Source organism: Neoarius graeffei, chromosome 15 (genome assembly GCF_027579695.1).
Source record: "Neoarius graeffei isolate fNeoGra1 chromosome 15, fNeoGra1.pri, whole genome shotgun sequence".
Lineage (NCBI taxonomy): Eukaryota > Metazoa > Chordata > Actinopteri > Siluriformes > Ariidae > Neoarius > Neoarius graeffei.
The window spans coordinates 60,565,220-61,141,935 of record NC_083583.1 but is presented as its reverse complement, the minus strand read 5'-3'; the positions used below and the strand labels follow the sequence as shown (position 1 = coordinate 61,141,935).

Sequence of the window (576,716 nt, the reverse complement as noted above, 5' to 3'; positions counted from 1 at the left end):
TGGAGTTGATACCATCAGGGCCAGCAGCTTTCCTTGTCTTGATCCTTCTCAGCTCCTTCAACACCTGATCAGCTGTTATGGAGAGGCGAGGGGTGTAGCCGAGGTGTGAGTCCTGTAGAGTGAGGTCGGGGGTGGAGTGTGTGGATTGGTCTGGCAGGGATCAGAGCGGGTGATGTGGTGTATGGAGGGAGCTGTTGGTGTCAGAGGTATTATGAGGGGAGGGGGGGTGGAGTAATATCACAGACCGGTCAGGACTATGGTGAGTGGGGGAGGGTGGGGTGGCACAGTCAAATCTGTTGAAAAAGAGATTCAACTCATTTGCCCAGTCTTGGCTCCCAGATACAGGGCCCTTCCCACTGTCCTTTGTGTGGCCAGAGATGGTTTTCAGGCTTCTCCATACCTCTCCGGTGTTGCTCCCCTTGAGGCGCTCCTCCAGCTTCCTCCTGTAGCTGTCCTTGCCTCTCCTTATCCCCCTCTTCAGCTCCCTCTGCACTCTCCTCATCTCCTTCTTGTTGCCAGATTTAAAAACCCTTTTCTTCTCATTTAATAGGGCTTTTAGTTCAGAGGTCACCCAGGGTTTATTTTTGGGAAAACACCGTACCTTCCTGACTGGCACAGTGTTTTCAACACAGAAATTAATGTAATCCGTGATACAGGTTGTCAGGCTATCAATGTCATCCCCATGAGGTTCACACAACACATCCCAGTCCATGGTGTCAAATCAGTCCCTCAGTGCCATACTGGTCTCCTCAGACCAGCTCCTTACATACCTCTTGGTGGGTGGTTGTTTATTCACTATAGGTATGTATGTAGGGAACAAGTGAACCAGATTGTGGTCAGAACAGCCCAGTGGGGGGAGGGGTGATGAACTATATGCATCCTTGGTGTTCACATACATGAAATCCAAAGTTCTATTGTCTCTGGTGTGGCATTTCACATACTGAGTGAAGGTTGGGAGAGTGGAGGACAGGGAAGCATGATTGAAGTCACCGGAGATTAGTAGCAGGGACTGGGGGTGCGATGTCTGAAGCTTTGACACTGTAGCGTGTAAGAGCTCACAGGCTGCAGCAGCATCGGCCGCCGGGGGGATGTACACAGTTATCGCAATAACATGCGAGAATTCCCTCGGGAGGTAATATGGCCGAATGCTAACCGCTAGCAGTTCAATGTTTTTACTGCAAAACTGCTCCTTTACCCTGATGTACCCCGGGTTACACCATCTGTCATTCGCAAACATCGCTATACCCCCTCCTTTCCTCTTACCGCTCTCCTTGGCTTTCCTGTCCGCTCTCACAAGTTGAAATCCATCCAGAGTGACATGTGAGTCCGGTGAGAGTTCATTCAGCCAAGTCTCTGTGAAGCACATAAGGCTTCACTCCCAGTACTCCCTCTGCAGCCTGGTTAGCACCGTTAGCTCATCCATCTTATTAGGGAGAGATCTTACGTTTCCCATGATGACAGACGGTATACGTGGTTTATACTGTCTTTTCTTCTCCCAACACTTCATTCCAGCTGTGCATCACCTTCTTCTTAATTCCGCGGGGATCACCGGTCTTTCCACCGGGAGTACCTTGGTGTTGCGCAGTGCTAACAGCTGCTCCCGAGTGTAAACAATGGAGCCGTGGCTAAAAGGGTCCGCTGATGCCGATTTAACTAGCCCCAGAAAGAAAAAGAGAAAAATACAAAATGCACAGTCTCACGAGTAGTACATCCCGAGGTGCACACTTCTGACTGAGACTAGTGCAGAAGGAAACATGAAAAAAGTACAAAAACATACCAAAACACATAAACACGCTTGGAGCTACTGCAACTAGCTGCCACTCTTGCGGCGCCATCTTAGTATTGTAATCTCATCATAATGTTCATGAGATCTCAACCCTGGCAGACATGCTGCCCTTTGCACAGCACATGCTATATGGAGCAGTGAATATAAAATGCGTTTAGAAATATTGTAGAAATCCAGTTATATTTTAGAGCTCAGTAAGGCAGTGGGTCAGTCAGACAATTGAAACAAACCACAAAAGCAGCAGCAGCAGCAGCAGGAACAACAGCAACTAAAGAAACCAATTGTGCACAAAAAAAACCACATTATTTGTTCATTCTGAATAATATATTAATATTTGGTTGCATCCTTATATATAAAGTCTATGATGCAGCATGTCACATTACACACAGTCCAGTCATCTGGGTAAGAGTTTACAACCAATCTGATTGCAGCTCTTAACACGAAAACATTAAAAATAGCCACAAGCTGTTTTGCCCTGTGCTCTTTCTGCTCCTTACTTATGTCTTGAATCTGAATGTTTGGTGAGTGACACTCTTATACTGTTATGAATGCAGCTATCACTCACCCAGATGTATTTTGTTCACACCTATGCTTACAGTGGTGCTTGAAAGGTTGTGAACCCTTTAGAATTTTATATATTTCTGCATAAATATGATCTCAAACATCATCAGCATTTCATCCATGTCCTAAAAGTAGATAAAGAGAACCCAATTAAACAAATGAGACAAAAATATTATACTTGGTCATTTATGGCCCTTTTCCACTCCCCTTTTTCAGCTCACTTCAGCTCACTTCAGCCTGACACGGCTCGCGCTTCGACTACCTCAGAGCAGCACGACTCAGCTTGCTTCAGCCCTACTCAGCACCCAAAACTCGCACGGTTTTGGAGTAGGGCTGAAGCGAGCCAAACCGAGCCGAGTGGGGCTAGGGGCATGAGGAGACACTCCCCTGTGCACTGATTGGTGAGGAGGAGTGTCCTCACATGCCCACACACGCCCCGCGAGCACGCTGGGATCTGTAAACACCGTAAACCCGGAAGAATAATAATTACGAATTACGAAAATTTCTGAAGCCTTATGCGCCTCGCCTCATCTATACGCTCTTGCCAGTATCTGTTGGCATTGTCGGTGAGAACAAGCCACAGCACCAAGACCAGCAACACTAATGACTCCATGTTTATTGTTTACTATCCGGGTCATGAGACTACCGCTTAAAAGGTCACTGATGTCACTGTTTGCGCTGCCTAACGACATCACGTGATGTCCACCCACTTTCGCTAACTCCACCCAATGTGTCCACCCACTTCCAGCCAGCACGGTTCAGCGTGGTTGTAGTCAAAATGCAACTCCAACAGCCCCACTCAGCTTGACTCAGCCCAACTCAGCACGGCACGGCTCAGCCCAACTCAGCCGCGTTGGTAGTGGAAAAGCGGCATTATTTATTGAGGAAAATGATCCAATATTACAAATCTGTGAGTGGCAAAAGTATGTGAACCTTTGCTTTCAGTATCCGGTGTGACCCCCGTGTGCAGCAATAACTGCAACTAAATGTTTCCGGTAACTGTTGATCAGTCCTGCACACCAGCTTGGAGGAATTTTAGCCCATTCCTCCATACAGAACAGCTTCAACTCTGGGATACTGGTGGGTTTCCTCACATGAACTGCTTGCTTCAGGTCCTTCCACAACATTTCGATTGGATTAAGGTCAGGACTTTGACTTGGCCATTCCAAAACATTAACTTTATTCTCCTTTAACCATTCTTTGGTAGAATGACTTGTGTGCTTAGGGTCGTTGTCTTGCTGAATGACCCACCTTCTCTTGAGATTCAGTTCATGGACAGATGTCCTGACATTTTTCCTTTAGAATTCACTGGTATAATTCAGAATTCATTGTTCTAGCCGTCCTGACCCAGATGCAGCAAAACCGGCCCAAACCATGATACTACCACCACCATGTTTCACAGATGGGATAAGGTTCTTATGCTGAAATGCAGTGTTTTCCTTTCTCCAAACATAATGCTTCTCATTTAAACCAAAAAGTTCTATTTTGGTCTCATCCGTCCACAAAACATTTTTTCCAATAGCCTTCTGGCTTGTCCACATGATCTTTAGCAAACTGCAGATGAGCAGCAATGTTCTTTTTGGAGAGCAGTGGCTTTCTCCTTGCAATCCTGCCATGCACACCATTGTTGTTCAGTGTTCTCCTGATGGTGGACTCATGAACATTAACATTAGCCAATGTGAGAGAGGCCTTCAATTGCTTAGAAGTTACCCTGGTGTCCTTTGTGACCTCGCCACCTTTTACATGCCTTGCTCTTGGAGTGATCTTTGTTGGTTGACCACTCCTGGGGAGGGTAACAGTGGTCTTGAATTTCTTCCATTTGTACACAATCTGTCTGACTGTGGATTGGTGGAGTCCAAACTCTTTAGAGATGGTTTTGTAACCTTTTCCAGCCTGATGAGTATCAACAATGCTTTTTCTGAGGTCCTCAGAAATCTCCTTTGTTCATGCCATGATACACTTCCACAAACATGTGTTTTGAAGATCAGACTTTGATAGATCCCTGTTCTTGAAATAAAACAGGGTGCCCACTCACACCTGATTGTCATCCCATTGATTGAAAACACCTGACTCTAATTTTACCTTCAAATTAACTGCTAATCCTAGAGGTTCACATACTTTTGCCACTCACAGATATGTAATATTGGGTCATTTTCCTCAACAAATAAATGACCAACTATAATATTTATGTCTCATTTGTTTAACTGGGTTCTCTTTTTTCACACAAGTCCTAAAAGTAGATAATCTGATCATGTTTTAGGTCACATTTATGCAGAAATATAGAAAATTTGAAAGGGTTCTCAAATTTTCAAGCACCACCATATGTGGGACTCTGCAATATGGCATGAACAGAAACATAAGAAGGGCTGAAAATATTCCAGGGTGGCATACAGTTCTAAAAGAAGAAAATAATTGATTGATTGATTGATTGATTGATTGATTGATTGATTGATTGATTGATTGATTGATTACTTTATTCTGAACAATAAAAAAGATATAAAAATAAAAAAAATTAAATAAAAAATGCAATAATCAAAACATCGTCATAAACAAACAGAATAGCATAGCCACAAGGCAGTAACATAATAATGTTCAGAAAGGATTAGGAAGAAGTAATAACTTATCCAATTCTAACCCTCTATACCACCGCTAATTAAACGTCACTTTCCGCCATAATAAACTATATATACAAAAGAAAACAAAAGCAACAAACAAAAAGAAAACATACCAACATACCAAGACATACCAACATGGTATAATATCGACCAAATCAAATCATATATACAGATATTTGTGTTATGCATATATACACACATACAATACATCTATACAGTACATACATATACACCTACCTATAACTATACACAAAATACAAGAAGACCAGTCACAGACTTACTCTCAATTTCATCATCACCTATATAGTCTGCCTGTCCTCATTCTCATATATTTTTAGTAACATGTTTTTATATAATTTTTAAACAGTTTTATGTTGGTGCTATTTTTGAGTTCATTATCCAGACCATTCCACAATTTCACCCCACAGACTGTTATGCACATACTTTTCATAGTTGTTCTAACATTTACTCTCTTAAAATTCATTTCCCCTCTCAGGTTATACCCACCCTGCCTTTCCATAAACATATTTTGTACCTCACCCGGAAGAAGGTTATGTCTTGCTTTATACATAATTTGTGCAGTCTTGTGTTTAACCAGATCAGTGAATTTCAGAGTGTGTGTTTTTACGAATAATGCGTTTGTATGCTCAAGATATCCCGTATTATTGACGATTCTTATTGCTCTTTTTTGTAATGTGCATAATGGCTGCAGGTTAGATTTGTAGGTATTACCCCATATCTCCACACAATAGCTCAGATATGGAAGTATGAGTGCATTATACAGAGTATGTAGTGATTTATAGTCCAGAATGTGTCTTGATTTCCCCAAAATTGCAGTAATCTTTGCGATTTTTGCTTTAACATGATTAATATGTGGTTTCCAGCAGATTTTATGATCAACAATCACACCCAGAAATTTTATTTCATAAACTCTTTCTATGGTTATGTTGTCAATTTTCAGTTCAACTTGAGGGTTTGACTTATATTTTCCAAATAACATAATCTTTGTTTTACTCAAATTCAATGACAATTTGTTTACATTAAACCACCTTTTTAATTTATTAATTTCAGTTGTGATTGTTTCCATAAGCTGCTGTGCATTGTCCCCGGCGCAAAAGATGTTTGTATCATCGGCAAATAAAATGCATTTCATTATACATGATACATTACATAAGTCATTAATGTACAATATAAACAGTTTAGGACCTAAGACAGACCCTTGCGGTACTCCACATGTTATGGGCAAATAATCAGATGTGTGATCTCCAATTTTTACAAATTGCTGCCTGTTGCTTAAGTAGCTCCTCACCCAGTCCAAACCAACCCCTCTGATACCATACCTCTCTAATTTGTTGAATAGAATGTCGTGATTTATTGTGTCAAATGCTTTCTTTAGATCTATGAAAATTCCCATAACATGTTTTTTATTGTCTATACCATTTGTGATTTTCTCGATAAGTTCCATTAATGCCAGGGTTGTTGATCTGTCCGGAATCTGTATTGACTGTCAGCTAAAAGTTTGTATTTTTCAGTGAAGTTGTCTAGTTTTGCTGTAAACAGTTTTTCGAGGAGGGTGGCACGGTGGTGTAGTGGTTAGCGCTGTCGCCTCACAGCAAGAAGGTCCTAGGTTCGAGCCCCGGGGCCGGCGAGGGCCTTTCTGTGTGGAGTTTGCATGTTCTCCCCGTGTCCGCGTGGGTTTCCTCCAGGTGCTCCGGTTTCCCCCACAGTCCAAAGACATGCAGGTTAGGTTAACTGATGACTCTAAATTGACCGTAGGTGTGAATGTGAGTGTGAATGCTTGTCTGTGTCTATGTGTCAGCCCTGTGATGACCTGGCGACTTGTCCAGGGTGTACCCCGCCTTTCGCCCGTAGTCAGCTGGGATAGGCTCCAGCTTGCCTGTGACCCTGTAGAAGGATAAAGCGGCTAGAGATGATGAGATGAGATGAGATGAGTTTTTCAAGGATCTTGGAGAACTGAGAGAGTAAAGAAACTGGCCTGTAATTTGTGTAATGGTGTCTATCCCCACATTTATATAAAGGTATAACTTTAGCTATTTTCATGTTGTTTGGAATTTACCAGATTGAAAAGACATATTACGTATGTGAGTAAATGGTTCTGCAATATCTTCAATAACTTTTTTTTAATTAAACTCATATCAATATCATTCCAGTCAGTGGAGGTTTTACTTTCACTACTCTTTACAATGTCTATGACCTCTTTTATGCCAACTGCATCAATGAATATAGATTTAGGATTTCTCTCCCATCGAGCAGCCTCCGCCCTTCCAGGTGTGTCTGGATCCTGAATCTTTTCTGCCAGATCTGGTCCCACATTTACAAAGAATCTATTAAAACCATTTACCACTTCTTCCATATTATTTATTGATCTGTCATTCTGAATATAATGATCAGGGTAGCTTGTGTTTTTGTTTTTAGCTCCATTCCTAATGATTGATTGATTGATTGATTGATTGATTGATTGATTGATTTTGAACAATAAAGAAGAAAGATATAAAAATAAAAAATTTAAATAAAAAATGCAATAATCAAAACATCGTCATAAACAAACAGAATAGCGTAGCCACAAGGCAATAACATAACAATGTTCAGAAAGGATTAGGAAGAAGTAATAACTTATCCAATCTTAACCCTCTATACCACCGCTCATCAAATGTCACTTTCCACCATAATACATGATTATGGTGGAACCCCGATTCCAAAAAAGTTGGGACAAAGTACAAATTGTAAATAAAAATGGAATGCAATAATTTACAAATCTCAAAAACTGATATTGTATTCACAATAGAACATAGACAACATATCAAATGTCAAAAGTGAGACATTTTGAAATTTCATGCCAAATATTGGCTCATTTGAAATTTCATAATAGCAACACATCTCAAAAAAGTTGGGACGGGGCAATAAGAGGCTGGAAAAGTTAAAGGTACAAAAAAGGAACAGCTGGAGGACCAAATTGCAACTCATTAGGTCAATTGGCAAAAGGTCATTAACATGACTGGGTATAAAAAGAGCATCTTGGAGTGGCAGCGGCTCTCAGAAGTAAAGATGGGAAAAGGATCACCAATCCCCCTAATTCTGCACCGACAAATAGTGGAGCAATATCAGAAAGGAGTTTGACAGTGTAAAATTGCAAAGAGTTTGAACATATCATCATCATCTACAGTGCATAATATCATCAAAAGATTCAGAGAACCTGGAAGAATCTCTGTGCGTAAGGGTCAAGGCTGGAAAACCATACTGGGTGCCCGTGATCTTCGGGCCCTTAGACGGCACTGCATCACATACAGGCATGCTTCTGTATTGGAAATCACAAAATGGGCTCAGGAATATTTCCAGAGAACATTATCTGTGAACACAATTCATCGTGCCATCTGCCGTTGCCAGCTAAAACTCTATAGTTCAAAGAAGAAGCCGTATCTAAACATGATCCAGAAGCGCAGACGTCTTCTCTGGGCCAAGGCTCATTTAAAATGGACTGTGGCAAAGTGGAAAACTGTTCTGTGGTCAGACGAATCAAAATTTGAAGTTCTTTATGGAAATCAGGGACGCCGTGTCATTTGGACTAAAGAGGAGAAGGACGACCCAAGTTGTTATCAGCGCTCAGTTCAGAAGCCTGCATCTCTGATGGTATGGGGTTGCATTAGTGCGTGTGGCATGGGCAGCTTACACATCTGGAAAGACACCATCAATGCTGAAAGATATATCCAGGTTCTAGAGCAACATGTGCTCCCATCCAGACGACGTCTCTTTCAGGGAAGACCTTGCATTTTCCAACATGACAATGCCAAACCACATACTGCATCAATTACAGCATCATGGCTGCGTAGAAGAAGGGTCCGGGTACTGAACTGGCCAGCCTGCAGTCCAGATCTTTCACCCATAGAAAACATTTGGCACATCATAAAATGGAAGATACGACAAAAAAGACCTAAGACAGTTGAGCAACTAGAATCCTACATTAGACAAGAATGGGTTAACATTCCTATCCTTAAACTTGAGCAACTTGTCTCCTCTGTCCCCAGACATTTACAGACTGTTGTAAAGAGAAAAGGGGATGTCTCACAGTGGTAAACATGGCCTTGTCCCAACTTTTTTGAGATGTGTTGTTGTCATGAAATTTAAAATCACCTAATTTTTCTCTTTAAATGATACATTTTCTCAGTTTAAACATTTGATATGTCATCTATGTTCTATTCTGAATAAAATATGGAATTTTGAAACTTCCACATCATTGCATTCCGTTTTTATTTACAATTTGTACTTTGTCCCAACTTTTTTGGAATCGGGGTTGTACTATTCAGTACATTCCATAGCCCCTTCATGTTATTTTTATTACTATCTAATAATTTATTATAATATTCCTTCTTACATGTCCTCATAATGCTGGATAATTTATTCTTGTATTTTTTATATTTAATTTCTGCCTCTAAAGTTCTTTTTTTTATGAATTGTCTATACAGCGTGTTCTTTTTTTTTTTTACAGGCATTTTTTAATCCTTTGGTGATCCAAGGACCATTTGCTTGTTTTTGTCCATCATTGTATTTCCTTACAGGACAGGTTTTATCATATAGTGTTTTAAAGATATTTAGAAATCCACTGTATGCTTTGTCAATATCTTCTTCCTCATATACTACTTTCCAGTTCTGTTTAAGTAATTCACTCTTAAGTGTCCTTATGTTTTCTTCGGTTCTTACCCGTTTGTATTTCAGCTGATTCATATCCTTAGGTTTCCAGTAATTACAGTGATAGACAATAAATACAGGCAAATGGTCACTGATGTCATTATATAAAAGCCCACTTTCTGTATTATTTTCCATACTGTTTGTAAATATGTTATCTATTAATGTGACACAATGAGAAGTAATTCTACTAGGTTTGGTGATTTTTGGGTATAAACCCATACTGTACATTGTCTTTATGAAATCTTCTGTCATTTTATGCTTTTTTGGATTTAACAGATCAATATTATAATCCCCACAGATAAACACAGTCTTCTGCACTGAGTTAGAAAACATGTTTTCCATCCAGTTTTCAAATATATCGATACTTGATGCTGGAGTTCTGTACAAACAGCTCACAATTATATTTTTTGCTTTTTCCATACAAATTTCCACTGTGATACATTCCACCAGATTATCAACAGCTGCTGTCATACTCTCCACCATCTTATACTTCAATCCTTTGTCCACATATATTGCCACACCTCCTCCACTCTTTTTCACTCTGCTTATATGATTTAGATCATAACCCTCCATCTCAAAGTCCACACCTCTGTCAGTGCTGATCCATGTCTCTGAAATTGCTATGATGTTGAATGGGTTCTTAAACTGTTTCAAATATTCTTTAATATTGTAGAAGTTGGCATATAGGCTTCTGCTATTGAAGTGGATGATTGATATGTTATGCTTTGATTGGAAAGTTGCGTTGTAGTGCTCATCTGTGTAATAACTGCAGCTGTTTCCTATATCATTGAGTAAATTGTTATCCGGATCAATATCATGTTCTATGTCCTGTATTTTATGTTCTGTATATACAAAGTTTTCTAGTCCTAATGTGTGTTTATTATCAGGAGTTGTCATGGCTATAGTTTAAGGATACCTTGTTGTTGTATGTTTCATTAATATTTGCTCAGCTCCTCCAGCTCCCTGATGACTAGAACTTTGGCTTGTTCTGGTGTTCCATTTAACTTAATGTATATTTTGCAGTTTGAAGTCCATGTAGATTGTATTTTCTTCTGTTTTCTGAGTAAACGGGCCATTCTGGCAATGTCCGCATTTTTCTTTGTCAGGTGCTCATTGAGGTACACGTCTGATCCCTTCAGCCGTCTTCCCTGTTTCAGCAGTTCGTTTTTGTGTTTCCTATTTGCAAACCAAACTATTATTGCCGGTTTTGTCTTCACGTTTCTCCTTGGGAGCGGGTGACAGGCCTCGATGTTCTCCCTGTCTAACTCAACTCCCTTTGAGCGGAGAAACGCCGCCACCTGTTGCTCCACCGATGCCGCGTCCTCCTTGGCTCCTCTCCATTCCGCATCATCACTGCCCGTGCATATGAACGAGGTTTTGTTTCCAGCCGGTGATTATGATGTCATTCATTCTGGTATATTGCTCCAGATCGGCCACCTGGTTCTCCAGCAAGTTAATCCGCTTGTCCTTCTCAATGTTTTGTAGCCTCAAGGCTTTAACTTCCTCCATCAGGCTCATGATGGTTTTCTGCTGTTGTCTAACAGCAGAAACCTCCTCCGTCAACATGTCGAGTGATCTTTTAATATCGTCGACCTCCTCAACCTGTGCTGTATTCTTTTTTGGTGGCATGGCGTCCCATTATCATAACAACACGCCCACTGGTAGCTTCTTAGCCCCTTTCAGCTTCTGAGCGATGTGAAGCGAGGAGCGAAGCGCAGGAAGAACAAGCGGGGCGGCAGCAGCAGCGCGGCAGGAAAGTCTGAGGCTTCAGCCGCGGCCCAGGCCCACTCTTGCTCTCAGCCCGCTCTCGTGCAGCCTCTCAGCCCGCTCTCGCTCTCAGCCCGCTCTCGCTCTCAGCCCGCTCTCGCGCAGCCTCTCAGCCCGCTCTCGCGCAGCCTCTCAGCCCGCTCTCGCGCAGCCTCTCAGCCCGCTCTCGCTCTCAGCCTGCTCTCGCGCAGCCTCTCCGCCCGCTCTCAGCCCGCTCGATGAGAATGAGAAAAAAAAAAACAGAAAGTTGTTGAATGGCTCATTGTACCTCACTGATGATGCCTTACAATATAGAGAAATAAAGTTTTGGCAAGCCACAGTTAAACTGGCACAGAAATAGCAAAAGGTGATCAGTTTAAATGTGAAAGCTCCTTTGATGTCTATTTCCATACCTAAAGAATCCATGAGAAAAAATTGATGACAAAGAGAGAGAGGGGATTGTGGAGTAGACAATGTCCATGCATCAAATGACAGTTTCAGGTATTTTGTGTGGTTTTTGAGGTCTAGTTGGGCTGGATATTTTGTTGAAACCTGTCAAACCTGGTTATTGATATAACCTCGAACACAGTTCAATGTCTGTCTAAAGCTGCTAGACTGGTATGCTGAAAGAATGCATCTTTTTGATGTTCAACTGTCTATTATGGGGTTACTCTAAAAAAAATACTACATGGTAGCCTATAGTATAAATCAAGTTTGAGAGCCTTTCAACTTAATTTTGTTTGAAGCTATGTCTTTTTTTTTTATTTATTTATTTATTTTACGTATTGACCTGCCCCACCAAAATTTATAGCCATGAGCCACTGTGGTAAAAATCGCCAGGTTTTTCAGTGTGAAAGTAAATTGAAAGGTATACCGAGACTGAATGAATTAATGAATAACTCCTGAGTGTCTTTAAATTGGTAAGAAGTAAGCACTGTACAGTGGCTTGTAGCTTCTAATGTAACTGTGACCACAACTGTGACCAGCAGTGAGTCAGCTATAAAATGAGAAGCAGAGTTGCTTCTAATTAGTCATTATTATTAAAAATTAATTCATTAACACTCAGCAGGTTTGTATCTCTCTACTGCATGCTCATTACTCCTAGTGCCAGAGGGCCACAGCTTTGCACATTTTGGAGCTACACCTTCTTTAGCACATTGTAATGTCTTAAAATATGTATACATATGAAGAAAATACTTCATGAAAGGTGTAGTTTGAGTTTTAGAGCCATCTCCTGCTGCAAGGCAAATTGTAGTTGCATGACTGACCCAACCCACTCTGTTGAAACTAGAGTCCATTTTCCACAGTATTGTTGTGAAGAAGACCCCTCAATATGCCAGCTTCGGTTGTTGACACTGAACCAAACAAAGCTGGCATAAAGCCGTGGCAGTGTGTGTTTTTACACAGCATTCTGCTTAAAAAACAGAGGACACAACAGCGAGAGCATCAGTGTCTAGTGTGACGTATAACATACTGTGACAGTTCGTATGGGTGGGTGGAGCACAGAAGGACAGCAGGCCAGCACTGAGTTCACAAAACTCTTTTTATTGTTACACTTTTCAGCGTCACACTCTCCCAGACATTCAGACACACGCACACACATCAGTCGTCTGGTTGGGGAGAGAGCTCCCTCTGCTCTCGCTCCCTCACCTTATATTAGTTTCCTAATTAATATTTTAAACAGATTTTATACATTGTAAAACTTTGAGCTGGTGGGTGGAGCACAGAAGTACGGCAGGACAGAACTGAATTGCAAAAACTCTTTATTGTGACACTTTTCAGCCAACACAATCTCCCAGCCACACAGACATGCACACACATATCACTCGTCTGGTTGGGGAGAGAGCTCTCTTCCTCTGCTCTCTCTCTACTTTTATCGGGCGAGGTCACTGGGGAAGACACACAAACACAGGTTAATTGACATCAGGTGCAGTGATTCTGCCACTTAACTTCCCTGACTCCGCCCTCCGGTCATAGACCGATGCTTGACCACACCCTCGCTGCCACATACCCCCACCACCCGACTCAGGCCAGGCAGCCGTCCGGCCTGCAGCCGACCCCCCCCCCCCCCTTGACGGGAGAGGAAGTCCGCCACGACCATCTGTGCCCCCGGCCTGTGGATCACCTTGAAGTTAAACGGTTGGGGTGCCAGATACCAATGGGTGATCCGCGCATTGGCATCCTTCATGCGGTGGAGCCACTGGAGGGGTGCATGGTCCGAACAGAGGATGAAAGGGCGTCCCAGCAGGTAGTAACAGAGGGCAAGGACCGCCCACTTGATCACCAGGCACTCTTTCTCAATGGTGCTGTAGCGCCCTTCACGCACCGACAGCTTCCTACTGATATACAGTACTGGGTGATCCTCCCCCTCCACCTCCTGGGAGAAAACAGCCCCCAGCCCTCTGTCTGATGCATCTGTCTGTAACAAAAAGGGGAGAGAAAAGTCAGGGGAGTGTAAAAGTGGCCCCCCACACAGTGCAGCCTTTACCTCAGAAAAAGCCTGCTGGCATTGCTCCGTCCACTGGACTGGATCTGGTGCCACCTTTTTAGTCAGATCAGTCAGCGGGCTGGTGACGTCCGAATAATTAGGTATAAACCTATGATAATAGCCAGCCAGCCCCAGGAACTGTCTCACCCCCTTTTTGGTCTTAGGCCTCGGGCAGGCCGCAATCGCTGCCGTCTTGTTAATTTGGGGATGCACCTGCCCGTTGCCCAAGTGGAAGCCTAGATACCGTACTTCCACCCGCCCAATCACACACTTCTTCAGGTTGGCTGTGAGACCCGCTCACCTCAGTGACCTAAGGACGGCCGTCAGATGTTGGAGGTGCCTTGGCCAGTCATTACTATAGATAATTATGTCATCGAGGTAGGCAGCTGCATAGGTGGCGTGGGGGCGGAGGACCCTATCCATCAGCCACTGAAACGTAGTGGGCACCCCAAACAGCCCAAAAGGAAGTGTGACAAATTGGTGTAAGCCGAACGGTGTGGAAAAGGCCATTTTTTCTCGGGATAATGGAGTCAAGGCGATCTGCCAATAACCCTTTGTTAAATCCAGTGTCGAGTAAAAACGAGCCGTGCCTAGCCGATCGAGCAACTCATCAATATGAGGCATTGGGTACACATCAAATTTAGACACCGTGTTGACTTTTTTATAGTCCACACAGAACCGGACTGACCCGTCGGCCTTGGGTACCAAGACCACCGGGCTGCTCCAGTCACTGTGGGACTCCTCGATGATGCCCATTTCGAGCATGGCCTTGAGTTCTTCGCGAACCACTTTTTTCTTGTGCTCGGGTAACCTGTAATGGCGGCTACGCACTACCACCCCTGGGGGCATCTCAATGTGGTGCTCTATGAGATTGGTGCAGCCGGGCAGGGGCAAGAACATGTCCAAAAACTCGGTCTGCAACTGGGCAGCCTCCGCGAGTTGGGTCAGGGAGAGGTGGTTTCCACAGGGGACCAGAGAGGTATGTGATGCCAATGTTCCCTTTTGAACCCCCGGCCCCAGCTCTGCCTTCTCCAGAACCACCGACACCAACGCCACAGGGACCTCCTCGTTCCAGAGTTTGAGCAGATTGTGGTGGTAAATCTGTAGCGCCCCACCCCTATCCATTCGCCTCATCTCATAGTCAATATCCCCAACTCGCCATGTGACCTCAAAGGCTCCTTGCCACTTGGCGACCAATTTGGAGCTCGATGTGGGCAACAGTACGAGTACTTTATCTCCCGGTGTGAACTCCCTAAGGCACGTAGCTTGTCGTACAAGTGGATTTGTCGTTCTTGGGCCTGCCACAAATTCTCCTGAGTTAGGTGCGTGAGTGTGTGGAGTTTTGCGCGCAGGTCAATAATGTATTGGATTTCATTTTTACTTGGTGAAGGTCCCTCCTCCCAATTTTCCTGCAGCACATCTAGAATGCCGCGTGGCTTACACCCGTATAACAATTCAAACAGGGAGAACCCCGTGGAGGCTTGTGGGACCTCTCGCACTGCAAATAGCAAGGGTTCGAGCCATTTATCCCAATTGCGTGCGTCCTCACTTACAAATTTTTTAATTATATTTTTGAGGGTGCGATTGAACCGTTCAACTAAACCGTCCGTTTGTGGGTGATACACGCTGGTGCGGATCGGCTTAATACCCAACAACCCATACAGTTCGTTCAGTGTACATGACATAAACGAGGTGATTTGGTCAGTCAGAATCTCTTTCGGGATTCCAACTCGGGAGATAACGTGGAAGAGTGCTTCCGCCATACTGCGTGCTGAGATATTGCGAAGAGGCACTGCTTCCGGGTATCGCATTGCATAGTCCACCAGAACTAATATAAAGTGGTACCCTCGTGCTGACTGATCTAATGGGCCGACGAGATCCATCCCAATTCTTTCGAACGGGGTCTCGATTAACGGCAGAGGGCACAAAGGCGCTTTTGGAATGGCCGCTGGATTTACTTACTGGCATTCGCGGCACACTGTACACCACCTACGGACATCGCTGCGAATCCCTGGCCAATAGAACTGGGCCATTATTCGGGCTAGTGTTTTATCCTGCCCTAAGTGTCCAGCCATGGGATTAAAGTGAGCCACCTGGAATACCAATTCCTGGTGGCTCTTTGGAATCAAAAGCTGCATGACTCGCTCTTTAGTTTGAGTGTCCTGCGTCACTCGGTATAATCTATCCTTCATAATCGCGAAGTAGGGGAAGGACGGGGTGGCGTTTGGCTGGAGCGTTAGACCATCGATTACTCTCACTTGGTCAAATGCATGCCGCAGAGTCTCATCTCGCGACTGCTCTAATGGAAAATCCGCGAGGGATTCCCCAATAGAGAGAGGAGGAGCCGGCGGCTCCTCACTCTGATGCGGAGATGATGTAGACGGCTCTGTGACAGCTGCTCCCACCAAAGCGACACCGGGACCTCCCCCTGTTAAACTATGGCAGGACCCACTCTTCACTAGATGACTCATTAACTCCCCAAATCCCAGCCAATCAGTCCCCAAAATTATCGAGTGGGTAAGGCGAGGATTAACCGCGGCCTTCACTATAAATTTTTCCCCTAGAAAAAGAATGTGGACCGACACTAGAGGGTAGTTGTTAACATCGCCGTGCACACACAACACCTTCACCAATTGTGCACCCCCCAATGCCTCGTCTTGCACCAGGCTTTGGTGGATTGAGGTCTGATTACAACCAGAATCCACCAACGCCTGATATGTATCCCCTTGGACACTCACCGGTATGCGATACGCTCCGACCCGATCGAGGGCGGCTCCTGGCGCATCAGGGATCCGAACCACCGTGCCCACCTCCATTACCGAGCACTGCTGTTGGAGGTGGCCCAGCTCCCCGCAGCGCCAGCAAACCGGCCCAGACTTCCTCTCTGCACTAGTGCTCTGGGACTCACTCACCTGAGGGGGGGGGGGAGAGACAGACACAGAAGGGAGAAACGGGAGGGCACCACAAGTGCGGCGGGCCGGCTGAGGTGGCGCAGGCCCCCGCCTCCGCGGTGGGGGAATGGGGCGAGGAGGAGACACAGGAGGAGGGGGAGAGAGAGAGAGAGAGAGGAGAGAAAAGGTTGTCTGCTGTCCTGCCGTTGGGACAGCCGCCAAATGGTCCTCCGCCAGCTTGATTGCCTGATCCAGTGACGCCAGGCGGTGGCACTGGACCCACTCTGCGGTTCCTGCTGGTAAACGCACGATGAACTGCTCCAGTACCACCTGGTCGATGAGTCCCTCAGTGTTGCGGTTGTCGGCCCTCAACCACTGCCAGCAGGTGTCCCGGAGTTGCTGGCCAAACGCGAACAGATGGCCGACTTCCTCCAAGCGCAAAGCGTGGAAGCGCTGATGGGCAGGCCTCGTCAATAGGGCGCAGTCACTGGGGAAGACACATTAATTAACCTCAGGTGCAGTGATTCTGCCACTTACCTTCCCTGACTCCGCCCTCCGGTCACAGACCGACGCTTGACCACGCCCCCACTGCCACACATACTATATGTCGGAAATATGAATCCCCCAGCATCCTGACGTTGCTTTCAAAATAATAATGGTGGGTGAACTGAGTGTAGAGGTGCTTTACTAGCCATTTATACCACCCTCAAGCACAAGCAAAGTTGCTGAGTAATGTGTTTGAATGATCAGAAATATGTTGGAGGAGAAATTGAAGAGAAGTGTGAAGCAGTTCAAGGCAGAAAGGTGCATGGACCTGAAACACTATAGATGGAGATGTTTGAATTCATGCTGGTCTCAGAAAGAAGAATGTCAATGTCAAAAATGTCACTCACCTGTCCCACCAAAAGTATTAACAAAACTATATTACGACAACTCAGGATTCTAACTATCAGCATAGTGGCACCAGTCATAACAGCCGGGGATTCGAGGGCCACCTTAGGCCCCCTAAAGATTTTTACAGAATTAAAATATATGTTTATCCATTCTTGAGATATTACAAATCAAAATTGAAGAAATGGCTTAATTTTTAGAAATCTGACTTAATATGTATTCAGATAACATGGTAGGCGGCACGGTGGTGTAGTGGTTAGCGCTGTCGCCTCACAGCAAGAAGGTCCTGGGTTCGAGCCCCGGGGCCGGCGAGGGCCTTTCTGTGTGGAGTTTGCATGTTCTCCCCGTGTCCACGTGGGTTTCCTCCGGGTGCTCCGGTTTCCCCCACAGTCCAAAGACATGCAGGTTAGGTTAACTGGTGACTCTAAATCAGGGGTGTCAAACCTGATCCATAAAGGGCCGTGTGGCTGCAGGTTTTCATTCCAGCCATGCAGCAGCACCCTGATTTGGCTTATTCAATCAACTGACACACCCACCCTTTAATCAAGGGTGGGTGTGGCTGCAAGTATTTGACTGTGTGAAGACAGTTCAGTTGATTGAATGAGCCAAGTCAGGTGTGCTGCTGCATGGCTGGAATGAAAACCTGCAGCCACAAGGCCCTTTATGGATCAGGTTTGACACCCCTGCTCTAAATTGACCGTAGGTGTGAATGAGAGTGTGAATGGTTGTCTGTGTCTATGTGTCAGCCCTGTGATGACCTGGCGACTTGTCCAGGGTGTACCCCGCCTTTCGCCCGTAGTCAGCTGGGATAGGCTCCAGCTTGCCTGCGACCCTGTAGAAGGATAAAGCGGCTAGAGATAATGAGATGAGATGAGATAACATGGTCCAGAATGGGCTTAATTAATGAATGAGATCAAATGTTTTTTTCTTAACTTTTTTTAATTTTTCAAGATATTTACAGAGAAATTGGCAGGCACACAGATATTTGTATACTGAATACAAAGTTTGAAACATTAGTAAAAACCAATTATTATGCAAAGTAGTATTTAAAGGTAGACTACCTTTCAGATTTTTCAAGTGTAGGTCATAAAAAGAATTTTCCCTGACACCCAATTATTTTTGTTCAGTGGACCGAAAGCTACTGAATTTGAATCACAGACTTCCAATTTTATTAGTTTTTTTTTTCAAGAGAACAATTAATGAATTTAGGGCCACATGGCCCTAAATTCTCCGCTATTTTTTCCTGCTTCACCATGACCCAATTCAAGATACTCCGTCATGCATCACGTGGTGGGCTTTCCTCGTTCATGCAAGGCATTGTAGGATACAAATTTGAAACAGGAGAGGAAAAATGGAGGACGTGAGTGTGCGAATGAAACGTGAAAGACTGACTACAGTTATGGAAAGCGAGAAGAAGACAATGTTGTGAAGGAAAGGAAATGCAGGATCAAATTAATAAATATCAGCGGTCACTGAGCAACTCAGTGTGATCAGCGGTTCATTTAGTAACAGAATGATGTAACTGTCAGTGCAAGGTCAAAGGTAAACCTGTAGATGGCAGTAATGCAACACTGGATGCCAGCTGCCAAAAAACCCAAAAGAAGAAAAGGAAGAGCTAAACCTGTGCATGTGCACACGGACTTCCTCTGTCTACTTAACTGCGTGAAGTGAGTGATTTCATACACATTATTTGCAAGGGAATCCCCTCAAATTAAATAACTTTTTTTTAGATATTACAGAAATAAACATATATCACAATGATGGAATTTCAGAGGGAACTAAATTTCACCGATTTTATGAAATTGAAAGGCCATCTAGTTTTAATTAGGATTATTTATGCTAATTAGGTTTTAAAAAGTTAAATTGGTACACGCAAAAAACGTCTGAAAAGAATATTTCTCATACCCTCTTTGTGCTCTGTAGGCTTTTGTATTTCTCAAAAGCAGGGCCTACTAGTGTTTATATTAAATAATATAAATTATTCTTATTTCAATTAATATTTACAGCTTTCAAGGCGAACCTAAAAAAAAAACTGGGCAAACCACATCCAATAAACAATTCCAATTAATTGAACTGAAATTGACACTCGCGCTTCTGACTTCCAGTTTATTAAAATATCATTCCAACCATTAAGAGCTCCATATTTTTCATCAAAACAACTACAGTTGTATTCTAAAATTGTTATTTATTGATATGAATCAGTTTGATTTGAAAAAAAAAAAAAATCGGTAAAGCTATGAAAACTCACTTCAAAGTCTCCCGTGAATCATAACATCAAAACTAGTTGATGGAAAATTTTTCTGAAAACTTCTTCCGAAACAGTGAGAGCTAGAGAACAACCCTATAAAAGTTATCTGATTGATATTCATGAGTAATCCAGTCAGAAACTGATCAGAAGAGAGAGAGCCTGACCACTTTCCAATGACTCAAAATCCCGGCAGTTTCCTGGCATCCCGCAAGCAGAGGGTTTACTCTGTTGTACCAACTTTAACCTGCCGTTCCTCCCAAAGTACTGAACAGATCTTAACAAGATAATTTTTTTTGGAAAGCAGGAATTATAAGCTTTTTAATGATAGTATTCACAATAGAAAAAATTCAAGAGTTATGCAATGACAGATTTGGAAACTTAGATGAGCATCTGCATGCACAATTTTCACAGCACAGCCAGTGAGCATTTTCTTCTTCTTTTGGCTGCTCCCGATTAGGGGTCGCCACAGCGGATCTTTCATCTCCATTGCTCCCTGTCTTCCGCATCCTTCTCTACCACACCTGCCACTTTCATGTCCTCTCTCACCACATCCATGTATCTCCTGTTTGGCCTTCCTCGTTTTTGTTTGCCTGGCAGCTCCATCCTCAACATTCTCCTTCCCACATGCTCTGCATCTCTTCTCAGAATGTGCCCATACCATCTCAGTCTCATCTCTCTTAGCTTAATTCCCAAACTCTCCACATGTGTTGTCCCTCTGATGTGCTCGTTCCTTATCCTGTCCAACCTTGTCACTCCCATCGCAAACCTTAACATCCTCAACTCCACCACCTCCAACTTTGCCTCCTGTCTCTTCTTTAAGAGTACGGTCTCCAATCCATACATCACAGCTGGTCTCACTACTGTCTTATACATCTTACCTTTCACTTTTGCTGGGACTTTCCGATCACAAATGACTCCGGAAATCCTTCTCTAACTGCTCCACCATGCCTGCATGCTCTTTCTCACCTCACTATCGCAGCCCCCATTTTCCTGCACAGTTGACCCCAGGTACTTGAATTCACCAATTTTCTTTTCGTCTACTCCTTGCATCTTCACTACACTCTCATCCCCATTCTCACTGATGCGCATGTATTCTGTTTTGCTACTGCTCACCTTCATTCCTCTTCATTCCAATGCATACCTCCATCTCTCCAAACCCAACTCAACCTCCTTTCTACTTTCACCACATATCACAATATCATCCGCAAACATCATGTTCCATGGTGACTCTTGCCTCACTTCGTCCATCAAGCTATCCATCACTACGGCAAACAAGAAAGGACTCAAAGGAGATCCTTGATGGAGTCCCACCTTCACCTTGAACCATTCAGTTGTTCCAACTGCACACCTCACTGCTGTTTCACTGTTCTCATACATGTCTTGCACCACTCTATACTTCTCATTCACTCCACTCTTTTTCATAACAATACCATAACTTATCTCTCAGCACTCTATCGTATGCCTTCTCCAGGTCTACAAACACACAATGTAGCTTTCTCTGGCCTTCTCTGTACTTCTCCATTAACATTCTTAAAGCAAAAATTGCATCCGAGGTGCTCTTCCTTGGCATAAACCCATATTGCTGTTCACAGATTGCTACCTCTCTTCTCAATCTCACCTCCAACACCCTTTCCCATAGCTTCATGATGTGGCTCATCAATTTTATTCCTCTGTAATTACTGCAGCTCTGTACATCTCCCTTATTCTTGTATATTGGGACTAGCACACTCTTTCTCCATTCATTTGGCACTTTCTCATTCTCTAGGATCTTATGAAACAATCTCATTAGGAACTCCACAGCCGTCTCACCCAAACATCTCCAAGCCTCAATCAGGATACCATCTAGTCTGACTGCTTTCCCAGTCTTGATTCTTTTCATGGCTGCCCTCACCTCATCATTACTAATCAACTCTGATTCCTGATTTGCTGTCTCCAATGAATCTGACCTTTTCTTTCTTGGATTCTCCTCATTTAATAAATCCTCAAAGTACTCTTTCCACCTTCTTAATACACTCTGTTTGTTAGCACATTTCCATTTACATCTTTCATCACTCTTACCTGCTGTACATCCCTCACTTCCCTGTTTCTCTGCCTAGCTAGTCTGTACAGGTCTTTCTCTCCTTCTTTGGTCTCCAGTCTTTTGTACAACTCCTGGTATGCATCTGCTTTTGCCTTCGCTACCGCTCTTTTTGCCTTCTGTCTCATCTCTCTGTATAACCGCCTGCTTTCCTCGTCTCTCTGATCATCCCAATTCTTCTTTGCTAGCCTCTTCTCTTTTATAATTTCCTGCACTTCTTTGTTCCACCACCATGTCTCCTTGTCTTCCTTCCTCCTTCCTGATGACCACCCTAGCACCTTCCTTGCTGCCTCTCTTACTAGTACAGCAGTAGTATTCCAATCTTCTGGCAGACTTCCATGACCACTCAATGCTCGTCTCATTTCTTCCCTAAACTCCTTCTGATGTTCAACCTCTTTTAGTTTCCACCACTTGATCTTCGGCTCCACTATTTCACGCTTCCTCTTTTTCACTTTCAAGCTCATTCTGCACACGACCACTTGATGTTGTCTAGCTACACTCTCCCCTGCCATCACTTTACAGGCTCCAATATCCTTCAGGTTACCCCTTCTGCAGAGTATGTAGTCCACCTGTGTAGATCTTCCTCCACTCTTAAACGTCACCCTGTGCTGCTCTTTCTTCTTGAAGTATGTATTGACTATTGCCAAATTCACCCTCTTTGAAAAATCAACCACCATTTGCCCTTCCACATTTCTCTCTCTTACACCATATCTGCCCATCACATCCTCATCTCCTCTGTTTCCCTCGCCAACATGCCTGTTGAAATCTGCTCCTATCATCATGCACTCCTCCCTCTGTATACTTTCTACCACTTCATCCATCTTTTCCCAGAAAGACTCTTTCTCTTCATTCTCACATCCAACCTGTGGGGCATATGCACACACAACATTGATTACCAATCCTTGAATCTCCAACTTCATGCCTATCACTCTATCTGACACCATCTTCACATCAATCACACTGTTGACCAACTCTCCCCTCAAAACAATACCAACACCATTTCTCTTTCCATCGACTCCATAATAAAACAATTTGCATCCATCTTCAGTGTTCTTGGCCTTGCTTCCTTTCCACTTTGTCTCCTGCACACACAAAATGTACAACTTCCTTCTTTCCATCATAGCTGCTAACTCTCTTGCTCTGCCAGTCAATGTTCCCACATTCAGTGTTCCTAGCCTCAATTCTAAGCTCCTTCCCTTCCATCTTTCACGCTCTCTCCTAACACACCTCCCCCTCTCTTTCTCCTTCTCCATTTTGACACAATAGTAGCACATTTTCTAACAGCACCCTGTTGACCAACAGTACCAGAAGCAGTCGTTGTTAACCCGGGCCCCGACTGATCTGGTATGGTATTTCTCTTTTCGTTCTGCATGTTAGATTTGGCACAGTTTTACACCGGATGCCCTTCCTGATGCAACCCTCTCCAATTTATCCAGGCTTGGGACCAGCACCAAGAGTACGCTTATGCACCCCCAGTGGCCAGCGAGCATCTGAACCCCCAGTGGCCAGCGAGCATCTGATATGCCTATTATTAATGAGATTTTTTTTGGCAAAAGTTGCTGTTATTGTTTTTGATTGAAGATGTACAGTAAGTTTGTGAACTCTTTAGAATTTTCTATATTTCTGCATGAATATGACCTAAAACATCAGATTTTCACACAAGTCCTAAAAGTAGATAAAGAGAACCCAGTTAAACAGTTGAGACAAAAATATTACTCTTGGTCATTTATTTATTGAGGAAAATGATCCAATATTACATATCTGTGAGGGGCAAAAGTATGTGAACCTTTGCTTTCAGTATCTGGTATGACTTTGTGCAGCAATAACTGCAACTAAACATTTCCAGTAACTGTTGATCAGTCCTGCACACCGGCTTGGAGGAATTTTAGCCCATTCCTCTGTACAGAACAGCTTCAACTCTGGGATGTTGGTGGGTTTCCTCACATGAACTGCTCGCTTCAGGTCCTTCCACAACATTTCGATTGGATTAAGGTCAGGACTTTGACTTGGCTATTCCAAAACATTCACTTTATTCTTCTTTAACCATTCTTTGGTGGAATGACTTGTGTGCTTAGGGTCATTGTCTTGCTGCATGACCCACCTTCTCTTGAGATTCAGTTCATGGACAGATGTCCTGACATTTTTCCTTTAGAATTCACTGGTATAATTCAGAATTAATTGTTCCATCAACAATGGCAAGCTGCCCTGGCCCAGATGCAACAAAACAGGCTCAAACCATGATACTACCACCACCATGTTTCACAGATGGGATAAGGTTCTTATACTGGAATACAGTGTTTTCCTTTTTCCAAACATAAGGCTTCTCATTTAAACCAAAAAGTTCTATTTTGGTCTCATCTGTCCACAAAACATTTTTCCATTAGCCTTCTGGCTTGTCCACATGATCTTTAGCAAACTGCAGACAAGCATCAATCACTACGTTTACATGCACATAGAGAGAATCGAATTTCTGCTGTTGCTCGACTGAAATCGAAGTTCAAAATGCCATGTATGCACCTTAATTCGGCTGAAATTGAACCGAACTTGATTTGTCGGAATTGAGCTACACGACCTAGTTTATGTGATTTCTGCCAAGCTACTTTGTGCATGTATACCCTATCGAGCTAGTTGTCGAGCTACTTCCGGAAGTGACGAGTGACGAGACCACAAACGGGAAACACAACAGCCTCGGTCGGCATGACAACAGTAGTAGCGAGCAGCAGAAGAGGTCAGGAGGAACAAACGAAGAAGAGTAAATGTGGATGTAGAGCTCTCTGAAGTGTGGGTGGAGCACAGAGGACGGCAGGACAAAGCTTCTGGTACTAATAGGCTTTTTATTGTCAGACTTTTCAGTTTAACAGCCTACTTTAATTCTTGAGAGAAAAACACACACAACAGCCTACTTTTATTCTTGAGAGAAAAACACACACACACGCGCGCGCTGTGTTCTAGTCCCAGGAAGAGCTCTCCCCTCTGCTCTCCCTCTGCCTCCTTAGGCACGGTTACTGGGAAGACACACAAACACAGGTTAATTACCGTCAGGTGTAGTTATTCTGCCACTCACCTTCCCTGGCTCCGCCCTCCTGTCACAGACCGGCGCTTGACCACGCCCCCACTGCTACAGGCAAGCAGAAACGTGCACTTCTGGAGCAATGAGGAGACAGACTTCATGCTCATTCAGCTTAAGGAGTTGAATATATTAAAATTCATGGACGGGAGAAAAATGCGCAATGGAGAACACGGAACTGATAACTTTGTTTACACTCTTGAATAGCTCTTCTTCATGATGACAACCGGAAGTGTACCAACACGATGGGGCGTGTTGCGCCACCTGTGGCTCGGGTGCACAATGCACCTCACACAATAGCCCGATTTCAGTTGTGTGCATGTAGGATTGGATTTCTCTGGCACCCTGCTGGGACCTTCAGCTCGATTACCGACAGCAGCTCGATTTGGATGTGCATGTAAACGTAGTCATTGTTCTTTTTGGAGAGCAGTGGCTTTATCTTTGCAACCCTGAAATGCACACCATTATTGTTCAGTGTTCTCCTGATGGTGGACTCTTGAACATTAACATTAGCCAATGTGAAAGAGGCCTTCAATTGCTTAGAAGTTACCCTGGGGTCCTTTGTGACCTCGCCGACTATAGACCCTTTTCAGTCACGTGACCTTCGTAAACGCGACCGCCATTTTGGACATGTAGTGGACTTCGGCTTGAATCAGTTTGAATGCGAGGAAGGCGACAAATGAAAAACATAAAAGAAAAAGGAGCGAGATGCAGAAAACACCTTCACTATCCAGCGACGTAGGGCATTTACAGGGCGAGCAGAGGGAGAGGTATTTGCAAAAATTGAGGTTAGCAGGCTTAGAGAACGACGTTTACCTGCTTCCACCAGGATTGTTCACTGACGTACGGAAGTACACGAAGCCCTCGTCTTTACCTGACTTTGGCCCACATGATCTGTATACCTATGTCATTAAAAACCCATCGCCATACACATACACGCCAACGTCCGAGGTTCCGGAGCGCGCTCCAGCTTGCTCCAGGAGTGCTCCGGCCGAGGTTACGGAGCGCGCTCCCGCTTGCTCCAGGAGTGCTCCGGCCGAGGTTACGGAGCGCGCTCCGGCTTGCTCCGGAGCAAGCCGCTTAATTTGAGGGCAACCTCGGCCGGAGTGTGCTCCGGAACCTCGGCTGGAGCACTCCGGGAGCAAGCCGGCACGCGCTGCTTAATTTGAGGGGAACCTCGGCCGGAGCACTCCGGGAGCAAGCCGGTGCGCACTGCTTAATTTGAGGGAGAGCAAGCCGGAGTGCGCTCCGGAACCTCGGACGTCGGCTCCGGCAGCTATTTATACTGGATCCGGTGTAAATAGCTGCCGGATCATAATTACAGTAAACTAGTAAATACAGTAAAGGAAAAACTTGAGACTGAAAGGTTTTAACAGTCATCCAAATGACTGAACGTAAACATTGCTACAGTAACATACCAGCTACTTGTTGACATTAGCTAGTCAACAATAGCTACTACAGAAGAACAAAGAGGTTACAATGGGTTATTTTAGCCTATTTGGTTACACACTCGCCGCCACAGAATGTTAACAGCAATGTAATGCCTTTTCTGGCTATTTTTATTTGTCTTACCTCCAACAAAGTGGTCACTACACAAGCGTTGGTATGCCGAGGGCTGCCAATCTGTTAATGGCCGCTATCCATCTTCTCCATCAGGATCCGATAAAATGATAAACCTTGCCTTGTTTGTTGATGGTTACTACATCCAGGTGCACAACAATATAGTGGCATGATGGAAGTCTTGCTGAAAGTAAAAACTTTCCTTGCTGCTGTTCCTCAATGTTGGCTGTGGTAAACTACTGGTAGTACACGTCCAAAATGCCGGCCGCGTTTGTCGTGACGTCACGTGAAAAGGGTCCATTACATGCCTTGCTGTTGGAGTGATCTTTGTTGGTTGACCACTCTTGGGGAGAATAACAATGGTCTTGAATTTCCTCCATTTGTACACAGTCTGTCTGAATGTGGATTGCTGGAGTCCAAACTCTTTCGAGATGGTTTTGTAACCTTTTCCAGCCTGATGAGCATCAACAACGCTTTTTCTGAGGTCCTCAGTAAAAAGTCCTTTGTTCATGCCATGATACACTTCCACAAACATGTGTTGTGAAGATCAGACTTTGATAGATCCCTGTTCTTTAAATAAAACAGGGTGCCCACTCATACCTGATTGTCATCCCATTGATTGAAAACACCTGACTCTAATTTCACCTTCAAATTAACTGCTAATCCTAGAGGTTCACATACTTTTGCCACTCACAGATATGTAATATTGGATCATTTTCCTCAATAAATAAATGACCAAGTATAATATTTTTGTCTCATTTGTTTAACTGGGTTCTCTTTATTTACTTTTAGGACATGTGTGAAAATCTGATGATGTTTTAGGTCATATTTATGCAGAAATATAGACAATTCTAAAGGGTTCACAAACTTTCAAGCACCACTGTATTATAATTAATATTCAACTATATTGGTGACATATTTATGGAATTAGAATAAAACAACCAGTTGATGTTCACCAAGTGTCAGCTTTATTTTCAGCTTCAGCCATTCAATTATAATACATGACTATCCATATCTAACTCAGGAACTGGTACGTATTACATGCATGGCACATAAGTGCCTCTTAACACAGATGGCACTTTACTGAAAACATAGCATAAGTAAGGAGGTAAACCAGTGCTACACACTTCCTGGTTTCTGAGTTGTTTGTGATGAGTCTTTTTTCGCGAGTGTTGGCATTAATCGCTAATCTTTTTTATTTTTTTCTACAAATAATTTTCCAGTATCCTCTTCATTTTTTATTGTACTTTCGCTTTCCATTTGGTACTTTACACTTTCACTTTCCTTTTTCTGTTTTTTTTTTAGAAGAACGCCAAGACCAGAAGCTTTCTTTCTAATCCTCCTGTATAAAGACCACAAGTGGAGGCCATCCACAATGGTTCTGCTTTATTATCAAAAGATCTTTGATTAAGGTATGTGAATCTTTTCATCATAGCACATCTTCAGCTTGTTCAGTGTGCTGAGTGCAGGATGTTTAGTCATTCTTCCTCTGTCACTAGTGACAGCTTTATTTGTGAAAAGTGCAGAGTAGCCCACGGGAGCACCACTCCTCTCCGCTTCACATGTCAAACAGTGAGTGCCTTCCTCCATGATGCACTCACTGAGAAACCTGAAAGAGCTCTGGTTATAGGGGACTCTATCATACAGCACATGAAATTAGCTCAGCCTTTAGAGGCACCAGCAGCTTTAGTCAGGTGTATAGTGTGAGCCAGGGTGCCGGACATAGCAGGTAATCTTAGGGTCCTAGGCAAGAACAGGTTCTCGAAGATAGTTATCCATGCAGGAGCGAATGATATACGTATGCCTTCATCAGTCTGAGGTTACTAAGAGTAACTTTGTAGAGGTGTTTAAATTAGCGAAGGCAATGTCTGTGCTGTAGTATGCTCTGGCCCCATCCCAATGTGTCGTGGCGATGTAGCTTACAGCAGGTTATGGACACTGAACTGCTGGTTGTCCAGGTGGTGCACTGAAAACAGTGTGAGCTTTATAGATAATTGGACTAATTTTGAGGGCACTGCTGGCCTGTTAGGGTGGGACGGTATCCATCCCACTCAGGAAGGTGTTGCTCTCATTTCTTGCAGCATAGATCATCGTCTCAGAACAGGTCTAGTTAATTTTTGACAATCCAGAACCAAGGCCAAGGAGCAGACAAACAGGCTAAACCAACTGTCTGCTATTCTTTAAGTTCGTATCTTAAGACACGTATTTTTTAGTATGTTACCTCGTTTGTTGACAGTTTCGACGAACACTTCCGCCTTCTTCAAAACAGTCACCAGATGTCGAGTGGTGACGTGCCTTATCAGCTGATGTACTCTATGGAGGCGTGAACGTCCTGCCCAATTTGACAGGTAGTCCACGCCTCCTGCTGTCAGGTTGCTGCCCCAGGACTGCGCTCCAGGTGTGTGACAGCGCGTACGCTCCCTCATCCCGGTTCATCGTCCTCTGCGCCCGCTTACGTATCTCCACTGCCTCCAAAATCCAACGCTGGTATCTATTCTCTTCACGCCTCCATAGAGTACATCAGCTGATAAGGCACGTCACCACTCGACATCTGGTGACTGTTTTGAAGAAGGCGGAAGTGTTCGCCGAAACTGTCAACAAACGAGGTAACATACTAAAAAATACGTGTCTTAAGAAACGAACTTAAAGAATAGTTATAATAATCAGACATAATTAATTTTCACTACACAACTGTCTGCTAGCTGCACAGAGTCATCACTCAAGGTCCACTACATCGAGACTGTGTCTGTTCCCAAAGCTAAACAAAAAAGTGGCAATACTCAGAGAGTTTGTTCCAGTAACCTAATCAGTATAAAATTAGGTCATACTAATGGTACAGCTGCTGCCAGCACCTTTGATCTAAAGGTAGGGCTATTAAATATTAGACCTCTTACATCTAAAGCACTAATGGTTAATGAACTTATTACTGATCAGGAGTTTAATGTACTGTGGCAGCAGGGGCGTGGCCGAGCATCAGTCTATGAATGGAGGGCGGAGTCAAGGAAGGTGAGTGGTCATGTCACTACACCTGTTGTCAATTAACATGCGTTTGTGTGTTTCCTTCAGTGACCGTGCCCGATAAAAGGAGAGCGAGAAGGGGAGGTCAGTGCCGAGGGCTCGTTGACAAACCTGTATGTGTGTGCATGCATGTGTGAGAGTGCGCGAGTTTTTTGGAGCCCTATGCTGAAAAGCTGTAAAAACCCCTCTTCAACACAAATAGCTGCCTGCCGTGCTTCTGTGCTCCACCCACACCTGAATCTCGTTACAGTGGTGCTGAAACCCGGGATGAGTGCAAAAGGGAACAGCCCCATGGAGTTCTCGCCATTCAAGGACCTCATCCATGCCCTCACCACAGCCCAGCAGAACCAGCACCAAGTGCTGGTCACCCTCTGGAAGGAACAAGAACAACAGTTCGAAGCCTTGGTGCTAGCCCAACAGGAAGACTGCCAGGTGTTCTGGCATCTGCTTGCATTGGCGGGGCCCACGACTGCCACTGGAGCGGATCCTCCCCACCTCATCCTAACGGAGATGGGTCCGCACGATGACCCGGAAGCCTTCCTCGCGCTCTTCAAGCAGGCTGTGGAGGTGTGGGGTTGGCCGGTAGACCAGTGCGTGGCACACCTCCTCCCCCTGCTGATGGGCGAGGCACAGCTGGCCATGCTGCAGCTCACTGCCGACAGCTGGCTCATGTATGCGGACCTATGGAGAGCCATCCTCCAGCGTGTCGGCTGCTCCCCAGAGCAACAATGGCAGCACTTCTGCTCACTGCACTTGGAGGAGGTTGGCCAGCCGTTCATGTTCAGGCAGCAACTCCAGGATGCCTGCTGGTGGTGGCTGAGGGCAGATGAACATGACGCTGAGGGAGTGATCAACCTGGTGAAAATGGAATGATTTGTTGCAAGACTTCCAGAAGGAACGGCGGAGTGGGTCCAGCATCATCAACCGGCGTCGCTGGACCAGGTGATCGAGCTGGCAGAGGACCACATGGCGGCAGTTCCGATGGCAGGAAGGTGTGCCTCCTCTTCTCTCTCTTCTCTCTCCCCCTCTCCCTCTGCTTCCTGTCCTCGCCCCATTCCTCCACAGTGGAAGTGGGGGCCGGCTCCCCCCCAGCCGGCCCGGCGCAGCCGGTGTCCTCCCATTTCCCCCTTCCTTGTCTGAGTCTCGTCCCCCTCAGGTGAGTGATGCCCGTAACACTGGTGCAGAGGGTGAGCCTGGGCCAGTGTGCTGGCGCTGCGGGGAGCTGGGACATCTCCAACATCAGTGCTCCATGATGGAGGTGGGCACGGTGGTCCAGGTCCCCATTGCACCAGAAACTGCCCTCGATCAGGCCGGAGTGTATCGAATACCGGTAAATGTCCAAGGGGATATGTATCAGGCTTTGGTGGATTCCAGCTGTAACCAGACCTCAATCCACCCAAGCCTGGTGCAAGGTGAGGCATTGGTGAAAGCACGAATGGTGGTGTTGTGTGTGCACGGGGATGTTCACAACTACCCTTTAGTGTCCACCCACATTCTATTTCAAGGGGAAAAACATAGTGTAAAGGTGGCGGTTAACCCTCGTCTCACCCACTCGCTAATTTTGAGAACTGATTGGCTGGGGTTTAAGGAGTTAATGATGCACATAGTGAAGAGTGGGTCCTGCCGTAATTCAGCTAGAGAAAGCCCCACAGTAGCATTGGCAGGAGAAGCTGTCACAGAGCCATCTACATCAACACCGCATCAGGGTGATTATCCCAATTATGTGCATCTTCGCTTACGAAAACTGGCAAAAAGATAACACAGCTGTTAATTCCAAAGAGCCACCGGGAATTCATATTCCAGGTGGCTCACTTTAATCCCATGGCCGGACACTTGGGGCAGGATAAGACACTAGCCCAAATAATGGCCCAGTTCTATTGGCCAGGGATTCGCGGGGATGTCCGTCAGTGGTGTGTGGCATGCCGCGAATGCCAATTAGTAAATCCCGCGGCCATTCCAAAAGCGCATTTGCACCCTCTCCCTTTAATCAAGACCCCTTTCAAAAGAATTGGGATGGATCTCGTCGGGCCATTAGATCGGTCAGCACGGGGATATCGCTTTGTTTTAGTTCTGGTGGACTATGCAATGCGATATCCGGAAGCAGTGCCTCTTCGCAATATCTCAGCATGCAGTATAGCAGAAGCATTATTCCGCTTTATCTCCCAGGTCAGGATTCCGAAAGAAATCCTGACAGACCAATGCACTACATTCATGTCATGCACACTGCGTGAGCTGTATGGGTTACTGGGGATTAAGCCTATCCGCACCAGCATTTATCATCCACAAATGGATGGCTTAGTAGAATGGTTTAATCAAACCCTCGAAAATATAATTCGGAAGTTCATAAGCGAAGATGCACGTAATTGGGATAAGTGGCTCGAGCCCATTATTTGTAGTACGAGAGGTCCCGCAAGCCTCCACAGGGTTTTCACTGTTTTGTTATATGGGCATAAGCCACGTAGCATTTTGGACATGCTATGTGAAAATTGGGAGGAGGGACCTTCACCCAATAAGAACAAAATTCAATATGTTCTTGACCTACGCACCAAACTCCACACACTCACACACTTAACCCAGGAGAATTTGTGGCAGGCACAAGAACATCAAGTCTGACTGTACAACAGGAGCAAGCGCCTTAGGGAGTTCACATCGGGAAACAAAGTACTCATATTGTTGCCCACATCAAGCTCTAAATTGGTCACCAAGTGGCAAGGGCCCTTCGAGGTCACATGGCAAATTGGGGACATCGACTATGAGGTGAGGTGAACGGACAGGGGTGGGGCATTACAGATTTACCACCTCAATCTGTTAAAACATTTGAATGAGGAGGTCCCCATGGCGTTGGTGTCAGTAATTCCAGAGAAGGCGGAGCTGGGGCCAGAGGTTCAAAAAAGAAAATTGACATTGCCCACCGCTCCAGTCCCCTGTGGAGACCACCTCTCCCCGACCCAGCTCACGGAGGTAGCCCAGTTGCAGAAAGAATTTTCTGATGTGTTTTCGCCCCTGCCCTGCCGCACCCACCTCATAGAACACCACATTGAGATACCCCCGGGGGTGGTAATGCACAGCTGCCCTTACCACCTGCCCAAACACAAAAAAAGGTGGTCTGGGATGAACTCAAGGCCATGCTTGAAATGGGCATAATCGAGAAGTCCCACAGTGACTGGAACAGCCCAGTAGTCCTGGTCCCCAAGACCGATGGGTCGGTCGAGTTCTGTGTGGACTATAGGAAAGTCAACGTGGTGTCTAAATTTGACGCATACCCAATGCCTCGCATTGACGAGTTGCTCAATTGATTAGGTGCTGCTGATTTTTATTCAACACTGGATTTAACAAAGGGATATTGGCAAATCCCCTTGACTCCTCTGTCCCAAGAGAAAACGGCCTTTTTGACACCGTTTGGCTTACACCAATTCATCACACTTCCTTTTGGGCTGTCTGGGGTGCCCGCTACGTTCTAGCGGCTTATGGACAGGGTCCTCCGCCCCCACGTCACCTACACAGCTGCGTATCTGGATGACATTATCACCTACAGTAATGACTGGCTGCAGCACCTTGAACACCTTAGGGCCGTCCTAAATTCGCTGAGGCAGGCGGGTCTCACAGCCAACCCAAAGAAATGTGTGATTGGGCAGGTGGAAGTACGGTATCTGGGTTTCCACTTAGGCCATGGGCAGGTACGTCCCTAAATTAATAAGACAACAGTGATTGCGGCCTGCCCAAGGCCCAAGACCAAAAAGGGCGTGAGACAGTTCCTGGGGCTGGCTACTATTGGAGGTTCATACCTAATTATTCGGATGCCACCAGCCTGCTGACAGATCTCACTAAAAAGGGAGCACCAGATCCGGTCCAGTGGACGGAGCAATGCCAACAGGCTTTCTCTAGGGTAAAGGCTGCACTGTATGGGGGGCCACTGTTACACTCCCCTGACTTTTCTCTCCCCTTTATTTAACAGACAGACACATCAGACAGAGGGCTGGGGGCCATTCTGTCCCAGAAGGTGGAGGGAGAGGAGCGTCCCATGCTGTACATTAGCTGAAAGCTGTCGATGGGAGAGGGCAGGTACAGCACGATCAAAAAAGAGCGCCTAGCCATCAATTGGGCGGTCCTCGCCCTCCAGTACTACCTTCTGGGCGCCCTTTCACCCTCTGTTTGGACCACGCGCCCCTCCAGTGGTTCCACCGCATGAAGGATGCCAACGCGTGGATCACCCGTTGGTGTCTTGCACTCTCACCATTTAAATTTGAGGTGGTCCACAGGCCCGGGGCGCAGATGGTGGTGGCGGACTTCCTCTCCCATCTGGGGGGGGTCAGCTTCAGGCCAGATGGCTCCCCAGCCTGAGTCGGGCGGTGGGGATATGTGGCAGCGGGGGCATGGCTGAGCGTCAGTCTGTGAATGGAGGGCGGAGTCAGGGAAGGTGAGTGGTCATGTCACTACACCTGTTGTCAATTAATGTGTGTTTGTGTGTCTACTTCAGTGACCGTGCCTGATAAAAGGAGAGCGAGAAGGGGAGGTTGGCACCGAGGGCTCGTTGACAGCCTGTATGTGTGTGTGTGTGTGTGTGTGTGTGTGTGTGTGTGTGTGTGTGTGTGTGTGCGTGCATGTGTGAGAGAGTGAGAGTTTTTTGGAGCCCTATGCTGAAAAGTTGTAAAATAAAAACCCGTCTTCAATGCAAACAGCTGCCTGCCATGCTTCTGTGCTCCACCCACACCTGAATCTCGCTACATGTACTTTGTTTAACTGAAACATGGATTAAGCCAAATGAATATCTAGCATTAAATGAAGCTAGTCCTCCTGGATACAGTTATATACACCAGCCTCGTCTAACTGTCAGAGGAGGAGGCGTCGCGGTTATTTATAATGATTATCTAGGTGTAACACACAAACCTGGTTATAAATTTAATACATTTGAAGTTCTTCATACTCAGTGTATGTAGCCTCAAAAAAATAAGTCTACCCAGTTAATTCCATTACTTATTATTTACAGGCCCCCAGGGCCATATTCTGAGTTTCTTTCTGAATTTGCAGATTTTATCTGAGACCTGGTTATTTCCTTAGACAAAGCTTTAGTTGTTGGAGATTTCAAGATTCACTTCAGTAACCCAGAAGACCCTTTAAAAATGTGTCCATTTTAGATTCAGTAGGGGTTAATCAGAACGTCATAGGACCGACCCATAATGGTGGTCACACCCTCGATCTAATACTAACATTCAGGTTAAACGTAGAAAATATTGTCATACTTCCACAGTCTGAAGTTCTCTCAGATCATTATCTCATCTCATTCAAAATATGTCTGAGTAATAATATATGCACCTCACCACGCTACTGTATGAAATGTACATTCACGTCAACTACTGCACACAGCTTTATAAATAATCTCCCAGAGTTATCAACTTTGGGTCACTGTCAGCCCCTGCAGAACTTGATCAAGCAACTGAATGCTTAGAGTCAACATTCCACGATACTTTAGATAATGTAGCTCCTCTTAAAAGGAAAATGATCAGAGAGAAAAAATTAGTACCCTGGTATAATGATGACACTCACACTTTAAAACTGACCACTCAAAAATTGGAATGTAAATGGCATCAAACAAAATTGGTAGCATTCAAATTAGCTTGGAAGGAGAGCTTCCTGAAGTATAGAAAAGCTCTTAGTGCTGCAAGATCAACATATCTCTCCTCCCTAATAGAAGATAATAAAAATAATCCTAGATTCCTATTTAATACTGTAGCAAAATTAACCAGGAATAAGTCCACTATAGACACATGCACACCTGCAGTATGTAGTAGCAATGACTTTATTAATTTTTTTTTAATGACAAAATTTAAAATATCCAACAAAAAATTCAAACTACTAATTTAAGGTCAGACAATGTAAGTGACCCTGTAGTTAACAATATAACTGTATCAGATCAGCAATTAGAATGTTTTACTCCCCTGAGAGAAACTGAATTACTTTCATTAATCTCCGCTTCAAAAGCCTCAACTTGTGTAAAAGATCCCTTACCTACACGTCTATTCAAACAGATAATACTTGAAGTAATTGAACCGCTTCTAAAAATAATAAATTATTCTCTTAGGATTGGCTATGTACCCAAATCCTTTAAACTAGCAGTTATCAAACCCCTGATTAAAAAACCTGACCTTGATCCCTGTCAGCTGCCCAATTATAGGCCAGTATCAAACCTCCCCTTTATCTCCAAGATCCTTGAAAAAGCTGTGGCACAGCAGTTATGCTCATATTTACATAGGAATAACATCCATGAAATGTATCAGTCAGGATTTAGACCTCATCATCGCACAGAGACAGTTCTGGTTAAAATAGTAAATGACCTACTGTTGGCTTCTGATCAGGGCTGTGTCTTGCTGCTTGTGTTGCTTGACCTTTAGTGCAGCATTTGATACCATTGATCATTTCATTCTCCTGGATAGACTAGAAAATGTTGTGGGAGTTAAGGGAACGGCCCTCCCCTCTCCTGGCTCAGGTCTTATTTAACTGATCACTATCAGTATGTTGATGTAAATGGTGATTCTTCTAGACATACTGAGGAAAAGTTTGGTGTTCCTCAATGTTCTGTCTGAGTACACTGCTTTTTTTCTTAATATATATTACCTCTGGGTGATATTATTCATAAACATTGTATTAGTTTCCATTGTTATGCTGATAACACACAGTTGCATGTTTCTGCAAAACCAGATGAGAGACACCAGCTTAATAAAATTGAGGAATGTGTAAAGGACATTAGACACTGGATGCTTATTAGCTTCCTTCTGCTTAACTCTGACAAGACTGAAGTACTTGTTCTAGGACCACATGCAGCTAGAAGTAAGTTTTCTGATTACATTGTAACTCTAGATGGCCTTTCTATTTCTTCACATGCAGCAGTAAAAGATCTCGGGGTGATTATTGACCCAAGCCTTTCATTTGAAACTCGCATTGATAACATTACCCAAATAGCTTTCTTTCATCTCAGAAATATTGCTAAGATAAGAAATTTAATGTCACTACACGACGCAGAAAAAACTAGTTGATGCTTTTGTTACCTCCAGGTTGGGTTATTGTAATGCCTTACTGTCTGGATGTTCCAATAAGTGCATAAACAAGCTCCAGTTAGTTCAAAATGCAGCAGCAAGAGTCCTTACTAGAACTAGAAAATCTGACCACATCATCCCTGTTTTATCCACACTGCATTGGCTCCCAATCAAATTTTGTTTTGATTATAAAATACTACTATTGACCTTTAAAGCACTGAATGGTCTCGCACCACAGAACCTGAGTGAACTTCTGCTCCTCTATGACCCATCATGCCAACTTAGATCAAAAGGTGCAGGCTATCTGCTGGTATAGTGAAGGCTACATCAGGGGGCAGAGCCTTTTCTTACAAAGCCCCACAGTTATGGAACAGACTTCCAAGTAGTGTTCAGGAATCAGACACAGTCTCAGCATTTAAGTCTAGGCTGAAAACATATCTGTTTAGTCAAGCCTTTTGTTAATGGTGTTTGAGGTAAAGGTGTAGATCTGGAGGGTCCTCAGACATAGAGTGTTTTGGTAAACTGGGATGTATGGATGCTGTCAGTCCCCCACTCGCTTGCTCACTCAAGTTTGTTGACAGTGTAGTGGCTGGCTGCTTTATGTCCTGGGGCTCCCTCATGCCTGTGTTACCTTCAGGCTCTCTCCTTTTTGTTATGCTGTCATAGTTAGTTTTGCCGGAGTCCTTGCTTGTACTCAGTGCAAGATGTATACTGTTCCTACTTATTAAGGTGATAATGGGCATACCTAACAATCTGTGTTTTCTCCCCTCCCCCCATCTGTCCCTCTGAGTTACATGTCAATCCTGAGATCAAGATGCTGACCTCTTCTGCTCCTCGGACCTGTCTTATCCATCCTGATACCCTATGTCTGGTTGGAGTCTCATCACATCACTCCTTTGGAGGACAGTTGAAAGTCACACTTGGAAGACGCTCTGGACACTTACAGTAATGCTTTTATGGCTGAGGACTACAGTTAACTTGCTAACTTTAGGACTGCAGTTGTCATGAATAGTTTTGCACTCAAGTTTCCATCAATGAAGAGTTATAACATCAACGAAACTGACTTCATGTTAAAACTGTTAATGTTATAGTCATGTCTGTTGTTGCCCAAATGAGGATGGGTTCCCTTTTGAGTCTGATTCCTTCCGAGGTTTCTTCCTCATGTCGTCTGAGGGAGTTTTTCCTTGCCACCGTCGCCACAGGCTTGCTCATTGGGGATAGATTAGGGATAAAATTAGCCCATGTTTAAAGTAATTCAAATTCTCTAAAGCTGCTTTGCAACAATGTCTATTGTTAAAAGCGCTATACAAATAAACTTAACTTGACTTGACTAGCATGATCAGTGACAATCTCCACATGGAACTACTCAGGCAGCTATGAATTGGGCGCTTAATTGGATGCGGAGTGGAGTATGTCCGAATGTAGAACATTCACATGGCTGTGCGCCATCACCACTGTGTGGAGATAACAAGAGAAAATTAAACAAAAGACCACATTTTTAAGATTGACAAGTCTTTTTATTAGTGTAGCAGCAACTTTTACAGGCATGTTGGCAATATTGTGGGCATAGCGGTTAGGAAACACTGCATATTGGCCCGATACGTTGAAAAGGCCTGGTTAGAACTCTGCTACTACTACTACTACTGGGTTGAGCTTGCTTGGCAAACAATACTATAAATTTGTCATTAAAAGTGCAGTTGCTTGATTTGAATGCTCCCACGTAGCTCCAGTCTAGCTAGCAGTGCTCTGAGAGGGTGTAGGCTATGTTTCCAGACTGTAAGCCAATCAGGGAATGAGAATTTAAACTGTCCTCCTGTTTAATCAAACTAACTTCCTTTTTAATTATATTCTCTCTCACACACACACAGTACCCTTCCCTCTCCTGTCAACCATCATAATTTCTTAAACACACATAGTCACTCACTAGCATTATGTTACTCTTTCAAATGCACCACTATTTTCTTCTCACATACACAGTCATTCCCTCTCAGTCACACTCATTTTGTCTTACATACTGTACATAATCATACTGTCTTATGAACACATCATTATACTAATTCACATGCCCAACCATTGTCTCTCATTTCCACTATTGTTTTGTCACAGACACACTACAATTTTCTCATGTAAACAATATCATTCTTTCTTATTCACAGCACTATTTCATCTTACATACACTATTATAAAGAGTATTACGGATTATGCATTCAAATCCAAATTAAAATTTATCTGTCACATATGCAATCATACAGAGTACGGCATGCAGTGAAATGCTTATTGCAATGCTCCATAGTCGTGAAGATATTTATGAATCTATTTATGAAAGAGGGAAAACGCGTGAGGTAGAAGAGTAATCCATGTATGAGAGTGTGATCATAAATAAAAGAAAGTATGGTTGTGCATGCAAGAGGGTATTGGAGTGTTTACATAAAAGTATAGTGGAGTATGTGTGAGAGTATGATGTTATGTGTGAAACCAAGTATGGCCTACAGGGCCTCTCATATCATCCAATGATACAGAAAAAAATATTAGGCATTTGGTCTTTCCATTAAAAGAATGAATAACAATAATTCTCAGAATGACAGTTGGAACTGAAGGACACTCCACTGAAATCTTGTCAGTAGATCACAAACAGAGGGCTTTTCAAATACAGCAAGAACAAATGGTTTTGTTTGTTTCACACAACAAGAATCAAAACATTGATTTGAGAAGTTTTATATTAGATTGCAGAACAGAACAAGGTTAAATCTTCTACTGCTAAGGCCAAATAGCTGTCCTAATACTTGTAGCCCTCCCTCTTGTGTGTGTGTGTGTGTGTGTGTGTGTGTGTGTGTGTGTGTGTGTGTGAGAGAGAGAGAGAGAGTTGTATGCATGAAATATCGCACTGGCCTTTCCTTGGCATGGGTAGAATAAGGTAATTGAAACCTTTACGAGAAAGAGGAGGTGCAACCTAGAAAACTGGGGAAGTGGGCATGGCAAGGAGATGGAATCCATAATTTAATGGAGTTATGGAATTGTGGTTGATGTAATGTAAAACCTGAACACACGTGTTTATTTTCATTTTCAATAATGGCCCAATGACACAGCAAATCTGCAATTGATTTTGTGGCTAGCTCCCGCCCAGTCTTTCAAACGTATCTAGCTGATAAAGCAGAAAAAAAGCCTGCTCTTCAAAGTGTCTATGATGTTTTGCACTTTTCACTTAAAATTGTTCTTTTGTTCCACTGTACCCAAAGGTATTTCAAAATCAGTGCTATGCCAGTGCCAGAAGCTGACTCAGTTGAAAGGAATATGGAGATATTTTTTTTCAGTTAATTTTAACTGTTTAAGGGCTTGTTCCTAACAGAAGCTAGGATATATATGACAGACAGGACAAATATATAGATACTAGTGTATCTCAGAAAGATAGAATATTGTGAAAAGCTCTTTTTTCATAATTCATTAAAAATGGGAAACTTTCATATAGTCTATATTCATTACATGTAAAGTGAAATACCTCAAGGTTTTTTTTTTTGTTTGTTTAAATTTTGATGATTATGGCTGAGTAACATGTTTTCCATATCAATGCCATCACTTCTAATGTTTTCTCATTGACTTGATGCTCACTGTAAAAATGGCGAACAGGCTCAGATTTAAAATTCTTTTGATTAACTTCTGTCTTTTTTTGTGGATGTGTCTACATAATAAAAAGAATATTACACTGTGGCACAAAGATATGAAGTATATATACTTGAGGTGTGTGTGTGTGTGTGTGTGTGTGTGTGTGTGTGTGTGTGTGTGTGTGTTTGTTTGTTTATTTATTTGTGTGTGTGTGTGCCATTTCCAGAAAAGTTGGGCTATAAAACAAAACTTCTTGTGAACATTTATTTAACTGACAAAATTATCATGAAAAATTTTCAATAGTTTTACTGGCCAACTTAATTGTACTGACCAACTTAATTGCTCATTCTTTGCAAGCAAGGATGGATCATGGCTCACTCCCTTGTGCCAAAATTCATGAGAGAATTATTAATCAATTCAAAAAGAACATTTCCCAACACATTTTAGGTCTTTCAGAATCCATCCGTCCATCCATCCGTCCATCCATCCATCCATCCATCCATCCATCCATCCATTATCTGTAGCCGCTTATTCTGTTCTACAGGGTTGCAGGCAAGCTGGAGCCTATCCCAGCTGACTATGGGCGAGAGGCAGGATGCACCCTGGACAAGTTGCCAGGTCATTGAAGGGCTGGCACATACCCCTTTTCCACCAAATCAGTTCTAGGGCTGGTTCGGGGCCAGTGCTGGTGATGGTTCACAACTCGTTCAACTTGCGAGCCAGCTGAGAACCAGTTTGCTTTTCCATAGCTCGTGGTGCTAAGGGGAGTGTGGCAGCGGGGGCGTGGTCAAGCGCCGGTCTGTGACCGGAAGGTGGAGTCAGGGAAGGTAAGTGGCAGAATCACTACACCTGATGTCAATTAACCTGTGTTTGTGTGTCTTCCCAGTGACCGCGCCCTATATAAGGAGAGAGATAGCAGAGGAAGAGAGCTCTCTCCTGAACCAGATGACTTGTGTGTGTATGGAAGTGAGTATTTTGCATCTGAAAAGAGCAAAATAAAAGGAGTTATTGAACTTTATTCTGGCCTGCCATCTTTCTGTGCTCCTCCCCCTCCTACGAACTGCCACAGTGGTGACAAAACCCGGGACCGAGTATGGGAAGAACAGCCCCATGGAGTCCTCCCCCTTCGCAGACCTGGTCCACGCCTTCGCCACGGCCCAGCAGACCCAGCACCAGGCGTTAGTCACCCTCTGGAAGGAGCAAGAGCACCGGTTCGAGGCCCTGATGCTGGCGTAGCAGGAAGATCGACAGGCGTTCCGGCACCTCCTCACGTCAGCAGGGTCCACCATCTCCACCGCTGCAGGCCCTTCTTCCCTCACCCTAACTAAGATGGGCCCGCATGACGACCCTGAGGCCTTCCTCATGCTCTTCAAGCAGGCAGCAGAGGCCTCGGGCTGGCCAGTGGAACAGCACACAGTGCGCCTCCTCCCCCTGCTAATGGGTGAGGCGCAGCTGGCCACGCTACAGCTCCCCGCCCACTGCCGGCTGGCCTACATGGACCTTCGCCGGGCCGTCCTCCAGCGGGTGGGGTGCACCCCCGAACAGCAGCGACAGCGCTTCCGCGCTCTGCGTCCGGAGGAAGTCGGCCGGCCATTCCAGTTTGGCCAGCAGCTCCGGGATGCCTGCTGGTGGTGTTTGAGGGCCGACAACTGCGACACCGAGGGAATCATCGATCAGGTGGTGCTGGAGCAGTTCATCGCCCGCCTACCAGAAAGAACCGCGGAGTGGGTCGAGTGCCACTGCCTGGCATCGCTGGATCAGGCCATCGAGTTGGTAGAGGACCATTTGACGGCTGTTCTGACGGCAGGACAATGGACATCCTCTTTCCTCTCCTCTCTCTCTCTCTCTCCCCCTCTCTCCTCCTGTGTCTCGTCCTCGCCCCTTCCCCCACCGCGGAGGTGGGGGCCGGCCCCACCCCAGCTGGCCCGTCATACCTGCGGTGCCCTCCCATTTTTCCCTTCTGTGTCTGTCTCTCCCCCTCCCCCCCAGGTGAGTGAGCCCCAGAGTGCCGGTGCAGAGAGCAAGCCCGGGCTGGTTTGCTGGCGCTGCGGGGAGCCGGGCCACCTCCAACAGCAGTGCTCAGCAATGGAAGTGGGTGCGGTGGTTCGGATCCCTGACGCACCAGGAGCTGCCCTCGATCGGGCCGGAGCATATCGCATACCGGTGAGTATCCAAGGGGATACATATCAGGCGTTGGTGGACTCTGGCTGTAATCAGACCTCAATTCACCAAAGCCTGGTGCAAGATGAGGCATTGGGGGGAGCACAGGGGGTGAAGGTGTTGTGTGTGCATGGGGATGTTCACAGCTACCCTTTAGTGTCAGTCCACATTTTTTTCCGAGGGGAAAAATTTAGAGTAAAGGCAGCGGTTAATCCTCTCCTCACCCACTCGATAATTTTGGGGACTGATTGGCTGGGATTCGGGGAGTTAATGAGCCGTTTAGTGAAGAGTGGGTCCTGCCGTAGTTCAGCAGGGGGAGGTCCCAGTGTTGCATTGACAGGAGCAGCTGTCACAGAGCCGTCTACGTCATCTCCGCGTCAGAGTGAGGAGCTGCAGGCTCCTCCTCCCTCTCTCAGGGAATCCCTTGCGGATTTCCCATTAGAGCAGTCACGAGATGAGACTCTGCGACATGCGTTTGACCAAGTGAGAGTAATCGATGGTCAAACGCTCCAGCCAAACGCCATCCTGTCCTTCCCCTATTTTTCTATTATGAAGGATAGGTTATACCGAGTGACGCAGGACACTCAGACGAAAGAGCAAGTCACACAGCTTTTGATTCCAAAGAGCCGCCGGGAATTGCTATTCCAGGCGGCTCACTTTAATCCCATGGCTGGACACTTAGGGCAGGATAAAGCACTAGCCTTTCTAATGGCCCGGTTCTATTGGCCAGGGGTTTGTGGCGATGTCCGTAGGTGGTGTACAGCATGCTGCGAATGCCAGTTAGTAAATCCAGCGGCCATTCCAAAAGCGCCTTTGCGCCCTCTACCATTAATCGAGACCCCGTTCAAAAGAATTGGGATGGATCTTGTCAGGCCATTAGATCGGTCAACATGAGGATTTCGCTTTATTTTAGTTCTGGTGGACTATGTAACGCGATACCCGGAAGCAGTGCCTCTTCGCAATATCTCGGCACGCAGTATTGTGGAAGCACTCTTCCGCATCATCTCCCGAGTTGGAATCCCAAAAGAGATTCTGACTGACCAAGGCACCTTGTTTATGTCACATACACTGAACAAACTGTATGGGTTATTAGGTATAAAGCCGATCCGCACCAGTGTGTATCACCCACAAACGGACGGCTTAGTTGAATGGTTCAATTGCACCCTCAAGAATATAATTAAAAAATTCGTAAGTGAGGACGCACGTAATTGGGATAAATGGCTCGAACCCTTGTTATTTGCAGTGCGAGAGGTACCCCAAGCCTCCACGGGGTTCTCCCCATTCGAATTGTTATATGGGCGTAAGCCACGCGGCATTCTAGACGTGCTGCGAGAAAATTGGGAGGAGGAATCTTCACCAAGTAAAAACGAAATTCAATACATTATTGACCTGCGCGCAAAACTCCACACACTCACACACCTAACTCAGGAGAATTTGCGGCAGGCCCAAGAATGGCAAACCCGCCTGTACGAGAGGGGTACGCGCCTTAGGGAGATCACACCTGGAGATAAAGTACTCATACTGTTGCCCACATTGAGCTCCAAATTGATCGCCAAGTGGTAAGGACCCTTTGAGGTCACACGGCGAGTCGGGGACGTCGACTACGAGGTGAGGCAGACGGACAGGGGTGGGGCATTACAGATTTACCACCTCAATCTGCTCAAACTCTGGAACAAGGAGGTCCCCCTGGGGTTGGTGTCAGTGGTTCCGGAGAAGGCAGAGCTGGGGCCAGAGGTTCAAAAGGGAGCATTGGCATCGCGTACCTCTCCGGTCCCCTGTGGAGACCACCTCTCTCTGACCCAACTCACGGAGGCTGCCCAGTTGCAGACTGAGTTTTCGGATGTGTTCTCGCCCCTGCCTGGCTGCACCGACCTCATAGAGCACCACATTGAGACACCCCCGAGGTGGTAGTGCATAGCCACTATTACAGGCTACCCAAACACAAGAAAAAAGTGGTTCGGGAAGAACTCGAGGCCATGCTCGAAATGGGCATCATCGAGGACTCCCACAGTGACTGGAGCAGCCCGGTGGTTTTGGTACCCAAGGCCGATGGGTTGGTCTGGTTCTGTGTAAACTATAGAAAAGTCAACACAGTATCTAAATTCGACATGTACCCAATGCCTCGCATTGATGAGTTGCTTGATTGACTAGGCACAGCTCCTTTTACTCGACGCTGGATTTGACAAAGGGTTATTGGCAGATCCCCTTGACTCCATTATCCTGAGAAAAAACAGCCTTTTCCACACCATTTAGCTTACACCAGTTTGTCACACTTCCTTTTGGGCTGTTTGGGGCGCCCACTACAACACCTGAAGGCCGTCCTTAGGTCGCTGATGCGGCGGGTCTCACAGCCAACCCGAAGAAGTGTGCGATTGGGCGGGTGGAAGTACGGTATCTGGGCTTTCACTTGGGCAATGGGCAGGTGCGTCCCCAAATTAACAAGACAGCAGCAATTGTGGCCTGCCCGAGGCCCAAGACCAAAAAGGGGGTGAGACAGTTTCTGGGGCTGGCTGGCTACTCTCGTAGGTTTATACCTAATTATTCGGACGTCACCAGCCCGCTGACTGATCTCACTAAAAAGGGGGCACCAGATCCGGTCCAGTGGACAGAGCAATGCCAGCAGGGCTTTCTCTGAGGTGAAGGCTGCACTGTGCGAGGGGCCACTGTTACACTCCCCTGACTTTTCTCTCCCTTTTATGTTACAGACGTGTAGGGTATATGTATGTGCAATTGGCCTTAAGTGATCAATCTCATTAAATCAGTCTCATTAAATCAGTCTCATTAATAATACCATTAATTTTGGTGCTTAATAATAAATTACCAAACAGCTAAATTATGGTATATTCCAAATTGTTATGACCACTACCAATGCAACAATAATGGATCACTTAGCGTATTACCTAAATGCTACAACCAATGGCGTTCATATACACTTTGGAATTCTTTGAGGTTGGATGATTTCGAAAATATGGAAGCAACACAGACACAGTTTAACAATTAATTGAATTTATTATAACAAAGATAAAAATGAATAATAGCAGTTGAAATCTTCGGCAAACAGTGAGGTATGTGTGTGTGAGAGCATGTGTGTGTGTGTGCGTGTGTGTGTGTGAGGCCTGTGGCCTAAAACAAAAGGGTTAACCTGGGTTGCTAGCTAAGGTGTGTTTGTTTGTGTGTGACCACTTGGTGGAGACAAAAGAATTAGCTCTGGGTTGCTAGCTAAGGTGTGTTTGTGTGTGTGTGACCACGTGGTGGAGACAAAAGAATTAGCTCTGGGTTGCTAGCTAAGGTGTGTGTGTGTGTGACCACGTGGTGGAGACAAAAAGGATTAGCTCTGCTGCTAATGAGACAAAACAAATTAGCTGTGGTAGCTAACTCCACTAGCTTAGAACATTACTAAATCCACTGAAGTCTTGAGGAGGTCAAAATATGTGTAATAATGAAATTAAAGGTGTTAGGAAGGAATAGAGAGCATGCAAAAGCCTATCTATTAAACAAACAACTGAGAGAACATAGAACAATGTAGAATGCAAAACCAGTGTGCACAATTAAACAATTCCTGAGTTTAAATTCACACTACTTCATAAAGCTAATTCCTAAGACTAGTTTCTGCCCAAAAATGCCAGCCTTACTTCAGTATCTTGCTTCCAGTGCAAGATTATAGAGATGTTCCGAGACTTTTGGAGTCCACAGGAGCATGTGAGTCGATTCCGTGGAAGGCGCAGAGAATTTCTTGGTCCGACGCTTGTCGTTTGTGAAGAAAAGTCTCTGATCAACAATGTGCACAGCGATTTAGTTTGAAGGAATCCGGTCACTTCTAACTTTTAATTAAACTGCTTTGGGCGGCAGTCGTAACGTTACTGATAATAGACAAACAAACCAGCTGTAGCTCAACCGAGAGAGAGAGATAGCACGATTTAAGTAGTTCTACTGTGGCCAATGGTAAACAAACAACGCGCTGAATTCTTTTTCTCGCGAGAAAGACGTCTTTATCTTGGGTGCTCGGAGGAGCGGATCTCCTTGTGTCCATATGATGCTCATGCAGTGCCAAAAGAGGAAGAACGGAAGTTTGCTCAGTTACTTATGGCTTCATGGAGGATGTGACATAGGTGATCCCGCCCAGGCGTGACGTAGGTCAACGCGGAAGTTGGTTGATGGGATCTGTAGTTCTTAGAGAGACGGGCTGTTGTAGTTCTTAGACAGTAGGTGGCGACTGTATCTACATTCCCCCTTTTGGTCTCAGGGGTATGATGGAGTCGTAGCACTGAGAGCACAGTACCGTACAGTCCACATGTCCGTAGTCCTTGAGGCAGCATCCTCTGTACAGTTCATGGTGTCCTGTGAAAACTGTGTAAACTCATGAGTCCCAGTAAGACAGTTGGAGGCAGAGGCATTTGGGCATATAATCAGGCTATAGGCATTTGGGCATATAATCACTCTAACTAGGTCAAAATCACATCTATAAAAAAATTAAACATTAACATGAAACATGTAGTATTTAATTTCCTATGCATAAAAACAAAAGAAGAGAAGAAATGAAGGAAGAAAAGAAGTTTTCCATGATCGAAAGGTCCCGACCAGTGTGGTACGAGCTTTTTGAGACTTCTACCGGCTTGTTAAGGTTGAAATATAGGACTTTGTCGCCTATTTGATATTTGTGATGGGAGGCTTTTCGGTTGTAGTAGGCCTTTTGCCCTTTTACGCTTGCTTCTATTTATCTGTTGAGGGGTCTGACCTCTTTTGTAACAGTTCTTTAATCTCAGCCAATTGGGCTTTTAAAGAATCCAGCTCTGAGTGGAACTCACCAGGGTGGTCTGAGTCACTGTGTCGGTCACCTCTACCCCTACGTTTAGAGCTCCAGTCGGAACGCTCCTGCCATCTCTGGCCAGAGCAAGGATGACGGTCTTGCTGCCAACCACCTTGTTCCCTACGACCCTTTCCATATGAGGGGTGGTTGCCATGGTCACTATGGCCTTGACCTCGGTCCCTCCTGGCCTTACCTTGCCGATTCTTCCGCTCACCCTGGTGATGGCTTGGCAAGGGGCAGTTCGGACCGGGATTTCTCCAGGGGGGTCCCCCTTTTGGAGCTTCGCCTCCTTCTAAGGCTAGCGGGGGCCCGTCTGCACCCTGGAGACTAAGGACTCTGGGTTCATCATTGTTTCTGTCTGTGGTTTTGACAATGGTCTCCCAGGTCATTTGGGCTAGTTGCCTAATTTCCCTCATTGAGTAGAAACCTTGTCGACATGTCAGTGTGACTTGAGTCCGCATGCTTGGGTGGAGGTTATGTAAGAAGAGGGATTTGAAACCTCTATCTTCTTCCAAGCCTGGTGCGCTACTAACCTGGAAATAGGCAGTACATAGCCATCTATAATATTCACGAGGCGCCTCAGACCATTTCTGTTTAATTTGTAATGCACACAATGTCGCAGAAGTTTCATCCATGTACGGCGCATATTCTTCCCTCATGTAATTACGAAGTTTCGAATAACTATCGCAAACGTTTGGGGGTAGCGTCTCTAAAAAGGCACGAACACTGCTACTGGAGGTCTTCCAGATCAGTCTAAGTTTCTCTCAGGTTGTGGCTTTCGGCAGGTCCATCAGGCATCGGTCAGTTTCTCGCAAATAATCATTCACATTTGTTCTTTTATTCTCAGGATCGAATCGCTCAACATTGTTGGCAAGTAGGTCAATTTGCTGTAAGCGAAGAGTTTGGTGCATGTCCTTGTGCGGCCTTCTTGGCTCTCCTGAGTACTCACTATCTAAGCTACTCTGGTATTGCTCCCGTTTCGCACTAGATTCATAGCCTGATTCATCCGAAGATGGATCAGGGATACTGTAGCACACTGACCTGGGTGTGCTATGGTTCTGGGCTTGGGATGAGTACAGTACGGCTGCACCCTGGCTAAACGACGAAGTCGTGTAGCGAGTTGATGGAGTTTGGCGGGGTGTCTGGTCCTCGACCAGGTAATCCACGGTGTCCAGTTCAGACGCCTCTTCCCGCTCTGAGCTTCGGCGCATTGTTGGGGGTCTTTCACGCCCCTCGCGCCCTTCTTGGGGGGTCTGCTCCTTGGCAGCCCTCTTGGCAGCCTTTTTGGCTTTCTTTAGCCTTTCGGTGCAATCATCAAGGGAGTTCTTCAAAAGCTCACGCTCCCTATATAAATCATTATTATCGGCTGCCAGCTCGGCATTGCTGGTGGTCAGCCTGTCAACCTCTCCGCGGAGGTGTCTGATTTCTGAATCAGTATTTTGGAAGTATGACAGGAATAGCTTACCTAGTGCTGCTTGGACACTAATAGTTGTTCCTTTTGGATCTCTCATATGTTTGTTCGAGTTATGTATGTTGTTTTGGCATTCACACGTACTCATGTCCCTAATGTTTGCCCTTTCAGAGGCAGAGCAGTGAATGAGGTCTGCGATGACGTCAAAGAGAGACACGTCTTGAGCGTTGTCTTCAATTTCTGAGACACGAGGGGATGCCATTTTGCTTAGGTTGGATATTGGATAATTAATTAATCAATTAGTTAATTTATTAATTAATTTTTATTAATCAATATTAACTACATAATTAATTAATCAATCAATAAAGTTGTTTTTGTTTGGAAATGCTATCTCTTATCTAAGTTAAGAATAGGTTATTAGTATTTTGTGATAGGGTTATCGCGCTACTGTTAACCATTTAACACACCTGGGAATATACCTTAGCAGTTGCTTAACCAAACTGATAATTTATCTGTTGTTGCAACAATATTCAAGAAGTCAACAAACCAATCTCCTCACATGGGGCACCAATAATGTAGGGTATATGTATGTGCAATTGGCCTTAAGTGATCAATCTCATTAAATCAGTCTCATTAAATCATTAGATCAATCTCATTAAATCAGTCTCATTAATAATACCATTAATTTTGGTGCTTAATAATAAATTACCAAACAGCTAAATTATGGTATATTCCAAATTGTTATGACGACTACCAATGCAACAATAATGGATCACTTACCGTATTACCTAAATACTACAACCAATGGTGTTCATATACACTTTGGAATTCTTTGAGATTGGATGATTTTGAAAATATGGAAGCAACACAGACACAGTTTAACAATTAATTGAATTTATTATAACAAAGATAAAAATGAATAATAGCAGTTGAAATCTTCGGCAAACAGTGAGGTATGTGTGTGTGAGAGCGTGTGTGCGTGTGTGTGTGTCAGGCCTGTGGTCTAAAACAAAAGGGTTAGCCTGGGTTGCTAGCTAAGGTGTGCTTGTTTGTGTGTTTGACCACGTGGTGGAGACAAAAAGAATTAGCTCTGGGTTGCTAGCTAAGGTGTGTTTGTGTGTGTGACCATGTGGTGGAGACAAAAAGGATTAGCTCTGCTGCTAATGAGACAAAACAAATTAGCCGTGGTAGCTAACTCCACTAGCTTAGAACATTACTAAATCCACTGAAGTCTTGAGGAGGTCAAAATATGTGTAATAATGAAATTAAAGGTGTTAGGAAGGAATAGAGAGCATGCAAAAGCCTATCTATTAAACAAACGAGAGAACATAGAACAATGTAGAACGCAAAACCAGTGTGCACAATTAAACAATTCCTGAGTTTAAATTCACACTACTTCATAAAGCTAATTCCTAAGACTAGTTTCTGCCCAGGGCGGCACGGTGGTGTAGTGGTTAGCGCTGTCGCCTCACAGCAAGAAGGTCCTGGGTTCGAGCCCCGGGGCCGGCGAGGGCCTTTCTGTGTGGAGTTTGCATGTTCTCCCCGTGTCCGCGTGGGTTTCCTCTGGGTGCTCCGGTTTCCCCCACAGTCCAAAGACATGCAGGTTAGGTTAACTGGTGACTCTAAATTGACCGTAGGTGTGAATGTGAGTGTGAATGGTTGTCTGTGTCTATGTGTCAGCCCTGTGATGACCTGGCGACTTGTCCAGGGTGTACCCCGCCTTTCGCCCGTAGTCAGCTGGGATAGGCTCCAGCTTGCCTGCGACCCTGTAGAAGGATAAAGCGGCTAGAGATAATGAGATGAGATGAGATGAGTTTCTGCCCAAAAATGCCAGCCTTACTTCAGTATCTTGCTTCCAGTGCAAGATTATAGAGATGTTCCGAGACTTTTGGAGTCCACAGGAGCATGTGAGTCGATTCCGTGGAAGGCGCAGAGAATTTCTTGGTCCGACGCTTGTCATTCGTGAAGAAAAGTCTCTGATCAACAATGTGCACAGCGATTTAGTTAGAAGGAATCCGGTCGCTTCTAACTTTTAATTAAACTGCTTTGGGCAGCAGTCGTAACGTTACTGATAATAGACAAACAAACCAGCTGTAGCTCAACCAAGACAGAGAGATAGCACGATTTAAGTAGTTCTACTGTGGCCAGTGGTAAGCAAAAACCACGCTGAATTCTTTTTCTCGCGAGAAAGACGTCTTTATCTTGGGTGCTCGGAGGAGCGGATCTCCTTGTGTCCGTGTGATGCTCACGTGGCGCCAAAAGAGGAAGAACAGAAGTTTGCTCAGTTACTTATGGCTTCATGGAGGATGTGACGTAGGTGATCCCGCCCAGGCGTGACGTAGGTCAACGTGGAAGTTGGGAGATGGGATCTGTAGTTCTTAGAGAGACAGGCTGTTGTAGTTCTTAGACAATAGGTGGCGACTGTACCTACAGACGGATGCATCGGATGGAGGGCTGGGGGCCGTTTTGTCCCAGGAGGTGGAGGGGGAGGACCGTCCAGTGCTGTACATCAGCAGAAAGCTGTCAGTACGTGAGAGGCACTACAGCACCATCGAAAAAAAGTGCCTCACGATCAAGTGGGTGGTCCTTGCCCTCCGCTACTACCTGCTGGGACGCCCTTTCACTCTCTGTTCAGACCACGCGCCCCTCCAGTGGCTCCACCGCATGAAGGATGCCAACGCGTGGATCACCCGTTGGTATCTGGCACTCCAACCCTTTAACGTCAAGGTGATCCACAGGCCAGGGGCGCAGATGGTTGTGGCGGACTTTCTCTTCTGTAAAGGGGGGGGAGTCAGCTGCAGGTCGGACGGCTGCCTGGCCTGAGTCAGGCGGTGGGGGTATGTGGCAGCGGGGGCGTGGTCAAGCGCCAGTCTGTGACCGGAAGGCGGAGTCAGGGAAGGTAAGTGGCAGAATCACTACACCTGATGTCAATTAACCTGTTTGTGTGTCTTCCCAGTGACCGCACCCTATATAAGGAGAGAGAGAGCAGAGGAAGAGAGCTCTCTCCTGAACCAGATGACATGTGTGTGTGTGTGTGTCTGGAAGAGAGTATTTTGCATCTGAAAAGAGCAAAATAAAAGCAGTTATTGAACTTTATTCTGGCCTGCCGTCTTTCTGTGCTCCTCCCCCTCCTACGAACTGCCACAGGGAGTCACGTCATTACATCGCTGTATACGTCAGTTACGTCACTGTATACGTCAGTTAGGTCACTGCGTTTGCATAAACCTTGGCGCGAATATAGAAGCAACAACAACATGGAGAAGAAGCAGCAGCAACAACAACAACAATAATGGATGACTTCTCATTTGTACAGCTGCTGCTTCTCGGCGCTTAAAAATGGCAACCTTTCACGGTCTTGCGATTGTTGTTGGTCTTAACAACTCCACTCCCTCTGCTGACATAAGCGGTTCTTTCCTCTGGCCCAGCAGAGAGTTGGTGCTAGCCTGGAACCGGTTTTTCTGGCCCCAGAGCCAGTTCTTTGTCAGTGGAAACAGAAATCCCGGTTCCAAACTAAGCACTGGCCCCGAACCAGGCCTGGAACTGCTTTGGCAGAAAAGGGTCAACAGAGACACAAACAACCATTCACACTTTACACCTACGGTCAATTTAGAGCCACCAATTAGCCTAACCTGCATGTCTTTTGACTGTGGGTGAAACCGGAGCACCCAGAGGAAACCCATGCAGACACGGGGAGAGCATGCAAACTCCACACAGAAACGCCCTCATCGGCCACTGGGCTCGAACCCAGGACCTTCTTGCTGTGAGGTGACAGTTCTAACCACTACACCACCATGCCGCCCTCTTTCAGAATCTATAGTACATAATATTGTGAAAAGATTCAAGGAATTTGGAGACAGCTCAGTGTGTAAACGGCAAGGTCGGAAACCACTGTTGAATGTGTATGACCTTTGAGCACTCAGGCAACACTGCCTGAGAAACTGTCATTAGAGCCCTGCACTCCCGCGGGAGTCCCGTGGGACTCGCGGGACCTGCCGCAAAGCAGTGCGGTGCGGGACAAATTTTGAAAGCTCATTGTGGGCGCGGGCGGGACCGGAAGTGCACATATGCCCATGCAGGCGGGAGCGGGAGTGCACATATGTGGCGCGGGCGGGAGCAGTGATAAGCTGCAGTCCCGCTAACTAAAAACGTGTTTGAAATAAAATTTATAAATTATTAATTTATGTCCATCATATATAATTTGTGCTGGATATTTTATTTGGCATTAATAAAAACATTTTAAGATGCCTAAATTTGCAGAGAGAGTCAGATTGCCAGATTGAGTGAGGAATGCCATCTTAAATTTGCCATTGATCACCCTAACGGGAAATCCTTTGATCACTCTAATGACTCGCAGTTCACACCCAGCTAGCAAGAAAACCATGAGTGAAGTGATTTACTGCTTGCATTAGTCTACAACTCTAATCAGAGAGACAGGTTACACAGTGACGGTAGGCTTGACTCAATGCTATCCCAGAAATCCTTCCTGTAATATGCAAATTTGGCTGTCCAATCAGAGGTGGCCAAATTTGCATATTACAGGAAGGATTTCTGGGATAGCATTGAGTCAAGCCTACCATCACTGTGCAACCTGTCTCTCTGATTAGAGTTGTAGACTAACTCAAGCAGTAAATCAATTCACTTCTCTTACTAGCTCTGCTTTGCAATAAAAAAAAACACCATTGGTGCAAAGCAAGCCCATTCACTTTTTTATGCTAATCAGAGAATTACAATGGTTTCTCATGTGATAAAAATTTGCAATTAAATATTTTAATCACTTGACAGCACATTATTATTATTATTATTATTATTATTAGAGACACTACATGCTGAATTCAGAAACAAGGTAAATAATAACAAACGTGAACGTGAGCTGTAGATATTTATGCTCAAATCCACTCAAAGTAGGGGGCGGGGCACCATCACACTGTGTCAAGACAAGAACTTTCCTGAGAAATAATGTGAACGTCTGCATCATGCGGGATTTGCGGGCGGGGGCGGGAGCGGGACAAAATATGGCAGGCGCGGGCGGGAGTGGGACTGAAAATCATAATTTTTTTGTGGGCGCAGGTGGAGCGGGACTGAAAATCATAATTCTTTGCGGGTGCGGGCGGGAGCGGGACTGCACAATGCGGGTGCGGGCGGGAGCGGGACTGAAAAATCCAACCCGCGCAGACCTCTAACTGTCATGCTAATGTTACAATTATAACAGTTGTCACTTAAAGTCTGTCCCTGCATCCAGAAATGCAACCTGAAACTGTATTACACAAGGAGGAATGCATTCATCAATTCTATGCAGAAACACTGCTAATTTCTCTGGGCTTGAACTGATCTCAGATGGACTGAACGACAGTGGAAATGTGTGCTGTGGTCAGATGAGGCCACATGTCTGCTTGTTTTCAGGAAAACTGGATGTTGAGTTCTCAGTGCCAAAGGTGAACATGACCATACAGTTTCTTATCAGAGAAAGGTGCAAAAGGCAGCATCTGTGATGGTATGGGGGGCATCAGAGCCCACGACATGGGTGAGTTGCATGTGGGGATATTGGCGAGGGCATGGAGGAGGTCTTTGAAAGGGGAGGACTCCATGAGCAGTTCCCTTCAGTGTCCCAGGTTTCAGCACCAGTGTAGTATGTCCCTGAGGGTGGGTGGAACACTGAAGCACAGACAGGCGGGAAATGATGTTAAACACAGCCCCTTTTTATGCACAGTTTGGCTTTTCAGCCTAAATTTATGACTTCTCACACATACACACAAGCACCCATGCTCTGGACCACTCCGTCATCACTGAAACGCACGCACACAAAAAACATCAGTTGACAACAGGTGTGATCACTTTGCCACTCACCTTCCCTGGCTTTGCCTTCCATTCACAAACCAATGCTTGACCACACCCCAACTGCCACACATGGCTTCGTAGACACAGAGTACATGTGCTTGACTGGCCTGCTGCCAGTCCAGATCTGTCTCCTTTTTAGAATGTATGGCATATCATGAAGAGGAGAATCAGACAACGGCAACCACAGACTGTTGAGCAAGAATGGACAAAATTTCTAATTGCAAAACTGCAACAATTAGTATCCTCAGTTACCATATGATTAAAAAGTGTTATTAAAATGTAAGGTGATGTAATAGAATGGTAATAATGCCTCTGTCTTCTGCCAAAAATAAATTAAGTATCCTTGCATTTCTGAACCAACTGCCTACATTTAAATATAACACGGGCGATTGCTCTAAGACAACGAGGGAGGCTCAGCCTCCTCTAAAAGTGATGAACATCGTGTAGGATGAATTGCGCTAGGCTTATGTTATAGCTGACCTTATAACATTGCTATTTCAGATCCAGAATCATAGAAATATATGTGCTCAACCCAACTACAGTGCGAAATCATTCTGTTATAACTTTCCCCAGTTCGCCTAATGTGCGCATGAGTTTCTCCCCCTCATGACAGAGCGATGCAGCCCAGCCTCAGTGGACTTCAATGGCATTTGGGAGCTATGCGCTTTTCAATCTCAAAATGCAAGATGATTATTGGACAAATTCTGCGAAAACGCCTGCCCACGGAGTCTCATAGACTCCCAGCCTCAGTGGACTTCAATGGCATTTGGGAGCGATGCGCTTTTCAATCTCAAAATGCAAGACGGTTATTGGACAAATACTGCGAAAATGCCCGCCCACGGACTCCGAGCCTCACAGTGGGAGGGACATGGCAGTTTCCGCGAGGAGACTGGTGATTGGTGAAAGTGGCCGGATATTTTCTTTGATTGACAGCTCGTTTCAAATATAGACAGGCAGCGGTGAATTTCAGTTCAGTCCCATGCGGATTCGCAAGTGCTGTGGTGTATTGTAAGAGCTCAGCTTACATTTTGATTTCATTCATTACATACAGTTTCTACCAGCTTTTTTAGTTTGTATATATTTTCATTGTAAATAAAGTGTAAATATAGTGTTGTCAAGTTTGCTATCTTAGTTCCAGAAATTTTGTTTATTTGAGTGACTGAACTTGAACTTGAGGGGGCTAGTCAGCTAGCAAGAAAGCTGTGCATGGATGCCAAGCATTGCTGATTTAATTTTGGCGAAGCCATTTGCCAGTCTTCCTTTCAAGGAAAAAATTAAAATTAAAGAGCAGGGTAGACCAACGCCTCAAATTGACTTGGTGAAAAAGGTAGGGAATAATACTCGTTCCTTTCAGCTCTCCTGGTACGAGAAAGTGAATTGGCTAACAGCAAGTGACCCACATCAACAACAGTAAATAGGCTACTTTAGTAATATGTCATGGATGGACCAAAAATATAGAATCTATTTAAAATGTTTATGCTGAGTATATTATATTGGAATATATATTTCTCTGGATATGAATTAAACACAGCTACAATTTGGAAAACATTTTTATACAAAAACACAGCCGAGAACATTTCACACTACAGACCTGGATTAAAAGTGAAGGGTTATCAAAATTGTCAATAAAACATTTCTCAGTCAAAATAAGTAAAATATAGGGAAAGTGTCATTGAATGAAATGTGTGGCACCCAGCTCTATGTTTGGCTCCCCAAGGTCAGTGCTTGTGCCTATTCCAGAACACTCTGCTGTTACTGCTGAGGTTCCTGACAAAGAGCTGCTTTCAATAATGATCAATTTTTAAACAACATGCCACAATTTTGAAATATAAAATGTTAAAATATAACCCCCCAACACCACCATCATGTATATTGGACAGTAGGCTAATGGGCCAAAAGAACCTGTTATTTCACAGTTTGTGACCCTGCCAACAATCAGCCAGATCAGAGGCAAGAGTATGGGCAAAATTTATGTGTTTTTTCTTTTTTCTTTTAAAATCTGGAAATATCGTAACCGACCAGCCTCCCCTGTTTGAAAGACTACCAGCCGCCACTGAAATGTAAGTATTTGAGAACAAAAGGATGTTAGTTTATATTCTGTTGGGGCAATAAGGTTTGGTATAAACAAGCTCAGTGAAGGTGAAAATTGGACCATTAAAGATCCCATAACATACAGTTTTCAATTGTTTTATATTATTCCATGAGATGCTTTTGTACAGTTTGCAAGGGTTTTTCTTTGTTTGGGGTTTTTTTGTTGTTTTTTTAAATAAAAAAAGCATTTTTTTATCTCATGCCATTTTAGCATGGTATAAAACAGGATATCCCTTAGGATACAACAGGTTGATTTTGTGGGTGTACCTTTTCATTTTGTGGGTGTGTCTTTAAATTAAAATATGCAAATTGATTCACTCTGAATGGCTCAAGGAATCTGTGGGTGTGGATGATGGGGGGGGGGGGTATGTTAACCACTCAGAATAAAGCTTTCCCACTCACTGGCTGAGTTCAAAATTGCACCATGTGCCTGAGAGAAGTGCACTACAAAGTATCAGATAATGGTTTGTATGCCCTTCATAGTACACTCGTACAAACATAGTGGTTTGGAATTTGACCATCCATCCATCCATCCATTCATTGTCTGGAGCCGCTTTTCCTGTGCAGGGTCACAGGCAAGCTGGAGCCTATCCCAGTTAACTATGGGCGAGAGGCAGGGTACACCCTGGACAAGTCGCCATGTCATTGCAGGGCTGACACATAGAGACAAACAAACCATTCACACTCACATTCACACCTGCAGTCAATTTGGAGCCACCAATTAGCCGAACCTGCATGTCTTTGGACTGTGGAGGAAACTGCAGTACCCAGAGGAAACCCATGCAGACATGGGGGAACATGTGTGGGGATCTGTGTTTTGTGTGGCTACCTGCACTGATAATGCAGGGCTCTGATTTGTGTGGCTGCTTGTTTTGTCACATGAGCCAGGTCACATGACTAATTAGGAAGTTATAAAGTTTGGCTGGGGGAGAGATCATTCTCTTCCTCCTGCCATTCACCATTGTGTCTGGGTTCCCCTGTCATGCAGGGTGAGTGCTTTGTGTTCCACTTCATGGAGGACACAGAGGTGACTGCGTGATTTTAAAGACTTGACCACCTATCGAGTAGCTGGGCTACAGACATTGATCTGGTAACATGTTTTATATTTATGATATTCTTAATTGTTTCATAGTGATGTTTAAAATGTACTGATTTATGCCTCTTTGTATCTGTAGCACTGGAATGTCCCATTTTGCTCCTGTGTTACTGTGCTGTGGGGGAGCACTGAACGTTTTTGCAAAGTAGGCCTATATTCATTGCATGTGTTTATTATGCTTGTGCTCTTTATAAGTGCTTTGAATGAAATTAGAATCTAATATGTTTCCTTTCTTTTGTAAAGGACCAGGCCAGCCACTGTTTTACTGTCAGTTCACGCCTCTTTTGTGGTGTTTTGTTTGTTTGTTTGTTTGTTTGTTTGTTTGTTTGTTTGTTTGCCTGCTCTGTCTGTCCTCAAATAGCCACAGTACTCACTTGATCTGAGTGTTTCTACTTGGGTAAATATTGCCCTGTAGTTATACTGTATGTAAGCTTTAACTTTAGTTTATTGTTGTACTGGGAGCTGGCTGTTCTCCTGCTTTTGTCTCCGTGTAGGTTCCCTCTGTACAAGGCCGGATCTGCACCTGACTAGCTCCTTTCTGTGGGGGGGCTGCATTGAGGGGGGACATTTCTATCTTGGTGTGTACTGGTAGTATACAACACGGTGCGTCATATTGTAGTGATCTTCACAGCTATTGCATGTGTGTGTGTGCAGTGCTTGCTGTGTGCATGCTTGTGTGGTGTGGGTTTTGCTTTCTCTTTCCTCTCTCTTACTAGGGCCACCTGAGATGGGAGCTGTGTGTGCCGATCCGACCTTATTACTTTGAGGAGTCCCAGCCAGTTGCCCTCCATCATCCCTGTCTTTGTCTTTCACATCATTAATTGTATTTATATTAATTTGTAATAAATTTGAACTGTTCATAGATATGGCTTCTTTAAACTGTTCCTTTGCGGGGAAGGTTTAGCATTAGTCACACTGCAGAGTTGAGGGGTTTCCCCCACCCAGATAGTGGGTGGCGTAGTCCATTGGTATTCTGCATGTCAGGTACTACATTTTTGGCGTAGTCAGCAGGATTTATTGAGACATTATTCTTGTTTGTATAGTTTTGTTTGGTTGTCTTTTTTTTAAAACTAAAACAGTGGCTGGCTCTGGACAATAGAAGAGGACGATTGACAGCAGAGATGAACCTGTGACGAACTGAAGGCCAGCGACAAGTGTTCAGTGGTTGCCCTGTTGTCTTTGTTGTGCTTCTGTTGCATTTGTTTTTCTTTTTAGTCTGCTACAAAGCTGGTAAAATGAGTTTGGAGCAGGAGCGTGAATGGGAGCGGGAGGAACTTTTAACCCTTCGGGAGGAGGTACAGTGGTTACAAGTGGCTAATGAACAGCTCAGTCAAGGAAGAGGTACTGTTAACCCTGCTGTTAGTGCTAGTGGGACTGCTTCTAGCAGCAATGTGGCCTCACCAAATTTGTCTGCTCACCCTGTACCTGAACGTGTGGTGTACATTCAGAGAGAGAGGAAATGCACTTTCTTCTCAGGATCAAAATCTAAATTTGATATATCAGTATATGATTGGATAGAAAATGTTGAATCATGTTTGAGAGACAGAAATATGGCCAGCAGAGAGAAGGCCCTCTTCCTTTATGATCATTTGGAAGGAGAAGCTGAAATCATTAGTGTGCGAAATCAGATTTTGCACACTAACTGAAAGAGAGAATCCTGATACAATTTTAAGAATTCTAAAAGAGCTCTATGGTTCCTCCTCCTCCTTTGTTAGCCTACAAAGACAGTTTTTTGATCGAAAACAAAAGGATGGGGAGTCTTTAAAAGAAGGAACAGTCCACTGTACTTCCATAATGAAATATGCTCTTATCTGAATTGAGACGAGCTGCTCCGTACTTGTCCGAGCATTGCGCGACCTCCCAGTCAGTCAGACGCAGTCAGACGCGCTGTCACTCCTGTTAGCAATGTAGCTAGGCTCAGCATGGCCAATGGTATTTTTTGGGGCTGTAGTTAGATGCAACCAAACTCTTCCGCGTTTTTCCTGTTTACATAGGTTTATATGACCAGTGACATGAAACAAGTTCAGTTAAAAAAATTGAAACATAGCGATTTTCTATGCTATGGAAAGTCCGCACTATAATGACAGGCGTACTAACACCTTCTGTGCGCTTCGGCAGCACATTGATACGGAGCTCAGATATCAATGCACTGCCGAAGCACGCAGAAGGTGTTAGTATGCCTGTCATTATAGTGCAGACTTTCCATAGCATAGAAAATCGCTACGTTTCAATTTTTTTAACTGAACTTGTTTCATGTCACTGGTCATATAAACCTATGTAAACAGGAAAAACGCGGAAGAGTTTGGTTGCATCTAACTACAGCCCCAAAAAATACCATTGGCCATACTGAGCCTAGCTACATTGCTAACAGGAGTGACAGCACATCTGACTGCGTCTGACTGGGAGGTCGCGCAATGCTCGGACAGGTACGGAGCAGCTCGTCTCAATTCAGATAAGAGCATATTTCATTATGGAAGTACGGTGGACTGTTCCTTTAAAAGAATTTTCTCACTCTCTGTGGGCATTGATTGAAGAAATCAAACATGCATATCCCAATAGATTGATTGATTCGGATATCCTTGTGAGGGATCAGTTTGTGGAGCATGTCCACGATGTTTCTTTAAGACGAGAGCTTAAGAGCATTGTACGAAACGATCCCCAAGTTTCTTTTATAGCACTGCGACATGAAGCCATTAGATGGTTGGAGGAGGGTGAACGCCCCTCTGGACAAGCTAGAGTCGGGCTTTACCACTGTGGAGTAGATGTTGAGCTTGAGGGGGCTTGTCGGGTAGTTACTGCAGGTAAAGGGGTGGAAACTTCTACTTTACAAAAGCAACTTGACCAACAGCAGTCTCAGATTGATAAAATTCTTAAGAGTTTGTCTAAGAGAATCTGTGCTAAACCAACCTGCTTTTCATTCCCATAACCCAAGTTACCAATTTACCACAGAAGGTTTGCCCATATGTCTCCGCTGTCGTAAGCCTGGACATGTCCTACACCAGTGTCGCCAGGGGCCAAGGCCATGGACATCCAGTTTGCCTAACCCTCAACCTGAAGAAAACCCTGCTCCAGCCAGTACGGGACCCTCAGGTATGTATCGTAGTGAGCATGTTAATGACCCCAGTAAAACTGTCTCTTCTAAGCAGCCTCTACCTCTGTCAAATATTTCTAAACCATTGATAGGTAGTTGCCCCGTAGTGGAGGTAGACATGGGGGGAGTTAAAGTGAAGTGCCTCCTGGATACTGGTTCCATGGTAACTACTATCACCAAAACATTTTTTAAAGAGTCTTTCCAACACTGGGGTGCATCTAGGCTTAGGTCATGTGGGTGGTTGGCTTTAAAGGCAGCCAATGGCTTAGACATTCCCTATGTTGGGTACTTGGAGTTGGACATCAGAGTACTGGGTAGAACTATTCCAGGTCGTGGGGTTTTGCTGGTGAAAGACTCTCCTTGCACCTCACCATCCACCCCTGGATTGTTGGGGATGAATGTTATTAATGAGTGCTATAGAGAGTTATTTGTACATCAGGGAGAGTCTTTATTTGCCTCCTTGTCAGCCATCCAAGCAGAACCATGCTGGGAGTCAGTTCTTCGCCATTGCCACCAGCAAGAAGTTTGTCCACTAATTCCTGAGGGTCAGGTTCGTGTCTTTGAGAAGACAGGGGAGTTCATACCAGCCGGGTCACTTAAATTTGTTAAGGTTACTGGCCCCAGAGTTCCTTATACATCATCCACTGCTATGTTGTTAGAGCCAGGGGGCTCCGACCTTGCACCTGGCTTGTTGTTGTCTCCAGCCTTAGTTAATGTTTTTAATGGTGTGACTTATGTCCCCATAGTCAATGTGGGAGCCACAGGAGCTACTGTCCATTCAAAGCAAGTGTTAGGGATGTTGCACTCAGTTACTGGCATAGATGGGCAACAGCTTAGCTTCGAGGGGGAGAATGAAGAGGTTGCTTGTGTCAGTATACGTTCTACAACGGGGTCCCCAGCCTCTATCTCAGAAACCATTGCAGCTCTTAAATGGCCAGGGCTTTCACCGGCAGATGAAAAACAGGTGAGGGAGCTCTTGGGGAAATATAGTAGTGTTTTTGCTAAACATGATGGGGATCTAGGATGCACTAATGCAATTGTACATGAAATATCTCTTTTAGACAATGCTCCAATTCAACAAAGATACAGACGTATACCTCCTACTCAGTGGCAGGCTGTAAAAGATCACATTAAGCAGCTCCTTGAAAGTAAGGTTATCAGGGAGAGCAGCAGCCCTTATGCATCACCTATTGTTTTAGTGCAAAAGAAGTCTGGGGAGTTAAGGGTGTGTTAATTATCGACAGCTTAACGCGAAGACACAGAAGGACGCTTATCCCCTGCCTCGAATCGAGGAATCGTTGGATGCACTGGCAGGTGCTCAGTGGTTTTCAACACTGGATCTAGCCAGTGGCTACAATCAAGTAGCTGTTGCTGAGGAAGACAAAGCAAAGACTGCATTCTGTACACCTTTTGGTCTTTTCGAGTTTGAGCGAATGCCTTTTGGTTTATGTAATGCTCCTGGAACATTTCAAAGGCTCATGGAGCGAATATTTGGAGATCAGAGCTTTCATTCAGTTCTTTTATATCTCGATGTTATAATCTTTTCGTCCTCAGTAGAACAGCACTTACAGAGACTGGAGATGGTCCTGAGCCAACTCAGCCAGAAGGGGTTGAGGGCCAAGCTGAGCAAATGCCGTTTTTTCCAGACTGAGGTGCAGTACCTGGGTCATCGGGTCTCCAGAGAAGGAGTGGCTACAGATCCTGAGAAGATATCAGCCGTGAGTGACTGGAAGCAGCCCTGTGATGTGACTGAAGTACAGTAATTTCTTGGATTCTGCAGCTACTACTGGTGCTTCGTTAAGGGGTTTGCACAGTTGGCTGCGCCCCTCCATCAACTGGTGGCAAATGTCATCAAGACTGCCAAGATGAACAGGAAGAGGCCAGCTGAAATTCTGCCCAGTATGTGGACAGAGGAGTGTGAGAGAAGTTTCAGTGAGTTGAAGAGGATGCTCACCAGTGCCCCAGTCTTGGCTTTTGCGGACTTCACCAAGCCTTTTGTCTTGGAGGTAGATGCGAGTCATCAAGGGCTGGGTGTGGTCTTATCTCAGGAACAACAAGGTAAACTAAGACCGGTAGCATATGCTAGTCACTCATTACGGGGGTCCGAGTGTGACATGGAGAATTATAGCTCCATGAAGTTGGAGTTCCTTGCTTTAAAGTGGGCAATATCTGAGAAGTTTAGAGAGTATTTGCTTGGCAGTAAGTGCACTGTTTATACAGATAATAACCCTTTAAGTCATTTTCAAACTTTGAAGTTAGGTGCAACTGAACAATGGTGGGCTGCTCAATTAGCAGCTTTTGACTTTACTGTGCACTATCGGCCTGGCCGAAGTAATGCCAATGCTGACTCTCTTTCCTGTCAATACAGTGATCCGGCCAAGACAAGGTTGGCCTCCGCTCTTTTGCCAGCTCCTGAACAGCCTGAAGGAGCATTTTTACATCAAACTGGAGTTATTCCCAGTCGATCTACCACCGAATTGGTACACCTGCAGGGGGTGGATCCTGTTCTGAAGGACTTTCTGCTGTATTGGAAACACGGAAGGCCACCTAGCAAGGAGCAAAGGGCAACCCTCCATGCAGATGTCCAGCGTTTGTTTCGGCAGTGGGATCAGATCATTGAAAGGGATGGCCTACTCTACAGGAAGGTAACAGCTCCTCATGGTGAACCATACCTCCAGCTTCTCCTGCCCTTCTGTCTCCACCAGGAAGTCCTCAATAGCCTTCATGACCAACATGGGCATCAGGGAGTGCAATGGACCACCGACCTGGTAAGGCAGAGATGTTACTGGCCAGGGATGGGGACCGAAATTGAGAAGTACTGTCAGAACTGTCAGCGCTGCATCCTTTCAAAAGCTGTTCAGCTGAGGGTGAAGACTTATCAGGGCATCCTTTTGGCTAGCCAACCTTTAGAGGTGCTTGCTATAGATTTCACACTCCTTGAACCTGCAACAGACTGTAGAGAAAATGTCCTGGTTATGATGGATGTTTTTTCTAAGTACACTCAAGCTGTTCCGACCAAGGATCAGAGTGCAGTTACAGTGGCAAGAGTTTTAGTTCATTACTGGTTCCACCGGTACAGAGTGCCTAAGCGAATTCACTCTGACCAAGGGAGGAACTTTGAGAGTGCGCTCATTGGCCAGCTGTGCAAACGATATGGGATTGAGAAGTCAAGGACAACGGCATACCATCCCCAAGGAAATGGCCAATATGAAAGGTTCAACAGGACTCTTCATGACCTGCTCCGTTCCCTGCCCCCTGAAAAGAAGCGGACATGGCCACAATATATTTCCCAGTTGGTTTGGGCATACAACACCACAACCCATCGCTCTACAGGTCATTCTCCCTACTCCTTAATGTTTGGGGTACCGCCCCAACTCCCTGTGGATTTTCACTTGGGGGTGGATATGGCACGCCTGTCCACAAGCCCCCAGGATGAATGGGTCCTACAGCACCAAGAACGGCTGCAGGTAACATGGGACCTGGCAGGGAGAAACCTGGAGGAGGCAGCGGAGTATCGGCAACAGAGTCATAGCCAACAGGTATATGACCTGGGATTTAAAGAAGGTCAGCTAGTTTATTTGAAGGACCATTGCCATCATCATCATCCCCTCCTAGAACTGCCACCTTATTGTGGTGGAGGGGTTTGTGTGCTTGAATGATCCTAGGAGCTATGTTGTCGGGGGCATTATGCCCCTGTCAGGGTTTCCCAAGGCAGACAGGTCCTAGGTGACAGGCCAGACCAAGAGCAGTTCAACAAAACCAAAATGTTCTCTACCTCCATTGTGGACGCAGCTGTTCGGAGCTGTGGCCGCAAGGTCTCCGGTGCCTGTCGTGGTGGCAATCCCTGAACCCGGTGGTGGACACCGGAAGTAAGGGATGCCGTCTGTTAGGACTAGGACTGTTTTGGCCTCTAGAGGCCGCTGTTATTTCCTTTTCATGTCGTGTTCATTTTGGCCTCTAGAGGCCGCCACTGTTCCTGTGTTTTGAGTTTGTGTTAATTGCCTAATTATCTTCACCTGTGTCCTTAATTAGTTTGTCTATTTATACCCCTGAGTTCAGTCCTCTTGTCACGGAGTCTTTGTGCTGTTATGTTTATCTCCAGTTTCCTTTGTACTGTGTTTTTTGATCTTCTTAGCTTTTGTATTTTTGCACTTTGCTTTTCTTTTGGATTATACTCTTTGGTTTTTTTTTTGTCTTTTGTTTTGCCCTGTATATAGTGTATATAGTTTAAATAAACCTTTTGATTCTTTTTCTACTTCCGCCTTACGCCTCTGCATTTGAGTCATCCCCCTGGTGGCCTAGTGGGGGTTTGCTGGATTATCACACCAACGAACCAGGTTCGAATCCCAGCAAAACCCTAACAGAAAGACTCCGTCATGACCGACTCAGCAGAGGCTGCTTCAACTGTCTACCCGGCCAACCTTCAGGGAATTATGGCAGCTTTGACACGCTTCGGAGCGACCATGGACGCTCATGGACGTACGCTCACCAGCCAACGTGAGGCCCTCGCTCGCCACGAGGAACTGCTTCAGCAAATTGGGAAAACCCTGGCACAGCTGACATCTCTGCCTGCAGTTCCTGCTCCTGATCCAGTTCCTGCTCCTGATCCAGCTCCCACTCCTGCTCCAGTGCCTCCTGCAATGCTGCCTTCTTCACCTCGCGAACCCAGCCTTCCTGCACCACAGAGGTATGACGGCAAGCACAGTGAGTGCCGAGAGTTCCTTACCCAGTGTCAACTCACCTTTGAGCTTCAGCCTACCACCTACACTACGGATCGCCGCAAGATTGCCTTTGTGATCACCTTATTAGCTGGTAAGGCGCGAGCCTGGGCTACTGCTATCTGGCAAAGACAGGGACCTGAGTGCTTTGATTTCCAGCTGTTTTCTGAAGAGATGCTTCGGGTCTTCGATCAGGCAGACATCAGTACCGACGCAGCCCGAAAGCTCATGTCCATCCGGCAAGGAGGAAGCGTCGCAGATTACGCCATCTCGTTCCGAACACTCGCAGCAGTAAGTGGATGGAACGAGACTGCCCTGGTGTCAGCCTTCCACCATGGTCTGTCTGACCCCATCAAGGACGGTCTGGCCTCTATTGGATGCCCAAGTGACCTCGAAACCCTCATCTCACATGCTATTCGTCTGGACAACAGGATGAGAGAACGCCACCAAGCCTTGAGCCCCCCCAGCCTCCCTACCTCTACCTGGAGACCGTCTACCTCCTTCAGTGACTGTCCAGAACCCATGCAAGTGGGTCGTACTCGCCTCTCCGCATCTGAGAGGGAGCGCAGAAGGAGGGACAAGTGCTGCATCTACTGTGGCAAGCCTGGTCACTTCCGAGCATCATGTCCCGAACTCTTGGGAAAAGGACCGCCCCGTCCAGCCGAGGGAGGGTTGTGACGGGGCCTACCCTCTCTCCCGGACTCCCTGGCCAAGGAATCTACATCCCGGTCTCCATCTCCTGGGGTGAGTCTGTCCACTCTTGTCAAGCTTTGATAGACTCAGGGGCGGCTGGGAACTTTATGGATATTCACTTCGCCCAAAGCATCAATATACCTACTGCACCTCTTGAAGTCCCTCTGTCTGTGTCTGCCCTCGATGGCCAAGCGTTAGGTGATGGAAGAGTCACTCAAGTTACTTCTCCAGTCTTCCTCCAGTCTCAAGGTCACAAGGAAGAAATATCCCTGCACCTGATTCCTTCACCTGAGTTCCCAGTTATTCTAGGCCTTCCTTGGCTTACTCGCCACAACCCTCGCATAGACTGGGTAACAAGCCAGGTTGTGGAATGGGGCCCTGCATGCCATGCCTCTTGTTTGCTCTCTAGCTCTCCTGTGTCTCCTGCCGAGCCCCCTGATCTCACCGAGTTATCTCAAGTTCCCACAGAGTACTGGGATCTCAAGGAGGTATTCAGCAAGAGCAGGGCCGCCGTTCTTCCTCCGCACCGGGCCTACGACTGTGCCATCGACTTGCTCCCTGGGACTACCCCTCCTCGTGGCAGACTGTTTTCCCTCTCTCAGCCAGAACGCAAGGCTATGGAGGAATACCTCAAAGACGCCCTGGTCTCTGGGTTCATTCGACCCTCCACCTCACCTGCTGGTGCCGGCTTCTTCTTTGTCGGCAAGAAGGATGGGGGGCTTCGACCATGTATTGACTACAGGGGCCTGAACAAGATCACTGTGCGCAACCGATATCCCCTTCCGCTGATGTCCACTGCTTTCGACCTGCTCCAAGGCGCCACCGTCTTCACCAAGTTGGACCTACGGAACGCATACCACCTCATCCGTATCCGACAGGGAGACGAGTGGAAGACTGCCTTTAACACCCCGTCTGGGCACTACGAATACCAGGTGATGCCCTTCGGACTCACCAACGCACCAGCTGTTTTTCAGGCCCTAATCAACGACGTCTTAAGGGACATGATTAACCTATACGTTTTTGTCTACCTCGACGACATCCTTATCTTTTCCAAGACCGTGCAGGAGCACCGCCACCATGTCCGCCAGGTTCTCCAGAGGCTGCTACAGAACAATCTGTTCGCCAAGGCCCAGAAATGCGAATTTCATGTTCCCGAGGTCTCCTTTCTGGGATTTATTGTACGGACAGGCCAACTCCAAATGGACCCTGCCAAGACCCTGGCCGTCCGGGATTGGCCTACTCCCAAGTCCGTTAAGGAGGTTCAGCGGTTCTTAGGATTCGCTAACTTCTACCGCAAGTTCATCAGGAACTTCAGTTCTGTGGCAGCACCCATGTCAGACCTCACCAAAGGGACAGGTGGATCTTATGGCTGGTCTCCTCAGGCAGAAAAGGCGTTCAAAGACCTCAAGGACCGCTTCTGCACGGCACCCATTCTGGTTCTCCCGGACACCTCCCAACCATTCATCGTGGAGGTGGACGCCTCGGACAGTGGTGTCGGCGCGGTGCTCTCTCAACGTTCGGAAGGAAAGCTGCACCCCTGCGCTTACTTCTCCCACCGCCTGAGTCCTGCTGAGTCCCGGTACGATGTGGGGGATCGAGAACTGCTAGCGGTCAAACTGGCCCTTGAGGAGTGGAGGCACTGGCTGGAGGGAGCACAACATCCATTCCTGGTTTGGACTGACCACAAGAACCTGGAGTACCTCCAGCAAGCCAAGAGACTGAACCCTCGACAGGCTAGGTGGGCCCTGTTTTTCAGTCGGTTTGACTTCACCCTCTCATACCGCCCCGGCTCCAAGAACACCAAACCTGACGCACTGTCCAGACTGTTCTCTGCCACTAACAGGGAGAATGAAGTCGGGCCTATTATCCCTGTGTCCCGGATTGTGGCCCCTGTCCGCTGGGGTATTGAGGAGGCTGTCCGACGAGCCCAACGCCAGGACCCCGGTCCTGGGACGGGGCCACCAGGCCTCTTGTACGTCCCACATCAAGCCCGGGCCAAGGTTCTCCAGTGGGGTCACTCTTCCCCTCTCACCGCCCACCCGGGAGCTCGGAGGACCCTGGACTTCCTGAAAAGACGCTTCTGGTGGCCTAACATGGAGAAGGAAGTAAGGTCATTTGTCCTGTCCTGTGAGGTTTGCACCAGAACCAAGAACCCACGACAGCGTCCCCAGGGTCTCCTGCATCCTCTGACCATTCCCCGGCGTCCCTGGTCCCACGTGGCAGTCGACTTCATCACGGGTCTCCCTGAGTCACAAGGTAACACGGTCATTTTGGTCTTAGTTGACAGATTCTCCAAGGCCTGCCGCTTCATACCACTGTGCAAACTCCCCTCTGCTCTTGAAACTGCGAAACTTTTGTTTAATCATGTCTTCCGAGTCTTTGGTCTTCCACAGGACATCGTCTCAGACCGAGGGCCCCAGTTCTCCTCCCGAGTGTGGCACGGGTTCTGCAAGGTCATCGGAGCCACTGCCAGCCTCTCCTCTGGGTTTCACCCACAGTCCAATGGTCAGACGGAGAGGCTCAACCAGGACCTGGAAACCACCCTGCGAGGCCTGGCTATGGATAACCCGACATCGTGGAGCACCTGGCTGCCATGGGCGGAGTACGCCCACAACACCCTGCAGTCATCGGCCACCAAGCTGTCGCCATTCCAGTGCCAATTCGGGTTCCAGCCACCTCTGTTCCCGGACCAGGAGGAGGACGCGGGGGTGCCCTCGGTCAACCAATATGTGAGACGGTGTCGCAAGACCTGGAGCAAGGTCAGGAAGACCCTCATACAGACCTCCAGAACCAACCAGACTCAGGCCAACCGCCATAGAAGACCTGCACACGCTTTCCGCCCTGGGCAGCGTGTTTGGCTGTCCACTAAGGACCTTCCACTGCGGGTGGAGAACCGAAAGCTTGCTCCTCGCTACATTGGCCCCTTCAAGGTGGTGCGCAGGGTGAACCCTGTCTCCTACCGGCTCCAGTTGCCCCGGACTCTGAGGATCAACCCCACTTTCCATGTTTCCCTGTTACGGCCCGTACTGACGTCTACGTATGCCCCTGCCCCTAGGAACCCCCCACCCCCCCGCATCTTCCAGGGGCAGACTGTGTTCACTGTGAATCGCCTGCTTGACTCCCGCCGGGTCCGCGGCGGGTTGCAATATCTGGTGGACTGGGAGGGCTATGGTCCTGAGGAGCGCTGCTGGGTTCCTGCTCGGGATGTCCTTGATAAAGAACTATGTCGGGACTTCCATTCGGCCCATCCGGATCGCCCTGGGAACGTCAGGAGACGCTCCTAGGGGGGGGGTCCTGTTAGGACTAGGACTGTTTTGGCCTCTAGAGGCCGCTGTTATTTCCTTTTCATGTCGTGTTCATTTTGGCCTCTAGAGGCCGCCACTGTTCCTGTGTTTTGAGTTTGTGTTAATTGCCTAATTATCTTCACCTGTGTCCTTAATTAGTTTGTCTATTTATACCCCTGAGTTCAGTCCTCTTGTCACGGAGTCTTTGTGCTGTTATGTTTATCTCCAGTTTCCTTTGTACTGTGTTTTTTGATCTTCTTAGCTTTTGTATTTTTGCACTTTGCTTTTCTTTTGGATTATACTCTTTGGTTTTTTTTTTGTCTTTTGTTTTGCCCTGTATATAGTGTATATAGTTTAAATAAACCTTTTGATTCTTTTTCTACTTCCGCCTTACGCCTCTGCATTTGAGTCATCCCCCTGGTGGCCTAGTGGGGGTTTGCTGGATTATCACACCAACGAACCAGGTTCGAATCCCAGCAAAACCCTAACACCGTCAAGCTGAAGGAGTCCTATCGGGCCATGTTGACCTCCGGGACCCCTGAGGCAGCTGACGGGTATCGGCAGGCCAGGTGTGCTGCAGCTCGGGCAGTTGCAGAGGCAAAAACTCGGAACTGGGAGGAGTTCGGGGAGGCCATGGAGAAGGACTATCGGTCGGCCTCGAAGAAATTCTGGCAAACCGTTCGGCACCTCAGGAGGGGGAAACAGTACTCTGCCAACACTGTTTACAGTGCGGGTGGGGAGCTGTTGACCTCGACTGGGGACATTGTCGGGCGGTGGAAGGAATACTTTGAGGATCTCCTCAATCCCACCGTCATGTCTTCCATTGAGGAGACTGAGGCTGATGACTCAGAGGTGGACTCGTCCATTACCCAAGCCGAAGTCACTGAGGTGGTTTGCAAGCTCCTCGGTGGCAAGGCACCGGGGGTGGAGGAGATCTGCCCTGAGTATCTCAAGTCTCTGGATGTTGTGGGGCTGTCTTGGTTGACACGCCTCTGCAACATCGCGTGGCAGTCGGGGACAGTGCCTCTGGAGTGGCAGACTGGGGTGGTGGTCCCTCTTTTTAAGAAAGGGGACCGGAGAGTGTGCTCTAATTATAGGGGAATCACACTTCTCAGCCTCCCGGGAAAAGTTTACTCTAGGGTACTGGAGAGGAGAATTCGACCAATAGTCGAACCTCGGATCCAGGAGGAACAATGCGGTTTTCGTCTTGGTCGCGGAACACTATACCCTTCATAGGGTGCTCAAGGGTTCATGGGAGTTTGCCCAACCAGTCCACATGTGCTTTGTGGATCTGGAGAAGGCATTCGACCATGTCCCCTGTGGTATTCTGTGGGGGGTGCTTCGGGAGAAGGGGGGTTGGGGGAGGTTGGGGCCGGCAGTAAGTCAGACCTGTTCCCAGTGCATGTTGGACTCCGGCAGGGCTGCCCTTTGTCACCGGTTCTGTTCATAATTTTTATGGACAGAATTTCTAGGCGCAGCCAGGAGCCGGAAGGAATCCTGTTTGGGAACCACAGGATTTCATCTCTGCTTTTTGCGGATGATGTTGTCCTGTTGGCTTCTTCAAACCAGGACCTTCAGCATGCACTGGGGCGGTTTGCAGTCGAGTGTGAAGCGGCTGGGATGAGAATCAGCACCTCCAAGTCCGAGGCCATGGTTCTCGACCAGAAAAGGGTGGCTTGCCCTCTCCAGGTTGGTGGAGAAGTCCTGCCTCAAGTGGAAGAGTTTAAGTATCTCGGGATCTTGTTCACGAGTGAGGGAAGGATGGAGCGTGAGATTGACAGGCAGATCGGTGCAGCCTCCGCAGTGATGCGGTCTCTTTACCGGTCCGTCGTGGTGAAGAAGGAGCTGAGCCAAAAGGCAAAGCTCTCAATTTACCGGTCGATCTATGTTCCGACTCTCACCTATGGTCATGAGCTTTGGGTAATGACCGAAAGAACAAGATCGCGGATACAAGTGGCCGAAATGAGTTTCCTTCGCAGGGTGGCTGGGCGCTCCCTTAGAGATAGATAGGGTGAGAAGCACAGTCACTCGGGAGGAGCTCGGAGTAGAGCTGCTGCTCCTCCACATCGAGAGGAACCAGCTGAGGTGGCTCGGGCATCTTTTTTGGATGCCTCTTGGACGCCTCCCTGGGGAGGTGTTCCAGGCATGTCCCCCCGGGAGGAGGCCCTGAGGAAGACCCAGGACACGCTGGAGGGATTATGTCTCTTGGCTGGCCTGGGAACGCCTCAGTGTTCTTCCCAAGGAGCTGACTGAGGTGTCTGGGGAGAGGGAAGTTTGGGCTTCCATGCTTAGACTGCTGCCTCCGTGACCCGGTCCTGGATAAAGCGGAAGAAGATGAGACGAGACGAGATGAGCCATTGCCATCATGGTCAGCACAAGATTCAGGATGTCTGGTCACCAGTTCTTTATCAGGTTGTTAAAGTACCAACGGAGCCAGGTGGGCCCTATACGGACGTACTGGCAGATGGAACTGGCAATGTGAGGCAAGTCAACAGATTTGAGATGCGGGCATCACAACTGGAAACTTTGCCCGTCAGGTCTGAAGCTTCTCAACCACCCCCGAGACCATGACTCAACCAGCAGTGCTGAGGACATCTTAGTGTGGATAGATGAGGTAAACCCCCAGCAAATGGCCCTCATGTCAGAGGCACCACAGACGGATTTAAGTATGGCATCATCCACATCAATTGATGAAGCGGGAACTGGTGGTGACCCCAACCCACCCCAGAATGAACAGGGACCTCCCCAACTAAGACGGACCCAGCGTACGACAGCTGGACAACACACAAACCCCTATAATCTGCCAAGGTCTACAGTGATTAATGCCAGTCTGGGTGTAGTGGGGGCTGCTGCTCTCTTTGAGACCGAGGTTGATGGGATGGAGCCTAGATTTTGAGTATGATATTTGGTCGTCGGGACGACGACTTGTTTTGAAGGGTGTGTGTGTGGGGATCTGTGTTTTGTGTGGCTACCTGCACTGATAATGCAGGGCTCTGATTTGTGTGGCTGCTTGTTTTGTCACATGAGCCAGGTCACATGACTAATTAGGAAGTTATAAAGTTTGGCTGGGGGAGAGATCATTCTCTTCCTCCTGCCATTTGCCATTGTGTCTGGGTTCCCCTGTCATGCAGGGTGAGTGCTTTGTGTTCCACTTCATGGAGGACACAGAGGTGACTGCCTCATTTTAAAGACTTGACCACCTATTGAGTAGCTGGGCTACACTGATTTATGCCTCTTTGTATCTGTAGCACTGGAATGTCCCATTTTGCTCCTGTGTTACTGTGCTGCGGGGGAGCACTGAATGTTCTTGCAAAGTAGGCCTATATTCATTGCATGTGTTTATTATGCTTGTGCTCTTTAGAAGTGCTTTGAATGAAATTAGAATCTAATGTTTCCTTTCTTTTGTAAAGGACCAGGCCAGCCACTGTTTTACTGTCAGTTCACGCCTCTTTTGTGGTGTTTTGTTTGTTTGTTTGTTTGTTTGTTTGTTTGGCTGCTCTGTCTGTCCTCAAATAGCCACAGTACTCACTTGATCTGAGTGTTTCTACTTGGGTAAATATTGCCCTGTAGTTATACTGTATGTAAGCTTTAACTTTAGTTTATTGTTGTACTGGGAGCTGGCTGTTCTCCTGCTTTTGTCTCCGTGTAGGTTCCCTCTGTACAAGGCCGGATCCGCACCTGACTAGCTCCTTTCTGTGGGGGGGCTGCATTGAGGGGGGACATTTCTATCTTGGTGTGTACTGGTAGTATACAACACGGTGTGTCATATTGTAGTGATCTTCACAGCTATTGCATGTGTGTGTGCAGTGCTTGCTGTGTGCATGCTTGTGTGGTGTGGGTTTTGCTTTCTCTTTCCTCTCTCTTACTAGGGCCACCTGAGATGGGAGCTGTGTGTGCCGATCCGACCTTATTACTTTGAGGAGTCCCAGCCAGTTGCCCTCCATCGTCCCTGTCTTTGTCTTTCACATCATTAATTGTATTTATATTAATTTGTAATAAATTTGAACTGTTCATAGATATGCCTTCTGTAAACTGTTCCTTTGCGGGGAAGGTTTAGCATTAGTCACATTGCAGAGTTGAGGGGTTTCCCCCACCCAGATAGTGGGTGGCATAGTCCGTTGGTATTCTGCATGTCAGGTACTACACATGCAAACTCCACACAGAAAGGTCCTTGTCAGCTGCTGGGCTCAAACCCAGGACCTTCTTGCTGTGAGGGGACAGTGCTAACCACTACACCACCGTGCTGCTGGAATTTAACCACTAAAAGCTAAAAGGCTAACGATAGAAGACCAAAGCCTAAAAACTGTTCTCCATCAAAATGTATTAATTCTCAATAATTTATTCGACTGATAAATTAATAAATTACTGAGAATTACTAGATTTTGATGGGCCACAGCTTTTATTAATTAATTAATTATTATTTTTATTTATTTTTTTTACCATTGCAGCTTTTAGCATTTCACCCTTTAGCTTTAGGCTTTTATAGTAGTATATTAGTAGTATATTAGTGTGTGTGTATATATATATATATATATATATAATTAGTATATATAGTACATTGTCGTGGCCAAATTCCAAACTGCTACATTTGCACTACATAGGGGGTATAAACCTTTATCTCATACTCTTTGGCGTGCACTTGTCTAGGAAGCATGGTGCAATCTGGAACTCAACCAGTGACTGAAACACATGCACACACACATATACAGTACTAGTGACCTCAGCCCTACAGCCAGATTCTCATATTACTCTCATGTTATTTAAGAGTATTGATAAGATAAAGTTCATATTACAGACATTCAACGAACAAACTAATGTCAGTAACTTTAGAAAATTATCATACATCTATTACCTCAGCTGTTAGCCTTAGATCATGCTGAACAGCCAAAGGAACACACAGCATAATTGTTATTTTTTAAGTACTTGCATTTCCTTCATCTGTAGTTTTGACTGTTTTTATTAATTCCTCTTTTTGAAACTAGTTAGTTACCTGTCCTGCATTGGTTTCCCAGATTGATCAAGCAGTCAGACACAAAGTGGTTACCATACACTAACAGGTGCTTGTAAGAAAAAAAAAAAGCTCATCCTTTGCAACAATAGTTTTCAAGCTGTGGATGGAGATACTCAGATGGGGGTGGAATAATTCTCATGAGCTCCTTGTGACACTGAGAGGGGAGCCAAATCTGAATGGCTTGTTGACATGTTTTCTGAACTAGGTAGCCCAAAAGAAACTGACTGTGTTGTCCTATTTCAGTGTTTGGTGGATGGTAGACACTCCTGATCCCCAAATATGTGTGCACAAGCACTGAAAAAGTGAATTTTTCATGACAGGTCCCCTGTCTTATCTGAATTAGATGACAAGACTCAATTGTGATACAGGGAGTCAAAATGACTTAAACTATGCCTCAACTAGCAATTCACAAACAGTGTGATTGAGAGGATTGTGATACATTAAAACAGGCACAAGAATACTTTAACCCATAACCTACTGAAAGCCTAATTTAGCCCCCAATTTACAAATAATAGCTTGCATGACTACAATAGAATTTAAGAATGGTTGGATCAGTCACTAATTCTCTTACAGACCATGAACTACACATTTATTGTTATTTTTTGTTTATTTACTCATTCTCCCTCCTGATTATTGTACTCAGTGTATTATCATTCCACTTAATTATACATTTCGAAAAGACTGTGGATGAAATAGTACAGTCAGTACTGACTTATGTGCTGTGGCTCATTCTTCATTCTTTTTAACTGAGCGATGTGCAAGAAGGTCTGTATTATCAAAAATGGCTTACAACAAAGTAAATGCATGACAATGGAGTGTTTGTGTGTGTGTGTATATATATATATATATATATATATATGAATGAACTGGAATCTTCAGGTCGGATGGACCATTTGCACAACAACTTGCAGAGATGGCCCCAAAGTTAGGCTTCATTAAAGTTTCATTCCTGCCTCATTACCAGTGCATTATGGCTAGCACTTCATGTTGCTCAGGTGCCTTTGTTTCCAATTTCTGTGTGATTTGAGCAGGGGAACAAGAGCAGGGTAATCAGGGAACATGAGGTGACATTGTGTTTCATTAAAATCTATAGTTCATGTATTAGACTGTCTCCTTCATAGCTTGCACATCTCTGATTAAAATGAGTGCAGCTTACAATGGGTCACTTCAAGCTTAATAAAGTGTATGTGTAACCCCTTATCTTGTGCAGGGTCGCAGGCAAGCTGGAGCCTATCCCAGCTGATTATGGGCGAGAGGCAGGGTACACCCTGGATAAGTTGCCAGATCATCACAGGGCTGACACATAGAGACAAACAACCATTCACACCTATGGTCAACTGAGAGCCACCAATTTACCTAACCTGCATGTCTTTGGGCAAAACCAGAGCACCCGGAGGAAACCCACACAGACAAAGGGAGAACATGCAAACTCTACGCAAAAAGGCCCTTGTCAGCCGCTGGGCTCGAACCCAGGACCTTCTTGCTGTGAGGTGACAGTGCTGACCACCATGGCGGCACGGTGGTGTAGTGGTTAGCGCTGTCGCCTCACAGCAAGAAGGTCCGGGTTTGAGCCCCGTGGCCGGCGAGGGCCTTTCTGTGCGGAGTTTGCATGTTCTCCCCGTGTCCGCGTGGGTTTCCTCCGGGTGCTCCGGTTTCCCCCACAGTCCAAAGACATGCAGGTTAGGCTAACTGGTGACTCTAAATTGACCGTAGGTGTGAATGTGAGTGTGAATGGTTGTCTGTGTCTATGTGTTCTGCCCTGTGATGACCTGGCGACTTGTCCAGGGTGTACCCCGCCTTTCGCCCGTAGTCAGCTGGGATAGGCTCCAGCTTGCCTGCGACCCTGTAGAAGGATAAAGCGGCTAGAGATAATGAGATGAGATGAGATGAGATATATATATATATATATATATATATGAGAGGGAGAGATAGTGCTGCCCCATATCACAAATATGTTTGTTTATAAATAGCAGTAGACAGTGAAGTGTATATATTCTTTTTGTTATAGTCTTTTATAGTGCAATATCTTCATGTTCAAGTATTTTTAATGACTCAAACAATTTTTTTTTGGCTTCACATATTTTGTTACTTTAAAAAAAATAACATAAATTAATTGGTAAATCAGAAATCAATTCAGGGCGGCACGGTGGTGTAGTGGTTAGCACTGTCGCCTAACAGCAAGAAGGTCCTGGGTTTGAGCCCAGCGGCCGACGAGGGCCTTTCTGTGTGGAGTTTGCATGTTCTCCCCGTGTCTGCGTGGGTTTCCTCTGGGTGCCCCGGTTTCCCCCACAGTCCAAAGACATGCAGGTTCGGCTAATTGGTGACTCTAAATTGACCGTAGGTGTGAATGTGAGTGTGAATGGTTGTCTGTGTCTATGTGTTCAGCCCTGTGATGACCTGGCGACTTGTCCAGGGGGTACCCTGCCTTTCGCCCATAGTCCAGCTTGCATGCGACCCTGTAGGACAGGATAAAGCGGCTAGAGATAATGAGATTTTATATATATATATATATATATATGGGAGCGAGAGGGAGAGATAGTGCCGCCCCATATCACAAATATGTTTGTTTATAAATAGCAGTAGACAGTGAAGTGTATATATTCTTTTTGTTATAGTCTTTTATAGTGCAATATCTTTATGTTCAAGTATTTTTAATGACTCAAACAATTTTTTTTTTGGCTTCACATATTTTGTTACTTTAAAAAAAATAACATAAATTAATTGGTAAATCATAAATCAATTCAGGGCAGCATGGTGGTGTAGTGGTTAGCACTGTCGCCTGACAGCAAGAAGGTCCTGGGTTTGAGCCCAGTGGCCGGCGAGGGCCTTTCTGTGTGGAGTTTGCATGTTCTCCCCGTGTCTGCGTGGGTTTCCTCTGGGTGCCCCGGTTTCCCCCACAGTCCAAAGACATGCAGGTTCGGCTAATTGGTGGCTCTAAATTGACCGTGAGTGTGAATGGTTGTTTGTCTTTGTGTCAGCCCTGCGATGACCTGGCAGCTTGTCCAGGTTGTACGCTGCCTCTTGCCCATAGTCAGCTGGGATAGGCTCCAGCTTGCCTGTGACCCTGTAGAACAGGATAAGCGGCTACCAATAATGGAAGGATGGAAATCAATTCAGTAACATTCACTCCAATAGTTACATAAATTAACAGGTAAATTAATTGCCAAATAAATGATTGAACAAAGTGATAATCAAAAAATTTTTCAAAAAAGAAAAAATGCACTGATGAAGGTATATTGAGTTCTTTAACTAATACATTTAAAAAATCATGAAACATCTTTCACTGGCCTTTGATTTTAGAGTAAATGGGGGTTTGAGTAAATATCCCTGAAAGCATTAAAAGATAATGGAAATTGTGTGCTGTGAAGTATACTGGTTTTTTTCTGTGGTAATTCCGCTCTGCATTAGGGGTTGAGGAGTCAGCACTTAGTCACACAGCCACAATGATCAGCATTCACTCAGCATTGAAATCACTAAACACAAAAAACACAAAATTCACTCCCACACACAAACACTCCTGCTTGTGGGGTAACACAATCAGCCAACATTCTGTCACTTACATTCGGTATATACCTAGATCAAAACAGAGACAAGGTTCTGCATAAACTAATATAGAAATATTGACAAGGTGCTCAATATATATGCTTTTGTGTGTGTGTGTGTGTGTGTGTGTGTGTGTGTGTGTGTGTGTGTGTGTGTATACGTACATGTGGTTATCTCTGTTTGTCTGGGGTTGTTTGTTGTGGCACATAAATTGTACTGTAGGTTGCATTTTACCCCAGCCTGATGACTTCCATACAAGAGAAGCACAACAAGCAAAAAGATATAAATATCAACTTAATATTAAAACACCGAGAGATAACCATGGAGGAATTTACTGAGGGATATGCAATGCACTGTGACCTAAAGTAAATAAATAATTTGATGACATCGACAGAATGACATTAACTGGATAATGCCTTACCAATATTACTCGGCACTATCAGGATCCTACAAATAAGCTGCAGCTGTGGATGTCTGTAATACATTATAGGCGCTATGCAGTGAAATGATGTATTAATACACTGACCAACCATTTTATTACAACCAAAAAAATGTGATCTTGAATGATTTTTACTGTGCCATTGTTGTTGGTGCCAGACAGGCTGGTTGGTGTATTTCAGAAACAGCTGTTGTCCCAGAAATGCCTGATTGATGAGACCTCAAAGGAGAATAGCCACACTGGTTTGAGCAAACAGGAAATCAATGATAACCCAAATAACCACTGTTTGCAACTGTGGTGAGCAGAAAAGCATCTCAGAATGCACATTGATGCTTGATATGGATGAGCTATAAAAGCAGAAGACTACATTAGAACTTCAAGATTCAAGATTGTTTTTTTGTCATTGTGTAAGATACACAATGCAATTCAGTGCACTGCCTTACAAAATGGCCCTCAGATATATACACTACCGTTCAAAAGTTTGGGGTCACCCAGACAATTTTGTGTTTTCCATGAAAAGTTACACTTTTATTTACCACCATAAGTTGTTAGGGGCAGCACAGTGGTGTAGTGGTTAGTGCTGTTGCCTCACAGCAAGAAGGTCTGGGTTCAAGCTCTGTGGTTGGTGAGGTGAGTGGTTGTCTGTGTCTATGCGTCAGCCCTGTGATGACCTGGCGACTTGTCCAGGGTGTACCTGGCCTTTTGCCCATAGTCAGCTGGGATAGGCTCCAGCTTGCCTGCGACCCTGTAGGACAGGATAAAGCGGCTAGAGATGATGAGATGAGATGAGATGAGACCATAAGTTGTAAAATAAATAGAAAATATAGTCAAGACATTTTTCTGGCCATTTTGAGCATTTAATCGACCCCACAAATGTGATGCTCCAGAAACTCAATCTGCTCAAAGGAAGGTCAGTTTTATAGCTTCTCTAAAGAGCTAAACTGTTTTCAGCTGTGCTAACATGAATGTACAAGGGTTTTCTAATTCTTCCATTAGCCTTCTGAGGCAATGAGCAAACACATTGTACCATTAGAACACTGGAGTGATAGTTGCTGGAAATGGGCCTCTATACACCTATGTAGATATTGCACCAAAAACCAGACATTTGCAGCTAGAATAGTCATTTACCACATTAGCAATGTATAGAGTGTATTTCTGATTAGTTTAAAGTGATCTTCATTGAAAAGAACAGTGCTTTTCTTTCAAAAATAAGGAAATTTCAAAGTGACCCCAAACGTTTGAATGGTAGTGTACATGAAAGAGTCAAGATTTACATAAGACATTCAAGATTTACAAACATGAAAAATGTACAGACATAAGAGTTTACAAATTTGCAAAGATATACAACCCCGATTCCAAAAAAGTTGGGACAAAGTATAAATTGTAAATAAAAACGGAATGCAATAATTTACAAATCTCAAAAACTGATATTGTATTCACAATAAAACAGACAACATATCAAATGTCAAAAGTGAGACATTTTGAAATTTCATGCCAAATATTGGCTCATTTGAAATTTCATGACAGCAACACATCTCAAAAAAGTTGGGACAGAGGCAATAAGAGGCTGGAAAAGTTAAAGGTACAAAAAAGGAACAGCTGGAGGACCAAATTGCAACTCATTAGGTCAGTTGGCAATAGGTCATTAACATGACTGGGTATAAAAAGAGCATCTTGGAGTGGCAACGGCTCTCAGAAGTAAAGATGGGAAGAGGATCACCAATCCCCCTAATTCTGCGCCGACAAATAGTGGAGCAATATCAGAAAGGAGTTCGACAGTGTAAAATTGCAAAGAGTTTGAACATATCATCATCTACAGTGCATAAGATCATCAAAAGATTCAGAGAATCTGGAAGAATCTCTGTGTGTAAGGGTCAAGGCCAGAAAACCATAATGGGTGCCCGTGATCTTCGAGCCCTTAGACAGCACTGCATCACATACAGGCATGCTTCTGTATTGGAAATCACAAAATGGGCTCAGGAATATTTCCAGAGAACATTATCTGTGAACACAATTCACCGTGCCATCCGCCGTTGCCAGCTAAAACTCTATAGTTCACAGAAGAAGCCATATCTAAACATGATCCAGAAGCGCAGACGTCTTCTCTGGGCCAAGGCTAATTTAAAATGGACTGTGGCAAAGTGGAAAACTGTTCTGTGGTCAGACGAATCAAAATTTGAAGTTCTTTATGGAAATCAGGGATGCCATGTCATTCGGACTAAAGAGGAGAAGGACGACCCAAGTTGTTATCAGCGCTCAGTTCAGAAGCCTGCATCTCTGATGGTATGGGGTTGCATTAGTGCGTGTGGCATGGGCAGCTTACACATCTGGAAAGACACCATCAATGCTGAAAGGTATATCCAGGTTCTAGAGCAACATATGCTCCCATCTAGACGACGTCTCTTTCAGGGAAGACCTTGCATTTTCCAACATGACAATGCCAAACCACATACTGCATCAATTACAGCATCATGGCTGCGTAGAAGAAGGGTCTGGGTACTGAACTGGCCAGCCTGCAGTCCAGATCTTTCACCCATAGAAAACATTTGGCGCATCATAAAACGGAAGATACGACAAAAAAGACCTAAGACAGTTGAGCAACTAGAATCCTACATTAGACAAGAATGGGTTAACATTCCTATCCCTAAACTTGAGCAACTTGTCTCCTCAGTCCCCAGACGTTTACAGACTGTTGTAAAGAGAAAAGGGGATGTCTCACAGTGGTAAACATGGCCTTGTCCCAACTTTTTTGAGATGTATTGTTGTCATGAAATTTAAAATCACCTAATTTTTCTCTTTAAATGATACATTTTCTCAGTTTAAACATTTGATGTCATCTATGTCCTATTCTGAATAAAATATGGAATTTTGAAACTTCCACATCATTGCATTCCGTTTTTATTTACAGTTTGTACTTTGTCCCAACTTTTTTGGAATCGGCGTTGTAGACAAAATTTACAAACATGAATGATTTACAAATGTACACACATTCACATAACATATGCTTGAGGAAAGCGAAACTGAGCACCTCTGAAGGATATTGCACTTTGTAATAGATAAATAGATAAATAATCATAATATAAATATTGCACAAAATGTAGGTGGATTGACATGTTGTTGATTGTAGTGTGTGTGTGTGTGTGTGTGTGTGTGTGTGTGTGTGAGAGAGAGAGAGAGAGAGAGAGAGAGAGACACTTCAGAGCAGAATTCAGTGTGGTGAACTTGATCAGGCAACTGAATGCATACAGTCAATGTTCTGCTATACTCTAGAGTTCTATTTTAGGACTAGTTGGTACAGTCCCTTGCAGAGTGCATCTACCTCAGCTAACGCTGGTGGGGACGAGCATGCAAATTGAGGGTCTCCAGGTGGGTGCACTCACGGTATTTGGGTGGCGTATGGAGGAATAAAGCTTCATTGGAGTCATCAGGCAGGTGCCCTCCTTCTTAGGTGTTTTGATGATAGGCCCACAACACCTCCAGAGGGCTCATCGGTGATATCTGGTGTCCCAGGTGTACCCCCCTCTGCTTTAACTCTCACTATTCACCTTAATGGAGCAGCTATAATTTGGGGGCCCAGGTGATGTCTCGCCTCTTAATCCGGAACCACTGATTGGCCTGTTTGGCAGCACTGTAAGGGGCTTTGATGGCTTGCTGTTGGGCTTGACCACTGACTCCCATGTCCTTAAACAGCCTGGTGGTTGACTTACCAACAAAACCTCTGCAGCTGACCTCAACTGGGCAGACCCTAGCCTTCCAGCCATGTTGCTGAGCATCAGCTGCCAGCTCGGCATACTTCAAGCTTTTGCATTCATATGCCTCCTCCACAGCATCCTCCCAGGGCATGGTCAGCTCTGTTATGTAAATGGAGCAAAGTGAGGAGGACCAAAGCACGAGGTTTGGTCTGAGATTTGTTGTGGTAATCTCAGCTGGGAAGCAGAGCTGCTGGTTCAAGTCCACCGATAGCTTCCAGTCTTGTGCCCCACCTAGCTGGCCGATGTGTGGCTTGGATGTGTGGGCTTTGCCATGCTTCGCTCCTGCACTGACAAATTTTATTTCGGATAAGTGATAGGCTGATGAAGGAGGAGGTAGGGCATTGATGGTTGTCCACCTGGTCTCCAGCATTGATGCAAGGCACTTCAGCACCTAGTTGTGTTGCCAGGTGTAACGGCCTTGTTTCAGGCTTGTTTTGCAGCCCATCAGAATGTGCTTCAGGTTGGCCAGAGACTGACAGAGGGGGCATGTAGGGTCTTCTCCTTACCACTGGTAGAGGTTGATTGGAAATGGCAGGACATCATATGTGGCTTGTATGACGAAGCTGGTTTGATGTGCTTCCATGTTCCGCAGATCCCTCCAAGAGAATTTGCACACCTTATTGCTTGTTCTTGGCGGTGTACCTCCTCAGCTACAAGACCTCGGCACTGTGATGGTGTTGCTTTGTGCCAGGATAGATTGCTCTCTTCAAGGCCAAGGCCTCCTCTCCCTTGCTGCATGTGACCAATGATGTCCTGATGCTTAAGGGATGACTTTGCCTGCAGCTAGTGATGGGGTCCACTTTCTTCCAGTTGCCAGAATGGGAGCTGTTCAGGTGACATATGGATCGTGGGATTCTGTCAGTGTCATTTCCAGCCTAACTTTGGAGCACTTGTATTCCTCTGTTAGACTGGACACTGGAAGTTCAAGAATATCTTTCTCATACAGGCGTACCCCAAGGATCAGTGCTGGGGCCCCTTCTGTTTGCAATGTACACCACTTCCCTGGGACATGTCATTCGAACACATGGGTTCTCCTATCACTGTTATGCTGATGATACCCTGATGTACCTGTCTTTCCAGCCAGATGACGCCACGGTTTCAGCACGCATCTCAGCCTGCCTCACCGACCTGTCAACATGGATGAAGGAACACCACCTACAATTGAACCTGTCTAAGACCGAACTCCTTGTGATCCCAGCTAAAGAGTCAATTCGTCACAATATCAACCTCCAGATGGGCTCTACCACTGTGGCCCCAAACAAAGTCGCTAAAAACCTTGGTGTTATGATCGATGACCATCTGTCATTCTCCAACCATATTGCATCAGTCGCCCGGACCTGCCGATTTGTGCTGTATAACATACAGAAAATCAGACCTTACCTGACCCAACATTCAGCGCAACTATTGGTTCAGGCCATGGTCATCTCCCGCCTGGACTACTGCAACTCCCTCCTAGCTGGTCTACCTGCTTGTGCAATAAAACCACTGCAGATGGTTCAGAACGCTGCAGCATGTTTGGTATTCACTCAACCCAAAAGGGATCATGTTACTCCTCTATTTATCCAGTTGCATTGGCTGCCAGTGGTGGCCCGGATCAAGTACAAGGCCCTGACCCTTGCCTACAAAACCATCTCAGGAACAGCCCCAGCTTATCTGAAGGAAATGCTAAGGCCGTATGTTCCTGCCAGAGAGCTGCGTTCCTCCAACACAAACTGACTAGCAGTGGCCACTGCTCGCTCCAAGCGATCCCAGGGAAAACTGTTCTCGGTAATAGTCCCTCAGTGTTGGAACAAACTTCCAGAAGCAACTAGACTAGCATCATCTCTTTTAACCTTCAAGAAGCATGTAAAGACTCTCCTCTTTCATGACTATTTACTGCACTGATGCCTGAGCTGGCCCAGACCCAGGGTAGACTCTTAGGCACGTTGTGCGGTGTGTTTGTGTAAGTGTCTGTCTTTCTGTCTTGTCTTACTTGACCCTGCGCTAAAGTATTTAAAAAAAAAAACTTCCAACCCCAGTTGGCAATTACACTTATTGTTCTGTATATTTCCTGTGCACATTGTATCTGCAAGTGTTATATGCTATGTTTATGTCCTCTATTGTAAGTCGCTTTGGATAAAAGCGTCTGCCAAATGTAATGTAATGTAATACAGGCCTGTGCTGGCAATGCACCTGGGGAGACCAGGCCATTTTTTCACAAATGAACTAACCAGTCTCTACAGTTTTTCAACCTTGGAGAGTGGGATCTCATAGATGGTTAAGGGCCACATCAGCTGGGAGAGGAGGCTGAACTGAAAGCACCAGAGCTTCAACCTGACCAGTAAGAAGGACCTGTCGATGCTCTCCAGGCCACTGATGGTGCCCTGCCTAATCTGGTCTTCTTGGTCTACAGTGCCTTGAAAAAGTATTCATACCCCTTGAACTTTTTCACATTTTTCCACCTTACAACCACAAACTTAAAAGTTTTTTATTGAGATTTTATTTGATAGACCAACACAGAGTAGCACATAATTGTGAAGTGAAACGAAAATGATAAACGATCTTCAAAATTTTAAACAAATAAAAATCTGAAAAATGTGGTGTGTATTAGTATTCAGCCCCCTGTACTCTGATACCTCTAAATACAATCCAGTGCAATCAATTGCCTTCAGAAGTCATCTAATTAGTTAATAGAGTCCTACTGTGTGTAATTTACTCTCAGCATAAATACACTTGTTCTGTGAAGGCCTCAGTGGTTTGTTAGAGAACACTGAAGAACAAACAGCATCATGAAGACCAAAGAACTCACCAGACAGGTCAGGGATAAAGTTCTGGAGAAGTTTAAAGAAGGGTTAGGTTATAAAAAAAATCCCAAGCTCTGAACATCTCAAGAAGCACTGTTCAATCCATCATTCAAAAATGGAAAAAGTATGGCACAACTGCAACTCTACCAAGACATGGCCATCCACCTAAACTGACAGAGCAAGCAAGGAGAGCACTGTTCAAAGAAGCAGCCAAGAGGCCCATGATCACTCTGGAGGAGCTGCAGAAATCCACAGCTCAGGTGGGAGAGTCTGTGCACAGGACAACTATAAGTCGGACACTCCACAAATCTGGCCTTTTTGGAAGAGTGGCAAGAAGAAAGCCATTGTTGAAAGACAGGCATAAGAAGTCCCATTTGCAGTTTGCCAGAAGTCATGTAGGGGACACAGCAAACATGTGAAAGAAGGTGCTTTGGTCAGATGAGACCAAAGTTGAACTTTTTGGCCTAAATGCAAAGCGCTATGTGTGGCGGAAAACTAACACTGCTCATCACCCTGCACACACCATCCCCACTGTGAAACATGGTGGTGGCAGCATCATGCTACAGGGATGCTTTTCTTCAGCAGTGACAGGGAAGCTGGTCAGAGTTGATGAGAAGATGAATGGAGCTAAATACAGGGCAATCCTGGAAGAAAACCTATTGGAGGCTGCAAAAGACTTAAGACTGGGAAGGAGATTCACCTTTCAGCAAGACAATGACCCTAAACATACAGCCAGAGCTACAATGGAATGGTTTAGATCAAAGAATATTCATGTGTTAGAATGGCCCAGTCAAAGTCCAGACCTAAATCCCATTGAGCATCTGTGGCAAGACTTGAAAATTGCTGTTCACAGATGCTCTCCATCCAATCTGGCTGAGCTTGAGCTATTTTGCAAAGAAGAATGGGCAAAAATTTCAGTGTCTAGATGTGCAAAGCTGGTAGAGACATACCACAAAAGACCTGCAGCTGTAATTGCAGCAAAAGGTGGCTCTACAAAGTATTGACGCAGGGGGGCTGAATACTAATACACACCACATTTTTCAGATTTTTATTTGTTTAAAATTTTGAAGACCATTTATCATTTTTTGTTTCACTTCACAATTATGTGCTACTCTGTGTTGGTCTATCACATAAAATCTCAATAAAAAACTTTTAAGTTCATGGTTGTAAAGCCTAGGTCACAACCGGATGTACGATTTTTTGGCCGTGCGATTTTTGGCGTTTCCCAAATCGCTGCGGTTTTTTTGTTCATGGAGAAAGATGCATGTTGGCCGTAAGTTTGGCTTGCAACCTGAAAAAAACGTAAGCGCCCGTAGAGTTTGTTTGACATGACAAAGAACCTCTGCAGCCGGTCTGCGGCCAGTCTACGGCTCGAAAATCAGCACATCACACACGCGCCCTCCATGCGTTTCTTGCGTTTTTTGCATGTAGACTAGCCATAGGAGCACGTACGGCCGGTTGTGACCGAGGCTTAAGGTGGAAAAATGTGAAAAAGTTCAAGGGGTATGAATACTTTTTCAAGGCACTGTATATCTTTGAGGGTTGCATCGTACCAGTGTCCAAGACTCTTAACAGGTTTCTCTGCCACCGTTGGTATGGGCTCCTCACCAATGTAAAAGTATTGCTCGAATGGCTTCCCTTTGATGACTGATATGCTGCTGGACTTGCTTGGATTTATTTTCATTCTACCCTACTTGATGTTCTCTTGGAGCTTCCTCAGTAGTCACCTAGTGCAGGGCTTGGTTGTTGTAAGTATGGTCATATCATCCATGTATGCCCTGATAGGAGGGAGTCGGAGACCAGGTTTGAGCCGCTTTCTTCCTGCCACCCACTGAGAGGCCCAGATGATGACCTCCATGGCCATGGTGAAAGCTAGCAGGGAGATGGTGCATCCTGCCATGATGCCAATTTCCAGACGCTGCAATGCTGTAGTGAATTCATCAGTTGTAAGGCAAAGCTGTATGTATTAGATAATGTAGCTCCACTTAAATGTAAAATAAATAGAGGGAAAAAACAACTAGCACCCTGGTATAATGATTACACATGCACCTTAAAACAGATCACTCAAAAATTACAATGTAAATGGCATCAAACATAATTGGTAGTATTCCAGTTAGCATGGAAGGAGAGCCTCTTGAACTATAGAAAAGCTTTTAGTACTGCTGGATCAACTTATCTCTCCACCCTATTAGAAGATAACAAAAACAATCATATCTTTGTATTTAATACTATCACAAAATTACCTAGGAATAAGATTACCACAGAAATATGCACAACTTCAGTATGTAGCATCAGCAACTTCATGAATTTTTTCAATGGCAAAATTGAAAATATCAGGCAAAAAAAATTAAATAAATTAATAAATAAATAAATAAATAAATAAAAATATTAATTTCAAGCCAGACAATTCATCTCATCTCATTATCTCTAGCCGCTTTATCCTGTTCTACAGGGTCGCAGGCAAGCTGGAGCCTATTGCAGCTGACTACAGGCAAAAGGAGGGGTACACCCTGGACAAGTCGCCAGGTCATCACAGGGCCGACACATAGACACAGACAACCATTCACACTCACATTCACACCTACGGTCAATTTAGAGTCACCAGTTAACCTAACCTGCATGTCTTTGGACTGTGGGGGAAACCAGAGCACCCGGAGGAAACCCACGCAGACATGGGGAGAACATGCAAACTCCGCACAGAAAGGCCCTCGCCGGCCATGGGGCTTGAACCCGGACCTTCTTGCTGTGAGGCGACAGCGCTAACCACTACACCACCGTGCCGCCAGCCAGACAATTTGATAAGTAAATCTGTAGATAGCAATATAATTATATCTGATCAGTAATTAGAATGTTCTCCTCCCCTGAGAGAGACTGAAATAATTTCATTAATTTCCTTATCAAAATTTTCAACTTGTGTACTAGATCCTTTGCCTACAGTGGTGCTTGAAAGTTTGTGAACCCTTTAGAATTTTCTATATTTCTGCATAAATATGACCTAAAATATCATCAGATTTTCACACAAGTCCTAAAAGTAGAAAAAGAGAACCCAGTTAAACAAATGAGACAAAAATATTATACTTGGTCATTTATTTATTGAGGAAAATGATCCAATATTACATATCTGTGAGTCGCAAAAGTATGTGAACCTCTAGGATTAGCAGTTAATTTGAAGGTGAAATTAGAGTCAGGTGTTTTCAATCAGTGGGATGACAATCAGGTGTGAGTGGGCACCCTGTTTTATTTAACGAACAGGGATCTATCAAAGTCTGATCTTCACAATACATGTTTGTGGACGTGTATCATGGCACGAACAAAGGAGATTTCTGAGCACCTCAGAAAAAGCATTGTTGATGCTCATCAGGCTGGAAAAGGTTACAAAACCATCTCTAAAGAGTTTGGACTCCACCAATCCACAGTCAGACAGACTGTGTACAAATGGAAGAAATTCAAGACCATTGTTACCCTTCCCAGGAGTGGTTGACCAACAAAGATCACTCCAAGAGCAAGGCGTGTAATAATTGGCGAGGTCACAAAGGACCCCAGGGTAACTTCTAAGCAACTGAAGGCCTCTCTCACATTGGCTAATGTTAATGTTCATGAGTCCACCATCAGGAGAACACTGAACAACAATGGTGTGCATGGCAGGATTACAAGGAGAAAGCTACTGCTCTCCAAAAAGGCCATTGCTGCTCATCTGCAGTTTGCTAAAGATCATGTGGACAAGCCAGAAGGCTATTGGAAAAATGTTTTGTGGACAGATGAGACCAAAATAGAACTTTTTGGTTTAAATGAGAAAATTTATGTTTGGGGAAAGGAAAACACTGCATTCCAGCATAAGAACCTCATCCCATCTGTGAAACATGGTGGTGGTAGTATCATGGTTTGGGCCTATTTTGCTGCATCTGGGCCAGGACGGCTTGCTATCACTAATGGAACAATGAATTCTGAATTATACCAGCAAATTCTAAAGGAAAATCTGTCTTGGGACAGGACATCTGTCCATGAACTAAATCTCAAGAGAAGGTGGGTCATTCAGCAAGACAATGACCCTAAGCACACAAGTCATTCTACCAAAGAATGGTTAAAGAAGAATAAAGTTAATGTTTTGGAATGACCAAGTCAAAGTCCTGACCTTAATCCAATCGAAATGTTGTGGCACGACCTAAAGCGAGCAGTTCATGTGAGGAAACCCACCAACATCCCAGAGTTGAAGCTGTTCTGTATGAAGGAATGGGCTAAAATTCCTCCACACCCATGTGCAGGACTGATCAACAGTTACTGGAAACATTTAGTTGCAGTTATTGCTGCACAAGGGGGTCACACCAGATACTGAAAGCAAAGGTTCACATACTTTTGCCATTCACAGATATGTAATATTGGACCATTTTCCTCAATAAATAAATGATCAAGTATAATATTTTTCTCTCATTTGTTTAACTGGCTTCTCTTTATCTACTTTTAGGACTTGTGTGAAAATCTGATGATGTTTTAGGTCATATTTATGCAGAAATATAGAAAATTCTAAAGGGTTCACAAACTTTCAAGCACCACTGTACACGAGTCTTCAAACAGATAACACCAGAAGCTTCTTCTAGAAATTAACAGTTTTTCCCTTTGCACTGGCTATGTACCTAAATCCTTTAAACTAGAAGTTGTCACACCCCTGATTAAAAAAAAAGACCTTGCCATGTCCAGCTATAGGCCAATATAAAACCTCCTCTTTATCTCCAATGTCCTAGAAAAAGCAGTGGCATAGCAGTTATGCTCATACCTACATAGGAAAAACATTCATGAAACATATCAGTCAGGATTTAAATCTCATCATAGCACGAAGACAACACTGACCAAAGTAGTAAATGACCTACTACTCATGGCCGTAACTACCATTGAGGACACCGAGGTCATGTCCTCGGTATTTTTTTCAGAAATTTCAAATTGGACTACGCTGAATTCGAGCAGTGATCAATGTAAAACGCAGCATCCACATCCACATGTCATCTGTATTTCCCCCCAATAAAACTCACATTCGTCTTATGTCATCTGAAATCTCTCAGCCTCTATCTCTATCGTTGCCGTATCTAACACAGCGTCACGCGACGTAGCCTATACTAGTGTTGGCCGGGGAAGTTGGGTTTTGGATAAAACAGGCAGGGTGTAGTCTACGCTCTATCACATATGCCTACCTAACCTAACGTAGGCTAATAGTCACATAGCATTATAGAGCTTTACCTGAGTGCAAAATGAAAAAGTTGCAACAAACTAAAAATTAAGGTTTGGACAGCCAACAGAAGAGCAGGGAAAGAGAAGGAGGGAAGGTGAGAAAATATTGTCAGTGCAGTGGCAGACCGTTCAGCGGTGTCATGCCAACTTTCCAAGGGGAAACGTTTCATTGTCATTGCCTATTACATTTTAGTTAGCATTTCGAGAAACATTCAAAACTATGTTGTCACAGGCAGCCCTGTGCAGGGCTGACTAAACGGGCTTGTTCGAGTAACTCTCTCTCTCTCTTTCTCTCATAACTCTCTCTCACTCACTCACACACACACAGACACACAAATACAGACACACACACACACACATACACACAAATAATACACTCTCACACACTCTCTCTAATGCATAGTCTTCACACAGAACTAATAGCTCTACATTCTAATGTAATTTAAGATAATGAAATGTAAATAATGCCAATACTTCAGGTAGCTGAGCAATACACTTAGTTCAGTTTTGACTTTTATGTCAGACAAAACTCCACAGTTCTGATGGCACAGTTTTAGAATTGTTAAAGTAAATGTGTTGTGAGCCAAACTTACATTACAGGCAATGGTGAGAACACTGTTTCAGAGAATGCATGCAAATGGATCTCAATTCAAGACAGCCAGATAGACTGATGCCTTTACATTACTGCTCAGAATGTCTCTACACATACAGATACCCACAAATAACACACAAACTCTCTCACGCTCTCTCACACACACACACTCACTCACTCACACTATTATTATAAGGTGTAATACTAAAGCTTACAATTCAGCAGTTCACACCCTTTCTGTCATGTGTATGCTGCAATGTAAATAATGCCAATACTTTAGGTAACTGGTACTTTAGGTATGTATACTCAGTTCAAGAGTTCACTACTTTTCTACTTTTATGTCAGATAAAACACCACAGTTATGGTGCCACAGTTTTAGAATCATTAAAATAAATGTGTCCTCCACCAAATCTATCCTTATTTATTTATTTATTTAAGTTGTGCCGGGGGGCTTCGGTGCTGTCAGCCATGTTTGACCTCGGTATTTAAAAAATCCTGGGTACAGCCCTGCTACTACTGACCTCTGATCAGGGTTGTGTCTCCTTGCTTGTGTTGCTTGAACTTAGTGTAGCTTTTGACACCATTGATCATACTATTCTCCTTGGTAGACTACAAAATGTCATTGGAGTTAAGGGAATGGCCCTCTCCTGGCTCATGTCTTATTTATCTGATTGTTATTGTTTTTAATGGTGACTTCTCTAACTTTACAAGGGTAATGTTTGGTGTTCCACAAGTTTATGTCTTAGGCTCACTACTTTTTTCTTTATATATGCTACCTCTGGGTAATATTATTCATAAGTATGGTATGAGCTTCCAGTGTTATGCTGATGATGCTCAATTGTATGTTTCAGCAAAGTCAGATGAGAGACACCAGGTTAATAAAAATGAGGATTGTGTAAAGGACATTAGACACTGGATGCTTATTAACTTCCTTCTACTTATTTTCTGACAAGACAGAATTACTTGTACTTGGACCACATGCAGCTAGAAATAAGTTTTCTGATTACATAGTATCTCTGGGTGGCCTTTCTGTTTCTTCATGTGCAGCAGTAAAAGACCTTGCTGTGATCATTGACTCCAGTCTTTCATTTGGAACTCCTGTAGATAATATTATCTGGATAACCTTCTTTCATCTCAGAAATATTGCTAAGGTAAGAAATATAATGTCACTACATGATGCAGAAAAAAAAAACAGTTCACACCTTTGTTACCTCTAGATTGGATTATTGTAATGCCTTACTGTCTGGATATTCCAGTAGGTTCATAAACAAGCTCCAGTTAGTCCAGAATACAGCAGCAAGAGTCAAAAGAACGAGGGGATATGACCACATCACCACAGCTTATCCACACTGCATTGGCTCCCAATTACATTTTGCATTGATCATAAAATACTACTATTGATCTATTAAAGCACTGAATGGTCTTACACTACCTTACCTGAGTGAGCTTCTGGTCTTTTATGACTCTCCATGTCTACTTACATCAAAAGGTGCAGGTTATTTGTTGGTACCTCAAATAGTGAAGTCTACAGCAGAGGGCAGAGCTTTCTCTTACAAAGTCTTACAACCTTCATGCAGTGTTTGGGACTCAGACACAGTCTCAGTGTTTAATTCTAGGCTGAAAACATATTTGTTTAGCCAAGTTTTTTGTTTATAGCTTTTTATTAGATAAAGGAATAGATCTGGAGGGTTCTTGGGCATAGTGTGTTTTGGTAAACTGGGATGTATGGATGCTGTGAGTGCCCCCCCCCACACACACACACACACACATTCACTCTGGTTTGTTGACAGTAGAGTGGCTGGTGAGTTTATGTCCCAGGACTCCCTCATGTCTGTGTTACCTTCTGGCTCTCCCTTTGAGTCCTGCTGTCATAGTTAGTCTTGCTGGAGTGCCTGCTTGCACTCAACACACAATGTACACTGTTCTTAACCATTACATGACAATGAGCATATCTCTCTCTCTCTCGCACTCTCTCTCTCTCTGTTGAGTTACATGTCACTCCTGAGATACCAGTGATGCTGACCTCTCCTGCTCTCTGAACCTGCCCTCTGAACCTGCCTGATCCATGCTGATGCCCTACTTCTGGCTGGAGTCTTCATCACTCCATTCCTGCAAGGGTGGCCCCATTTGGATAGCCTAAAGATACACTTAGAAGATGGTTCTAGACAATTAATACAAACAGTTTTCCTTCAATGGCTTAGGATAACAATTCCCATGATAACTTTAGGACTGTAGTTATCATGAACAATTTTGCACTCAAGTCTCCATCTATGAACAGTTGATAACTTCAACAAAATAGACTTCATGTCAAAACTATAATGAATTTCCTGGTTACCCAATTGCACTTTTTGACTTCATAGGATGCAGTTATAGAAGCAAATTATTTATAATCATGCTATCTGTTATCACCCAAATGAGGATGGATTCCCTTTTGAGTCTGGTTCCTCTCAAGGAGAAATGTCACTGTCATCACCAGGGGCGGTCCTGGGGGCGGGCCGACCGGGCAGCCGCCCAGGGCGGCATCGCGGGGGGGGCAGCACAAGCGCGGGCGCGAAAAAAAAAAAATGGTCCCCCCCCCCAAAAAAAAGGTCCCTCCCAAAAAAAACCCCGAAAAAAAAAAACCAAGACGGGCGGGTGTGTGTGTGTGTGATCATTTTGGATGGGGAAGCCCAATAGACCCTTTTCACTGACGTCACCGGAAACCGGAAGTAAACAAACCCTGCGCCATATTGGAAGACCAAGAAACTCGTGATTAGGGGGAAATAATGGCAGCGCATGGAATTTAAACCCACGAGGCACTTGATGCATCATAAACCTACAATGGTAAACTTTTGTGCTGTGTTAGGGTGTTCCAACAAAGCTGATGGGAAAGGTGAAAAGAAGTCTTTCTACAGAATACCAGCTGTGATTGAGACACAAGGGGAGCAAACCAAGGAGCTTTCTGCCAGGAGACAGAGAATAAGTGCATTACTGAGTGTCTCTGAGCAAAGGAGAGCCTGAACGTTGCAACCTCCCTATTGGCTGTTTATTGGTTGTGTTAGGACTAGGACTGTTTTGGCCTCTAGAGGCCGCTGTTATTTCCTTTTCATGTCGTGTTTATTTTGGCCTCTAGAGGCCGCCACTGTTCCTGTGTTTTGTGTTTGTGTTAATTGCCTAATTATCTTCACCTGTGTCCTTAATTAGTTTGTCTATTTATACCCCTGAGTTCAGTCCTCTTGTCACGGAGTCTTTGTGCTGTTATGTTTATCTCCAGTTTCCTTTGTACTGTGTTTTTTGATCTTCTTAGCTTTTGTATTTTTGCACTTTGCTTTTCTTTTGGATTATACTCTTTGGTTTTTTTTTGTCTTTTGTTTTGCCCTGTATATAGTGTATATAGTTTAAATAAACCTTTTGATTCTTTTTCTACTTCCGCCTCACGCCTCTGCATTTGAGTCATCCCCCTGGTGGCCTAGTGGGGGTTTGCTGGATTATCACACCAACGAACCAGGTTCGAATCCCAGCAAAACCCTAACAGAAAGACTCCGTCATGACAGACTCAGCAGAGGCTGCTTCAAATGTCTACCCGGCCAACCTTCAGGGAATTATGGCAGCTTTGACACGCTTCGGAGCGACCATGGACGCTCATGGACGTACGCTCACCAGCCAACGTGAGGCCCTCGCTCGCCACGAGGAACTGCTTCAGCAAATTGGGAAAACCCTGGCACAGCTGACATCTCTGCCTGCATCTCCTGCTCCTGATCCAGTTCCTGCTCCTGATCCAGCTCCCACTCCTGCTCCAGTGCCTCCTGCAATGCTGCCTTCTTCACCTCGCGAACCCAGCCTTCCTGCACCACAGAGGTATGACGGCAAGCACAGTGAGTGCCGAGAGTTCCTTACCCAGTGTCAACTCACCTTTGAGCTTCAGCCTACCACCTACACTACGGATCGCCGCAAGATTGCCTTTGTGATCACCTTATTAGCTGGTAAGGCGCGAGCCTGGGCTACTGCTATCTGGCAAAGACAGGGACCTGAGTGCTTTGATTTCCAGCTGTTTTCTGAAGAGATGCTTCGGGTCTTCGATCAGGCAGACATCAGTACCGACGCAGCCCGAAAGCTCATGTCCATCCGGCAAGGAGGAAGCGTCGCAGATTACGCCATCTCGTTCCGAACACTCGCAGCAGTAAGTGGATGGAACGAGACTGCCCTGGTGTCAGCCTTTCACCATGGTCTGTCTGACCCCATCAAGGACGGTCTGGCCTCTATTGGATGCCCAAGTGACCTCGAAACCCTCATCTCACATGCTATTCGTCTGGACAACAGGATGAGAGAACGCCACCAAGCCTTGAGCCCCCCCAGCCTCCCTACCTCTACCTGGAGACCATCTACCTCCTTCAGTGACTGTCCAGAACCCATGCAAGTGGGTCGTACTCGCCTCTCCGCATCTGAGAGGGAGCGCAGAAGGAGGGACAAGTGCTGCATCTACTGTGGCAAGCCTGGTCACTTCCGAGCATCATGTCCCGAACTCTTGGGAAAAGGACCGCCCCGTCCAGCCGAGGGAGGGTTGTGACGGGGCCTACCCTCTCTCCCGGACTCCCTGGTCAAGGAATCTACATCCCGGTCTCCATCTCCTGGGGTGAGTCTGTCCACTCTTGTCAAGCTTTGATAGACTCAGGGGCGGCTGGGAACTTTATGGATATTCACTTCGCCCAAAGCATCAATATACCTACTGCACCTCTTGAAGTCCCTCTGTCTGTGTCTGCCCTCGATGGCCAAGCGTTAGGTGATGGAAGAGTCACCCAAGTTACTTCTCCAGTCTTCCTCCAGTCTCAAGGTCACAAGGAAGAAATATCCCTGCACCTGATTCCTTCACCTGAGTTCCCAGTTATTCTAGGCCTTCCTTGGCTTACTCGCCACAACCCTCGCATAGACTGGGTAACAAGCCAGGTTGTGGAATGGGGCCCTGCATGCCATGCCTCTTGTCTGCTCTCTAGCTCTCCTGTGTCTCCTGCCGAGCCCCCTGATCTCACCGAGTTATCTCAAGTTCCCACAGAGTACTGGGATCTCAAGGAGGTATTCAGCAAGAGCAGGGCCGCCGTTCTTCCTCCGCACCGGGCCTACGACTGTGCCATCGACTTGCTCCCTGGGACTACCCCTCCTCGTGGCAGACTGTTTTCACTCTCTCAGCCAGAACGCAAGGCCATGGAGGAATACCTCAAAGATGCCCTGGTCTCTGGGTTTATTCGACCCTCCACTTCACCTGCTGGAGCCGGCTTCTTCTTTGTCGGCAAGAAGGATGGGGGGCTCCGACCATGTATTGATTACAGGGGCCTGAATAAGATCACTGTGCGCAACCGATATCCCCTTCCGCTGATGTCCACAGCTTTCGACCTGCTCCAAGGCGCCACCGTCTTCACCAAGTTGGACCTACGGAACGCATACCACCTCATCCGTATCCGACAGGGAGACGAGTGGAAGACTGCCTTTAACACCCCGTCTGGGCACTACGAATACCAGGTGATGCCCTTCGGACTCACCAACGCACCAGCTGTTTTTCAGGCCCTAATCAACGACGTCTTAAGGGACATGATTAACCTATACGTTTTTGTCTACCTCGACGACATCCTTATCTTTTCCAAGACCGTGCAGGAGCACCGCCACCATGTCCGCCAGGTTCTCCAGAGGCTGCTACAGAACAATCTGTTCGCCAAGGCCCAGAAATGCGAATTTCATGTTCCCGAGGTCTCCTTTCTGGGATTTATTGTACGGACAGGCCAACTCCAAATGGACCCTGCCAAGACCCTGGCCGTCCGGGATTGGCCTACTCCCAAGTCCGTTAAGGAGGTTCAGCGGTTCTTAGGATTCGCTAACTTCTACCGCAAGTTCATCAGGAACTTCAGTTCTGTGGCAGCACCCATGTCTGACCTCACCAAAGGGACAGGTGGATCTTATGGCTGGTCTCCTCAGGCAGAAAAGGCGTTCAAAGACCTCAAGGACCGCTTCTGCACGGCACCCATTCTGGTTCTCCCGGACACCTCCCAACCATTCATCGTGGAGGTGGACGCCTCGGACAGTGGTGTCGGCGCGGTGCTCTCTCAACGTTCGGAAGGAAAGCTGCACCCCTGCGCTTACTTCTCCCACCGCCTGAGTCCTGCTGAGTCCCGGTACGATGTGGGGGATCGAGAACTGCTAGCGGTCAAACTGGCCCTTGAGGAGTGGAGGCACTGGCTGGAGGGAGCACAACATCCATTCCTGGTTTGGACTGACCACAAGAACCTGGAGTACCTCCAGCAAGCCAAGAGACTGAACCCTCGACAGGCTAGGTGGGCCCTGTTTTTCAGTCGGTTTGACTTCACCCTCTCGTACCGTCCCGGCTCCAAGAACACCAAACCTGACGCACTGTCCAGGCTGTTCTCTGCCACTAACAGGGAGAATGAAGTCGGGCCTATTATCCCGGTGTCCCGGATTGTGGCTCCTGTCCGCTGGGGTATTGAGGAGGCTGTCCGACGAGCCCAACGCCAGGACCCCGGTCCTGGGACGGGGCCACCAGGCCTCTTGTACGTCCCACATCAAGCCCGGGCCAAGGTTCTCCAGTGGGGTCACTCTTCCCCTCTCACCGCCCACCCGGGAGCTCGGAGGACCCTGGACTTCCTGAAAAGACACTTCTGGTGGCCTAACATGGAGAAGGAAGTAAGGTCATTTGTCCTGTCCTGTGAGGTTTGCACCAGAACCAAGAACCCACGACAGCGTCCCCAGGGTCTCCTGCATCCTCTGACCATTCCCCGGCGTCCCTGGTCCCACGTGGCAGTCGACTTTATCACGGGTCTCCCTGAGTCACAAGGTAACACGGTCATTTTGGTCTTAGTTGACAGATTCTCCAAGGCCTGCCGCTTCATACCACTGTGCAAACTCCCCTCTGCTCTTGAAACTGCGAAACTTTTGTTTAATCATGTCTTCCGAGTCTTTGGTCTTCCACAGGACATCGTCTCAGACCGAGGGCCCCAGTTCTCCTCCCGAGTGTGGCACGGGTTCTGCAAGGTCATCGGAGCCACTGCCAGCCTCTCCTCTGGGTTTCACCCACAGTCCAATGGTCAGACGGAGAGGCTCAACCAGGACCTGGAAACCACCCTGCGAGGCCTGGCTATGGATAACCCGACATCGTGGAGCACCTGGCTGCCATGGGCGGAGTACGCCCACAACACCCTGCAGTCATCGGCCACCAAGCTGTCGCCATTCCAGTGCCAATTCGGGTTCCAGCCACCTCTGTTCCCGGACCAGGAGGAGGACGCTGGGGTGCCCTCGGTCAACCAATATGTGAGACGGTGTCGCAAGACCTGGAGCAAGGTCAGGAAGACCCTCATACAGACCTCCAGAACCAACCAGACTCAGGCCAACCGCCATAGAAGACCTGCACACGCTTTCCGCCCTGGGCAGCGTGTTTGGCTGTCCACTAAGGACCTTCCACTGCGGGTGGAGAACCGCAAGCTTGCTCCTCGCTACATTGGCCCCTTCAAGGTGGTGCGCAGGGTGAACCCTGTCTCCTACCGGCTCCAGTTGCCCCGGACTCTGAGGATCAACCCCACTTTCCATGTTTCCCTGTTACGGCCCGTACTGACATCTACGTATGCCCCTGCCCCTAGGAACCCCCCACCCCCCCGCATCTTTCAGGGGCAGACTGTGTTCACTGTGAATCGCCTGCTTGACTCCCGCCGGGTCCGCGGCGGGTTGCAATATCTGGTGGACTGGGAGGGCTATGGTCCTGAGGAGCGCTGCTGGGTTCCTGCTCGGGATGTCCTTGATAAAGAACTATGTCGGGACTTCCATTCGGCCCATCCGGATCGCCCTGGGAACGTCAGGAGACGCTCCTAGAGGGGGGGGTCCTGTTAGGACTAGGACTGTTTTGGCCTCTAGAGGCCGCTGTTATTTCCTTTTCATGTCGTGTTTATTTTGGCCTCTAGAGGCCGCCACTGTTCCTGTGTTTTGTGTTTGTGTTAATTGCCTAATTATCTTCACCTGTGTCCTTAATTAGTTTGTCTATTTATACCCCTGAGTTCAGTCCTCTTGTCACGGAGTCTTTGTGCTGTTATGTTTATCTCCAGTTTCCTTTGTACTGTGTTTTTTGATCTTCTTAGCTTTTGTATTTTTGCACTTTGCTTTTCTTTTGGATTATACTCTTTGGTTTTTTTTTGTCTTTTGTTTTGCCCTGTATATAGTGTATATAGTTTAAATAAACCTTTTGATTCTTTTTCTACTTCCGCCTCACGCCTCTGCATTTGAGTCATCCCCCTGGTGGCCTAGTGGGGGTTTGCTGGATTATCACACCAACGAACCAGGTTCGAATCCCAGCAAAACCCTAACAGGTTGTTTGTAAAAATGTATCAATTGTTGCCCTTCCCACGGGAATCATCGTGGGCTCAAGAGACGAAACCTGATGAGTTAGTTCATTGGTAGCAGAACAAAATGTCTGGACACAAATCGGGTTTTCAGAAAAGGAAAGAAAATAAACGGAGGGTCAAAAGTACAAAAAAGGAGGCAGAAAATGCAAAACGAGTTTTAAGGTAGGACAAATGGTTACTTTTTAAGGCAGCCCGCCGTGGCTGCAGGCTTTCAGTTGTGTCATTGAATGGTTACTTTTCTGAGGTTCTGAGGCAGCCCGCCGTGGCTGCCTGCAGGCTTATTGATTATAGCCCATTTAGTTAAAATAGTTGATATAAAATGTTTATAGTTATAGTTATGTGATGGTTGTCCTGATTTAGACTGGTGGGTTTTTTTTTTTGGGGGGGGGGTTGCGCGATGTTGCACCCGGGTCCAGATTAGGGCAGAACCGGCCCTGGCTACATTTCAGGTGTAGTTTGTTTTATGTATGTATGTACTTGCATAGATGTGTACTTGGTCTTCCAATATGGCACCTAACAAAATCTCACGGCGTGGTGACGTCATGCGGTAGCCCTCTATACCAAAGTTGCGCAGGTGACGTCATCAGTGTGTGTGTGTGCCTAACTTGTCGTAGCCCCATAATATGCACAATCCCGCCAGCGGAATGTTGTACTAGTCATCAAAAAGACTTTACTACCATAGTACTACACTACTATGACATTACACAGAGTCTTAAGTAATACATTACGACTTGATCATTGCCATTCTGGTAACAGCAAATTTATAACGGGCCGTGTCCGCGACGTACAACACACGACGAGAAATGTTTAAACGACCATGTAAAGCTGTTAACATTCTGTTGGCTAATACAGAGCCCAACGCGGGGGGGGGGCGAAAAAAAAAGGTCCCCCAAAGAAACCCCCCGAAAAAAAAAACAAGATGGGCGGGGGGGCACCAGCAGGGGTACAATCACTCTAGGATCGCCACTGGTCATCACTGTCACTCCTCCTCAATGTCACCTCAGGCTTGCTCATTAGGGATAAATTTATTAATTCATAAGGTTCAAATATATATATTTCTGTACAGCTACTTTGCAACAAAGCAGTCTATTGTTAAAAGTGCTATATAAATAGATTGACTTGACATCAGGTTCCACTTCTGTCAGTCATGAACTTGAATGTGAAGTTCCAGTTGGCAGAGGCTCATCAAAACTGGGAAGATGAATATTAAAAAGAGACCAGGAGATATTTTCCCAATCCTCAACTGTCCAGGTTTGATGAACCACTATACAGTATATAATATAATCATGTTTTAAATAGAACACTAGTTGGGCCTAAATACCCCTCATTCTTCAGAATGAGGTAAGTGATTTGATTAGGAGGATGGGACAATAAGAACATTAGTGCTTACATCAATGAATAAGTACAAATATTAGCCATATTTCAATTAAAGTTATACGGCCTTTCGATTTCATAAATATTGTGAAATTTAGTTCCCTCTGAAATTTGGTCATTGTGAAATATGTTTATTTCTGCAATATCTAAAAAAAATAAAAAACAGGTCATTCTGTGGCTGGGAAGTTATTAAATTTGAGGGGATTCCCTAGCAAATAATGTGCATGAAATCGCTCATTTTGTGCAGTCAAGTAGACAGAGGAAGTTCATGTGCACATGTGCAGGTTAACCTGCTTCTTCTTCTTCTTCTTTTCCTTATTCTTTTGGGTTTTACGGCAGCTGGCATCCACAGTGTTGCATTACTGCCATCTAGAGGTTTACCTTTGACCATGCACTGACAGTTAAATCATTCTGTTGCTAAACAAACAGCTGATCACACCAAGGTGTTCGGTGACCGCCAATATTTATTAGTTTGGTCCTGCATTTCCTTTCCTTTGCAACATAATATCTTTTCTTCTCGCTTTCCATTAGTGTAGTCAGTCTTTCCAGTTTCATTTTCATCCTCCATTTTCCTCTCCTGTTCCAAATTTGTATCCCACAATGCCTTGTGCGAAAGGTGAAAGCCCATCACATGATGCATGACGTAGTCTCTTGAATTGGATCATGGTGAAGCAAGAAAAAATAGTAGAGAATTTAGGGCCACATGGCCCTAAATTCATTTGTTTTTCTATTAAAAAAAAAACAACTAATAAAATTGGAAATCTGTGATTTGAATTCAGTAGCTTTCAGTTCACTAAACAAAAATAATTGGGTGTCAGGGAAAATTATTTTTATGACCTACACTTGAAAAATCTGAAAGGCAGTCTACCTTTAACCTGCTTAATGTGCAATTTGAAATTGCAAACTAAAAAATGAGTTATGGAAACACATGAATTAAAAAAAAACAATCCCGACAAATATCATAAGAATGTTTTTACACTCACATCAGGCGGTTTTCCAGATGATCCGATAAACCAATAGTTCACAAAATTGAAATGGAAACATTTTTCGCAGTTAAGTCACATGACATGACATGAAGAGCAAATCGAAACACAACCTTTCTAATAAAAGAGCACTCTATAAGAGCTATTGTGAGAGGAGAAACTATAAGGAGAGGGGAAAACCCAGCTTTAATTGCATAACTTCACTCAGTGGAAATACAGACCATTTGTAATTTTATGTTGAACTTTTTTTTTTTTATTTTGCTTGTATTTTGTTCAAAACTGTAATGGAAGCCCAACTGGTGTCTCCATTCTGACTTTGGTGTGACTCTGCTGTGATTGTACAGTTATGGAGCATGACCTTCAACGTTGCGGTTAGATTTTATTTGACACTGTGAACAAGAATTTGAATTCAGTAACTGAATCAAGACTAAAGAACACTTCAGTTCAATTATAGTGTCAATTACAGGTCCTGATTGGTAAAGCTACTACTTGTAGAATGATAACTGAACAGGTCAACTCTGGCTCTTAGGTGAACAATAAGGCCTTTGAGAAGACAGTAATTACTGTGTCCAAAGCTGGACTGCTGGGTTATAATGACAGCATAATGAAGAGGAGCTGCAAAAATAATGACTTCCCAACATTCCCCACACAGTGTGTGTGTGTGTGTGTGTGTGTGTGTGTGTGTGTGTGTGTGTGTGTGTGTGTGTGTGTGTGTGTGCACGTGTGCACTGTGACACTGTGGCTCACTTTTTTCTGCATTTCTAATAAGCTATTTATTGTAAGTTGGTAGACACTGAATCCAGTACTCAAGAGTCTCATCTACTTGCTACTGCCTATGACTTCAGATAGACACACTGGCTCATTTAGCATGGGACGTATGTGTGAGCTGGGTAATGAAGCCATAATATAGTTAATAAGCCGACGTGGCAAGATTGATGCTTCTTATTGATAGGCAGCTTGTATTCATGGTTCCTTTTTAAATGTCAGATACAGTAAAATGAAAATAGGATTTGTCTTAAAACTACATGCAGATGCTTTTTGGTATTACTGCAAATCCATGTTGTAGGAGTTAAAGCATGGCTTTAAATGCAATTATTGGCAAGAGTGCACCTATTGAACATGGTTATTTAATAAAAACACAAAGAAGGTAAGGTAATGCATGTATGGAATCAGTATAGCATTACAAATCATTATAGTTCACTTCTGGTTATGGAGATGGAAGATGATGTCGCATGGCCAGGCTGTAAAACAAATCAGTTGAAATTAGCCAGTAAGGCTGAAATAAGCAGTTTCAATTCAGCTTCAAAACCTCAGAATTCTCTCAAAAATGAATGAAATTTCAGGAAGTGCTGAGAGACAGTCGTACTTTCCTCCTGCTTCCCTTCCCCATAGCTGAACCAATTTAAACCAGTCAGTGTCACTGTTTTCTGTATACTGCTTCTTTCTGTCATTGTCATTCTGAGTTATGACTGTGGGCAAAGCATTGCATTAAGTCATGTACAATAGCTGATTCAAAGTTTAAAATTTGCCATCAGCTACCTGCTGTTAAACAGTTGAGGCACATTGCACTTGCAGGGATAAAGCAAAACAAATACCCAATGTCTTATTCCTGGGCTGCAGTGATGTATTGTCTTAAACTTTCTGGTGATGGATCTGAATACACGGAAAGCAGCTATAATGCAGACGGATGAATTGAAGAGGGCTCAGAGCAGAAGGGGAAGCTCCTGAAAAATTGGCTGTTAACTTGATACACACTGCAAAAACTTGGTTTCCGAGCAGTAGGGCCTGGAGTCTGACAGTCGCAGTGGCGACAGAGGGATTGTGCTAACGACTCAGAGTGTTCCAGTAAATGTTACTGGTCAGATGCTGGAGCCATCAGTCTTTTGCATACACACAAACAAGCACAAACCTACACACAGATAAAGATGCAGTCACTTGTATTTGTGTGTGTGGCTGTGTGCATATTTGTGTATGACAGTCAATAGAGTGAAGAGTTATGGACAACCAGCATGGTTTCATGTCCTCGGTCATCACATACACATACACACACGCACACCATTCTATTTGTTACAGTGTCTTAAACTATTCAAACTGACTCCCCCCCCCCCCCCCCCCAAAAAAAAAAAAAAAAACTACATCTTTAATTCATGCAGTTGTGCTATAATGCTAGAGTTAGGGCCACTCTCATCAGCACTTGAACCTTTTATAGATGTTGTTTCAGCACAGCAGCTCGGAAACTGGGGAGAATCAAAATGCTATCCTACAGAGAAATGAGACTATCGTTATTAAACACAGTTTAATTATTAAACACACTCAAGACTGCAAAACTTTTATTAAAGGCTTGATTGTAATTATGCATCACAGTTTGATTAAATGCTAACTCATAATGAAAACTGATTGTTACCATTTCAGATGGCATGTTAGAACAATGGCTGAAATTGATTAATACTTATGAAATACACAGTAGGTGACATATATAATGTATAAAATAACAGTGTAACTGAGATACAGTTATTTTATACATTATATATGTCAATCTTCAGTAGTGCTATAAACATTAAAGGCAGTTAATTGGGCATAGTACACAAAACCATTGATATTCAGTGTGTAGATGTACCTCTTTTTCCTTATGCTTTCACACTTTAAAAAAATTGTCATTAACGCTATGTCCACTGCTGTTGATGTGTCTTGCTACTGGAAACTATAAATCCTTCATTTCCTTGCTTTTCTCTAGAAAGTCTTTCTGCAAATGCATTTACTTCTGAGTACCTGTGGATAAGGAATAAAACTTTGGCAATTCCAGTCAGATAGTTTGACCTCCTATAGCTGACAGGTTCAAAAGCACAAAAGGTGTTATTGAAAATAAGGGTTCTAGCTTTAGAATAAGGATTACATATAATTACTTCTTTCTCTACAATATGATCATTTATATTCATGCTGCTGAGTTTTTCTCCACCTTCAGACAGAAGAGTGGATAAATTTCTTCATCTAAATTCTGAGAGCCAGAGTCATTCCGATCACTTCAAGTGGCTGAAAAGAACACAAAAAGGCAGCACTTGAATGAGATGGAAGCTGATGGGGAAAAGAGAAGTGGGCTGAGAGATAGCTGAAAATGTGGATGCAGAGGAAGTTATAAACATTGTCATATAAAATAAATAAAGTATCCAATAAAAAATACAAAGATAAATAAATATTGGAAAAAAACAGAAGTGTGTATCAAAATGATCTATAAAAAAAACCTAAAACAGCACCAGAAGTTACTTCACTAACAGCTATGTTATTACTAAAAATACAAACTGGCAAATCAGGACTATAGGATTAAATTTCCTGTAATGACTACTAAGCATTTCTTCAACTTCATTCCAACAAAAATAAATAAATAAATAACTGTCGTATCCTGCTTACTACTTAGATATCCTATTGCCTTAGACTAGTCTGTTTTAATATTCTTGTAATGCACATCTTATCTAACAGGGTGAGTTAAATCAAAACCTCTTCTTTTTTTTTTTGCATTGATTACTGCAAATAGTTATTAGAACCTACCTACAGTGGTGCTTGAAAGTTTGTGAACCCTTTAGAATTTTCTATATTTCTGCATAAATATGACCTAAAACATCATCAGATTTTCACACAAGTCCTAAAAGTAGATAAAGAAAACCCAGTGAAACAAATGAAACAAAACTAATATACTTGGTCATTTATTTATTGAGGAAAATGATCCAATATTACATATCTGTGAGTGGCAAAAGTATGTGAACCTTTGCTTTCAGTATCTGGTGTGACCCCCTTGTGCAGCAATAACTGCAACTAAATGTTTCCGGTAACTGTTGATCAGTCCTGCACACTGGCTTGGAGGAATTTTAGCCCATTCCTCCATACAGAACAGCTTCAACTCTGGGATGTTTGTGGGTTTCCTCACATGAAGTGCTCGCTTCAGGTCCTTCCACAACATTTCGATTGGATTAAGGTCAGGACTTTGACTTGGCCATTCCAAAACATTCACTTTATTCTTCTTTAACCATTCTTTGGTAGAACGACTTGTGTGCTTAAGGTCGTTGTCTTGCTGCATGACCCACCTTCTCTTGAGATTCAGTTCCTGGACAGATGTCCTTACATTTTCCTTTAGAATTCGCTGGTATAATTCAGAATTCATTGTTCCATCAATGATGGCAAGCCATCCTGGCCCAGATGCAGCAAAACAGGCCCAAACCATGATACTACCACCACCATGTTTCACAGATGGGATAAGGTTCTTATGCTGGAATGCAGTGCTTTCCTTTCTCCAAACATAACCCTTCTCATTTAAACCAAAAATTCTATTTTGGACTCATCCGTCCACAAAACATTTTTCCAATAGCCTTCTGGCTTGTCCACATGATCTTTAGCAAACTACAGATGAGCAGCAATGTTCTTTTTGGAGAGCAGTGGCTTTCTCCTTGCAACCCTGCCATGCACACCATTGTTGTTCAGTGTTCTCCTGATGGTGGACTCATGAACATTAGCTAATGTGAGAGAGGCCTTCAGTTGCTTAGAAGTTACCCTGGGGTCCTTTGTGACCTCGCCGACTATTCCACACCTTGCTCTTGGAGTGATCTTTGTTGATTGACCACTCCTGGGGAGGGTAACAGTGGTCTTGAATTTCCTCCATTTGTACACAATCTGTCTGACTGTGGATTGGTGGAGTCCAAACTCTTTAGAGATGGTTTTGTAACCTTTTCCAGCCTGATGAGCATCAACAACGCTTTTTCTGAGGTCCTCAGAAATCTCCTTTGTTCATGCCATGATACACTTCCACAAACATGCGTTGTGAAGATCAGACTTTGATAGATCCCTGTTCGTTAAATAAAACAGGGTGCCCACTCACACCTGACTGTCATCCCATTGATCGAAAACACCTGACTCTAATTTCACCTTCAAATTAACTGCTAATCCTAGAGGTTCACATACTTTTGCCACTCACAGATATGTAATATTGGATCATTTTCCTCAATAAATAAATGACCAAGTATAATATTTTTGTCTCATTCATTTAACTGGGTTCTCTTTATCTACATTTAGGACTTGGGTGAAAATCTGATGATGTTTTTGGTCATATTTATACAGAAATATAGAAAATTCTAAAGGGTTCACAAACTTTCAAGCACCACTGTACCTACCGAAGCAAGCCTGCTCAGAACTTAACTCGCTGTGTGACTTATTAGAAAAGTGTATCATTGTGCAATATTTTCCATGTCATTTACTGCAAGTGTTCCAGCACTGAGATTTACAATCCAAAATCAGAAAAAAGTGGGATAGTATGTTAATTAAAAGTAAAACTGAAAACTAACCAATATAAAACTGAAAACTAACTAAACAATGTAACTGCACATTATTTGATGTTTTAACCATTTATTTATTTATCAATTTAAAAAAAAACACTGATTTCAATTTTGATTCTAGAATACATTTCCAAAATGTTGGGACGGTAAAGCATTTACCACTTAATAGTGTTACTGTTCCTTTTCACTACACTTCAAAGACATTTACAGACTTAAGACACCAAGTAATGAAGCATGTTCACATTCAAGTGAAGCAACATGTTTTAACTTTCCCCTTTCAGGATCTCCTGAGTCACTCTTAGAACCACACAGAACTGTAAACCTCCAAGGCATTACTAGGGATAAAAAGGGAAAAAATAGAAGTATTTAAAAAAATCCATCCAGTGTCTGCTTGCTCCTCAGATTACACATGATTCTCTCCAGTTACCTGTCATACACTTCTTTCAATCATCTAAAACAGCCCAGATTCCCAGGAGGTAGGGGGGGGGTGTGTGTGTGTGTGTGTGTGTGTGTGTGTGTGTGTGTGTGTGTGTGTGTGTGTGTGTGTGTGTGTGTGTGTGTGTGGCTCATATTGGTGGTGCTCGAGGCTGGAGGACTTAATAGAGGCCAACAATGTTGCTATACATCCTGACAGGTTAGTGCTTATAAGGGAGATTCATTTCCGTTTTCCTCCTCGAGGCTCTCCATCACCCTGCTCACCCAGGTTTGATTGACAGCTTGGTCTAGGAGGCAGTAAGCTATCCAAAGGCTTATATCTAAATACACTTTTGGTATTAAAGGTTTGACCTGTATGTTCTGTTTGGTCCACTGAAAAGGAAAAAAAAGGAAGATTTCGCAGAGGTTTTCTGTTTATACTGTTTTCCTTCTTGTTTGCTTTTTTCCTACTGCTCCTTATCTGCACTTGTTACTCATCATTACTTTTATTTAGTCACATTAATCTGTTTAAAAACAGTATAGTAATACTTGCTCATATGGGTTCTTTGTGACATCTTGCATGTTATATTTGTGAAAGGTTGCATAAGATTCTGAGTCGTCCAACATTTATTTATTACCCCCTTGGTTTTGTTGTATTGTAGTACCATGGTTTCCTAGTTTGCCTTGCTAATCATGAATTTTCAGGTGTTAATGACCTACCATTATTTTGATAGTGGAGTGTTGATTTTTCCATGGTGACCTTTTGTGCCTGTGACCGATGGTATGGACATCCATTCATCCATCATCTGTAACCATTTATCCTATCACATTCATACGTATGGTCAATTTAGAGCCATCAATTAACCTAACCTGCATGTCTTTGGACTGTGGGGGAAACCGGAGCACCCGGAGGAAACCCACACAGACACGGGGAGAACATGCAAACTCCACACAGAAAGGCCCCCCATCAGCCACTGGGCTCGAATCCAGAACCTTCTTGCTGTGAGGTGACACTGCTAACCACTACACCACCATGTCACCAATGGTATGGACAGTGATCATGATTCTGGGAAACTCTCATATAGAATCTTCATCACTCACATTTAACTGCCTCTGGTTTTCTTGCAAGGCAATCAAGTCAAAATTTGAAACAGGAAATTCTGCCTGAAAACGGATGCAACAATTCTCCTTTTAGATTTAGATTTGATTTGGCCTTGTAAGTTAATTTAAGTAAACTCTGTTTCATGTGTTTCACTGGATGTCAAAGAATGAATAAGTCTTTGTCTAGGTTTTTGTTGGTTTTTATGGAATATTAAGGCTGAATATTAAGGTTGAGATCCCTTAAAAAATGTGTGCAAGTAGTTATATTATGGTAGAAAATGACTGTTCTTGTGTGAAAAGAAATTATACATAGCTGAAACCTATAATGATACTCCAGCATGGTTTGTTCAGCCTGTTATCAGAAATTTAATCTGCATTGCCTATGTGCTTTCTCTATGATTGGTCTATTTATTTGACAATGATGTTCATATTTTTGTTTGTTTGGTAGCAAGCAGTCTGAATCAACCCACACTATTGGCTTTCAGGCCCCATTTCCAGTTAAAAGCCAATATACAGTATCAAATAGTCTTTAAAATTAAATAATGAGTACTTACCAGAAGTTTGTTCTATTTTCATGTCCTTTCAAATTATTGGAAACTATAATGCTTCTTCAGATTCAAACAAATTTGTTGTGCTTAAAAAAAGACTAGTGAGAAAATCTGTACTTAATGACATTTTCTTTTTAATGAAGCCTAGATACTGACGTTCTTATTGATCAAAGTAAAAATCAATTCTCAGGTGGCTTGTTCAAGGATAAAGAGGTTCATAAGATATTGTTAAATGAGCTCAAAGGCTGTAAGTATTACTGAAGAAAAGTATGTTGTCCTATTGATTGGATATAAAATGCATATCAGCAAGCAGTGAGTATGACAAATGATTAGGGTTTTTACAGCCTTTATTATTTATAAGCCATTCCAGTAAGATGCTGTTAGGCAATAAAAACAAAGCCATTTCTGATCATGGAGATTTGGCAATATAGAAGAAAGCAGGGATCCTATAGAGTTAATAATGGAATGCACATAACTTACTGTATATTTAGATTCCATGTAACTACCATCAAAACCATGGATAAGTCCTTCTTTGCATTTTTTAACAGCAGTATAGTTTCAGAAAAGTGTACATTCATGGGAAAACAAAGGACATACACCCTCTTTCAATTCTTTTTTTTAAATATTCATCAGGCCATAAATAATAATTGTGTGGTCCGCACCAACTTCTATAAACAAACAAATAACCTCAGGTCACAACAACAACATGACAGAGTTCAATATGTAGTCCCCCCCCCCCCCCCCCCAAAAAAAAAGGAAAAAATAAAAATAAAAAGTAAGCCAGCATTGAAAACAGGTGGGGAAAAATAAGTACACCCTATAATTCAGTAGCACTTCCTTTAACAACAATGTGAACTAAACTTTTTCTGTCACAATTTCTCAGTCAGGCAGCACAGTGGTGTAGTGATTAGCACTGTCGCCTCACAGCAAAAAGGTTCTGGGTTCGAGCCCAATGGCTGACGAAGGCCTTTCTGTGTGGAGTTTGTATGTTCTCCTTGTGTTTGTGGGGGTTTCCTTCAGGTGCTCTGGTTTCCCCCACAGTCCAAAGACATGCAGGTTAGGTAAATTTATGGCTCTAAATTGACTGTAAGTGTGAATGGTTGTTTGTCTCTGTTACCCCTTTTCCACCAAATCAGTTCCAGGGCTGGTTCGGGGCCAGTGCTGGTGCTGATTCACAACTCGTTCAACTTGCGAACCAGCTGAGAACCAGTTTGCTTTTCCATAGCTCGGGGTGCTAAGGGGAGCCACATTATTACGTCACTGTATACGTCAGTTACGTCGCTGAGTTTGCATAAACCTTGGCGCGAACATTAAAGCAACAACAACACAGAGAAGAAGAAGCAGCAACAACAACGACAATAATGGATGACTGCTGCTTTACTGCATCCATGATATCTTGTCGCTTATTTAAAAATGGCGCCCTCTCGCGAACCAGCCCTGGAACTGATTTGGTGGAAAAGGGGTATATGTGTCAGCCCTGTGATGACCTGGTGACTTGTCCAGGGTGTATCCTGTCTCTAGCCCATAGTCAGCTGGGATAGGCTCCATCTTGCCCGCGACCCTGTACAGGATAAGTGGCTATGGATGATGGATGGAATTTATCAGTCACTCAAATCAATTTGGAGAAATATTGGCCCACTCTTCTTTACAGCATTGATTCAGTTCAATGATGGTCTCAACTTTGATTTGGCCATTACAATACCTTGATTTTTTTTTGTCCTTTTTGCCATTCAGATGTCAATTGCTAATGTGTATGGGATCATGATCCTGATGCATGACAGCCCAGCTTAAAGGAGATATGCAGAGCCATGGCCTCACTTTCATTTATAAATGCCTTGAGATCTCAAGAATGGCACAGGAATAGTTTTAAGCATCAACAATAAATCTAATATAGTCATTTTTATGATTAAAGTGATTTATATAGGTAGCGATCTGAGTGAATGACCTTGACATCCGTAATGTCACAGCAGGAAGTCTATCGGTCGTTTCACCATTTCCGCTATACTAAAACACAGAACTGACTGCAACTCCGATCCTCCATTTTGAGCTAATTTATCACCATGCCACATAGATGTGTTTTTGGCCAGTGCAGCAACATGACAGAAGGTGGATTTATGTTGCATTCGTGGCCCAAGAATGTTTAAACTGCAAAGATTTGGATGCGTTTTGTGAGAAGTTCACGGGCACATTGGGCGCCTACGAAGTGGTCTCTCCTCTACTCTGCACATTTTACTGAGGACTCATGAAACCTTTGATCTGTTGAGGAGCGTTGGCTATAAGCCTGTATTGAAAGAGGGTGCAGTCCCAACAATTAAAGAAAAATAAAACAAGAAAAGGAAAGTATTTATTTTAGCGGCGCTCCTAGCAGAGCACCATACCTAAGGAAAAATGGTAAACCCATCGAGTCCATTTTTTGTGGTTTGTCCGTGTACGTGTACACAGTCATACACACTGCCTATGTAGTGGTTAGCGCTGTCGCCTCACAGCAAGAAGGTCCGGGTTCGAGCCCCGTGGCCGGCGAGGGCCTTTCTGTGCGGAGTTTGCATGTTCTCCGGTTTCCCCCACAGTCCAAAGACATGCAGGTTAGGTTAACTGGTGACTCTAAATTGACCGTAGGTGTGAATGTGAGTGTGAATGGTTGTCTGTGTCTATGTGTCAGCCCTGTGATGACCTGGCGACTTGTCCAGGGTGTACCCCGCCTTTCGCCCGTAGTCAGCTGGGATAGGCTCCAGCTTGTCTGCGACCCTGTAGGACAGGATAAAGCGGCTAGAGATAATGAAATGAGGTGAGATGAGACACACCACCTTGTGGCCAGTGTTAGTAATTACCAGTCATACACACCGCCTAGTCGCCAGTGCTAGCCAGTAAAGAAATAAAACAAAAGAGACTGGTTATGATATAAGAAAATTCTACAACCCAGAAACAGATGGGCGCTCCGCTTTTAGGCAGTGCCTAAATCTATTATTTTATTTTTTTAAAGTGAGTTCAGTTGCAGCAGTTCTCCTGGAGCGTGAGCTGAGGGTTGTTGCTAAAACCAGGGACAGAACGTGACCTCCATGCAGTTGTTGTTAAAACCAGTGACATCCCGTTCCGTCCCGGGTTTTATAATTGCCTGAGCCTAGCAGTAATGGCGGAATACACAATATGGAGAGAAAGAGTGGAGCAGCCATCTTATTTCTAAACTGGATATTGCTGCCATCTCACCCTTACATGGAAGAAGTGAATGAACGGAGAACTGAACGAACAACTGAAAGTCAGATTGTTTCAAAAACAATCGGCCTTCAAGAAGTGACTCTCATCTGACTCTCATTTGGATAAAAAAAAACAACAAAAACATGTTTACCTGCATTTAGATTAATACATGTAACTTGTATTGTGTGTTTGAGTTACCGGTATAAGATTATTTAATTTGCTTCAGAATGTGATTGTCTCAGTTCATCTGATTATTTAATTAGCCTTTTATGTTTTATCAGTGAAAATGCATGCATGTACATGTATGTTGCACAAGTTATAACACCCATCCTGTTTTAATGAGAGTCAACCCACAATCAATGAAGTCAAATCAGTCTTAGTTGAGCAAGTCGGTAACGGTATTTCTTACTTTCACCATAAATGTTTATTTATATGACTTTGGTCTATAGCTGTAAAAGGCCTCGGCCTTAAAACTGGTCCCGCAGTGACGTCACACACTCAGGGCTGGCTGGCTTAGCAGGGCAGCTCGAATGCCAACTTTGCGGTCGATTTTAACTCTCGAAAAAATATATATTTTTTATTCCCATTTATGCAGCATACAAGAGTCAAAGATGGAGATATTATCCACTCAGAACTTTATTTTAAAATAAAGGTTCTGCGTATCTGCTTTAAGCTGCAAGAGAGATGGCCTCACATTTGTTTTAATAATATTCAGGTATAAAGTGGAGTTCATTGTTGTTTTAATGACTGCAAGTTTCCCAGGTCCTGTGGCTGCAAAACAAGCCCAAATCATCACTCCTCCATTGTCATACTTGACAGTTGGTATGATGTGTTTGCAGTGATGTCCTGTTTGTTTTTTTTCCAAAAATGTTGCTGTGCATGATGACCAAACATCTCCTCCTTGGTCTTATCAGTCCAAAGGATCTTGTTCCAGAACATTTGTGGTTTTGTTCAGATAAAATTTTGCAAACTTATTTACAATTGTGCTGCCATATTATTTTTGCAGAGAAGGGGCTTTTTCCTAGCCACCCTTCCATGAAAGCTATACTTTAGTCTTTTTTTCTGTTTGTGCTGTCATGAACATAAACATTTAATGTGCTTACAGAGGTCTGTAGGTCATTGTGGCAGCGGGGGCGTGGTCAAGCGCCGGTCTGTGACAGGAGGGCGGAGTCGGGGAAGGTAAGTGGCAGAATCGCTTCACCTGAGGGTAATTAACCTGTGTTTGTGTGTGTTTTCCCCAGTAAACCGCCCTATACTTAAGGAGGGAGAGGGAGAGTGGAAGGGAGCGCTCTCCCCAGCCAGACGACTTGTGTGTGTGTGTGCGTGGCTGAGAGAGTGGTGTATGCGTCTGAAAAGAGCAAATAAAAAAGTAATTGAATTTTACTCTGTCCTGCCGTCCTCTGTGCTCCACCCACACGCGATTCTCGCTACAGTGGTGCCGAAACCCGGGATAAGGTGGAGCATCAGTCCTACAGCCCCATGGAATCCTCCCCATTCGCGGACTTGATCCACGCCCTCGCCACGGCTCAGCAGAGCCAGCACCAGGCACTCGTCACGCTCCAGAAGGAGCAGGAGCGCCGCTTCGAAGCCCTGGTGCTGGCTCAGAAGGAAGATCGAGAGGCGTTCCGGCATCTCCTCGCGTTGGCGGGGTCCACCAGCACCCCGGCCGCGGGCCCGTCTCCCCTCATCTTAACCAAGATGGGCCCGCAGGACGACCCCGAGGCTTTCATCACGTTGTTCGAGCAGGTCGCCGAAGCCTCGGGGTGGCCGATGGAGCAGCACGCGGCACGCCTCCTCCCCCTCCTGACGGGAGAGGCGCAGCTAGCCGCACTACAGCTCCCCGCCGATCGCCGGCTGGCCTATGCCAACCTTCGCCGGGCCGTCCTCCAGCGCGTGGGGCGCACACCGGAGCAGCAGCGCCAGCGCTTCCGCACGCTGCGGATGGAGGAAGTCAGCAGCCCGTTCGCATTTGGCCAGCAGCTCCGGGACGCCTGCTGGCGGTGGCTGAGGGCCGAAGATCGCGACGCCGAGGGAATCATCGACCAGGTGGCGCTGGAACAGTTCATCGCCCGCTTGCCAGCCGGAACCGCGGAGTGGGTCCAGTGCCACCGCCCGGCGTCGCTGGATCAGGCCGTAGGACTGGCGGAGGATCATCTGGCGGCTGTTCCGGCGGCAGGACAACCAACAACATCGTCTTCTCTCTCCTCTTCTCTCTCTCTTTCTCCCCCCCTCCTCCCGTGTCCCGTCCTCGCCCCATTCCCCCACCACAGAGGCGGGAGCCGGCTCCACCCCAGCCGGCCCGCCGCACCCATGGTGCCCTCCTGTTTCTCCCTTCTGTGTCTGTCTCTCCCCCCCCTCAGGTGAGTGAGCCTCAGAACACAGCTGCAGAGGGAAGGCCCGGGCCGGTTTGCTGGTGCTGCGGGGAACCGGGCCACCTGCAGCAACAGTGTGCAGTGATGGAGGTGGGGGCGGTGGTGCGGATCCCCGACGCGCCAGAGGCTGCCCTCGATCGGGCCGGAGCGTATCGCATACCGGTAAGTGTACAAGGGGCTACATATCAGGCGTTGGTGGATTCAGGCTGCAATCAGACCTCGATCCGCCAAAGCCTGGTGCAAGACGAGGCATTGGGGGGAGCACAAGGGGTGAAGGTGTTGTGTGTGCACGGGGATATTCACAGCTACCCGTTGGTGTCGGTCCACATACATTTCAGAGGGGAAAAATCAATAGTGAAGGCGGCGGTTAATCCTCGCCTTACCCAGTCTTTGATCTTGGGGACTGATTGGCCGGGATTTCAGGGTTTGATGGTGCGCCTAGTAAAGAGTGGGTCCTGCCAGTTGATAGGGGAGGGTCCCGGTGTCGCTTTGGCTGGAGCTGCGGTCGCAGAGCTGTCTACATCATCTCCGCGACAGAGTGAGGAGCCCCCGGCCCCTCCTCTTTCTATTGGGGAATCTCTCGCGGATTTCCCACTGGAACAATCGCGAGACGAGACTCTGCGACACTCGTTTGACCAAGTGAGAGTAATCGATGGTCAAACACTCCAGCCGAACGCCACCCCGTCCTTCCCCTATTTTTCCATTTTGAAGGATAGGTTATACCGAGTGACGCAGGACACTCAGACGAAAGAGCGAGTCACCCAGTTGTTAATTCCAAAGAGCCGCCGGGAATTGGTATTCCAGGCGGCTCACTTTAATCCCATGGCTGGACACCTTGGGCAGGATAAGACACTAGCCCGGATAATGGCCCGATTCTATTGGCCGGGGATTCGCGGCGACGTCCGTAAGTGGTGTACGGCGTGCCGCGAATGCCAGTTAGTAAATCCAGCGGTCATTCCAAAAGCGCCCTTGCGCCCCCTACCATTAATCGAGACCCCGTTCGAAAGAATTGGGATGGATCTCGTCGGGCCATTAGATCGGTCAACACGAGGGTACCGCTTTATATTGGTTCTGGTGGACTATGCAACGCGATACCTGGAAGCGGTGCCTCTTCGCAATATCTCAGCACGCAGTATTGCAGAGGCCCTCTTCCACGTCATCTCCCGGGTTGGAATCCCGAAAGAGATTCTGACTGACCAAGGCACCTCGTTTATGTCACGAACACTGAGCGAACTGTATGGGCTACTGGGTATTAAGCCGATCCGCACCAGCGTTTATCACCCACAGACGGACGGTTTAGTTGAACGGTTCAATCGCACCCTCAAGAATATTATCAAAAAATTCGTAAGTGAGGACGCACGTAACTGGGATAAGTGGCTCAAACCCTTGCTGTTTGCAGTGCGAGAGGTCCCCCAAGCCTCCACGGGGTTCTCCCCGTTTGAATTATTATACGGGCGTAAGCCGCGCGGCATCTTAGATGTACTGTGGGAAAATTGGGAGGAGGGACCTTCACAGAGCAAAAACGAGATTCAGTACGTTATGGATCTGCGCGCAAAACTCCACACGCTCACCCACCTAACTCAGGAGAATTTGCAGCAGGCCCAGGAATGGCAAACCCGCCTGTACAACAAGGGCACGCGCCTTAGAGAGTTCACTCCGGGAGATAAGGTACTCGTCCTGTTGCCCACATCGAGCTCCAAATTAATCGCCAAGTGGCAAGGACCCTTTGAGGTCACACGGCGAGTCGGGGACGTCGACTATGAGGGTAGGCGAACGGACAGGGAGGGGGCGCTACAGATCTACCACCTCAATCTGCTAAAACTCTGGAACGAGGAGGTCCCCGTGGCGTTGGTGTCAGTAGTTCCGGAGAAGGCGGAGCTGGGGCCGGAGGTCCAAAAAGGGACATTGGCATCTCGTACCTCTCCGGTCCCCTGTGGAGACCACCTCTCCCCGACCCAACTCACGGAGGTCGCCCAGTTGCAGGCCGAGTTTTCGGATGTGTTCTCGCCCCTGCCCGGTCGCACTAACCTCATAGAACACCACATAGAGACGCCCCCGGGGGTGGTAGTGCGTAGCCGTCCTTATAGATTACCCGAACACAAAAAAAAGGTGGTTCGGGAAGAACTTCAGGCCATGCTCGAAATGGGCATCGTCGAGGAGTCCCACAGTGACTGGAGCAGCCCGGTGGTCTTGGTTCCTAAGGCCGACGGCTCGGTCCGGTTCTGTGTGGACTATAGAAAAGTCAACGCGGTGTCTAAATTCGATGCGTACCCAATGCCTCGTATTGATGAGCTGCTCGATCGACTAGGCACGGCTCGCTTTTACTCGACACTGGATTTGACGAAGGGATATTGGCAGATCCCCTTGACTCCATTATCCCAGGAAAAAACGGCCTTTTCCACACCGTTCGGTTTACACCAGTTCGTCACACTTCCGTTTGGGCTGTTTGGGGCGCCCGCTACGTTTCAGCGGCTGATGGATCGGGTCCTCCGGCCCCACGCCACCTACGCGGCCGCTTACCTTGACGACATCATTATTTATAGTAATGACTGGCAGCGGCACCTGCAACACCTGAGGGCCGTCCTTAGGTCGCTGAGGCGGGCGGGGCTCACTGCCAACCTGAAGAAGTGTGCGATTGGGCAGGTGGAAGTACGGTATCTGGGCTTCCACTTGGGTAATGGGCAGGTGCGTCCCCAAATTAATAAGACAGCAGCGATTGCGGCCTGCCCGAGGCCCAAGACCAAAAAGGGGGTGAGACAGTTCCTGGGGCTGGCTGGCTACTATCGTAGGTTTATACCTAATTATTCGGATGTCACCAGCCCGCTGACTGACCTCACTAAAAAGGGGGCGCCAGATCCGGTCCAGTGGACGGAGCAGTGCCAGCGGGCTTTCTCTGAGGTAAAGGCTGCACTGTGTGGGGGGCCACTTTTACACTCCCCTGACTTCTCTCTCCCTTTTATGTTGCAGACGGATGCGTCGGACAGAGGGCTGGGGGCCGTTTTGTCCCAGCAGGTGGAGGGGGAGGATCGCCCCATCCTGTACATTAGTCGGAAGCTGTCAGTGCGTGAGGGGCGCTACAGCACCGTAGAGAAGGAGTGCCTGGCGATCAAGTGGGCGGTCCTCGCCCTCCGTTACTACCTGCTGGGGCGCTCTTTCACCCTCTGTTCGGACCACGCGCCCCTCCAGTGGCTCCACCGCATGAAGGATGCCAACGCATGGATCACCCGTTGGTATCTGGCACTCCAACCCTTCAACTTCAAGGTGGTCCACAGGCCGGGGGCGCAGATGGTCGTGGCGGACTTCCTCTCCCGTCAAGGGGGGGGGAGTCGGCTGCGGGCCGGACGGGCGCCCGGCCTGAGTCGGGCGGTGGGGGTATGTGGCAGCGGGGGCGTGGTCAAGCGCCGGTCTGTGACAGGAGGGTGGAGTCGGGGAAGGTAAGTGGCAGAATCGCTTCACCTGAGGGTAATTAACCTGTGTTTGTGTGTGTTTTCCCCAGTAAACCGCCCTCTACTTAAGGAGGGAGAGGGAGAGCGGAAGGGAGCGCTCTCCCCAGCCAGACGACTTGTGTGTGTGTGTGCGTGGCTGAGAGAGTGGTGTATGCGTCTGAAAAGAGCAAATAAAAAAGTCATTGAATTTTACTCTGTCCTGCCGTCCTCTGTGCTCCACCCACACGTGATTCTCGCTACAGTCATACAATGTAGTTCATTGTTTTTTTGTTTGTTTTTTTCTTTATATCTCTGATTATTAAACCATGTGACCTTGGACTGAATTTGTTGGGATGTCCTCTCCTGGGAAGACTTGCAACTGTCTTGAAGGACCTCTATTTATAAGCTATCCTTCTCACTGTAATATAGTGAATTTCAAATTATTTGTAGATGGCTTCATAACCCTTCCCAGATTGATGGGCAGCAACAATTGCTTCTTTGACGTCATGGCTGATGTCCTTTCATCTTTGTATGATGTAGACCAGACCTGGGCATTTTACGGCCCGCGGGCCGCATCCGGCCCTTTGGTTCATTCTGACCGGCCCGCGTAAGGTTAATTAGAAATTACAAAATAAATGTATTTTCTAATTTTACCTCATGCATGGACTGAATGTGCATTGCTTTTATTTTGAAGTTGTGTTCAACAAAAACGCAATGCGCGCAACATGAACATGACATGAAATCCCACAAAACCTAATCCCGCGATAACTCATCTCATCTCATCTCATCATCTCTAGCCGCTTTATCCTTCTACAGGGTCGCAGGCAAGCTGGAGCCCATCCCAGCTGACTACGGGCGAAAGGCGGGGTACACCCTGGACAAGTCGCCAGGTCATCACAGGGCTGACACATAGACACAGACAACCATTCACACTCACATTCACACCTACGGTCAATTTAGAGTCACCAGTTAACCTAACCTGCATGTCTTTGGGGGAAACCGGAGCACCCGGAGGAAACCCACGCGGACATGGGGAGAACATGCAAACTCCACACAGAAAGGCCCTCGCCGGCCCCGGGGCTCGAACCCAGGACTTTCTTGCTGTGAGGCGACAGCGCTAACCACTACACCACCGTGCCGCCCCCCGCGATAACTACTTCCGTAATTTGTCCAGACCAACCACAAACTTGTACGTCATCCTTCAAACGGTCCAGCCAATCACATAGTGTGACATCACCAGCAGGCGCCGGAGCCCGAGACAATCTGTAGATCTGATACCTACACCAAATCGACATTGTTGCGAGCAGGTCACAAGAAGACTTTAGCCCCCAAAACGTCCACAAAAAGAAGAAAGGTAGATGCTGAATGCAGGGCTTTCTACTTACATATGTGAACAAACATTTTCAGTGATGAAGTTTAACAAATCCAGGTATAGATCCTCTCTCACCAATGATCATCTATCAGCTGTGCTTCGCATCTCCATCTCAGACATTCAACCTGACTTTGATGCACTCGTTAAAGACCAACAGAGACTAGATTTCTCTCACTGAACAAATAAAAAACTGAAAAACACCAAATGAAGTGATTAGACTACAAATGTGGGCATCATTATTATAATATGATGTATCTTGCTTGATATTTGGAGTAGAAATACAATATTGTGATGTCTTTATTGTGTTTTGGGGTGAATGTGACTAAAAAAAATGGTACAAATGTTCACATTTTGTTAAAGGTGCCCTTCCACCAAAAACGTTTAATACTGGCTCTTTTTGAAATACCATAGTTCACTCCGAGTTGCATATGCATGCTGCATGTGAAAATGTAATTCTATCCCCATTCCCTGTATTAGCTTATGAAAGAAAATAGTCGGAAAAACGAGCGGATCTGAAAAAGCCATACGATCTTACGTCACTTCAAAAATTAGTATTCATGGCCTCGCCCACCTTGGCTTGCGACCGCCCACGGGAAGGAAGTTCGAATTTAAGCGCGAGGAGAGATAGCAGAGCCAGTGTTGCCAGATTGGGCGGTTTTAAGTGCATTTTGGCGAATCTGAACATATTTTGAGCTGGAAAACATCAGCAGTATCTGGCAACACTGAGCAGAGCCCATCTCGTCAGTAGCTAACGAAGAGGACCTAACATCAAGTTGAAAACGTCTGAACAAGTTCGTGCCTGTGTTATTTGTGGCAGTAACACATCAACGTTGCATTTCTTGCCCAAGATAGAAGAGGTGAAGAATAAATGGTTGGAATTTATCTTTGGAACACCACCAGCGAAGTATAATGCAACGTTAGTACTGTGTTCTGATCATTTCAACCACAGTGACTTTTTTCGGTGCCTCAGTAGTGGTTTTGCTTCATGGTTGCATTTAATCCCTGGATCTCTTGCCGTCAAGACGATCGACCACCAGCTTACAAGCTCTAAGTAAAACATGAACTTTTGTTCGAAGGTTTTTGTTACAAAATAGCATGTTCATATTTCTCCACGTTAGCATGCATGACATGGTCACAAGCTAGGCAGGGATGAGAGTTTTCCACTTTTTCTGAGTAAAAAATGACCTTTTTATATTATGCCAAATCCGTTGAGAATTTTTTTAATTAATTTCAGGGGGTTGGGGTATGTTCCTTCATGCTGTTCAAACTTTATTAACTCCAATGATGTTTACACATTATTTGTAAGTCGCCATCTTTAGTCTCGTTTAAATCTCGTTGAATGTGATGTAAAATCCGTGTTGCCTACATTGTTATTGGTCAAAACATTGACGTCGAGACCATAATAGCCAATCAAAACAGTTTTTACAAAGACACCCACATTCTTTTTTTAAGTCACTCGTTCACTTTATTCGTTTGTTTGTTCAGTAAAAACCCAAACATTTGTTGAATTTTTCTTATTTCCTCGCGTCGCACCTCAATGACGTCAGCACGCGGTATTTTTCCCTTCGCGGTTTGTTCATTCTCTCTCGCCGTAGTAAGACACCCACATATGTTTGTTCTGACTCACTGAAGGTAGCGTCACAGTGCTGTTAGGCTGCTGGGCCATAGAAGGTTCACGCTGCACGCTGCATGCTGCACGCTACACGCGTGTAAAGAAAAGTGGACAAACGTAGCATGACTTGCTCTGGGCCATAGAACGGCGTTCACGTTGCACGCTGCACGCTGCACACTTCACGCGTGAAGCATGAAATGAACATGCACACTTTTTTCTAGGCGTGAAGACGGAAATTCCAGTCAATGCATGCGGTCACCGCCGCGCCAGCCAATCAGAACGGGTCTAGGGAGATAACGCTATGCTTTCAGGGGAAAACTTCAGAAAAAATATAATTGAATGGTATAATTGAAAAATAGTTCTTCATCGGGATTGTCAAGCAGATTATAGAATGTTCGGTGAAATTCACCACGGGTTTCTCTCAGAAGGAAGTGTTCTCGGCTCCAAATTCTGTTCCTTTTTCTCTTCCTCTGTCTCAGTAAAAGCAGAATGAGGCAATCGTCGTCATCCGAAGAGTCCGTATTGTTGGTTACTCGGTCAAAGTAGAACAGACGCAACACGTGAACATCCAAGCATGAAGTTTAATGGCCCAGGGTCCGGTTCTTCACGTGAACGTGTAGCGTGCAGCGTGCAACATGCAGCGTGAACCTTCTATGGCCCAGCAGCCTTAGCCAATCAGAGGTAATATGCTTACATGTCATGAATATTAATGAGTAAGAGCTGAAATCCTGTTGTTCTCCCGCCACCCACTCCTCCAGCAAACTAGAACAGCCTGAAACAGGAGAACCACAGCATTTTTTTTTTTTTTTTTACCAAAACCGGCTCACAGGGCATTGATTCATACTAGAGACCACCGCACAATTAATGAAAAAACGATGCAAGGAGACCTTTAACCATTGTTTTGGGAAATTTGACTGAATAAATGACATGCTTTGTAAGGCAACCTCATTTTTTCCATACTCTTACCAGTCTTAGCAGCTTGTAAAAACAATTATTTATTGCTTTATATAAAGAAATACAATTAATATTATGCAGAATTTAGTTCAGCCTTTTGGTCCAGCCCTCCACAAAATTTTCTGTTTCTCATGTGGCCCCATGGAAAAAATAATTGCCCACCCCTGATGTAGACACAAACCTGAGTTCTCCAGAAAACCAAACTGCCGGCACATCTGCATTTATAGAGGTAGGTCACACTTTTTTTTTTAACTGATCATATGCATTACTTTAGAAAATCCTGGCTGCTAATTACTTTCTTAATGATTGTGGAACTAAGAAGTGTGTAATTTTATTTCCCCACCTGGTTTCTTCATGTTTTTATTTAATTTTTATTGGAAAAAAAATAGTTACTTGAGGTTAACTGTGGGTGGTAAAAGAGAGCAACTGGACTTGCTTGAAGATTCTTGAAGACGTTTCACCTCTCATCCGAAAGGCTTCTTCAGTTCTGTCTGACTGGTAGGGAGTATCAGGTATTTATCCTCTCATGGATGAAAAGCTCATCTAAGGTGTCATTGAGTCATCCTGTTGGTGTGGGTTACTGGGGGCTGGTTGTGAACGGCCTCGAGAGTCGCTAGGATGATCACTGGGTTGCCCGTTAGGGTGATCAATGGAATGCTGATTCTCTCTGTCCTCATGTGAGTCACTGAAAACAGCTGGGTTTTGGTGTGCATTCAGTTGTCTGGGAAGTGTGCCAAGGACTGCATTGTAGGTGGCTGATAAATGATGTCTTAGACACCCACCTCTGTTCAGTGATGGCTGTTCCAGGTTGACAAAAATGGCTTCTTTAACTCCTCGCTCATACCAATGATCCTCTCTGGCTAAAATGCGTACGTTGCAATCCTGAAATGAGTGTCCTTTGTTGTTACATACTCTTACCAGTCTTAGCAGCTTGTAAAAACAATGTTATTTATTGCTTTATATAAATGCATTTTAATCCTGTTTGTATGATATAGCGCATAGTTTTACTCCATATGGTCTCCAGGTTTTGCAAATGTTTTGAACATATTCGAATCAAAATATGACACCAAGACAAGGAGCCTCGAGCAATAGTAGAGCCCCTGGGGCACTTTTATGGCTAAGTGCTTTGCTCAAGGCACAAACTGAAATTCCAGTCTCTAACCTTAGTCTGCTTACGGCGCCTGCACCGTGTCCTGCTGCAAGTCTCTGCAGCGCATCGTGGGAGCAGCTGAGAGGATCATTGTTGTGTCTCTCTCCCTTCTCTAATGGATATTTATAACTCCCGCCTCACCCGCAAAGCCATCAGGATTGCAGGTGACCCCACCCACCCATCTACCAGCCTCTTCAGCCTGCTGCCGTCGGGGAGGAGACTGTGGAGTCTCCGGGCCAAAACCAGCAGGCTCAAGAACAGTTTCTTTCACCAGGCAGTCAGGAGGCTCAACTCCCCCCCACCCCCTGCCACAGATTCTGCTCGCACACCCCCCTTCTGCATCTGACATGTCATTCTCACAGTTCTCCCCCCCAACACACACACACATACATACGGTACATACATGCATACATACATACATCTCATCGTTCATTAACACACTGAACTCAGGGACCGCACATCTCACTTTACCTCGCTCATTTGCACTATTCTGCACTACCTCATCTTAACAGCTGCTAGTTTGTTTATACTGCTTATTTCATGTTTCATGTTTACCTGCTATACCCCAAGTGCCCTTGACTGTTTGGTTATTTGAACCTGTGTGTGTGTGTGTGTGTGTGTGTGTGTGTTTAGTCTACGTCTAGTTCATATCTAGTTCATATCTAGAGTGTTTATACTGTTTATATTGTGTTTGAGTGTTTAGTCTGTGTGTAGTTCTTATCTAGTGTTTACACTGTTTATATTGTCTGAGTGTTTAGTCTATGTCTTGTTTTATCTAGTGTTTATACTGTTTATATTGTTTGTCTGAGTGTTTAGTCTATGTCTAGTTCCTATTTAGAGTGTTTATACTGTTTTTTTTTTTAATTATTCTATTTTTATTTATTGCATTGCCTGTTTGCACCGTGGGTCAGAGAGGACTGAAATTTCATCTGTGCTGTATGTCGAGCATGTATAGCATATTTGACAATAAAGTTGACTTGACTTAAAGTGCATATTCTGGACCAATTTCTTTTTTTTTCTTTATATGAAAGTATGTCCCTTTACACATTCATCCAGAAGGGTAATTTTGCACAAGGCCATCTGTCTACAGCAGAAAAAAATAAAATAAAACGCGACTGGAAAAATCCCAAGGGAGTCTGGAGCCAGATTCGTGATGTTACCTGCGGAAGCGCCAGCAGCCTGTGAGAGCTTGCACAGTTTCAGTGTACAGCCTGTGTAGACCAAGCGCTCCCATTTCTCTCTCATTGTCCGGTCTTTTGGGAAACGATGAGTACTAATCCCATCAAGATTGGTGCTGCTACACCCTCCTATGTTAACCATTTTAATAATTACGTGATAACGTTGAAGAAATTTGCAGAAAACTACCAGGTCGTTTTCTCATAAACAAATCAGCGCTGATGTAGGATTCAGAAGGAGGCATCCCGCACGTGACGTCACAAAAATCAGTGTTTGCCGGGAAATCCAAATGGCAAGTTTTTTCAGAGGCAGACCAATTCGCCTCAAATGGCTTGATTTCAACTGAATTTTTCTGGTATTGCGCAAGGTAAAAAAAAATGCACAAAATCCAAAATGTGACAGACATTTGACCAAAGTTTAATATAAAATAGGAGAATTACATTCATCTTGCTCCTGAATTTACCTGTGATATGCACTTTAAGGTTAGGCCCTGCAATGAATTGATCTGAATGCATATTTTACCCCCCCACCCCAAAATAAATAAAATAAATACATTTTATATATATATATAAAAAATTTTAAAAAGGAGGCATTTTCATAGATTGATTCCCAAACAAAGGAAATGTCATGATTGCTCATTTTTAAGAATTGCCACACCCATGCAGAAGAATGGTTTAGGTTAGGGAATGAAGGTGGCTTAATGCCAAGTCTTTCTTGTATGTGTGTATAGTGATTTTAACCACAAATATTGTCTTAAAGCAGCTTTACAGAAATATATAAAATCTACATCTAGAATTTAAAGATATTAACTGAGACTCAGATTGTTGGCACGCCCGAGTCTAAGACGCACTATTTCGAATAATGAATGCATTGTCGAGAGGGGCAGGGACCAATATGGACGTGAGCATTTTATACCCTATTTGGAACGTTTCGTGGCGTATTACTTGACTTCATGGTCTCGATATCGAAAATCTTGCACAAATATGCAACTTCCAACATAATTATCTGGATATTCAACAGATTTCAGCATCGGATGAATTTGTTTTGACCGCCGCCATATTGAATATACTTCAGACCCGTTCGTGTATTTACGCTGCCCCATTTGTAGCGTCCCAAGCGAGTAAAACCTGATCCAAGTCTTTCGCTAGGTGGCGTCTTACAGTCTATGTACGAATATTCGAAAGAGACAAGAAAACATGGATAAGGGAAAAAAAAGAAAAATACATCTATTTTGTCATTCTTCGGCAGAGAGTACATTCACCTGAAAAAACTGATACCCCTGATACCCAAGGTAATTAGTCATACTAGATTTACAACAACAACTACTACTACTGCAACATCAACTACAACAGCAACCACTACTACTACTACCACCACTACCACTGGCAACGACTACTACTACTATAGACCTGCACCAAACTGAAAACAAGTTAATAAAATAAATTAATGATAAATGAATGAATAAATAAATATATGAATAACATGGTTTATTGGCTAACATCATGTTCAACATTAAAGAAATGTTCAGAGATTGAGTTCAATTATTTTATTTTCTATCATCACAAAATACTGAACAGCATGCAGAACAATCATAGACATACATATACACACATCCTGATTCTGATGATTTAATCAACTGTTGTATCATTAGTATCAGACATAATCAATTTTCAAACTTCATAGCCTGAATTTGAACCCAAGATTGAAGATTCAGCATCCCATCTGATTCTCTGAAATTAGAAGTAGAGATGATTAGAGACAAGTAGAATTAGACCGTCACAAAATGCAAAAAACAAATCCATTCTTGTGCTATAATTTACAAGGAGGAGATAATATAGATGTGCTATATAGTGGCCTGTGGTTAAATTCCAAAATATTGCCACTGATTAAACAATCTCAATATTTGTTGAATATTGAGTTTGGTTGAAGCATTGATTTTTTGTCATCTACATTGCTTTATATGACTTCTAATAAAAAAAAAAACAGAATTGAGAAGAAAAAAACAGCCCCTGGGCTGCCCCAGCTGTTCATTGGGCTCGCTTCACTCACTAGGTTCGCTTCAACTGAAGGATAATCACTGGGCCCCCCATTGTAGAAATGGGCCCCTGTTTTTCCCAGGAGGGGCCCTGTGGGCCCCTTGACCTGCAAAACAATCTGAGTCTCTGTATGAATATATAAATTTATCCCTAATGAATAAACCTGAGATGATTTTGGCAAATAAAAAAATCCCTGAGATTACATGAGGAAGAAACCTCGAGAGGAACCATACTCAAAAGGGAACCCATCCTCATTTGGGTAATAATCTGTGCTATATAAATAACTCGCCTCTATAACTATGATCTATAGGGTCAAAAAGTGCAATTGTTGAACCAGGAATTTCACTATAGTTTTTACGTAAAGTCTATCTTGTTGAAGCTGTTTATTGATGAAGACTTGAGTGTAAAACTGTTCATAGCAAATGCAATCCTGAAGTTATCAAGGCAGTTGTAGTCCTAAGCCATTATAGCAAAACTGTTTGCATCAACTGTCCAAAGCCATCTTCTAAGTGCATCTTTAGGCTGTCCCTATAGAGCCACCCTCCACAGCAGTGACATGATAAGAACTCCAGCCAGAAGTATCACCTGCCGCACCAGGGGAAATAGGACTTTGGATCACTGTGACACTCTGTTCAGGGACTGTTACAAGGTAAAGCCCCTGTTGGCATTTGGGAAATCAGACTATGCTGCCATCTTCCTCATTCCTGTTTACAAACAGAGACTGAAACAGCAACCCCTGGTTGTGAGGGAAGTCACTCGCTGGACAGACCTCTCAGAAGCCGCCCTGCAGGACTGCCTTGGATGACATGTTCTGGAGCAGCTCTGATGACATTGACATGTTTACATAAGTGGTTGTGGGATTTATCGGGAAACTAGTGGACGATACAGTTCACAAAACTACCATCAGGACGTTTCCCAATCAGAAGTTGTGGGTGAACAAAACGATGCTCTGAAATTGCACATCACTGCCTATAAGGCAGGGCTTGCTACCAGAAACATGGACCAATATAAAGCTGTGTCTTACAGTGTGCACAGAGCAGTAAAAGAGGCGAAGTGGAATTACAGAGCACAGCTACAACAAAGTGACACTAGAAGCCTCTGGAAAGGACTCAGGACAATAACAGACTACAAAAAAAGCACCCTTCACAATGATGAATGCGGACGCATCGCTGGCAGATGAGCTGAACATGTTTTACGCTCACTTCAAGGCTGCCGCTAATACTACTGTAAATAGCAGTGTGAATAGCAACATGCACATGGAGAGTGCCAGTGAGGGGGCTGCTTTTGTTATCACAGAACACACAGTGAGGAATGCCTTCAGGAGAGTGAACACCAAGAAGGCATCAGGACCTGATGGCATCTCAGGTAGGGTCCAGAGAGCCTGTGCAGACCAGTTAGCACTGGTGTTCATGGAGATCTTCAACCTCTCCCTGGCTCAGGCAGTGATTCCCAGGTGCTTCAAGCAGTCAATTATTGCTCCTGTCCTGAAGAAACAACAGCCTGCTTGTCCTAATGATTACCGTCCAGTAGCACTGACCTTAGTTGTGATGAAGTGCTTTGAAAGACTGGTCAGAGATTTTATCACCTCTTCACTTCCTGCCAACATGGACCCACTACACTTTGCCTACCAGTCTAATCGTTCTACTGATGATGTCATCATATCTCCTGCACACAGCTGTCAGCCACCTTAACTCTGGGAGGGGGAATTACATATGTTAAGATGCTGTTTGTAGACTATAGCCCTGCATTCAACACAATAATCCCTTCAAAGCTTTTCACGAAGTTGAAGGATCTGGGACTCAGCCCATTACTGTGTCAGTGGATCCTCAACTTTCAGATAGACCACAGGCAGTAAGGGTGGGGAAACATATCTCCCCCCTACCACCCTCAGCACTGGAGCCCCCCAGGGCTGTGTTCTGAGCCCCCTGCTGTACTGTCTGTACACGTACGACTGTGGAGCCTCATCAGCCTCCACCAGCACTGTCAAGTTTGCTGATGACACTGTTGTGGTAGGTCTGATCTCCAATAACAGTGAGAAGGCCTACCTGGAGAAGGTCAGAAACCTGGAGATCTGATGCCAGGACAACAACCTCCTCCTAAATATCAGCAAAACAAAGGAGCTGATTGTAGACTTCTGCATAAAGCAAGGGAGGACCTACAAGCCCATCAACATCAACAGGACACCAGTGGAGAGATTTGAGAGTTTTCAGTACCTGGGGGTTCACATCACGCAAGACCTGTCATGGTCTTAGCTAAGGAGAGCAAAACCAGCCTCCAGGAGTGGGACATACCATGTATATTTCGAGAGTGTTTAAGTGTCCAATCATGAAGTTTTGCCTTGATATGAATCTTTTTTTTTCCCCAGAAGTCAACTATAAAATTAAAACAAGTGTTCAGAGATGGTTGGAACTGCAGGTTGACTTTCCAACAGGTAAACAAATCAAAATGTCAAAAAAAAAAGGCATGGGTCAGGCAATTTGCAAAAAGATGTTCAGAGAACAAAATGCCATTGAGTTAGAGCAAAATTAAATAAGATTGAGATCACCCTGGTGAAAAATAAATGTACTTTATTGTATTTAAAGTATATTCATATTTTCAATAGTATATTGAAAATGAAGTTACACAAATTGAACTTTTTGTAAATATATATAAAAAGTATACTAACATCACGCTTTCACACGAACACTTTTAACACACTTTAAAGTAATTATACTATATTACACTTTATAGAAATATATTGTCCTAAAATATACTTTAAGTGAAAGTTGTGTAATTTAGCACATAAAAGTACACTAAATACACTTCAAGTTGCACTTTTCTACAATTTAATTACAATTAAAATATATTTAGTACAAAATTAGTTGTTCCAAAATAGCATGCCTCAAGTTAACTAATCATAAACATACTTGAAGTATATTGATGATTAGTGTGGCTTCAAGTACACAAAAGTATGCTAAATTTTAGTACACTTGGCACATTTATTTTTCACCAGGGCAGGTAGCCTGCACAACTTGCAGTCACGTGACCGGAAAGTACACAACCGCCATCTTGTCGGTCAAAAACACAGCTGAATACTGCTGCACTCGTGTACAGAATGGATCAATTTCAACCGACGGACTACACGGCTCATTTTTCTAATGAACAGATAACTAGATATGTGTCTAAAATAAACGATCTACAGATTTGTGACCCTTATGGCTTACCGGACGGAGTTTTCACGACCAGATTTTGAACTGCCAGCGGAATACCCAGACGTGTATAATTACCTCATTAACTTTCCCTCGCTGTTCAGTGGTGAAGCGCTGCGTGCTTATAAATCTCTGGACAGTTATCTCTACAGAAATTCAGGATTTGTCAGCGACTCAGATGTGGCATCTTGTAAACAAGAATCCTCATTGAACGGGTAAGTCACTTAAGTATTGAGTATAGCACTGACCAGCCGATTATAGAATAGAATAAGGTAATTCCAGCTCGTCCGTCTTGTTTACATGGATCTGGCGTTGGAGAGGTAGAGGCTTGGCAGTGGAGGTTTGAGTGGCTGTTTTCTGAGCTTAGTCAACAGGCCAGCTCTGCAGCCTCGCTTTTGCTTCTGCTCCCGGCGCCGCCTCCTTCGCTTTGCTTCCGATAACAATCCACGGAGACCCCGCTGGTCTCGCTATCTCGTCCGGAATTTTTTTTTTTTTTCGTCCGGAATGTTGTGCATGCGATGGAAATCGCTACAAACCGTCATTTTCTGCTGGAAACCAATGTCCAGTAAGTCCATACGGTTGTAGTGGATATTGAAGTCCGGTACAGACGAACAACACGCAAAAATGCACACAAAAAACATAAAAAATGTGCACAGGTAGGGAGAGCTTGTAGCCGCAGCCGTTGTAGTAGAATTATATATAGTAGGGTTTTCCAGAAGAAAAGGTAGAAGTAAAAGCAGAAGTAGAACCAGAAGTAGAAGGCGGAATATGGCGTTTGACCGACAAGATGGCGTCTGTCACAATCTGGATCGGCTGTGACGTCACATGCAAGTGCTCCATACAAAGGCTGAGTATCAGAATGAGACTTTGCAGTTTGTATGTGTGAGTACAGGTTATTAATAGGTGTGTGTGTGTGATTGAGTCCAGGTGTGTATAATCAGTAATCAGGTAACCTTGACCATGAGAGTGACTGTGTGTGATGGGAAATGGAGTCCAGATTGGCCATGTTGTGATGCTGTGATGGATTTAGGGAGTCAATTCATGGCTGAATCCAGCAGCAACAATTAAAATTACCTACAAATTAAGTAAATTATATACTTAAATATGATTTTCTGTACATTTACTGTATATACCATAACCTACCTTGGTTTCTGTAGAATTCCATTCATATGAAGTTCAGTGAAAAGTTTTGCTTCGTGAGATGTTTAACCATGGGCGGCATGGTGGTGCAGTGGTTAGCACTGTCACCTCACAGCAAGAAGGTTCTGGGTTCAAGCCCAGTGGCTGACAGGGGGGCCTTTCTGTGTGGAGTTTGCATGTTCTCCCTGTGTCTGCGTGGGTTTCCCCCACAGTCCAAAGACATGCAGTTTAGATTAATTGGTGGCTCTAAATTGACCATAGGTGTGAATGTTAATGTTTGTTTGTGTGACCTGTCCAGGGTGTACCCCACCTCTTGCCCATAGTCAGCTGGGATAGGCTCCAGCTTGCCTGCGACCCTGCACTGGATAAGCGGTTATGGAAAATGGATGGATGTTTAACCAGGCATTAGTGCAATTTTCCCCATTATTTATCAACAATGTATTATAATATTGCTTTTGTGTTCCAACAGCAAGTTGAATACAGCAGTCCAACTATTAATCATATGACCAGCCATATAGAGAGCGTGCACGTGACATCACAAGGTCACGTGATATTTGTTTATCTGCCATCTTGGACGGCATGGCCGCGCATAGAACTTAGACGAACCCATTCTAATTATCAAGTGTGTGGGAGTAGATCTTTCGAGAATGGCTATATCTTGTTCAGCATTTGGTTGTACCAATAGACAGGGCCAAAAGGAGGGCCTGTCATTTTATAGATTCCCCGCAGACGAGGAGAGACTTGCAAAATGGGTGTCCGCTGTGCGAAGAGAAAACTGGTACCCCAGTTCTACCAGCCGAATTTGTAGTGAACACTTCATATCAGGTAGGTGTAATCTTCTAATTCAGTACTCCTAGTACATCTGTTAAGTTGATTTTCGGATTGAATGATAACTGCATACTTAGAAACTAGACAGAACAGTGTTTGTGGCCGTCAGTCCGCTTGATCTCTAACGTTTAAAATGGCTATGCCTAGCCCTACTACCCTGGCCTAGTCTATGACAATGTTTTATCTTTTTGGCTCATATATGCCTTTGAAAGGCCAATCCATAGTAGGGATGGTGAAAACTAAAAAAAAATCTTGACCGACCACCGAGCCTCATTAGCCGGTTAAAGTCGGTTAACCTATGAGTTTAAACAGGGATGCAAATAGTGCGCCTTTTGGCGGATGCCACCTTTTTCACGGCTGAATCGTGCAGATCCGATTTTTTTTTTTTTGGGGGGGGGGCGTTGGAGTGTCTGAATAATTTCATCAGAGTAAATTCTGTATTAAAATTACTAAATAAGCAAATGCCGTTACAGTCCATGAAACATAGGAAGTATGAGAAGAAAACAGTAAATCAGAAAGCTGCGCACATTTTTGCAGAAGCTGAGCAAATGTGTGCAGCTTTCTGATTTACTGTTTTCTTCTCATATCTGGAACTGAGTTTAGATTTCGAACATTCTTACGATAAAACGTCCTGCATAGTCTCTTTATGATAAACGTCTTAATGCCACTTACCCGTGAGGTTATCAAGTAGACATTCTTCTTCGGAACCTTCCAGAGGTATAGTTGGGATACCCATCCCGCAACAAAATATTTATAAGCTTCCAGGCTCTTGTAAGCTTTGAGGGCTTTGCCAGTGTAACACGATTCACGATTTACAAGAAAATTGTAAATGTCGTGGTAGGCCAGATCGGGCAAATCGCCAGCACCGCAGCTCCGAATTTCCCTGAACAAGGATTGCGGCAAGTTGTACGGATCTGCAATCCCCAACCTGGAACACTTTTCCACGTAACGCTGCCTCACGTCACCTTCAAGATGCTGAACAAACTTAGAGAGAAGTTATCGCGCGATGTAGATGGGGTATTTTCCGAATTTTCTTGGGGATTACTCCCTGGATCCATTACGCTCGCGCAAGGTAAACAATCCTGAAGCCGTCCAATATGCTGGAGTATACATGGACGGGTCACGTGACTGCACATCCTCTATAGCATGACTGTTGTGATAATGGGCATTCCTTTGTTGTCAGGATACCTTGAAGTATTTTGCATTTTAACAAACATCTGAGCTTTATACTTGCATTCATATTATTCATATTGCATATCAGTTAACCTCAAGCAATTGCATAGCTATAGAGTGTTGATGGCTGACTCACTATTGCAGTTTTCAGTGCACAAGTGACTATACAGTATTACCCCTTTTCCACCAGATCAGTTCCAGGGCTGGTTCGGGGCCAGTGCTGGTGCTGGTTCACAACTCATTCAACTTGCGAGCCAGCTGAGAACCAGTTTGTTTTTCCATCGCTCGCGGTGCTAAGAGAAGACACGTCATTACATCGCTGTATACGTCAGTTACGTCGTTGTATACGTCATTACGTCGCTGTATACATCAGTTACGTTGCTACATTTGCATAAACCTTGGCGCGAATATCGAAGCAAAAACAACGCGGAAGCAGCAGCAGCAACAACAACAACAATAATAATGGATGACTTCGCGTTTGTACAGCTGCTGCTTCTCGTCGCTTAAAAATGGCGACCTTTCACGGTCTTGTTATTGTTGTCGGTCTTAACAACTCCGCCCCCCCACTGACGTAAGCGGTTCTTTCCTCTGGCCCAGCAGAGAGTTGGTGCTAGCCTGGAACCGGTTTTTCTGGCCCCAGAGCCAGTTCTTTGTCAGTGGAAACAGAAAACCCGGTTCCAAACTAAGCACTGGCCCCGAACCAGCCCTGGAACTGCTTTGGTGGAAAAGGGGCATATGTGAAAGACTCTTCCTCAGCTTGGTTCAACTTCTGTGACATGCTTGAATGCAGCTGAGCTGCTATGACTCTTTGCATTATGTTTATATTCCTCAATGTTGTAGCTTCACCACTGGGTTCCATTTAAATCTTTGTCTCTCTTCTTTTTGATTGTCAGTCTTCCCCTATTTTCCAATATTGAATTCAAAGTTTTCCAATTTTAATTTTCTTCTTTGCTATAGGTTTTTATTAAGCACACCTGTTTTTCTTTGTATCCGCTCCCATTGGTCTCTCTCAAGTTTTATTTATTTCTTTACTTTTCTATTTCTCCTTGGACTGCCCACCTTTCAAGGCAGAACTCGAATGAGCTCAGCTGTGCGTGCACCCATCAGTGCGGCATTAGTTCAGCATAAGAAGCCTCTTCAGAGGACTACTTCTTTTATGATAATGCACATCATATCATCAGTCTCTCAAAAGCACACTGCTCTCTGTTCCTCCCTTAATCATTCTTCTTTCTTGTTTTCCTCTCTCATTCCTTGATGTACTCTTGCTGTGGATTCATTTGTCACTTTTTCACTTGTCTGCGAAATTCGCCATGATGATAAAGAAGTGCAAATTAATGGTGCATTAATAGGATTCCCTATAGGACAAACGCTCTTGATGCCACAACAATAACATACTATTTCTGGGTGGAAAATAGGCTTCCTATTGCATTTGAACAACTTCTTTAATAAAGGAGATAAGGTGTGTTCCATCATTATTGGCATCCCTTGTTAAGATGAGAAAAAAGGTTAGAAAAAAAAATCCACCTTCTGGTGAAGTCACTTCATCTCACACTGAAAAAAAAGAGAAAAATCCAAACTTAAATTTATTTCAGTTAATTCAGGAAAAAAAAATCCCTCATCAAGAAATAATTATTTTCAACAAAAACACACGTGCCACGATTATTGGCACCCCTGGAAACCATAATGAACACAATGTAACTGAAGCATGTTTCCCTTTTAAATTGTATGTTTTCCTATTTAAAGTAGCACTTTTTTTTGAGAATAATTATTTCTTGATGAGGGATTTGTTTTTCTTTGAATAAATTTATTTAAATTAAAGGTTGGATTTCTCTCTTTTTTTTAGTGTGAAACAAAGCTACTTCACCTAAAGGTTGATTTATTTATTTATTTATTTATTTATTTTATTTTTTTTTTTTTTCAAACCATTTTTCCCCTAATCTTTACAAGGCCAATAATCATGGAGGGCACTGTATACATCATACAAATAAGGTGATGATAATGAAATGCTTTACTTGTGTTTCCACTAAGGTGCCATTGAATTTTCAAATCTCATTGGTCAAAAGGTATTGATGATATTTACAACAGCATCGCTCTGACAATAATGTGGTTGCAAGACAAAACTTGTATGGCATATATGCTACATAATCTCAAATTAATAAAAACATTAAACAATGTGGGGCGGCATGGGGCTGTAGTGGTTAGCACTGTTGCCTCACAAAAAGAAGGTCCTGGGTTCGAGCCCAGTGGCTGACGAGGGCCTTTCTGTGTGAAATTTGCATGTTCTCCCCGTGTCTGTGTGGGTTTCCTCCGGGTGCTCCGGTTTCCCCCACAGTCCAAAGACAAGCAGGTTAGACTAATTGGTGACTCTAAATTGACTGTAGGTGTGAATGTAAGTGTGAATGGTTGTTTGTCTCTATGTGTTAGCCCTGCAATGATCTGGGGACTTGTCCAGGGTGTACCCACCTCTTGTCCATAGTCAACTGGGATGGGCTCCAGCTTGTCTGCAAACCTGCACAGGATAAGGCACTACAGATAATGGATGGATTAAACAATGTGATGTTATTTAACAAAGACACATCTATAATTGGCATTATTCTATCCACATTCACTGGATATGAGCAATCACATGCTCTGATTAGCTACTCTGCTACGAAGATATCAGTTCACATACCGTGAGTAGAGAAAAACAAAATGGCGGAGCATGTTGCTGAACCAACCGAGGACAAAATAAAAACTACTCGAAAACAAAACCCCCAAAAATACAAAAAAAAAAAAAAAAAACACACACAACAAAACATGAAATAAAAGTATTTGATGGTAAGAACGTATCCTTTTTTTAATTTTCAAGAATTATTATAGCATTTCTCACAAATTGCTACTGTCATTTGGCCGGTTTGTTTACATTCTAAGTGGAAATTATTTTGTCAGACGTTTTGTATAAAGTTTTTATTTATTGAATTTGCAAAAAAATAAAAATGCTCTGTGTGGCAGTGGGGGCATGGTCCAGCATCGGTTTGTGAATCGAGGGTGGGGCCAGGGAAGGTGAGTGGCAAAGTCATTATACCTGTTGTCAGTTAGTGTGTGTGTGTGTGTGTGTGTGTGTGTGTGTGTGTGTGAATAAATGAATGAGCATAGTAAAGCTGAAAAGCAACAAAAATAGCAAAAATAGTGTGTTATCATTTCCCGCCTGTCAGCACTTCATTATTCCTCCCACATCAGAGACATACTGTACTCTGTTTCTCAAAATCCAGTGAATGTGGATATTATAAAATGATTATTCCACCTGCGACCCTGTACAACAGGATAAAGCGGCTAGAGATAATGAGATGAGATGAATCTCATTGTGCATGGATTATAGCCAACTCAGTGCTATGTGCCTCATCAGCTCATGTACAACTCAATTTCATGGAATAACTGTTAAATATGGTGAATCCTTCTGTAAGGAGACATTTTAGAATATGTTTATTTTATTTTTATAGAGGGACTTTAAGTAATGGTCAGAAATATTTCTACCACATAAGTCTTTAAGAGTGACCATTTTAGGATTTTTTTTTGTCATATAACATACAGGGTAAAGTGACTCACAGATGTCAAATAGCTTGTAAACATCCATCCATCATCTGTAGCCGCTTATCCTGTACAGGGTCGCAGGCAAGCTGGAGCCGATCCCAGCTGACAATGGGCGAGAGGTGGGGTACACTCTGGACAAGTCGGCAGGTCATCACAGGGCTGACACATAGAGACAAACAACCATTCACACTTGCGGTCAATTTAGAGCCACCAATTAGCCTAACCTGCATGTCTCTGGACTGTGGGGGAAACCAGAGCACCCGGAGGAAACCCACACAGACAACATGCAAACTCCACACAGAAAGGCCCCCTTCAGCCACTGGGCTCGAACCCAGAACCTTCTTGCTGTGAGATAACAGTGCTAACCCCTACACCACTGTGCCGCCCACTTGTAAATTAAAAAAAAGCACAATTTCTTCAGCTTCTTGCTATCTATGAGAGTGAGAGCCTAAATTTTCACTTCATTAATTCATCTACTTTTACTGAATAAATTACATTCACAAGCTTATATTTTGCATCATCTTACCATATATCCTTAAAGAATCATTCACTCAGATAAATAAATAAACAAACAAACTTGGCAACTAACTAGAAATTATAGTGATCACTGATGATGGTATGTGGCAGTGGGGGCGTGGCCAAGCAGCAGTTTGTGAATGGAGGGCGGGGTCGGGGAAAATAAGGTGGTGTTTACATTAGACCGTATCCGTCTCGTTTTCGTCGCGGATGCACTGTCCGTGCACATTAAAACGCCGGGAAACGACTCCACAGGCGGAACAACTTGAATCCGCCAGGGCCCACGTATTCAGCCCAGTTCGTATCTGATCCGGTGCTGTGTAAACATTGAGGAACGAGGAAATGCAGTGCTGAGCTCTAGCTGACGTCGTCATTGGACAACGTCACTGTGACATCCACCTTCCTGATTCGCTGGCGTTGGGATCACACACACAGCGGCTCAGTCCTGAATCACTGCTTGTGCGCTTCACTCGCGCGCTCTGTGAGCTGCGCAGGGCCGGAGTGCGCACCCTCCAGAGGGCACTCGCTGTTCAGGGCGGAGTGATTTGGAGCGCAGGAGGAAGCGCTGAGCCGCACTGAGGTTTATTTACACATTTCAACTTATTTACCTCCTTCAGGCGCTTAAACTCAGTGAGAACATGAACATCACAGCCAGGTGTGTTTATCTGCTGGAGAAGGTGTTCGCTTGCCATCCTTCCAATTGCAAGTGGTGAGTGACTTGCGCATGCCCGATATGCACTGGGATCATGTGATGTGCCGTCTAGTCATGTGATTAGCGTATCCGTGTATTGGCGTTGCTGTGTGCACGCGAATCGTGTACTGGTGTTGCTGTGTGCACGCGAATCGTTTTAAAAACGTTAATCTGATGATCCGCTGATATGGTCTAATGTAAACACCGCCTAAGTGGGTAAGTCAAGGGAGCATAAAAGGAGGGGGGGAAAGCAAAGAAAAGGGATTCTCCTGACCAGAGTGCATGTGTGTGAGAGTGAGTCATCTGAAAATAAAATAAAATATATATTATACACACACATTTTATATATATATATATATATATATATATATATATATATATATATATATATATATATATATATATATATACACACACACACACACACACACACAGGTCCATATATATTTGGACATTGACACAAATTTGTTTTTTTTACCTGTTTACTGAAACATATTCAGGTTATAGTTATATCATGGACGTAAAGTCCAGACTTTCAGCTTTCATTTGAGGGTATCCACATTAAAATTGGATGAAGGGTTTAGGAGTTTCAGCTCCTTAACATGTGCCACCCTGTTTATAAAGGGACCAAAAGTAATTGGACAATTGACTCAAATGCTATTTCATGGGCAGGTGTGGGCCATTCCTTCGTTATGTCATTCTCAATTAAGCAGATAAAAGGCCTGGAGTTGATTTGAGGTGTGGTGCTTGCATTTGGAAGATTTTGCTGTGAAGAAAACATGCGGTCAAAGGAGCTCTCCAAGCAGGTGAAACAAGCCATCCTTAAGCTGCGAAAACAGAAAAAACCCATCCGAGAAATTGCTACAACTTTAGGAGTGGCAAAATCTACAGTCTGGTACATCCTGAGAAAGAAGGAAAGCACTGGTGAACTCATCAGTGCAAAAAGACCTGGACGCCCACAGAAGACAACAGTGGTGGATGATCACAGAATAATTTCCATGGTGAAGAGAAACCCCTTCACAACAGCCAACCAAGTGAACAACACTCTCCAGGAGGTAGGCGTATCAATATCCAAATCTACCATAAAGAGAAGACTGCATGAAAGTAAATACAGAGGCTTCACTGCACGGTGCAAGCCACTCATAAGCCTCAAGAATAAAAAGGCTAAATTGGACTTTGCTAAAAAACATCTAAAAAAGCCAGCACAGTTCTGGAAGAACATTCTTTGGACAGATGAAACCAAGATCAACCTCTACCAGAATGATGGAAAGAAAAAAGTATGGCGAAGGTGTGGTACAGCTCATGATCCAAAGCATACCACATCATCTGTAAAACACAGCAGAGGCAGTGTGATGGCTTGGGCATGCATGGCTGCCAGTGGCACTGGGTCACTAGTGTTTACTGATGATGTGACACAGGACAGAATCAGCCGGATGAATTCTGAGGTATTCAGAGACATACTGTGTGCTCAAATCCAGCCAAATGCAGCCAAACTGATTGGTCAGTGTTTCATAATACAGATGGACAATGACCCAAAACATAAAGCCAAAGCAACCCAGGAGTTTATTAAAGCAAAGAAGTGGAATATTCTTGAATGGCCAAGTCAGTCACCTGATCTCAACCCAATTGAGCATGCATTTGACTTGTTAAAGACTAAACATCAGACAGAAAGGCCCACAAACAAACAGCAACTGAAAACCGCTGCAGTAAAGGCCTGGCAGAGCATTAAAAAGGAGGAAACACAGCGTCTGGTGATGTCCATGAGTTCAAGACTTCAGGCAGTCATTGCCAACAAAGGGTTTTCAACCAAGTATTAGAAATGAACATTTTATTTACAATTATTTAATTTGTCCAATTACTTTTAAGCCCCTGAAATGAAGGGATTGTGTTTAAAAAATGCTTTAGTTCCTCACATTTTTAGGGGTCATCCATAATTTATCATTATCACGAGCGTACAAACCGTACGCGGGGGGGAGGGGGATAATGACCAGGTGTACACTTTTTTTAAAAATGAAAAATGATGATCTGTCAATGTGCGAATCGGCGGCCGCCATGTTAAAAATTTCGTGCCACATCGGTGTTGCCAGCTAGCTCTACACGCTTTCTTTCTTCAATACAACAATAATGGCTGACCCAGATTTTGACCGCATTTACAAATTTGTGAATAGCAGAAATACCGCTATTCACAAGACTCCTTCAAATGAGTACGAGCAGTTTTTAAACGTTTATTTTTTCCTGCATTTATCTGAGAAGCGGCAGAGGAGGAGCCAAAAGGCAACAGCTCCCCTTAAAAAGACAGTCCCTAATTTTCAAAAATGAATCGCCTGCTTTCTATGAAAACTTCTGGACCCGTCTTGTGTCTTCTTTTCTTCTCTTGTGAATCTTTGTATTGTCCTGTCATCCGATTTTAATAAAAAGTAATACAAGACATGGTTTTATTTTGAATTCCTATTCCACGTAGATCCATTTTTTTTTGTGCGCTAATGTACACTTTTTTTGGGGGGGAGGGGGGGTTGCTCAAAAGTCTACTCTTTGTAGACTCATGATAATGATGAAAATTATGGCTGACCTCTTATGCAATCATTTTGTTCAACCCACTGAATTAAAGCTGAAAGTCTGAACTTCAACTGCATCTGAATTGTTTTGTTCAAAATTCATTGTAGTAATGTACAGAACCAAAATTAGAAAAATGTTGTCTCTGTCCAAATATTTATGGACCTAACTGTGTGTGTGTGTGTGTGTACCTGCCGTGCTTCTGGACTCCACCCCATCAGGGATTCACTACAATGGTTCCAAAACCTGGGAGCAAGTATGGAAGGGAACCACCCCATGGAGTCCTCGCCAATTATGGACCTCGTCCATGCCCTCACTGCTGCCCAGCAGAACCAGCATCAAGTGCTGACTGCCCTCTGGAAGGATCAGGAACAATGCTTTGAAGCCTTGATGCTCGCCCAGTGGGAAGATCGCCAGGCATTCCGGCATCTGCTGGCATCGGCAGGGATATCCATCCTTACCACCATGGACTCCCCTCACGTCACCCTCACGAAGATGGGCCCACATGACAAGCCTGAAGCCTTTATCACTCTCTTCGAGCGAGCGATCCAAGTGTGGGGGTGGCCAATTAAGCAGTGCGCGGGTCGCCTCCTCTCGCTCCTGACAGGCGAGGTGCAACTTGCGGCGCAGCAGCTCCCTGTCGACAGCCAGCTCAACTATGCAGACCTCAAGAGGGCCATTTTGCAGCAGGTCAGCTGCTCCCCGGAACATCACCAGCGGTTCCGGAAGCTGACACTGGAGGAGGTCGGCCGACCATTCACATTTGGCTAACATCTCCGGGATGCCTGCCAGTGGTGGCTGAGGGTGGAAGACCGGATCATCGAACTGCTGGCACTGGAACTGTTCATCTCTGTTTCCGGAAGGAATGGCACTATGGGTCCAGTGTCACCACCCGGTGTTGCTCCAGCGAGCCATCGAGTTGGTGGAGGACCAGCTGGTGGCGGTTTCAACGACAGGCGGACGAGGCGAAGGCGCCTCTCCTCAGTTCTCTTCTCTCTCCCTCTCACCCCATTCCCCCACCGCGGAGGCAGGGGCCAACTCCTCCCCAGCCGGCCTGTCGCACCCATGGTGTCCTCCCGTCTCCCTCTTCTGTGTCTGTGTCCTTCCCCCTCAGGTGAGTGGTGCCCTTAACACCGGTGCAGAGGGAAAGCCTGGGCCAGAGACCACCCCCTATCAGGCTGGAATGTATCGCATACCAGTAAGTGTTCAAGGGGATACAGATCACGCTTTGGTGGATTCCAGTTGTAATCAGACCTCAATTCACCAACGCCTGGTGCAAGGTGAGGCACTGGGGAGAGCACAAATGGTGAAAGTGTTGTGTGTGCATGGGGATGTTCACAATTATCCTTAGGTGTCCGTCAGTATTCTATTCCAGGGCCAAATGCGTAGAATAAAGGCAGCAGTTAATCCTCGTCTCACCCACTCATTGATTTTGGGTACTGATTGGCCAGGGTTTAAAAAGCTGATGGAATATTTAACAGATAGTGGGTCCTGCACTAGTAGGTCATGGGAAGACCCCGATGTGGTGTTGACTGGAGAAGCTGTCACAGAGCCGTCTACGTCAGAACCACGTCAGAGTGAGGAGCAGCCTGCTCCTCCTCCCTCTCTCGGGAATTCCCTTGAAGATTTCCCATTAGAGCAGTTGTGAGATGAGACTCTGTGGCATGCGTTTGACCAAGTGAGAGTAATCGATGGTCAAACTCTTCAGCCAAGCGCGACACCGGCCTTCCCTTATTTTGCTATTATTAAAGATAGCTTGCACCAAGTGACGCAGGACACTCAAACTGGTGAACGAATAACCCGATTATTAATCCCAAAGAGCCGTAGGGAACTCATATTCCATGCGGCTCACTTTAATCCCATAGCTGGATACTTAGGGCAAGATTAAAACACTAGCCCGAATATTGGCCTGGTTCTATTGGCTAGGGTTTCTTGGGGATGTCTGTCGGTGGTGTGCGGCATGTCGTGAATGCCAATTTGTAAATCCCCAGGCCACTCCAAAAGCGCCTTTGCACCCTCTCCCTCTAATCGAGACCCCGTTTGAGCGAATTGGGATGGATCTCGTTGGGCCATTACATCGGTCGGCAAAAGGATATCACTTTATTTTAGTTCTGGTGGACTATGCAATGCGATATCCGGAAGCAGTGCCTCCCCGCAATATTTCAGCACGCAGTATTGTGGAAGCACTCTTCTGTATTATTTCCCGGGTCGGGATTCCAAAAGAAATCCTGACAGACCAAGGCACTACATTTATGTCACGCGTACTGCACAAACTGTATGGGTTAATGGGGATTAAGTCTATCCACACCAGTGTCTATGAGATGGCTTAGTAGAGTGTTTTAACCAAACACTCAAAAACATAATCTGGAAATTTGTAAGTGAAAATGCACGCAATTGGGATAAGTGGCTCGAGCCCCTGTTATTCGCAGTATGAGAGGTCCAGCAAGCCTCCACAGGGTTTTCTCCATTTGAATTATTATATGGGTGTAAGCTGTGTGGCATTCTGGATGTGCTACGAGAAAATTGGGAGGAGGGATCTTCGCCTAGCAAAAACGAAATTCGGTACTTTCTTGACTTGCACGCAAAACTCCACACCCTCATGCACCTACCCCAGGAGAATTTGCAGCAGGCACAAGAACGTCAAAGTCAGCTGTATGATGGGCATGCACCTTAGAGAGTTCACACCGGGAAACAAAGTACTCATATTATTGCCTACGTCGAGTTCTAAATTAATCGCCAAGTGGCAAGGGCCCTTCGAAGTCACACGGCGAGCCGGGGACGTCGACTATGAGGTGAGGCAAACGGATAGGGGCGGGGCATTGCAAATCTACCACCTCAACCTTTTTAAAATGCTGGAATGAGGGGGTCCCCATGGCGTTGGCATCTGTAGTCCCGGAGAAGGTGGAGCTGGGGCCTGAGGTAAAAAAGATAACATCTCGAACCACTCCAGTCCCTTGTGGAGACCACCTCTCACCAACTCCTCTCTGGGTGGGGGTAACAGGAGGACAGAGGACGGGAAGGAGCAGTAGCAATACCGGACAATGTGCAATATAATGTGTAATATCTCTCCTGCTGCCCCCCCTTTTTCCTTTTTTCCCCCTCCTCTCTCTTCCCCATATCTTATTCTTTTTATATTTGTATATGTAAATACTTAATTTATTTAATCTCGAAGTTTTTCTCTATTTCTTTTCTCTGTTTTTCTGTAATGATGCTGCTGGAATCTTAATTTCCCTGAGGGAACCCTCCCAAATGGATCAATAAAGTTTTATCTAATCTAATCTAGAACACCACATAGAAATGCCCCCAGGGGTGGTAGTGAGTAGCTGCCCTTAGCACTTGCCCGAACACAAGATAAAGGTGGTTCGGGATGAACTCAAGGCCATGCTCGAAATGGGCAAAACTGAGGAGTCCCACAGTGACTGGAGCAGCCCAGTGGTCCTGGTTCCCAAGACCAACGGGTCGGTCCGGTTCTGTGTGGACTATAGAAAAGTCAAAGCGGTATCTAAATTTGATGCATACCCGATGCCTCGCATTGATGAGTTGCTTGATTGGGTAGGCGCTGCTCGCTTTTATTTGACACTGGGTCTAACAAAGGGGTCTTGGCAGATCCCCTTGACTCCTCTATCCCAAGAGAAAACCACACGGTTTGGATTACACCAATTTATCATGCTCCCTTTTGGGTTGTTTGGGGCACCCACTACGTTCCAGCAGCTCATGGACAGGGTCCTCCGCCCTCATGCTGCCTATGCAGCTGCATATCTAGACGATATAATAATCTACAGCCATGATTGGCTGCGGCACTTGGAACATCTGAGGGCTGTTCTAAAGTTGCTGAGGCATGCAGGCCTCACAGCTAACCCGAAAAAGTGTACAATTGGGTGGGTGGAAGTACAGCATCTGGGGTTCCACTTGGGTCATGGGCAGGTGCATCCCCAAATTAACAAGACCGCAGCAATTGCGGCCTGCCTGAGGTCCAAGATCAAAAAGGTGGTGAGATGGTTCCTGGGGCTGGCTGGCTATTATCGTAGGTTTATACCTAATTATTCGGATGTTACCAGTCTGTTAACCGATCTCACTAAAAAGGGGGCTCCAGATCTGGTCCAGTGGACGGAGCAGTGCCAACAGGCCTTCTCTGAGGTAAAAGCTGCACTGTGTGGAGGGCCACTTTTGCACTCCCCTGACTTCTCTCTCCCCTCTTATTTTGCAGACTGATGCATCGGACAGAGGGCTGGGGGCCGTTTTGTCCCAGAAGGTGGAGGGGGTATGTGGCAGTGGGGGCGTGGCCAAGCAGCAGTTTGTGAATGGAGGGCAGGGTCGGAGAAGGTAAGTGGCTAAGTCATTCCACCTGCTGTCAATTTGTGTGTGTGTGTGTGTGTGTGTGTGTGTGTGTGTGTTTGTTACAGGGATGGAGCATCAAAGGAGGGGGAGAGCAGAGAAAGGGACTCTCCCGACCAGAATGCATGTGTGTGTGTGGGAGTGAGTCAGCTGAAAAGATTATATATATATATATAAAAGAAATCAAGTTGGTAAGAACTTCAGTTCCCACCTGCCGTGCTTCTGGACTCCACCCACATCAGGGATTCACTACATGGTGATTTTCTGAACAGACTGTTTTATTAAAATGGCTGTCACTCAGTATGTTTACATGCAAACTAATAATCCACTATTAATCCAAATGTGAGAATATTCAGAAATTAGTTTGGGCTATGTAAATTCCCATCGCATATTCCGTTTAGATGTTCCAAATTTGGACTTATTTCGAATTTAGCATTTTCCAATTAAAGGATATGGGACATGGATTTTTTTCTGGGCATAATTATGTATAAAGGACATAAGAAATGCCATCTAAATCACTGCAGGGCGTCAAAAATGTGAAAATCATCACATTATTCAAGTTTTTTTATACATCAGCATAAAACAAGGATTCGTTAATGAGCTAGGTGGTCACGTGACCCGTGACGTAACAAAAACTTTCCAAGGAGCCAGCGCTTGGGAATCTAATGTAAACAGGTTACCGAAATGGACACCATCGACAGTGATATTCCCGATGTTTCACAGAGATGTGAAGTTAGACCTTATCAATTCGAACCGATAGCTGGAAATTCACATGAACATGGATCTTGTATTTACTCTGACGGGTCAGATGATTCTGAGAGTGAGGGTTCATTCAGTCCCAATGAAACTGAAAGCGGTCGGCTCAATAACACTTCCTGGTAAGTTAAAAACAATTCTGCTCAAAGGCTAATGATCTGTTGAAAGAAGTATTATTTTTGTATCATACATTGAAAGTTCATCATAGATCTAGCTAAAGTCCGTTGCAAGCTATTTTTTTTTGCTGATATTTTTCGAGATTGATTGGGATACAATGCTTCCAGAGTCCGAGATGAAAACATTCAAAATGGTGAAACGCCATCACACAGCCAACAACACTACGCTGTTTGACGAAAGAGATGAAAATTAAGAAAAGTTAAACAAACTTACCAACATAACTTAACATTTATTTAAATGTCCATTAATGTTACAGGATTTCTTGACTGTCTCTACAGTTGTAGGAATGTTAGGCCCTGTATATTATGGCGCTATCACTGCCTCCATGAACCCGGCTATATGGCCTATTGTCCTCACCGATGTTTATGTCGGAATCCGCATAGTTGCTCCAGAAAATTTATTCAATTGTTTTGAAAATATAATCGATATCTATTGTTGCATTGAAATTTGTCAACTCTATGTTTTATTCGCGCATAATTAACAAAAAATGCTTACCAAACAGCCGGTTTGCCAATTCACATCGCGTATATATTAAATAATACCAATTATATTTGAGGGTGGGGGTTTCAGTTAAAAATTAATATTTATTTATGATTTTGTCTCACTTTATTTGAAAAAAAATTGTATTATAATAAAAAAACTCTTCTACAACTTCACCACAACTCTTCGATTCGGTACGTAAACAAAGAAGGACAGATATAAGAGTAAATGAGTCAGAATTATGATAATCAATAATTGATACACCCAAAATTATAATACTAATCCTTACTTCGGCTTTCAGACGCTTAGCGAATGCACCTCGTGGTAGCCGTAGCACTTCTGGTTTCACTCCGCCGTCTTGTTCCTGAATTGGGACGTTGGGAACGGCTCCATCTTTAAGTAGCCTCTTAAATTTGGCTTGGCAATTAATTTCGTTCAGTACCTGAGTATTAAAGTTGAAAGAATCCTCTGTGAAATGGTCTGAACACAGTTTGTGGGAAACAGTAGGTGCAAAGTTTTTTCTACGGCAGTAGTGAGCCCACACTTTCCTCAGCTTCGGGTCCTTGGGGAATGCAAAAAAACTTACTCCAGGGCATTTCTCATTGGAATTATTGCAACCATAAGCAGCACAATACACCATGATGTTCAATGTACGTTAAAGACTATGAAAACAATTTTCTTGTCATCTACTTCTCCATTCATCTACCCGCTTGTGCTGTGCCCAAAAGTTTTTGTGACGTATGATCACGTGACAGCGGCTCTTCCGGTTGTAGAAAATGCATATCGGAAGTCGAGCAGAAATGCCATATAATCATCACGAATATAACGATTTTGCTGAATTTAATAGATGATTTTGTATTTGTTGATGCAATTAATTCATATTTTTAATGGAAAGAAACTGATATAACGTGCATTTATGTTTCATGCCCCATATCCTTTAAGTCATGTGGGATATGCAGATGTTATTTGGGTTTTAGGAGTATTCTTTGGACAGTCTTTGTATACAGCACATTCGGAAATATGCATCTCAATTTGGATTTTTATGTCAGTTTGTAACACACAGCATCTTGTCTGTATATGATCAGCTGTGTGCATTGTACACAAACCAACCTGGCAAGCTTGCAAGACTGGGGCAGAGATGCAGCTGCATGTAAATAGGAATATTCATGGAAGGTTCATTTTCATGGAATAGTGTGAAAAAGCATATATGAAAATAAATTAGTCCAGGAAAGAGACTGGGATGAATGTTGAAAGACAACAGAAACAAGAACTGTGACAACATGGGAGGTTGTGATAATGACAGTAAGTATTTACATGTATTTCCACACTGCAGTCCACAGTTCTCCTTGTTACCCCAGGCTAGTTGGTCATGCATGAAAAATATAGTGGAAGGGGGACAATTATGGTGCTGAAATGCTTTCTGATTGCAATGGCTATATCAGTTAAGAATGGTAAATGGTTTCTTTATATACAAATTTCTGCTATATACTCCCCAGTGTATATACAGAATGCAAGTACTGAGCATTTTTCAAAGCATGCGTCAAAGAATAAATTAAGATATATTACAGTTTTCTCAGAGTGTAACAGTTTGCACACCATTTGCTTGATTTAAGGCTTAATTCACTTGGGTCTGAAAAGCAAGGTTTGTTCTGCAAATTGATTTAAAATTGGTAAAAAAAAAAAATAGAAAGGGCAGGTATGACTCCCATATTCAAACTAATAAATTGTATTGTATTAATTCAGGAGTCAATCAAATTATTGCAGTGTCTTGTTATCTGCATCATATTCCCTGCGCTTGCATTCTTTGCCAAAAGTGTGTGTGTGAGAGAGAGAGAACATTTGTGATTGTGTGCAAGAGGGAGATCGTCCCATACCGCTTATCTTCTCACAACAATCTCCAGCATATCCTTGAATTAATTTGAGTAGTGAAATCATTACAAAGATGCTATAAGTTTTATATATAGCTGAAAAGGCAATGTTTCAATTTGTAGAAATGAAGGGGAAAAAAGTCTTCTCACTTCTCTACATAAGTTTCACCTGTGTCTGATCATCAGCAATTTACTTATGTCTGTCTTTTGTGTTCTTTTAGAGAGAAAAGTCGATGACGAGAGAACGAGTTGAGCAAACCACCACCATACGTTTGTGTGCGCGCCTTGAGAGCAAACAAAGCCACTGAAAAGTGAACTTTAACTGGAAAATAAAACGCACCTTGATTTGTCAAGCCTGTCTCCCACTTCCTTATTTCCCAAGAGCCTTGAGAGTATTACAGTGTACTTGATGGAGCCAGTGGTTTATAAGGCAGAATGTTTGGCATGAAAAGAAAACACACTACTTTAGGAAAATCATAGAGTTTGAATTACAAACTTAAAGAACAGTTTTGTCTCAGTAGCCCAATGTATCTCTATTTAAACAGCAAGCTCACCATAGTTGTCACATCTGCACCTGCTCAGTGTTTGCACCAGCCTTCAAACATGGCCGCCTTGGACTACAACAACCACACTGCACCACACCACTTTCATGCAGAACCTTCATTTTTAAATAAATTTCTGAGTGAACAGTATCTCCATCCTTGACTCTTGTATGCTGCATAAATGGGAATAAAAAATATACTTTTGAGAGTTAAAATTGACTGTAAAGTTGGCATTTGAGCTGCCCCGCTGAGCCAGCCATGCCTGAGTGTGTGACGTCATTGTGGTAACTGGTTTTAAGGCCAAGGCCTTTTACAGTTATAGACCAAAGTCATATAAATAAAAATTTATGGTGAAAGTAGGTGGGTGGTGTAGTGGTTAGCACTGTCGCCTCACAGCAAGAAGGTCCTGGGTTTGAGCCCAGCGGCCGACGAGGGCCTTTCTGTGTGGAGTTTGCATGCTCTCCCCATGTCCGCGTGGGTTTCCTCTGGATGCTCTGGTTTCCCCCACGGTCCAAAGGCATGCGGGTTAGGCTAATTGGTGACTCTAACTTGGCTGTAGGTGTGAATGGTTGTCTGTGTCTATGTGTCAGCCCTGTGATGACCTGGTGACTTGTCCAGGGTGTACCCCGCCTCTCACCCATAGTCAGCTGAGATAGGCCCCAGCTTGCCTGCGACCCTGTAGGACAGGATAAGCAGCTACAAATAACGGATGGATGGTGAAAGTAAGAAATACCATTACTAACTTGCTCAACTAAGACTGATTTGACTCTCATTAAAACAGGATAGGTGTTATAACTTATGCAACATGCATGTACATGCATGCATTTTCACTGATAAAACATAAAAGGCTAATTAAATAATCAGATGAACTGAGATGATCACATTCTGAAGCAAATTAAATAATCTTCTACTAGTAACTTAAACACAATACAAGTTACATGTGTTAATCTAAATGCAGGTAAATAACATGTTGTTTTTGTTTGTTTGTTTGTTTTTTTATCCAAATGAGAGTCGGAGCTTACCTGTCTGTGTTCTCGCTTCTTGAAGGCCGATCTTGTGGCCGATTGTTTTGAAACAATCTGACTTTCAATTGTTCGTTCAGTTCTCCGTTCATTCACTTCTTCCACGTAAGGGCGAGATGGCAGCAATATCCAGTTTAGAAATAAGACGGCTGGTCCACTCATTCTCTATTTTGTCCATACGGATCCTCCGCCATTACTGCTAGGCTCAGGCAATTACTAAAACCCAGGACGGAATGGAACGTCACCGGTTTTAGCAACAACCCACGGGGAGGTCACTGCCCAAGCGATATGTCATGTCCTGTTCCATCCCAGGTTTTAGCAACAACCCTTGACTCACTCCAGGAGGACTGGTGCAACTGAACTTTTCTTTAAAAAGAAATAAAATAAAATAAATTACTTTCCTTTTCTTGTAGTATTCTTTTTTTTAACCCCTTTCAATACAGGCTTATAGCCAACGCTCCTCAACAGATCAGAGGTTTTGTATGAGTCCTCAGTAAAATGTGCAGAGGAGAGACCATTTCATAGGCGTCCAATGTGCCCATGAACTTCTCGCAAAATGCATCCAAATCTTTGCAATTTGAACATGAATGCAACGTAAATCCACCTTCTGTCGTGTTGCTGCACCCACCAGTAACACATCTATGTGGCATGGCGATAAATTAGCTCAAAATGGAGGATCGGAGTTGCAGTTAGCTCCTGTGTTTTAGTATAGCGGAAATGGCGATGAGACCAATAGACTTCCTGGTGTGATGTTACACATGGATTAAAGTCGCTATGACGGATTTCCGTCAACTGGGAGCGCTAAAGGTCAATAATGAGAGTGATGCAGATCCGAGGAAGAAAAAAAAGGGTGGGGGGAAGGCCCATAGGTCTGACACCGACGTGATTTAGAACTTCACCAAGCTGCTGTGATTGCCTGTTGTTGAACCCTTTTTTGTGCTATGTTTGAGTATATGTAAAGGAATAAGTTGTTGCGCTAGATAGGCCTAAATAAATAAATACAGCCTCCGCTACTGTCTAGTCCCGGGGAGGCTCGGCGTAGGCAGCGAGCCGCGGTGCTCGGCTTGAGTTTTGTTTCTATCGGCGGCTCCAGCCCGACTTTGCACGCTCGTAACTCGGCCAGGGGAGGTCCCAGCCTCTCCAAACTTGGCGGCCAGCGACCTCTGCCCTCTCCCCAACGAACCAGCGCTGCCAGGGCAGGCCAGCCCCGCGCCTCGGGACACAATTCACCCCGAGGTGAGCCGCGGCGCTCCACATCAGTTTCCTTTTAACGGCGGCTCCACTGATGAAACAATCTGGCTGTCCTACTACTAGGCAACTACTTTCCTACTACTAATACTAGGCCTATTGTAGTAGTAGTAGTAATAATAATAATGATTTGCCTATTGAAAGGTGATCAGGTAAAAAAATCTAAACAGCCCTGTTGAAGCCGCAGCGAGACCTATGCTATTAAGCCTTTTGTAGGTTAAACAGGCTTCGGCAGACAATGTTCTGGAAAGACTGTGTTTTTCTTTGGTTTGATTAGCCTACGATTTAATCTTTAAACATTATGGTTTCAGCAGTTCGTTTAAACATTGGAGGCTGCAGAGTCGGGCTGCAAGATTTCCCGACACTTGTTTAAGATGCCAAGCTTCATAGTAAGGAGAAAATAATTCCACAGTATTTAGTGCCTCATCAGTCTCAAAAATTAATAGTGAAGGACCAACGCGAATTAAGTCTCAAAAAACATCTCGTAGGCCTATATTTGACATTTTCAAAAAAGTCTGGAATTGGAAGTCAGTCAGTGGAGTGTAATGAAGTGTCTCATTCACTAAGCACAAAAGGTCAGAAAACAGTGGAAGCCAATACTCCGAAGCTCAAAATTCAGGAAAGTGGCTCCGGTGTCGCAAGTGCACAAGAACAGTTATTTGAAAGTTAACCAAATGAATCTGTGCGTGCACGTGCAATTTCATGAAGAACCGGGACAATTGGCATTCGGTGAAAGATTCACACCTGTGACTCATTATATTCACGCGCACCCTCTCGCCCACTGTTGCTTCATTTTCCCGATTTACACGAGTGTCTGAAGATGGAGTTTTCAGAAATCTCCACTCTGCCCTGAGTTTGCGAAAGTAGCTGTTTTCAGTGACCGAAACCTCCGTACCAGTCAAAGGAAGGAATCATTTAGTAAACTTTAAAATGTTAATCAAACCAAAATATTTTAGATTCTTAAAGTAGGCACCTTTTGCTTTGATTACAGCTTTGCACACTCTTGACATTCTCTCAGTCAGCTTCATGAGGTAATCACTCGAAATGGTTTTCCAACAGTCTTGAAGGAGTTCCCAGAGGTGCTGAGCACTCGTTGGCTGCTTTACTTTCACTCTGGTCCAACTCATCCCAAACTTTTTCGGACTGACTGACCTTCATTTCTTAAAGTAATGATGGACTGTCGTTTTTCTTTACTTAGTTGAGTAGTTCTTGGCATAATATGGATTAGAGCAGTACTCAAATAGGGCCATTCACTGTATACCAACTCTACCTCTTCACAACACAACTGATGGTCTCAAACACATTAAGAGGTCAAGAAATTCAAGAAATTAACTCTTGACAAGGCACAGCTGTAAACTGAAAGCCATTCCAGGTGACTACCTCGTAAAGCTGACTGAGAAAATGCCAAGATGTGCAAAGCTGTCATCTAAGCAGAAGGTGCTGACTTTGAAGAATCTCACTCACTCACTCACTATCCGGAAATTAGCGTCCGTGTATCCACATCAGAGTGGGTCGGACGTCGCATGGAGAACAGCAGCATGCCATCGAGCTCTGTCTTGGGTGTCGCTGGCAGACAGACCAGCAGTCTTCAGATCATTTTTCACGCATTCCTGCCAGGACTTCTGGGGCCTGCCAGGACGTTTACGCCCGGCGACTGTGGCATGCGCGATTGATGATGGAGTTGCTACGCTGCACATGGCCAAACCAGCGAAGTCGCCGACGCCTGAGGGTAGACTCCAGGTCTGTCAGACCGAGCCTCCTTCCAGTCTCCTTTTCTCCTTCGAGCCTCCTTTTCCTTTTAGAAAATCTAAAATATAAAACATATTCTGGTTTGATTAACACTTTTTTTTTTGTTTACCAAATAATTCCATATATATATTTCTTCATAATGTCGATGACTTTAGTATTAATCTACGATTCAGAAAATTTTAAAATAATGAAAAACCACTGAATTAGGGGCGTTTCCAAACTTTTGACTGGTACTGTAGCTGTGAATGAGAGGTGCAACCGAATAAATAAATATGCGTCTTTTTTATCCGGCTACATGTAGGCTATCACTGCGCAAAGCCTCTAATGTTGAAATGGTAGTAATATTTGTTAAAATAATAGTAGGCTAATTTCCACATTAATTGATAAAATGGCCCAAGGGATGTGATGGGGGATGGCCGTTTTATAAGGGGGATGATTTGAGATTTTTATTTCAGAAGGGGGATGCCTCCCCCCACATCCCCCCCTCAACTCGAGTACTGCGTATAAGGCCACCTGACATAGGCCCATCGATTTCCATCACTAGAGCGCGTCAAATTACTTTCGGTTTTGCCAGCATGGACACGCTTCTTTTAAATGAAGGCACAGATGTGTCAGACATCGACAAAACGGTAAAGAATAAGTGGAGATGGGCTTGGCGAAATGAAATGGGCGATAATGGCAAGCTCCTGCTGCTGTGCCAAGGAAAAAGAAACAAAAACAGGCATCAGGTGTTGCCAAACTAGATGCCTTTGGCTTCACTGCGAAGAAGCAGAAAAAGTGAACTTTCACTTTACTTTTCTTGTTTCCTGGCTTTATTTCAACAGATTTTCTTATTTTTCTTTCTGTTCCACTCTTTTGAAAGCATGGTTCAAGTTTGACTGCACTTGCACTTTTCTCTTAACCACTGTTGTGCATTACTAAAGTATTGTTGAAATAAATTTGCACTTTGCGCTGAAAACTTGATGTTTCATCATTTATAGCCAATAATGACAATGGTAAAGTCTTGCCTTAGCTTTAGTCATTGTTAAAATTACGTAAATGTACTATAAGTAGGGGCCGAGGGGATAGTGGACAACACAGTGTTTAAAATTTGACGCATCGCTGACATGGTAGGGGCCAACGACATGGAGCTTTTTTTTCAGTCAGATGATTTTTTTTTTACTTTAATCCATGTATTACGGACGTCAAGGTTATTTACTCATACCACTACCTATATAAATCACTTTAATCGTAAAAATTACGATATTAGATTCATTGTTAACGCTTAAAACTATTCCTGTGCCATTCTTGAGGTCTCAAGGCATTTATAAACGAAAGTGAGGCCATGGGTCTGTGTATATGCTTTAAGGACTCTCAGTTCATATTCTTATTGTGGAGAAAACACTTACCTGATCTTACCAAGCCTTTGTTGATTCATGCTGTTTATTTGTTTGGTTTTTTATCCAGTTTGTTCTTTGATTACCACTCATCATCTTTGTCTGATATCCTGTTTGTGCCTTGCTTGCCCATTGCCTTTTTAACGATTCTGTCTTTAATTCTCGATTTGGATTTGTCTGCCAGCTTTGCTGCAATAAACTATCTACGGCTTTTACATCCATCTGTTGCTTGCATACCTGAAAATAGTAACTGTATTTCCAGAAATACAACCTCGATTCCAAAAAAGTTGGGACAAAGTACAAATTGTAAATAAAAACGGAATGCAATAATTTACAAATCTCAAAAACTCATATTGTATTCACAATAGAACATAGACAACATATCAAATGTCGAAAGTGAGACATTTTGAAATTTCATGCCAAATATTGTCTCATTTGAAATTTCATGACAGCAACACATCTCAAAAAAGTTGGGACAGGGGCAATAAGAGGCTGGAAAAGTTAAAGGTACAAAAAAGGAACAGCTGGAGGACCAAATTGCAACTCATTAGGTCAATTGGCAATAGGTCATTAACATGACTGGGTATAAAAAGAGCATCTTGGAGTGGCAGCAGCTCTCAGAAGTAAAGATGGGAAGAGGCTCACCAATTCCCCCTAATTCTGCGCCGACAAATAGTGGAGCAATATCAGAAAGGAGTTCGACAGTGTAAAATTGCAGAGTTTGAACATATCATCATCTACAGTGCATAATATCAAAAGATTCAGAGAATCTGGAAGAATCTCTGTGCATAAGGGTCAAGGCCGGAAAACCATACTGGGTGCCCGTGATCTTCGGGCCCTTAGACAGCACTGCATCACATACAGGCATGCTTCTGTATTGGAAATCACAAAATGGGCTCAGGAATATTTCCAGAGAACATTATCTGTGAACACAATTCACCGTGCCATCCGCCGTTGCCAGCTAAAACTCTATCGTTCAAAGAAGAAGCCGTATCTAAACATGATCCAGAAGCGCAGACATCTTCTCTGGGCCAAGGCTCATTTAAAATGGACTGTGGCAAAGTGGAAAACTGTTCTGTGGTCAGACGGATCAAAATTTGAAGTTCTTTATGGAAATCAGGGACGCCGTGTCATTCGGACTAAAGAGGAGAAGGACGACCCAAGTTGTTATCAGCGCTCAGTTCAGAAGCCTGCATCTCTGATGGTATGGGGTTGCATTAGTGCGTGTTGCATGGGCAGCTTACACATCTGGAAAGACACCATCAATGCTGAAAGGTATATCCAGGTTCTAGAGCAACATATGCTCCCATCCAGACGACGTCTCTTTCAGGGAAGACCTTGCATTTTCCAACATGACAATGCCAAACCACATACTGCATCAATTACAGCATCATGGCTGCGTAGAAGAAGGGTCCGGGTACTGAACTGGCCAGGCTGCAGTCCAGATCTTTCACCCATAGAAAACATTTGGCGCATCATAAAACGGAAGATATGACAAAAACGACCTAAGACAGTTGAGCAACTAGAATCCTACATTAGACAAGAATGGGTTAACATTCCTATCCATAAATTTGAGCAACTTGTCTCCTCAGTCCCCAGACGTTTACAGACTGTTGTAAAGAGAAAAGGGGATGTCTCACAGTGGGAAACATGGCCTTGTCCCAACTTTTTTGAGATGTGTTGTTGTCATGAAATTTAACATCACCTAATTTTTCTCTTTAAATGATACATTTTCTCAGTTTAAACATTTGATATGTCATCTATGTTCTATTCTGAATAAAACATGTAATTTTAAAACTTCTACATCATAGCATTCCATTTTTATTTACAATTTATACTTTGTCCCAACTTTTTTGGAATCTGGGTTGTAGCTCTTGGGTCATCCCACTGTGGAGTTCAAGGTACATTTATTGGGGATCATTTGGGTTCTGCCATCAAGTGGGACACGACCCTAGCTCATCAGATTGAATGAACTGGACAGATTTTTATTCATATCCGCACATACAATGCACTAGGATTTGACTGTTGTGAATGAACAAATGAATGAATGAATACTATTCCGCACCTTGCTGTGGTTTTACACCTATTTTGTTGCTGTTATTCTGATGCTGTCCTTCTGCACCTTGGATTTTTGCACCTTATTACATGACATTGTATTCTTGCACATAATTAACAGTTATTCCATGAAATCAAGTCGTGCATGAACTGATAGCACCCTGTATGACGAGATTGAGTGGAATAACTGTTTTATTTTATCCACATTCACTAGATTTTGTGAAACAGAGCATTTTTATGCCTCCGCCACCTTAAGGTGCAGGAGGCATTATGTTTTCGGGTTGTCCATCTGTCTGTCCGTCCGTCCGTCTGTCCCGAAACCTTGTGAACACGATATCTCAAAGGCTAATGAAAGGAATTTCACCAAACTTTCACCATTTGTGAGCTTTGGGACAAACATGAACTGATTAGATTTTGAGGTTAAAAGGTCACAGGTCAAGATTACTGTGAGGTCAAATTTCCATCCCCAAACTTTGTGAACACCATATTTCAAAGACTAATGAAAGGAATTTCACCAAACTTTCACCATTTGTGCACTTTGGGACAAAGATGAAATGATTAGATTTTGAGATCAAAAGGTCTAAGGTCAAGGTCACTGTGAGGTCAAATGTCTGTCCAAAAACCTTGTGAACACAATATCTCCAAGGCAAATGAAAGGAATTTCACCAAACTTTCACCATTTGTGCGCTTTGAGACAAACATGAACTGATTAGATTTTGAGGTTAAAAGGTCACAGGTCAAGATTACTGTGAGGTCAAATGTCCATCCCCAAATCACAACTTAATAAGGCATGTAGTCTACCAGGCGGCGGCATCCCCATCGACGCCATTGACGTCGAGTTCTATCTAGTTATTTTTATTTCTTGCAAATTCAATAAATAAAAACTTTATACAAAATGTCCAACAAAATCATTTCCGCTTAGAATGTAAGCAAACTGGCAAAATGACAGTAGCAATTTAAGAAGAATGCAATAATAATAATTCTTGAAAAAATAAAAAAGATACGTTCCTGCCATCAAATACTTTTATTCCATATTTTGTTGCTTTTTTGTATTTTTTGTGGTTTTGTTTTCGAGTAGAGTTTTTATTTCGTCCTTGGTTGGCTCAGTGACACTTTCCGCCATTTTGTTTTTCTCTACTCATGGTATATGAGCTGATATCCTAGTAGTAGAGTAGCCAATCAGAGTGCACAATTGCTCATGTCCAGTGAATATGGATAGAATAATTACTGATGTCTCCTTGCATTGCATTAATTGTTAACATACTGTATGTTGAATGTTATACCTTTTGTCTACTACTTCAGTTCTATTTGCTGCTGTAGAACCTACTTCCCCATGGGGATTAATAAAGTACATCTATCTATCTATCTATCTATCTATCTATCTATCTATCTATCTATCTATCTATCTATCTATCTATCTATCTATCTATCTATTAATGTAACACTGACATTACTGCTCACATATACATCTATTCATCCATTATCTGTAGCTGCTTATCCTATACAGCAGGGGTCATCAAACTACGGCCCGCGGGCCAACTCCGGCCCGCCACCCCCCTTTGACCGACCCCCCAGCCCCTCTGTCCCCCACCACTTGAACCAGCCCTATAAGGCAATCCCCAAAAGTGGTCATGGCCTATTTTTTTAAATTGCTTTTTGGCAAATAATAACATGTCTGCATCTTGTATTTTGTTGATTTTATCAATTAAAATTGATATTTAGTTATAAAATGAACTATTCATATTTTCCAAATTTTTGTCATATGCTCGCGATCAAGCAGTGACAGGCAGCGCACGCGCAGAGAACTGTCAGTGTTCAGGACAGCAAAATGGCTAGTGGTAAGCGAAAAGCTGACAGAGAGTGCAGAGTTTTTAAAGAACAGTGGACCACCGATTATTTTTTCGTTCAGTGTAAGGACCGTGCAGTTTGTCTTGTATGTAAAGAAAGTGTGTCAGTTTTCAAAGAATATAATCTGCGTCGTCACTACGAAACCCGCCACAAAGAGTATGCTAGTTTGCGAGGGCAAACAAGAGAAGACAGGATTCAGAGGATGAAATGCGGACTGGCTGCACAACAGAATGTATTCCTTCACCAAACCCAGATAAACCAGGCTGCTGTCTGAGCTAGCTATAATAGGGTGACCAGACGTCCCGGTTTTACCGGGACAGTCCAGATTTGGGGTTGTGTGTCCCGAGTCCCGACAAAAGTATGTCGGGACACGGATATGTCCCGGTTTTCGCCACTCGCAATGTTTGCAACTGAGCAGCGTGGGAATCATTAGCGGAGGAATGTCTGCATTTACTATTTTGATGAATTGACAGGAATCGCAAACTTTCCTGGTTACTGCCCCCTGGCCCTGTGGCATGGGTGTTTATTTAGCCACATTATTCCAGACAACAGAATGTGTTACCATGCAACAATAAAATAAACATTAACTGGCACGAATGTTCTTTGTCTAGCAGCTAGCAGCAGTAATGCCGCAGCAATTATGCCGAAAAGAAAATGTACCTTTTCCAAAGATTTACAGGGCACCTACCCCTTCCTCCGAGAGGTGCAGAACAATGCGCACAAAGCCTACTGCACACACTGTAAGTGCTTTGTTCTTGTACTGAGTTGGGTAGCCTATGTTGCAAATGCTGTGCACTCCTGTGGGGGCTTTCCTCGGGCTGTCACCCCTCTCCTCCTTTATTGCTGTTTTGTTTGAGTGTATATTTACGGAAGCCGCGAGAGGCCCTTCATATAATCTTTTTTTATTCACCTTGTTATCCCGAGATAACGACATAATTAATTCAGGATCTCGAGAAAACAACACAACTAATTCGAGATCTCGAGAAAACAAAACCGTTATTTCGAGATCTCGAGATAACAAAGCAATTATTTCATGATCTCAGCTGGATCACTGTATCTCCGTCGGTAGAGACGAAGCCGGGCCAGTCTTCTCCGGAGGTGCCGCAGACTAATTTTGAAATTATCCCTTATTAAAAGACTTAATGCAATCTCTCCCTGTGTCAACCCTGATCAAAATATTGCCTTATTAGGTGATCGATTATTCCAGACATTCTAATGACCAAAGTTGCGTCTATACAGAATGAGAAATAGCCCCAAAGTCAACATATCACAAGTCTCTTGGCGCACCTGAATGAACCATTTCTCAGCTGTTTACTCGAGATCATGAAATAACTGTTTTGTTTTCTCGAGATCTCGGAATAACGGTTTTGTTTTCTCGAGATCTCGAATTAGTTGTGTTGTTTTCTCGAGATCCTGAATTAATTATGTCGTTATCTCGGGATAATAAGGTGAATAAAAAAAAAGGATTATATCCTCTCTCGGCTTCCGTAGTATATATTCTCAAATCACTTGTCTCTTTTTTGTTTCTGTTTAACATACCATTCTGACAGTTTGGCCATATTGCTGTGTTGCACAGCTTGTTGCACCTTCCATTAAAGTGTTCACTTTTGTACACATCTTCTTGCTTTATTCATTCAGTTGTGGGGAATGGTTAGTAAGGTTGATTCTGACCTAGGCTATGTTGAGGTCACATATCTACTTTTTAAGTTCATGCTATAGTGCATACAATTTTAGAGATATAGCCTACATGTGCATATGCATTCTTCTTGGTGTTCTCACAAGCAGGTGAAATAAATCAGTTTAAATTTGGCCTATGGACATAGCCTGGCCTATTCTCAGCCATTACAAAATCTGTTGTCTGACCATAATTTAACTGATCTGTATACCACTATGCTACTAGATAACAAAATGCCTGTTTGTTTTATTTCATGTGAGATGTTGATAAATGTGAGCTTCAACAAAATGATAAGAGCACCTCTCTGAGTGTCACGTTTACATAAAAAAAAGGTGTGCGTGCACGAGCATGGTCACGCGCAAAAGTGTCCCAGTTTCAGACTAGGGAAATCTGGTCACCCTAAGCTATAAGGTAGCTCACCTACTAGCTACCCATGGAAAGTCATTTACTGATGGGGACTTTGTTAAAGTATGCATGCTTGCTGTGGCCGAGGAGGTGTGTCCCGACAAGAAGGATGTACTCAACGCTGGGAGTCTCTCCACACCCACTATGACCAGGCAAACCAAAGATTTGGGGGACAACGTATATGACCAGCTGAATGAGAAAGCATCAGAATTCGAGTTTTTTGCTTTGGCCATGGATGAGAGCAATGACATGCAGGACACAGCACAACTGCTGTGATCTATTGATCTATTGCTCATATTATTATAATTTCACTGTCTTTTTTTAAATGTATTTATTTTATAGGCCTATTTATTTGACCTTTATTAAGTGCTGCACACAATTATTATTAATATTATTAATAATATCAACAGGCCTACCTACAATTTATAATTTTCCACTCACCTTTGCCAGTGTCAATCACCTCAACTAGGCAGATGTTTCTTACCTTGACAGCTTTGATGTTATTTTTATTAGAAAATAAATAAATGGAATATCTGTGGTATTTCAAATTAAAACAAAGTGTGAAGACTAGATTACTACTTTTGCAAACCACTAGTAAAGATAAACAAATATTTGCCAGGAATCAACTGTTGATATAGTAGTGTGGATATAGCTGACCCGACCCCGGCCCCCCATCACAGTCAAGAACGACAATGTGGCCCCCAGAGAAAAAAGTTTGGTGACCCCTGCTGTACAGGGTCGCAGGCAAGTTGGAGCCTATCCCAACTGACTATGGGTGAGAGGCGGGGTACACCCTGGACAAGTCACCAGGTCATCGCAGTTCACACATACATTTATGGCCTTATTCTAGTTTAGGAACTGTCATATACACTACCAACAGATGTTACACATGAAATTCACCCAAGTCAACACCAACAAAAACTTGTGATTAACCAACTCATCTCACCAAATGTCTCCCAAATGACGCGCTGCTGGACTGTTTATTTTTTATTTTTTTAACCTATCCATCACTTAAAATGTTTCATGAAGTGCATTATGACACTTTGCTCTGTATTAGTTATAAAATCACTTTAAAACAGCAAGATGCCATAGAATTTAGCTGACAAATAGCTAACAGTATTAACAGCATTGGCTCCCAATCAAATTTTGTATTGTTTATAAAATACTACTATTGACCTTTAATGCACTGAATGGTCTCGCGCCACAGTACCTGAGCAAACTTCTGGTCCTTTATGACCCACCATGCCAACTTAGATCAAAAGGTGCCTGCTATTTGCTGGTACCTCATATAGTGAAGGCTACATCAGAGGGCAGAGCCTTTTCTTACAAAGCCCCACAGTTATGGAACAGCCTTCCAAGTAGTTTTTGGGAATCGGACACAGTCTCAGCATTTAAGTCTAAGCTGAAAACATATCTGTTTAGTCAAGACTTTTGTTAAGAGTGTTATGAGGTAAAGGAGTAGATCTGGAGGGTCCTCAGACTAGGATGTATGGATGCTGTCAGTCCCCTACTCACTTGCTCACTCGAGTTTGTTGACGGTGTAGTGGCTGGCTGCTTTATGTCCCGGGGTGCTCTCATGCCTGTGTTACCTTCTAGCTCCCCCCTTTTAGTTGTGTTGTCATCATTAGCTTTGCCGGAGTCCCTGCTTGCACTCAGTGCAAAAAGAACACTGTTCCTACTCATCAGGTGACATTGAGCATAACTAACAACCCATGTCCCCCTCCCCCCCATCTGTCCGTCTTATGGCCCTTTTCCACTACCCTTTTTCAGCTCACTTCAGCTCGCTTCAGCTCACTTCAGCCCGACACGGCTCGCGTTTCGACTACCAAAAACCAGCACGACTCAGCTCGTTTCAGCCCTGCTTAGCCCCTAAAACTCGCACCGTTTTGGAGTGGGGCTGAAGCGAGCCAAGCCGTGCCGAGTGAGGTTGGGGGCGTGAGCAGACACTCCCCTGTGCACTGATTGGTGAGGAGGAGTGTCCTCACATGCCCACACACGCCCCGCGAGCGCGCTGGGATCTGTAAACACCGCAAACCCGGAAGAAGAAGAATTACGAATTACGAGAATTTCTGAAGCCTTATGCGCCTCGCCTCATCTATACGCTCTTGCCAGTATCTGTTGGCGTTGTCGGTGACAACAAGCCACAGCACCAAGACCAGCAACACTAACGACTCCATGTCCTCCATGTTTATTGTTTACTATTCGGGTCGTGAGACTACCGCTTAAAAGATCACTGAATCAGTGACATACAGAGCATCGTGGACGAGTTCGCGGAGCGCAAGGCTCGTCGTATGCCCTTCAAATAATGCGCGCAGTAGGCTATTGATGTTTTATTATGAGCCATGTACAGTATGTCGCCTAATGTTTTTTTGTTTCTGAGTTACATGTTCGTTTGAAGGACTTAATGTACAAAATAACATAGTTGCACCCCGTAGTGTTGAAATTGGTAAACACAGTGCATTCAGTGAGGTTTGCACCGCCCTCCTTTTATTTCTGACTCTTCCTGTCACCGTTGCAACCTCTGAGCGCTCATTCGTATGCCCTTCAAATAATGTGCGCAGTATAGGCTATTGATGTTTTATTATGAGCCATGTACAGTATTCTAATGTTTTTTGTTTCTGAGTTACATGTTCGTTTGAAGGACTTGATGTACTAAATAACATATAGTTGCACCCGGTAGTGTTGAAATTGGTAATCACCGCAGTTGCGGACATTTTGTAGCCTAAAATGATGTTATGATAAGCTTTAATAAAGGGCCCGGTCATTTGCCCCGCCCCTGGCCCGGCTCTGACTTGTTCCGCCACTGTCACTGATGTCACTGTTTGCGCTGCATAACGACATCACGTGACGTCCACCCACTTTCACTAACTCCACCCAATGTGTCCACCCACTTCCAGCCAGCACGGTTCAGCGCGGTTGTAGTCGAAATGCAACTCCAACAGCCCCACTCAGCTCGACTCAGCTCGACTCGGCACGGCACGGCTCAGCCGCGTTTGTAGTGGAAAAGCGGCATTAGTTACATGTCAATCCTGAGATCGAAATGCTGACCTCTTCTGCTCCTCAGACCTGTCTGATCCATCCTGATGCCCTATGTCTGGCTGGAGTCTCATCACATCACTCCTGTGGAGGACTGCCCCATATGGACAGTTGAAAGTCACACTTGGAAGATGCTCTGGACACTTACAGTAATGCTTTTATGGCTGAGGACTACAGTCAACTTGCTAACTTTAGGACTGCAGTTGTCATGAACAGTTTTGCACTCAAGTTTCCATCAATGAAGAATTATAACATCAATGAAACAGACTTCATGTTAAAATTGTTAAAATGTGATTATCACGTTGTCTGTTATCACCCAAATGAGGATGGATTTCCTTTTGAGTCTGGTTCCTCTCAAGGTTTCTTCCTCATGTCATCTGAGGGAGTTTTTCCTTGCCACTTTTGCCACAGGCTTGCTCATTGGGGATAAATTAGGGATAAAATTAGTTCATGTTTAAAATCATTAAAATTCTCTAAAGCTGCTTTGTGACAACGTCTATTGTTAAAAGTGCTATAAAACACCTATGGGCGCTGTGTGAGATGGCTGCCTCTCCAGTAGCTCTGTAGTTTTTAGCTCTTTAAACCTCTTTTTTTCCACCTTTTTTACTTTTCTGCTCTTCTTACGAAGACATAGTGTGTTTTACTTATATAACATGGATATTTTTAACTTTAACACGCAACCAGGAGCCAGTTTTCTCACTTATTTGAGAGAGGAGCTGCTGGCCCTGAAAACAATGGTACGAGCTGGGATATGACACCCCATCCCGGCAGAGCTGAGGAGGAAACCCAGGGGCTGCAAAGCTGGAGTTAAGCTAAAGGCTTAGCTCCAGCTAAGTGGACAACCGGCGGCGCTGCAAACCATCCATTCCCTCCATTATCATGGGGAATGTGAACTCGCTGCCGAAAAAAGTCGACGAGCTTTCCGCTCTGAACAACCAGTGAATTTACCGGGAGAGCAGCTTATTTATCTTTACGGAGACATGGCTAATACACCTCGTACCGGATGCTAACGTGGACCTGCGGGGATTCACTGCTGTGAGAGCCAACAGAGACACTAACACATGTGGGAAAAGCAAAGGTGAGGGACTCATCATTTATGTGAACAACCACTGGTGTAACCCAGGACATATCTCCGTAAAGACAGTTTTATGTTGCCCAGACTTGGAACTGCTAGCCGTTAGCCTGTGGGCATATTATCTGCCGAGGGAGTTCAGTCGCGTGATCACCATCTGTGTTTACATCCTCCAAGGGCAGACGCAGCCGCTGCATGTGAGAGGATTCACTCTGTCACAGCAAGGCTGCAGACACAGCACCCTGAGGCATTTATCATAATTTCTGGGGACTTTAATCATGCTACTTTGGACTCTGCTTTGGCTGCTTTTTACCAGGCTGTGCATTGTCCAACAAGGAACAACAGGACAACTGACTTGCTGTATGCTAATGTGAGGGATGCATACAGAGCCACACCCCTCCCCCCACTAGGGAAGTCTGACCACAACCTGGTTCATCTACAGCTGAAGTACACCCCCCTGGTTCAAAGGCAGCCTGCAACAACTATCTCCATCAGGAGGTGGTCCCCTGAAATGGAAGATGCCCTCAGGGACTGCTATGACATCATGGGCTGGGATGTGCTGCTTAGCCCACACTGTGAGGACATAGAGGGGCTGACACACTGTCTGACGGATTACCTTAACTTCTGTGCAGACGTGGTCTCCCCCGCTAAGACTGTATGGTGTTACCCTAATAACAAGCCATGGGTAACACAGGAACTCAAAGCTGTCCTCAACAGGATGAAGGCCGCCTTCAGGAGCAGGGATAGGGGGGTGATGAAAGCAGCACAGCAGGAGGTTTGGAAGGTGAGGGAAGCTAAGGATAGCTACAGGAGAAAGGTGGAGCAGAAGCTGAAGGAGAACAGCATGAGGGAGGTCTGGGAAGGTGTGAAAACCATCACAGGCCACAATACAAAGACCAGAGTCATTGAGGGGACAGTGGAGAGGGTGAATGAGTTGAATGACTTCTTCAATTGGTTCAACCAGCCCACGTCCCCCCCACCCTCTCCCTCACTGCAGCCATCTCTCCTTCTTCCCTCAACACACCTCCCCCCAATCATCACAGCAGCCCCCTCCTCCCCCTCATCCCCCACCTCAACACAGACTCCTCCATGCATTACTGCAGACCAGGTCAGAGGTCAACTGTGGAAGCTTCACCCCAGGAAAGCAGCAGGCCTGGACAAGGTGTGTCCCTGACAACTGAAAACCTGCGCTGCTGAACTGGGTGAACCACTCCAATGCATCTTCAACCTCAGCCTGCAGCTGGGGAGAGTGCCCGCCCTCTGGAAGACATCATGTATCGTTCCAGTTCCCAAAAAGAATCGGCCCAGTGAGCTGAACGACTTCTGACCGGTGGCACTCACTTCACATCTGATGAAGATGTTGGAGCGGCTCTTCCTCAGCCTCCTCAGACTCCAGGTACAACATGCCCAGGACTGTTTGCAGTTTGCGTACCGGGCAGGTGTTGGTGTGGAAGACGCCATCCTCTACCTGCTACACCGAGCCCACTTGCATCTGGATAAGGGAAATGGCACAGTGAGGATCCTCTTCTTGGACTTCTCGAGTGCCTTCAACACCATCCAGCCCCTATTGCTTCAGGACAAAGTGAACAGGATGTGAGTGCACCCCTGTCTGGTCACCTGGATCTCCAGCTACAGTACCTCACTGACAGGCCACAGTATGTCAGGCTGAAGGACATCACATCTGACACTGTGATTAGCAGCACCGGAGCACCCCAGGGCATGGTGCTGACCCCTCTTCTCTTCACCCTGTACACCGCGGACTTCTGCTACAACTAGGAGCTGTGTCACATTCAGAAGTTTGCCGATGACACAGCCATCGTTGGGTGTATCAATGATGACAGAGAGGAGGAGTATAGGAGCCTGGTGAGGAACTTTGCTGTGTGGTGCAACAGGAACCATCTGCAGCTCAACACCTCGAAGACCAAGGAGCTGGTGATTGACTTTGGGAGGTCCAGACCAAGGTCATGACCAGTTCTGATCGAGGGAGTCAAGGTGGAGGCTGTGGATTCCTACAAGTGCCTCGGGCTGTGGCTGGACAGCAAGCTGGACTGGACTTGCAACACCAACCACTTGTACAGGAAGGGACAGAGCAGGCTATACTTCCTTAGGAGGCTGCGGTCCTTTAACATCTGCAGGAAACTCCTGTGGATGTTCTATCAGTTTGTGGTCACCAGTGTCCTGTTTTACACCATGGTGTGCTGGGGGGGCAGCACATCCAAGAAGGACATATCCAGGCTGGACAAACTGATCAGGAGGGCCGGCTCTTTGGTCGGCATGAAGCTGGACTCTCTGGTGACGGTGGCAGAGAAGAGGTCTATGGACAAACTATTGAACATCATGGATGATGCCAGTCACCCTCTGCACACTGTCATCAGCAACCAGAGGAGCCTGTTCAGTGACAGAATGCTCCTTTCCAAGTGCAGGACAAACAGACTCAAAAACTCCTTTTTCCCTCATGCCATCAGACTGTACAACTTCTCTCTGGGGGGGGGGGGGGGGGGGTAACAGGAGGACAGAGGACAGGAAGGAGCCTAGCCTAACAATAAGCAATACCAGACAATGTGCAATATAATGTGCAATATAAAGTGCAATATCTCTCCTGCCGCTGCCCCCTTCTCCCCCTCTTTTTATTTTTTATTTATTTTTCCCCTCCTTCCCCATTCCTCTCTTCCCTATATCTTATTCTTTTTATATTTGTATATGTAAATACTTAATTTATTTTAATTTATCTCGAAGTTTTCCTCTATTTCTTTTCTCTGTTTATCTATAATGATGCTGCTGGAATCTTAATTTCCCTGAGGGAACCCTCCCAAAGGGATCAATAAAGTTTTATCTAATCTAATCTAATCTAATCTAATCTAAATAAACTTGACTTGACTAACAGTAAGCATTCTGATTATGAGTGTACTTCCTGTATCTGCACTTAACTTTCATTAAAAGATTTACATTTGAAGATTTCTGTCTATTGTTCCTTATGATGTTTGCCTCCCCAACACACTACACTATACAAATCACACAAATGAGAGTCGAATAGTCATGTTAACTTAAACAGACTCTAAATTGTTTGTTTGTTTATGCTTACACTATTTGTGTGGTTAATGGCATTTTGATTTTCACTGAGAGCATTACAGGATCTTCACTCTGTGCACAATTATTAGGCAAGTTGTATTACTGAGGATTAATTTTATTGTTGAACAAATACAGTGCTCTCAGTCAATCCAAATTGTTAATAAACGTAAAACCCAAATGGTTAACAAAGGAAAAGGAAGTTTAGGCTTTCTCAGGGGGATAAGTGTGCACAATTATTAGGCAACATTTAGTGTTATTATGCAACTAAATGAAAAGCTAAAATTTTCCTATCTCACTTGTTTATTTTAATTTTTAGAGTAAGTGTAACAAATAAACAACTCAGAATTAACAAATAAACACTTTTGGCATTTCAAAAATATTCAGTGACCAATATAGCCACCCTTCTTTTCAATAATTGCCATGAGCCTTCCATCCATGGAGTCTGTCAGTTTTTTTTATTTGCTGACGATCAACTTTTTGTGCAGCAGAAACCACGGCCTCCCAAATGCTGTTCAGAGTGGTGTATTGTCTTCCCTCACTGTAAATCTCAAGAAGGGCCCACAAGTTCTCAATAGGGTTTAAGTCAGGTGAGGAAGGGGGCCATGTTATTACTCTGTCATCTTTAAGGCCTTTGCTGGCTAGCCAAGCAGTGGAGTACTTGGATGCATGTGATGGTGCATTGTCCTGCATAAAAATCATGGCCTTCTTGAATGATGCAGACTTTCCTGTACCGCTGCTTGAAGAATGCATCTTCTAGAAACTGGCAGTAGGTTTGGTAGTTGATTTTAAGTCCATCTTCAACCTGAAATGGTCCAACTACCTCATTCTGAATAATAGTAGCCCATACCAGTATCCTTCCTCCACCTTGCTGGCATCTGAGTCAAAGTGGTGCTGTGTGTCCATTAAGCCTCACTTACAACCAGCCGTAAGAGTTTTGGACATGCACAGGTTGCACGGTTTGGTAGCCTGCAGTTGTGCCACAGGGTCACGGTGAACCCGGGGGAAAGTTTGGGTGAGGAGTACAGGTAAAGTACTTGTCAAGTACAGGTTGCACGCCTGACTTCCTTGAGGCATGTGAAAAATTGTACCGTTTGCCCGTGGAAAGCATATGCCTGATGCACGTGATCAGTGTATGTTCAGTGAGTGTGGAGTGGGTGTGACTTGCATTTTAACCAGTTTCCTGCACTAGGAGTACAGGCCGCACTTGTGAAGCATGTGTGACGCATGTGATTAGCACATGACAATCACTCATGACTTGCGTGTGACGCAAGCCAGGAGTGAGGTATAAAACCAGTGTGTCTGCAGCATTCTGCACCTGTCTTTTGGCAGAAAAACATTCGATAATTTGTGGGAAAAATTTAAAAATTTTCAGTTTAAAATTTAAGGACATGGGACCCAAGAAGAAGTGAGCAAAAGCAAAGTGTCCTGCATCTCCAGAGAGGGAACAGCCTGAAGAGCAGCTTCAAGAAACCCAGCCTGAAACAGCAGAGGGGGAGGAGGAGGAAGACTTTGATGATGGTTGCAGCACCGGCATGCCTTGCATGGACAGGGAGAAGTATGCTTTCAAGCCGGCAGAAGAGAACATCCTTGTAGAGTGGTTCCAGGAGAGGAAGGAGTTTTATGACAAGTCAGATAGCAAGTTCTACGCCAAGGCCTCCAAGAGGCGGAAGCTGGAGGCATTGGCCAAGAGGCTTGGCTGTGATGGTAAGATATTTTTTCCCTTGTATTTTATTTGGCCAGACTCATATTTTATTTGGTCACTGAGATTTTTTTCTTTGCATTTTCTTTTGGTAGTAATTGTAAAGTTTTGTTTTATGTTTTTTCTTCTACAGTGGCCAAGATTGAGGGTTGGTTCCAAAATCAGCAAATGGCTGTTGGCAAGCCAAAAACAGGACACCTAAACAGGAGTGGGAGCTGAAGTCATTTACTTTTTTGCAGGATCACATCACACCCAGGACATACACCACAGAGTCAACAGAGGTAAGCATTTGCCTCGAACAGAATTATTTGAGAGTATGATTATACATGTATTTCCATGTGCTGTTCGTAATTTTTTAACAGAACCTTTTTCATTGATAGGTTCAGTTTGCTGTTTCTTAACTGTCTTCACTCTTCTAATCCAAACTGTTCTCTGCTAATGCTTATAGCTTGGGAAGGCCTCTTCATCACAGAATGTACACAGCGAGTCCAAGAGCGGCAACAAAGAGCATCCACAGTCCTCTGCCAGTCCAAGTGTGGCTCCAAGAGGCAGCAGACCAGGCAAGTGGGCAAAGACCAGCCACCTAGAGGATGTGATGCTGAAGTACTTTGAGCAGCCAGGACATCTTCAATCAGGTATGTTTTTTTCACCTATCACCGGAAAAGGTTCTGTAAAAAAATAATTACACCAACACATGACCTATCAGTGTAACAGGCCAATATGCTGCAACATAAGTTGCAAATATTTTCTTCTTCTGATTGGAGTTGCAGACTCTTTTCAGACTAATGGATACCGGGGAGGCTTTCGGGCAGTACATGACCCAGTACATGTGCAAGATCCCCAACAGCGGGTGGGACCAGTTTACCATGGACCTGATACTCCAGACCTGAAGGGGACCAGCCATAGTCGCAGCAGTTGGTCCAAGGCCCGATGCAGCAGTTGGGCCAAGGCACATCACAGCAGTGGGGCCAAGGCCCGTCGCAGCAGTTACAAAAAAACAACAATAATATTAATAAATAAAAATAAAAAAGTCCACCAAAAGAGGTCAGGATGTAACTCCAGTGGGGTAGCTTGACCACAGTCCTACCAAAAGGTGCATGAGCGTAAATTCCACACTGCCTGCCCAGCCGTCACGTCGCCACTGGGCAATACCGCTTCGAACACCGCACCATGGATCCAGAAAGTGAGCACAGAAGCACCGCCACACAGAGCGCTGGGCAACTCCGATGTTAATGATTGATCATTGAGCTCACTGCAGTCCATAGTGAGTAGAACACGCATCACCCATGGTGGACCAAGGCCTGAGGAAACTGATGCCCAAAACTGGGTCTGGAGCTGCGCTACAACCAGCGAACAAAATGTTCAAACAAAGAACAAACAACAAACCATACAAGCACAGAAAGAAACTAGATAGAACTCAATGCCAACGGCGTCGATGGGGATGCCTCCTCCTGGTAGACTACACGCCTTATTAAGTTGTGATTTGGGGGTGGACATTTGACCTCACAGTAATCTTGACCTGTGACCTTTTAACCTCAAAATCTAATCAGTTCATGTTTGTCCCAAAGCGCACAAATGGTGAAAGTTTGGTGAAATTCCTTTCATTTGCCTTGGAGATATTGTGTTCACAAGGTTTTCGGACAGACATTTGACCTCACAGTGACCTTGACCTGTGACCTTTTGATCTCAAAATCTAATCATTTCATCTTTGTCCCAAAGTGCACAAATGGTGAAAGTTTGGTGAAATTCCTTTCATTAGTCTTTGAGATATGGTGTTCACAAAGTTTGGGGATGGACATTTGACCTCACAGTAATCTTGACCTTAGACCTTTTAACCTCAAAATCTAATCAGTTCATGTTTGTCCCAAAGCGCACAAATGGTGAAAGTTTGGTGAAATTCCTTTCATTAGCCTTTGAGATATCGTGTTCACAAGGTTTCGGGATGGATGCACGCACGGACAGACGGACGCACAGACAGGCGGACAACTCAAAAACATAATGCCTCCTGCACCTTAAGGTGGTGGAGGCATAAAAAGAGGAGAAATAAAAAAGAAAGAAAAGCTCCAGTGAGAAGCGGCAGCCAAAACACGCACAGCATACTATCAAGTGGAAACAGAAAGTCATGTGTTCATGAATGACATATGACTAACACTTTGCCACCAATGCTTTGAGGTATAAGCATATGTTCTTAAACTTTAAGTGCAAGAGCTAAATATTGGAGTACCTGTTTGAAAGTGTAGAAAAGTTAGAAAGATTGGAAAGATTTGATACTGTATCTCCATATGAAGTCACCATACAATGGTTCATGGGGTCATAACTAATGTTACTCTCACAAGGACTGGTCATCAGCAAAAATTGCTCCGAGGTTGCTGGGAATAATATGGGAAGTCACAAAGAACCCCTAAGGAAAGGCCACTCCTGAGTCGACCACCCAGATAGCAAAAATCAGTTGAATCAACATTGAAATAGCGTTTGGCAGAAAACATTGAAATAATGTTGAAATGATATTGAAAGTGTCCCCTTGAATTTGGGTTGAATCAACGTTGAATTTTCAACCCTATCAGCATTGAATCAATAGTGATCAACCATCATCTAAATAGAAATTTCTATTTAGATGATGGTTGAATCACTATTGATTCAATGCTGATAGGGTTGAAAATTCAACATTGATTCAACCCAAATTCAAGGGGACACTTTCAATATCATTTCAACATTATTTCAATGTTTTCTGCCAAACGCTATTTCAATGTTGATTCAACTGATTTTTGCTATTTGGGAATTGCTCAAGGGCACCTCAGCCCAAGGCCGCCCCACGTCAACCTAACTGCACATCTTTGGACTGTGGAGGAAACCCACACAGACACGGGGAGAACGTGCAAACTCCACACAGAAAGGCCCTCGCCAGCTGCTGGGTTCGAACCTGGAACCTTCTTGCTGTGAGGCGACCGTGCTAACCACTGCACCACCTTGATAAATTGGGTTGATGTTGATGTTTCACCGTACACAATGATGGAAAGGCCTGTCTGTGGACATGAACCAGATATGATATGAACCAGAAAGGATTATACAGTCTTTACCTGGACAATAAAATATTGCCTAAATACAGTACGAGCAGTTAAACTTACTGTACAATTCAAATAACTGCCTGACTAACAAAATATTTGAATATTTGCTCCGGTTTCCCCCACAGTCCAAAGACATGCAGGTTTGGTTAACTGGTGACTCTAAATTGACCATAGGTGTGAATGTGAGTGTGAATGGTTGTCTGTGTCTATGTGTCAGCCCTGTGATGACCTGGTGACTTGTCCAGGGTGTAGATACCCTGCCTTTCGCACATAGTCAGCTGGGATAGGCTCCAGCTTGCCTGCAACCCTGTAGAAGGATAAAGTGGCTAGAGATAATGAGATGAGAATACATAACATGTCATAATAAGTCTGTATAGTAATCCACAGTCACTGTTTTATCCTACTCAGTATGGTGGTGAATCTGGAGCCTATGCCAGGAACACTGGGCGTGAGGTGGGATGGGGTTCTTGTCCATCAGAGTACCATGTGTACAAGCACATGTTCACTTAACCACTATTTTTAACCACACTACCACAAAGAGGAGAACTGGCCAGTGTTGTTGAAGCAAATTTCTTCAGTCGCAAGCACGGACAGTCTATGGTCGCAAGTCTCATTGTCAACGGAGCTCGAGCTCTTCTGAAAGTTCTTCTGAGAGACGGTTATTTGGACCATTCCAAATAGCGGCCGGTACGGTAGAATTTTCTGTTCGTTTTTTCCTTACATGTTGCACACACAAGATTTGCACATAACCATAAATAATAATCTATTCTTCATAGTTCCTTGTGCTCTATTAAAATTCTAAATTAAATAAATGAAATTCAATGAAATATAGGAAACCCCCCTCCCACAAAATGGTCTCACCCAGAGTGCACCCCAGGCTCCCGTCCAGTGGTGCAGTGTATGATGACAATAAAATCAACATATATTCAACATTGATCAAATGTTTCCTTCAACCATTACATTGATTCGAACACATTTTTTCAACTTTTTATTTTATCAGTGGTTGATTAATGGTTGATCCACCATCAGTGTTCAACTATAACTGTAAATCAACCATCTTGACCAAATATCAACATTGAAATAACATCATTTGCTATCTGGGCATCAGGCAAACACTGAACAAGAACAGACTGCTGCCTTTCTGAAGTTTGCTCAAGACCACATGGATAGGTCAGAAGCCTACTGGAAGAATGTTCTGCAGACAAATTAATCCAAAATAGAACTTGTAGGTTTAAATGAAAAGTGTTACAATTAGGAAAAACCAAGCACTGCATTCCAACATAAGAACCTCATTCCAACTGTGAAGCATGGGGGTGGTCGTATCATAGTTTGGAGCTGTATTGCTGAGTTGGGTCCAGGATGGCTTGCCATTATTTATGGACCTATGAATTCTGGATGGTACCAGCAGATTCTATAAGATAATTTCAGGGTATTTATCTGTGAACTGAAGCTTAACTGTAAGTGGTTCATGTAACAAGACAATTTACCCTAAGCACATGAGTCTACAGAAAATGTTTAAAGCAGAAGAAATTTGACATTTTGTAATGGCCAAATCAAAGTCCAGACCACATAGAAATGTCATGGAAGGTCCTCAAAAGAAAGCCCATAAATCTCACTGAATTGAAGTAGCTTTGTCAGAAGGAATGGGCCAAAGTTTCTCCAACCCTTTGTGCAGGATTGTGCACCAGTTACAAGAAACATTTGGTTGACGTTAATACTGCTCAAGGGGGTCACACCAGTTACTGAAAACAAAGGTTCACATATGTTTTCTGACAAAGATATTTAACGCTTGGAAATTTTGCTCAAGAAATAAATGTAAAAAGCATGTGTGTGTGTGTGTGTGTGTGTGTGTGTGTGTGTGTGTGTGTTGATTGTTTAATCAGGTTCTCTTTGTCTAGTTTTGGGACTTAAATGAAGATCTGGTCACATTCTCAGGTCAAATTTATACAGAAAGAGAGAAAACTCTTAATCGTTTATAAACGTTCCAGCAGCACTGAATATGAGTACTGCTTTTCTAATAACTTAATTAAGAGGAAATCCAATAAAACCACTTCAGCAATTTCTACTGATTGTATCAAAGTCTAATGATACAATTTTAAAAAGAAAGAAAGAACTGAGATGAGTTTGTACTGTAGAGAGAGCTAAAACTTTTTATAAGTGAGCCAAGACTTAAAATCCCCTTAAAGTGTTTCTGCCTCAGGACTCTGCACAGTGTGGCATGCAGAGAGAAACATCTATGCTTTTTTTTAACAAAGGTAAATAAAGTTTTCTCCCCCTCTTGCAGCTTTTGCAAACTCACCAATACCAGGCACTAATCTACAGAGCCTCCCAACAGCGTGAGAAGCTTCAGGGGCTAACGTAATGACAGCAGAGAGACCATCTTAAAGATGGGATTATGGCTTTTGCAGAGTATAGGCATGGATTTGGCTGGTTCAGCTCCTGGCTGAAATACTGAAGATGGTACCTGCTCTGATCAGCATGTTTTATCCTGAGGAAGTGAATCAGCACTCAAGCTCAAGGGAAGGAGGATGAGAACTCTGCAATGGTGAACCCACATGCATTACACATCCATGATCTACTCAGAGGCAGATCTCAGAATCCCACTGTAGTGTGGTCAGCAACGCACCAACACAGGCAGAAAGGGGTAGCAGATTGCAAATCATGCCTTTAGGTATTTGTCAAGGCATTTTCTTATGAATAATTGATTTTTCCTTTTACTTCTTGCTTATTGAGCAGAATGGTAGCAGATTCGTGAAAAAAGCACAAAAGTTAAAAAACAACAACAAACAAACAAAAAAACAGAGTGATTAAGTTGTAGCTTTTCTTACAAGGTTTTTTTTTTTTTTTTTTTTTTAAATCCAACAATATTGCAGTCATTTGTTGAACCAGCCATTATGGCCTTGGACCTTGTGTGTTAGCTGCAGACATACTCTTATCCTCACAAAACCAGTCTACAGACTACAGTATGATAGTTGGTTTGAAAACATTTTGATTCACTGCTTTCCCGAATCCTATAAAAACAGAACTTGTTTCTCACTCTTAAGAATAGTTCTCTGTCTTATACAAAGGCCAAGTGCAGATCTCTTACTGATTATTTGGTTGTCTCACTGGGAGCGACTTTATTAAAATACAGTATATTGCTTTCAAGTCACAAAATTCTTATGGAAATACATCAGTGTTGTGTTTATGTCTGAATTCGGGTTAAGACAAAAAGCTGCAATGTAAGGCTGCAATGAAACTCCATTAGCAGTGTTATTACAGACTCTGTATTGACTATCATTTATATCCTGTGGGAAGCTCTATAACTGGAGAACAGACTACCTGACTACACACACACACACTTCTATATCTCACTCCGAAGTTCTTGATCGATAATATTTAGGTGCATGTTTTCTCTTTGGATGATCAACCATTTTGTCAATGGTTTATTTTGTCACTTGAAGCTGGCACGGAGTTTATTCCAGGAGAGATTTTATCCATCCATCCATTATCCATAACCACTTATCCTGTGCAGGGTCGTGGGCAAGCTGGATCCTATCCCAACTGACTATGTGTGAGAGGCAGGGTACACCCTGGACATGTCACCAGATCATCACAGGGCTGACACACAGAGACACACAACCATTCACACTCACACTCACACCTACAGTCAATTTAGAGCCAGCAATTAGCCAAACCTGCATGTCTTTGGATTGTGGGGGAAACCAGAGCACCCGGAGGAAACCCATGCAGACATGGGGAGAACATGCAAACTCCACACAGAAAAGCCCCCGTCGGCCATTGGGCTCGAACCCAGAACCTTCTTGTTGTGAGGAGACAGTGCTAACCACTACACCACCATGCTGCTGGAGAGATTTTATTTCTGTCCCTATTTCTCTACATGCATTGGAAATAATTCATGAAGTAACCCAGGCCTTGATTTACTTTGATCACACTTAATAGGGATAAAGAAAATGGGGAAAAAAGAGGGAGGGGGTGCAGGTTTGCATTGTGGGTAATTTACAAAGAATAATTGCATGAATGATGTTACATTCAAAAATCGGGGTTAAAAAAACAATATGCAAATTAAGATTTTACATCTGCTGTTTGATTTCTAACCCAGATAGCAATTTGATCTGAGCCGGATCAGCACCGGATGTACCCCAAAGTCCGGTCTGAATACAGCAAACGGATCCATCCCACATAACTTTTGCTCTCCACCCCGTATCCGGCACAGATACAATTTTTGGATCTGGAACGGATGTGGGCCAGGTCCAGTACGGATCACTAAAAACCTCTCTCTGCACTGCCCAAATCAGGTACGGATGTGAGTTGGATCAGTGCCGGATCAGGGCCAGATGTACAGTAGTCCAGATATGTACAATAACCGTCTGAGGTGAACCCCCAACTCCCAAGTTTGCTTCATTAGCATTAATAAGACAAATGTTAAGCAAAATCTTCAATCACAAAGTGCTTTTACTGACATATGAACATGTGACTTTGTAGATCAGCTATTTTCACATTGGTAATTGGTATCAGCTCAAAATTTCTGGCACAGTGCAATAATCTCATCTCATCTCATTATCTCTAGCCGCTTTATCCTTCTACAGGGTCGCAGGCAAGCTGGAGCCTATCCCAGCTGACTACGGGCGAAAGGCGGGGTACACCCTGGACAAGTCGCCAGGTCATCACAGGGCTGACACAGACAACCATTCACACTCACATTCACACCTACGGTCAATTTAGAGTCACCAGTTAACCTAACCTGCATGTCTTTGGACTGTGGGGGAAACCGGAGCACCCGGAGGAAACCCACGCGGACACGGGGAGAACATGCAAACTCCACACAGAAAGGCCCTCGCCGGCCCCGGGGCTCGAACCCAGGACCTTCTTGCTGTGAGGCGACAGTGCTAACCACTACACCACCGTGCCGCCTCAGTGCAATAATGAACAGTGCAAAAAAAAGTTAAACAGTGTCAACAATGTTCAAAGTGCTGAACTGCATTGTATCCATCACCATATATGTAAAACATGGATTAAGTGCTGAACTGCATTATAAACACCATACAAGTAAAACATGGATATAAAACAGATGGCTTTCACACCAAAATGTACTCAAGTTCATGGTCCAGGCTTGTAAAGTGAACCTTATGCATGCTGTCACTGAGGAGAGGTTGCTTTCACACCAAAATGTCCTGAAGTTCACACAGGCCCAGCATGTCAAGTAAACCATGGCTTTAAAAATTCGGTTTAAAAAAGAAAGAAAGAGGCAGTGTATGGTATTGGTACAAAGTCTTCACACGTGATTTAATCAGCGATCACACCACTACAAATGAACCAAACCAACGGATGAAACTGACCAAACTTCCCGATGTGACTGCGCCCTCAGAGAGCACCCCTCTCTACAATCACACGTCATCATTAGCCTCGTGCTCAGCCCCTTGTACTTGAAGATGAAAAACATCTCATCTCATCATCTCTAGCCGCTTTATCCTTCTACAGGGTCGCAGGCAAGCTGGAGCCTATCCCAGCTGACTACGGGCGAAAGGCAGGGTACACCCTGGACAAGTCGCCAGGTCATCACAGGGCTGACACATAGACACAGACAACCATTCACACTCACATTCACACCTACAGTCAATTTAGAGTCACCAGTCAACCTAACCTGCATGTCTTTGGACTGTGGGGGAAACCGGAGCACCCGGAGGAAACCCACGCGGACACGGGGAGAACATGCAAACTCCACGCAGAAAGGCCCTCGCCGGCCCCGGGGCTCGAACCCAGGACCTTCTTGCTGTGAGGCGACAGCGCTAACCACTACACCACCGTGCCGCCCGATGAAAAACATCAGTTCTCAAAATGGCATGATTCAAACACGATCACAAACAAAATAACTTATCCCAAACAACCTTAGCTTCGTTCCGTAAAATACTATGGTTATTCATCCAAAAGAATCGTGTCATAAAACAACTTAATGTCGAAAAGGCACTTACCGAAAAAGTCTGCCAAGTGCTGCATACAGCGAATGGACTAGACTGAAGCGGTGTCTGTTGAAACTGTTGGTAACTGTTGAAGAGCACGCCCGCACTTTTGAAACTGTTGAAGAAATTGTTGGTGTCCGTTGAAACTGTTGAAGAGCGCACCTGCGTGGTCCCGCCCCGAGGGTGTATAAACCTATCACTGTGTGTATCATTCTGCTCACATCCGACGCTGACCCGGGGAAAGGGTTGGCCTGTCAGACAGAGCCAATGCAGACCTTAGAACATCAGCTGTGGACTGTAATGCTATCTGGGAAGAGACTCCTGGAAAAATCTAATTGAAACACAACCTAGTCACACACATAATTACATGTCTAATGTAATACTGATTCAAGGCTGTGAGTTGTGAAAATACAATATGAGTGCAAAATAAAATATATAGGGTAGGGTAAATAAAAACCTGTCCACAGTCTCTAAGTCCTGTTGGCTTTGAAAGTGTGACTATCTAATGTAAAAACCAACATTTTATACTCATATCATTATCTTTTTCAGACTTTTTCAGCATTTTGAGAATTCAAGGCATAATCTTGATGAACTTTCTCATTAAAACTTAGCAGATGGTATAATTTTGTCTTCATTTGATGAAAATGGATTATGAAAAAATAATACAAGGTTTCTGGGTATTTGTGGATGTTATTACTGTTCCCAAAGTTACTGTCAGACTTGATAACATTTTTGGTGCTAAAGTATTCTATTTGCATTGACTCCACCCTATATTTTGCACCTTTGGGTAGAACTGCAACAAGCTGCAAATTAATTCAGGCAGTCAGGGAAAAGAGAGGAAAAAAAACATGCTACCTTGCTCATTTGAAAGAGTCTGTAGACAGTGTTAGTGCACTGTTTTGTGGGTGTTATCAATTTGCATGTGTTTTTACACAAGCAAAACCTTAGTAAATTAGTTTCTATATGTGTTCCATCTCTGGTAAAAGAGGTACAGAAGAGGCAAGTAGAATGTAAGAGAAACGGTGCTTGCAGTGAGTACACAGTAGATCATTTGCATGAGTCTGAGGGTTCAGTAAACAAGGTGAGTCGATACACTTGTTAAAGATTTCAGATAATGAAAATATGGGAATATATATTCCTCTCATCAATATTTAATGGAGTGGAAAGTCAAAAGATGCAGAGCTGTAGGCTCAAAAGCCCAAAATGCAGAAATAGTATCCTGGATAAATAATTGAGTAAGTATCACTAGTGATTCATAATATGACCTTTTTTTATCATTTTATATTTTCCCCTACATTTCTATTTTCAAAATGGCATCCAACATAATTAAATAAATAATGACACAACCTAAATTCCTAGATGCTGAGGTCACTAGAATGACAAACATCAGAATGTATGATGGATTATTTCTTTTATTAATCTTCAGATTACATCAGATTATATTTTTCTTCCATGTTCCTTCCCCCAAAAATTCATCTGTCAAAGTGATCAGCCAAATCTAAGTCCCCGATTCTGATAGATTAAAGATTTTGATGTGAACATATGTACAAAAGCTCTCACATTTGTTTGTCAAAAGCTTTTCTTGCTCTAGTTTGTCTCTTAAGATCAGGAACACTTTTACACTTTTTTATCCCCCGCTGGCCGAAAGTCCCGAAGGAGGATTATGTCGTGGCAATGTCCGTCCGTCCGTCCGTCCCAGAAAGAGTACTCACCTTCTGAAATCAACTCCTCTCACAATTTTTGAAGGAATTTCACAAAACTTGATAGGATTCTTTGTTATATGTCGATAATATGCTTAGTGCAATTTCGTTCACTTCAGTCGCATTTTACCAAAGTTATGGCCCTTGATTACCAAACTTGTACTTTTGACAATTTCATGAGGGTGTATTAAGCACTTATAGCATGGATATACAGTGGTGCTTGAAAGTTTGTGAACCCTTTAGAATTTTCTATATTTCTGCATAAATGTGACCGAAAACATCATCAGATTTTCACACAAGTCCTAAAAGTAGATAAAGAGAACCCAGTTAAAAAATTGAGACAAAAATATTATACTTGGTCATTTATTTATTGAGGAAAATGATCCAATACTACATATCTGTGAGTGGCAAAAGTATGTGAACCTTTGGTTTCAGTATCTGGTGTGACCCCCTTGTGCAGCAATAACTGCAACTAAACGTTTGCGGTAACTGTTGATCAGTTCTGCACACCAGCTTGGAGGAATTTTAGCCCATTCCTCTGTACAGAACAGCTTCAACTCTGGGATGTTGGTGGGTTTCCTCACATGAACTGCTCGCTTCAGATCCTTCCACAACATTTCGATTGACTTAAGGTCAGGACTTTAACTTGGCCATTCCAAAACATTAACTTTATTCTTCTTTAACCATTTTTTGCTAGAATGACTTGTGTGCTTAGGGTCGTTGTCTTGCTGCATGACCCACCTTCTCTTGAGATTCAGTTCATGGACAGATGTCCTGACATTTTCCTTTAGAATTTGCTGGTATAATTCAGAATTCATTGTTCCATCAATGATGGCAAGCCATCCTGGCCCAGATGCAGCAAAACAGGCCCAAACCATGATACTACCACCACCATGTTTCACAGATGGGATAAGGTTCTTATGCTGGAATGCAGTGTTTTCCTTTTTCCAAACATAAGGCTTCTCATTTAAACCAAAAACTTCTATTTTGGTCTCATCTGTCCACAGAACATTTTTCCAATAGCCTTCTGGCTTGTCCACGTGATCTTTAGCAAACTACAGACGAGCAGCAATGTTCTTTTTGGAGAGCAGTGGCTTTCCCCTTGCAACCCTGCCATGCACACCATTGTTGTTCCGTGTTCTCCTGATGGTGGACTCATGAACATTAACATTAGCCAATGTGAGAGAGGCCTTAACTTGCTTAGAAGTTACCCTAGGGTCCTTTGTGACCTCGCCGACTATTACATGCCTTGCTCTTGGAGTAATCTTTGTTGGTTGACCACTCCTGGGGAGGGTAACAATGGTCTTGAATTTCCTCCATTTGTACACAATCTATCTGACTGTGGATTGGTGGAGTCCAAACTCTTTAGGTGGGGTTTACATTAGACCGTATCAGCGGATCATCAGATTAACATTTTTAAAAACGATTAGCGTGCACACAGCAACGCCAATACACGATTCGCGTGCACACAGCAACGCCAATACACGGATACACTAATCACATTCGGCACGTAAGTTGAAATGTGTCAGTGCGGCTCATCGCTTCCTCCTCAGCGGCTGCGCTCCAAATCACTCCGCCCTGAACAGCGAGTGCCCTCTGGAGGGTGCGCACTCCGGCCTTGCGCAGCTCACACAGCGCGCGAGTGTAGTGCACGAGCAGTGATTCGGGACTGAGCCGCTGTGCGCAAGTCACTTACCACTTGCAAGTGGAAGGATGGCAAGCCTAAAGACAATCATAACTACACAATGGGCAGTATTTGCATCAGTATTTGCAGTATTTTCATACTTTTATACTCTTTAATGAAAGGTGATACAAGGCGGAAGTCCGCGCCGTTTTTCAGCAGTCGCGTCACATGACCAACGCCAGCGAATCAGGAAGGTGGATGTCACAGTGACGTTGTCCAATGACGACGCCAGCTAGAGCTCAGCACAGCGTATCCACGTATTCTCAATGTTTACACAGCACCGGATCAGACACGATCTGGATTGAATACGTGGACCCTGGCGGATTCCCGTTTCCCGGCGTTTCCAGGCATTTTAATGTAAATGGACAATGCATCTGCGAAGAAAACGAGACAGATACGGTCTAATGTAAACTTGGCCTTAGAGATGGTTTTGTAACCTTTTCCAGTCTGATGAGCATCAACGACGCTTTTTCTGAGGTCCTCAGAAATCTAATTTGTTAGTGCCATGATACACTTCCACAAATATGTGTTGTGAAGATCAGACTTTGATAGATCCCTGTTCTTTAAATAAAACAGGGTGCCCACTCACACCTGATTGTCATCCCATTGATTGAAAACACCTGACTCTAATTTCACCTTCAAATTAACTGCTAATCCTAGAGGTTCACATACTTTTTCCACTCACAGATATGTAATATTGGATAATTTTCCTCAATAATTAAATGACCAAGTATAATATTTTTGTCTCATTTGTTTAACTGGGTTCTCTTTATCTACTTTTCAGACTTGTGTGAAAATCTGATGATGTTTTCGGTCATATTTATGTAGAAATATAGAAAATTCTAAAGGGTTCACAAACTTTCAAGCACCACTGTAGTTGCCAGCGGGGGATATTGTGCTCTCAGAGCACTCTTGTTTTTTGTCTGTTGTTGTTGTTGTTGTTGTTGCTGTGAAAACACCTAATTTTAACAAAGCTCTAGTGCACAGTCAAAGCCAGGTAAATTTGGGTGCAAGCAATATATAAATATATTTTTTACAGGGGATTTCCAAATTTCATGGTCATTGTCAATAATGGGTGAAACACATGCAAACAGACTCAGTCAGCATATACAGATCTATTACTCAAGGTTAAAGCGACAAAATATACAGCCAGAATAACTAGACAGTACGGACTGGAAACAAAACACAGGACAGCTCGGAACTTCAGTAATATTACAGGAAGACCAGACATTGCAAGAAAAAAGACACACGGCAGTTAATACTATTTACAAAGTACAAGTCTGAACAAATTTGGCATAGGTACAAACAGTGATCAAAAAACACAGAGGATAGAAATAGAGCAGAAGAAAATGAAGAAGCCAGAAAGTAAATGGTATAATAGGTATAATAAGTAAGGCAACATCACCAATCATACTGTCTGTGTGGGTTTCCCAGTTTCCTCTAAAGTCTAAGTCTAAAGTCCTTCCTGCACCATATGGCGTATCAGGCAGCGCCAATCTCCGTTTCTGTAGCCCTTGGCCTCTCGCCTATTACATACCTAGGGTAACAGTAGGGGACTGGTCCTCTGGTAACCATGAGAGTTTGACTCCCCACTCACATCTGTATTGCAGCATGCCTTGCCAGATGGCAGCAGGTACAGTTTTTATTATGGCCTTTGTTATGACCCGACCACTAGTAGAACTCGCAATCTTCCGATCAAGAGGCGGACACGCTAACCACTAGGCCAACCCGTGGTTTCCTCCCACAGTCCAAAAACATGCAGATAAGGTTGACTGGCTACTCTAAATTGCTCATAGGCATAGCTGTCAACCCCAAAATGAAAAAAAAGAAGTGAGAAAACCGGGGTCCAGGGGCTGCAGGCCTCAGTCAGTTTGGGGGTATAGGGGGGCAAAGCCCCCCCCAGCCTAAAACGATTTTGCCAACTGTAAGAGGGGATTGGTGGCCTTAGGATGAATATTTAGTTTTCACCTTCTTGTTACTATTAATGAAAAAAAATGTCTTCATGAGGACACCACATGTATTAACAAAACAATGCCAGGTAAACAACACATTTCAACATGCTCATGAAATGAAAGGTGTGCATTGATCACATTTCAATACATTTCATCAAAAAACTACATATGCATGTCACTTCATAGGAATTTTTTATTTCCTGTCACCAACACAGACGAGCTAGGCTACTGCTGTAACAATAATAAACATACCAAGCACATCAAGTTCCTGTTGAGTGTGTGTGTGTGTGTGTGTGTGTGTGTGTGTGTGTGTGTGTGTGTGTGTGTGTGTGTGTGTGAGAATGGCTGTTTGTCTCTGTGTTAGCCCTGCAAAAAATGGGTGACCCGTCTAGGATGTACCCCACATCTCACTCAATCAGTACGTTTACATTAGGGTGACCAGACGTCCCAGTTTTACTGGGACAGTCCCGATTTGGGGTTGTGTGTCCCGAGTCCCGACAAAAGTCTGTCGGGACACGGATATGTCCCAGTTTTCGCCACTCGCGACGTTTGCGACTGAGCAGCGTGGGAATCATTAGCAGAGAAATGTCTGCATTTACTATTTTGATGAATTGACAGGAATTGCAAACTTTCCTGGTTACTGCCCCCTGGCCCTGTGGCATGGGTGTTTATTTAGCCGCATTATTCCAGACAACAGAACGTGTTGCCATGCAACAATAAAATAAACATTAACTGGCGCGAATGTTCTTTGTCTAGCAGCTAGCAGCAGTAATGCCGCAGCAATTATGCTGAAAAGAAAATGTACCTCTTCCAAAGATTTACAGGGCACCTACCCCTTCCTCTGAGAGGTGCAGAACAATGCGCACGAAGCCTACTGCACACACTGTACGTGCTTTGTTCTTGTACTGAGTTGGGTAGCCTATGCTGCAAATGCTGTGCGCTCCTGTGGGGGCTTTCCTCGGGCTGTTGCCCCTCTCCTCCTTTATTGCTGAGAGAGGCCCTTCATATAATCTTTTTTTATTCACCTTGTTATCCCGAGATAACGACATAATTAATTCAGGATCTCGAGAAAACAACACAACTAATTCGAGATCTCGAGAAAACAAACCCGTTATTCCGAGATCTCGAGAAAACAAAACAATTATTTCATGATCTCAGCTGGATCACTGTATCTCCGTCGGTAGAGATGAAGCTGGGCCAGTCTTCTGCGGAGGTGCCGCGGACTAATTTTGAAATTATCCCTTATTAAAAGACTTAATGCAATCTCTCCCTGTGTCAACCCCTGATCAAAATATTGCCTTATTAGGTGATCGATTATTCCAGACATTCTAATGACCAAAGTTGCATCTATACAGAATGAGAAATAGCCCCAAAGTCAGCATATCACAAGTCTCTTGGCACACCTGAATGAACCATTTCTCAGCTGTTTACTCGAGATCATGAAATAACTGTTTTGTTTTCTCAAGATCTCGAAATAACGGTTTTGTTTTCTCGAGATCTCGAATTAGTTGTGTTGTTTTCTCGAGATCCTGAATTAATTATGTCGTTATCTTGGGATAACAAGGTGAATAAAAAAAGGGATTATATGAAGGGCCTCTCTCGGCTTCCGTAGTATATATTCTCAAATCACTTGTCTCTTTTTTGTTTCTGTTTAACATACCATTCTGACAGTTTGGCCATATTGCTGTGTTGAACAGCTTGTTGCACCTTCTATTAAAGTGTTCACTTTTGTACACATCTTCTTGCTTTATTCATTCAGTTGTGGGGAATGGTTAGTAAGGTTGAGGTCACATATCTACTTTTTAAGTTCATGCTATAGTGCATAAAATCTTAGAGATATAGCCTACATGTGCATATGCATTCTGTTAGGACTGGGACTGTTTTGGCCTCTAGAGGCCGCTGTTATTTCCATCTTGTCATGTTTGTTTTGGCCTCTAGAGGCCGCCACTGTGTTTTTGTGTTTGTCTTCTTTGCCTGTTTCCTGCCCCGCCCTGTTCCTTAATTAGTGTGTGTATAAATACCCCTCTGTTTGTTCCCTTGTCACGGAGTCTTTTTCCTATGCTATTAGTGCTAGTTCCCTCTGTCCCATGTACCTTGCCTGTGTCTTTGTATTCTTGGTTTTTGCTTCTTTCTTTTGGACTTTGTGGATTTTGTTTTGACCTTTGGATCTTCTGTGCGTTTGAGTTTTTGCCTCTTCTTTTCTCATTTGGATTTTGGACTTTGAACCTTGGGATATTTTATTTCTGTTTATGTTCTGAGCTTTGGATTATTCTTTTTGTTTTTTTCCCTTGGATTGTACATATTGTAAATAAACTTTTTGATACTTTTCTACTTCCGCCTCACGCCTCTGCACTTGAGTCATCCCCCTGGTGGCCTAGTGGGGGTTTGCTGGATTACTACACCAGTGAACCAGGTTTGAATCCTAGCAAAACCCTAACACATTCTTCTTGGTGTTCTCACAAACAGGTGAAATAAATCAGTTTAAATTTGGCCTCTGGACATAGCCTGGCCTTTTCTCAGCCATTACAAAATCTGTTGTCTGACCATAATTTAACTGATCTGTATACCACTATGCTACTAGATAACAAAATGCCTGTTTGTTTTATTTCATGTGAGATGTTGATAAATGTGAGCTTCAACAAAATGATAAGAGCACCTCTCTGAGTGTCACGTTTACATAAAAAAAGGTGTACGAGCACGAGCATGGTCGCACGCAAAAGTGTCCCGGTTTCAGACTAGGGAAATCTGGTTACCCTAGTTTACATGCACATCCAAATCGAGCTGCTGTCAGTAATCGAGCAAAGGGTCCCAGCAGGGGTGCCAGAGAAATCCAATCCTACATGCACACAAGGAACTCGAGCTATTGTGTGAGGTACATTGTGCACCCGAGCCACAGGTGGCGCTACACACCCCATCGTGTTGGTACACTTCCGGTTGTCATCATGAAGAAGAGCTATTCAAGAGTATAAACAAAGTTATCAGTTCCGTGTTCACAAGAAATTTTACTGGTCTAAATCACTACAAATTGCTCTAATGACAGATTTGATGACATTTCCTGTACATTTTATTTATCTTTTTATTACATCCACCTGCCAAGGGACTACAGGCAGAAATTAGCATGTACTGCTATAACCTGGTACAGACATCTGTCCTTACCACAAGGATAATGTTTAATTTGTACCAGTGGCGTGCGGTGAGCCCTATGGCAGGGTAGGCAGTGACACATGCTGTGCACTTTTTCATGCTGTGATTAGATAGATGCATAGATAGATAGATAGATAGATAGATAGATAGATAGATAGATAGTAGGCCTATACTCAAAATAATGATGGAAAAAAATCAAAGCAAATCAAATCGTTATTTTCAAAGACAGCCGCTAGATGGCGCTATGGTAATGAGCCACTATCTGTTCAACACCTTTCACAAAAGAACTAACGCTACGTTCACACTGCAAGGCTTAATGCTCAATTCCGATTTTTTTGTGAAATCCGATTTTTTTTTGTGAGGTCGTTCACATTAACAAATATATGCGACTTGTATGTGATCCTCAGTATGAACGAAAAGCGACCTAAAAGTGTTCCGCATGCGCATTGCAGGATACGACGACGTCACACGCAGTGAGCATGGCCAGTGTTTACGGAAGTAAAACCGCCCGGTTGCGGTATGACCCATCCAATCTAGCTTGAATAGCTGCATCCCCCCAAATGGAAATCAGCTCCCTAACCTCTGCGTCCTTCCATTGAGAAGATTCAGAACCTTCACAGCCCGAAGCGTCCCTCGCATTGATGTCATGCGCAGGGGCGCAGATACGTTTTTTGAACTGGGGGGGACAAAGCTGCCAGCAAACCAACCCCAACACGCCTGTCAAACTTGTTGTGGGTTACCATAGCAACCAAGCTCGAGCTCGCAACCTGTGCAGTCTGCGCAGCTCAACCAACCGAATATCAGTCTTTGTTTTATGTGAGTTGTTGCAACTATGTATACACTGCCGTGCACCTCAATAAACCGAATGGTAATTAGTCTTTTGATTTTTCCGTGAGGTTTGCCTTATGCAAAGAAAGACAGCATAGACGTTTTTTCCTCCCTATAAGTGGGGGGGACCGAACGAGGTGAATTTAAATCTGGGTGGGACGAGTCCCCCCCTCTATCTGCGCCCGTGATTATGCGCCATGTTGTTGTAACTTTTTTTGAGAGACCCGCCGCCTGCTTCAGCGCAGAATAGTGACGTTTGTGGCTTGTTGATGACGTGTAAGTCGGATGAATGCGACCTGGCGGTTCAGACTGAAGTCGCATATGAAAAGAGCGGATAGGAATCGGAATTAGGACCACATATCCAACCGGCCTGGGTCGGATTTGAAAAAATCAGATCTGTGTCGTTCATATTGTCAATAAAAGATCGGATACAGGTCACATATGGGCGAAAAGATCGGATTTGAGTCACTTCAGCCTGCAGTGTGAACGTAGCCTTTGATGTCAGATGTCAAGGTGTCAAAGATGTGACTGAGGCTGTCATTATGCAAAATGTCATTCATTTTTGCTTGATGCAACTCTTAACTGAATTGATTTGAGTCCTAGATACTGAAAAGATACGGAATTTAGCTGGGCTAATTTTGTAGAAAAGAATAAAAAAGGGCCTAATCAACATTTAAAAAAAATCCAATAAGGTGCCTTAATCCAAGTAGGGCCAGATTTGTGTTCAAAATCAAGACCTGTTTTGGTAGCCTCAACCACGCCAAGACACAGAGTGGGGAAATAAAGACTTAGAAGGAAGGTTTAATTTAAGTTTATTTAATACAGACGTTCGAGACAGAGTGCTTGTCAATAACAAGCATTTGTCCCAAGCGCTTTACAGCATCACGTCAGGGGTATATAGGGAAAACATGGGCTATGAGAGTGGAAGAAATGTGCCACGAAATGAAACAAGATCAGCAGACGAATGTAGCGATTGTGAACATGAATGAACAGATGAACATATGAACATGTGAAAACGTGGTGAATTATATTACAGTTGTAGTGTATTATAGTTATTTGCTGCTTTCCTCACACTGGTTGCTGGGGTTGATAACAGTGGAGTTTGTTGAGAAAAGAAAGAAAGAAAGAAAGAAAGAAAGAAAGAAAGAAAGAAAGAACTAGGCCCATCAGCTGAGCTACTTCATTTAAAGATGAAATCCATGCGCCTGTCTTTCTCCAGTAGACATATTCACCTGTGAAGTTTTCGCTAACGTGCTCAAAATACAGTGTGTGGGGCATATAGCACAGACAGTAGGCACTTCATGTGCAATGTAACAATTTTTCATTTTGACCGCTGTGATTGGCTCGCATATTCCCGCTGCGGCAAAAGCTGAGCTTTTGCTCCCCATAGACCAGGGGTGTCAAACCTGATCCATAAAGGGCCGTGTGGCTGCAGGTTTTCATTCCAGCCATGCAGCAGCACCCTGATTTGGCTTATTCAATCAACTGACACACCCACCCTTTAATCAAGGGTGGGTGTGGCTGCAAGTATTTGACTGTGTGAAGACAGTTCAGTTGATTGAATGAGCCAAGTCAGGTGTGCTGCTGCATGGCTGGAATGAAAACCTGCAGCCACAAGGCCCTTTATGGATCAGGTTTGACACCCCTGCCATAGACTGTCTATGCGATACATAATACGCATGCGCAACCCCCCTATATTGGCAGCATTGAAGTCAAGACAGGCAGACCCAAAGGGAGCCTACCCTGGTCTTCGAAATGCGAGCGGAGGATTGCGCGTTCCCGCGACAACCTGCCAAAGCCTGGGTGCTTTGCGTCGTGCGATAACTTGGGTTTTTGATCGGTCTTCGGAGACATAAATGTACTTTTAACAACTCATTTGTTCCAAAACATTGAGTTGGAACAAATGAGTTGTTAAAAGTACATTTACGTCTCCGAAGACCGATCAAAAACCCATATTGCACATTGTGAACTCTCAACAATATATTTTTTAAAAACACGTGTTGGTTTTTATTTTAATGAAATTTACCTAAGGTAGGCAGTGCCTACCCTGCCTACCCTGACCGCACATCTGTGATTTGTACACTGTCCCTTTTAAAAATAAACTCTAAACTCTAAGAAGAGTGTTTGTAGTTTGTATGTACGAACAGAAGTGTCCCTAATAAAGTGGGCAGCTAAGGTGAAGTGTCATGCCGACCGAAGCTGTTTTTTTTTTTTTCCGACCAAGGCTGTTGTGTTTCCCGCTTGTGGTCTCGTCACTCGTCACTCCTGGAAGGGGCAGTGCTGAAGTAAGTAGCTCGACTACGTAGCTCGATAGGGTTTACATGCACTAAGTAGCTCGGCTACAATCGCATAATCTAGGTTGCGTAGCTCGATTACAAGAAATCAAGTTCGGTTCAATTTCAGCCGAGCTAAGGTGTTTCCATGGCATTTAGAACTTCGATTTCAGTCGAGCAATGGCAGAAATTCGATTTTCTCTATGTGCATGTAAACGCACTGAATGTAAATTGGGATTGGCTCCAGCTGCCAGATAGCAAATGAATGAATGAATGAATGAATGTTGTAATAAAGTTAACAGTTAATCATTATAATACTGTCAGGATAAACTGGTAATTGTCATTATCCAATTGCCAAGATAAATATACAGTACAGTGCAAAAGTTTTAGGCATCCTATTTTTTTTAATACAAACTTTGTTATAGATTTCTATTTTATGACTTATTCATTATTGAGTCAGTACAAAAACATTTTAGAGTTCCAAACATTTGTTTTCCAGCAAAAAATTCAATGTTCTTCTTCACCTATCCAGTGTGTTCTGGGTTTGGTCCTTTTCCTGTGGTTTTTGGCTAAGTAAGTACAGTCAGCTAGCCACTCTTTTGCTGCACTGCTTTTGGTCATGGACAATTTAGAGCAGCCAGTTAGCCTGGCTGCATATCTTTGAACTGTGAAGGAAACAGGAGCAAACCCATGCAGACACGGGGAGAACATACAAACTCCACACAGAAAGGCCCTTGCCAGCTTCCAGGCTCAAACCCGAAACCTTCTTGCAGTGAGGCAAGTGCTAACCACTACACCACCATGCCGCCCAATTAAATCTCATCTCATCTCATTATCTCTAGCCGCTTTATCCTGTACTACAGGGTCGCGGGCAAGCTGGAGCCTATCCCAGCTGACTATGGATGAAAGGCGGGGTACACCCTGGACAAGTCGCCAGGTCATCACAGGGCTGACACATAGAGACAGACAACCATTCACACTCACATTCACACCTACGGTCAATTTAGAGTCACCAGTTAACCTAACCTGCATGTCTTTGGACTGTGGGGGAAACCGGAGCACCCGGAGGAAACCCACGCGGACACGGGGAGAACATGCAAACTCCACACAGAAAGGCCCTCGCCGGCCACGGGGCTCGAACCCGGACCTTCTTGCTGTGAGGCGACAGCGCTAACCACTACATCACCATGCTACCCGCCCAATTAAATGTTGCAGAAAAATAAATGTTTGTATCTGAGCAGCATATTACATAAGAGAGCACTTATCAGATTAAAAAGGAAAACATAATGAAGGCTACTGGGTTTTGGTGCAAAATTATGAAGCAAGTGTGACAGTCAAAGTGTCCAGAAGAACTGTGGCTGGTTCTGTAAAACGCTCAGTAAAACCTACAGCTCATTTCCTTATAAAACTGCACTCATTGTACCTGAGACTAAAGCAAAGGGTCGTCTCACACCAAATATTGACTTTGTTTCATTTATTATGGTTTACTGATTACTGTTTATAGTACTTTTTTAATGTTGAAACATTTCATCTCATTATATCTAGCCGCTTTATCCTGTTCTACAGGGTTGCAGGCAAGCTGCAGCCTATCCCAGCTGACTACCAGCGAAAGGCGGGGTACACCCTGGACAAGTTGCCAGGTCATCACAGGGCTGACACATAGACACATACTGTACAACCATTCACACTCACACCTACGGTCAATTTAGAGTCACCAGTTAACCTAACCTGCATGTCTTTGGACTGTGGGGGAAACCGGAGCACCCGGAGGAAACCCACGCGGACACGGGGAGAACATGCAAACTCCACACAGAAAGGCCCTTGCCGGCCACGGGGCTCAAACCCGGACCTTCTTGCTGTGAGGCGACAGCGCTAACCACTACACCACCGTGCCGCCCATGTTGAAACATTTCACTTCATTATTTTAACCATTTTTGGTCTACAGCATTCTTTACACATGCCTAAGACTTTTGCACAGTACTGTATATATTAATTCTGCAACTGCTTGACTATTTGTTCCATCATATTGTACATCCTCTTCAGGCATCTATTCTGTCTTTGAATGCTGAGAGCCTTTCGAGAGTACAAAAGATGACCCATTACCCCTTTGTTTATATTCACAGACATACTTGACAAATGCCCCTTTTCCACCAAAGCAGTTCCAGGGCTGGTTCGGGGCCAGTGCTTAGTTTGGAACCGGGTTTTCTGTTTCCACTGACAAAGAACTGGCTCTGGGGCCAGAAAAAATGGTTCCAGGCTAGCACCAACTCTCTGCTGGGCCAGAGGAAAGAACCACTTATGTCAGCGGGGGGGGGGGGGGGGGGGGGGGAGTTGTTAAGACCAACAACAATAACAAGACCGCGAAAGATTGCCATTTTTAAAGGAACAGTCCACTGTACTTCCATAATGAAATATGTTCTTTTCTGAATTGAGACGAGCTTATCCGTACCTCTCCGAGCTTTGCGCGACCTCCCAGTCAGTCAGACGCGCTGTTACTCCTGTTTACTCCTGTTAGCAATGTAGCTAGGCTCAGTATGGCCAACGGTATTTTTTGGGGCTGTAGTTAGATGCGACCAAACTCTTCCACATTTTTCCTGTTTACATAGGTTTATATGACCAGTGACATGAAACAAAGTTCAGTTAAAAAAATTGAAACGTGGCGATTTTCTATGCTATGGAAAGTCCGCACTGTAATGACAGGCGTACTAACACCTTCTGCGTGCTTCAACAGCGCATTGATACTGTCACTCCTGAGTGAAGGTATCAATGCGCTGTCGAAGCACGCAGAAGGTGTTCGTACGCCTGTCATTATAGTGAGGACTTTCCATAGCATAGAAAATCGCCACGTTTCAATTTTTTTAACTGAACTTTGTTTCATGTCACTGGTCATATAAACCTATGTAAACAAGAAAAACATGGAAGAATTTGGTCGCATCTAACTACAGCCCCAAAAAATACCGTTGGCCATACTGAGCCTAGCTACATTGCTAACAGGAGTAAACAAGAGTAACAGCGCATCTGACTGACTGGGAGGTCGCGCAAAGCTCGGAGAGGTACGGATAAGCTTGTCTCAATTCAGAAAAGAACATATTTCATTATGGAAGTACGGTGGACTGTTCCTTTAAGCGACGAGAAGCAGCAGCTGTACAAACGTGAAGTCTCATCTCATCTCATTATCTCTAGCTGCTTTATCCTTCTACAGGGTCGCAGGCAAGCTGGAGCCTATCCCAGCTGACTACGGGCGAAAGGCGGGGTACACCCTGGACAAGTCGCCAGGTCATCACAGGGCTGACACATAGACACAGACAACCATTCACACTCACATTCACACCTACGGTCAATTTAGAGTCACCAGTTAACCTAACCTGCATGTCTTTGGACTGTGGGGGAAACCGGAGCACCCGGAGGAAACCCACGCGGACACGGGGAGAACATGCAAACTCCGCACAGAAAGGCCCTCGCCGGCCACGGGGCTCGAACCCGGACCTTCTTGCTGTGAGGTGACAGCGCTAACCACTACACCACCGTGCCGCCCAAACGTGAAGTCATCCATTATTATTATTGTTGTTGCTGCTGCTGCTGCTTCTTCCGTGTTGTTTTTGCTTCGATATTCGCGCCAAGGTTTATGCAAACGTAGCGACGTAACTGACGTATACAGCGACGTAATGACGTATACAACGACGTAACTGACGTATACAGCGACGTAATGACGTGTCTTCCCTTAGCACCACGAGCTATGGAAAAGCAAACTGGTTCTCAGCTGGCTCGCAAGTTGAACGAGTTGTGAACCAGCACCAGCACTGGCCCCGAACCAGCCCTGGAATTGATTTGGTGGAAAAGGGGTAAAAGTGCAGCATTTAAGGAAATGACTGTTTAGACCGACCCTGTAGTGACCCTTTCACTTTTTTTTTCAGAAATCATTTTATCCTAAAAGAGATGCTGTGCTATAATGTGTCTAATATGCTAAGACATACAATTACTGTTCGTTTCACATCTACCATTTATTTATCTAAAGCTTTCACACTCAGCCATATGCAGATTATGTATCTCTATAAGTTGTTGTTTTTTAAGTTTCTTTGGTGCATGTGAACAAAGTCATACTAAGTTGCGCTGATAATAATATGCAGAACAGACGGTAAATAAACAAGGCTATGAGAGTTGACAGTGAAACAGCACTTGCGTAGGGGTGCAGAAACTGTCTGTTCTGTCAAGAAGATAGCGTAGAGGGAGAGAGAGAGAGAGAACTTGAACACAGTGTAAACTGTAAAACCATATATACAGACATCCCCTCTCTCTCTCTCTCTCTCTCTCTCTCTCTCTCTCAGGCTTAATGATGAACATTTTAAAATAATGCCGTGTGCACTCAGCCATGACTACTTGCATGACACACCATGCACAGATTTAAAAATCAGAGTTATTATGCATACCAGTTCCTTGTGGTTTCTCATCAACCCAAAATGTTCCACTGAAGAACAGAGGTAATGAAGAAAAATATTGTAAGTTTGGGAAAAAAAAATTGTAGTTTGAAGTGCATGCTGAAATCTTTCTGGTTTATTTATTGAGGATTAAGAGCTTAGGCACCCTACATTGTGCTTTAATCCAAAGAATACACTTCAATAAATCACATTTGTAGCCAGTGGTAATTATAAAATTCCAGCACTGTAGCTATTGACATTAATTCATCACTTGACACTTTTGTGTATTTCAGCTGGTTTTGAAAATCTTTATGGGGTTCAGATGAAATGCATGGAGAGCTCTCTGAAACTTAGTCACAACATGAGGATTACATATACAGTAGTATGTTTCCTTTTTCCCCACTTTTATTATTCAAGAAGGAAATCCTTATAGGAAGACAGCAGCAAATATTTATTTTTATATTTACTTGAGTATTTTATTACCCATCCACCAGTAATGCAGGCAGATTTCTCATCTCATTATCTCTAGCCTCTTTATCCTGTTCTACAGGGTCGCAGGCAAACTGCAGCCTATCTCAGCTGATTACGGGCGAAAGGCGGGGTACACCCTGGACAAGTCGCCAGGTCATCACAGGGCTGACACATAGACACAGACAACCATTCACACTCACATTCACACCTACGGTCAATTTAGAGTCACCAGTTAACCTAACCTGCATGTCTTTGGACTGTGGGGGAAATCAGAACACCCGGAGGAAACCCACGCGGACACGGGGAGAACATGCAAACTCCGCACAGAAAGGCCCTCGCCGGCCACGGGGCTCGAACTCGGACCTTTGCTGTGAGGCGACAGCGCTAACCGCTACACCACCGTGCTGCTGCGGGCAGACTTATTTATTTATTTATTTATTTCCTGACTGACTGACTGGGCGGCATGGTGATGTAGTGGTTAGCACTGTCGCCTAGGTTCTGGGTTCGAGCCAAAGAAATGCATGAAAAAATGCACTGCTATGTGTTCCATATGGAGAAGAACTATCGAGGAGACAACAAGGACATCCTCGAACTTCAATCGTCACTTAGCAAGACTCCACCCAGAGAAGGAAGTGACACGCCATGCTCATTGCTCTGTTGATAGTGGGGCTTGCTTGCTGACCGATGAACTAGCTAGTGTTAACCCTCTGTCATGTTATTTGCCCAGAGCAGTACGGTGTTGTAGTGGTTAGCATTGTCACCTAAAAGCAAGAAGGTTCTACGTTCGAGCCCTGTGGCCGACGGGGGCCTTTCTGTGTGTAGTTTGCATGTTCTCCCCGTGTCTGTGTGGGTTTCCTCCGGGTGTTCTGGTTTCCCCCACAGTCCAAAGGCATGCAGGTTAGGCTCATTGGTGGCTCTAAATTGACCGTAGGTGTGAATGTGAGTGTGAATGGTTGTTTGTCTCTGTGTGTCAGCCCTGGGATGATCTGGTGACTTGTCCAGGGTGTACCCCACCTCTCACCTGTAGTCAGCTGGGATAGGCTCCAGCTTGCCCACGACCCTGTACAGGATAAGCGGTGATGGATGAATGGATTACTGACTGACTGAGTTACTTCGGCTATTGGCATATTTATTGAACACATCTGTTTATATCTGTCTTTTAAAGGTCTCATTGCATCATTTTTTCATTAATTGTGCGGTGGTCTCTAGTATGAATGACTGCCCTGTAAGCCGGTTTTGGTGAAAAAAAATGCTGTGGTTCTCCTGTTTCAGGCTGTTCTAGTTTGGTGGAGGAGTGGGTGGCGGGAGAACGACAGGATTTCAGCTCTTACTCATTAATATTCATGACATGTAAACATGTTACCTGTGATTGGCTAACAGCAATCAGTAAATGTGTTACCTCTGATTGGCTAACAGCACTGTGACGCTACCTCCAGTGGGTCAGAACAAGCGGATGTGGGTGTCTTTGTAAAAACTGTTTTGATTGGCTATTATGGTCTCGATATCAATGTTTTGACCAATAACAATGTAGATAACATGAATTTTACATCACGTTCAACGAGATTTAAACGAGACTAAAGATGGCGACTTACAAATAATGTGTAAAGATCTTTGGAGTTAATAAAGTTTGAACAGCATGAAGGAACATACCCCAACCCCCCAAAATTAATTTAAAAAAATTTCTCAACGGATTTGGCATAATATAAAAAGGTCGTTTTTTACTCAGAAAAAGCGGAAATCCGCCGAAAAGCAGAAAACTCTCATCCCTGCCTAGCTTGTGACCATGTCATGCATGCTAACGTGGAGAATATGACCATGCTATTTTGTTACAAAAACCTTTGAACAAAAAGTTCATGTTTTACTTACAGCTTGTGAGCTGGTGATCGATCGTCTTGACTACAGATCCAAGTATTAAAAACAACCTCGAAGCAAAACCACTACTGAAGGCACCGAAGTTTGAAAAGTCACTGTGGTTGAAATGATCAGAACACAGTACTAACGTTGCATTATACTTCGCTGGTGGTGTTCCAAAGATAAATTCCAACCATTTCTTCTTCACCTCTTCTATCTTGCAATGTTGCTCCTCTTAGGTTTCATTTCTGTCGGCGGCTCCAGCCCAACTTTGGATGCTTGTACCTTGGGCAGGGGAGGTCCCAGCCTACCCAAACTTGGCAGCCAGCGACCTCTGCCCTCTCCCCAACGAACCAGCGCTGCCAGGGCGGGCTAGCCCCACATCTCAGGACGTAATTCGCGCCGAGGCGAGCTGCGGCACTCCGCTTAGGTTTCGTTTCTGTCGGCGACTCCAGCCCGACTTTGAACACTCGTAACTTGCGCAGGGGAGGTCCCAGCCTCCCCAAACATGCAATGTTGATGTGTTATTGCCACAAATAACATAGGCACGAACTTGTTCAGCCATGTTTTCAACTTGCTGTTAGGTCCTCTTCGTTAGCTACTGACGAGATGGGCTCTGCTATCTCTCCTCGCACTGAAATCTGAACTTTCTTCCCATGGGCGGTCGCAAGCCAAGGTGGGCAAGGCCATGAATACTAATTTTTGAAGTGACGTAAGTTCGTAGGGCTTTCTCTGATCCGCTCGTTTTTCCGACTATTTTCTTTCATAAGCTAATACAGGGAATGGGAGTAGAATTACATTTTCACATGCAGCATGCATATGCAACTTGGAGTGAACTATGGTATTTCAAAAAGAGCCAGTATTAAAAGTTTTTGGTGGAAGGGCACCTTTAATCAGTTCAAGAGGGTGGTCTTCAACTTGATATCTTTTTATTTATTTATTTTATTTTTTGCAGAAGCATTCTGAAGTGGCAAATCTTTGACTGCCTTTTTTCTTTGTCTCTTTATGCTATATTCTTTTCTGATCATGTGCACCACAGAAAATGTCACCTCATTCAGATACAGTATATTACTGAAGTTTAAGCATTCACTTTTAAATTTAGTCAAAAAAGCAGATAAATTCTGTCGCAGCATGCCATTTGACTCCAACTTCTTCATTAATAAATGGTCTTTACACTAAACTTTGTCCTTTTGGCTTGCAGTAATCAGACGCTGTATAAACATCTTTAAAAGGTTTAAGAAAATTTTCATCACACATGCAAATTATTTATTTATTTAGCCTAAATAATTCACCAGTAATGTGAATTATTGTAATGTAACATTTAAATTCAGAGCATATTAAGATTGTGGATCATGAATTCACATGACCATTTGAGCGTTTTCTGGAGTGATGCATTATCAAGCAAATGTGTCTTTTTTTTATATGTTGTTATAACATTTACATAGAAAGGGTTCATGAGCTACTTTTCATTTGAGTAAACAGTGGATAAGTGGGCTCTTTCCAGAGTGAGATAGTTACTGATGCTTTTTCCACAACAAATCACTCAGCTGGAGAGATCAGACATGCATTAATGAGACACAAAGGTGATGAGTGAGCATATGTATGTATAGGAGAAACAGATGTCATCTGTTTAATGCCATACAGTGGGCCTCATTTATCTCATGATGCCCACAAAACTCCATAAAAGGCCAAGTGCACAGGGGACTGGAAACTACATGACTAATAAATAAAAAGCTGAAAGAAAAGCAAAAGTGGACATTAGTTTTTACTCATTTCTATGGCAATAAAACTATTTTGCAGTGTAACAGCACATGAAAAGAAAGTTCAAAATCCAGAGACAAGTTACAGAAAAGGGGAACCAAACTGTGCATTAAGTGAGCTAACAAAAAAAAATATGGTGTGACATGAAAACAGAATAGGAGAAAATGTCTAGACTGTGCCCAGATGATAATGTGCTGGAAGTCTTGCACAGCATTAAAAGAAAGATGCCGTGGCAAACAGAAAAGATTTATAAGCCAGCTTTCATTAAAAAAAAAATACCACTCTTTAAACATCCTTTTGCTCAGCAGCATGATAAGCGCATTTGTTTATGAATATAGACATCCTCTGTTTGTATGGCAGTATTTCTTTTGTTAGAATTGAATTATTCGTTTAATTTGTCTTAATTTATGGGTTTGTGTTTCTTTTCATTTGCCATATTCTTTACTTAATGCTAATAACATAAAACCACTAGATTTCACAACATATTCTCAATGGTACTCTTATGGCCCTTTTCCACTACCCTTTTTCAGCTCACTTCAGCTCGCTTCAGCTCACTTCAGCCCGACACGGCTCGCGTTTCGACTATCTAAGAACAGCACGACTCAGCTCGCTTCAGCCCTGCTCAGCCCCCAAAACTCGCACGTTTTTGGAGTGGGACTGAAGCGAGCCAAACCGAGCTGAGTGAGGCTAGGGCCGTGAGGAGACACTCCCCTGTGCACTGATTGGTGAGGAGGAGTGTCCTCACACGCCCCGCGAGCACGCTGGGATCTGTAAACACTGTAAACCCGGAAGAAGGAGAATTACGAATTACGAGAATTATGAAGCCTTATGCGCCTCGCCTCATCTATACGCTCTTGCCAGTATCTGTTGGCATTGTCGGTGACAACAAGCCACAGCACCAAGACCAGCAACATTAACGACTCCATGTCCTCCATGTTTATTGTTTACTCTCCGGGTTGTGAGACTACTGCTTAAAAGGTCACTGATGTCACTGTTTGCGCCGCCTAACAACATCACCTGACGTCCACCCACTTTCGCTAACTCCACCCAATGTGTCCACCCACTTCCAGCCAGCACGGTTCAGCGCGATTGTAGTCGAAATGCAACGCCAACAGCCCCGCTCAGCTCGACTCAGCCCAACTCAGCACAGCACGGCTCAGCCCAACTCAGCACGGCACGGCTCAGCCCAACTCAGCCGCGTTGGTAGTGGAAAAGCGGCATAAGTCTCTGACCTAGTGAACTTGAACATGAGGATGCATTTTTGAGAGTCCAAAGCACTTTTAACTGTCAAAGTGTACAGTAAGTTGCTGTGGTTAAGGGTGTCTGCTAAATGCTGTAAACATAATAAGAAATAAGCAATTTAAAATTGAGAGTGTATTCCACATATAAAAGTGGAGTAACCCATACAAATTATATGACTTGAAAGACAAGCAAGTTGAGGTTTACATTTGTTAGTCTTCTTATATGGATATTTTCCCACACTCATGAGCACAAGTAGGATACAAAAAGTTTTTTTTTCTGAAGTTACTGGATTTTTATGAATACTAAATTTACGAATAAATCTGTTTGTATTCATTTTGATAAATGAGGCCCAATGTCAGTTAAGACATCTCAGCCTAATTTAGACAGATCTCCATATTATGGTAAATTCTGTCACCATCCTGTCAATGTCGACCCAGAGGGAAAGCTATTATCATATTTGAATGACTCACACAGTCCCAAAACAATATCCATCCATCCATCCATCCATCCACTTCCCCTTATCCAAAGTTGGGTCATGGTGGCAGCAGGCTAAACAGGGTATTTCAAGTGTCCCTCTCCCCAGCAACACTTTCCACTTCCTCCTGGGGGATCCCAAGGCACTCCCAGGCCAGATGAGATATATAATCTCTCCAGCGTGTTCTGGGTCTACCCAAAGGTCTTATCCCAGTTGGACATGCTTGGAAAACCTCCAAAGGAAGGTGCCCAGGAGGCATCCTAATCAGATGCCTGAACCACCTCAGCTGACTCCTTTCGACATGAAGGAGCAGCGGTTCGACTCCGAGATCCCTCCGGATGTCTGAGCTCCTCACCCTATCTCAAACAATATATTGCAATGAAATGCAATATTTAGATGTCCAGTGATAAAAGTCACTTTCCTTAATTGATAAGATGGCAACATATGAGGCTGTGGCTGTTTTTGTGGCAGCAGTGTATAAAAGGTAGATAACTTATGAAGTGTATAAGAACAATAAAGTTGGCATGGTGGAACTTATAAGGTTGGCATGGTGGTGAAGCTGGTAGAGTTGCCACATCACTGCTCCAGGGTCCCTAATTCGATCCTGAGCTTGACTTATTGTCTGTGCGGGTTCTCTTTTGGTTTTGCTGGTTTCCTCCCACTGTTCAAAAACATGCAGGTAGGTGGACTGGCTACATTAGATTGGCCCGAGGTGTGACTGTATGTGCATGATGGACTGGGTCCCATCAATGAGGAATTCTTCTACATTGTGCTAAGTGTTCTTGAGATCCAGATCCACAGCAACCCTGACCGGAATGAAACAGTTACTCAAGATCTCATCTCATCTCATTATCTCTAGTCGCTTTATCCTGTTTTACAGGGTCGCAGGCAAGCTGGAGCCTATCCCAGCTGATTACGGGCAAAAGGCAGGGTACACCCTGGACAAGTCGCCAGGTCATCACAGGGCTGACACATAGACACAGACAACCATTCACACCCACATTCACACCTACGGTCAATTTAGAGTCACCAGTTAACCTAACCTGCATGTCTTTGGACTGTGGGGGAAACTGGAGCACCTGGAGGAAACCCACGCGGACAACATGCAAACTCCACACAGAAAGGCCCTCGCCAGCCACGGGGCTCGAACCCGGACCTTCTTGCCGTGAGGCGACAGCACTAACCACTACACCACTGTGCCACCCCAGTTACTCAAGATGAATGAATGAAATGATCACATGCCAAATATGTGTACCAAATATGACAATCGTAGGAGGAACTACACAAAAACTGATTTTAGCAGAAAATGTGCTTTTGCACTTTTATATGTGTTATACATGTGTTATTTCTGGCATCTCTGCATTTTGGTTGTTTTCCTTAGTTATGGACAGCTGTCAAGTCTATAGCCCTATCCGGTGGAATTAAACTTGGGGCCCAGAGGTAATTTTCTATTTTACGGGTGCTACTCTGGGATTTTATTTCAATCTGGATCAGCCATGTCAGTGTTTTTCATCTGTCCTCCACTAAAATAAAATTACAGACCAGATTACTTACTGGTTTTTTTTTGCTTGTTTTTTTTTTTGTCAAGCTCAGCACTTCATTATTTCTTATGCTGATGTCACCTGACTGCTGCTACTTGCCATATTTATTCTAGTATCACACATATCAGTGACCATCCTCCAGATAATAAACAATTCCCAAATTGCAAAACAACAACAACAACAAATGCATGCTTTAGAAGAGGCATTCAACCATATACTTGGTCTGGGTGGTAAAACACTGGTTACATGTGCTACCTAGGCAAGCATTTTCAGGAGGAGAAAAAAGATAATTGGGAAAAGTGAGATCCAACAAGTTGATTAAAGGCACTATTATAATTGAATAAGTACATTCACATGTGCACAGTATCAGCAACATTCATTTTCTGTAAATAATGACAAATTGTATCATTGCTAGGTCCTTATCTAATGATGCACATGATGCAAACATCCAGGTTCATAGAAGATCCAACTGTCAGTAGGAACGTTGAAACCAACAGCGCTAACCAAACTACTAACATGGCCTCCCAAGACTACAACGACCAAGATTTACAGTGCCCCCTGTCACCGGAGTATTGAACTCAGCTGTTGATCATTTGGTTAATCACTACCATGCTACTTAAACCCCTCTCAGACTCTGCTTCATTGCGAAGTATCGTTCTGTTTTCCCAGTCCATACCAAGCCTTTGTATTCTCTGCCTGATTTCTTGTTTATTGACTCTCACTATCCTTTCCACGTTTACTCTTCCTGGTTTTGTCTATGTTACTCTGTTTGCTCATCGACCAACCCTCGCCCGCCTACTGACTACGATTTCTGCTTCATGATTTGGCTTTATATTGTTTGTCTGCCACTTCTTTCTGCAATTACATCTGTAAGTGCTTGCGCTCTGACAGGATACTTCGCCCTAGCATGGATGTAGTGGAGGAAGCTAAACAAACTGCTCTGAATGCTCATGGAAGATTGTTAGGAGAACATCAACAGATGCTCGCTGATCTCAACGCAGATGACACAACTTGCAACTGAGATGTCGCAGGCCGTCCTTCCACACCCTGAGACAGCTTCGAGTGCGATGCTACAGCTTCCTGTTCCTGATAAGTATGCTGGAGATACTACCGCCTGTAAGAGGTTTTTGCTCCAGTGCTCACTGTATTTCTCCACTATGCCCTGTCTTTCAGACGAACACAAGCTCGCCAAGTTTCTGTCCTTCCTCACTGGTAAGGCACTACAATGGGCTAGTGCTGTATGGAGTAAAGGAGATGAGCATACAACTTCGTATGAGCATTTTCTCAAGTGTTTCAAATGAGTATTTGATCATGAACCTGAGGGCATTGAAATTGGAGAGAGTCTCCTCAACATGAAGCAAGGCTCTAGGAAAGTTGCAGAGTATGCCCTAGACTTTCAGACTCTTGCTGCAGCCAGTGGATGGAACAAACCCATGTTGAAGGCCATTTTTTGTCAGGCCCTCTGCCCAGAGATACTTAGTGGAATGGCATGTAGGGAGAGCACTTTAAATTTCATTGTACTTGTGACAATGACAATAAAGACCTATTCTATTCTATTCAACCTGACACTGGACTCCCTGATAGACCTCGCCATCCAGCTGGACCATTTGTTTACTAGCCGACCCTCTCTCAAGGAAACTTCTGAGTCTGCTCCACGCACTGAAGAAGGTGCACCTATGGAAGTTTCTCACACTCACCTGAAGAGATTGGAGCAAGAAAGGAGGAAGAGAGAGGAACTCCATTTCTACTGCGGAAGTTCAGCTCAGAAGATAAATCAATGTCCCAGCCATCCTGCATGCTCCAAGCCCATGGAACCCTCTACCCAAGCAGTGAGTCCCGATCAGAAATTTAATGCACAGTCATTTAAAGTGCCTGTCTTGTTAAAGTTGGTATCTTCCACACACGTCTTGTCTGCATTCATAGACTCAGGGGCAGAGGGGAATTTCATCAATTACATGATCGTCCAGAACTACAACCTACCCACAATCCCTCTGCAAAGTCCCATCAGCATCCGAACTATTGATGGAGGACCCATAGGTGATGGCAGGGTAACCACCAGAACCACTCCCATCCACATTCAGGTGGGGGCACTCCATTCTGAGCAAATTTCTCTCTACATAACCTCTACTGAACATCACAATATCATTCTGGGGTATCATTGCCTACAACTTGAATGAATGAATGAATAAATTTATTTTTATTTTCGAACATGTATAAAAAAATTTAACTATTTGTACATACAAAAGAAAGAAAACAAGACATTAACAAAAAATAAATAAAATAACATAAAGAGCTAAGACATTCCAAAACACCGCACATTGTTCGAAAAAGGAGTGGGAAGAAGTACAATACTTTTTTAATTTCCCACCCCTTTTTAACTACCCCGAAATCCAAACTACATTAATACACCTATAAAAATATATACCATATATACACTTCATGAATATCTATATAATTACAAAAATATATACTACATACATATATATACACTTCATAAATATCTATATAAATATTTAATTACAAAAATAAATATATACTACATACCATATATACACTTCATAAATATCTATATAAATATATAATTACAAAAAAAAAATATATATATATATATATATATATATATATATATATATATATATATATATATATATATATATACACCATATACACACTTCATAAATATCTATATAAATATATAATTACAAAAATAAATATCTACTACATACCTATCCCTGTAAATATGAATATATAATCTATCCCCATAAATAAATATATACCATATATACCATATACTAAGTTAGTTCTAATATAACAATCATCCCTATTCTATTTATCCCTCATCATCCTCCGTTAACATACTTCCTCTTCTATATACTTGTTTAAAAATATTTTTTTGATCTCATGATCCTTTGATCTCCTGACACAGCAAAGAAATTCTGCAATGGTCACCTACTTGCTTCCAACACTGTCTTGCACACCCACAACTCAGGATCACTTCCACATCAGTGGAGAGCCCCCAGCCAGACTCCATCGAGAACGTCCCTGAGTGCTACCTAGACCTGCAAGAAGTCTTTAGCAAGGGGAAAGCTTGTGGGCTACCTCCTCACAGACCATATGACTGTGCCATCAACCTTATACCAGGTATGTCACCTCCCCGTGGTCGTATTTATCCTCTCTCCCAGAAGGAACATGTGGCTATGGAGGAATACATCCAGGAAGCCCTCAATCAGGGATACATTCATCCTGCCAAGTCACCAGCTTTGGCAGGCTTCTTTTTGTTGAGAAGCGAGGTGGCGGCCTTCAGCCTTGTATTGATTATAGAGGGCTTAATCAAGTCACAGTTAAATATCCTTATCCCTTGCCTCTTGTTCCATCTGCTCTAGAGCAGCTTCACTCAGCCAAAATGTTCTCAAACTTGACCTGCACAGCACCTACGACTTGATAAGGATCAAGAAGGGTGATGAGTGGAAGACTGCATTTAGCACCACAGCTGGTCACTTCGAATATTAGGTAATGCCATATAGCCTTTCTTCAGCTTCCAGCGTTTTCCAATGTCTGATCAATGATGTACTAAGGGACATGCTGGGCCGCCACGTCATAGTGTACATTGATGACATTTTGATATATTCCCCCAATGAAGAAAGCCATCAAGAATATGTCAGAGCAGTTCTCCAATGTTTACTGGAGAACCACCTCTATGTCAAAGCTGAAAAGTGTGAATTCCACAAGAAGAAAATCTCATTCTTAGGATACATCATCAGTTCAGAAGGAGTCAGCATGGATTCCTCCAAGGTATCTGCAGTCATGTCTTGGCCAGTACCCACTTCAATCAAAGAACTTCAGCATTTCTTGGGGTTCGCAAATTTCTATCAACACTTCATTTGAGGTTTCAGCTCTATTGTAGCACCACTGATGGCTTTGTTGAAGGGACCCAAATGGCTGCAATGGAATTCCTCTGCAGAAGAAGCCTTCAACCAGCTTAAGAAAATGTTCACCTCAGCCCCGGTTCTGCAGCATCCAAACCCAACCAAACCTTGTGTCGTTGAAGTCGACGCATCTGACATGGGTGTTGGAGGAATCTTGTCCCAATGTTGTGGAGAGAAGCACAAACTTCATCCTGTGGCTTACTTCTCAAAGAAGCTCACATCTACAGAAAAAAAGAAAAAAAAACTATGATGTAAGTAACCTTGAACTCTTAGCCATCAAACTCACACTTGAGGAGTGGTGACACTGGCTGGAGGGAGCCACTCATACTTCCATGATACTCACTGACCACAAATACCTAGAATACCTCAAGAAAGCTAAGTGTCTCAATCCACACCAAGCCAGATGGGCCCTCTTCTTTACTCAATTCGATTTCACCATCTGATTCTGCCCAGGATCAAGGAACATGAAGCCAGATGCTCTGTCACACACTTTCATCTCCTCACAGCAAGAATCCACCACTTCTGCAATTCTTCCACCCAAGTGCTTCATGCAGTCCATCACTTGGGACCTAGACCAGCAAATAAGAAACGCTCAACCCAGAACCACTCCTGTAAGCCTTCCACCTGGTCTACTCTACATTCCAAAACAATTTAGAGGATGACTCATTACCTGGGCCCACACATCTCCCACCACAGGACATCCAGGTAGCCAATGGACCCACCAGTTACTAAGCAACAAGTACTGGTGGGAAAACATGCTCACAGATCAATCAGTTCATTGCATCTTGCTCCAAATGTGCCCAGGCCAAGGTGCCTCATACTCTGCCAGCAGGTAAGCTTTGTCCATTCCCTGTACCACAGAGACCATGGTCACACATAGCCCTCAACTTTATCACAGACCTGCCACCTTCTATGGGAAACATCACCATCATTGTGATCATAGACTGATTCTCCAAGGCACTAAAACTCTTTCCATTGCCGGGCATCCTGACTGCATTCCAGACTGCCGAACTTCTGTTTCAGTATATATTCAGGTACTTTGGCATTCCTGAGGACAGAGTCAGCGACAGAGGTCCTCAAATCATTTCCTATCTATGGTCATGTTTTATGGAACAACTTGGAGTGTCAGTCAGTCTCACATCAGGTTATCACCCTCAGTCAAACAGACAAGTGGAGAGGCCAACCAAGAAATCGGATGCTTCCTAAGAATCTTTTTCATGAGGAACCCAGGGAACTGAGCACATTCCATTCCCTGGGCCGAGTATGCACAAAACTCTTTGAAACACTCTACTATGCATATGACCCCTTTCCAGTGCATACTCGGCTACCAGCCCCCTTTGTTCCCCTGGGACGATACGCCCACACAAGTCCAAGCTGTCAAGGGCTGATTCTCACACAGCCAATCCATCTGGGAAGAAGTACATTGACGCATCAAAACAGTCAACACAAAATACAAGGAATACACCAACAAACACAGGGGTAACAACCCGGACTTTACTCCTGGTGACAGGGTATGGGTCGCCACCAAGAATCTCAGACCATCTAACACCTGCGGAAAATTTCAAGCCTGGTACATTGGTCCATTCAAGGTCCTGAGGAGAATTAACAAGGTTTCCTACAGGTTAAAACACCCCCATCAATATCTCCAACATCTCACTATCCCCAACATTTCATGTTTCCTGTCTCAAGCCTGCTATTCCAGGCCCACTAGCTGAAAACCCTCTCGTCCAAGAACCCCAACCACTGTGTCTGGAGGGTGAACCCATCTACCAGATAAATTGACTACTCAAATCCAGGTGCAGAAGAGGCCAGATTGAATATCTGGTAGATTGGGAAGGCTATGGGCCTGAAGAAAGAAGCTGCGTATGTGCCAAGGATGTCCTTGATCCCCTGATGAAACGGGAGTTCCACGCTCAAAATCCTGACAAACCCGCACCTAGGGGCATAGGATGTCCCAAGAAAAATATAGCTCCCAGAGGGAGCTCCTCGGGGGTGTGTGTCTGTCATTAGGACCACTAAAACCAACAGCGCTAACCAAACTACTAACATGGCCGCCCAAGACTACAACAACCAGGATTCACACTGAGTATTGAACTCAGCTGTTGATCATTTGGTTAATCACCACCACGCTACTTAAACCCCTCTCAGACTGTGCTTCATTGTGAAGTATTGTACTGTTTTCCCAGTCCATACCGAGCCTTTGTATTCTCTGCCTGATTTCTTGTTTATTGACTTTTGCTATCCTTTCCAAGTTTACTCTTCCTGGTTTTGTCTACGTTTCTCTGTTTGCTCATCGACCTACCCTCGCCCACCTACTGACTATGATTTCTGCTTCACAATTTGGATTTATACTGTTTGTCCACCGCTTCTTCCTCCGATTACATCTGTAAGTGCCTGAACTCTGACACCAACCCACTAAAAACTCACTCCCCCTGTGAAGTCTGCTGGGACTATCTATCTGTCTTATATACTAGTACATCTCAAAAAATTAGAATGTACTAGTGTGTGTGTGTGTATGTGTGTGTGTGTGTATATATATATATATATATATATATATATATATATATAAGTGAAATTAATATCAGTGAATAATAACCGAGACGAAGTCGGGGTTATTATTTACCGATATTCACTGAGCCTGAGGCAGATAATTGTTTTAGTATAAATATACAGGTGATTATTTAAAAAAAATCATATTCAAAAAATTATTTATTTCAAACTTCAGAAGCAGTATGCAGGCTTTTGTCACTTATCTACGCCGAGTCACATAAAATACTTTGTTTTGAAATAAAATAAATCACAATCCCACCATACCTCTGAATAGTTTTAGACCAAACTTTGTAGCATCTTTAGTGCTTTTTGGAACAGCATTTTCTTTCATAATTTGTAATTCTTCCTCATTTACGGTGACAAAGTGATTGGTTGCCATTTTGCCGAGTCACTTGAGGTGATTCTTAAGAAATAGTTTGACTCTCTCAACCAATCAGCATGCTCAATTTTCTATAATCACCTCTATATTTATACTAATATATAGTTGATTCTAAGCCATGTACGACGAGATTGAGTGGAAGAACTGTTATTCTATCCACATTCACTGGATTTTGAGAAACAGCATTTTTATTTTTTACAAATTTGATAAATAAATCTTTACACAAAATGTCCAACAAAATCATTTCCGCTTAGAATGTAAACAAACTGGTGAAATGACAGTAATTTGTGAGAAATGCTATAAATAATAATTCTTGAAAAATAAAACAGATACATTCATTCCATATTCATCTCATCTCATTATCTGTAGCCGCTTTATCCTGTTCTACAGGGTTGCAGGCAAGCTGGAGCCTATCCCAGCTGACTACGGGCGAAAGGCGGGGTACACCCTGGACAAGTCGCCAGGTCATCACAGGGCTGACACATAGACACAGACAACCATTCACACTCACATTCACACCTACGGTCAATTTAGAGTCACCAGTTAACCTAACCTGCATGTCTTTGGACTGTGGGGGAAACCAGAGCACCCGGAGGAAACCCACGTGGACACGGGGAGAACATGCAAACTCCGCACAGAAAGGCCCTTGCTGTGAGGCGACAGCGCTAACCACTACACCACCGTGCCGCCTCATTCCATATTTTGTTGCTTTATTTAGTCCTTGGTTGGTTCAGCAACACGCTCCACCATTTTGTTTTTCTCTACTGACAGTATATGAGCTGATAGCCTAGTAGTAGAGTAGCCAATCAGAGCGTGTGATTGCTTATATCCAGTGAATGTGGATACACACACACACACACACACACAGAGAGACAGTGCATCTCAGAAAATTAGTATATCATGAAAAAGTTTGGGCAGCACGGTGGTGTAGTGGTTAGCGCTGTCGCCTCACAGCAAGAAGGTCCAGGTTCGAGCCCCATGGCCGGCGAGGGCCTTTCTGTGTGGAGTTTGCATGTTCTCCCCGTGTCCGCGTGGGTTTCCTCCGGGTGCTCCGGTTTCCCCCACAGTCCAAAGACATGCAGGTTAGGTTAACTGGTGACTCTAAATTGACCGTAGGTGTGAATGTGAGTGTGAATGGTTGTCTGTGTCTATGTGTCAGCCCTGTGATGACCTGACGACTTGTCCAGGGTGTACCCCGCCTTTCGCCCGTAGTCAGCTGGGATAGGCTCCAGCTTGCCTGCGACCCTGTAGAACAGGATAAAGCGGCTAGAGATAATGAGATGAGATGAAAAAGTTTTTTTTTTTCATAATTTAATTAAAAAAGGTAAATGTTCATATATTCTGTATTCATTACACATAAAGTGAAATAATTCAAGCCTTTTTTGTTTTGATTTTGATGATTATGGCTTATAGCTCATGAAAATCTGCTGATGGTGACAATAAGAGGATTGGTGGAAGCATGCACTCTGTGGAGTGCCCTTCTAGTTGTAAGTATGGAGTGTTTCTATTCTCATTGTATGGATTTTATATGGATATAGTCTGTCATTTGGGATCTGTTATCGTACCACACACACACACCGACAGAGAGAGAGAGAGAGAGAGAGAGAGTTCACTGGACGCGCTACCGTCAATTTGCTCTCTCTCTCCTCTCTCTCTCTCTCACTCACACACACACACACACACACACACCCCTAGAGAGAGAGAGAGAGAGAGAGGTGGGAGAACGAAAGTAGCACGAACAGAGAAACTTGGGAGTCTTTGAGCTATTTCCACAGGAGCCTGGAGCCGGTGAGGTGTTTTGGAGAGAAGCGCTGAGCTGGAACGCGGACTAGCCGGCTCTTTCTGAACCATGGGACTCCACCGCGCCGTCACTCTCTTCCTCATCACCATCCTCACTGCTTTTCCTTCAGCTTCGGCCGCGAGCAGCTGTGAGTGTTATTCTTCAAGTGTTGTCCATACAAATCCTCAGTGTTAGAATGAATCGTCCGGAGTATCCACTTCCAGCGTTCGGACTGGGCGTAAAATCCGCGCTGCCAATTTGGAATAATAATAATAATAATAATAATAATAATAATAATAATTTTGTACAAAAAAGTTGAACTTGAGTTTGAAATAAAGTTGCATTAGCCAGACTTTATTGAGAGAAAATAATAATAATAATAATAATAATAATAATAATAATAATAATAATAATAATAATAAAAGCCCGAGTTGCTCCTCAAGCTCGGTATTCAATCCTATACTGTCATGTGTCTGGGAGCCTCGACTGAGAACCTCTAACTGTATTTAACTCTATTATTTAATTGTATGTGACAGATGCCTTACAATAGCCTCATGTTTTATTCCCCTGTGCTCATGTGCGCTAGTTGTATTTGACTGTAAACGCATGTTCTCATAAGCCTTCATATCATGTACTGGAGTATGTACAGGTAGTTTGGAGCATATCCCCATCAAATGCAATTGTGTCAATAGTAATATATGAGGGCGGCACGGTGATGTAGTGGTTAGCGCTGTCGCCTCACAGCAAGAAGGTCCGGGTTCGAGCCCCGTGGCCGGCGAGGGCCTTTCTGTGTGGAGTTTGCATGTTCTCCCCGTGTCCGCGTGGGTTTCCTCCGGGTGCTCCGGTTTCCCCCACAGTCCAAAGACATGCAGGTTAGGTTAACTGGTGACTCTAAATTGACCGTAGGTGTGAATGTGAGTGTGAATGGTTGTCTGTGTCTATGTGTCAGCCCTGTGATGACCTGGCGACTTGTCCAGGGTGTACCCCGCCTTTCGCCCGTAGTCAGCTGGGATAGGCTCCAGCTTGCCTGCGACCCTGTAGAACAGGATAAAGCGGCTAGAGATAATGAGATGAGAGATGAGATGAGATGAGTAATATATGAGTAAACCACCAGTTATGGCCTATGAAAGCATAATATGAAAGCATGAACCTACCTTGGACAAATTGCCCAGTTAGACATGAATAGGCAGAAGGAATGAAGGAGGAAAGGAAAGAATGAGCAGAAATAATGCCATTGTCTTTTTTTTTTTTTTTTACTATTTTACAGTAGTCAACTGAACAGAATTGCTCTGTAGATTGTTTGCTTTTTTATTTATTTCTTTTTAATCATTTTTCATCTCTCTCTCTCTCTCTCACTCCTTGAGAGCTCTCTGACTTTCATGCGCACATTTGTGATGTCATATAATCTCATCTGTGGGCAAGAGAGCACGGGAAAACACTTACCAGTGCCAAATTCTCCTCGGAAGTTAGTTCACACGCACAAGTTCACAGAGGTGGGACAGTAATTAGACTATGATGGGGTATGTGTTTGTGACTGTGGGCAAGAAAAAATGGACTGCGGGAAAACTTCTATGGTTTAAATGGCTTAAAAAAACATTTAGCATCCTATCAATTACAAGAAAATTATTGTTTTGCTGTACTCAAAGAAACTAAGGAGCTAAAGTGCTAACATGCATAACTAGAAGGGCACTCAGTGGAGTGTATACCTCCGCCAAGCTACATATCCAGATTTGCATCAAAATCTAATCAATTGTTCCTTCGCACATGACCCACCTTTCCTCAAAATTTCATCAAAATATGTTCAATGCTTTTTGAGTTACATTGCGAACAGACAAACAAACAAAAGGTGGTGAAAACATAACATCCTCAAACAATGTTGGTGGAGGTAATAACTAGAAGGGTACTTGGTAGAGTGGATACCTCGGCCAAGTCACATAATTGGATTTGCATCAAAATCTAATCAATTGTTACTTGGCCCATAGCCCACTTTTCCTCAAAATTTCATCAAAATCCGTTCACTACTTTTGTAGTTGCATTGGGAACAGACAAAACAATCCTAGATCCACATACATATCCAGATTTGCATCAAAATCTAATCAGTTGTTCCTTGCCCCATGGCCCACCTTTCCTCAAAATTTCATCAACATCCGTTCACTACTTTTTGTGTTATGTTGGGAACAAACAAATAAACTGAGCTGAAAACATAACTTCCTCCAACAAAGTTGGCGAAGGTAATTACAACTTCAGTGTGACCACCTGCTGTAAATGTCACATTTATATTTGTTATTGACGTCCCTAACATGCATTCACATGTTAATATTTCCGACACGGGGTGGGCAATACCACTGATTTTCTTTTCAATCCGATACCAAGTGATACTAAGTCTAGTATCCTGATACTGATACTTTAAAAAGGCTGACTGTGTACACAAAACAGGAAACCCTTGTGCTTTCTATTAGTGAAGGTTGGTAAATACACTGCAGACATCAAAACATTGTTCTAGAAAGTTTTGGCACTAGTATGAAAACCTATAAAAGATCAGACTAATCTGTCTTGTGTTTAATTTTTAATAACAGCATATATAAAAGAGGTTAAATCAGGTTTAAGAATATCCAACGAATTTTAACTTGCATGAGTATCATATTCAGGAGTTATTTTTCACAGGAACAGTTTCAAGAATGCTCAACAACAATACTTTATTTCCTTTCTGCCATTCTGCGACTGACTAACTGACAGAATCTGTTTCTCTGTGTGACTTACTACTGCCTTTCTATAAGCTATGGGAAGCAGAGAGTGGAAAGTGGAAGGAAACATAGTTCCTATCCTAAACAACAATAAAAAATGAATAAAATTAAGTTCATAAAATCACTACTTACCTGTTATTGATTGTTTTTTTTAAATGAAGATTGATTCTCAAAATTGAACTATCAGAATCTGAAGTATCGATTCTTTGGTGTCGATTCACCCATCCTTATTTCTGACACTTGAAGGCAACATGCAGGGCTGTAGTGGGCGTGGTACGCGGGGGTACGCCGTCCACCCACTTCTCCCGAGGTGAGATTCAAAAAAAAAAAAAAATGACAATAAATTTAAAGAAATACTCAAGTCTTTAAGAAGGAGTGCATGGTAGGGCTTAACCCAATGGCTGCATGTCATGTATTTTGTATACGCAGGTGCCTCAATCGCGCCAGACTAAATGCTTGATTTATTCGATTGGTGCCTTTTATAATAAATTTCAGCCCATTGCTGGTTTGTATGCGATGTGAGTGAGTGACGTGACTTTTTTTGAACTTCTGGACACATGCTGTAGCTGTTGCCACGGCAGTAAGTAGGCTAGTAAAAATATCAAATTCCAAATGCAGCTCGGCTCAAATGAACATGAATCGAACATGAACAAAGGTGTTTGTGTATCATAATTTCCAATATTTTGGCTTCATGCCTGATAGTCCATGTTAAACCTATGCAAGGTTTATGTTGAGTTCCAGCAGCAGAGTGGTGCTGTCTATGACGATGCATTCGGAAGGAGAAGGCGAATTTGTTCCTCTTTAGCCATTTCGGCATATTTATTGGAGACAAAATAAACCGCGGCTTTTCGCCATAACAGTTGGGCTGTACTGACAAACATGAATGAAAATTGCACACATAAAAATGTCTGAAAAAAAGTGTCTTCTTGTGCCCTCTTGTGTTGTTAAAAGAACGTAACATTTATACAAATCATTCATACCAAACATAGGCGACCAAACAAAGGCTACCGCTTCTGACATGATATCAAATCAATGACGTCACGAATCGCGTACCCCCACTTTAAAAATCTTTCACTACACCACTGGCAACATGTGCACACAAAACTCTCTCTCTCTCTCTCTCTCTCTCTCCTTCTCTCTCTCTTACTCTGTGTGTGTGTGTGTGTGTGTGTGTGTGTGTGTGTGTGTGTGTGTGTGTGTGTGTGTTGTTGGGGGGAGATAGGCTTTCTGTATATCCGTTTGACCTTCTCTGGACACATTTTTTAATTTTACAATAAACAAATAAATACATACATACAGATAAATCAATCAGTCATTCAGTCAGTCAGTCTATTATCTATACCACTTATCTGTCAGGGAAATCTGGAGCCAATCCCAGCTGACTTCAGGTGAGAGGAAGGGTACACCCTGGCCAGATCGCCAGTCTATCACAGGGCTAATATAGAAACAAACAACCATTCACACTCAAACTCACACCTATGGGCAATTTAGAGTAGCCAGTTGACCTAACTGTGATTAGACTGTGGGAGGAAACCAGAGCATCCAGAGGAAACACATGCAGGTATGAGAAGAACATGCAAACTCCACAAAGGCTAGTCCATATGGTCCAGTCCCATAGAAGATCTACTGTAATGCAATCTGCTGAAAAAATTAATGCTGACACCTTTCTGTTTCAGCCAACATTAACTTTTTCAGCAGTTTATGCTACAGCCTCTCTTTGGGATTGGACCATATGGACTAGCCTTCGTGCCTGATGCAAATCAGTGAGCCTTCGATACCCATGACCCTGTCGCTGGTTCACCAGTTGTCTTTCCTCGGACCACTTTTGGGAGGTACTAACCACTGCATACCAGGAACACCCCACAAGATTTACCATTTTGGAGACGCTTAGACCCAGTCATCTAGCCATCACAATTTGGCCTTTGTCAAAGTCACTCAGATCCTTATGCTTGCCCTTTCTTCCTGCTTCCAACACAACAACTTCAAGAACTGACTTTTCTCTTGCTGCCTAATATATCCCACCCCTTGACAGGTGCCATTGTAATGAGATAATCAATGTAATTCCCTTTACCTGTCAGTGGTTTTAATTTTATGGCTGATCAGTGTATACTAGTATGTAAAGTGATTGAGAGTCCTGAAGAGCGGTGAATCGTGTTTGCTCTCTTTTATCCAAATTTAGTTCATTAAGAGCTTGGTAATTAGCTGATGAGTTGAATGAAGTGAATAATTAAATGACTTAGAATGACTTGGGAATAACTTAATAAACAGAATAAAGATACTGATGGTGCTGTGGTCCCACATACAGTAACTGGAATTTCACACCCCTGTATTAAACAATAGATTGTACTGTATATGTGTATATGTATTTCCAATCTTAGACGCTATACTGAACCTCAAACTATGTTATTCAAACGCTTCTTATTCGGTCTTGTCTTGGAGTAATTAGGGGTAGTCAGGAGTGTCCTTGTCAAATGCAGTAGCATTAGTAGTAGGGTGGCAATAAGTGAGTAAGTCTACAGTAGTATAAATCTGAAAATGAATGTATAATTCATAGAATGGATGAACCGCCCAGTTAAACACTGACAACCAGAAGAAGAAGAAAGAATGGGTGAGCAGAAATGAATGCACGTGCATTTTCTTCCCCATTTCCCCGCATTATAATGTATTAGTCTGACAGTATTGCTGCCTGATAAAACTGCCAAACTGACCATGGGTCATTTACAATTATTAGGCTTATACAGGGTTTGTTTGTTTTTTTACACACAAAAAATGTCTTACAATATTGAATGACTGAGATAACACAGCTGCACATTTCATTGTTTATCTTCCATAACACCCCGATTCTCCACACTGAGGGCCTTACGGTTGATGATAAGTAACTTTAAGGTCATCTTTCTTGTGATTTTAGACGTAAATACTTTGTGCTCAACTTTGATAGTGAAGGCATAAAAGCTGGAGTGCAGAGAAGTTTTCAGGACAGTCAGTTATTAACTTTGAATCCTCCACCGTCTGTGTGAGAGATGTAACGAGCCATGAGATTCACAGTCGGTTTCTATATCTCACAGGAAACTGAGTGGTCACAGCTATGATCACAGCAGTCTGTGATCCAGTGCTGAAGTTTGCCTTGCAACTGTAGGGTATAGCACCATGGAGAACAGCTTTCTCTCAGTGGTGCATTTTTGTTGTACCATTTCACAATTTATAAAGCATCATCAAAATGAACTAAGTTCATTGGGCTCTGTCTGGATCATGCTGTATTTTGTTTTCTTTGCTTGCTCTTGTTTGTGTGTGGGTATTTATTGAAAAGCATGATATTTTGCAATATTGTCACAAAAAAGCATCACTCCACTTATCACATAAAACTCCATATCTTAGTTCTAAGTGGTTACTATGGTAGTGTTAGCAACATCATCAGCAGACATGGCAAATTATACTTTTTGGGAATATAACTTTTGATTTAAAATTTGAACGCTCATCAGATGAAGATGAAAAGGAAGAAGGGACCACAATTTTACTGGAATCACACAAATTCAGAGGGAAGCTCGCTAACCAGTGGGCTGTAAAGTGAATGGGGCTTCTTTGGGGTCTGTGTCTGGTCATTGAGCAAAAACAAACAGAACATTTTGCCATATTGTGTCCAAAATGTGACTTACCCGAGATTAATTTCTTGTTTATAGAACTGCTCTACAAAAGCAATAGCACACTCAAGGTTGTGTAGTTGTACTGAACATCAGCATGGCTGTGATTATCTCCAGCTGAAGCACAGCCATGCTGATATTCAAGTACAACATCATTCCCTTTTGTGTGATATTGATTAATAATATGCAATCAAGGCCAAAGTTTACATATACCTAAGCTAAAGACAAACTCAATTTATCACAATTAATGCCATATATTTCATGTTACCACATGTTTCCTGTGTTAAGACCATGAGGGTTTGTACATTATTTCCATCTTGAGGGCAAGATGGATGGGACCAAAGACAGGGGCAGAGGTTCATCTTAATGTCATTAAATAAATAAATAAATAAATAAATGTATAACTCATTGTTTTAATTAAAAGGAAAAAAAGAAGAAGAAAAAGCTGCAAATGCTCTGGATCCATGTAAATAAGTTCTGGGAGACAGGCACGCCGAAATTGAGAGGTGGCTGGATCCTGCTCCAAAATGATCTGGCAAAAATTTGCATTTTGTAGCGTGGTGAATACATATGCAACCAACAAATGTGTTTTTTTTTAATTAATCTTTGTTTCATAAGAAACATTTTTGCAGCATCAAATGATAGACATACTCTGTAAATTGAATGCTAAAAATTCAAATTAAGTCCATTTCAATTAGAGGTTGTAACACAACAAAATGTGGGAAAGGGGTGTGAAAACATATGCTAGGCACCGTATAACATCCATATTCCTTGGTTTCTAGTTCCCCAGGAAGGTGTATAATTTAACTAAGCTCCACAAGTTTTGACAGCAGATCTATATATTCCTCTGTGTCTCCTGAGATGCCTGAGCTGTCTTCATCTGTAATTACAGCGTTGCCTCAAATAAGTTACTGCAAAGATCTTAAGCCCAAGACAATAAACCACTATGAATATGGTATCAGAAATACTTTACAGAATGGATTATCTAAAATAAAATAATCTGATTCCACCAACCCATAGGACTGGATTTCAGTCAGCAGATGGCAAAGGATTAATTCAAATCCATATCAGTCAATTTGAAAGAACTGATTTGCATATGCTGCACTCATGCAGTGGAATATTTAATTTTCCATATAACATATCTGTTTTCTTTAAGATTCTGACAGTTGATTTTTGACTGGTGTACCTTAACAATATTCACAAAGAAGAAATAAAGTGAAGATGGTCTGTGATTGAGTTTCAGACTGCCAGGGTAGTTTTCTTTGGATTTAGAGCCCATTGGCTGAGTAACAATAGCCAAGGTCTGACCTCATGACTATGACCATGACCCCAGAAATGGAACCTTTAAAAGGTCCCCTCTAAATCAGTGCTTGTCCTCTTGCCTTTCTCCCATCATACAATAACAGACAGCATTCATAACTAGTGCTGATACAACTCTTTATTGGATAAGAATCCCTCAACATTCTGATACTGCTATCATGCTGTCTGATACATTCAAAATCAACACAGAGTACATGGTCTGAGATGATGGAAGATTCGGTCAGTAAAATCTGGCAAAGGTAGATGGTGAGCTCTGTCACTGCTTCAGAAATATCTGCAAGTGACACTCCTATTAGTGCCACCCAGATAGGAGTCATACTGTGCACTGAATAATATTTAATGGAAAAGGTATGACTTGCATGGCATGCATTCAAGTATGTTTGCACAATCACTTCCTTGACCCAATTGGCTAACCTGTCTTGAGACAGCTGAGCCCCTTTATGGTACTTCGCAAAGCACACAAACATCTCGTCAGTAATTTGAGAGCTCTGACTGCTATAGGTTTATTAATATACCATGGAATCAATACTGTAACTTTGGCAAGAATGCTGGGTTTGGCTGGAGTATGACTTTTAAAAACCAGTCTCTAACACAGGTACTGCATGCTGACCAATGATGCATTCCAATCTGCAGTTCCAATCTGATGGGTAGAGAGCATAGTGGGCCCATTAGAAATTTGCCAACTCATCTGACCATATTGACCATCAGAAAAAAAAAATGGTTGTCACTCATTTTATTTCTGCATCTTACATTGTTTCTTATGTCAAGTTGCACAAACTGCTAAGTATTTGGTTTAGGTCCCTCAGTGGAATCACTGAGTAATATGAAAGCCAGAGATGTTCCATACAGTTAAGAAAAGATTTGAGTAGTTGATGCATTCCCAGCAGCAAACCATCAATCTGTCCTTGTTGTGCAATGTTGACACATACACTTTTGAGGTAGAATCCAAAAAGAGATATTTGTAGGTAATGCTGCAAAACACCAAAATATGGTTTATGGTGCAAGACAATGGGTTTATGCTCAGAACATGCACATTCACATAAATGTCTCTGACTCTTTGTGAGCATGTCTGTATGTTATAGTTGCTCCCAAGGGCCAGATACATATTTTCTAGGTGTGTGGTCTGCTGTCCTGCAGGGAGCCGTGCAACCAGGGCAGCAGTTCCAATCTGATGGGTAGAGGGCATAGTGGGCCCATTAGAAATATCAACAGCAGGAAGAACAATGGATCATTTAGCCCAAATGGGGATAGTAGCAATGCTGGTTGCATAATATGTGGAATGCACTACAGTGTCATCAATAACAGTGAAAGTGGTGGAAAGGCATACAGCTGTAGATTTGGCCAGCTGTGTGCCATTACATTCTAATCCAAAGCCTCTGCTTTTGCTTTGTCCATGAACCTCACTGGACAGTGAGTTTTAGGTGTGCTTGCGAACAGACTGAATTCTGCTCTTTAGCAGAAGTCCCAAATTTCTTCCAAATTTGCTGAACTTTGCTGAATTTCTTTGGCAATCTTTTGGTATTACATTACACTGCATGGCATTTAGCAGATGTTAAATGGGGGGGGGAGTCAAACTCTCACGGTTACCAGAGGACTAGCCCCCCACTGTAACCCTAGCTGTATAGGCAAGAGGCCGAGGGCTATCGAAACAGAGCTCGGCACCACACCCATATGCCTTAAAATAGTTGGTTAGTACTGGGACAGGAGACTGCCTGGGAAAACCAGATTCTGGCGTGAGAGGGACTTTGCCTTTGACTTATCCAGAGCGATGTAAAACAAGTGCAAAAGTCAGGTACATGAAGTATTGAACTTTTAGACAAGAAAGTTCTAGTGTCAACTGAACAAATGACAGAACACTTAGTGTAATATTCTGTTGAAGTACCAACACTCAGCAAACAACCAAGGAAAATAATTCAACTATACAACTGAGCTGACAAATTACAACTAAATAGAGAAATATAAAACTCCAATGGCTAACCCTAGGCTAGATAGTACACAGCCTGGGTTGGTCAAGACCACTATGTGATTACACAGTGGGCAGGGAAGCAGCCTGAAGAGGTGAGTCTTCAGTCTGCACTTGAAGGTGCTCAGGGAGTCGGCAGTTCTGACCTCAATGGGAAGGTCATTCCACCAACGGGAAGCCAGGACAGATAACAGTCTTGAGCGGGCTGGGCAGGAGTGGAGAGGAGGGGCTTGCTACAGGCTTGCTGCAAGACAGTACATCCATTGTCTGATTGAATTAGCCCAGTAGGTAGGCAGTTCAGAGAGAAAGACAGCTCTTATAGTCAAAAGGCTCATGTGGCATGAAAGCAATGTGTCATACCATGCAGAATTCAAATGACTCATCTTGTAATTGACTTTCATTCAGACAGTTTCCACATTTCCACATCAGCACTGTCTGGCTCGTCACCTGCTGTTGGGACTGTCCACACAGCAGCCAGCTGTCCAGATAAAGGAGTACACATAGGCCCTGTCATCAAAGGGCTCCAGCACAACTCTCACACACTTTGCTAACCCAAAGGAAAAGACTCGGTATACAACTTTAGAATCTATGCTCACAAACCAGTGGTGATTGTTCACTGTTTGCATCACATCTGGTATGTGTAACATACAGAATGATGGTTGTTTTAAGAAGATACATGGGCCTTTCAGATCCTCTTTTAGAATTAGGAAATACAACATTGTAAAAGAACTTGGTCAGGTGTTCAAAGCAGTGTACTGTTTCTATTGCTTATTTCTATAATAGGGATTGCACTTCCAGTCATTATAGCAAATTAGTTTGGGATTTACCCCTCTCTGAGGTGGACCGCTGTGTTTGGAGGTGGGTATTGGTGAAGTTGGGAAGACCGCACTGTGAACAGTGTGCTTAGTTGCCTGATCTGGTGTTATCAAACTACAGTACTTCAATAGCAGAGATGAAAATCATCCCACTGTTGACCATATTAATTCAGAAATACTGCTTGGCTACCCAGGTGAATCATGCTCTTGAGACATGGTCACCCTCAATTTTGGCCCAAACCTGCCTTTGTGCTCCCTCCATCTGCTGTGATTTTTGAAACTCAGCTTTGCTGGTATAATGTAACATTACAGAAGTGTTGTCTCACATGTTTAAATTGTGTCCCAGATTATATTGTGTCTCCGATTTAGTGACTCCTTGGCCAAGAACCTCTCCAGATCTAAGCAAACGATAGCACAGAGAATTTTGCAAGCTCTGGCAATGGCATTTGAGCAAGCCAGCCAAACTTGTCTTCCTTGCCTTCATCTGTTAGCAGCCCCAGTGACACCCTGTTGCCATAGCTCCCTATAACTTGAAATGCTCATTGAGTTTCATCTTATCTCCTTAAGGGTCAAGAGCAAATGTACTACAGTATTAGAAATACAGCATCATATGATTTATAAACCTTTGTATCAGCTCTCTTATATCCAGGTTATATGTTGCATGGATTTACATGCAAATCTTCAACCCTAATGAGGCCACTGGTTTCTCAACCAAGACTCTGATATCAAGTCTCAAGCACTTGGCTTATGCCACTGCCTTTGTTCTACTTTTAAATGCAGTAAAGGCACTCACTTTTCGTCTACCATGTGCAGATCAGCTGCATCTTCTAGTTGTTTCTAGTTGTTGATGCAGTGGCAAAGAAGCTTACATTTTTCTAGCAGGCTCCATAGCTATGTCTGTTGCATATTCCACTCCCTGCAGTGTCAACACAGAATCAGAGGATAGTAATGAATAGCCATCATTATTTCCACTACATATGAGGCACATCCTTATCAACATAATGCTGCATTAAGATGAGGGTTCTATAACTGCCTGCTGAAGATGAAGAGTTGGGCATTGATTGTGTTAATAAACCAACTCCATCAGGGTCTAATAGAAGAAATAATACACCATCCTGTCTTGAATACAAAAGGTTGGCAATGTTGAAAAGGGTTCAGAATTCAAATAAGCAATTATGATGTTTTGGAGCTACTAGGGATAAGAGATTAGTATCCGTGTCCACAGCACGGATACTTTGAAGCAAGCGACATTCTTTATAGTGCAGTTAGTACTTGCAGAGAGACTTCCAAAGGAAACTGCAATGGTGGTCTGAAATGAAAAAAAGTAAAGCATATATTCTCTACTTTTCTTTCTTTATACACTCTGTAATTGCATTCAGTAAATGTCACAAAGTGCACTTGGAATGCACAAATACAGACATTAGAAAACAGCAAACAATATCCTTTTCTTCTTCTTCTAGTTGTTGTGTACATTTCTAACCCTGTGTAGGAGTTCTAGTGCCTCTAACAAGGATATATGAGAGGGCACATAAGATGACATTTTGCTTGAAAGTGCTTAATCACTGTAACACACTGCTATGTGATGCAACTTCAGAAGACTGGGAAGAAATGTTATTTTGAGTTTACAGTGTTGTACACTAATTTATACAGGGTGTTTACAAAAAATTTATATTATTTGAGATGCAAATATCCCAGGGAAGTACAGAGTCTAGGCAAATGAAACTGAACAGGCTTAATGTTGAACAATATAAGATTTATTCCTTAAAATTTGAATGAGAAATTTAAAGGTATGTGGATTCCATGAACAATTTCACAAATTTTCAATATTCGCGAACCCGCTTGATCGTCTTTTCTGATGCTGGTGGTCGTCCAGATCCTTTTGCCCTGCACAGACAGCCTTCCTCTTTGAACTTTTTGTGCCATGTCCAAATCTGCACTGCAGTTGGTACATTTTTAGAGAATTCTCTCATAAATGCACACTGCACAGTCTTGTTTGACTGTGTTTGAGCATACTCTAACACACAAAACACCTTTTCTTTTCCATCCATCCATCCATCCATCCATCCATCCATCCATCCATCCATTATCCATAACCGCTTATCCTGTGCAGGGTCATGGGCAAGCTGGAGCTTATCCCAGCTGACTATGGGCGAGAGGTGGGGTACACCCTGGACAAGTTGCCAAATCATCACAGGGCTGACACATATACCCCTTTTCCACCAAATCAGTTCCAGGGCTGGTTCGGGGCCAGTGCTGGTGCTGGTTCACAACTCGTTCAACTTGCGAGCCAGCTGAGAACCAGTTTGCTTTTCCATAGCTCGCGGTGCTAAGGGAAGCCATGTCATTACGTCGCTGTAAACATCAGTTACGTCGTTGTATACGTCAGTTATGTCGCTATGTTTGCATAAACCTTGGCGCGAATATCGAAGCAAAAACAACACAGAAGAAGCAGCGGCAGCAGCAACAACAACAATAATAATAATGGATGACTTCGCGTTTGTACAGCTGCTGCTTCTCGTCACTTAAAAATGGCGATCTTTCGTGGTCTTGTTATTGTTGTTGGTCTTAACAACTCTGCCCCCCCGCTGATGTAAGCGGTTCTTTCCTCTGGCCCAGCAGAGAGTTGGTGCTAGCCTGGAACCGGTTTTTCTGGCCCCAGAGCCAGTTCTTTGTCAGTGGAAACAGAAAACCTGGTTCCAAACTAAGCACTGGCCCCGAACCAGCCCTGGAACTGCTTTGGTGGAAAAGGGGCAATAGAGACAAACAACCATTCACATTCACACCTACAGTCAATGTAGAGCTGCCTAACCTGCATGTCTTTGGACTGTGGGAGAAACCAGAGCACCAGAGGAAGCCCACACAAACACGGGGAGAACATGCACACTTCACACAGAAAGGCCCCCTTTGGCCACTGGGCTCAAACCCAGAACCTTCTTGCTGTGAGGCGACAGTTCTAACCATGACACCACAGTGCTGCCCCCTTTTTCTTTTCCAGTGAATGGCATTTCTATACCGAAAAAGATAAAAACAAAAAACATTAAAAATAAAATTTTGACCTGTTTCCACACATGCTGTTAAAATTTGAGGTCAACTGAACAAGATTTGGCAAAGTTATTAGACCGTGAAATGATATAAAAATTTTGAAACACCCTGTATATTCAGGAATTTGTATCAAAAGATACAACATTTAGGCAGGGAAAATTTTTAAAAACTAGAAATCAAAGAACAATTGAGGAAGGGTTAGTTTCTGCTTTTAATAGACAGACAAAGCAACGAGTCTTTAAGGATCATAGATGGAGCTTTTTTCTTTTTTTTCTAATGCTGTATGACAAAAATCCTGAATATGAGCCTAAAGTCTGTAGTACACTGAACAATAATTGCTAAATGGTCCATAGTGAAAATGAATATTTTGAGAAAGTAGCATTTAGAGCTGATCTATTATTCTTACATTTGCTAGTTCACATCAGTGGAAAAGGCAACAATGAACATAATAATCAAATTCTAGGTTGCATGTATTTGTAATTTATCAGCCTTTCTACCCAGAAAAAGGCATGGATGTTTTCTGATATATCCATTCTTTTTGTTTAGCAATTATTATTCTGACTTCACTGTCACTTTCTGAATATCGGTCCTGGCACCACATTTTAGAAATACTCACATTTAAGATAAATATGTTTAATGTAAATGTTACTGCTGGATAGATTTTAATATGAAAAAAGAAACGAGAAAATATATTCTGACAAGGAAATAAAATTCTCCAAAACCATAAGATGCAAACAATAGATTTAGACATGTTCCACTTGCATGTTGTAATTAATCTAATGGAACACATCTTCTCCTATATCAGACATTAGTCATGCTGTTACTTGCTCATGCTTATTCAACAACAGATTCCATACAACAGCAATCATAGCAGGCAGCGTCTTTACACTTTGGAAAAATTCTAAACAATGCTTCAGCAAACAAAAAGCCAACATTTTATAAAAGCATACGGTTATGAGTGCTGACATACAGCTTACGTTGTTGCTTTTTTCATGTAGATTATGGATTAATCTGTCTACATGATAAAAGAATAAAAGGCTGTGATTACAGCAAAAACAATATCTGATGTATGCTATGTTTTTTTATGCCTCCGCCACCTTAAGGTGCAGGAGGCATTATGTTTTCGGGTTGTGTGTCTGTCCATGCGTGTGTGCGTCCGTGCGTCCGTCCGTCCGTCCTGAAACCTTGTGAACACGATCTCCCGTCCGTCCGTCCATGTGTGCGTGTGTGCATCCGTCCCGAAACCTTGTGAACACAATATCTCAAAGGCTAATGAAAGGAATTTCACCAAACTTTCACCATTTGTGTGCTTTGGAACAAACATGAACTGATTAGATTTTGAGATCAAAAGGTCTAAGGTCAAGGTCACTGTGAGGTCAAATGTCTGTCCGAAAACCTTGTGAACACAATATCTCCAAGGCAAATGATAGGTCTTTCACCAAACTTTCACCATTTGTGCATTTGGGGACAAAGATAAACTGATTAGATTTTGAGATCAAAAGGTCTAAGGCCAAGGTCACTGTGAGGTCAAATGCCTTTCCGAAAACCTTGTGAACACAATATCTCCAAGGCTAATACAGGTAATTTCACCAGGCCAAGATTACTGTGAGGTCAAATGTCCATCCCCAAATCACAACTTAATAAGGCGTGTAGTCTACCGGGCGGAGGCATCCCCATCGATGCCGTTGGCGTCGAGTTCTATCTAATTTTGGGGTTTTTTTGGTTTTTTTTACTAACTAATTGCATGCCAAAGCTACTCTCTTCAATTATTTTTATCAAATGTCATAAAGTTCACTTGGAATACCAGTGAAACACTACAAATCAGAACGTCAAGGGTAGTAGCTCATCTGGCCTGCCATCAAAACAGCCTTGACTGCCAAAACATCAAACAGAACTGAAATATGACAATGTGAGAGAGGACCAATGTCTACGACAAATTGTTTACAACAGGAAAATCAATAAAGGACTAAATTTTGTTCCCCAATGGAAGATCAAGCCAAAACATTGATCAGAACTGAAATCGCATGATAAATGAGAGGAGATACAATTCTAGTCAGCAGAAAATGTGTTAAGTTGAACTAATTACTAATTTGTTAGCAAAAAATTGACAATACAATGATCAAGTTTTGGGCAAAAGGTCGAGTTCTTTCAAATAAAACAATCAGAACTGAAATCCATTGAGAACTGAGGGAGGAGACACAATTTAACTGGAAATAAAGAAAGTTGTCAACAAATTGTTGACAACAAGAAAATCAACAAACAAATGACCAAGTTTTGTTCCCCGAGAGATCATTGATCAGAACTGAAGTCGGGTGCACTGCGAGAGGAGATACACTTCTAACGAGAAGTCCCAAAATTAGTGAAGGTGACCTAATTAGCAGTTTGTTAGCAAAAATATGACAATACAATGACCAAGTGTTGTGCAAAATGACTAGTTCTTTCAAACAAAACAATCACTGCTGAGTTTCCCAAAAGCATCGTAGCACAAAGATCATTGTTAAATGGTAGAGCAAGCAGTACAATGAACACTCTCTCTCCTAGTTAAGATGTTCTTAGCATTAAGAGGCTTTTGGGAAACCCACCATAGAACTGAAATTCACTGACAACTGAGGGAGGAGATACAATTTAACTGAAAATCAACAAAGTTAAAAACAAATTGTTTACAACAGGAAAATCAACAAACAAACAAACGACCAAGTTTTGTCCCTCATGAGAAGATCTACCCAAAATATCGATCAGAACTGAAATCAGATGAGAAATGAGAGAAGAGATACAATTCTAGTGAGAGGCTGGGAAAATTTGTTAATTTGGTCTAATTAGTAACTTGTTAGCAAAAAAATTGACAAAACAACAACCAAGTTTTGTGTGGAGTGATGAGTTCTTTCAAACAAAACAATCGGAATGGAAATCCATGGAGAATTAACGGAGGAGATATTATTTAACTGAATTGTGGATGACAGACGGATGATGGACGCCTCGCCATTGCAACAGCTCATTGGCTTTATGGTCAGACGAGCTAACAGTTACATTTTAGCAAGTGAAAATATTATAAATCTCATCTCATTATCTCTAGCCGCTTTATCCTTCTACAGGGTCGCAGGCAAGCTGGAGCCTATCCCAGCTGACTACGGGCGAAAGGCGGGGTACACCCTGGACAAGTCGCCAGGTCATCACAGGGCTGACACATAGACACAGACAACCATTCACACTCACATTCATACCTACGGTCAATTTAGAGTCACCAGTTAACCTAACCTGCATGTCTTTGGACTGTGGGGGAAACCGGAGCACCCGGAGGAAACCCACGCGGACACGGGGAGAACATGCAAACTCCACACAGAAAGGCCCTCGCCGGCCACGGGGCTCGAACCCGGACCTTCTTGCTGTGAGGTGACAGCGCTAACCACTACACCACCGTGCCGCCCATATTATAAATATATTCAAATTTATCTAGTATTTCCTTTTATAAGATTACCACATCAACAAATCACCATATCATACCATATCATGTATGTTTGTTTGTTTTTAACTCATTTCAAGTTTTAACATTTTTTTATTGGCAGATAATTTTGCTTCATTCTTTAAATAAATGCTTCAGATTTGCAAATCATCTACCAAATGAACAGGAATATTTCAAGCTTGAAATTTTCAAAAAGAGCACAGAAACAAACTGAACAGAACCAATGTTATAATATTCTGTGGGATTTTGTGATCCAAATCCGAAATCATTAAAAAATGAGTTAATTCAGTTCTTTTTAATAGATTGTTTATAGGCCCAATATAATAAGCTAAGAAATACTCTATGTGTTAAGTATGTCGAAATGACTGAACCCAAAAGCAAGACTCAAAACTAGCATTTCAGCAGGTAAGGTTGATTTATTGAACAAAAGCAAGCAGAAAATCAAGGAGATCTTTCCAGGAGAACTGAGCGGACAGGCAGTGTAGGACTGAAGACCAGTTGGCAGACTGGGGTGGCGGGCAGACTGGTAACAGGAAGGCAGTGGATCTGAAGCACAGGAGATTCACATTTACTCAAAACTCAAAAAACATGCAAGTGACACCTTAACCAGTTACAGGACTGGCTTTCACACAGTACCATACAAGTAGACTGAATGATCTGGTGAAGACTGTATTGAAGAGCCAGGGTGTATATACTGCTGGAGCTTGATTGCTGGATGGTAACAGGAAGCCAGTGGATCTGAAGCACAGATGTGCAGACAGATTGGCAGCAGGAGTTGATTGGCCACAGCAAGAGAGCAGGAGAGCCACACCCAGACAGACAGACAGACAGACAGACAGACACACACACACACACAGACAAGAAACCAAGGGGAGGGGAAATAGCTGAGAAAAGAGGAATGAGGAAGAGGACTATGACACTATGATAATTTTGTTATTGTCAAAATAAAATCAAATGCAATGTTTTAATTTATCAATAGAGTTAGCAAATTGTATATTTAAAATTGTGTAGATATGCTAGCACACAATATCATTTACAAGGTTAGCCAGCTAAGCTGTTTTCCTCTCATTCTCATGAGTATACTAGAACAACGAGCAGGCTTGCTCATCTGTCTGTTGTAGATTTGAACATAACATGAGGTTTTTATTTTGATAAATCTTTTAAATTTAATTTATCTTGTTTCTTCATCCAAGAACTGAAGTCTTGGAGACATAGTATGAAAAATTCACTTTTTTCAGTGCTTGTGCACATACATTTGGGTATCTGGAGCTTGCCAACCCACAAACTCTGAAATAAGATGACCCAGTCAGTGTCTTTTGGGCTGTCTACTGTATTTCAGAAAACACCTGCTTCAGCAAGCAGTCAGATTTGGGAGCTTATTAGAATTATGCCTCCTCAACTGAGTATTTCCACTCATGGCTTGAGAACTGTCTTTGTGAATGTGTGAATATTCATGAGGAAAGTGCTACCTGATTGGCTGGTGGAAGAGGGGCTGGAGTGGGCAGTGGTTCATTATCCTTTAAAGGAACAGGCACTCCAATTGGCCGTTTTGAACAGGTCTGTTTAGACAGGGTGAGAAGGGAGCTGTGGGGCTTTATCCTTATTGTATTATGACCAAAGCATGTCACAGACATTTCATTGAGACCTCAGGGAACTGTGTCAAGTTGAGGAAAAGGGATATAATATGTCACCTTTAATGTTATAACCTGGGCTGCACATGTAAAATGATACATTGAATAAAAGCATCTGCAACGTTATGCCAATTAAGTTGGAGGTAATACATATATAATGAGCTAGTGGGCTGCATGATATGACTACAGTATATAATATTCATACATGTCAACCTTTGGTCAATCAAACCTGTATAACCAACCTCCAAAATCCGTATTTCCCTTATAAAATCCGTATAAGATGCAAATTAAAATAATTTGCCTAAAATTTGAATGATAATTAGCAATGATATATCCCAGTTACTTTTTATTCAATATTAATAACAATAAACCTTCAGAATGAATACAAAGTATTTTTCCAGTCTCACCTGTGAAAGGTAATCCCATGTGATCTCGTTTGGACGGTAAACCTGTTGGTACAGTTAAACGCAGCACATGAATGAGGCATCTTTATTCTCGGCTACTGTCTAGACCAGGGGTCTTCAATCCTATCCGCAAAGGGCCGGTGTAGCTGCAGGCTTTCATTACAGCCAAATTGGAGGCTCACTTGATTGTTGATTGGAGACGAGGGTGAAATGATTAAACAAGTGAAATCAGGTGTAGCTCCTGCTTGGTTGGAATGAAAGCCTGCAGCCACACTGGCCCTTTGCGGATAGGATTGAAGACCCCTGGTCTAGACGCTATACCAGAGACGGCTGAAGAATCTCCACTTTGCCCCATCCAATATGGCGGCGAGGATGACGTATGATTCTACGCAGAAGGCGGCGTCTATGTTTATATGTCTATGACTTCACGGTTGGTGGGATTCTTGCAATGCGGTGTGCGCATGATCAAAAGTGGAACGAAGTCTCGCTACCACAAGATAACGCGCGATTTCATAAGACTCTTTACTGGCTGTCTGTGGTGTACAGTACGTTTATCATCGTGGGAATTGATTATAGCTCTAAATAAATATTGAAGTTTTTTTTAAAGAATCCGTATAACTTTATTTGTACGCCTGTATACTACGTTTATTGAATCAAATCCGTATAAAATACGGACATTCCGTATAGGTTGACATGTATGAATATTATGCCACAGCATGTTTCAGTCACATAAGTGAAATGTTTATATTCTGCTCTTGCTCTAATATGTTATGAGAGCTATTATATGTTATTAGATCTAATAGCTAATATGTTATTAGAGCTATTATATGTTATAACAGCACAGGTTATAACATTAAAGGTGACATACCCCTTTTTCTTACTGATTTTTTTGTCACTGATTTTATTCTATTTTATATTTTATTATATTCTGTATTCTATTCTATTAGATTTATTATATTTTCTATTATATCTGTATTTATTCTTTTTTAAACTTCGTCTACATTTAGATAGATAGATAGATAGATAGATAGATAGATAGATAGATAGATAGATAGATAGATAGATACTTTAATGATCCTTTGCAGGAAATTACAAGTTACAGCAGCATCAACCATACTCAGGATTCATTCATCAACCATACTTAGGACAGGAATAAATAAATAAATAAATAATAAAAATAAAAAACAGATCTATCTACATAACGAAGTTCACAAACTTATAGAGATACTAAAATGTAAAAATACAGAATCTAAAAATTAAGCTAAAAATAATAGCTCTAACCATAAATACAATAAATAAACTAATAACACTAGAGTAAAAATATGGGGTATTAAGTGCTGGCATGCTAAAGTGCTGGAGTTTATTGCACATTGAAGAGCTTGATGGCGGCTGGCAAGAAAGACCTTCTATAGCGTTCAGTCTTACATCTTGATGGGATCAGCCTGCCACTGAAGGTGCTCTCCCGAAATACCTCCAGGGCATGAAGTGGGTGCAAGTCATTATTCCCTATTGCGTTCATCTTTCTTAGCATCCTCACTTCAGCCACCTGCTCAACCCAGTCCTGAGGGGCACCAATGGTGGTGCTCGCCTTTTTAATCAGTTTATTGACTCTGTTTCTGTCTGGTGTGCGAGCACCGACCCCCCAGCACACCACACCAAAAAACAAAGCACTGGCCACCACAGTGTTATAGAAGGTGCACAGCAGTGGTTTACACATATTAAAAGAATGCAACCATCTTAAAAAATATAGTCTGCTTTGCCCCTTCTTGTAGACTGCCTCTATGTGGCTGGACTAGTCCAACTTGTTATCCAGCTGTACCCCAAGGTATTTGTAGCTGGGGACCTGCTCCACCTCAATTCCTAGTATGAAGACGGGATCAGGTTTGGGCCTCTTCCTCCTAAAATCAAAGACCATTTCTTTGGTCTTTGAGGTGTTTAGCCTCAGGTGGTTGTGCTTGCTCCAGTCCACAAAATCCCTTATTATGCCCCTGTATTCCCCCTCACAACCTCCCTTAATGCAGCCCACAACAACAGAGTCATCAGAAAATTTCTGAAGAAAACAGGTGTTCAAGCTGCATTGAAAGTCAGATGTGTACAGGGTAAACGAAAAAGGTGACAAGACAGTTCCCTGCGGGGCCCCTGTGCTGCACAGGACAGTCTCCGAAACACAGTTTGGGAGCCGCACGTATTGAGGTCTGGTAGTAAGATAGTCCACCACCCAGGAAACAAGCTCTGCCTTCACCTGCATCCTCCTCAGCTTCTCACCCAACAGCTCCAGTTGAATTGTGTTGAAAGCATTTGAGAAATCGAAAAACATTATTCTTACAGCTGCATCTGATGTGTCAAAATGAGCATGGACCCTCTGAAGCATGTAAATGAGGGCATCATCAACACTGATGTTGGGTTGGTAAGCGAACTGTAAAGGATCGGTGAATGATTTTACTTTGGGCCTGATGTGGGACAGAACCAGTTTCTCAAATGTTTTCATGATGTGAGAAGTTAGAGCAATGGGTCTATAGTCCTCAGGGCCAGTCAGATGTTTCTTTTTGGGGACAGGGACCAGACATAATGTCTTCCACATGGTGGGAATCCTCTGCTGCTGCAAACTCAGGTTGAACAAGTAAGCAAGGATTTCACACAGCTGAGTGGAGCAGGATTTTAAAAGTCTGGGGTTTATCCCATCAGGCCCAGCCGCTTTCCCCTGCTTCAGTCTGTGCAGTTCTCTCTTAACCTGGAATGGGTGGACTATTAGGGGTGCAGCTGGTGGCGAAGTGGGAGGGGAGGAGGGGGGCAGTGGGTGGCGGGGTAGGATGAAGGGGCAACTGGTGGTGGGGTGAGAGGGAAGGGGAGGAAGGGGGAGGGAGTGTTAGGAGAGGGGAAAGAGGGAGCAGGACAGTCAAGTCTGTTAAAAAACAAATTTAGGTCATTGGCAAGGTCACGGTCTCTATCAGGCAGTGATCCCCCCCTTCCACTCGAGACCAGTGATTTTTCTCATTCCAGACCAGACCTGCTTCACCCCTTCATGCTGCAGCTGTAGTTCCAGTTGCTGACTGTAGGCCTGTTTCCCCTCCTTAATTTTCACCTTCAGCTCCTTTTGTATTTCCTTAGCTTTAATCTTGTCACCTTCCCTGAAAGCCTTTTTCTTCAGGTTAAGCAGTGCTTTTAGGTTGCTGGTTGCCCAAGGTTTATTGTTGGGATAACACCGAATCTCTCTGCTGGGTATATTGACATCAGTGCAAAACTTGATGTACTCAGTAAGGCAGTCAGTCAGTCCATCAATATCATCACCAAAGGACACACAGAAACCATCCCAGTCGGTTGTTTCTAGGCAGCACTGCAGAGATTTGGTGGATTCATCAGACCAGCACGTCACAGTTTTGATACTGACAGGCATTCTCTTTACAACAGGGGTGTAAGTGGGGGAGAGATAGACTAGACTATGGTCTGATCGTCCGAGAGGCAGCAGGGCAGAGCAATTGTAAGCATCTTTAACATTTGCATAAAACAGATCAAGTGTTTTATCTTCCCTGGTGGTACAGTCAACATACTGTTTAAACGTAGGGAGTGTGTTGGATAGGGAGACGTGGTTAAAATCACCTGATAAAAACATGTCCGGGTATTTTGCTTGAAGTCTTGCGATGGTAGCATGCGTCACGTCACAGGCTGTCTCCGCATGGGCAGATGGAGGGACGTAAACAACAATGGCGATAACCGTAGTAAACTCTCTCGGCATGTAGTATGGTCTTAAACTTACTGCCAGGAGTTCAATGTCCTTATTGCAGGTTTGTTCCTTAATGTTCACATGATTCGGATTGCACCATTTGTTGTTTATTTACACAGCAAGTCCTCCGCCTTTGTGCTTACCAGTTGCTGTAATGTCCCTGTCTGCATGGATAGTCCTGAAGCCATTGATGCTGGTGATGGAGTCCGGGACAGAGTCCTTAAGCCATGTTTCACAAAAACACAGAAGGCTACACTCCCGGTACACTTTCTGGCTCCTGACAAGAGACTCCAATTCCTCAAACTTGTTATTTAGAGAGCGGACATTTCCGACATAATCAATGGAAGAGCAGGTCTGAATGTCCTCCTCCATGTGGTCTCCCTCTGCTTTCTGTTTCTTTTAATTCCAGCTCTCATCCCCCAACATCTCCTCCGGAGTAATTCCGGTGGAATGTTGTATCTTGTACCTACAACTTTAGCCACTGATGCTAACGCCAGCAGTTCGTGTCTGAGGTAGACAATAGCCGGCTGAGTTGTAGGCTCTGCATGGAGAAGTTGTGCAAGGAGAGCGTGCATTAAAAGCACAAAAAAACACTCCATCTTAAAACAAAGTGCTAAAAACAATAAAACGGTAAGACGGATAAAAAAGAGCACAAACTAAGACACTCACTCAAAAAACATTAAAACAAACGGACTGCACTGCGTGCGTGTAACAGGCTGCCGCTCCACCGGCGCCATGACACCACCGGACTGTTGGTTAGGAGCACATTGAATCATCTGTATTTTTATCTGTATTTATATTGGAATTTCCCTTCATGGGGATCAATAAAGGAAAATCTTATCTTATTATTCATATAGTTATAACTCATTCACATGGGTATACATGCTGGCTGCTCTATATAATGTAATTATAACAATAAACAGATAAAAAGATGTTTAACAAAGCAACATGTATAATTATTGAAACTGAAGTAGACATTTCGTAAACTTCTGTATATTTTGCTGCAAAGAGTCTTCAGGAGGGCGGCACGGTGGTGTAGTGGTTAGCGCTGTCGCCTCACAGCAAGAAGGTCTGGGTTCGAGCCCCGTGGCCGGCGAGGGCCTTTCTGTGCAGAGTTTGCATGTTCTCTACGTGTCTGCGTGGGTTTCCTCCGGGTGCTCCAGTTTACCCCATAGGCCAAAGACATGCAGGTGAGGTTAACTGGTGACTCTAAATTGACCGTAGGTGTGAATGTGAGTGTGAATGGTTGTCTGTGTCTATGTGTCAGCCCTGTGATGACCTGGCGACTTGTCCAGGGTGTACCCCGCCTTTCGCCCGTAGTCAGCTGGGATAGGCTCCAGCTTGCCTGCGACCCTGTAGAACAGGATAAAGCGGCAAGAGATAATGAGATGAGATGAGTCTTCAGGACAGAGGAGGCTATGCTTTCTGGTTTCTCAGTCCCACTTTTCTATATTCTTCTTCTTCTTATTATTATTATTTTTTTTTTTGGTTCCACTAATTACCTCGCCCACGATGGAGTAAGCAGGGTGAGGTATTGTAACCAGTGTTTGTTTGTGTGTCTGTCTGTTAACAATCTAGCATCTACAGTGGTGCTTGAAAGTTTGTGAACCCTTTAGAATTTTCTATATTTCTGCATAAATAGGACCTAAAACATCATCAGATTTTCACACAAGTCCTAAAATTAGATAAAGAGAACTCAGTTAAACAAATGAGACAAAAATATTATACTTGGTCATTTATTTATTGAGGAAAATGATCCAATACTACACATCTGTGAGTGGCAAAAGTATGTGAACCTTTGCTTTCAGTGTCTGGTGTGACCTCCTTGTGCAGCAATAACTGCAACTAAACATTTCTGGTAACTGTTGATCAGTCCTGCACACCGGCTTGGAGGAATTTTAGCCCATTCCTCCGTACAGAACAGCTTCAACTCTGGGATATTGGTGGGTTTCCTCACATCAACTGCTCGCTTCAGGTCCTTCCACAACATTTCGATTGGATTAAGGTCAGGACTTTGACTTGGCCATTCCAAAACATTAACTTTATTCTTCTTTAACCATTCTTTGGTAGAACAACTTGTGTGCTTACAGTCATTGTTTTGCTGCATGACCCACCTTCTCTTGAGATTCAGTTCATGGACAGATGTCCTGACATTTTCCTTTAGAATTCGCTGGTATAATTCAGAATTCATTGTTCCATCAACAATGGCAAGCTGCCCTGGCCCAGATGCATCAAAACAGGCCCAAACCATGATACTACCACGACCATGTTTCACAGATGGGATAAGGTTCTTATGCGGGAATGCAGTGCTTTCTTTTCTCCAAACTTAACGATTCTCATTTAAACCAAAAAGTTCTATTTTGGTCTCATCCGTCCACAAAACATTTTTCCAATAGCCTTCTGGCTTGTCTACGTGATCTTTAGCAAACTGCAGACGAGCAGCAATATTCTTTTTGGAGAGCAGTGGCTTTCTCCTTGCAACCCTGCCATGTACACCATTGTTGTTCAGTGTTCTCCTGATGGTGCACTCATGAACATTAACATTACCCAATGTGAGAGAGGCCTTCAGTTGCTTAGAAGTTACCCTGGGGCCCTTTGTGACCTTGCTGACTATTGCACGCCTTGCTCTTGGAGTGATCTTTGTTGGTCGACCACTCCTGGGGAGGGTAACTATGGTCTTGAATTTCCTCCATTTGTACACAATCTGTCTGACTGTGGATTGGTGGAGTCCAAACTCTTTAGAGATGGTTTTGTAACCTTTTCCAGCCTGATGAGCATCAAGAATGCTTTTTCTGAGGTCCTCAGAAATCTCCTTTGTTTGTGCCATGATACACTTCCACAAACATATGTTGTGAAGATCAGGCTTTGATAGATCCCTGTTCTTTAAATAAAACAGGGTGCCTACTCACACCTGATTGTCATCCCATTGATTGAAAACATCTGACTCTAATTTCATCTTCAAATTAACTGCTAATCCTAGAGGTTCACATACTTTTGCCACTCACAGATATGTAATATTGGATCATTTTCCTCAATAAATAAATGACCAAGTATAATATTTTTGTCTCATTTGTTTAACTGGGTTCCCTTTATCTACTTTTAGGACTTGTGTGAAAATCTGATGATGTTTTAGGCCATATTTATGCAGAAATATAGAAAATTCTAAAGGGTTCACAAACTTTCAAGCACCACTGTAGATGGTTGCACTGATTGACTTCAAGTTTTCAGGGTAGGTGGGCAATGGTCTGTAGGTTACCTGATTAAATTTTGGGGGCAATTGGGTCAAGGTGAAGGTCAAGGTCACCGAAAAGGTCAACCTTTCAGTGAAAATAACATTTTCCATTATAACTCAAAATTGGTTGCTGATAGACAAATGTTTACTATTATGAGCATATAGGAACTCCCATATGGCCTTTCATTTGGCACCATGATCTTTGACCTTAAATGACCCTGAAAGGTCAAACTCAAGGTCATGGATTTTCACAGGGCTGTAACTTGAAAACGGTTGATGGTAGACAGATATTCATCATTATCAACTTATGGGAAGTGCCATATGGGCTTTCATTTGGCACCATGACCTTTGACCTTGAATGACTTTGAAATGGCAAACTCAAGGTCATGGATTTTCATAGGACTATAACCTGACAGGTGATGATTGAGAAATATTACCATTATCAACATCTAGGTATAAAATAAGTGCTGCCAGGCAAGGTTTGGTTTGCCTGGCAACACTTGTTTTAATAGAGATAATACAGGAGAGGCTGGTGAGGGGACAATTATTTATAGTTGCTAGAATGTAAACGATAGCAGGAACTAACTTGCTCTGTGGACATTCCATAACATTAAATGTAACTATAACTTTTAAAATGTGTGATGCATCATTCATTAATGAATTAAAACTTGTTGTTTTTGTTGGCAAATTAATGTAGTATAAAAGGGATAACGTAATTACAGCCGTGCTGTTATACAACCCCGATTCCAAAAAAGTTGGGACAAAGTACAAATTGTAAATAAAAACGGAATGCAATAATTTACAAATCTCAAAAACTGATATTGTATTCACAATAGAACATAGACAACATATCAAATGTCGAAAGTGAGACATTTTGAAATTTCATGCCAAATATTGGCTCATTTGAAATTTCATGACAGCAACACATCTCAAAAAAGTTGGGACAGGGGCAATAAGAGGCTGGAAAAGTTAAAGGTACAAAAAAGGAACAGCTGGAGGACCAAATTGCAACTCATTAGGTCAATTGGCCATAGGTCATTAACATGACTGGGTATAAAAAGAGCATCTTGGAGTGGCAGCAGCTCTCAGAAGTAAAGATGGGAAGAGGATCACCAATCCCCCTAATTCTGCGCCGACAAATAGTGGAGCAATATCGGAAAGGAGTTCGACAGTGTAAAATTGCAAAGAGTTTTAACATATCATCATCTACAGTGCATAATATCATCAAAAGATTCAGAGAATCTGGAAGAATCTCTGTGCGTAAGGGTCAAGGCCGGAAAACCATACTGGGTGCCCGTGATCTTCGGGCCCTTAGACGGCACTGCATCACATACAGGCATGCTTCTGTATTGGAAATCACAAAATGGGCTCAGGAATATTTCCAGAGGACATTATCTGTGAACACAATTCAACGTGCCATCCGCTGTTGCCAGCTAAATCGTATCTAAACATGATCCAGAAGCGCAGACGTCTTCTCTGGGCCAAGGCTCATTTAAAATGGACTGTGGCAAAGTGGAAAACTGTTCTGTGGTCAGACGAATCAAAATTTGAAGTTCTTTATGGAAATCAGGGACGCCGTGTCATTCGGACTAAAGAGGAGAAGGACGACCCAAGTTGTTATCAGCGCTCAGTTCAGAAGCCTGCATCTCTGATGGTATGGGGTTGCATTAGTGCGTGTGGCATGGGCAGCTTACACATCTGGAAAGACACCATCAATGCTGAAAGGTATATCCAGGTTCTAGAGCAACATGTGCTCCCATCCAGACAAGGTCTCTTTCAGGGAAGACCTTGCATCTTCCAACATGACTATGCCAAACCACATACTGCATCAATTACAGCATCATGGCTGTGTAGAAGAAGGGTCCGGGTACTGAACTGGCCAGCCTGCAGTCCAGATCTTTCACCCATAGAAAACATTTGGCGCATCATAAAATGGAAGATACGACAAAAAAGACCTAAGACAGTTGAGCAACTAGAATCCTACATTAGACAGGAATGGGTTAACATTCCTATCTCTAAACTTGAGCAACTTGTCTCCTCAGTCCCCAGACATTTACAGACTGTTGTAAAGAGAAAAGGGGATGTCTCACAGTGGTAAACATGGCCTTGTCCCAACTTTTTTGAGATGTGTTGTTGTCATGAAATTTAAAATCACCTAATTTTTCTCTTTAAATGATACATTTTCTCAGTTTAAACATTTGATATGTCATCTATGTTCTATTCTGAATAAAATATGGAATTTTGAAACTTCCACATCATTGCATTCCATTTTTATTTACAATTTGTACTTTGTCCCAACTTTTTTGGAATCGGGGTTGTACAAAAGTGATCCACTTTGGGGTGATAAAAGTTCTCCACTTCAAATCATGCCATCTTGGTGTGGATTATTTTTGTATAGCAGCATGGTCTATCATGTGTTATTCCTTACTTATTAATGAACATTTCTTTCCAGGGTATTGAAGCAAGATTATGATTTCGGTTGCGGTCTTGTTCCTGGTAAAATACCAGTCACAAGAGGACAGGCCTAGTGATATTTCAGTGGTTAAGTTTCTGACCATAAGGTTGTGAGTTTAAATACGTAAACTGTCATAGACCTAACATTGGGCCCATGTGTCAGGCTTTAATGTGCGATTGCTCATTAATATACTTTGACTGGGTTCTGAGGATGATACCCTCAGTGCTCAATTAAAAATATCCAACTGATTACTTAATATAATATCTTGGACCTGCTCAGGATGTACGCCACCTCTCAGCTGCAGTCAGCTGGGATTGGCTACAGCTTCCCCTGCAACCCTGATGGATAAGCGATATAGATATTAGATGGATGGATGGATGGATGGAGTGATGGATCTATTATCTTGTATCTCCGACAATATGCCATAATTTAAAACATGTGAGACATTTAACTTGCAGATGTTTTCCCTTCACAATAAGATGGAAGGCTTATATTTGCTCATTAGTTGTCACAGAAACATTGTCACATTGAAAATCTGCAGTATTCTTCTGTCATTTGAATGCATTCTTTGTTGTGCATCCATTCACTGCACTATTCTGTGAGACTGACTTTAGAAACTCGAGCAGCTGTGCTTTTGTTCTTTTCCTCCAGGACTTAGGTACATCCTGTCATGCTTAATTAACTACTTACTTAAAAATTTTCAACCAAATACTGCAGCATGGATTGTTTGCTATTTTATCTGCATATATTTTCTGCAGTCATGCCACCAGCATAATGGCATATAAATATATGTAGAGTACTTTTTTTTTTTTAAACAGATCGAGTATGTCAATATTCTTTTGAAAACTACCTGCAGGTATGAGATAGCAGAGCTGAGTGGATATAAGTGTTTCATTATGAGAAAGGCAGAAAATGCAGGACATACCGGTATTACCTGACTACAATCTATGAATGGCTGCACTAAGATTTGCTTGGTGTTCTTAGTGTACTTGAACGAGCAGAAAGCTCACAAGTGATATAAATTCGATGTGTGCTGCCAATGGACTGAACAGGTGTCGCACTTCAGTAAGCACCATCATCATGATCTGCTCATCTTATGTTATTTTACAGTCAGTTCAGGTCCAAGCTGAAAGCTGAACATCCAGAAGGGATGTCATCTTTATTTCAGATTTACAGTTAGATGATTATATAACTGATAATTACATTTCATTCCTTTTTATTTGTATAGGCTAGACATGGCATGTTTAGGAGAATAGGAAAAGATTGGGCAAGCAATTACAGAGTTACAAGAGATATGGCAGGAAGAATGAGGGTGAAATTTACAACTGAGACATTATTAGGATTAATTCCATTACAATTTTAACATACACTGTTTGACCAGCACACTAAATGACTTTCTGTTATTCTGGCTATGACCTTATTTCCATGTCTTTGGATGTCTCTCTCAGTCTGATGTCAGTTTTTTCTGACAACTTCTGCTGTTTGTGTATTGTTGGCTGTCAAAATAAAAATGCTTGCACTCGTCCAAATTGCCTTGTTTTACACACTACAAGTGAAATATGACTGTGAAAAACAGAAAATAAAACAAGAAGCAAAAATATATCATGCCAAATATTTGTCTGTTTTCCACCAGGCTCATGCAATTAGATATATTATAATAATTATTAAAAAAAAAAAACCAACAACAACAACCCTGAGCAATGATTTGAACATGCAATGGGATGAATTGTGCATGCAGTGCAATGGAATGTGACTCATAATTCCAAATCAGAAACTCAGTCAACATTCATTTCGCATGAGTTCTCTGACGTAAACACAGCTGATATCAAAACAATATGTCAGAATCAGTGTTGTAGTTGAGTCACTGAACCTTGAGTTCAAATCCAGTTTCAAGTCCCCAGTGTCCAAGTTTGAGCCATTATAGAAAATTTTGAGTCGAGGTCACTGTTGATCTGAGCCCATGTTTACATTAGACCGTATCAGCGGATCATCAGATTAACGTTTTAAAAACGATTAGTGTGCACACAGCAACACCAATACACGATTTGCGTGCACACAGCAATACCAATACACGGATACGCTCGGCTCCGCAGGCATCCTGCGCTCCAAATCACTCCGCCCTGAACAGCGAGTGCCCTCTGGAGGGTGCGCACTCCGGCCTTGCGCAGCTCACAGAGCACGCGAGTGAAGTGAACAAGCTGTGTTTTCGGGACTGAGCCGCTGTGTGTGTGATCCCAGCGCATATCACTTACCACTTGCAAGTGGAAGGATGGCAAGCCTAAAGACAATCATAAGTACACAATGGGCAGTATTTGCATCAGTATTTGCAGTATTTTCATACTTTTATACTCTTTAATGAAAGGTGATACAAGGCGGAAGTCCGCGCTGTTTTTCAGCAGTCGCGTCACATGACCAACGCCAGCGAATCAGGAAGGTGGATGTCACAGTGACGTTGTCCAATGAGACGCCAGCTAGAGCTCAGCACAGCGTATCCGTGTATTCTGAATGTTTACACAGCACCGGAGCTGACACGATCTGGATTGAATACGTGGACGCTGGCGGATTCCCGTTTCCCGGCGTTTCCAGGCGGTTTAATGTAAACCGACAGTGCATCCGCGAAGAAAACGAGACAGATACAGTCTAAAGTAAATGTAGCCTGAGTCGAGTCCGAGACCAAGACTCCAACTGTACCATTTGACGGTGGCTGTTGCTGCCTTTATGTGAAACCGTCTCCGCTACTGTGTTGGACTAACGTTACTGCTCGACTACCCCATTTTAGTTAATAGGCTACAGATAAAAAGCTTGTTCATTGCTCACCAAGCCCCACCCACTATCAACAGGGCAAATAACATTAGAGAGGATTAACACTCGCTAGTTCACCGCTCATTAAGCCCCGTTATCAACAGAGCAATGAACATATACTGTGTTCACACTTATACCGGTACGAAAGTGGTATAACTGTATCGATACAAAGTATACCGGTACAGTTTAGTGCATCTGTCCACACTAGCGAGAAATGTTTGCGGTTTTCTTTCACGGTAGTTGAAATGCGCGTGCGCGAAATGTTTCCATGGTTACCGAGTAACTTCCTTACGAGAATATGGCGGATGAAACAACGTGTGTGTGCTTTTTGTTGTCAATGTACAGTCTGTATTTCTGGTGGTCATTTATTCAGTCGAATCGTATAAAACGCGCGAGGCAGTTGAGAAAGAAACAAACGAATCTCCATTCTTCACTATTTTATTCAGCGAAGACATCGATTGAGGTGTGTGACTTTGCGCATGCGCATTATATTTGTATCGATACAGAGCCGCTTCATCTGTCCACACTACGCGAAGCGCTACAGTACTGATACTGTACCGGTACGAAACCCATACATTTGTGGGTTTTGTACCGATACAGTTATACCGCTACAGTACCGGTATAGTTGCTAGTGTGGACAGGTGTTGCGGTACGAAAGTAGTTTCGTATCGGTACAAAATCCCTAGTGTGGACAGGGTAATAGTGTGTCACTTACTTCTCTGGGTGGAGTCTTACCAAATGACGATTGAAGTTCGAAGTCGTCCCCATCATCTCCTCAATAGTTCTTCTACATATGGAACACATAGCAGTGTGTTTTTTCCTACTGCACGAGAAGTCTGTATAATCAAAGCAGACAATCCTAGGGGCTTCTTTCCAGGCATTTTAGCACCATTAACTTTAGTTTGTTCCTGAACATGGCATAAGAACAGGTGAATGTGCATTCTTTTGTGCAAAATTAGTATAAAAATTACTGTAGATATAAATATCTTATGCCAAATTATTATGGCATGTGACAAAAAATAAAGAAAAAATCTAAGTCCTTGTCTCCAATTTACGAGTCCAAATGCAGTTAACGCACAAGTCCAAGTCTGAGTCATCAGTGCTCAAGTCCAAGTCAAGTCACGAGTCCTGAAAATTAGGGCACGAGTCAGACTCGAGTCCGAGTCCTAGACTTGAGTACTACAAGCCTGGTCAGAAGATAGTCGATAGTAAACAGATTTATCTTTGCATTATTTTTTCCTCAATATAATTTATAATTTTGCTTAATATATTGCTTTTGCGGGCGGCACGGTGGTGTAGTGGTTAGCGCTGTCGCCTCACAGCAAGAAGGTCTGGGTTCGAGCCCCATGGCCGGCGAGGGCCTTTCTGTGCGGAGTTTGCATGTTCTCCCCGTGTCCGCGTGGGTTTCCTCCGGGTGCTCCGGTTTCCCCCACAGTCCAAAGACATGCAGGTTAGGTTAACTGGTGACTCTAAATTGACCGTAGGTGTGAATGTGAGTGTGAATGGTTGTCTGTGTCTATGTGTCAGCCCTGTGATGACCTGGCGACTTGTCCAGGGTGTACCCCGCCTTTCGCCCGTAGTCAGCTGGGATAGGCTCCAGCTTGCCTGCGACCCTGTAGAAGGATAAAGCGGCTAGAGATGATGATGAGATGATATTGCTTTTGTGTTGTGAAAACCTGTTTTATCAGCTTTGTAAGGTTATGATTCTGTTGATTTCATCCCAGTTACGAACAAGAGACAGAATTTCTTTTAGTTGACCTGTCTTATATGTAATTTCTCATTAAATTACAGAAATAATTCATTGTATCTGTAGAATTGTAGTTCTTATTAATATGATTATCAAATTCAGAGACAATACATACAAATATGACCTTGCTCTGGATATCCCTTTTTTCTGAGTCAAAGCACTGGAACATATTTATATCAGAACTCTGAAAAAAAAATCAACTTGGAAATTTCTGAGTTTGAAATACAATAGATTGCAGCATAATTTTAAAAATGACATCATATGTAAATTATTGTTTGTGTGTGATCTCAATAGCCTTGGTGACTCCAGATCTCAAAGAATCTCCCAGAAGAGTAAATGAAACTGAATCTCAAGTATAGCACAAACAAAATGTAGAGAGAGACAGGTTGAAAAACTATTCAAAATAGAGTTTAGAGATGAGTGTGCATGATCTTAATAACCATTTTAAAAGTCACTGTTTAACAGCTATTTGGATCGGAGGCCAAAGTGTGTAGTGAATTAAAAAAAAAAGTCGTAATAATATTACAGTGGTAATAATAAGACAATTTTGAGAATATTTCTGATTATTTTACTGAGGCATACTTTAGGTAAACCTTTGTCTTAATAAAATAATATAATTTATTATAATTTTGTCTTCACCCTATGGCAATATGGTTGTGCAAATTTAATACATACTATCAGGATGTATTAAATTTGCACAAATAATTGGCATTGCACACCGTTTGACATTCAAGCTCAGTAAATCTTATAGCAAGGGTAAAATTAATCTATTCACATGACATTCTACACCTCGAGGTAAAATATCCCAAAATGGGTTTTAATTAAGTTAAACATGTAAAACATTTTAGTCAAATCTAAATATTCAACACTGTACTGGTTCTGTAGGAGCCTAGTCATTGGTTCTCAAAATGGCATCAAATTTGCATCATACTTCCTCTACTTTTCAACAGACCAGATGGAAACCTTCTTTCTTCATTGACTTTAGCAGCTAATGAAAAGGGAAAAGCTAAGAAACATTGACCTTTTTCATTGGCTATAATGAATAGTGGCATAATAAAAGTCTGTGATGAACCTGGACCATGGTACTAGATCGGGGGGGACGACAGTGTGTGGGCAATGAAGAAAAGATTTGTTCTTTCTCCATGCAAGAAAGGTTAATGATTGGCACTCTGCTTTTCTTTATAACTCTGGAAGTAATTAATAGATTGTGTTTAGATAACATATCATGCATTTGCTCTTGTAAATACACACGCTAGTGTATTATATGTAAAGATTGACCTACATTTTTAATTGCCATATTGATTGGTACTTGAGTCTCACCTCCCACAGTTTGAATGGCAATACATTCTGCATTTTTAGCTGCTGGAGTAAGAAGATTAGTGATCACATGATAATAAAAAACAAAACACAGTTTATTGCTTTAATCAAGGCCAGCTAAGGCATTGCCATTGATGCTGGAACAACAGGAAATGCAATTTCATCATGAGAAACACAGCACTGAACTCCATCGTAATCAACTTTTCTAGACAGTATAAGGCAGGTTTGTAGTACTCAAGTCCGACTTGTGCCCTAATTTTAAGGACTTGTGACTCAACTTGTGGTGTGGTCAAATGGTGTGGTTGAAGTCTTGTTCTCGGACTCGACTAGGCTCAGTAGGGATTTGACTCAGACTTGACTCGAAATTTTCTTTAACAGCTTGGACTTGACTTAGGCTTGAACACTGGGGACTCAAGACTGGACTCAGACTTGAGGTTTAGTGACTCGACTACAACACTAGTATAAGGTTAATGTGCATCTCTGTAAACTCAAGTCAATACCATTTGCACAAAATTGGCTTTGTATTAATGATTTCATCAACATTCCAGTGCATACATCAGGTGACAAATTGTTATCTTTTTGTCGACTGGTGTTATTTTGTACAAAGATTTGTTTGTTTGTTTTCAGTTTTCAGCCCGTTTTCAGCTTTCAGCTGTTCATGAAGTCAGGTTGGTATCAAATTTCACAGTTTCTCACCTGAACTTGACTCATTGGCTGCTTTCTATAAAATAATTTATGCAAATGATTTATAAATCCAGAGTGAAGACAATTAACAAGGATTCGGTGCTTTCAACTTAGCACATTTCTCACCAGGTTTGGTCCCCTTGAAATGAGAGCCTTTTCTATCAATATGGCTCTCATTTTCACTTCAGCAAGTGTATTTTCAACTCCTACTGAAAAAGAACACAGGGAGATATATATAAGGTCTCACATAGCCAGAATGACTTCACAGTAGATGCCAGTAGATGATTTTGAGCCTTGTGGGGGTCAATCGACATGTGTTCTGGGTCCTTCCGTCAGAATACATGAGAGCTGGGGAGCTACCTTGACAACCGGGAGGGCATGGCCTGCATCCCTGGAAAGTTTCGTCATGTTGAAAATTGTCATTGGTCAAGCACTGGATGAATTCATCCACTGCAACCAGGAAAGCATCCATGAGCTTTCTTGAGGCATATGTCAGGCTTACCAGGGGTTATCATACCATTCTGTCACAACGATTGAGCTCAAAATGTTCACGGAACAACATTCTGCAGAAAATGAAAATTTTGCCTAGGGGGCATGGCTTATTTCATCTTGCCGTGGCTATGCCATACTGCAGCTGTGAAAACCGTACACACTGCCATCATTTCTGTAAGGCCATACGTTGCTACATATCGCTGTATAACAATAATTATATCTATTATTATTTTTGGTGGAGTGATTTTCATTAACCCATGAAATCTAAATTAATCCTTTTTAGCTTACTGTATTTCAGTTTTATATATATATATTTTTTTTTTCTTTTCCCCCCAGCGCTTTCTAATCCGCTAACTTGATTGGTCAGACCTGTGTTCTTCACTTTTATTCATAGTTATACTTTTATTTCATGGGTTAATGTAAACCACTCTACTAACTTATGTGTTTTTCATATTTTATTTTGAATTACTTTTATAGTTTTTAATTTATTTATATTTTTTGAGAACCCTTCTGTAAATCACTTCTATGATGTTGGCATCCTCAATAAAGATCATTCAAGAAAATGAAGGAAAAAGCTGTTGCCATTAGTTTTACCGGCGTCTTCTGTCACTACCATCATGGCTACCGTGGCTTAATTTTGCATATTTACTCCACTCAAATTTATGCGACCGATCACCTCCAAGATCTGCCGGAATGGCCACGGTAACCCCAGCCACGGTTCTCATGGATCAACCAGCGATGTGTGATCTTAGCATTACAAAACATTTATTCATACTAGTTCAATAAGTCAGGCTGCTTTCATATATACCGAGTTTAGTCTGTGGTGCAGTTTCTCTTTGGTATACAGTTCAGTCGCACAGGTGAACACACAGAAATCATACTCTGTTGTGGACCAAAAAACACTAGTCTGAGACTGTCTACAGAATTCCAGTCAAACTATAATATGGTGTGATTACAATGAGAAAACAGTTTGATCCTGAATTGATCCAACTATACAAAGTAAAACAAAATCGTCATGTATTTTGAGCTGCAGGTGACATTTTTCTGCAGATGCAAGCTGATAAACTCTCAAAGACAGGGCTGTTGTCAGAATGCAGGCACTTACAAATGTATGTGCAGAAGAACGCATGAAGCAAACTGTAGACAAATCCAAATCGAGAGACAGAAGTCATAGTTGGTAGCAAGCGAGGGTCGGGAGATCGGCGAACAAGGTGGTAGAGAAAAGACAAAGGGCGAAAACATGAGAGAGTAAGCAAAGGTCAGAGATAGAGAGGCAGTCAGAATAAACACGGCTTGGTATGAACTGAATGGAGCAGAACGATACTTCGCACTGAAGGGGTGTGAGGCTTAAATGGGGAGAGTGGTGATTAGGGAAATGAATGTCAGCTGAGATCAGTAGTTGGGAGACAGAGGGTGCTGTGAGACTACTGTGAGAGGATGCTGTAACACTGGGGCTGAGGTGAAAGCTTGCTTCAGATGACTGAAGGTTTCTTCTGCCGCAGGGTTCCACTGGAGCCGCTTGGGTCCCTTCTTGAGCAAGGCGGTTAAGGGAGCAGTGATCGTGCTGAAACCCCTAATTAAATGGCGATAGAAGTTTGCAAAACCCAAGAAACGTTGTAGGTCCTTGATGGACTTGGGAGTGGGCCATGAGGTGACCGCTGAAACCTTGGAAGAGTCCATACTAACTCCTTCAGCACTGATGACATAGCCTAAGAAGGAGATACATTTCTGGTTGAACTCACATTTTTCAGCTGTGACATAGAGGTGGTTCTTGAGCAGGCGATTGAGAACTGCTCTAACGTGAACCTCTTGGGTTGCTTCATCCGGGGAGTAGATGAGGATATCATCAATGTACACTATGGAATATTTGCCTAACATGTCCCATAGAACATAATTTGTCAGACACTGGAATATGCTGGGAGCGGAAGAAAGGCCATACAGCATTACCCGGTATTCAAAATGGCCGGCAGTAGTGCTGAAGGCGGTTTTCCAGTCTTCACCCCTTTTTATTCAGATGAGATTATAAGCATTGCATAAGTTGAGCTTAGAGAAGATTTTCGCTGACCTAAGTTGGTCCAGGGCTGCCAGGACCAGAGGAAGAGGATAGGGATATTTCACAGACACCTGATTAAGTCCTCTATAGTCAATGAATGGCCTGAGACCACCACCCCATTTTTCCACAAAGAAGAAGCCTGCCACAGCTGGAGATCTGGAAGGACAGATGTACCCTTGCTTGAGGGCCTCCTGAATGTATTCTTCCATAGCTGTGTACTCTTTCTGGGAGAGTGGGTAGATGTGGCCACTTGGTGGTGTCATGCCAGGCAGCAAGTCGATAGCACAGTCGTATGGACAATGAGGTAGTAAACCATAGGCTTTTCCCTTGCTAAATACTTCCTTGAGGTCCAGATAATATTCTGGGACGTTGTCAAGGGAATCTGGTAGCAGACTTTCCACCGAGGTAGATGAGATGCTTACTTGAGGTCGAGCGATGCAACCCTGGAAGCAGGTGGGTGACCACTGGAGTATTTCTTTGCTTTGACAGGAAATCAAAGGATCGTGACGCTGCAGCCAAGGGTAGCCAAGGATGATATCATGGTCATCCATAGAGGTGACGTAGAGGGAGATGAACTCTGAATGTAACACCCCCACCTGGATGTGAAGGGGGATGGTGCGCCTAGTGATGAGACCCTCTCCTATGGGTCCTCCGTCGATAGCTTGCATGCAGAGTCCACTTTGGAGAGGGGTTGTTGGCAGGTTGAACCGCTGGGTAATGGAGTCGCTAACAAAGTTCCCCTCTGCCCCTGAATCGATAAACACGGAGAGGATATGTGTGGAGTTTGCCAGCTTTAGCAGTGCAGGAACTTTAAATGATTTTGAACTGAAAGTTCGTGTGGGACTCACGCTATGTGCAGGACCTGTAGTGGGAGCTACACAAGACAGACAGAGGTGACACTGTCTGAGCTGGTGTTCAGCACTCCTGCAGTAGAAGCATAAGCCCTCCCGTTTCCTCCAAAGACATTCAGAACGGGTCAACTGGGTACGAGATAGATCCATGGGTGATTCGCTTTCTGATGGCTGAACTGACCGAGCGCTTTCCTGAATGGAGGGGTGGTGTGACAATAGGTGGTCCAGGCAGATGGCTAGATTGATGAGTGAATCTAGATTGCATTGTTCATCTTTGCAGGTGAGCTCACTGAGAATCTCAGGATGCAGACCTTGACGAAAGACTGCCTTCAATGCTGGATCATTCCACCCACTGGCAGCCGCCAGTGTCCTGAAGTCCAATGCATATTCAGCCACGCTATGTGAACCTTGGGAAATGCTGAGAAGGCTCTCTCCTACTTCAATCCCCTTGGGTTCATGGTCAAATACCCTCTTGAATTGAGTGAGAAATTGCTTGTAAGAGTTCGTTTGCTCACCTCCTTGGTTCCAAACGGCACTAGCCCATCGGAGTGCTTTACCAGTGAGAAAAGAGGAACTTTGCAATTTTACGTTCTTGAGACAGGTTAGGCATGGAAGCAAAATACATGGAGCACTGTAGCAAGAAACCCTTACATGCATTAGTGTTTCCCGCGAATCTTTCTGGAGCAGGAAGTTGCAGAGTGGGGTTTGGAGGAGCCTCAGGGCATGCTAGGAGGGCCTGCGGCATCACAGAAGCTAGTTGTGCCATTTTTGTGTTGAGGTCTGCTAGCATCTACTAATGTTCTCCCAGAAGGCATCCCTGGGTGTTAAGCACAGTTTGTTTTGCTTCCTCTGCTACATCCATACCAGCGAAGTATCCTGTCAGAATGCAGGCACTTACGAATGTATGTGCAGAAGAAGGCGTGAAGCAAACTGTAGACAAATCCAAATCGAGAGACATAAGTCGTGGTTGGTAGCAAGCGAGGTTCGGGTGGTTGGCGAACAACTTGGTAGAGGAAAGACAAAGGGCGAAAACGTGAGAGAATAAGCAAAGGTCAGAGATAAAGAGGCAGTCAGAATAAACACAGCTTGGTATGAACTGAATGGAGCAGAACGATACTTCACACTGAAGTGGTGTGAGGCTTAAAGGATATGGGACATGAAACATAAATGCACGCTATATCAGTTTCTTTCCATTAAAAATATGAATTAATTGCATCAACAAATACAAAATCATCTATTAAATTCAGCAAAATCGTTATATTCGTGATGATTATATGGCATTTATGCTCGACTTCCGATATGCATTTTCTACAACCGGAAGAGCCGCTGTCACGTGATCATACGTCACAAAAACCTTCAGGCACAGCACAAGCGGGTAGACGAATGGAGAAGTGGATGACAAGAAAATTGTTTTTATAGTCTTTAACGTACATTGAACATCATGGTGTATTGTGCTGCTTATGGTTGCAATAATTCCAATGGGAAATGCCCTGGAGTAAGTTTTTTTGCATTCCCCAAGGACCCGAAGCTGAGGAAAGTGTGGGCTCACCTGCGCATGCGCAGTAGTGATGTGTCGGTCGCGAACGATCCGGTTCAAAGAGCCGGCTCTTTGAAGTGAACGACGGGAGCCGGCTCTTCGGTGGGAGCCGAGTTGGGGAGCCGAATTAGTTTTTTGTCCTTAGGTGCCTCAGAGAGAGAGAGACTTTCACAAAAAAAGTTGCTGTCCGATTGCGTCTTTGTGTTGTCTATTACCATTCAAAAGAAAAAAAGTAGCATGGTGTACGCCTACTTTTTTTGGTTGGGGGGGGTTGATGTCATTCACAGCTGCGAAAATACGAAAATTGGTGTAATGCTTAAAGCTGTGGAGCGCAGGGGAGAGGAGTCTAATATTTTATTTAATATTTTATTTAATAAAATATTTTGTTGCACATTGTTCTGTGTTTGTTAAAATAATTTCCAACTTTGCTTCATAGTTTCTTAGGCCTGATTTATACTTCATAATTTATTTTGTGGCATTTTGTTCAAGGTCGAGTGTGAAATAAAGCCATAAAGGATAAACAGTTGATGTCTTCTGTGTATTTTATATTGGTAATATAACACAGTTTTGCATTATGTTTGTGAGAAAATAATTTATTAATTGGTAAGTAAGTTTTATTTCTATAGCTAGAACATTGTTACACTGCTATACTTTACAAAGCTTTACAATGGCTACAAAAACTAAAAAATAAAATGGAAAAACATCCTATTGATAAAATATAAATAATAATGTAATTAACTAGTTAATTGCAGCAATTAAATCAAAAATAAAATCTCAGGAGCCGTTTGGGAGCCGAAAGAGCCGGCTCCTTATAGTAAGAAGAGCCAAAAGAGCCGGCTCCAGAAAAAGAGCCGAAATTCCCATCACTAATGCGCAGTAGGCTTCGCGCATGCGCAGTAGGCTTAGTAGGACAAATTCAAGAGGTAGGATAACTTTACAGAACACCTGTTGAAAAAACTTTGCACCTACTGTTTCCCACAAACTGTGTTCGGACCATTTCACTCAGGATTCTTTCAACATTAATACTCAGGTACTGAGCAATATTAATTGCCAAGCCAAATTTAAGAGGCTACTTAAAGATGGAGCCGTTCCCAACATCCCAATTCAGGAACAAGACGGCGGAGTGAAACCCGAAGTGCTACGGCCACCACGAGGTGCATTCGCTAAGCGACTGAAAGCCGAGGTAAGGATTAGTATTATAATTTTGGGTGTATCAATTATTGATTATCATAATTCTGACTCGTTTCGCCATTTTGAATGTTTTCATCTCGGACTCTGGAAGCATTGTATCTCAATCAATCTCAAAAAATATCAGCAAAAAAAACCTAGCTTGCAACGGACTTTAGCTAGATCTATGATGAACTTTCAATGTATGATACAAAAATAATACTTCTTTCAACAGATCATTAGCCTTTGAGCAGAATTGTTTTTAACTTACCAGGAAGTGTTATCGAGCCGACCACTTTCAGTTTCATGGGGATTGAATGAACTCTCACTCTCAGAATCATCTGACCCGTCAGAGTAAAGACAAGATCCATGTTCATGTGAATTTCCAGCTATCGGCTCGAATTGATAAGGTCTAACTTCACATCTCTGTGAGACATCGGGAATATCACTGTCGATGGTGTCCATTTCGGTAACCTGTTTACATTAGATACCCAAGCGCTGGCTCCTTGGAAAGTTTTTGTTACGTCACGGGTCACGTGACCACCTAGCTCATTAACGAATCCTTGTTTTATGCTGATGTATAAAAAAACTTGAATAATGTGATGATTTTCACATTTTTGACGGCCTGCAGTGATTTAGATGGCATTTCTTATGTCCTTTATACATAAATATGCCCAGAAAAAAATCCATGTCCCATATCCTTTAAATGGGGAGAGCGGTGATTAGGGAAATGAGTGTCAGCTGAGATCAGTAGTTGGGAGACAGAGGACACTGTAAGACTTGGGGATTATAGTTCGAGGTGTCCATGTTTGTAGTCAAAGTGTTCTCAGCCGATTTACTGATAGCTATAGTACTGAAGAAATGCTATATGTTCTGGAGATTTTAACTGACGAACAACAAAAGAAAGCCAATGGTAGATGTGACACAAAATATTTTCAAATACCTATTTCTATAATTATCAAGTGATTTACTGAGAGCATCTCTGTGTTGTCGTTTGTGATTTATAATCGCTGTACAGGCTTGGTAAAGCTTTGTTTATTTTTTCTATCATCATATTTCTGACAAATTAATGGCATAGCTTTTTCTAGGTACTTTTTCAGTACTACACACACCCCAGTTCTGGGTTTGTTTGTTTGTTTGTTTGTTTGTTTGGTTGGTTGGTTGGTTGGTTTTTTAATTGCACGCAGTGAGAAAGCAAATCAAATCAAAAATTTCACTCTGATTCTGGCTCAGAAACTGGACTAATAGGTGCGGTAGTTAGAAGTTAATAGATAGTTTTCACATGACGTCACAGAGTCGGGGATTCCCTAGTGACGGCCATCTTGCGGGTCAAGCTTACTGTACGGGTGACTGAGCACACATTGTAACGCGTGAGTACAAAGTCTTCAAAAGAACCCAAGCAGGCTATTTAATGCTAGCAATGGTGCACACCTGTTGTATTCACGGCTGTCGTAATAGGTCAAATGATGAAGTCAAGCGGAGCTTTTATGGAATTCCCACTGTACGGGAGCACAAAGGCGAGCAAACAAAGAAACTCAGCATACAAAGGAGAAATCTATGGCTTGCGAGAATCAACCGCAAGGATTATCAGCCTTCCAAACACAGCAAAGTCTGCTCCGATCATTTTATAAGTGGTAAGTTGTTTAAATAAACAATCAATTGTGTTTAAGTTTGTTTTTGGAAACCAAAACATCATGTAAACAGTCTCTGGAGAATGCCTAACTGGAACCGCTGAGTGTACGTTTACATTGTAATGTACACTTAATATCGCTCGTTTGTCACATTTCTATTTGAAACTTGTCACTTCACTCATGCAAGGGTCATTTTTGAAAAACATTTTAGGTCTATTCTGTATGATTTGATTTGTGTTTGGGATGCAAACAGCGCGCCTTTTGGCGGATGCCGCCTGAATCATGCAGATCTGATTTTTTTTAAGGGGAGGCGTTGGAGTGTCTGATTATAATTTCAAAGTAAATTCTGTATTAAAATTACCAAGTAAGCAAATCCGTTACAGTCCATGAAACAGGAAGTATAAGGATGAGAAAAAAACAGTTTAAATCGCAAAGCTGCGCACATTTGCGCAGTCCTGCACACCGCTCGGGCTGCGCAAATGTGCGCAGCTTTGCGATTTAAACTGTTTTTTTCTCATCCTTATACTTCCTGCTTCATGGACTGTAACGGATTTGCTTATTTAGTAATTTTAATACAGAATTTACTTTGAAATTATAATCAGACACTCCAACGCCCCCCCCAAAAAAAAAATCGGATCTGCACGATTCAGCCATGAAAAAGGCGGCATCCGACAAAAGGCGCGCTGTGAATATATAAAGTTGTATATATCAGACAGCCTTTAAAGTTTGATGAAGTCAGTTTCAGGCTTTGGAGCAGGCTTTGGCAGTTTCAGGCTTTGGCAGCCCTGCATAGTCACTTGAAAATGCATCTTTGTCCACTTCGTAGGGGTCAATTCCCCCAATCAAGGCCAGTTTGGCTGCATACCGTTGTCGTGAGATGTCGTCTAATGTATCTATATACTTCTGTTTGCTTGATTTTGCCGACATTGATCTTTATTTTAGAAAACTGACTATATAACTTCATAAATTCGTCCGAGATAATGTAGCCGGTAATGGCCATGGTCCGTTTTGTTTGCCCCACAAGATGGCGGCTGGAGGGCATTCCCCGGAATGCCGTGACGTCAGTGAAAACTATCTATAATACCATAAAGCTAAACCCTGTTACAAAGAAGTTAGACGTTTAAGCATTAACATTAAAAGTACCAGACAACCGCAACACATTACTTTGAATTCTGATGATTAGTACACTCTTAGAAAGGTTGTGTTAAAACTGAGACAAACTGTGTTAAATTCTTACACATCAGTAGATGAGTTTTGGGACAATGCTTGTGTTAATTTTGACACATTCATTGTGTGAATTATTTTAACATAGTGAATGTGTCAGGAAGGTTAACATCAAGATGTGTAAATGTGTAACATCAACACATTATGTGCTGTCCTTGGCTACACACATTGCCTTAAAAAAAAATTTAAACACTACACAAAAAAAAGATTTATTTGACCCAAAATAAGTTAATGACAATAATACACTATTCATGACTTCTACATATTTATTATCATGAAGGATTAACAATAAGATTCACAGGAATCCAACTGCAGAACATAACAATACAAATTCATAGAATACAATTTCATAGAATTTCATCGGTTATAAAGGAAATGTCCGAAGTAGGACAAAACACTTCTTTTTTTCCCAATTTTATCAGGCAACATGACACACAACCACACATTCTACATTTCATACCTTTGTATCATGGATTGATGTCAATCTGATCATTCAAGGACCCAGGAATCACTGGCTAAGGATCATCTTCCGATTGGTCCATTTGCTGCATAATGCATCCATCCATTATCCATAACCACTTATCCTGTGCAGGGTCGCGGACAAGCTGGAGCCTATCCCAGCTGACTATGGGTGAGAGGCGGGGTACACCCTGGACAAGTCGCCAGATCATCACAGGGCTGACACATAGAGACAAACAACCATTCACACTCACATTCACACCTACAGTCAATTTAGAGTCACCAGTTAACCTAACCTGCATGTCTTTGGACTGTGGGGGAAACCAGAGCACCCGGAGGAAACCCACACACAGTGCGTTTACATGCACATCCAAATCGAGCTACTGTCAGTAATCGAGCTAAGGGTCCCAGCAAGGGTGCCAGAGAAATCCAATCCTACATGCACACAAGGAAATCGAGCTATTGTGTGAGGTACATTGTGCACCCGAGCCACAGGTGGCGCTACACGCCCCATCGTGTTGGTACACTTCCGGTTGTCGTCATGAAGAAGAGCTATTCAAGAGTATAAACAAAGTTATCAGTTCCGTGTTCACAAGAAGAACGACGACGAGGACAGCAACATCGATATATATATATTCAACTCCTTAAGCTGAATGAGCATGAACTCTATCTCCTCATTGCCCCAGAAGTGCACGTTTCTACTACTGTTGTCATGCCGACTGAGGCTGTTGTGTTTCCCGCTTGTGGTCTCGTCACTCGTCACTTCCGGAAGGGGCAGTGCTGAAGTAAGTAGCTCGACTACGTAGCTTGATAGGGTTTACATGCACTAAGTAGCTCGGCTACAATCACATAATCTAGGTCGCGTAGCTCAATTACAAGAAATCCAGTTCGGTTCGATTTCAGCCAAGCTAAGGTGTTTCCATGGCATTTAGAACTTCGATTTCAGTCGAGCTACGGCAGAAATTCGATTTTCTCTATGTGCATGTAAACGTACTGACAGACACGGGGAGAACATACAAACTCCACACAGAAAGGCCCCCTTAGGCCACTGGGCTCAAATCCAGAACTTTCTTGCTGTGAGGTGACAGTGCTAACCACTACACCACCGTGCCACCTGCTGCATAATAAATTCATCAAATGTTAACATTTAGACAGATAATGCAGCAGCTACTTTTTTTAACAATATTTTTTACACAAAGCATTAGCTGATATCACAGCTCATCTCTCTCTCCCCCAATATAAAACCTTTACACTTTATGTAAGATGATGCTGCAGCTACACATTCATACACCAACATTTTTACAGATCTGAACTATATTTTTTAAATGTATTTATATTAAAAGGATTTCAATCATGGGAAATAATTGGATAATGCTAGCTATGGCTATATGTGGTACATCTTAGTTAGCTATACAGCAAAGTTAGATAGTTAGCAAGAAGAAGAAAAAATATTCCTGCCTCATGATGCTGAATAATTAGTAGAACTTATAGTTCCTGCCAGGCTCTTCAATAATACCAAGTACAAATTAAATACTCATAAAAATTGCAAACAACTACATAAAACCTCTCACAAGTTAAATTTCCTTCTTGCAAGCTGAGTGACAATACTTCAAAAAATCTCCCTGCCATATTTGTGCCATGCAAATGAGCTTCCTCTGTCATTTTGAGATTAAAGTTAGCTAATTTGTCTTGAAGTAAAACACATGGTCTGACAGTTACATTACAAGCAATTAGCAGGCGTTCTTATCTAGAGCAACATACAACATACCCAGAGCAGCCTGGGGTTAGGTGCCTTGCTCAAGGGCACTTCAGCCATTCCTGCTGGTCTAGGGAATTGAACCAGCAACCTTTTGGTCTCAAAGGTGCTTCTCTAACCATTAGCCATGACAGATCTGTCAGAAACTAAACTAAACCAGTTATTAAAAATAACGGCAGCAGAAGATGCCTTTTTTTTTTTTTTGCATGTAAATATACGTTAAGAAATGATTTGAAGTCCAACTTACCTCAAGAATTTTCTTCTAGTCGTCACCGGTGGGAATCCTCTCCATGTCAAAATGATGGTTTTGACGTTATACAACTCCCATGATGCTTATCGCACACTCCGGCTAAAGTCACTGTAAGTTAGCATGGCCTGGTGACACCATGCATGAAACACACACTTGCCAACCAAAATCAATTAAGTACTACTGCAACTATAACACAATTGTGAGTTGGCCTAGTGGTTAGTGTGTCTGCCTTGCGATTGGGAGCTTGTGAGTTCTACTCATGGTTGGGGTGTATTAGAGGCAATCATAAAAAGGGTACCTACTACTGTCTGGCAAGGCATGCTACAATACAGATGTGAGTGGGGAAGCCAAATTCTCATGGTTACCAGAGGACTAGCACCCCACTGTAACCCTAGCTGTATCAGTGAGAGGCAAAAGGCTATTGAAATGGAGATTGGTACCATATGCCTTAAAGAGTTGGCTAGTACTGGGACAGGACACTGTCTGGGAAGACCAGATTCTGGCATGAGAGGGAATTTGATTTTTGTAACTGCAACACAAACCAGACTTTACCTGCTTCAAGAACACATCGAATATAGTTGTTAAAAACAAGTAGTAAGCTAATGTTAGTCAAGCTGAAGATAGAGAGAACTAGTGTTAATGTTGACACCACTTGAGTAAGCCCATTACAGGGCTCTCAAGTTTTGAAGTTTGCTCGGAGTGAGATTTTTTTTTTGTTTGTTTTTTGGTGGGGTGGGGGGTCCCTCCTAGTGTCCCATCGACCCTCCCTCCCTCCCTCCCTCCCAGTGTCCCATCAACCCAGCTACTTAAAAAAAGAACAAATTCGATTAGATCAATTACACTGTTTATTCTATAACAAATAATAATACAGTAAATATGTTTTGTTCTTTATTGTGCATAAACATTTGCATTTCAAATTAAATAAAGGCAAAAAACACAAATATAGCCCCAAAGGGCCCCACTGAACAATGGTGGATATTGTGTGTGTGTGTGTGTGTGTGTGTGTGTGTGTGTGTGTGTGTGTGTGTTTATGAGTGATGCTGTGTGTTGTAAGTGTTTGTGGCAGATTTAGATGCCTTAATTACTGACACTGGGGGCTCCCATTTAAAGCAATGAGGCTCAATGCCAGCCATTTTCACTGTCATGATTGCTGAAAGGGTTCCGTCCAGGGCCAAGGCGTTTCTTGTTTTGGTCTTGTTCAAGCCCACCATGGAAAAAACCCTCTCAGCATCTGCATTGGAGTGGGGGAGAATTAAAACTAATTTGGCAATTGCAGACAGCCTGGGAAATCTGCTCATTCCAGTCACCTTTGGGGGAAAAAAAACAAGGAAGCCTAATTACACCCCTACATATTTTACACTTATTAAATTGCTCATGTCAATGTGTACGCTGGATATTTATTACCCTATTCGTAAGTGAACTCATGCCTTCCCAGAAAGCCTCAACGTCAAATTCCGTTTGGTGTTCGGGCATTGGGACCTCCATTAACTGGTAGTCCTGAAACTCCTCTGCAAGTTGGTCTTAGTCTTGGGGTTCATGATATGGAAGCAGTTTGGTGAACCTAAAGAATACAATGTGTACTTAACCAGGAGAAACAAAGGGCTAGTTTTTCAGCAAATGTGATCAAACTTTGCAATAGATTTGAAATGTTAAACCCTTACCGATCCACAAAGTATGCAGCATCATTGACTTCACAGTCTGCCCTCTGCTGCACATCCACAAACCTGGCGTGTTTCAGGAGACTCTCTTTAAGGGGCAGTTTTGCCATGGCATATTCAACTGCCCCTGTCAAAAATGCCAAGACAGCCTGGTGGAATCTCTCCACCTGCTGTGGAGTGACATCTCCAGCCTCTAGGAGCCGGTTGAGGGTTGCCCTGGTTGTAAAACCCACATTCAGCTTTTGTCCTATTAGAGTTATGAATAGGATAGAATAGAATAGAAAGCCTTTATTGACATTATACAGAGTATAAAAACATTTAAAGCTGCTCCATAAAGTGCACACATAAATATACTGTTCAATAAAACTACTAACTACTGTACATAGACTGCAAACATATACAGTAAACATCAGACACTTAAACCACAAAGGCAAACACCTCCCACAGTTTTAACAGAATCTTCACAGACAAAGTATCATAAAGTATCTCTGCTTTCACATTGGTGACATCCTCACTGTCAAAACTGAATAAGTCATTTGTGGTCAGTAAACAGAGAGTTTATGTATTTGCATATAGGGAGAAACTTGGGGAGCATTACCAGACAGTTGGTTGGATGGATCTGTGTAATTGCTGTCCTCCACCGCTCTGCTCTGCAGTGCCTGAACTTGCAGGAATCTTCCGCACAACTTGCGAATGAACTTGGTCATCTACAAAGTTGCAATTCATTACATTACATTGAAGAGACGGTTTTATCCCAAGCGAGTACACAAGCATAACAAGGCTAGTGAAGATGAGTAGGGTTAGTAGTTATGAAGGAAAAATTCACTGAAGAGGTTAGTGACTAAGGGTCGACCGATACATCGGCCGGCCGATGTATCGGGCCGATATTTGCGTTTTTTAAGTGTATCGGCATCGGCCGATTCGCATGTGGTTTGGCCGATGCCGCCCCCCCCGCGCGTCATTTACAGACCAGCATCCAAGCCTTGGATTCCAAGGCCAGCTCTGTGTTGCCAGAAGACCCGCGATGCATGCTGTCGTGTCACCCCTCCCCCTCTGATAGTGAAGTGCACAGCCCCGAAAGCTACAGCCACGGTAAGTTTTAAACTTTCAGAGCCTCTAATGCTTTTAAAATATTGTTTGAAACCACCAAATTTTATGTTCTCTTTATTACATGTGCCTGGAAGTTTATTAAGTTATTGAGTGGGTTGGAAAAAAACGGAAATCTGGCATTTAATGCTCTACCCGCCAAAGTTGCCGAATTGTGACAGCTCGTGGTATTGAAAAAAGTAAGCCATCACGTTGAATAGAGTGAAAAATCTTGCTTAAACCCCTTTCCACTGGGTGGCAGACACGTTGAACTTCAGGCCTTTCTTAGAATTAGGACACCTCTTTGTACTTATTCGTCGACTATTCCCCTCCCAGGGCCGCATAGATGGCTCTGTTCCCTCCTTTAAGACTACACGCGGAAGTGGTGTCGCCCCGTCATTATTGGAACATAGAGCAGAACCGATGTATTGAGATTGTGCAAACAATTACACAGAATAAACACCCAAATACACTCCATAAGTAACTTGCCATGTTAGTTTATGTGTAATAACGGTATACTGTTCCCTCAAGGTGCGTAGGAATTTGTAATATCCCCCCGTCGTGTGTAGGGATTTATAAATAATATCCCTCGTCGTTTTGACAGTTTAATATGTATTAATTTTTAAGTGAATATAATACTGTATTAAGCAGACACTTGAACAATTAGTTGCTCAATGTGCTTCAGACATAATGGTTATTTTCCTATTATTCATGTTATGGTGTGATGAAAGGGTATAGTATAAGTATAATATATAATTTTTAAAAATATTTTTTTAAAGTATATAATTAAAAAAAATTGATACTGATTGGTACATATATTTTTTTTTCTCCATACAGATGGCAGATCTGGTTTTTATTTTATTTGTTGCTGTTAAATAAATGTTCATTTGTAACTTGAGACCTGGAATATTTGTCATTTTTTAAAACATTTTTTACCCATATTGGTCCAAAATATCGGCTTAAGAAAATCGGCAGTCCATATCGGCCATCGGCCAATGGTGATGGGAAAAAATCGGTATCGGCATCGGCCATTAAAAAACACGTATCGGTCAACCCTTGTTAGTGACAGCAGATAAAAAACCAATGGCATAAACAGAGCTGAACCCTCATATATTTTACCTCTTCATAGAGAAGGAAGACAGATGATTTCTCTCTCTGAAGGAGGAGATTAAGGGAGGAGAAGGCTGGCAACGTTGCCTGATAGAAAAAGCAGGTAGACTTCTGTTATTGGGTTGGAGAATGCATGCGCAAGCCATGTGAAGCGTGGTTGTTTCTCATCTGAAAAGGAAAGAAAACACAATTATGCATAGTATTCATTCACATGGCAATCTCTTAAAGAACCTCAAATTCATGTTAGTAAAATATGCAACTTACATGCTGACTTGAAATAGCTGGAGGGTGGCTTGTATTGCTGCAGAATCCGATTCAAGCAGCGTTCCAGGCTCAGCCAACGTGTGAAAGTATCTCCATATACTCCGACTCGTGCAAGTCACAGAATTCTGCAATGTGACTATTACATTTCAGTGTCATGAAAGTTTTTGCATTGCATTCACACACTATAGTACTGCTGAAAATCACAAACCTGTTAGGTAACCTTTATGGTTCGTACTGCCTCTGAACCAGTGCCCAACATCTACTGCCAGATCTTCGGGGTCAAATCCAGTCACCTACAAATTAGATTATGTTACAATTTGGTCACAAATTCATTACACCACAGCACAACAAGCTATCTAAAGGTTACTGAAAGAATACAAACTTACTTCCAAAAAACCCTGCCCAGCATGTTTTGCTGTGTTATGCAGAATATGGCATGGGCACCCATGGATGTACACGCTGGGATTCTCTGCCAGTATCCTAGAGGCAATCGAGTTTCTTGCCCCCGTATTGACTGGGGCATTGTCAATAGACAAAGCAACACAGTTACTCCAAGGTATGTTGTGTTTTTCGAGGACATCATTGATCTTCTGGAAAATGGCTTCGGCAGTGCCACAGCGTTGTCCGCTTGTTGTGCACATGTCCAGAAATCGGTGAACAACCTTGCCGTCAAACACTCCGACAGTGAGGGGGTTCATTTTCTCACGTCCTGCAAGGTAAAGGTTTAAGCATCACATTAGAAACATTACACACATAGCCTAAACCACTGACGTGTAAAAAATGTGTACTGGAAAATGAGGATGTCTTAATTGGTTGTCAATACAACACCTGTGTCATTTGAGCCGTCTGTTATGAGAGTGAAGGGACTGGTCTTCATTTTGGTGACCAGCTCCTCTCTGAAATGCGGTGCCACAGCTTCATTTATTATGCAAGTTGTTTTTGCGCTGGCACACTTATATTGCTGTGCTGTGGGGGAGTCGCTAAAGCAATTCCTTAACAAAGGACTAAAATGTTCTGCCGTGGCAAATGGCATATTGTGCTGCACCATGGCCACAGCCACTTTCACCTCAGCTCTCCTTGTCTTAAACAGAAAAGAATGATAACCATGTTATCAGCAGAAAGGACATTCAAGACAAATTTATTTGTAGAGGTAATTTATGGTAAACACAGACACAATTCAATCAGCTACCGGGTAATTGTTCATAATTATTTAAAATATATGGTAATATTTTTTTTTATATTCGGAAATGATGAAAAACAAGATTTCATGCAAGAATCTGAGCTTCATGTAGTCCTTTTGACCAGGACAATACCTTGGATTCTTGTGCAGTCATGCCACCAACAGTCACTGGGGGATAAAACTGTCCAATCCTACTTGTGGACTGAAGTGCCTGCTGTTTAGACTGGTCTGCTTTACTCTTAGCCGCCGTTTACACATACCCGGGTATTTTTAAAAACGCATATTTTCTAAACTCCGTTTTCCAAAATAACTTCGTGCACACAGCTGCGTTTTTAAAAAAAATTATGTTTATATTGATCCGCATAAATACGCTGTCAAGCGCTGTCAAGATCTCCACATGCGTGCCATCCACAGCCCCTAGGCATTGAGGGACACCATGCATTTCCTCAAACTTGGCGACGAGTTGCTGTACAGATTCCTCCGATGTGGGCAACTTTATGTACATGGGGCCAATTTGGATGGTAATTGCTCGACATACTTCTCTCACTATGATGGACACTGTTGAGTGAGCAAGGCCGAACGCATTAGCTGTCTTGCGCAGTCTACCCTCGTCAGCCAGGTAATAGAGTGTGCAGGCAACTTTTTTGACGACATCGACAGAAGCGCGCATGTGAGTACACTCACCCTGTATGTACGGACGTACCAACTCTGCGAGTGACAGGAATGAGGATCGCGACATTCTGAAATTTTCCTGCTATTCCTCCGGGATGACAACGCCATTCTCGAAATTCTCCCACCAGATAGCAGTCCGTCCAGGTCGAACCCAAAATCGCCGACGCTGGCGGTGGTACGGTCGGGCTCTTTTGGTCACCAGAAGCTCCGCAATTGCTGCCCTCCGAGCCCTAATGCGTCTCTGCTGGTCAGTGAGCTTTATGAGCTTTATTCTCAAAAGCAAACAGGCGAATATAGCTCTTAATAACAGAAATGCTGCTACTCTGAGTGTTTCCATGCTTGTCATATGTACAATGGTCGCTCTTTTGTGGCGCGAAGATTGCCTAAAACTCCGTTTTGGTCTCTTTACATACAAACGCAAAACGGAGTTTTCAAAAAATCTCCACTTTTGCCGGGGTTTTTAGAAAGAATCATTTTCAGAGGAAAAAACTCCGTTTGTGTATAAACGAAAGGCACAAACGAAGGCAAAGGTCTGCGTTTTTAAAAATACCCGGGTATGTGTAAACGGCGCCTTAATGTGTCACTGCACATCTGCGACACCTTGATGGCCACAGGAAATTTCCTGCCTACATACTGAGCACCAGTAGTAGGAGTTGGTGGTGCCTACAGTTATAAATGGCCATTTTGCAGTCCATTCACTTTTGAATGTGGATCGGTAGGTGGCAGCTCCAGTTAAGGCCTTTTTTTCACCACTACCCTGACCTCTGCACTGTCTTCCTCGGTCACCCTGCCTTCTTCCGTCACCCTGTCCTCTTCTGGCACTCCACCTTCTGCATTCACCTCCATTCTTTCTTTGTCTTCCACTTTCTCTTTGTCCACCTCCCCTGTCTCCTCTTCTGTCACTTCCTGCACATTCACTATCTCACCTGATGTCACAGTCTCCCTCTCAGTCTCTGGCACATCAACTGACCTCCCTGCCTTTGTTTTCTGAGCCTTGGCTTCCCAGAAGGAAAGGAGGCTCTTCTGTTTCTTCCCTGACATGCTAAAATAAATGACACAAACGATAAAAAAAAATGAAAAATGCCTCTCTGTTCATGATAGCTCCTAGGCGACTTAACCAAAGTTATTCATTCTATAATCCCCAGAAAAACAGTCTTTGACTAAACGAACATTTAAATCGTCGTCAGCACAGTATGCTATTTTAGCTGGTTTACATCTAGCTTGCTAGTTAGACAGTTATCTACGATAGCTTGAAATGGACAGGTTTTCGATACTGAACAAGGTGTAGACCAGAAATATTGGTCTATAGAGTAAAACTACAAAGTAACTAAGTAAATATTGATATAAATTAGGTTATTACCTGATGGTCCTGAGTCCCGACAGTTCTCCAGTTCTTTCAGTTCTCTCATTCGCCCCAGGTCGTTCTCTAGTTCACTCACAATTTTGCAGGTGCAGCGCACGCTTGTAGCTGAAACTCATGTCTTCCCGACAACAGAACAATCTATTTTCTGATTGGCTGATGCTGCTCCGAGCACAGGGGCGAGTTCAAGGTGGGGTTTACATTAGACCGTATCAGTGGATCATCAGATTAACGTTTTTAAAACGATTAGTGTGCACACAGCAACGCCAATACACGATTCGCGTGCACATAGCAACGCCAATACACGGATACGCTCGGCTCCGCAGGCATCCTGCGCTCCAAATCACTCCGCCCTGAACAGCGAGTGCCCTCTGGAGGGTGCGCACTCCGGCCCTGCGCAGCTCACAGAGCACGCGAGTATAGCGCACGAGCAGTGATTTGGGACTGAGCCGCTGTGTGTGTGATCTTAGTGCATATCGGGCATGCGCGTCACTTACCACTTGCAAGTGGAAGGATTGCAAGCCTAAAGACAATCTTAACTACACAATGGGCAGTATTTGCATCAGTATTTGCAGTATTTTCATACTTTTATACTCTTTAATGAAAGGTGATACAAGGCGGAAGTCCGTGCCGTTTTTCAGCAGTCGCGTCACATGACCAACGCCAGCGAATCAGGAAGGTGGATGTCACAGTGATGTTGTCCAATGACGACGCCAGCTAGAGCTCAGCACAGCGTATCCGCGTATTCTCAATGTTTACACAGCACTGGACCAGACACGATCTGGATTGAATACGTGGACCCTGGCGGATTCCCGTTTCCCGGCGTTTCCAGGCGTTTTAATGTAAACGGACAGTGCATCCGCGAAGAAAACGAGACAGATACGGTCTAATGTAAACTTGGCCCAAGACACATGAAACGTTTCAACACAGTTGCAGAACGGTGCACATTTCAGCCAATCAATAAGGAACAATTAGAAAAACGTAGCAAACCATTGCAGCGGTTAAACTCGCCCCAGGAGCGCTGTGACCTACGGCTGTGGCGTTTGTAGGTAGCTTGAAGGAATTTCTGTGCGATTATTGGAGAAGCTCAGAGTGAAAAATGCCATGTGTGAGCGTATGAACTTGTTGAAATGTGTTTGTCTCACTCTCAATGCGTGAGGCTTGAGAGCCCTGCCCCATTAGTTACAAATCCCCACTGAAATCCCTCACTTGAGTTACTATCATCCCAGGGGTTTGTAATCAGGGGTCTTCAATCTTACGGTATCTGCAAAGGGCCTGTGTATACTGTTTACATCGTCTCTGAGAAACAGAGAGGACGCTTAGAGGCGTTCAATGACCACTGAGCTGTGGATTTTTTTTTCTTTTTTTAGTGATCCACATAGTGAAGTGATTACAATATAAAATATTATATTTTATGCACAACAGTGTACAATATAATGCAGGGTTTTTTCTAGAAAAATTTAGTATGAGGGCGCTCACCATGGCGAGGGAGCGAAGCGGGGGGGGAGATGGTGCCGGTTGTCCCCCCCCCGCCATGCAAAGCCTTTGAAAAATGCTCCAATGGGACATTCTGAGGCTATCTGAGAGGGAAATTGTAACAAATTGTCTGTCAACATTGAAAAAGAAAAAAGTGATCATCTTCTGCCCCAGACAGTCTTTGGCTTTCTTCCGTTTCGTGCCGCGGGATGACATCTTTAAATGCCCAAGTGTCAACAAAAACAACTCGCGAGCTACTTCTGTCAAAAGCTCCCGCGCCGGTGGGTGAAAGGTCATTCAGTCTCGAGAAATCTCGCACTACAAGTCAGCTGACCTTGTATGTAACCCATGTCAAATCTCGCGAGAGCAGCCGCGACAAGTAAACAACTAAACAACATGGCGCCTCAGTCTGGAAAACGCCAATTCGGATTGTTTTTGCACCGTCTGGCGGTGTATCTACTATGATTGGAATATTTTTGGAGCAATTATAACGTATTTGATGATCAGACGCATTGTCACGTAGTGTTGCTGGGATGTTTTCACGGAGTCGGTAAGGGGGCGCACGCCAAGAGTAAGAGGGCGCAGCGCCCCTGTTCCCCCGTTTAGACGAAAGCCTGTAATGAAATCGAAATGGCAAGTCAATGTCATTATCAGACTACATGCTGGCTGCTGTTCAGCTATATGAATTCATTCATGCATTAAAAAACCCGACACTGACTTTGTGTAGAGCAGATCAGTCGACACATTGTGTTGAACAAATTCAAAGATTGTGTTTAATTTAGAACTACACATAATTATGTGTAAAAATCTGAATTCTTCCAGCACAATTGTATTTAATATTCACACAGAATGTGGAAAATACCGTGCTACACATAATGTGTGTGATTTTTCTACACCTTCCTTCGAAGAGTGTAGGCAATATTTCCTTTGTGATCTTTGTCCATGCTGCACGTACGACTAACTAGCCATGATCTAGACCACTGCTGAGCTCATAGTCATTATCACATCAAAAGAAGCTAGCAAAATAACATTACTGTTGCAGGCCCCAATGTCCCTCAAGCCATCTTCCTCAATTTCCCATATTTGTGATTCAGTTCCCTTCTTCCCTTTTCTCCTATGTAGAATATTTTGGAGGTGATATAAAATGAGAATGTAGCATTTGAAATATGCTACATTCTCATTTTATATCACCTCCAATTTATATCACCTGCAATGTATTCCCACAACTTTAAACAGTAATGCATTTACCTCCAGTCTGATTTGTCATAATTGCATAATAAAATCACCACAACTTACCTTCTTTCCTCCTACAACAAACAGACACTTATTGATTATATTACATTAAGGATGTAGAAGAGAGGAGTGATGAATGGAAAAGCAAGGACGACGGAAGGTGGGGAGGGGACAAGGGTCCTATCCTGATGAGGCTTGAGCCAAGGCTCACAGATGAAGATCAAAAGAGGCAGGCGGGGATTTTACACAGATTAAAGCAGAATGGTAGACAAACAAAATCCTCCTGGGTTTTAATGAGGGGAAATTAAGGCCATGGCTGAGAGTCTGATGAATACAAATAAAATGAACCCCAAACAAAACACCCTTAAAAAAAGGAAAGTCATTTTCTCTCATCAATGTGTTTACCATCCATGAGTTAATGCAGCACATTTTCTAAACAGAAATGCAGGAAGAGAGCTTGGGGTTAAGCTGGTTTTCAATTAACATTTATTTCCTCTCCTTACAGATAAGCCAGTGATTCTTTTATAAGTGCCTTTATAATAAGCGTTTTTTAGAATGAAATACGACTCATTGCTGAAATTCAAATACAACTTCTCTATTTAAAAAACAGATCAAGATACAGAATAATAAATCACTTTCATACACCTAGTATGAAATAATTTACTATTTGGGATAATACGACTTGAACAAATTGATCAAAATACTCATCCCTAGCCTTGCTTCTCTAAATGTACTATAGATTGGATTTACACAACCACTAAACCTAAATGGACCCTTTTAATTGCTAGGAGCTTTTTGTTATCCTCTTACCAAAAAGTTTCTGCATGCACAATAGCACGACTGATTGATAAGCTGATTGGTGGAAACTCAATAATCACACCTTCATCTGTCATTAAACTTACTAATCACAGTGATCAGAGCAAACTATCAGCTGAATGAATGATTGTAAGAGCTATAAATGGCTCAGAGCTGTCTGGCTAAAACAACTACCATGTGCATTGATTTGAATGGATCGTGTGAAGTGCATGCTGTTGTGATTGCACACATCCTGTCTTGCTGTTTTATCTTGGAGCCACACATTTTATGACTTTCCCTTCACAACATTTTCATCAGATTTTTTTCTCTAATTATTTATACTCTCTAGTTTCATCTTGTACCTGTTCCTTCCCATCTTTTATCCTCTTGAGTGTTAATGGTGGCAGCCCTTGTACTCTATGTTCTGTTTGATAGGGCATTGGCTATGTAAAAGAGTGGGGCAATAATAGCTGACTTTTAGAATAATGATGGTGTGGGCAGGTCAGAAGCAAAGGGCCCTTCATCAGCAACCCCATCGAAATGCTGAGAGACTCCGATTCACCTTTTAGACAGCCTCTACTTCATATCACTTATCCAAACACTTCAAATCCTGTTGGCTCTCTGCACTCCAAAGTTTGCCTAAGTCTAGAGAAGTATAATTATGTTGATTGGGGGCAACGGTGTCATTTCCAGCCATTGTCTTGCAGTAATTTAATGTGATTAAGGCTACATCCACACGATAACGGCAACGAGATTTAAAAAAATATATATCGCGTCCACATGGGCAACGGATCAGTAAAATATCAGGTCCATATGGCAACGCAACGCTTGCTGAAAACGATGCAATACACATGCCACACCTCTAGGTGCGCTGTAAGACGGTCCCATCGGAGACACCACAACAATAGAAGAAGTAAGGACGCATGCTCATAAACTATTATGCGCGAGACTTCATATTAGCCACAAAGTCAGAAAAATCTGTTCGTAAAATTACGCTATAATGACCAAATACAATGAAAAGTATTTTTCCAGTCTCACCTGTGAAAGGTAATCCCATGTGATCTTGTTTGGATGGCAAACCTGTTGGTACAGTTAAACGCAGCACATGAATGAGGCATCTTTATTCTCCGCTTTGACCCATCCAATATGGCGGCGAGGATGACGTATGATTCTACGCGGAAGACGGTGTCTTTAATGGTCCGGAATAAATTGAATGCTACACGTTGATGGATTAATTTGTTGTTCTACGCCCTTTTTGAGGAATGTATTGTAGGACTTAAACCAACATCTGAAGAGGTGAGATCGCTCCTTTTTTTCCCTATTTTTGCTGGCGGGATTGGCTCTCACTCTCTCTCTCTCTCACTTTGCACCATTACACAATAAATATTCACAGTGAAAATATTTTGTAAGCGCGTTTCATGAACCAAGTTATAGGATTTGTTGACAACTCGCATCGAGTTCGTTACACTTCTACCCGGCGTGAAGCACATGTGGTTGTGACGTCATCATAAACAAATCCGTTCTACTCATCCAGACGACTTCACAACGTTGCCCTTGCCAGATTTTTCCACTCTGGAACCCGTTCTCAAAAGATTTCGTTTTGGGGCACCCAAAACGCCGGTGCCATGTGGACGCCAGGCCGAAACGATAAACAATTTTATCAGATTCACCTGAATCCGTTGCCGTGTGGACAGGGCCTAAATGAATGTGTGGTGTAGTGGTTAGCACTGTCGCCTCACAGCAAGAAGGTTCAAGCCCAGTGGCCAACGGGGGCCTTTCTGTGTGGAGTTTGCATATTCTCCCCATGTCTGTGTGGGTTTCCTTCCACAGTTCAAAGACATGCAGTTAGGCTAACTGGTTACTCTAAATTGTCCATTGATCAAGTTTGGAGAGCTGTAATAATCTTATATTTTGGTTATAGATAGTTTTCACATGATGTCACAGAGTCGGGGATTCCCTAGTGGCGGCCATCTTGCGGGTCAAGCTTACCGTATGGGTGACTGAGCACACATTGTAATGCGTGAGTACAAAGTCTTCAAAAGAACCCAAGCAGGCTATTTAAAGCTAGCAATGGTGCACACCTGTTGTATTCACGGCTGTCGTAATAGGTCAGATGATGACGTCAAGCGGAGCTTTTATGGAATTCCCACTGTATGGGAGCACGAAGGCGAGCAAACAAAGAAACTCAGCATACAAAGGAGAAATCTATGGCTTGCGAGAATCAACCGCAAGGATTATCAGCCTTCCAAACACAGCAAAGTCTGCTCCGATCATTTTATAAGTGGTAAGTTGTTTAAATAAACAATCAATTGTGTTTAAGTTTGTTTTTGGAAACCAAAACATCATGTAAACAGTCTCCGGAGAATGCCTAACTGGAACCGCTGAGTGTACGTTTACATTGTAATGTACACTTAATATCGCTCGTTTGTCACGTTTCTATTTGAAACTTGTCACTTCACTCACGCAAGGGTCATTTTTGAAAAACATTTTAGGTCTATTCTGTATGATTTGATTTGTGTTTGGGATGCAAACAGTGCGCCTTTTGGCGGATGCCGCCTGAATCGCGCAGATCCGATTTTTTTTTTAGGGGAGGCATTGGAGTGTCTGATTATAATTTCAAAGTAAATTCTGTATTAAAATTACTAAATAAGCAAATCCGTTACAGTCCATGAAACAGGAAGTATAAGGATGAGAAAAAAACAGTTTAAATCGGAAAGCTGCGCACATTTGCGCAGCCCGAGCGGTGTGCAGGACTGCGCAAATGTGCGCAGCTTTCCGATTTAAACTGTTTTTTTCTCATCCTTATACTTCCTGTTTCATGGACTGTAACGGATTTGCTTATTTAGTAATTTTAATACAGAATTTACTTTGAAATTATAATCAGACACTCCAACGCCCCCCCAAAAAAAAAAAAATCGGATCTGCGCGATTCAGGCAGCATCCGCCAAAAGGCGCGCTGTTTGCATCCCAAACACAAATCAAATCATACAGAAAAGACCTAAAATGTTTTTTAAAAATGACCCTTGCGTGAGTGAAGTGACAAGTTTCAAATAGAAACGTCACAAACGAGCGATATTAAGTGTACATTACAATGTAAACGTATACTCAGCGGTTCCAGTTAGGCATTCTCCAGGGATTGTTCACATGATGTTTTGGTTTCCAAAAACAAACTTAAACACAATTGATTGTTTATTTAAACAACTTACCACTTATAAAATGATCGGAGCAGACTTTGCTGTGTTTGGAAGGCTGATAATCCTTGCGGTTGATTCTTGCAAGCCATAGATTCCTCCTTTGTATGCTGAGTTTCTTTGTTTGCTCGCCTTCGTGCTCCTGTACAGTGGGAATCCCATAAAAGCTCCGCTTGACTTCATCATCTGACCTATTACGACAGCCGTGAATACAACAGGTGTGCACCATTGCTAGCTTTAAATAGCCTGCTTGGGTTCTTTTGAAGACTTTGTACTCGCGCGTTACAATGTGTGCTCAGTGACCCGTACGGTAAGCTTGACCTGCAAGATGGCCGCCACTAGGGAATCCCCGACTCTGTGACATCATGTGAAAACTATCCCCCGCTGGCAACTATAGACCCTTTTCAGTCACGTGACCTTCGTAAACGCGACCACCATTTTGGACATGTAGTGGACTTCGGCTCGAATTGGTTTGAATGCAAGGAAGGCGACAAACAGAGAACATACAAGAAAAAGGAGCGAGATGCAGAAAACACCTTCGCTATCCAGCGACGTAGGGCATTTACAGGGCGAGCAGAGGGAGAAATAACAACAGTAACGACACATTAGCAACGCCGTACAGAAATAACGGTTTATGGCACAGACCCTTTCGGTTCTCGCTCATCTACCGTAGCTGCTACAATAACTGCTTAGACTGCAACAATAATACCTAACACACATTTAAGTATCCGTCGTAAAGACGTGAAACTCGTCGAGTGACGAGTGTGTTCATTGATAAGCTAACACAATCTAAAAGTAGACATACCATCACACTGCCCTGGCGCTGTGTACAGCTTACCTTCTATGGTTTGTGCACTCACTAGTTGCCATTACTTTCTCCAACCGTTGTTACAGATTACAGGGAACGGCCTGGATTTAAGAGACAAATACATGTTCCTCTTATTTTGAACACTTATTTATAGGCAGTGCTTAATTTGTATTGTGGGAGGTCCGGAGCGCAGAGGATGAGCGGCTCCGGAGCGGAAAAAAAGAGGAGAAGAGGGGAGAGGGGCGCGGCGCTGCGCTTCTGGGCATGTTTTGTAATAACACTGCAAATTAAGTTCATCTGCAGATATTTTGCGGATATCGTTTCATGAGAGAAATCACCAACAAGACAGATATCAAAATCAAACACTAAATAAACTTGCATTTTTTTATTTAATTATTTTTTTAATTTTTTTTATTTTTGTTACATAGTCAAAAGAGGTGTCGGATCACTGGATCCAGTGTAAATAGCTGCCGGAGCCAACGCCCGAGGTTCCGGAGCGCGCTCCGGCTTGCTTCCCCTCAAATTAAGCGCTGTTTGTAGGACACTGCCTCTGATCTGTCCTACAGTCTACCAACAGCAAAGGAACACAACGCTAGCTAATGTCGTTAGCTAATAGCTACTACAGAAGAACGGAGGTTACAATGGGTTATTTTAGCCTATTTGGTTACACACTTGCCGCCACAGAATGTTAACAGCAATGTAATGCCTTTTCTGGCTAATTTTATTCGTCTTACCTCCAACAAAGTGGTCAGTACACAAGCGTTGGTATGCTGCTATCCATCTTCTCCGTCGGTCAGCATCTACCGGGATCCGATAAAATGATAACCCTTGCCTTGTTTGTTGATGGTTACTACATCCAGGTGCACAACAATATAGTGGCATGATGGAAGTCTTGCTGAAAATAAACACTTTCTTTGCTGCCGTTCCTCAATGTTGGCTGTGGTAAACTACTGGTAGTACACGTCCAAAATGGCGGCTGCGTTTGTCGTGACGTCACGTGAAAAGGGTCCATACTGTATCTATGCTATGAGTGCTTAATACACCCTCATGAAATTGTCAAAGTACAAGTTTGGTAATCAAGAGCCATAACTCTGGTAAAATACAACTGAATTGAACAAAATTCCAATATGCATATTACCGACATACAACAAAGAATCCTGTCAAGTTTCGTGAAATTCCTCCAAACTTTGTGAGAGGAGTTGATTTCAGATGGTGAGTACCCTTCCCGGGATGGACGGACGGATGTCGCCACGACATAATCCCCCTTTGGACCTTTCGGCCAGCGGGGAATAAAAATGACACAAGATTTGAACTAAGTAGTTCCTATATTGGTAATCATAATTGCAAATAGGCTTTACCTACTGTCCTGCAGATATTAATCTCATAAACTGAAGCATGCTAACTTTCAATAATAACACAAATAGAATATTGGTCAAAAGTCTGGGCACACCTCCTAATTCAATGTTTTTTTCCTGATTTGTATTAATTAAAAGACACTTCATCTCTTAAAGTAATGGTGGATGTCATTTCTTTTTACTTAGTTGAGTAGTTCTTGACATAATATGGATTACTACAGTTGTGGTATTGAATAGGGCCATTTACTGTATTTTTATTTATTTACTATTTACTGTTTGATCTCAAATGCATTAAGAAGACAAGAAACTCCATTAATTAGCTTTTGACAACATACATCTGTTAATTGAAAAGCATTCCAGGTGACTACCTCATGAGGTTTGGTGGGTTGGTGAAGTTTAGTAGGTTGGATACAATGGGCTGGTGAAAGGCGCAAGATAAATTAAACTTGTTATTGATGTTCCGTCTGTTATTTCATAGTTTTGATGGCTTCAGTATTGTTCTACAATGTAAAAAATAGTCAAAGTGCAGAAAAACCTATGAATCAGTAGGTGTGCCTGAACTTTTGAGTGGCAATATACATGATAATAACAGCAATAACGCACCCAAACAGGCAGCACATAATGATGACCCATATACAATAACATGCACAAGTGCTTGTTGGATTTATTTAAAGACACACATTTAGGCTACATCCACACGACAACGGCAACGAGATTTTTTTTTTAGTGGGTAAAAAAAATATCGCGTCCACATGGGCAACGGATCAGTAAAATATCAGGTACATAATGGCAACGCAATGCTTGCTGAAAATGATGCAATACACATGCCACACCTCTACATGCGCTGTAAGCATACACGTCAACCTTTGGTCAATCAAACCTGTATAACCAACCTCCAAAATCCGTATTTCCCTTATAAAATCCGTATAAGATGCAAATTAAAATAATTTACCTAAAATTTGAATGATAATTAACAATGATATATCCCAGTTACTTTTTATTCAATATTAATAACAATAAACCTTCAGAATGAATACAAAGCTCCAATGTTTGACAAAAACACAAAGTGTTATCAGCGTAGTTACGAAGGAAATACTTCGTTGTTTGGAGACAGGTTTCACCGAGCGGCTATTATGCACGAGACTTCATATTAGCCACAAAGTCAGAAAAATATGTTCGTAAAATTACGTTATAATGACCAAATACAATGAAAAGTATTTTTCCAGTCTCACCTGTGAAAGGTAATCCCATGTGATCTCGTTTGGACGGTAAACCTGTTGGTACAGTTAAATGCAGCACATGAATGAGGCATCTTTATTCTCGGCTACTGTCTAGATGCCGAGACGGTTGAAGAATCTCCACTTTGCCACATCCAATATGGCGGCGAGGATGACGTATGATTCTACGCAGAAGGCGGCGTCTATGTTTATATGTCTATGACTTCATGATTGGCGGGATTCTTGCAATGCGGTGTGCACATGATCAAAAGTGGAACGAAGTCTCGCTACCACAAGATAACGCGCGATTTCATAAGACTCTTTACTGGCTGTCTGTGGTGTACAATACGTTTGTAAATGTTATGCGCTCTTTTATCATCGTGGGAATTGATTATAGCTCTAAATAAATATTGAAGTTTTTTTAAAGAATCCGTATAACTTTATTTATAGGCCCGTATACTACGTTTATTGAATCAAATCCGTATAAAATACGGACATTCTGTATAGGTTGGCATGTATGTGTAAGATGGTCCCATCGGAGACACCAGAACAATAGAAGAAGTAGGATGCATGCGCATAAACCCCTTCTTCTACCCAGCGTGAAGCACTCACAGGAACAAACACACAACAACAAGAAGATGGCTGCGACTACGCGAGGAAACCGTGCCTTCTGTGTGTACAAATTAGTTTTATTAGTGTGCATAGTTTTATATAACTTAATCTTCTTATTGTGTGTGAACATTTTGAAAAGCATTTTTATATAATTTATATAACTTTTTATATTGTGTGTGAACATTTTGAAAAGCAGTCTTATCCAATAAAAAAAAGAAATTCAAGAAATGGTTCAGTTACTTGTTTATTTAAAAGAAAAGCTGTATACAAAAGTGAATGCAATGCAGTGGTTCATACAAAACAGTCTGTTGAAGGGTCTTCTGACCCTTTTCCCCTCTGCCTCCATTATAGTCAGGTAACTGTTGCTTTGTGTGGAAGGCTGGACTTTCTGTTCATCAAAGCAGGTGTAAATTGTCTGTCTGGCAGGTCAGTCAGGTTAATGTGTAAACAATTTCAAAAGATTCTTATCCAATAGAAAGCAGGCAAGAAATGGTTTGAGTCACTTGTCTATGTACAACACCCACACAGTTTACTAAATCCACACTAAAGAATAGATAGATAGATAGATAGATAGATAGATAGATAGATAGATAGATAGATAGATAGATAGATAGATAGATAGATAGATCTTTATTGTCCCCTCAAGGGAAATTTGTCTTCACCAACTGTCAGACTTGGAACAGCTACAACATATAAGTACAATAAGACATAACCAACATTAAACAGGTATAAAATGTGTACACACAGACAGAAGACATTCAGACAAAAACAAGCGACAGGCATCAAGACATTGAACAGATATCAAATCAAATATCAAATCAAATCAAATATGCTCACTTAGACAAGAAACCATTCAGACAGTAGGCCTACAACATATCTGCATCAGACAGTCCGTCACTATTTACCCAGTCCAGGAAAGTCCGTACAGGGTTACTGGGGGAGGCAGTTCAATGCATAGATGGCAGACGGTACAAAACTCTTACTAAAACGTGCCCATCTCCATCTTAAAGTCCTATACCTGCGGCCAGATGGGAGCAGTGTGAAAAGTGGGTAAAGAGGGTGATTGTGGTCTTCAATTATTGACACTGCGAGGCGTGTGACAGCTTTGAGGTTGAGCTCAGCAAGGTTGCGTGTGGGGTGGTGAATGATTTTGGATGCTGTGTGTGTGATTTTTGTCAATTTGTTTCTGTTGGAGGTGGAGAGCATATTATAGAAGCAGGGTGAACAGTACAGTAGAATAGGCTGAATGATGCTGGAGTACAGAAGGGACAGAAGATGAGGGGCGACAGAGAGAGCACTGAGCTTGCGGATGACATAGAGCCTTTGTTGAGACTTCTTGTGGATGTTAGTGATGTGTTGATCAAATGTCAGCTTATTGTCTATAGTGAGTCCCAGGTACTTGAAATACTATATACAAAAGTGATTGGTACATTAAAAAAGCAGTGAACAGAAGTGACAGATGATGCGCGCGAGAGTGCTGCTTGTTCTAGTCATGTGGTTGTGACGTCATCGTAAACAAATCCGTTCTACTCATCCAGACGACTTCGCAACGGCGCCGTTGCCAGATTTTTCCATTCTGGAACCCGTTCTCAAAAAATATAATTTTGGGGCACCCAAAACGCCGGTGCCGTGTGGACGCCAGGCCGAAACGATAAAAAATTTTATCAGATTCACCTGAATCCATTGCCGTGTGGACAGGGCCTTAGTGGAAAAAAAAAATGGAATACTCCTGAAAAGAGACCATGATATTTTTTTTCTTGAGCAAAGCCTTTTTTTTCGGTGGTCATTTCATGGTGCTCAGAGATTAGTGTATGAGACTCACACCCACTCAACAATTAACAACTGTTTGTTAGTGTAAATAGTGTAGTTTGCTATTGTGTGCTGAAATCTGTTGACACAATCCTTGGAGAATACAGTATTTTGAGGATATTCGTCTCATATCTGTGCTTCTGATAATTAAATCTAGCCTCTTTTTTTTTATTATTATCTACTGCCTCTCTCAAGGCCAGAAACTCCACTGGGAAATTAGTTTTGTTTACTGAAATATCCTGCAACAAAGATTTCTCGAAGTGACAACACTTAAGATCAGTGATTAGTGAGCTGCGGTTTTGTGTTTAATTATTTTCTTTTGTGCAAACAATGATAAGATGACTGTTTTTTTAAATGCTCTTGGTTAACATATTGCTTCAATTTTCCATATCTTAAGCCTATCGAGAAACAAAGGCAGCCATAATGTTAAAAACCCTTGAACACTTGAGTCAAATCATTTTTCAGGGGGCTAGATTAGACTGGATCAAAACAACCTAGGGCTGGTCATCTCATTCATCTCATCTCATTATCTCTAGCCGCTTTATCCTTCTACAGGGTCGCAGGCAAGCTGGAGCCTATCCCAGCTGACTACGGGCGAAAGGCGGGGTACACCCTGGACAAGTCGCCAGGTCATCACAGGGCTGACACATAGACACAGACAACCATTCACACTCACATTCATACCTACGGTCAATTTAGAGTCACCAGTTAACCTAACCTGCATGTCTTTGGACTGTGGGGGAAACCGGAGCACCCGGAGGAAACCCACGCGGACACGGGGAGAACATGCAAACTCCATACAGAAAGGCCCTCGCCGGCCCCGGGGCTCGAACCCAGGACCTTCTTGCTGTGAGGCGACAGCGCTAACCACTACACCACCGTGCCGCCCAGGGCTGGTCATATATACAGGTATTATAGACACAAGTGTTTTAATGGGAAATACGCCACTCGTATTTTTCATACGAACTACATCCAGGACATCTCATCTCATCTCATCTCATTATCTCTAGCCGCTTTATCCTGTTCTACAGGGTCACAGGCAAGCTGGAGCCTATCCCAGCTGACTACGGGCGAAAGGCGGGGTATCCAGGACATTGAGTAACATATTTAAATAATATTGGCTGGCTTTTTTTCGTGGCATATCAGATATATTCCATTTAGCTAGCATAATATTGAATGAGTCAAAGAAGAGTAACTGAATGGAATATATCTGATATACCACGAAAAAAACCCAGCCAATATTATTATTATTACACATAGATATTCTTTTCGGCTGTTCAACTTGTCTTTCCCTTTCAAAATTCTCTCAAAATCTTTTGTATTTAACAAAGCAAACCTGGGGGCCATGTTTGTTTACAAATAGTCACAGTCGCTCCTGAGCGTGGAAATTTTACATCACTGATGTGTCTCTTTTCCAGTTTTTCGATGTCCATTGGTATGTTTTTCTCTTGTAAATAGAAGTGAAGAATATCTAATGAAGTTTTGGTAGCCTTTCGGGTATTCAGCTCATCTTTCTCTTTCCCGGCAAACACAGAAATGATTGTGCGCATGCGCAACAGAAAGCTTTCTCAGTGGATATTCACGCTCCGATGTGTGATGTCATGTTGTCTTGACAATCATGCAATATCGTAAACCATATTCAACACTCATTCTCCACTGGGTAGAGTGACGCAATACACATAGGATAAGCAATATAATAACAGTATTGCATGCTATCAAACCAAATGAATGAAACCCACTAGAAGGGAATAGAACATGTTTTTATTCCATCGAAAAGTGCCCTGTATGCAGAATACTTCCCAGTATTTTACTCCAATGATGTCACTCCCAGTGTTTTCCCGCTGACTAGATGTGCGTTGTCAAAATGGCGAACCGGTTCAAAATTAAAATTCTTTTGATTAAATTGCACTTTTTTTTGTGTGGATGTGTCTACATAATAAAAAGAATATTACACAGTGGCACGAAGATATGAAATTTCACTCACTCATGAAATATATTCACCATTTATAAATAAACATCATACCTTCATGCCACCGTATAATATCCTCTCTTTCTCTCTTTCTCTCTCTCCATATACACACACACACACACACACACACACACACACATACAGTGGTGCTTGAAAGTTTGTGAACCCTTTAGAATTTTCTATATTTCTGCATAAATATGACCGAAAACATCATCAGATTTTCACACAAGTTCGAAAAGTAGATAAAGAGAACCCAGTTAAACAAATGAGACAAAAATATCATACTTGGTCATTTATTTATTGAGGAAAATGATCCAAAATTACATATTTGTGAGTGGCAAAAGTATGTGAACCTTTGCTTTCAGTATCTGGTGTGACCCCCTTGTGCAGCAATAACTGCAACTAAACATTTCCGGTAACTGTTGATCAGTCCTGCACACCGGCTTGGAGGAATTTTAGCCCGTTCCTCCGTACAGAACAGCTTCAACTCTGGGATGTTGGTGGGTTTCCTAACATGAACTGCTCGCTTCAGGTCCTTCCACAACATTTCGATTGAATTAAGGTCAGGACTTTGACTTGGCCATTCCAAAACATTAACTTTATTCTTCTTTCACCATTCTTTGGTAGAACGACGTGTGTGCTTAGGGTCGTTGTCTTGCTGCATGACCCACCTTCTCTTGAGATTCAGTTTATGGACAGATGTCCTGACATTTTCCTTTAGAATTTGCTGGTATAATTCAGAATTCATGGTTCCATCAATGATGGCAAGCCGTCCTGGCCCAGATGCAGCAAAACAGGAACAAACCATGATACTACCAGCACCATGTTTCACAGATGGGATAAGGTTTGTATGCTGGAATGCAATGTTTTCCTTTCTCCAAACATAACGCTTCTCATTTAAACCAAAAAGTTCTATTTTAGTCTCATCCGTCCACAAAACATTTTTCCAATAGCCTTCTGGCTTGTCCACGTGATCTTTAGCAAACTGCAGATGAGCAGCAATGGCCTTTTTGGAGAGCAGTGGCTTTCCCCTTGCAACCCTGCCATGCACACCATTGTTGTTCAGTGTTCTCCTGATGGTGGACTCATGAACATTAACATTAGCCAATGTGAGAGAGGCCTTCAGTTGCTTAGAAGTTACCCTGGGGTCCTTTGTGACCTCACCGACTATTACACGCCTTGCTCTTGAAGTGATCTTTGTTGGTCGACAACTCCTGGGGAGGGTAACAATGGTCTTGAATTTCCTCCATTTGTACACAATCTGCCTGACTGTGGATTGGTGGAGTCCAAACTCTTTAGAGATGGTTTTGTAACCTTTTCCAGCCTGATGAGCATCAAGAATGCTTTTTCTCAGGTCCTCAGAAATCTCCTTTGTTCATGCCATGATACACTTCCACAAACATGTGTTTTGAAGATCAGACTTTGATAGATCCCTGTTCTTTAAATAAAACAGGGTGCCCACTCACACCTGATTGTCATCCCATTGATTGAAAACACCTGACTCTAATTTCACCTTCAAATTAACTGCTAATCCTAGAGGTTCACATACTTTTGCCACTCACTAATATTGGATCATTTTCCTCAATAAATAAATGACCAAGTATAATATTTTTGTCTCATTTGTTTAACTGGGTTCTTTTTATCTACTTTTCAGACTTGTGTGAAAATCTAATGATGTTTAAGGTCATATTTATGCAGAAATATAGAAAATTCTAAAGGGTTCACAATCTTTCAAGCACCACTGTACACACACACACACTCGCTAGCCACTTTATTAGGAACTCCTGTACATTCATGATATTAGCCAATCATGTTGCAGCAGCACAGTGTGTGATGTCGTGCAGACGCACATCAACCATCAACCTCAATTTTCCTGTTCTTGGTTGATGGGAGTGTAACCCGATGTGATGGTCTGCTCTTGTAGCTTATCCACCTTGTGTTGGTTTTGTCATGTTGAGATGCTTTTCTGCTCAGCATGGTTGTAAAGAGTGTTTACATGAGTTACTGTAGCCTTCCTGTTACTTCGAGCTAGTCTGGTTGTTCTCTCCTGACCTGTCATCTCATGGTTTTTGTTTTGTTTTTCGTACCATTCTCTGTAAACTCTAGAGATGTGTTGAATGTGTGTAAGAAAATCCCAGGCCACTTTATGAAATGAAATGCCATGGTCAAAGCCACTATGTTTGATGTGAATGTTAACCGACATGACTTTATGCAGTGTGCTGCTGACACCTGATAGGTGTTCCTAATAAAGTGGCTGGAGAGTGTGTGTGTATATATATATATATATACACACACACACACACACACACACAATGTCTACCACAAGATATTGAAGTTAAAATGAAATCAAAGTGCAGACTTTCAACTTCAGTGGTATTTTACATCAGGTGTACTTTTTATACATGGTGATATTACAGGCAATTAGTAGACACTCTTATCCAGAGCAATGTGCAACATACCCAGAGCAGCCTGGGAGTTAGTTGCCTTGCTCATGGGCACTTCAGCTATTTCTGCTGGTCCAGGGAATCAAACCAGCAACCTTTTGGTCCCAAAGCTGCTTTTCTATCGATTAGGCCATGGCTTCCCCTGTGGTTCCTCCACACACTATATTTCAGGGATCAAAGGTAATTGGAGAAACTAATAATTAGAAATTAAACTGTCATTTTTAATACTTGGTTGCAAATATGCTTTATTTAAGAACTGTATCAAGAATTCACAAAATGTTTTCCATGCTTTGTGGTTTCCAGCTCTTTTAAAATCGCCCCTTTTCACTTCTTGTATGAAACTATGACTAAATATCATTCTGTAAATTAATTTGCTGGTGTAGTCAGAGATAAGAAAGGCTTTTGCATTTTAGCCAACCATATTAACAGTCAGCTGTCACCATCAGGTGAAAAGAAAAATTGCAACATGTTGGCTGACAAGTCACCTATCATCCATTCCACGGGCCGGTTAACATTTGTCCTGAGCCCTGTTTGACCCTGGGGCCAGACTTTTTGTTCCTCCCTGATTTTAAATTGTTCTTCAAATACTTGTGTACAATCATTTCTTTTTGCCATGTGTGCACTTTTCAACTCTTCTGCAAATGAAAGGGCTTTTTGATAATAAGTGGACATGACTTCCAGAACCACAAACTGTGGATAAAATCCAAAGATATGCTTAGTTGTTAGAATGGAAAGCAATGCTGACTGGCACTATTGCTCATGTGCACTTGAGTCTAAATGGGTAGATGATGGAGAGAGGAAGAAAGTATGGACAGGGGATTTTCAGTTCTCGCTGTTAAATGTTTATCAGGTATAGCCAGCTTAAATAGGGTTATATTTTCACTTATGTATCACAGAAATTGGTATAAAGTGCCTATTCTGAAATAACACAAACAAGAGAGAACATTAGATTGGTCCCTGGACACAGCTAATGGCTCCCCAACCTGCTGTTGGTTCTGATGTTTTTCTTGCATTATGAGCATATTTTTTTAGTTACAGGTTTTAATGTGGACCGTCTGCACAAACAAGGTTCATTAGAGAAGCTCAGCTCTGAATGCTGAAATGAAATGCTGAGGGAAAACAGTGTAATATTGCTTGCACAAGAACATCACTTTCCTTATGCCAGCATGTGGAATATTACACAGAGCACATTTCACAATGAACAATCAGCACTAACAGGCATTCTCCATGTCTGTCTGAATAGATCACAGGAATTATGTGGTTGGGTACTGCATTGGTCAGATGTGTATTGCAACAATCTCAAAGAATGATGGAGAGCCTGAAGACAAACTGAGCCAGTATCTTTATTCGATCCCTGTAGCTTCAAGGTGTTTTCTCTCTGATCAATATAATTGCTCTTGTCTTCTAATTCAAGATTATTGTGTTCAGTTCTCTGAAAACATTGTGCAAGTTTCTCTATAAGTATATTCCTCATTATAATCACTTTATATTGACTGTATTCTTACCCATTTCAAAACCAATCACACTCAGCCTTCTACAGTGGTATGCAAAAGTTTGGGCGCCCCTGGTCAAAATTGCTGTTACTGTGAACAGTTAAGCAAGTTGAAGATGAAATGATCTCCAAAAGGCATAAAGTTAAAGATGACTCATTCCCTTAATATTTTAAGCAAAAACAATTTTTTATTTTCATCTTTTACATTTTCTAAATGACAAAAAAGGAAAAGGGCCCGAAGCAAAAGTTTGGGCACCCTGCATGGTTAGTACCTAGTAACACCCCCTTTGGCAAGTATCACAGCTTGTAAACACTTTTTGTAGCCAGCTAATAATCTTTCAGTTCTTACCTGGGGGATTTTCACACATTTGTCCTTGCAAAAGGCTTCCAGTTCTACAAGTTTCTTGGGCTGTCTTGCATGCACTGCTCTTTTGAGATCTATCCACAGATTTTCAATGATGTTTGGGTCAGGGTACTGTGAGGGCCCGGGCAAAACCTTCAGCTTGTGCCTCTTGAGGTATTCCATTGTAGATTTTGAGGTGTGTTTTGGATCATCGTCTTATTGTAGGACCCATCCTCTTTTTAACTTCAGCTTTTTTACGGATGGTGTGATGTTTGCTTCCAGAATTTGCTAGTATTTATTCGAATCCACGCTTCCCTCGACCAATGAAATGTGCCCTGTGCCACTGGCTGCAACACAACCCCAAAGCACGATCAATCCACACCCATGCTTCAGAGTTGGAGAGGTGTTCTTTTCCTGGAATACGGCACGCTTTTTTCTCCAAACATACCTTTGTACATTGTGGCCAAAAAGTTCTATTTTGATTTCATCAGTCCACAGGACTTGTTTCCAAGATGCATCAGGCTTATTTAGATGTTCATTTGCAAACTTCAGATGCTGGATTTTGTGGCTAGGACACAGGAAAGGTTTTCTTCTGATGACTCTCCCATGAAGGTCATATTTGTTCAGGTGTCGCTGCATAGTAGAACAGTGCACCACCACTCCAGGGTCTGCTAAATCTTTCTGAAGGTTTTTTGCAGTCAAACAGGGGTTTTTATTTGCCTTTCTAGCAATCCAATGAGTAGTTCTTTCAGAAAGTTTTCTTCATCTTCCAGGCCTCACCTTGATCTCCACTGTTTCTGTTAACTGCCATTTCTTAATAACATTACAATCTGAGGAAACAGCTACCTGAAAACACTTTGCTACGTTCTTGTAACCTTCTCCTGCTTTGTGAGCATCAATTATTTTATTATTCAGAATGCGAGGGAGTTGTTTAGAGGAGCCCATGGCTGTTGATTTTAGGGACAAGTTTGAGGAGTCAGAGAATTTATACAGCTTTGAAATCTGCATCATCTGACCTTTCCTAATGAAGAATTTGAACAAGCCACAGCTCAATAAGCTAATTAAGATCTGGAACCTTGGTAAAAGTTACCTGAGAACTCAAATGTATTGGGGTGCCCAAACTTTCGCATGGTGTTCCTTTTCTTTTTTCACTCTCCAATTGTACAAAAGAAAAATAATACACAAATCTTGCAGAAAATGCTGAAAAGAAATGTGTCATTTTTACCTTTATGCCTTTTGGTGCTCAGTTCATTTTCTGCTCACTTAACTATTCACAGTAACAGACATTTTCAGTAAGGGTGCCCAAAATTTTGCATGCCACTGTATCTGTATGTAGCATACAGTATCCCTTAATTTCACTGATAGACAAAATACATACAATATACTGTATGTAGGCATATCAGGTGAAAATTCAAAGTCACTATAAATTGCTTGAAACTGCTCTCATTGAATACAGAAATGAATGCAGAACAGTGTTGTAGTCAAATCACTAAACCTCGAGTTCGAGTTCAGTCGCGAGTCCCCAGTGTTCAAGTCCAAGTCAAGTCCAAGCCATTAAAGAAAATTTCAAATCGAGTCAGAGTCAAGTCCACTATTGATCTAAGTCTAGTCCGAGAACAAGACTCCAACCGCACCATTTGACAGTGTCTGTCACTGCCTTTATGTGAAACCATTTACGGTGCGTGCACAAGAGTCTGCTTGGTGCACGTGCTGTCCGGAGTGTGCCCGAGAGTCTATCTGATGCACATGCCAAGGCGCACAGGTGTGACACTCTTGCACGAAATTTGTATAAAAATTAATGTAGATATAAATATCTTATGCCAAATTATTATGGCATGTTACAAAAAATAAAGAAAAATCCGAGTCCTCTTCTCCAGTTTATGAGTCTGAATGCAGTTAATGCACGAGTCTGAGTCCAAGTCCGAGTTATCAGTGCTCAACTCCAAGTCTAGTCATGAGTCCTTAAAATTAGGGCACAAGTCGGACTCGAGTCCAATTCCTGGACTCGAATACTATAAGCCTGATGCAAAATAACACACTTTTTACAGAATTAAAATGTTTATCCGTTCTTGAGATATTACAAATCAAAGATTGAAAAAATGGCTTAATTTTTAGAAAACTGCTGTAATATTCTGTATGAGGATCTCATGGTCCAAAATGGGCCTCATTAACGAATGAGATCACATGTTTTTTTTTGTTAATAACGCTTTTATTTTTCAAAATATTTACATGGAAATTAACATGCACATAGATGGTTGTATACTGAATACAAAGTTTAAAAAAATTAGTAAAAACAAATTATGCTAATTTGTATTCATTATTCTAATTAGGTAAAATCATTAAATCGATACACTCGCTTCTTCAAAGTTTCACCAAATGACTATTTGTGCAATATAACATTTGTACATCACAAAGAAGGAGAAATCAATGTTACTTACAATTACAAATTACAAATGCAGTTATAAAATATGTATAAATAAGCATTGAATGCCATTCACATATACCATTTTCTATCCAAATAAAAAAGTAATAAAAAGATTATTGCTAATACCTTCTTTGTGCTCTGTAGGCCTTTGTATTTCTCAAAAGTAGGGCCTACTAGTGTTTATATGAAATAATATAAATGATTAATCAAAGTAATATTCACAGCTTTCAAGGTGAACCTCGAAAAAACTGTGTGAGCCACCTCCAATAAACACTTCCAATTAATTGAATTGAAATTGACACTTGCATTTCTGACTTCTGGTTTTTTAAAATCTCATTCTGAGCACTAAGATCTCAATATTTTTCATCAAAACAAGTCCAGTTATATTCTAAAATAGTTATTTATTTACATGAGTCAGTTTGATTTGAAAAAAAAAAGTAGGTAAAGCTATGAAAACTCCTTTCAAAGTCTCCCATGAATCATAACATCAAAACTAGCAAATGGAAAATTTTGCTGAACACTTCATCAGAAACAATGAGAGCAAGAGAACAGCCCTATAAAAGTTATCTGATTGATATTCACAAGTAATCCAGTCAGAAAATGATCAGAAGAGAAAGCCTGACAGCTTTCCCGTGACTCAAAAAGCACCGGCAGTTTCCCGACATCCTGCGAGCAGAGTTTTTACTCTGTTGTACTGATTTCAACCTGTCGTTACTCCCAAAGTCCTGAACAGATCTTAACGAGATAAATTTATTTGAAAAGCTGAGATTGTAAGCTTTTTAATGATACTATTCACAAAAGAAAATATTCAAGAGTTAAGCAATGACAGATTCAGAAACTTAGATGCACAATTTTCACACCATGGCCAGCGAGCGTCTGATATGCCTAATGTATGTAACGTCGAGGGAGCCCCAAACAACCCAAAAGGAAGTGTGACAAATTGGTGTAACCTAAACGGTGTGGAAAAGGCCGTTTTCTCCCAGGATAAAAGGAGTCAAGGGGATCTGCCAATATCCCTTCATTAAATCCACTGTCAAGTAAAAGCAAGCAGTGCCTAATCAATCAAGCAACTCGCCAATGTGAAGCATTGGGTATGCGTCGAACTTAGACATCGCATTGACCTTTCTATAGTCCACACAGAACCGGACCAACCTATCGGTCTTGGGAACCAGGACCACTGGGCTGCTCCAGTCACTGTGGGACTCCTCGATTATGCCCATTTTGAGCATGGCCTTAAGTTCATCACAGACCACATTTTTTTGTGTTCGGGCAGACGGTAAGGGCGGCTGTGCACTACCACCCCCATGGGTGTCTCAATGTGGTGTTCTATAAGGTGGGTGTGGCTGGGCAGGTGAGAAAACACATCAGAAAATTCCTTCTGCAACTGGGCTACCTCCATGAGTTGGGCCAGGGAGAGGTGGTCTCTACAAGGGACTGGAGTGGTTGGAGATGTCAATTTTTTTTTTGTACCTCCGGCCCCAGCGCCGCCTTCTCTGGGACAACTGATACCAATGCCATGAGGACGTCCTCATTCTAGCATTTTAACAGATTGAGGTGGTAAATTTGCAATGCTCCACCCCTTTCCGTTCGCTTCACCTCATAGTCGATGTCCCCGACTCGCCGTGTGACCTCGAAGGGCCCTTGCCACTTGGCAATTAATTTGGAGCTTGGCACTCATCCTCCTTCGACCTCAAAAGACCATGGTGATCTGCGCCAGGGGTCATCCATCAGTTATTTAGTTGCAGTGCCTAGTATGACTGTATAGGCCGATGCATGAGCCACATGGTCTGCTACAGTTGCTGCAGGTGAAGTTGCTTGGTCGGGTGTCTGTTGGTGTCGACTGCAGTCTCCGCTGTCGTCGGAGCCTCCTCTCCCCCCACCAGGTCTCTCTCCTTTCCTCGGCTTCCCCAACGACGGCCTTGGTGGTGGACCACCAGCCGGCGCGGTCTGAGGCCGCCGTCTCCAGGTCTGTGGGGTTGAAGCTGCCTGCCCTCAGGTCACGCTTGCACATGTCCTTGTAGCATAGTGTGGGTCGTCCTGTGGGTCTGGAGCCTGTGGCCAGCTCACCATACAGTACGTCCTTTGGGATGTGGCTGTCGTCCATGCAGCTGATGTGGCCTAGCCAGTGCAGGCGTCTCTGGGTCAGCATTGATGTTGGTGACACGATCCTGCCAGATGATGCCCAGAAGTCTTCTGAGACAGCGCATGTGGAAGGCATTCAGTCTGCATTCTTGGCGGGAGTAGAGGGTCCATGCTTCACTTCCATAGAGGAGAGTGCTCAGCACGCAGGCCTGATACACTCTCATTTTGGTGTTGGTCATGAGCATGGTGTTGTCCCAGACTATCTTTGCAAGACGGGCCATTGCTGTTACTGCTTTGCTGATTTGCACGCTCAGCTCGGTATCGAGAGAGAGGTTGCTGGAGATGGTGGAGCCCAGATAGGTGAACCTATCCACCACTTCGAGGGTGTGGTTGCCGATGGTGATGTGGGGAGCTCTGCTGATGTCCTGGCCAATGATGTTGGTCTTCTTCAGGCTTATAGTGAGCCCGAACTCGATGCTGAGGAGCCGACGATGCTGAGGAGCCGACGATGCTGAGGAGCAGACGATGCTGAGGAGCGAGATACCACGATAGTTGTTGCAATTGCTGCGGTCCCCTTTGTTCTTGTACAGCGTGATGATCTTGGCATCATGCATGTCCTGGGGCACTGTCCCTTCCTCCCAGCACTGTAGCAGAAGCTTGTGTAGGTGGCCCAAGAGGGAGCTTTCCTTGCTTGCTTTGATGACTTCAGGCAGGATGCCATTGCTACCTGGAGCTTTACCACAGGCTAGCGAGTCGATGGCCTTGCTGAGCTCCTCAATGGTGGGTGGGGTGTTGACGTGGGCAATAATATGAGCACTTTGTCTCCTGGCGTGAACTCTCTAAGCTGCGTGCCCCTGTTGTACAGTCGGACTTGACTTTCTTGTGCCTGCTGCAAATGCTCCTGGGTTAAGTGTGTGAGTGTGTGGAGTTTGGCACACAGGTTGAGAACGTATTGAATTTCGTTCTTACTAAGCGAAGGTCCCTCCTCCCAGTTTTCACGTAGCATGTCCAAAATGCCACATGGTTTATGCCCATATAATAATTCAAATGGAGAAAACCCTGTGGAGGCTTGCGGGACCTCTCGTACTACAAATAACAAGGGCTCGAGTCATTTATCCCAATTATGTGCATCCTCACTTATGAACTTCTGAATTATGTTTTTGAGTGTTTGATTAAAGCGTTCCACTAAGCCATCTGTTTGTGGGTGATAGACACTGGTGCGGGTAGACTTAATTCCCAATAGCCCATACAGTTCACATAGTGTGCGTAACATAAATGCAGTTCCTTGGTCTGTCAGGATTTCTTTCAGAATCCTGACCCAGGAGATAATATGGAAGAGTGCTTCCGCAATACTGCATGCTGAGATATTGCAGAGAAGAACTGCTTCCAGATATTGCGTTGCATAGTCCACCAGAACTAAAATAAAGCGATATCCCTGTGTTGACCGATCTAATGGCCTGACAAGATCCATCCCGATTCTTTCAAAAGGGGTCTCGATCAAAGGGAGGGGGCGTAAAGGTGCTTTTGGAGTGGCCGAGGGATTTACTAATTAGCATTCGTGGCACGCCGCACACCACCGACAGACATCCCCGCGAATCCCTGGCCAATAGAACCTGGCCATTATTCAGGCTAGTGTTTTGTCCTGCATGGAATATGAGTTCCTGGTGGCTCTTTGGGATTAATAACTGTGTTATCTTTTTGCCAGTTTGAGTGTCCTGCGTCACTCAGTATAACCTATCCTTAATAATAGAAAAGTAGAGGAAGGCCAGCATCGCATTTGGCTGGAGAATTTGACCATCGATTATTCTCACTTGGTCAAATGCATGCCGCAGAGTCTCATCTTGCAACTGCTCTAACGGGAAATCCTCAAGGGAATCCCCAAGAGAGGAAGGAGGGGTGGGGTGCTCCTTGCTCCACATATCACCCTGACGCAGTGCTGACGTAGACGGCTCTGTGACAGCTTCTCCCACCAATACTAGTCCGGGATCTTCCCGATATGCATTCCTGCAGGACCCACTTCATACTATGTATTTCATTCTCTTTATATCCTGGCCAATCAGTCCCCAAGATCAGCAAGTGGGTGAGATGAGGGTTAACCGCTGCCTTTACACTATGCATTTCTCCCCAAAATAGAATGTGGATGGACACTAGAGGGTAGTTGTGAACATCCCCGTGCACACACAACACCTTCACCACTTTTGCTCCCCCCAATGCCTCACCTTGCACCAGGTTTTGGTGGATTGAGGTCTGGTTACAGCCGGAATCCACCAAGGCCTGATACGTATCCCCTTGGACACTTACTGGTATACGATACTCTCTGGCCCGATCGAGGGCAGTTTCTGGCGCGTCGGGGACCCGGACCACCGCACCCACCTCCATTGCGGAGCACTGATTTTAGAGATGTCCCAGCTCCCCGCAGCACCAGCACACCGACCCAGGCTCTCCCTCTGCACTGGTGTTACGGACATCACTCACCTGGGGGGAGAAGACACAGACAAGGAAGGGGGAAATGGGAGGACACCATGGGTGCGTTGGGCCGACTGGGGGGGAGCCGGTCCCCACCTCCGCAGTGGGGGAACGGGGCAAGGACAGGAAACAGAGGAAGAGAGAGAGGAGAGAGGTGGAGGAGAAGCATGTCTTCCTGCCATCGGAACCACCACCATGTGGTCCTCTGCCAGCTCGATGGCTTGATCCAGCAACACTGGGTGATGACACTGGACCCACTCTGCTGTTCCTTCCAGAAGTCGCACGATGAACTGTTCCAGTGTCACTAGGTCGATAATTCCCTCGGTGTCGCGGTCGTCTACCCTCAGCCACCGCTGGCAGGAGTCCCGGAGTTGTTGGCCGAACGTGAACGGTCAGCTGACCTCCCCCAAGCGCAGTGAGCGGAAGCGCCAACGCTGTTGCTCCAGGGAGTGGCCAACACACTGGAGGATGGCTTTCTTGAGGTCCGCATATACGAGCCAGCTGTACACGTTTCCACTGTGTGATGGTCCATCCCAGATGCTTCCGAGCCCACAGAAATGAACGACACTAGTGGACAAAATTAACATAAGGCTTCCTTTTTGCACAGTAAAGTTTTAACTGCCATTTGTGGATGTAACTCTTTATTGTAACTTCCCAAAGGTTTGCCAAAGTAATCCTGAGCCCATGTGGTTCTATCAGCTATAGATGAATGATGGTTCTTGGTGCAGTGCCGTCTGAGGGATCAATGATCACAGATGTTCAGCTTAGGCTTGTGCACTTTCCCTTTATGCACTGAAATTTTTCCAGATTCCTTGAATTTTTTTTATATTATGCACCATAGAGGGTGAAATATCCAAATCCCTTCATGTCTTTCTTTGAGAAACGTTGTTTTTAAACACGTCAATAATTTTCTCATGCATTTGTTGACAAACTGGAGATCCTCAGTCCATCTTTGCTCCTCAAAGACTAGGCCTTTCCTGGATACTGATTTTGTATCAAATCATGATTACAATCACTTATTGGCATCACCTGTTTCAAATCACATCAGTATTTAATTATTTTACCTCATTACTTGTCCTAAATTGCCCCCGGCCCAACTTTTTTTAATTAATTAATTTTTAATGTGTCACAGGCTTGAAATGCAGGAATGGGTGTATATTAATAAAAATTAAATGACATTGACCAGACAAGATATGAAATATCTTGGGTTCATCCTGTCTGCAATAAAATACAAGTCAAAGTAAATTTAGAAATCACTGATTTCTTTTTTATTTGCCTTTTCCATACTGTCCCAACTTTTTCTGATTTGGGGTTGGAGTATGCATGGATAACAGGAGCAGGACATATGACAAAGCTGAGCAAAAATACCTCCAGCACAAAGCTGTCAACCCTCCTTGCCAGATAATATTTTATGTGTGAGGTGAGGACAGAACAGTCCGTCTCTTCGCTGAAACCTTGGCCAACAGCTCACTGACTTTTGTGGAGGACACCTACATGAAGTGTTACTTAAGAAAGAGACCAATGATCATACAATCATGTGTTTCCATAGTCTGTATTCATGTACTTAACTAGCTAAGTGGCTTATCACACAATTTTTACATTAAGTTTGCTTGTATGTTTACCACTTTTTACTTTTGAGCCTAGACATTATAGCTTCCGGATAACCAAAACATAACACTAATGAATTTATGTTTTACCCTATCTCACTCCATTTAACTGTTCTTTATTTCAAGCAGCTGACTCATCTTCATCTCTTCAGAATCTTACAGATAATCTTAATTGAATGGTACAGTACATTCTTACTAAGATAGACATTAAAGTTTACCCAATGTACAGCCAAACATGCCATAGCTAGATCATTACAAAAATGATTGCCTGTTGGCTAATTGTAATTTTTTATATCCCATGAAATAAAATGGGCACTGGTAGCTGAGTGGTTAAGATGCTAGTCTACTTATTGGCAGCTTGTGAATTCAACTCTCAGCACTGCCAAGCTGCCATTTGAGCAAGGCCTTTCACTGTCAGCTGCTCAGTTTTATAAATGAGATAAATGTAAGTCGCTCTGGATAAGGGTGCCTGCCAAATACCGTAAATGTAAAATGACATGGAGAAACAGCCAAGTACTTTGGCTTTAGTGGGGAAGTACAGTCCAGCTCTGTCATTACTAATCTCATAGCTTGCTGGCAGCTTTGTTGCTACTCATGAGGCATTGTCTAAATTACAGAAAGGAAGTATTAAAACCATGAAAGTAAATAATTACAGAAATGTGTAGAAATAAATGTCAGGAGGCGCTCACCACTGCATTGCTATTTTTCCTTTCTTTCTCAGCATTTTATCCTTCCACTAAAAGCTGATTTTTGTCACAGCCATTGATTGCCTTCCAAAAGGTCAGAACTGCTGTCGTCCTGATACAAAAGTGCAGGGAACATGTGAGAGGGTAATTTAATGCACATTTATATAAATACAGAGAATTGTGTTCTCCCTTTTGTGCAAGACCTTGATCTTTCACCTCTGAATGAATGTATTTCTTAGGAATATGAAATGGATATTATGAACCCTTAATACAAATACAAGTCTATATTCAGAATGAGACTCTTCACTTTGAGTATTGTGCTTTTTTTAGGTTGACAACCTGCAATTTTTTTGTGAGTAAGCTGTCTATTTGTTAGCAATTAACTCTGGGGTCTGAGGGTATTTTCTGGCACTCTAATTATTTTGGCATGCTCTGATTTTGTCAAGTTCAAAAAATCTAAGCAGCATTTTCAAAGTCATATGACTTTGTATTCAGCACAAGTTCAGCTACATTAATATCTATGTAGTAGGTCATGACCGTACTTTAAAAAAAAAAAAAAAACAGAAATGTAAAAAGCAGTTGTAGAACTGTGTTGGAATGCATGGAAAAACATGACCTTACCCATTGTGTCAAACTGTTTTGGTCACTTGAGGTGATTCTGTTCAGTAATGATTCTGGTGATTAGGTGAATGTGTAATGAATGGGTGATTGTGTATCAGTAATGACACACAATTACTCTATAATTTTGCTCCCACTCTGGCACTGTCCACACAGCAACGGATTCAGGTGAATCCGATACAATTGTTTATCGTTTCGGCCTGGCGTCCACACAGCACCGGCATTTTGGGTGCCCCAAAACGCAATCTTTTGAGAACGGGTTCCAGAATGGAAAGATCTGGCAACATTGCCGTTGCGAAGTCGTCTGGATGAGTAGAACGGATTTGTTTACGATGACGTCACAACCACATGTGCTTCACGCCAGGTAGAAGTGTAACGAACTCAATGCGAGTTGTCAACAAATCCTATAACTTGGTTCATGAAACGCGCTTACAAAATATTTTCACTGTGAATATTTATTGTGTAATGGTGCAGAGAGAGAGAGAGAGAGAGAGAGTCAATCCCGCCAGCAAAAATAGGGGGAAAAAAAAAAAAGGAGCGATCTCACCTTTTCAGATGTTGGTTAAAGTCCTACAATACATTCCTCAAAAAGGGCGTAGAAGAACAAATTAATCCATCAACGTGTAGCATTCAATTTATTCCGGACCATTAAAGACGCTGCCTTCCACGTAGAATCATACGTCATCCTCGCCGCCATATTGGATGGGTCAAAGCGTAGAATAAAGATGCCTCATTCATGTGCTGCATTTAACTGTACCAACAGGTTTACCGTCCAAACGAGATTACATGGGATTACCTTTCACAGGTGAGACTGGAAAAATACTTTTCATTGTATTTGGTAATTATAATGTAATTTTACGAACAGATTTTTCTGACTTTGTGGCTAATATGAAGTCTCGCGCATAGTTTATGCGCATGCGTCCTTACTTCTATTGTTCTGGTGTCTCCGAAGGGACCGTTTTACAGCGCCCCTAGAGGTGTGGCATGTGTATTGCATCGTTTTCAGCAAGCGTTGCATTGCCATATGGACCTGATATTTTACTGATCATTGCCCATTTGGACATGATATTTTTTAAATAACATCTCGTTGCCGTGTGGATGTAGCCTCTAACTTTTACTCTACAAACTCAAAGTAGAGCAAAATTAACTAATTTTGAAGAAAATACTTTTAACTCTGGAAAAATTGCTCAGTCATCTTCCTGTGTATGCACTACAGCACACACATATCAACTGATCTGCTCGTCAGAAATAGAATAAATATTTACACTTACTGATCTTCAGCTGAATCGAGTAGAAGGTTAAAAAAAAAAAGGCACTGCTCATCAGGGTCATAGTTCTCAAGATTGAATTGAATCACTATCCTGAATCATCCAAAGTGCATGAAATTCATGTGCCATCTCCCAACAAGTTTTACCTCCAAATAGCCTGAACTATGGCTGACAGATTTTATCCTTTTATGGTGGGCATTCCCACTGCCAAAGAGAAACCAATCAAAACCCAAAGAGTGGAAGTGATCATGCCGTTACCATAGTAACAGTCTTATGAATGCGCAAGTGGGAGCTCAGTGCTCCGACTCTAATGTAACTGAGTAAGGTGACAAGTTATGTTTCATTTAATTTAGGCAATTTAAAAACCCACCACACCCCACACATTTGGCAGTAGGTACATAGGAAAGTATAAAGTTTGTCAGTATGTTAATCATGCTTGTATGATAAACCTCGAAGATATTTATCTAAATACATGACCTACTCATTCCAAACCTGTCAAGCTTCACCGGTGAAGCTCTCAACCCCAGATGGTTAAACAGGTAGTTACTCCAAGTTAATGATATACTAGTCAAGATAAATGTTCAGTCATTTTGTCTTTTTTCCCCCATAATTCACATTTCCTGCTGTCAGTAAAGGGGTTGCAGATGGATGTAAAAAGCAGGAAGGTGTTTATTTACAAGTAGGCAAACAATACACAAGCGTTAGGCAAAGGCAGAGCCAGAAACAAGCAAGGATCATACGAGGCACAAACAGTGTAAGAGGCAAGGCAAAAGTGTTAGGGGTGGTGAGATTAGGATCCAGAAGCAGGACACAGGCAGTAATCCAATAATGAGATTTAATCCAGGGAAAGGGCGTGGCAAAAAAGGTAAACAAATGGAAAAAATAGTCCAGGTACAAAGACAAACACTAGAGAGAAAAAAAAAAGGACTGGAGACCAGGGGTTTAAGCTGTGATACGTGAAAGGTGGGGTGAACACATCACATGGTGAGTGGTAAAGCCAGTCTGATGGAACATGGATTGATTACCTTGCTGATGAGGAAAGGTACTAGGTACCTGGGAACCAGCTTGCAGGAGACAGTTCTGAGTGGCAGGTGGAGAGCATGACTCATTGCCCCACCTGGTAGGTGGGTGCCTTACAGCAGCATTTGTTGGCCTGCCTCTTGGATGCTAGGGTGGAGCGAATGAGTCTTCTCCAGGCCATTGCCCACATCCTCCTGCAGCAGCATATGAAGATCTGGGCTGAGGGTACAGTGACCTCCTCCTGGCTGGGGAGGGGGAAGGGCGGATGATCCCAGCTACCAGAGACTCAGATGTACTTCTCCATGGCTTGCCTTTCAATGTGAGAAAGAGTAGAGTCACCCTTTGGGTGACACCATCCCGGGCAGGAGGTTGATTCCACAGTCATAGGGTCTGTCCGGGGGGACACTGCTTGGGTCTTGCTGAAAACAAGTCTTAAGTCCAGGTATCCCAGAGGCATGTGAGAGGTCGGGAAACTCACTGGCTGAAGGTGGATGAAGGCAGTAAGGTGGGTGATGGTGGTCAAGCCAGTGCCACTGAGTGTCAGGACTGTGAGAGGGATGTCGAGGGCGAGTAGCAGAATTCCCAGACACTTGGCAGTGGTGGAGCAGATCAGGTTCCTGTCCACCCCTGAGTCAACAAGAGCCTGGATATGGTGATGCTGGTTGTCATGGATGACAAGGACAGGGAGTAACAGACAACCAGCAGGGGGCTGGTTCCGAGTGTTGCCCCATCAGGGCCCCTCGATTCACTGGTGGTCTTGTTCCCTTTAGCAGGCAGGCTTGGCAGATGTGTCCTTGCTGACCACAATAGAAACAGGCCCCTGTGCTCCGCCGGCACGGTCGTTCCCCTGATGACACCCAACCCCCGTCTACCTGCATGGGTTCAACAGGCATGGCAGGGGGTGGAGAGGAGGTGAAGCTGGAGTGGTTCTTCTCTCTCCTCTGTTGGTGGACCCAGGCATCAATGCAGTTGGTGAGGTCCATGAGGCTGGAAAGGTTCGACGGCAGTTTCCGCAATACCAATTCGCCCTTAATGGCATCAGACAGGCCATGCAGGAATGCATTGATCTGGGCACTCTCATTCCAACTGCACGATGTTGCCAGTGTTCAGAACTCGATGGTGTAATCCAAGGTAGACCGGGACCCCTGCTGCAGCTCCATGAGCCCTCTAGCCACCTCCCCACCAGACAGAGAACAGTCAAAAAAGCTTGCCTCATCTCCTCAGAAATCTTTGAAACAGTAACAAAAGGGTGCATCAGCATCCCAGACCACTGGCCCCCACTCTCTGGCCTTGCCAGTGAGGAGCATGATTGTATATACTACCTGGGCGCATTCTGTGGGGAAGACTAGAGGTTGCAGTTCTAGGCTCAAAGAGCATTGAGACAAACAAACAATCAAGTACCTGGTTCTCAATCATAGGGCTGAGGTGCTAGAAGTCTCAGTTCACAGAGAAGAGCAGTGGCAGGAGTAGGAGACAGCTAGGCAAGGGTAGGCACAGCTTGATAGCATTGCATCTGTGTGGTGAGGAGGTTGAGTGAGTTGGACAAGGTGGCAAGGCTCTGGGTGATCTGCTGGAGGTCTTGTTGATGGATCCCAAGGAGAGTCCCTTACTACTGGATGGCTGTTCTCAGACAGGTGAGTTCCACTGGATCCATGCTGGTCAGGACATACTGTTAGGGGTGGTGAGATAGGATCCAGAAGCAGAACACACAGACAGTAATCCAATAAATAATGAGATTTAATCCAGGGAAAGGGCATGGCAAAAAAGGTAAACAAATGACAAAAATAGCCCAGGTACAAAGAGATAAACTTGACAAAAACAAGACAAACAAGGACAAACACTAGAGCAAAAAAAGAAAGAAAAACCCTAAGCACAAAAACCGTGAACTAGAAGAAAAAAAAACCCTTATTGCAAAAACCATGAACTAGAAAAATAGCTTGAGCAAAAACCATGACCCACAATAAAGGCACAGTAACAGCTAGAATAGCAAAACAACCTAGTGTCTGAGGCTTATTTATACACAGCAGAGAGAACCAGGAAGTGAAATGCAGGCTAGATGGAATTCCCGTCCCGGATCCGGATTAGCGCTGACCTGGGAGATAAGTAATCTCCGTAGTGGAGGTCCGGGGCAGAGCATGACAAAAAGGCAGAGTCGAGAATAAACAAAACAGAGTCAAAACCAGAGTGAGGACAGAGATACAAGGCTAGGCAACGTAAGACACAGGGTACAACGCGTATACTCCACAAAGTCTTTGTGTTATTGGAGTCCTTTTATGCACGTGCTGTGATTGCACTCTGGTCTGGGACAGGTGCATGGTGCATGTAATAATTAGTCCTTGTGATGTGCACAGCACACAGATGCACATGGACGAGAGTAACAGCTCAATGTGTGCTAAATGTGGTGACGTGACGTGTGCACATTTGTCTTGTAGTTTTTTTTATTTAAAAGCAGTCAGCCAGTGGGAGTTCATCACCATGACAACTAAAGGAAAACAACATACATTTATTTTTTAATCTCACCTTTATTAAAAAGTCATTATTATTATTATTATTATTATTATTATTATTATTATTATTGTTTGTTTGTTTGCTATTGGACATTTCCCACTTGACAGTCTGCTATGGTATTTGGTAACATGTTTGGGGCTGATACTGTTCAGAATTCCAGTCAGTGCTTCATTTTTCTCCAGCTGAATTTCATATTTTTAATGACTGCTGATACTACTGTTTGAGTTGTCCAAAATACTGTCTGTCTACTTGTCTCTCTCTGTCCCTCATATTTAGATTACTGTGAAGAACCACTGCTGGCATCACTCCCCTCAGCCTCCTTTCAGAGTTCATCAAGGTCTTCTGACAGCCACTCGCCACACTTTGCAAAACTCCACACGAGAGACGGTACATGTTTAAATAATTTTATTTCATCAGTTATCAGCAGTGCCCAAGAGCTATAACACAGGACCTGCTGGAGTTGTTTGATCTTACTGAGAGCTACTTTCATGGCTTATCATGCAGATGATAAGGCCTGAAAGGGAACACTAGTAAGAAATATGTTCTTGTCCAGAATATCTTTAATCAGAGCTGTTTGAATACCGGAGGTAATGTGCATCAAACCCTGTCTGTAGGTATAGACTGTCTCAGTGTCTCTGTCTGGTGACCTCCACAAGCAAAGCTCATCATTTAGTGACCATGTAAGCATTTATGACCCTGTTTGTATGCTATTCTAGGAGCACTTAGGTTACAGATTCAGAATGCAAAATTGAGTCTCGGCTTGTTTTTTTTTTTTTTTAAATACCCTTTTCAGTTTTATCTTCCATCCATCCATTATCTGTAGCCGCTTATCCTGTCCTACAGGGTCACAGGCAAGCTGGAGCCTATCCCAGCTGACTATGGGCGAGAGGCGGGGTACACCCTGGACAAGTCATCAGGTCATCGCAGGGCTGACACATAGACACAGACAACCATTCACACTCACATCTACGGTCAATTTAGAGCCACCAATTAGCCTAGCCTGCATGCTTTGGACTGTGGGGGAAACCAGAGCACCCAGAACCCAGAAGAACCCATGCGGACATGGGGAGAGCATGCAAACTCCACACAGAAAGGCCCTCGCCAGCCGCTGGGATTGAACCCAGGACCTTCTTGCTGTGAGGTGACAGTGCTAACCACTACACCACCGTGCCACCCCAGTTTTATCTTATGAACTGAAATTCTGTATTATCTATCACAAAAGTGGCCACACCATTGAATAATAGACTATAAGAGGGAACATATTGTTATTTATTAGCAGAGTTATATTTGTTTACCACCTATCTTATTATTTAGCTATGGCACCCCTAAAGAGGTATTTGTAAAAATAAATAAGTGAATGAATGAACAAATGAATGAATTAGAAAATACTGTATCTGGTGCGCACAAGTATCTGATGTGCATGTCATCTGTTAGTTGAGTCCCTCTGTACAGCCATTCTCTTGTCAGAAATGCTTCATCATATTGATGGAGTTCACGCTTCTCTCAGGTAGTTTCTCGTGCACACCAGAAACTTTATTATTTGTTTTTTTTTTTCAGTTTTAACATTTCACATTTGCCATTACTCATCATTCCAAGTTCATTCCTTGTGACATGTTATTTCTCTATGAGGTGGATGTGTACTCAAATCCCATATGAGATGAGTGATCAGAAATCTCATCTCATCTCATTATCTCTAGCCGCTTTATCCTTCTACAGGGTCTCAGGCAAGCTGGAGCCTATCCCAGCTGACTACGGGCGAAAGGCGGGGTACACCCTGGACAAGTCGCCAGGTCATCACAGGGCTGACACATAGACACAGACAATCATTCGCACTCACATTCACACCTACAGTCAATTTAGAGTCACCAGTTAACTTAACCTGCATGTCTTTGGACTGTGGGGGAAACCGGAGCACCCGGAGGAAACCCACGCGGACACGGGGAGAACATGCAAACTCCACACAGAAAGGCCCTCGCCGGCCCCGGGGCTCGAACCCAGGACCCTCCTGCTGTGAGGCGACAGCGCTAACCACTACACCACCGTGCCGCCCTGTGATCAGAAATGAAGATCACAAAGCAAACAGAAAAAGCATACAGCCAGTGTAACTGCTATTTAATAACATACCATAATTCCCTCATTTATGTGCAGAAGGAAGGAGTACAGCTTGCTTTTTTGTTTTCCATTGCTCACACTTTCACTCTTCACAAAACCCCTTTATTCCCTGTTTGGTCAGACCTCCTGATCTGTAATTTAAATGAGAAACCTTTATGTAGTAAGTGGATTAAATCAGTTTGTTGTGTTAATTTTCAAAAAGGAAGCTTAAATCACTTTTATATATAATTTTTTTTCCATAACAGGACCAAACAAAAACAGTCCTGCAGAGAGTGCTACATGGTGTATTACACAAATAAATAAATAAAAAAAAACATTTGCAGGGCCAATCCTGCCCCAAGCAGCTTTCATGGTGCAATAAATTCTACAATCTCTACAATATAGAGATACAGACACTTATGTACTTTTACATTATCACTTGTTTTTGTTAGGGCGGCACGGTGGTGTAGTGGTTAGCGCTGTCGCCTCACAGCAAGAAGGTCCGGGTTCGAGCCCCGTGGCCGGCGAGGGCCTTTCTGTGCGGAGTTTGCATGTTCTCCCCGTGTCCGCGTGGGTTTCCTCCGGGTGCTCCGGTTTCCCCCACAGTCCAAAGACATGCAGGTTAGGTTAACTGGTGACTCTAAATTGACTGTAGGTGTGAGTGTGAATAGTTGTCTGTGTCTATGTGTCAGCCCTGTGATGACCTGGTGACTTGTCCAGGGTGTACCCCGCCTTTCGCCCGTAGTCAGCTGGGATAGGCTCCAGCTTGCCTGCGACCCTGTAGAAGGATAAAGCGGCTAGAGATAATGAGATGAGATGAGACATCAATTATCAATTTTGTCGACGAATCACCATAGCCCGAATGTTACAGGCTGACCTTTCTATCTCCATGAGGTGTTTGCTACTTTCTCCATGCCTCTGAGTCAGGAGCCAAGGAGCCAGAATGCTCACTTCCAATCAATATCTGCTTCTGGTGAATGCGCACTGATACCAAACACTGGAATTTTTCTTTTTTTTCAGACTATTTTTTATTCTTCCAAGCAAGAAAAAATATAAAGAAATGAATAAATGGATGGATCAATCAATCAATAAATCAATCAATTATTTAATTAATTCAGAAAGAAAGATGGTAACATCCAGGTGGTGCATACCTGATAAACCTGTGATATGTCTTTGTAAGCACCTATATTTTGCTGTTTGCACAGCCTTGTGTTTTATGGAATTGTATATAAATTGTACCGAGTTTAAAGGGGGGGGACTTTACAGCTAAACCTAATGACGAAGTAACTGAGACTTTTCAAATGTCAGTGTCCATTATCATCTGTATGTAAATGAAATGTTAATATGACTTTGCAGTTGCAAAAGTCATGCCCACAGACAAGACCCATGCTGAAAAGCAGTGTTGTACAATGTGAAATAGATGCACTGTCTCATCTCATCTCATTATCTCTAGCCGCTTTATCCTGTTCTACAGGGTCGCAGGCAAGCTGGAGCCTATCCCAGCTGACTACGGGCGAAAGGCGGGGTACACTCTGGACAAGTCGCCAGGTCATCACAGGGCTGACACATAGACACAGACAACCATTCACACTCACATTCACACCTACGGTCAATTTAGGCCCTGTCCACACGGCAACGGATTCAGGTGAATCCGATACAATTGTTTATCGTTTCGGCCTGGCGTCCACACGGCACCAGCGTTTTGGGTGCCCCAAAACGCAATCTTTTGAGAACGGTTTCCAGAGTGGAAAGATCTGGCAATGGCGCCGTTGCGAAGTCGTCTGGATGAGTAGAACGGATTTGTTTACGATGACGTCACAACCACATGACTGTCAGTGCTTCACGCCGGGTAGAAGTGTAACGAACTCGATGCGAGTTGTCAACAAATCCTATAACTTGGCTCATGAAACGCGCTTACAAAATATTTTCACTGTGAATATTTATTGTGTAATGGTGCAAAGTGAGAGAGAGACAGAGAGAGAGAGAGAGAGAGAGAGAGAGAGAGAATAGCTCTTAGGGCAGAGTCAATCCCGCCAGCAAAAATAGGGAAAAAAAAGGAGCGATCTCACCTCTTCAGATGTTGGTTTAAGTCCTACAATACATTCCTCAAAAAGGGCGTAGAACAACAAATTAATCCATCAACGTGTAGCATTCAATTTATTCCGGACCATTAAAGACGCCGCCTTCCGCGTAGAATCATACGTCATCCTCGCCACCATATTGGATGGGTCAAAGCGGAGAATAAAGAGGCCTCATTCATGTGCTGCGTTTAACTGTACCAACAGGTTTACCATCCAAACAAGATCACATGGGATTACCTTTCACAGGTGAGACTGGAAAAATACTTTTCATTGTATTTGGTCATTATAATATAATTTTACAAACAGATTTTTCTGACTTTGTGGCTAATATGAAGTCTCGCGCATAATAGTTTATGCGCATGCGTCCTTACTTCTTCTATTGTTCTGGTGTCTCCGAAGGGACCGTCTTACAGCGCCCCTAAAGGTGTGGCATGTGTATTGCATCGTTTTCAGCAAGCGTTGCGTTGCCATATGGACCTGATATTTTACTGATCGTTGCCCATGTGGACGCGAGATTTTTTTAAATAACATCTTGTTGCCATTGTCGTGTGGATGTAGCCTTAGAGTCACCAGTTAACCTAACCTGCATGTCTTTGGACTGTGGGGGAAAACGGAGCACCCGGAGGAAACCCACACGGACATGGGGAGAACATGCAAACTCCGCACAGAAAGGCCTTCGCCGGCCACGGGGCTCGAACCCGGACCTTCTTGCTGTGAGGCAACAGCGCTAACCACTACACCACCGTGCCACCCTAGATACACTGTAAAAAAAATTGTTTTAACTGTGAAGGTTCTCAGTCATCCAAGTCATAGTAAACCGTGGTTGCTAAAGAAGCCTTAGCATCAAAGTCTACCAGAAACCCACACACACAGACCGGTACCTACTGTTTGACTCTCACCACCCACTGGAACACAAATTGGGGGTCATTAGGACCTTACATCACAGGGCACAGAATATTACTACAATGGTAGAGGGAAAAGAGAAAGAGCAAAAACACATCAAGGAAGCACTTCAGAAGTGCAGGTATCCCAACTGTGCTTTTATCAAGACCAGAAAAAGAAACATAACAGACAGGGAAGAAAACAGCAACAAACACAAGAACATTGTCATTCCCTATGTTTCTGGATTATCTGAGAAACTCAGGAGGATCTTCTACAAACACAACATCCCTGTACACTTCAGACCCAGTAATGGTCTGAGCCAGAAATTGGTCCACCCTAAGGACAGAATACCCAGACACAAACAGGACAACATAGGCCAAGTTTACATTAGACCGTATCTGTCTCGTTTTCTTCGCGGATGCACTGTCCGTTTACATTAAAACGCCTGGAAACGCCGGGAAACGGGAATCCGCCAGGGTCCACATATTCAATCTAGATCGTGTCTGGTCCGGTGCTGTGTAAACATTGAGAATACGCGGATACGCTGTGCTGAGCTCTAGCTGGCGTCGTCATTGGACAACGTCACTGTGACATCCACCTTCCTGATTCGCTGGCGTTGGTCATGTGACGCGACTGCTGAAAAACGGCGCGGACTTCCGCCTTGTATCACCTTTCATTAAAAAGTATAAAAGTATGAAAATACTGCAAATACTGATGCAAATACTGCCCATTGTGTAGTTATGATGGTCTTTAGGCTTGCCATCCTTCCACTTGCAAGTGGTAAGTGACTTGCGCACAGCAGCTCAGTCCTGAATCATTGCTCGTGTGCTTCACTCACGCGCTCTGTGAGCTGCGCAGGGCCGGAGTGCGCACCCTCCAGAGGGCACTCGCTGTTCAGGGCGGAGTGATTTGGAGCGCAGCCGCTGAGGAGGAAGCGATGAGCCGCACTGACACATTTCAACTTACGTGCCGAATTAGTCATGTGATTAGCGTATCCGTGTATTGGCGTTGCTGTGTGCACGCGAATCGTGTATTGACGTTGCTGTGTGCACGCTAATCGTTTTTAAAAACGTTAATCTGATGATCCGCTGATACGGTCTAATGTAAACCCCACCATAGTGTATGCAATTCAATGCAGCGTGAGGAATGCACAGACCTGTACATTGGGGGAACGAAACAACCGCTTCACAGGCGCATGGCTCAACACAGGAGTACCAGTTCCTCAGGCCAGGACTCTGCAGTCTATCTTCAACTCAATAACAAAGGACATTCATTTCAGGACTGTAATGTACACATTCTAGCCAAAGAAGACCGGTGGTTTGAAAGAGGAGTAAAAGAATCCATCTTCATCAACCTGGAACAACCATCACTGAACAGAGGAGGTGGTCTGAGACACCACTTATCAGCCACCTACAACGCAGTCCTTGGCACACTTCCCAGAAAACTGAACACACATCCACACCAAAACTCAGCTGACTTCAATGACTCACATGATGGCAAAGAGCCAACAACCCACAGATCACCCTAACGACTCTTTAGGCTGCTAACACCGTTCACACCTTGCCTCCAGGGACCTACACCGACAGGATGATTCAATGACCCAGGTGACCTCAACGACTCTCCTTACGGTTGCTTTTGATCCAGTAGAGGATAAATACCTGGAACTCCCCACTAATCAGACAGAACTGAAGAAGCCTTTTGGATGAGAGGTGAAACGTCTTCAAGAATTTCAAGCAAGTCCAGTTGCCTTCTTTAGCAACCACAGTTTGTTGTTTTAATGTAAAAAAAAAAAAAAAGTTAGCAACTGGGCTGCCTTAAAGTGTTGAGTTCACTGAAACTCATATAGTAGTTTAGCAAAATGAGGCAATCAATTTAACTTACTATATGAGTTTCAATGATCTCAAAATTTTAAAGCAGCCCAGTTGCTTTAAAACTTTTTTTTAAAAGTTAAAACAAGATATATTTTTTAACAGTGTAAAGCAGTAAGGAATCAACAATCTCCTGAAGCCAATCGATATTTAAAGCATCACAGTCTGGACATCACTTTTCCATAGCACATTATTCATCCATCCATGAATTATCTATACTGCTTATCCATCAGTGTCGAGGGGGAAACTGGAGCCAATCCCAGCTGACTTCAGTTGAGAGGCGGTGTACACCCTGGGCAGGTCGCCAGTCTATCGCAAGGCTAACACAGAGACAAACTGGAAGGGCACTCACCAGAGTGCATACCTCTGTCAAGCCACATATTCGGATTTGCTTCAAAATCTAATCAAATGTTCCTTGGTCCATGGTTCATGTTTCCTCAAAATTTAATCAAAATCTGTTCACTACTTTTTGAGTTACATTAGGAACAAGCAAAAAAAAAAATCCTCGATCCACATACATATCTGGATCCTGAATCTACATACTTATCTGAATTTGCATTAAAATCTAATCAATTGTTAGCTCATCTTTCCTCCAAATTTCATCATAATCTATTCACTATTTTTTGAGTTACTTTGGGAAAAGACAAGCAACCAAACAAACGGAGGCGAAAACATAACCTCCTCTAACAAAGTTGGCAGAGGTAAACAGCCCATAGCACCTTGTACTACAGAAAATGATCTCTTAAATAATTGGTTTAAACTTTTTACTTATTTGATACTTGTATGTGCACCTTCTTGGTCGGTTCTGTCTCATCTTGTGGTAAAGAAACGTGAGGTGGCTTTAACTTTTGATCTCCACAAGACCCGATCCTTGGCAGCAATCTGCACTTCCCTCTCATCCAGCATGACATTGTTGCTTAGAAGTTTGGCAACATGTTGCAAGTAGTTTGATTCCTGTCTTCCTCTGCTTCGATGACCATGAGATGGAACATATAGACAGTACTGTTGGATGAGATCACTTTCATTCCTCCTGATTGAGTGACCAATAAAAGACAGCTGCCAATGAATTACTGTCTCTATCAGGGGTCTCGTTCCTGTCTGCTCGTATATATAGTTGTTGGTGATGTGATCTCTTTTGTTGATGTTCAGAATTATTCAAAGACTGTCACAGTCCAGTCCAGTCCAGTCCATCCATGCCTGAGTTTGTGGGACTTCCATGCCGGCTCCAGGCCGGATCCGGGACAGGAATTTAGTCCTGCCCTGCTGGAGGCCATCTTCCCTGAAGGCACTCCCACACCTGCTACCACTCCTCTCCCATCAGCCAGAGCCTACTTAGCTGTTTGTAGCTGCTCCAGTTGTCAGACTGTCTTTTGTAGACTTTCCTTGCCATGCTATAGTCCTTTGGTATTGTGGCTTCTTGAGGGGCCCCCCCCCGTGGGTTTTTTTTTTGGGCCTAGTTTTCTGTCCAGTTTTTGCTCCTGTTCTACCTGTCTGTTTCTCTGTCTGGGTTTCCCTTGTCCTTGTTTTCTTCAGTTTTTGTGAAGATTTTTCTGTCCTGTTTTTGTCCCTGACTGTGCCTGCCTGCTCTTCTGTGTTTTGACCTCTTGGCCCATTCTTTGACCATTGACTTTGCCTGAACTCTACTGTACCTCTGCTCTATACTTCATTAAAGAAGCTTTTTTTTTTCTTTCGATTACGTTCATTATGTCTTATATTGAATATTGTTTTTTTTTTTTTCTTTTTTATCAGACATCTAATTTTTTAGGTTTGTTTACCTGACGTTTCGATGTACGACTGTCGTCTTCCTCAGAGTGTCACCGGATGTTATTGGTGACGCATCTTTTATCAGCTGATGTTTCCGAAGGCGTGGAAGACAGGAAGGCCACGCCTTTGGAAACATCAGCTGATAAAAGATGCGTCACCAATAACATCCGGTGACACTCTGAGGAAGACGACAGTCGTACGTCGAAACATGTCAGGTAAACAAACCTAAAAAATTAGATGTCTGATAAAAAAGGAAAAAAAAAAACTAAACAATATTCATTAAAGAAGTTTCTTTTTGTACACTGCCTGTCTTGAGTTTGCTCTTGGGTCCTCACGTCACCTCAGCTTGCCATTTCTGACAAGACACTGGGTTTGGAAGACAATCATCTTCTCAAGGGATTCATTGATTGATTTATGAGATTCTGTATTGTATAAGAGGACGCTAAGAACAGAAGTGTTAAAGAACTTTACTTTGAGGCTGATGTGAGCTTTGGATTGGCAGATGTTTTTGAGCTTCCAAAAGGCTGGAAATGCTTTAGTCCTATGGTGCTTGAAATCACAGAGAGTATCATTCACAAAAGCACCAAGGTATTGGAAATCATCCACTACTTCTAGGGTGTTTCCCCTCTAGCTTGATGGTACATTGGCCGATTGGATTTTTGTCAACTTTTTTTTTTTCTCTCCATATTAATGACAAGTCCAACTTCTTTGGCTGCAGAGGACAACACACAAGTTGTTTTTGAGCATTCTCAACCGTGTTCTCAAGCAAGACAATATTGTCAGCATACTCCATGTCCCTGATCTTCTTTTCCAGGTGTCTGAGATTTGTCTTTTGTGGGTATTGAAACCCAGATCTTCGATTTCAGCATTTCACATTACCCAGTCGATCACTATGATAGAGAGAGGGTGTGAGTACATCGCCTTGGAGTGCACCAGTTTTCACCTCAAACTCCTGTTAATGCACCATTGATGATTACTGCTGATGCTGTGTTCTTGCATAAGATTTGAATTGCTTTAATGATAGGTTCTAGGATGCCGTAATGTTGGAGGATTTTAAACAGGACGGTACGATCGATTGAATCAAAGACCTTCTTGAAGTCAACAAAGACTGCTACTAGAGGCAGATTCTTTCCATCACAACTTGCCAGGATTCTCCTGAGTGTGTGGACATGCTCAGTGCATCCTCTACCTGGGCGATAACCTGCTTAGTTGGCTCTGTTTCACATCAAGTTGGTCGCTTGTGCGGTTCAGGAGTAATTTGTTGTAAAGTTTTGCAGCAATGCTCATCAGTGTTGTGCCTCTGTAATTTTTTTTATCTTGGTTCAATCTTTTTTTGACAGTGGGACAATGATGGTCTTAGTCCAATCACTCAGTGGTTTTAGACTGTTCTTGATTACATTGATCAGTTTAAGTAGCCTCTCTGATAGAGAATTGCCGCCATACTTAAGCGCTTCAGTGGTGATGGAGTCAAAACCAGGAGCTTTGTAGTTGTTTAAGCCTTTGATAGCTTTTTCTAGCTTCTCTCTGTCAATCTCCTATTTTGATGTCTAAATCATGCTCTGGTGGTGGAATTTCACATGTTGAAGTTACTGCAGGAGCACTTAGCAGGTTGGAAAGTTATTTTCTCCATTCCTGAAAAGTTCTGATTGAGATTTGATGACATCAAGCAGGGGATGAATAACTGGCTAAAGCTGTAGGCATATTCAAACCATGTAATGCCATACAGAGGAACATAAGTATAATGGTTTAAATAATTTGATTGATTTTCTTAAACGAGAACAACCCAGCCTGGGGTACTGGACTAACATGCACTTTCCTCTGCATTTTAGCAACACAATCAAAAAATGGTCATTGGCTGGTGAAGGAAGTGTTTCACTTCACTGCAGTGTCAAAACCAGAAAACAGCTCGATAACTAGGAAAAAGAGTTAAGAAAGACAAAATAAAAAGGCAAATAGAAAGCAACCAGGAGGTCTTTGTTGCTTAGAGAAGCAAACAAGGGAGAGAAAAGACCAGAGAAAGGCCTGATGTCTACAAACCTAAGGCTGACACTTGGGAAAGCAATAGGATCTATGACTAACAGGAACACCGAGAAAGGAGCAGGGCATGGGACCAACACAGGGGATGGTTAAGAGGCTAATTCTGATTCGAAATGCATGGCCTGACTCTGAGAAAGGCCAAAACCTGTTTTGACAGACACACAGGAAAGAAGCCAACAGAGTAATAAACTGGGACAATTATTGAACCTGGTTTACAAGCAGAGTTTGAGATTGACACTGGGGTTGGATCTGAGACTGAGAAAATGAAAAGATCAGGAATGGAATTGGGGTCTGAGATTAGGGGTAATGACGGTAAGAACCAATCCCAGTTCTCTCCTCTTCACTATCAACAAACAAACAAACAAACCAGTCTTTATTCTCATCCTCATTGTGGATTTATGGCAGATTCTGTGTTTTGAGCATGTGGAACAGGGAGCTGCTGTTTATTGATGGACAAGGAATTAGATTTCTCAAAGCCCTTTCATGGTGGTGCAGTAGTTAGCACTGTCGCCTCACAGCAAGAAGGTTCTGGGTTCGAGCCCAGCAGCCGAAGGGAGCCTTTCTCTGTGGAGTTTGCATGTTCTCCCTGTGTCTGTGTGGGTTTCCTCCTGGTGCTCCAGTTTCCCTTACAGTTCAAAGACATGCAATGAGGGTTAACATGGGGCAGCCATGGCCTAAGGTTGGGCTGAAGTGCCCTTGAGCAAGGCACCTAACCCACAACTGCTACCCGGGCGCTGTAGCATAGCTGCCCACTGCTCTGGGTATGTGTGTGCGCTCATTGCTCACTTGTGTGTGCATGTGTGTGTTCACTGCTTCAGATGTGTTAAATGCAGAAGTTAAATTTCACTTTGTGCTTAAGTCTGTGCTTGAGTGTACATGTGACAAATAAAGCCTTCTTGGCTTGGCTTGGCTAGGGAATCTAGTTACTTCATTTCATTATCACTTGCGAAAGGAAAGTAGATGAAACTAGCAGGGCACCTTGCATGTGCTCGAGCCTTGGAGTCAGGTAGGATATAGAATAATACAAACAAATACGGAAGCACCGAGGAGCTTTTAGATCTATTACAGTCCTAGAGGTCATTGTTTGTTTGTTTTTTTGGCTACTGTAGTGCAATATTACACTGCTCTAAGGTCTGTTCATTGTCCTCTAGATCTGAATTAGAGATTGCCATCAGAGGACAAGCCCTAGCTGCTAACATAGTTTCTATTGTTTGGTTTATGTCACTGCTCTTAACTTCCTTCCTTCTTAATTCCCTCCTTGTTCTGTCAGCAGGTTCTGGAGGATGGTCTCCAGACGGTGAGGACCGTCGACCCTGGCTGCAATTGGACCTAAGAGATCGGTTGGAGGTGACAGCAGTGGCCACACAGGGCCGATGGGGTAGCACAGACTGGGTGAGCAGCTACCAGCTGCAGTATAGTGACTCAGGCAGAACATGGAGATCTTACAGACAAGACAACACGCCATGGGTAAGTCTGCAACCAGATGCAGACTCTGCCTGTATAGTGCTATAATGAGCCGCTCTGCTACTCAGTCACTGCAACTGCATCATGACATAGTTTTATTTCTGCTCTATTTATTCAAATGGACATACAGTATGTGCTCATATGCACAAACAGGCATAATTTCCCATCAAAGGAATGGCTGCAGTGACACTTTGAAGTTTACCAAGTAATTTAATTTAAAACTGAATTAATGACAGTCATGTGACTAACAGTTTGTCTATATGGAGCATTATTTACACCTTAACCCCTTCAGTGCCCTTGGACGAGTCATGTACATCATGAAATCTTTTACCGCTGTGCCTTATGACATATGTCACAAACCACCTCCTTTTATGTACCTTACATGGCACATTATTTACTCGTCATAAACACCTCCTTTTATGTACCTTACATGAACACATTATTTTTACTTCACAGTGGTACATTACTGTGAGTTGGCCTAGTGGTTAGCATGTCTGCCTCTCAATTGGGAGCTTGTGAGTTCTATTCATGGTAGGCTCATACCAAAGCCCATCATAAAAATGGTACCCAGTTATTTGGAATACATGGACCCTTGGTGTACATTGTGTTTTCAAGTACTAGTAATTCATGTTTATGGACAGGTTCTCATTGACAAGACCCGTTGTCTTGTTTTTTCTTTTTTTGGATGTTTTTGAAGTTGTTTTTGATTACTATAGTTATTTTTACTCTACAACAGTGTTTTTTATGATTTTTCTATACAAATATTAAAAATATAAAGTTCTGAACAAGTTAGAGAAAGATTATCAAAATATCCCAATTTTGACCTATTTTTGCCCTATATGCCTGGCACATTATAATTAATTATGGGTGGCAGCCAAGGGGTTAATGGTATTAATAGTTTGGCTAGTCATAAGCCATTTCTCCACCCAGTTGCTATTTTCATTGGCATTTTCATGAAAACATATCCACGGACATGGGTGGAACAGTGATGTAGGTTGTGTGCCATTTGAAATTTGCAGACTCTAGTAATTTGTACCATCTTTGGTCCAGACTTTTAGTTTCTTTCTCCTAGGGGCCAGTGTTGGTGCAGATGCAAAGGGTAGATTTGTGTTCTTGTGACAACAAGCAGTACCTTAAATGTCCTGTCATATTTCCTACGAGGCGGTTTTGTGGATGTTACTTATGAAGATCATCTCACCTAACATTTTTCCAATTGTAACTCAATATAACTGACTTATTTTTTAATCTGTAAAAACAAATTAAAAACAACATAGTTGAACATATTCAGAATTGAAATAAGTATGTGTAGTGAGGAACTATTTACAGACTGAAAAGATACTTGCATGATATTGACTTGAAAGTAGACTGACTTTCAGATTTTTCAAGTGTAGGTCATAAAAAAAAATTCCCTGACACCCAATTATTTTTGTTTAGTGGACCGAAAGCAACTGAATTCGAATCACAGACTTCCAATTTTATTTATTTTTAAAAAATAGAACAGTTAATGAATGTAGGGGGCGGCACGGTGGTGCAGTGGTTAGCGCTGTCGCCTCACAGCAAGAAGGTCTGGGTTCGAGCCCCGTGGCCAACGAGGGCCTTTCTGTGCGGAGTTTGCATGTTCTCCCCGTGTCCATGTGGGTTTCCTCCGGGTGCTCCGGTTTCCCCCACAGTCCAAAGACATGCAGGTTACAGTAGGTTAACTGGTGACTCTAAATTGACCGTAAGTGTGACTGGTTGTCTGTGTCTACTGTATGTGTCAGCCCTGTGATGACCTGGCGACTTGTCCAGGGTGTACCCCGCCTTTCGCCCGTAGTCAGCTGGGATAGGCTCCAGCTTGCCTGCGACCCTGTAGAACAGAATAAAGCGGCTAGAGATAATGAGATGAGATGAATGTAGGGCCACATGGCCCTAAATTCTCCGCTATTTTTTTCCTGCTTCACCATGAACCAATTCAAGACACTACGTCATGCATCACATGATGGGCTTTCCTCATTCACGCAAGGCATTGTGGGATATAAATTTGAAACAGGAGAGAAAAATGGAGGATGTGAGTGTGCAAATGAAATGTCAAAGACCGACTACAGTAACGAAAAGCGAGAAGAAAAGACGTTATGTTGCGAAGGAAAGGAAACACAGGACCAAACTAATAAATATCAGCAGTCAGCGAGCACCTTGGTGTGATCAGCTGTTCATTTAGCGACAATGATGTAACTGTCAGTGCACAATCAAGGTAAACCTGTAGAATAGAATATCTTTATTGCCATTGTAAATAAATACAACAGAATTGAAATGCAGTCCTTGGTGCAAAAAAAAAGTGCATCTAAAAACCTATGAAAATAATGCAACAAGATAAACTAATAAATGTATAAATAAATAATTAAAAAAGTTATTTAAAACAATCATCACTCGCAACATTCACATCCTATGGTGTGGACGGCATTGCACAATCCTGTATTGTATCATATTTATATTACTGAATGTACAAGTTTGCTTTATTTAATGCCCTTATGGCACTGGCATAGAAACTGTTCCTAATCCTGTTTGTTCTAGCTGTTAATGTCCTGTAATGTCTGGCTGAAGGCAGCAGTTCAAACACAGTGTAGATGGCAGTAATACAACACTGGATGCCAGTTGCTGTAAAACCCAAAAGAAGAAGAAAAAGAAGAGGATAAACCTGCGCATGCACACACAGACTTCCTTTGTCTGCTTGATTGCACAAAGCGAGTGATTTCATGCACATTATTTGCTAAGGAATCACCTCAAATTAAACAACTTCCTAGCCACAGAATGGCCTGTTTTTGTTTGTTTGTTTGTTTGATTGTTTGTTTGTTTGTTTGTTTGTTTGTTGTTGGTTTTTTTTAGATATTGCAGAAATAAACATATAACACAATGACCAAATTTCAGAGGGACTTAAATTTCTTTGATTTTATGACCTCAAAAGGCCATATAGCTTGAAGTGAAGAGCAGTATTATGTCTAGCACCACAGCCTGATAGTTTGTTGTAACCACAATATCTCATCTCATCTCATTATCTGTAGCCGCTTTATCCTGTTCTACAGGGTCGCAGGCAAGCTGGAGCCTATCCCAGCTGACTACGGGCGAAAGGCGGGGTACACCCTGGACAAGTCGCCAGGTCATCACAGGGCTGACACATAGACACAGACAACCATTCACACCTACGGTCAATTTAGAGTCACCAGTTAACCTAACCTGCATGTCTTTGGACTGTGGGGGAAACCGGAGCACCCGGAGGAAACCCACGCGGACACGGGGAGAACATGCAAACTCCACACAGAAAGGCCCTTGTCGGCCCCGGGGCTCGAACCCGGACCTTCTTGCTGTGAGGCGACAGCGCTAACCACTACACCACCGTGCCGCCCCGTAACCACAATATGTCACAATGAAATTCATGTGTTGAGCAAAGACACTCCAAAAAAATATGGAATGTCATTAAAGGTCAAGATTAAATATATTGAACTAAACATCTACTGCACTTATTAACTACACTTACTTAATGTGAGCAATAAGCATGGTAGATGAGTACTTGGTCAGCTTATCCTTCAACAGTGTTCTGCAAATCAAAACAGCAAATTAAAAGTGTAATAAATAACTGACATTATTACAGGTGCTGGTCATATAATTAGAATATCATGAAAAAGTTGATTTATTTCAGTAATTCCATTCAAAAAGTGAAACTTGTATAATGTATACATTCATTCCACACAGACTGATATATTTCAAGTGTTTATTTCTTTTAATTTTGATGATTATAACTGACAACTAATGAAAACCCCAAATTCAGTATCTCAGAAAATTAGAATATTGTGAAAAGGTTCAATATTGAAGACACCTGGTGCCACACTCTAATCAGCTAATTAACTCAAAACACCTGCAAAGGCCTTTGAATGGTCTCTCAGTCTAGTTCTGTAGGCGACACAATCATAGGGAAGACTGCTGACTTGACAGTTGTCCAAAAGGCAACCATTGGCACCTTGCACAAGGAGGGCAAGACACAAAAGGTCATTGCTAAAGAGGCTGGCTGTTCACAGAGCTCTGTGTCCAAGCACATTAATAGAGAGGCGAAGGGAAGGAAAAGATGTGGTAGAAAAAAGTGTACAAGCAATAGGGATAACCACACCCTGGAGAGGATTGTGAAACAAAACCCATTCAAAAATGTGGGGGAGATTCACAAAGAGTGGACTGCAGCTGGAGTCAGTGCTTCAAGAACCACCACTCACAGACGTATGCAAGACATGGGTTTCAGCTGTCGCATTCCTTGTGTCAAGCCATTCTTGAACAAGAGACAGCGTCAGAAGCGTCTCACCTGGGCTAAAGACAAAAAGGACTGGACTGCTGCTGAGTGGTCCAAAGTTATGTTCTCTGATGAAAGTAAATTTTGCATTTCCTTTGGAAATCAAGGTCCCAGAGTCTGGAGGAAGAGAGGAGAGGCACAGAATCCACGTTACTTGAGGTCCAGTGTAAAGTTTCCAAACTCAGTGATGGTTTGGGGTGCCATGTCATCTGCTGGTATTGGTCCACTGTGTTTTCTGAGGCCCAAGGTCAATGCAGCCGTCTACCAGGAAGTTTTAGAGCACTTCATGCTTCCTGCTGCTGACCAACTTTATGGAGATGCAGATTTCATTTTCCAACATGACTTGGCACCTGCACACAGTGCCAAAGCTACCAGTACCTGGTTTAAGGACCATGGTATCCCTGTTCTTAATTGGCCAGCAAACTCGCCTGACCTTAACCCCATAGAAAATCTATGGGGTATTGTGAAGAGGAAGATGCAATACACCAGACCCAACAATGCAGAAGAGCTGAAGGCCACTATCAGAGCAACCTGGGCTCTCATAACACCTGAGCAGTGCCACAGACTGATTGACTCCATGCCATGCCGCATTGCTGCAGTAATTCAGGCAAAAGGAGCCCCAACTAAGTATTGAGTGCTGTACATGCTCATACTTTTCATGTTCATACTTTTCAGTTGGCCAACATTTCTAAAAATCCTTTTTTTGTATTGGTCTTAAGTAATATTCTAATTTTCTGAGATTACTGAATTTGGGATTTTCATTAGTTGTCAGTTATAATTATCAAAATTAAAAGAAATAAACATTTGAAATATATCAGTCTGTGTGTAATGAATGAATATAATATACAAGTTTCACTTTTTGGGGCGGCACGGTGGTGTAGTGGTTAGCGCTGTCGCCTCACAGCAAGAAGGTCCGGGTTCGAGCCCCGGGGCCGGCGAGGGCCTTTCTGTGTGGAGTTTGCATGTTCTCCCTGTGTCCACGTGGGTTTCCTTTGGGTGCTCCGGTTTCCCCCACAGTCCAAAGACATGCAGATTAGGTTAACTGGTGACTCTAAACTGACCGTAGGTGTGAATGTGAGCGTGAATGGTTGTCTGTGTGTCAGCCCTGTGATGACCTGGCGACTTGTCCAGGGTGTACCCCGCCTTTTGCCCGTAGTCAGCTGGGATAGGCTCCAGCTTGCCTGTGACCCTGTAGAACAGGATAAAGCGGCTAGAGATAATGAGATGAGTTTCACTTTTTGAATGGAATTACTGAAATAAATCAACTTTTTCATGATATTCTAATTATATGACCAGCACCTGTACATGCACACATTATGATTTCTTGACATCTACAGTATTTAGGCTAGTATCTAATAGATACAATAAATTATGTGCAAAAATAACTGGATACGTTTTTTTTGTTTGTTTTTTGTTTTTTTTTAAACCCTGCCTTAGGGTCATGCTTTCTGCTGCTGTACTTGTTGTTCAACAGGCAGAAAAAGAGGATGTGCTGGAGCTGCCGAATAATGAGGATGGAAGCCATATTGCTCAATTCAATTTGCACTGCTTAATATAATATTTACAACTAGGATCATACATGCAGAAATATTTTGTCAGTAGCTTTTTTTCTGTTATGTTACATTGTATTGCAGTTGATAGCAAAGAAAAAAGATCTGCTTCTTCAGTCCACATTTTCTATCCCCCATTTTTTTTTCAGGCTTAATGCGATTCGGCCTTTCGATTTCATAAAATTGGTGAAATTTAGTCATTGTGATATGTTTATTTCTGTAATATCTGAAAATATCAGGCCATTCTGTGGCTGAGAAGTTATTTAATTTGAGGGGATTCCCTAGCAAATAATGTGCATGAAATTGTTCGCTTTGTGCAGTCAAGCAGACAGAAGTCATCCATGGGTGCATGCACATGCTTTACCTTCTTCTTCCTCTTCTTTTACTTCTTTTTCTTCTTCTTTTGGGTTTTACGGCAGCTGGCATCCAGTGTTGCACTACTGCCATCTACAGGTTTACCTTGACCATGCACTGACAGTAACATCATTCTGTCGCTAAACGAACAGCTGATCACACCAAGGTGCTCGCTGACAATGGATATTTATTAGTTTGCTCCTGCATTTCCTTTCCTTCAGAACATAACATCTTTTCTTCTCGCTTTTTGTTACTGTAGTCGGTCTTTCACGTTTCATTCACGTCCTCCATTTTTCTCTTCTGTTTCAAATTTGTATCCCACAATGTCTTGTGTGAATGGGGAAAGCCCACCACATGATGCATGATGGAGTATCTTGAATTGGGTCACGGTGAAGCAGGAAAAAATAGCAGAGAATTAGGGCCACTAAACTCATTAATTGTTCTATTTAAAAAAAAAAAACTTATAAAATTGGAAGTCTGTGATTTGAATTCAGTAGCTTTCAGTCCACTAAACAAAAACAATTGGGCCTCAGGGAAAATTCTTTTTATGACCTACACTTAAAATCTGAAAGGCAAGTCAACCTTTAAAGGCTAGTGTTTGTGTGCCACCCAGAAAATTAATTTAAGCGTCTGCATATGCCAACCATGTATAGGGATTATTTCCACAATATACACTACATGGCCAAAAGAGTGTGTGTGAACAACACCTAAACATGTTTGACTTCCCCATAGTGTCGACACAAATTTTGGCATTATGGTGTTGCGTTAAGAATTATCTTTACTGGAACTAAAAGTCCCAAACATGTCCCAGCATGATAATGACGAGGTCTGTGAAGATATGGTTTAACAAGGTTGGGGTGGAAGAACCCAAGTGTCCTGCACTGACCTCAAATCCACTGAATACCTTCGGGGTGAACTAGAACTCTGACTTTCAGAACCTTCTCAGAAGAGTGGAGGTTATTATAACAGGAAAGGGAGAAACTAAATCAAGAAAGAGATGTTCAAAAAACACGTGAATATGTTGTGGTCAGGTGTCCACAAACCTTTAACTATATAGTGTACCTTTTGGACTTAAATTGCTTACTCTAAATACAGACCTATACAATAATATATGTTGTGCATGTAAAATCATTTAATTAAACTAGAAAACAGAATGTCTCACAAACTAATGAAATATCACACTTTCTAAATTTATTGCCACAGTTGAGATAAGTAATTAGCAAACATAAACACTAAGCTGTAGATTAGACATTTGATTGAACATCAACAAAAGCATCTAAGTATGCATAAAATGCATTTTTTTCCACCAGCCATTATTTCTGCCTCTAAAATATAGTTGTAAAACCTGAATGTGACAGAGAATACTGAATGCATTTATTGTTATATTGTATTGTTATTGTAATGGTAGGTAGTTTGGCAGGTTGTTACTTTTGCCACTAAATATGAGACCCTGCCTCTTGTTTTTCCTTATTGTTCTTCAGAGGACACAAACGATTTGTTAGCAGTATACAAGTTAAATTTCTTGTGTTAAATTTCACTAAAGCCATTATTCAGAGAGGGAGATAGGAAAAATAGATAAGGAAAAAAGAGAGAGAGAGAGAGAGAGAGAGAGAGAGAGAATCAGACAAGGATAGGTATGGTAACAGTTTCAGCAATGTGTGTTTAAATCTTGTTAGTGGTCCAGTGTGTGCAGTCATGTCTTCATTGCTAAGTTATCCTTCTCTTGAGGAATACCAGAGCCCCTAATGAGTCCTGCACAATAATTCTACAGACATTCAATCTGCTTCATGAACTGAATTATGGTTGAATTTTTAAGGATTCATTTTCACCTCTGAAAGCTTTAGGAAAAGTGCCTTTGAAAGCATGGCTTGTGCATTAACTAGCATGAAAAATGGCAAGCTAATTTGCTTAATGAATTAGCTTGGCCATTGTTGTTATTCAGAGTGACTTAAGGTAATATGCATGGGCACATTGTACAATGAGAAATATAGAGGTTAATGGAGACTCCACAATTAAAATGATAAACACTCCAGCTAGGTAAAATTCTGACTGAAACATTTACACTTGTGCATATAAAGAGTTGCGCAGGTGTCCTTGGCAAGATGTGTTGTGACACATTAAGTGTGGGAAACTTTCTCATGGAGATGTCACTCAATTCCAGAGCAATGCCAGTGTTTCATAAAGCCAGCTGGTGACAGAATCAGATAGTCATGCATGGTCTGATGCCATCTGCTTCATGCCATTCTAGAGCCACTGACTCTCACTAATGCAGCACACTACCCATTATGCGAGAGCCGACTTGTCACTGTTACTCATCTTTAATCAAATTTAACAAATCAGTCCTTCCACTTAGATACAGATAAATAGCGTAAATGAGCAAACTTGTTTAAGTAGCAGTTTTATGTAAAGAAAGCTGCTCCGTGGCTTCTATTGTACACACCACAAACTAAAGCTAGAAAGTACAGTATGTGTGTGGGGGGAGAGGGTGTAATTCAATTCAGTGGCTTTATTGGCATGATAGCAGTTACAGTACAGACAAAACATGGACATAATGAAGAAAAAAGCAGCAATAATAAATACATAAAGCAAAAACATCCATTATCTATACTGCTTAGCCATCATGGTCATGGGTAAGCTAGAGCCAATCCCAGCTTCAGGTAAGACTTCAGGTAAGAGGCACAGTACACTCTGGGCCCGTCACCAACCTAATGTGTTGGCGCAGGGCTAACACAGAGACAAACAACCATTCATACTTATGGGCAATTTAGAGTAGCCTCTCAAAGTAATCTATTGCCGCTTTTCCACTACCAGCGCGGCTGAGTCGGGCTGAGCCGTGCCGTGCTGAGTTGGGCTGAGTCGAGCTGAGCGGGGCTGTTGCCGTTGCATTTCGACTACAATCGCGCTGAACCGTGCTGGCTGGAAGTGGGTGGACACATTGGGTGGAGTTAGCGAAAGTGGGTGGACGTCAGGTGATGTCGTTAGGCGGCGCAAACAGTGACATCAGTGACCTTTTAAGCGGTAGTCTCACGACCCGGAGAGTAAACAATAAACATGGAGGACATGGAGTCGTTAGTGTTGCTGGTCTTGGTGCTGTGGCTTGTTGTCACTGACAACGCCAACAGATACTGGCAAGAGCGTATAGATGAGGCGAGGCGCATAAGGCTTCATAATTCTCGTAATTCGTAATTCTCCTTCTTCCGGGTTTACGGTGTTTACAGATCCCAGCGTGCTCGCGGGGCGTGTGTGGGCGTGTGAGGACACTCCTCCTCACCAATCAGTGCACAGGGGAGTGTCTCCTCACGCCCCTAGCCCCACTCGGCTCGGTTTGGCTCGCTTCAGCCCCACTCCAAAACCGTGCGAGTTTTGGGTGCTGAGCAGGGCTGAAGCGAGCCGAGTTGTGCTGTTCTTAGATAGTCGAAATGCGAGCCGTGTCGGGCTGAAGTGAGCTGAAGCGAGCTGAAGTGAGCTGAAAAAGGGTAGTGGAAAAGGGCCATATGACTTTGGGAGGAAACCTACACATGCAGAGAACATGCAAATTCCACATAGAAAGGCCCCAGTCAGCTTCCAGGTTTAAACCCAGAACATTTATACTGGGATGTGACTATGCTAACCACTGCACCACCATGTTGACCAGAGCAAAAACAAATGCACATAAATGTAGCTCTGGATTAACATCCCTCCGTCCATACATACATACATACATACATACATACATGCATCACCACTTATCCTGTGCAGGGTCGCAGGCAAGCTGGAGCCTATCCCAGCTGACTATGGGCAAGAGGCGGGGTACATCCTGGACAAGTTGCCAGATCATTGCAGGGCTGATACTTGGAGACAAACAACCATTCACATCTACAGTCAATTTAGAGCCACCAATTAGCCTAACCTACAGTACATGTTTTTGGACTGGGGGGAAACCAGAGCACCCAGAGAAAACCCACACAGACATGGGGAGAACATGCAAACTCCACACAGAAAGACTCTTGTCAGCCACTGGGCTGAAACCCAGAACTTTCTTGCTGTGAGGCAACAGTGCTAACCACTACACCACCATGCCACCCCTGTAGCTATCTATCTCTCTCTCTATCTATCTAATCGTGTAATTTCAGATTCTGTTGCAAGAAGAATGGTTGATAATGGTGAGTGATACGAGTGTTCCTCATTGGAAATGATTCTGTAGAGGAGTGCTGATAATTCTCAGGGCCAACATCAGGGGTGGGGCCTAACGAATTCCAGGTGGATGTCTGAGTTTAAAGGAACAGTCCACCGTACTTCCATAATGAAATACGTTCTTCTCTGAATTGAGACGAGCTGATCCATACCTCTCTGAGCTTTGTGCGACCTCCCAGTCAGTCAGACGCGCTGTTACTCCTGTTAGCAATGTAGCTAGGCTCAGCATGGCCAATGGTATTTTTTGGGGCTGTAGTTAGATGTGACCAAACTCTTCCACGTTTTTCCTGTTTACATAGGTTTATATGACCAGTGACATGAAACAAAGTTCAGTTACACAAATTGAAACGTGGTGATTTTCTATGCTATGGAAAGTCCGCACTATAATGACAGGCGTACTAACACCTTCTGCGCGCTTCGACAGCGCATTGATATGGTATCAATTGGTATCAATGCACTGTTGAAGCGCGCAGAAGGTGTTAGTACGCCTGTCATTATAGTGCGGACTTTCCATAGCATAGAAAATCGCCACGTTTCAATTTGTGTAACTGAACTTTGTTTCATGTCACTGGTCATATAAACCTATATAAACAGGAAAAACGTGGAAGAGTTTGGTCGCATCTAACTACAGCCCCAAAAAATACCATTGGCCATGCTGAGCCTAGCTACATTGCTAACAGGAGTAACAGCGCGTCTGACTGACTGGGAGGTCGCACAAAGCTTGGAGAGGTACGGATCAGCTCATCTCAATTCAGAGAAGAACATATTTCATTATGGAAGTACGGTGGACTGTTCCTTTAATGTGTACAAAACACAGGTTGGAGCCCAGAGCAAAATTCAATCACAGGGTCCTGTAAAAGAACATTGAATATTATTAAAATCTAAGTTAAACATAAATACAAAGGAAGATTTCTGCAACAAAAAATTACACAAGACGATTATAACAGTTGTAGGGTTCGAGGCAAAAATGATGAGACGGCAGGCAAGCGGGCTTGTGATAATGCAAATATGAGCTTTATTTCTTGCTACTTTCACTTTTCAGCAATTTTAGCTCCTTCAACACATAAGCACACATACACCACAGCTCCATGTTTCTCATCTCTGTTTCTCTCTGGTTACAGGCTTCTCCTGAAAGCACACACAAGATGCAAATAAATAAACTGTGGGTAACCTGATACTGGTGAGAACTGTCAGTAAATGGGGGCTGCAGATGGATGTAATTGCTGGAAGTGTGTTTATTAAAAAAACAACAAGCAGGTATAGAAATCAGAAACGTGAGGTGAGGACAGAGTCAGGAAATAGGCAAGAGTCATTTGGGGCACAAACAAAACAATAAAGGCCCCCCCCCCAAAAAAAGCTCCCTCTGGGAGCTAAAAACCTCCTTGGTTGGTCTCAGGGTTGAGGACCTGGTGCTGGACAGAGTCCCCTCAGAGCTCCTCTCTGACTCGGGAAGGACATGGCACCGGAACCTGGGCTTAGGCAGAGGCTTGGTCCTTGAATGGGAATGTAGACACCAGTGGAGGCTTTAATTCAGGCTTGGACTTGGACATGGGCATGAGGATTATCAGGGACTCAGGCATAAACATGAGCTTGGATTCTGGCATAGACATGGGCTTGGGCATGGGCTCAGGCATAGACATGAGCAAGGAGTCTGGCATGGACATGCAGTGCAATAAATAAAAAATAGAATAACTGAAATAAGAATACTGTTTGTATTGTTTATTTCAATTATTCTTATTTCAATTATTCTGTTTTTTTATTTATTGCACTGCCTGTTTGCACCGTGGGTCAGAGAGGACTGAAATTTCATCTGTGCTGTATGTCCAGCATGTACAGCATATTTAACAATAAAGTTGACTTGACTTGACATGGGCTCAGGCATGGAAATGGATGTGGGCTCAGGCATAGACATGGGCTTGAGCATGGCCATGGACCCTGGAGTCAGTATGGGCATGAACTTGAATATGGGCATGGACTCAGATGTCGGCATGTGTGTTGACTCGGGCATGGACCTAAGCTTGAGTATGGGCATGGTCCCTGGCATGGGCATGGACTCAGACGTGGACATGGGCTTGTACTCTGGCTTAGACTCTTATCTTGGCATGGACTTGGGTTTGGATGTGGGCTTGGATGCAGGCATGGACTTGGACAGTGACTTGGACTCTGACATTGGCATGGGCTCTGGTATTAGCATGGGCATGAACTTGAACATGGGCTTGGATGTTGATCTTGGCATTGGCACTGGTGTTAGCATAGGCATAAACTTAGACATGGTGTGGATTCGGGCTTGATCATGGGCTCAGACACAGGCATAGGCTTTGGCATGGACATGGGCTTTGGCATTCTGACATGGGCACTTTCAGTGTAGGATGAGACATAGTTGTGCATGTCAATGAGCATATGGGGCCACCAGTATTTGGTGCAGAGGAGCTGGTTTGTGCCCCTAATGCCTGCATGGGCCGTGCTTGGTGAGGTGTGTTATGTGATAACTCAGTCTCTGAGATGTTCTGGAACATACCTGAAGTGAGCCGGGCAGTTACCAGGAATGTGAAACGGCAAGGTGCAAGCGATGGTCTTGTCCTTGTCGGAGCCTGGTGGCAGAGCGACGCTCTCGTTCTCACTGGAGCTAGGCGGCAGAGCGATGTTCTTGTCCTCGCTGGAGCCAGGCAGTGGAGTGACAGTCTCCTCACTAGAGCCAGACAGCGTAGCGACAGTCTTGTCCTTGCTGGAGCCCAGCGTGAAAGCCTCCAAATCTGCTGCTGTGTCAGCCTTCCAGGTATCCCCCCCAAAATTTTTAGAGGTTGTTCCCTCTTGCGTTTGCCATGATGTGGTGCTGCTCAGCCTGCCATCTCTCTTCCTTTACATTCATTGTTTGGCGAAGTATTCTGTCAGGGATGTTGGCTGCAGACGGATGTAATTGCTGGAAGTGTGTTTATTAAAAAACAACAAGCAGGCATACAGTTCAGAAACATTAGGCATGGACAGAGTCAGGAAACAGGCAAGGGTCATTCGAGGCACAAACAGAAGAAGGGTCATTCGGAGAGGCAGAAACAAAAGGCAGAGTCCAATTAACAAAACAAAGTCAAAACCAGAGTAAACACAGAGATACAAGGCTTAGTATTCACAGACACAGGGTCCTGAGTATATAGTATACTTCACAAAGTCTTTGTGCGTGTGGATTCTTTATATGCGCACACTGTGCTCTAATCCAGGACAGGTGCATGTGATAAACAGCCCTTGTGTCAGGCGCAGCACACAAATGGGTGTGGACAAGAGTAATAGTTCAAAGTGCGTAACTAAAATCATCACACTTTACTTGCCAGTTTGACCCACCTCCTCTCTGTCCACTGCTGCCACAACAATATTACAGTTTTTCACAGATGCTTTGAGACAAGTGCCAAATGATGATAATTTTTCTCAAAACATTGTGTGAAATACTGCAAAGCAATTAGTCATTTGGTCAGAACATTTTTTAGACTTAACAGGCTCATGAAATAAGCTTCACGTCTCCTCTTCTCTGGAAACACAATCAGACAAGTACATTGTAACAGGGTATAATAATGCATGTATTTTCAAAATCTGGAAAGGTTTTAGGCTGTTGACAATACCAAGACTTTCCACATTTTGAAAATACCTGTATTGTGTATTGCATTACCAAGTGACTTGAAAGCCTGATGGTGTTTGCAGAGAAACAGAGACGTCTCATGAGACCAGTAAGGCTACTCCTATTTTGTGAAAAGCACAAGCTTTACACATGAAATGGGCTACGCTGAATATGTTTTAAAAGGATGATTGTGAAATTATTTATTCCATACGTATTCTTATTCAAAGAAAGTGCTGCAGATAAGTTTCATTCAAACTTTTTTTTTTTCTGTGAGACTGCGTTGGATTCTTGACATCTAGTCACTCTGTTTAATCTCACTGTGTATTGCAATCTATAAAAGATTGCCAACTTACTAGTTCACTGGTGCAGCACATCACCTATCAGTTCTCATACACATTTACTGTGTATTACTGTACAAAAAGTTCCTGTGTTCCACAGTTTCTGAGTACAGTATGAAGCTTGTAGATATCAAACATGACCAAGATGCCATTCCTACATAGGAAGAAGTGAATGTTTGGTGATGCTTTCTGAAGCAAGGTATCTTGAAAAGCTTTAGTCTGATAGACTGGCATGTTTGAATTGTCAATGAGGTTACAGTCTTTTTTTTTTCCTTCTCCTTCTTTGTCCAGAAGAGTTCCTAATTTACATGATAGTGATTTTCAATATTGTGAGCTTTCCTCTTTTTTGGATTTGAATGGAATGTTTTGGAGTAGTGTTGATAAATACTCAACGTTACTGTACAATTGGATAAATTTTGACAAATACCATTCAGTTAATATCATCTACAGAGGATAATAGACCTCAGTATAAAAGTTTAAGAGGAGAAATTTAATAAAGACACACAAATTCAGTGTTTTTTGCTTCTGACAAAATTCTTTAAGCATTTAAATGACTTGGTGTCAGGAATACAGGTGACAGACTGATGTAAATGCAGCAGAGAGTTTATCAAGGCAAACTGGCAAACAAATCCAAATCATGAAGTAATGTCAAAGTCAAAGAGCAGGCATTGGTCAGTTGAGGCACAAACAGAATATCAGAGGCAAAGACAAAAAGGTAAAATCCAAAGTACAAATAAGATCAAAAACCAGAGTACCAACATGACGATAAAAGGCTTGGTAAAGTCAGGCAAGGGAACACTGAACATTTACTTCGCAGTTGGTAAGTGCAAACTAGAGTCCTTATATACATAGTGGTGATTGTGATATGGGGAACAGGTGTAGCACTAATCAGTGGTGCAGGTTGGTTATCATAGTCCATGGCGGCCATGTTTGGAGGTTGCTGCTGTGAACTCTGGGAAGTGGAGCCTTGAGTGCGAGCGGCTACAGACGTGACAATTGTTTATTGCAATTTGTTCAGGGATAATATATTTTGGTGACAGCAATGCACTGGTTGTTGAATTTGTTCAATTTTGAAAATCATGTTAAAGATTTAATGAGTGAATTCCTGCCTTTTGCATGTATTACAGAGTTTTGCTTACAATCTACATGGTTGTGGTATGAGCATTTAAAGTTTTGAGAACTTTCAGGCTGTTTCAAGAAATGTGCCAAACGATGTTTGTTTCCTGCCACTTGCTAACACAGTTATAATCCCATTTCAGAAAGGAAAGCAGACACTGCTGCATGTTTTGGAACATGTCTACTGTTACTCACAGTAAAAATCCAACAAGATTGTAATTACTGTCAACCTGTCAGTAACAGCGCCAAAAAACTAAGTTCGGAGCGGCATCCAAACATGGCTGCTCCAGAGTATATTTCCCAAGTGCCACAGCACCCCTCCTTTCCAGAGTATTAGAAATGCATGTTTCCCATCTTCCCAGTAATCATCCCTCTATATAAGCTCACCAAACACTCACTCAAGTTGCGAAGTATTGTTCTGTGTCTTCATGCCTGATCGTACCAAGCCTTTGATTATAGTTCCTGACTTCCTGTGACTTTGACCCTACCTTCTGTTTATTATCTGACTTTGAACTTTCACCTGACCTCTGATGTTCTGTTAGTAAGCCCGACCCTTGCTCGACCCTGACTACGCCTTCTGTCTACCGATTTGGTTTCCAATTTGCGATATACCCACTCTTCCCTGTGCCTGCATCTGTGGGTGCTTGAACTCTGGGTATTAGTCCTGGGTATGACTTAAACTGCAACTGGTGGTGAGTCTCAGGTCCAGAAGGACTTGAGTATTGGGGAAAGTGGAGTTACCCCTTAACCACCATTGCTCCCAGGTCCACTCTGACCCAGAGTGGTAGCATCTGCCTGGGTTCCAGCTATGGGTTAAATAGTACATCACCAATAAGGCACTGGCAGCAGGGCACTTTTTGGTGCAGTGTGGCAGATGAACCCAACAGGGTCAATGGCACACCATCAGATGGCATGCAGAAGATCCACTCAAATAGCCAATGGATGGTATCACTCGGCAAGTCAGTTGTCACTGCAGGGCAACTTCCATACCTGTCAGGTCTGTGGCACTTTTCTGCACCACTTGGCATCAGGTCTGGAGGTTCAGAGAGACAATACAATGGGGGCATAACATTGTTTGTCTTATCTTACTGTGCAAGGTGTTTGGCTAGGAGAGGAGAATAGTATGCGAGAGCTCATGAGGCCAGGCATTCCATGGTGGCTCAGCCAGGCCATTTGTGGTGCCGCTGTGGATGACTTTGTCACTCTGGTGCGGGCCTCACAGCCCGTCTCCATTTCTGCACATCCTAACAAAGCAGTCATCATCACTAGCAATGGACAGCCACCGCCGACAAAGTGTCTGCACCCTGACAGAACCATGCAAGACAAATAAATTAGTTCTATGCGAACATTTATGCAAATGCATTGTTTATTAGTCTTGCTTTAAACATGGCAATTGGAAACATTTTGCAAACATGCTATTTTAGCCTTTCATCCATTAGTGAAGTGAAAAAAGCTGTCTATCAACACTACATATACAGCCAAAAGTATGTGGAAACCTGACCATCACACCCATACATGATGCTTCTCCAAACTGTTGCCACAAATTTGGAAGCACACAATTGTGTGGAATGTCTTTGTATGTTGTAGTATTACAATTTCCATTCACTGGAACTGCGGCATCCAAATGTGTTCCAGCATGACAATGCCCCTGTGCACAAAGTGAGCTCCATGAAGACATGGTTTGCCAAAGTTGGTGTGGAAGAACTTGAATGGCCTGCACAGAGTCCTGACCTCAAACCCTCTGAACATGGGATGACTCGGAACACCAAATACATGCCAGGATTTCTCGCCCAACATCAGTGCCGGACTTCACTAATGCTCTTGTGGCTGAATGAACACCAATTCCCACAGCCACACTCCAAAATCTAGTGAAGCCTTAGTGGGACTAAATCTGGAATGTGATGGTCAGGTGCCCACATACATTTGGCCACATATTTTATCTATACAGCATTTGCTTATCATCAGCAAGCATATTTAAGCTATTGAGTAACTTTGTCTTCACAAGTTTAATAGTTTACCCCTACTTGAAAATAATAAATAAGCTTAGCTTTTAAGCTGGATGAGATAAGATGAGCCAGATGGTATCTGTTATAAAATGTACTTCAGACTCCATATAGTTATTGTTCAGGTTGTAGTGGTTACTCACACTGACTCCAATTATCCTTTGTTTAACTTGGACTTATTGTGACAGGTGTGAGATCAATGGCTTTAGCCTCCAGCACTATGCCGCTGGTCTGTGTTCTCCTGATTCTCTAGGTGTAAAATACCTGCTTAACCATTACCGTGCAGTCTCTCACACACACACACACACACACACACACACACACACACACACACACACACACACAAAATAAATCAATACATTTAATTTTAGAACTCCATTTTCTAGCACCTCTGTATGCCGCTTCTCTGTGTGTGTGCTGCTCAAACTATAGACCAAATTGTAAAAGTTTGACCCCTCTGCCATGATGAACAGCCGTGAGGGCATCTTAGAAAATAAGATGATATTACCTGGCATGGAGAGAAGAATTTGATATCAACAAAGAAGAACAAAGTAATTGTAAATGCAGTGTAAATATCAGCGCAGTCTAAGCTTTCATCTGATTCATCTGTCCTTATAGACCTTTCGTTGGGCATCAGTGAGATGTGCTATGAGGCACATGATAATGAAGCTCAAAAGTAATAATCTGCAGCTCTTGAATTCAAACTACAGTACACAACAGGAGATAGATAGATAGATAGATAGATAGATAGATAGATAGATAGATAGATAGATAGATAGATAGATAGATAGGCACCCTTTTTAGCACAAATTTTGTTATATATGTTTATTTTATGACTTCTGCATTATTGAGTGAGTCAGTACAAAAGCATTTTAGATTTCCAAAGATTACTTTCCAAAAAAAAAAAGTTTGTCAGTAAAGAAAACAACATATTACATAACGGACCACTTTTCAGAGTAAAAAATGAAGGCTGCTGCTTTTTGCAGGAAAAACAGAAGTAAGTGTGACAGTCAAAGTCTCCAGATGAACTGTAGCAGATTCTCCAAGATGCTCAGTAAAACTTACTATCTCATTTTCCTATAAAACTGCACAAATTGTACCTGAGACTATGAATGCATTTTTTTTTTAAAGTAAAAGCATGTCAGGCCCTTATAGTCCATGCATCAATCCATTATCCGTAACTGTTTATCCTGTGCAGGGTCACAGGCAAGCTGGAGCCTATCCCAGCTGACTGTGGGTGAGAGGTGAGGTACACCCTGGACAAGTCACCAGATCATTGCAGGATTGGCTCTTATAGTGTTTTTGGTGTGAAACATTTAATTTCATTATCTTTGAAAGCCTCGTGCATGTGCTGAATAAAGCACATAGCAGGTGAAAATAGTCAAATTTATAAAGTTATTTCTAAGATTACAATAAAATAAATATAAATTTTAAAACTATTTGTAGATTTTCTTTTTTTTTCCCTTATTCACTAATTATTAGCTTATTCACTTATTTCCTATTAGCTAAAATTTTCTACCGATAAAGCAAGACTGTTTCAGGCTTGAAATTTGTAAAAATGTCCTTTTTTGAGGTTTAATAGACATATTTAGTTTGTTGCATTCTTATAACTGGAAATACTAGATACAATGGGTCAAAGGGAAGCTGAAACTTGGTATATAGTAGCTGTTCAAAATCAATGTATGTGTCTGGGCCCAGCTCCACAAGGGGGCCAGGGTGGGCCTGGTCAACCCAATCACAAGGCTGGCCCACCCACCCAAGAAGGAGAGAGAGAGAAAATTTGTGTTATCACAAGGATATCACAGATGTTATTACAGAGGCCAAATTCCCTTAGTTATACATCAACATGGGAAAGATAAGAGAATACACAAACCAAATGAGGGAGAAGTGTGTTGACCTTCATAAGTCAGGGAATGGTTATAAAAAATACAATCTTGGGGTTTCCAAGTCTCCAAAACCACCATCAGATGCCACCTCCATGCCAACAGATTATTTGGAAGGTCTACCAGAAAAAAAAAATACAGTGGTGCTTGAAAGTTTGTGAACCCCTTAGAATTTTCTATATTTCTGCATAAATATGACCTAAACCATCAGATTTTCACACAAGTCCTAAAAGTAGATAAAGAGAAGCCAGTTAAACAAATGAGACAAAAATATTGTACTTGGTCATTTATTTATTGAGGAAAATGATCCAAAATTGCATATCTGTGAGTGGCAAAAGTATGTGAACCTCTAGGATTAGCAGTTAATTTGAAGGTGAAATTAGAGTCAGGTGTTTTCAATCAATGGGATGACAATCAGGTGTGAGTGGGCACCCTGTTTTATTTAAAGAACAGGGATCTATCAAAGTCTGATCTTCACAACATGTGTTTGTGGAAGTGTATCATGGCATGAACAAAGGAGATTTCTGAGGACCTCAGAAAAAGCGTTGTTGATGCTCATCAGGCTGGAAAAGGTTACAAAACCATCTGTAAAAAGTGTGGACTTCACCAATCCACAGTCAGACAGATTGTGTACAAATGGAGGAAATTCAAGACCATTGTTACCCTCCCCAGGAGTGGTCGACCAACAAAGATCACTCCAAGAGCAAGGCGTGTAATAGTCAGCGAGGTCACAAAGGACCCCGGGGTAACTTCTAAGTAACTGAAGGTCTCTCTCACATTGGCTAATGTTAATGTTCATGAGTCCACCATCAGGAGAACACTGAACAACAATGGTGTGCATGGCAGGGTTGCAAGGACAAAGCCACTGCTCTCCAGAAAGAACATTTCTGCTTATCTGCAGTTTGCTAAAGATCATGTGGACAAGCCAGAAGGCTGTTGGAAAAATGTTTTGTGGACGGATGAGACCAAAATAGAACTTTTTGGTTTAAATGAGAAGTGTTATGTTTGGAGAAAGGAAAACACTGGATTCCAGCATAAGGACCTTATCCCATCTGTGAAACATGCTGGTGGTAGTATCATGGTTTGGGCCTGTTTTGCTGCATCTGGGCCAGGACGGCTTGCCATCATTGATGGAACAATGAATTCTGAATTATACCAGCGAATTCTAAAAGAAAATGTCAGGATATCTGTCCATGAACTGAATCTCAAGAGAAGGTGGGTCATGCAGCAAGACAACGACCCTAAGCACACAAGTCGTTCTACCAAAGAATGGTTAAAGAAGAATAAAGTTAATGTTTTGGAATGGCCAAGTCAAAGTCCTGACCTTAATCCAATCGAAATATTGTGGAAGGACCTGAAGCGAGCATTTCATGTGAGGAAACCCACCAACATCCCAGAGTTGAAGCTGTTCTGTACGGAGGAATGGGCCAAAATTCCTCCAAGCCGGTGTGCAGGACTGATCAACAGTTAGCAGAAATGTTTAGTTGCAGTTATTGCTGCACAAGGGGGTCACACCAGATACTGAAAGCAAAGGTTCACATACTTTTGCCACTCACAGATATGTAATATTGGATCATTTTCCTCAATAAATAAATGAGCAAGTATAATATTTTTGTCTTATTTGTTTAACTGGGTTCTCTTTATCTACTTTTCGGACTTGTGTGAAAATCTGATGATGTTTTTGGTCATATTTATGCAGAAATATAGAAAATTCTAAAGGGTTCACAAACTTTCAAGCACCACTGTATCTGTCAGTTAACCACAAATATAAGCACCTGAAGTTTGTGAAACACTACAACAACTTTGACTGGAACCGGGTTCACTGGTCTGATGGAATAAAAATGGAGCGTTTTGGCAAAAAACGCTCATGGTGGGTTTGGTGTAAAAAGAAGGATGACTATAGTGAAAAGAACCCAATCCCAACTGTAAAATATGGTGGAAGTTCTGTCATGCTTGGGGCTGTTTTTCCCCCAAAGCCCCTGGAAACCTTGTTAGGGTACATGGTATCATGGACTCCATGAAATATCTGGATATTTTAAATCAGAATCTGGCTCCTCTGCCAGGAAACTAAAACTGGGTCATCTTCCAGCAGGACACTGATCTGAAGCATATGTCCAAATCAACACAAAAATGGTTACTGAGCACAGAATCAAGCTTCTGCCATGGCCATCTCAGTCCCCTGAGCTGAACCCCAGTGAAAATCTGTGGGGTGAGCTGAAGAGGAGAGAGCACAAGAGAAGGCAGAGGACCCTGAATAATCTGGAGAGATTGTGTAAAGAGGAATGGTCTCAGATGCCCTGTTCTGTATCTCCAACCTTATAAAATGTTAAAGGAGAGACTCAGTGCTGATTTACTGGCAAAGGGAGGGTGTACAAAGTATTAAATGCAAGAGTGCTAATAACAGTGGCAATTTTTTTTTTTGAAGATAATGCTTTCTTGATGAACGATTGGTTTTTCTCTGAAGAAATATTTCAATTAAAGGTTGTATTTTTTGTTTTTGTTTTTAGTGTGAGTATGCAACTACTTCACCAAAAAGTGGATTTTTTTTTCTAACCCTTTTGACTGATCATTACTGTACAAGCGGTGCCAATAATCATAGAGGGCACTGTATTTATATAATTTGCCTCCCACAAAATCTCCCTATCCCACCCTGTTACCAAGAGCTGGAGACGCCCTGTATATGTCCTCAACCAAAATTGTTGCTCTCCTGGTGAGAGTGGGTCAAAACACTTCCAGCTTCCCCCACGACCCTGATGGATAAGTGGTATAGATAATGGATGGATGAATGGATAGATACAGTTGAGTATATTCAAGATATTTCCGCATGCTAAGCTGGCTTTTTTTTTTGTCATTGATAATTTTCCTATAATTTCATGCCATGGTATGTTTTATTGCTTATATACAGTACATACACTTTGTGTCTAGCATAGGTCTTCGGTTGATAGTATTATTTCAAGCCACATGACAGCACCAAATTGGAATCAGCTCTCACACTGTGGCCACTGTAAATTTCCAGAACAAGTCAGACATATTTTAAATAATAAAACTCCTGAAGTGTGTCACATCTTACCTTCTGACATTCATGCCAGAAGTGAATGCCGTCTCAAGCTGAATAAAGCAGTTGGAAGTAAAGGTGCACTGCTCTCAACTTGTGCATTAATAGAATTGGCAGTGTAGCTGTTGTGCGGCTGCTTTTTTTTTTTTTTCTCCTGGCTATGGATTTCTGCACAGACCACCCCCACTTCATCTCACATAACAAGGTTTTGGTGTCCAAGTCAGCACCCACTCAAATCGATGCCATTGACCAAGGGCTTGAACTTGAGCAGCTAACATGGCTTGGCACATTTATCACGCAGTGACAGTTCCCATTAACGCACTCTTAAAAGGTCAATCAAATCAAAAACATGTTTATGGATATTTTCAAAGGAAAGCCATTCTGTCTGACTCACTATAGTCATATCCCTATTAATTACATATACTAAGCTGAATGCACTTGTCTTCTATAAGGTTAGAGGGAACTCATGTGAAATGTGCCTATTGATTATAGTAACACTCATATACACAAACACTGCATCATGACATTGACATAACTGTCATACACCTTTCATACCTGATGTCATAGAACCGTCATAACCATTCTTACCATCATCAGCAACTTTTTTACTTGTAATAATGTTTAGATTTGCTGTAATTACATGTTATATGCTATTCTTATTTTTACTAAATGTGTTCTTGTGCTCTACCATATGGCTCAAGACAGATGTGTTTTTTTCTTTTACACATACTGTCTTAAGATACAACATCGTATGATACAAAAATCACTCAAAGAAAATATCTTGTAAACATTGACGTGTCATAATGTTTACAAGATATTTTCTTTCAGATTGCCATCAACTGCCTAGAAATATTGTACTATTTGAGTATTATCATAATACACAATGGCATGTTACTTATTAATTGTTCAGTGTTGTATAATTGCTTTCTAAATGATTTTATCTATCCTTAATATTCTATGATATTCCTGATTCATGACTGAAGATAATTAATAATTATTCCATGAAATTGAGTCATACATGAGCTGATAGCCAAAGAGGCGTGTAGCACCGAGTTGGCTATAAGCCATGTATGATGAGATTGAATGGAATAACTGTTTAATTCTATCCACATTTACTGGATTTTGAGAAACAGAACATTTTTAAATTTTTTTGGCAAATTTGATAAACAAAACCTTTATACAAAACATCTGACAAAATCATTTCCGCTTAGCATGTAAACAAACTGGTGACATGACAGTTGCAATTTGGGAATAATACAACCCCAATTCCAAAAAAAATGGGACGCTGTATAAACTGTAAATAAAAACAGAATGCGATAATTTGTAAATCTTGGAAACGCTATATTTCATTGAAAATAGTAGAAAGACAATATATGAAATGCTGAAACTGAGAAATGTTATTGTTTTTTGGAAAATAGATGCTAATTTTAAAGTTGATGTCAGCCACACGATTCAAAAAAGTTGGGACAAGGGCATGTTTACCACTGTGTTGCATCACCTCTACTTTTAACAATGCTCTGTAAACATTTGGGAACTGAGGAGACCAGTTGTTGTAGTTTTGGAAGAGAAATGTTGTCCCATTCTTGCCTGATATACAATTTCAGTTGCTCAACAGTTCAGCGTTTCCTTTGTCGTATTTTGTGCTTCATAATGCACCAAATGTTTTAAATGGGAGACAGGTCTGGACTGCAGGCAGGCCAGTTTAGCACCTGGACTCTTTTACTATGGAGCCATGCAGTTTTAATATGTGCAGAAAGTAGTTTGACATCGTCCTGCTGAAAGAAGGAAGGCCTCCCCTGAAAAAGATTTTGTCTGGATGGCAGCATATTGCTCTGAAACATGTATTTATCATTCATCATTAATGATGCCTTCCCAGACATACAAGCTACCCATGTCATGTGCACTAATGCACCCTCATACCATCGCAGATGCTGGCTTTTGAACTGTGCACTGATAACAAGCTGGATGGTCCCTCTCCTCTTTAGCCTGGAGGACGTGGTGTCCATGATTTCTAAAAAGAATTTCTACTTTTGATTCGTTAGACCTCGGGACAATTTTCCATTTTGCCTCAGTCCATCGTAAAAGAGCTCAGGCCCAGAGAAGGTGGCGGTGTTTCTGGATATTGTTTATATCTGGTTTTAACTTGCATTTGTGGATGCAGTAATGAACTGTTTTCACAGATGATGGTTTTCTGAAGTGTTCCTGAGCCCATACAGTGATTTCCACTACAGACACGTGTTTGCTTTTAATGCAGTGTATCCTGAGAGACTGAGGATCACAGGCATCCAATGTCAGTTTTCAGCCTTGTCTCTTGCATACAGACAGTTCTCCAGATTCTCTGAATCTTTTAATGATATTATGGACCATAGATGATGTGATCCCCAAATTCTTTGCAATTTTACATTGAGGAACGTTATTCTTAAATTGTTGCACTGTTTGCCCACACAGTCTTTCACAGAGTGGTGAACCCCTCCCCATCTTTACTTCTGAGAGACTCCGCCTCTCTGGGATGTTTTTTTTTATACCCAATCATCTTACTGATCTGTTGACAATTAACCAAATTAGTTTTCTTTTCTTTTTTTTATCATTACACAACTTTTTCAGTCTTTTGTTGCCCCGTCCCAATTTTTCTGAAACATGTTGCTGACATCAAATTTAAAATGTGCATGTATTTTTCAAAAAACAATAAAACTTCTCAGTTTCAACATGTGATATGTTGTCTTTGTACTATTTTCAATGAAATATAGGGTTTCCATGATTCGCAAATCTTCACATTCTGATTTTATTTATGTTTCACACGGTGTCCCAACTTTTTTGGAATTGGGGTTGTAATTCTTGAATAATAAAGAGATACGGTCTCACCATCAAATACTTTTATTCCATGTTTTGTTGCTTTTTTGTATTTTGGGGGGTTTTTCATGTCACAGGCAGGGGAATTGCCATGATGCAGTCCTCTCTGAAATTATTAGAATAAAGACATTTGGGTTTGAGATCAAAAGTTATGAGAATGACATCAGAATTTCAGCTTTCATTTCCTGATATTTTTTATGTTAAACAAACTAAAAGTATTGAAACAGATAGTCTTCAAGTGAATTAAAGTAAATAGCATTCGATGTTTGCATATTGCTTGTTTTCAATAACTGCAAGCCAGTGACCCACTGACATCACCAAACTGTTGCCTTCTTCTTTTGTGATCCTTTACCTGGCTTATACCACAGCTTCTACTAGTTGTTATTTGTTTTGGGTGCTTACTCCCTTCAGTTTCAGGTCACTGTCTCACTGCATGATAAAGTTCCACCCAGTTAGATTGGATTCATTCCTCTGTAAATTGGCAGACAGAATGTTTCTGTAGACTTCTGTAGACATTATTCTGCTGCTACCATCATGAGTTGCATCATCAGTAAAGATTAGGGAGCCTGTTCCAGAAGCAGCTGTGCAAGCTGAAGCCATGACACTACCTTCACCATGCTTCACTGATGAGCTTGTATGTTTTAGATCATGTGCCGATACTTTCTTTCTTCACACTTTGGTCCTTGATAGCATAGATATACATAGAAGACTAGATGCCTCGTCCCTGTTGCCCGTCAACGAAGTCGAACGTCTGCACATGGCGGCCATCTTACCTCAGACAGCTGGCTTACCCATTACATTGTGTTGGTAGCGATATGTACTTTTCAGATGACCGTAACTTCCTCAAATTTCAATCGATATTCAAACGGTTTGGTTTGTTATATAAAAAAAAAAAACGGAAGTATGTATTTATGATATTAATGATGAATAATCATTTTATGTTTTAAAAAAAATACATGCTGAAATTCCTATGCTGTGAGAAGCCTAACACTGCATACTTATGGATAACTGCGGCCTTAGGACAAATAACCATACAATTTATTTCCAATTTTTAGTGAAAATATTTTTACATGTGTTAGGGCCGTAGGGGAAGCTAAAGTTAAATAAACAGCTTACTCACTTCTGAAACTTCAGAAATACTTCATCCGCCTCAAAAACCTAATGCACTCACAGCATAGCATAATAACAAATGTAAACTCACATCATAGCATAATAACAAATGTAAACTCACATCATAGCATAATAACAAATGCACTGCCCGAGTAAGCAATAGTATAAAACAGTGACAGTGACTCACGGTAGTTTGTGACAAAAAAAGCATTTAATTAATCACATGTGGTTATACTTCCAAGGATAAAAAGATATCTTTACATTTACAAAAAGAACATTCAAAGCTGATTATCATGTCAAAGTCAATATATGTTAGCACAGAAGATTGAAATTTCATTTGATTAGGCTCCAATGTGCAGTTAAAATAAAACTAAACATACTGATAAACATGTACAATTAAAACACACACAGACACACACATCATCTTGTCATCAAAGTCAGTACTTTGATTTCCTGTAATTCATAATGTGAGTGCTGGGCTGTGCTTGCGTATACGTCAAAATTTCAGCGAGATAAAGAGTATAAACATTTAAGCATCTCGATGGTCTTACCTCAGTGTACCACAAATTCTGTGGAAAAGCTTGCCTGTGGTAAGATGGCCGCCCTGTGCGGACGTTCTGGAATACGCGGTGAGGCATCTAGTCTTCTATGTATATCTATGCTTGATAGAGCTTAATCTTGGTTCCAAAACTTTTGTGGCTCATCTCTGTATTTCTTTGCGAAGTCCAGTCTGGTCTTCTTATTCTTACTGTGGTTATCTTGTAGTATGGGCTCTATATTTCTGCTCTCAAAGTCTTCTTTGAATGGTGGATTGTAATATCTTCATACCTGCTTTGTGGAGGTTATTGGTGATTTCACTGAGATCAAACCACTGAGATTTTTTTCCCCCTCACAGCTCTCACAATGTTTCTATCATCAGCTCCTGTTGTTTTCCTTGGGCAATCTGTTCAATGTCTGGTTGTTAGTACACCAGTGTGGTTTTTTTTTTCTTTTGCAGGACATTCCAAATTGTTGTAGCTATGCTTAATACTAGTGCAATATCTTTGATTGATTTTCTCTCGGCATCAAAATGGCTTGCTTTTATCCCATAGGCAGCTCCCTGGTCTTCATGTTGGTTTATCCTTTTTAACAACAAATGCAGTCTTCACAGGCAAAACCCAGGGCTCAAACCAAGAGTAGATATTCCCAGCATAGAAGAGTGTCCAGCACTCTGAATTGTTTAAACAAGCAATCTAACAGGGCACATCTGGCCTACAAGAAACATGTGCTCCAATAATTTTGATCGCTTGAAAAATGGGTGCGTTCAAGCCAAAAGTGCCAAGTCCAAAGTTGTTTAACACAGCTGGATGTAAATATCAGGAAATGAAAGCTGAAATTCTGATCTATTGTTAAATATTCATCTTTTGATCTCAAACCCAAATATCTTCAGTATATCGCAATCCATTTCAGTACTTTCAGAAGGAATAGATGATTGGGGACCTGAGGGTTTGGTAGTTTTATGCCAAAGATGGTGATAAATAGTGTTTTATATTCAGCTTGTGAAATGTGTGGAGAACTAGGATGAGAGCAGGATGGATAAAAATAGGCTTCAGGGTCCCTGGTTTGATCCTGAGCTGAAACTACTGACTATGCAGAATTTTATGGAGAAATGTCAGACATTTTCTCCATGTCTGAATGGGTTTTCTTCTGGGTTCTCCAGGTGGACTGGATACTCTGAATTGCCCCAAAGTATAAATGAGGGCTTGTTTGCATGGTACCTTGTCAAGGACTGGTGCCCCATCCAGGGTGTACTGTCACCTTTCGCCCAGATCTACATGCTCTAGATCTGGGTCCAACCAGGATAAAGTGGTTACTGAAGATGAATGAATTAACATTAATAAAAATTGGTCAAAGGAATGTTATAATTCTACATGCCTTACTGGCTTAATAAGGTCAAGTCATGGTTGATCGCAAGGGATTTTATTTTGGCAAGTGATTAAGTTCAGGGCTAGATGAGGAAATATACTAAATAAAATTACAATGTGTAAAGGGTGCATTTGGGGTGGATGCAAGACAGTAGTAGGTGTGGTGATGACAAATATGTTATTCTAATAATTTTAGGTATGATCTACCATCAACCAATCCTGCCACATAATTAACTTTACCATAAAGTATATCCAAAAGTTTGTGGACACCTGACCATTACACCCATGTATAGGTCTTCCCCAAACTGTTGCCAAACATTGGAAGCACACATCTTGACATCCTATCGTTGTATGCTGTTGCATTACAGTTTCCCTTCAGTGGAGCTAAGAGACCCAAACCTGTATTAGCATGACAGTGCCACTGTGCACAAAATGAGCTCCATGAAGGCATGGTATGTCAAGGTTGGAGTGAAAGATCTTGAGTGTCCTGCACAGAACCCTGACCCAAACCCCACTGAACACCTTTGGGATGAACTGGAATGCCAACTGCACCCCAGGCCTCCTCACTCAACATCAGTGCCTGATCTCACTAATGCTCTTGTGGATGAATGAGCGCAAATCCCCATAGCCACACTCCAAAGCCTTTCCAGAAGAGTGGAGGTTATTATAACAGCAAAGGGAACTAAATCTGGCCACATATTGTACCATTGTGACAGTTCCACTGAAAATGATTAAAATAAGATGCTAGTAACAAGCATTTTAGCTTATAAAACCAGATCTGTGCTAAACCTCTAGTAGCTCAACAGTTGTTGATATTATAGTGCATGACAGCATCAAGGCCCAACTCACACAGCGCTTCCAGCAGCTTGGCCGTTTGCATTTCATGGAGCTGTTAGACTTTGACAAATTTGAATCATTTAAAGCAGAATTCCCTTCTCGTGCATTGTCCAACTTGTCAGAGACATATGGGAATTTCTTTGATGAGGTCAAACTGGGGCGGCACGGTGGTGTAGTGGTTAGAAGGTCCTGGGTTCGAGCCCCGGGGCCGGCGAGGGCCTTTCTGTGTGGAGTTTGCATGTTCTCCCCGTGTCCACGTGGGTTTCCTCCGGGTGCTCCGGTTTCCCCCACAGTCCAAAGACATGCAGGCTAGGTTAACTGGTGACTCTAAATTGACCGTAGGTGTGAATGTGAGTGTGAATGGTTGTCTGTGTCTATGTGTCAGCCCTGCGATGACCTGGCGACTTGTCCAGGGTGTACCCCGCCTTTCGCCCGTAGTCAGCTGGGATAGGCTCCAGCTTGCCTGCGACCCTGTAGAAGGATAAAGCGGCTAGAGATAATGAGATGAGATGAGGCCAAACTGAAGGTGGAACTGCAGCATTTCTACAGTGATGCAGAGATCCACTCTTCCCGAAAACTGTGTGAGGCTATCAGCTTCATGAAGTCAAACGGGCTTGATGAGGCAATGTCTCAGGTGTATAGACTCATGTGTCTGATTGCCACCATTGGTGCCACCTCAGCAGGAGTTGAGAGGAGCTTCTCATGTCTGAAGCGCATAAAAAGCTTCACCAGAAACACAATGGGACAAGAGAGGTTGAAAAGTTTAGCAGTCATGTCAATTGAAAGGAGGATGCTTAAATCTCTTCAACAAGATCCCCAGTGGTATGAGCAAGTCATTGACAAATTTGCCACCCAGACATCCAGGAGACTTGACTACTTTTTTAAATGAATTACTGTTTTAAATTTGACCCATTCACACCTCACATAGCTCATTCAACAAGCATTACACTACATGGTATTTCCCATGCTGATGTGTCCTCAAAAACATTTTACTTTTATTTCTTGCAGTAACAAAAAAACCCATTTTTAACAGAGCTTATCTTTAAAAATATACAAACCCCCTAACAGTTGTAAACACCCACACAACTTCCAACCTCTCTCTCTCTCTCTCTCTCTCTCTCAACCATCCATCTATCTATTCACTCACTGTCCTCCCCTATTTTTATGACCACCAGTCGCCACTGATATATACACACACACACACACACACACACACACACACACAAGTTGTTACAAATCTGCAAGCATGGGACCATATTGCTTTGGCTATACAGTGTACGCATATTATAATAGTGTATGCATATTTGGAGATGGTGGCATGGTGGTGTAGTGGTTAGCGCTGTCACCTCACAGCAAGAAGGTTCTGGGTTCGAGCCCAGCAGCTGACTGGGGCCTTTCTGTGTGGAGTTTGTATGTTCTCCCAGTGTCTGCATGGGCTTCCTCCGGGTGCTCTGGTTTCCTCCACAGTCCAAAGACACATAGGTTAGGTTAATTAGTGGCTCTAAATTGACCATAGGTGCGAGTGTGAATGGTTGTTTGTCTCTATGTGTCAGCCCTGTGATGATCTGGCGACTTGTCCAGGGTGTACCCTGCCACTTGCCCATAGTCAGCTGGGATAGGCTTCAGCTTGCCTGCGACCCTGCACAGGATAAGCAGTTATGGATAATGGATGGATGGATATTTGTAGATATACAATCACTGCTACATGTCATATACAAGCACAGTACACACTAACCTGCAACCATCAAAGTCACCAAAGTCAAGTCAAAGTCCCTCTCATACCAGAATCTGGTCTTCCCAGGCAGTCTCCTGTCCCACTACTAACCAATCTTTAAGGCGTATGGGTGCAGCGCCGATCTCCATTTCGATAGCCCTCGGCCTCTCACCTGTACAGCTAGGGTTACAGTGGGGGGCCAGTCCTCTGGTAACCGTGAGAGTTTGACTTCCCCACTTGCATCTGTATTGCAGCATGCCTTACCAGATAACAGTAGGTACCATTTTTATGATGGTCTTTGGTGTGACCCGATCGCGAGTTGAACTCGCGATCTCCCAGTCAAGAGGTGGACACGCTAACCCCTAGGCCAATACTGTGTGTAAATTAACCACCCTGAAAATAATAAATATATTTTTCATTGTATTGATTTATTGTAGGGCATGACCATTATGTCACATCAGTTATATAATCTGTCATGGCATTCTAACATATACAGGATATTTTTTTAATGTTAAAACATATAGCACTGCAACACAAATAACAAAATTGAATAGAAGTCTACCATTTTTCTACACATTCTCACTCTGTCCCCCTGCTATTTGTAAAAATCTGTTCTAATAAGTCATCCCTAAGTCATAAGCTCTATTACAATGATACCAAAAGTTCTTACTCATGTTGTTACTTGTGGATAATTCAGGTAAGGAAAAAATGTATGTAATTTAAAAGATAATGTTAATTAGGCTCTTTAACTGTGCTGTTCCATGCTCCTGCTCCTGATGGGTGAATCAGTGCCAAGTATTTATGCTGTAGGAAGATTAGACGCAAAAGTCATATCATCTTTGAATACGAATGAGAAATGCTTGTAAAGTCTGCTTCACTTTATCTGAGGAAATGTGGGTGCTGTTTAAATAGAAGTTTTGTTATCGACTGTCCTGCATCCAAAAGCACAAAAGAGTATTGATTTTTTCATTCTTTTTATATGTGCATTCTTTTGTTTGTTCAGTAATCCATTTACTCATCCATTTGTTTATCAACTCATTCATTCTTCTATCCATCCTTGTGACATATTAACATGAGCCTCATCATTGTCTCTTCACTCGACTGATCTGTCAAGAACATTTCTGCTCAAAACCACAATTTTGGCTGTTTTGCAGAATTTAGAAACATCAACATCTGATTTTCCCAGGCTGCCACCCACATAGAGTTAAGTACACTTCATACACTCAATGTATGGCTGAAGGAATTTTAAGTGCATGAAGCCTCTGTCCCTGTAGTACTGGATGATCCGTTATCATTCATCCTAATCGGTCATGCACGATCTCTCCACAGAGCCTATTTGGGTCCCTGTTAAGTCTTTCATTATTCAGAACACAGCAGTTCTTTCTGCCTCAGTTCACTCGTATCATTCCAGTCGTGTGTTTTCTCCACTGGCTTTCTGGAGTTGCCCACTTTTTATGGCAATGTTCAAACCCTTCACCTTTCTTCAAGCTTTTTGAGCTTGAGGTCTGGCCTGTAACTTGACCTGCAAGAAGGAGAAGCATCAAGAATGAACTCATGTGGTGGAATGAACTCCTGCAGATGTGTAAACAGCTGAGTCATTGGATGTTATCAAATACAGAGTGTGTTTAATAAGCACGTATCTGAACACTAATTGTGCACTTAGCACAAAGGCACTTGTAATTTTTGAATGAATGTACTTGTGTTTCAACAGAGACTCCTGTTTCTGGCAGTGTGTTTGGTTGTTGATGTCTTTAGATTTTGACCTACACTTCGTTTTCCATATTGAAAGACAGTGTAGGCCTATGTATGGAACCCACTCACCTGCTAACTGCACTAAATGTGAATAAATTCTGGCTCTGAATCAAAATTATGTTTACCGTAGCAAAAGAACTATTAAGCTCATAGTTAATGCCGCTTTTCCACTACCAATGCGGCTGAGTTGGGCTGAGCCGTGCCGTGCTGAGTTGGGCTGAGTCGAGCTGAGCGGGGCTGTTGGAGTTGCATTTCGACTACAACCGCGCTGAACCGTGCTGGCTGGAAGTGGGTGGACACAGTGGGTGGAGTTAGCGAAAGTGGGTGGACGTCACGTGATGTCGTTAGGCGGCGCAAACAGTGACATCAGTGACCTTTTAAGCGGTAGTCTCACGACCCGGATAGTAAACAATAAACATGGAGGACATGGAGTTGTTAGTGTTGCTGGTCTTGGTGCTGTGGCTTGTTGTCACCGACAACGCCAACAGATACTGGCAAGAGCGTATAGATGAGGCGAGGCGCATAAGGCTTCAGAAATTCTCGTAATTCGTAATTCTTCTTCTTCCGGGTTTACGGTGTTTACAGATCCCAGCGTGCTCGCGGGGCGTGTGTGGGCATGTGAGGACACTCCTCCTCACCAATCAGTGCACAGGGGAGTGTCTCCTCACGCCCCTAGCCCCACTCGGCTCGGTTTGGCTCGCTTCAGCCCCACTCCAAAACCGTGCAAGTTTTGGGTGCTAAGCAGGGCTGAAGCGAGCTGAGTCATGCTGCTCTGAGGTAGTCGAAACGCGAGCTGTGTCAGGCTGAAGTGAGCTGAAGTGAGCTGAAAAAGGGTAGTGGAAAAGGGCCATAAGATCACTAATGTTAGTGTATGGAGAAATAGCATAAAGGATTACTTGAATAAGAGTAAAAAGTACATTAAATATGTCGAGTCCAGCAATATTATCAATGTGTTTTTGATGAAGCCAGAGAATTGCTCAAGGACATATTCTTCCCTGCATATACAGTACTGTGCAAAGGTCTTATGCTAAGATCACACATAGCCAGTTGATTCGTGAGAACTATGGCTGGGGCTACTGTGGCCATTCTGGCAGATTTTGGAGGTGATCTGTTGCATAAATTTGGATTGAGTAAATATGCAAATGAAGCCATGGTAATCACGATGGAAGGTGCTGGTAAAACCAATGGTGGCAGTGATGTATAGCAACGTATGGCCTTACAGCAATGACGGCAGTGTGTACGGTTTTCATGACTGCAGTACGGCATAGCCACAGCAAGACGAAATAAGCCACGCCCCCTAGGCAAAATTTTCACTTTCTACAGAATGTTGTTCTGTGAACATTTTGAGCTCAATGGTTGTGATGGAATGCTATGGTAGCCCACGTAAGCCTGACGTATGCCTCATGGATGCCTTCACATTTGCGAAGGATGAATTAATTCCAGTGCTTGACCCCCAACAATTTTCAATACGACAAAACTTTCCGGGGATGCAAGCCATGCTTTCCCGGTTGTCAAGGTAGCTCCCTTGCTCTCACATATTCCAACGGAAAACAGAACGCCTGCCGATTGACCCCCAGAAGGCTCAAAATTGTCTACCGGCGTCTGCCGTGAAGTGATTCCGGCTATGTGAGATGTTAGTATTAGGCACATGAAAGAAATGCTGTAGAGCAAAGATGCCTTCACAAATAATGAAATTAAATGCTTTTACATTTTTTAAAAAATGTTATAAATGGTAATAGTGAATTAAACCAAGTCAGTATGTGGTGTGACAACCTTAAAATAGTAATCTCAGGTAAGAATGAGTGCAGTTTTATCAGGAAATTTAACTAGTAAGTTTTACTAAGTATCATGCAGGACCAGCTCCAGTTCTTCTGGAGATTTTGACTGTCACACTTGCTTCTTAATTTTGCAGCAAAACCCAGCAGCTTTCATTATTTTTTTTTCTGAAAAGTGGTCTCTTATGTAATAAGCTGCTTTCTTTACTGACATACAAACATTTTTCTGTAACATTTTATTTTGTGCTGGAAAACTACTGTTTAGAAATCTAACATGGTTTTGTATAGATTTGATAATGCAGAAGTCAAAATAAAAATCGATAAAGTTTGTACAAAAAAATAGAGTGCCTAAGACTTTTGCACAGTAATGTATATATTTGGGGGCCAGTCAGAAAAGCTGTACAGGCACCTATTGTGCTTCTACCTTTTCTTATTAGGAGGCATATGAGACGCTCACTGGCCATGGTGTGAAAATTGCACATGCAGATGCTCATCTAAGTTTCCAAATCTGTCATTGTTTAATTCTTGAATATTTTCTATTGTGAATACTATCATTAAAAAGCTTAAAATCTCGGTTTTCCAAAGAAATTTCTCTTGTTAAGATCTGTTCAGTACTTTGGGAGTAACAGCAGGTTGAAGTTGGTACAACAGAGCTCACTCTCTGCTCGCGGGACGTCAAGAAACTGCTGGTACTTTTTGAGTCACAGGAAAGCGCTCAGGCACTCTCTCTCGCTCTCTCTCTTCTTATTGGTTTCTGACTGGATTACTCATGAATATCAATCAGGTAACTTTTATAGGGATGTTCTCTCGCTCTCACTGTTTCTGATGAAGTATTCAGCAAAATTTTCCGTTTGCTAGTTTTGATGTTATGATTCACGGGAGACGTTGAAGTGAGTTTTCGTAGCTTTACTGTTTTATTTTTTCAAATAAAACTGATTCATGTAAATAAATAACTCATCTCATTATCTCTAGCCACTTTATCCTGTTCTACAGGGTCGCAGGCAAGCTGGAGCCTATCCCAGCTGACTACGGGCGAAAGGCGGGGTACACCCTGGACAAGTCGCCAGGTCATCACAGGGCTGACACATAGAAACAGACAACCATTCACACTAAATAAATAACTATTTTAGAATATAACTAGTTGTTTTGATGAAAAATATTGAGAGCTTAGTGGTCGGAATGATATAAAAAAAAACAGAAGTCAGAAACGTGAGTGTCAATTTCAATTCAGTTAAATGGAATTGTTTATTGGATGAACTGTGTTTATCACACAGTTTTTTCGAGATTCGCCTGGAAAGATGTGAATATAATATAAATATAAACACTAGTAGGTTTATATTTAATATAATATAATACAAACACTATTAGGCCCTACTTTTGAGAAATACAAAGGCCTACAGAGCAAAAAGAGGGTATTAGAAATAATCTTTTATTATTATTATTATTATTATTATTATTATTATTATTTAATTTTGATAGAGAATGGTAGATGTGAATGGCTTTCGATGCTTATTTATGAATATTTTATAATTAACATTGTTAACACTTCGCCTTCTTTGTGATGTATAAATGAGAGTTAAGATCAGCTTTATATTGCACAAATAAAGCCATTTGGTGAAACTTTGAAGAAGAGAGTGTACTGATATAATGTTTTTTACCTAATTAGCATTATAAGTACTAATTAAATACTAATTTGCAGAATTTGTTTTTGCTATTTTTTTTAAAGTTGTATTCAGTATACAACCATCTATGTGCCTGCCAATTTCCATGTAAATATTTTGAAAGATAAAATTTATTAAGAAAAACATTTGATCTCATTAGTTAATGAGGCCCATTTTGGACCATGTGATCCTCAAACAGAATATTACATTAGTTTTCAAAAAATTAAGCCATTTTTTCAATCTTTGATTTGATTTCTTTCTTTAAGAACAGATAAATGTATTTTAATTCTGTTAAAAAGTATGTTGTTCCGCATTCAATTCTGAATTAAATGAGAGCAGTTTCAAACAATTTGGCTTGAACTTGAATTTTCATCTGATATGCCTATTATTCATCATCTTCTGGTTCGTTGGCTGCCCATCGCTAGTGATGATGACTGCTTCATTATGATGCACAGAAATGCAGATGGGTCATGAGGCCCGCACCAGAGTGACAGAGTCATCCACACCGGTGGCATGAACAGCCCAGTCGAGCTGCCACGGAATGTCTGGCCTCATGAGCGCTCGCATACTCTCCTCCTCTCCAAACAAAGCGCCTTGCACAGTAAGGTAAGACAAACAATGTCGTGCCCCCATCACGTTGTCTCTGTGGACTTCCAGACCTGATGCCAAGTGGTGCAGAAAAGTGCCACAGACCTGATGAGTATGGAAGTTGCCCCGCAGTGACAACTGACTTGCCGAGTGATGCCATTCATTGGCTATTTGAGTGACTCTTCTGCATGTCATCTGGTGGTGTGCCATTGACCCTATTGGGTTCATCTGCCACATGGCACTGAAAAGTATCCTGCTGCCAGTGCCTTATTGGTGATGTACTATTTAACCCATAGCTGGAACCCAGGCAGGTGCTACCACTCCAGGTCAGAGTGGACCTGGGAGCAATGGTGATTAAGGAGTAACTCAACTTTCCCCAATACTCAAGTCCTCCCAGACCTGAGACTCACCACCAGTTGCAGTTTAAAGTCATACCCAGGACTAACAACTTCTTCTGGTTAGGGTGTTTATGGCAGCCCATAGAATCATATGGTAAAAGTTTTGAAATTTGGCACACTGATTGAAGACAATCCTCTGATTCTTTCCACCAAGTTTCATGTTTGCACCTCAACTGCTCGAGTGCCACCAATGAGTCAAAACTGTTGGTGCATTTATGCATGTAACTTTTGAACTGTATGTCCATTTTTGAAAAATGAGGTATCACTGGATATCTTGGCTCATGATGATCTTCAGACCAAGCCTCACAAAAATGTTGTTGGCTTTTTGATTTGCAAAAGTGTTCCTATACCACAGCCAATCAACCCCAGATGTACTGTATCAAGTACATTTGGATGTATCAAACCCAGAATTGAGTCCATTTGCTCAGGACCTCATTTTGAGCAAGTACAAATACTTTTGTGTCATTGTACCACTGGGGGCAGTGCAATAAGCAGAAATGCTTTTGGCGAATAGCTAATTGTCACATCACACATCACATTATCTCTAGCCGCTTTATCCTTCTACAGGGTCGCAGGCAAGCTGGAGCCTATCCCAGCTGACTATGGGCAAAAGGCGGGGTACACCCTGGACAAGTCGCCAGGTCATCACAGGGCTGACACATAGACACAGACAACCATTCACACTCACATTCACACCTACGGTCAATTTAGAGTCACCAGTTAACCTAACCTGCATGTCTTTGGACTGTGGGGGAAACCGGAGCACCCGGAGGAAACCCACGCAGACACGGGGAGAACATGCAAACTCCACACAGAAAGGCCCTCGCCGGCCCCGGGGCTCGAACCCAGGACCTTCTTGCTGTGAGGCGACAGCGCTAACCACTACACCACCGTGCCGCCATAGCTAATTGTGTTTGCCTTTAAAAAAATTATTTGTGGGAATTCCGAAGACCACATAATTTACAGTCAACATTTTATTGAAAAGTTTAAAAAAAAAATTCACAGTCGACAAATTTTATCTAATCTTCACCAAATTTGGTCCAGATGACCTTCAGACAAAGCCTCAAGAAAGTTATCAGAAATATCTTTTTATTTTCAAAACCGTTTCTCTGTTACAGCCTAACAAATTTGACAGCTAGGCCGCCAAACAGGATCTGAGCTAATATCTTGGCTCATCTTTGGTCAGTTGACATGAAACTTGCTGTGAATGCATACAGCTCTGGACTTGACAACATGACATGAGGTTTTTATGACAACTCTGCCCTACTGGGCTCTTTGGCCCCATCATCACTGCTTGCAGCTCTATTCACAATTTCTCTTTTTTATTCTTAATGTGATTGGGCTTTTGCCTTTCTATGTATAATTTGCTGCTTTTGTTACCAGTTCCCATGAAAGTGAATTATTTTGAAGCACAATGGGCTTCAAGAAAGCTAAAACACATTGATAACAATGATCAGACCTCTTGTACTAACTGCTATACTGTTATTTGAGAAATTTAGGCTGCTTTATTAAGCTTTTGTGATGAATATATTTATAAATATATACTCATTATGCCTCTACTTGGGCAGCACGGTGGTGTAGTGGTTAGCACTATTGCCTCACAGTAAGAAGGTCCTGGGTTCAAGCCCAGCAGCTGGCGAGGGCCTTTCTGTATGGAGTTTGCATGTTCTCCATGTGCCTGTGTGGGTTTCCCCCACAGTCCAAAGACATGCAGGTTAGGCTAATTGGTGGCTCTAAATTGACTGTGAGTGTGAATGTTTGTTTGTCTCTGTGTCAGCCCTGCGATAACCTGGCAACTTGTCCAGGGTGTACCATAGTCAGCTGGGATAGGCTCCAGCTTGCCTGTGACCCTGTAGAACAGGATAAGTGGCTACAGATGATGGATGCCTCTACTTTCTCCTTCTTACTCTATTCCTCAAATACTCTCTCTCATGTTATTTCAAGACTTGTTGCTTACAGTATATAATGATCTCCCCAGTATGCCAGTATAATAGAATGCACCCCACAAAGTCTGGTTCATTTATACCATCCTACAGTGTTATCAAAGTCCCAATCTTTCTCCCACGTTCAGTCTATTTGGGACTGTCTTTCAAAATTGGTCTACCGGGAACAAGCATCACAGAAATCATTCCCTGTTCTAAAGCTATTGCAGCCAGTCTTTTGCCCTCACGTATACTTTCATTCCATCTTTTCCTTCTCTGCATCTCCCTCTCATCTGCCCATACCATGCAAGATCCATCTTCTATTTTCATTACTGGTTTATGAACAACAATTTGTGACCCTTTTTTTAATATCCCTAACACCCTGCTTCATGTTTGCTCTTCTGCAAGAGCAAAATGCCAGCCATGTTTGACGAAGTGCCGACTGTCTCTCTCCAGACTCAACTTGATGAAATTATTTATAACTCAGGACAAAGGGACAAACAAGGCTACAAAGACAAGAAAATCTCACTGAGAGGGGAGGAGAATGAGTCCATTTTCATGAAATGTCATTTGATTTAATTATATCATTACTTGAAATAAGAAGGTGCAAATATCAATCTATTGCCTTTCCTTTGGTTCCACTAATAATTGCCCAAATGAAAAGAGCTCCATTAAAAACACAATTGCGGGGGCGTCGTGGCTCAGGTGGTTAAGGCGCCATACCATGAATGCGGGCGACCCGGGTTCGATTCCGGCCCGAGGTCATTTCCCGATCCCTTCCTGTCTCTCTCTCTCCCGCTCATTTCCTGTCTCTACACTGTCCTATCCAATAAAGGTGCAAAAAGCCCAAAAAAATATCTTTATAAAAACACAATTGCAATACAGTTGTGAGCAAAGTGTATGTATGAGTGTGGTTTATGAGTCATATGTCTTCTCTAAATATTGTATGTGCAGACATTTGCAGGGAACACAGACACAGACTCAGTGGTCCAGTACAAGCTCCTCCACTCCATCAGGACTCGATTTCTGCGACTTCTGCCCCTGGAAGGAAACCCTGCAGGAGGGCTCGGGCTCAGACTGGAGATCTATGGCTGCAGTTACAGTAAGAACAGAGAGAGAGAGAGAGTGTAAAATGGGTATATTTCAAAACACAGCAAATCTCTGTATTCTTAATAGCCTTTTTTGAAAGAAAAAAACCAGAAAAACTGGATTAATTTGCCATGTTAGCAAATGCCTAGCAAGCCTAATTTTCTTTGCAAAGAAGAAAGGAAGATTTACGAGCCCAGCCTAATGTGAATTATTCTATCCACCTTCACTGGATATGAGGTATCTTGAGGTTTTCTGTTGAGGTTGATAGGTTGGTTGTTGATAAAAATGAGACGAAGGCACCCCTGATATCCCATGGAAAATTTCTCACAGCCAAGTTCGTAATGCGATATAGGGCAGCCTGGAACAATACAATGTCTATATTTAAATATTTGGGTGGGAGAGGGTTCAGGAGGGGATATGGGGAAAGTCAAATAAATCCTGCTTTGGAAAAAAAAAGCACTAAAACAAATTATTCTATCCACATTCACTGGATATGAGCAATCATGCACTCTGATTGGCTGCTCTACTACTAGGATATCAGCTCATCTACCGTGAGTAGAGAAAAACAAAATGGCAGAGCTTGTTGCTGAACCAACCGAGGACGAAATAAAAACTCTACTCAAAAACAAAACCCCAAAAAATACAAAAAAGCAACAAAATATGGAATGAGAGTATTTCATGGTAAGAACATATGTTTTTAATTTTTCAAAAATTATTATAGCATTTTTCACACATTGCCACTGTCATTTCGCTGGTTTGTTTACATTCTAAGCAGAAATGATTTTGTCAGACGTTTTTTATAAAGTTTTTATTGATCGAATTTGCAAAAAATAAAAATGCTCTGTTTCTCAAAATCCAATGAATGTGGATAGAATAAAACAGTTATTCCACTCAATCTTGTCATACATGGATTGTAGCCGACTCGGTGCTACGTACCTCGTTGGCTTTCAGCTCATGTATGACTCGATTTCGTGGAATAATTCATCTCATCTCATTATCTCTAGCCGCTTTATCCTTCTACAGGGTCGCAGGCAAGCTGGAGCCTATCCCAGCTGACTACAGGCGAAAGGCGGGGTACACCCTGGACAAGTCGCCAGGTCATCACAGGGCTGACACATAGACACAGACAACCATTCACACTCACATTCACACCTACGGTCAATTTAGAGTCACCAGTTAACCTAACCTGCATGTCTTTGGACTGTGGGGGAAACCGGAGCACCCGGAGGAAACCCACGCGGACACGGGGAGAACATGCAAACTCCACACAGAAAGGCCCTCGCCGGCCCCGGGGCTCGAACCTGGACCTTCTTGCTGTGAGGCGACAGCGCTAACCACTACACCATCGTGCCGCCCCTTCGTGGAATAATTGTTTAATGTATTTAATATATATCAATCTTATTCAAATATTGTAGTAGTGGGCTTGGTGCAGGGCATGACATTTGAGTGAAAGCTTGATATGTTACTGTAATTGTGCCAGAAGATTGATATTCCAGATATACTTGTAAAAGTTGCTGCAGAAAAAGTGCATGCAAATGTTAGGGTTTCGGGTTAGTTAGTGAAACAAACTGGGTTGCAAATGTGCTCATTTAGGAGCATTCTTTGTAATTTAATGTGTGTCTGAGTGTGTGATTGTGTGTGCACATGAGAAAAGCTAAAAAAACCCAAATTAAATTAAATATATATATATTGCGATGACCTGGGGACTTGTCCAGGGTGTGCCCCACCTCTTGCCCATGGTCATCTGGGATGGGCTCCAGCTTGCCTGCAACCCTGTAGGACAGGGCTACAGATAATGGATGGATATATATATATAATTTTTTTCACCCCAAAGAGGATTATGCACTCAAATTATTCACGAACTTTAGCTTTTTTTCAAGACAGACCTCAAGAGACTTCTGACTGTTTGTAGCTGATGGGGATTCAGCATGCCCTTCTTTTCCTTCTCTTGTCTTCTCAAAGCCCAAAGTCTTTCTTTCAAGTCAGCCGTGACAGCGACAAAATAACACTCTCAAGGCTGCTGAGGTTTTAGGGAGTCTTTTTACTTTCATCCTCACCGTCAAACCAAAAGACTTCATAATGATGCCGTCAACCTGATGACAGCCAAAAACGTTGAATGATTTTATTCATTCACTGCACTGTTAAGAAATTTGTTCTGTAAAACCACACCACCAACAACAACCACAACAACAAAGCTTTTAAAATAGTATAAGGAAAAGTTTAAAAACATTCCATGGTCATTATGGAAATGTCATTGTGCTATTAATGAATACGTAAGGTCTTAAGTCTTACATGCTTGGCTTACTTTCTGTAATGATTTTTTTTTGAAGATTATATACTCCAAAGCTCATTTTGACTTGAAGCAACATCAGATCAAAGTGACTGGCTTTTGTAAATATGGGGGGGATCCCTTTTCGGCTTCTATTTCCTATTTGTGTTTCTACCAGAGCTCACATGCCTGCCATCAAAATAATTCCAAAGCAAGAAGGTTTCTAGGACTATTTTTCGAACTAGTGTATAGACCAGCATCTGAAAACCAAATATCATGCATTTCAAAATAGCTCTTGCACCTGTGCTACCGTGGAATCAAAAGAAATTATGACTCTCCCTGTGTGATATGCCACATTCTGTGACTGAAATAGTGTTTCACTGTCAATTTGTTCCAACTGCGTCTCACTTCTCACTTCTCTGATGTGTTCTTATGCATCTCAGAGTCAGATGTGGCAGACTTTGATGGGCACAGCGCTCTGCTGTACCGGTTTAATCAGAAATCGACGAGCACAGTGAAGAACGTGATCTCAGTGCGCTTCCGGAGCAGGCAAGCAAGTGGTGTTCTGCTCCATGGAGAGAGCCAGAGAGGAGACTACATCACCCTGGAGCTCCAGAGAGGAAGACTGACACTGCATCTCAACCTGGGTATGAGGGAGAGAGAGACAGAGAGAGAGAAAGAATGAATGACGAGTGTTTCATTCTGCTTAAATCCTGAAGCATAATTATTAAGACACATAGACTATACTATAATGCACATAAAAACAGTGTATATAAATTGTGAAAAATTGTTGATGCACTTTAGCAAATGTTCAGACACAAAAAGGTTGAGTGAACAGGAAACAAATATCTCTGCAAGAGTAAACCCATGGCTAATTCTGATGGATACTGTTGTGGACCTGGCGGCTTCACTTCTCCCAAAAGCATTGCCCAGCTCCAATCGGCTAGAGGAAAATGGCAGAAAAAGTAAATTTGTCCTTGTCTTAACTGGAAAAAGTCAAAAGCTACACAAACTACAGTAAGAAGTTATTATGAAAATTATTTGGACAATTATGTTAAACAGCTTAACCTAAAAAAGTGCTGGTCATGAAAATTCCTTCCAAAAGTTAATAAAATATGTACAAATTAAACAATATCTTTACAGCAAGAAGCACCATATCAACAGGGGGGTGTTTTTATTTATTACATAATACTTCATTAAACACTTAAATAATATTGGCTGGTGTTGAGTTCAACGCCATCAGTTAGCCAAATCAGATATATTCCATTCAGCTAGCATGATATTGAATGAGTCAAAGACAAGTAGCTGAATGGAATATATCTGACAGACCATGACAAAAAGCCAGCCATTATTATTATTATTATTAGTAGTAGTAGTAGTAGTAGTAGTACAGCATTCAGCAGTAGAGTTAGTGAAGGCCAACACTAGCTTGCCCGCGACTCGATACTATTAGTGCGGCAGTCCAGTTGCCTTCTAGCTAGTATAGCATTCAGCAGTAGCATTAGTGAAGGCCAATGCTAGCTTACCCATGACTCGGTGCTGTTAGTGTGGCAGTCCAGTTACCTTCTAGCTGGTGTAGCATTCAGCAGTAGCATTAGTGAAGGCCAACACTAGTTTACCCATGACTCTGTGCTGTTAGTGCAGCAGTCCAGTTACCTTCTAGCCGGTGTAGTGTTGGCGCAGGCCAATGCTAGTGCAGTCAAGCCAAATATTATTATTATTATTATTATTTTCCATGTGTAATTTACTTAGCTACTTTTAAAATCAACATCGATAACTGCACACACCGGAGCAACCTGTCAGCCAAAATTCTCTCAAAATCTTCCACTTTTAATGAAGCAAACCTCACGGCCATGTTTCTTTACAAAGTTTCACAGTCACTTGCTAGCATGGAAGTTTTACATCTCCGACGTGTCTCTTTTCCAGTTTTTCGATGTCCGTTGGTATGTTTTTCTCTTGTAAATATGCGTGAATAATATATAATGAAGCTTTGGTGGCCTTTCGGGTGTTCAGTGCGTCTTTGGTTTCAGTTTTCAGTTTATTTAATTAGTGCTTAAACTGAGCACTGGATTAGCCTCGTCTTCTCTCTCTTTCCCAGCTGACAAGGAAATGATTGTGCGCATGCGCAACAGCAAAGTTTTGCCATTGGATCTTTGCATGAGTGCCGATGTGTGATATTGTGTTGTCTTGACAACATGCAATATTATAACAATATTGCACACTCATTCTCCATTGGGGAGAGTGGCGTAATACATGGAGGATAAGTGATATGATAATATCGCATGCTGTCAATAAACCCGCTAGAAGGGAATAGAATACATGTTTTTATTCCATGGAAAAAGTGGCCTGTGTGTATAATAATTAAATAATATTTGCTGGTGTTGAGTGGTATATCAGATATATTCCATTCAGCTAGCATAATATTGAACGAGTCGAAGACGAGGAGCTGAATGGAATATATCTGATATACCATGAAAAAAACCAGCCAATATTATTATTATACATTCCTTTCGGGTGTTCAATGCATCTTTCTCTTTCAAAATTCCCTCAAATCTTCCGTATTTAACTAAGCAAACCTAACAGCCATGTGTAAGGTTTCAGAGACAGAAACCTAAATGCAGATCAGTTTGGCAGGTTTATTCTTTTAACACAGTCTCAAAGGTCAGGGCAGGTGAAAAGATTGTTTCAATGCAGTCCTCAACATGTCCAAAAACAAAAAGGCACAGAAGATCACAGTGGGCTTCATGTTCAAAGTTACTCAGTCAGTTCACAAAAATCCAACAAAAAAAATCCAGCAAAGCACAGAGGTTAGTAGTAGTACTTTCAGATTCAAAAAGTCATTGAGGCAGTCCACAAAAATCCATAAGAACAAAAATTCAAAGGTTCCAAACAGAATTCCAGATTCCACTGGTTACTCACGGACAAACAGGATAATCTTCACAGGCAAAAACAGGTTCACAAACATCAGGGTTAAGGTCAGGCGATCAGAGACAGAGCAGAGAAATGACAGAGCTTAAGTAGCAGTCCAGCACACAGAATTAAACAGGAAACAGCGGACACTGATTACAATGATGATTGAGTCAGGTGACAAAGGTGAGGCACGAGGGGGGCGTGGCAGAAGACCAAAACAAAAGGCACATGGGGCATCAAAACAAACACACTGTCAACACACCCGCAGTACTACAACTGTCCGATGGGTGGCCAGAGTTCAAGACATTCAGACTCTAACAGTACACCCCCACCCCCCAACGGACGCCTCCCGGCGTCCCCCGGGCAGACACAGGATGCTGACGGCGAAAGTCCCTGATAAGTGTGGGGTCCAGTATGTGCCGGGCCGGGACCCAGCACCTCTCCTCAGGGCCATAGCCCTCCCAATCGACGAGATACTGGAGGCCACGGCCCCGGCGCCGAACATCCACCAGCTGTCGGGCAGTGTATGCCTCAGAGCCATCGATGAGGCGGGGGGGGCTTGGGGGCAGGATGCATGGGACCGCACAGAAAGGGCTTGACCCTAGAGATGTGGAATGTGGGGTGGATATGGCGCAGGGGTAAGGGGAGCTTGAACCGGACAGCTGTGGGGCTGATGACTTTGGCAATGGGGAAGGGGCCAATAAAACATGCTGTGAGCTTGCGAGACTCCATTTTCAGGGGCAGGTCTTGTGTGGAAAGCCATACGCGTTGTCCCTGGCGATATTGAGGGGCCCGGGACCAACGCTTGTCGGCCTGGACCTTCATCCTGGCAGCAGAGCGAAGCAGGGTGGAGCGGGTGCGCCTCCATGTACGGTGGCACCGGCGGATGAAGGCTTCCACTGATGGAACCCCGACCTCCTTCTCCTGTTCCAGGAACAGTGGCGGCTGGTACCCCAAGGAGCACTCGAAGGGAGATCGACCCGTGGCAGAGGAGATGTGTGAATTGATTGCATACTCTGCCCATGGAAGCTGCTGGCTCCAGGAGGATGGGTTCTGGGATGCCATACAGCGTAGCACAGTCTCCAGCAACTGGTTCGCCCTCTCGGTCTGGCCATTGCTCTGCGGGTGAAAACCAGAAGGTAAACACACAGAGGCATCAAGCAATTTACAGAAAGCCTTCCAGAATGCAGAAGTGAATTGGGGACCCCTGTCTGATACCACTTCTACACGCAACCCATGTATGCGGAATACATGTTGGATCATCAGGTTAGCAGTGTCTTGGGCAGATGGAAGACCAGGCAGGGGAATGAAATGAACAGACTTTGAGAAACGATCCACAACAGTAAGAATGGTAGTGTTACCGTCTGATGGGGGCAGACCAGTCACGAAATCTAAGGAGATGTGGGACCATGGTCTTTGGGGCACAGACAGGGGTTGCAGCAGGCCAGCAGGGGGTCGAGTGGAGGTCTTGTTTAGGGCACAGACCTGGCAGGACCGGACAAAGTTAGTGATGTCCTCCTTCATGGACGGCCACCAAAATCTCCTCCCGATGAACGCTTGGGTTCGTCGGGGTCCAGGATGGCAGGACAACTTGGTGGAGTGACCCCACTGCAGCACCTGTGAGTGGACAGAGTTAGGAACATACAGACGGTTAGTGGGACATTGACTGGGGCCTGCTTCATCCGCTTGAGCAGCCTTCACAGCGGACTCCACATCAAACAGAGTTGCCCCCAAAATGCAGTGGGAAGGGAGGATGGTATTAGAGTCTGGATTCGTCTTGGACATGGGAAACTGTCGGGACAGAGCATCAGGCTTAACATTTTTATGACCGGGGCGGTAGGACAGGGTGAAGTTAAACCTGGAGAAGAATAGGGACCAGTGTGCTTGTCGGGGGTTGAGTCTCTTGGCTGAACTGATGTATTGCAGGTTCTTATGGTCAGTCCAGACCAAAAATGGCAGTGGGGCACCCTCCAACCAGTGCTGCCACTCCTCCAAGGCTAACTTCACTGCAAGCAGCTCCCTGTTCCCCACGTCATAGTTCTGTTCTGTTGGTGACAGACGGTGAGAGAAGAAGGCACATGGGTGTATGCAATTATCCTTAGCAGAACGTTGGGAGAGCACAGCGCCAACACCCACCTCAGAAGCGTCTACCTCCACAATGAACTGCCGGTTGGGATCGGGTTGAATCAGGATCGGAGCAGAGGTGAATCGCCGCTTCAGGTCTTGAAAGGCCTCCTCTGCAGCTGTGGTCCAAACGAACTTGACCGCTGAAGAGGTCAGGGCGGTGAGGGGGGTGGCTACAGTGCTGAAATTTCAGATAAAGTGCCGGTAAAAGTTGGCAAAGCCAAGGAAGCTCTGCAGGTCCCGTCGACTAGCAGGTGTGGGCCATTCCAACACTGTCTTGACCTTACGTTGGTCCATTTGGATGCCCCCCAGGGTGATCACATACCCGAGGAAAGCGACCATCTCCTGGGGGAACTCGCATTTCTCCGCCTTCACAAACAGCTGGTTCTCCAGAAGGCGCTTCAGGACCTTACGGACATGGACAACATGCTCAGTGAGTGACTTAGAAAAAATCAAGAGGTCATCTAAAAAACACAGACAAATTGATTGAGCATGTCCCTCAGGACATCATTGACTAAGGCCTGAAAAACCGCAGGGGCATTGGTAAGGCCAAATGGTATGACCAAGTACTCATAATGGCCTGAGGTGGTGTTAAAGGCTGTCTTCCATTCATCCCCCTCGCAGATACAGACCAGGTGGTAGGCATTCCTTAAGTCCAGCTTGGTGAATACCTTGGCTTCTTGGAGGAGTTCAAACGCTGAGGACATGAGAGGGAGAAGGTAACGGTTTTTAATAGTGATGTCATTTAAACCACGGTAATCAATGCAGGGGCGTAACGAACCGTCCTTTTTTCCAACAAAGAAAAAACTGGCTCCTGCAGGAGATGAGGAAAGGCGGATGATGCCTGCAGCGAGGAACTCTTGAATATACTTGTTCATAGCTTCCATCTCAGGCCGTGACAGGGAGTACAAGTGACCTCTAGGGGGAGTTGTGCTGGGAAGGAGGTTAATAGCACAATCATAGGGGCGGTGAGGGGGTAAGGAAGAGGCTTTGGACTTACTGAATACAGGCTTGAGGTCCATATAGTCCGGAGGAACGCGTGATAGATCTGGAAACTCCTCGTTGACATCGGAGACAGGTTTCGACAGAGTCTGGGCCTGAAGGAGACAGTTTGAGTGGCAAAATGGGCTCCAACCCATAATACACCTCCCTACCCAGTCAATATGTGGGTTGTGCTTAATAAGCCAAGGGTAGCTGAGAACTACTGGAGCATGAAGGGCATTAATGACAAGAAAGCGTAACTGTTCATGATGGTTGCCAGAGAGGGTGAGACTCACCAGAGCAGTGGTGTGAGTGATGTTGGCCAATCTCTCTCCAGTCAATGCGTTGGCCACCAGGGGCTTCTCCAGGCTCTCGGTAGGTAGACTCCACTGACTCACCAGACTGGCATCCATGAAGTTCTCCTCAGCAACAGAGACGACAAGAACTCCCACCTCCAGCTGTTGATCTCCCCACCAGAGGACAGCTGAGAGGAGAGTGTGCTGAACAGAGGAGGGGTGTATGGGGGTCATGCTCACTAGTACCCCCCTCACAGGTGAGCGTTGGCTTTTGCTGGACAGGAGGCAATGAAGTGACCTGGTTGGCCACAGTACAGGCAGGAGCGTGTGTTGAGTCTTCTTTACCTTTCCTCTTGGGTCAGGCAGGTGCAGTCCACTTGCATGGGCTCTGGTACCGATATGGTGGTGGGAGGAGAAGGAGGGGGCATGACTGGACTGACGAGAGGCCTTCCTGCTGGGGACCCAAAGGTCCTGGCCCGGCGGCGTTGCTGTAGCCTGGTGTCAATGCGGATTGCAAGGTTGACGAGGTCCTCACAGGAGCCGGGCAGATCGTGAGAAGCCAACTCATCTTTGATCTCTTCTGACAGGCCATTAAGGAAAGTGTCATAGAGAGCCTCAGTGCCCCATCCTGTTGTGGTTGCAAGAGTTTGAAAGTCAATGGCAAAGTCTGACACCGACCTATGATCCTGGCACATATGGAGTAGCTCACGGGCAGCCTCATGTCCTTGCTTGGATCGATCAAAGACTCTCTTCATCTCAGTCAAAAACTCCTGGAAATTCCCACAGATTGCTGACTGAGCATCCCACACTGCAGTTCCCCACTCTCTGGCATGCCCCGACAGCTGGGTAATCACATAGGCAACCTTTGCTCGATCGGTGGGGAAGGTACCTGGTTGCAGCTCAAAGATGAGGGTACACTGGGACAGGAAAGAGCGACAGGTACCGGGTTCGCCAGCGTACTTCTCTGGTGGGGGCAGTCGTGGCTCGTGGGCTGGTTGTGCGGTTGAGGCAGACTGGGCAGGCTCTGCAGGCTGGGCAGGGTCTGCGGACTGTGCAGACGCGGAAGCAGACTGGGAGAGTTGGAGTGGCTGGATCTGGGCTGTCAGGTCTCTGATGCTGGCAGCTACTGCCTCCAGTTGGGCTTGTTGGCGGCCCAGAAGCGCTCCATGCTGTTTGAGACAAGCCCTCAGGCGCTCTGGATCTGCTAGGTCCATCCTGCTCTGATCGCACTGTAAGGTTTCAGAGACAGAGACCTAAATGCAGATCAGTTTGGCAGGTTTATTCTTTTAACACCGTCTCAAAGGTCAGGGCAGGTGAAAAGATTGTTTCAATGCAGTCCTCAACATGTCCAAAAACAAAAAGGCACAGAAGATCACAGTGGGCTTCGTGTTCAAAGTTACTCAGTCAGTTCACAAAAATCCAACAAAAAAATCCAGCAAAGCACAGAGGTTAGTAGTAGTACTTTCAGATTCAAAAAGTCATTGAGGCAGTCCACAAAAATCCATAAGAACAAAAACTCAAAGGTTCCAAACAGAATTCCAGATTCCACTGGTTACTCACGGACAAACAGGATAATCTTCATAGGCAAAAACAGGTTCACAAACATCAGGGTTAAGGTCAGGCGATCAGAGACAGAGCAGAGAAATGACAGAGCTTAAGTAGCAGTCCAGCACACAGAATTAAACAGGAAACAGCTGACACTGATTACAATGGTGATTGAGTCAGGTGACAAAGGTGAGGCACGAGGGGGGCGTGGCAGGAGACCAAAACAAAGGGCACATGGGACATCAAAACAAATACACTGTCAACACACCCACAGTACTACAACTGTCCAGTGGGTGGCCAGAGTTCAAGACATTCAGACTCTAACACCATGTTTGTTTACAATTTGTCACAGTCACTCACTAGCACGGAAGTTTTATGTATCCGACGTGTGATGTCATGTTGTCTTTACAACCATGCAATATTGTAAACCATATTCAATGCTCATTCCCCACTGGGTAGAGTGACATAATACACATAGGACAAGCGATAGGCTAGCAATATTGCATGCTTTAAAACCAAATGAATGAAACCCGCTAGAAAGGAATAGAACACGTTTTTATTCCATTGAAAGTGTCCTGTATGTGTAATTACAGACATGGTTTATTGTTAGACCTAAAGTAGCTTAAATATCACCCCAAATCAGAAAAAGTTGGGATGGTGTGTTGAAACTAAAATTAAAACTGACGACAATGATTTATAAATCATCTTTGAGCTGTATTGCAATCAAAATAATACAACAGCACATAATTTAATGTTTTACCTTATTGGTTTTTTTTTTCAAATTAAACACATTTCAATTTTGATTCTTGCAACACATTTGAAAAAAAAAAGTTGGGACAGTAAGGCATTTACCACTTTATAATGTTTCCATTCCTTCTCACAACACTTAAAAGATGTTTAGGGACTGAAGAGATCAAGTGATTACGTGTTTCAGGTGTTATTTTGTCCCATTCTTCCTGCAAACAGGTCTTCAGGTGTGTAACAGTATGGGGTATTTTGCCATTCTTTCTTGCAAAAGCATTTTACGTCTGTCAGATTGGCTGGGTATCTTCTGTGCACAGCCATCTTCAGGTCACTCCACAGATTTTCAATTGGATTTAGAGCTGGACTCTGGCTGCGCAATTCCAAAACCTTGATCTTGTTTTTGTGAAGCCATTCATTTGTTGATTTGTTGATGTGCTTCAGGTCATTGTTGTGCTGAAAAGTGAAATTATTCTTCATTTTAAGTGTTTTAGCAGAAGCTTTCAGGTTTTGCCCCAACATTGACTTTGATTTGGAGCTATTTGTTATTCCTTCCACCCTGATTAAAGCTGAAGTTCCAGCGAAAAGAAAAAGCAGCCACGAAACATGAGTCTGCCACCTTCATGCTTCACTGTGGGGTTGAGGTTCTTTGGGTGATGTGCTGTGTTTTTTTGGTATTATGGTCAAAAATTTAAAATGTGGTCTTGTCAGACCATAACACATTATTCTACAAGGTTTTGGGAGCTTTTTATTTTTCAAACTTTAGCCAGACTTGGATGGATATTTATTGCTCCACACACATTAGGGGTGTTCACACGGCAACTTTTACTCCGGTGTAGCACCGGGGCTGCCCCGGTAGAGCGTTCACACGGTACAAAGTTATACCGGTGTAGCCCCTGAAAGCTGCTTAAACCGGTGCAAATCTAACCCTGCTCGGGAGGTGGTTTAAGAAATTTACTCCGGAGTAAATGCTAGTTTGCGGGGCAGCACCGATATAAAATGGGACGTCTGAACGCTACAGGGGTAGACTCGCTACGCGTGAGGAGAGTTGATTACATACGGGCATTGCATAACTTGCATCCTGGTATTTTGCGCTTCCAAAATGGCGAATATCAACAACAACAGAACTGCGTGTCTTCCAGTGTTGCCAGATTTGGCAGTTTTAAGTGCATTTTGACGGATTTGAACATATTTTGGGATGGAAAACGTCAGCAATATCTGGCAACACTGGTGTCTTCATCCACGTTGTTTTCCCGGCGCTTGGTGATGCCATGACAACCGGGAAAAAGAAGTACAGTTTCACGCATGCGCATATTTCATTTCCGCATTATTACTATCGGAAATGATAGTAATAATGATAGGAAATGATAGTAATAAAAGGAAATATCAAAACTTTATTACTATCAAAGGAAATGATAGTAATAGTTTTTGCTACTATACGGTCGCAGAAACTGCCGTGTGACCGCAAGTGGGGCTGCACCGGTGCTAACACGCTTCTCTCTAGTAAGCAGGGTTGTGACGTGTGAACGCTGCGCAAAATTTACACCGGTGTAAGATATATCGCAACAAAATACATCGGTGCAGCATCGATGCAAATATGTGCCGTGTGAACACCCTAATTGACACTCCATCCATCCATTATCTGTAACTGCTTATCCTGTACAGGGTCACAGGCAAGCTGGAACCTATCCCAACTGACTGTGGGTGAGAGGCAGAGTACACCCTGGACAAGTCACCAGATCATTGCATGGCTGACACATACAGTGCATTTACATGCACATCCAAATCGAGCTACTGTCGGTAATCGAGCTAAGGGTCCCAGCAGGGGTGCCAGAGAAATCCAATCCTACATGCACACAAGGAAATCAAGCTGGACAAGGAAAAAAACCTGGACAGGGTGCAAACTACAGTAAGTGAATGATAAAGGTAGAAAAGGAGAAATTATAAGTTATAAACATACCTGAGAGATTCGCCATTTTTCACATGAATTTCTTTCAACGGCGACCAACTTGAGTCCAAAAAACTCTCTTTTACGGCCAATGATTCGCTTTAACTTGCAACAGAAGTTAAAACTACAAACTTTTTCCAAGTACACACGAAAATTCAGGTAAAAAAAAGACAGTAGAAAAGGTAAAAACAGCTATTATAGAAATGGATTGCTTCGCATTGCCAGTCAAACTCTTATGGTTGTCAAGGAATGTCAGGTTAGCTTGCCCACCATGGGCTTGTTGCTATGGGGAAAATTGACACGTGACCAATTCCTGCAAATGGCCTATTAACCTAAAGGCCCGGTCCCACTGGCCGATGGACACAAAACGTATGCAAAAAGGACACAGTGGACGAGCAAAATTTCGGGGGTGGCTCTATCCGTTTTCATCCGCTCCAGAAATGGACAAAATTGGCGAAAATTGGCGAAAACAGAACGGAAAAGAACGGACGTGGGTAGTATATAGCGGGGATGTTAAACGCATGTTCATAGGAAGCCTAGCGGATGAAAGCGGATGGAAGTGGATGACAGCTCCGAAGGGGTTACCGGTGATAACTGAAAAGCGGACGCATAGCAGAAAGAGCGGATGCATAGCGGATGAAGGGGATGCATCACGTACGCCTAACGGAAACAAAGGGGATGTTGCGCGGATGTATATCGGATGCAGACCATTCACTGCGCATGCGGGGGGTATGAATTGCGTCTGCTCCGCAGATATAAAGGGATGCAGCACGCACGCCGTCAGCATAAAGCGGAAAGACGTGCTGGCGGCTACATCGATACATCTCTACTACATCTCGTTTTTGAAGAAGGCTACATTGATACATCTCTACTACATCTTGTATCAACACCATGGCTGTTCGACTCGTACCGAGATCCAGATGATTTTCTCCCCCTTTTATACAAAATATCGATTGTCCGCTAGGTGTCCTTCTACATACTCTAGACATACTCCAGACATCCTAAATATACGAGATACATCCCAGATATAAACGCTTTGTCCGTTTTGAATACTTTATATACGAGATGCATACACTTACATCCTTTCTATTTCCGTGCTACTAACGATGAATAGACGTTTCATGTACCTTATCTTTCCTCCCTCTTTCCGTTTTCAGCTGCAGCGGATGTGAGTTGCGAGGATGCCCAGAGGATGCAGAGAGGATACAGCAGACGTTTAACGGATGATAACGGACATAGAACGTTTGTTGCTCGTATATGTCGCGGATTTACATCATACACGGCGGAAAGTTCATCCGTTCTAAAAGTTTTGTGCAGCTCAAAACTTTTTGCGCGGATGAAATCACAGTGGACGGATGCTCGATGGATAGAACGTATGAAGCACGTATGCAATGAGTACACAACGGATGCATAGTGTTTTCCAATGGATGGCAAAGATTTTTTTACATTTTACATCCTCTTTGCATCCGTAAGTGCAGTGGGACCGGGCCTTAACCTGTATGTCTTTGGACTGTGGGGGAAACTGGGGGCCCGTCCACATGAGTACGCGGCCTCACCCAATATGCTGTCATTTTGAAAAAATCTCCATAAACATGTCGTCGTTTCCAGAAATATCTGCGTCCACACGGATTCACTGGAAACGACCCAAAACACTGTAGTACATATGCCAGGCCTGTATGTGGCGCTGTGACGCTGCCACACCAATACACTAAAACCGGAAGAGAAGCCATGGAGCATGCGTATAAAGGTCACGCGCTGTTTACAAACAAGCTCATAACACGAGAAGAGGATGCTCATGGCCAGCGCAACTCTGAGAGGAAGAGGAGAGTCTTTTGTGTGGACCGACAATGAAGTGGAACTTCTACTTCGTGTCACATTGGACGTTTCTGCAGTACGAGCACAAGCCTGTAGTCCGCCATTGTTGTTGTTATGACGCGTCTAGCGGCGGCTGAGGTTAAAGATTAGAGAGGCGGGGCTTATACGTCATCGTTTCTGAAAAAATCCGCATTTGCCGTGCAGACGACTCCGGGCTATCTGGCGTTTTAGGATTTTCCCACTCTGGGACCCGTTTTCAAAAAATACCGGTTTCACACCTCGAAAAAGCCAGATACGATAAAGTATTTATGCGGATTTGACAAAAACGTACTCGTGTGGACGGGCCCTGGAGCACCCAGAGGAAACCCACGCAGGCACGGGGAGAACATGCAAACTCCACACAGAGAGGCCCCCATCGGCCACTGTGCTCAAACCCAGAACCTTCTTGCTGTGAGGTGACAGTGCTAACCACTATGCCACCATGCCGCCCTATTTATTGCTCCAACTATTTTCATGTTGTTGTAGGCCTCTTGGAATCCTTCCTGACCATTTTCCTCCTGGTCTTCTCATCACTTTTAAAGGGGCATCCTGTTCTTAGTAATGTCACTAAACTATTGTGGGGTTTGTTTGTTTGTTTGTTTGTTTGTTTGTTTGTTTGTTTGTTTGTTTGTTTGTTTTTTCCTAGAACATTTCTGGTTATTTGTTACCTGATTTTTGTAGGTTGCAATTTCGCAGTAAAAGCGAAAAGATTCTGACATGGTTTAACTTAGCATGGATTTTGTAATGCAAAAAAATGAAACCCTTTTAAAGCGAAACGGCCTTTCAATTTCATAAGATCGATGAAATTTAGATCCCTCTGAAATTTGGTCATTGTAATGTATGTTTATTTCTATAATATCTCACAAAATATCAGGCCATTCTGTGGCTGGGAAGTTATTTAATTTGAGGGGATTAAAGCAAATAATGTGCATGAAATCGCTCGCTTCACACAGTCAGGCAGACAGAGGAAGTCCGTGTGTGTGCGCATGCGCAGGTTTATCTTTAACAATGCACTGACAGTTACATCATTCTGTTGCTAAACAAACAGCTGATCACACCGAGGTGCTCGCTGACCGGCGACTTTTATTAGTTTGGTCCTGCATTTCCTTTCCTTAGTATATAACATAATGTCTTTTCTTCTCGCTTTCCGTTACTGTAGTCGGTCTTTCACATTTCATTCGCACACTCACATCCTCCATTTTTCTCTCCTGTTTCAAATTTGTATCCCACAATGCCTTGCGCGAACGGGGAAAGCCCACCATGTGATGCATGATGTAGTATCTGGAATTGGGTCATGGTGAAGCAGATAAAAAATAGCAGAGAATTTAGGGCCATGTGGCTTTAAATTCATTAATTATTCTATTTACACAGAAATAAAAATAAATAAATAAATAAATAAATAATAAAATTGGAAGTCTGTGATTCGAATTCGGTAGCTTTTGGTCCACTAAACAAAAATAATTGAGTGTCGGAGAAAATTCTTTTTATGACCTATTCAATAAATGCTCCAAAAATTCTGTAAGTATTTTTGAATATGCAAATCATATTAATGATCTTTAGCAGCAGTATAGACATGTAAGTGATTTGTGCGTATGAACTGGTATAATGAGGCAGTTTTAAGAGTCTTGTGACTTGTGAGAAGAAATAACTGAATCTCATCCTTGGCCTCGAAATGGGAGGAAGAATAAGAGTAAAGAAAGAGGAATAAGAAAGAGATATGGAGAGGGAAAAGACTGAGCAAATGAATAATGTGAGGTGAGAGTGGAAGACAGTGATAAAGATTGAGAGGGCTAGGCAATGGAGAAATGAGGACGGTGAGGGGAAATGAAAGGATGAGGTGAGTTTGATAAGGGAGGGTGCAAGGGAAAGATAAAAAAGAGAGAAAGAGATGGACATTAAGGAAGATGAAGAAGGCACTGATAAGGGAGGAAAAGACAAAGTTGATGAGAGGCAGGAGGAAAATAAGAGTAAATTAATAAGGCAGGAAAGAGAGTGAGAAAGAGAAAATGAAGAGAAGGAAAAGGAGGGGAAGAGAGACAGAGATTGTATGGAAGATGTACAGTATATGAAAAAGAAGGGATTGGATTTTCACAAAACTAAAATTGGAAAAGGATGAGTGAAGAATGAGTGCAGGAGGTGAGTAGAGTGAGCGAGTGCAGAAAAGACATAAAGGTTGAGTGGAGTGAAGAAGTAAAGGATGGTGTGTAGAGATCAGAGGCATAAGGGAGAGCTGTGATATTTACAAGGAGGAGGGAGGAAAGAGCAAGAAAATATGAGAGATGCAGAACGAGACGGAGAGTAAACGAATGAGGGAGGTGGAGGGAGAAATGAAGGAAAGGAAAAGGGAGATAGATTGCATGGAAGATACATATGAAGAAGTGAATATTGCATTTTTGAAGATGTGAGTGAAGATAAATGAGTTCAGGAGAGGGATTTTGGGCAATATGACTGATTAAGGGGGAGTGGGGTCAACCAAATGAAAGGGGAGTGGCGTGAACAAAGGCAGGAGAGGTGTCTGGGGGAGCAAAGTGAACGAGAGCGATTGAGAAGGAGTGGAATAAATGAGTATAATGGACAGTATGTCAAATCAACAAAGTGAGGTAGATGTTTACAGTGTCCTGAGGCAGAGGTCCTCACGCATTCATGTCTCAACACTGCTGGAAGCTGTTTCTATAGCAACTCATCCACACTCACGCAGAATGTGCATATTTAGATGTGCACAAGCATAAGGTCTTTACACAAAATTACTGTTCCTCTGTGAGTTGCTGTGATCTTTTTCACTTGCAAATAGGCAGGGTTCTGTTTGAATGGTTCACACATTTTAAAGTCAAATCTGTGATTGCTTTTTGGTGATTGAGTTCTGGTCTTGTGGACCACAATGTGCAGCATGAGGTAAGAATAACAGAAGTTTTTCTCACCTTGTAATGTAAATTGTGGGGCCGCCATGGATGCTGCTTTTCCTGTCCACATAACTTTGATCAGAACTTGAATGGCCTATTCGGTGATGACTGAATGGGAATTAGCAAACAAAAGCTAAACTACAAAGAATGTGCTCATTCTATAATTCAGCAGGTTTGTATATGTGGGGTTGAATCTCCCTGCTTGGGCCGTTATTTATAATTCTGCTTGTAGCAGGCAGAGGAATGCTGAAAAATTTTACCACAACCAAACATTCCTTATTTTCATTACCCTGATCCTAAGAAAAGGGATCTAAACCAGGCTAATTGTCTTTTTTTTATTTTTTAAATTCTCCTTGGTGGGGTGGCATGGTGGTGTAGTGGTTAGCACTGTCACCTCACAGCAAGAAGGTTCTGGGTTTGAACCCAGTGGCCTTTTTGTGTGGAGTTTGCATGTTCTCCCCGTGTCTGCGTGGGTTCCCTCCGGGTGCTCCGGTTTCCCCCACAGTCCAAAGACATGCAGGTTAGGCTAATTGGTGGCTCTAAATTGACCATAGGTGTGAATGTGAGTGTGAATGGTTGTTTGTTTCTATGTGTCAGCCATGCAATGATCTGGCAACTTGTCAAGGGTGGACCCCGCCTCTCGCCCATAGTCAGCTGGGATAGGCTCCAGCTTGCCTGTGACCCTGTACAGGATATGGATAATGGATGGATGGTTTGTCTGAGTGTGATAGGGTAGCTTTGACGGGTGATCAGGATAGCCTTGTGAAAAACAGAGAGCAGATGTGGGATCAGTGATCAGTTTCAAGCATTTAATTGAAACTAAGCAAAACAAGTAGCAAGCTCACCAAATATCTCTATCATGTACCAACATACTGCTTAGTAATACTGGAATGCTAGCTAACAAAAAAGGCATTGGTATAGGATGTGATTCCTTCTGGCTTCTGAAGAAGAAGCCTTTATTTGTGACATACATTACAGCACAGTCAAATTCTTTTCTTCACATATCCCAGCTTGTTAGGAAGCAGGGGTTAGAGTGCAGGGTCAGCCATGATACACTACCCCTGGAGCAGAGAGGGTTAAGCGTAGTGGCAATAGTGGCAGCTTGGCAGTTCGAGGGCTTGAACCCACAACCTTCTGATGAGTCACCCAGAGCCTGAATCACTGAGCCACCACTGCAATGATATGAGTCATTGGTGTGCTTCTCAGACAGGACTATGGAGTGAGTTCACATGGAATGTTTGAGGCAGTGTAAATTGAAAAGTCACATTAGAACAGGTGGATGGAGACCTAGGCAGTAAGACTTGTCTACCTCTCTCTTACTGTCTGACTAATTAACAGTCATTCCATGAAATCAAGTCGTACATGAGCTGATAGCCGATGAGGCACGTAGCACCGAGTTGGCTATAAGACATGTATGACGTGATTGAGTGGAATAACTGTTTTATTCTATCCACATTCACTGGATTTTGAGAAACAGAGCATTTTTATTTTTTGCAAATTCAATAAATAAAATCTTTATACAAAAGATCCAACAAAATCATTTCCGCTTAGAATGTAAACAAACTGGCGAAATGACAGGAGCAATTTGTGAAAATGCTATAATAATAATTCTTGAAAAATAAAAAAAGATATGTTTTTACCATCAAATGCTTTTATTCTATATTTTGTTGCTTTTTTATTTCATCCTCAGTTGGTTCAGCAACACGCTCCACCATTTTCTTCTTCTTTAGGGTTTTTTGACAGTTGGCAAACCAACTTAAAGGTGCATTAATACCACCGACTGGGCTGGAGTGTGGAACAGGAGATATTGGGGGGGGGGGGCACAAAACTATTAACTTTTTTTATATAACTTTTAGCTATTTCTGTTTCTTTTAAATACTTGATAAAGTGATATATCTGACTTGATGCGCGCCACCATTTTGTTTTTCTCTACTCATGATATATAAGCTGATAGCCAAGTAGCCAATCAGAGCATGTGATTGGTCATATCCAGTGAATGTGGATAGAATAAATACTGATGTCTGGTTCAAACTGTTCCTCAGCTTAGTGACGGATCCTACTGTATCTCTCTCTCTCTTTCATAGATGATGCTAAACCCCAGTCTAGTGGGAGACACACTTCAGTGATGTTAGGCAGCCTGCTGGATGACAATCTCTGGCATTCTGTTCTCATAGAGCGTTTCAATAAGCAGGTGAACTTCACGGTGGACAAAGACACGCAGCACTTTCGCACACAGGGCCAGGAGGACTCTCTGGAGGTAGACTATGAGGTGAGGACCCCCAGCCTGCCCCATCTATTGGCCTTTTTTTGTCGTTTCTTAACATGTTTCTCAACTTGCAGTAGTATTCACAATATTTCAATCCAATGTTGTTTTCAATAGCTTTCTCATTTCTGGCATTTTATCAGACTTTTCTGGCCTGGATATCAGTTCCATCCATCCGGAACATAACTGCTTATATCTATGATGCTTTTCATTAAATGAGAACTACCGAGGCATACACTCACCATCCACTTTTATTAGGAATACCTGTACACCTGTACATTCATGCCATTATCTTGCAGTTACAGTGGTGATTGAAAGTTTGTGAACCCTCTAGAATTTTCTATATTTCTGCATAAATATGACCTAAAACAACATCAGATTTTCACACAAGTCCTAAAAGTACATAAAAAGAACCCAGTTAAACAAATGAGACAAAAATATTATACTTGATCATTTATTTATTGAGGAAAATGATCCAATATTACATATCTGTGAGTGGCAAAAGTATGTGAACCTTTGCTTTCAGTATCTGGTGTGACCCCCTTGTGCAGCAATAACTACAACTAAATGTTTCCGGTAACTGTTGATCAGTCCTGCACACCGGCTTGGAGGAATTTTAGCCCATTCTTCGATACAGAACAGCTTAAACTCTGGGATGTTGGTAGGTTTCCTCACATGAACTGCTCGCTTCAGGTCCTTCCACAACATTTCGATTGGATTAAGGTCAGGACTTTGACTTGGCCATTCCAAAACATTAACTTTATTCTTCTTTAACCATTCTTTGGTAGAACGACTTGTGTGCTTAGGGTCGTTGTCTTGCTGCATGACCCACCTTCTCTTGAGATTCAGTTCATGGACAGATGTTCTGACATTTTCCTTTAGAATTCACTGGTATAATTCAGAATTCATTGTTCCATCAATGATGGCAAGCTGTCCTGGCCCAGATGCAGCCAAACAGGCCCAAACCATGATACTACCACCACCATGTTTCACAGATGGGATAAGGTTCGTGTGCTGGAATGCAGTGCTTTCCTTTCTCCAAACATAACGCTTCTCATTTAAACCAAAAAGTTCTATTTTGGTCTCATCCGTTCACAAAACATTTTTCCAATAGCCTTCTGGGTTGTCCACATGATCTTTAGCAAACCGCAGACGAGCAGCAATGTTCTTTTTGGAGAGCAGTGGCTTTCTCCTTGCAACCTTGCCATGCACACCATTGTTGTTCAGTGTTCTCCTGATGGTGGACTCATGAACATTAACATTAGCCAATGTGAGAGAGGCCTTCAGTTGCTTAGAAGTTACCCTGGGGTCCTTTGTGACCTCGCCACCTATTACATGCCTTGCTCTTGGAGTGATCTTTGTTGGTCGATCACTCCTGGGGAGGGTAACAATGGTCTTGAATTTCCTCAATTTGTACACAATCTGTCTGACTGTGGATTGGTGGAGTCCAAACTCTTTAGAGATGGTTTTGTAACCTTTTCCAGCCTGATGAGCATCAACAACACTTCTTCTGAGGTCCTCAGAAATCTTCTTTGTTCGTGCCACGATACACTTCCACAAACATGTGTTGTGAAGATCAGACTTTGATAGATCCCTGTTCTTTAAATAAAACAGGGTGCCCACTCACACCTGATTGTCATCCCATTGGTTGAAAACACCTGACTCTAATTTTCACCTTCAAATTAACTGCTAATCCTAGAGGTTCACATACTTTTGCCACTCACAGATATGTAATATTGGATCATTTTCCTCAATAAATAAATGACCAAGTATAATATTTTTGTCTCATTTGTTTAACTGGGTTCTCTTTATCTACTTTTAGGACTTGTTTGAAAATCTGATGATGTTTAAGGTCATATTTATGCAAAAATATAGAAAATTCTAAAGGGTTCACAAACTTTCAAGCACCACTGTATCTATATTATGCAAAAAAAAAAAAACAACACTCATTCTGTGTAAACTCTGCAGACTGTTGGGTGTGAAAGTCCCAGGAGCTCACTGAGTCACTGAGATCACATTCCTCCCCCTATTCTGATGTTTGACATGAACGTTAACTGAAGCAAGAGCTTCAAGAAACCTGTATCTGCATGATTTTAGGCATTGTGCTGCTGCTACATGATTGGCTGATTAGATAACTGCATGAATGTGCAGGTGTACAGGTATTCCTATTAAAGTGGACAGTGAGTGTACATACTGTATGTTGCGTTTGACTTACCTCTGAGGTAGGAAGTTGGAATGCCCATGCATTTGAGTTACAAAGTAAGGAAAAGCATACATGGATGCCTCCAAGTTATCAACAAGCTAGACAGCTAATTGTAATGAGTGATGCATATTTTAATCCTCAAATCAGTGAACTGTATCAGCAATGTTATAGACTGACTCGACAAGCAAATATATCTGTATGTTGATTAATTTCGAACAAAGAACTTTTGTATGCAGTATAACTCATTTTAAACTTTGTTTAACTGTTGACTCTGTGCACAGCCAAGCTGAATTAGCATCACATATGGCCCTTTTCCACTACCCTTTTTCAGCTCACTTCAGCCCGACACGGCTCGCGTTTCGACTACCTCAGAGCAGCACGACTCAGCTCGCTTCAGCCCTGCTCAGCTCCCAAAACTCGCACAGTTTTGGAGTAGGGCTGAAGCGAGCCAAACCGAGCCGAGTGGGGCTAGGGGCGTGAGGAGACACTCCCCTGTGCACTGATTGGTGAGGAGGAGTGTCCTCACATGCCCACACACGCCCCGCGAGCACGCTGGGATCTGTAAACACCGTAAACCCTGAAGAAGAAGAATTACGAATTACGAGAATTTCTGAAGCCTTATGCGCCTCGCCTCATCTATACGCTCTTGCCAGTATCTGTTGGCGTTGTCGGTGACAACAAGCCACAGCACCAAGACCAGCAACACTAACGACTCCATGTCCTCCATGTTTATTGTTTACTATCCGGGTCGTGAGACTACCGCTTAAAAGGTCACTGATGTCACTGTTTGCGCCGCCTAACGACATCACGTGACGTCCACCCACTTTCGCTAACTCCACCCAATGTGTCCACCCACTTCCAGCCAGCACGATTCAGCGCGGTTGTAGTCGAAATGCAACTCCAACAGCCCCTCTCAGCTCGACTCAGCCCAACTCAGCACGGCACGGCTCAGCCCAACTCAGCCGCGTTGGTAGTGGAAAAGCGGCATTATTTAACTCAGTGGAACCTGGAGCTGAGAAATCAAGTTCTGGAGTAGGAAATTGAAGGGGTGTTTTCTTTGGTTTTGTTTGTTTGTTTGTTTGTTTGTTTGTTTGTTTGTTTGTTTGTTTGTTTGTTTGTTTGTTTGTTTGTTTGTTTTCCTGGTCAAAGCTCAGGAATTCTGAGTTAGAACCTCAAGTCAAATGCAGAAATATGGATGTAATTAAGCTCGTTATTATTTTTTAACCATCATGCCTGAGAGCCATTGTGTTGTATATTTAAAGTACACTGGATTAAAGCAATTAAACACTGAAATTTCTTCATGATTAGGGCCTGATCCAGAACAATCAACGAATAATTGATGTATTTTCTGTAAAACGTTGACATCAATGGTCAAATCTCTCACCATGAATGCTGCACTAGTGCTGAAAAACTGTTTACTAAATTGATAGCGTCTCCATGCCTCTTGACTACTTGTACCCCATTTTGTTGCAAAATGCATAAAACAAACCAGAACAGGCACAGCCCACAATGACCCTGCCTCGGCCCGTTATTCGCCCCTGAAACCCCCATGTGAGTGCTGCTCACCGAAAACTTTTAATATGAGCCCTGGCTCAAGCCAGCATTTAAAAATTCATAACTCATCCACCCAAAGTCCTAGCCCTGCCAAATTTACAGGTACCTCCCTCTCCCCAAGTGGCACACTAAATAAAACAATAATAATACACTCATCTGTTGTTTTTATTGCACGATGCAGTTGAACTAGTGTTTTAGGGTTGATGGTATCTGATTGATCCAGTCAGTTGATTAAGAGTTCAGTTTACATGAAACTTTGCAGTACAGTGTTATGTTAAGTGCCAATCAATGGTTATGTTGTTATTATTATGTGTATTTTTTTCATTCATAATAAGAATGACAGTTAGTCATCTGCTTTGTAGGATGTAGATTTATATTTTAAGAGAGTTTTTATTTTCTTATATTTTCTAAGTTCTAGTGCAGCAGATTTTAGTTGGAATGCCAAATGATATCACCATGTCTAGTTTTGCGTCATTTTTAAAGTCATTTTGTTACAACGTTACTTGGAATCTCATACTCAAAATTTTAACTGTATTATGTAAGAATAGTTGTATTGTTAATTACTAAATTTCTTATAGACTGATTATAAACATAGTATACAAATCGTCATTGTTGACAGTGTTTCATGAGTGTTATTATAGTACCTATATATGAGTCCCGGTAAGTTGTAACCAACTGGAACATCCTTAGCCCCCTCATACTTTTTTCTAGACATGGAACTGACCTGTGTGTGCGCTACTGTTTTCTTGGGTATAAACTTTAAGCATGTTTTTCTTTAATCTTCTGACATTTTCTTGTAAATTATATTCAATTTGTAGTGTAATTAGCAACTAATGTCTGGTGTAATTTGGCCTTTGAAGATCACAAAAGTGTGCCTGGAAATAGCTGAGAAGCATCTCCAGGCATCTAAAGCTGTTCAGCTTCATTGGACAGACAGACAACATTTCAGACTTGTCTGTCCTGTGACAGTCTGCTTAAAATTCCTTATTTCCCACACTGATTATCTATACCACTTATCTGTCAGTGTTGCAGGGGAAGCTGGAGCCAATCCCAGTTTACCAATCAATTGCAGGGCTAACAGAGAGATGAACAACCATTCACACTCACATTCACACCTATCGGCAAATTAGGCCAAGTTTACATTAGACCGTATCTGTCTCGTTTTCTTCGCGGATGCACTGTCCGTTTACATTAAACCGCCTGGAAACGCCGAGAAACGGGAATCCGCCAGGGTCCACGTATTCAATCTAGATCGTGTCAGCTCCGGTGCTGTGTAAACACTGAGATACGCAGATACGCTGTGCTGAGCTCTAGCTGGCGTCGTCATTGGACAACGTCACTGTGACATCCACCTTCCTGATTCGCTGGCGTTGGTCATGTGACGCGACTGCTGAAAAACGGCGCGGACTTCCGCCTTGTATCACCTTTCATTAAAGAGTATAAAAGTATGAAAATACTGCAAATACTGATGCAAATACTGCCCATTGTGTACTTATGATTGTCTTTAGGCTTGCCATCCTTCCACTTGCAAGTGGTAAGTGATATGCGCTGGGATCACACACACAGCGGCTCAGTCCCGAATCACTGCTTGTGCGCTTCACTCGCGTGCTCTGTGAGCTGCGCAGGGCCGGAGTGCGCACCCTCCAGAGGGCACTCGCTGTTCAGGGCGGAGTGATTTGGAGCGCAGGATGCCTGCGGAGCCAAACGTATCCGTGTATTGGTGTTGCTGTGTGCACGCAAATCGTGTATTGGTGTTGCTGTGTGCACACTAATCGTTTTAAAAACGTTAATCTGATGATCCGTTGATACGGTCTAATGTAAACATGGGCTTAGAGTAGCCAGTTGATCTAATCCACATGTCTTTGTATTGTGGGATGAAACTGGAGCACCCAGAGGGAACCCACACAAGCAGTGGGAGAACATGCAAACTCCATCCAGAAAGGTGCCAATCAGCCACGAGACTCAAACACAGAACCTTTTTGCCATGAGGCAATTGCTGCACCACCATGCTGTCCACATCTAACAATATTTTAGATAAATAATTATATAAATGGCGGCACGGTGGTGTAGTGGTTAGCGCTGTCGCCTCACAGCAAGAAGGTCCTGGGTTCGAGCCCCGGGGCCGGCGAGGGCCTTTCTGTGTGGAGTTTGCATGTTCTCCCCGTGTCCGCGTGGGTTTCCTCCGGGTGCTCCGGTTTCCCCCACAGTCCAAAGACATGCAGGTTAGGTTAACTGGTGACTCTAAATTGACCGTAGGTGTGAATGTGAGTGTGAATGGTTGTCTGTGTCTATGTGTCAGCCCTGTGATGACCTGGCGACTTGTCCAGGGTGTACCCCGCCTTTCGCCCGTAGTCAGCTGGGATAGGCTCCAGCTTGCCTGCGACCCTGTAGAAGGATAAAGCGGCTTGAGATAATGAGATGAGATGAGAATTATATAATTTTTTTAATTGCTTGGCAGAGGAGAATGCAAAATTAACTGTGTTCCCAAAAGTGTGTTCTGCATTCCATAATCATGCATTTAATTTAATAAGTTTGTAATGATAATTACCACTTGCTTTTACTTTAGTCGAAAATAAGACATTCAACATGCTTTCTGATTAAAAAAAAAGATACAGTATTTTGAAGGAAATTAATTCAATTGTGCAGACTGTTAATTTCTTTCTAAATTGTCACAGCTGTGGTTTGGCTATTTTATTTTAAGAAACAGGGACGTGGGAAAACTCATTAAATCTTAAATTCTTTGTAGCATGTGACAGGAGCGGGTTATTTTGTCAGACGAACTTAAGTATAGAGCATACAGCATATTGCTTGTTTATTATTAATCCTTTTACCTAGCAATTATTGATAAATTGCACACACTGTTTCATAAGCCTCTCTTGCTAAATGGTTTATAGTTTCAAGTTTGAATGGCAGCTAATTATTATGATTATACATAAAGCATCTTTCGATTTGTTGGAGTCAAAACAGAAACTAAGGCCCTGTCCACACAGCAACGGATTCAGGTGAATCTGATAAAATTGTTTATTGTTTCGGCCTGGCGTCCACACGGCACCGGCGTTTTGGGTGCCCCAAAATGAAATCTTTTGAGAACGGGTTCCAGAGTGAAAAAATCTGGCAACGGCGCCGTTGCGAAGTTGTCTGGATGAGTAGAACGGATTTGTTTACAATGACGTCACAACCACATGACTGTCAGTGCTTCACACCAGGTAGAAGTGTAACGAACTCGATGCGAGTTGTCAACAAATCCTATAACTTGGTTCATGAAACGCGCTTACAAAATATTTTCACTGTGAATATTTATTGTGTAATGGTGCAAAGTGAGAGAGAGAGAGAGAGAGAGAGAGAGTGTGAGAGAATAGCCCTTAGGGCAGAGTCTTTAGTCCAAACACTGTGGAAGCAGTACCAAACCACGCACCGCCTGTGTGCTTTCCAAAAACAAAAACAATCCCGCCAGCAAAAATAGGAAAAAAAGGAGCGATCTCACCTCTTCAGATGTTGGTTTAAGTCTGACAATACATTCCTCAAAAAGGGCGTAGAAGAACAAAGTAATCCATCAACGTGTAGCATTCAATTTATTCTGGACCATTAAAGAATTCTGGAGGATCTCAGAATGTTGGCGTACCGGCTTCCATCTACCCCCGTTCATTCCTCTCTCTCTCCATCTACCCCGTTCATTCCTCTTTCCGCGTCTCCATTCAAAAAACGAGCATGTGATTTAAAGGGACTATAGCCATAGGACAGGGAGTGATAAGGTGTGCGCGTGTGACAGTGACAGGGAAGAACCTAGGCTCATGCTAGCCCTGAATTTCTCTTAAAGTGAAGGCAGAAGAACGTTCAGCGCCTGGCCAGGCTTTCTATGTATTAATTTACATAGACGTTTTAATATGAAATATAAATAAGTGTCTTAGACAATAGATACTATTTTACGCTACTGACTAATAATCAAAACTTTATGTGGCTGATGCTACAGAAGAAGGGGTTTATGCGCATGTGTCTACTTCTTCTATTGTTCTGGTGTCTCCGATGGGACCGTCTTACAGAGCACGTAGAGGTGTGGCATGTGTATTGCATCGTTTTCAGCAAGCGTTGCGTTGCCATATGAACCTGATATTTTACTGATCCGTTGCCCATGTGGACATGATATCTCATCTCATCTCATTATCTCTAGCCGCTTTATCCTTCTACAGGGTCGCAGGCAAGCTGGAGCCTATCCCAGCTGACTATGGGCGAAAGGCGGGGTACACCCTGGACAAGTCGCCAGGTCATCACAGGGCTGACACATAGACACAGACAACCATTCACACTCACATTCACACCTACGCTCAATTTAGAGTCACCAGTTAACCTAACCTGCATGTCTTTGGACTGTGGGGGAAACCGGAGCACCCGGAGGAAACCCACGCGGACACGGGGAGAACATGCAAACTCCACACAGAAAGGCCCTCGCCGGCCACGGGGCTCGAACCCAGGACCTTCTTGCTGTGAGGCGACAGCGCTAACCACTACACCACCGTGCCGCCCTGGACGTGATATTTAAAAAAAAAATCTCTTTGCCGTTGTCGTGTGGATGTAGCCTAAGACAAATGAAATCCGTAAGAGAAAGACTGGTTGTGTGCTTTAAGAAACCCGGAGAGAAAGTAAGCCTTGTCTTGCTTTGGAAGCCTGTGACTTCCAGAAAGTGATGCAGTGTAGAGCAAGCCAAATGCTATTATCACAGTCGTTTCCTGATCACTAAGAACTTTCATGCAGCTTGTTTATAACTAATTATTGCAAATATTTTTACTGAACATACAGTATACTGCAATTATTTTCCATTCATCTTGCAAATTAAATTAAACATGTTGCACATGCTTTCTTTCAAATAAAGCAAATTGAATCTTATTTAGTTACATGCTGCCATGTTGTTAAGTTGGCCAGATGAAACTTGTAAAAGTAAGCCATCACTAAGCCATATGTTTTCTGTCACCCTGTGACCGAACAACGCTGATCAGATGTGAGACCAGGCTTGCTTTTGTAAAGTAGTGCTCTACTCTCTCCTGCTACTTTTACAGAGGAACAGGCTCTGACTGACAGTTAAAATAGTGCCCGAGTGAAGGAACTCCACTTGCAATTTCTGAAGCAATCCTGTAACACTCTGTTACGTATTGATTCCATTAAAACTGCAATCAGCAAGAAATGGAAGGAAAGGGAAACGGTGTTGAAAAACCATTCACTTAAAGCATGTTCTTTTCTCTTGTCATTTTACCAAATTATGCATGTTATAAATTTTATAAATGTACAGTATAATACATAAAAGGGGTAATAATCTCAAGACCCTCAAAATAGCCTTTATCCATCCATCTGTCTGTTTGGCCATCTATTGACCCATCCAACTCTCCACCCATCCATCCATTTATGGTTATATCCTCTTTCAGAACTGTGTACATTAACAGGAAAATACAAATGTTTACCATTAACAGGGTTCTTGTCAACTGTGACTATTCCAAAATGTATGCATCTCTGAAAAGTCATTGTAATTCATAAGAGGACTCTTGGCCTTTGAATGTTCCACTGAGGACATTAAAATTGCAGTCAAAGCAGTTGTTCATACTGCAACAAGAGTACTGCAGCCATTTATATGACATTCTTTCAAAGCTACTTTAGAAATACTGGGATTCTCAGTATTGCCACACATTGTATATGATATGATCTATATGATCTGCCTCTCTCTCTCTCTCTCTCTCTCTCTCTCTATATATATATATATATATATATATATATATATATGTATATGTGTGTGTGTGTGTGTGTGTGTGTGTGTATTGCCGCTTTTCCACTACCAACGCGGCTGAGTCGGGCTGAGCCGTGCCGTGCTGAGTCGAGCTGAGTGGGGCTGTTGGAGTTGCATTTCGACTACAACCGCGCTGAACCGTGCTGGCTGGAAGTGGGTGGAGACATTGGGTGGAGTTAGCGAAAGTGGGTGGACGTCAGGTGATGTCGTTAAGCAGCGCAAACAGTGACATCAGTGATCTTTTAAGCGGTAGTCTCACAACCCGAATAGTAAACAATAAACATGGAGGACATGGAGTCGTTAGTGTTGCTGGTCTTGGTGCTGTGGCTTGTTGTCACCGACAACACGGACAGATACTGGCAAGAGCATATAGATGAGGCGAGGCGCATAAGGCTTCAGAAATTCTCGTAATTCGTAATTCTTCTCCTTCCGGGTTTGCGGTGTTTACAGATCCCAGCGTGCTCGCGGGGCGTGTGTGGGCATGTGAGGACACTCCTCCTCACCAATCAGTGCACAGAGGAGTGTCTGCTCACGCCCCCAGCCTCACTCGGCTCGCTTTGGCTCGCTTCAGCCCCACTCCAAAACGGTGCGAGTTTTAGGGGCTAAGCAGGGCTGAAACGAGCTGAGTCGTGCTGGTTTTTGGTAGTCGAAACGCGAGCCGTGTCGGGCTGAAGTGAGCTGAAGCGAGCTGAAGTGAGCTGAAAAAGGGTAGTGGAAAAGGGCCATATGTATGTGTGTGTATATATATATATATATATATATATATATATATATATATATATATTATATATATATATATATGTCAGCCCTGCAATAACCTGGCGACTTGTCCAGGGTGTACCCCGCCTCTTGCCCGTAGTCAGCTGGGATAGGCTCCAGCTTGCCTGCGACCCTATAGAACAAGATAAGTGGCTACAGATAATATATTCTATCCAAATTCACTGGGTATGAGCAATCATGCACTCTGATTGGCTACTCTACTACGAGGCTATCAGCTCATATACTGTGAGTAGAGAAAAACAAAATGGCAGCATGCATCAAGTCAGATATATCACTTTATTATCAAGTATTTAAAAGAAACAGAAATAGGTAAAAGAATATTGTTTTTTTTTTCTCCCTAATATCGCCTGTTCGACACTCCAGCCCAGTCGGTGGCAGTAATGCACCTTTAAGTTGGTTTGTCAACCACCAAAAAAAACCCGAAAGAAGAAGAAGAAAATGTCGGCGTGTGTTACTGAACCAACCGAGGATGAAATAAAAACTCTACTCGAAAACAAAACCCCAAAAAATACAAAAAAGCAACAAAATATGGAATAAAATTATTTGATGGGAAGAATGTATCTTTTTTTATTTTTCAAGAATTATTATTATAGCATTTTTCACAAATTGCTCCTGTCATTTCGCCAGTTTGTTTACATTCTAAGCAGAAATGATTTTGTTGGATGTTTTGTATAAAGTTTTTATTTATCGAATTTGCTAAAAATAAAAATGCTTTATTTCTCAAAATCCAGTGAATGTGGATAGAGTAAAACAGTTATTCCACTCAATCTCGTTGTACATAGTTTATAGCCAACTCAGTGCTACGCACCTCATCAGCTATCAGCTAATGTATGACTCGATTTTGTGGAATAACCGTTAAAATAGTGAAATTTATGTAAAATCTATGAAAAAGCATTGGTAAATGAGCTCTCACTTTAATCACAAGCATTACCAGTATCAGTCCCTGTGTCATCACCAGGGCGGTGCCTGAGAGTTTTTTTTTTCAATAATTTGTGCCTCAACCACCAAATGGATTAAATTTATAATTGGAAACAGAGGGGAAAAGTCATGCACTTAGCATTAGATTTCTTCACAACAAAACATTGTGTCTGTTGATTGAGTCTCCACACGTGGACATTTATGAAGTAAAAATGATTCATTGTGATATTGCTATTGCTAATTTACAAAAAAAAAATGCTCTGGCTAACAGGATGTGACATTAAGGTAAAAAGTTCAACGCGTGCTGCATCCATTGGCTGAGTCAGATCATGTGTGTAATCATTTATGTTTTTTAATTATTATTTTTCAAAGCATAATTTATAGTATTCACATATTGAAAATTAAAAATGTTAAATAAACCTCAGAAATTTCTTGGGGGTGCTAAGAGGGTGTTATAGCTATCCTAGGGGTAGCTACAGTGCCCCCAAACCCCTCCCTGGCACCACTGCTGCTCATCACCTGAGGTAAATGTCGCTTAGACATAAGCTTCTTTATCATCTCTTCTCTCCAATGATCTCTGTTCAGAGTTATATCAGCGGGAAAATGGGTTGTGTTGGTTAAAGTTCTTATTATTCATGTCTTTTTAGCAGCTCATTTAAATGTTATACAATGCTGTATCTGTAAAGTATATCTGATCAGAAACTGAATTGATTAGGTTTAGTCCATTTTTAGTCCAAGATTATCAAAGCCTGACATTCACTGTGTACCAAAATCACACTTCAGACTAACTTCCTTTACAGCTGTGCCTGTTAAACTGGCTCCTTACCTAAAAATGACCATTTCAGGCAAACATTTTCATCCTCATGCTCAGTTTTTGGCTGTTTTTGAGAATTTTGTGGCAACAAAATCTGATGGGGTTTTCCAGAAGTTTCTATTATTTTCTCAGGCATTGCCTCATGATTGGAGTTCAGTGTATATTTGTATTTGTGTTTAACATCTTTGCGTTTCCTGCCCATGTGTGCATTTGTCTACTCAAGCTTAGTTTTGGAGGAATACCTCTGCCAGGCAAGCCCGGGACCTTTCTGAGGGAGAATTTCCATGGCTGTTTGGAGAACCTCTACTACAACGGAGTCAATATCATCGACATGGCCAAGAGACGCAAACCTCAGATCTACACTGTGGTAGGCTGCTAGGGTTTGCTACTTTTAGCACATTGTCAGCATGTTGAAAAAGTAATTACTACAGGTTGATAATTGCTGTTGTCATACCAACTTGTAAACACATCCGAGGACACTGGTGGTTGTTGTTTTTTTTCGTTTGTACATGTGTTAAGGATCATCGTGTTATGCCAGTTAGTATGCATGACCCAGAGTTAGTCACAGATCTGCACACATTGGTGCTTAATTGCAGTTTTTTCTGTCACTATTATGTCATTTTGAGGATTGTGTGTGTGTGTGTGTGTGTGTGTGTGTGTGTGTGTGTGTGTGTGTGTGTGTGTGTGTGAGAGAGATGACAGTTGCTATGTGCATGTCACTGTAAAAGTGCCCTTTCTGTGTCTAATTAACAGAAATACTAAGAAGAGAAGCAAGTGTTCTTGTTCCTTCTTTCTCTCTCGTTCATGTCATTTTTAAAATGTTTTAAAACCTGTTGAACCTTTAATTTGTTCCAAGATCCAGCACTTATAAGCATGCCCAAAACTTTGCCATTTGACAGTCATTAGGAAACTGTAGGCAGATTTGTGTATTTAATCACAAACCCTGAGAAAATCTTAGCAAATATGTAGTTATAAGGCATAAAGGGCAAAGAGCTAAATCATTCCTTGACTGAGACTAGAATTGCATGAAGAGCTAATGCTGTGACATTGCATTTCCTATCACCGTCTACTTTATACCCACATACCAGTCTATCTTCTCCATATGCCTTTGCTTTCTGGATCATTTAATGAATTTGCACTTTCTAATTGTATTGCTCTTATCCTGTCATAGGTGTCTCCTCTCCCATTCTCACACATCTTCTAAATTCATTTCTTCCTCGAGCAAGCCCTGGTCTCATATTCATCACCTACTATAGTATTTTGTATTTTGTTATGTTATGTTTACCTTTTCATTTCTCTTCTATCCATTTTCCATCTCAGGGTAATGTGACATTCTCATGCTCCGAGTCGCAGCCAGTGGCTGTGACATTTTTAAGTGCCACCAATAGTTTTCTGGTTTTGCCTACTGATTGGGCAGCAGAAGGTCTGTCCATACGGCTCCAGTTCCGCACCTGGAATCAGGACGGCCGTCTGCTTACTGTCCCACTGAGTCATGGCCCGAAGTCATCATCTCTCATCCTGCAGCTCAGTGGGGGACTTTTCCTGCTCACCCTGACAGGAATCCCACAAGGCACGGCTCAAATCAGCACTGGTGAGAGAAAAATTAAATCGATTAAATTTACCAGTAGCCATACAGACACAATTTATTTCATTTTGAACTTTTGCAAACTTCTCTTTACTCTCATTTAAGTCAGAATATACACTGAAGTTATGCAGTTATGCATTCAGCCAATTGTGTGGTGGCAGTGCAATGCATTAAATTATGCAGAAACAGGTCAAGAGATTCATTTAGTATTCACAGAAATGAAACATCTTGGCATGGGTGTTGGTGCCAGACGGGCTGGGTTGAGGATTTCAGAAACTATTGATCTCCTGGGATTTACACACACACACACACACACACACACACACACACACACACACACACACACACACACACCCCAGTCTCTAGAGTGTACACAGAATGGTGTGGGGGAAAAAAACATCCCAGCGAAAGTGGCAGGTCTGTGGATGGAAATACCTCGTTCATGACAGAGGTCAGAGAAGAACAGACAGGTGGGGCTTAGCCCTGCTATCCCATTGACACGAGCCGGCCCTGACAGTAACTCAAATAATCTCTCTCTACAACCGTGCTGAGCAGTAAAGCATCTCAGAACACACAGCGTATCAAACCATGAGTCATGATGAATCACGCTGAGGATGAATCTACTCTGTGGACTAAGAAGAAATCAGCCCCAGCCTCACTCCTTCATCCCATTCTGTGTATTTTTCTTCTGACCAATGGTGTTGCTGTTGCACAAAAATCCAAAATAATCCATTATTTTCTAACATCAAATAATCTGATAAGGATGGCAAATCTGATAGAGCTGGTAAAGTTTCTGTTTCTTCTGTATGTCTTTCTATGCACCAGGTCCAAGTTTGTGTGATGGCCAGTGGCACTTGGTGGCAGTCGAGGTCAAAGGTCAGCAGGTCTATCTGACTGTTGACAATCAGAAGCCAGTGGTCATGGAGATCACTCATCTCACCAACAGCTTACAGAGAACAGCTGTTGTATTTGGAGGTACTAAAAATACCTCCAAGTATATAATGCAATATAACGCGCATATATATATATATATATATATATATATATATATATATAAAATCACCACAAGATGAACCACAAAGGGTTACGTTTAAAACACACTAGAAACCAGTAATACTTTCTTCTCGCTCACATTGTGATTACTTTGTGTATTATAAGTAATATTTGTAATATTTCATTTGTAAAGGTCATGCTGTACAGTAAAAGCTTAAGCTCAATTAAAGTAATTTGTATGCTAAGGTCTATTACCCTGTTAAAATGTAGAAATGCAGTCTCCAATATCAGCTTCAACCAGTTTGCTTTAACGCAATTTCATGCACACAAATGCAACCGTACTAATAATTCATTCCAGTCTGACTTCTTTGACAAATTGCCCTGACCTATTGTCTGCTGGCAGGAAAATTGCTTATAAATCATTTACAAATTGCATTCGGTCTAAGCAAAAGAGACCATTTTCTGTTTAGCTGCTACTTTACTGAAATCAGTTAATTCACCTAATTTATTTTATTTTATTTTATTTTATTTTGCACGACTGATTAGGCACAGGAGGCTATTACATTATCATTAATTATTTATTACAATGTAAAACTGCTCTTTCTCCCATTTTAATCCACAGCAGGTTTCTCTTTATGTAGTCATTAGTGACTTTCTTATAATATAAATTTCACATGGAATGTAAACCAGTTTATGTCTGAAAGCTTTGGTCCTTACAAAGAAATAACGTTAGTCTTGCAACATAAGTTAAAGCTTTTCTGAGTAATCTTTCCCCAACCCCCAGTGTCTAAACTAAATCCTCTAAATCCCTTGGCTCAGAATCTGTCAGTGTGATTTTGCTAATATTTGTTTAAACTACTTAACAATTATGCCATGAAATCGAATTGTACATGAGCTGATAGCAGCTATAAGCCATGTACGATGAGATTGAGTGGAATAACTGTTTTATTCTATCCACATTCACTGGATTTTGAGAAACAGAACATTTTTAATTTTTTTTGCAAATTCAGTAAATAAAAACTTTGTACAAAACGTCCGAGAAAATAATTTCTGCTTAGAATGTAAACAAACTGGTGAAATGGCAGGAGCAATTTGTGGAAAATGCTATAATAATAATAATAATAATAGGGCGGCACGGTGGTGTAGTGGTTAGCGCTGTCGCCTCACAGCAAGAAGGTCCTGGGTTCGAGCCCCGGGGCCGGCGAGGGCCTTTCTGTGTGGAGTTTGCATGTTCTCCCCGTGTCCGCGTGGGTTTCCTCCGGGTGCTCCGGTTTCCCCCACAGTCCAAAGACATGCAGGTTAGGTTAACTGGTGACTCTAAATTGACCGTAGGTGTGAATGTGAGTGTGAATGGTTGTCTGTGTCTATGTGTCAGCCCTGTGATGACCTGGCGACTTGTCCAGGGTGTACCCCGCCTTTCACCCGTAGTCAGCTGGGATAGGCTCCAGCTTGCCTGCGACTAGAGATAATGAGATGAGATGAGATAATAATAATAATTCTTGAAAAATAAACAAATTATGTTCTTACCATCACATAGTTTCATTCCATATGTTTTTTTTTTTTGTATTTTTTGGGGTTTTGTTTTCGAGTAGAGTTTTTATTTCATCCTCGGTTGGTTCAGCAACACGCGCCGCCATTTTGTTTTTCTCTACTTATGGTATATGAGCTGAAATCCTAGTAGTAGAGTAGCCAATCAGAGTGCATGATTGCTCATATCCAATGAATGTGGATAGAATAATTTGTTTTTTACTGGTATTTTTTTTTTCAAAGTAGGATTTATTTCACTTTCCCCATATCCCCTCCTGAACCCTCTCCCACCCAAATATTTTAATGTTGACATTGTATTGTTCCAGGCTGCCCTGTATCACAGTATGAACTTGGCTGTGAGAAACTTTACATGGGATATCAGGGGTGCCTTCGTCTCATTTTTATCAACAACCAACCTATCAACCTCAGCAGAATTCAGCAGGAGAAGCAAGCAAACTTCACCGAGCTCAGCTTCGACATTTGCAGTATCCGTGACAGGTCAGAGTTTTCAGGGTTTTCACAAATAAGTCTTAGTTTTTGAAGGTTTTTTGCACCCTGATACAGCTTTCATGTCTTATTACTGTGTGTGTGTGTGTGTGTGTGTGTGTGTGTGTGTGTGTGTGTGTGTGTGTTATGAAGGATATACACTGTGCAATTTTGGGTTGCCCCAGATGAAAGATGACCAACATGAAAGAAACATGGTCACTGCTCAAAAACAGAGGTTTTACGTTGTATTGTTAGAGAGTTTCAAAGATGGCCGTTGTCGTCATGGGCTTACGACCAAAGATAGCCAGGGAAAAAATTGTGACGGTGTCAGAAATTTAGGATGACCATTTCGTAATGTGACTGATGGTATAACTTGCGTTTACTAACCAACCAATAGGAACGCAGGATGAAGTGACGCACTGATCAACATGACACTGGCAAAAATGTACATTTATGTATCCTAAAAAATACTTACCTCAAGCTCCGTTTGCAAAATTGGTACCCCAATTTGGCCTTGTTTCCATAGCTACTGTACAACCAGGTCCATGTTCTCCTCCTCCATCTCTTGTTTGGATTTTTTTTTTCCATATACATAAAAACCCCTATTATGAGTTTTCAATTCTTGCTTAGCGTCATTGTTTACTACTATAGTTGGTATGGCTCAGATGGAAAAAGCACACTGAAGATGTTTTATTCTTGTATGTTGACTTGCATTGTAGCCTCTGATTCAGTAGGTATCATCATTATACGGTTTACACGTCATACCCAAGTTTATTAGATCCATCTCGCATAAAGTGGCTTGAAGTAAACTTTTATGATTGATGATAACTCACAGTCTGTAAGTGCCATTAGATATAGTCCAGGGATCCCAGACGTCCGCTATTTAGCGGAATTCCGCTATTTTTCTAGCCAAAGTGGTGGTGTTTTTTTTAATCTCTTGTATATCCGTTAAAAATATGTTTAAGTAAAATGACCAGCAGAATACGTTCTGATTTGGTTTGCTTGTTTAGCGATGTTTTTGTCAGCTTCGTTTGTTCTCGTTGACATTCGGGAACACTCGGAAGTTAAATTGATGTAAATACCGCGAGACTGTACACGATAGAACGAGAAAACAATATGGCTGCACCCATTTGCTAGAAAATGTGTTTTAACTCCGTTCATGCTTTTGTTTCTAATGCATTGAACTTAATTCAATATGCAGGGCTGTGAAATTTCCGCGGATTCTGTCGCGAAAAATATCATCTTCACAAAACGTCTATTTTTGCATTAAAAATCATTGGGGGGGGGGTTTCTAGTCGGTTTTAATCGCCTTGCACGAGACCGGTGGCTCAATACAGCCGAATTCGCGGAGTTTTATGCCAGCTGAGCGTGGAACACGTCTTGACTGCGACTCAGGAGCAGTGTTGCCAGATTGGGCGGTTTCAAGTGCATTTTGGTGGGTTTTGAACATATTTTGGGCTGGAAAACGTCAGCAGTATCTGGCAACACTGCTCAGGAGTGCATGACAGAGCTAAAAATAGCTATTGCGTGACCTGGCACCGCATACGTGAATTTTGTACTTCCAGGGTGCAAGATCAGACATAGTTAAGATGCCATCAAAAAGGAAAGCTAAGGAGATGTTTGAGAGAGATGCAAAGAGGGCTAGAAAAGAACACACAGACAGACTGAAGGAAAAGATGAAAAAGAACAAGTTTGCAAAACTGAAAGAGATGGTGTTAAAGAAAAGAAAATTAAAAGACTTTCATTAGATGCTGTTTGACAGACTATGAACATTTTGTAAATAGCTTTAATAGAGGAATGCAAATACTATAGAACTAATAACTAATAGCCTTACTGAAAGATGAATTGAAAGAAATAGCTGGGAGTGATGCAAAGAGGAATAGAAGGAGCCAGAAGTAAAAGAAAAGATGTAAATAATATATTAGATAAGAAACATTAGTTTTTTTAAACTTTTGCTCTGTAGACAAGAGACATTGTGAGAGATTCTTGGAAAAAGCCAGGACATAATACAAGAATTAAGTGTAATTTGGAAGACAACAGGTATCTCTCACTTAAATATTGAGCATGATTTTTCACAAAGTCATTTTGAAAGGCCTATCAAAGTTTTCTTTTATTAACATTTCTTTAAATTATTTACACATTTTTTTTAACTTTTATTTTGATTAAGAGATAAAATACATAGGCACTTATTAGATATTTCAAGGTATTTTACATGGATCTTTCATTTTAAAAGAGAAAACTGTTGATAGGTATTTTATATGGCAAAATGAAGACCAAGACTAGTCAAATATTTACTTGTTGAGATCAATTTTTTACTTGCAGGAAATGCTCAGAATGCACCATATAACACCTAAAATGGCTTGGTGTCTGGGACCCTGTGGGCCCCAGACCCCCGGCTTATGCTGGGGGGCTGTGCCCCCCAGACCCCCCCTTTTCCTCAGATTTCTTATTTACAATTTCACAGCCCTGAATATGTCGTGGAAAAAAGATATCGTCCATAAAAGAGATAGCGGAACAGTGTCCGGGTTAGAAGAAGTATATTCTTCAAAGCTACATTTTCATCTAATTTTTATAAATAACAATTTTTTTTTGCCACTTATGTCATAGATTACAAAATATGGCATCAAATAGATACACATTATTGTTAAATTCTGTTGCTTTTCTATGTTAAATCTATGTAAAAAATGTGTTCTATAGCATCTTTAAATGTTCAAATCTCAACAGCTTCAGGGGGCTTGCAGCGCCCTTGACCCCTGCTGATAGTTTCTTACATTCCTCGATTTTTTTCAATTACTGCTGGGATCCCTGATAGTCTCACATCTCATATCTAGTTGATCTTACCTTGTCAGGTGTGTGCCTAATTTCTGTGAACATGGTGGAGTTTGCTACCAGTCCTGGGACCATTTCTACTGCAACTGCTCTGGAACAGGCTACACAGGCACAACCTGCCACAACTGTAAGTCCACACAAAGCTGAAACGCTGTCATGGTTACGACTGCACTTTAACGTTGACCATCATATACACGAGTGCAACAAAAGTGCACACTTTAGACTGTACAACAGATTACTTTAAGTGGATTTTTTTTAAATAAAGATTTGTATAAATTAGCTCCAAATGTTACTAAACTTATGGTGATGATACACGGGGCAACTTTTTGGGCAATGTTGCCGAGCAATGTTGCTGGCAACGGGCAACTAGGTGAGACACAGGGCAACTTTTCAGGGCAACTAACAATGGGCAACAACAGTTAGCAACGGCAGTTTACAGTTAGCTAAAAAAAAATCGATGTCTTAATTTTTGCTGTGACCATTTAATCAAGCTGTCTGTTGTTTTTTAGAGCTTTGGTGAGGTAAATTCCTCCATATAGAATATTAAAATAATAACTTACCGGCGTAAAAACAGATGAGGAGTCTCTCCATCTCTTCACTCCACTGACACTGAGCGGCCGCCATATTTGTTTGAAATTTCTGATCCGAACCTCACCGGAGGTCACATGACTCGACACTCGCGTTCTGATTGGCTTATCTCAAAAAGTTGCCAGAGATTATCAAAACCATTCAGAAAGAAACAATGTTGCCCAATCTCAATAGAAAAGAGTCAAAACGCAATTGCCCAGCAACATTGCTCGGCAACATTGCCCAAAAAGTTGCCCCGTGTATCATCACCATTAGACTTTTCACTTCTAAGTCAGAAGCACAGGAATTTAACTGTGACTTTTGGCACTGTTCATAAAGTGAGCAAAAAAAAAAACAAAACACACATGCCTAAGCCACACATAATGTGTGATATTGTGAGCTTGGGATGCTGTATGGTCTTGTTGTCACAGCCTTTTTTTTAACCCTGGTAATAGGTTTTCTTTAAATTGAGCTTTGTTTCAGTAAAAGCCGAGTTTTTAAATAATCAGCTGCTCCACTAATATTTGCAGAAGCCGTTTCAGAAAAGCTGCAGTAATGTCTAAAAAAAAATGTTGGAAATGCCTGCAGGCCAAAAGACCTTGAGCTCATCTGTTTTATATTCTTAGGTTTGTACATGTGGGATGTCCTCTCGAAATCATGCAACATGTTTTCAGTAGGTTTCTTATGAAGAGACATGAAAATGAATTCTCTTGAAAAATCATTCACATTCAAGATCATTATTTTGTGAAAGAGCCATCTGCAGCCAGATCCTGACCTCTTGGCAAAGGAGACCAGATCCATCCATCCATTACCATCCATCAATAACTGCTTATCCTGTACAGGGTCGCAGGCAAGCTGGAGCCTATCCCAGCTGACTACGGGCGAAAGGCGGGGTACACCCTGGACAAGTCGCCAGGTCATCACAGGGCTGACACATAGACACAGACAACCATTCACACTCACATTCACACCTACGGTCAATTTAGAGTCACCAGTTAACCTAACCTGCATGTCTTTGGACTGTGGGGGAAAACGGAGCACCCGGAGGAAACCCACAGAGACACAGGAAGCACATGCAAACGCCACTGTCAGCCACTGGGATCAAACCCAGAACCTTCTTGCTGTGAGGTGACAGTGCTAAGCACTACCGTACACCACCGTGCTGTCCAGAAGACCAAATTTTTACCTGTAAATGTTCTGGTACTTGTTCACAAAAGCCCCTAAACCAAACATGATTGGCCCACCACTAGGTGACTCTTAGATTGTGAATGATGAATATGCAGAAATGCTAACCTACACAATTTGGGCGTAGCAGCTACAGATTTGAAGCAAAATTATGGTGCTATGCATAGACCTGAAAATAATTATTTTTTCAACCAGTTTTGCCCACATATCGATCAAATCAACATATTTTCAGCGTTCAGGCTGTTCCATGTGTCATTGTTTACACTGATTTGGATAATTCCAGGAATTTCCGTATCCTTATGTTAGCTGCACTGTGATTGGCTGAGAGGTGACCTGATTCATGCTCTCAGCCAATCACAGCACGTGTTAAATGCAGTGCTCAGAAATGCACAGTAGTGATGTGTAGTTTTCTTCCTGGAAGCAAACTGTCTTCATCTGTCGTATTCCAGAACTGAAACTTTCAATTTCTCTCACAAACTAGTGTCAGGTGTGAAGTGAAGACAGTCATACAACAGAAGTACACTGAAAAAAGCAAAGTCATCTACATACAACAACTTGTCTAAGTTAGGGGTTCTCAATCTTTTCTACTTTAAGGCCCACCTATTCATCCTTGTAATGAGTCGGGGCCCATTAAAAAAGATCCCCAATTATTTTGGCTCATCTATTCTATTAGAATCTAATAATCTATTGTAAAGTGTATTAATGGGATGCGACATCACTCCCTGTTACAGATGGGAGCCCAGGAATTAAATAAATGCAATAAAAACAAACTGTTTTTAATTGTAGGTATTGTATTTAAAACTGTATGGATGTGCCAGAAGCCAACATAAAACCATGCATACAAAAGGGATTAATGATCCAAAAGTGAAGTCTGGTCCATTAACACAAGAACTTATTGCCATGTTTGTGTACAGCAAACAAGCATGCTATTAAAACCAAGAAGGACACTCAAAAGAAGCAGCTATAGAAACCACTCAGTGGGATTAGATCCTTACACACTAACAAAGAAGGATTTTTCCTGAGTTGGAAAATTATCCATCCGATGAGTTCCCCAACAGCATGGAGGTGTACAACTTTTTATATGTGGCTGGGTTAAAGATCTGGGGATCAGGACACTACAAGATATATGGCAGTAGACGGATCTAAGTGCAGGAAGAGTGTTTATTAGCAGGCGTAATATTTAAATCAAGTCAAGTTTATTTTTATAGCGCGTTTAACAATAGACATTGTCACAAAGCAGCTTTACAGAGAATTAAAGACTTTAAATATGAGCGAAAGAAATGAGTTTTCTCCACAGGGTGGCTGGGCTCTCCCTTAGAGACAGGGTGAGAAGCTTGGTCATTCAGGAGAGACTCGGAGTAGAACCGCTGCTCCACCACACCGAAAGGAGTCAATTGACATGGTTTGGGCACCTTGTTAGGATGCCGCCTGGATGCCTCCCAAGGGAGATTTTGTGGGCATGCCCTACCGGGAGGAGACCCCAGGGCAGACCCAGGACATGCTGGAGAGATTGCATCTCTCGGCTGGCCTGGGAACACCTCAGTATTCCCCCGGAAGAGCTGGTGGAGGTGGCCGGGGAGAGGGAAGTCTGGGTTGCTCTGCTTAGGCTGCTACCCCCGTGACCCAGATCTGGATAAGTGGTAGAAGATGAATGGATGGATGGAATATGAGCTAATTTTATCCCTAATTTATCCCCAATGAGCAAGCCTGTGGCGATGGTGGCAAGAAAAAGGAAAAACTCCCTCAGATGACATGAGGAAGAAACCTCGAGAGGAACCAGACTCAAAAGGGAACCCATCCTCATCTGGGTAATAACAGACAACATGATTATAAATAACTTACTTCAATAACAGTGTCCTATATAGTAACAAAGTATAACTGTGTAACCAGGAAATTCATTATAGTTTTAACATGAAGTCTGTTTTGTTGAAGTTATAAACTGTTCATTGATGGAAACTGGAGTGCAAAACTGCTCATGACAACTGTAGTCCTAAAGTTAGCAAGTCAACTTTTGTCCTCAACCATAAATGCATTACTGTAAGTGTCCAGAGCATCTTCCAAGTGTTTTTTTTGTTTTTTTTACAAAAGCAAAACAGAAAGCAGAGTATGTAAACAGCATTATAAACATGGCTGGAAACAACCGTGACTGTGATAATGATAATACTTCACAAAGCCTCTGTGAAAAGAGCTTCCTTATCTGTGCGTGCTGATTGAGCTCAAATCAGCATCAGGTGTTTCCCATAATGGCTGGGTCCCAAGTGCATGCACAACACGCTCCGTGAGAGTGCATGGCCGCTCGAGCTGTGCCAAACTCAAGTGCGCAAAGGCGCGACAGTCAAGTTTTTACCTACTGTGTGACCACAACTTTTAGCTCACGTGTATATCACCATCAAAATGCCTCATTTTCATCGATAACCCATCACAAAGCATCGCGAGCTATAGTGTGACCATAGTTTAATGAGGTGGATGTGACGTCGGATGCAATCCAGCAATTGTACCTTACTCCGAGTAAAAAATGAGCTTCAACTTGAAAAAAAATTTGCGGCCCACTAGATGGCACGGGCCAGTGGTTGAGAAACACTGATCTAAGTAACTTCAGCATGCTCAGTTTAATTAAATCTTTTATGGATGGCCATCTTTCAATATTGACTTTATTAGCTTATCCGGCCGACAGGCGATGAGCTTATACCATCATGTGTTGTCCATCATCCGTCCTGCATCGTCCACATTTCATAAAAATTGCTTGTTCTCTCTCAATTCTTCACCAATTGTTATTCTTTTTGGCAGGAAGGTAGGTCTCCCTGGGGTGCATATACTTTCTACCCAAATTTGCATAATTGCAATTAATAATGAAGATATGGAGTAATTAAGCCCTAATGAGCAGTTTCCACACACATTGCTTCTTCTCTCTCAATTCACCGATTTTGATTCTTTCTGGCATGAAGGTAGGGGTACCTAGGGTGCATATAACTTCTACCCACTCTGGCCCTATCTAGTCCAGAAGGAACGATCTAAAGTGGGTCACCTTGTGCAGTTCTACTCTCAAATATTTGAGCTGGACTAGTTGAGAGTAGAACTGCGCAAGGTGGCCTATTTTAGATCATTCCTTCTGGACTAGACGGGGCCGGCATGACCGTAATTGACGGTCTTGTTAAGTCCAATATTAGACTGGTGCACACTTCAGGAAGTAAATACAGTATTAATTTTATTGTTATTTAAAGACCTATACATAAATCTTTTGTCTTTTACTCTGGGTTTTGTTGTTAATCATGATGAAACTACTGAAACACTGTATTACAGTAGTGCAGTTATCTGAACCTCTTTTATCTGAACAGCCCCTTAATTAGCCAAACTTTTTCTCCAGAGAATTTGAATAATTGAGCTTATACTGTACAGGAAACCCTGCAGTTATTTTCCTCAAAAAGTAGCTCAAAATGGTCTAGATTGCATCTCTGAGCTTCCCTGAAATTTGGTTTCTGGGGGCCTCTGCTGCCCCCAGATCCCTGGCCTAATAGGAAGCCTCAATGCACTCAGAGATGCTACTCTTTTAGATTTGTCAATGTTGGCATCTCTGAAAATACCACCATGATGTACGGATAGATTGCGTGCATCATGATACTACATGCATTTTGTCAGTTGCACCGAAAATGCTTAAACATGGCGTGCCAAAGTGTTTTATGACCCAGACTTTAATCTATTCGCTAGATTAGTCCAGTTTGCATTGTACCTGACAGAGAAATAAATCAATAATAAATAAGAGTAGACAGTTCCTCAGCTTACACCTTCTACTCAGTTTGTTTGGTACCAGAGCAGCATGGCTGGACATGGAAGAGGTGGTGCCTAAAAATTCAACAACATTATATGGAATTGCAGGATCTAACAAAACAGACAAGACACAAACAATGGCTCTTTGCAAAACTTGCAAAGACAAGAATGAGAGATTGAAGAAACACAATACATTTGTTTAACCACCTAAAGATGGTGTACTGAAACCCAAATAACACAGGGAACACACACGAGCATCATCACAGCCAGAAACAACTCTGAAGTAAACAAATGCACAAAGCAGTCAAAGAAAACAAGTCGCAAGTGCTGGAAGAACATCACAGATGTCGTGACATTTTACCTGTTCCAAGGTTAAAAAAAAAAACTCTCAAAAAACAAGTGTTTCAAGCAACTTCTAAAAACAGTTGACTTATTTTTTTTTCTAACACTGCCGTTCCTCAGTTGTACACAGAATGGTGAGAGTAGTGCAATGGAAAGCAAAACTGTGAAACATTGTAAAACTGTGAAACAAGCTTATTGTAAAAAAAATTTAAATAAAAATTGTAAACCCAAGAGATTCAAATACTCTCTCACTTATCAATCACCTTCCCACTTATTTCATTTTTAACCATTAAAGCTGTCAGTACAGGTGATGCACTTTATAAATTTAACTTCCCTTTTTTAAATAATCCAAGCATGTTCTCATTTTAGATATTGTACAGTTATTTACATTTTGTTATACATAAAGCTACTTTGTTCTAAGTCAGTGTTTCTCAACCACTGGGCTGCGGCCCATTAGTGGGCCGCAAAGCGCCATCAAGTGGGCCATGAATTTTTTTTGAAGTTGAAGTTAATTTTTAATTTATAGTAGAGTACAATTGCTGGGTTGCATCCGATGTCAGGTCTGTCTGATTAAGCTATGGTCAGGCTTGTAGTACTCGAGTCCAGGACTCAGACTCAAGTCTGACTCATGCCCTAATTTTAAGGACTCATGACTTGACTTGGACTTGAGCACTGATGATTCGGACATGAACTCGGACTCATGCATTAACTGCATTTGGACTCATAAATTGGAGACGAGGACTCAGATTTTTTTCTTTTTTTTGTAACATGCCATAATAATTTGGCATAAGATATTTATACCTACATTCATTTTGTACTAATTTTGTGCAAGAGTATCACACCTGCATGCCTTGGTGCGTACACCAGATAATCTTGGGCATGCTCCAGACAGCAAGCATGCCAAGCGGACTCTCTCTCACATGCCGTAAATGACTCACATCTGCAAAGGATTAAGGCGGAATCAGCATGCCTATATAAAAACTGTGAAAAGACACTTACTATGCGAAGTATTGAGTTGCGTTGCTGACACATTACCGAGCCTTATTTCCTTGTTTGGTTTCCTGATCCTTGATTTCCTTTTTCTCGTCTTTGATCCTGCCGAGTCTATGATAGCCTGTTTGCACCTCGCTCGACCTATTGTCTGTTTCACTCTTTTACGATTTTGCCTGCCGTTCTGGATTGTTTAACTGTCTTCACTTGTATTAATAAACACAACTTCTACACTTACATCCGTCTCCCAACCATCTCTGACAGAATACTTCACACTCCCTGACAAAGAGAATGCATATTCACCTGTTCATATGTCATGGTCAGGAACAAACTAATGTTAATGGTGCTAAAACAGCCACTGTCAAACGGTACAGTTGGACTCTTGTTCTCGGACTTGACTAGGATCAATAGTGGACTTGACTAGAAATTTTTTTAATGACTTGGACTTGAACACTGGGGACTCGAGACTGGACTCGGACTCGAGGATTAGTGACGTGACTACAACACTCAGTGCGTTTACATGCACATCCAAATCGAGCTACTGTCGGTAATCGAGCTAAGGGTCCCAGCAGGGGTGCCAGAGAAATCCAATCCTACATGCACACAAGGAAATCGAGCTATTGTGTGAGGTACATTGTGCACCCGAGCCACAGGTGGCGCTACATGCCCCATCGTGTTGGTACACTTCCGGTTGTCGTCATGAAGAAGAGCTATTCAAGAGTATAAACAAAGTTATCAGTTCCATGTTCACAAGAAGAGTGTTTGTATGTACGAACAGAAGTGTTCCTAATAGAATGGCCACTAAGTTGAAGTTGATCTGTAATGGTGAACATATTAACTGTTAGCCTGCTAACATGCTAATAACTTACCAACTAATTGGAAATGGGTGCGTACATGCCCAGACACAAGTGTTCCTAATAAAGTGGCAGCTAAGGTGACGTGTCATGCCGACCGAGGCTGTTGTGTTTCCCGCTTGTGGTCTCGTCACTCGTCACTTCCGGAAGGGGCAGTGCTGAAGTAAGTAGCTTGACTACGTAGCTCGATAGGGTTTACATGTACTAAGTAGCTCGGCTACAATCACATAATCTAGGTCGCGTAGCTCGATTACGAGAAATCCAGTTCGGTTCGATTTCAGCCGAGCTAAGGTGTTTCCATGGCATTTAGAACTTCGATTTCAGTCGAGCTACGGCAGAAATTCGATTTTCTCTATGTGCATGTAAACGCACTGACTGGCTATGGTCACACTCCAGCTCGCGATGCTTTGCAATGGGTTATCAATGAAAATGAGGAATTTTGGTGGCAATATACACGTGAGCTAAAAGTTGTGGTCACACAGCACAGGAAAACTTGACTGTCACACCTTTGTGCGCTTGAGCCTGGTGCAGCTTGAGTGGCCGTACGCTCATGGAGCGTGTTGTGCACGTGCTTGGGACCTGGCTGTTATGGGAAACATCTGATACTGATTTGAGTGCAGTTAGCAGATACGGACGCTGTTTTCACAGAGGCTTTGCAAAATATTATCATTATCACTGTCACATTTGTTTCTAGCCATGTTTATAATGCTGTTTAAATATTTTGCTTTCTCTTTTGCTTTCGTAAATATCATGCCTGCTAATAAACACTCTTCCTGCACTTGGATCTGTCTACCGCCATCTATCTTGTAGTGTCCTGGGGCCTCATTTATAAACGATGCGTACGCACAAAAGAATGCGTACGCCACATTCTACGCAAGCTTCGGTATTTATAAAAAGTGAACTTGACGGTAAAATGTGCGCACCTCCATGCAAGCTCTGACCCATGCGTACGCACACAAAAAAGGGAAACGCGGAAAATGCGACCTCAGGAGGAAACGGGGAGAACGACCCGAAATTGGTTCAATAATCGAAGTTTAACACAAACATAACATCGCACATCAAAGACGTGACTGACTTAACATTTATAATCCTTAATTTTGTGCACTTGTCTGGGTGCGGGTGATTAATGCGTAAATCCTGAAAGTATTTGTAACCATTCTTAGACCATTTCTAAATATTCAACCCTTTACTCATTCAGTTATGTTGTAGGTGACAGTGGGTATCCACTGAAACGGTGGCTGCTCACGCCATTTATGAACCCCCAAACACCTGAGGAGACCACTTACAACCTGCGCCACAGCCAGGCGCGCGCTGTTGTGGAGCGCACCATCGGGCTCCTGAAGGGCAGATGGCGTTGTCTGGATGCCACGGGGGGAGCGCTATGTTACAGACCCGAAAAGGTCTGTAGGATTGTTAGGGCGTGTGCTGCACAATGTGGCACAGCTACAAAACGTGCCTTTGCAAGCTAAAGAGGTCAACCTTGATCTCGACCCCAATCCCTATCCCCAGGCATTCCACCCAAACACAGGAACTGTGTGCCAGCGCGAGGAGGTGATGCGCCGCTTGTAAATAATTAGGTATGGAAACAAATGATTACTTTTTAAGAAATTCTTTAATGCTGGCATTTAATGCAGACAACTCATTTTTTATTTCTTTTAACTCCCGGGCGACCTCACGGACAGCATCCACATGTTCCCGCTGCACCTGCAGCACTGCATCTGTTAGGATACGGGTGCTGGTGGCTGGTTTCGGCATGGATGCACATGCATCAGAGGCCGTGGACGTCCTTGGGACCTCCGCTGCCGCAGCCGACACACAGCTGGCCTCACTGGCACACCCAGCAACTGCGAGGGAATTTTTTTGTTAATAAAATACTTTTTCTGGATGAAGACTCATTTCAATTAATTTCACACCCATTTCAAACAAGGGGCACACGTGCAATGTGAGGTGGTTCCTTGATACACAACCAAAAAAAAATTACATACCCGAGTCCTCGGCTGGTTCATGTGGCCCAGCATCAGTGTCACCGTCCTCCTTATGCACAACTCCACTCTGTAGGGTTTCCCCTATAATGCCAGCCAGTTTTTGATCCAGTGGGGTGAGCTCCGGCTCCCCCTTCCCCCCGCCCGTTGCACGGACGCTTTGGTGGTGTGCCGCGATCCTCTTCTTGGCGTCCACCTTTATGTCGGACCATTTTTATTTTTTTTTTACCTCTGCCATAGTACGGCCTTGTGAAGCTACAGAATTGACTGCATCGGCCACATGCTGCCATTCACACGTTTTTTTCGCATTTGTAACTCCCGTATTATGGCCTCCAAACAAAACAGCTCGACGCTGCTCCACTTCATCTACTAGCACTTCAACTTCACAGTCGGTGAAGTTGCGCTTCTTTGTCTTTCCTTCTGTTTTGGGCATGTTGTCCACAGATATCAATATTCATTAAGGGCGTTTCGCTGAATATTTATAGGCAATTGTGGGTGTGTCTTGAGGTACGCACAGGTGCCGCAAACTTAGAGTGGATTGTGATTTGTAAAGGGAAATTGGCGTGGAACGTGCGTGCGCACAGTTTTATAAATCAGAATATTTCTGTGCACACGCACATTCTGAGTTTCGTGCGCACGCCATCTTCTGGCGTAAATCCTGCGCAAAGTTTTATAAATGAGGCCCCTGGTCCCCAGATCTTTAAATTTTTTAAATTCCTAGCATCCGAGCAACCATTGCAAAGACGTGTACAAGCCCAGAAATTCCTACTTACCCGGGCATAAAAGATACAGGATTTATCTTGTAGTGTGTTGATCCCCAGGTTTTTAATACAGCCACATGTAATAAGTTGTCCTCCTCCATGCTCTTCCAGGTTTTAATCTGTGTGCCTGTGTAGAACGATGTCTGCAGCACCAGGTAGTTTGAAATGTTAAGGAACTCATCGGATGGATAATTTTCCAACTCATAGGAAAAATCCTTCTTTGTTAGTGTGTAAGGATCTAATCCCACTGAGTGGTTTCTATATCCACTTCTTCTGAGTGTCCTTCTTGGTTTTAATAACATACTTGTTTGCTGAACACAAACATGACAATAAGTTCTTGTGTTAATGGACCAGAATCCACTTTTGGATCATTAATCCCTTTTCACTGAGAATGACCTGCATGCATGGTTTTATGTTGGCTTCTGTTACATCCATCCAGTTTTAAACACAACACCTACAATTCAAAACAGTTCGTTTTTATTGCATTTAATTAATTCCTGGGCTCCCATCTGTAACAGGGAGTGATGTTGCCTCCCATTAATACACTTTACAATAGATTATTAGATTCTAATAGAATAGATAAGCCAAAATAATTGGGGATTTTTTTAATGGGCCCCGACTTGTTTCAAGTATGAATAGGTGGGCCTCAAAGCGGAAAAGGTTGGTGGTCTAAGCGGTCTTTGTTATTCTTTTTCTCTGAGGATATATTTCCTTGTATAGCTTTTATTTTTTTTTATTGGGGAAACCAGTTGGCTTGTTTTGTTCACAACTTGCAAAATATGCTTTATTTTTTAACCACCATTAAAAAAAATTGTTAAAATCATGAATCATGATCCAGCCTAAAACAGAAAAAAGGAGGGCACTCAGTAGAGTGCATACTTCTGCCAAGCCGTAAATTTGGTTTTGCATCAAAATCTAATCAATTGTTCATTGGCCCCTGGCCCACATTTCCTCCAAATTTCATCCAAATCTGTTCACTACTTTTTGAGTTATGTTGGGAAAAGTCAAACAAACAAATGAAGGCAAAAACATAACCTCCTTCAATAAAGTTGGCCGAGGTAATCATTATGATATTTTTGCCAAATCTCTCACCCTAGATTATTCAACAAATAAGTATACAGTGAGTTTGACCACAACACATGATTCCAATTGAAGTTTCACTGGCACTTGGTGACTTTCAGGCATTGAATTTTGTGGATTGCATTTGGAAATGTACTCTTTAGTGCAACCCAAAAAGCTTTTGGTTATGGCAATGATATGTAATGGTTGATTTTAAAACTTAGCAACCCCAAGTAATAAGTTTAGTACTGTGCAATTGTGCTTGTGCATTCTTTGTTGCCTCCCTCACTATCCTCGTCACTGTGTGTGGCTGTGCAGTATGGCAATGTATCCAATTCCTCCCAAATATTAGAACATTTCCAGACATAAAACTTTCTATTCTGGTCCCAATTGTGCTGGTAATGAATTTTATTATTGCATCTATTACCTGGCTCTTTAGTGTTGAAAATTATTTGGTATTTCCCATTGTAATGGACATGTGCGCATGTAATGTTGCCACATTTCGAGAGAAAACAAATTTATGCATGTTGATGCCGAGGTGCTTATAGATAATTGCTCACTGTGGTGTTAGAGCAGTATCCAACATCAAATCAAAGTCAGTGTAGTTTAGTCACTAAACACCATAAAATGTATCTGAATTTAAGACAAATATTTTTTTTCTGTCACACTTCTGAGAGATGTTTAATATTGAGTTGAATAGAACAATGGTGAAAATGAGGTACTCTTCCCCCGATCTAAGTGAACCACTCCTTGCCCTCAAATAGCAATTTATCTCATCAGTAAAGATCATCAGCGTAGGGGATTCAACTTTGAGCACAGCATCATGATTTAAAATCCAAGATGCCTGTAGGTGAAGCGGCGTTGCTCTAGCCAGAAGAAAATGATGGCTTCAATTTTGTATCCCAGTCTGAATAAGAAGAAGAATGAAATCCTGGATGAAAAAGGCACGTCTGGTAGGAAAAGGATGCCTGGTCATGTCATACTGTTTAAAAATAATTTAGGTTAATTGCTACACAGGCCACTTTATTATATGAATTGAGTATTTGTGATGATTTGAAACCATTTATTTACTGTCACACTGGCAAGATGCAGACTTGTTAGATTACTTGTTAATGGTTGTGATGACACACTCCAAAATAAACCCATGAAAAGTTTTGACTGTGACTAATGACTAACTGGACGCATTACTCTGAAGCTTGTCAGTATAAAAAAATACTGGTGTAACACAATGGCCATCATTTACGAAATGAACATACGACAGAAAACTGGGCACGTAGTAATTTCCACGCAAAGCTGAGCATTTTTTCAATGTGGATGTGAGCGGAGGCTACGATCTCTTTTGAGGGTGGAAAAGGTTCTCTTCTTGGCCATATTACACATCTGTGTCAAAGTCTCAGATGCAGCCTCTAAACCAAGAATATTTAGGGGAGTGTCTATGGTTTCCATGGTGATGGTTTTCAGCCAGCACATTTATCAACACCTGATCATTCTTATGCTGTGATCAGCGAGATATGAACATTTCATGAATCACACATGAACCATGTCATGGGATTATTTCTGCACTCAGATCTGGGCTGGTTTCTACATTATAAATGAGGGCCATTGACACTATCTGTATCTATTTAGAGCTCCAAACAACCAAATCTGTATTCTGTGTGGCTGAAACTTTCTTTTTCTCTCAAATATTCCCCTGGAAATACTCGGAAAGACTGGAAAAACTCTAGACGTAGACCAGCACTGTCAGAATGGTCTGTGAGTTCTGGCTGTTACAGTTCCTCAACCTCAGCTGCATCACTCAACGAGAGAGTCACATTCTTACAGCTATTACTTTTGTTTACCTGCCCATGATATTTTCTCACAAATTTATTTGCTTCTATTTTCCTAGGAGCCTAATTTAAACCAGTGTTGGAGTCGAGTCACTAAACCTCGAGTCCGAGTTCAGTCTTGAGTCCCCAGTGTTCAAGTCCAAGTCATTAAAGAAAATTTCGAGTCAAGTCCGAGTCGAGTCCACTATTGATCTGAGTCGAGTCCAACAGTGCACCCGCACCGTTTGACAGTGGCTGTTTCAGCACCATTAACATTAGTTTGTTCCTGAACATGGCGTATGAACAGGTGAATGTGCATTCTCTTTGTCAGGGAGTGTGAAGTATTCTGTCAGAGATGGTTGGGAGACGGATGTAAGTGCAGAAGGTGTGTTTATTAATACAAGTGAAGACAGTTAAACAATCCAGAACAGCAGGCAAAATTGTAAAACAGTGAAACAGGCAACAGGTCAAGCGAGGCACAAACAGGCTATCATAGACTCAGCAGAATCAAAGATGAGAAACAGGAAATCAGGAAACGAAACAAGAAAATAAGGCTCGGTAACACAACTCAATACTTCACAAAGTAAGTGTGTTTTCATAGTTTTTATATAGGCACACTGATTACGCCTTAATCCTGTGCAGGTGCAAGTCGTTTACGTCTGCTTGGCGCGCGCGATGTCCGGAGCGCACGCGAGAGTCTATCTGATGCATGCAGGTGTGACACTCTTGTCCAAAATTAGTACAAAAATTAATATAAATATGAATATTTTATGCCAAATTATTATGGCATGTTACAAAAAAAGAAAAAATCTTAGTTCTCGTCTCCAATTTATGAGTCCAAATGCAGTTAATGCACGAGTCCGAGTCATCAGTGCTCAACTCCAAGTCAAGTCACGAGTCCTTAAAATTAGGGCATGACTCAGACTCGAGTACTACAAGCCTGATTTAAACCATTTCAGTATTGACCAGGCAGTTACTAAGGATGAATGAGTGAACAGGGTCCCCTCACTTGTGTACACAAAACCAAAAATCTCCTGTTTCAATGACTTTTTTTGTTATATCACAAGGGATCCCGGTCCAATCACACGCCTGCAGTCACTGTGAACCTATCTGACAACAGATACTAGCCTCCTCATATCTGTTTAATACCTGTTCTGTCTTTTCTTTTCAAATAATTTATTCATAAAGGATTAGTAAGAATTATGAAACTGGCAAAGGCAAGCCTGTTTTTTTCTTTGCTTATTCCTAAACCTGGCATTAAGCATTATGTGTCACATAGTGCAAATATAAAGTTTATCCAAAGAGATAAATTGTCCGTTCTTCACCCTGTCACACTACACACCGACAAATTCTTGAAAATGAACCTTGTTTACTGGTCCCAGCTTTATTTATGAGCATGAAATTTTGTCCGCTAGAGAAACACTGTGGCAGAAAAAGTGAGAAAATAAAACTTTATGTTGGGTGACCCTTTTTGTGTCAAGGAATTGGAGTATGTCCACATGGTGAGTTAGAATTTTTCCCATTTCTTCCTAATTTTAACCATCTTGTGATTGTGAAGTGTACCTGTGAATGTACAATTTTACCTTTGTCAGACACTTATGGTATTGAAATAAGGTTATGACTGCCATATTTGGGACGTGCTACAGTGGTACTTGAAAGTTTGTGAACCCTTTAGAATTTTCTATATTTCTGCATAAATATGACCTAAAACAAATTAACTGCTAATCCTAGAGGTTCACATACTTTTGCCACTCACAGATATGTAATGTTGGATCATTTTCCTCAGTAAATAAATGACAAAGTATAATATTTTTGTCTCATTTGTTTAACTGGGTTCTCTTTATGTACTTTTAGGACTTGTGTGAAAATCTGATGATGTTTTAGGTCATATTTATGCAGAAATATAGAAAATTCTAAAGGGTTCACAAACTTTCTCTTGGAGCCACTTCTAAACAACTGCAAATTCCAAGGTCAGTTCAAACAGTTGTATGCAAGGTATCGTGAGGCATAGTCACTTTGCCAAGCCACTTTGCATCAAGAAAACCCAAACTGTCAGCCTCAGCTGAAAGGAAATTAGTTTGGATGGTTAGGAACAACCGGGGAACCACCATGGCACAGCCCTGCCATGAACTGGAAGCTGATGGATCACAGTCTACAGTTCAATGAGTTTTACATCACCATGGACTAAGAGGCTGCTATCCAAGAAATAACCCCCTGCTCTAAAATTGACACCTTCAAGCTTAAAGGAACAGTCCACCGTACTTCCATAATGAAATATGTTCTTCTCTGAATTGAGACGAGCTGATCCGTACCTCTCCGAGCTTTGTGCGACCTCCCAGTCAGTCAGACGCGCTGTTACTCCTGTTAGCAATGTAGCTAGGCTCAGCATGACCAATGGTATTTTTTGGGGCTGTAGTTAGATGCGACCAAACTCTTCCACGTTTTTCCTGTTTACATAGGTTTATATGACCAGTGACATGAAACAAAGTTCAGTTACACAAATTGAAACGTGGCGATTTTCTATGCTATGGAAAGTCCGCACTATAATGACAGGCATACTAACACCTTCTGCGCGCTTCGACAGCGCATTGATACCTTCACTCAGCTATCAATGCGCTGTCGAAGCGCGCATAAGGTGTTAGTACGCCTGTCATTATAGTGCGGACTTTCCATAGCATAGAAAATCGCCACGTTTCAATTTGTGTAACTGAACTTTGTTTCATGTCACTGGTCATATAAACCTATGTAAACAGGAAAAACGTGGAAGAGTTTGGTCGCATCTAACTACAGCCCCAAAAAATACCATTGCCCATGCTGAGCCTAGCTACATTGCTAACAGGAGTAACAGCGCGTCTGACTGACTGGGAGGTCGCACAAAGCTCGGAGAGGTACGGATCAGCTCGTCTCAATTCAGAGAAGAACATATTTCATTATGGAAGTACGGTGGACTGTTCCTTTAACTAAAGTTTGAAGCTGACCACCCGGACAAAGAAAAAACCTTCTGGAGGATAGCTGTATGGTCAGATGAAACAAAGATTGAGTTGTTTGGCCACAATGACCACCATGACACGACTTGAGAGTTACAACAGGACAATGAACCCAAACACGTATCAGAGCTGGTTGTGGAGGATAAAGCAGGCAAATCTTAAGCTTAAAACAAGTCCTGACTTCAACCCTATTGAAAATATATGGACCGTGCTTATAAGTTGAGTCCATGCTGAGAAAATTTTTTTTATTAAATTCTACCATGAAGAGTCATGAAATATCCAACATTCTGCCACAGAAAAAGAACAGTTCAAAGAAATTACTGAAAGCCCAAATATTGCCATGACATTCATGTCACTGTATGTAAACTTCTGACCCCAACTGTATACAGATTTAACAGTTGACATCTACAGCACATATGACTAATAAAGTTGCACTTTAGTGACAACATGGTCACCAAAGTAACACATAGTTTATACATTTTAATCCATGTAGTTTCATGCTGCTTATGAATATAGATACTGTATACTCTTAGTGGTAGTTTTGGTGATTTTTCTGTAGTGCTTTATTGAAGTGATATGTCAGAAATCTTTTTTTTTTTCATTTTGCTTCCTTTCAAGCTCATCTCTAATAACAATAAACAGCAAACAGTTATTGCCTCCAGGGTGAATTTTCAGCCAAGTATCAGCCAACATTGAGCCACTTTCCAACTATGATTGCATGGCTCCATTACTGAGTATTGTTACCTGAGCAATATTGCTTCGAAACCCTAAATTTGTATCTGATAGGATTGGTTCTCTGAATCCACTGATGTGTTTTGGTGTAATGAAAATGCATGACATGACTGACACAACATGTCTTGCATAAAGCATGCTTTCAGTATGCTGATGATTTTTCAGGTAATTTAGCAACTGAGAGTTGGCTTGTTTACTGTAAGGGTGTGTAAAGGGATATGGGATATCTGATGGTCAATTCTGTAGTTTAGGATTTTTAAAAAAATGACAAATAGAATTTGCCCATCTCTTTTCCAATCAATAACCATTATTTATCTCTTTGTCATTTTTTTGTCTTTTACAGCAATATATGAGCGATCGTGTGAAGCATACAGAAATACAGCGAGCCCTTCTGGTGTTTTCACCATTGATCCTGATGGCAGTGGTACCTTGGAGCACACACAAGTTAACTGTATGATTGCAGGTAGGCTACTTCCTAAGGTTTTTTTTTCTTTTCTGATGCAGATTTTGATACATTTGTCATGTAGTTCTCCTCACAGGGTTTTAATTAGGTCTGTGAAAATGCCTTGAGAAATCATATGTCTCATTAATTCAGTTCAGCTTGTCTTTACCCCTCTGTGTACTTCTGTGAGCCCCACTCCCTCATTTTACAATCAGGGAGTGAACCACTGAAGAGGAGTGGAGGAGTATAAATGGGGCTCTAATGCAGACAGAATAGGCAAGAAAAGATTAAATTAAAAATATTAAAAAAATTAGGTTTATGCCCATGCACAGGCATGCAGGAGCATCCAGTGATCACCGCTACAGGTTCTCTGGTTTGAGCCTGAACTTGGGTTCATGTCTGTGTGGAGTTTCTGTGCATGTTCTCTCAGTGTCCATGTGATTTCTTCCTCTTGTTTTTTTTTTTCCCCCTCACACCTCCCCAATCCATGCCAGTAGGGAGACTGGTTATGCTAAATTGCCCTGAGATGTGAATAAGTGTGTAAATGTGTGTATCAAGGCTGTTTTATTGAAATATGCTCTGGATTATATGATGGAGTATGAAAGGGTTAGTTAGTTAGTTAGTTAGTTAGTTAGTTAGTTAGTTAGTTAGTTAGTTAGTTAGTTAGTTAGTTAGTTAGTTAGTTAGTTAGTTAGTTAGTTATGATAATAATAATACAAGGAAAAAGAAAGAAACACAGAGCTGAGGGAGGGGGTAGTATTCCAAGACAAATACTCAATTTCCAAGAGTTGTAAACTTACAAGAGAACCTTGGATATTCTCTGAGATTATAGCATCATAAATTTGCAAGAAAAAAATTCTAAAAAGTCACAAATTGACAAGGCAAAATGAAATACATTTTAAAAAATATTTTTATTTTGTCAAGGGGGCGGCACGGTAGTGTAGTGGTTAGCGCTGTCGCCTCACAGCAAGAAGGTCCTGGGTTCGAGCCCCGTGGCCGGCGAGGGCCTTTCTGTGCGGAGTTTGCATGTTCTCCCCGTGTCCGCGTGGGTTTCCTCCGGGTGCTCCGGTTTCCCCCACAGTCCAAAGACATGCAGGTTAGGTTAACTGGTGACTCTAAATTGACCGTAGGTGTGAATGTGAGTGTGAATGGTTGTCTGTGTGTCAGCCCTGTGATGACCTGGCGACTTGTCCAGGGTGTACCCCGCCTTTCGCCCGTAGTCAGCTGGGATAGGCTCCAGCTCGCCTGCGACCCTGTAGAACAGGATAAAGCAGCTAGAGATAATGAGATGATCTTTCAATTATGTTCATTATGTCATATATTAAATATAGTTAGTTTTTTTTTTCTTTTTTATCAGACATCTTGTTTTTAGGTTTGTTTACCTGACATGTTTCGACGTACGACTGTCGTCTTCCTCAGAGTGTCACCGGATGTTATTGGTGACGCATCTTTTATCAGCTGATGTTTCCGACATTACCATACATTAGGGGAATAACTGAACGCATTCAAAGAGCAATGAGGAAACACAACATTAACACACCTGTCAAACCACACACAACACTCCGTCAGATCCTGGTTCATCCCAAAGACAGAATACATCCGGACAACAGATGCAACACCATATATGAGATTCCATGTCAATTATGCAATAAAACATACATCGGGGAGACAGGAAGGAGTTTCAACACAAGAAAAAATGAACATAAGAAAGAGTGCGAAAAGGAGATAGCTACAAGACAAACCCGAACAATAAAAGAAAAGGCACAACAGGAAAATTATAAGTCAGCTATAACAGATCACTGCAAAAGGGAAAATCATATTATGGACTGGGGGAATGCCAGAGTCATCCACACAGAAGATAACAAACATCAGCGCTGGATCAGGGAGGCCATGGAGATCCGTAAGCGAAGCCCGAGGACCATCAACCGGGATGAGGGAGCATACATGCTCTCCCATACCTGGAGTGCCATCTTGCAGGGGACGAACAGACAGTAGAAGGCGTGACCGACCTGTCAATCCAGACAGGAAGGCCACCCCTTCGGAAACATCAGCTGATAAAAGATGCATCACCAATAACATCCGGTGACACTCTGAGGAAGACGACAGTCGTACGTCGAAACATGTCAGGTAAACAAACCTAAAAACTAGATGTCTGATAAAAAAAAATAAAAAAAAACTAACTATGATAATGAGATGAGATGAGATTTTGTCAAAGGACTGTCAGGTACGAGGTAGGAAGCGGATGTAAATGCAGAGTATGTTTAATAATAAAGTGCAAACACACTCAGGCAAACAGTCCAAATCGGCAGGCTAAATTCAAAATGTTAAACATGCAAAGGGTCAGGTGAGGCGCAAACAGGATATCAGAGGCAAAGTAAGAACGAGAAACAGGTACAGGAATCAGGAAATCACAAACACAGGTAGAAAAGCTTGGTAATGCATACTGACATGGCCTAAGGTGGGGTTTACATTAGACCGTATCAGCGGATCATCAGATTAACGTTTTTAAAATGATTCGCGTGCACACAGCAACGCCAATACACGATTCGCGTGCACACAGCAACGCCAATACACGGATACACTCGGCTCCGCAGGCATCCTGCGCTCCAAATCACTCCGCCCTGAACAGCGAGTGCCCTCTGGAGGGTGCGCACTCCGGCCCTGCGCAGCTCACAGAGCGCGCGAGTGAAGCGCACGAGCAGTGATTCGGGACTGAGCCGCTGTGTGTGTGATCCCAGTGCATATCGGGCATGCGCGTCACTTACCACTTGCAAGTGGAAGGATGGCAAGCCTAAAGACAATCATAACTACACAATGGGCAGTATTTGCATCAATATTTGCAGTATTTTCATACTTTTATACTCTTTAATGAAAGGTGATACAAGGCAGAAGTCCGCGCCGTTTTTCAGCAGTCGCGTCACATGACCAGCGCCAGCGAATCAGGAAGGTGGATGTCACAGTGACGTTGTCCAATGATGACGCCAGCTAGAGGTCAGCACAGCGTATCCGCGTATTCTCAATGTTTACACAGCACCGGACCAGACACGATCTGGATTGAATACGTGGACCCTGGCGGATTCCCGTTTCCCGGCGTTTCCAGGCGTTTTAATGTAAACAGACAGTGCATCCGCGAAGAAAACGAGACAGATACGGTCTAATGTAAACTTGGCCTAATACGTCACACTGATCGTGCATCACAACAATCCTTAAATAGGTACACATATAGCTCCTTAATTAAGTTCAGGTGCGTGTCATTAATGGCATGCGTGCTAGAGTCTGCTTGATGCATACGCAGCCCAGGGCACGCCTTCAGGTGCATGTGCCACAGCACGCAGGTCTGACAGAACTCCCCCCCCAAATAAAAAGAGCAAAATCCATAAATCCATCCTACTTGGCTCTGGCGGGGGCTCGGGTTCAGGCTCAGGACAAAACTTGGACTCCTGACTTGCACTGGTTTCGGGCTCTGGAGATGGCTTGGGTTTGAGCTCTGGAGATTACTCAGGTTTTGGACTGGACTTGGGCTCAAGCTCTGTACTGGACTTGGGCTTGAGCTGTGGAGTTGACTCAAACTCTGGATTGGATACAGGCTCTGGAAATGATTTGGGCTCTGTGCAGGAAGCATGCTCAGACTCTGGACTTGACTTTGGGCTGTACTCTGGCTCCAGCTCAGGAGATGACTCAGGCTTGAGCTCTGGATCTGGTTTGGACTCAGGGCTGGTAGTGTGCTCAAGCTCTGGGCTGGACTTGAGCTCTGGAAATGACTTGAGCTCTGGGCTGGACTCAGGCATGGGTTGAACTCTGTCAGTGTGTTGCTTTGGTCCTGGTTAGGACCTGGTGGCAGGACGACATCTTCATGGCCGTGCGGCAGCAGAATGATGACACCTCCATGGCTGGGCGGTGGAGGAATGATGACGCCTTAATGGCTGGGTGGCAGTGGGATGATAACACCTTCATAGCCGGGTGGCAGGGGGACGACAATGCCTTCATAGCCAGCTGAGGCAGAAGTCACTCCATCATCCTCTAACACAGGTTCTGGAACAGGCTCAGGTTCTGGCACTGGCCTTGACTCTGGCATAGGCATTGGAGCTGGTGCAGGCACTGGCTCCAACTCTGGCGTTGGCTCTGATGCTCTAGCTGACATGGGCACTGGCTCTGGAGTAGACACTGATGCAGGCCCTGATGCTGGTTCTGGAGCTGACTCTGACACTGGTGCTGGCATGGGTTCTGGAGGAGACTCTGACTCTGGCACTGGTTCTGGAGCAGACACTGGCGCTGACTCCGACTCTGGTGCTGGCACTGGAGCTGGCACTGGCACTGGAACAGACACTGGCGCTGGTGTTGGCTCTCTGGCACTGGAACAGATGCTGGTGCTGGCATTCATTCTGGCACTGAAACAGACACTGGTGCTTGCTTTGGCACTGGAACAGACGCTGGTGCTGACTCAGACTCCAGCTCTGATGCTGGAGCTGGCACCGGCTCTGACATTAGCACTGGAGCTTGCTCTGGTTCAGGCATGGGTTCTGATACAGACTCTTGTTCAGGCATTGATTCAGGTGCTGGCTCTGGCTGAGAAACCAGCTCTGGAAAGGCAGACTCTGAGAGGGGCTTTGCAACAACAGTCTCCTCTTCTGTCTCTGCATCAGCCACTGGAGGGAGATCTGGACTGACAGCCTCCTTCGCTGTGTCAGCCACTGGAGGGAACTCTGGAGCGATGGCCTCCTCCACTGCATCAGCCGTTGGTGTGATCACCCCCAAAACAATTTCATGGGATTTCTCCTTTTCCAAAGATTCAAAAATAAACTGGAGCACGGCTAAGAAAGTCTGTGAACTCTGAAGGCATGGGTGCTCAACTCAGATCAGGTACTCCACCCATCAGCAAGCTCGTCCAGCTGTCCACATGAGCAGAAGGCTCACCCAGGTCGGTTCAGTAGGCTTGGGTTCTACAAAGTCTTCGTAAGACAGATTACATTGCAAGCTGAATCCCCTAGGGTGATTATATTCCATAGTATATAGCCGGGAGGATTGTTCCGAGACACTGCTGGAAATATAAGGCAAGGAGTCAAGTTACAGGAACACAGTAGATGCAAGGTATGGCAAACTGTATTACTTCCACTGCATCCATTGTTGGCAAAGTATTCTGTCAGGTACGAGGTAGGAAGTGGATCTAAGTGCAGAGTATATTTAATAATAAAGTGCAAACACACACAGGCACACAGTCCAAATCGGCAGGCTAAATCCAAAACGTTAAACATGCAAATGGTCGGGTGAGGCGCAAACAGGATATCAGAGGCAAAGCGAGAACGAGAAACAGGTACAGGAATCAGGAAACCAGGGAATCACAAACACGGGTAGTAAGGCTCGATTATGCGTACTGATTTAGCATAATATGTCGCACTGATCGTGCATCAGAACAATCCTTAAATAGGTGCACATATAGCTCCTTAATTAAGTTCAGTTGTGTGTCGTTAACGGCATGCATGCTGGAGTCCACTCGACATGCGCTCAGCCCGGGGCATGCCTTCAGGTGCATGCGCCACAGCATGCAGGACTGACAGGGACCACATCACTTCACTTTCCAGGATTAGCTCAATGTCATCATACCACAGACATTACAACTGAGCTGAGAGTTGTAATGTCTGCATCTCTCTGAAATGTAGTCTTTCCTCCTCGATCCCACAATATAAAAGAATAAAGTGCCGAGAGATTTTCAACTACATTTCTCAGAATGTGCTGCAGTCAGGAAGTATGTGATTGCTGTCTCAAAGAATATCCAAGTTTTTTCTCTTAAATTTGTGACAGAATCTTAGAATTTCTGAGTTTTTTTCTTGCAAATGTGTGACTTTAAGATCCTCGAGGATATCCAAATTTCTCTCATACATTTATGACTTTAATCTTGGACATTATTAGGGCCCCCCCAGAATATTACCCTCTCCCTCAGCTCCATATTGGTTCAATAGCCCTTGCTAAGGCTGGAGCTGTGTTTTGGATAATTGTTCGGGTAATTGAAAAACAAATGATGATTCCACTTAGTGTAAACTATATTCTTGTGTTTCAGTCACGTGACTTTTCTTAGTGATTTCACTTCTGGTAAAACTGCTGGTGGTCAAGCAAACTAAAACAGCTGCTGTAGTGCAAACAACTAGTGATAATGCTTGTAATCTAGAAGCCACTGCTCGCTTTAGATATATTCAGAAGATTGCTATGTGCAATGGAATAGACCCCTACAGTCTGGGAAACAAGGATTTGTCATACAATCTCAAAAACTACCCTTCAGTCGAGTTCCCCGACATCTCGAACTATCTGGTGTTGTAGACATCCTTCTACACCACAAAACAGATGAAAGCATGGAAGAGTATGGAGGCTTACAACTTTTTTGTATGTGGGTGGGTAAAGGACCCTTGGTATCAAGTCGCTGGCGAATGAATCCTGTATTGTTTTTGCCCATGTAAGTATGTTTTTTTTTTACTTTTCGTTCACGTATTTACAACGAAGCGCTGCAAGTTGAAGTGTAAACAAACAACAGTTTGCTTGATTCTCACTTGTGTTGGCTCTTATCTCTCAGGTTAATCATTCACAAAGATCATCAGAAACCCCTTTAAAGACCTGGATCTTAGTTAAACAAGACAGAGAAATGATCACAGCACATTGTAACTGTATGGCTGAGTAAGAATTTTGTCGCGACCTTCATACATATGGACTTTATTATTCGTAGTTGTTTTGATCATGTGCACTTGCTGAAAGACTTGTTGAAAAGACTGCTAGGACACCCTGTTAAAGAAAGCAAGACACACATTGTTTGCAGTATGGTGGCCATCAAGTGAGGAGTAAACAAAGAAACAGCTGGGGATTTTAGCGCTTTGTGACTACAAAAAGTACAGTAAAATAACGACACATAGCAAGAAAAGTACTTGGAAAACACTTACAACATAGCTGATAGGGATATATAAATCTCTCACGAAGTGATCACTGCAAACTCAAGCATGCTTTGACTCGGCTCCTTTTGATTTCACTGAGAAGTTCAAAAGCCACCTTTCTTGACGTCTTTTTGTGAAATCCTGTGTTCGTTCACCCTTTTTTATTAGTTCACAGGGAACCCTGAAGAAACTTTTATCAGTTTCACAGTTTGGTCGATTTGAACGACCTAAAACGATGCAAGCGTAAGGCATTTTTCATGCAAGCAATGCACCTTCTTCGTACAAACACTTTGTCAACTGAGCTTTGGTAGACCACCAGCTAAAGTTTTGAATAACTAATGAGGCGGATATGACGTCACGTGAAACCCAAGAATTGGATGGCACATCACTGCAGAATGCTGTGGTAGTGATGTTGATTAAATGTGTTTTCAATTTTGAATAAATCACCAACTTTGTCACTAGCAAAGCACCATCACATCACACCTCCTCCTCCATGCTTTACAGTGAGAACCACACATACAGATACCATCCATTCTCTTTTTTGTGTCTCATGCAGACACAGCATGTTATGTTATGGCCAGATTCTTGCCCGAACTGGTAATCACATCATCAGTTTTTCCTTGGCTAATCAGACACAAGGTATCCCACCGCTCTTGCCAGAGCAGTTGGAGGTTAGGTGCCTTGCTCAAGGGCACTTGAGCCAATCCTGCTGGTTCAGGGAATCAAACCAGTGACCTTTTGGTCCCAAAGCTGTTTATCTAACTATTTTGCCATGGCTTCCACAGCACTTGGAACCAAAAATCTCAAATTTGGATTCATCAGACCAAAGTACAGATTTCCACTGGTCTAATGACCATTCCTTATGTTTCTTACCCCAAACAACTCTCTTATTCTTATTAGACTTCTTCATTCAGTCAGGGTTTTTTTGCAGCAATTTGATTGTGAAGGTCTGATTAATGCAGTCTCCTCTGAACAGGTGATGCTGAGATGTGTCTGCTACTGCAACTCTGAAGTATTCATGTAAGCGCTCATCTGAGGTGCTGTTAATTGGCGATTTCTGCTCTCTGGCTGTCCACAACACCGGGGGTGCTATTTTTTGCCACCATTTTTGGCACCCCTGAATTTAATACTTTGTACACCTTCCCTTTGCCAGTAAAACAGCACTGAGTCTCTCCTGTAATATTTTATAAGGTTGGAGATACAGAGCAGGGTATCTGAGACCATTCCTCTTTACACAATCTCTCCAGATCATCCAGGATCCTCGACCCTCTCTTGTGTTCTCTCCTCTTCAGCTCACCCCACAGATTTTCACTGGGGTTCAGCTCAGGGGACTGAGATGGTCATGGCAGAAGCTTGATTCTGTGCTCAGTAACCATTTTTGTGTTGATTTGGACATCAGATCAGTGTCCTGCTGGAAGATCCAATGATGACCCAGTTTTAGTTTCCTGGCAGAGGAGCCAGATTCTGATTTAAAATGTCCTGGCATTTCATGGAGTCCATGATGCCATGGACCCTAACAAGGTTTCCAGGGTCTTTGAAGGAAAAACAGCCCCAAAACATCATGTGCTTCAACCATATTCCATATCAAGAACTTCCACTATATATCAACCACTTGATATCAACCATATCAAGAACTTCACCATATTTTACAGTTGGGATCAGGTTCTTTTCATTATAGTCATTCTTCTTTTTATACCAAACCCACCACGAGTGTTTTTTTTTTTTTTTGCCAAAAAGGTCTATTTTTGTTCCATCAGACCAGAGAACACAGTTCCAGTCAAAGTTGTAGTAACGTTTCGCAAACTTCAGGCACTTATGTTTGTGGTTAACTGACAGAAAAGGCTTTTTTTTCTGGCAAATAATCTGCTGGTATGGAGGTGGAGTCTGATGGTGGTTTTGGAGACTTGGAAACCCCAATATTTTACTTTTTCTTGTAATTCACCACGGTGATCCTTGGAGATTTTTTTTTTTGCCTCACTTACCCTCCTCACAGAACATGAGGCAAAATAAACTTGGCTTCTCTTCCAGGCGAGTTTGTAACAGTTCCAGTTGGTGGCTACTTTTTTTCATTATTGTTCTAACAGTAGAAATGTACATTTTCAGGCAAGTAGCTATTTTTATAACCATTCCCTGACTTATGAAGGTCGACACACTTCTCCCTCATTTGGTTTGTGTGTTCTCTTATCTTTCACATGTTGATGGATGACTAACCCTGTGTCCGAAATCACTCCCAACTCACTATATAGTGGACTATATAGTAAGGTTGCCATTTTGTAGTGCTGTCCGAATGTTTAGTGAGCATTATTACACCCTATATAGTGCACTCATAGTATCCCACAATGCATCATGAAAAGTAGTGTACAACCGATGGTCACTAACCAAGCAATATATCACATCATGCATTGTGGTCGCATTGAAAGAAATTAAATCAAAAGCCTCAAATTTGATTGAATAAAAAGCAGCAGCAAAGAAGAAAGTATTCAGCCTTGATTTTAAAGAACTGAAAGATGTAGCAGACACAAAGGACTTTGTATTTATTAATGTGGGAAACATACTCAGTATAATATGTATTTATCACAAAAACACATGCATGTATGTATTTATTATTTTGAAAACCCACCAGCCGACTGATCTGGCACATTTTAATTGTGCGACAGTAATGATGTAAATAACAGTGTGTGGCAGCGGGGGCGCGGTCAAGCGGCGGTCTGTGAACGGAGGGCGGAGTCAGGGAAGGTAAGTGGCAGAATCACTACACCTGATGTCAGTTAACCTGTGTTTGTGTGTTTTCCCAGTGACCGCACCCTATAAAAGGAGAGAGAGAGCAGAGGAAGGGAGCTCTCTCCCCAACCAGATGACTTATGGCCCTTTTCCACTACCCTTTTTCAGCTCACTTCAGCTCGCTTCAGCTCACTTCAGCCCGACACGGCTCGCGTTTCGACTACCAAAAACCAGCACGACTCAGCTCGTTTCAGCCCTGCTTAGCCCCTAAAACTCGCACCGTTTTGGAGTGGGGCTGAAGCGAGCCAAACCGTGCCGACTGAGGTTGGGGGCGTGAGCAGACACTCCCCTGTGCACTGATTGGTGAGGAGGCGTGTCCTCACATGCCCACACACGCCCCGCGAGCGCGCTGGGATCTGTAAACACCGCAAACCCGGAAGAAGAATAATTATGAATTACGAGAATTTCTGAAGCCTTATGCGCCTCGCCTCATCTATACGCTCTTGCCAGTATCTGTTGGCGTTGTCGGTGACAACAAGCCACAGCACCGAGACCAGCAACACTAACGACTCCATGTCCTCCATGTTTATTGTTTACTCTCCGGGTCGTGAGACTACCGCTTAAAAGCTCACTGAATCAGTGACATACAGAGCATCGTGGAGGAGTTCGCGGAGCGCAAGGCTCGTCGTATGCCCTTCAAATAATGCGCGCAGTAGGCTATTGATGTTTTATTATGAGCCATGTACAGTATGTCGCCTAATGTTTTTTTGTTTCTGAGTTACATGTTCGTTTGAAGGACTTAATGTACAAAATAACATAGTTGCACCCCGGAGTGTTGAAATTGGTAAACACAGTGCATTCAGTGAGGTTTGCACCGCCCTCCTTTTATTTCTGACTCTTCCTGTCAGCGTTGCAGCCTCTGAGCGCTCATTCGTATGCCCTTCAAATAATGTGCGCAGTATAGGCTATTGATGTTTTATTATGAGCCATGTACAGTATCCTAATGTTTTTTGTTTCTGAGTTACATGTTCGTTTGAAGGACTTGATGTACTAAATAACATAGTTGCACCCGGTAGTGTTGAAATTGGTAAACACCGCAGTTGCGGACATTTTGTAGCCTAAAATGATGTTATGATAAGCTTTAATAAAGGGCCCGGTCATTTGCCCCGCCCCCGGCCCGGCTCTGACTTGTTCCGCCACTGTCACTGATGTCACTGTTTGCGCTGCTTAACGGCATCACATGACGTCCACCCACTTTCGCTAACTCCACCCAATGTGTCCACCCACTTCCAGCCAGCACGGTTCAGCGTGGTTGTAGTCGAAATGCAACTCCAACAGCCCCACTCAGCTCGACTCGGCACGGCACGGCTCAGCCGCGTTTGTAGTGGAAAAGCGGCATTATATGTGTGTGCATGTCTGTGTGGCTGGGAGAATGTTAAGTCACTGAAAAGTGCTAAAATAAAGAGTTTTGGGAAACTCAGTTCTGGCCTGCCGTCCTTCTGTGCTCCACCCACCCGCTCAAAGTTCTACACAGTGCTACTGAGTAGTGTCCAAAAGTGTTTTTTTTTTTTTCATTTTTACCAATGAGCTCACTATATAGTCCTCTACATAGTAATTTCCTACAGTTAGGTCCATAAGTATTTTGACAGAGACATTTTTCTAATTTTGGTTCTGTACATTACCACAATGAATTTTGAACAAAACAATTCAGATGCAGTTGAAGTTCAGACTTTCAGCTTTAATTCAGTGGGTTGAACAAAATGATTGCATAAAAATGTGAGGAACTAAAGCATTTTTTAAGCACAATCTCTTCATTTCAGGGGCTCAAAAGTAATTGGACAAATTAAATAATTGTAAATAAAATGTTCATTTCTAATACTTGGTTGAAAACCCTTTGTTGGCAATGACTGCCTGAAGTCTTGAACTCATGGACATCACCAGACACTGCGTTTCCTCCTTTTTAATGCTCTGCCAGGCCTTTACTGCAGCGGGTTTCAGTTGCTGTTTGTTTGTGGGCCTTTTCTGTCTGAAGTTTAGTCTTTAACAAGTGAAATGCATGCTCAATTGGGTTGAGATCAGGTGACTGACTTGGCCATTCAAGAATATTCCACTTCTTTGCTTTAATAAACTCCTGGGTTGCTTTGGCTTTATGTTTTGGGTCATTGTCCATCTGTATTATGAAATGCCGACCAATCAGTTTGGCTGCATTTGGCTGGATTTGAGCATACAATATGTCTCTGAATACCTCAGAATTCATCCGGCTGCTTCTGTCCTGTGTCACATCATCAATAAACACTAGTGACCCAGTGCCACTGGCAGCCATGCATGCCCAAGCCATCACACTGCCTCCGCTGTGTTTTACAGATGATGTGGTATGCTTTGGATCATGAGCTGTCATACCATACTTTTTTCTTTCCATCATTCTGGTAGAGGTTGATCTTGGTTTCATCTGTCCAAAAATTGTTCTTCCAGACTGTGCTGGCTTTTTTAGATGTTTTTTAGCAAAGTCCAATCTAGCCGTTTTATTCTTGAGGCTTATGAGTGGCTTGCACCGTGCAGTGAACCCTCTGTATTTACTTTCATGCAGTCTTCTCTTTATGGTAGATTTGGATATTGATACGCCTACTTCCTGGAGAGTGTTGTTCACTTGGTTGGCTGTTGTGAAGGGGTTTCTCTTCACCGTGGAAATTATTCTGCGATCATCCACCACTGTTGTCTTCTGTGGGCGTCCAGGTCTTTTTGCATTGATGAGTTCACCAGTGCTTTCTTTCTTTCTCAGGATGTACCAAACTGTAGATTTTGCCACTCCTAATATTGTAGCAATTTCTCGGATGGGTTTTTTTCCTGTTTTCGCAGCTTAAGGATGGCTTGTTTCACCTGCATGGAGAGCTCCTTTGACCGCATGTTTTCTTCACAGCAAAATCTTCCAAATGCAAGCACCACACCTCAAATCAACTTCAGGCCTTTTATCTGCTTAATTGAGAATGACATGACGAAGGAATTGCCCACACCTGCCCATGAAATAGCCTTTGAGTCAATTGTCCAATTACTTTTGGTCCCTTTAAAAACAGGGTGGCACATGTTAAGGAGCTGAAAACCCTTCATCCAGTTTTAATGTGGATACCCTCAAATGAAAGCTGAAAGTCTGGACTTTATGTCCATGTCCATTATATAACTATAACTTGAATATGTTTCAGTAAACATGTAAAAAAAGAAAATTTGTGTCAGTGTCCAAATATATATGGACCTGACTGTATATAGTGAGTAGGGAGTAGTGAACAAGTGAGTGATTTTAGACACAGGGCAAGGGAATTTGGCCTCTGTGTCACCTCATATTTGTTCCCCAGTTAATCAGGAAGTCGTGGATTACAGCTTGAAAAAGTTCCTACGCACTCCAATCAACTCAAAAATACTGTACAATTTAAATGTGAAACATGCTTCAGTTACATTGTGTTCACTGTAATTTCCAGGGGTGCCAGTAATAGTGGTACGTGTGTTTTTGTTGAAAATAATTATTTCTTGATAAGGGATTTATTTTCCTCGGAATAAATTTTTCAATTAAAGGTTGGATTGTTCTCATTTTTTCAGTGTGAGATGAAGCGACTTCACCAAAAGGTGGCTTTTATATGGCATTCAGTAATGCAAATAGACAAAAAAACACAAACAAAACCCTACTTGGATTATGATACACAGATACATGATACACATGACCAAATGAAACAGATAGATAAATAGTACAGTTTTATGCAACCAAAAACTAACATCCAGCCACAGTTGACCTTCAGCTCTGAAATTTGAAAAGCTTGCCATGTGTAGGCACACAGGTGCATCCTGTGCTCTGAAGACCAGCACATTTTTCAGCATCCCCTGTCAGGACTCATTAGTGTTTTCAGCCATCTTGGTTTTTACCTTTTGACATCCCCTCTGCCTCCCCCATCAGACAGCAGGCTGATTTGTCTCTGGGATGAGTCTGTAATACTGCATGTCATCTCACAGGAGAAGAGAGGTCCATTATGTCAGCAGCAAGCAGGAATGTAGGTGTAGGAAGGGAAAAAAAAATCAGAGAGCGTGTCAGCCTGCAGAGACTGGCAGCTTGGCCTTGCTAGACTGATAACTCCATTATTCTTAGTTTTGCTGGAGGTCGACTCTGGCTGCAGGAGATTGCTGGGGCACAAGTTAGGTTAAATAAGCCAAGCGAGCATGGCTGCATGGATGATATGGTTTCCCTTTTGCGAAGTTTGTTCAAGTCTTCTCATTCAGAAGATGGCCATTTCATGCTGCAAACAGTTTATAGGCAAATACAAATAGAAATCTTCTTCTTTTTAGCCATTGCTGGCAAGACAATTGTTTCAGACTGACCCCAATTACAGGAGCTGTTAACCATGCTGATTCTTTAAGGCTCAACAAACAGGAACTTCTGCCCATCACACATGGGGGATTTTAATTTGCATCAAGAAAGGAAGTAAGCACCAGCTCTGTAACACTCTTCATTTCACAACTCCTTCATTTCACAATGACCTTCTGTGTCCTCCCTACTTGATATTCATCAGGTATTTGCATCTCACTTCATCACGTCGCTAATCTCCTTTTCTCATTCACCTGCACATGTTGGCAAATGAAGGCTGGCTTGAGGGGCTCAACCCCACAGCTGATGACAACTCCAGTCTGTGCTTGATGATTTTAGCATGACGTTTTTGTACACCAGTGTTTTTCTTTTTCTTTGCAGAGGACACATTGTGGACAGTTGTAGGCCACGATCACTTACAGCCTGTTAGCGTTCAAGGTTCCACTCCCAGAAGCCCCTTTGTTTTCATTTTCAACTACTCAATCTCGCCTTATCACATCCGCTCCCTGGTGGCATCGTCAGAGCATTGCCAACAGGAAGTGACATATCGCTGCAGGAAGTCTCGCCTCTTTGACACCTGGGGTGAGTATTACTTTTATATTTGACATTAATTCAATCATATAAATAATACACAATTGTTATTTTATATAAATAACTTAAAACCACCCTAATTACACCCTAAGCATTTGGCAAAATTATAGCCTTTTACAGTTTTTCACTCTCCCCAGCACACAGCAGCTCATTTCATTTCCAGAATGCACTCACATTAAGTAACATTTCTCAAAATAAACTCACTTTATCAAAACAAAGAAGCAAATATGCTTGTAAATTATGACTCGGATTGAGGTACACTGGTCTAAAAAATCATCATCGACTGAGACAGCTTTAATTCTTGGGTTTCATGTGATGTCACATCCGCCTCATTAGTTATTCAAAACTTTAGCTGGTGGTCTACCAAAGCTCAGCTGACAAAGCGTTTATATGGAGAAGGTGCATTGCTCGCATAAAAAATGCCTTACGTTTGCGTCGTTTTAGGTTGTTCGAATCAATCAAACCGTTAAACTGAGAAAAGTTTCTTCAGGGTTCCCCGTGAACTAATAAAAAAAGTCCATATGCATGAAGGTCGCGACAAAATTCTTACCCAGCCATATAGTTACAATGCGCCGTGATCACTTCTCCATCTTGTTTAACTAAGATCCAGGTCTTTAAAGGGGTTTCTGATGATCTTTGTGAATATTTTACCTGAAGAGATAAGAGCCAACACAAGTGAGAATCAAGCAAACTGTTGTTTGTTTACACTTCAACTTGCAGCGCTTCATTGTAAAGATCTAAAAGCTTAAAAAAAAAAAAACATACTTACACGGGCAAAAACAATACAGGATTCATTGGGCAGCGACCTGAGGCTGAGGTCCTTTACCCAACTACATACAAAAAAGCTGTAAGCCTCCATACTCTTCCACACTTTCATCTGTTTTGCGGTGTAGAAGCACATCTGCAACACCAGATAGTTCGAGATGTTGGGGAACTCGACTGAAGGGTAGTTTTCAAGATCGTCTGACAAATCCTTCTTTCCCAGACTGTAGGGGTCGATTCCATTGAACATAGCAATCTTCTGAATGTATCTAAAGCCAGCAGTGGCTCCTAGAATATGAGCATACTCTGATAAGATATTGCTAGTTGTTGGGTCCCAAAGCTGCTTCTCTAACCATTAGGCCATGGTTTCCCTTATTATTGTAACACAATAATGAACTCAATCATAGGTTATACAGTTGTGGTCAGAAGTTTACATACAGTGACATGAATGTCATCTTGGATATGAATGTCATTGCAATATTTGGGCTTTCAGTAATTTCTTTGAACTGTTCTTTTTCTGTGGCAGAATGTACAGCATACATCTTTAATTTAAAAACACTAGAATTTGGTGCACAAGTTTTAATTTTCTTTGGGTTTTCTGAAATCAACACAGGGTCAAAATGATACATACAGGGTCAAAAATTTACATACGCTCATTTAGATTATTAATTCAGAGGTGCTGAAATTTCCAAAATGTCTTTTACCTTGCCAAGGCCAAGGTCTCTTAACTTCCTGTTAGTGATCATGATTGACTACAGCTGGTAGCTTCTCTGTGCCTTTATAAAAAGGGTTTGTTTACAGCACTCATTGGATTGACCAACACACAGTAAAATGGGAAAGTCCAAGGAGCTCAGTGCAGATCTGAGAAAGAGGACCGCAGATATGCACAACTCTGGAATATCTCTTGGAGCCATTTCTAAACAACTGAAAATTCCAAGATCAGTTCAAACAATTGTATCCAAGTTATTGTGAGGTGTAGTCACTTTGCCAAGCCACTTTGCTTCAAGAAACCCCAAACTGTCACCCTCAGCTGAAAGGAAATTGGTTTGGATGGTTAGGAACAACCCAGGAACCACCATGACACCGCCCTGCCATGAACTGGGAGCTGATGGGTTACTGTCTACAGTTCAGATCACCATGGACTAAGAGACTGTTATCCAAGAAATAAATCCCTGCTCCAAAATTGATACCTTCAACCTTAACTAAAGTTTGAAGCTGACCACACGTACAAAGAAAAAGCCTTCTGGAGGAAAATAGTATGGTCAGATGAGACAAAGATTGAGTTGTTTGTCCACAATGACCACCATGTGCAGACAGATACTGTACCAGCTGGTGGTGGTGGTGGTAGGATCATCATGCTCTGGGGCTGTTTTGCTGACAGTGGAACTGGTTCATTGCACAAACTCACGCACTCTCACTATCCATTTTGAGTCAGTTGACACGTCAGACGTGTGTGTGACTAGCAGTCTTCAGCAGAGCTGTCCATTCAACATGGTCTTGAGTTGCCTCCTCTGCGATATTCCATAATTTCAAGTCAGCACGGACAGATTCTTTCCACCTTTTTTGAGGTCGGCCACAGTTGTTAGCTCCTTCAACTTCCAAGGTAGTACATCTGTTGATCCAAGAATTACTGCATTGTACATGTCCAAACCAACAGAGACGGTTGCATCTGAGGACAGTATCAAAGCAACAGAGGTTCAGCATCCGCAGAAGAGAAGACGTGCTAATTCGTGTTCCTCTTTTGACATTGCACATCCATAAAAGCATGGCTCTTTCATTACGCTCAAGTTGTTTTTGGTCATCTCTTCAGAGTGCCCAATATTCAGATCCATATAACATGGTGCTACGCACACAACTGCTGTGTAGTTGACCACGGGTATGAAGTGAGACAGCTTTACAGGTTAACAATGGCAGCAGCTCTCTAAATTTTCCCCAAGCAGAACGAGTTCTGATAATCGTTGCCAATTCACAACCACCTCCTGGGCAGATACCATCAGCAAGGTATATGAAGCTATCAACAACCTCTAGTTTGCTACCTGCCAACATTACCTCACTGCATGGCCTTGCATCAATTGGCTGAGCTCCTCCAAGACAATGCTGACACTTGTAATCTGGGTTTTCAACTAACCTCCCCTGCATGCCAGAACATCTTTTGTGTACCCACATTTTGCAACCACTACAGAAAATTGAATTCTGGCCAACCCCTTTTCTCCACATACCACAAGGGTATTTTCCAGAGATTCTCAGTGTGTTTAGGTCATTACCATAGATCATGACTTTGGTCTTCCCCGTGTTGACTTTCAGGCCCTTTTCCTAAAGACCAACCTTCCAGCGGTTCAGCTTCTCAAGTAGTTCATCCAAGGATTCTGAGATTATGACCAGGTCATCTGCATAAAGCATCTTCCAGGGACAACCAACCCAAAACTCTCTTGATAAGGCCTCTAACACAATTATAAACAACAGGGGGCTCAAAACAGATCCTTAATGGACCCCAGCCTTCACGTCAAACTCTTCACTGAGTGAGTTGTTGACCCGCACCTGACTCTTTGCACCACTGTACATGGCTTGTACCAGTTTGACAATCCATTCAGGCATCCCAACCACCTGCATTGCCCACCACAGCACTCTTCGGGAAACCCTATCAAATGCCTTTTCAAGGTCTACAAATGCTAAGTACAATTGTTTTTGCTTGACCAAATACTTTTCTTGTAGCTGTCTGAGGATGAAAATAGCATCAGTGGTACCTCGTCCTGGGCAAAACCCAAACTGCATTTCATCAATGTTGACATAACCTCTGATGATTTTCTCCATCACTCTCTCAATGATCTTAAGTACCTGTTCTGTAAGCTTCAGGCCTCTGTAGTTGCCTTGAATCAATGCATCACCTTTACCTTTAAACAGACTAAGGATTATGCTTTTGTCCCAGTCTGTAGGGATCTTTTCCTCTCTCACAATAGCATTTGCCAAAACTGCAACAATTTGGCAACACACCTTGGGGGATGCACACAACATTTCGGCAACAATGCCAGAAGGACCAGCTGCTTTGCCCGTTTTCATTTTCTTCAATGCATCGAAGACCATTTTATGAGTGACATAACATGGTGGTCCCCCGACAGGATCTGCTGGGGGAAGGTTTTGAGACCAAGGATATTCGATGTTAAGTAGCCATTTGTAGTGTTGTTTCCAGGCCTTCTTTTTAGCATGCTCATCAAATGCCATGTTGCCATCATCATCAAGAACACATTTCTCACCTACTACATCTTGGTTCTCTCTGCACATTTGTTTTGCCAGATGGTAGATGCTGTCTGTGCCTGAATCTGTGCCACAAAGGTGATCGCTTCGGCATTCCTCTTGGCAAAATAAACTGCAGTTCTAGCCCGGCGTTTAGCTGCCAGGTAATCCTCTTTGCTACCCCCATTCTTCCAGGCTTTCCACAGCTTGCGTTTCTCTTTCACTAGGCTGCTGACATCCTCATTCCACCACCAGGCTTGTCTTCTCCATAACCCCTTCTTTATCCAGCCACAGGTCTTATCAACAACATACGTTACATGAGGCTGTCTTTGAGTTCCATCCATATACGTTCAACATCACCACCTACCATGTTGTTAACACACTCCTGCAAACAGGTCTTAAACTCATTGCGTATGTTGTCCTCTTTCAGCTTCCAGACACACCTTTTAGGCACAAACTCTTTCTGCCGACTCACCAAGTGTGATAGCTTGACATTGCATACTACTAACTTGTGCTGGGTAACACATTCCTCATTTGAAATCACTTTGCATTGCGCACCAGTTTGAGGTCACGTTGCTTGACCAGGATGTAATCCACTTAACTATGATTGCCCCCAGACTCGTACGTCACCAGATGATTATCTCTCTTCATGAAATGGGAGTTGGCTACAACTAGGTTGTTGGCAACACCATCATATCCAGCAGCCATCATTCCAATGTGTCCACTGAAGTCACCACATTGGAAGAGGATCTCCGAAGCACAAAGTGGATGGAATAATGAAGGAGGACTACCTGAGAATTATTCAGCATAAACCTTCAGAAACTTGAACATGACTTGGGAGTTACAACAGGACAATGAACCCAAACACGCATCAGAGCTGGTTGTGGAGGATAAAGCACGCTAACGTTAAGCTTAAAACAAGTCCTGACTTCAACCCTATTGGAAAGACAGGTAGTCGTCGACTTACGACTGCGTTTGGTTACGACTGACCGGTCGTAAACCGATCTGGTCGTAAGTCGGCCTATGTTAAATGAACATAAGTATATTGTGATGTGTAATGATATTGTAATCATCTTAAAGTCTTATTTTATCAACATTTTCTTATTTCATTACCTTGGCTCATTATTTGGTTTAAGTCAAACACTGCATACTCGGGGTGAAAGTAACTTTTATTTCTTGCCAGTATATTATTTTGAGTCATAGTTCGCGCGCGCACCTAAAAATACACCTAATTATTTATTATTGTCTACTTATCAAGCATTCACTAGGACTTCTTATCACTCAGTAGTACTATAGTACTACTACTACTAAAGTACTATAGTACTTTTTTATCACACTATCACTCTTTCATCCACCTGTATCAGTTTTTGATTATAAATAAATTGCAAACACATAATTTCAACAACACATTCATTTTAATTACATTTTTTTTAGCTGAACAGTTGAAAACTAACTTTTCATTTTGGACATTGGACACAGAACAGTGTAACAGAACAGAAAAGTGAAAGTTACTTTGATTACCAGCTGTGCACGTTATAGCACAAGATCTGGTTAAGCTGTACGTGCACTGTAGCTCGCTCGTTGTTTGTCCAGCGAAACACTGCACACATAATAGAAGAGGCTGGATGCAGTGTTGCCAGATTGGGTGGTTTTAAGTGCATTTTGGCGGGTTTTGAACATATTTTGGGCTGCAAACCGTCAGCAGTATCTGGCAACACTGGCTGGATGCTGGGTGCTGCCGGGGCCTGGGGCGGAAACTGTCGTACGCTCAGCTAGCTCAGCTGGGAAACACTTGCCAGTCATAACCAGACGGTCCTAAAGTCGATCGGTCGTAAGTCGCATAGGTCATAAGTCGATGACTACCTGTATATGGACCGTGCTTATAAGTTGAGTCCATGCCAAGAGAAAAAAAAAATTTAATTGAATTCTACCAATTCTACCATGAAGAGTTGTGAAATATCCAACCAGAATTCTGCAAGAAGTTTTTTCATGGTAAACAAAAAATATTTGGTCAAGGTGAATCTTGTAAAGAGACATTTTACCCAAATATTAGGTGTGCTGTGCCTTCCAATTGTGCCTTTCAGTTGCAGGATTGATTGTGTCATTCTTGTGTCATTTTTGACCCTGTATATATAATTTTGACCCTGTGTTGATTTCAGAAAACCCAAAGAAAATTAAAACTTGTGCACCAAATTCTAGTGTTTTTTTTTTATTAAAGATGTATGCTGTACATTCTGCCACAGAAAAAGAACAGTTCAAAGAAATTACTGAAAGCCCAAATGACATTCATATCCAAGATGACATTCATGTCACTGTATGTAAACTTCTGACCATAACTGTAGGTTTCAAAATTAATGAATGTTTTCATTGGTCTCCCTGTCTGGATTTGAACCTTACTGAAAAAAAAAATAATAATCATGAAGCTTGCATTCAACATAAACAGCATACACAAACCTACCTAGGTACATAAATGGTAAAGCTGTAGGACTCAAATCTGGTCTTGGATTCAAGTCCAATCCCAGTGTTTTCTGCACTGCCTTGGACTTGGCTTGGGCTTATTTGGATGTGTACTTGGACTTGTCTCTTGGCACTGGTCGAGCTGAATATGGTCTTGGACTAAGAGTTTGCAAAACTAATGTTCATGCTGTCTTTTCTCTTTTTGCATGCACAACGTTTGACAAAAAGCCATTCCTTATTCTAGAAAACATTTAAAACATTTCCTTCTACTAACGTTCTAGAAATCATAATCATTGGCATAATGCACAAATAAAGACTTGTTCGCAAAAAGGATTTCAAGGTTCGAACAAGAATCATCTTTGTTAGATCATGTGTTCAATAAAACCATCCAGAGTCTTATTATGTTCACTTCACAAATCAGGGTGTTATTAACTATTTGTAGATCAGCGCATTGTTATTCCTACACACTTCCTCTGTTATCTGTATTTTGTTGTGGGAAGTACTTGTTCTCTTAGTTGGAGAGGAGCCTGTAGCTACTGTTCCAGTGTACTGTTTGTTTGTTTTTTCTGGCTTCAGTTTCACATTCTGCCAAAGTAAAGCCACTGCATCCCTTTAGCAAGAGATCAACTTTGTGATCATTCTGTACACAAACACTTCCTGAAATAGAGTCAGATAGTGAATCTTCCAGCCCCAAACATTCTGTGAGAGGAAGCTGTTAAAGGTCCCATGGCATGAAATTTTCACTTTCTGAGGTTTTTTAACTTTAAAATGAGTTCCTCTGACCTTCTTAAGTCACCCCAGTGGCTAGAAATTTCATAATGTGTAAACCAAACTATGCCCAACATTTGAGAATGGCGCGTCAAAACGGCGCGTTGATAAACTCTTCCCTTTACTACGTCAGCAAGGGAGATGATCCCCGCGCCCCCCTCTGGATTCCCACCCACCGTATGGATTGCCTGCCCAGTTGTAGTGAGGAGACCATAGAGGACAGATCAACATGGCATCACCTAAGTGAGCGAAACATGGAAATTGCGCTGTACATGGATGTGACAACACAGAAAAGAGTCTGTTTTTACTGCCGACGGGAGAGCCCCTGAAGAGGCAGTGGCTTAATTTTATTTACTTCAATAATACGCCGTCGAGTCTACCTAAGACGGTGTATGTTTGTCGGAAGCATTTTCCTGAGGAATGTTTCCACAACTTGGGACAGTACAGGGCAGGTTTTGCACATCAACTGTCACTGGAGCCTGGGTCCGTACCAAGCATCCCTGCCGCATCAGCCACAAACACCGAACAAGTAAGTGTATAACTGTTAAGTCGTTTTGCCGTGTTTTAAAATCGGTGCCACGTTAGCCTTGCAATGGCTACATTAGCTGTGCAGCTAACCGCTTCCTGCAGTTAGCCAGGTACTCTGCACTACAAAACCAAAAAGCATGCAGCATGCTCTGTTAAACTGAGTTTAGTCTGGAAATTGACTGTAACTTATGAGCTTATGTTTTGCCGTGTTTTAAAATCGGTGCCACGTTAGCCTTGCAATGGCTACATTAGCTGTGCAGCTAACCGCTTCCTGCAGTTAGCCAGGTACTCTGCGCTACAAAACCAAAAAGCATGCAGCATGCTCTGTTATAATAGCCAATCAAAACAGTTTTTACAAAGACACCCACAATCTTTTTTAAGTCACTCGTTCATTTTATTTGTTTATTTGTTCAGTAAAAACCCAAACATTTGTTGAATTTATTTTATTTCCTCGCGTCGCACCTTAATGACGTCAGCGCGCGGTATTTTTCCCTTCGCGGTTTGTTCCTTCTCTCTCGCCATAGTAAGACGCCCACAGCCGCTTGTTCTGACCCACTGGAGGTAGCGTCACAGTGCTGTTAGCCAATCAGAGGTAACACGTTTACATGTCCTGAATATTAATGATAAGACCCACCCCCACCCTCTACCCTTCCCCGCCTCCTGCTTCTCATTAGCAAAACGACGCACTGGGAAAAGGGCTGAAATGGGGCTTTCTCCCAGGAGGCTATATCTACGTGCCGAGGGTTCATTTCGAGAAAGGCTGCGGATATAACATCCAGAAACCTCCACGAGCCCGTTTAAAGCATCAACAAACCACCATGCCATGGGTCCTTTAAGTGTGGCTCTGCTCTCGAGATAAACAAACCCTCACTGACCTGGACTGATTATAACTGTAATTGCCATTAGACGTCAGAAAGTGTCAGAAGAATGCCTTCCAGTTGCAGGATTGATTGTGTCATTCTTTTATGTTACATGCAATTCAGTGCCAAACAGATGATCTTGTTCTGATCAATGTTCCACTGGCCCAATATGAACATTTAAAGTGAGATAAAAAGATTCCCTTGCTCTTGCATGGCGTGTCCTCATGCACAAATATGTACAGTACTGTGCAAAAGTCTTGGGCACATGTAAAGAAATACTGCAGACCAAAAATGGCTTAAAAAAATGAAATTAAATGTTTCAACGTAAAAAAAAAAACTATAAACAGCAGTAATTCATAATAAATGAAACAAAGTCAGTCGATACTACTAAAGGAAGGCTGTCTATCTGTCTGTTTAATAGAATAGAATAGAATATCTATGGACCTTTATTGTCACTGCACAAATGTCCAACGAAATTTAGTTCATCATAGGAGAACAAAGCCGCTGCATATGTGTGCGCCAACACTCTTGGGCACTTCAATCCAAGGCCGTCCCATGTTAACCTAACTGCATGTCTTTGGACTGTGGGGGAAACGGGAGCGCCTGGAGGAAACCCACACAGACACAGAGAGAACATGCAAACGCCACACAGAAAGGCCCTCGTCAGCCACTGGGTTCGAACCCAGAACCTTCTTGCTGTGAGGCAACAGTGCTAACCACTTAAGGCCTCTGCATGCTCTTGCGACAAGGCTTTCGCAGATAGCTTTTCGCAGACAGTTGTAATTTATCGTTGAGCGGGGAGTAATAGGCGTGCGCGATGTTATTCACCGGCACAACGCAAGGGGGCGCGAAGTCGCTAGGAGTAGTTGGTGGGTGTGGTTAGTGGAGTGTTTATCCTTCGGTTACTTATAATGACTAGAACTTTTTTTTTTATAATGACTAGAACTGGAGTCGTATAGATGTACGTACTTCTTCAATCAACCGCTCTTCATGCTGCTCCATCTTCGCTCGTGTTTTTAAAAATGGCGGTCGTGAAAACAAACCAAACCGGGAAAGTAGGGAAGCGGAAGTGCGTGTACAGCGGATGTAGAGTGGACCAATCAGAGCCCTCTTGTCTGCGACGCTGTCTGCGAGGCTTCTGCGGTGGTCACAATTTTTGGGAGGTGCACGCAGAACGTCTGCGAAGGTGGGGGGGCTACGCAGACACTGTCTGCGACGCTATCTGCGAGGACTGGGTTGTCAGCATAAATTGGCCTTTACACCTACACGTTACAGTTTACCTATGCAAATCGATACGGCTGGACGCACATACTCCATACTTTGCACATGGATTGGTGACACCCCAGAGGGGCCCAAAACAACATTTTTGATTTTTCAAAACATGGGATTAGTGCAAATCCAACACACAATTCAGTTCCCATAGACTACATGCTCACGCTAACACACTGCACGCAGCCTTGGCAGGGAATCCCCTCCCCCCACTCACCTGAGAGTTTTGATTGTACAGGACCTCGCCGGAGACTTCCTCTATGGCCGAGTCTATATCTCCTCAGTGACGAGGAATAACTACTATGTCTCCTCTCTCCCACAATAACTGCTAGTATTTGGTGTGAGACGAACCTTTGCTTAAAAAAAACAAAAACAACACAGTCTCAGGTACAATGAGTGCAGTTTTATAAGGAAATGAGTTGTAGGTTTTACTGAGCATCTTACAGAACCAACCACAGTTCTTCTGGACACTTTGTCACACTCGCTTCTTCATTTTGCACCAAAACCCAGTAGCCTTCATTATGTTTTCTTTTCAAAATGTGCTCTCTTATGTACTATGCTGCTCAGATACAAACTTTTCTTCCTGTAACATTTAAGTTTGTGCTGGAAAACGAACGTTTGGAACTCTAAAGTGTTTTTGTACTGACTTGATAATGTCGAAGTCATAAAACAGAAATCTGTAACAATGTTTGTATGGAAAAAAATAGGGTGCCTAAGATTTTTGCACAGTCTGTATGTCCACAACACTGTTTTGGGGTTGTTTTTTCCTCCTTTTGGGGGGGGGGGGGGGGGGGGGTTTGCTTGAGAATATTTTTCATAAAGTGAATGCTTTGACTTTGATGGTGAGCTCATTGTAGTAACCCTGAGCTATTAACTAATCATGTTATTCAACAAGCAACCAGTGGTGAGATTTGTACATGATACAAACCATCAACAGAGCATTGGATGAGAATTGTGGTTTCAAGTGGACCTTTTTTTACACGCCACCAAATATATCAATCCTGCAGTGCAAAATAATGTCAGGGTTGGAAAAGAACTCAAGGGTAAACAGGACAAAGGACTAAGTGGAGAAAAAATGTATTTTATTTGTTAAAAATAAATAAATTAATTAATTAATAACAAAAAAGGTATTAAATAGATTCATTTCTTTTTTTACAATTCCTTTGATACTGAAATTATTGTGCATCCACTATAAATGAAAAAAATAAATAAAAAAACTAGCGCTTGCAGTAAAAGTGAATATTTCACACCAACAGTATTCGTTTGTACTTGCCGCAGATAATTCATACATAATTCGTCAGGCCAACAATAATATCAGACAACTGCAGCACAGATGGAAATGTGCTATATTTCCAGATGGCACTCCTCTGTCTTGGTGGCTGGACAGGGACGGTGTTAAGAGAACATACTGGGGAGGCTCTCTACCTGGAGTTCAGCAGTGCTCCTGTAGCCTGGAAGGCAACTGCAGGGACATGAATTACTTCTGCAACTGTGATGCAGATGAGGACACATGGTAATCTCTCCACATGCACATTAATAATCAAGGAAAACAAACAGTGAGCTTTCCATTCAATAAAGAAGTAAAAAAGTGTTTAACCTGCTTCCAGTGAAATTCACACAGCCATGTAAAATTGTTCAGGGTTTTTTTTTTCTCCACACCTTATTAAAACATCTCTGTGGGTGAGCTTAGCTTCACATGACTGCCATTAACACCTTTTCAGCAGCTGGCAGATCATACAGTTTAGTTTTCACCAAAGACGTTTTTTGCCTAAGGCAAAGAAATGACTCTGAATTTCTTCTCACTCATTATTCCTTGTGCCCCACACACTCTCTCCCACTCTCGCTCTGCAGGGTGAATGATACCGGCCTGCTGTCTTACAAAGACCATTTACCGCTTAGTGAGATCGCCATTGGAGATACAAACAGAACAGGCTCCCAGGCCTTTGTTCAGATTGGACCTCTGCGTTGTTCTGGCAATCGTGGGTGTTTTGTTTACTGATTCAAGGATATATTTGTTGCTGAATTCATTTCCATGTTCAAAGCTGTTTTTTGGGTTCTATAATTGGACACGTAAGTTATTTTACCCTGTTTCTTGTCCATTACTGCCTCAGGATTTTTGTGGAACTCTGCCTCCTTTTTTTCGGAATCCTCTTATCTGCATTTCCCTACACTACAAGCTGAGTTTAGCATAGACATCTCCTTTTATTTCAAGACTGGAGCTACTTCTGGTCTCTTCCTTGAGAATGTGGGAGTACAAGACTTCATCAGGCTGGAGCTGAGCTGTGAGTAAAGTACAGTAGTGCACAGAGGAACCTTTGGAGACTCTTCTAAAGTTATGTTGTAATGCTATCAATTAAAAAAAGCATTAGCAGGTTATATTTACATGATATCTGTTGACTGATGTATACAGTGGCATGCAAAAGTTTGGGCACCCTTGCTGAAAATATCTGTTACTGTGAATAGTTAAGTGAGCAGAAGATGAACTGATCACCAAAAGGCATAAAGGTAAAGACGAGACATTTCTTTTCAGTGTTTTATGCAGGATGTGTGTATTATTTTTGTTTTGTACAATTGGAGAGTGAAAAAAGAAAAGGAACACCATGTGAAAGTTTGGGCACCCCAATACATTTGAGTTCTCAGGTAACTTTTACCAAGGTTCCAGACCTTAATTAGCTTATTGAGCTGTGGCTTGTTCAAATTCTTCATTAGGAAAGGTCAGATGATGCAGATTTCAAAGCTGTATAAATTCTCTGACTCCTCAAACTCGTCCCTAAAATCAACAGCCTCTAAGTAACTTTGCTCCTCTAAGCAACTCCCTAGCATTCTGAAAAAATAAAATAATTGATACTTACAAAGCAGGAGAAGGCTACAAGAACAAAGTGTTTTCAGGTAGCTGTTTCCTCAGATCGTAATGTTATTAAGAAATGGCAGTTAACAGAAACAGTGGAGATCAAGGTGAGGTCTGGAAGATGAAGAAAACTTTCTGAAAGAACTGCTCATTGGATTGGTAGAAAGGCAAATAAAAACCCCTGTTTGACCTTCAGAAAGATTTAGCAGACCCTGGAGTGGTGGTGCACTGTTCTACTATGCAGCAACACCTGAACAAATGACCTTCATGAGAGAGTCATCAGAAGAAAACCTTTCCTGCATCCTAGCCACAAAATTCAGTGTCTGAAGTTTGCAAATGAACACCTAAGCAAGCCTGATGCATTTTGGAAACAAGTCCTGTGTTCTGATGAAATCAAAATAGAACTTTTTGGCCACAATGTGCAAAAGGTATGTTTGGAGAAAAAAGGGTATCAAATTCCAGGAAAAGAACACCTCTCCAACTCTTAAGCATGGGTGTGGATTGATCATGCTTTGGGGTTGTGTTGCAGCCAGTGGCACAGGGCACATTTCAATGATCGAGGGAAGCATGGATTCGAATAAATACCAGCAAACTCTAGAAGCAAACATCACACCATTGGTAAAAAATGTTGAAGTTGAAAAGAGGATGGGTCCTACAATAAGACAATGATCCAAAACACACCTCAAAATCTACAATGGAATACCTCAAGAGGCACAAGCTGAAGGTTTTGCCCTGGCCCTCACAGTCCCCTGACCTAAACATCATTGAAAATCTGTGGATAGATCTCAAAAGAGCAGTACATGCAAGACAGCCCAAGAAACTTTGAGTTCAGTCACGTGATCACTATCTGTGTTTACATCCCTCCGAGGGCGGACGTAGCCGCTCCATGTGAGAGGATTCACTCTGTCACAGCAAGGCTGCAGACACAGCACCCTGAGGCATTTATCATCATTTCTGGGGACTTTAATCACGCTACTTTGGACTCTACTTTGGCTGCTTTTTACCAGGCTGTGCATTGTCCAACAAGGAACAACAGGACAATTGACTTGCTGTATGCTAATGTGAGGGATGCATACAGAGCCACACCCCTCCCCCCACTAGGGAAGTCTGACCACAACCTGGTTCATCTACAGCTGAAGTACACCCCCCTGGTTCAAAGGCAGCCTGCAACAATTAGCTCCATCAGGAGGTGGTCCCCTGAAATGGAAGATGCCCTCAGGGACTGCTATGACATCACGGACTGGGATGTGCTGCTTAGCCCACACTATGAGGACCTAGAGGGGCTGACACACTGTCTGATGGATTACCTTAACTTCTGTGCAGACGTGGTCTCCCCTGCTAAGACTGTACGGTGTTACCCTAATAACAAGCCATGGGTAACACAGGAAGTCAAAGCTGTCCTCAACAGGAAGAAGGCCGCCTTCAGGAGCAGGGATAGGGAGGCGATGAAAGCAGCACAGCAGGAGGTAAAACACTGCGTGAGGGAAGCTAAGGACAGCTACAGGAGAAAGGTGGAGCAGAAGCTGAAGGAGAACAGCATGAAGGAGGTCTGGGAAGGTGTGAAAACCATCACAGGCCACAATACAAAGACCAGAGTCGTTGAGGAGACAGTGGAGAGGGCGAATGAGTTGAATGACTTCTTCAATCGGTTCAACCAGCCCACGTCCCCGCCACCCTTTCCCTCACTGCAGCCATCTCTCCTTCTTCCCTCAACACACCTCCCCCCAGTTATCACAGCAGCCCCCTCCTGCCCCTCATCCCCCACCTCAACACAGACTCCTCCATGCATTACTGCAGACCAGGTCAGAGGTCAACTGAAGAAGCTTCACCCCAGGAAAGCAGCAGGCCCGGACAAGGTGTGTCCCCGACTACTGAAGACCTGCGCTGCTGAACTGGGTGAACCACTCGAACGCATCTTCAACCTCAGCCTGCAGCTGGGGAGAGTGCCCACCCTCTGGAAGACATCATGTATCATTCCAGTTCCCAAAAAGAATCGGCCCAGTGAGCTGAATGACTTCCGACCGGTGGCACTCACTTCACATCTGATGAAGACGTTGGAGTGTCTCTTCCTCAGCCTCCTCAGACCCCAGGTACAACATGCACAGGACTGTCTGCAGTTTGCGTACCGGGCAGGTGTTGGTGTGGAAGACGCCATCCTCTACCTGCTACACCGAGCCCACTCGCATCTGGATAAGGGAAATGGCACAGTGAGGATCCTCTTCTTGGACTTCTTGAGTGCCTTCAACACCATCCAGCCCCTATTGCTTCAGGACAAACTGAACAGGATGCAAGTGGACCCCTGCCTGGTCACCTGGATCTCCAGCTACCTCACTGACAGGCCGCAGTACGTCAGGCTGAAGGACATCACGTCTGATACTGTGATTAGCAGCACCGGACACCCCAGGGCATGGTGCTGGCCCCTCTTCTCTTCACCCTGTACACCGCAGACTTCTGCTACAACTCGGAGCTGTGTCACATTCAGAAGTTTGCCGATGAGACAGCCATCGTTGGGTGTATCAGTGACAACAGAGAGGAGGAGTATAGGAGCCTGGTGAGGGACTTTGCTGTGTGGTGCAACAGGAACCATCTGCAGCTCAACACCTCGAAGACCAAGGAGCTGGTGATTGACTTTGGGAGGTCCAGACCAAGGTCACGACCAGTTCTGATCAAGGGAGTCGAGGTGGAGGCTGTGGATTCCTACAAGTACCTTGGGCTGTGGCTGGACAGCAAGCTGGACTGGACTTGCAACACCAAACACTTATACAGGAAGGGACAGAGCAGGCTATACTTCCTTAGGAGGCTGCGGTCCTTTAACATCTGCAGGAAACTCCTGTGGATGTTCTATCAGTCTGTGGTTGCCAGTGTCCTGTTTTACACCATGGTGTGCTGTGGTCGGCATGAAGCTGGACTCTCTGGTGACAGTGGCAGAGAAGAGGTCTATGGACAAACTATTGAACATCATGGATGATGCCAGTCACCCTCTGCACACTGTCATCAGCAACCAGAGGAGCCTGTTCAGTGACAGTATGCTCCTTCCCAAGTGCAGGATGAACAGACTTAAAAACTCCTTTGTCCCTTATGCCATCAGACTGCACAACTCCTCTCTGGGGGGGAGGAGGGGTAACAGGAGGACAGAGGATGGGAAGGAGCAGTAGCCTAGCCTAACAATAAGCAGTACCGGACAATGTGCAATATAATGTGCAATATTAAGTGCAGTATCTCTCCTGCCGCCACCCCGTTCTCCCCCCCCCCTTTTTTCCCCTCCTTCCCCCCTCTCTCCCCCTTCCTCTCTTCCTCATATCTTATTCTTTTTATATTCGTATATGTAAATACTTAATTTATTTTAATTTATCTCTAAGTTTTCCTCCATTTCTTTTCTCTGTTTATCTAATGATGCTGCTGGAATCTTAATTTCCCTGAGGGAACCCTCCCAAAGGGATCAATAAAGTTTTATCTTATCTAATCTAATCTAATCTAATCTAATCTAATCTAACTTGTAGAACTGGAAGCCTTTTGCAAGGATGAATGTGCAAAAATCCCCCAGGTAAGAACTGAAAGACTATTAGCTGGCTACAAAAAGTGTTTACAAACTGTGATACTTGCCAAAGGGGGTGTTACTAAGTACTGACCATGTCAGGTGCCCAAACTTTTGCTTCACGTCCTTTTAATTTTTTGGTATTTTACATCTGTAAATGATGGAAATAGAAATGTAATCTTGCGGAAAATATTAAAGAAATGTGTCATCTTTACCCTTATGCCTTTTGGTGATCGGTTCATCTTCTGCTCACTTAACTATTCACAGTCACGGACATTTTCAGCAAGGGTGCCCAAACTTTTGCATGCCCCTATATACTAGTGCATCTCAAAAAGTTAGAATATTGTGAAAAAGTTTAATATTTTCCATCAGTTATTTAAGAAAGTGAAAGTTATATATTATAGACTCATTACACATAACCTAAAATGTTTCAAGCATTTTTCTATTTTAATTTTAATCAGTATGGCATACAGTACAAAAAAAACCATCTCAAAATATTAGAAATTTCATTTAGAGTTTGAGTAAAACAGTATGAACACAGTGTATCTCTCGGTCTAGTTCAGTACACACAACCACAATCATGGGGAAGACTGCTGACTTGACTGTTGTCCAGAAGATGATCACTGATGCCCTCCACAAGGAGGGTAAGCCACAAAAGGTCATTGCTGAAAAGGGTGGCTGGAAAAGGTGCACAAGCAACAGGGATGGCCGCGGTCTTGAGAGGATTGTCAAGAAAAGTTGATTCAAGAACTTGGGAGAGCTTCACAAGGAGTGGACTGAGGATGGTGTCAGTGTATCAAGACCCATCATGAACAGACATCTTCAAGCAAGGGGATACAACTTTCGCATTCCTAATATCAATCTACTCCTGAGCCAGAGACAATGTCAGAAGTGTCTTATCTGGGCTAAGGAGAGAAAGAAATGGACTGTTGCTCAGTGGTCCAAAGTCCTCTTTTCAGATGAAAGTACATTTTACATTTAATTTGGAAATCACGGTTCTAGAGTCTGGAGGAAGAGTGGAAAGGCACAGAATCCAAGGTGTTTGAAGTCCAGTGTGAAGTTTCCACAGTCTGTGATGATTTGGGGTACCATGTCATCTGCTGGTGTTGGTCCACTGTATTTTATCAAGTCCAAAGTCAACACAGCCATCTACCAGGAGATTTTAGAGCACTTCATGCTTCCATCTGCTGACGAGCTTTTTGGAGATGCTGATTTCCTTTTCCAGCAGGACTTTGCACCTACCCACAGTGCCAAAACAACTACCAAATAGTTTGCTGACCATGATATTACCGTGTTTGATTGGCCAGCCAACTTGCCTGACCTGAACCCCATAGAGAATCTATGGGGTATTGTCAAGAGGAAGATGAGAATCACCCGACCCAAAAATACAGATACGCTGAAGGCCACTATCAAAGCAACCTGGACTTCAATAACATCTCAGCAGTGCCACAGACTGATCACCTCCATGCCACACCACATTGATACAGTGATTCATGGTAAAGGAGCCCCAACCAAGTATTGAGTGTATAAATGAATATACTTTTCAGAAGTTGGACATTTCTGTGTTGTAAATCCTTTTTTTGATTGATCTTAGGGAATATTCTAATAATTTGAGATACTGGATTTCTGATTTTCATGAGCTATAAGCCATAATCATCAAAATTAAAACAAAAAAGGCTATAAATATTTCACTTTACATATAATGAATATAGAAGATATGAAAGTTTACCTTTTTGAATTAAATTATGAAAAAAGGAACTTTTTCATGGTATTCTAATTTTTTGAGATGCACTAGTGTGTATATATATCTCAGAATTACTTTATTAATCCCCGGAAGGAAATTCAAATTTGCTACAAAGCTCCTGAATCAGAGAAGAAAAGTAAACATGTCTAAAAATAGAAGATAAAATCGTCAGAAAAAAGAATAAAAATAAAATAGAATAAAATACATTTAAATAAGTTCAATAACTTCAAGTAAAAGCAAAATGAAGCGATTCTATATACAATGATTCCTATATACATATATTGCACCTAAGTTTAAGAATACAGTATACATGGTAAGACAGTTATACAGTGGCATTGTACAGCTTGACTGCAACAGGTAAATCTATCTATCTATCTATCTATCTATCTATCTATCTATCTATCTATCTATCTATCTATCTATCTATCTATCTATCTATATCTCCCCACATTCACTGGATATGAGCAATTGCGCACTCTGTTTGGCGACTCTACTACTAGGATATCAGCTCATATACCATGAGTAGAGAAAAACAAAATGGCAGAGCATGTATGTTACTGAACCAACCAAGGATGAAATAAAAACTCTACTCAAAAACAAACACCCCCCCCCCCCCCCCAAAAAAAAAATGCAACAAAATATAGAATAAAAGTATTTGATGGTAAGAACGTATTATTAATGTAGCATTTTTCACAAATTGCAACTGTCATTTCACCGGTTTGTTTATATTTTAAGTGGAAATTATTTTGTCAGACATTTTGTATAAAAGTTTTTATTGATCAAATTTGCATAAAAATAAAAATGCTCTGTTTCTCAAAATCCAGTGAATGTGGATAGAATAAAACAGTTATTCCACTCGGTCCAGTGTGTGTGTGTGTGTGTGTGTATAAAATATGACAATCACGCTTGGATATTTTCCTCTCCCTAGCTCCATCAGCAGTCACGTTCACCTTTGACCTTGGTGATGGCCCAGTGATTCTGACAGTCAGGTCATCAGTGCACCTGAATGACAGGCAGTGGCATTATGTACGAGCAGAAAGGAATGTAAAAGAGGCATCACTGCAGGTCGACCTGTTGCCCCTCCAGCTCACTGAGGCAGCAGCCGAAGGGCAGCACAGACTGCAGCTCACCAGCCAGCTCTTTGTTGGTAAAAAACTAAACTCTTTTTCAAACTTTGTATTTAATCTGTGATCACGGATTCATCAGTTGAACAGAATTTTTTTTTAAATATGCTGCAAAATGTGCCAAAAATGTGTATTATATTTGTATTTCTATGATTTCTTAAGTCTGGGATCTGTGTTGCTTTTCCCTACTTATTTTATTCTTTAAAATTGATTTCAGTGAGTACAGTGGTGAGGGTAGTTCTTCGGTAACAGAGTTATATTCACAGCAAAAGTTGGTAACTTTTTTTTTGTTGTTGTAGTACTCAAGATAATGGTATTAAATAAAAATTTCACAATGTATGAGGTATCTTTTGACCCTAATAAAGCGTAGAAGAACTGGCTGTTTAACTCTGAATGCAAAATCTTTTATGAGGAAAGAAAGGTCAGTAATGGAATTACATCAGAAAAAAACCCTGATCTTTCATTTCTTAAAATTCAAACCAAGATTTCTCTGAAGCAACATTGCTATAATTGGGGTGATGATTTTTAAATATGGGTTTCAGTACATCCTGCCTTGGATTCCATACTTTAGCAATGTCACTGAGCTGATAAGTTCAGGCAGTCTTAATCATTTCATCATTTTGGCCTCTCTGCTGAAGAATTGCCCTGTAGCATCATGGCTAGAAGGGTCTGGGTTTTAACCTCGTGGCTGATTGGTGCCTTTCTGTGTGGAGTTTGCGTGTTCTCTTTGTGCCTACATGGGTTTCCTCTGGGTGCTCCGGTTTCCTCCTACAGTCGAAAGACATGTGATTAGGTCAATTGGCTATTCTACATTGCCCATAGTTGTCAATGAGTGTGAATGGTTGTTTGTTTCTTGGTGACCTGTCCAGGGTGTACCCCACTTCTTGCCCAAAGTCAGCTGGGATTGGCTCCAGCTACCCCTGTGACCCTGATGGTTAAGCAGTGTATATATAATGGATGGATGGATGCTTTCAGCCATGTTAGTCCTCTTGAATAAAGTTGTGAATTCTTGTCGAGTTACAGGGTGACAAAGCTTGACTAGTGCATTTGATATAATTTGCTATTAAATACATCAAGAATGAATGACCAAGAATGAATGAAGTGGTCAGACCACCATCAAATCTTTCCAGAACACAACTCTTGGAATTGTTGTATGACAAAACATTTAGTCTGTTCATTTTTTAGCAGGTACTCGATCTCATGGCCTTATTCGACATATTCTATCTTTAAATACTCTACAACTGCATGCTGAATTCCTTTCAGACATATGCTTTTCATAAAGGTGACAACTGATTTCTGTATATCCGAAACTAATTTGCAAAACTTTATTGACCTTTTTCAAACCCAAAGCGTGTAGAAAATTATTACAGCTCAGCAGGAGGCATACTTATTAACTTACTGTGTGCTTTTTTCAAAGACTTTCCAAGATGTGTAAATCTGTGTAAGTGCACATTAGGTATAAACATCCATCCATCCATTATCTGTAGCCGCTTATCCTATTCTACAGGGTCGCAAGCAAGCTGGAGCCTATCCCAGCTGACTATGGGCAAGAGGCGGGGTACACCCTGGATAAGCCACCAGGTTATTGCAGGGCTAGGTATAAACACAGACTTTTAATTTTAGTTCTATATATAATACCAATGATTTATAATTAACCAGATCTTTCATATACCGTGCCCTCCACAATTATTGGCACACCTTGTAAAGATCAGTAAAAAGGGTTAGAAAAAATCTACCTTTTGGTGAAGTCGCTTCATCTCACACTGCAAAAATGAGAAAAATCCAACCTTTAATTGAAATAGATTTTATCAGAGAAAAACAAATTGCTCATCAAGTAATAGTTACTTTCAAGAAAAAAATCAATCAATAAATAACTGGGGAAAAAAAGCATGTTTCCCATTTAAATTTTTGAGTTGATTGGAGTGTGTAGGAACTTTCAAGCTGTAATCCATGACTTCCTGATTAACTGGGGAACAAATATGAGGTGACACAGAGGCCAAATTCCCTTAGTTATCCATCACCATGGGAAAGATAAGAGAACACAAACCAAATGAAGGAGAAGTGTGTCAATCTTCATAAGTCAGAGAATGGTTATACAAAATAGCTACTCGCCTGAAAATGCCCATTTCTACTGTTAGGACAATAATAAAACAATGAACACCAACTGGAACTGTTACAAACTCGCCTGGAGAGGACCCAAGTTTATTTTGCCCCCATGTACATTGAGAAGGAGGGTAAGAGAGGCAAAATAAATCCCCAAGGATCACTGTTGGTGAATTACAAGAAAAAGTAAAATCTTGGGGTTTCCAAGTCTCCAAAAACGCCATCAGACTCCACCTCCATGCCAACAGATTATTTGCTAGAAAAAAAAAGCCTTTTCTGTCAGTTAACCACAAACATAAGTGTCTGACGTTTGTGAAACTCTACTACAACTTTGACTGGAACCGTGTTCGTTGGTCTGATGTAACAAAAATGGAGCTTTTTGGCAAAAAAACACTCGCGGTGGGTTTGGTGTAAAAAGAAGGATGATAATGAAAAGAACCCAATCCCAACTGTAAAATATGGTCAAGGTTCTGTGATGTTTGGGAGCTGTTTTTCCTCCAAAGACCCTGGAAACCTTGTTAGGGTCCATGGCAGCGTGGACTCCATGAAACACCAGGACATTTTAAATCAGAATCTGGCTGCTTCTGCCAGGAAACTAAAACTGGGTCGTTATTGGATCTTCCAGTAGGGCAATGATCTGAAGCATATGTCCAAATCAACACAAAAATGGTTACTGAGCACAGAATCAAGCTTCTGCCCTGGCCATCTCAGTCCCCTGAGCTGAACCCCAGTGAAAACCTGTGGGGTGAGTTGAAGACGAGAGAGCACAAGAGAGGATCGAGGACCCTGGATGATCTGGAGAGATTGTGTAAAGAGGAATGGACTCAGATGCCCTGCTCTGTATCTCCAACCTTATAAAATGTTATAGGAAAGACTCGGTGCTGTTTTACTGGCAAAGGGAGGCTGTACAAAGTATTAAATGCAGGGGTGATGATAATAGTGGTACAAGTGTTTTTGTTGAAAATAATTATTTCTTGATGAGCGATTTGTTTTTCTCCTAATAAATTTCCTTTAATTAAAGGTTGGATTTTTCTCAATTTTTCAGTGTCAGATGAAGCAACTTCACCAAAATGTGGATTTTTTTTAAAACCCTTTTTACTAATCTTTACAAGGGGTGCCAATAATCATAGAGGTCACTGTAGGTCTCTCATATGAAAAAAGAATCATCTTGATACAGATCCTCAGCTATTAACTTTGCAGGGGTTTAGTTAATAACAAGGCTTATGCCTCAAAATTACTGCTTCATTAAGTTGTAATGAGTCCTCTCATTTTTAATTTGATTTCATCTCTTTGAAGAATGAGTTGATTACTCCAGTCACTCGAGTTGCAGTAGACTAAATTGTACCAAGTGCGTCTTTGAAGAGATGTTGTTTTGGAAGAGGTGATGGAAACAATTTTCTAAAAAGAAACTCTGAAAAGCCTATAGTTTATTTTCTATAAATCTGATTTCTTTCGATTTTTTCTTTTTTCTTTTTTTCGACAGCATGGCCAGGACCTTTTGTGAAATGTAATCTGAATGAATAATTTATTACTAGTTTCCAGACACAGTTGTGATCAGAAGTTTACATACAGTGACATGAATGTCATCTTGGATATAAATGTCATGGCAATATTTGGGCTTTCAGTAATTTCTTTGAACTGTTCTTTTTCTGTGGCAGAATGTACAGCATACATCTTTAATTTAAAAAAACAACAACACGAGAATTTGGTGCACAAGTTTTAATTTTCTTTGGGTTTTCTGAAATCAACACGGGGTCAAAATTATACATACAGGGCCAAAAATATACATACAGCACATCTAATGCTTGGGTAAAATGTCTCTTCACAAGATTCACCTTGACCAAACATTTTTGTTTACCATGAACAAGCTTGTGGCAGAATTCTGGTTGAATATTTCACGACACTTCATGGTAGAATTGGTAGAGTTCAATTATTATTTTTTTCTTGGCATGGACTCAACTTACAGTATAAGCACAGTCCATATATTTTCAATAGGGTTGAAGTCAGGTCTTGTTTTAAGCTTAACGTTAGCCTGTTTTATCCTCCACAATCATCTCTGATGCATGTTTGGATTCATTGTCCTGTTGTAACTCCCAAGTCATGTTCAAGTTTCTGATGGTTTATGCTGAAGAATTCTCAGGTAGTTCTCCTTCATTATTCCATCCACTTTGTGCAATGAACCAGTTCCACTGGCAGCAAAACAGCCCCAGAGCATGATGATCCTACCACCACCACCAGCTGGTACAGTGTCCCTCTGTACATGGTGGTCATTGTGGCCAAACACCTCAATCTTTCTCATCTGACCATACAACTATCCTCCAGAAGGCTGTTTCTTTGCCCGTGTGATCAGCTTCAAACTTTAAGGTTGAAGGTGTCAATTTTGGAGCAGGGGGTTATTTATTGGATAGCAGCCTCTTAGTCCATGGTGATCTGAACTGTAGACAGTGATCCATCAGCTTCCAGTTCATGGCAGGGCTGTGCCATGGTGGTTCCCAGGTTGTTCCTGACCATCCAAACCAATCTCCTTTCAGATGAGGGTGATCATTTGGGTTTTCTTGAAGCAAAGCGGCTTAGCAAAGTGACTACACCTCACAATAACTTGCATACAATTGTTTGAACTGATCTTGGAATTTTCAGTTGTTTAGAAATGGCTCCAAGAGACATTCCTGAGTTGTGTACATGTGCGATCCTCTCTCTCAGATCTGCACTGAAGTCCTTGGACTTTCCCATTTTACTGTGTGCTGGTCAATCCAATGAGTGCTGTAAACAAACCCTTTTTATGAAGGCACAGAGAAGCTACCAGCTGTAGTCAATCATGATCACTAGCAGGAAGTTAAGAGGCCTTGGCAAAATAAAAGACATTTTGGAAGTTTCAGCACCTCTAAATTAATGACCTAAGTGAGCGTATGAAAATTTTAGACCCTGTATGTATAATTTTGAACCTATGATTTCAGAAAACCCAAAGAAAATTAAAACTTGTGCACCAAATTCTAGTGTTTTTTTTTTTAATTAAAGATGTATGCTGTACATTCTGCCACAGAAAAAAAAACAGTTCAAAGAAATTACTGAAAGTCCAAATATTACCATGACATTCATATCCAAGATGACGTTTATGTTACTGTGTGTAAACTTCTGACCACAACTGTAACTGGCATGACAGTTCCTGATTACATTGTCATTTTGTGTCTATAAGATTGATATAGAGTGAAACTGCATTATTAGTCAGTGCACTGAAAGAAACAGGTACATTTTAAAACATCACAATCTGTATATCATTTTGTGTTGGAGCATGTATCCTGAAATTCTTAATAACATGTCCAAGATGTTTTTCAACAGTTAATAAAGCCCAAATAAATCGGTGGTAGCTAGTCAGAGTAATTAGCTAACAATACTGACTAGCTAACACTTTCAACAAAAGCTAAAAGCTCATGAGATTTTTGCTGCTGTGAGAATAGTGGAGTTTTCACTGTCCTGATTTTCTATGTAATGAGTTCTCATGAGGTTTTAAGCTGACCATCACTTCTGTTGTTAGTATACAATTGCACAGGGTTTAGCTAGTATTGCATGCATTTCTATAAAGATAGTTCATCCAATGGCATTAGTAGATTTTTTTTTTTATTTCCCCGCTCCGAAGAGGGGGGGGATACTGGCTTTTTACCTCTGTCTGTCCATCCGTAACACCTTTTTTTCTCAGCAGCCACAAATCATAACCACTTGGTACTTGGTACCAAACTTCATCTTGGGGTTCTATACTTTGTATACCATTTTCAGGTCTGTCGCGCATCGACTTCCTGTTTACCAACTGAATGTATTTAAGAAACATATAGGGTGGATTTTGATGCTATTTCAAGAAGCAAAATGCTATTTCAAAATGACAGTTTATCAGGATGCTATTTGAAATACCTGGAGAGAACACTGCTCTTTACTTGTTTCAGGGTTAATTATTTGTTGAAGTCAACATTCATCATAAGTGTCCTATTCATTCAGTTGCTTGCATTCTGATGTAAGTGAGAGTGGGGGGATATGTAAGTGAGCAATAGCTCACAGTTGATCTTGTTTTTAAGAGTCTTGGTCAATTCCCATCCTCCAATTAGGTCATATGACAGCTACCAGTGATGGAGAGTGAAGGTTATCACGTACGTCCTTTGACGCAGCTGACCACATCTTTTTGAACTGCTGCTCATGCAGTATGAGGGGTGGTGTAACACACTTAGAGAAAAGTACTATCCGCCCACTTCTGCATGCATGAGCTCACAGACCCCCATGATAAGCTAATGTCACTATGATTAATAACGGAGAGAGAGAGTGTCCCACCACCTCTCCCTGAGAGTATGGCCAAGTTTGTTCTCTTCGATTCCTGTCCATGGATGGCTAGGTCATCATTAGGACTCACACTTGTAGTTTGATAGGGTGAATGCTTTTTTTTGTGTGTGTCACTAGGGAGTCTCTCATTAGTAGATTTCTAAGCTATATTGTGATTATGAAATACGCATTTTAATTCAGGAAATGATTTGATATCTCTCAGGAGGAGCACCTACCACTCAGAGGAGCTTCCTTGGCTGCCTACGTGCACTCAGCATTAATGGAATGACGTTTGACCTGAATGAGCGAGCTAAAATGACGCCTGGCATGAGATCAGGTTGTCCAGGTCACTGCAGCAGTGAGAGCCTATGCCAGAATGGAGGAAGGTGTTTGGAGAACAGGAATAGCTACATATGTGACTGCACACACACAGCATTCACGGGATCCAACTGCAAAACAGGTGAAAAATGTTCAGTATTCTTCAGAAGAGGATATGATTTTTGGCCATACATAGTTCTGGAGTAAATTTGGTTCAGAAATTAAATTGCCTGGAAATATGTGACAAAAGTGATAATTGTGGGTTGTATTAAGAGTTGAGTTAAGTGCACATCGGTATTCAGACCACAGGCATGATAATAGATAATAGAATGAAGTGCTATTCAGAGGTAATGTAAGTGCTTAACCTCATATTGCATAAAATAGATGTGTGTCTCAGTTACTCAGGATTCTCAGGTACTTAAAGCTAGACAGCCTTTCGGTTTCATAAAAGCAGTGAAATTTAGTTCTTTCTGAAATTTGGTCATTGTGATATATGCTTATTTCTGTAATATCTCACAAAATATCAGACCATTCCGTGACTGGGAAGTTATTTACTTTGAGAGAAAATAATGTGCATGAAATCGCTCGCTTTGCGCAGTCAAGCAGACAGAGGAAATCCGTGTGCGCATGCGCGGGTTTACCTTTGACTGTGCACTGACAGTTACATCATTCTGTCACTAAACGAACAACTGCTCACACCGAGGTGCTCGCTGACTGCCGATATTTATTAGTTTGGTCCTGCGTTTCCTTTCATTCACAACGTAACATCTTTTCTTCTCGCTTTCCGTTACTGTAGTTGGTCTTTCATGTTTCATTCACACACTCACGTCCTCCATTTTTCTCTTCTGTTTCAAATTTGTATCCCACAATGCCTTGCGCGAATGAGAAAAGTCCACCACATGATGCATGACGTAGTATCTTGTATTGGGTCATGGTGAAGCAGGAAAAAGTAGTGGAGAATTTAGAGCCATGTGGCTTTAAATTCATTAATTGTTCTATTTTTAAAAAACAAATAAAATTTGAAGTCTGTGATTTGAATTCAGTAGCTTTCGGTCCACTAAGCAAAAATAATTGGGTGTCAGGGAAAATCCTTTTTATGACCTACACTTGAAAAAATCTGAAAGGCAGTCAATCTTTAAGCCCTTTTTTATTCAGTGATATTGACTTGAGTGACAAGCAGCATTCAGTGCCACTGTCTGACGGTGTGATGTAACCACAATATGGCATGCTGAAATTCATGTTATAGGGTGTAAATTCACTAATAAATATATGTAATGCTATTTCAGACCATATTAAATACATAAATTACACTAATTAATGAATAAATAGTATCATCTCTTGAAAGTGCCCTTTTTTTTCCCTGTTCAGATGACATATAAGGAGATGTTGCTAATCACAGACATTATTTATACTGTCTTAAGTTCTGAATTAATTTAAAGTAAGCAGTGAGTGAAGTTGCTGAATGCTTGGTCAGCTTATCCTTCATACTTCAGGCACATTTTCTTTACACTAGAATAGATTTTGTCATTGTTCTATTAATTTGACAACTAAAATGAGCTCATTAAAAAGCATGATAAAAAGTTGACAATTCTACGCCTACGTTATGGTTTCATGACCTTAATTTAATATCTCATGGCTGCATTAATTTGTTCAGACAATTACCTGTCAGTGGATAATATAAATAATAAAAAAGAAACTAATACAGAAAATTAATGTGCTGTGTTATAAGCGTTCTCATAGTGAGGGTGGTTGCTATATTGCAGTGATTAATGTGATCAATAGAATGAACTCTGCTCATGCAACAATATCTGGACAGTATACTAGATTCCTGTAATATTTTTATATTAATGCTTGTTGTCTGTGTTTTTATGTTACATGACATTAATGGGGAAAAAAATAAGCACTTTCCTCGTGTCGTCTGCATTTTTTTAAAAATCCCTGATATTTTTTCAGGCTTAAAGGCAAGTGCTCGTGTTTAAAGGTGTTGGTTTAAACACTATTAAGAGACCTCTGAGGCATGAATAATATGCAGGTTTAACTTAAGCATGTGTGTGTAATCTGTCTGTGAATAGGAGGAACTTCCTGCATAAATGTTGACAAGTCTTTTGGACTTAAGTCACCAACCCTGAATGGCACTTCAAAATGTCAAACATAGGCAAAATAACCTGTGAAGAAATGGATAAAAATCGTCCTGTCTTAAAAGATTGCCAGGGATCCGCTCAACTTTACAAAGATGGGTTGAGAAAGGGAGGGGTTCGTTTGGCTGACAGCACGTCCTTGCTTGTCAACTCTCATCAATTTGACATGGAGTTAGTGGGCCATAGAGGAGAAGCTTCACCTGCCGAATAGAACCTAATTACAGCTTTCCTGCTGTCTCGTCCAATGGCCTGTCAATCAAATTAGTGATGTAATGGCTCTGTCTCTTTACAGTGTGATTGCAGAAAGGGTCAGATTAGCCCGTGACTGTTTACAGCTCAGTGTGGTGGATGGCTGACAAATGAAAAGAGACAAAAAATACGGCCAGAAATTCATAATCACACCAATAAGTTTCCAAATCCTAGTTACCTAATTATATAGAAAATCAGTAATGAGGAAGAAAAATGTCATATTTTCTCATGCATCTGATTGAACTTAGTGAGCCTGAGCTGCTTATTCTCTGATGTCTGTGCTGCATTTGAAGGGAAATTATAAAAGTTTCCATAATTTAGCAAGGGGTTTGTTCTTCTTTTATGCAATTGTCTGCTTTTTCTGTATGCACTTCTGTCTGTTTAGCTATCTCTGCATCCTTTGAGAGAGGGACATCTGTAATGTACACCCTTCAGGAACCATTTTCTGTAATGAGGAACAAGGATCCAAACCAACTGCAGAAAAAAAAACACTCTGACACTGTTCGATCCCGGGAAAATGTGGCATTTGGGTTCCTGACAAAACATGCACCAGCTTTGATGTTGTCTGCTCAGTCCCATGACCAGCGCTACATGGCAATTATGCTGAACCAGAATGGTAAGAGTTCACCTGTTTTTTGAGAATTTGGTATTAAAAAAAAAAATCCTGACAGCCTAACAGATTAGGGTTGTTACCAAAAAAAAAAAAGTCTGGTGGACACAGGTGAGCACTAATTAAGCACATAAAAATGGTTGTCTCCCTGGGCCGACTACAATTTTCATTCAATTCAACAACTCTACATCCTCCAAGGTCGCCAGTATGAAAAAGATATTCTGTAAACATGTAAACATACGGGGCGGCACGGTGGTGTAGTGGTTAGCGCTGTCGCCTCACAGCAAGAAGCTCCAGGTTCGAGCCCCGGGGCCGGCGAGGGCCTTTCTGTGTGGAGTTTCCATGTTCTCCCCGTGTCCGCGTGGGTTTCCTCCGGGTGCTCTGGTTTCCCCCACAGTCCAAAGACATGCAGGTTAGGTTAACTGCTGACTCTAAATTGACCGTAGTGCCGCTTTTCCACTACAAACGCGGCTGAGCCGTGCCGTGCCGAGTCGAGCTGAGTCGAGCTGAGCGGGGCTGTTGGAGTTGCATTTCGACTACAACCGCGCTGAACCGTGCTGGCTGGAAGTGGGTGGACACATTGGGTGGAGTTAGTGAAAGTGGGTGGACGTCACGTGATGTCGTTAAGCAGCGCAAACAGTGACATCAGTGACAGTGGCGGAACAAGTCAGAGCCGGGCCGGGGGCGGGGCAAATGACCGGGCCCTTTATTAAAGCTTATCATAACATCATTTTAGGCTACAAAATGTCCGCAACTGCGGTGTTTACCAATTTCAACACTACCGGGTGCAACTATGTTATTTAGTACATCAAGTCCTTCAAACGAACATGTAACTCAGAAACAAAAAACATTAGGATACTGTACATGGCTCATAATAAAACATCAATAGCCTATACTGCGCACATTATTTGAAGGGCATACGAATGAGCGCTCAGAGGTTGCAACAGTGACAGGAAGAGTCAGAAATAAAAGGAGGGCGGTGCAAACCTCACTGAATGCACTGTGTTTACCAATTTCAACACTACGGGGTGCAACTGTGTTATTTTGTACATTAAGTCCTTCAAACGAACATGTAACTCAGAAACAAAAAAACATTAGGCGACATACTGTACATGGCTCATAATAAAACATCAATAGCCTACTGCGCGCATTATTTGAAGGGCATACGACGAGCCTTGCGCTCCGCGAACTCGTCCACGATGCTCTGTATGTCACTGATTCAGTGAGCTTTTAAGCGGTAGTCTCACGACCCGAATAGTAAACAATAAACATGGAGGACATGGAGTCGTTAGTGTTGCTGGTCTTGGTGCTGTGGCTTGTTGTCACCGACAACGCCAACAGATACTGGCAAGAGCGTATAGATGAGGCGAGGCGCATAAGGCTTCAGAAATTCTCGTAATTCGTAATTATTCTTCTTCCGGGTTTGCGGTGTTTACAGATCCCAGCGTGCTCGCGGGGCGTGTGTGGGCATGTGAGGACACGCCTCCTCACCAATCAGTGCACAGGGGAGTGTCTGCTCACGCCCCCAGCCTCACTCGGCACGGCTTGGCTCGCTTCAGCCCCACTCCAAAACGGTGCGAGTTTTAGGGGCTAAGCAGGGCTGAAGCGAGCTGAGTCGTGCTGGTTTTTGGTAGTCGAAACGCGAGCCGTGTCGGGCTGAAGTGAGCTGAAGCGAGCTGAAGTGAGCTGAAAAAGGGTAGTGGAAAAGGGCCATAGGTGTGAATGAGAGTGTGAATGGTTGTCTGTGTCTATGTGTCAGCCCTGTGATGACCTGGCGACTTGTCCAGGGTGTACCCCGCCTTTCGCCCGTAGTCAGCTGGGATAGGCTCCAGCTTGCCTGCGACCCTGTAGAACAGGATAAAGCGGCTAGAGATAATGAGATGAGATGTAAACATACACAAGGAAGGCAAAAAGAGGAATGCCATAAGACCAGCTCCCAGCATCTCTCTCTGCTACTCATTTTCTTCTTCCACTCCTCAATTTTTTATCGACTGGTAGAGGGGAGTGAAACACCATCTCTTCAAGTGGCCATGGCTGGCTTTTATAAATCCTTTACAGCAGACATGGATCTGTGAATCAGGCAGAGAGAGAGAGAGGGGGGGGGGAGTGGGCAGGTTAATTCAAGTATTCCCTGCATGCTAACTGATGATGAATTACTTTTTCATGACAGACATATTTTGCTTCCTACAAATGCAAATGATGCCAGAAAAGTGTCAAATCTGAGATCTGTGGATTTGTGAATGGTCCAACTGAAGCAGCCAGCATACTTCAGACATCATTGTACATTCTAAAAGCTTGTTTATGGTCTCTCAGGCAGTTTGCAGATCTGGTACAGGCTGAACCAGGAGATGGGCCCAGACACCTTCAGTCTTAAATCTGCCAATCTAGCTGATGGACAGTTCCACTGGGTCAGAATACATCGTGATAGAAATCAGCTTCATGTCCAGGTAACGCCTCCACAGGGTGACTCGGATCAGAACTATTTCCTTGCTGTATTGGAACTGATTTTTTTTCCCATCGTTTTCATATATTCATTTTAATGCAATTTCTTTTTACATACACCAACAAATTTATTGTTTCTGACTGTTGGCAAAGGCTGTTGCTTTTTTCATTTTCTGATATTCTTCCCTGCTGTCATAATGCATTAAACACCCTGTATCTCTTTGTACCCCTTCAAGATCTGTAAAAGGTATATCCTCAAATCAGAAAAAGTTGAGACAGTCTGTTGAAATTAAAACTGCAAACAATGATTTGTAAGTCATCTTTGATCTGTATTGCACTCAAAACAACACAGCAGCACATTATTTGATGTTTTACCTCATGAATGTTGTTGTTGTTGTTGTTGTTGTTTTCCAAAGTAAACACTTATTTCAATTTTGTTTCATGCAACATGTTTCAAAAAAAGTTGGGACAATAAAGCATTTACCATTTTATAAATGTTGCCATTCCTTCTCACAACACTTAAAAGATGTTTATGGATTGAAGACAGAGTGATGAAATGTTTCAGATGTTATTTTGTCCCATTCTTCCTGCAAACAGGTCTTAAGGTGTAACAGAATGGGGTCAACACTGTCATATTTTCTGTTTCAAAATTCTCCAAACATTCTCTGTTGGGGACAGAGTGGACAGGCACCCTCTTCTTCCACAGCCACACCTTTGTAATGTGTATAGAATGTGGTTTTGTATTGTCTTGTTGAAATATTCCTGGTAAAAATTTCATCTTGAAGGCAGCACATGTTGCTCCAAAATCTCTACTTTTCGGCATTAATGATGCCATCATAGACGTGTAAGGTACCTTTGCCAAGGGCACTGACACAACCTCATACCATGACAGAGCCTGGCTTTTGGACTTATTCCTGGTAACAGTCTGGATAGTCCTTTTTGTCTTCAGTCCAGCGCACATGGCCTCTATTTCTCCCAAAAAAGACTGGAATACTGATTCATCTGACCACAATACATGGTTCCACTGTGTGATGGTCCATCCCAGATGCCTCCGAGCCCAGAGAAGCTGATGGCGCTTCTGGACACAGTTAATATAAGGCATCCTTTTTGCACAGTAAAGTTTTAACTGGCATTTGTGGATGTAACTCTGTATTATAGCTTGACAAAGGTTTGCCAAAGTAATCCTGAGCCCATGTGGTTCCATCAGCTATAGATGAATGATGGTTCTTGATGCAGTGCCGTCTGAGGGATTGGAGATCACGAGTGTTCAGATTAGGCTTGTGCCCTTGACCTTTATGCACTGAAATTCCTCCAGATTCCTTGAATCATTTAATGATATCATCTACCATAGAGGGTGAATTATCCAAATCACTTTCTATCTTTCTTTGAGGAACATTGTTTTTAAACATTTCAATAATTTTCTCATGCATTTGTTGACAAACTGGAGATCCTCGGCTCATCTTTGCTCCTCAAAGACTAGGCCTTTCCTGGATACTGATTTTGTACCAAATTATGATTATAATCACCTGTTGACATCACCTGTTTAAAGTCACAACATTATTTACTTGTTTTACTTCATTATTAGCCCTAAATTTCCCCAACCCAACTATTTTTGGAATGTGTTGCTGGTCTGAAACACAGTAATGGATGTATATTAACAAATGAAATGAAGCTGACCAGACAAAACATGAAATATCTTGGGTTCACACTGTCTGCAATGAAATACAAGTCAAAATAAATTTAGAAATCACTGCTTTCATTTTTATTTGCATTTTCCATACTGTCCTAACTTTTTCTGATTTGAGATTGTAAATTCTAAGGAGTCAAAAGATTCTCATTCTTTCAGCTGTACTTCATAATAAGCTCCTTTGCCATGAGCTCATAGTAGCTGCCTCCTAGAGATTTACTTCTGATCAGCATGACTTTGATGGTGGAAACAGTGATGATGCAGCAGCTGCAAATGCCCAACCAGAGCTCAAATATGCTCAGCTATGCATATTTGATGCAGCCCCCCTCTGGCTAGAGATCAGACTATACAGATGCCTGGGCGCCACTGGTCAGTGTGAATGACCTTGTCCTTCATAATGCCCCCCAGGTTATCCAGGCCATCAGGTGGTCCATGGCACTCTCTGCTGTGAGTGAACATGTCCTCTGGCTCATTCTCTCTAGTCTGCCCAACAGTGAGCAAATGCATTATTGCAGGTGCATCTGTGGAGCCAGGCGAGGCTCTGTTCAGCCCAGCAATAACCCTTATGCAGCAAAGAAACAATAACAAGAAGAAGGTGAATAAGGCATTTAAACTTTGCCAACCCAGAGAGGGAACAACAAACCCACTGCCCTCTACATAGTCCACACATTCAAGGTTCTGACAGGACCAAGCCCCATAAAAAGGCACCAACACCCTGAGCCCTTGCCAAGCCTAAGATGACTTCCTGTAACTAACAAGCTCTACCATATCTGATCCCTAGAGAAAGAGTTTGATGTATTGCCTTGGAGAGAGTTAAGCCCAGTTTCATGGACAACTAGCCAATTGGATATAAATTTTCCATATATTTTCCTTTCCCCCTGCAAAAAACAGAACTCTCTCTAGGAGAACCATGTGCTAATATGCTGTAAAATCACTACAGCTGTAACACACAGTAACTTCCAGATAAGGATGTACTCTCCCCAGCTTCACTACCTGTAATGCAAATTGCAAATACAATGCAATCTCCACTTCCTGTCACATGTCCCAGGTATCCTAAACCCAGGTCTGGATCTGTTGTCAAGGGGAAAGCCACAACAGAGGCTTTGTACCATCATGTGACCCCCATAGCAACAGTAATTACACCACCATGACAGGAGGCATACTTATAGTGCTTCATTCAAATGAGTTAGTTGTTATTGATTGGTATGGGAAGGTTTTGCTGCATTGTTGGATATACAACTCATTTTGAACAAAACAGACATCAGAGTTTTTAATTGACCAAAAGTAATTCATCATCAGGGGGGGAAAAACTAGAGAGATTTCTAAACATAGAAGGGAAAGATGGCTCACAAACATTCGTTGGGACTCAGTGTTGAATGAAGAGGTCAAAAACCCTATGGTATGCTCACTTCATTTCCACAAAGGTAGGAATTCCAAAAAAAAAATTAATTTCAGACCTGTAGTGTGGTGCTCATTCTTATCCAGTGAAGTGAACATGAGCAGCACAGCAGCTCACAGAGCCTCACCTTCACCGAGACTTAAAAGTACATTTACATTTGGGGATCCTTTGGAGCACTTTGTGTGCATGCTTGGGACCCAGTCATTATGGGAAACACCTGATGCTGATTTGAGCACAATCAGCATGTGCATATAAAGACACGGAGGCTTTGTGAAGTATTATCATTATCACTGTCACATTTGTTTCTCGCCATGTTTATGACTCTGCTTTCAGTTTCGTTTGTGTTTTGTTTTTGTAAATATCATGCCTGCTAATAAACATGCTTCCTGCACCTAGATCCATCTGCTGCCGCATACCCGACAGAATAATTGCAGAGTCTCTCTGAAAACAGTGTCCTGATATGCGCATGCTGATTGGGCTCAAATCAGCATCAGGTGTTTCCTATAATGACTGGGTCCCAAGCATGCGCACAATGCGCGCCGAAGGATCCCTGACTGTAAATGCACTTTTTAAGTCCCAGTGAAGGTCAGAAGATGCCAAGCTGCTGTGTTGACACTCATGTTCACTTCACTGTATACAGTGGTGCTTGAAAGTTTGTGAACCCTTTTGAATTTTACATATTTCTGCATAAATATGACCTAGAACATCAGATTTTCACACAAGTCCTAAAGTAGATAAAGAGAACCCAGTTAAACAAATGAGACAAAAATATTATACTTGGTCATTTATTTATTGAAGAAAATGATCCAATATTACATATCTGTGAGTGGCAAAAGTATGTGAACTTCTAGGATCAGCAGTTAATTTGAAGGGAAAATAAGTCAGGTGTTTTCAATCAATGGGATGACAACCAGGTGTGGGTGGGCACCCTCTTTTATTTAAAGAACAGGGATCTACTAAAGCCTGATCTTCACAACACATGTTTGTGGAAGTGTATCATGGCACGAACAAAGGAGATTTCTGAGGACCTCAGAAAAAGCATTGTTGATGCTCATCAGGCTGGAAAGGTTACAAAACCATCTCTAAAGAGTTTGGACTCCACCAATCCACAGTCAGACAGATTGTGTACAAATGGAGGAAATTCAAGACCATTGTCACCCTCCCCAGGAGTGGTCGACCAACAAAGATCACTCCAAAAGCAAGGCATGTAATAGTTGGCGAGGTCACAAAGGACCCCAGGGTAACTTCTAAGCAACTGAAGGCCTCTCTCACATTGGCTAATGTTCATGAGTCCACCATCAGGAGGACACTAAACAATGTTGTGCATGGCAGGGTTGCGAGGAGAAAGTCACTGCTCTCCAAAAAGAACATTGCTGCTCATCTGCAGTTTGCTAAAGAGCACGTGGACAAGCCAGAAGGCTATTGGAAAAATGTTTTGTGGCCGGATGAGACCAAAATAGAACTTTTTGGTTTAAATGAGAAGCGTTATGTTTGGAGAAAGGAAAACACTGCATTCCAGCATAAGAACTTTATCCCATCTGTGAAACATGATGGTGGTAGTATCATGGTTTGGGCCTGTTTTGCTGCATCTGGGCCAGGACGGCTAGCCATCATTGATGGAACAGTGAATTCTGAATTATGCCAGCGAATTCTAAAGGAAAATGTCAGGACATCTGTCCATGAACTGAATCTCAAGAGAAGGTGGGTCATGCAGCAAGGCAATGACCCTAAGCACACAAGTCGTTCTACCAAAGAATGGTTAAAGGAAAATAAAGTTAATGTTTTGGAAAGGCCAAGTCAAAGTCCTGACCTTAATCCAATTGAAATGTTGTGGAAGGACCTCAAGCGAGCAGTTCATGTGAGGAAACCCACCAACATCCCAGAGTTTAAGCTGTTCTGTATAGAGGAATGGGCTAAAATTCCTCTAAGCCAGTGTGCAGGCCTGATCAACAGTTACCGGAAACATTTAGTTGCAGTTATTGCTGCACAAGGGTGTCACAGCAGATACTGAAAGCAAAGGTTCTCATACTGTACGTTTGCCACTCACAGATATGTAATATTGGATCATTTTCCTCAATAAATAAATGATCAAGTATAATATTTTTGTCTCATTTGTTTAACTGGGTTCTCTTTATCTACTTTTAGGACTTGTGTGAAAATCTGATGATGCTTTAAGTCATATTTATAAAGAAATATAGAAAATTCTAGAGGGTTCACAAACTTTCAAGCACCACTGTAAGAATGAGCACTGCGCTGCAGTTCTGAGGTTTTTTTTTTTTAATTCTTACCTTCATGGAAAAGAAGTGAGCATACTATCGGGTTTTTGACCTCTCCATTTGACACCAAGTCCAGCTGAATGTTTGCAAGCCATTTTTCCCTTCTATGTTAAGAAATTTCTCTAGCTTTTTCCCCCGATGATGAATTACTTTTGGTCAATTAAAAATTCCAATGTCTTTGTTTTGTTCAAAATGATTTGCACTTCCAAAAATGCATCAAAACCTTCCTGTACCAATCAATAACAACTAACTCATCGGAATGAAGCACTACAAGCGTGCCCCCTGTCATGGTGGCATAGTTACCATTGCTATGGGAGTCCTGTGACGGTGCGAAGCCTCTAAATGGAGAATGGCATTCTCACCCCCAGGTAGTAAAAATTGCTGGGGAAATGATCTCTTCATCTCTGTACTTTTTTGGTACAGGACAGGGCCTGTCTTAACAACATATACACGCCGCCCACCTGCAGCCCAATGTGTGTCCACAAATAGCTGGTCAGAAAAAGATAGTTCCTTTAAAAATGTGGTGCAATGCTGTGATTATCTGTATACACACCCTAAGGTACAGTATATTTTTAATATCTTTCTTCCAGAAAGTAAGAGGAATGCAAAGTTTTGCAGTCAACTGTACATTCAACTGTAATTTCATGTCCATGTTACTGCACTGAAATCCACTGGTTGTTCCTTGGTGGTCTGAGGGGACTGACAGATTGGCCTACAGTCACTGTCTACCAATTTATCACATCAAATAACTGGCAACAAAACTTACAGAAAAACAATAGCTTCTTTATTGCTTACTGTAAGAACCACAAAAACCATCACTCTATCTATTCTCTATCAAATAACCAATGATGAAACTACAATTACACATTGATCTTAAACATAACAGAATCTGCACATGGGCCTTGCTCGATATCAGTTGACTAAAATAAGTAAACTTTTCCCCAGAGATGTTGAAATATGAGTATCTTTCAATAATATTGACGAAGGTTTATAAATGTAGCTTATGCCTATGTAGACCATTTTTGGAAAACATTTTTAAAGATAGTCTCAAAGCTCATCACTATTATTACAAGCCACTAAATTAATACAGTATTTTGAACACAGCTGAAGGTGTGTATTGTTGTTGGGCCATCAAATAACAGTTTACTTACCCTCATTGTGAAAGCTTTTCAACACCGTAGATGCACATGGTGCTGGTATCTTGGGTGGAATCAAAGCACAGAGTTTTTGATCCACTTTTCTTGGTCTTCATAGGAGTCAGATTTCAAAGTCTCAACTCAGGTTTAAGATTTAGCTATCTGTAATGGCTGGAGACGGAGACACGTGCGCGCGCGCACACAAACCTGTGTAAGTGAAGGTCAGAGAAATTTCATTTTTAAGCTACAATCCTAAAGGTAAGTAGACCACAAAGGTACTGAAATTAGTCAATCACTTTCATGAAAGCTGAGAGAAAATAAACTTTTTACCAAGAGTATTGAATTGTGATGTAGCTTGGTGGTGAAAACTAGTTAATATTAATCCAAAGATCTAAATTTTAAGTGATGGTTCCACACTACAATCTGCCTTTTTTTTTAAACCTATATTCAAATAAAACACAACCTGTTAACCTGCAAATAAGGTGATGGATACAGTCAGGAAATATTACTACTTTTGCTTTTCACAAAATCCTTTTATGGATTTCGCTCAGCATGATTTTTATCTTGGGTTTGTTTGTTTGTTTGTTTGTTTGTTTGTTTGTTTGTTTGTTATAAAAAAAGTACAACTTGTTATACATGTGAATACAACCCTGTTTCCAAAAAATATTGGGACGTTGTGTAAAATATAAATAAAAACATAATGTGATGATTTACAAATCATGGAAACCTTATATTTCATTGAAAATAGTACAAAGGCAATATATGAAATGTTGAAACTGGGAAATTTTATTGTTTTTGAAAAAATATACTCATTTTTAATTTGATGCCAGCAACACATTTCCAAAATAATTGGGACAGGGCAACAAAAGGCTGAAAAAGCTGTGTAATGCTAAAATAAATAAATAAATAAATAAATAAACCCAAACCAACAACCCTAATTTGGTTAATTGGCAACAGGTCAGTAAATGATTGGGTATAAAAAGAGCATCCCAGAGAGGCGGGGTCTCTCAGAAATAAAGATGGGGAGGGGTTCACTGCTCTGTGAAAGACTGCATGGGCAAATTGTGCAGCAATTTAGGCATCATATCATCTACAGTACATAATATCAGTAAAAGATTCAGAGAATCTGGAGAAATATCTTCACCCAAGGGATAGGGACAAAAACCAATATTGGATGCCTGTGTCTGTGTCAACATTTGGACTCTCACGTGTCACTACATTAAAAGCAGACACAATTCTGCAGCGGAAATCACTGTATGGGCTCAGCAACACTTCAGAAAACCATCGTCTGTGAAAACAGTTCATTACTGCATCCACAAATGCAAATTGAAACCAGATATAAACAATATCCAGAAACACCGCTGCCTTCTCTGGACCCGAGCTCTTTTACGATGGACTGAAGTGAAGTGGAAAACTGTCCTGTGATCTGATGAATCAACATTTGAAATTATTTTTGGGAAATTATGGATACAACATCCTCCGAGCTAATCCAGCTTGTTATCAGTGCACAGTTCAAAAGCCAGCATCTGTGATGGTATGAGGGTGCATTAGTGCACATGATATGGGGAGCTTGTACATCTGGGAAGGCATCATTAATGCTGAATGATATAAACACATTTCAGAGCAATATGCTGCCATCCAGACAAAATCTTTTTTCAGGGAAAGCCTTCCTTCTTTCAGCAAGAAAATGCCAAACTGCTTTCTGCACATATTAAAACTGCATGGCTCCGTAGTAAAAGTGTTCGGGTGCTAAACTGGCCTGCCTGCAGTCCAGACCTGTCTTTTATTTAAAACATTTGGCACATTATGAAGTACAAAATACAACGAAGGAGACCCCGAACTGTTGAGCAACTGAAATTGTATGTTAGGCAAGAATGGGACAGCATTTATTTTTCAAAACTACAGCAAGTAGTCTCCTCAGTTCCCAAATGTTTAGAGTGTTGTTAAAAGTAGAGGTGAGGTAACACATGCCCCTGTCCCAACTTTTGGAAATTTGTTGCTGACATCAAATTCAAAATGAGCATATATTTTTTCAAAAAAACAATAAAATTTCTCAGTTTCAGCACTTGACATGTTATCTTTATACTATTTTCAATGAAATATAGGGTTTCCATGATCATTACATTCTGTTTTTATTTATATTTTACACAGCATCTCAACTTTTTTTGGAAACAGGGTTGTGTTCACATATATAACAAGTACATGTTTTTCATATTTGAGAATGGTTAAAAAGGTATCAACATGTTAAGAAACCCATTTCAAATGAATGTATGATTGTATGATGAAGTATTTCTTTCAAAGTTTGAGGAAAAAAGTTTAATAAATATAACAGCCAACAGAATCTTAATCATTCAGCATGAAATCATCACATCATATCTGTAAATATCCATATATAGACAACATAACTATTCATCCATCCATCCATCCATTATCAGTAACTCCTTATCCTGTTCAGGGTCACAAGCAAGCTGTAGCCTATCCCAGCTGACTACGGGCGAAAGGCGGGGTACACCCTGGATAAGTCGCCAGGTCATCGCAAGGCTGACACATAGACACAGACAACTATTCACACTCACATTCACACCTACGGTCAATTTAGAGCCACCAATTAGCCTAACCTGCATGTCTTTGGACTGTGGAGAAAACTGGAGCACCCGGAGGGAACCCACGCGGACACGGGGAGAACATGCAAACTCCTCACAGAAAGGCCCCCATCAGGCACTGGGCTTGAACCCAGGACCGTTTTGCTGTGAGGCGACAGTGCTAACCACTACACCACCGTGCCACCCAATTCAATATAAACATTTAAAAATTACCTGATGAAGAAATAAAAAATACTGTTTGTTGATAACTGACTTACAAATAGTGGAGCAAAGTCAAATCAAGTTTATTTGTATAGCACTTTTAACAATAAACATTGTCGCAAAGCAGCTTTACAGAATTTGAACGACTTAAAACATGAGCTAATTTTATCCCTAATCTATGCCCAATGAGCAAGCCTGTGGCGACGGTGGCAAGGAAAAACTCCATCAGACGACATGAGGAAGAAACCTCAAGAGGAACCAGACTCAAAAGGGAACCCATCCTCATCTGGACAACAACAAACAACATGACTATAACATTAACAGTTTTAACATAAAGTCAGTTTCGTTGATGTTATAAACTCTTCATTGATGGAAACTTGAGTGTAATTCCATCGAGTTACAATATGTTTTTCCCTAAAATTCCTTATATTGGATATATCTATAAATTCTTCCCTCTTAAAAATAGTGCCATTTCTGATAATAATAATAATACAACACACTTAAAGTGTAAGTTAAATTCTGAAAAATTCATGAAATGTTTCAAGTAAACATTCCTAAATTCAATTGTATTTATTTATTTATTTATTTATTTATTTAATAAACATGTTTTTACTTATTTCTCACTAAAAGAAACCATGTCTCAATTCCTTTCACATACATTGTGTTACAGGTGCAGTAGACAGAGACTGGGCTGAAAAAATCCTCAAGTATACAACCTTGGGACACGCTTTATGGCATTGTTTACTAGAATTTCAGCATGGCCTTGTCCAGTGAATCTTCATTTTTCTATAAGTGGTATAAATGATGTGTGTTTGATCTCTTTGTGTGCCTCCAGATCGATAACACTGTGATGCAGCAGTACAGTCTGTCTCCTGGCTCTGCGCTTGCTCCAGTGAGGATTTTAACTCTGGGGAGAGTCCGAGGTAAGCTCCAGCCTCAGCTGAGGAACATCTCTTTGTTCCCTGTTGCAATTCTTCGTACTGCAGACTCCACCCCCAAAAAAGAGCTTCTTCCAATCAGTACTACTGTAATTCCCTTATGAATTTTAATGACCAGTTTCTTTCTCTGGGCGGCACAGTGGTGTAGTGGTTAGCGCTGTCACCTCACAGCAAGAAGGTCCTGGGTTCGAGCCCCGGGGCCGGCGAGGGCCTTTCTGTGTGGAGTTTGCATGTTCTCCCCGTGTCCGCGTGGGTTTCCTCCGGGTGCTCCGGTTTCCCCCACAGTCCAAAGACATGCAGGTTAGGTTAACTGGTGACTCTAAATTGACCGTAGGTGTGAATGTGAGTGTGAATGGTTGTCTGTGTCTATGTGTCAGCCCTGTGATGACCTGGCGACTTGTCCAGGGTGTACCCCGCCTTTCACCCGTAGTCAGCTGGGATAGGCTCCAGCTTGCCTGCGACCCTGTAGAAGGATAAAGCGGCTAGAGATAATGAGATGAGAATGAGTTTCTTTCTCTCTCTCTCACCTGTAAAGAATGTTTTTTTTGTTTTTTTTCAGAGGCAGGTTAGACTGAGGTGGGTGGTTGGCAGGGCAGGGAGCGAGAGAGTGCATTCTGAGCTGTCAGCACTGTGACAGATGGGTTGAGTGAAGGGTAAATGGATTTGCACAATGTTGCCTAGGAAACCTTTTTTTTTTTTTTTCTTAATCAGGTAACTAATAAGCAGGACAGGATGTGGCATGACCCTCATTCTCGGGCAGAGACATGAGGATGCATGAGATAAATTTGCAGTAAAGTGCACACCTAAATGCAATGAGCTCTTGCACAGCCGTCCTTAGTCATTAACAATGAAACAAGGTGGAGAGAAAGGAAAAAATGTGAATGGACATATTGATTTCCTCAATTCAGCCTTGTCGCCGAAAGATTAGAGTAATGAACTCATCTATATATTGATGAAACATGCCAGAGAACATATAATGAGAAATATGTTGTTATTTGAACACTAGCGAGTTTTGGGTTGGCCTAATTTCCCAGCCAATTTACCAAGCAAATTTTCAGGGACCTTTGTATTTTCAAAACACTGGCTGGTTTGAAAAGTGCACAAGGACATTTGAGGCCAAAAGCTTTCACAGACCTATTCCATGTTGCCATACATTTTCAAGGATAGTATCTAATTTATTTCTATAAGACGCCATTTTAAAATAACAGCTAAGAGACGGATTTATTTCAGCTTTTATTTCCGAGATCAAATTTCAGTGGGTCAAAATTTGACATGCTGTATACTTGATTAGTATTTATAAATTCATTAGCATTGCCTTTGAATGACTTAACTTGAATGAAACACTTGGAGTAGCCTTCACAAGCATCACACAATACTTTGCTGGAACTTTTGCCCATTAAATCTCGAATCGATTGTTTTAAAATGTCCTTTGATGCGAATAAAGTACACTGCAATCCCGCTATAACGAACTCCTTGGAGGACGTCCAAATAGTTTGTTATACCAAAAGGTTTGTAATACCGAAACGGACCCACTTGTCACACCAAACACTCACTCTTACATAAAACAAAACCAACGGATGTTTAATTTATATTTACGCTTAATTCACTCATGTTTACGAAGTAAAGGAAATAAGTCATTCTTAAGTAAAGGAAATAAGTCACACTTGCCATCATTTGCTTGCCGCATCTTCTTGCTTTTCAGCCCGTCATGTTGATTGCAGTTATGGACGAAGTCTCGGAGCTCTTTTTCCTTTGCTTTAAAAATTGAAATTGAATTTTTTTTTGGGATACCATCTTCCTTGGACAAATTCGCTGCTTTCTCACCACACTCTAGACAGTCCAGGATATGAAGTTTGTCTTCGACGGCATCGTGTCTGCACACATGCACAGTGGCACACCTCAAACTGCGACTCATGGGCACACGCGCAGCTCCATTAGGACTAATTACCATGCACCTATTCCGGATTACAGCGCAATCAGTGTGCACTAATAAGGACTCTCAGTACACACAGACTTTGTGAAGTATACACACTGTACCTTGTGTCTCATGTTACCAAGCCTTTTGTAGCACTGTGTTGATATTCTGGTTCCCGAGTCTGTTTTGTATTTTGCCCTTTGTCTCCACCTTTGATATCCTGTCTGGGCCTCGCTTGATAATTGTCTGTTTCTTGACCCTGATTTTTGATCGCTGATTTGGATCTGTTTGTCAGCATGTTTTTCAATAAAACTATTCCAGAGATTACAGTGGTGCTTGAAAGTTTGTGAACCCTTTAGAATTTTCTATATTTCTGCATAAATATGACCTAAAACAACATCAGATTTTCACACAAGTCCTAAAAGTAGATAAAGAGAACCCAGTTAAACAAATGAGACAAAAATATTATACTTGGTCATTTATTTATTTATTTATTGAGGAAAATGATCCAATATTACATATATGTGAGTGGCAAAAGTATGTGAACCTTTACTTTCAGTATCTGGTGTGACCCCCTTGTGCAGCAATAACTACAACTATGTAAATGTTTCCGGTAACTGTTGATCAGTCCTGCACACCGGCTTGGAGGAATTTTAGCCCATTCCTCCATACAGAACAGCTTCAACTCTGGGATGTTGGTGGGTTTCCTCACATAAACTGCTCACTTCAGGTCCTTCCGCAACATTTCGATTGGATTAAGGTGAGGACTTTGACTTGGCCATTCCAAAACATTAACTTTATTCTTCTTTAACCATTCTTTGGTAGAACAACTTGTGTGCTTAGGGTCGTTGTCTTGCTGCATGACCCACCTTCTCTTGAGATTTAGTTCATGGACAGATGTCCTGTCCCATGACAGATTTTCCTTTAGAATTCACTGGTATAATTCAGAATTCATTGTTCCATCAATGATGGCAAGCTGTCCTGGCCCAGATGCAGCAAAACAGGCCCAAGCCATGATCTTACCATCACCATGTTTCACAGATGGGATAAGGTTCTTATGCTGGAATGCAGTGTTTTCCTTTCTCCAAACATAATGCTTCTCATTTAAACCAAAAAGTTCTATTTTGGTCTCATCTGTCCACAAAACATTTTTCCAGTAGCCTTCTGGCTTGTCCACATGATCTTTAGCAAACTGCAGATGAGCAGCAATGTTCTTTTTGGAGAGCAGTGGCTTTCTCCTTGCAACCCTGCTATGCACACCATTGTTGTTCAGTGTTCTCCTGATGGTGGACTCATGAACATTAGCCAATGTGAGAGAGGCCTTCAGTTGCTTAAAAGTTACCCTGGGGTCCTTTGTGACCTCACTGACTATTACACGCCTTGATCTTGGAGTGATCTTTGTTGGTCGACCACTCCTGGGGAGGGTAACAATGGTCTTGAATTTCCTCCATTTGTACACAATCTGTCTGACTGTGGATTGGTGGAGTCCAAACTCTTTAGAGATGGTTTTGTAACCTTTTCCAGCCTGATGAGCATCAACAATGCTTTTTCTGAGGTCCTCAGAAATCTCCTTTGTTCGTGCCATGATACACTTCCACAAACATGTGTTGTGAAGATCAGACTTTAGTAAAATAAAAGAGGGTGCCCACTCACACCTGATTGTCATCCCATTGATTGAAAACACCTGACTCTAATTTCACCTTCAAATTAACTGCTGATCCTAGAAGTTCACATACTTTTGCCCCTTACAGATATGTAATATTGGATCATTTTCCTCAATAAATAAATGATCAAGTATAATATTTTTGTCTCATTTGTTTAACTGGGTTCTCTTTATCTACTTTTAGGACTTGTGTGAAAATCTGATGATGCTTTAAGTCATATTTATGCAGAAATATGTAAAATTCTAAAGGGTTCATGAATTTACAAGCACCACTGTACATCTGTCTATTGCTTGCATTTTCTGACAGACGAAGAGTATCAATCATTTATGAATAGCCATGATGATAATGTTTATGGAGTAAAGAGTAAAGATGTGAGTAATACTGCTTTTAGCTTGTAAAATAAAGTCCTTTTATGGGCTTGTTTTTTTTTTTAAGTCAGTGATTGGCTTTCTCGATAATTGTTAGTGATCGTTGCATAAGCAAGGCTAGCCTTGCTTTATGGCGTTTACAAATATTGTTAGCTTGACTGTGGATGTGATTACTTATTGTTTGTCTCTACAAGAAAGAGGAGCGCAAGGCTCAATGATTATTTTTTTTTACAAGACTGACTCATTGTCACAAAAGGCGAGGGACACAAACTTAGTTCTTTATATGTGAAAGTTCACAGTAAAAGAGTTAATTATAGTAGGATTACAGTGTAGATGCTCTTTCCATCATCTCAATCTACTTCAACTATTTCATCGTTCGCTACATACAGTATACTTACCCACTTTGCTTGATTTGGTAATGATTTGGTAATATTTAGGAAGAGGTTGTGGGAAATTTATGGGACACAGAAAGGCTACATTCATTAAGACAGGAGCTAATTGAATGTTATATGTCATTCAAACAGTTCAACAAGTTAGTCAGTTGGAACTTTTCTCAGTACAGTGATGCTGTTTATATGGAATCAGTATTTAAGGATTTAGAGTTGCAATTTGTAACTTCACAGCTCCATTTAATATACATTCACTGGTCACTTTAATATGAACTTGTTCTTGATTCAAAAGATTCCTGTTCTTGCCTGCAGGAGTGGAACCCAATGTGCTGTTCTGCTGTTGAATGCTGAGATGCTTTTCTGTTCACCACGGTTGTAAAGAGTGATTATATGAGTTACTGTATCCTTCCTGGCAGCTCAAACCAATCTGCCATTTTCCTCTGACCCTCTCTTATCAACAAGGCGTTTGTTTCCACCCACAGAACTGTCACTCGATCACTTGATGGTTTTTCGTTTTTCACACCATTCTGTGTAAACTCTACAGACTGTTGTGTGTGAAAACCCCAGGAGATCAGCTAGGGCTGCCACCCGTCCCGTAAAATATGGAATCGTCCTTTATTTGGCAATTCAATCTTGTGTCCCGTATTGAACCGATACGGGACGCGATTTGTTCCGTGTTTTCATAAATGTCCAATATACATGTCTGTCTCACACATCTCATCTCATTATCTCTAGCCGCTTTATCCTTCTACAGGGTCACAGGCAAGCTGGAGCCTATCCCAGCTGACTATGGGCGAAAGGCGGGGTACCCCTGGACAAGTCGCCAGGTCATCACAGGGCTGACACATAGACACAGACAACCATTCACACTCACATTCACACCTACGGTCAATTTAGAGTCACCAGTTAACCTAACCTGCGTGTCTTTGGACTGTGGCGGAAACCGGAGCACCCGGAGGAAACCCACGCGGACACGGGGAGAACATGCAAACTCCGCACAGAAAGGCCCTTGCCGGCCCCGGGGCTCGAACCCAGGACCTTCTTGCTGTGAGGCGACAGCGCTAACCACTACACCACCGTGCCGCCCACTGTCTCACACATATCAACACTAACTCTAACAATAATGAACAAAATAAAACAGGAAATACTACGTTCTACCCAGGACACAAACCCCTCCACTCTGTGTCCCGCTCTGTGCGTCTGTGCCTGGCTGCCTGCGTCACTGCGTGTGGCGCTGTCACGGTTGCCTAGAGACAGACAACACACACCGGCGCTGCTCAAAAAACCCGAGTTTTACAACAGCGCTTTGAAAGACAAAGAGTTACTCAGTGCAGCAAGGAGTAACAAGAAGTACACTTGGAAAAAGAAGTGAGGGAAATCTGTTGACTGTTTAAATCTGGTCTACTCCACAGACAAGAGAAACACAACAGTTCCTGAGGAACTCAGGACTGTTGAGGGAAGGAGTAATGTTTTGCACTTTCTTGTTTTCTGCATTCTTCAATAAGCAGACATACATGTTTGTTGTGTTTTTGTTGTTTTTTGTTCTCTTTTTTCCTCTCTAAGTAAAAATGTCCCCAAGGTTCACAAAGAGAGTCCCTACACCAAGAATAGTTATGCACTTACATTCAGTGGCGGCTCCTGAATTTTTTTTCAGGGGGGGCAGTTTTCCTCCGTTATGTCTACACAGACCGTAAATGTCCACAGGACTGAAGTAAATTGACCTAGGTAGCAAATCAATTGGCCAAACTTGTTTTTGCCTGGTAAATTCAGATATCAATATAGACAATATCTCTTCTCTCCACTAGGTGGCAACACTAAACAAGTTAAAGGTGGCAAACTAAGGTAGCCTAGTAAACTAGACCCACCCGCCTAGCGGCCAAAAATATTTTTGCCTACGAGTGGCAAATATTCACATTTAGTCTGGCTTGCCAGGCTTAAACTAAGGAAAATTCATTGTGAAGTCTTCAAAGCAAAACATTTGGCATCACAATCAATTAATATTACATTACTCATTTATTTTCTCATATTATTCCAGTATTCTATAATAAGTAGACACAAATTCTTAATTATAAAACATATTCTAATTTCTTCAATTCTAAAGAATGCAATTAAAGTGGCAGGATATAAATCCAAAACAAGTGTTTATTTAAGTTTTGAAAAAGATGAAGAAAAGCATAACCATCAAACAAACATGTGCAGCTTATGTGGTTTTTTTATATGGAATTGCACCATTTTAACAACAAATAATTCTAAATAAATTCTGCAGTTTTTTTCCCCAAGAATTCCTCCAGAAAGCCATGCCTTAAAAGGAAATTTAAAGTATTACAAGCATGTCAATGAACACAAAAGGCTTTAGTTATTTAGCTATATACACACAAGGTTACACAAGGTTTTGTAGTCAGTACAACTTGGCTTAACAAGTTGGAAAAAAGGTAAGGTGCTGCTGGCTCCAATGAACACACATACTGTACAATATATAAAAACTGAAAATATGCTTAATTTACACCAAGTCAGAGAGAACTTGAGGCTACTGAAATATTCCAAGCATGGCAATGTTAAACTGCCATTGGTAAAACACACACACACAAAAACAACTTTTGCCTAGTAAATTCAAATATCAGATATCACTGTACCGTCTGCTGTGCTACTTCCAGGGTGGAAGAGAATGCAAGGGTAGCAAAAAAGAGCATTGACTACATCACAGCCAGCTAGCCAAGTTTTCCGGTGGTACCAGTTCTTGTTAAAACCTCTTGAGTAGGTCTTCTCCCTCTTCGTAGACACTTGCTTGATGTTTAAATTCGGTCTAGGAGGTCCTAGCTGTTTGATTGCCGTTTTCTCCTCATTGGTACGACGACTAAAGGGAACTTCTTTCAGAGACGCTATCGTATTGTTGCACTCAACACTCGCCGCCATCTTCATAGAATGTTCACACATTTCCCGCGCAAGTTGCGTTTTCCAGCCCAAAATTATGTTCAAAACCCGCCAAAATGCACTTAAAACCAATCTGGCAACACTTGCGCGGCGCAACAGGCGTATGACGTAAGCACGCTGCTTGTCCGAGCACATAAAACCTAATAGAAAATGCATTGGGAGCATGATTTTCGAAAAAAACGTACGTACCATTAGTGTCAATGGGAGATTTTGGGGCAAATCTGAACCTGACAGAAATCGCCCCAAAAGGGCATGGCTACACCAGGTGCGACCTTAGCCTGATTGGACAATGACATTACTGTTGGTAGTAGGAGTAGATAAAAAAAAAAAAATCTCCCTCCCTGTTTGGGAGTGCGTCGCCCAAATCGCCCCTATTAACGAGCCGCTAGTGCTTACGTTTACAGTGATATTAAGTTCTCAATATATTTAGATTATATTTTAAAAGTTCATTGTTGCCTACTTGTACATTATACGTTTTTACAGCATTGGCAATAAAGCATTTCAAGCTTTAAGTATGAGTAACTGCTTTCTTGATCACCCCTTTACTAAAAACACCTACAAAATAAAACATACCACTGCTGCTGGCACCCCACCCCATGGGAGTCGTGCCCGTGGTGGTCATGGCCCCAAGGAGCCGTGGTGGGCGTCCCTTATTTTCATTTCTCAATGGTGGCAACCCTAAGATCAGCAGTTTCTGAAATACTCAAACCAGTCAATCTGGCTCAAACCAACACCCATGCCACAGTGAAAGAAAGTCACACTTTGAGATCACAATTTTTCCCATTCTGATGTCTGAAGTGAACATTAACTGAAGCTCTTGATTTGTATCCATGTGATTTTATGCATTGTGCTGCTGTCAAGGGATTGGCTGATTAGAGAACTGCATTAAACAGCAGGTGTATGTGTGTTCCTAATAAAGTGACTGGTGAGTGTAAATGGAATCTCAATAGAGGACATAAAAAATAAAAAGCTTTTTTTGTTATAAAAAAGATTTGCTATGTAGCTAAGAGCTAATTCGTGTCATTTTCTGTCTTCAGTTTTCAAATCAATGTTTTCTATGAGATTAAATGATTCTGGAGAAGCTTCCTGAGATGATGCCACAGTAAAAATGCCAACGTCATCATCCCAGTCAATATGCTACTATGCTATGTCTTGCTGTTTAGTTCTGATAGCAGATTACTGAAGTGTAATGAGCCCTGTAGTCTTCCACAGACCCACTTAGTATATATGTATTATTAGGTTCATTATTCAGATGTATACAATAATATTCTGGCTGTTTTTTGGAGTATTTTCTGCCTGAACCAATGTCCAAGTTGAAGTTTATAGGTCTACTTGTTTTGCAAATGTTTGATGTTTGGATTAAATCAAGTAACTTGTCAGACAAGTCAAGACCTGAATCAGAAATACAACTTGGAGAATGATGGGTTGAATTTCCACCACTAGAACAAAACAAAACAAAAAATTTAAAACCAGACCTCTGGATATGTGTCACCGACCTGTTGAGAACCCCTGGTATTGAGCCAGGCAGTATGGTGGTGTGCCTCACAGCAAGAAGGTTCTGGGTTCGAGCCCAGTGGCTGACGGGGGCCTTTCTGTGTGTAGTTTGCATGTTTTCCCCTTGTCTGTGTGGGTTTCCTCCAGGTGCTCCGGTTACCCCACAGTCCAAAGACATGCAGGTTTGGCTAATTGGTGGCTCTAAATTGACCGTAGGTGTGAATGTGAGTGTGAATGGTTGTTTGTCTCTGTGTCAGCCCTGCAATGATCTGGCGACTTGTCTAGGGTGTACCCCGCCTCTCACCCATAGTCAGCTGGGATAGGCTCCAGCTTGCCCGCAACCCTGCACAGGATAAGCGGTTATGGATAATGGATGGATGAATAGATGGTATTGAGCCAGAGAGAACCCCTTTTGAGAACCCTGAATTTTTCTCCCATCACAGGAGGAATTTATTCATATACAGTGGAAATAAAAAGTGTACACATCCCATTAAAATGATAGGTTTTTCTGATGTAAAAAAAATGAGACCACGATAAATCATTTCAAAACTTTTACCACCTTTAATGTGACCTATAACCTGTACAATTCAATAGAAAACAAACAAATCTGTTAGGGGGAAAAAACATAAAAAATAAAAAAAAATGTACAATAAGCTGGTTGCATAAGTGTGCACACCCTTCAAGTAATGCTTTGTTGAAGCACCTTTGGATTTAATTACAGCATTCAGTCTTTTTGGGTCGGAGTCTATCAGCCTGCCACATCTAGACTTGGCAATATTTGCCCACTCTTCCTTGCAAAAGCGCTCCAAATCTGTCAGATTGCGAGGGCATCTCTTGTGCACAGCCCTCTTCAGGTCACCCCACAGATTTTCAATTGGATTTAGGTCTGGGCTCTGGCTGGGCCATTCCAAAACTTTTTTGGGGTCATTGTCATGCTGAAAGATGAAATTCCTCTTCATCTTCAGCTAAATGTTTTTAAATTAACCAAAATTGACTGGTATTTATAAGAACTGTTCATAATTCCCTCCACCTTGACTAAAGTTCCTGTTTCAGCTAAAGAAAAATGACTCCAAAACATGATGCTGCCACCACCATGCTTCACCATGGATATGGTGTTCTTTTGGTGATGCACAGTGTTGTTTTTGCACCAAACATACCTTTTGGAATTGTGGCCAAAAAGTTCAACCTTGGTGTCATCAGACTATAACTCATTTTCCCACATGCTTTTTGGAGAGTTGATGTGGGTTTGTTTGTTTGTTTGTTTGTTTGTTTGTTTGTTTGTTTGTTTTTGTTTTTTTGCTAAATTTAGCCAGACCTGGATGTTTTTCTTTGACCCTACCTCATCGTCCAGACATATGGAGAATACAGGAGATTGTTGTCACATGTAGTACACAACCAGTACTTGCCAGAAATTCCTGCAGCTCCTTCTGTGTTGCTGTAGGCCTCTTGGCAGCCTCCCTGACGTCCAGTTCTCGGTAATGTCACTGTTGTCCCATATTTTCTCCATTTCTTGATGACTGTCTTCACTGTGTTCCATGGTATATACAGTATCTAATGCCATGGAAAATTTTTGTACCCTTCTCCTGACTAATACCTTTCAACAGTTTAGATCCCGTTGATGCTTTGTAAGCTCTCTGCAAACCCTGGCTTTTGCTGGAGGATGCAACTGAGTAAATGTCTGAACTTTATTTGGGGTTAATCAGAGTCATTTTAATTGGTGGCAGGTTTGTACCCAGAAAGACTGAATGCTGCAATTAAATCAAAAGGTGCTTCAACAAAGTATTAGTTTAAGGGTGTGCACACTTATGCAACCAGCTTATTGTCTCATTCATCTCATTATCTCTAGCCGCTTTATCCTGTTCTACAGGGTCGCAGGCAAGCTGGAGCCTATCCCAGCTGACTACGGGCGAAAGGCGGGGTACACCCTGGACAAGTCTCCAGGTCATCACAGGGCTGTCACATACAACCATTCACACTCACATTCGCACCTACGGTCAATTTAGAGTTACCAGTTAACCTAACCTGCATGTCTTTGGACTGTGGGGGAAACCGGAGCACCTGGAGGAAACCCACATGGACACGGGGAGAACATGCAAACTCCACACAGAAAAGCCCTCGCCGGCCGTGGGGCTCGAACCCGGACCTTCTTGCTGTGAGGTGACAGCGCTAACCACTACACCACCGTGCCACACCACCGTGCCGCCCCACCAGCTTATTGTATGTTTTTTATGTTTTATGATTTTCCCCCTAACAGATTTGTTTGTTTTTCACTTGCATTGTACAGGTTATAGGTCACATTAAAGGTGGGAAAAGTTTTGAAATTATTTATCATGGTCTCAGGTTTTTCTGATGTAAAAAAATATATAATTTTAACGGGGTGTGTACACTTTTTATATCCACTGTAAATGGCACACGGTCATTTAAACTTACAAAACCATAGTATAAAGTGTACACTGAATCCTCCCCCCCCCAAAAAAAAAAAGAAAGAAACTTGATTTTCTGGAGTTGAGTAAATGCTTACAATTGTTCTTTGTTTTCTGTTCTTTGCTTATAGGGAGTAACATCACTGATGAAGAAGTGGTCCATGCAGGATTGAGAGGATTCGTTGGCTGTCTGTCCTCTGTCCAGTTTAATCAAGCTGCCCCTTTAAAAGCAGCGCTACAGAACAGAAGGAGTTCAGCGGTCAGTGTATACGGCCGGCTGGAGGAGTCAGACTGTGGGCCTAAATCAAGCACAAACACTCGCATTACCACGCACACAGGCTCAGGTACTACATTTTAACCATAGACTCTAAGATGCATGCTTGTCAGATGAAATTATGGTGCTGAATTTTCATGGTACATCTGTTCTTAAGCATGGCTTCCTCTCCCACTTAGTCTTCAATTCTCCTTCTCTCTTCCAGAAGATAAATCAACAAAATCAGACCAAGGTAAAGCGCCTTTGACAAAGGTTGCACAGAGTGACTCAGCACTAATTGGAGGTGAGAAACAACAGGAAGAGGTGTACGTTCATTCAGGGATGGCACACCATTCTCTGACATTAAGTCTCTCACGCTCTGTGAAGGTCAATGCAGTTGCTCATGCATCTGACTTTTATCAGTGCACTATGCTAAAGTTCTGCAAACGTACAAACTAATAAAACGCCAATCTTGCTCAATCGTCTCACTTTTCAAATTGAAACCTTTTCTTACCCCTAAGCAGATTCAATTCATTCAAACTCAGTTGTCGATTTACCAAAGGGTTCTGTGTGCAAAAAACTTCACTACATCCACAAAATTACATGCACGCTGATTTATTAAAGCTTCTTTGAAGTTCCTTGGTAGTATTAATGTGGTAAAGTTGGTTTTGTTCCGTATTCAGTGCACACTTGCACCTTTGATGCTGATATCATTTAACGGAGCTTGTGAAAATGTTTTCATAGTGTGTACCTTATCGACAAAATGCACACTCATTTTTCAGCTCCTTTATTTTTCATTCGTTATGTTTTGAAGTTTGCCATGTGCTTCGTCACCACTTTAAACTATGTTATACTTCACACATGTGGCGCGTATTAAATATAAAATATCCCAAATCAAATTTATCATGGTAATGTAAAGGGGGGGGGGCACTTTTAGGACTTATTTGATATACACTCACTGGCCACTTTATTAGGAACACCCATATGCCTGCAGTTATTTTATTTATGCATCAAATCATCTCATCTCATTATCTCTAGCCACTTTATCCTGTTCTACAGGGTCGCAGGCAAGCTGGAGCCTATCCCAGCTGACTACGGGCGAAAGGCGGGGTACACCTTGGACAAGTCGCCAGGTCATCGCAGGGCTGACACATAGACACAGACAACCATTCACACTCACATTCACACCTACGCTCAATTTAGAGTCACCAGTTAACCTAACCTGCATGTCTTTGGACTGTGGGGGAAACCGGAGCACCCGGAGGAAACCCATGCGGACACGGGGAGAACATGCAAACTCCACACAGAAAGGCCCTCACCGGCCACGGGGCTCGAACCCGGACATTCTTGCTGTGAGACGACAGCGCTAACCACTACACCACCGTGCCGCCCCGCATCAAATCATGCAGATACAAATCAAGAGCTTCAGCTATTAATGTTCACTTCAAACATCAGGATGGGAAAAATTGTGATCTCAAAGTGTGACTTTCTTTCACTGTGGCATGGGTGTTGGTTTGAGCCAGATGGACTGGTTTGAGTATTTTAGAAACTGCTGATCTCCTGGGGTTTTCACACGCAACAGTCTGTAGAGTTTACACAAAATGGTGCGAAAAACAAAAAACATTCTGTGGGTGGAAATGTCTTGTTGAAAAGACAGCTCAGAAGAAAATGACCAGATTGGTTCGAGCTTTTTTGCCAGGAAGGATATAGCAACTCATAGCAACTCTTTACAACCATGGTGAACAGAAAAGCATCTCAGCATGCAACAGCAGAAGAACACATTGGGTTCTACTCCTGCAGCCAAGAACAGGAATCTTAGAATCAAGAACAAGTTCCTATTAAAGTGGCTGGTGATACACCTTTCTGATACACCTTTTTGACCAACAGGCTATAGGTTCCGTTCTGGTTCACATGGCAAATTATGAACAGTTCAGAGCATTAAGACCAAAAATAAATTGGTTTGGAATCTGAAAAGTTGTTTCCCAGCTGGAACCAAAATATAGCTGGTTTATCCTGTGTGAACTGTGATGACATCAGTGGGCAAGTCATTAGTTTGGAGAGGAAGCGGAGCACAACAATGGAGAACCCAATGAAAAAGGATACAGCTTCAGAAAAAATGGAATGAAAACAGTTACCTGCAATAACAGAACAAAAGCTCTGAGGTAATCAGTGCTCTCCGCTATCTTGCTCCTAATGTTTACTCCTGGTGTGAATTGTGTGCAACGCCCTCTGTTCATGACACATCCTTGATTACAACGGTTCTGCTCAAAACTGGCAAAAACGTGGGCCAGTTCACTACCTGACACCAAGGTTCAAAGAATCCTGAATGGAACCGGTTCAAGAACCCATTCCCTGTTGGTTGAAAAGTGGTGTAAGTGATCATTTCAAGAAATTCTTATCATGGCTGCAAATGGTCTTATTTTTCCTAAAGAGGCTTCAGCAGAAAATATTTTTTTCTAAATCATATTTGTTTTAATATTTTTAAAATGCTTAATACTTTTGAGTCACCACTTTTATTTTGTTTTTATTATATGCTCATACAGTATAATATTATTTATTTTGTACTATACTGTGAAATTTTTTTTTGCCTTTTTCTCCTAGTTTTTCTGTAAAAATGAAGTAAACGACTTCTTTGTAGCACACACACAACACCCACTAACTGCACAAACACTTTTTTTTCTTTTTCCAATTGTGCACGCGTGTGCGCACACACACACACACACACACACACACTTTAGTATTCTGTTTAGAACTGTAATTAAGAATACAACTGTTATACGAACACGAGTGTTTTACTGGGAAATATGCCACTCGTAGTTTTCGTATGAGCACCATCCGGGACATGGAGAACCAAAACCGTGACATAAATCTCTTTATTTTTTCGCGGTCCAAATCCTGCACTCTGATTGGCTGGCGAGCGGGTCCGTATCCTACGGACCCCGGTTACGGACCTCTGGTGACTCGCTCGTTCACAACAACAGACATAGTAGTAATTTTTGTCAACATTTATTTTCGCATTTCTCAGGAGAATAGCATTGATTTTACAGTATGGATAGCGATAACGACAGTGTTCACGGCGAAAGCGAGTTTTACTACCCTGAGGAAGACAAAATTAAAGAAAACATTTCAGGAAGAAGCTAAAAACCTCAAATTTACGAACGCCGAACAAAAACATGGCTGAATCCTGAATCGGGGTTGTAGTCCCCTATTTGTATAAATAGGGGACTACAACCCCGATTCCAAAAAAGTTGGGACAAAGTACAAATTGTAAATAAAAACGGAATGCAATGATGTGGAAGTTTCAAAATTCCATATTTTATTCAGAATAGAACATAGATGACATATCAAATGTTTAAACTGAGAAAATGTATCATTTAAAGAGAAAAATTAGGTGATTTTAAATTTCATGACAACACCACATCTCAAAAAAGTTGGGACAAGGTCATGTTTACCGCTGTGAGACATCCCCTTTTCTCTTTACAACAGTCTGTAAACGTCTGGGGACTGAGGAGACAAGTTGCTCAAATTTAGGGATAGGAATGTTAACCCATTCTTGTCTAATGTAGAATTCTAGTTGCTCAACTGTCTTAGGTCTTTTTTGTCGTATCTTCCGTTTTATGATGCGCCAAATGTTTTCTATGGGTGAAAGATCTGGACTGCAGGCTGGCCAGTTCAGTACCCGGACCCTTCTTCTACACAGCCATGATGCTGTAATTGATGCAGTATGTGGTTTGGCATTGTCATGTTGGAAAATGCAAGGTCTTCCCTGAAAGAGACGTCATCTGGATGGGAGCATATGTTACTCTAGAACCTGGATATACCTTTCAGCATTGATGGTGTCTTTCCAGATGTGTAAGCTGCCCATGCCACATACACTAATGCAACCCCATACCATCAGAGATGCAGGCTTCTGAACTGAGCACTGATAACAACTTGGGTCGTCCTTCTCCTCTTAAGTCTGAATGACACGGCGTCCCTGATTTCCATAAAGAACTTCAAATTTTGATTCGTCTGACCACAGAACAGTTTTCCACTTTGCCACAGTCCATTTTAAATGAGCCTTGGCCCAGAGAAGACGTCTGTGCTTCTGGATCATGTTTAGATACGGCTTCTTCTTTGAACTATAGAGTTTTAGCTGGCAACGGCGGATGGCACGGTGAATTGTGTTCACAGATAATGTTCTCTGGAAATATTCCTGAGCCCATTTTGTGATTTCCAATACAGAAGCATGCTTGTATGTGATGCAGTGCCGTCTAAGGGCCCGAAGATCACGGGCACCCAGTATGGTTTTCCGGCCTTGACCCTTACGCACAGAGATTCTTCCAGATTCTCTGAATCTTTTGATGATGTTATGCACTGTAGATGATGATATGTTCAAACTCTTTGCAATTTTACACTGTCGAACTCCTTTCTGATATTGCTCCACTATTTGTCGGCGCAGAATTAGGGGGATTGGTGATCCTCTTCCCATCTTTACTTCTGAGAGCCACTGCCACTCCAAGATGCTCTTTTTATACCCAGTCATGTTAATGACCTATTGCCAATTGACCTAATGAGTTGCAATTTGGTCCTCCAGCTGTTCCTTTTTTGTACCTTTAACTTTTCCAGCCTCTTATTGCCCCTGTCCCAACTTTTTTGAGATGTGTTGCTGTCATGAATTTTCAAATGAGCCAATATTTGGCATGAAATTTCAAAATGTCTCACTTTTGACATTTGATATGTTGTCTATGTTCTATTGTGAATACAATATCAGTTTTTGAGATTTGTAAATTATTGCATTCTGTTTTTATTTACAACTTGTTCTTTGTCCCAACTTTTTTGGAATCGGGGTTGTAAATAGTCTTGTCTGTTTTGTGCATTTGCCTTAAAGAATGTGCGGTTTGGTGCGTTTCTGCCTAAAAGTGCAAAATACAAGGATGATGCAATGCAAATCATGACCCTGACTAGAAAAAAGAGGTTACTGAAGATGAAAGAATGAATACAAAAATCTAATTTATACATTGTTTCATCTCACTGGGCCTCATTTATCAGTCCATCTGACTGAAAAATTTCTGCCAGATTTGCAAAGGTTTCGGAATTTGCTGATGTTCTTTGTACTCAGTAATACATGCAAATTATACACTCACCAGCCACTTTAATAGGAACTTGTTCTTGATTCTAAGATTCCTGTTCTTGGCTGCAGGAGTGGAACCCAATGTGTTCTTCTGCTGTTGCATGCTGAGATACTTTTCTGCTCATCACAGTTGTAAAGAGTTGCTATGAGTTACTATGGAGCACTTGCATGTGACGTCACAGCCGATCCAGATTGTGACAGACGCCATCTTGTCGGTCAAACGCCATATTTCCACCTTCTACTTCATTCTGGTTCTACTTCTGCTTTTACTTCTACCTTTTCTTCTGGAAAACCCTACTATATACAATTCTACTACAACGGCTGCGGCTACAAGCTCTCCCTATCTGTGCATGTTTTTTATGTTTTTTGTGTGTATTTTTGCGTGTTGTTCGTCTGTACCGGACTTCAATATCCACTACAACTGTATGGACTTACTGGACATTGGTTTCTAGCAGAAAATGACGGTTTGTAGCGATTTCCATCGCATGCACAACATTCCGGACGAGATAGCGAGACCAGCGGGGTCTCCGTGGATTGTTATCGGAAGCAAAGCAAAGGAGGCGGCGCCGGGAGCGGAAGCAAAAGCGAGGCTGCAGAGCCGGCCTGTTGACTAAGCTCAGAAAACAACCACTCAAACCTCCACTGCTAAGCCTCTATCTCTCCAACGCCAGATCCATGGTAAACAGCACGGACGATTTGGAATTACAGCTGGAATTACCTTATTCTATTCTATAATCGGCTGGTCAGTGCTATACTCAATACTTAAGTGACTTGCCCGTCCAATGAGGATTCTTGTTTACAAGATGCCACATCTGAGTCGCTGACAAATCCTGAATTTCTGTAAAGATAACTGTCCAGAGATTTATAAGCACGCAGTGCTTCACCACTGAACAGCGAGGGAAAGTTAATGAGGTAATTATACACGTCTGGGTATTCCGCTGGCAGTTCAAAATCCGGTCATGAAAACTCCGTCCGGTAAGCCATAAGGGTCACTAATCTGTAGATCGTTTATTTTAGACATATATCTAGTTATCTGTTCATTAGAAAAATGAGCCGTGTAGTCCGTCGGTTGAAATTGATCCATTCTGTACACAAGTGCAGCAGTATTCAGCGGTGTTTTTTACCGACAAGATGGCGGCTGTGTACTTTCCGGTCACGTGACTGCAAGATCTCTATATCCTTCCTGGCAGCTCGAACCAATCTGGCCATTTTCCTCTGACCTCTCTTATCAACAAGATGTTTGTTTCCACCCACAGAACTGTCACTCGCTCACTCAGTGTTTTTTTGTTTTTTGCGCCATTCTGTGTAAAGACTGTTGTGTGTGAAAACCCAAGGAGATCAGCAGTTTCTGAAATATTCAAACCAGTCCACCTGGCTCAAACCAACACCCATGCCACAGTAAAAGAAAGTCACACTTTGAGATCACAGTTTTTCCCAATCTGATGTTTGAACATTAACTGAAGCTCTTGATTTATATCTGTATGATCTGATGCCTCATGCTGCTATCACTCACACCACAGACTAGTGCATCTCGAACAATTAGAGTATCATGAAAAAGTTTTTTTTCCATAATTTATTTCAAAAAGGTAAACTTTCATATATTCTATATTCATTACAGGTCAAGTGAAATATTTCAAGCCTTTTAAAAAAAAAATTATTTTGAGGATCATGGCTTATAGCTCATGAAAATTCAAAATCCAGAATCTCAAATTATTAGAATATTTCTTCAGATCAATCAAAAAAGGATTTACAATACAGAAATGTCCAACTACTGAAAAATATGTTCATTTATATACTCAATACTTGGTTGGGGCTCCTTTACTATGAATTACTGCATCAATGTGGCGTGGCATGGAGATGATCAGCCTGTGGCTCTGTTGAGGTGTTACTGAAGCTCAGGTTGCTTTGATAGTGGCCTTCAGCTCATCTGTATTTTTTGGTTGGGTGTTTCTCATCCTCCTCTGACAATCCCCTATAGATTTTCTCTGGGGTTCAGATCAGGTGAGCTGGCTGGCTGATCAAACACAGTAATATCATTGTCAGCAAGCCATTTGGTAGTTGTTTTGGCACTGTGGGCAGGTGATAAGTCCTGCTGGAAAAGGAAATCGGCATCTCCATAAAGCTTGTCAGTAAATGGAAGCATGAAGTGTTGTAAAATCTCCTGGTAAACGGCTGTGTTGACTTTGAACTTGATAAAACACAGTGGACCAACACCAGCAGATGACATGGCACCCCAAATCATCACAGACTGTGGAAACTTCACACTGGACTTCAAACACCTTGGATTCTGTGCCTCGTCACTCTTCCTCCAGACTCTAGGACCTTGATTTCCAAATGAAATGCAACATTTACTTTCATCTGAAAAGAGGACTTTGGACCACTGAGCAACAGTCCAGCTCTTTCTCTCCTTAACTCAGGTAAGATGCTTCTGACATTGTCTCTGATTCAGGAGTGGCCTGATATTAGGAATGCGACAGTTGTAGCCCCTTTCCTGAAGATGTCTGTGTGTGGTGGCTCTTGATGCCCTGACACCAGCCTCAGTCCACTCTTTGTGAAGCTCTCCCAAGTTCTTGAATCGACTTTTCTTGAAAATCCTCTTAATGCTGTGGTCATCCCTGTTGCTTGTGCACCTTTTCCAGCCAGCCTTTTCAGCAATGACCTTCTGTGTCTTTCCCTCCTTGTGGAGGGTGTTGATGATCATCTTTTGCTGTCAAGTCAGCAGTCTTCCCCATGATTGTGATTGCGTGTACTGAACTAGACCAAGAGATGCATGGTATTTATATTGTTTTACTCAAAATGAAATATTCTCATATTTTGAGAGATGTTTTTTTTTTGGCTGGTGGTTATAATTATCAAAATTAAAATAGAAAATCCTTGAAATATTTTAGTTTATGTGTAATGAGTCTATAATATATTAAATTTTCACTTTGTGAAATAAGTGATAGAAAATATTGAACTTTTTTCACGATATTCTAATTGTTTGAGATGCACTCATACATAGTTTATCCCATATCTTAGTACATCAGAGCTTAATGTTCTGGAGATTTAAATCTTCTGAGGGTCACTAATGGAAACAGTAATAACACATTACACTTACATTGTGTCATTCGCAGGAATCGTGGCTGCCATAGTGTTTACAACGTTGTGTGTGTTGGCTGTGTTGATCCGCCTCCTCTACCGGCACAGGGAACCCCAACCTCCGCCTGCCATCGCTGTAAAGAGCAAAAAACCCAGCCTGGATGTCGAACCATGCAAACCAAGCCACGTTGGCAAGGAGTACTTCATCTGACAGCTTTTTACTTCTGCATGCACATCAGCTGCATTAGCTGCAGAAGTACACCTCTTAACAGCTACACACGAGCGCCCGACCCACACCTTCTGACACTTCTGTGCCATCTTTAATCCAGGCCTCCTGTCTGGGGCGGCTGCTGAGTTCTGATTCAAGTTGGACAGGAAGCCAGGGTCTGCATGCAGGAAGAGACTGTCCAGTTGCTGTTGCTGGTTATGCTTATGGATAGTATGAAAGAAGAGACTATTTTGAAAAAAAAAAGAGGAAATAGTCCCAATTTGTGTGAGACAATTTTGGGTATGTGCCGTATGATAACAGTGAGACACAGTCAAATACAGCACCTTACACACACCTGTCTCAAGACAGGAAACAAGATGGTCTGCTTATCCAAACCTGTTATATTGAGCACAGGCTTTGTGTTTTGTCACTTATAAAAAAAAATAATAATAAAAAAGAGTGGGTTCTCGAACTAAATCAGCTCTCAGATACAATAAGACAATCACATCAAACAAGACACCAACCATAAACAAAGAAGGATTTTTTCTGATGTTAAACAGCACTAGCAAGAGATCATTTGAGAAAGTTTTGCGTCTGTCCTTGGCTGCATGTCAGGCACTGTCAGCCTATCAGATTTTGCGGCTGTAATGCAGCTAAATCCATGACCGAGTGCCCAATGAGTCTACAGAAAGAAGGTCCTCAATGAAGTGCATTATATTACCTGACAGTGAGAACAACCCTGTCCTGTCCCCTAAGACAATAACATGCTTTCTTACTGAAATTGATTTCTTTTGGTCAAGGGTTCAGTTTTCTATATGGCTATTGTTGTATATGACTGTTTATCTATTTCAAAAATATATTTAATAAAAAGAGCTGTTTTTATAGCCTCTGAGATTACAGCACACCCTTTTTCTGAGTAATAATATTGGAGATGATGTGTGGGGGTTGGACAGTCTCAGGTGACCTTGGTGAAATGACCAAACAGCTACAGAGGGAGTGTTTCTTTTAGAGCTTTTTCAACTGGAAAATGTCATGACTCTGGAACTAATCCAAACTTGATATCCATATGCTGATGGATTGAGTATGTATTGGTATCCAGTCACTTACACTTTAAAGCAAAGCAAGAGTGAGATGAAGTTGTCTGGAGGATATGTATAACTTAATGATGCCACATTTACTATACTTGGCTATGTATGTATAAAAGCATCAGAAGCACATAGAGATATAAGGCTAACTAGAGTGCTCCCTCATTGGAATGTCAATGTGACCCATTTGCTTCCGTCAAATGGCTGCATATCTTTTTGCCATAGCTCACCCAACAGCCAGTAAGGTCGTATTGATCACAAGTTCGAATTCTGGATGCCACAGCCATTTGTGCCTTGGAGTAAAATTATGTGGGTGGGATTTCATGTCTCCCTCCCCTGTCAATCAGAGTGACACTAACCAATCATGGAAGCCTCTGAGATATGTCTGTGAAGGTTCTCAGTCATCCAGGTCATAGTAAACCGTAGGTGCTAAAGAAGGCAACTGGACTTGCTTGAAATTCTTGAAGACATTTCACCTCTTATCAGAAAGGCTTCTTCAGTTCTGTCTGACTAGTGGGGAGTTCCAGGTATTTATCTTCTACTGGATCAAAAGCAACCCTAAGGAGCATCGTTGAGGTCACCTGGGTCATTGAGTCATTCTATAGGTGTAGGTCACTGGGGGCTGGGTGTGAATGGTGTTAGCAGCTTAGAGAGTCGTTAGGGTGATCTGTGGGTCATTGAGACTCTCTGCCATTATGTGAGTCATTGAAGTCTCTGAGATCATGTATTTGTATTTATTTATTTTGCCCCAAGCATGAGTACTAGTTTGGAAATGGTGTATTTGAAAAAGCAAAATCACGCAGTATTTATTTATTGCTGTTATAATTTCCCTTCATTGGAACCAAGGGTCCCAAAACTATTCCAGTCTCTGACAATGCCTCTGTGCATAAAGCAAAGTTTATAAAGACAAGGTTGGAGTTGAAAAACTCAAGTGTCCTGAACAGAACCCTGAACTCAAACTTTTGTGATAAACTGGAACACTGACCTCAGTGAACACAAATCCACACAGCCAACCTAGTGGAAAAACCTTCCCAGAAAAGTGGAGGTTATTATAAAGCACATATGGGTTAGATGGTTGTGTCCACAAACTTTTGACCATATAGTCTATCTGGGTGCGCAGACAAAAGCTCACAAGACATAAGCTCACACCCTTAATGAAAAAAGAGATAAAAACTCACAATCATTTAATTTTTTTATTATATACAAACATATACATATCACAGGTGTTAAATATCACATATGTATCACAATAGAAATATATTAAATGTCACAGATATTGTATACAAATTCACTCTAGGTGGATGCAGTGATTCACTCTAGGCAGATGCAGTGCCCAACTGCACTGAAGAAGTCTGCCAGTGATCTTCGTTCAGCTACAAAGTCCTGGCAGAGGATCTGAAGGTGCTTCTGTAGCTCTACATAACATCATTGCTTGCACTTTTTGATGACCTGCCCTCTGGTGTGCTGCAGTAGCTGCATGTTTATGAAAGCATAGTCCTGACAGAGTCCATCTACTGCAGTCCAGAAGGATGGGTGTTGATGCCCGATGAGCTCCGAAAAGGAGGTATTCCAGCTCTTACATGCATTGTTTGTCCTATCCTGTCCATTTAGGGTGACTTGATGCACATTCCAGGTGGGTACGCTGAACCATGGTGGAATGTTCTGGATGCAAAAGGTTCTGGTAACATACACGGAATCGAAGTAATCGACTAACTCCTCCATCCCTTCTGGTGTGTGCTCCCTCAGATATGCCATACCATCCTGCACCTTGTCTTCTGGAAGAAAGGCCAGCCCATCCAGCATCCCACAGAAGCGCTTGATGTCTTCATCACTGCGGTACAGTACAGTCTTCCCCAGTGCCTGAATCTTCCTCCATGTGCTCTGAGACAGGTGGTAAAAGCACCCCTGTGTTGTTACTTGAGGTCCAAGTTCCAGGGCTACTGCCTGAATAGCTACCAATTCAAAGTCAGTGATGACCACATGGGGGTCTGGGTAGATCTGCTTGGTCTCCATCTTGTTGAGCACTGCTTGAAGCATCTGTTGGTAAATCTGTGTACTTTTTCCAGAAAGGAACACATATACACAGGAAATTGCAGACTCTCCAAGGTGGGCACAGATCACATTGAGTTGTTCAAAGACACATGTCATAGTTACCATCCATGAACCAAGTGTCAGCCTGGCCTAAGTGATGGAGTTGCTCCTCTGCAGCATAAACCACAACACGCTGATGCTGCCCAGGGCCAGAGTTGTAAGTAAAGAATGGCCGTGGGTCTGCTCCACCGGTGGTAGTCAACTTGTCAGTGATGACCAGCTCTTGAGGAGTTGCTGGGTCCTTGGGTAGACATCCATGGCACTGATGCTGAAGATCCAGCTTACATGTCTGGATCTTCCCAATGTTGGCACGGACTTCATCACTCACTTCAAGGAGAGCCTGTGTGAGGATCTGGTTCGGCTGACTTCTTGACTGCTTGGCCACTGCCTTCATGGTTGTGCGCAACTTGGTGATCTCAACTCCTGTTCTGTCTGCTTGATGGTTGTGGTTCACATGAGACAGAGGGTTCTCATATGTGTCATCGGTTGTGAGCGCTCCATTACACCCAGTTGTTCTCTACCAATTACACTGCCACCAGATCCAGTTCTTGTAGCTCCTCTTCTTCAGGTACATGTAGCCATCCAGACAAAGCTTGTCTCCTCCTTTGTTGGTTTTGATGATCTCCATGCTGATTGAGTTTATGAGTGATTCTCAGCCTGACATTCTTAAATACTGACATAATTGTAGCTCATCACTTGCAAGAGCTGCTCAAAGTACTCTTCACCTAGTAAATTAGGAACTGCTCAAATGATTCTGAGAATGTGTGATACCAAAGGTTTGTATATATGTGTGATTCAAGAGGTGTGATTGGTGAGGACAAATTAACACAAGTAACACCTCTAGAAGATTACCTGACTAAAGCTTTGTACTTAAGTCTGATTCTAGAGGTGTGATAAGTGTGAAAACTTGACTTGGACATACAAGCTTTGAAATTATGTTAGTAATGTTTGTTATTCTTAGTATTTATACAACAAATGTCTCTTTTTCCAATAAATAACATTACTTTTAGTTGTGAGCTTTTGTCTCTTTTTTCAATAAGCGTGTTAGCTTTTGTCTTGTGAGCTTATGTCTTGTGAGCTTTCGTCATGGAATCATCTGTCTGTGATACCCATTTCTGGTTTTGGAACATACCATTCCAGATTTGGTCCCCTTTTGCTGTTTTAATTACCTCCATTCTTCTGGGAAGGCTGTCCACTAGATTTTGTCTGTGGGGATTTGTAATAAAACTTCCAAGTATACCTAAATTAAGAACAAATTAAAACAAGGATGATTGTATGATGATATCAGACCAGTGAAATTATTGAAAATACTTGGTTTTACGGCGGCACGGTGGTGTAGTGGTTAGCGCTGTCGCCTTACAGCAAGAAGGTCCGGGTTCGAGCCCCGTGGCCGGCGAGGGTCATTCTGTGCGGAGTTTGCATGTCCTCCCCGTGTCCGCGTGGGTTTCCTCTGGGTGCTCCGGTTTCCCCCACAGTCCAAAGACATGCAGGTTAGGTTAACTGGTGACTCTAAATTGACCGTAGGTGTGAATGTGAGTGTGAATGGTTGTCTGTGTCTGTGTGTCAGCCCTGTGATGACCTGGCGACTTGTCCAGGGTGTACCCCGCCTTTCGCCCGTAGTCAGCTGGGATAGGCTCCAGCTTGCCTGCGACCCTGTAGAACAGGATAAAGTGGCTACAGATAATGAGATGAGATGAGACTTGGTTTTACTTTGAAATGTTACATAATTTCAAACAAACAACCAAATAGAAAAAAAATTAATCCACCACTAAAGCAGAATTCACATTGGGATAGAAAGAGTTTTATAGGTTTCTGGATTTGAGTGGAGCCATTTTTTTTTTTTTTTTGAAGCTGCAGGCAAATATAAATAAATAAACAGACTTTGACAAATGAAGGGTATGATACATTTTTTATGTTGCCTCTTAAATCTAACAGAAAAAGTACATCTGTAAAGAGATAGAAACTTTGACAGATGGTGCTACTGCTAAAAAAAAATGATAAGCAAGGGGCAAGACATACTGGTACCTGAGCAAGAATGGTAACCAAATTCAGCATGGATACTTGGGTATGGTGTCTTGCCAGTACAATATTTGAGTTTTTATTAATTTGTCAGAGGAACAAAGTCAGAGGAAAGTCAAGTTTATTTTTATAGCGCTTTTAACAATAGACATTGTTGCAAAGCAGCTTTACAGAAATTTAAAGACTTTAAACATGAGCTAATTTTATCCCTAATTTATCCCCAATGAGCAAGCCTGTGGCAGCGGTGGCAAGGAAAAACTCCCTCAGATGACATGAGAGGAACCAGACTCAAAAGGGAACCCATCCTCATCTGGGTGATAACAGACAACGTGATGATAAATAACTTGTTTCTATAACTGTGTCCTATATAGTCACAAAGTATAACTGTGTAACAAGGATATTCATTATAGTTTTAACATGAAGTCTGTTTTGTTGAAGTTATAAACTGTTCATTGATAGAAATTTGAGTGCAAAACTGTTCATGACAACTGCAGTCCTAAAGTTAGCAAGTTAACTGTAGTCCTCGGACATAAATGTAATACTGTAAGTGTCCAGAGTATCTTCCAAGTGTGACTTTTGACTGTCCATATGGGGTCATTCTCCACAGGGGCAATGTGATGAGACTCCAGCCAGAAGTAGGGCATCAGGATGGATCAGGCAGGTCCGAGGAGCAGAAGAGCTCAGTATCTCAATCTCAGGATCGATATGTACAGTGGCACTTGAAAGTTTGTGAACCCTTTAGAATTTTCTATATTTCTGCATAAATATGACCTAAAACATCATCAGATTTTCACACAAGTCCTAAAAGTAGATAAAGAGAACACAGTTAAACAAATGAGACAAAAATAGTATACTTGGTCATCTATTTATTGAAGAAAATGATCCAATATTACATATCTGTGAGTGGCAAAAAAAAACATCTCTAAAGAGTTTGGCCTCCACCAATCCACAGTCAGACAGATTGTGTACAAATGGAGGAAATTCAAGACCATTGTTACCTTCCCTGGGAGTGGTTGACCAACAAAGATCACTCCAAGAGCAAGGCGTGTAATAGTTGGCGAGGTCACAAAGGACCCCAGGGTAACTTCTAAGCAACTGAAGGCCTCTCTCACATTGGTTAATGTTCATGAGTCCACCATCAGGAGAACACTGAACAGCAATGGTGTGCATGGCAGGGTTGCAAGGGGAAAGCCACTGCTCTACAAAAAGAACATTGCTGCTCATCTGCAGTTTGCTAAAGATCATGTGGACAAGCCAGAAGGCTATTGGAAAAATGTTTTGTGGACAGATGAGAACAAAATAGAACTTTTTAGTTTAAATGAGAAGCGTTATGTTTGGAGAAAGGAAAGCACTGCATTCCAGCATAAGAACCTTATCCCATCTGTGAAACATGGTGGTGGTAGTATCATGGTTTGGGTCTGTTTTGCTGCATCTGGGCCAGGACGGCTTGCCATCATTGATGGAACAATGAATGCTGAATTATACCATCGAATTTTAAAGGAAAATATCAGGACATCTGTCCATGAACTGAATCTCAAGAGAAGGTGGGTCATGCAGCAAAGCAACGACCCTAAATACACAAGTCGTTCTACCAAAGAATGGTTAAAGGAAAATAAAGTTAATGTTTTGGAAAGGCCAAATCAAAGTCCTGACCTTAATCCAATTGAAATGTTGTGGAAGGACCTGAAGCAAGCAGTTTATGTGAGGAAACCCACCAACATCCCAGAGTTGAAGCTGTTCTGTACAGAGGAATGGGCTAAAATTCCTCCAAGCCGGTGTGCAGGACTGATCAACAGTTACCGGAAACATTTAGTTGCAGTTATTGCTGCACAAGGGAGTCACACCAGATACTGAAAGCAAAGGTTCACATACTTTTGCCACTCACAGATATGTAATATTGGATCATTTTCCTCAATAAATAGATGGCCAAGTATAATATTGTTGTCTCATTTGTTTAACTGGGTTCTCTTTATCTACTTTTAGGACTTGTGTGAAAATCTGATGTTGTTTTAGGTCATATTTATGCAGAAATATAGAAAATTCTAAAGGGTTCACAAACTTTCAAGCACCATTGTAACTCAGAGGGACAGACAGAGTGGGGGGAGAAAAAAAAACAAAGTGTGTTATTCGACAGCATGAGAAAGTAAAGTATAAGATTTTTTCGGAGATGTATAGTGGGGTCCAAAACTCTGAGGCCAGGTTTCCATTGCAGTGTTGTGCAAGATAGAAATGACAAAACAATTCTGAATGGTTTATGTTTCAACTGAATGATGTCATGCAATTCAAGCTGGATTTTCTCCTCTCACAATAGTTCTTACTGGAGCACACTTCTTCAGAAAGGTAGTGTTTCCATTTGCTCTTCATCTTGCGTCACGTTTGAAAAATGTTCTTATTTCAATTTTGTGAAATATTGTTTTAGGGTGGCACAGTGGTGTAGTGGTTAGCACTATTGTCTCAAGGCAAGAAGGTTCTGGGTTCGAGCCCAGTGGCCAATGGGGGCCTTTCTGCGTGGAGTTTGCATGTTCTCCCCGTGTCTGTGTGGGTTTCCTCCGGGTGCCCTGGTTTCCCCCACAGTCCAAAGACATGCAGGTTAGGCTAATTGGTGGCTCTAAATTGACCGTACAGTAGGTGTGAGTGTGAATAGTTTGTCTCTATGTGTCAGCCCTGTGAGGACCTGGCAACTTGTCCAGGGTGTACCCTGCCTCTCGCCCATAGTCAGCTGGGATTGGCTCCAGCTTGCCCGCGACCCTGCACAGGATAAGCAGTTACGGATAATGGATGGATGAATGGATGCTTCCATTACTCCTTTTTTAGTTCACAGTTTCAAATTGCACATTAAGTTGGTTAATGGAAACACAGTTTGAGATCAAATTGAACATCTGTTTCATTATTATCATCATCATTGGAAATAAACAGAAGGTTTTAGAATTTTGAAATATTTCAAAGAAAGAATGTAAATGTTTAATAACTAATATTTAATGTTCAAGATTCAGTACTGGGGGCGTCGTGGCTCGGGTGGATGGGGCGCCGTGCCGTGAATCCGGGGGCCCGGGTTCGGTTCCGGCCCGGGGTCGTTTCCCGATCCCTCCCCGTCTCTCTCTCCCGCTCGTTTCCTGTCTCTACACTGTCCTATCCAATAAAGGTGAAAAAAGCCCAAAAAATATCTTAAAAAAAAAAAAGATTCAGTACTATTTCTAGGTTGCTATTAAACTTAAGGAAGTTTGTGATACTGGCCATATTAACTACTTTTTACAAAAGGTCAGATTTTCCTCATGTCTAATCTCTTCTACTGAAGCACGTGATCAGATGCCACTCTCCTGGATTTGATCTAAAATTGATTGCAAGGTTTTACATAAACCTGTGGAGTCCATGGCAGCTCAAGTGAACACTGTCATTAAAGTAAAAAGGGGATGTACTAAATACTAAATAAAGAAAAAGAAAAAAAAAACTCTGAAACTCATGTAAATATTTCATAGAGTCTACTTTTCTTTCAAGTTGTTGTCAGTAATATAATTTGTAATGAAAACTCTTGTATTGAATTAGAAAAGACTGCAAATTAGAGGCATTTTCAATTGTGTTTTCAGACTTTTGGAGCTGACTGTATGTATAAATATTCTTGATCTAAATTCAAAGCAAAAAAGCCAATATTTAACTCTGGTTAATGAACAGAACCATCACATTCAGGATAAGACAATGTGATGATTCCCTGGTTCACAGAAGGCAATCGTGGAGTGAAAACTGAGGGAGCTAACTGGAATTACTCTCTCCTGGTGATGACAGACGTAAGCAGTGACAAAAAAGAGAGGCAGCATTGATTGAGAGCCCTGAGGATGTGGTGGTAATGAAACAGCCTCTGCTTGGCCATCTGCTGAAGCAGGCAGCCTACAGACAATGCCAAATTACTCAGGAGGTACAGCTCAGATTTGATCTGGGAGCCTGTCACGACATTTGGGTGCACTTTGAAATCATGCCTTCTGTTGAACAAGGCAAGGTTCTCGTTACGATGGAAAGTTCAGTGCATGCTTTTACAGCACCTGAGCAGAAAACAGGCAAGCAGGGTCTAAAAGCACACACAAGCACCATGCTGAAGGATTTTTTCCCTCTTATGAGCTCAAAGCTTAGGTAAAAGAAAACAGCAAGAACAAAATGAGTCACGAAATTGAATTATCGGCTGAACTTAAACTCAATTAAGCCCAAACCAGAGTGCTTGAGAAAGGCTCAGGAATCCAAATCCATGCATCATGACACTTAGGTTCACTTTACAATCATGCCTTCTATTGAACAAGGCATGGTTCTTGTTACATAGAAGTGTTTATTTGTCTCAGAAATCAATCAAGAACCATGAGCATCACATTTGCTTTTTAAAAAGCTCTCTCTCTCTTTTATATATATATATATATATATATATATATATATATATATATATATATATATATATATATATATAACACACACAGTGTGTGTGTGTGTATATATATATATATATATATATATATATATATATATATATATATATATATATATAAAACACACACACACACATATATATACACACAACCCCGATTCCAAAAAAGTTGGGACAAAGTACAAATTGTAAATAAAAACGGAATGCAATGATGTGGAAGTTTCAAAATTCCATATTTTATTCAGAATAGAACATAGATGACATATCAAATGTTTAAACTGAGAAAATGTATCATTTAAAGAGAAAAATTAGGTGATTTTAAATTTCATGACAACAACACATCTCAAAAAAGTTGGGACAAGGCCATGTTTACCACTGTGAGACATCCCCTTTTCTCTTTACAACAGTCTGTAAACGTCTGGGGACTGAGGAGACAAGTTGCTCAAGTTTAGGGATAGAAATGTTAACCCATTCTTGTCTAATGTAGGATTCTAGTTGCTCAACTGTCTTAGGTCTTTTTTGTCGTATCTTCCATTTTATGATGCGCCAAATATTTTCTATGGGTGAAAAATCTGGACTACAGGATGACCAGTTCAGTACCCGGACCCTTCTTCTACGCAGCCATGATGCTGTAATTGATGCAGTATATGGTTTGGCATTGTCATGTTGGAAAATGCAAGGTCTTCCCTGAAAGAGACGTCATCTGGATGGGAGCATATGTTGCTCTAGAACCTGGATATACCTTTCAGCATTGATGGTGTCTTTCCAGATGTGTAAGCTGCCCATGCCACACGCACTAATGCAACCCCATACCATCAGAGATGCAGGCTTCTGAACTGAGCGCTGATAATAACTTGGGTCGTCCTTCTCCTCTTTAATCCGAATGGCACGGTGTCCCTGATTTCCATAAAGAACTTCAAATTTTGATTCGTCTGACCACAGAACAGTTTTCCACTTTGCCACAGTCCATTTTAAATGAGCCTTGGCCCAGAGAAGATGTCTGCGCTTCTGGATCATGGTTAGATACAGCTTCTTCTTTGAACTATAGAGTTTTAGCTGGCAACGGCGGATGGCACGGTGAATTGTGTTCACAGATAATGTTCTCTGGAAATATTCCTGAGCCAGCCCATTTTGTGATTTCCAATACAGAAGCATGCTTGTATGTGATGCAGTGCCGTCTAAGGGCCCAAAGGTCACGGGCACCCAGTATGGTTTTCCGGCCTTGACCCTTACGCGCAGAGATTCTTCCAGATTCTCTGAATCTTTTGATGATATTATGCACTGTAGATGATGATATGTTCAAACTCTTTGCAATTTTACACTGTCGAACTCCTTTCTGATATTGCTCCACTATTTGTCGGCGCAGAATTAGGGGGATTGGTGATCCTCTTCCCATCTTTACTTCTGAGAGCCGCTGCCACTCCAAGATGCTCTTTTTATACCCAGTCATGTTAATGACCTATTGCCAATTGACCTAATGAGTTGCAATTTGGTCCTCCAGCTGTTCCTTTTTTGTACCTTTAATTTTTCCAGCCTCTTATTGCCCCTGTCCCAACTTTTTTGAGATGTGGTGCTGTCATGAAATTTCAAATGAGCCAATATTTGGCGTGAAATTTCAAAATGTCTCACTTTCGACATTTGATATGTTGTCTATGTTCTATTGTGAATACAATATCAGTTTTTGAGATTTGTAAATTATTGCATTCCGTTTTTATTTACAATTTGTACTTTGTCCCAACTTTTTGGGAATCGGGGTTGTATATACTGTGTGTGTGTGTATATATATATATATATATATATATATATATATATATATATATATATATATATATTGCTCAACACTATCACTATTACAGTCTCATACCAGTCTGCAGATAATCAGGCACAAGAGCAAATGGAGTTCAAAGATCAAATTATAGCCTGGACAAAATTTAATTCAGTTCTTGAGGGGAAAAAAAAAAAGATCTGAACTCAAAATCCAACATTTGTCTGTGTGCACACATAGAGGTGGTTTTAATCAATTTTAGTCAAAGATATGTGGTCAATCCACTCCTGAACCCTGGATGCAGATGTAGTGAGAATAAGAAGAAAAGGTAGTAATGCATCATCATTATCATCATCATCATTATGATGATCATCATCTCCATACAATGTGATAGACACAAAGATAAATATATATTCTATCCACATTCACAGGATATGAGCAATCGCGCCCTCTGATTGGCTACTCCACTGCTAGGATATCAGCTCATATACCGTGAGTAGAGATAAACAAATTGGCGGAGCGCATCAAGGCAGATACAGTTAGGTCCATATATATTTGGATACTGACACAAGTTTTGTTTTTTTACCTGTTTACTGAAACATATTCAAGTTATAGTTATATAATGGACATGGACATAAAGTCCAGACTTTCAGCTTTCATTTGAGGGTATCCACATTCAAATTGGATGAGGGGTTTAGGAGTTTCAGCTCCTTAACATGTGCCACCCTGTTTTTAAAGGGACCAAAAGTAATTGGACAATTGACTCAAAGGCTATTTCATGGGCAGGTGTGGGAAATTCCTTCATTATGTCATTCTCAATTAAGCAGATAAAAGGCCTGGAGTTGATTTGAAGTGTGGTGCTTGCATTTGGAAGATTTTGCTGTGAAGAAAACATGCGGTCAGAGGAGCTTTCCATGCAGGTGAAACAAGCCATCCTTAAGCTGCGAAAACAGAAAAAACCCATCCGAGAAATTGCTACAATATTAGGAGTGGCAAAATCTACAGTTTGGTACATCCTGAGAAAGAAAGAAAGAAAGAAAGAAAGAAAGAAAGAAAGAGAAAGAAAGAAAAAGAAAGCACTGGTTAACTCATCAATGCAAAAAGACCTGGACACCCACAGAAGACAACAGTGGTGGATGATCGCAGAATAATTTCCATGGTGAAGAGAAATCCCTTCACAACAGCCAACCAAGTGAACAACACTCTCCAGGAGGTAGACGTATCAATATCCAAATCTACCATAAAGAGAAGACTGCATGAAAGTAAATACAGAGGGTTCACTGCACGGTGCAAGCCACTCATAAGCCTCAAGAATAAAAAGGCTAGATTGGACTTTGCTAAAAAACATCTTAAAAAAAGCCAGCACAGTTCTGGAAGAACATTCTTTGGACAGATGAAACCAAGATCAACCGCTACCAGAATGATGGAAAGAAAAAAGTAAGGCGTGGTACAGCTCATGATCCAAAGCATACCATATCATCTGTAAAACTCGGCGGAGGCAGTGTGATGGCTTGGGCATGCATGGCTGCCAGTGGCACTGGGTCACTAGTGTTTATTGATGATGTGACACAGGACAGAAGCAGCTGGATGAATTCTGAGGTATTCAGAGACATACTGTGTGCTCAAATCCAGCCAAACTGATTGGTCGGCGTTTCATAATACAGATGGACAATGGCCCAAAACATAAAGCCAAAGCAACCCAGGGGTTTATTAAAGCAAAGAAGTGGAATATTCTTGAATGGCCAAGTCAGTCACCTGATCTCAACCCAATTGAGCATGCATTTCACTTGTTAAAGACTAAACTTCAGACAGAAAGGCCCACAAACAAACAGCAACTGAAAACCGCTGCAGTAAAGGCCTGGCAGAGCATTAAAAAGGAGGAAACACAGCGTCTGGTGATGTCCATGAGTTCAAGACTTCAGGCAGTCATTGCCAACAAAGGGTTTTCAACCAAGTATTAGAAATGAACATCTCATCTCATCTCATTATCTCTAGCCGCTTTATCCTGTTCTACAGGGTCGCAGGCAAGCTGGAGCCTATCCCAGCTGACTACGGGCGAAAGGCGGGGTACACCCTAGACAAGTCGCCAGGTCATCACAGGGCTGACACATAGACACAGACAACCATTCACACTCACATTCACACCTACGGTCAATTTAGAGTCACCAGTTAACCTAACCTGCATGTCTTTGGACTGTGGGGGAAACCGGAGCACTCGGAGGAAACCCACGCGGACACGGGGAGAACATGCAAACTCCGCACAGAAAGGCCTTCGCCAACCACGGGGCTCGAACCCGGACCTTCTTGCTGTGAGGCGACAGCGCTAACCACTACACCACCGTGCCGCCCCTAGAAATGAACATTTTATTTACAATTATTTAATTTGTCCAATTACTTTTGAGCCCCTGAAATGAAGGGATTGTGTTTTAAAAAAAATGCTTTAGTTGCTCACATTTTTATGCAATCATTTTGTTCAACCCCCTGAATTAAAGCTGAAAGTCTGAACTTCAACTGCATCTGAATTGTTTTGTTCAAAATTCATTGTGGTAATGTACAGAACCAAAATTAGAAAAATGTTGTCTCTGTCCAAATATTTATGGACCTAACTGTATCAAGTATTTAAAAGAAACAGAAATGGTTAAGTAAAATAATATGTCCCCCCCCCCCCCCATATCGCCTGTTCCACACTCCAGCCCAGTCAGTGGCATTACTGAACCATTAAGTTAGTTTGCCAACCGCCAAAAAAGAAGAAAATAGCGGAGCGTGTTGCTAAACCAACCAAGGATGAAATAAAAACTTGACTCAAAAACCAAATGCAAAAAAAATACAAAAAAAGCAACAAATTATGGAATGAAAGTATTTGATGGTAAGAACATATCTTTTTAAAATTATTTTTCAAGAATTATTATTATTATAGCATTTTTCACAAATTGCTCCTGTCATTTTGCCGGTTTGTTTACATTCTAAGCGGAAATGATTTTGTCAGACATTTTGTATAAAGTTTTTATTCATCAAATTTGCAAAAAATAAAAACAAAAATGCTCTGTGTCTCAAAATCCAGTGAATGTGGATAGAATGAAACACTTATTCCACTCAATCTTGCCATACATGGCTTATAGACAACTCAGCCCTATGCACCTCATTGGCTATCAGCTCATGTATGACTCGATTTCATGGAATAACTGTTAAATACACACACACACCGATCAGTCATAACATTAACACCACTGACAGGTGAAGAAGTGAATAATGTTGATTATCTCATTACAATAGCACCTGTCAAGGGGTGGGATATATTCGGCATCAAGAGAACAGTCAGTTCTTGAAGTTGATGTGTTGGAAGCAGGAAAAATGGGCAAGCGTAAGGATCTGAGTGACTTTGACAAGGGCCAAACTGTGATGGCTAGATGACTGGGTGTTACAACCCGAAAGAATAAATCCAGGGGATTAAGACAGCAACATAGTAAAATTAGCCCCGAGAGAAAAAGGAGGAGAGGAAGCGGAAGTATATGAATAAAATTGACATTTATTTTCAGAATAAAAGTTCTAAAATCCGATCACCAAGAAAACAGACTACACAAACATCTCCACAAGAAATTCACTGTGAAAGCATGCAAACACCATCACAGGTAAACACCCTCCCTATTATGGAGAGTAAAGTACGACTCCGGTACACCACTCAAATGTTGCACAACACACACACAAACTAAGGCCAAGTTTACATTAGACCGTATCTGTCTCGTTTTCTTCGCGGATGCACTGTCCGTTTACATTAAAACGCCTGGAAACGCCGGGAAACGGGAATCCGCCAGGGTCCACGTATTCAATCCAGATCGTGTCTGGTCCGGTGCTGTGTAAACATTGAGAATACGCTGTGCTGAGCTCTAGCTGGCGTCGTCATTGGACAACGTCACTGTGACATCCACCTTCCTGATTCGCTGGCGTTGGTCATGTGACACGACTGCTGAAAAACGGCGCGGACTTCCGCCTTGTATCACCTTTCATTAAAGAGTATAAAAGTATGAAAATACTGCAAATACTGATGCAAATACTGCCCATTGTGTAGTTATGATTGTCTTTAGGCTTGCCATCCTTCCACTTGCAAGTGGTAAGTGACGCGCATGACCGATATGCACTGATATCACACACACAGTGGCTCAGTCCCGAATCACTGCTCGTGCACTTCACTCGCGCGCTCTGTGAGCTGCGCAGGGCCGGAGTGCGCACCCTCCAGAGGGCACTCACTGTTCAGGGCGGAGTGATTTGGAGCGCAGGATGCCTGCGGAGTCGAGCGTATCTGTGTATTGGCGTTGCTGTGTGCACGCTAATCGTTTTAAAAACGTTAATCTGATGATCCGCTGATACGGTCTAATGTAAACCCCACCTAAATGCTGCCCACTGGCACTGGATGTGCACTCCTGCTCATCTTTTATCCACCAGGCCCTGATGAGGATCAATTGAGTACTGATGTGCTCAATCAACCATCTCACTGGTAGAAAAAGGAAAGGTAGTACCTGGGGAAAAACACAAACAAAAGCAAACACCACAATCATAACACTGGGTCTGAGCATTTCCAAAATGGCACATCTTGTGGGGTGTTCCCAGTATGCAGTAGTTAGTACCTACCAAAAGTGCTCCAAGGAAGGACAATCAGTGAACCAGCAACAAGGTCATGGGTGTCGAAGCCTCACTGATTCGTATGGGGCACGGAGGCTCGCCCATATGGTCCAATCCCACAGAAGAACTACTGTAACACAAACTGCTGAAAAAGTTAATGCTACATCTTTCACACACACAAACTCACCGGTCACTTTAATAGGAACTTGTTCTTGATCCTAAGATTCCTGTTCTTGGCTGCAGGAGTGGAACCCAACACGGTCTTCTGCTGTTGCATGCTGAGATGCTTTTCTGCTCACCACGGTTGTAAAGAGTGATTATATGAGTTACTATGTCCTTCTTGGCAAAAAAGCTCAAACCAGTCTGGCCATTTTCCTCTGACCTCTCTTATCAACAAGGCGTTTGTTTCCAGCCACAGAACTGTTGCTTACTCAATTCAGTGGGTTTTTTTTGTTTGTTTGTTTTTTGCACCATTCTGTGTAAACTCTAGAGACTGGTGTGTGTGAAAACCCCAGGAGATCAGCAGTTTCTGAAATACTCAAACCAGTCCATCTGGCTCAAACCAACACCCATGCCACAGTGAAAGAAAGTCACACTTTGAGACCACAATTTTTCCCATTCTGATGTATGAAGTGAACATTAACTGAAGCTCTTGATTTGTATCTGCATGATTTGATGCATTGTGCTGCTGTCAAGGGATTGACTGATTAGAGAACTACATAAAACAGACAGCAGGTGGATGGGTGTTACTAATAAAGTGGCCAGTGAGTGTATATGAACAGCAAACCAAGTATATTATCTCTTTTCTATTGAAGTACTGGTACTTAAAATAAGTGAAACAAAGGACATTTTAAAGGTCCCATGGCATGGTGGTTTGTTGATGCTTTAAACGGGCTCGTGGAGGCTTCCGGATGTTATATCCGCAGCCTTTCTCAAAATTAACCCTCGGCACGTAAATATAGCCTCCTGGGAGAAAGCCCCATTTCAGCGCTTTTCCCAGTGCGTCGTTTTGCTAATGAGAAGCAGGAGGCGGGGAAGGGTAGAGGGTGGGGGTGGGTCATGGGGGGAGGGGCTTGACCAAGCTGCGCGCACACATACTCGCTGCTATCAGCGCCTGTAGCCACGCTGCTAAGACAAAACCCCGTTCTCCCTCGGACTCCTTTCGTAAACTCAACGTGACACAGAGAACAGAGAGTGAGAGTGTTCGAACGTATAATACCCTAGGCTTGAACACGCACTCCATAACCAAAGAGGATAGAAGCAGCAACTACAGCAACATACCGCTTATCCAACAGAAGACATGCATTGCAGAGCAATAGTCAAACATAAGCTCATAAGTTACAGTCAATTTCCAGACTAAACTCAGTTTAACAGAGCATGCTGCATGCTTTTTGGTTTTGTAGCGCAGAGTAACTGGCTAACTGCAGGAAGCGGTTAGCTGCACAGCTAATGTAGCCATTGCTAGGCTAACGCACCGATTTTAAAACACGGCAAAACGACCAGTTATACACTTACTTGTTCGGTGTTTGTGGCTGATGTGGCAGGGATGCTTGGTACGGACCCAGGCTTCAGTGACAGTTGATGTGCAAAACCTGCCCTGTACTGTCCCAAGTTGTGGAAACATTCCTCAGGAAAATGCTTCCGACAAACATACACCGTCTTAGGTAGACTCGACGGCGTATTATTGAAGTAAATAAAATTAAGCCACTGCGTCTTCAGGGGCTCTCCCGTCGGCAGTAAAAACAGACTCTTTTCTGTGTTATCATGTCCATGTACAGCGCAATTTCCATGTTTCGCTCGCTTAGGTGATGCCATGTTGTTGTGTCCTCTATGGTCTCCTCACTACAATCGGGCGGGGCAATCCATACAGTGGGTGGGAATCCAGAGGGGGGGAGGGGGCGTGGGGATCATCTCCCTTGCTGACGTAGTAAAGAGAAGAGCTTATCAACGCGCCGTTTTGACGCGCCATTCTCAAATGTTGGGCATAGTTTGGTTTACACATTATGAAATTTCTAGCCACTGGGGTGACTTAAGAAGGTCAGAGGAACTCATTTTAACGTTAAAAAACCTCAGAAAGTGAAAATTTCATGCCATGGGACCTTTAACACTGGATTTCAACACTTGAGTCTGTACCCTGGATTGATTCGAGGCGAAGGGCATCATCATCATCATACATTTATAACTGAAGAAATCCTTCCAAACCATGGTTCAGTTCTGCTTGTCAGCTTTACTGTGTGCAAAAGTTTAGATACTTCCTTCTCTTGTTCTTGTTAATGTAAGAATGTGTAAATGTCTGGCATGTCCTCATACAGGAGCACTTGTCTCCTTCTTTCAGATACAGAAAAAAAAAAAATCAATTGTAAAAACACCCGAAATGAGTCATTAATGTGCAGAGCTGGCAAAACACTTTACTTACGCAGATTTTGTGATAGTTAAGTGGGATAGATTTTGTGGATGGGTAGAAGCCAATTTCACCTCACGTCTAAGTACTCTAATTGATTATTAGTGAGAAAAACCAATTACTGCAAAATACAATTAGTCCTTCCTTTGATGGGGTACAGTGGACAGTTGACCCTTGGGAGAGAAAATAAATCAACAGCGGTGAGAGGGTGCCTTTAACTGCTGTAGCTGTTTAATGCCTTGATTAAATCCATTGCTCTCTTCGCTTAACGAAAAACAAAACAATTATGCGCATGTCAGTCAGAGCCCTTCAAAGGCTGGGAAAACCAATTAACCTTGGTCATCAAGATATTTTAAACATCGCTCAGCTGGACTGCTACAGACGTCCTCTCTCATGCAATCTCATTGTGAAAAATGTGACTGTCTATTTATGGACACCTGTGGACTTCTTCTGCCAGATGGATTTTTCAGTCACTGTTTTGAGTTAGGTGAAACTGTCTGATGCAAGTCAGACATACTCATGCTCTATCTAATGCTTGGCTTCATGTTGAATGTTATTACTCACTCATATTAAGTGAGTATTGGTCTGCAGGCCTACACTTTGCACTTTATCTAGCCATCATATCACTGTGGAGAGACAGCAATGAACTTGTCCAACGGTGGCTGAATACAGTTCACCATGATGAGACTGCATGATGGTGGCTGGGTCCAAAATTAAAACTCTGCACAAGAATTGGTTCCAATTGGAATTTTTTTTAACCCAGGTTAGAAAATGCTTAAATCTGACTAATTTCCATTTGGCCTTTTTTTTTTTTTTGGTCTATAATACTTTCCATTACCATACAACGTTGTAGATGGGCTTTAACTCTTAGAAATATTAATAATTAACCCTTTCAGTTATTGGCTTATAATTCAGTTATGCACCTCAATCCTGCAAAGCCTGACATGAAAAATAAATTTAATTGGTCCCAGCAGGGCCGGCTCTAGGTCTAGGCGAGATTGAGTTTTGGCACCCCCCCCCCCCCCCCCCCAAGAAAAAAAAAACCCTCTAATAACATCTAAATAACACTTTAATCTAATCACTCTATTCTATTACTATTAAACAATGTACGGTGCATGGACAATAAACAAGAAGTCATTTTTATCTTTTTCATTATTGTTATTATTGTTATCATTATTCACATAAAGTGTCACAAAGTAAAATGACCACACAAATTCAATACATATCTCCATATAATGGGCAAAAACTCTTCCGCACCCTGTTCAAAGTGTAGTGCATGGACAATAAACAAGAAATTATTTTTAGTTTCTTTTTTGCTATTAAAAGTTAAGTCGTCTCTGAAGAATTAACAAATTAAATGAATAAAAAATTCTACAATTCTAAATTGTGCAAACTTAAGCACCCTTTTAGGACATCAATGGGCTGTATTTTCAAACAAAAGTGCTATTATGGGTACTTTGTTATTGAAGTAACATTACAATGGGACTCGTCTGGTCTTCCTAATGGCAAATTCCTTGATATCATCAAATGATATTTCTCTTGAGATCTCTTGGTTGATGCTCATCAGAGCAAGCCCATTCAGACGTTCTTGACTCATTGTTGACCTTAAGTATGTCTTCAGCAGTTTTAATTTTGAAAAGCTTCTTTCAGCAGAAGCTACTGTCACAGGTAGTGTAACAGCAGAGGTAAGGAGCGCGTATTTCTACATCCCCAGCCGCATCAGAGGCGTTGTAAAAAAGGTTTTCAACCTTTTTGAGCCAGGGCACACTTTTTTCAATGAAAAAATCTCAAGGCACATCACCAATAGAAAATGTTGACTGAAACTAAAACGCTGTTGCCAATATTTACAATATACAGTCATTCTATAATTTTCCACGGTACACTTGGTGATCTCTCACGGCACACTAGTGTTCCGCGGTACTAGAGTTCCGCAGCACAGTGGTTGAAAACACTGTACACCACTGATGCACTTGGTAACATCTCCATTCAATAACTCCATCCCTCCTTTTTGGTGGGGTTTTGGTCGCCCTTGGCGCCCCTGGGCACACTTTGCGCTCTAGGCAATTGCCTAGGTCGCCTATAGCAATCGCCGGCGCTGGGTCCCAGTGTGTAGTAAATATATCTAATATTTTAAATCATTTTTTGCATACTTCATGTACTGTATGTATTATACCATGATTCATGAGTGTAAGTGACCGCTTATATTTTGCTACTTTTATTTTGAAATTTTTTTGGTGATGATGCGCATGCGCAGATAACAGCTCCAATATGGTAGACATCTATAAAAGCATATTGGCATTTTTGGTCTGACTTGAACATACAGCACAGCACACAGAAATGGTGTGTGTGACACTCATGAATCATGGTATAATACATACAGTACATGAAGTATGCAAAAAATGATTTAAAATATTAGATATATTTACTACACACTGGGACCAATTAAATTTATTTTTCATGTCAGGCTTTGCAGGATTGAGGTGCATAACTGAATGCATGCGCAGATAACAGCTCCAATATGGTAGACAAGACATCTATAAAAGCATATTGGCGTTTTTGGTCTGACTTGAACATACAGCACAGCACACACACATGGTGTGAATCCACCTTTTGTCTAAGTTTTAGAAGCCTTTTTTTAATGTCTTGACAAAGTTGGAATTCTGAGTTGAAGTGTTTACAAGTGGCAACACGGAGTGTCAATGGATTGCCGAATGAACTGCTAGTTTGCACCCTTGGAAAGTGGAGCGAGGTATGCAATGTCTGTTTTTTTTGTTGTCAAGATAATTAGTGAAATGTGTGAACTGGGGTGGGCAAAAATATCGATACGGCGATATATCGCGATACTTTGTCTTCTGATTCAATATCGATACTCAAAATTTGAATATCGATATTTTTTCAAATAATAAATCATGTTTCAGACGGGTTGTAAATCCAGTACGACTTCCGCACCTCTGCTCCGCAAGGTGTCGCTGTGCCGCTACCTCACTGCAAGGCACTCTTCGTCTTCTCTTTTTTTTCCCGGTGGTTGCAGTGAGGAAAAAAAACAAGCAAGCATGGCTGTTAACGTAAACCTAGAGACGCCGCCGAACTTTAAGGCAGATGTTTGGAGGCACTTTGGATTCCAAAGGAAAGGAGAAAAAAAAAAGTGAGATGGACAAAGAGTACGCACTTTGCAAAACCTGTTTCGCTCCAATTAGATATTCAATTTCTACTGCAGGTGACATAATCAGCTCTCAGAGGAGCTGTCTCACCTCTGAGCATGCTGACCAGTTGCTCTTCCTGAAGAAGAACATGCAGTTTTGAAATGTGTGCTCACAGTACAGGTTTGGATTAAACTTTACACAAGTACTAAGCACAAGTTAAATGTTCTCAGGTATATGTTCTCAAGTTTACAAAGAACAAATTGATATTAGTGTTAGCACTGAAATGTATGTGCAGTCTGCAGTGCAAGTTTTAAGTTTTCATAAAACAATTTGATTCTGCTTGTTAAGCAGTACTGATGTGTCCATGCTTACAGAAAAGTTGATAATACTAGCACAGGAATGGGAATTTTCTGTATGTTGTAGTGAAGCAACTCTTGGTTTTGCCAGCAGTGGAATAGAGACAAATATATGTCTGGCAAGAGTGTGTAGTTATGTATGTGAAATGTAATTTTACAGTGGTCAATAAATTCTGATTTTCTTCAGTGACACAGATATCGTGATGTGGTTGAAATTTCTTGCAATATATCGATTATCGCTGAATCAATGTACCGTGATATTATCGTTATCGTGGGCAAAATATCACCATAGTATCGTATCGTGAGGTATCTGGTGATACCCAGCCCTAGTGTGAACCGTGAGTGTTGTTGTTGAGGACATGTGACTATGAATGTTTTGTAATGTATGTAGGCTGTGCTTATAGACCCCTTTCACATGACGTCACCGTGCCGCGAGATTTTGTTAGGCGCCATATTGGAAGACCAAGTACATGCACTCACAATATAAAACAAAGTACGAGCGAGAGTAAAGTGACACGATGGCTGATAATTCTGGTTATGTGAGTACATTACCAGCTGCAGAAAGGGCACAGTATGTGGAGAAACTCGCTGTGATTGATGGGTTTGACCCATATGATAAGACTCAGGGCAAGAGAGAATGGAAACATAAGGAGGACCGGACACCAATTCTGCCATCTGTTTGCTATCCAGACATTGTAAACTATTTGTTGTTTACACCCAGTGCCTACACTCAGTGTTCGAACTATGCCGATATTTTCGGGGGGCCCCTTTTTTTCCCTTGGGGGTGTGTGTGCTTGCGCTTGTCTCGGAGCGCGGATCTCCAAACACATGAGAAGCCTATCTTACGCACATATCACGCGGACTCCACACCTCCACACACGCATCGCGTCTGAAGTCATAACTCATCAGGGGAAATCATGTCTGCATTGGCATGTTCAAAAAACAACCTCGCGTCAACAATGATACCACACGCAAGAAAAAAAAAAAACAGTCAGGCTACTCAACAACCAACCTGGCAGCAGCGAGCAAGCCCCAAACCATCCTAAATTATTATTATTATTAAATTGTAGAAGTCTGGGAGGCTTGCTCCTCATACACTTATCAACTTGGGGCCACTTTAGCATGTTTTAAATCTGAATTTCTTGTGTTTGCTTACCTCAAAGTGTCCGCAGATCATGCACAGACTTATCCATTATATCCACAGTTTTTTGCCAAGTCTCACACAGGTTTCTTTCAAGTCTACTGTTGGGCCAATAAATCAAAAATAAAACAGCTCAGATTTGTTTGTTTAAGTCGTTTGCCACTCCACTTTATTCTCGTGGGTTCACATACCGCTGCCATTATTATCCCCTTATCATGAGTTTGTTGGTCTTCCAAAATGGCGCAGCGTCTGTTTACTTCCGGTTTCGGGTGACGTCAGTGAAAGGGGTCTATAGGTAAACGTGTAATTATGGTGATGTGAATTGTGAAGGTGTTAGTTAAGTTAGTTAAAGTCCTTCCCACGCCTTACAGTACCTGGTATTCCTAGGCAGTCTCCCACTCAAGTACTAACCAGGCCCAACTCTGTATGTGGCGCATCGGGCGGCGCCGATCTCCATAGCCCTCGGCCTCTCACCTAGCTAGGGTTACAGTGGGGGGCTAGTCCTCTGGTAACCACAAGAGTTTAACTCCCCATGCGCATCTGTATTGCAGCGTGCCTTGCCAGATGGCAGTAGGTACCATTTTTATGATGGTCTTTGGTATGACCCGACCGTGAATAGAACTCACGATCGAGAGGCGGACACGCTACCACTAGGCCACTAGTCAGTCAATTGTGAAGGTGTAAGGTGTAGGAATTGTGTTTGTACACGGACTTTTTTATCTTTATTACTGGACTAGCCTTCTTTGTGAAAGATGTATATTTTGTTATTAAATTTTAGTTTCATGGTGCTGAAGGAACGACGAAATAAAAGTGAATGCACCCGTTTCGAGACTCCATCTGCCTTTTCTTCCGAGGGCTGCTACAATGAGGCTTTGGGGTTTGTAATTTTCCCCACAGCATTTGAATCAATTCATTGTTAAATAAATAAATAAATAAAAACCCCATGGCATTTCTATTGAACAAAAACACATGGAAAATAATGTAATTTTAAAATCTTAGTCTGCAGTATGCAATTTGATACACATTATTTTAGTAACATTATTTGTCTAATAAAACTTCATGGTTTCAATCAACAACACGCTAGCCTTAGTAAGTAAACATTTATTTACAAAAAACCCCACCTGATTATACCTGAAAATAGCACTCTTTTTTTTTATAAGAAAATCAATGTATGTCTGTTGCACACAGATAGCCATGTGTAAATTACCAGTAAACACATAGCAGAATCCGAAGGAGGGGGGTTATCCTGGTTTACCTCAGTCTGTCCGTCCCTCCATCTGTTTGAAACGCCCTTTTTCTCAGCAACCACAAATCATAGCCACTTGCTACTTGGTACCAAACTTCAGCTTGGGGTTCTATACCGTGAATACCATTTTCAGGTCTATCGCACATTGATTTCCTGTTTACCAACTGAATGTATTTACAAAACATGTTGAGGTTTTTCACCCACGTGACCAAGTCATGTGATGCATCGTTAGGCTGCCATTTTGGACGTCACGGCTCGAATCAGTTTGAATGCGAGGAAGGCAACAAACGAAAAACATAAAAGAAAAAGGAGCAAGATGCAGAAAACACCTTCACTATCCAGCGAAGTAGGGCATTTACAGGGCGAGCAGAGGGAGAGGTATTTGCAAAAATTGAGGTTAGCAGGCTTAGAGAACGACGTTTACCTGCTTCCACCAGGATTGTTCACTGACGTACGGAAGTACACGAAGCCCTCGTCTTTACCTGACTTCGGCCCACATGATCTGTATACCTATGTCGTTAAAAACCCATCGCCATACACAGGTATTGATCTGAAAGCGTATAAGAGTTTGGATGCCTACAAATATTGTGTGTCAGGCTGGGTAACATGCCTACATCAGTGGGTCGTCCCTGGAGCCGGTGGTCGCCATCTGATTACAGCTAAGGTTTGTTCACATTTTCATTTACTTTCGGTCCTCAGAATAAACAAAATGTTATTAAATGTCATTGAAATAACTTCTTAGTCTGTTGAGACATGGCCCGTTATAAATTTGCTGTTACCAGGCAATGACCAAGAACTGTATTATTAGGGTCGGTGTCTGTGTTGTAGCAGTGTACTAGCAGCTAGCTGTTAGCACTAGCTAATGTCAACAACATAGTAGCTAGTATGTTACTGTAGCAATGTTTACGTTCAGTCATTTGGATGACTGTTAAAACCTTTCAGTCTCAAGTTTTTCCTTTACTGTATTTACTAGTTTACTGTAATTATGATCCGGCAGCTATCCGGCTTGCTCCCCCTCAAATTAAGCAGCGCGCTCTGGCTTGCTCCCGGAGTGCTCCGGCCGAGGTTCCGGAGCGCGCTCCGGCTTGCAGCGCGCTCCGGCTTGCTCCCGGAGTGCTCCGGCCGAGGTTCTGGAGTGCGCTCCGGCAGCTATTTACACTGGATCCGGTGTAAATAGCTGCCGGATCATAATTACAGTAAACTAGTAAATACAGTAAAGGAAAAACTTGAGACTGAAAGGTTTTAACAGTCATCCAAATGACTGCACGTAAACATTGCTACAGTAACATACTAGCTACTATGTTGTTGACATTAGCTAGCTTGACCTTCCAAATGGTGGACACCGGGGCATCACGTGACCCTGTGACGTCAGGTGAAATACCTCAATAGGGTGGATTTTAACGCTATTTCAAGAAGCTAAATGCTATTTCAAAATGACAGTTTACCAGGATGCTATTTGAAATCCCTGGGGAGAACACTGCTCTTTACTTACTTTCTTCAGGGTTATTTATTTGTTGAAGTCAACATTCAGAATAAGTGTCCTATTCCTTTGATTGCTTGCATTCTGATATAAGCTAGAGCAGGGGGATATGTAAGTGAGCAGTAGCTCACAGTTGATCTTGTTTTGTTCCAAAAGCTTTGGGAAGTGAAGCAGGCTCTCCTGTATATTACATTTGAAAACCTCCAGCTTCCTCTGGAAATCATGGCTTGCTGTCTTAAGGTCACACATTGTATTGATTCAGCCCTGGAGCTTCACATTTAGATCATGGAGATGGGACCTTATATCAGTCAGCAGTGCAATCACCTCCATTTTCTTTTCATTCTGCATGAAATCCACAAACTCTTTATCTTTTGCAGTCTTTTGATGCAACAGAAAAATTTCCAGCTCTTTCTGAATGGCCCAAAAATGTTCCTTTACTGAGCCACTAGACATTGGTGTGAAGGAGCAAATCATCAAAAGTTGCACTGACCTCTGTCACAAGCGATGCTGTAGCACAGGCGATGCTTTCAAATAGTTCATAAGTCTCATCATATTGTCATGACTTCTGAGTATCTTTCTCCAAGACTGGCATACAAAACTGTCTGGTGGATTATGCAGTGGTATGCTATCAGGTCAGGTTGGTGAGCTTTCAAACACGGCACTAATCCCCTCTCTCTCCCAATCATGGATGGAGCTCCATCAGTAGCAATGGACACAACATGCTTCAGGTTTATCCCTCTGTCACTCAGCATGTGCATTATTACTTCATTACATTACATTACAGGCATTTAGCAGATGCTTTTATCCAGAGTGACATATAATGTAGCCAGTATTCCTGCTGGTCCAGGGAATCAAACCAACAACATTTTGGTCCCAACCTACTTCTCTAACCATTAGGTAATGGCTTCCCTTCATAAATGTCCTTCTTTCTTGTGTGCCCATATAAGTTTGTGAGACTTAACACATCTTCAAAAAAAAATTTCTCCTTTTTCTTCATAAAAAATAATCCAACAAAGACTATCATCTGTGTATTGTCTGTGTTGTCTGTAGATTCACCCACAGCCAGTGAAATGAATTTTGCCTTTTCACTTTGTCTTGCTGTAGTGGAATCTGAACAGGATATTTGGTTTCCTTTCTGTATAATTTCATCCTTTTGTTTTCCTTCAAGCATGGCATCCATCACTTCACCCATACAATCTTTGATTATTTCTGCATCAGAGAAGGATTTTTTTGTGTTTACCCAAGACCAATGGCACTCTTAGCGAGGCCTCAATTGGCCGCTCCTGCCATGTCGCTGATTTAACTATTGTATTATCCAGTGGCGAACCGTTACTATTAGAGCTGGGACTTCAGCTCCGCCAAAACTTAGTCAGACACCAAAAAAGCAAAGGATTTTGCAAGGGATTAGTGGCAGGCTGCCAGGTTGCTTTGTTGTGTGTGGTGCTGTTGTTGATTTTAAAAGTAACTAAGTAAATTACACAGGGAAGTGAATACTTACTGTAAGTCTCAGTGAAAAATACTGTGGAGAATGTGCATAGAAGAAGAGTCTGGGGACAGAAATCTTACCCTTTGTCCGAAATCACTCCCTACTCATTATATAGTGGACTATATAGTGAGTTCGCCATTTTGTAGTGCTGTCCGAATGTATAGTGAGAATTGTTACACCCTATATAGTGGACTCATAGTATCCCATAGTGCATTGTGAAAAGTAGTGTACAACCGATGGTCACTAACCAAGCAATATATACCATCATGCATTGCTGTTGCGCTGAAAGGAAAAAAAAGTGTGTTGGGGTGAATGGACGGAGGAAGAAGCGCATTATAAACAGACATTCAAGTACAATTAAAAAAATAGTAAAAGAATAGAAAATAAGCTAAAATCAAATAAGACAGATAAAATACAAGAATAAAAGTTACAGTGCAGAACAAGGAATTAATTCAAAGCCTCACATTTGATTTAACAAAAGGCAGCAGCAAAGAAGAAAGTGATGTAAAAGAACTGAAAGATGCAGCAGACACAAAGTAATTTGTATTCATTAATGTGGGAAATATGCTCAGTATAATATGTCTCTCATCTCATTATCTGTAGCCGCTTTATCCTGTTCTACAGGGTCGCAGGCAAGCTGGAGCCTATCCCAGCTGACTATGGGCGAAAGGCGGGGTACACCCTGGACAAGTCGCCAGGTCATCACAGGGCTGACACATAGACACAGACAACCATTCCCACTCACATTCACACCTACGGTCAATTTAGAGTCACCAGTTAACCTAACCTGCATGTCTTTGGACTGTGGGGGAAACCGGAGCACCCAGAGGAAACCCACGCGGACACGGGGCTCGAACCTGGACCTTCTTACTGTGAGGCGACAGTGCTAACCACTACACCACCATGCAGCCCCAGTATAATATGTAATTATCACAAAAATGTGTGTATTTATTATTTTGAAAACCCAAAAGTGGACTGATCTGACACGTTTTAATTGTGCGACAGTAATGACGTAAATAACAGCGTGACAGAGTAGTGTCCAAAAGTGTTTTTTCATTTTACCAGTGAACTCACTAATATTATAGTCTTCTATATAGAATTCCCTAGATAGTGAGTGAGTGAGTGAGTGAGTGAGTGAGTGAGTGAGTGATTTTGGACACAGCCTTAGTTTCTCTGTCATTAGCCTGTGCTACTTGCTCTCAATAGCACTGGCTTAACCACTTTATTAGCATTCACTAACATTACTGATGAACACTACACCAACTGGAAGGTGATTTCACTGCTGCACTGATGCCTCTGACTCATGGTTAAGCTCGTGTTGGCCTTCGAGAAAGTCGAGGGCGATACATTTTTGGTCCCTCCTACTATGAATCAAAATCTGACTGGTTAATTCGTCACTTCTTACATAAACATACACTGCCATGGCCTTCTGTCCTGGCAATGAAGTCCTAACCAATGAGTGAGCCAGCTCTAAACTCTTCTCAGCCTAGAGACAACAAACAAAAAATCTCATTGGATAAGTCTATTTTAATGTTTTCAGGACAGTAACACTTTCATTTCTGAAGCAAATTTGGTAGAAAATGAGGCCAAATTAGAATTAGAAGAGAATAATTATAATGAAATTACGAAAGAATGGAATAAATTAAATAATAAAAGAAATTGAATATAATATTTGAAATGCTGATATGTTTGGGCCTTCTCTGAAGTCCTAGAAGGCCCTGACAGTTCCCCTCTGGTGTGATCCTAGTTCTAGATTGATATGATTTCAGCTGGTTTAGTTTTGTGGTTCATACCACTGTGGTCTGGGGATAATTTTGTTTAAAATATGCATGATTGGTGTCATAATGGTGTTTCATATTGCCACGCTTCACAATGGTGACCATCTTTTTACAAATTAAGTACACTGGTTTTGTGCTTCCCTCAGGGAATACGAACACACATTTTTCAGTCCACTCAGTCTTAAATGCTCGGTTTTCCCAATCAACTTTTCTCTTCTTGCTGTTACATAATTGTAAGCACACAATTTTTGCTCTTTCTGCATGAAAAATGTAGCTAAAAGCTCAAATAAAAAGGGTCTGAATGTTTTTCTGCACACCAATCTAATTTGGTAAATGACTGGATGATTGCTTAAGTAACTATCTGACTTGAATGAAACATTGTCATGGAGACACTGGTACAGCTGCTGTGATTGGACCTCTCTACCTGGCCGTTGGACTGGGGGTGATATCCGGACTTGAGGCTCACCGAGACACCTAACCACTCCATGAAACTGGCCCATAGACGAAAGATGAACTGGGGGCCACGGTCACTGACTATGTCCTCTGGGATGCCAAAGTATCTGAATATATACTGGAATACAGTGTTTCCCACAGACCAGGTAGCAATTTGTGGTGCTCTACTGTGCCGATGAGGGAATCGTGCACGGTGGTGTCGTGGCGGTCGGTGGAGTCGGTCATTGGGGTGTATGCAAAGTGTTTACAGCAGGCGGTGTTCAAACACACAGTATTTTTCTTCAGAGTCACCTGCTGGGACTATTTTAAAGCTACAAGAAGCATTTGAGATTATTCAGTTAAATCTAAATTCTTTTAAGTTCTTTAAGAGAAGACAGCAAAAACAATTTTTACCAGAACCCTGCCTGGTTTCATTCCTCGACCCAACTTTACATTACAGAGCAGGCCATTAGTTTGCTGGGCTTGATGTTGGTGGAAAACCTGTCTTTTAAATTTATGAAAATTACTCACCAAAATTGAAGTTAAAGTTTAGTTTTTACCTTAGTTTTTTGCCTTTTTGGTGGCAATCTTTCAATCATTCTTTAGTTGACATTCAAGGAATAAATTGCAAAAAACAAGCTGGAGGTTTTTATTTTAAATATTGAACTCAACACTTACCTCAACCAATACTAAAATGAAATAAATAGTATGATGTAACAACAAAATAATAATAAAATATCATAATTAGATGTAAGAAACCACTTAAGGTAACACCAAGGCAACTAACAATAATGAAAAAGCATTACCCTAATTGGTGCAAAGCCTGCATGCCCTATCAGAACATTTAATTCAGCTGCCAGTGTGTGTGCGTGTCAGTGATGCAGTGATGGTTTATCTACTTCGCCAATAAAGCTAATAAAGGTGTTTCTTAAAATATTCAGATTAGAGATGCACCGATTGCAATTTTTTGGGCTGATACCGATTTCCCATGGAGTGTGACCTGCCGATACCGATTTTGGCCGATTCCAATTTCATTTTTTCAAACCACTTCACAGCACACACAAAGACTTTTCTTTTTATCTTTTCTTTAATAGAACATTCTGCCAGATTTTCAGTAATAAATTTTTAACACCTCAAAGGTTGAAAAACAAAAAGACATTGTTCTTTGTAAAATCTTTCTTCATGTTTGGTATTAACATATTAATTCCTGAAATAGGAAATTTACACAAACATTTTTTCTTTTCCCATCCAATATCTGGCACAAAAACAACTTGCCCCTCATATATTATTTGCCTACTGCTATGGAACACACTTTCATAAGCCTATTTAGATCTGAAAACTTATGCCTTATAGAACAACCCATTTCTTCATTCAGTATCAAAATACAAAAATAATTTCCAGTCATACTTATACCATAGCCATTCTATCATCTTTGTCAAATGTGTATTTGTAGAGTAATTTCCAATGGAATCAAGTGCAACCAAGGTCGTAAAACAAACAAAAAGACATTTTTTTCTTTCTCTCTTTGTACAAATCTAACCAGATGTTTGGTAATAGGCTAACGTATTAATTCCTGTAATGGGAAATTCACACAACCACAAACGTTTTCTTCTTTTCACATCCAATATCTGGCACAAAAAAAAATTCACTATATTTGGATATCCAAATATAGTGATTTTTTTTTTTTGTTAACGGGGCGCGTGCCGGAGTTCGTTAGGCGCGCAGGACTGACACTGTTCTGCGCAAGCGCAACACAATCGCACTAGAAAGCATGTTCAAGCTGCCAGTGTAGCTGCAGTCTTTTTAGTTGTGAATTACGAGTATTTCCACTTTCATCTCTGTGATACACAAGTTTTGATTGGCAGAAAATCGGCATATTTTAATTTTGACCGGCCGGTCGCCGGTCATGGCCGATCACGTGAAAATCGGCCGATTCCAATCGGCAGCCGGTCAATCGGTGCATCTCTGGTTTTAGTTTTTTGCCTTTTTGGTGGCAATCTTTCAATCATTCTTTAGTTGACATTCAAGGAATAAATTGCAAAAAACAAGCTGGAGGTTTTTATTTTATATATTGAACTCAACACTTACCTCAACCAATACTAAAATGAAATAAATAGTATAATGTAACAAAATAATAATAAAATAAAATATCATAATTAGATGTAAGAAACCACTTAAGGTAACACCAAGGCAACTAACAATAATGAAAAAGCATTACCCTAATTGCTGCAAAGCCTGCATGCCCTATCAGAACATTTAATTCTGCGTGGCTTCCTGAAAAAAAAAAAACTCAAGTGCCCTACCGTAAGGGAAGTCATTGCTGAAGCGGGATAAATGGGATAATACAATAAGGCCGGTTCCTCGCGTCAAGCTGCTACTGTATGCATCAAAATTGGTTTATAGCCTGACTCAGGGATGTCCGTTTCCTGTAAGCCAAGAAGGCTATGATAAAGCTCATCACGAGCACGACGTAGGCTACCTTTTAAAATAAGGGGTCGGAAGGCAAACCGGGAAGGCTGCGTTATTTTTAATTAGCTAACAAGCCTACTTGCAGTCCGGGTATATGCGCATCGGCAGGTCTGTGGACGCGCATCGGCAGGTCTGTGGACACACCTCTCCGTCTCTCTCTCTCTGTGCGCGCGCGCGTGAACGAGAAGAAAGAGCACTGAATGAATGGAACGATACGCAACGGAATTTTTTTTTTTTTCAAAATTGCGAGTCTGATTGTGTGGCGCTAGGAATCCATTGTGTGGCGCTGCGCCACACAATGGTCTATGTATGGGAAACCCTGGAATGACAGTTCGGTGGTCTGGAAAGCTGTGGGGATGCCAGGTAACGGGATGAGTCTCAGTGCCTTGGAGAACCTGTTGATGATGACCAGGATGATAGTGTTGCCCTGGGATGGTGGTAGGTCAGTGATAAAGTCGATGGCCAGGTGAGGCCAGGGTCTCTGAGGTACAGGGAGAGGGCAAAGTTTGCCAGCAGGAGGTGTTTGAGGTATCTTGGCTTGTGCACACACTGTGCACAAGGAGATGAAATGGATGCTCTCAGTCAACATATTCTTCCACCAGTACTTGTTCTGTAGCAGTTGTGAGTACGATGAATGCTTGGGTGATCCATGGCAGGAGATGCATGAGCCCAAGTGATGAGTTTACCTCGGAGATGGTTGGGGACGTACAGGTGGCCAGGTGGGCACTTAGCTGGAGGAGTCTGTGGTTGCAACTCCCTTATCTCCTTATCTAGGTCCCATGAAATCATTCAGGTATGAGGATGGGGTGAGGTTCAGGGTCGTGAGGAGATGGGCTGAAGACACGTGACAGGGCATCCACCTTAGTGTTCTTGGTACCTGGACGATAGGATATTGTGAAGTGGAAGCATGTGAAAAACAGAGCCCATTGGGCTTGGCATGGGTTAAGTCTCTTGGCATTCTTGAGATATTCCAAGTTCTTATGATTCGTGAGTATGATGAAGGGGTAAGTGGCTCCCTCCAGCCAGTGTCTCCATTCCTCCAGAGCAAGCTTGATAGCGAATAGTTCTCTGTTCCCGATGTCATAGTTCCTCTCTGCTGAGGTGAGTTTCTTCGAGAAGAATGTGACTGGGTGGAGCTTGGGCTTCTTGCCAAAGTGCTGTGAGAGGACCCCTCCTCCACCCGTCTCGGAGCCATCCACCTCGACCGTGAAAGGTCGGGTAGAGTCAGGGTGTTGGAGGATCAGGGCTGTGGTGAAGGCGGTTTTGAGCTTGTTGAAGGCCTCTTTGGCTGCAGGGGTCCAGTGGAGCCACTTTGGTCCCTTCTTTAACAGGGAGGTCAAGGGCAGCGTGTGAGTACTAAAATTTCTAATGAAACAGCGATAGAAATTTCCAAAACCTAGGAAGTGTTGGAGCTCCTTGACTGAAGTGGGCATCGGCCAGGAAGTCACCACAGGGATCTTGGAGGGGTCCATACTGACCCCCTCTGCACTGATGATGTACCCCAGAAAGGAGATCTGATGCATGTGGAACTTGCACTTCTCGGCTTTGACATAAAGGTGGTTTTCTAACAGAGCACTGATCGGACGTGTTGGAGATGGCTCTCTTCATCTCGGGAGTAGATCAGGATATCATCGATGTATGCCACCACATATCTCCCTAACATGTCCTGAAGTACATCATTGATGAGACACTGGAACATGCTTGGTGCTGAAGAGAGGCCACATGGCATCACCTAGTACTCAAAATGGCCGGCATTGGTGCTGAAGACCGTCTTCCACTCATCTCCTTCTCAGACACAGACCAGGTTGTAGGCACGGCATAGGTCTAGCTTAGAAAACACCTTGGCGCTATGGAGCTGTTCTAAAGCTGAGGGCACCAAAGGAAGAGGATATGGGTACTTCACTGAGATCTGATTGAGTCCTCAAAAGTCTATGTATGGGTCACCCCCTCTCTTCTCCATGAAGAAGAATCCTGCCGATGCAGATGATGTAGACGGGTGTATGTACCCCTGCTTGAGGGCCTCTTGTATGTACTCCTCCATCACCACTTGTTCTGTCTGGGACAGAAGGTAGATGTGACTGCGTGATGGAGGAGTGCCCAGTAGGAGGTCAATGGCACAGTCGTAGAGGCAGTGTGGTGGTAGGCCGCATGCCCCACCCTTACTGAAAACCTCCCTTAGGTCCAGGTAACACTCTGGGACCCCTTCTAGGTAGTCAGGTTGGGGACTCTCTACAGAGGTGGAGGAGAGACTTAACTGAGGATGCTGAAGACAGTTCTGAAAACAGGCCAGGGACCATTGGAAAATCTCTTTATTCTGCCAGGAGATGAGTGGGTTGTGAAGCTGCAGCCAAGGATAACCTAAAATGATGTCATGATGTATGGTAGTGGTAACTAGGAGTGAGCTTAGCTCTGAATGGAGGGCTCCCACTTGAATGTGCACAGGACCGGTCCGGGTGGTGACGAGGCCATCCCCTATCAGGCCTCCGTCAATTGTCCTGATGCTGAGTGGGCTCTGCAGAGGGTTTGTAGGCAAACTGAACTTCTGGACGACTGAGCTGTCAATGAAGTTCCCCTCCACCCCTGAGTCAACAAATGCTGAAAGCACATGGGACAGGGGAGGCAGTTTCGGCAATACAGGAACCTTGAAAGACTGAGCTTTAAATGATCTCACTGGACTCACCAGGTCAGCCTTGGTCTCCACAGAGCTGGCGCATGGTGGGCGGACTGAACACTGAATAATCTGATGGTTGGCACTTCCGCAGTAGTAACACAAGCCCTCTCTCCTCCGCCGATCTTGTTTGGAACGTTTCAGAGGAGTTTGTGAGACCTCCATGGGTGTGGGAGCATTGGTGGTTGAAATGGGTACAGCCTCATCTTTGAGTGATGGGTGACTGGATAGTAGATGGTCCAGCTGAATCGTGGGATCAATCAGGGCGTCTAAGGTGAGATGTTCATCATGGCATGCCAGCTCACTCAATACAGCAGGGCAGAGCCCCTGGCAGGAAACAGCTTTTAAAGCCAGCTTATTCCATCCTCTGGCTGCTGTGAGAATTCGGAAATCTAGGGCATAATCAGTGACTCTCCTAGAGCCCTGTTTGATGGTCAATAGGCTCTCGCTGACCTCAATTCCCTCAGGTTCATGATTAAACACACATTTGAATAGTGCGAGGAAACAATCATACAAGGTTGTGTGCTCCCCTCCACTCCTCCACACTGTGCTGGCCCACTGCATTGCCTTGCCTATCAAGAATGAAAGAAACCTTGTGATCTTACGTTCATCAGGGATGTGTTGGATCATAAAGCATGGAGCACTGAAGCAAAAATCCTTTACAGCTGCATGCATCCCCAGCATATTTCTCTGGGCATGGAAGCGAAAGCGCAAAATTTGGGGGGATTTCGGGGCACGTCGGGAGGGCCTGCGACATCATGGCAGCTAGCTGAGCCATCTTGGTGTTGAGATCGGTGAGCATCTGCTAATATTCCCCCAAGAGGCACCCCTGCGTGCTTAGAGCAGTTTGCCTCACCTCCTCTGCTGCATCCATCGCAGCAAAGTATCCTGTCAGGGTGCAGGCACTTATGGATGTATGTGCAGGGGAGAGCGAGGAAAGCAAACTGGAAACAAAGCCAAAATGTGAGACTAGAATCAAGGTCGTGGGATACGCGAGGGTCGATCGATCAGTAGACGGGACAATACGGACAGGGCTAGAGAATAATGAGAAAGATACAAGAGCGAGGGTTGAGAACACAATAAAGCAGGCAGTAGAATAAAGGCTCGGTGTGACAGGAATGAACACTGAAAGATACTTTGCATTGAGTGAGAGTGGGAGAGGTGTTTATATAGCAGGGGCTGATGAACCAGGAAACAAGTGACAGGTGTATTTAATAAACAGGTGATAGAGGGTGCTGTGGTTCGTAGGTGTTGTAGTTCTGAGCAGCCATGTTTGTAGTTGGGTTTGGACTGGCGTTCTTGACAGCATTACTGACAATGAGGTGCTTTAACCAGTAAACAGTGCGGGATTTCGAGAAAAACAGCACAGAATATTTTGTTCTGTGTGCTATTAAAACCCACTTAGATATCAAATAAATTAGCATTCAGATTTAGCTCATGGTCCGGATTAAATTGTTTGTCACTGATAGCTGCTGCCATGGACTACAATTCCCAAGCACCACAGTGCCTTCCCTCTCTGGAATTCTAATCATGGCCGCAGCTGCTCCTCGTTACTCCTCATCAAGCCTCCACGACTTAAGGACCTTTTTCACAAACATCCAGTGTGAAGTATCATTTTGTGTATGTGTACCTGATCGTACCAAACCATTTGCCCCTTGAATCTGACTTTAGTGACCTGACCCTGCTTTCTGTTTATATCCGGACTCTGAACTTTGTTTATTCCTCTGACACGCTGTTTGCAAATCAACTGAGCCTTCGCTCGACCCTGACTCTGCCTTTAGTCTCATGATTTGGATTTGTCTGCCAGTTTGGGATGCACCTGCTATCCCCTGCAACTGCTTCCATAAGTACCTGTACCCTGACATTGTTTCGCTACGTATGTGGACTGGAGTCCACCTATTGAGTACCCCAGGTAGACAGCATGTATGGGTAGCCCTCAAAATGACCAAGATAAGAGCTTAAAAGTCTTCTCCTTCAGGCTGTTCCCATTAGGGGTTGTCACATTGGATCTGACCGCATATTTGATTTGGTATAGGTTTTACACCGAATGCCCTTCCTGAAGCAACCCTCCCCAATCTATCTGTGCTTGAGACCGGCACTAAGGCTACATCCACACGACAACGGCAACGAGATTTTTTTTTTTAAATATCGCGTCCACATGGGCAACGGATCAGTAAAATATCAGGTACATATGGCAACGCAACGCTTGCTGAAAACGATGCAATACACATGCCACACCTCTACGTGCGCTGTAAGACGGTCCCTTCGGAGACACCAGAACAATAGAAGTAGACACATGCGCATAAACCCCTTCTTCTGTAGCATCAGCCACATAAAGTTTTGATTATTAATCAGTAGCGTAAAACGAAAGACGCGGAAAGAGGAATAAATGGGGGTAGGTGGAAGCCGGTACGCCAACATTCTGATATCCTCCAGAATTCTTTAATGGTCCGGAATAAATTGAATGCTACACGTTGATGGATTACTTTGTTCTTCTACGCCCTTTTTGAGGAATGTATTGTCGGACTTAAACCAACATCTGAAGAGGTGAGATCGCTCCTTTTTTTTTTCCTATTTTTGCTGGCGGGATTGTTTTTGTTTTTGGAAAGTGCACGGGCGGTGCGCGGTTTGGTACTGCTTTCGCAGTGTTTGGACTAAAGACTCTGCCCTAAGGGCTATTCTCTCTCTCTCTCTCTCTCTCTCTCTCTCTCTCTCTCACTTTGCACCATTACACAATAAATATTCACAGTGAAAATATTTTGTAAGCGCGTTTCATGAACCAAGTTATAGGATTTGTTGACAACTCGCATCGAGTTCGTTACACTTCTACCCGGCGTGAAGCACTGACAGTCACGTGGTTGTGACATCATCATAAACAAATCTGTTCTACTCATCCAGACGACTTCACAACGGCGCCGTTGCCAGATTTTTCCACTCTGGAACCCGTTCTCAAAAGATTTCATTTTGGGGCACCCAAAATGCTGGTGCCGTGTGGACGCCAGGCCGAAACGATAAACAATTTTATCAGATTCACCTGAATCCGTTGCCATGTGGACAGGGCCTAAGTATGCACTGGCTTGTGTAACCCCAGTGGCTGGATAGTTTGCCTAATCTGCATGTCTTTGAACTGTGGGTGAAACCAGAGCACTTGGAGGAAACCCATGCAGGTACAGGGAGAACATGCAAACTCCACACAGAAAGGCCCCTGTTGGCTGTGAGATTTGAACCTGGAACCTTCTTGCTTTGTGGTGATACTGCTTACCACTACACCACCATGCAAGAGCTTGAAAGTAAAGGTAGTAAAATTAGCCAAGGAGTTCATAGGGTGGGCAGCACTGTGGTGTAGTGGTTAGCACTGTTGCCTCACAGCTAGAAGGTTCTGGGTTTGAGCCCAGTGGCTGATGGAGGCCTTTCTGTGTGGAGTTTGCATATTATCCTCGTGTCTGTGTGGGTTTCCTCTGGGTGCTCCAGTTTCCCCCACAATCCAAAGACATGTAGGTTAGGTTGATTGACCATAGGTATGAATGTGTGTGGTTGTTTGTCTCTATGTGTCAGCCCTGTAATGATCTAGTGACTTGTCCAGGGTGTACCCTGCCTCTTGCCCATAGTCAGCTGGGATAGGCTCCAGCTTACCCTGCACAGGATAAGTGGTTACAGATAATGGATGGATGGATTTATACAGTTAATAAGAATTTCTGGCACACATCCATTAACTTACGATGGGTATATTTGTTTGATTTTTACCATATGCCTCCAGTTTTGTGGCTGCCATTTTTTTTCTCTCGAGAAACTTCTCCTAGATTCAATCAAGTTGTCAAAGGTTTGACAGTAAACATCCATCCATCCATTAGCTATAGCTGCTTATCCTGTACAGGGCCATAGGCAACAGTAAAACATATTCAGGTAAATGTATAGTACATATTATCAGGTTCAGTTGAATGGTAAAATGGGAGAATGGCAGGGAAATTAGGATGCAGTTTGAATGGAAAGATTTGAAATGCAGTACTAGAGATAGAGGACCAATGCAGAGCATCTCTCAATAGATACAATTTAAGAATAAGAGATGAGGAATAAAATGTTCAGGATGGTCCAAACTTACATTACATTTGAAATCTGTTCATCCTGTTCCCTTGAAGAAGCCAGAAGATGACTACATCTTCAGAATGATTCATAAATCTCTTGCCCTGTTGTCTCCAGTGACACATAATAGATATATTTAATAACATCACATGCTTGTGTTATAAGAGAAGCCCATATGTTTGTCCAGTTTATGAATGGATACATTGGTGGTAGTTTGTTCTGGTGATGATAGGTCCAACACACATGCTCGCTCACACACACACTGCACTATTGTCTTCCATTTCTTGTGACCATTTTATTATGACAGTCATTATGCAAAAGGTGCCTCCACATGTAAGATTGCAAGGTTCTCATTAAACAAGAGACTGAATACAAGATCAACTGTGAGCTACTGCTCATTTACTGTACGTATTCCCCCGCACTTGCTTATATCAGAATGCAAGCAATCGAAGGAATAGGACACTTAGTATGAATGTTGCCAAATAATTAACCCTGACACAAGTAAGTAAAGAGCAGTATTCTCCCCAGGGATTTCAAATACAGTGGTGCTTGAAAGTTTGTGAACCCTGTAGAACTTTCTATATTTCTACATAAATATGACCTAAAATATTATACTTGGTCATCTATTTATTGAGGAAAATGATCCAATATTACAAATCTGTGAGTGGCAAAAGTATGTGAACCTCTAGGATTAGCAGTTAATTTGAATGTGAAATTCGAGTCAGGTGTTTTCAATCAATGGGATGACAATCAGGTGTGAGTGGGCACCCTGTTTTATTTAAAGAACAGGGATCTATCAATGTCTAATCATCACAACACATGTTTGTGGAAGTGTATCATGGCACGAACAAAGGAGATTTCTGAGAACCTCAGAAAAAGCATTGTTGATGCTCATCAGGCTGGAAAAGGTTACAAAACCATCTCTAAAGAGTTTGGACTCCACCAATTCACAGTGAGACAGATTGTGTACAAATGGAGGAAATTCAAGACCATTGTTACCCTCCCCAGGAGTGGTCAACCAACAAAGATCACTCCAAGAGCAAGGTGTATAATAGTCAGCGAGGTCACAAAGGACCGCAGGGTAACTTCTAAGCAACTGAAGGCCTCTCTCACATTGGCTAATGTTAATGTGCATGAGTCCACCATCAGGAGAACACTGAACAACAATGGTGTGCATGGCAGGGTTGCAAGGAGAAAGCCACTGCTCTCCAAAAAGTGGATTGCTGCTCGTCTGCAGTTTGCTAAAGATCACATGGACAAGCCAGAAGGCTATTGGAAAATTGTTTTGTGGACAGATGAGACCAAAATAGAACTTTTTGGTTTAAATGAGAAGCCTTATGTTTGGAGAAAGGAAAACACTGCATTCCAGCATAAAAACCTTATCCCATCTGTGAAACATGGTGGTGGTAGTATCATGGTTTGGGCCTGTTTTGTTGCATCTGGGCCAGGACAGCTTGCCATCATTGACGGAACCATGAATTCTGAATTATACTAGTAAAATTCTAAAGGGAAATGTCAGGACATCTGTCCATGAACTGAATCTCAAGAGAAGGTGGGCCATGCAGCAAGACAACAACCCTAAGCACACAAGTCATTCTACTAAAGAATGGTTAAAGAAGAATAAAGTTAATGTTTTGGAATGGCCAAGTCAAAGTCTCATCTCATCTCATTATCTCTAACTGCTTTATCCTGTTCTACAGGGTCTCAGGCAAGCTGGAGCCTATCCCAGCTGACTACGGGCAAAAGGCGGGGTACACCCTGGGCAAGTCGCCAGGGGCCAAGTCAAAGTCCTGACCTTAATCCAATCGAAATGTTGTGGAAGGACCTCAAGCGAGCAGTTCATCTGAGGAAACCCACCAACATCCCAGAGTTGAAGCTGTTCTGTACAGAGGAATGGACTAAAATTCCTCCATGCCAGTGTGCAGGACTGTTCAAATGTTTTGTGGATTGATGAGACCAAAATAGAACTTTTTGGTTTAAATGAGAAGTGTTATGTTTGGAGAAAGGAAAACACTGCATTCCAGCATAAGAACCTTATCCCATCTGTGAAACATGGTGGTGGTAGTATCATGGTTTGGGCCTGTTTTGCTGCATCTGGGCCTGGACGGCTTGCCATCATTGATGGAACCATGAATTCTGAATTATACCAGTAAAATTCTAAAGGGAAATGTCAGAACATCTGTCCATGAACTGAATCTCAAGAGAAGGTGGGTCATGCAGCAAGACAACAACCCTAAGCACACAAGTCATTCCACCAAAGAATGGTTAAAGAAGAATAAAGTTAATGTTTTGGAATGGCCAAGTCAAAGTCCTGACCTTAATCCAATCGAAATGTTGTGGAAGGACCTCAAGTGAGCAGTTCTTGTGAGGAAACCCACCAACATCCCAGAGTTGAAGCTGTTCTGTACGGAGGAATGGGCTAAAATTCCTCCAAGCCAGTGTGCAGGACTGATCAACATTACCGGAAACGTTTAGTTGCAGTTATTGCTGCACAAGGGGGTCACAGCAGATACTGAAAGCAAATGTTCACATACTTTTGCCACTCACAGATATGTAATATTGGATCATTTTCCTCAATAAATCAATGACCAAGTATAATATTTTTGTCTCGTTTGTTTAACTGGGTTCTCTTTATTTACTTTTAGTACTTGTGTGAATCTCTGATGATGTTTTAGGTCATATTTATGTAGAAATATAGAAAATTCTAAAGGGTTCACAAACTTTCAAGCACCACTGTAGCATCCTGGTAAACTGTCATTTTTGAAATAGCATTTTGCTTCTTGAAATAGGGTCAAAATCCACCCTACATGTTTTGTAAATACATTCAATCGGTAAACAGGAAATCGATGTGCAACAGACCTGAAAGTGGTATACATGGTATAGAACCCCAAGCTGAAGTTTGGTATCAAGTACCAAGTGGCTATGATTTGTGGTTGCTGAGAAAAAGGGTGTTTTGGACAGATGGAAATATGGAAATACAGACAGACACAGGTAAACCAGTATACCCCTCTTTTGGAGCACGGTTATAATAACAAAGGCATGTTCTCGTAATGAACACATCACTTGGGTTTGCATGCTTAATTGTTTCTTCTCTCTGTGCATGATGATTCTTACATCAGCATTGATTTGCTGCCTCTGCTTTATAGATTTAAAAAAGGGATAGATTGCCTTTGCATTAGCCAAGCCAACAGACAATTCAATTTGTAAATGTGACATGATATAAGGAGGAGAATGTGGACCTCTCTCACTTGCGCAATCACACATTCACTTCAGTTTTCACACAATCTCAATACAATAGCGATATAACCTCCCTAAATTAGTGCTTCTTTTTACAGCTTGGAGAGCCATTGATTACTCAAGCAGGATAATTGCACAAATTTAGTGCAAAATCAGCTTTCCATATGCATTTAGGGAGGCAGGCCAATTTAATTTCTCGCTGGTATTGTTCTTTGCTGGAATCCTGATACGGCTGGATGGGTAACGAACATGTTTTCTCATCTTGCCCTCCTGTGAGCTTTCCTCAGAGAGGAGTAGTTAAGCTAACTGGAACTGTCAACATGATGGGTCTTCCTGCTTTGCTTGACTGAAGACATCTTTCTCGTGTGTGAAGGGAGATGGTATGAGGAGTTTGCAGTGTAAATTTCACCGAGGACGTGATCCATGACTGATAATTCTGCACCCAGCAGACAAGGGGGCATATAATTAGGAGAGATTGTTTTCAAAGTCCCTGAATCATTTGATGCTGCTTTGAAAGGAGTAATGGTAATCCACGAACACATGTCAATTATACAACAATCGATCAAACGTGGAACTCAGAAAAGTGGATTTTCAAAGATTTCTCATCTAAATGCACTCTAGGGCTTCAGCTTGGGAAAACATGGAGGCCCAGAGTAAGGTCGTATTTGTATAGTTAGTCTCTGAATTTGATAAACATCCTGTATACAGATGATCTATGAGGTATTTCTGTGTCATTCACAAACAGGAATGATGCACAGTATAGGACTGGTCATCTGCTACATATCAGGTATTAGCATAAATGTGTAGGTGATTATAGAAAATCGCATGCGCTGATTGGTCGAGAAATTCAGACTATTTTTTGATAATCACCTCGAGCGACTCAGCAAAATGGCAGTCAATTGCTTTATCACCATAAGTGAGGAAGAATCTCAAATTCTGAAAGAAAATACTGTTCCTAAAAGCACTAAAGATTCTACTTAGTTTGGTCTAAAACTATTCAAAGGTAAGGTGGGATTGTGATTTATCTATTTCAAAACCAAGTATTTTATGAGTCGGCGTAGATAAGTGACACAGGTCTGCGCCACGCTTTTATTACATTTGTATGCCGCTTTTGAAGTTTTAAATAAATGATTTTTACATGATGTCATTTTTAAAAATAATCATCTGTGTATTTATACTAAAATAATTATCCACCTCAGGCTCAGTGAATATTGGTGAATAATAACCTTGACTTCATCTCGGTTATTACCTCATCCGGCCGACAGGGGATGTGCTTATGCCATCATGTGTTGTCCGTCATCCATCCGGCATCATCCACATTTGACGAAAATCACTTCTCTCTCAATTCTTCACTGATTTTTATTCTTTTTGGCAGGAAGGTAGGTCTGCCTGGGGTGCGTATAGCTTCTACCAAAATTTGCATAATTGCAGTTAATAATGAAGATATGGAGCAATTAAGCCCTAATGAGCAGTTTCCACACAAATCACTTCTTCTCCCTCAATTCTTCACTGATTTTTATTCTTTCTGGCATGAAGGTAGGGGTACCTAGGGTGCATATAACTTCTACCCAGATTTGCTTAATTACAATTATTAATAAAGTTATGGACTGATTAAGCCTTAATGAGCAGTTCAACAAAAATCACTTCTTCTTGGTCAATTCCTCGCTGTTTTGGATTCTTTTTGGCAAATAGGTCGGTATTCTTAGGGTGTATATAGCTTCTATATAGCTTGCAACATTTGTTGTGCAAGGTGGCCCACTTTAGATCGTTTCTTCTGGACTAGATGGGGTCGGAGTGAGCTGTGCCATTATTGATGGTCTACTGTAGGTATTCACCAATATTCATGTCATCTTCAGTGAATAATTGTTAAATATCAAATAATACAAACAGCACTTTGTTGTTGACAGTTTAATGTTCACTCTGCATGCCGTAATATTGTTGTGAGGGCAAGTGTGTTTGTCAGAGGACTCCAGTAAGTTGGATGCTTTGAGATTTCTTGACTGGGAATTCTGAATTGAATGACCATTCCATTGTCATCGTCGCTACCAAACCTGATCTCGGCTTAAGGAGAACCATGTTTGGTTGACTTGGCCAGAATTGCAGCAGTAGGGTGGCCAGTTCCTTCCTGTGCACTCATCCAATTAGCCTAACCTGCATGTCTTTGGACTGTGGGGGAAACTGGAGCACTCTGAGGAAACCCACACTGACACGGGGAGAAAATGCAAACTCCACACAGAAAGGCCCCCATCAGCCACTGGGCTCAAACCCGGAACTTTCTTGCTGTGAGGTGACAGTGCTAACCATTACACCACCGTGCCGCCCAAGCCATTGTCAGGGATATCCCCGCCCCCAAGACACAGGTATATCTCTGAAGAGATCCTTTGCATGTTGTCAGACACTTGTAATAATATTATGAACTTATCAGTGGTAAAAACAAGTGGTTTCCTTTGACGCAGATGATTTTCTTGTAGAATTATCTTGTGTAGCTGTTTTGCGGTTGCCGTTTATAGTGTTCTAACTCAATACTGGACTGATTTCAATCATTTGTCCCTAGTTGGACCCAAAGAGATAGGAAAATAGGATCCAGGTTTTAAAAAAACAAACAAACAAAAAAAACAATCCCAGTTTTCCTTTAAAGTTCACTCATATTCAATTTTAGCCTAGTTTACACTGACCTTTTCATAGTGCAATCAGTAAGATTACCCCTCATATGTGATGTAGCAAGTGACACGTTTTCTCCCACCTTTCCTTTGGATGATCAAAACCAGAACATGTTTGTGACCAGAACAAATTTTTTTTATTTTTTTTTTAGATTTAGATACGTGCTGGATTTAAAATACATGGGTTAGAAGAATGGCCTTATGAACGAGCTACAGTTAGGTCCATATATATTTGGACACTGACACAAATTCTGTTTTTTTACCTGTTTACTGAAACATATTCAAGTTATAGTTATATAATGGACATGGACATAAAGTCCAGACTTTCAACTTTCATTTGAGGGTATCCACATTCAAATTGGATGAAGGGTTTAGGAGTTTCAGCTCCTTAACATGTGCCACCCTGTTTTTCAAGGGACCAAAAGTAATTGGACAATTGACTCAAAGGCTATTTCATGGGCAGGTGTGGGAAATTCCTTCGTTATGTCATTCTCAATTGAGCAGATAAAAGGCCTGGAGTTGATTTGAGGTGTGGTGCTTGCATTTGGAAGATTTTGCTGTGAAGAAAACATGCAGTCAAAGGAGCTCTCCATGCAGGTGAAACAAGCCATCCTTAAGCTGCGAAAACAGAAAAAAACCCATCCGAGAAATTGCTACAATATTAGGAGTGGCAAAATCTACAGTTTGGTACATCCTGAGAAAGAAAGAAAGAAAGAAAGAAAGAAAGAAAGAAAGAAAGAAAGAAAGAACTGGTTAACTCATCAATGCAAAAAGACCTGGACACCCACAGAAGACAACAGTGGTGGATGATCGCAGAATAATTTCCATGGTGAAGAGAAACCCCTTCACAACAGCCAACCAAGTGAACAACACTCTCCAGGAGGTAGGCGCATCAATATCCAAATCTACCATAAAGAGAAGACTGCATGAAAGTAAATACAGAGGGTTCACTGCACGGTGCAAGCCACTCATAAGCCTCAAGAATAAAAAGGCTAGATTGGACTTTGCTAAAAAACATCTAAAAAAAAGCCAGCACAGTTCTGGAAGAACATTCTTTGGACAGATGAAACCAAGATCAACCTCTACCAGAATGATGGAAAGAAAAAAGTAAGGCGTGGTACAGCTCACGATCCAAAGCATACCATATCATCTGTAAAACACGGCGGAGGCAGTGTGATGGCTTGGGCATGCATGGCTGCCAGTGGCACTGGGTCACTAGTGTTTATTGATGATGTGACACAGGACAGAAGCAGCTGGATGAATTCTGAGGTATTCAGAGACATACTGTGTGCTCAAATCCAGCCAAACTGATTGGTCGGCGTTTCATAATACAGATGGACAATGGCCCAAAACATAAAGCCAAAGCAACCCAGGGGTTTATTAAAGCAAAGAAGTGGAATATTCTTGAATGGCCAAGTCAGTCACCTGATCTCAACCCAATTGAGCATGCATTTCACTTGTTAAAGACTAAACTTCAGACAGAAAGGCCCACAAACAAACAGCAACTGAAAACTGCTGCAGTAAAGGCCTGGCAGAGCATTAAAAAGGAGGAAACACAGCATCTGGTGATGTCCATGAGTTCAAGACTTCAGGCAGTCATTGCCAACAAAGGGTTTTCAACCAAGTATTAGAAATGAACATTTTATTTACAATTATTTAATTTGTCCAATTACTTTTGAGCCCCTGAAATGAAGGGATTGTGTTTAAAAAATGCTTTAGTTCCTCACATTTTTATGCAAACATTTTGTTCAACCCACTGAATTAAAGCTGAAAGTCTGAACTTCAACTGCATCTGAATTGTTTTGTTCAAAATTCATTGTGGTAATGTACAGAACCAAAATTAGAAAAGTGTTGTCTCTGTCCAAATATTTATGGACCTAACTGTATGCTTCAATCTGCAATCACACAGTTAAAAGGAAAAAAAAAAACCATTCACCATTCATACGATGCACCTACGTACCTTAGCAGTGAGGAAAGTGCAAAACACTGATCATCTGAAGGTGGTCTATTCAGGTTCTTCTATTCAAGTGCACACACAGCTGTGGATCAACACTGCTTTTAAAAAAATACACCTATTCCTTAAGAAAAGAGGAAAATGGTTTTCTTACCGTTTGATGTGGCATTATTAATCAGCCTCGCCTACCAATTTGGTCTCTCATTGTTGAGTATGTTGTTCGGGTCTGTGTGACTTCATGACTCAACAATTTCCACTAACTGGCTATTAAATTTCCTTTGAAAAATCTCCAGGGGTGTTCTGGATTTGGTGACTTCCATTTTCTAAGTCAACATATTCAAGTAAAAGTATGTATTGTACGGTTCAGTGAAATGATAAGGTGGGAGAATGGAAGGGACATTAGGAGGCAGTTTGAATGAAGAGATTTGAAATGCAGTATTACAGATAGAGGACCAGTGCAGAGCATCCCCCAATAGATAAAATTCCAATGCGGATGAGGAGTAACATGTTTGGAACAGTACTGAACATCACATTTGAAATTTGTTCATCCTGTTCCCTTGAAGAAGCCAGAAGAGATAACGTGTATTTGGCCAGTCTTGTAGGTCCTTTTTCGAAATTAAGTTCCCCACCAATGGTGTGCGTGTGGATCAAAGAGAGAGAGAGAGAGAGAGAGAGAGAGAGATGGTGGCATTGCCAGAATATCAAACAGAATTTCAATCAGCAGAAACCTCCTGTAATCAGGATAGAAAGCTGACTTCATTCATTAAGCCCCATTAAAACAAGCAATGAGGAAGCAACATGTTGATATTAATCACTGATTCAACACAGAATCACCCAAAGTACACTCCTTTTTTAAAGGGTAATGACTGTATATGACCATATATTACCATTTAAAATTGAATTTTATTGGTTACCAAGAGTAGGCGGCACAGTGGTGTAGTAGTTAGCACTGTCACCTCACAGCAAGAAGGTTCTTGGTTCGAGCCCAGCAGCCGATGGGGGTCTTTCTGTGTGGAGTTTGCATGTTCTCCCCTTGTCTGCGTGGGTTTGCTCCAGGTTTTCCCCACAGTCCAAAGACATGCAGGTTAGGCTAATTGGTGGCTCTAAATTGACCATAGGTGTGAATGGTTATTTGTCTCTATATGGCAGCCCTGCAATGATCTGGTGACTTGTCCAGGGTGTACCATGCCTGTCACCCATAGTCAGCTGGGATAGGCTCCAGCTTGCCTGTTACCCTGCACAGGAAAAGTGGTTATAGATGGATGGATGGTCACCAGGATTTATTTGTATACAGGTAGAGAAGGAAAAAAAATATAAGGAGTATAAAACATAGGTAGGAGCAACAGTATGACTATATTTGGGCAAAATTGCAGATAGGTGCAGCTGTTTGTGCAATATAATGCTGTACAACATCAGGCTGAGGTAATTGTAGTGAAATTGCCATCATATACGTATAATAGCTGTAATACAGGTATATGGGTGCTGTGCGAAAAAGTCCAAGCTCTAGTCCTAGGTGTTTTCCTGGTTGAGGGTCTGAAATGCCTGTAGGAAGAATCCATTCCTCATTCCCTCTGTATTGAACTTCAGGGAATGGAAGCACTTCCCCAACCACAACAGAGAGAAGAGTCCATTGTTCAGATGGCTGAGGTCTGTCACTATCTTCCTGGCCTTGGTCCAGCACCACTTGCTGTAGATAGACATCTGGTCAGGGAGCTCAGTGTGGATGGTATAGTCAGCTGATCATACCACCTTCTGGATAAGCCATCTATCCTGCTTGGTGCTGTTCCCAAACCAGGCTGTGATGCTTCCCGTCAGAATGTTCTCATTGGTGCAGGTGTTAAAGCTCCTTAGCAACTTAGAGTGCAGTTTAAAGTCACTTGGGGAAACAATGGCCTTATGGTTAGAGAAGCAGCTTTGGGATCAAAAGGTTGCCAGTTCCTTAATGGTTTAAGTGACCTTCAGCAAGGCACCTAACCCCAGGCTTCTCTGGGTATGTTGCTCTGGATAAGAATGTCTGCTAAATACCCACAACATTAACGTCACTTAAGGTGGTAAAGGGTGTACATTCTGTATCTTTGTTTTACATTTGCTCAAAAATGGAGACTTGCAAGTAAACCCTTTACAGTTTTCTCTGAAGAATACTTTGAGAATATTATTAGCACACAAGCCATATACTTGTTAAAAACTATGCTAGACTGATTTCTAGGCGAAATACTATACAAATCTAAATCTAAACCACTGTTTCTCAAAGTGTGGTCCACAAGTGACCCCTGGTGGTCTGCAAATTGATGTTATATTATATTACATTTTATCAGTGTTTCTGAAATTGCCTATGTGACTCCAAAAGCAAAGTTCTAAGTAGCACAGATGAGTTGTTTTCTATATTGAATAAAGTCCTATGTAAATTCAAGTAGTAGCCTATTATTTGAATTTGTCTGACATTAAGCAAGCCAACAGTTTTATGACACTGCCGATAGCGACATCAGTTTAGGTTATACTTTCATATCAACGTCACCTCTGAATGTGGAGGGAATGTGGAATGCAGAGAAACTGTGAGTAACCAAGTTAGCATCAAACTGTCAAAAAGATAATGGATCGGTGGCTGAAGACCAGGTCAATCAAAAGAAAAGCACAAGAAACATCTGACATGAGCAACGACAAAGTGCAAAGACATGATGATTCTTTGTCTGAGAAAAAGCAGCACAACCGGATCAATGTGGCCCCCAGTATAAGATTAAAACTTTCCAGTTTGGAGCCAGACATTGCTTCACTGCTGTATCAGAAGTGGCAGCACCATTCTTCCCATTAAGAGAAGGACAACAATGAGTTAGTTGGCGATACTATTTGTAAAACCGTCATTTCATTAGTATGTAATTTGTAATATATTGTTGAAGTAGGCGGGCAGCAAGAAGGTTCTGGGTTCAAGCCCAGTGGTCGACAGGGGCCTTTCTGTGTGGGTTTCCTCTGAGTGCTCCGGTTTCCCCCACAGCCCAAAGACATGCAGGTTAGGCTAATTGGTGACTCCCAATTGACCGTAGGCATGAATGTTTGTTTATCTCTATGTGGCAGCCCTGCAATGACCTGGTGATTTGTCCAGGGTGTACCCCGCCTCTCGTCCATAGTCAGCTGGGATAGGCTCCAGCTTGCTCGTGACCCTGCACAGGATAACCGGTTACAGATACTGGATGGATGAAAATAGGCTCATCGGGATATTTCGGGGGTTAAGTGGTCCGCAATTTTTTTTTTTTTTTTGGATAAAGTGGTCCTTGGTCTGAAAAAGTTTGAGAAACACTGATCTAAACTATGGCAAATTCACTGTGTATCACACAAAAGATACCAATCTGTGATGGTACTGTAAGCATCAAATAATTTGTGTACTCAAATGGACATGCTTCCCAGCCAACCAACCAGCATCCATGCAATGCACAGCGCCAAAGAGACACACAACACATATGTCATGAGATGACTGTGATACAATGATGCAAGCATATATTTCCTCACAAGCACATATTGTTAAGGTCATCTTGGCTGTGGCATCATTACAATTCAAACCTACACACTGGTTTCAAAGAAGTATGAAGCAGTCTGACTTTTATTCACTAGTTAGTTTCTTTTTTTTTTGAAAGCATGTTTAAATACGGGGCGGCATGGTGGTGTAGTGGTTAGCACTGCCGCCTCACAGCAAGAAGGTCCGGGTTCGAGCCCCGTGGCCGGCGAGGGCCTTTCTGTGCGGAGTTTGCATGTTCTCCCCATGTCCGCGTGGGTTTCCTCCAGGTGCTCCGGTTTCCCCCACAGTCCAAAGACATGCAGGTTAGGTTAACTGGTGACTCTAAAATTGACCGTAGGTGTGAATGGTTGTCTGTGTCTATGTGTCGGCCCTGTGATGACCTGGCGACTTGTCCAGGGTGTACCCCGCCTTTCGCCCGTAGTCAGCTGGGATAGGCTCCAGCTTGCCTGTGACCCTGTAGAAGGATAAAGCGGCTAGAGATAATGAAATGATATGATATGATATGATATGATATGATATGTTTAAATACAATAAATGTATCTGAACAATGTAATCAAGTCCATATGAATTTTAATCAAGCAGGTTTGAAGTCTTTTCTCCAAATGTATTTTAAGTTCTTGATCAAATAGTATATTTTATACTGGAATAAAATTGTCACAGTGATCTTCCATAAAGCACATAATCCTGGTCAGAGTGTCAGTGAATACCGAGGCTGTCCCTGAGCACGAGGTCAGAATATGCATTGCAGTGGACTGAAGAAGAGGAAGAAGTTTTTATTTGTCACATGTACACAACACAGTGAAATTCCTTGTCTGCATTCAACCAGTCTGAAGCAGTGAACACACATGTGAGCAATGAGCACACACACACCCAGAGCAGTGGGCAGCTATTGGGGCTTTTCCACTACCAACGCGGCTGAGTTGGGCTGAGCCATGCGGTGCTGAGTTGGGCTGAGTCGAGCTGAGTGGGGCTGTTGGGGTTGCATTTCGACTACAACCGCACTGAACTGTGCTGGCTGGAAGTGGGTGGACACATTGGGTGGAGTTAGCGAAAGTGGGTGGACGTCACGTGATGTTGTTAGGCGGCGCAAACAGTGACATCAGTGACCTTTTAAGCGGTAGTCTCACGACCCGGATAGTAAACAATAAACATGGAGTCGTTAGTGTTGCTGGTCTTGGTGCTATGGCTTGTTGTCACCGACAACGCCAACAGATACTGGCAAGAGCATATAGATGAGGCGAGGCGCATAAGGCTTCATAATTCTTCCGGGTTTACAGATCCTAGCGTGCTCGCGGGGCGTGTGGGCATGTGAGGACACTCCTCCTCACCAATCAGTGCACAGGGGTGTGTCTCCTCACGCCCCTAGCCCCACTCGGCTCGGTTGGGCTCACTTCAGCCCCACTCCAAAACCGTGCGAGTTTTGGGTGCTGAGTAAGGCTGAAGTGAGCTCAGTCGTGCTGCTCTAAGGTAGTCGAAACGTGAGCCGTGTTGGGCTGAAGTGAGCTGATAAAGGGTATTGGAAAGGCCCATATGCTACAGCACCCAGGAAGTACTCAGGGGTTAGGTGCCTTGCTCAAAGGCACTTCAGCCATGATACAGAGGGAAGGGAAAGTGCTGTTTGTTCATTCAACTGCCCTCACATTTTTCCTGCTGGTCCAGGGAATCGAACTGGCAACCCTTTAGGCCCATGGCTGCTTCTCTAACCTTCAGGCCATGGTTGCCCCATTACTGCTCTCCCACGCACACACATTTACATCTAGGAAAATTTGGTGTAGTCAGTCTGACAACTACAGTGTCTTGCAAAAGTATTCATCCCCCTTGGTGTTTGTCCTGTTTCGTCACATTACAAGCTGGAATTAAAATGGATTTTTGGGGGGTTAGCACAATTTGATTTACACAATATACCTACCACTTTAAGGGTGCAAATTGTTTTATTGTGACACAAACAATAATTAAGATTACAAAAAAACAGAAATCTGGAGTGTGCACAGGTATTCAAACCCCCAAAGTCAATACTTTGTAAAGCCACCATTTGCTACAATTATAGCTGTAAGTCTCTTGGGTTATGTCTCTATTAGCTTAGCACATCTAGCCACTGGGATTTTTGCCCATTCCTCAAGGCAAAACTGCTCCAACTCCTTCAAGTTAGATGGGTTGTATTGGTGTACAGCAATCTTTAAGTTATATCACAGATTCTCAATTGGATTGAGGTCTGGGCTTTGATTAGGCCATTTCAAGACATTTAAATGTTTCCCTTTAAACCACTCCAGTGTAGCTTTAGCAGTATGTTTAGGGTCATTGTCCTGCTGGAATGTGAACCTTTGTCCCAGTCTCAAACCTCTGGCTGACTCAAACAGGTTTTCTTCCAGAATTGCCCTGTATTTAGTGCCATTCATCTTTCCTTCTGTCCTGACCAGCTTTCCTGTCCCTGCAGATGAAAAATATCCCCACAGCACGATGCTGCCACCACCATGCTTCACTGTAGGAAGGGTGTTCTCAGGGTGTTAGGTTTGCACCACACATGGCATTTCCCATGATGGCCAAAAAGATCCATTTTATTCTCATTTGACCAGAGAATCTTCTTACATGTGTTTGGAGAGTCTGCCACATGCTGTTGGGCAAACTCCAAACATGTTTTCTTAAAGGTGCCCTTCCACCAAAAACGTTTAATACTGGCTCTTTTTGAAATACCATAGTTCACTCCAAGTTGCACATGCATGCTGCATGTGAAAATGTAATTCTACTCCCATTCCCTGTATTAGCTTATGAAAGAAAATAGTCTGAAAAACGAACGGATCAGAAAAAGCCATATGAAGTTACGTCACTTCGAAAATTAGCATTCATGGCCTCACTCACCTTGGCTTGCGACCACCCATGGGAAGAAAGCGCAAGGAGAGAGACGTAATTCTCCACGAGGCGCGGTGCGGTGCTCCGCATCAGTTTCGTTTCTAACGGCGGCTCCAGCCCGACTTTGCACACTCATAACTCGGGCAGGGGAGGTCCCAGCCTCCCCAGACTTGGCAGCCAGTGGCTTCTGCCCTCTCCCAAACGAAAGAGTGCTCCCTGGGCAGGCTAGCTCCACGCCTCAGGACTTAATTCACCTAACCCTAACCCTAGGTCCCAGCCTCCCCAGACTTGGCAGCCAGCGACCCTGCCCTCTCCCGAACGAACCAGCACTGCCAGGGCCCATCAGCTCCCAGCCAGGGGACGTTATTTCCCCCCACACACCGCGAGGCGAGCTCTGCTCCTTGATGAGAGCCGCTGATGCAGGGAGTATTCAATTAAATGAATGAATGAATGAATGAATGAATGAATGACTCCCTCCCAGTCACACACACGCACGCATGCACACGCGCACACACACACACACACACACACACACACACACACACACACACACACACACAAGCGTTCTGGTTGGGGAGAGAGCTCCCTTCCTCTGCTCTCCCTCTCCTCTTACAGGGCACGGTCACTGGGGAAGACACACAAACACACGTTAATTCCCGTCAGGTGCAGTGATTCTGCCACTTACCTTCCCTGACTCTGCCCTCCATTCACAGACCGATGCTCGGCCACGCCCCCGCTGCCACATCTACATTGTTATTGGTCAAAACATCGATGTCAAGACCATAATAGCCAATCGAAACAGTTTTTACAAAGACACCCACATCCGCTTGTTCTGACCCACTGGAGGTAGCGTCACAGTGCTGTTAGCCTATCAGATGTAACACGTTTACTGATTGCTGTTAGCCAATCAGAGGTAACACGTTTACATGTCATGAATATTAATGAGTAAGAGTTGAAATCCAGTCGTTCTCTCCCCGCCCACTCCTCCACCAAACTAGAACAGCCTGAAACAAGAGAACCACAGCATTTTTTTCACCAAAACTGGCTCACAGGGCATTCATTCATACTAGAGACCACCGCACAAATAATGAAAAAACGATGCAAGGGGACCTTTAAGCAATGACTTTTTCTGGCCACTCTTCCATAAAGCCTTTCTCTGTGGAGTGTATGGCTTAAAGTGGGCCTACAATTACTGCCGTCTTATTAATTTGGGGACGTACCTGCCCATGGCCCAAGTGGAAACCCAGATACCATACTTCCACCCGTCCAATTGCACATTTCTTTGGGTTGGTCGTGAGACCCGCCCACCTCAGCGACTTTAGGACGGCCCTAAGGTGTTCAAGGTGCCGCGGCCAGTCATTACAATAGATGATGATGTCATCCAGATATGCAGCTGTGTAGGTGGCGTGGGGGCGGAGGACCCTGTCCATAAGCCGCTGGAACGTCGCGGGCGCCCCAAACAGCCCAAAAGGAAGTGTGACGAACGGGTGTAAGCCAAACGGTGTGGAAAAGGCTGTTTTCTCTCGGGATAGAAGAATTTACACTTAGTTGAATTAATTCAATATCATCGTCGCCACTGAAGTTCACTCGAGCTTTGTTTACCGTCAATGGATCGGTCACTCGTCAAACAGTCTGCCAGGATCCGAGTAGGGAATGGCTGAGCGTAGCTGTCAGTCAAACACAAGTTACCCAATGGGAATGCATTCCTGGACAGCCCACCCACACATGAAGTTTGTGCCAAAACTGCAAGCAAAAAGTCAGGGAGTGCAAACGAGAAAGCTGGAATCGCAACCAAAATAAATTACGTCAAGCAAAACTGAGAAAGATGCGGAACAAAAATAAAAGGTTTCTGAATAATAATACAGGGATGTGATTTGGGGCTGGTGAAATTATCTGAAAATTTTAGCCGGGGGTCTGGGGGCCGCAGGCCCCCAGCTGGTCCAGGGCAGCGCCCTGGTGGGGGGACAAAGTAGTCAATGAACCAAAGTAGTCAAATTTTGAAATGCAAGGTAGAACTGATAATGTTTTATCATATGAGACAATAAAAAGGTTTTCGAAATCTCAAAATGTAAACAAAACATGTCCGGACAAAAAAAAAAAAAAAGTTTTCTGTGAAATTGACTCATATACAGAACTGTACAGTGTTCACTCACTTGAGGATTTTCATATGCAAGAATAAAAATCACTTTTTCACTAAACAACATTCACAAAAAATGTGTTTGCTGAATCCATTCAATCCAATCAGAAGTCTGTGAAGAAGCCAATATCTCTAATATTTCTACTCATATTTCTGAAAGGCGGGGTACACCCTGGACAAGTCGCCAGGTCATCACAGGGCTGACACTAGACACAGACAACCATTCACACTCACATTCACACCTACGGTCAATTTAGAGTCACCAGTTAACCTAACCTGCATGTCTTTGGACTGTGGGGGAAACCGGAGCACCCGGAGGAAACCCACGCGGACACGGGGAGAACATGCAAACTCCACACAGAAAGGCCCTCGCCGGCCACTGGGCTCGAACCCGGACCTTCTTGCTGTGAGGCGACAGTGCTGACTGCTACACCACCATGCCAGCCTTAATTTTTTTTTTATTGCTGTAAATTTTGTTAATTATGCCTTAGATATCACGGTAATGTGTAAATAATGTAATGTATCTACATTGGTTGTAAATTTAATTAAGTTCATTTCATTCATTTATTCATAATTATCATACTTTTTAAAAAAATAATTAAAAAAATAATAAATAAATAAATTTAACAACCTGGCTGATAACACGCACACACTGAAGGCTCAATCCCAAATCACTTCCTCCTTCTTATACAAGTGCCCTACACAGGGGGCCCCTGTCGTCTCTCTAGTGCACTCTATATGCCTTATGGAGCGGTTTGGTCTTCAGCGCAACAGATTTCCTCTTCATCAGCGTGGTGGAGCAACAGGACAGGGGGCGTTTCCAGCTGCGCAGCACTCACTTTCACTTAGCCTGTTAGCCAGAGCAGTCAGCTGCAACACACATTTTGACTTTCTATGTAGCCAGAAGAAGCTATACATGCTCCAAAATAGGATTAAATTATAAATAAATGGCCTTGACAGACTTGTGTTTAAGCGGTGCGTTAAAGCTCTTACTAGCTACATGGCTAAGTAGCAACAAGCCTGAGTGTAAAGTAACAGAACTTCACTGCTACTAGCAAGCCGTGCTAACTCAGGAGCTAACTCTGGTGTCGGGTCTGTTCCCTGAGCAAATGTTCCAGTCATTTTACACCCAAAGTGGAAATATTTCCACGGACTAAATGACGAACAGCATCTCCTCCTCTCTTTCCTCTCTGCCCAGCGCGTCGGTACATGAACTCCTTCCGGGTGACCGTCAGCCAACCTCTCGCCTCCCTAAACACACACACAAAGCCCACTAGCTCGACCCAGACAACCGTGTCCTGTCAAACACACTCGGCTCTGCCACGTCAGACAAAACGCACACATAAAAAGCTGAGTTTGTTCGTGACCAAACGACACACACTCACAGATAACATGCTGATGCGTAGAGGGGCCTCCAGCAAGCACGCCATCTCTCTCTCCCCCTGAGCGAGAGACGATCCGCTCCGACCTGAACAAATGTCTCACGGTATTATGTCCAACGTCTGTAGCAACCTCTTTCTCCAACCATTCCCAGCGGAACTTGTTTTTCACTATTCTGTCAATTTCTTTAACTCGATTTGCATCTTTACGCTCAATAACGGAGGCTGCCATCTTTCAACTCTGTTTGAAGCGAGCTTACGTACAGCTATCTAACAAGCGCGTTCATTGGTTGTTACAGAGCGATGGGCCAATCACATACCTCGTTTCATCTCAATGACGGAATTACTGAAAGTCGGAACGAATAGGATATGAATGCGGATATTTGAGCGAAAAATCGGAAAAAATTTTTTTTTCAAATTTTGAGGTGAAAAAAGCGGAATTCTGCGAATTCGCGGAAAAATCACATCCCTGGTAATAGACTGATATTTTGCACAATTACACAAATAATTTGTTTGCCAGTCTAAAAAAATTGACTTTCTTTTTTTGTATTTTGATTTGTCATTTTTGTTTGATATTTCAAAAGTATTGTATGAACATTTTGGCACAAAATTGATTCCATAAGTATGAGCCTTAGTGGAAAGCCCTGGGAATGCGGAAATGTCTAGTTCGATTTTAGATTTACGAACCCCAAAAAAATGTCGGAAAACCGTCGTTAAAAAAAAATTTCACCCGCACAAACGGCACTCACCCGGCCGGTGGACCGGAAACACAACATTTTTTAATAATGGCCTTATTTACTTACTTACTACCATTCATAGTATAGGAGCAACTGTCAGAAACTGCTGTGATAGCAAATGCATGCAGATGTGGACACTTCATGCCTTAAAGTAATGATGGATGTAATTTCTCTTTACTTAGTTGAGCGGTTCTTGACATAATATGGATGTGGAATAGGGCTATTTACTCTATTTATTATTTACTATTTGCTGTTTAATCTGAAACACAAGGCAAGAAACTCGTCCACTAATTACCTTTTTACGAGACACACCTGTTAATTGAAAAGCATTCCAGGTGACTACCTCATGAAGGTGGTTAAAATAATACCAATAGTGTGCAAAGTGTCATCAAGGTAAACACTGGATCACAATGCCAATGAGCCTGGCTCTTTGGCGTTGTGGTCAGGGTGCAGGTTTGGCACCCTGTAGACCTGGGTTCAAGGCTGGGTGGGGTGACTGCTCTCTCCCTTCACTACAGTTGGTGTCAGAATTGGGATGGCTTGCCACGAGGCCATTGGAGGTGTGCCCTGTGTGTGAGCTGTACGAGGGACCCCAGAGATGGGTGAAGCATAAGTGTGTGGGGCACGCTGGTATGGGATAAGTATGGCTGGGGGATGCATGAGGGAAACCTCTGTGCGTGAAGTGCACAGGTGTGCCTCCTGAAGGGCAAGGCAAGTTTATTTATGTAGCACATTTCATACACAGTGGCAGTTCAATGTGCTTTACAGAAGTAAAAGCAAAACAGTAAACAATAGAAAATAAAATTACATAAAATAAATGGGGAAGAAAAATAATAAGAATTAAACAATAGTAGAAATAAAATAAAATGAAGTAAAAATTAAGTTAAAAAAACAGCAGAATAAAATAGAATAAAAGTTAAGTAAAGTTTAAAACATGCAGAGACTGTAAAAGTTAAGAAAGTTTAAAACATGTAAAGATGACAATATTAATCAGTTAGCAGAAAGCATCTGAAAACAGCTTGGTCTTTGGTCTAAATTTGAAGCTGCCAACAGCAAGAGCATTTTTGATGTCCTCTGGGAGTTGGTTCCATAGCTGTACTGCATAGTAACTAAAAGCTGCTTCACCACACTTTGTTTTAACAACAGGTTTTACCAGTAAATGTTGCTGCTGCGATCTGGTAGATCTGATTGGGTTAGGCCGCTGCAACATATAAAAGAGGTAATTGGGCCCTGTACCATTTAGAGATTTGTACACCAGCAGCAATACTTTAAAGTCAATTCTGTAGCTTACTGGAAGCCAGTGAAGGGACCTTAGAATTGGAGTAATGTGCTCTGTTCTTTTTGTTCGTGTGAGAACCCTAGCCGCTGCATTTTGAATCACCTGAAGTCGTTTGATGGTCTTTTTTGGGAGGCCTGTGAAAAGGCCATTGCAGTAATCAACCCTACTAGAGATGAAGGCATGTATAAGTTTTTCCAGATCATTTTTTGACATAAGTCCTCTTAGTTTGGAAATGTTTTTTAGGTGATAAAATGCCGTTTTAGTGATTGCTTTCATGTGACTGTCAAAATTTAGCTCGCTGTCAATGAAAACACCAAGATTTTTAACCATATCTTTTGTTTTAATCCCCTTAGTGTCAAGAATAGTGGTAATCCTGAGTCTTTCATCTTTTTTCCCAAATATAATTACTTCTGTTTTATCTGTGTTCAGCTGAAGAAAATTTTGTGACATCCAGTTGTTGATTTGGTCGATACACTGGTAGAGACATTCAAGGGGGGCATAATCATTAGGTGATAGAGCAAAATAAATTTGGGTGTCATCTGCATAGCAGTGATACAAAATTGAGTTGTTCTTGATAATTTGTCCAAGTGGGAGCATATAAAGGTTGAATAGTAATGGTCCAAGAATCGACCCCTGGGGAACACCACAGGTCAAGGACATTGATGTTGAGGTACAATCAAGGGGAGGGTAGTGTGACGGAGTGCCCATCACTATGTGACATCAGTATGTGCTCTGACTGCCATGCCAAAGTTCAAGGCTGGGTGGGGTGAGTGCTCTCTCCCTTTGCTAAAATGAAACAGATCTTGTTTAACACTTTGTTTAGCACAAAATTCCATATCTGTTCCATCTGTTATTTCATAGTTTTGATGTCTTCAGTGTTGTTCTACAATGTAGAACTTACAAAATACAGAAAAACCTATGAGTGAGTAGTGGTGTACAAACTTTTGACTGGACTACTGCATATATGCACTATATCTAACTCTGTGTGTATGAGAGAGAGAGAGAGAGAGAGAGAATGTTTATTGTGAAACTTCCCAAAACATTGGAGCAATGGATTAAGAAAGAAAGAAAGAAAGAAAGAAAGAAAGAAAGAAAGAAAGAAAGAAAGAAAGAAAGAAATTAATTCCAGGAAATGTTGCTGTAATTGAGTATCTCAAGAGCCAAAATTTTGCATAATGACTTTATGGAGATTCAAAATAATTTTAAAAGCCTGGTTAGGCTTTTGGAGGATTGAAATGACTGTACAATTAAGACATTATTAGAAAATGGAATGACAAATGGAGCATGCTTTAAATTGAAGTGGTCATAAGGCAAGGTTTCTTGGAACACCAACCTGATGGTCAGGGAAAAGCAACTCTGAGATACCATGCATTTATTTTATAAGAGGTGCATAATTAATATCCTACAGTGACCACATCAGAGACATATCAAAAGCAGCAGGTTCCTGATTCACAATGTTGGGTAATAAATATTAATATTTTTTTCCATCTTATTTGACATCTGCACAGCTACAAGGCTTCGTATCTGTTATGAATGTTAATAATTCTGAATAATAATAATAATCGCAGCAGCAGTAACAACAACAGGAGTAGCAGCAGTAACAACAACAGGAGTAGCAGCAGTAACAACAACAATAGCAGCAGCAGTAACAACAACAATTAGCAGCAGCAGTAACAACAACAACAGAAGTAGCAGCAGTAACAGCAACAAACCAGCAGCAGCAGTAACAACAACAACAGGAGTAGCAGCAGTAACAGCAAAAATACCAACAGCAGCAGCAGTAACAACAACAGCAGCAGTAACAACAGTGCCCTGTACTACGAAGCGGGTTTTCTGGCTTACCAGGGTAACTTCGAGAGTAACTTGAGCACGTGCAGCGTAACTTCCCGATTAACCCATACTACGAAAGTTGGCTATGTTCAAACCGAGGTATGCTGCCATGGCAATTTACGCTGCATCTCAAACCTGCTCGTCTCAGGTTATGTTCTTGGTTAACCCGAGGTTTCCGATTAACCACACCCTTTTTAAACACCACCTCTCCACCGACATTTCCTCTAGAGACAATGCCAGCGTACCTGGATGACCCATGCGATATCAGAGCACAGATTGTGAGGGGCTCTCTCCGGAGGGCGAGGGTATTTAGAGACCACCAGAATCCGCTGGCATACCCGGACGATGTGCTTTATGAAATAGATTCTCAGCTGAGGGAATTCGTTACCTTTGCCAGCTGATCGAGGCAGATGTCTGCAATGTAACCCGCCGAAGCCAGGCCCTCACAATCGAGCAAATTATGTGCTCGTCATTGCGTTACTTTGCCAGTGGACAATATATGTATTCCGTCGGTGATGCTGAAAACCTCAGTAAGAACACGGTCTGTCGTATGATTCGCAAAGTGGTACTTGCCCTAAACAAACTGATGAATGCATTTGTCGTGTTAACTGGGCATTTAACCGCACTTCAGATCAAAGAAGGGTTTTATGCAATCGCAGGTAATTACTAATATCAAATTGTGTCTGTTTGCCTACTCTCATAGAGACAATTGTGACTGACAATTGATATGACTAACAAAATATACAGGTTTCCCAAGAGTGGAGCCATTGACTGCACTCACATCAGCATCAGTGCACCCCTGGGAGAGCATGAGGCGGATTATGTGAATAGAAAATCCTTCCATAGCATCAATGTACAGGTAAAAGGTCTACTTCATATAGGCCCACATTCAAATAGGTCATGTCCATACCTCAAATCAACCTGTCGGTACTGGTCCCATTTTGCGTTAGGTGATGTTTTGTCCTCCACATGGGTTGGTGTTGTTCCTCATTTGCAGGGGTAACAGTGTGCTTGTACCTCAGTCATATCCCCTGTCCTTGCACAAATATTTGATGTTCTTAGATGACATGTGACCACCAGTCGATGATAACCAGCCTGGATGCAAGATGGCCAGGGTCTGTCCACGATTCCCGCATATTTAGAGAATCCTCACTAGCTGCGGGATTCGAGGAAGGTAAGATAATCCTACATCTAATCCTTAAAACACAAATCATCCTGCATCAAAAAGATATCAGGACAATACAGAAACAAGAGCTAAAATACCACAGACGTCCCTACTCAAACTTCATGGTATTCCTTAAGTAAAGAATAGTGAGCATCTTACAGTTGTTTGACACTAACTACATTTCTCTCCATTTCATACAAGGGCGATTTGATGGTATCCTGCTCGGGGACCGTGGATACCCATGCTTGAAACACCTCCTGACACCATTCGCAGACCCTCAAACAAGGGCCCAGAGAGCCTTCAATCATGCCCACAGTGTTACAAGAGCATGAATTGAGATCACGTTCGGCATATTGAAGGCTCGGTTTGCCTGCCTAAAAGGCCTGCGTGTGAGGCCAGAGAAGGTCTGTCAAATAACAGCGGCATGTGTGGTACTGCATAACATAGCCACCATCAGAAAAGAAAGGGTTCCCAATTATGTTCCCTCACCCCCCGATGTTGTTGACCCCATGACCCTGGACCATCCCACAGGCCGTTCAGTGAGAGAGGCCATCACGAACCAATTTTTCAGCCAGTAACACAAAATAAAGAAAAGCCAAAATCACCACTCATTCCTACTGTATTTTATTTATTTATTTATTTATTTATTCAAGTTTTCCCGTTCTTGAAAAGAAAAGACAGAAAAGCCAAATGAATGCTTGCACACACACACACACACACACACACACACACACACACTGTACTAATACCTTCTTCTCATGCTCCAACTTTTCAATTTCTAGTTCAAGCTTGCGAATTTGCAGCCTCTTTTTTCTGCAGTCTAGCTGTAACATTTTCTTGTATAGGCTGTGCACATTGTCCACTCTGGCCTACAGAACCCCCACCCCAGAATGAACATATTAGCCTAGTATGCATAACAGTCGGCAATGATGGACCGAAGAGGAAGAAACTGTACTTTGTGACACTGTGACATCCCTGGCAGGGAAGCCTCAGGAGGGGATGGGCAGCTCCAACTCCTCCTACAAAGGAACACAAGCACACAGACTGATTGCATCATTGATACAAGTCACACTTCAAATGCAGTACTGCTGAAGAGTAATGGGGCACCCTCCTAGAATATTGACACAGCATATAGTAGCAGTGGTAGAGTCTTTCAACCTGCATGTGGGTGTCGGATTTGGCCATGAGGGTCTCCTCATCTTCCTCCTGAGAGAACATACATAAATCATAGGCTGCACCTACATAATTTATGAACACAACATAATGCATGCAATGTTAGCTATTACAGGTACCTCGGCCGGAGGCTCACTGGAGCCGGGTATGGGCTGTGGTGGCTGGATGGTCTCCAGATTGCTTCCTTCAACTGTACACACAACACATAAGACATGTCACTGATGAACAAGAAAACACACTTCTTACATGGAACTTGAATGCCATATTACCCCGCACATAGAGGGTGGACATTTCCACAGCACCAGGGGTGGATTGTAGGCCTCCTTCTACCCCCTCCATGATTGGCCTACCGCTATTGTTGGCGAGTGCCAACTCCTCGGCCACGGTAAGGGCTTCTGGTGCCCTCCCTCCTCCCGTGCACCTGGCGGCCACCTTTTTCTTGTTGGCTGTGAAAGACAAGCATCTTTTCATTATATATGCCTCACACACACACACACACACACACACACACACACACACACACACACACACACACACACACACTTACCATTATGAATGATGTTTTTATACTTCATTTTCACCTGTTGCCAGGTGCGTTTGGCACTGCTGTTGCCTCTGAAATGTTCACAGGACATACACCAACTTAGTCAAAGGGACTGAACAGTCAGTCGTCCTAATTCATGTGACTCATGTGCACATATCAGCTTAAGTAGGCTACTCCATGAATTTACCATACCAAATTTTATTCAGGATTTTTCGGACATTAAACAAGCTATATATGACTGGGGCCACGTCGAAGGACCATTTTCTGTGACTTGTGATTGATCATGAAGCTTTCTCTCATCCTATACTTCTGTTCTGGAACATGTAGAAGGGAGAATGTACTTATGCATTTACCCGATCGGCAATTCGTTGCCAACATGCTTGCCGCTCCTTATTGGCAGCCGCTGTGTTCGATTTTGTTCTTAATGTTGTTTTGAACTCCTTGTAGCTTTCCATTATAACCGCGCATTCTTCCTCCGTGAAGTACGGCGACCGTGCCATTGTGAACAGTGGTGATTTGCGCTGATAACCTCCCCTTTAACGTGAACGCGCATTAACCCTGATTAGGTTAACACAGGTTCAACAAATCAACTTCATAACTGGCGTCGTAGTACCGTTTAACCCCAAACAAGATAACCAGGTTTTGTCAACCCCGGTTTAGCGGGGGAACCCTGGGTTACTTCTGGGTAGGTTAACCTCCATTCGTAGTACAGGGCCCAGAAGTAGCAGCAGTAACAGCAGTGGCAATACCAACAGCAATAAAGACAACACCAGCAGCAGTAACAACAGCAACAACAAAAACAACAGCTGCAGCAGTAGCAACAACAACAGGAGTAGCAGCAGCAGTAACAACAGCAACGGCAATAACAATAGCAGCAGCATTAACAACAGCAGCAGCAGCAGTAACAATAACAAGAGCAGCAGCAGTGTCAATAACAACATCAACAACAGGAGTAGCAGCAGCAGTAACAACAGGAGCAACAGTAGCAACAACAGTAACAACAACAACAACAACAACAGTAACAACAACAGGAGCAACAGTAGCAAGAACAGTAACAACAACAACAGTAACAACAACAGGAGCAACAGCAGCAGTAACAGCAATAGGAGTAGCAACAACAGCAGTAACAGCAACAGGAGTAGCAACAACAGCAGCAGCAGCAGTAACAGCAACAGGAGTAGCAACAACAGCAGTAACAGCAACAGGAGTAGCAACAACAGCAGCAGCAGCAGTAACAGCAACAGGAGTAGCAACAACAGCAGTAACAGCAACAGGAGTAGCAACAACAGCAGCAGCAACAACAGTAGCAGCAGCAGTAACAACAACAACAACAACAACAACAGAAGTAGCAGCAGTAACAGCAACAAACCAGCAGCAGCAGTAACAACAACAACAGTAATAACAACAGGAGCAACAACAGTAACAGCAGCAGCAGTAACAGCAACAGGAGTAGCAGCAGCAACAGTAACAACAACAACAGTAACAACAGTAACAACAACAGGAGCAACAGCAACAACAGTAGCAACAATAACAGTAACAACAACAGGAACAACAGCAACAACAGCAGCAGTAACAGCAACAGGAGTAGCAGCAGCAACAGTAACAACAACAACAACAACAACAACAGTAACAACAACAGGAGCAACAGCAACAACAGTAGCAACAATAACAGTAACAACAACAGCAACAACAGCAGCAGTAACAGCAACAGGAGTAGCAGCAGCAACAGTAACAACAACAACAGTAACAACAACAGGAGCAACAGCAGCAGCAGTAACAGCAACAGGAGTAGCAACAGCAGCAGCAACAGTAACAACAATAGTAACAACAACAGGAGCAACAGTAGCAACAACAACAACAGGAGCAACAGCAGCAGTAACAGCAACAGGAGTAGCAACAGCAGCAGCAGCAGCAATAGTAGCAGTGACAACAACAACAGTAACAACAACAGGAGCAACAACAGTAACAGCAGCAGCAGTAACAGCAACAGGAGTAGCAGCAACAGTAGCAGCAACAGGAGTAGCAACAACAGCAGCAGCAACAGTAACAACAACAACAGTAACAACAACAGGAGCAATAACAGTAACAACAACAGGAGCAACAGCAAAAACTGCAGCAGCAGCAGTAACAGCAACAGGAGTAGCAGCAACAGCAGCAGCAACAGTAGCAGCAACAACAGGAGCAACAACAGAGGGCAACAGCAACAACACCAGCAGTAACAGCAAGAGGAGTAGCAACAACAGCAGCAGCAACAACAGTAGCAGCAGCAGTAACAACAACAACAGAAGTAGCAGCAGTAACAGCAACAAACCAGCAGCAGCAGTAACAACAACAGGAGCAACAACAGTAACAGCAGCAGCAGTAACAGCAACAGGAGTAGCAGCAACAGTAGCAGCAACAGCAGCAGCAACAGTAACAACAACAACAACAGTAACAACAACAGGAGCAATAACAGTAACAACAACAGGAGCAACAGCAAAAACTGCAGCAGCAGCAGTAACAGCAACAGGAGTAGCAGCAACAGGAGTAGCAGCAACAGTAGCAGCAACAACAGGAGCAACAACAGTAACAACAGGGGCAACAGCAACAACAGCAGCAGTAACAGCAAGAGGAGTAGCAACAACAGCAGCAGCAACAACAGTAGCAGCAACAGTAACAACAACAAAAACAGCAACAACAACAGGAGCAACAACAACAGCAGCAGCAATAACATCAACAGGAGTAGCAGCACCTCAACAGTAACAACAACAACAACAACAACAACAGTAACAACAACAGTAATAACAGGAGCAACAGCAACAACAGCAGCAGCAATAACAGCAACAGGAGTAGCAACAACAGCAGCAGCAACAGTAGCCAACAGCAGCAACAACAACAACAGTAACAACAACAGGAGCAACAGCAACAACAGCAGCATTAACAACAACAGGAGCAACAGCAGCAGCAGCAGTAACAGCAACAGGAGTAGCAACAACAGCAGCAACAACAACAACAGTAACAACAACAGGAGCAACAGCAACAACAGCAGCATTAACAACAACAGGAGCAACAGCAGCAGCAGCAGTAACAACAACAGGAGTAGCAACAACAGCAGCAGCAACAGTAGCCAACAGCAGCAACAACAACAACAGTAACAACAACAGGAGCAACAGCAACAACAGCAGCATTAACAACAACAGGAGCAACAGCAGCAGCAGCAGTAACAGCAACAGGAGTAGCAACAACAGCAGCAACAACAACAACAGTAACAACAACAGGAGCAACAGCAACAACAGCAGCATTAACAACAACAGGAGCAACAGCAGCAGCAGCAGTAACAACAACAGGAGTAGCAACAACAGCAGCAGCAGTAACAACAGCAGCAACAGCTGTAACAGCAGCAGCAGTAACAGCAACAACAGGCGCAACAGCAACAACAGCAGCAGCAGTAACAACAACAGCAGTAACAGCAACAATAGCAGCAGCAGTAACAACAACAACAGGAGCAACAACTGTAACAATGGGAATTGTTGTCCACACGGACTGTTTAGTGTGTTACACCAGTGACTGAGCCAGGGAAGTCACGCTTCTTGTAACTCCAGTTATGAGGTTAATAAAACTATAGCCCCATTGGGCTAGAAAGATATATTCTGTAGTCCGTTTGAGTGAATACGAGGCAGAGTATAACATGGTGGCAGCGGTCACAGATTTGACCTGTTTTAGTCTAGTTTAGTTTAGTTTTTGACTTCGCTCGTTTCGCCGCGGGAAGGAGGATACACCTGCTAGTCAGCTAATCACCAGCACACGGCGTGGATTAGCATACGGATGCCCGAGCATGGACGGATTGAAACCTCCACAGCGTCTGTGCATGGACTCAGGCAATCTAGCAAAGACTTGGAAGGTATGGAAAGAAGAATTTTTGCTGTATGTGGACCTTGCGGTGGGAGATGACGATGAAACCACCAAAGTCAAACTGTTCGGTTATCTCGTGGGAGAGAGTTGCTGGATACATTGATGGGTGAGACGCCTAAAGCGGATTGGAAGATAGCAGATACTCTAAAGAAATTTGATGAACATTGCACGCCTAGCGTGAATGAAACTGTGGAACGTTTTCGTTTCTTTTCGAGAAATCAATGCCCTGGTGAAGCTATAGACTGCTATGTGACTGAATTGAAAGTGTTGGCGAAAACATGCAACTTTGGAACGTTACGAGACACGTTGATTCGTGATAGAATCGTGTGTGGGAGCAACAATGCTACCATGAGGGAGTGGCTGCTTCGGGAGGAAAAACTGACACTCGAGTCCTGCATACAGTTGTGCCGTGCAGCGGAGTTGTCGCAGGAAAATGTGAAAACCATCTCCAGACCCAAAGAGGAAGAAGTGCATGCAGTGAAAGAGCCAGTGCGGAACAGACAGTCGGGAAACATCGTTGAATGTAAGTTCTGTGGAAAAACACATGAGAAAAATAAACAGAAATGCCCCGCGTTCGGGAAGAAATGCAAAAAATGTGGCAAAGAGAACCATTTTGCGGTGAAGTGTAAAGTGAGTCAGCAGACCAGAGAAAAGAAAACGAAACAGGTGCATGTAGCTGTATCTGAAAGTGATGATTTTGAAGAAATACTCAGTGTTAATGCACAGAAAGTCGACAGTGTGAATGTAGTGGATAAACAGCACAGCACACAGCTTTTTGCTGGCATGCTTCTTGGGAACAAGACGGTGAAATTCCAGATAGACAGTGGTGCGACGTCTAACATTATCCCGATTGACCTGATTGATCCGAACACAAAGCTTAAAGACACAAAGACTGTGTTAATAATGTACAACAAGAGCAAACTGAAACCACTGGGAAAATGCAAACTGAAACTGAGAAATCCCAGAAACCAGAAACTGTACAGGTTAGAATTCCAAGTGGTAGGAGAAGGTGCCACTGGACCACTACTGGGCAAAAGAGCAAGCGAAGGCATGCAGCTGATCAAAGTGCAGTATGAAAACATCATGGCAATCGACAGCATCGTTACTACATCTCCAGATACAAGGGGCCAGTGGACAATGGACCAGATAAAAGCGGAGTATGCAGACGTGTTCAACGGTGATGGCTGCCTTGAAGGAGAGTATCGCCTGGAGATCGACAGCTCAGTGAAACCGGTGCAGCTGCCAAGGCGCCGGGTCCCAGTTGCCATGATGAAGCCACTGAAGGCTGAACTGCTCGACCTACAGAAAAGAGGAATCATTGCACCTGTAGAGCGCAACACAGATTGGATTAATGGTATGGGGGTCATTCCACGCCAAACGTCCGAATGCTCCCGCTCGACCATCTCAGATTTACCTGAAAAAATTCCACGAGGTTCACACACTTCCCAATAGGAAAAGTCCCAAATTTCAGCTCCCAACTCATTATAGTTTTGTCATAAAAAAATATTTAGGCAGCTAACCCCAGACACGTTTTCAGCAGAGTTTTCTAGGGAGCCACTTTCACATTGCTGTATCTAGAAAACTATTTGAGCTAGGTCTTTCAAATTTCCAAGGGCTACTATCTGGCTAAAGTACTTGTAGTAGATGGACTTTTACACATGTGCTTTTGGTTTATCATAGCGTTCTGGCGGCTTGAATTTGCTCGAAAATTCAACTCTTCAAATCTGGCAGCATATTTGAAGGACTGTTGAAAGTATAATGTTAAAGACAGAGGCTTGATATTGCACATGCACCTTCCCACAAATGCTGTGTACTTTGTATTCAAAAACTGTCCCTCTGTGAAGCGTAGTCTAGAAGATATTAAGGTTTAAAAATTGGAAAAAATAATTTGGTGCCATTTTTGGCATGGTATAGCAAAAAAATGATAGGCCCCACCAACATAAAATTGGCTGTTTTTGAAAGATTAGATATATGTTTCTAACATATCCAAAAATTGTGATGGTGTTTTGCCTTAATGTTGCAAAATGATTTTTTGAAAATGAGGTGTTTGCACACATACACAGCATTCATGGTCTATGAAGGCACTTCCAGATGCTAAGAGAACGCCTTAAATTCATTACATACAGCTTAAACTCAATAAAATGCTTCATTTGATTCATGATAAACTATATTTGAAGGTCAACTTATATGTAATCATTAGGTATAGAAACAGAAATGTGTCAAATTGAGCATGCACACTGCAGAACATAATGTGGATGCAAGTGTCTCATACCATCCCCACATCAATCAGATTCCAAGGCACTCTAGTAAATGTTCACACCTGTATTTAGAACGAGCCACTTGCAATCAGATTGATTATTTAAATGACTAGAATGAGCAGGCTCACAGTTTTCAAGATGGCATCTTTGGCTCTATGTTTTATTGGAGCTGTGTTGGGATGTGCTGAAGACTGCCACAGGTTGGATTACACCAAGAGTTATGCAATGTAAGTCTAACTACTTTAATACTTACTTTACATTAATACTTTTCTTGCAACTTTGCTGATTGACCATCATTTTGACATGTTATGCTTCTATTGTTTCAGACCAAGACAACTGGTATCCATCACTTCTCTGTCAAAAGATGACCAAATGCTCCTGAAGCACAGGTGTAGTCTGCAGGATGATGTACCACCTGATGCAACTATATGTTTGTACCATAAGAAAATAAACCTGGATTGTTACTCTTCTCTACAAAAAAACTGCAGCAACCCATATGGCTTACATGCAAGACCTATGAAAAAAAATCTTCGCATCATCTCTCTGTCCCAAGCAGAGGCCATTGGAAAGACATCTGTAAAGGCTGGAATGAAAGTATGCATGCAGTGCAAGAAGCATATGTATAAAGTGTCAGTCAAAGTTCCATTGCAAGAGCATGTTGATCATGATCATGATCATGTTGACTATGTACAACAGGAAGACATAAAAGACCAATTGGATAAGTGCTTCACTGCTATTGGACTTTCCCCATGTAAAATCTCACGAGTCAGTCCCAGGGATAAGGAAGCGTACATTAAGAGAAAGGTTGAAGAAGTTGGCCACAAGACCAAGGAAATGCTACATTGGTGTGCTGCAGTCCCTTCAACGTCATGGGCTGCTCCTATGATGACCACATCATCTGCTGATGTGAGTGATGTTGGCTATCTTGTCACAGCTTTGAAGCAAAAGTTATCAATCACGACTGGAAAGCAGGAGCAGATCAAGTTATTAACTTTGGTACCACAAAGCTGGAGTATTGCAAAGACCATTGATGAATTTGGTGTTAGTGAGCGTCTAGTCAGACGAGCAAGAGATCTGCGCTTAGAACATGGTATTTTGCCTGTCATCACACCCTCAATAGGAAGACCACTGAGTACAGACACTGTAAACAAAGTTATTGCATTTTTTCACCAGGATGATATTTCTAGACCACTGCCTGGTAAAAAAGATTTTAAGAGTGTCAAAGAAGGAGACAAGAGAGTACACAAGCAAAAAAGATTAATTGTAATGAATCTGAATGAAGCCTTCCAGCTATTCAAGCAATCAAACCCTGACCTGAAGATAGGAATCTCCAAATTTTGCTCACTCCGTCCCAAGGAGTGCATAACTGTAGGTGCTAGAGGGACACATTCTGTTTGTGTTTGTGTGTACCACCAGAATGTGAAGCTAATGCTTTCTGCTTTCCCAACTGAAAACCAAGCAGAGAAAATCACCCACACAGATCTCCTGAACCATCTTGTGTGTTCCACACAGAACATGGAATGCATGTTACACAGGTGTGAAGAGTGCCTAGGATCCACAAATCTAGAACACTTTTTGAATGACAAAGTAAGTGATGATGTAGACAACATTAGCTTCAAGCAGTGGGTGACAACTGACAGAACAACTCTTTTGGACTACACCATCTCAACAGAAGACTACCTGGATTTGCTCATGGAAAAAGTAAACCAACTGTCGGTTCATCACTTTATTGCAAAGCATCAAAGTCATCGTTTATGCCAACTGAAGGAAGAACTGCACTCAGATGAATGCATCATACTTCTTGACTTTGCTGAGAATTACTCTTTTATTGTTCAAGACGCCGCCCAGGGTTACCACTGGGATAACTCCCAGTGTACCCTGCATCCTTTTGTGATCTACTACACGGAGGATGACCAGCTTAAATGTTCAAGTATGTGCATAGTGAGTGATTGTCTTAAGCATGATACAGAAGCTGTGTACACTTTTCTGTGCAGTGTTATACCCGAAGTGAAGAAGTTGCTGCCCACTTTGAAGACCATTCACTATTTCAGTGATGGAGCTGCTGCTCATTATAAAAACCGCAAAAGCTTTATCAATCTGCTTTATCACTCATCAGACTTCGGTGTTTCTGCGGAATGGAACTTCTTTGGAACATCACACGGTAAGTCACCATGTGATGGAATAGGTGGCACAGTAAAGCGAGAGGCTGCAAGAGCGAGTCTGCAGGCCACTGATACAAACCACATCCTAACCCCTGAAGACCTCTTCAAATGGGCGGAAAAAAACATCCTAGGGGTGAAATTTATGTGGATAAGCAAAGAAAGTGTAAAGTCCATGGCTGACAAGCTGGAAAGCAGATTCGCAAAGGCATCCACGGTGCCAGGTACTAGAGATAATCACTGTTTCAAGCCAGTCAATGCCACAACAATTGAGGTCAGCAGAGTGTCTGGAATTGCTGGATTTTTGGTCAACTATGAGATAGAACATATTGAAGAAGAGTTTTCACATGGCCTCCAGATCAGTGACATGACACCTGGCCAATATATAACCTGTGTTTATGACCATCACTGGTGGGTTGGAAGCATCAGAGAGACATCTGAAGATCAGCAAGATGTTCAGATACAATTTATGCATCCACATGGCCCAGCAAAAAGTTTCTTCTGGCCAATGAGAGAAGATTTGTGCTGGGTACCTGTGCAACACATCATCTCTAAAATAGATGCTCCTAGAACTACAACTGGACGTCTATATACAATTCAGGAATGTGACATCGAAGCATCTGAAAGATTCATTAAAGAGTTCAGATAATTTACAATAGCTTTCCCTAAGTTGCCAATGCATACAGTTTTTTTTTTCTTTTAAATCATGGTACAACAGATATGTAATGGTTTGTGACAAGTTTCAGTTTTCACCAATATTGCAATACCTAAAAATGGCATATAGGCTATCCTTCTAGTGTACTTTACCATGAATCAAATGAAGCATTTTATTAAGTTTAAGCTGTGCAAAATAAATTCATGGCGTGTTCTTAGCATCTGGAAGTGCCTTCATAGGCCATGAATGCTGTGTATATATGCAAACACCTCATTTTCAAAAAATCATTTTGCAACATTAAGGCAAAACACCATCACAATTTTTGGATATGTTAGAAACATACATCTAATCTTTCAAAAACAGCCAATTTTATGTTGGTGGGACCTATCATTTTTTTGCTATACCATGCCAAAAATGGCACCAAATTATTTTTTCCAATTTTTAAACCTTAATATCTTCTAGACCATGCTTCACAGAGGGACAGTTTTTGAATACAAAGTACACAGCATGTGTGGTAAGGTGCATGTGCAATATCAAGCCTCTATCTTTAATATTACACTTTCAACAGTCCTTCAAATATGCTGCCAGATTTGAAGAGTTGAATTTTTGAGCAAATTCAAGCTGCCAGAACGCTATGATAAACCGAAAGCACATGTGTAAAACTCCATATACTACGAGTACTTTAGCCAGATAGTAGCCCTTGAAAATTTGAAAGACCTAGCTCAAATAGTTTTCTAGATACAGCAATGTGAAAGTGGCTCCCTAGAAAACTCTGCTGAAAACGTGTCTGGGGTTAGCTGCCTAAATATTTTTTTATGACAAAACTATAATGAGTTGGGAGCTGAAATTTGGGACTTTTCCTATTGGGAAGTGTGTGAACCTCGTGGAATTTTTTCAGGTAAATCTGAGATGGTCGAGCGGGAGCATTCGGACGTTTGGCGTGGAATGACCCATGGTGGTAGTGCAGAAGCAGAATGGGAGGTTGCGAGTGTGTATCGATCCAAGGCCCTTGAACAAGGCGCTGAAGCGCAGCCACTTTCCCTTGCAAACCATCGATGACATTCTTCCAGATCTGTCCAAAGCCAAGGTGTTTTCAGTATGCGATGTCAAAAGCGGCTTCTGGCATGTTAAGCTAGACGAGGAGTCAAGCTTTCTGACTACCTTTGCGACACTGTTTGGACGTTACAGGTGGCTGAGACTCCCAATGGGAATCAGCCCAGCGCCAGAGGTCTTCCAGCGGAAGCTGACACAAGCACTGGAGCATCTGCCAGGTCTGTACATCATTGCAGACGACGTCCTAATCACTGGACAAGGTGAGACACAAGAAATGGCACAGCGTGATCATGATGAGAAATTGAGATTGTTTCTGAACAGGTGCAGACAAAAGAACATTAAATTGAATGCAGAGAAGTTCAAACTGAAACAAAAGGAAGCTACATACATCGGACATCTCCTGACAGCGAATGGGCTGAAAGTCGACCCAGAAAAGGTGCGTGCCATTGAACAAATGCCAAGCCCAACTGATGTGAAAGCTGTTCAGAGACTGTTAGGCATGGTGAATTACTTAGCAAAGTTTTGCCCTCACCTCTCTGACCACTGTCAGCCGCTGCGAGAACTGACACACAAAGTCTGTGAATGGAGGTGGTCAGAGCAACATGAGGAAACGTTTCTCAAACTGAAAAAAATGATTGCAAACACACCAGTGCTCAAGTACTACAGTCCAGAAGAGGAACTGACTGTGCAGTGTGATGCCTCAGACACGGGCCTGGGGGCAGCACTGGTCCAGAGGGGTAAGCCCATAGCTTTTGCAAGCAGAGCACTCACACAGACAGAAAGGGGCTATGCCCAAATAGAGAGAGTTCTTAGCGATGATTTTTAGTTTGGAGAAATTCCACCAGTACACTTATGGCCGCAAAGTTACTGTACAGAGTGATCACAAACCGTTAGAAAACATTGTGAGGAAGCCATTACTAAGCACTCCCAAACGACTGCAGCAAATGATGATGCGCATTCAGAAATATGATGTTGATGTAGTGTACTTACCTGGAAGAGATATGGTGCTGGCAGACACCTTGAGCCGAGCTTACCTTCCAGAATGTTCGTCATATGGCTCAGTGGAAGCTAAAATAGAGACTATAAATATGTTACAGCATGTGCCCATCTTGGCAGACAGCCTTAGTTCAATTCGTTCTGCCACAAAAGAGGATGCAACTCTGCAGATTCTCATTGAAACCATACAGAAAGGCTGGCCAAATGACAAGGCAAAGACAGCTAGTGAAATTAGGCCATACTTCTCTTTTCAAGATGAATTGAGTCATCAAGATGGAATAGTGTTCAGAGGCGAACGTGTCGTCATCCCTGATGCACTACGGAGAGACATTACTTGCCGTTTACACTCCTCTCATCTTGGCGTAGAAGGATGCCTACGGAGGGCCAGAGAGTGTGTATACTGGCCAGGGATTAATGACCAAATTAAAACATATGTAAACAAGTGTGACATTTGCAGGTCAGTGGATTACAAGCAGCAAAAAGAAACACTGATCTCACATGAAATGCCAAACCGTCCATGGGCTAAAGTGGGAACTGATCTGTTTACTTTTGACAACAAAGACTATCTAATCACAGTTGATTATCACTCCAACTTCTGGGAAATTGACTACCTGTCAGACACGAAATCTACAACAGTGATAAAGAAATTGAAAGCCCACTTTGCCAGACAAGGAATCCCTGATGTTGTCATTTCAGACAATGGACCACAATACTCCTCGCAAGAATTCAAAAGATTCAGCGAACGATGGGAATTCCTACACAAGACCTCATCGCCGGGGCACCCTCAAAGCAATGGCAAAGCTGAATTGGCGGTCAAAACAGCCAAGAGACTGTTGCTCAAGGCAAAAATGGCTGGACAAGATCCTTACCTTGCGCTCTTGGATCACCGCAACACACCATCACAAGGCCTAGACAGCAGTCCAGTGCAAAGACTTCTCAGCCGCCGCACCAGAACACTGCTGCCCACTAATGCAAGTCTTCTGCAACCAAAAGTGCAACAAGTGGAGCAGAGCCTGAAAAAGAAACAAGAATGCCAGAGTACCTACTACAACCGATCAGCCAGAGATCTGGACACACTGAAACCAGGTGACTGTGTGCGAATACAACCATTCGAGCCTCACACAGTGTGGAGACTAGGCAAGGTACTGAGGATCATGGATGCAAGATCCTACGACATCCAACTCCAGTCTGGTGGTGTTCTCAGGAGGAACCGCAAACACCTCCAGCGTGCCGACGCATAGGCTTTCAGTGAGCCTATGGACATGGACACTGATCTGCCATCACCAGCTGTTCCTGACGTACACACCCCAACGTCTGACCAAGACAGTGCTGGTCAGAGTGACCTACCAGTGACCACTAGATCTGGTCGCACAGTGGTGAAACCACAAAGATACAAAGACTTTGTGAGTCACTAGTGGTGAACCACCTAGGGCCTTTGGGGGGAGAAAGATTAAAAAAAAGAAAGAAAAATGTGTTGTGAATGTGAAAAAAAAATCCATGGTTGTTACAAATATGTCCATGTGTACTTTGGAATGTGTTAAGCTGTTAATGAGTTGATAAGAACAATCATCTATAACTTTGATCTTGAATTTAAAGTAAGAATATTAGAATGGATGTCAATCTGAAGTTTATTGATAGCTACAATTATTTTAAGTTCATCTTGCCTAGGATGTGGTTAATCAGTCATGAGTTATACCTTGTGGATAAGATTTTCAGTAAAAGTTAATGAGTTATACTTTGCAGATTACATTTCCAGTAACAGTTATGAGTTATACCTTGTGGACAATATTTTCAGTAACACTTGACCGTGTGCCTTAACAGAATTTTGAATGTGTACATTGTTTACAGGTTAAGAGTGTAATCAGAAAAAAAAAGAGAAAGGATGTAACAATGGGAATTGTTGTCCACACGGACTGTTTAGTGTGTTACACCAGTGACTGAGCCAGGGAAGTCACGCTTCTTGTAACTCCAGTTATGAGTTTAATAAAACTATAGCCCCGTTGGGCTAGAAAGATATATTCTGTAGTCCGTTTGAGTGAATACGAGGCAGAGTATAACAACAACAACAACAGCAGTAACAGGAGCAACAACAACGGGAGTAGCAGTAACAGCAACAGCAATAACAACAACAACAACTGAAATACAAATAAATAAATAAATAAACCATACCAAGCAATAAACAGCACACACATGTAATGAAGAAAAAGCTCATTGTTGTGGAGTTTTCGCACTTGAACCAGTCCACTTTCCAGACTGACTGTGGCCTTGATTTGAGGACAGTCTCATAATCACAGGTTTATCTACCTGTTAAACCTGACTGTAAAACCAGCATACGCCAACTTCAGCAACAGTTTCCACTATTCATCAATTTTGTTTTTAGTATATCTGTATGGGTGGCACGGTGGTGTAGTGGTCAGCACTGACGCCTCACAGCAAGAAGGTTCTGGGTTCGAGCCCAGTGGCCAACAGAGGCATTTCTGTGTAGAGTTTGCATGTTCTACCCATGTCTGCGTGGGTTCCCTCCGGGTGCTCCAGTTTCCCCCACAGTCCAAAGATGTGCAGGTTAGGTTATTTGGTGGCTCTAAATTGACCGTAGGTATGAATGTGAGTGTGAATGGTTGTTTGTGTCTACGTGTTGGCCCTGCGATGATCTGGTGATTTGTCCAGGGTGTACCCCACCTTTCACCCATAGTCAGCTGGGATAGGCTCCAACTTGCCCACGACATTGTACAGGAAAATGGATGGCTATATCTGTATGATCAAATTCCCACTGAAATTTGAATTGCAGTTCAATCATCAAAATCTGTACAATATTAACATGTGTAGACAGAGACCGATTTGTGTGTTCCACCATCTTGTGGTGCTGCCTTTACTGTTTGTAGTGACTCAGTGTCTATTGCTGCTTGCTGTGAACGACTGATAGTGAAAGTTACCAGTTACTGATGAAGTTACCTTATATGGATGGCAATCTTAACATTATTCAAATTTTACATACAGTATTAGTTGCAAGGACAATTAAGTTTAGCCAATCCACTGACTGAAACCCTGCGCAGGCAATGATGACAATGCTCTCATTAGTCCTTCAATTGAGTTTATCAGTGTGTGATTGCTGAAAAAGTTAATGCTGATGCCTTTCTGTTTTAGCCAGCATTAACTCTTTCAGCAGTTTGTGCTACAGGAGCTCTTCTGTGGGATTGCACCATATGGGCTAGCCTTCATGCCCCATGCGAATCAATGAGCCTTCAACACCCATGACCCTGTCGCTGGTTCACCGGTTGTCCTCCCTTGGAGCACTTTTGGTAGGTACTAACCACTTCATACCAGGAACACCACACAAGATGTACCATTTTGGAGATGTTCAGACCCAGTCATCTAGCCATCACAAGTTGGCCCCTGTCAAAGTCACTCAGATCCTTACGCTTGCCCATTTTTCCTGCTTCCAACACATCAACTTCAAGAACCGACTGTTCTCTTGCTGCCTAATATATCCCACCCCTTGACAGGTGCCACTGGAATGAGATAATTAACATAGGGTGACCAGACGTCCCGGTTTTACCGGGACAGTCCCGGTTTGGGGTTGTGTGTCCCGAGTCCCAACAAAAGTCTGTCGGGACACGGATATGTCCCGGTTTTTGCCACTCACGACGTTTGCAACTGAGCAGCGTGGGAATCATTAGCGGAGAAATGTCTGCATTTACTATTTTGATGAATTGACAGGAATCGCAAACTTTCCTGGTTACCGCCCCCTGGCCCTGTGGCATGGGTGTTTATTTAGTCGCATTATTCCAGACAACAGAACGGGTTGCCATGCAACAATAAAATAAACATTAACTGGCGCGAATGTTCTTTGTCTAGCAGCTAGCAGCAGTAATGCCGCAGCAATTATGCCGAAAAGAAAATGTACCTTTTCCAAAGATTTACAGGGCACCTACCCCTTCCTCCGAGAGGTGCAGAACAATGCGCACGAAGCCGACTGCACACACTGTAAGTGCTTTGTTCTTGTACTGAGTTGGGTAACCTATGTTGCAAATGCTGTGTGCTCCTGTGGGGGCTTTCCTCGGGCTGTCGCCCCTCTCCTCCTTTACTGCTGAGAGAGGCCCTTCATATAATCTTTTATTCACCTTGTTATCCCGAGATAACGACATAATTAATTCAGGATCTCGAGGAAACAACACAACTAATTTGAGATCTCGAGAAAATAAAACCGTTATTTCGAGATCTCGAGAAAACAAAACAATTATTCCGTGATCTCAAGAAAACAAAATTATTTCATGATCTCAGCTGGATCACTGTATCTCCGTCGGTAGAGACGAAGCCGGGCCAGTCTTCTGCAGAGGTGCCGCAGACTCATTTTGAAATTATCCCTTATTAGAAGACTTAATGCAATCTCTCCGTGTCAACCCCTGATCAAAATACTGCCTTATTAGGTGATCGATTATTCCAGACATTCTAATGACCAAACTTGCGTCTATACAGAATGAGAAATAGCCCCAAAGTCGCATATCACAAGTCTCTTGGCGCACCTGAATGAACCATTTCTCAGCTGTTTACTCGAGATCATGAAATAATTCTGTTTTCTCGAGATCACGGAATAATTGTTTTGTTTTCTTGAGATCTCGAAATAACGGTTTTGTTTTCTCGAGATCTCGAATTAGTTGTGTTGTTTTCTCGAGATCCTGAATTAATTATGTCGTTATCTCGGGATAACAAGGTGAATAAAAAAAGGATTATATGAAGGGCCTCTCTCGGCTTCCGTAGTATATATTCTCAAATCACTTGTCTCTTTTTTGTTTCTGTTTAACATACCATTCTGACAGTTTGGCCATATTGCTGTGTTGAACAGCTTGTCGCACCTTCCATTAAAGTGTTCACTTTTGTACACATCTTCTTGCTTTATTCATTCAGTTGTGGGGAATGGTTAGTAAGGTTGATTCTGACCTAGGCTATGTTGAGGTCACATATCTACTTTTTAAGTTCATGCTCAGTGGAGATCCTAGAGTGATTTACTCCCCGGGCGAAACCCCCTGCCCGTCTTGTTTTTTTTTTTTTTCGGGTTTTTTTGGGGGGGGACCTTTTTTTTTTGGGACCGTTTTTTTTTTTTCGCACTCGTGCCAACCCCCCCCCCCCCCCCCCCCCCCCCCCGCGTTGGGCTCTGTATTAGCCAACAGAATGTTAACAGCTTTACATGGTCGTTTAAACATTTCTCGTCGTGTGTTGTACGTCGCGGACACGGCCCGTTATAAATTTGCTGTTACCAGAATGGCAATGATCAAGTCGTAATGTATTACTTAAGACTCTGTGTAATGTCATAGTAGTGTAGTACTATGGTAGTAAAGTCTTTTTGATGACTAGTACAACGTTCCGCTGGTGGGATTGTGCACATTATGGGGCTACGACAAATTAGGCGCGCACACACACACACTGATGACGTCACCTGCGCAACTTTGGTATTGGGCTTCCCCATCCAAAATGTTCACCCCCCGCCCGTCTTGTGTTTTTTTTCGGGGTTTTTTTTGGGGGGACCGTTTTTTTTTTTCGCGCCCGCGCTCGCGATGCCGCCCCGGGCGGCTGCCCGGTCGGACCACCCCCAGGACCGCCCCTGTTCATGCTATAGCGCATACAATTTTAGTAGCCTACATGTGCATATGCATTCTTCTTGGTGTTCTCACAAACAGGTGGAATAAATCAGTTTAAATTTGGCCTATGGACATAGCCTGGCCTATTCTCAGCCATTACAAAATCTGCTGTCTGACCATAATTTAACTGATCTGTATACCACTATGCTACTAGATAACAAAATGCCTGTTTGTTTTATTTCATGTGAGATGTTGATAAATGGGGCGGCACAGTGGTGTAGTGGTTAGCGCTGTCGCCTCACAGCAAGAAGGTCCTGGGTTCGAGCCCCGGGGCTGGCGAGGGCCTTTCTGTGTGGAGTTTGCATGTTCTCCCCGTGTCCGCGTGGGTTTCCTCCGGGTGCTCCGGTTTCCCCCACAGTCCAAAGACATGCAGGTTAGGTTAACTGGTGACTCTAAATTGACCGTAGGTGTGAATGTGAGTGTGAATGGTTGTCTGTGTCTATGTGTCAGCCCTGTGATGACCTGGCGACTTGTCCAGGGTGTACCCCGCCTTTCGCCCGTAGTCAGCTGGGATAGGCTCCAGCTTGCCTGCGACCCTGTAGAAGGATAAAGCGGCTAGAGATAATGAGATGAGATGTTGATAAATGTGAGCTTCAACAAAATGATAAGAGCACCTCTCTGAGTGTCACGTTTATGTAAAAAAAAAAAAGTGTGTGAGCACGAGCATGGTCGCGCGCAAAAGTGTCCCGGTTTCAGACTCGGGAAATCTGGTCACCCTAAATTAACAGTTATTCCATGAAATCAATTTGTAAGCTATGTACGACGAGATTGAGTGCAATAACTGTTTTATTCTATTCACATTCACTGTATTTTGAGAAATAAAGCATTTTTATTTTTATTTTTCGCAAATTCAATAAATAAAAACTTTGTACAAAACGTCAGACAAAATAATTTCTGCTTAGAATGTAAACAAAGCAGTGAAATGACAGTAGCAAATTGTGAAAAATGCTAAAATAATTATTCTTGAAAAATAAAAAAAGATACGTTCTTACCATCAAACACTTTTATTCCATATTTTGTTGCTTTTTTTTTATTTTGGAGGGTTTGCTTCTTCTTCTTCTTTAGGGCTTTTAGGCAGTTGGCAAACCAACTTAAAGGTGCATTACTGCCACCGACTGGGCTGGAGTGTGGAACAGGAGAAATGGGGGGGGGGACTATATTCTTCTAGCTATTTCTGTTTCTTTTAAATAATTGACATTTTGGGCATACCTGTCAACCCTCCCGTTTTTCCCGGGAAATCCCTTATTTTGACTTATTTCCCGCTGTCTTCCCGTTTTTTTATTTTCCCGAAAATATCCCGTATTTTCACATTATATAAAAGTCCCGTATTTTCACAATATAAAAAAGTCGGGGCGGCACGGTGGTGTAGTGGTTAGCGCTGTCGCCTCACAGCAAGAAGGTCTTGGGTTCGAGCCCCAGGGCCGGCGAGGGCCTTTCTGTGCGGAGTTTGCATGTTCTCCCTGTGTCCGCGTGGGTTTCCTCCGGGTGCTCCGGTTTCCCCCACAGTCCAAAGACATGCAGGTTAGGTTAACTGGTGACTCTAAATTGAGCGTAGGTGTGAATGTGAGTGTGAATGGTTGTCTGTGTCTATGTGTCAGCCCTGTGATGGCCTGGCGACTTGTCCAGGGTGTACCCCGCCTTTCGCCCGTAGTCAGCTGGGATAGGCTCCAGCTCGCCTGCGACCCTGTAGAAGGATAAAGCGGCTAGAGATAATGAGATGAGATGAGAAAAAAGTCGGTAGGTCCAGAATTCATGACGCGCCTCTGACAGGAGTTTACAGCAGGAAGTCGGGCCATGAATTCCCGTCCCCGCCCTCTCAGGCATCACTAATTACAGAACTACATCTGGAGGCGAGGCTGAACAAGTGATTAGGTCCAGTGTTGCCAGATTGGGCGGTTTCCCGTCCAAGTTGGGCGGTTTCAAGTACATTTTGGCAGGTTTTGAACATATTTTGGGCTGGAAAACGTCAGCAGTATCTGGCAACACTGATTAGGTCTGAGGTGAAGATGGCGATGCTAATAGCTAAGAAAAACATTAGCGTCTCTTTCTTTGATGATTTCAACAAGTGCGTGGCTGGAATGTTCCCAGACTCTTCCCTCGCAAAGAAATTTTCCATGGGGAAAACGAAAGCCTCCCAAATAATCAAAGGTAAGCTACACATGTTTACATTAAGTATGTCCTGGCTAAGACCTCATAAATAGCCTAGTGTAAACTAATTGGTGTATTAACTGTTTTATCCACTCATTGTCTATTTTATTTTCTATCTGAAACTTACCCATTTTAAATCACTCTTGGTTTAATATGTTATATTACTCTTTATCTCTTTATTACTATCTATCTATCTATCTATCTATCTATCTATCTATCTATCTATCTATCTATCTATCTGTCTATCTAGTGTTCCGAGGCCATGATTATGGTAAAACCATAATAAATTGCAATGGAATTGAATTTATTGACTGGTTATATAATGACCTTTCTTATTTTAGCATAAGATACGTATTTTAGCCCTTAATTTGGGAAATAACTGGTACCACTGAAAGCAAATAAAAATAAATGTATAGTTTATTCACAAATGCACTCTATAAACTATAAGCATATAGAGTTTGGGTCTTGGCTATCACCAACATGCACCAGAGTACAGGAAATCACAAATACTAGATAGAAAATTGCCCCCCCCCCCCCATTCAACTACACACCCACTTTTGGTGAAGGGTATGACTTTCCGAAATTTTCCCTTATTTTGAGTTAAAAATCTGGGAAATATCCCTTTTTTTTTCAAACCTCAAAGTTGACAGGTATGATTTTGGGGGGTTTTGTTTTCGAGTAGAGTTTTTATTTCATCCTTGGTTGGTTCAGCAACATGCTCCGCCATTTTGTTTTTCTCTACTCATGGTATATGAGCTGATAGCCTAGTAGTAGTGTAGCCAACCAGAGCGTGCGATTGCTCATATCCAGTGAATGTGGATAGAATAATCAGTGTTATTCACTTCACCTGCCAGTGGTCATAATGTTATGGCTGATCAGTGTGTGTAATATATAATATGTGTGTGTGAACTTTGATGAAGGTTCTTTTACAATGAATATATCTTTTGACAACACGACTAAAGTTTAATATTTTTACCCTGAGCTCACATTTTCCTCCTATGACGACTGTTAAGTGTCTTAACGATTTTCTGGCAAAGACTTTCTTTGTACTTAAGCACTTACTAACAGGTCGTTCTGAGGTCCTAATTGAACTCCAAATTAGTGCTTTATTAAAGGCAGGTACACTTGACGGGTAAACCTGTTAAGGCTCTTGATAAAAGGCTAGATGGTGCTATTAGTGATTGTAAGACAAATGTGTTGTCGGCTACAAGTGCCTCATTAGCGTGATCAAGATCTGGGCTTTTTCCAGTTAGGTCTAGGTTGTTTCCAATAAAAGAAAGTCACAGGCACAGCTCTTCCTTGCTTTGATTTCGAAGTAGTTTAGCTGAGCCAAGTGTTGGGGGGAGGGGGGGCATTTAACTGCCAATGTGTAGGTTGATTCACAAAGTCTCCATTCCTATTTTATCGATTGCTAGCTTTAGTGGATTAGGAAAAAGATTAATTCTGTAAATTTTGGATTTTGCATTGTTCGGAGAAAAGCCTATAACGTTTTCCTACAGTAACTGCAGTAATTAAACTGTGTGACAGTGAAAAATTCTCTACATAAAATATAATATGATTGAACATTTAATGTCACAGAAAGTTATTTCCAACACAGGGAAAAAAAGTACAGATGAACAATGCAATTAATTCCTGAACACTGTGCATACTACAAAGGCACACAGGATTCTCATGACATTCAGACTGGAAAGATCTCACTAGCAGTCTTTCTAATCTTATTTAAACCTCTGGTTGGGCTGTAAAATTAACTTTTATCTTTTGATTGCCTTTTTTGCAGCATTCAGCACTTTGTTCAGATGGACATGCATTTATAGTTTATTGTACATTTAAAAGCAGTAGTAATATAAAATTACTGTCCAGTACAAAGCATGACATGAGTGTGTTAATCTGTCCAGTTTCTTCAGGGTTGACTAGGGGCAGTGGTGACTTAAAGGTTAAGGCTCTGGGGTACTGATCTGAAGGTCAGGGATTCATGCCCCAGCATTGACAAGCTGCTATTGTTGGGCCCTTGAGCAACTCTATCTACTCATGTGCCCCTTTGTTGTACAGTGCTGAGCGTAAATGAGTGCACCCCCTTTGAAAAGTAACATTTTAAACAATATCTCAATGAACACAAACAATTTCCAAAATGTTGACAAGACAAAGTTTAATATAACATCTGTTTAATTTATAACGTGAAAGTAAGGTTAATAATATAACTTGGATTACACATTTTTCAGTTTTACTCAAATTAGAGTGGTGCAAAAATGAGTACACCCCACAACAAAAACTACTACATCTAGTACTTTGTATGGCCTCCATGATTTTTAATGACCGCACCAAGTCTTCTAGGCATGGAATGAACAAGTTGGCGACATTTTGCAACATCAGTCTTTTTCCATTCTTCAACAACGACCTCTTTTAGTGACTGGATGCTGGATGGAAAGTGATGCTCAACTTGTCTCTTCAGAATTCCCCATAGGTGTTCAATTGGGTTCAGATCAGGAGACGTACTTGGCCACTGAATCACTTTCACCCTGTTCTTCTTCAGAAATCCAACAGTGGCCTTAGATGTGTGTTTAGTCATGTTGGAAAAGTGCACGACGACCAAGAGCACGGAGTGATGGTAGCATCTTCTCTTTCAGTATAGAGCAATACGTCTGTGAATTCATGATGCCATCAGTGAAATGCAGCTCCCCGACACCAGCAGCACTCATGCAGCCCCACATAAGGACACTGCCACCACCATGTTTCACTGGAGGCACCATGCATTTTTCTTTGTATTCCTCACCTTTGCGACGCCATACAGTTTTGAAGCCATCAGTTCCAAAAACATTTATCTTGGTCTCATCACTCCAGAGTATAGAGTCCCAGTAGTCTTCATCTTTGTCAGCATGGGCCCTGGCAAACTCTAGGCGGGCTTTTTTGTGCCTGGGCTTCAGGAGAGGCTTCTTTCGTGGACGGCATCCATGCATGCCATTCCTCTGCAGTGTACGCCGTATTGTGTCATGGGAAATAATCACCCCAGTTTGGCTTTCTACTTCTTTAGATAACTGTAGTGAACTTGCATGCCGATTTTCTTCAACATTTCTCATCAGAAGACGCTCCTGTCGAGGTGTTAACTTCCATGGACGACCTGGACATCTCTGTGAGATGGTTGCAGTTCCATCTTTCTTAAATTTTTCTACCACTTTTGCAATTATATTCTGACTGATAAATAAAGCTTTGCTGATCTTCTTGTAGCCTTCACCTTTGTGGTGTAAAGAAATTATTTTCTTTGGGGAATTCTGAAGAGGGGCGGCATGGTGGTGTAGTGGTTAGCGCTGTCGCCTCACAGCAAGAAGGTCCGGGTTCGAGCCCTGTGGCCGGCGAGGGCCTTTCTGTGAAGAGTTTGCATGTTCTCCCCGTGTCCACGTGGGTTTCCTCCGGGTGCTCCGGTTTCCCCCACAGTCCAAAGACATGCAGGTTAGGTTAACTGGTGACTCTAAATTGACCGTAGGTGTGAATGTGAGTGTGAATGGTTGTCTGTGTCTATGTGTCGGCCCTGTGATGACCTGGCGACTTGTCCAGGGTGTACCCCACCTTTCGCCCGTAGTCAGTTGGGATAGGCTCCAGCTTGCCTGCGACCCTGTAGAATAGGATAAAGTGGCTAGAGATAATGAGATGAGATGAATTCTGAAGAGACAAGTTGAGCATCACTCTCCATCCAGTCACTAAAAGAGGTCGTTGTTGAAGAATGGAAAAAGACTGATGTTGCAAAATGTCGCCAACTTGTTCATTCCATGCCTAGAAGACTTGGTGCTGTCATTAAAAATCATGGAGGCCATAAAAGTACTAGATGTAGTAGTTTTTGTTGTGGGGTGTACTCATTTTTGCACCACCCTAATTTGAGTAAAACTGAAAAAATGTGTAATCTAAGTTATATTATTAACCTTACTTTCACGTTATAAGTTAAACAGATGTTATATTAAACTTTGTCTTGTCAACATTTTGGAAATTGTTTGTGTTCATTGAGATATTGTTTAAAATGTTACTTTTCAAAGGGAGTGTACTCATTTACGCTCAGCACTGTACATTGCTCTGGATAAGAGTGTCTGCTAAATGCCTCTCATGTAATGAATAAAAAGAGTGATATGTGTTACCTAATTGCTGGGTTTCACGTGACGTCACATCCACCTCATTAGTTATTCAAAACTTTAACTGGTGGTCTACCAAAGCTCAGTTGACTAAGTGTATGAAGAAAGTGCATTGCTCACATGAAAAATGCATTGTTTTAGGTTGTTCGAATTGATCAAACCGTGAAACTGATAAAAACTTTCTTCAGGGCTCCCCGTGAACTAATAAAAAAGGGTGAACAAAGACAGGATTTCACAAAAAGACATGAAGAAAGGTGGCTTTTGAACCTCTCACTGAAATCGAAGGGAGCCGAGTCGAAGCCTGCTCGAGTTTGCAGTGATCACTTGGTGAAAGCTTTGTATATCCCTCTCAGCTATGTCCTTAGTGTTTTCTGAGTATTTTTCATGCTATGTGTCATTATTTTATGGTACTTTTTTTAGTCATGAAGCGCTAAAGTCCCCAGCTGTTTCTTTGTTTCCTCCTCACAAAGCCCATATGCATGAAGGTCATGACAAAATTCTTCCCCAGCTGTACAGTTACAATGCACCGTGATCACTTCTCCATCTTGTTTAACTAAGATCCAGGTCTTTAAAGGGGTTGCTGATGATCTTTGTGAATGATTTACCTGAAAGATAAGAGCCAACACAAGTGAGAATCAAGCAAACTGGTGTTTGTTAAGGGCCTCTGCATGCTCTTGCGACAAGGCTTTCGCAGATAGCTTTTCGCAGACAGTTGTAATTTATCGTTGAGCGGGGAGTAATAGGCGTGCGCGATGTTATTCACCACCACAACGCAAGGGGGCGCGAAGTCGCGAAATCGCTAGGAGTAGTTGGTGGGTGTGGTTAGTGGAGTGCTTATCCTCCGGTTACTTATAATGACTAGAACTGGAGTCGTATAGATGTACGTACTTCCTCACTTCCTTGATCAACCGCTCTTCGTGCTGCTCCATCTTCGCTCGTGTTTTTAAAAATGCCGGTCGTGAAAACAAACCAAACCGGGAAAGTAGGAAAGCGGAAGTGCGTGTACAGCGGATGTAGAGTGGACCAATCAGAGCCCTCTTGTCTGCGACGCTGTCTGCGAGGCTTCTGCGGTGGTCACAATTTTTGGGAGGTGCGCGCAGAGCGCCTGCGAAGGTGGGGGGGCTTCGCAGACGCCATCTGCGATGCCATCTGCGAGGACTGGGTTGTCAGCATAAATTGGCCTTTACACTTCAACTTGCACTGCTTCGTTGTAAAGATGTGAACAAAAAGCTTAAAAAAGCCCACACTTACACGGGCAAAAACAATACAGGATTCATTCAGCAGTGACTTGATGCCAAGGTGCTTTACCCAGCCACATACAAAAAAGTCGTAAGCTTCCATACTCTTCCATGCTTTCATCTGTTTTGCGGTGTAGAAGGACGTCTGCAACATCAGATGGTTCGAGATGTCGGGGAACTCGACTGAAGGGTAATTTTCGAGATCGTATGACAAATCCTTCTTTCCCAGACTGTAGGGGTCGATTCCATTACACATAGCAATCTTCTGAATATATCTAAAGCCAGCAGTGACTTCTAGATTACGAGCGTACTCTGATAAGTTATCGCTAGTTGTTTGTACTACGGCAGCCGTTTAGACCACCAGCTATTTCACTTCCGGTAAAACCACTAAGAAAGGTCATGTGACTGAAACCCAGCAATACTCAATTTAATCTCATAGTCAATGTGTCATTTCAATTTCTGTTACACTACAAAGCCAAAAGACAGACACACAGATAAATAAACCACAGCAAAGTTCAAGTTCAAAGTGTTTGTCATATGCACAGTAAGGACATGTCCTCTTGCACAATGAAATTCTTAGTTTGCTATCCACCGTGAATGCCAATTACAAATAAATAGGCGGAAGAAGTAATACAAAGTAAAGTCAATGTAGTGCAAAATAAAAGCAAAAAAACACCCAGTATAGTACAAAATAAAGGTAAATGTAGTGCAAAATAGGTAGTGTATACAAAAGTCAAGGAAACAGCAGCAAAAAGGGCAGTAATGTGCAAACAAATGTAAACAAATGTAAACAGTCAAGGACCGTTTACAGAGAGGTAGTCCATGGTCATAGACTCCTGCCAGCTATTCAGGAGTCTGATGGCGATGGGAAAGAAAGAGTTCTTTAGTCTAACAGTCTTATGGCCCTTTTCCACTACCCTTTTTCAGCTCACTTCAGCTCGCTTCAGCTCACTTCAGCCCGACACGGCTCGCGTTTCGACTACCTTAGAGCAGCACGACTCAGCTCGCTTCAGCCCTGCTTAGCACCCAAAACTCGCACGGTTTTGGAGTGGGGCTGAAGCGAGCCAAACCGAGCCGAGTGAGGCTGGGGGCGTGAGCAGACACTCCCCTGTGCACTGATTGGTGAGGAGGAGTGTCCTCACATGCCCACACACGCCCCGCGAGCACGCTGGGATCTGTAAACACCGTAAACCCGGAAGAAGAAGAATTACGAATTACGAGAATTTCTGAAGCCTTATGCGCCTCGCCTCATCTATACGCTCTTGCCAGTATCTGTTGGCGTTGTCGGTGACAACAAGCCACAGCACCAAGACCAGCAACACTAATGACTCCATGTTTATTGTTTACTATCCGGGTCGTGAGACTACCACTTAAAAGATCACTGATGTCACTGTTTGCGCCGCCTAACGACATCACGTGACGTCCACCCACTTTCACTAACTCCACCCAATGTGTCCACCCATTTCCAGCCAGCACGGTTCAGCGCGGTTGTAGTCGAAATGCAACTCCAACAGCCCCGCTCAGCTCGACTCAGCCCAACTCGGCACGGCACGGCTCAGCCCAACTCAGCCGCGTTGGTAGTGGAAAAGCGGCATTACATTTCACACTTCTGTACCTCTGGCCTGAGGGTAGAAGTGTGAACAGTCCGTGCTGGGGGTGGGTGGAGTCTTTGAGGATGGAGGCAGCTCTCCTGTGGACTCTGCAATGGTAGATGCTCTGCAGAGAGGGCAGTGGAGTTTTGGTGATCCCCTCGGTAGTCTTCACCACCTTTTGCAGGCGTTTGCGGTCCATAGCTGTAGCACTGCTGTACCACACAATGATGCAGTTGGTCAGGATGCTCTCAATCACGCAGCTGCAGAAGTTGCTGAGGATCTTGGACGACATATCAAACTTCCTCAGCCTCCTCAGAAAGTACAGTCGCTGTTGAGCCTTCCTAACCAGCTGTGTGGTGTTAAGTGTCCATGTGAGGTCCTCACTGATGTGAACACCCAGGTATTTGAAGCTGCTCACCCTCTACACCTCAAGCTCCCGGATAAGCAGTGGCCGATGAGGTCTCCACTCCTTCCTTATGTCCACTATCATCTGCTTTGTCTTGTCTGTGTTGAGGGTGACGTTGTTGTCCTCACGCCATGACACCAGACTGGCCACCTCCCTCCTGTAGGCCGTTTCGTCTCCGCCAGTGATGCGTCCTATCACTGCAGTGTGATGCAGCAAATTAGATCAATGTTCAAAACTCCAGTACACAGTATATTGTTGAACAAATTGGCTTTAAAGTCCTTATTGATTAATGATTAAACAATGCAAGCTCATTGTATACATCCCACTCAATGCCATAGTCCAGATGATGATGATGATAATAATAATAATAATAATAAAATGAAAGTTTATACTACACTGAACAATAAATCAGTGTAATAATATCTGAAAAGTCAGTATCTCTACAACTGGGAGCGGATAATAAAAACAACCTTTTTAACTGTACCACTGCACAATGTGATTCTAATGATCATAAAGCCACAAGATTGGTCACATCAAATTTCTGTTTGGTTGGAATAAATCACTTGTTCTCACCACCTGGATTTGGGGTTTGCACTCAGAAGCAGGCGAGAGCACACTCTCTAATTTGGTATTCTCACCAATTCCTCTGTAGATCTGTCTGGAATAATCAGGTGACTGCACCTGTGGTGTTGGATTGAAAATAGATGGCCTGACTTCCAGTGTCACTCCGTCATCAGCAGCATGTGAAAATAACACGAGACCCATAATGCACTTCACCACAGTTCACTAGATCACTAGTGCCAACAAATAGTATGTTTTATTGATGCAAGTTCAGTTCAATACACAAATCCACACGTTATATTCAATAAGAATGTGTCAAGATGGCAAATAATTCAACCTCGAGTGGAGGTGTGGAAATCTAATGGTATAGCAGATTAATATTAGAAGAATATCTCATTGTTTTACATTGGGCATACCTAACAACCTGTCCCCCCCGTTACATGTTGATCCTGAGCTCGAGATGCTGACCTCTTCTTCTCCTTGGATCTGCCTGATCCATCCTTATGCCCTACGTCTGGCTGGAGTCTCATTACATTGCTCCTGTGAAAGACGGCTCCATATGGACAGTCGAAAGTCGCACTTGAAAGATGCTCTGGACACTTACAGTAAGACATTTGTCTGCGGACTGCAGTTGTCATGAACAGTTTTGCACTCAAGTTTCCATCAATGAACAGTTTATACCTTCAACAAAACAGACTTCATGTTAAAACTATAATGAATTTCCTGGTTACACAGTTATACTTTGTGACTCTATAGGACACAGTTATATAAGTGAGTTATTTATAATCACGTTGTCTGCCATCACCCAAATGAGGATGGGTTCCCTTTTAAGTTCGGTTCCTCTCAAGGTTTCTTCCTCATGGCATTTGAGGGAATTTTCCCTTGCCACTGTTGCCACAGGCTTGCTCATTGGGAATAGATTAGCTCATGTTTAAAGTCTTTAATTTTCTGTAAAGCTGCTTTGCGACAATGTCTATTGTTAAAAGCGCTATAAAAATAACCTTGACGACTTCTTCAGGCAGAGAAATAAAATAAGTCATGAAAAATGGATAAAAAATTTCCAGGTGATCATGGTAAGGGTAGTTTTATTTATTAGATTAAATTTATATTCCATTTAGAAAGGGATATGCAAACCTTCTTATCTAACAGTTTTTTTTCCTGCAATATCCTAACGTACGCATTTCAACATTATTAATACTTATAATATTAATGAAGGAACATTTTGTGAAACCTGACTCACACTAAATGCCTTGTTATAACTCATTTTCTTTGTCACTTTCATTTCAGTTTGCTGAAACCTGATCAGCCAATGACAGCATGGGGGTTTATTTAGTTCTTAAACTATATTATGCAAATGAACACAAATTCAAAATAGTGAGTCTTAATGGCTCTTTAAGATTTTTGTTTGTTTGTTTGTTTGTTTGTTTGTTTGTTTGTTTGTTTTGCTTTAATCCAAAGAATAATGCGAACCTTTCTATCTATGTATTATTAACCAGAATGCAAAATGCTGTGTTACAGTGCCCCCTTCAGGCTGTTTTACACCAAGGTTCCACGTTTCAAGATTCTGTTTCTGCCACACAATAGTATGGGGTGGGAATCAGGTTTGATGCAGATCAACAAAACAACAAGAAACAATGGGCTAAAAATAATGTTCAGTAAAAGACACTACATGCAAGAAATGTAGAAACACAGATTTTCACTAATCAGATAGAGTTTGAAACCAGTAGCAGTGATTGAAGTATTACATTACAGGTATTTAGCAGACACTCTTATCCAGAGTGATGTATAACATTCCAGAGCAGTAGTTGGGGTTAGGTGCCTTGCTCAAAGGCACTTCAGCCATTCCTGCTGGTCCAGCGACCTTTTGGTCCCAAAACTGCTTCTCTATCCATTAAGCCATGGCTTCCCCCTAAAAGTAGAAACAAGACTGCAGATTCATCTCATCTCATCTCATCTCATTATCTCTAGCCGCTTTATCCTTCTACAGGGTCGCAGGCAAGCTGGAGCCTATCCCAGCTGACTACGGGCGAAAGGCGGGGTACACCCTGGACAAGTCGCCAGGTCATCACAGGGCTGACACATAGACACAGACAACCATTCACACTCACATTCACACCTACGGTCAATTTAGAGTCACCAGTTAACCTAACCTGCATGTCTTTGGACTGTGGGGGAAACCGGAGCACCCGGAGGAAACCCACGCGGACACGGGGAGAACATGCAAACTCCGCACAGAAAGGCCCTCGCTGGCCACGGGGCTCGAACCCGGACCTTCTTGCTGTGAGGCGACAGCGCTAACCACTACACCACCGTGCCGCCAAGACTGCAGATTATTAAGTATAATCTGTACAAACATTACAGCAGTTCATATTGAAGAATTAGTTGTTTTCAGTAGCAGCTTCTGAAGAGCGGAGGTAAAAGTAAGAAATTGTTTCTGAAGATGAATGTTTTAGCCATCAAGAGTTTGTACGTGGGCGGCATGGTGGTGTAGTGGTTAGCGCTGTTGCCTCACAGCAAGAAGGTCCGGGTTCGAGCCCCGTGGCCGGCGAGGGCCTTTCTGTGCGGAGTTTGCATGTTCTCTCCATGGGTTTCCTCCGAGTGCTCCGGTTTCCCCCACAGTTCAAAGACATGCAGGTTAGGTTAACTGGTGACTCTAAATTGACCGTAGATGTGAGTGTGAATGGTTGTCTATGTGTCAGCCCTGTGATGACCTGGCGACTTGTCCAGGGTGTACCCCGCCTTTCGCCCGTAGTCAGCTGGGATAGGCTCCAGCTTGCCTGCGACCCTGTAGAACAGGATAAAGCGGCTAGAGATGATGAGATGAGTTTGTACCTTTTGCCAGAGGGAAGATTCTGAAATATGAGGTGAGCTGAGTAGGAGAGGTCAGAGGAGATTTTTAAAGCTTTTTTCTAGAAGTATTTGATGGACAGGGTTTGCAAGGATGGGAGATCAGGTCAGATTATTTTTGAGATCTTTTTCTGTTTCATGTCTCATGTCTCTCCTTTGTTTGAACTCATCACACAATGCATTTTAAAGAAAAAAAAAGAGGGCGAATAAAGGTCAGAAAAAACAACAGTATTTTAACACTTCATGCTTGCACACCTGCTGCAGCATGTCACTTAAACAGGGCTGACTACATGTTCAAGAACAATCATGTCACAAGAAGAGAGACCTTAAAGAAGATTGACCATCTTAGCATTCTTTCATCGCTATTTCTAATTATTTAACTAAATAATTTAATGATTTCCCTGCTTCTGTTTTGGATTATTAATTAGTGATGTCATGAAAATGCACGGTGGTGCTGTAGTTAGCTTGGTGTAGTTATTTTGCTTGATTTCCTCGTGCCTATGTGGGTTTCCTCTGGGTGCTCTGGTTTCTTCCAACAGTCCAAAGACATGCAGATTAGGGTCAAGTGGCTGCTCTAAACTGCCTGTAGGTGTGAGTGCAAGTGTGAATGGTTGTTTGTCTTTCTGGTGGGGTTTACATTAGACCGTATCAGTGGATCATCAGATTAACGTTTTTAAACCGATTTGCGTGCACACAGCAACGCCAATACACGGATACGCTCGGCTCCGCAGGCATCCTGCGCTCCAAATCACTCCGCCCTGAACAGCGAGTGCCCTCTGGAGGGTGCGCACTCCGGCCCTGCGCAGCTCACAGAGCGCGCGAGTGAAGCGCACGAGCAGTGATTCGGGACTGAGCCGCTGTGTGTGTGATCTCAGTGCATATCGGGCATGCGCGTCACTTACCACTTGCAAGTGGAAGGATGGCAAGCCTAAAGACAATCATAACTACACAATGGGCAGTATTTGCATCAGTATTTGCAGTATTTTCATACTTTTATACTCTTTAATGAAAGGTGATACAAGGCGGAAGTCCGCGCCGTTTTTCAGCAGTCGTGTCACATGACCAACGCCAGCGAATCAGGAAGGTGGATGTCACAGTGACGTTGTCCAATGACGACGCCAGCTAGAGCTCAGCACAGTGTATCTGCGTATCCGCGTATTCTCAATGTTTACACAGCACCGGACCAGACACGATCTGGATTGAATACGTGGACCCTGGCGGATTCCTGTTTCCTGGTGTTTCCAGGTGTTTTAATGTAAATGGACAGTGCATCCGTGAAGAAAACAAGACAGATACGGTCTAATGTAAACTTGGCCTCTGTGAGTCCTGCAATAGATTGCCTAGGGTGTACCCCGCCTCTCTTCTGAAGTCAACTGGGATTCCCCGTGACCCTGATGGATAAGCACTATGGACGGATGGATGGATGGAAATCAACTCATTATTCAGGAATCTGAGTGTATAACTAGGCAATAAACTGGCCTGATCAAGGAGCACTGAGTAGTATTGTGCTGTACTATTTGGTGGTCATGTGCTGGGGCAGTAAGTTGACGGCAGCTGATGCCATCAGGATAAACAATCTTATCAGGAAGACTGCATCATCAGGTGGAACTGTGTGAGAGAAAAATACAGAACATGATAGACAATACCTCTCACTTCCTCTTACCTCTTCCACAATGCATTGCAAAATCCAAGAAACAAATTCGCCAAGATACCAGTACCACCTAAGTGTAGGATTGAACACCTCTTGGAAATTTTTTAACCCAATTTTATATACCCTATCTACACACTGATCTACAATAAATATTATGATTTATTGGAAACTGTAATCTTAGGTGATGTGTGATATTTGACAAATTTTGCCATACCATTCCATATTCACTCTATAATAGTCAAATCACTCGTTTCCTACGTGACCAGTGTTGCCAATTTAGTGACTTTGTCGCTAGAATTGTCACAGCTTTTAAGACCCCTTGAGTGATGTAATTTCAACATTTAGCACACCGCACACCATTGTCCACATCACATTACAGCTGATGGTTATAGAAATTGAGAAACCAGGTTCGGTGGGTTCACCCCCATTGTATAAAACCTGACTGAGTTGGGCTTGCATGAGCATACGTTCCCAGTGACCAATCAGTGATCACTGTTACTTCCCAGTGATCAATCACTGATCATCATTGTTTTCCACCTACCAATCACTGATCATCATTATTCCTACTGACCAATCATGGATCACCATTGTTCCCAAAGATTAAACACTGATCATCATTATTCCCAGTGCTAATCACAGATCATCTTTTGTTCACAACAACCAATGATAACCATTGTTCCCAACAACCAATCACTGATCACCATTGTTCCCACTGGCTAAACCACTGATCACCACTTTTCCCAACAACCAATTGCTGATCACCATTGTTCCCAACAACCAATCGCTGATCACCACTGCTCCCACTGACCAGACCACTGATCACCATTGTTCCCACTGACCAAACCACTGATCACCATTGTCCCCAACAAGCAATCGCTGATCACCACTGTTCCCACTGACCAAACCGTTGATCACCATTGTTCCCAACAATCACTGATCACCACTGTTCCCACTGACCAGACCACTGATCACCACTGTTCCCACTGATCACCATTGTTCCCAACAACCAATCGCTGATCACCACTGTTCTCACTGACCAAACCACTGATCACCATTGTTCCCACTGACCAAACCACTGATCACCATTGTTCCCAACAACCAA

General features: G+C 42.7%; 2 protein-coding genes across 2 annotated transcripts; both read left to right on the top strand.

Moving 5' to 3' along the window:
- Positions 1 to 209,345: 209,345 nt before the first annotated feature.
- Positions 209,346 to 482,110, top strand: cntnap5l (contactin associated protein family member 5 like). Its single transcript, XM_060940691.1, has 24 exons — positions 209,346 to 209,424; positions 296,702 to 296,812; positions 308,422 to 308,615; positions 348,466 to 348,613; positions 351,313 to 351,516; positions 368,253 to 368,437; positions 380,694 to 380,837; positions 381,791 to 382,061; positions 382,881 to 383,030; positions 384,902 to 385,073; positions 387,911 to 388,017; positions 405,263 to 405,382; positions 419,723 to 419,923; positions 431,164 to 431,320; positions 431,659 to 431,786; positions 431,919 to 432,089; positions 438,863 to 439,081; positions 445,687 to 445,923; positions 448,554 to 448,784; positions 451,092 to 451,225; positions 461,358 to 461,445; positions 472,776 to 472,988; positions 473,124 to 473,201; positions 481,124 to 482,110. Exons 1-24 carry the CDS (start codon positions 209,346 to 209,348, stop codon positions 481,297 to 481,299), a joined length of 3,918 nt encoding a protein of 1,305 aa, XP_060796674.1. The 3' UTR covers positions 481,300 to 482,110.
- A 68,610-nt stretch (positions 482,111 to 550,720) lies between these two features.
- Positions 550,721 to 554,320, top strand: LOC132899042 (uncharacterized). The gene is made up of 3 exons (XM_060940690.1): positions 550,721 to 551,151; positions 551,254 to 552,990; positions 554,270 to 554,320. Exons 1-3 carry the CDS (start codon positions 550,861 to 550,863, stop codon positions 554,318 to 554,320), a joined length of 2,079 nt encoding a protein of 692 aa, XP_060796673.1. The 5' UTR covers positions 550,721 to 550,860.
- Positions 554,321 to 576,716: the final 22,396 nt, after the last annotated feature.

Excerpts from the sequence above, each read along its gene's own strand:
- cntnap5l (XM_060940691.1), top strand. The coding sequence starts at position 209,346 with ATGGGACTCCACCGCGCCGTCACTCTCTTCCTCATCACCATCCTCACT. Across the intron at positions 385,074-387,910 it reads ATTTGCAGTATCCGTGACAG|GTGTGTGCCTAATTTCTGTG; the intron begins GTCAGAGTTTTC and ends TTACCTTGTCAG. Across the intron at positions 445,924-448,553 it reads GGGATCCAACTGCAAAACAG|CTATCTCTGCATCCTTTGAG; the intron begins GTGAAAAATGTT and ends CTGTCTGTTTAG.
- LOC132899042 (XM_060940690.1), top strand. The coding sequence starts at position 550,861 with ATGTTATGCTTCTATTGTTTCAGACCAAGACAACTGGTATCCATCACT. Across the intron at positions 551,152-551,253 it reads CTGTAAAGGCTGGAATGAAA|GAAGACATAAAAGACCAATT; the intron begins GTATGCATGCAG and ends TATGTACAACAG. Across the intron at positions 552,991-554,269 it reads TCAATGCCACAACAATTGAG|GTAAATCTGAGATGGTCGAG; the intron begins GTCAGCAGAGTG and ends GAATTTTTTCAG.